This window comes from Lepidochelys olivacea (assembly GCF_965140295.1).
Source record: "Lepidochelys olivacea isolate rLepOli2 genome assembly, chromosome: 11".
Taxonomy (NCBI): domain Eukaryota; kingdom Metazoa; phylum Chordata; order Testudines; family Cheloniidae; genus Lepidochelys; species Lepidochelys olivacea.
In genome coordinates this window covers 47404377-47956938 of record NC_140421.1, presented here as the reverse complement: position 1 = coordinate 47956938, position 552562 = coordinate 47404377, and the positions used below count along the sequence as shown (strand labels likewise).

General features: G+C 41.3%; 3 protein-coding genes across 18 annotated transcripts; 1 reads left to right on the top strand and 2 right to left on the bottom strand.

Annotated features, from left to right (window-relative positions):
* The first annotated feature begins 130046 nt into the window (after nt 1-130046).
* Nucleotides 130047-374971, top strand: PDE1A (phosphodiesterase 1A). 4 transcript variants are annotated; one of them, XM_084643369.1, is made up of 18 exons: nt 130047-130445; nt 285594-285707; nt 307084-307266; nt 308797-308863; nt 309701-309817; nt 311119-311259; nt 317970-318070; nt 324982-325107; nt 331982-332083; nt 332199-332319; nt 337678-337759; nt 340205-340325; nt 342390-342577; nt 353879-354160; nt 355433-355720; nt 359944-360228; nt 372656-372775; nt 373152-374971. In XM_084643369.1, exons 1-17 carry the CDS (start codon nt 130342-130344, stop codon nt 372730-372732), a joined length of 2499 nt encoding a protein of 832 aa, XP_084499495.1. In that variant the 5' UTR covers nt 130047-130341; the 3' UTR covers nt 372733-372775; nt 373152-374971. The 4 variants fall into 4 exon arrangements, with proteins under 4 accessions (XP_084499495.1, XP_084499497.1, XP_084499498.1 ...); XM_084643371.1 differs by lacking the exons at nt 353879-354160; nt 355433-355720; XM_084643372.1 differs by lacking the exons at nt 353879-354160; nt 355433-355720; nt 359944-360228.
* Nucleotides 374972-390264: 15293 nt separating this feature from the next.
* PPP1R1C (protein phosphatase 1 regulatory inhibitor subunit 1C) lies at nt 390265-474421 on the bottom strand. Of its 9 annotated transcripts, none has more exons than XM_084643925.1 (7): nt 474106-474421; nt 471159-471219; nt 440059-440096; nt 435692-435752; nt 400705-400854; nt 390565-390678; nt 390265-390470 (listed from the first exon to the last, which is right to left on the bottom strand). In XM_084643925.1, exons 1-6 carry the CDS (start codon nt 474184-474186, stop codon nt 390590-390592), a joined length of 480 nt encoding a protein of 159 aa, XP_084500051.1. In that variant the 5' UTR covers nt 474187-474421; the 3' UTR covers nt 390265-390470; nt 390565-390589. The 9 variants fall into 9 exon arrangements, 7 of the variants coding, with proteins under 7 accessions (XP_084500051.1, XP_084500050.1, XP_084500049.1 ...); XM_084643924.1 differs by having other exon boundaries at nt 390574-390678; XR_014713656.1 differs by lacking the exon at nt 400705-400854 and having other exon boundaries at nt 435681-435752.
* Nucleotides 474422-484933: 10512 nt separating this feature from the next.
* On the bottom strand, nt 484934-541197 carry ITPRID2 (ITPR interacting domain containing 2). 5 transcript variants are annotated; one of them, XM_084642920.1, is made up of 19 exons: nt 541119-541197; nt 540209-540442; nt 539796-539841; nt 532502-532551; nt 531536-531592; nt 529618-529657; nt 527816-527914; nt 527083-527291; nt 524975-525693; nt 518404-518476; nt 508213-508304; nt 501466-502665; nt 498728-498805; nt 496636-496763; nt 495365-495515; nt 493034-493099; nt 491801-492208; nt 486735-486859; nt 484934-486168 (listed from the first exon to the last, which is right to left on the bottom strand). In XM_084642920.1, exons 2-18 carry the CDS (start codon nt 540387-540389, stop codon nt 486749-486751), a joined length of 3708 nt encoding a protein of 1235 aa, XP_084499046.1. In that variant the 5' UTR covers nt 540390-540442; nt 541119-541197; the 3' UTR covers nt 484934-486168; nt 486735-486748. The 5 variants fall into 5 exon arrangements, with proteins under 5 accessions (XP_084499046.1, XP_084499049.1, XP_084499045.1 ...); XM_084642923.1 differs by lacking the exon at nt 541119-541197 and having other exon boundaries at nt 484934-486163; nt 486744-486859; nt 540209-540592; XM_084642919.1 differs by lacking the exon at nt 541119-541197 and having other exon boundaries at nt 540209-540591.
* Between the last annotated feature and the right edge of the window lie 11365 nt (nt 541198-552562).

Genomic DNA, 552562 nt, shown 5'->3' with positions numbered 1-552562 from the left:
GCGGGGTAACTGGGGCTGTGCGGGCGGGGGGGTAGCTCAGGGTGCAGGCAGCGGGGTAACTGGGGCTGTGCGGGCGGGGGGGTAGCTCAGGGCGCAGGCAGCGGGGTAACTGGGGCTGTGCGGGCGGGGGGGTAGCTCAGGGTGCAGGCAGCGGGGTAACTGGGGCTGTGCGGGCGGGGGGGGTAGCTCAGGGCGCAGGCAGCGGGGTAACTGGGGCTGTGCGGGCGGGGGGGGGTAGCTCAGGGCGCAGGCAGCGGGTAACTGGGGCTGTGCGGGCGGGGGGGGTAGCTCAGGGCGCAGGCAGCGGGTAACTGGGGCTGTGCGGGCGGGGGGGAGCTCAGGGCGCAGGCAGCGGGGTAACTGGGGCTGTGCGGGCGGGGGGGGGGTAGCTCAGGGCGCAGGCAGCGGGGTAACTGGGGCTGTGCGGGCGGGGGGTAGCTCAGGGCGCAGGCAGCGGGTAACTGGGGCTGTGCGGGCGGGGGGAGCTCAGGGCGCAGGCAGCGGGGTAACTGGGGCTGTGCGGGCGGGGGGGGGGTAGCTCAGGGCGCAGGCAGCGGGGTAACTGGGGCTGTGCGGGCGGGGGGGGGTAGCTCAGGGCGCAGGCAGCGGGGTAACTGGGGCTGTGCGGGCGGGGGGTAGCTCAGGGCGCAGGCAGCGGGGTAACTGGGGCTGTGCGGGCGGGGGGGTAGCTCAGGGTGCAGGCAGCGGGGTAACTGGGGCTGTGCGGGCGGGGGGTAGCTCAGGGTGCAGGCAGCGGGGTAACTGGGGCTGTGCGGGCGGGGGGTAGCTCAGGGCGCAGGCAGCGGGGTAACTGGGGCTGTGCGGGCAGGGGGGAGCTCAGGGCGCAGGCAGCGGGGTAACTGGGGCTGTGCGGGCGGGGGGGGTAGCTCAGGGCGCAGGCAGCGGGTAACTGGGGCTGTGCGGGCGGGGGGAGCTCAGGGTGCAGGCAGCGGGGTAACTGGGGCTGTGCGGGCGGGGGGAGCTCAGGGTGCAGGCAGCGGGGTAACGGGCTGTGCGGGCGGGGGGTAGCTCAGGGTGCAGGCAGCGGGGTAACTGGGGCTGTGCGGGCGGGGGGGGTAGCTCAGGGCGCAGGCAGCGGGGTAACTGGGGCTGTGCGGGCGGGGGGGGAGCTCAGGGCGCAGGCAGCGGGGTAACTGGGGCTGTGCGGGCGGGGGGGAGCTCAGGGCGCAGGCAGCGGGTAACTGGGGCTGTGCGGGCGGGGGGAGCTCAGGGCGCAGGCAGCGGGGTAACGGGCTGTGCGGGCGGGGGGGGGGGTAGCTCAGGGCGCAGGCAGCGGGGTAACTGGGGCTGTGCGGGCGGGGGGTAGCTCAGGGCGCAGGCAGCGGGGTAACTGGGGCTGTGCGGGCGGGGGGGTAGCTCAGGGTGCAGGCAGCGGGGTAACTGGGGCTGTGCGGGCGGGGGGGGTAGCTCAGGGCGCAGGCAGCGGGGTAACTGGGGCTGTGCGGGCGGGGGGGGTAGCTCAGGGCGCAGGCAGCGGGTAACTGGGGCTGTGCGGGCGGGGGGGGTAGCTCAGGGCGCAGGCAGCGGGTAACTGGGGCTGTGCGGGCGGGGGGGAGCTCAGGGCGCAGGCAGCGGGGTAACTGGGGCTGTGCGGGCGGGGGGGGGGTAGCTCAGGGCGCAGGCAGCGGGGTAACTGGGGCTGTGCGGGCGGGGGGTAGCTCAGGGCGCAGGCAGCGGGTAACTGGGGCTGTGCGGGCGGGGGGAGCTCAGGGCGCAGGCAGCGGGGTAACTGGGGCTGTGCGGGCGGGGGGGGGGTAGCTCAGGGCGCAGGCAGCGGGGTAACTGGGGCTGTGCGGGCGGGGGGGGGGTAGCTCAGGGCGCAGGCAGCGGGGTAACTGGGGCTGTGCGGGCGGGGGGTAGCTCAGGGCGCAGGCAGCGGGGTAACTGGGGCTGTGCGGGCGGGGGGGTAGCTCAGGGTGCAGGCAGCGGGGTAACTGGGGCTGTGCGGGCGGGGGGTAGCTCAGGGTGCAGGCAGCGGGGTAACTGGGGCTGTGCGGGCGGGGGGTAGCTCAGGGCGCAGGCAGCGGGGTAACTGGGGCTGTGCGGGCAGGGGGGAGCTCAGGGCGCAGGCAGCGGGGTAACTGGGGCTGTGCGGGCGGGGGGGGTAGCTCAGGGCGCAGGCAGCGGGTAACTGGGGCTGTGCGGGCGGGGGGAGCTCAGGGTGCAGGCAGCGGGGTAACTGGGGCTGTGCGGGCGGGGGGAGCTCAGGGTGCAGGCAGCGGGGTAACGGGCTGTGCGGGCGGGGGGTAGCTCAGGGTGCAGGCAGCGGGGTAACTGGGGCTGTGCGGGCGGGGGGGGTAGCTCAGGGCGCAGGCAGCGGGGTAACTGGGGCTGTGCGGGCGGGGGGGGAGCTCAGGGCGCAGGCAGCGGGGTAACTGGGGCTGTGCGGGCGGGGGGGAGCTCAGGGCGCAGGCAGCGGGTAACTGGGGCTGTGCGGGCGGGGGGAGCTCAGGGCGCAGGCAGCGGGGTAACTGGGGCTGTGCGGGCGGGGGGGAGCTCAGGGCGCAGGCAGCGGGGTAACTGGGGCTGTGCGGGCGGGGGGGAGCTCAGGGCGCAGGCAGCGGGGTAACTGGGGCTGTGCGGGCGGGGGGGAGCTCAGGGCGCAGGCAGCGGGGTAACTGGGGCTGTGCGGGCGGGGGGGGTAGCTCAGGGCGCAGGCAGCGGGGTAACTGGGGCTGTGCGGGCGGGGGGGTAGCTCAGGGCGCAGGCAGCGGGGTAACGGGCTGTGCGGGCGGGGGGTAGCTCAGGGCGCAGGCAGCGGGGTAACTGGGGCTGTGCGGGCGGGGGGGTAGCTCAGGGTGCAGGCAGCGGGGTAACTGGGGCTGTGCGGGCGGGGGGGAGCTCAGGGCGCAGGCAGCGGGGTAACTGGGGCTGTGCGGGCGGGGGGGGTAGCTCAGGGCGCAGGCAGCGGGGTAACTGGGGCTGTGCGGGCGGGGGGGGTAGCTCAGGGCGCAGGCAGCGGGGTAACTGGGGCTGTGCGGGCGGGGGGGAGCTCAGGGCGCAGGCAGCGGGGTAACTGGGGCTGTGCGGGCGGGGGGGAGCTCAGGGCGCAGGCAGCGGGTAACTGGGGCTGTGCGGGCGGGGGGAGCTCAGGGTGCAGGCAGCGGGGTAACTGGGGCTGTGCGGGCGGGGGGTAGCTCAGGGCGCAGGCAGCGGGGTAACTGGGGCTGTGCGGGCGGGGGGGAGCTCAGGGCGCAGGCAGCGGGGTAACTGGGGCTGTGCGGGCGGGGGGGTAGCTCAGGGCGCAGGCAGCGGGGTAACTGGGGCTGTGCGGGCGGGGGGGGTAGCTCAGGGCGCAGGCAGCGGGGTAACTGGGGCTGTGCGGGCGGGGGGGAGCTCAGGGCGCAGGCAGCGGGGTAACTGGGGCTGTGCGGGCGGGGGGGAGCTCAGGGCGCAGGCAGCGGGTAACTGGGGCTGTGCGGGCGGGGGGAGCTCAGGGTGCAGGCAGCGGGGTAACTGGGGCTGTGCGGGCGGGGGGTAGCTCAGGGTGCAGGCAGCGGGGTAACTGGGGCTGTGCGGGCAGGGGGTAGCTCAGGGTGCAGGCAGCGGGGTAACTGGGGCTGTGCGGGCGGGGGGGGTAGCTCAGGGCGCAGGCAGCGGGGTAACGGGCTGTGCGGGCGGGGGGTAGCTCAGGGCGCAGGCAGCGGGGTAACTGGGGCTGTGCGGGCGGGGGGGGTAGCTCAGGGCGCAGGCAGCGGGGTAACGGGCTGTGCGGGCGGGGGGTAGCTCAGGGCGCAGGCAGCGGGGTAACTGGGGCTGTGCGGGCGGGGGGGAGCTCAGGGCGCAGGCAGCGGGGTAACTGGGGCTGTGCGGGCGGGGTGGAGCTCAGGGCGCAGGCAGCGGGGTAACTGGGGCTGTGCGGGCGGGGGGGGGTAGCTCAGGGCGCAGGCAGCGGGGTAACTGGGGCTGTGCGGGCGGGGGGGGTAGCTCAGGGCGCAGGCAGCGGGGTAACTGGGGCTGTGCGGGCGGGGGGGGTAGCTCAGGGCGCAGGCAGCGGGGTAACTGGGGCTGTGCGGGCGGGGGGAGCTCAGGGCGCAGGCAGCGGGGTAACTGGGGCTGTGTGGGCGGGGGGGGTAGCTCAGGGCGCAGGCAGCGGGGTAACTGGGGCTGTGCGGGCGGGGGGGAGCTCAGGGCGCAGGCAGCGGGTAACTGGGGCTGTGCGGGCGGGGGGAGCTCAGGGTGCAGGCAGCGGGGTAACTGGGGCTGTGCGGGCGGGGGGGTAGCTCAGGGTGCAGGCAGCGGGGTAACGGGCTGTGCGGGCGGGGGGGAGCTCAGGGTGCAGGCAGCGGGGTAACTGGGGCTGTGCGGGCGGGGGGTAGCTCAGGGCGCAGGCAGCGGGGTAACGGGCTGTGCGGGCGGGGGGTAGCTCAGGGTGCAGGCAGTGGGGTAACTGGGGTTGTGCGGGTCGGGGGGTAGCTCAGGGTGTTGGCAGGGCAGGTAGCTGGAGCTGCGTGCACTCGGGGATAGCTCAGAGTGCAGGGAGAAGGGGAACGGGCTGCTGCAGGAACGGGACGTAACTCTGTAAGTGCTGTAGCGTGGGTAGGTATAGTGAGGCAGATGTGGGTTCCCAGGGAGAGGAAAGGTGGGAGCCTATTGGCCAAGCCATCTTTGCATGGCACTTGTCTCACTAGTGTTTGTTTCTTTTGGACAGTTTCTTCTAAGGTGAATAAGAGTTGTATAGATTCCTGAGAGTCATCACGAGAAACTTGCTCTTTAGTTTTTGAATGGGCCATGGAAAACTGAGCTTCCCAGTACCAAAGTGTTGCCAAAAATCTTTGGAATAGGGTTTGTGTAATTTAATAATTGTATATTGTCTCTGCAGAGACTTTGTTTTAAACAGCATCAGATAGGCTTATGTGTCCCTATCTGTATGAAAATTACTTAATTACTACTGTATTTTTCATACACAAAGCTAAGGTTAAGTGAATCAAATATTTACACCAACAGAAGTCAAGTTGACAAAGAAATACAGAAGGGCAGTGGTTGCAAATGGTCTGTTAGCATGAACTTTGTGCATCCTGATTCTTGTTGCTTGTGTCACAATCTTAGTTATTTTAACACGTTTTTCCTGTGAAGTATCTGGAAAAGAAAATCAGTAAGTCAGACCAAAAAACTCTGTGTGGCAGGGGGGCGGAAAGAAATTTGTTGTCAGATGTTAAAATGTGTGTTGTTTATCTGAGAAATTTTGGTTTTTTGTAAATATAAACTTATCAGAGCCAAACTTGTTTCCAGCTTGGCTATTTTCACTTATAGGAAAAGATTAGCTTAACATGTTACATTGTCCTCTCAATTAAATGTTAACAAAGTAGCAGTAGTAAATACACTTTTAAAATCCTCCAAACTATAATAAGGGAAATGACAGATGTACTGACTTCATGGTCTAGTTACATGTATGCTGTTGAGTTCATCACTGGTCTATGTGTTTACTGTCTATGGGTTTTTTGGACTGGAATAGGGACTTTGTCTTCATTCTTGGTACTAATTCACCTAGCACACTGATGATGCTGTATGAATAAAAATATATAATACATATTAAGAGAGAAAGCCCCTCTAAAATGACTTGACCATTTAAATGGTCAAATTAAGCAAGATTAAATTACAGCTAACCTTTTCCTTCCCTTTCTTTTGTAACGGAGGCCTCACTTATCAGAACATCATAATCACCATATGGAATAAATCTGTAGTCCATCTAGTATACTACCTTTCATGCAGTGCGTCACTGGGAGCATGGATCAGCGTTCACGTCACGCTCCCCGTCAATACCTGACCCAGGCAGGGGAAACTAATGATCTAATCAGCAGACCAAATTCGCTGATAAATCCTGGTCACATGCCAGGTGAGGCATGTTGTACATACACTAAGAAGAATGCCTCTTAGGAAAAGTTAAAGGTTCTCATGATTCACCTAACTGCAGTACCTTACCTTGGAAGTGGAGTAGGAATTTCTTTTGTTATCATCACCAGTGGTCATCAGTTTGTCTTGAAATATGACAGTTGAGGTCTTTCAACTTTATTGTAGTTCGTGTAACAGCCGGTGCTTGCGTTATTCATGTAAATACCTATTCCTTTTGGGTTTTTATTAAAAGCATCTTACTAATATCCATGTAGTAGTTAATTATACAGGTTAATTATACTATATTTATGTTTTTTTAAAAAAGCTTTTTTTGTGTGTGTGTGTGTGTGTAGATTTTGAATGCCTGCATGGGGGAGTGAGCGTGGGGAGAGGCAATACTAAGTTAGCTCCAAAAGGAGTTTAACTTGACCATTTAAACAGCTAATTAATGGGATCATATATCCCAATTTTATCCGGATAGTCCCAATTTTTCATTTCATATATTGGTGTCCCGAAACTTTTTGCAAAATGCCTGAAATATCCTGATTTTTCATTTAATCAGTCAAAACATTCAGAATTTTTATGAACTTCAAAATATTTGTTCAAGATTTATTGTGATATTGACAAAAAGGAGCTGATTCTGGCAGCTTATAAGGGGAAAGGAAGATGCCACAATTCCCCTGGTGAAGGAGCAGCATAGCACTACCATGTCTGGTGCTATGTTGTGCCTCTCACTACTCTGGCCATAGGGAGTGTGTTGTGGCAGAGGGGAAGTGCCAGAGACAGAAGTGGGAGTTTCTTTAGTGCTAATTGGTATAGGGATTCTGGGCTGCAGCCCAGCAGCCCATTGTTAGCCTAAGTAAAAATGCCATTAATAGAGCAGTCCCTATCTAGGGCTTCTCTGATTTACACTGCGGTGTGGAGGTAGGGGGCACATTGGCCCACAGCTGGTTTAGAATCCAGGCATTGATACTTGTACATTTTACATGTATTAAACAGTAGGTTTAGCTACAAGATAGTGGACACAAGTATTTTTATGTATTCCTTAGAAAGTTTTAAGTAGTATAATAAACACACAACTATGTAGTAATATAATTTAAAAAAAACAAAGCAGACAAATTACCAGCAGGGATTATTTTATAGTTAGAATAGATTATATAAAATGTGTAATTAAGCACTGACACCGTATAAAACTGCTTCTGTTTAGATATCCAAGTTGTTAGAAAGTTACCTATTTAAAATATCCATGCAGTTTCTTTAACATTTAACCTTTTAAAGGAATTATATTTTTTTATTATTTACAGTCAAACGTGATTATTATTAAAGAGCACTCTGTAGAAGAAGACTATCAGTGTTGAATGTTGACACATTTTATTTCCTGTCTTAAAATATTTTTTTCTTACTAATGGTTTAGAAAAGATAAATATATGAAGTGTTAATATTTGTTGAATTGCCCCTGTGGAGAGTGAAGGATTTTTAACATACATATACTATAGGTTGGAGGGAGTTGAACTTTTTCACTCATTCAGGTCTTTCCCTGTGTAAACCATATTTTTGGTAGTCAGTAGCTGAACATCTGACATGGGGCAAGGTTTTGGCAGTGCAAAGCATCTGTAAACTCATTTTGGCTGGGGGAACCAACATGACCCAGAATTGGATGGAGAGGGGTATGGCCAGAGCTACCCATCTCCTCAGTGACTCACAGAGTTCATGCAGAGCCCCTGCACAACTTAAAGCTTCAGTGGAGCCCAGCAGACCTTTCATAATCCTGTTTTGAACATTATCTCCTAGAAGTGGTGTCTTCCTTTGGTGTCTCAAGGGGGTAGAGTTTGGTTTGTGGTTGAAGCTTGGAAGAGTACCACTACTTTTCCTCCCCCTCTTCTAATTGAGGAGTTGGAGCTTCTTTGATACAAAGGAGAGGGAGCTGCTGCCAAGGTGTTCTTCATGAAGGATCTGGAACATTGGAATGTGCTTTTCTTCAACCTTGGTCTGTCAAAACTCAATTTCTTAGGTTTTGCAACATGCACAGAGGTTATTTTCCCCCTCGGTGCTTTTGGGAAATAATTGAGGCTAGAGGAGGGCTTTGGGTTTATTTTGATTTATATTTGAACGTGTTATCAAGGAAGGATGAGCAGTCCTTGCATTGTATCATTATTTTTTTTAGTGTATTTTAATGTATACAAAGGTTGCCATGAGCATAGGATAGACACCTACAGAGTTTTTTTTATAAGTCTACATAAATTCTAAAAATTAATTTGAACATGTTTCAAGATGAGCCCCATACTACAAAATGTGAATTTCAAACACCCCAGTTTCAGAGAGATTCATTTCTGAGCTTTTATTTTGAACCATTAAAAAGATAGGGGTCATCTGCAAAATTTGGATCCCTATCCAGGTGTAGATTTTGAAAACTCAATGAATTTGTACATGCTCATATTGGGGATTTTGGACTGGATACATATTTCATTATTTTTAAAAACATGATTAATTGACTACAAGGATCCATGTCAGCCCTATATAGGCTCTCACTCTCTCCCTATGTCAATACCTTCCCTGCTTCCATAAAGATATTCTCTGCATACCATTACAGGCATCCATGGGACACTGAACACAGGAAGTCTTCAGCTGCTGATACTTTCCCTCCTAATCTTTAATCATTGCCTGAGCAGTTTTTCTAATGCAATAATAAACTATTGGCAGAAATTGATAATTTGCAGATGTCATTACACCCATAAACTTGTTTGGTTAATCTTTAAAAATTCATGTCTAATAAAGTGAGATTTGTCGTAAGGGCTGGTGTGTGTAATCCATGTATTTTATACGTTAGAAGTATTCAGATTTGCAGTGATGCAGATGATATAAGTGTTTCAGCATCCTGTCTTTAAAATGTGAATGATTAGAGCTGATATTTTGAAGGAGCGCTTTTATTAGAGAGAGTGGAAGAATAACTGCAAAGTAATGCAACATTTAAAAAAAGGCATAAAATATAAGTAGTACTTCTAAGAGCATGACAATGGTAATTGTCTACCTTTGTTCAGCAGTCAATAATATCAAAAACATGGGGCAAGTAAGCCACACAGCCCCTCCAGACTTAAGAGCATTTAATCAAAACCACATGGGCTCATTTTCTTTCAGCTTATTTTAAATTTCCCTTTGATGTTTCTGATTTTTAGTTTTCCTACTTGATCAGTGCTGCTACACTGCATACAATACTAACAATTTCCCAGGGATTCCTTGCTTTTTGGAGACTTCTCAAAACAAATGAAAACCATTCCTACTGCAAAACTAGGACTGACCCACACTCTAGCCACATTCAGAATGGCATGCTTTTTAAGAGCAGTGCTGCTACATGAGATGTGACCAGCAGGGCCAGAGGATGAGATGGAATTTAGTTATTAAAAAATCAGTATTATTGAGGGACTAGATTATAAACCTCTTACTCTCATTGATGAATTGTTATTTTCACAAGTATTTCCAGCGACTTCATTGGAATTGTTAATATGACTAACTTTCAGCAATAGAAGGGGTTTACAATCTGTCCCAATAGACTGTTTTTTCAGAGCTAAATCCACTTCTTGTTATAGAGGTCAGATAAATAAGTTGTGCTGTTAATATAGTTTTAGGGCTTCAGAAGTGCATCAGGATTGCTGTGTGGGTATTTGGTCAGAGCAGCCATAATTCAAGAGCCAGTGGCACCACCCATCCCTCCCAATTCTTCATTTATGCTGGCGTATGGGGAGGCCAAGTGAAATACAGCTCTGTACCACATAGCATGCAGAATTCCTGTATCAGAGATCTTCTGTATGCTGTCCAACCTCATGCAATAGAAATGCACCTTTTCTGCTGCAGTCAGGGCTTAATGTATGTAGCACTTACTTGGGCCACATACAGTTTGATCTTCTTGACTTCTCTAGTACCTTACTATTGAAGAAGTAGGAGTAGTGATTTGACATCCCATTACAACTTATGATTTCAAAAGGCAATATTACCTTCTTCTGACATGCAAGCAGATATACTAGAATTACACACTAGAAATCATTTTACTTCACTCAGTTATTCCCTGTCTGAAGATAACCTCAGTACAGCTATATTGTAACCTGCTAAAATTTGATGGGTTTCTGTTACATAGAGGAAGTGCTTTTAAATTAGCATTGTGGGGGAAAAATACTTATTTTTACTGATGTGACATGTTGTGATGGGATGCCCACCCCATGCTCACCCTGAAGGAGTTAATGGAGACCAGATGAGCCAATTAACCTAGTAGGCTGGAAGGAACGCCCTGATTAGGGGAAGCTCACCTGTGTGGGAACAGGTGGGGTTTCTATAAAGCCAGGGAGCTGATAGCAGGGAAGGGGCTGCAGGGTTGTAGTGTGTAGTTGCACCATGGGAGAGGGGAGGTGCATTTGCGGGATATAGAGGTAAGTACTCTATGATTGCTCCTTGCGATGAGGGAGTAAAGAGGCTGGCAAACCCCAGAGAGGGGGGCATGCTGGGGTAGGAAGCAGTCCAGGGAGTAAGCAGCAAGGTTGGGGACAGAACAGACGTTGCCTGCATGTTGTAGGGTCCCTACATTGGAACCTAGAGTAGAGGGTGGTCCTGAGTTCCCCTACCTGCTACTGGGAAAGGGGCATTGGCAGGATAGGGAATTGGATGAACGCTTGGGTCACAGTGGGAGTGACTGAGAATTTAGAGGACTGTATCCCAAAAGGGGGAAACGCTGAGTGACCTAGCTGGAGGGTTTCAGAGTAGCAGCCGTGTTAGTCTGTATTCGGGTGAGTCATGAAGAGGATGCTGTGGTCAATGGGATGAGAGAAGAGCTGCAGACTGAAAATGAGAGACTGTGTAATGGCATGCAACCCCAGGAAGGGGTATTGACCTTGCGATGTAATTCCCAGACTGACCAGGAGGAGGTGCCAGACAAGCAGTGAGTAGTGCACCCTGTGACACACATGTATTAGCCTGGTTTATTGTTGTACCTTGTGCTGAAATAGTTGAATGCTGCTGTTCAAGTATTTACAGCCTTAGTAAGGAGAGAATTTTAAAATTGACTTACTTACATCACTTTTTTTATTTCCTTGTTTATCTGCCAAAAGGAAATCGCTGAAAGAGTCTGACTGCAAAAGATTGGAATGCTATTTTACATATGAATCATGTTCACATATTTTTAATGAGCAGAAAAAAATATAGCCAGCTGAAGTAGCTCATTAATTTAAAAAACTGATGCTAACAATTTTTTTCAAGAAAGGTCAAAACTATTTTCTTTCAAAAGTTTTCCATTTTTCTCCTGTTAAAATGATCCATAGTCTCCTAACATGTGCTCTGAGTCATCAAATAGGCTTAACCTTTATAATGCTGAAATTGTAAAACAACTATTTTACTACCTGTGAAGACTTTTATTAAATAGACTAGCTTTTTATAAGCATCTTGCAATTTAGTAAAACTATTGACTATTCTAGAAATTTAGTGTGCACTTGCATTCAATGTGTGTCCTAACATGTAAAAATAAGCATTCTGAATGTCCATTCAAAGCATCTTAATATGTTTCATTTTTAATATGTGACTAATATTGGCAAAGAGGTTGTCCCATGAGACCTGTTGATGTTGAATGTCACTGATTTGAAGCATACTTTCAAATGTCATGTATTGTACATAAGTGTGCAGTTTTCAGCTGGCTGGCATTGTTCCATAATGCCATAAGAACTTCCCAATTGCTTTAAGATTAAGCAACTTTAATTTCAATATTCATTTTTATGAATAGTAAAGCATTAGAAGTGAATACAATGATTACATCTTTTGGATCAGGGAGAACGAACATAAGAATAGCGTATTCATGTTAAAATCTATTCCCCCCAAAATGTTAGTACATAAGGAGCACATTTTTAGCATGGCACAACTCCCATTATAGTTAATGGGGGCTGTGTGTCTGCTTTTAAGTGCACTTAGTATTGAAAACTAACTGTAAAATACCATCACATTGTGAACTTGACTGTGGTCTTTGACCTCCTATTTGGCTACTGTGTCTAAATGTTTCACAGGGGAGTCAATGTTGCACATGAATGGTGCTTTTGACTGCTTAATTCTCTCTCGCGTGCTTCAATATGTGTTTTTTGTAGGATGACATCATATAATGGTTTCATGTCAGATCAAGGCTTACTTTGCTTTTTAAGGCCTGTCTGTGTTACACTAATAAAATAATACCACTAGGATCTTATAAGAGGGATAAGGCAAAATGCCATGTTTATTGTAATACAACAGTTAGCGTATGCTTTTCAGTCACACAACATACACACACACACGTCCTGCAGATGGTCTTTATAGTTACCAGTCTGTTGTAGCTCAAGTCAATCCAATGGCCAGTTAGACTGAGCACGAGTGAGGAGCGGGGCTCTGTCGGTCACAATCCGATGCTCCGAGGCTTTGCAGGACTGAACCCCGAGTTCCATAGCAAAACAGCCCATCTTTATAGTTGTAAATTCCCATTTGAGTCCATGCATTTTGCAATGTCATCCTATGATCATTAGTCCTTAAGTGGTGGTAATCTTGGGGTTTTCTGCTGTTATCATTTATTTGTTATCTTGCCTTCGGGGGTGCCTGCCTCACCTCTGAGGTCGTCAGTGCTGCTAACATGTTTAGCATGGACACAATGGATATCTTCTGATTGTCTCCTGCTGTTTCCAAGTCTCTCACTTTTTCTTGACCATCTGGACATTTGTGATGGCTTTTACACCTTATCTTTTCCTGGTGCATGCATTCCTCATTCACACAAACAGTCTCTCACAGAAACCTTCAAAAGTATACAGAATACAGGTATACATTGTAAATTAAGCCTTGCTAAATCTTATAACTAAAACAATTCACATTGGGGCTTCAGGCCCTCAACATTTCTCTAATCTATTTATCATAGACACAATACAAAATCCTGTCTTTTACTAACTAAACTTTATAACAGGTCCTAATTTTAATGCATATAGGAAACAGGGTCCCAGTCTCAGACAGTCATTCCTTTCTGTTATTCAAAAAGGGTGGCAGGCAGAATGAAATCAAGGTTTACATCAATTCTTACAGTACAATTATAAAATTTAGCCCTACATCTGCACTACAAACTTTGAGCAACACAAGTTATGTCAGCATAAAGGCACTGCAGTTAGTGTATTTATTGCTCATGTGTGTTGGCCCCTTCTGTCAGCACTGCACGTACTCACCAGGAGTGCTTATATCAGCATAAAGTGCCGTGTACATTGGGTAGGTATACCAGTGTGCCATGGGTCACCCTCTGGCACAATGCCCTTTGGGAAATTCTCACAGCGCATTGTAGGTCACACCTGAGTCACACCAGGAGGACTGGGAGCAAGGGGTCAAGTTCCCATCATGCTGCGTTCTCCATCCCATAATGCCATTCCTATCCCATAATTTCCTCACCTTTCAAACAAACAAAAAACCCCATAAACCCATGCAGCACTTGCCACTGACAGAAGCATGTAGCTCATACAATTCTGCACTAGTATCATGAACACTGCAAATACAGGACAAATGATCCTCTCCTCTGGTCACAGGAAGTACCACAACAGGAGACGTGACAACATTTTTGAGGACAAATTGCTAAAGCAAAAAATAATTCAGAGGAGTTGGTGGCTTTCATGGAGCAGCTGCAGATGGTGGAGAGCTGCTTCTGGGCCTAAGAAGCAAGAACTTACTGGTGGGATCACATCAAAATGCAGGTATGGAAATACAAGCACTGGTTACAGAACTTTCCGATGCAAAAGACCATGTTCCTCGATCTGTTTGAGGAGCTTGACCCTTCCCCTCCACCGCATGGACACCAGAATGAGAGCTGCTTTGACAATTCAGAAGTGAGTGGCAATAGCGGTGTGGAAGCTTGCAATACCATACGGACTGCTACCAGTCAGGGGGAAATCATTTTGGAGCTGGAAAATCTACAGAGGGATTATTGTCATGCAAGTGTGTAAGGCTGTTAGTTGTATCCTGCTACGCAGGACTGACTCTGCAAATCTATCCATGATGTTGTGCATATTGTTAGCTATGGGGTTCCTGAAGTGTAGAGGAGCATTAGATGGCATACATATCCTTATTTTAACCCGAACTCACCCTGCCACAGGCTACAGTAACAGAAAGGGCCGCTCTTCCATCATTTGAATAACCATAGTGGATCACTGGGGATGCTTCAGTGATATCAATGTGGGCTGGTCAGGGAGGTGCATGATGTGTATTTCTTTAAGAATACAAGTCTGTTCAGGAAGGTGCAAGTAGGAACACTTTTCCCAACTGACAGATTACCACTGGCAATTTTGAAATGCCAGTTGTGATCTTGAGGACTCCAGCTTACCCCTGGCTGACACAGCTGTGCACCAGCCACCTTGACACTACTCTGGTAAGAATCGGTTGCTCAGCAGGTGCCAAATGACAGTTGGATGTGCTTTTGGTAGATTGAAGCAATGCTTAGATCTCTGTGAGAAAAATACCCAGTGGTTTTAGCTTCCTGTTGTGTCCCGCATAATATCTGTGAAGCAAAGGGGGAGAAAAAGTCGCTGCTAGGGTGGAGGTGGAATGGCTGGCTGCTGAATTTGAACAGCCAGACAACAGGCCATCGGGAGCACTCAGCGCAGAGCCAGTGGCTGAAGGAGGCCTTGGAAGAGCACTGTTATGGTCAACCACAGTTGTGCTCTATCTGGCCCTGATGTTTTGAGGGGGGCGGGGTTTGTTAGGAACTGTCATGCTTGGTGTACCTTTCTGAGTATCATGCTCTTTTAATGAACCTATGAATTATACAGGGATTATGATACATTTAGAATTACACTGCTTTTCATTCAACCTATGAGTTCTGTCATCCTGTTCTATTGCAATTAATGTGTGCTCTGAGTAGCACTAGGTGTTCTGCCATATGTTATGAAGTAATGAAGCTATTTTTATTTCCAAAAAATAAAAATGTATTGCGTTCCAAAAACAGGGCAAAACATTAATGTGCCATTAAAGACCAACACAGTGCAAATTTATAACATTTACGGAACAAAACTTTAAAGTTAGAAAGGTAGAACACATTTGTGTCCATTTCAGTCCAGTTCTGCCAACCATATACCAACCATGGCCCTTACAGGTCAGTGCACCCTCAAAGCTGCAGCAGCAGCTACAGATAAAACAGATGGCTGTATCATTGTGTTTAGGGTCAGAATGGAAAGCAAAAGGTAGGCTTCAGAATTCCCTTCCCTTTTTCCAATCAGAGTTTTAAATAAAACATGTTTATTGACACTTCAGCCTTGGAGTGCCTCTTTATAGCACCCTTCTCCAGTTGCAGCTGTGGTGAGTGTGGCCTGCTGTTGGCAAGGGGAAGGGGGAAATGAAGAGGGAATTGCTTAGTTGCATAAAAATATAAAATTTCAGCCCCGTTTCTGTGGATCTGAATACAGGGAAACAGCACTGAGTAAGGGTGCTATTTTCCACAGGCAGTGGTGATTTTAGCTGATATCTCACTACGGAGGATCACAAAAACAGAACATAGCTGCTGCTGGCATCCCAAAGCTGCCTGGGGTTGTATGCCATTAGCCTGTTTACTGCAATGGTGCCTGCCAAAGTCACTGTAGAGTAGCATGGGAAAGTCCTCTACCACTGAGGATGAAATAAGGCAACCCATACGTAGGAACCTTTGGGAGAAGATTGCAGGGTGCCTTGATGAAAGTTTCATCAAGATCTCTCAGGAGGATACAAAGGACATACCTATGTAATATGTAAACAAACTGCTCCATACCTTTCCCCACACCTTTCCCTTCCTGCCTAAGCTTACAGGAAAATGAAAAGTAGATAACAACTCTACCTCTGTTTGTTGTAGCTCTACCTTTTCTTGTAGGAGTAAAACCATGAAAGTAGATGCCTGTGTCCTGCTAACCTGGGGTTGGGCCATCTTCACACAGAAACACTTTAAGGGAGAATGAATGCACACACTTACCCACAGTTCCTTCCTTGACTTGGGCTCATCTGTGCTCAGCTGGTGGGACTGGCTAAATCAGGGGTGGGTGAACTTTTTGGCCCTAGGGCCACATCAGGATTGCGAAACTGTATGGAGGGCCAGGTAGGGAAGGCAGTGCCTCCCCAAACAGCCTGCCCTCTCCCACTTCCCGCCCTATGACTGCTCTCCTCAGAACCCCCGACCCATCCAACCCCCCTGCTCCTTGTCCCCTGAGTGCGCTGATCCCTATTCATGCCCCCGCCCTCTGACAGCACTCCCGGGACTCCCACGCCTATCCAACCTGTCCTCTAACTGCCCCAACCCCTATCCACACCTCTGCCCCTAACCGCTCCCCGGGACCCCACCCCCTATCCAACCCGCCCATCCCCTGACTTCCCTGACCCCTATCCACACCCCGCCCCCTGACAGGCTCCCCGGGACTCTCACGCCTATCCAACCCTCCCCATTCCCTGACCGTCCTACCCAGAACCTCCACCCCATCCAACCGAGAATTGTTAGGGTTGACCTAGGTCGCACAGTGTCTATACTCGCATTGTGTCAGCCAAGGCTCAATGCCGTTTGGGGAGGTGGTGTTACTGAATCACCATAACAGGGTGCTTAAGTTGGTGGGAGACAAATTTGAGTGTAGACACTTGTGCAAGTAATTGACACAAGGTGACTTATGTCAACCTAACTCTGTAGTGTAGACCAGGCCTCACTGTGTATTAAAGTAGTAAATTCTGTTCATGGTATTCACACTGGCTTTATGTGAAAGAAAGGGAGCTGCTGGCAGGGCTTTTCCACTTTGGAATTCCTTCCCTTCCTTGGTACCTCAGAGCCTAGATTTGTTAACCTTTCAGGAATGCTAAGAAGTCCATCTCTTCCCAGTATTTGGGGAGCAGAGTTGGAAGGTAGGGCCTGAGTCCAAGGAAAGCTGAAGACATTGGGGATTCTATGCACAGCAGGGCTTGCAGAAGCAGCACTTGAGTTATGCATGTGTAAATATTTGTGGTAACTTAGCTTTTTGTGCACTAGAAATATTGCTGGCATGTGATGTCTACAATAGCTGATCATTCTTTCCTACAAATAGTAATGTATTTTATAAATATACTTTCCTGTATGGTAGCAGGCTTCCATAGGGAGTAAAAGTAGAAGGAAGGCTTCTAAGGATTATTTATTTGTATTACTGTTGTGCCTATGATCCCTAGTCATGGACCAGGACCCCATTGTTCTAGATGCTGTACAAACAACAAAAATATGACCCCTGCTCCAAGTAGTTTATAATCAAAGTATAAAACAAGGGAGTACAAGGAGACCATGAGAAGGTCCACATGATAGGCAGCCTAGATGCTAAGTATTTTTAGGGATCATTGAAAAGGAGGGTTTTGAAGAAGAAAAATGTTAGATTTGTGGATGTTTATGGGGAACTCTCCTAAACATGAACAACATGGGAGAAAGCCTAAAGGTGCTAGTTTGAAAATTTAACAAGTGGGGGCTGGTATCATGGGCCAATCTAAAGCAAGCATCAACAGCTCAATAGTGAATGAAAGATGTTAGGGAAGAGGATAAACTGTAAAGAGCCTTAAAGTGAAAATCAGTAGCATGTTTGTTGTGGGAGAGCCAGTTGAGGATAACGACAACAGTATATACAGTAGTATGGAATAAATTTATTTTCACTAGTTTCAATAATAACTTGAATAAAATAAAATGCTTTTCACAAACAAGAAGCTTTTAAAGAATAATATTTTTAATTTGTCTGAGACTCTGCTTACACCAGCCGACTTTGAAATTTGGCATATACATTGGAAGTGCACTGGCCTGATTGATGCCAGACAATCTATTGTGCTTTTAAGAATGAGGTCTTTGTCATTTTATTTCAGAGGTTGAAGATGTTATCTGCACAAATCACTCACTTCCCAGCATGTAGGAATGACTGAGATCCATCATGCTCCAAACTTTTGTTCCATTGTCATGTTATTTCCATGCCACCCCTTGTAGAGAGTGAACAGAATATCTGGAAAAAGTAATGGATCTAGCATGTTGCAATGGGAAAATGAAATTAATCTCCAGTGGGGTGGGGGAATCTTCAGGAAAATTGTTGTTCAACTCTGCTGAAGAAAATTCTTAGTGGTTCCTAATCCTGCAATATGCAACTGTGTTGATAAAGTAGGAATGATGTTTTAAAGGTGCAATTACTTTAAAAGAAAATAGGCATATCACTATTCTAGGTCTAGTTAAGCATTGTAAGAAATATTTGATTGTATTCCATCCATTTGTGATGGGGTGTTAACCCACATGTCCATTTCTAGTTGTAACTGAAGTATGTAGAGCTATGTTTTAATTACATACTTAAAATTGTGAATGTCAAGTTTATGAAGAACTTTGACTCCTCTCTCTGGAAGAGACTGACACACCTGGAACATAATCTATTTCTGTCAATACAGAAGAGTCTTGCTCTATGAACAGGGGTACAAAATAACACAAAAACAAAAGATTGGGAAAACTTTAGATTCGCTCTGCTCCCTGGAAGATGATTCCTTCAAGAGGTTTGTTGTATAGTTTTAAAAAAACCCAACACCTATGCTTAAGTAGAAAAAAGCAATTCATTGTTAAAACCCTTCTTTCTTTTGCTTTGACTTGTTCCCTGAATGAATCAGTGATGGCTGGGTTAGTACCTTACAGTCTAACCTGGGTAAGAGGCAGCAAATAGCTGTGCCCCTACCTCCCCCAAGGTGCAGGTCAGGGACCAAATTTTGAGTCACAGTCTACTTCTCCACTTGGTCTGTGGGCGAGATAAGATTTGCCTGATATCTTACTGGCATAGAATATTCCCCTATCTGTACTGGCTGGCACGCTGGGTGGAATGGAGGGGCAGAGGCAACGATCCACTTTCTCCTCACCCATACTCATTCTCTCCGCACTCACCTGCAAGGAAGGCGCATGAAGTCCCGTGATGCAAGATGCCACTGCAGGGGAGAAAGGAAGATTTTTACCCAGTGGTTTGTTAATAAGCAAAGGCTTTATCTTGCTCCCACTGAAATGCTTCCATTGACTGCAAAGGTGCAGGATCAAGCCCCAAATGAGTACAGGTCCTGTTTTACTTAATGATGCAGCCTGTAGTAGGGGGCAGAGGAGATGAGACTGTAAGAAGGCGTATTGTCACATTTTTATAAAATGTGAGCAATTTATGTTGTAGAAAGAGCAATCCACTACTAAGTTTAGATTCAAGTTGTGTACACTGTAAAATATCACTGATTTCATTTGGTCTGTGAAAGTAGAATTGGCTCACAGTGCTAAGAATTCCTTTATACAATCCACTCACAACTATACATATTTCTTGTAACTTCTGGGTTGCCATAATTTCAGACTGAGTTGGGTGAGATGAGATGTAAGATGGCAAGGAAAATAAGTGACCTGTGCAACTGTTTTCCATTTTTTGCCATAAGTAGCAGAGAAAAGACTCTAGAGGGAGCTCTTATCACATAATTTCTCAGTGAAGGGAAAAGTTTTCATGAAGAAAATTAATCTAGCTGTAAAATCTAGCTGCATTAGAGAATGAACATAATGTCAAATCTATTATGAATACATCTGTGCTATAGGAGATGTTAGGATACCACAGGACAGTTATTTGCAAACATAACCTGATACGTTTCTTCATTTGTACAAGCTAACTTCGCTCACCATTACTTGTAGGATGTGAATATGAAAGAAAGTGAACTCAGTGAAGGAAATTTCAATGCTATGATCACAATGTAAAAGTCACATTGTGACCTTGCTCCTGTGGGGAGCTGTCAGGGCACAGCAGATTTGGGGTTGGGGGATGCCACACTGCAGTAGGTGAGGGTAATCAGGCACTCTACCTGATCAGAATAGTTGCAGACAGAACACCTCAGAGCTTTGAGGGAAGCCTCTGTGTAATGCTCTTACACATGCTTGAGAAAGGTACAACATATGTCATCTGAGGATCTGCTGTCGTGCCGGCAGGCACATCAAGTAATAGTGGTGTAGTGACAGGAATCTGAGTGTGCTTCTTCACTAGCTGGTCAGATGTCTATCTGAGCTGTGGAATGCAGACTTCAAATTATGCGATAGCATCTACAGCAGTGATCAGGCAATGGCAGCAGTGCTTGATTATTTCTACTCCTTTTACCTCTTGGTTGTGGAGAGTTCTTTCTTGGAGTTTGGGTCCTTTTCTGGGGCAGATAGATTGAGTGACTCGTCCAGAGTTGTTGTTGAGAGTTGGTGTTGGACAATAGTGGAATCCAAGCTTCTAGACTCTGGTACCCTGTGCTCAGTTCCCTAGACCCACTGCCTTTCAAGGCACTGGGGTAAGAAATGGCTTCAGACTGCAGTGCAGACAAGTGGAGATTAGTACAAAAATATGTTTTGACATATTATTAAAATGCAATATTTGTTCTGGGTGGACTGATGGTTTCCATATTTAATGTAGTAATTCACAAGAGATTTAGTGCTGAAGGAATTGGTCTCCTAACTGTGTTGTATGTTTAGTCTCCAGATTGATGAACTGTAGAGCAAAATCCATCAAAAACTTGTTTACAAAGTCAGTATTCAGTAACTGCTTTCCTCTATCATAGATCCATTTTAATGTCTCTTCTACACCTACGGAAGTGTCTCCTATTGGCAAAAATTAGTGTTAGCTTAATTAGGAGAGAGCAACAGTACCAAATATTTCAAGTTTGATTAGAATTTCTTGGAATAAACAATCTCAAGGATTTTACTCCAGGGTCCCATTAGTTGAGCTAAATTTAGGTTTGTTCTGATGCCATCTAGTTAACTTACAAGGAAATTCACATTAGAATTGATTTTCCTTTTATGAAATTGTTTACAGGTGTGAATGACCAGAACTAATAGTTTCTAATATTAGTACATTATCATCCAGAAAAGATGAGGAGGAAAAAAAAATCAAAGCCAAATCCCTGTCATGGAAGTCTCTTGTCACTTAATATAATCTCTGTTCCAGACAGAAAAGGAGTACTTGTGGCACCTTAGAGACTAACCAATTTATTTGAGCATAAGCTTTCGTGAGCATCCGATGAAGTGAGCTGTAGCTCACGAAAGCTTATGCTCAAATAAATTGGTTAGTCGCTAAGGTGCCACAAGTACTTCTTTTCTTTTTGTGAATACAGACTAACACGGCTGCTACTCTGAAACTTGTTCCAGACAGGTACTCTTTGTGCTTCTTAGCCTCTACAAAAGCATCTGCAAAAAATCTCTTATCAGATTTGTTTTGGATGATGGATAGCCTGGTTAATGCAGATTCTCTACTCCATGGCTGATGCTGACCCCTCCCATTGTAAGGAAATTTGGTGGAACTCTGGAACCAAAATTAGTCAGAATGTAGAGATGGCAATATCTGAAGGGAACAAATGCTCACTCTTCTCTGCTTGAGTTTGCCATTGTCACTCACTGATGTCCCCTGTGTGTTTGATATTTTAGCAGACTTGCAAAGTCAAGAGGCACTCAAAAGTTAAGAAACACCAGAAAGGACGTAAGAGCAATGTTTCTTTTAACATAGTATTTTGTATGTAATTCCCTAGGTTTTTAAAAAAAAAAAAAAAACTGTGAAAAAAAATTCTACCATGTGGTTACGCATGGATACCCACATGGTTCATCAGCAGGGCTGGAATCTTTAGATGCACAACACAGACATCTGTCACTTGAGCTAATTGAATAACTGATAGCAGTAGTTGGCTGCCATCCTCCGTGTGGACCAGTACTAGAGGAGACAGAACACTTTGTCAGTGGGTTTTATTGAAATTTGTTGAAAGCGGAGGAATGTTCAGACGCAGGAATCTTGGGTTCCATTCCAGGCACTGGAGGGGAATGTAGTCTTCTGCCTGTTCCTCCAAGCTTGATCCCTTCAGCTATATCTACTCCAACCTGTACCTATCCAAATCCTGTCTGTCCCCCATCTTTAATTTCTTGTTCCAATCCCATTCTCTTTGCCTTCCCCGTCTCCACTCCTCAGGCATCTCATCCCATTTCCAGACTCGTTGCCCAGCCAATCCTAGTCTCCGCCTCCAAGCTCACTATCTGAGTCCCCAACTCTCCCTGACTCCCAGTCTCACTTTCCTTACACCCAGTTCCAGTCTTCTTGCCCAGGAAGTCCCAGTTACTCCTCTTCCTGTCCCAGATCCCCCTTCCAGGTCTTTATCCAATCTCAGTCTCAGCCCAGTGCCTCTGGCTCCTTTACCCAGTCTCTTTGCCCAGCTAGTCCCAGTTCTTCCTCAAGCAGCATCTCTATGGGTACTCCACTTTGAGTGTACTCCCACCCATTGGGTCTTTAATCAGAGACTTTTGGCAGTAATGCCTGTTCAGTTGGCATATGCGTCCTACACTTCCCTTGTGCCTCCCTCCAAGCCTTCATAGGGCTGTGCAGGCTAAGTGCCCTCTTTTCCTTCTCAACTGCCTTGGCCTGAGACAGAGCATTAGCATGCCTGACTTTCGAAGTCTCTTAGACTGTTTATCTACTATAGTTATTTTATTTACTTTCTCTCAATCCCTTCCTCCTTGGATCGGGGACTTTTCCCTGCTACATACTGTTGCCCTGCAGTATGACAGGCTCTCTGGACTTGATGCAGTGTGTTTTCTTGCCAGGAGGCCATCCTGGACAGCAACAGGCATTCCCTTTTTAGCTGCTGCTTGGGAGAATCTCATTCCGCACAAGTGCTCCATCTGTACCACTCTTGAGGGCAGGGAAAGAAAAGATGGTGACCTGAAACTCTTAATGATAGAGTGTTCCCTCCAACCAGCCTGAAATCCAAGCCAGGAGACCCCAGATGCTGGTCACTGAGGGAACACCTGTGCCCTATCAGCTTCAACACATTCACCTGGGGCTACCTGAGGTAAATCCAGGGAGAAGACCCATAGAAAATGGATTCATTCTCCACAGATAGTTTCAGTACTGAGACTTGCTTGCTGCTCTCTTTCTCTGCTGAGCCTGGAGCACCAGGCATGGAATCATTACCGATAGTGTCTGGAGCCCCAGCCATGCCCAGATTGGGATGCAAGGTCTCCATATCAGTCTTGATCCACAGGAGCAGGACACTGCATCATCAAAGCATTCTGCCTCAAGAGAAGGGTACCCACAACTCCTTCAGTACAGTCTACATCAAAGTTTGCCACTAAAACTGCCTCAGTATGGGGAAGATGCCGTGCCTCTCATATAGACTCATAGACATTAAGGTCAGAAGGGACCATTATGATCATCTAGTCTGACCTCCTGCACAATGCAGGCCACAGAATCTCACCCACCCACTCCTGTAATAAACTTCTCACCTATTTCTGAGCTAATGAAATTCCCAAATCATGGTTTAAAGATTTCAAGGTGCAAAGAATCCTCCAGCAAGTGACCTGTGCCCCATGCTGCAGAGGAAGGCGAAACCCTCCCAGGGCCTCTTCCAATCTGCCCTGGAGGAAAATTCCTTCCCGACCCCAAATATGGCAATCAGCTGAACCCTGAGCGTGTGGGCAAGATTCACCAGCCAGATACCCAGGAAAGAATTCTCTGTAGTAACTCAGATCCCATCCCATCTAACATCCCATCACAGGCCATTGGGCCTATTTACCACGAATAGTTAAAGATCAATTAATTGCCAAAATCATGTTATCCCATCGCACCATCTCCTCCATAAACTTATCAAGCTTAATCTTGAAGCCAGATAGGTCTTTTGCCCCCACTGCTTCCCTTGGAAGGCTGTTCCAGAACTTCACTTCTCTGATGGTTAGAAACCTTTGTCTAATTTCAAGTCTAAATTTCCTGATGGTCAGTTTATATCCATTTGTTCTTGTGTCCACATTGGCACTGAACTTAAATAATTCCTCTCCCTCCCTGGTATTTATCCCTCTGATATATTTATAGAGAGCAATCATATCTCCCCTCAACCTTCTTTTGGTTAGGCTAAATAAGCCAAGCTCCTTGAGTCTCCTTTCATAAGACAGGTTTTCCATTCCTCGGATCATCCTAGTAACCCTTCTCTGTACCTGTTCCAGTTTGATTTCATCCTTCTTAAACATGGGAGACCAGAACTGCACACAGTATTCCAGATGAGGTCTCACCAGTGCCTTGTATAATGGTACTAACACCTCCTTATCTCTACTGGAAATACCTCACCTGATGCATCCCAAGACCACATTAGCTTTTTTCATGGCCATATCAAATTGGTGGCTCATAGTCATCCTGTGGTCAACCAATACTCCAAGGTCCTCCTCCTCCGTTACTTCCAATTGATGTGTCCCCAGCTTATAACTAAAATTCTTGTTGTTAATCCCTAAATGCATGACCTTACACTTCTCACTATTAAATTTCATGCTATTACTATTACTCCAGTTTACAAGGTCATCCAGATCTTCCTGTATGATATCCCAGTCCTTCTCTGAATTGGCAATACCTCCCAGTTTCATGTCATTCACAAACTTTATTAGCACACTCCCACTTTTTGTGCCGAGGTCAGTAATAAAAAGATTAAATACGATTGGTCCCAAAACCGATCCCTGAGGAACTCCACTGGTAACCTCCCTCCAGCCTGACAGTTCACCTTTCAGCATGACTCGCTGTAGTCTCCCCTTTAACCAGTTCCTTATCTACCTTTCAATTTTCATATTGATCCCCATCTTTTCCAGTTTAGCTAATAATTTCCCATGTGGCACCCTATCAAACGCCGTACTGAAATCGAGGTAAATTAGATCCACTGTGTTTCCTTTATCTAAAAAATCTGTTACTTTCTCAAAGAAGGAGATCAGGTTGGTTTGGCATGATCTACCTTTTGTAAAACCATGTTGTATTTTGTCCCATTTACCATTGACCTCAATGTCCTTAACTACTTTTTCCTTCAACATTTTTCCCAAGACCTTGCATACTACAGACGTCAAACTAACAGGCCTGTAGTTACCCAGGTCACTTTTTTTTCCCCCTTTCTTAAAAATAGGAACTATTGCCTGGTCTACACTTGGAGTTGAGGTCGAATTTAGCAGCGTTAAGTCGATTTAACCCTGTAACTGCCCAAACGACAAAGCCCTTTTTTTCAACTTAAAGGGCACTTAAAATTGATTTCTTTACTCCACACTTGACAAGGGGATTAGCGCTGAAATCGGCCTTGCCGGGTCAAATTTGGGGTAGTGTGGATGCAATTCGACGGTTTTGGCCTCCGGGAGCTATCCCAGCGTGCTCCATTGTGACCACTCTGGACAACACTCTCAACTCAGATGCACTGGCCAGGTAGACAGGAAAGGGCCCGCGAACTTTTGAATCTCATTTCCTGTATGGCCAGCATGGCAAGCTGCAGGTAAGTACAGAGCTCATCAGCAGAGGTGACCATGATGGAGTCCCAGAATCACAAAAGAGCTCCAGCATGGACTGAACAGGAGGTACGGGATCTGATCGCTGTGCTATCAGAACTCCTTTCCAGTTTTCAAAATGCCAAAACATTTGTAAAAATCTCCCAGGGCATGAAGGACAGAGGCCATAACAGGGACCTGAAGCAGTGCCGCGTGAAACTTAAGGAGCTGAGGCAAGCCTACCAGAAAACCAGAGAGGCAAACGGCTTCTCCACGTCAGATCCCCAAACATGCCGCTTCTATGATGAGCTGCATGCCATTTTAGGGGGTTCAGCCACCACTATCCCAACCCTATGCTTTGACTCCATCAATGGAGTGGGTGGCAACACGAAGTAGGTTTTGGGGACGAGGAAGATGATAGCTCACAGCAAGCAAGTGGAGAAACTGGTTTTCCTGACAGCCAGGAACTGTTTCTCACGCTGGACCTGGAGCCAGCGCCCCCCGAACCCACCCAAGGCTGCCTTCCGGACCCGCCAGGTGGAGAAGGAACCTCTGGTGAGTGTACCTTTTTAAATCGTATACATGGTGTAAAAGCAAGCCTGTTTAATGATTGATTTGCCCTGGCATTCGCGGCCAGTACAGCTACTGGAAAAGTCTGTTAACAACATGTCTGGGGATGGAGCGGAAATCCTCCAGGGACATCTCCATAAAGCTCTCCTGGATGTACTCTCAAAGCCTTTGCAAAAGGTTTCTGGGGAGGGCAGCCTTATTCCGTCCACCATGGTAGGACACTTTACCACGTCAGGCCAGTAGCATATAGAATCATTGCAGAACAAAGCATTACAGCATATGTTTTCTGGTGTTCAAACAACATCCATTCTTTATCTCTCTGTGTTATCCTCAGGAGAGTGATATCATTCATAGTCACCTGGTTGAAATAGGGTGCTTTTCTTAAGGGGACATTCAGAGGTGCCCATTCCTGCTGGGCTGTTTGCCTGTGGCTGAACAGAAATGTTCCCTGCTGTTAGCCACGTGGTGGGGAGAGGGGGGAGCGGTTAGCCACGTGGTGGGGGGAGGCAAAATGCGACCTTGGAACGAAAGCACATGTGCTGTGTATGTAATTTAACAACAAGGTTTACCGTGAAAGAGTGTAATCATTGTTCTACAAAAAGGGGCCTTTTTAAATACCACTGTCCTTTTTTTTTTTTTCTCCACCAGCTGCATGTGTTTCAAGGATCACAGTATCTTCTCCTTTCCAGAGGCTAGCAAAGATTAGAAAGTGAAAAAAACACAGTTGCGATGAAATGTTCTCTGACCTCATGCTGTCCTCCCACACTGAGAGAGCACAGGTGAATGTGTGGAGGCAGACAATGTCAGAGTGCAGGAAAGCACAACATGAATGCTAGGAGAGGTGGTGGGCTGAAGAGAGTAAGTGGTGGGATGAAGAGAGGGCTGAAGATGATAAGTGGCGGCAGCATGATGACAGGAGGCAGCATTCAATGCTGAGGCTGCTGGAGGATCAAACTAATATGCTCCAGCATATGGTTGAGCTGCAGGAAAGGCAGCTGGAGCACAGACCGCCACTAAAGCCCCTGTGTAACAAACTGCCCTCCTCCCCGAGTTCCATAGCCTGCTCATGCAGACGCCTAAGAACGTGGTGGGGGGGGGCCTCCGGCCTCCCAGCCACTCCACCCAGAGGATTTCCCAAGCAACAGAAGGCTGGCATTCAATAAGGTTTAATTTTTTAAAGTTTTTAAGCTCTAAAGTGCAGTGTGGCCTTGTCCTTTCCTCCTCCCCCACCCCTCCTGGGCTACCTTGGCAGTTATCCCCCTATTTGTGTGGTGAATTAATAAAGAATGCATGAATGTGAAGCAAAAATGACTTTATTGCCTCTGCAAGCAGTGATCGAAGGGAGTAGGGGAGGGTGGTTAGCTTACAGGGAAGTAGAGTGAACCAAGGTGGGGGGGGTTCATCAAGGAGAAACAAACAGAACTTTCACACCATAGCTTGGCCAGTCATGAAACTGGTTTTCAAAGTTTCTCTGATGCGCAGCGTGCCCTCCTGTGCTCTTCTAACTGCCCTGGTGTCTGGCTGTGCGTAACCAGCGACCAGATGTTTTGCCTTAACCTCCCACTCTGCCATAAACATCTCCCTCTTACTCTCACAGATATTGTGGAGCGCACAGCAAGCAGTAATAATTGGTTTTGCTGAGGTCTAACGGAGTCAGTAAACTGCGCTAGCGTGCTTTTAAACATCCAAATGCACATTCTACCACCATTCTGCACTTGTTCAGCCTGCAGTTGAACAGCTCCTGACTACTGTCCAGGCTGCCTGTGTATGGCTTCATGAGCCAGGGCATTAAGAGGGAGGCTGGGTCCCCAAGGATAACTATAGGCATTTCAACATCCACAATGGTTATTTTCTGGTCTGGGAAGAAAGTCCCTTCCTGCAGCTTTTGAAACAGACCAGAGTTCCTGAAGATGCGAGTGTCATGTACCTTTCTCGGCCATCCCACGTTGATGTTGGTGAAACGTCCCTTGTGATCCACCAGCTTGCAGCACTATTGAAAAGTACCCCTTGCGGTTTATGTACTCACCGGCTTGGTGCTCTGGTGCCAAGATAGGGATATGGGTTCCATCTATCGCCCCACCACAGTTAGGGAATCCCATTGCAGCAAAGCCATCCACTATGACCTGCACATTTCCCAGGGTCACTACCCTTGATATTAGCAGATCTTTGATTGCGTTGTCTACTTGCATCACAGCAGCCCCCACAGTAGATTTGCCCACTCCAAATTGATTCCCGACTGATAGGTAGCTGTCTGACGTTGCAAACTTCTACAGGGCTATTGCCACTCGCTTCTCAACTGTGAGGGCTGCTCTCATCTTGGTATTCATGCGCTTCAGGGCAGGGGAAAGCAAGTCACAAAGTTCCATGAAAGTGCCCTTATGCATGCGAAAGTTTCGCAGCCACTGGGAATCGTCCCAGACCCGCAACACTATGCGGTCCCACCAGTCTGTGCTTGTTTCCAGGGCCCAGAATCGGTGTTCCACAGCATGAACCTGCCCCATTAGCACCATGATGCCCACGTTGCCAGGGCCCATACTTTGAGAGAAGTCTGTGTCCATGTCCTCCTCATTCTCGTCACCGTGCTGACGTCGCCAACTCACCCGGTTTTGCTTTGGCAGGTTCTGGTGTTGCATATACTGCTGGCTAATGTGCTCATAATTGCCAAAGTGATCTGAGCGGGCTCCATGCTTGCCGTGGTATGGTGTCTGCACGGAAATAAGGCGCGGAACGATTGTCTGCCGTTGCTCTGATGGAGGGAGGGGCAACTGATGACATGGCTTACAGGGAATTAAAATCAACAAAGGGGGTGGCTTTACATCAAGGAGAAACAAAAAGAACTGTCACGCAGAAGGGCCCCCTCAAGGATTGAACTCAAAACCCTGGGTTTAGCAGGCCAATGCTCAACCCACTGAGCTATCCCTCCCCGCAGTATTCCAGGTAGGACTGAATCTCCATTAAACTTTTCAAGGTGCCCCTGACAGACCTCACCGAAACGATTGTTGGCCCTTGATTTCACAGAGGGAGGGAGGGGGGAGCAAATTAATACAAAACAAATCTGGTCTATTTCTTGTTTTGATCCACTCTATCTGTCTTTTACATCTTAGGCTGGCAGCAGATGGTGCAGTAGGACTGCTAGCCATCCTCATCTCCTGGCTGCTCGGCAGAAGATGGTGCAATACAACTGCTGGCAGGACTAAAGAGAATGACCTGGTCGAGTCACTCCTATTTATGTCCCTGCGCCCATGTCTGCCCAGGTGCTCCTGACCGACCTCACCGACGCGGCCAAGAGCACCTAGGACATGATGACGATGGTTATCAGGCCTATTGCACCATCTGCTGCCACAAGGCAATGAGCTGTTGCTGTGTAGCAATGCAGTACCGAGTCTGCCAGCACCCAGGAGACGTACCGTGACAGTCAGCTGAGTGGGCTCCATGCTTGCCATGGTATGATGTCTGCACAGGTAACCCAGGAAAAAAGGCGTGAAATGATTGTCTGCCATTGCTTTCACAGAGGGAGGGCCTGATGACATGTACCCAGAACCACCTGCAACAATGTTTTTGCCCCATTAGGCATTGGGATCTCAACCCAGAATTCCAATGGGCGGCGGAGACTGCGGGAACTGTGGGATAGCTACCCACAGTGCAACACTCCGGAAGTCAACATTCTGGAAGTTGACGCTAGCCTCGGTACTGTGGAAGCACTCTGCCGAGTTAATGCACTTAGAGCATTTTGTGTGGGGACACACACAATCGATTATATTAAAACGATTTCTAAAAAAACGACTTCTATAAATTCGACCTAATTTCGTAGTGTAGACATATGTTAGCAATTCTCCAGTTCATACGGTTCAATCCCTGAATTTAGAGATTCATTAAAAAATCTTGCTAATGGGCTTGCAATTTCATGTGCCAATTCCTTTAATATTCTTGGATGAAGATTATCTGGGCCTCCCGATTTAGTCCCATTAAGCTGTTCGACTTTCGCTTCTGCCTCGGATATGGTAATATCTACCTCCATGTCCTCATTCCCATTTGTCATGCTACCATTATCCCTAAGATCCTCATTAGCCTCATTAAAGGCTGAGGCAAAGTATTTGTTTAGATATTGGGCCATGCCTACGTTATCCTTAACCTCCACTCCATCCTCAGTGTTTAGCGGTCCCACTTCTTCTTTCTTTGTTTTCTTCTTATTTATGTGGTCTTGGTGCACCCCACCCCCAACAACGCATCCTCACTGGTAACATCTATTTTGATTAGAGTAAATTGCCGGAGCAGCATATACTCTCGATAGCAACAATGCAATGGGGCCCTGCTCTTCAAACCCACCTGGTACCGCAGGAGTTCAGGTTCTCAGTGGATCTACTTGTTGCGGAGGAGGCGGTGTCTCCCTTGTTCAGTACCAAGAGGTTATCAGGAGCAAGAGCAGCATGGTCCCAAAGATGGGACCTCTCCCTGGTACCATTTAACTCACCAACGTGTTCAGAGAATGTTGGTGCTCCCCCTATTGAGAAGGAGAAATTTTCCTCCAATTTGAATATTTTGATTCAGTGTTCCCCAACACTTCAGACAAGGGATCTCCATCCTGACATTTTTGACAAGAAGGGAGAGTTGCACCAAAAACAGGCCCCTGTTCCTCCAGCCTGGTTTGAGCATCAGTGATTGCCTTTAGTACCTCCCCAGTGGCCATACTGCAATCCTTGGGCTGCATGTTGTCAGCAGTTTGCCCACGCCTGTAGTCTCTCTCTCATGGGGAATATAGGGGGAGATGCTTCCCTACTCCAAATGCTCCTCCTCCATTACCTCAGGCACCAGAATCCTTTGAGGAGCAGGACATCGGGGCAGATAGAGGTTACTTCCCAAACAAATGTCTTCTTCCACTTCCCTGTCAGCTGGTGTGATGATGCGACAGTGCCCCTTTTGGTCAGAATGAGTGTTGTGCAGAGTTTGCTTGATCTGGCAGGGCGGTCAGTCAGCTCCTCTTTCCTGAGTGCCTCTGGCAGTCCTGTTCTTGGCTATGAAAGGGGGTTTGTTCTAGTCCCGCCAGGGTGTGTGGCATTTCCCCTTATACTTGGTGGGGTAAGCTGGTCCTGGTATTCAGGGGATTGGAAAACTCTTCAGTTCTTAAGTCTCTGAGTGGTCAGTAGGGAACCCAGGACAATCCACTCCACTGGGTTCCAGCTCAGGGTCCTTAAACCAGGCAGGTAGAATCAGACCTCAACAACTCTTCCTGCTGTGCTCTGATCTCCTTCATACCTCCCTTTTGTTTCTGTGAGCTCCTCTAGCCTGTAGATCAGTCATCCTCTTTCTGGATGGCTTCTCAGCAGCTTGTTGGCAGGAGGTTTTTCCCTCCAGTCCGCTCTTCTGACAGCCACCCTTCTCCTCTGCTTCTCAGCTCTTATATTCTCCCAGGTGCTGTGAGGCTGGTCCTCCCCAACTGATTCCTAGTCCCAGTCTTGTCCAGCTTGTCCCAGTTCTCCGCCCCGCCCCTCCCCAGGTCCACATCTGATTGCAGTGTTCCTGCTCCCTACAAGTCAACAGACTTGCAGTCCTCACCCATTTCCTTTGCTGCCTTACCAGTCCCAGTTCACCCCTTTCCCGCAACAGCTCCCAGTTTCCTTGGCCTACCAGTCCCAGTCTCTACCCCTTCTATTCCCAGTCACAGTTTATTTCCCCTCCTCCAGTCCCAGTTTCACCATACTCTATGTCCCAGTCTATAACTTTCCCTTCCCCCCTGTACTGGCTTTTGTTCCTTCTGCATTCAAATCAATGCTCTGTGCTGCTTGGGTGCCAGCAGTGGGCATCATTGACAGCACAGGAGAGACAGGCTCCTTGCTCTCAGTTCTGGTGTTTGGCTCTAGAACTGCAGAAAGTAGCAATTGCAGAGCAAGTCTTTCTGATTTCCTCCCCACCCCCATCCCAGGATTGGCACATGCTCAGTCTCTCAGTGAGGATGGCATATGCACAGCCTGGTCAGTACTAGGAGCTGTGATAAGCTGAAGCATGCTTCGTTGATCTGTGGGGATAGTGCATACTCAGTCTGTTCAGCATTAGGATTTGAGAGGCAAAAGCATGTTCAATAAGGATGGAATCTGAGATTTTAGTTTCTATAAAAGTAAAGTTGTGTCTCTTGAGCATGCGTGAATTGCAATTTTCCAAAGGCTTGTAACTTAGCCATTTGGGACAGCAAGAGGCAGTGATAGACAGGTCCTTACCAACTTTCAAGTCCCTGCTCCAAAGCCAGGGCTTGAGCACGTCAAAGAAAAAGTGTCAAGAATTTTTTAACATGGGCAAAACAATGTCTTCCCTAGTCTTGTCCACAGGAATGGCTGAACCGTCAAAAAAACGGTAATGATGAGGGGCGCTATCAGTGCTGCCTGTTGTAATCACAATGGCTTTCAGTTTTCTTGCTATTTCAAGTAGAAGGCCTCTACTGGTTGAGTTTGAAGAATTTTTTGTTTCCTACCATACAGATGTACAATGTTGTTTCGTTGCACTCCTTCAGAAAATGTACTTTTAGAAATATTCTTTGATATTTTGAATGACTGACAAGCCCACCATTAACACCCTGCACAGCATAACTGCTGACTTCCATTTGGCATAACCAAGATGAGTGAATTATAGCCTTGGACTGAATCGATGCCTTTGCAAAAGAAATGCCAGCCACACTAGTATTTTTGCTTAGGTAGAAAAATGTGTGAAAGGAAATAAATTAGCTGTGATGAATGAATGAAACCTCTTGAAACTGCAGGAATAAGATATTAGAGACTGAATTTTAAAAAACACATTTAAACTAAAAAAAAGTTTTAAATGTTTTAGGCTAAAAGCAATTGTTAGAAAACTTGAAGAAGTGAGTACAAAATTTTAAATTTATCACTAAAAAAGTCTAAATATATGCATGTTTGTTTACACGGCCTATTCTATAAACTTTGCACTGTATGAATTTGTAGTCCATTTATGTATTTTAAAGAGAACCGTTTCTAATACTGCACATGGAAGGCTGGTGTTGCCTGTTACTTGCCTAACCCTAGTGTAAATGTCCTGACTAATGTGTGCATGAAACAAAGGAATGGGATCTGGGGGTCATAGAGGACCACAAGCTAAATGAGTCAACAGTGTAACACTGTTGTAAAGAAAGCGAACATCCTCCTGGGATGTATTAGCAGGAATGTTGTAAGCAAGACACGAGAAGTAATTCTTCCTCTATACTCTGTGCTGATTAGGCCTCAACTGCAGTATTGCGTCCTGTTCTGGGCGTCAAATTTCAGGAAAGATGTGGACAAATTGGAGAAAGTCCGGAGAAGAGCAACAAAAATGATTAAATGTCCAGAAAACATGAGCTATGAGGGAAGATTGAAAAAATTGGGTTTGTTTAGTGTGAAGAAAAGAAAAGACTGAGGGGGGCATGATGACAGTTTTCAAGTACATAAAAGGTTGTTACAAGGAGGAGGGAGAAAAATTGTTGTTCTTAATCTCTGAGGATAGGACAAGAAGCAGTGGGCTTAAATTTCAGCATGGAAAGTTTAGGTTGGACATTAGGGAAAAACTTCCGAACTGTCAGGGTGGTTAAGCATTGGAATACATTTCCCAGGGAGGTTGTGGAATCTCCATCATTGGAGATTTTTTTAAGAGCAGGTTAGACCAGGGGTCGGCAACCTTTGAGAAGTGGCGTGCCAAGTCTTCATTAATTTAAGGTTTTGTGTGCCAGTAATAAATTTTACATTTACAGGAGCCCCTCGATGGAACCCCAGATTGGCAGCAGGCTGAGTGGTGCCAGCGGCTGGGACCCTGGCTGGCAGGGGCCAGCATCCGGGACCCCAGACTTGCAGCGGGATGTGCGGCTCAGTCTGCTGCCAGTCTGGGGTCCCGGCTGCCGGCCCCACTCATCCAACTGCCGGCCTCAATGGACGGAACCCCGGGCCAGCAGCAGGCTGAGCGGGGTCGGCGGCTGGGACCCCAGGCTGAGTGGGGCCAGCGGCGCACTGAGCCTCTCAGCCCACTGCCAGTCTGGGGTTCTGTCCACCAGCCCCTGCCCGCTGGGGTCCTGGCTGCCAGCCCCACTCAGCCCGCTGCCGGCCCAGGGTTCCGTCCATTCAGGCCAGCAGCGGGATGAGTGGGGCTGGTGGCCAGGACCCTGGCTGGCAGCAGAGTGCCACTAAAAATCAGCTCGCGTGCTACTTTTGGCATGCGTGCCGTAGGTTGCCAACCCCTGGGTTAGACAAACACCTGTCAGGGATGGTCTAGATAATACTTAGTCCTGCCATGAGTCCAGGGGACTGGACTAGATGACCTCTCAAGGTCTCTTCCAGTCCTATGATTCTGTGTGTATCTGTTGGGGGCATGTCTCGGGTCCCAGGATGGCAGTACTCTGGACTGTCACCCAACAGCGAGAGTCAATGGCCACTCCCAGCAGTGTCTTCCACCGGCAAGAGCCAGTAGCCCAGGGTAGGAGAACCTGGGCCCTCCCTTCTCCACCAGGTTCCAACCCAGGGCTCGATGAGATAACAATTCGAAGTATACAGACCATGGACACTGGTGCCACTATACCCCTTCCCAGGGCCACTTCCTATGGTGGCTTCAGTTCCTCTGCTGGTGCTACTAGGTCATTTCTGAGCTCCCCTTGGCATCCTCCCAGGGTGTGGTCTGGAGGGCCTTCCTCCCTCAGTCAGGGCTCATTGGTGCAGTCTTCTGTGGTCGAGGGGCCCATGCTGGGACCTGGTTCCAGCCACCTGGGGTCTCTGCCTCTTCTTAGCAGGAACTTATACCACACACTGCTCTCCTGCTTCATCCACCCAGACTGAGCTAAGCTGCTCCCTTTTGAGTTCCTTGTGAACTTGCCCACCGGGGCAGCTGGGTGGAGCTCTCTGGGCCCAGAGATGCTCCTTAACTCTTCCTTCCACAGATTGGGGGTGGGGGTGGGGGCTTGTACACCCAGCTCAGTATTGCCTTTATCTACTGAACAATTGGTCATAAGCATGATTGTATTATCCAGGAGAGGTGGCTTGCAGAAATGATAAGCTGATGGAAAATTGCTTCTAGCTCTAGTGGCAGAGGTCTGCGTTTTGGAAATGGAAGATCCTGGGTCTATTCTGTGCAGCCAAATAATATGGCAACCATGAAGTCTACACAGGCTTAAGTTTGTTACAGTTGGAACTCAGTTGCTGTATTTAAATTCCTCTGAATAAACAGCAAATTCCTCTGAATGAGCTCTGCCTCAATGTGGGGGCGGGGGTGGAGGTAGCCTACTAGTTAGTACATAGTACCCCTGCTATCTGTTGAATGGATTGTCAGAGCTGCTCTAGGTTTTTGTGACCACAATATCCTATTCAAGCTGATTCAAACAGAATATAAACCAGGATTTCATCACAGCTTCATCCAGCTTCATCCAATGTCATATATGTCCAGTTTAACTGGCGACTTTGGTGGCCTTACTATACATTTGTAGCCAAGTATCCATTTCAGATCAATAATATTAATTATTTTATTCAGCTATACATCTACATTGTTTAATTAACGTTATTTAATGTCACTTCTGTTTCATTCATTTTTAAAATGACAAATGGGTTTTTAGGAGACTATTGTGAGTAGCTTTATTTAATATAAAGTTTGATACGTGTAGCTTTACTAGTATTGAAGTGAATTGGGGTAATAAAATTCAATATAACTGAGCAGCATGTGAAGAAAATTTCAATTAAAAGCATCATAGGTATTTGAATGTTTTAAGAATAAATTGCACTTGCCTAACTAAGAAGAGAAAAGCAAACCCACTCTGCTATTAATTTGGATGTTACATCTCCAGAAAGAATAAGTTGATATCAACACAGCAGTGATAGAGCCAGAAAACCAAATGAAACTGATTTGCCTTTTTAATAGGGAAGTGCAATTATAGAGACCATAGGCCAGAATGAACAATGATTCCACTCATCATACAGTGGTGAAACTCTTAAGGACTAAACTTAATAAGAAAGCGATCATATGAATTTATTTGCAGGTAGAATGCTTCACCCAGGGTACCTTATTGCTGCATTTGATTTAGAGCAGCAGTGTCACTGGCAATTTTTAAGAACTGTATTAAGAAAATTGTCTGAAGTGGAAAGTACTTTTCTGGCCCATATTCCGCTTGTAAGTTCCCTTATGTCTCTTGAAAACTTGATGGTGTTGTGTTTGTTCTATAACCATCTGGCTTAGATTCAAGAAGGAAAACCTGAGAGGTCACAAGCACCCACAGCTCCCACTGCTTCATGATTTCTTACGATCAGTTCCACAAAGAAAACCTAAGTGCATATGCTCTATGGCAGTTTTAACTTCTTCTGAAGCATCAGGCACTGGCTGTCCTGTTTGATGCCTCTCCAGTAATCTGAAATAGCAGTCTGATTCTATATGGAGATCTATATAACGAAGATTTTCAAAAGTGACTCATGATTTTTGGATACCTCCATTTTTGGGTGCCCAACTTGAGACCCCTTCAAGGAACCTAGAGTAAAATCCTGGTCCCACTGAAGTCAATTGGAGTTTTGCCATTGACTTTAATGGGGGCTGGATTCCACCTCAGATTTACAGAAAGTACTGAACTTTATGAAAGCACATCCCTTTTAAGGCCTCTCAAGTTATCCATTCTAAAATGATGACCCAGAATCATTAGTTTCTGAAAATCTTGGCCCCTGTTCCTAAAACAAATGAATTCAAAATCTGCTGCCAATAAATAAAAATATGGTAATAATAACTGTACCATATGTTGGATTATTAGGCTTTTTTCTTATGATGATCAAGTATAAAGAGATTAAACCTTAACATACTTCATAAATGGGCTATCATATCTCATACCCCTTTAATGCTGATAAATAGTTCTTGCAGTAGGGTTTGTAGTACATTTGCCAATGTTACTCATTATAAAATCTATCTAAACTTCCCACACCCTCGTTAGACAGTTCCATACTATACAGCCATCCATTTTCTGGAGTATCATTAAAAATTTTAATTTATACAGTGTTAAGGAAAAACTTTTATAAAATTGAACATCTTCATCTAGTTGTTGAATCAGTGGTTCCCTAATATAAGATTGTGGTTTTGAGTCTGACCTTAAAATAATTGTTGGAAATGTTGCGTATCCCAAGGTGGTTAGGAGAAATATCAAATAATTATCTTTGACAGTTAATGCTGTGGTTTCTTCTTCACATAATTTTGTCAGACTACAAATCTATCAATTATATTGCAAAAGAAGTTGGAGTCCTGTACTTATAGAATATTATAATACTGATTAGTATAATGATCTATAATTACTTGATTAAATGTATTATGCATTTTTTTAGAAAGGACAAATACAATGACACTTGTACCATAGTTAAATTTGCCACGCCTTCCACTGAGACCCAGGATATGGTAGCTTTGATTTCTCAGTTAATGGTATGTGTTTTAGTGGTATATCCTTCAAACACCTCTCTTGCAAATGAGATTAAGGCTGGTGCATTTACACAGAAATCACTTTCTATAGAGATCTAAGAGGTGGCTCCACATTATCGGGCAGCGTTGAGATGAGAGAAATGCAAAGTCTATCAGCGTTGCCTGAACCAGAATATACATTTCTGTCTTATTGTTTGACTTGAGCCAAGTAATTTCTCTGCTTCATTTCTGTTCATCTTTAAAACGGAGTTTATATGCACAAATATTACAAGTAAAGTGCTACATGAATGAAAACCATTATGGGTCAAATTCTGATAGTCCTAAAATAAGTCCCATTAAAATATATGGGACCACCCAAGGTGAATAAACATGTCAGAATCTGGAGTATTAAGAGTACAGTACTTAAGTAGGTTGGAAACCACAGGCTGCCACGTATCCTGCATTTTCTATGATCATCCTGATTTTTACAAGGAGATCCTGTGTCCTGTAGTCACTGATAGCATTTTGTGTCATGACAAAGTAGCATATAGTAATGTTGCTACCAAACATCATTTTGGTTGCATCAGGTATGCCAATGCACGGGTGAAAATTTTTCTACCAAAACTTTTTTCCCCCACTGAAAAATGCAGATCCATGTCAAACAAACACTTTTCAAATTTGTGTCAAATGTACCAAATTAATTTTGGTTTAAATTTTTTTCCAAAAAAAATTAGTTTTCTTTTAGTATTTTTGAAATGAAATATTTTAGTTTTTTGATTCAAAATGATTGTTTTGAAATTTACTTCAGTTTTACTTAACTTTTTTAAAAGTTAGAGCTCAAACTAAGCAAAATATTTTGTTTTGAGTTGAATGAAATGTTTAGAGTGACTGGAAAGTAATTTTTTCCCCCCAACTTTTTTGGATCTCTTAAAACGTTTTCAAATTTTTATTTTTAGCTCAACGCCCTCCCCCCCCAAAAAATGTTCAGTACAGCCAGTGAGCCAAAAAATCAATTATCAGCACAGCTGTAAATGCACCACAAAATGGAAATACATCATGACCTTAAAACAAACTTGCACATCACAGTAGCCATGCTCAAAAAAAAAAAAAAGAAAAAAAAAAAAGCAACACTGGGATTTTCCCCATATATATAGTTCTACTGAAGTGTTAGGATTCCAGTGTGCTGCATTCTCAAACAGCTGAGTGACAGTTGTGGTGAACAGCAGCAAAGTGCTTAATTTGACTAGGATACGTGTTTGAGTATTCAGCAGACAAGTGTGACAGAAGCATATTTAAGAATTTTTTTACAACCATAAAATGTACTGTGATAGTAAATTACCAGCTATTATCACCTCATTAGGTCATCTCTTCAGAGTTTAAAAAAAATTTATCTGTGATATGAGGCCATTGCACTTATCTAGATTTATAAGTTTTAATGATTTGCCATTTAATTTAATAGAAAAAAGCATTGCTGTCTCTCTTATGGAAGTCCTTTGTTTACGAAGTAGAGCAGTGTAACTTAAGGGGTAAAAGAGGCAACTGGCATCACTGAAATATTCAGTAAACGCTTGTTGGAGTCATTCCTTTCCGTTAGTGTATATGGCATGTAAAACATTCTGTAGACTGTTATGTTCTTATGATTCAGGTGGAATGATTGGGAGAAAAGAAATACTACATTACTTTGCTATTATCAGCTTTCATTTTATCATCCAAAAAGGCAGACTGGGCATGAGGTTAGGAATGGTGATTTGAACCTTGAATTGGGGAATACTACAAATCAGTCAAACCAAGGCTGAATAAGGGAAAGTTACATCAGCTTTTTGATTTCTAAAGAAACTACGTCTGTGTAAGTGCTCCTGTATTAATCTCATTTGCACAAACAAAGTTTTATTTGAAAAATTTGCCATTAATATTGAGTGTGTTGTCTCAGGTGGGGAGGGAAGTGATGGACTATTGTCCCCTGAGTCTGGATGGATAGAGGAAAAGAAAGAGGCAGGGAGTGTCTGGATGCAGTGGCTGAAGGGAGAAGGTAGAAGGGGCTTTCTGCACTGAGGGATAAAGGAAGCAGGTGAGGTTCTGTACTGCTGGGAGAAGGAGCTGGAGAGTGTTTTAGCCCCACCAATTGTTTTGGACACCAGCTAACTTTAACTGTAAGAGTGAAAATAAATGTGTGAAACACTGCATGAGGTTCTTCTGACCATTTGTGGTCATTCTAGGTCCCATGGAAATTTGAGTATTTGCATTCTGCCTACCTAAAATCTCCCTGCAGTTTCAAATGGATGAGGAAATCTTGATTTCCTGTTTTAAAAGGCTACAAAGTAACACAGTGTGATACTTGAGAGCTGTCATGTTCCACTACAAAGGTAACTGAATCACAGTTATATCTTTTTGTGTGTTTATGCTGTAGAGGTACTGCATGTGTGTGTGTGTGTGTGAGATTTGGACTTCTTTCAAAGGGAGGATGTTATATAAATGTAAGATTATTTATGCTATTAACTGTGCTTCTGGCTTTCATGTCTAATAGTATACATGTAACTAAACCTCCATACAAAGGCAAAATGGAAAAATAATAAATTCTGGGATCAAATGCACTGTTATGAATATCTATAATGTTATGCATTGGAAAGATTTAATTAAACCCTCAAGCACAGTTGAATACCTCTGAAATTTCATTTCACTTGCTATCTAGCATCTGCATTTGGGAGTAGTATAATCACAAGTTTTGTGACATTTGATAAAAGATTTTTATTTGCACAAATGGGAACCTACCTCAATTAAAAGATTAGTGAATACTTATTCATTCTGGTTTATGCAGTACAAGTTGTGCAGCAATAAAAGATCATTTAAACTTTTTGCATGCTATGAAATTCACCTTATATCGAAGCACTGGAAGGGAGGGTAACGTTACCATTCAACAGAAGTAAAAATAAGAATAAAGAATAAAATACTTCTGCATGATTCTTTTGTGGGTTTTTTTTTTTAGTAAAACTTCCAGAAATCAGACACACATTTAAATTTTGTAGGGGATCTGACATGTTCTCTTTCAAACAATCCACATATCTCCAAAAAAGGCAAAAAGTCATAGGATGCACATTTTAAAGTAAACTATTTTTTCCACATTCAAGTTCGTGTTGACAGGTATAAGCTCCCTCTCCCCCCACCATCTGCCTATAATGGTACATGGATATATTTCAGCTTAACCTTTTCTGCATGATGAATTACATACTAGTCTTGGATATGTACAAGTTATGTGAAAAATGTGACTATTGAAGAAATAAAGAAACTAAATTGTTCCTACGAGAACAATGAACTAAAAAAAATCCTTATTGTAGTCATGTGCAAATGATTTAAAATTAAAGAATATCAAATGCAATAATCTCTTACAGATAAATCCTCAGCCACAGTAGTGCTCTGGAGAGAGAGATTCAGGATTGGTTCCAGTTTGGAAATGTGATGCCAAAAAGGCAACGTAATTAAAATAGGCAAACTGCAGACCTTTTAGTTTCTGTACTTTATATTCTGAGTGGAGGTATTAATCAGTGTAAAATTAATCTGTGTAATACCTGTGATTCATTCCACAGTATATTCACCAATTGCTTTCACATTTTCAATATGTTGAGGCAGATGTTGCTTATGTACAAGTCTACAAGGAGATTTCTGTTTTTGCCCTGTTGCTCTGTTCATTCTTCATTTATATTGCTATCATCCATCTTATCTGCTTAAGAACTGACTAACTTCCCCAAGATATCGGCAAGGAAGGGGAAACTTAGATGAGGGTCTCAAAACTTCAACTTTGATTAGCATTATGTAGGGGCGGTAGTAACAGGAACATCTACAGCAGTAAATGTGCTGAGAGGGTAGATGTGCAGTAGCCACCCGTTTAGATGATCAAATAGAAATGTGTGCAGTCTTCATTTTATGCAAGCATCAGTTGTCAATTCACAAATTATCCCACTGCTCTTCTTCTCTTAGTCCACTCTCTTGTGCATTCTGTTGCTGTCTCTTTGTTGCTCTTTGCTATATTTTTGCAGACCTGTTTTGAAATGTGAGTCAGCATATTACCTTTTCAAGCACGCCTAGTACAGAGCTTCCAGGCTCTCTCCTACAGAGCCAGGAGCCAAGCCCTAGTTAGAGCTGAGACTCCCAGTTCCATGTCGGGGCCTGGAAGCCCTGGGGTCTTCAGCAGACCACGAGGTGAGCTAGCGGGAAACCAGGCAGGTTTCTTGTCCTTTGGAACTGTGGCTGAGGTTCATCAAAAGTTTGTCGAACCTAATATGTTTCTGCAAAACGTTTTGTGTTCAGTGAATCAGCATTTTCCAGCAAAAGCCTGTTGAGCTGGTTAAGAATTTTCCAGTTACACTACAAAACCTCTTAACCTTGTCTAGAGAATAACCAATCACGGCAAATTGTTTAGTAAACTCTTGGGTCAAATCCCACAGTTCTTCATCAGTGGGACAGTAAAATCAGTGAGAGCTTTAGATAGACCTCTGCAGAATGAAGGATTTGTCCCAAAGTCAACAGGATGAAATGTAATTTCCCACACACCAGGTATACAGTTAGCTTACATTCATGGTCTGCAGAGTTGAAGGCTAATAGTAGTAGTCTGATGCTCTATCTAGCCTCTTGGCTTGGCTTAGCCTCTTGGTTTTAGTGCTAATGCAATGATGACCTATTGGGGTAAAAGTCTCACAGCCTGTAATAGAAAAAGAAATTCAGTTCTGCACCCAATCCATTGACCAAAAAACCCCAAAACCTTAATAGTATGTGTGTAGGAGACACAGCTATGAAAGTGTATTGTGGGTTTTTGTATTTGAACAATCCTATTTCAGGCTGCTCAAGGCTAAGTCAGTTTCTTGGATTGATCTTTAGTACAGTAAACCAGAAATTTACCCATCTTCCAGGAAAACAGACAATACAAAAAGTGTTTTAAATGGATACAGAACTATATATTTGCTCATTTATGCTTTCTGGTCACAAATCCGACAAAGATACTAGAAAACATTTAAGTAGTATTAGTTTTAAATGTACCAGAAAACTAATCCTATGTGAACTTGTCAAGGCTGGTGGAAAGTAAAACCTTGAGGGACTATATAATGATGGCATTAGGGAATTGACTAGATGGCACTGCTTGCATTAGAATAATTTAACGTCGGTCCTCTGGTATTGCATCAAATTGGCGTTGATCAATAATGGTCCCAAGTGACTGTGACAATAATCCTTCTAAACACGTGTCCCCTTGAAAATACAGGCTGAATCACATGTGCAGCAGGGTTTTATTTTTATACTAACTTTTATGCTTACTGGGCAAGTCATGCCTAGGTGCCTTTTTTTTTTTGGTCCCTCTCAAGTGCACCCTTTGGGGAAAGGTTTTGTTAAAAATACCAGAAGGCCAACAGGCACGGATCTTACTTACGCCTTAATCTTTTCTAATCCGCCTTTGTCAGTTCTTCTCTGCCCAGGTAACCCTCATCTGTGACTGGGAGAAACAGATTGTCTTGTTTGCAGCAGGTGCTCTCTGTAACTGTGCATCAGTCTGTTTGTTTGGGTGGAAGCCTCTGACTGCTGACAACACACCCCTCCTCTTTTCCAACACCAAATTTTTAATGTTTAGGATCTTCCTTGATCCTAGGCTGTCAGCTTAGGGAAGAGTAAACCATACCAACCTGGAGCCAGATAGGTAGCTACTCCCCAATTGATGGCCCAACCGTTGTTATCTAAACTCCTTTGAGGATTACCCCATGTTTCTTATCTTTGCCATTGGTTCATTTCCCGTTGGTTTCTCTCCTAACAGAACTGCTTGGATTTACTGCCTGGCAGTTAGGCAGTGTAATGTCAAACAGACAACTGTTTCTTTTGTTTATCATTTTTTACAGTGCAAATAGTTGCAATAAAAATAATATAAAGTGAGAAGTGTACCCTTTGTATTCTGTGTTGTAGTTGATATCAATATATTTGAAAATGTAGAAAACATCCAAAAATATTTAATACATTTCAATTGGTATTCTATTGTTTAACAGTGTGATTAATTGCGATTAATTTTATTGAGTTAATCGTGTGAATTAACTGCGGTTAATCAATAGCCGTATTAGATGCTACACATAACTCCCTCATTCCTCACAAATGTTGAGGCTTTTTATCCAGGATGGCTATCTGTTGAGTTATTTACTGCTCAAATTGAGAGAGAAACTGATGACTTGGTCTTTAGTTTAGATGGGGTGGAAACTAGCGGAAGGTGACTGTAATCTACGCTTTTATTTAGTGTTTGTTTTTTGTAGTTAAAAAAGAAATCAAAACCAGATTATAAATTAATTAAATACAAGTACAAATGCTAAATAAGGGCCTGATGCTGAGGAATTGAGTATAGGGTGATGTGAGAGAGAGAGAGAGGGAAAAAAAAGAAAAAAGCAGGGTGGTCAGGTGCCCAGTTTTCTACCGGAAAGTCTGGTCAAAAAGATGACTTGACAGTGTCCGGTCAGATCTAGTGACCGGTCACCCAAAGTCCGGTTACTGTGGGCAGGGAAGGCGCTGAGTCATCACCCACACCAGCCCCTACTGAGCCAGGGCTGCCTTCTACCTGTGTTGGGCGGCTGTAGCTCCCAGTCCTGGCTCCGCAGGCAACTCCCTCCTGACCTGGGCAGAGGTGGGGGGGAGAGAGGGGAATTGGGGGGGAGACGTGATGGGAAGGGGAAAAGAAGAGTGAACAGGGGCAGGGCGTCAGGGGCAAATGGAGGGAGCAGGGCAGTGGTGGATCCTCTGGGGGAAGGGGTGGGGAAGGAGCATTACAAAGTTGGAAATCCTATGCGTGAGGGACAACAGTCTCTGGAGAGCTGCTTCCTTGTCTTTGAAGAAGTCCCTCTGTAGGTTTGCCATAGGGTCAGGAACATTTATGTATGACAGTCATCATACCATGTAATAGTTTGGGGTGGGTGTTTGTGATGTCTCCATCAAGTGGCTGGCCCATAGGGAGAAAAAGGGACCTATTACTGACTCTATATAAGGAAGATTTACTTTATCTCAAGCATAGAAGCCTGTATTTTTGGAACTGAAGGACAAGATTTCTTACCTGGCTTCTCCAGGTGCATGTGTGACTTGAACTATAATCTGACACCTGGATTTGGTACAAGTTTTCTCTACTGGATGTGCGACTGGGGTTATGCTATTAGCTCACCAACAGGAAGCAGGAAAGATTGTATTTTGATTCTCCTTGTGCCATCTATGCAGCTGGTGTACATCCATGGCTTCTATATGTATAAGGCCAGAGATTATGATGCCATGTCAAATATCTCAAGTAAATTATCACTTCATCTAAACAGATTTTTTTTTTTAGAGAGTAAAGTCAAACATCTCTGGAAGCAGAATTACTTAGTATGCACACTACCTATCCCATGTTTCATAGTTGTCTGAGAATGATTTAGAAAGATCGAGTACAGTCAATAGATATGTAATTAGTGTCCACATGAAAAGAAATTTCTACATGGATAAGCTGAATGCTAATGAAGCATGACAAACCATTTAATATGAGTTGTTCAAGCTCATACTCTCATGGGCACAAATAAATATATCCCAGTAAAAATGTTGAATATCCTAGGAGGTATGTGTTTTGGGTTAGGACACCTTTACAATGATCTTTTCTTACGCAAATAAATATACATTAAAATACCCCTTAAACATTGAAACAAAAATTGATCCAACTGAGGCTAATAAACTGAAAAAAGGAATGAAAAGTGAAGATAATCCGATTTATATCATAAATCAGATGAAATGGATATTCCTACCACATTAGAAGGGAAAGGCTCACCTGACCACTGAGATGGTTCTTCTAGTCCAAGTGATTCTCTGCTAATCCAGCCCCTCTGTGTCTGAAATAAAGGTGGTCATAGTCCTCTTTCTTCCAGGACAGTGCATACAACCAAGAATGGTGAGAAGCAATAATTTTGAAACCAGAAATTAATATGTTTGTGAGGTTTAATGCATTCCTATTTTTGAGGTGCTCTGGCACTATAGAAATGGCCCCGAATACTATAGATTTGCCAAGAATCGTAGGACTGGAAGGGACCTCGAGAGGTCTTCTAGTCCAGTCCCCTTCACGCATGACAGGACTAAGGTTAGACAAACACTTATCTAAACTATGTCTGACAAGTGTTTGTCTAACCTGCTCTTAAAAATCTCCAGTGACTGAGATTCCATATCATCCCTAGGCAATTTATTTCAGTCCCTGACAGTTAGGAAGTTTTTCCTAATGTCCATCCTAAACCATGCTTGGCAGTTGGACCATGGACCTCACGGTTTAATGAGAACAATTTACCTCTCTCCTCCTTTTAACAATCTTTTATGTACTTGAAAACTGGTATGTCCCCTCTCAGTCTTCTTTTCTTCCGACTAAACAAACCCAATTTTTTCAATCTTCTCTCATGGGTCATGTTTTTCTAGATGTTTAATCATTTTTTGCTCTTCTCTGGACTCTCTCCAATTTGTCCACATACTTCCTGAAATGTGGCACCCAGAACTAGACACAATACTCCAGCAGAGGCCTTATCAGCATGGAGTAGAGCAAAATAATTTCTTCTCGTGTGTTGCTTACAACACTCCTGCTAATACATCCCAGAATGATGTTTGCAGTTTTTGTTGTTGTTTTTTTGGCAACATTGTTATTGTTGACTCATATTTGGCTTGCAATCCACTCTAACCTCCTGGATCCCTTTCTACAGTCCTCCTTCCTAGGCAGTCATTTCCCATTTTGTAAGTGTGCAACTGATTTGCTCCTTTCTAACTGAAGTACTTTGCATTTGTCCTTATTGAATTTCATCTTATTTATTTCAGACCATTTCTCCGGTTTGTCCAGATCATTTTTAAGTTTATCCAATACTCCAAAGCACATGCAACCCTGCCCAGCTTGGTATTGTCTGCAAACTTTATAAATGTATTCTCTATGCCATTATTTAAATCACTGATGAAGATATTGAACAGAACAGGCCCCAGAACTGATTCCTGCAGGGCTCCACTTGTTATGCCCTTCCAGCTTGACTGTGAACTACTGATAACTACCCTATGGGAACAATTTTCCAACCAGTTATGCACTCACCTTATAGTAGCTCCATCTAGGTCGGGGTGGGCAAACTTTTTGGCCTGAGGGCCACATCAGGTTTCCAAAATTGTATGGAGGGCTGGTTAGGGGAGGCTGTCTCTCCCCAAACAGCCAGGTGTGGCCCGGCCCCCGCCTCCTATCTGACCCCACCCCGCTTCTCGCCCCAACAGCCCAACCCGCGATTCCTGCCCCATCCACCACCCCCTGCTTCTTGTCCCCTGACCACCTCCAGACTCCCCATCCCTGACTACCCCCTGCTGCCCCATCCAACCCCCCGTCTCATTCCTGACTGCCCCCCCCGGACCCTTGCCCCATCCAACCCCCCTGTTCCCTGCCCTTTGACTGTCCCGACCCCTACCCACACCCCCGCCTCCTGACCACCACCTTGAACTCCCCTGCCCTCTATCCAACCCCCCTGCCCCCTTACCGCACTGCCTGGAGCACCGGTGGCTGGTGGCACTACAGCTGCGCCGCCCACAGCACCGGGTCAGGCTGTGGCTCTGCAACGGCGCTGCCCGGCCGCCCAGAGTGCTGTGCTGGTGGTGTAGTGTGCTGAGGCTTTCGGGAGGGGGGACAGCAGGGGAGGGGCCAGGAGCTAGCCTCATGGGCCAGGAGCTCAGGGGCCGGGCAGGAGAGTCCTGCGGGCTGGATGTGGCCCACGGGCCGTAGTTTGCCCACCTCTGATCTAGGTTGTATTTCCCTAGTTTGTTTGAGACAGTCATGCAAGACCGTATCAAAAGCCCTACTGAAGTCAAGATATATTGCATCTGCTGCTTCCCCCATGGACAAGGCTTGTTACCCTGACAAAGAATGCTACTAGGTTGATTTGACACTATTTGTTCTTGACAAATCCATGCTGACTGTTACTTATTCCCTTATTATCTTCTGGGTGTCTGCAAATTGATTGCTTAGTTATTTGCTCCATTATCTTTCCAGGTACTGAAGAAATAAAGAAAATCTCAAGTATTTCCAAGTATCTAGGCAGTTATTGTTCCAGACCCCATTACATTGGTTTAAAAATCTCAATGATGATTAGGCAGTTAATTTTGTGGTTTACTATTTTTCATGTTGACCAGTATTCTCATCTTTTCCTTGTGCACCCCACATCTGTTTTTTCTACCTGTTCTCTATAGTCTTTGTCACAGTTTGAGGGGCTCTATGGTCTGCTCCAGGAATGCCCCTGAGGTCTCAGGCCTCTAGCCCTCACATTTCTCTGGGCAGGGACCTGAGTCTCCCTCACTCACCCATGTTATCTGTTATTGTTTAGAAGTCCTCCCAGATTTTCTGATTCTTTGCCCAATCATAATTCACTTAATCTATATAAGATCCTTTCTCATAACACAATTGGCATTGCCCATGCATGTAAATCAGCACTTTTTAGAGGGTGAGAATGGCTCTTGCCACTTAGACAGTGAAAGCAGGCACAATGTAAAGGGGACTTAGGGCAAATGAGAACAGGCCTGAAATTTATAGGCCAATAGTTAGTATAACTTGTGATATTGTTTAAAAAGCAGAAATCCTTAATTCTGTATATAGAATGGCATGTGTATTAATGGTCTAATTTATCCTCCGTCTATATGAAATGTGCATTATCCATTAACACAGCTATCTTTAGAAAAAGAGGGTATTTTTCTGTCTTTGAAATGTATTATAGATTAGACAGACACAATCAAGATGCCCTGATTCCAGCAGATATCCTGACTACACTTGGGATTAAATTTTAGATTGTATTTTATATCAGGATGCATTACTTCATATTTTTGTCTTTATAGGCTGCAAACCTTCAGATATTATCAGCTTTTTCAGTGTTTAGGTTTTATGTAAAGTTCAGATATTTCTGGGGGAAAACAGATATTAAAAGATTAAGCTCTGAGTAATTCTTATGAGAACTGCAGAATTGCTGTAACAGACAGGAACAACGAACAGTGAAATAATAGACATATATAACAAAAGAAAATGTCCAAAGCATCGTATTAATGGTTAACAGCCACTTAATAGACTCATAACATCGATAAACTACAAATATTTCCTAGAAAATCCTTTATTATTATCAGTGTTTGTTTAAAAAATGCCATTTGCATTGCCATGCACTAGATATATGCCATATGTTTTAGCTCTTCATAAATAATCATAATCACTCATTTCCTATTAAAAGGGAACTCCAAAGTGCTCAAAAAAGGGGTTTCTATCCTTGAATGCTCATTTATAAAGATGGAATTGTAACATCCTCTAAAAGAAAATTTGTACTTTATTTTTCACTTGGTGGTATTTTTACTCGGGGATCCTTTGGAAGACCGGAGAACTGAAGGGGTTAGTGACTTGCAATATTTTTATTAGATTTGTTCCACTTTCATTAGTGGAGAATTTAGGTGCCTAACTTTTTATATTAAAAAAAAAAGAAAGAAAAGTCAGTGAGCGCTAACTACATGAACCCTCCTCTTAATGTTGTTTTACATTATTACAGCATCTTTCACTTCAAAGATCCCAGCATGTTTCACAAACCCACTACATAGCAAGACAGTTGACAGAAAACATTGCTAGACAATGGTGAAGGAAGATTTACTATAATGGCCACAAGGAGAGGCATGCGTAGCCCATGGCAGATGCAGTGTAATCTGGTACTAACTACAGTCTCCTTCACCAGTGTGCCTGTAGCAAGGAGACTGTGTGGCGTATAAGCTCCTACATTGGTTGTATACAGCGGAGGATCATCCTTGGATGAGGGTGTTCCTCTCTGGGCTATTTGTTCAGCTTTTGTAGCTGAAACAATGCAGCACAAGTAGGTGCAATGTACCCTAGGATCTGACCTTATTGCACTTATTATGAGCTAAGCCTTATATGAGACAGAAAAGGAAGGCATTTCAGAGCTAATTACATTCCAGTGTATTTGAGAGTACAAATTGCCCAAAATATACATGGAGAAAATTTAGGATAACACCAAATGAATGACCGATAACAGATGTTACTAAATCACCTACTGCTGTCTGAATAGAACCCTACAGTGCTAATGACTTGTTTGACAGCACAAATACATTGTTTCAGTTTGATTGTGTAGCTGGTTCAAAAGAGGGAATCACAAAATATTCCATGATTTATTATGTGTGCATGCCACTAGCATAAATATAGAGTGCAGTAATGGAGGGAGCTACTACATGTTAAAACATTACACATTAGTTTCTTTTCTGTACATAAGAAATTGGCTGTCTTAATTTAAAAACAGACTTTTTTTTTTCTTTTTAAAGATTGTGGCCTAAATTTGGGCAAAGAATAGAGTGATTACTCACGTGAGTAAAGCAAGCAAATATGGCCCAGTGTATTCAATAAAGAAAACAGATATTCAATCAAGAAGAAATAAAATAGAGTTGTTGATAAAAAGCAAGACCAGATGATATGCATCTCAGAGAATTAGCTAGCAAATTTAGTGGACCCACCAGCCTGGGGAATTGGGAACAATGGAGAAAAAGCCAATGTGATACTGATATTCTAAGAAGGAAAAAACAAATCCTAGGAATTACTATCTGGTAAATTTTACTTTAATCCCTAGAAAAAGGATAGAACAAATATGGGGGTGGGCGGGGCGGGAGGGGAGAGTCTGCAAACATCTAGATAAGACAATAGAATCAGGAGCAAACCCAGTAAAAGTACACAGTATAAAGAACAAATTAGAATATATAAATGTGAATGTTTCTTTGGATCGTATTACACTGTCTGAATTCCTTTCCTCCACTAATTTTGTAATGTGCAGTTGGACTTCAGTAAAACGTTTCCTACTCAAAAAATTTATATTAATTCCAATTGGTTTGGTTATGAACATTCATATGAAATGAACATTGCTAAAGGGCTATGGATAATGTCCTGTACCTGCAGGCATGGTTGTCTCAGCTACTGGCCAGAGGACAGGTCAGTCACATCCCTGCTTCTCTGCCCCATGTGGAGGGCCTGGTTGGGGAAAAGGGACATGACTGGAGCACTGCTGTGTTCTGGCAGTCCCTGGCTGCTGGAATGGCCCCTTTGGGCCATTGGCAACTGGGAGCAAGTTATTTCAGCCATGATACTGTTCTAAGGGCTTGTCTACATGGGACATGCTGAAAAACTAAGGCAACTCGACTAGAGGTGTGATGTCAATGTGTATAAATTAAGCAGTGTTAAATTACGAAAGTGGAAGCTCTCCAAGGAGAATTAAGGCCATGTCTACACTACAAACTTTGACTGACACAAGTTACATCAGCATAAAACTGCTGCAGTTAGTATATTGCTTGTGTGTGTGAATACTTAGTTCCTTGAGTAGGCACTGCACATGCTCACCAGGAGTGCCTGTGTCGATGCATAGTGTGGTGCACAATGGGTTGGTATCCCAGTATGCAACTCGCCACCATCCAATGCACTGTATTTTGAGAAGTTTTGACACATAGGCAGAAACGAGTTGCACAGGTGACTGGAGCAAAGGGTCAAGTTACCAGCATGCAACTTTGTCCATTTCATAATCTCATCCATATCCCACAATGTTCACACCTTTTAAAAAAAATCCCACAAATCTGCATGGACCTCGTCAGCTCTGCCAGAAGCATAGAACCTGTGCAGTTCTGCCCTGTTGCCATGAGTGTTACAGCACAGGACATACAATCCTCCACTATTTGCAAACTGCAAAAGCCACCACATCTACAGGGAATGTGATGATTTTGTGGAGGACAGGTTGCTGTGAGACATAGCGAAAACCCGTTCAAGGTTGTTGGCATTCTTGGAGCAGCTGCAGATGGTAGAGCACCACTTCTTGGCCTGAGAAACGGGTATTGACTGGTTGAATCACATCATAATGGAGGCTTGGGAATATGAGCAGTGGCTGCAGAAATTGTGGATGCCAAAAGCCACATTTTTGAACCTGTGTGCTGAGCTGGTCCCAGACTGACAGCTGCTCTGACAGTGGAGATGCGAGTGGCAGTTGCACCGTGGAAACTTGCAGTGCTGGATTGCTACTTGTCAGTGAGAAATCATTCTGAAGTTGGAAAAATCCGTTGTGGGGACTGTTATCATGCAAATGTGCAAGCCCATTAATTGTCTCCTGGTATGCAGGATTGTGACTCATGGCAAGTTGCAGGACATAATGGATGGATTTGCAGCTAAGGAGTTCCTGAACTGAGGTGAACAATAAATGGCATGCTTTCCCTATTTTGGCACCAGCCCACCTTGCTCCAGCATATATCAACAGACAGGCTATTTTAGTATGGTTAAGGAAGTGTTGGTGGATCATCGGGGATGTTTCACCGACATCAGTGTTGGTTGGTCAGGGAAGGTGCATGAGGCGCAAGTATCTTTAAGAACACAGGTCTGTTCAGAAAGCTGCAAGCAGAGACTTCCTTTCCCAACTGGGGATTACCATTGGTGACATTGAAATGCCAATAACGATGCTGGGGGGGGGACCCAGCCTACCCCTTGCTATTCTGGCTATTCCAGTTTTTGATCCCTTAGACACCGGAGTTCACAAATGTGACCAGAGCTGTCAGTGTCTGGCATCGTAGGACAGCTGCAGGAAGACTGTTAGGGTCAACATAGGTAACGCAGTGTCTACATATTCCATGGCTTTATGCCATCGAGGGAGGTGGTGTTACTTTGTCACTGTAATGGGGTGCTTACATCAGTGGAAGACAAACTTAAGCGTAGACAGATGCACAACTGGGTTGACACAAGGTGGCTTATGTCGACCTAACTCTGTAATGTAGCCCAGGCCTCAGTTACAGTGAACCTAGACCAGTGGTTCTCAAAGCCGATCCGCCGCTTGTTCAGGGAAAGCCCCTGGCGCGACGGACCAGTTTGTTTACCTGCCGTGTCCGCAGGTTCGGCCGATCGCGGCTCCCACTGGCTGCGGTTCGCAGCTCCAGGCCAATGGGGGCGGTGGGAAGCAGCACGAGCCAAAGGCCACGGGCCACGGGCCTTTGGCTCGTGCTGCTTCCCACCGCCCCCATTGGCCTGGAGTGGCGAACCGCAGCCAGTGGGAGCCGCGATCGGCCGAACCTGCGGACACGGCAGGTAAACAAACTGGTCCGTCGCGCCAGGGGCTTTCCCTGAACAAGCGGCGGATCGGCTTTGAGAACCACTGACCTAGACCACTTTACTCCTGAATCAGAGCACCCATACAGAGGGTTAAAACACTAACTTATGTCCATGAAGATATGAAGTAAATTTTTCTTAACTTTCCTGCATGTCCCCATGTCCTGACTCTCATGTAGGGCTGTTTTTAGGGTCCGAGAGCTGTAAAGGTGAAGTAGAAGGACTTGAGTCCTTTCCTTACCCCCGCCCCCGCCAGGCTCCAGTGCAGAGTGCAGCTTGGCCAGCCCAAGTATTGGAACCCATTCCCTTCAGAGGAACTACTCTTGAGTTCTATCAATGTAGCAGAGGATAATCAGGCCCATGGCATCCCTGCAGGCCAGCATGTACAGAGGCCATTTGGGGCAGAAGAAAGTCTTAAATTGTTAGGCCTCTAATCTGCTTTATTGAATTAGTAAAGTTTCTTCATCACTGTACAGGAGGACTGAATTTCTTAAAGGTGCAGAACTAGTATTTCAAATACAAACCATACACTTAAAATAAACATATCACAAATAAACAGAAATTTATTTAGATTAACCAGGCAACATTGTCCCCTAGTTGCATTTTTGTAGCCAGATTCCAAGGAGTATCAGAAGAATTCAAAGATGAGCTTCATACACTCAGTGAGAACTGAGCTCCCTGGAGACCTCAGTCCTGATTGTTGACACAGTCTCCTCCATTTATACTAGTTCAACACTGGGCCAGAGAGCAGATTCATTCCTAAAACTTGCCCTTCCTGTACCAACATGGCCAACTGCACCCCAAGGACTACATATAGGGAAGGACAGCTTTAGTCTTCACAGCTGGGAGCTGCAGCTAGGATGTGCTGAATTAACCTCAGTATGGCATAGCCTCCCCTTCCTTGGGGTTTTGCTGTCTGTCTGGGGCCTCCCGCTGAAGGAGAGGTAGCAGGTGCCTTGTGCTATAGAATCCTGTCTTCTGGCAGCCTTTCCATCATAGGGAATCCTGCAGTGTGTTGAAACAGAAACCAGAAACAACAGAAACCAAGCATGAATTTGGCCCTTAGGGATTGCATTAGTGTAACTGAGAACAGATTTTTGTCCAGATTCTCTCTTTAAGAGATAATGGGAAACATTTGTTCCGCTATGTACAAAACCTAATTACTCAACAAAATATTTTGACCATTCATGGCCATTGTTGCTGTAGTTGATCATTTCAAACCAATGTTAGGAAAAATAGAGTCCTGGCTACACCGTGACCCACTCTCACTAGGGTCTCTTATTGGGCCAGATCTCTAATGGTTATTTTGGTGGATCAAGCAAAGGCACATGCCAGAGATCAATAGCCACCCTCTTTGATAGGTTCATCATGCCCAGTCATACCCTATCTCCTCCATATGTCCAACTTCTAAGGGTAAACAAATAAGCAGAAAATAATAATGGAAATAGATTACAAATGGTCAGATGCCCCATTAATTACACATAATTCCAAATCTTAGTAATGGACTAAAACAGGTTCTCAAACTGGGGGTCAGGACCCCTCAGGGGGGTTATTACATGGGGTTATTGCATGGGGGGGGCACGGAGTGGCGTGCACGAGAGCTGTCAGCCTCCACCCCAAACCCCACTTTGCTTCCAGCATTTATAATGGTGTTAAATATATAAACAAGTGTTTTTAATTTATAAGGGGGGGGGTGTCACACTCAGAGGCTTGCTTTGTGAAAGGGATCACCAGTACAATAGTTTGAGAACCACAGGACTAAAATGTTTGGGTTTTTAATGAAATATTAAGATATCTACAAGGTCAAAAAGAATGTGAAATAAGTTCCCTTATTCAAACCATATGGAGAGACAGTTTATACTGTGAGTGTATAGTTATCCTCTGTGAAGGGTATTTTCTCCTATTTCCTTCCATTTTAGTGCTATTTATATGATCCCCTCCCAAAAGTATGAAGCTTAAGTTACTGCTTCTGTTGTGAAAGGTGTCTTGTAATAGGATAATTACAGTTCCCATACTGGATTGTATTTATGTTGTCCATATCCTGACTTTGAGTGATCTCAGTATTTCTCCCATACATACATTTGCCACCAGGGTACTTAATCACACCATCCTGCCATTGATTTTATTCAAACTTCCGGTTGACTGCACATGGAATGACAGCAGGATATGAGTTGGCATAGATCAGTCAGTACTACATGTGATTCTCTGAATACCAAATTTCCTACATGACTGCAGCTCAACACTTATAAAGTGTACTGCGTGCTGATTTCGTTAAAGGGCCACTGTGCTTCTATAAACCATTCCTGTGTAGCTGGGGGTCAAGTCTGAAATTAATTCAATTGTGCATTTGGGAGCTCTGTCATACATGTAGTGAAGTATGAACAGGTCTGAACATGTGGTTACAATGAAAAAACTGAACTGATTTAAAAATTATTCTCCCACTTGCACTGAAAACGTTGCAGCACTTATCCCCAGAAAATTGGTTTGTTCTCTTTCTTAATATCCTGCTAGCTGAGCCAGTTCACAATCTGAATTCAACAGCAGCAGTTAGAATTTTTCATTGTTAAGCTTTTAAACTTTAGTATTTTTGTAGTTTATACTTTTTATATTATATAAATGCTACCTGCTAATAGTCCCAGGATAAAAATCTCTGTATGGGATTTTGAAAAAGCAAATGATAGTCTATGTAATTTTATATATATATATAACTCATTTTTTTTATTTTATATACATTAATTAACAGTGCTCCCAAATGCACAGACATCCATATAATACAGCACAGACTGTCACTTGCTTTTTCAAAACACTATATATATATTTTTGTGTGTACAGCCATTGGTAAATCTGAATTTAATTAAATCTTCTGGTTTTTTTTAACCTCTTCCCTGTTTGAACTCTTTAAACTGGTTTCCTAATGGCTTGAGTTGCAAAATCTATTACCTTGTAGTAAAAGATAATTTAATTGACCGTGTCTGGTGGAGCAGGACTGTTAGATGCATTAATGTAACAAAGTATTTTTAAAGAGGGTATTCTGCACAACGGTTATTGCAGGGCTGCTTTCCAGGTCTGGCTGAAAACTTCCAAAAATGAACTTTAAACTCTCAACATTGTGGCTATTGATTCTCTTTTGCTATGCTATCTTCCTTTTAAAGTGTGGTTCCTAATCTGAAAAGTGACTATGTACAAACAGCATCTTACTGAACAGATCATTGTTCATATTCTGACTTTAGTCACAAAAGTAAGTTTTTGACCTTGTTAGCACTTCAACATCAGTACAGTAAGAAGAGAATGACCTAGAGATCATTCCTTTTTTATAGGTCTGTCCAGAAAACAAGAATTCTGTTTTGTGAAAAAATTGAGCCTTCAAAATTTGGTTTCGTCCCGCATTGGAATGAAAACTAGATCTTTTTTTTTCTTTTTTTATGAAAAAACACGAGAGAGACTTGCTCCAAATCAGGTAGCAGAGTTAAACCTAGGTCTCCCACCTCTTAGATCAGAGCCCTATCTTTTAGGCTATTGGTTATTCTAAGCTAGTGACTTCTCTTAGGTTCAGGACGAACCTGAGAAACTATCTCGACAAATCAGCATTTTCTGAGAAGAGAACATTTAGTCAAAAAATTGCTGATCATCTCTATTTTTTGATGCACAATCGAAGCTGAATTACAAAATTGTTTACTATGTTTCAATTTTAGTGACCATAAACTGCACTTGACAACCCCACTGAAGACACTTGGTCACATTCTGCTGTCTATTTACACAGGGCAAAATCAGAGGAGTTACTTTACTCTTTCACTGCTGTAAAAGAGATTAGAATCTGGTGCAATTATTTTTTTAATTTTGCACTGAGAGGTTTCAAAGAATGTTTTCTTTAGATGACACTGAAGAAAAGGGGTCCTTTTATGCTGTTCCAGTGGCACTGGAACAAGGGTGAAATGGGTAACTTGCGGCATTTTCCCAACACAGAGGTGGCATAGTGTCAACAAAGACAACAATACACCATAGGGGAATGTCTGGGGTGGGAAGAAGAGTGGTCAAAATGGTCTGTAGTTCAGCTATTCCGGGCTGCAGAGCACACCATATGAAATAATGCGAGGCTGTCAGAGTTAGAGCAACCCCAGTGAGCAGAATCAGTACCTAGCAGTTCCAGAATCCCAATTCAAAGGTGACGTAAAGCCACCTCCTTCTTGGGCAGTGCCTCCTGAGACTCATAGCTCAAAACTGGGGCCAACATTTCTGAGTGGCAATTAGAAGTAGCTTGAGACCATTTGGACTGTTGAGAGTCTACACGCTATTTGTGCTATTCTTTGTGCTGGAGTGAGCTGTCAGAAACGGGGGAAGTTCCCACTCCTGACTACTTGTCTGCTCTCTCAGAGATGGCTCACAAGGGAGTGTTCAGCTATTTTGTGATTATAGTATTTTTCTCTGGTAATTTCTATGGCATGTTAGCCTGCCTCCTACATCAGCTCCTGAATGACAACTGACATTTTTTCTTCATGAAAGGAATTTTTAATGGGCTCTATCTACCATAGCTGGAACTAGCCATCTTGTGTGGAAAATTCAGGATGTGAGTCCTCAACAGTAGGAGAGCTTAGGTCCTCAGTAGCTCTCCATATCTTCTAGGGCCACATCAAGAGTCATTTAATCGGAGCAGGACGTGTTCATCCCAGATAGCTACAGAAGGGTAAAATTTCCAAAAAACAACTACCATAGTCTGTATCCTTCGGTCAAATCCATGCCCTGTTGTTAATGAAACTCCTGTTTCATTTTCACTCATTTAGTTCCTGCTACCTTAAAGTGAAAGGGAAAAAAGAGTAGTCGCCAAAGGTGATAACTACTTCTCTCTCTTGGAAGGAATAAAGAGGAAAAAGAACTCGCAGATCCAGATTTCAGTTGCTTCAGGAGTTGCTTTTCCAAAGACAACACCTTTGTGACTTAGGTAATACCTTTAAAATGACATGGGGGAACTTAAAAACCTAAAAAGTGTTAATATCAAAGAGAAACTAATCATCACTGGGATAGCAGGGAATCTTTAAACTACTATTCCTCACATTCCTTTTGATAGAAAATAGTTCTTGAAAGTCTTCACTAGTTTTAAAAATGTATTTAGCATTTTTTGTTATGGAGAATAATGTATGAATATTCAACTTTTATGCAGTAGCACTTTTATCCAAGGATATCAAAGTGCTTTAAAAACATTCAGTTCTCACAACATCTCTGTGAAAAAGAGAGAGGGAAACCAAGGCAGAGAAAGGGTAGCTGGTGGTGTTCAAAGTCACACAGAAAGCTTTTGAAAAAGCCAGCAATAAAACCAGGTCTCTTGACTCCTTATGACTAAAGCACAGGACTAGACCAGCCTTACTTGGTGTTCTTCCTGAAGGCTACCAGGCATGTGAAATACCTAGGACACTATGTTGCTTGAAAAGAGAACTGAACAAATATCTTGTCTTTTAAAGGCTCATATCTGGGACCATCATCCCTGCTCTGTCATTTAAAAAATGAAAGTTAATATGTATTTGATGCAATTTGGCGCTATGACATTTTGAGCAGAATGGCCATGACAGGAAAACTAGTCTTCTGCAGTGAGCAGCAGCTACCTGAACCATCCTACAGTGAATCAAACTCTTCCCAACCCTCCAAATCCACCTCCTCCTAGAGGGATGGCTGAAAGGGAACCTAAGTCAAAAGGTTATTTACAGGTGGGCACTGGAGACACTTGAAGAAAGTGACACTCAGGATCAGTTTTTACCTTATTGCACCAAGTGCAGTTCTGTTATGGAGAGTGGGGGAATTGCCTTTGATGTGCCAGTTCTTACTACCAGCTATTAGTGACAGCAAGAGCCAATTCCTTTTGCCCTGGTGGTGTGAGCAGGCATATCTTTTCTTCACCCATTCCCTTCTCTTGCAGATGGCTCAGAGTCAGATTGGCTACCTGGATACTAGACGAATTGCTGCTGAATGATGTAAGGCTGTCTTCTACATAGAGTTTAGCATGCTCTCTTCTTTGGCTTAAAGGCTCTGCACTGCAGATTAGGAATTGAGCACCAGATCTCCTGCATGCCATCAGAGCCACTGCACCATCCCTTCTGGATTAGTTTTGAAAGTTTTGCTGAGCAATTTCAAAGCAGGCTTTATTTTAAGTGTCCTTCCAAACAAGAGAGAATCCTGATGTTTTCTATTTTAAAAATCCAACCCAACAGTGTCATCCTTGTTGTGGGTCAGAAGGTCTTGTAAAAGGCCATGGACCAGCTTCCACACTGACTTCCATCCTCTGTAACCCCACTGGCATCAGTAGGGCTCCATGGGTGTAAATCAGTGCAGAATGTGACCCCAGAATCTTAAAAACGCTATTGATTTGGGTATTAAACTACACATCCATTTTCTTCAGCAGGACTTAAGTTCCCATCTGCCAATTAAACATCTTGAGGTAGTTTTAGCTCTCTGCTGTAATCAGAGAGCTGCCAGTGTTGGTATTCTGGTGTGTCTATTGGTACCTGATCTGAATGCCAGTAACTATGCAAAGCTGTGTTTAAAAGAACCAGGTTTCTTTCCACCTCCACCCAGAAATGTCAGGATTGAGTTCGACAGACTGCTTGGGTCTCACTGAATTAGTTCCAAGCTTCAGTTCCCCACAAGGTAGTGTCTCTTGTTGCTAAGCAATTTTGTAGCCACAGCCAATGAGACTTTAAGATAGTCTTTCTTTTTGACAGAGATCATGCTCCCCTGGTGAGCCTTTTCATAGCAATGCTGAATAACAGCCAATGGGCTGTGTAGTCAGTGGAATTACTCCAGAATTGAATTTGGCCCAAAGAGTCATATCCTATAAGGTGCTAAGCACCCTTGATTTCACCATCTCAGATGTCACTTGGTGTCTTGCAGAGATAGTCTCACAGGAGGGTCAGCTTAGTCCCCTCCTACGTTTCATTCACTCTCAAGTGGGAGATCTGAATTGGAGAGTGGAGCCAAGACAGCCTTAATTTTGTCTTTTAGCATAACTAAGCTGTATAGAGGAAGAAAATCACATTAACCATGTTTTACAGATGGGGAAACTGAGGCACAGAGTCACATGGCCCGCTTTTCAGAAGCACTCGGAACCCATAACTGGGGCTAGATTTTCAAGCAAGCTCAGCTCCCAAATAAGTGGTCAGATTTCAGAAGGACAAATAGCTCAATGTGCTGAGCTTTTCAGAAAAAGCTGGCCATAAGTGACATGTTGGCTAGGTGCGGAGCTCTTCAGAAATCCCGCCCCGCTTCTGGATGCTGAGCACTTGAAAATCTGGCCACAAGTGATATGAGGTGAGCCAGTGGCAGAGAGATGGGAATAGAATTTATACCTCCTGTCTCCCAGGCTCATACTCAACTGGTGAACCATGCTACTTCCCTCCCCGCCCCCCTACATTACAAAACCTGCGTCTTAGAGAGAAGACTTCATCATCATTAAAAATATCAACACGCACTGCACACTGTAACAAGTGTAAAGACTAAAAGCATTATAAGTGGGTTATGGCAATCTTTGTCTCTTAGCACCACCCCTGCAGATGCTCATTTCCGAAACCCACTCCAGTCCAATGCTTGTAGTTAGCTTTCTCCATGAAACAAGGGGCTTGCTTAATTGCAGTATAGACTCAACTGACTTTTGCTTTAATCTCTTTTTGGCTGCCTGTGCACCACCTTCTAACCCGACTGCATGGTCTGTGCCTGCACAGTACATTTAATTTCTTTTCAAAGCAATCATTGCATAGAGTCATTTATTAGTAAGTCAATTATCTAAGTGTGGACAGTATGCTTAGTGCAGTGCAAAAAACCAGAAAGGAAGATGTGTTCTGACTTGAGAAGCCTATAGTCTAAATGGACAGACAATGCACTGGGAAAACCAGAGGCTTTTTAGGTTGTCTGGCATTTTGATAATTTAAATCTTTCTCTTTCAGTGAAACGGGTTGTCTTGGTTTGTCTTGGTTTGTCCTAGAGGAGAGGCCTCAGGAGGGATCTGAATGAGGATGGGATGAATGTTTAAGCACACAGGAGGGTATTCTCAGTGTAGAACTTTGCCAAGGCTAGAAAGAAACTAATCCATGCTCAAGTCAGCCTAATCCTGCTCCCATTAAAGAGTGTTGTTATTGTCTTTAATAGGAGGAGGATCTGTCCCCAAAAGTAAAATCCGGAATTCCTGGCTCCTTGTCCTCTGCTCGGATCACTGAAACAGCCCTTGTTACCTAGTAAATAGTGAACTGCCTCTGGCCAACAAAACTAAGGTTACACAGTTCACCCAAATGTTTTCATTTAATAGTTATTGTGTACAAACAATTAATTGTGAAATATTGAAAATACATGCATATAAATTCCAACAAAATTGGAGCTAGGAATAATACTATCTCAGAATTCAGTGTTGTTTCCTCCACCCATTTCTTTCAAAGTGCTTTCCTCCCCACCTGATACAACAAAAGTGGATGAGTCACATGTAATTCCGTTTATTGTTTCCTAAGAGTTATCAAGAGAACAGCCCCACTGTATTTTTCAGACATTTTTATCAACAGTCATCAGAGGTGACCATACAAAAAAGAAAGCGCGTTGACCCATATGGAAGCATGTATTAGCACACTTCCAATATATTTAGTATGGAAATCTTTAGCTTGGGTTCTTCCCTGTGAAATAAATCAAGAGAAGGTTCTAGAAATGTAAGCTGGACTTCTGATTAATATCTGGATGTGTTTTTAGTCACTGAACATTTGTTAAATGTAAAGTACTAGTAAGATTTATACTTTAAATATTGATACCCAGGGTCTTTTCCAAGTGAAAGAATTTTATGGCTGGCAGTGGTTAATTTCTCATTTTAAATTCTCAGACAAATTTCCTGTTAGATGTTGATTTTAGAGTGTTAGATGACAGCATGATGCCACTTGGGGATTGTTTGAGCTTGAGCCACAAATTTTTGTTGCAGATCTGAGATTTCCCAAAGTTTAGGGATGCTCAGTTCTGGAGTTTGAGTTCAGCCTATTAGGAGAACAGGGTTCCTTCACAAAGTTTGAATCTAAATCTGGAATCAGACCTTCTTTTGATTTGGAGATTTCTGGATTCTAGGATTAATTTGGAGCTGTCTCAAGTCAAAGCAATATTATGCATCTGATTTAAATAGAGAAAAGTCAGTAAATGTCAATGAACGTTCAGGTTTATCTCATTGAATTGTTCCTGGATATTCCATGATAACACTCATAAGACCACCAATGTAAAGCACTGGCATCCAGAAGTCAGTTATGATTCAACTTTCAGCCTCATCATCAGGTTTTCTTGCTGCTTATCAGTGCACTTGAGAACTTTAACTTCATTGATACCCAAATGCACTTGGTAAGTCCAGCAAAATACACCTAGCTGCTTGCAAGTGACATGCCATTTTTTACCTAACTAATCGAGGTTTTCCTGCAGTGCTCATGGCTGTAGAATCTGAGAATCTTTGATCCTGAGAGTTCAAAAAAATGATCGTATTCTTCTGCTCCACAGAGGCTGCAGCAGGAAACTGTGCCAAAAGGATTAATATTCATTTACATGGAGTTTGAGTGTGCCCGAACCATATAGTTTTAAAAATTAAAGGTGTTTTGTCTAGAACTTGTCAACAAAAACATCTGACTAACGCTGCTTGTAGAATAAACCAAGTAAATAAATACGCCTGGGCTAAAAGGCCCTGGAGACGAACCTTGAGCTCTCAGATGTCAGGTCTGTACGAACTGGCTTGACGGTGTGCATCACACTTTTAGACATCACCTTGAAGCTGATTTATACCAAATTTGCAGTTTCAGAGCCAATTCCCTCAGTGCTTTAAGGCTGGATTGGATGCTGTGCTCCTTTTGGTATATACACAGACAACAGGGAGAGGTCTTCAATGCAGAAAATGGTACGACAAACTGAATAGGGTGATGGAAGTCCATACGTATTTTGTTTTCACATCATGTTCAAGCCTTTGCATTGAGGAGATGAGAACGTCAAATGCTGTGCTCAGGCTACTGTTGGGTAAGGAGTAAACAGGGGCCCTTATCCCTGTTTGGGTTTCCTACTTCAGTTAAAACAAAAACTGTTTGAAGGCTGATTATTTAACTTCCAGCATTTAGCTGCTACTTTAACAGCCCCACCAGGCCTTTCACTAATCTCTTTGTTTTGGTAGCAAAATATCTAACATCTACCAGGATGAGAGGATAGAATGCACAAAGCTTTGGAAACAAGCAGGGAGAACTGGAGGTCCTGGTGGTGTCAAGGAATTACGACGTGATTGGAATAACAGAGACTTGGTGGGATAACTCACATGACTGGAGTACTGTCATGGATGGTTATAAACTGTTCAGGAAGGACAGGCAGGGCAGAAAAGGTCGGGGAGTAGCACTGTATGTAAGGGAGCAGTATGACTGCTCAGAGCTCCGGTACGAAACTGCAGAAAAACCTGAGTGTCTCTGGATTAAGTTTAGAAGTGTGAGCAACAAGAGTGATATAGTGGTGGGAGTCTGCTATAGACCACCGGACCAGGGGGATGAGGTGGATGAGGCTTTCTTCCGGCAGCTCGCAGAAGCTACTTGATCACACACCCTGGTTCTCATGGGTGACTTTAATTTTCCTGATATCTGCTGGGAGAGCAATACAGCGGTGCATAGATAATCCAGGAAGTTTTTGGAAAGCGTAGGGGACAATTTCCTGATGCAAGTGCTAGAGGAGCCAAGTGGAGGGGGGGGAGCTTTTCTTGACCTGCTGCTCACAAACCGGGAAGAATTAGTGGGGGAAGCAAAAGTGGATGGGAATCTGGGAGGCAGTGACCATGAGTTGGTTGAGTTCAGGATCCTGACACAGGGAAGAAAGGTAAGCAGCAGGATACGGACCCTGGACTTCAGGAAAGCAGACTTCGACTCCCTCAGGGAACGGATGGCCAGGATCCCCTGGGGGACTAACATGAAGGGGAAAAGAGTCCAGGCTGTATTTCAAGGAATCCCTGTTGAGGTTACAGGGACAAACCATCCTGATGAGTCGAAAGAATAGTAAATATGGCAGGCGACCAGCTTGGCTCAATGGTGAAATCCTAGCGGATCTTAAACATAAAAAAGAAGCTTACAAGAAGTGGAAGGTTGGACATATGACCAGGGAAGAGTATAAAAATATTGCTCGGGCATGTAGGAATGAAATCAGGAGGGCCAAATCGCACCTGGAGCTGCAGCTAGCAAGAGATGTCAAGAGTAACAAGAAGGGTTTCTTCAGGTATGTTGGCAACAAGAAGAAAGCCAAGGAAAGTGTGGGCCCCTTAATGAATGAGGGAGGCAACCTAGTGACAGAGGATGTGGAAAAAACTGATGTACTCAATGCTTTTTTTGCCTCTGTCTTCACGAACAAGGTCAGCTCCCAGACTGCTGCGCTGGGCATCACAACATGGGGAATAGATGGCCAGCCCTCTGTGGAGAAAGAGGTGGTTAGGACTATTTAGAAAAGCTGGACGTGCACAAGTCCATGGGGCCGGACGAGTTGCATCCGAGAGTGCTGAAGGAATTGGCGGCTGTGATTGCAGAGCCATTGGCCACTATCTTTGAAAACTCGTGGCGAACGGGGGAAGTCCCAGATGACTGGAAAAAGGCCAACGTAGTGCCCATCTTTAAAAAAGGGAAGAAGGAGGATCCTGGGAACTACAGGCCAGTCAGCCTCACCTCAGTCCCCAGAAAAATCATGGAGCAGGTCCTCAAAGAATCAATCCTGAAGCACTTACATGAGAGGAAAGTGATCAGGAACAGCCAGCATGGATTCACCAAGGGAAGGTCATGCCTGACTAATCTAATCGCCTTCTATGATGAGATTACTGGTTCTGTGGATGAAGGGAAAGCAGTGGATGTATCGTTTCTTGACTTTAGCAAAGCTTTTGACACGGTCTCCCACAGTATTCTTGTCAGCAAGTTAAAGAAGTGTGGGCTGGATGAATGCACTATAAGGTGCGTAGAAAGTTGGCTAGATTGTCGGGCTCAACGGGTAGTGATCAATGGCTCCATATCTAGTTGGCAGCCGGTGTCAAGTGGAGTGCCCCAGGGGTCGGTCCTGGGGCCGGTTTTGTTCAATATCTTCATAAATGATCTGGAGGATGGTGTGGATTGCACTCTCAGCAAATTTGCGGATGATACTAAACTGGGAGGAGTGGTAGATATGCTGGAGGGCAGGGATAGGATACAGAGGGACCTAGACAAATTGGAGGATTGGGCCAAAAGAAATCTGATGAGGTTCAATAAGGATAAGTGCAGGGTCCTGCACTTAGGACGGAAGAACCCAATGCACAGCTACAGACTAGGGACCGAATGGCTAGGCAGCAGTTCTGCGGAAAAGGACCTAGGGGTGACAGTGGATGAGAAGCTGGATATGAGTCAGCAGTGTGCCCTTGTTGCCAAGAAGGCCAATGGCATTTTGGAATGTATAAGTAGGGGCATAGCGAGCAGATCGAGGGACGTGATCGTTCCCCTCTATTCGACATTGGTGAGGCCTCATCTGGAGTACTGTGTCCAGTTTTGGGCCCCACACTACAAGAAGGATGTGGATAAATTGGAGAGAGTCCAGCGAAGGGCAACAAAAATGATTAGGGGTCTAGAACACATGACTTATGAGGAGAGGCTGAGGGAGCTGGGATTGTTTAGTCTGCAGAAGAGAAGAATGTGGGGGGATTTGATAGCTGCTTTCAACTACCTGAAAGGGGGTTCCAAAGAGGATGGCTCTAGACTGTTCTCAATGGTAGCAGATGACAGAACGAGGAGTAATGGTCTCAAGTTGCAGTGGGGGAGGTTTAGGCTGGATATTAGGAAAAACTGTTTCTCTAGGAGGGTGGCGAAGCACTGGAATGCGTTACCTAGGGAGGTGGTAGAATCTCCTTCCTTAGAGGTTTTTAAGGTCAGGCTTGACAAAGCCCTGGCTGGGATGATTTAACTGGGAATTCGTCCTGCTTTGAGCAGGGGGTTGGACTAGATGACCTCCTGAGGTCCCTTCCAACCCTGATATTCTATGATTCTATGATAGAAGCAATGTTGCAGAAACTCAGAGAACTAACTTTCTTTCTTTCTTTCTTTCTTTCTTTCTTTCTTTCTTTCTTTCTTTCTTTCTTTCTTTCTTTCTTTCTTTCTTTCTTTCTTTCTTTCTTTCTTTCTTTCTTTCTTTCTTTCTTTCTTTCTTTCTTTCTTTCTTTCTTTCTTTCTTTCCCTCCCTTGTATTTTTATTGAAGACACCCTGGCTAGCATTTGAGATGGCCAAATGGCTAAAACCCAGAGATTCAGATGTGTGACTCAGGTTAGGGCCAGGTGGTGTCTGTCCCTGGATGGCAGAGAAATGGGAGCGGGAGCAAGAACCTTCCCCCCTGCTTTACACTCCTACAGTAGGGTTAGTAACAGTGCTAGATTTTGTGCAAGGCATGCAAGCTTAGAGCCTGGGGTGGTTCTATACGCCTCCGAGGTCACTAGACAAGAGTGATCCCACCTAGTTCTATACCAGACTCAGCTCTACTGACAGTGCAGGGGTTGGAGGCTCATGCCACACTGCTCATGGAGTTGCAGTGTCCATTCTCACACATGCTACATCAGCGCCTTGGAGGAATTCTTGGTGAGTCAGACAGAGGCCCAGATCCACAAAGTGACCCTTCTGTTGCAGCACCTAACTTGAGAATCACTGTGATCCACAAAGCTTGAGTTAGGCACTAGAGGCCCTATATAATGAATGGAGAGAGATAGGTGCCTTCAAATGCAATCCACAAAACTAGCACACTTAGCGGGGAGCTGCCTAAGCTCACCCTTGGGAGATCTCAATGAGAGGGATGTGTCCTAAGCACCGTCCCTCTCACGGAGTTCGGTGCTCGAGTCTGGGCTGGAAGGATGTCCCTCTCTGCTTGCAATCCACAGCTGTGAACCCCACTCCTGCAGTCAGGCAGCTTAGGTGCCTATGCCATTTCTTGCAAGAAACAGCTTAGGCACCTGCCTACTTCCACATAAAATGGCCGAGAAGACAGGAGGTGGAGGGCTCCCTCTAATCTTTAGTCCACTGGCTGGGGTACTCACTAGGAAGTGAGAGAACCTGGTTCAGTTCCCCCTCAGCAAGGTGAGGAGAAGGCATTGAAACAGGGGTCCCCCGCCTCATCACTGGACTATACAATATTCTGACATGGGGCTCCCTCAATCTCTCCTCTTGAAGCTCTTCCATTTTATTAACTAATTACATTTTATTTGGGACAGAGTGAGAATCAATCTATAGTCCATTGGCAAGGGCACTCAAAGAGGTGAGGAATTCCTCTCCTCATCATGTTGGGGAAAAATTGAAGCAGGTTTTCTCATATTTTGGGAGAGTCCAAAATATTTATCCACTGGGCTAAATATTATAAGGGAGGCCACTGCCACTTCCTCTCCATGGCCATTTTGTATGGAGTTAGGCATGCTCTGAGCACACCTGCTGGATCAGGACCTGTGGGGAAGATGGCTGGAGAACACGGTCTTCTCCTGGTTTGAAGATCGTGCTGGGGCTCAAGCATGAGAGAGATGTCTGGATGCCCTCCTGAGGTATCAGTGCACATGCTCAGAGGCAGAAATTTAGGCACTGAGTGAGTTCAGAAACCTACAGGGTTAGGCTGCAGTTGAGAGGAAAATATGTGAATTGTAGTGGTACCTAAAATGGGGATTTAGGCACCTAAATCCCTTTGTGGATTTGGCTCAGAATGTATCAAGGAACTTCTGCTGCTGCAGAGCACTTCCCTATCTCTCGTCTGCTCTCGTCACCTGTCCCACAATGTGGACTGTGATTTAACTGCCACAGTAGACTCCTTAATCCTACTACAGCAGTGCTAAAAGCACTGCTTTAAAATCAATGGTTTCTCTGACTGAGTCTGATTTCCTTCTTTGTCTAACGGTCATGTCACATGGTGAGCTGGTCCTTTAAGAGAGTTAGGGCTCAACGTTACCTGCGCGGGGGGAGGCGTTGTGGTGTTACATGATGGGATTCTATTCCCATTGGGATTATAAAGGTAGCCTGTGTTCAGTCCAAGAGTTTGTTGTGGGAGCTTGTTGGAAAGTGGATATGTAATATGTGCGAGTCTGCCCTGTGAGATGTGGGAACCTGTTAAGGGCTAAGCCTCACCTTAACAACCTGTCCAGAGCAGGGTTCTGCTGGGTGAGAAGCTACAGGTTGGAGGGCTGCACAGGACTGTGACCCTGGAGAGAAGGATATAAGGAGGAGAAAGACTTTTGAGCCTAGAGGGAGGACTTGATGGATACTGAAACCTATTGTAAACCTAAAAGACTAACTGCACTTGTGGAAGAGGGCTGGAAAGTTTGAGTGTTTTATGATAGTGAACCACACCCAGAAAGAGAGCTGTATTGTGAAAACAGTTGAGGGTGGCTTGTCTGATGGGAGCTGTAAGATAAACTGAGACAGGGTCCTGGCCTGAAACCAGACTGGGTAAGTCCTGCTACAGGTATCATAACTGGGCTAAGAATTATATCTGTCTTCATCATCTTAGCTCCTGCCTCTTCCATTTTTTTAGAAAAATCTTTGTTTTGATCATGGCTACAAATGATAGCAGCCAACATAGTCCTTTAAGGAAAGGACTGCCTGCATTTCATACCTTTCTTCTTCTTTTTTTTTTTTTTTACAAACCCATTAATTAAAGATAAAAATCCATTGCTACTTGGATAAAAATCTCACTGAACTTGCAACTAAATTGACCTGGGACATTTTTGTTGCAGCATAAAGAGATTTAACCACACTCACGTAATGAGTGTCTTGGCTAAATCTCCATGCAGCAGTGTATCTTGAATCATATGAATGTACACGGGACACTGTGTACTCAATAAAGAAAAGAAACATCACCTTGAAAGATGTTCATTCTGTTGCTATATTCAACAAGCAAACACACAAACAAAAGAGTTGTCAATGAAAGGATGGAGTATAGAAGGGATTATACATTCATTTGCTTTTTAATGATTGCTGGTTTATTTCTTGCATCCAATACTGGAAGGGTAGGGAAGTCAGTCCTTTGTATGAAAGAGCCAGTCTCTTATGCACTGACTGGGGATAAATATGGTTGAAATTTAAATCAATTTTTCAACAGCTTAATGAAAGTAGCCTTCAAAAGAGGTTTTCTGAAATATTTCAGTGACATTTTTTTTACAGACTTTACAAAGCTCTTGTGTTGGATGTAGAGTTTTTGAAGGTTTAAGTGTAGGAATAGACTGAGGAGGATGGCTATTTACTGTTCATTTTCAACATCACGTTTTCCTGTAAACTCGATGGAATGTATGCAGCCTGCACCACTTGGCATGTTATCAAGCCTGCTATTGATTCCTGGAATCTAAACTTCCTCAGTGTTGATCCTGGCCAGGGAAGCATGGACATGTTGGAGGTTTTATCTGATTTGCTGCAGATGGGACTGCAATTTCTTGGAGTTTGTACATTGTAGGGTGAACTGCATTGTTTACTTTCATTCCTGTGCCTGGTATTTCCAAGAAGTTTGATTCACTAAGGTCCTTCACATTAATTTAAAATTGTACTTAATCTTCTTTAGAGAAGATTATATCTGTTTCATGCATGTTGGTTTCTCTGGACATGATCCAGCAAAGCACTTAAGCATATGTGTAACTAGTCCCACTTACTTCAATGGGATTACTAATATACTTAAGCACTCTCTTGGATCAAGGCATATGAAAGTAAGTTGAGACCAGTGGGCACGAAAAAAGTCACAGGGGTGACAGGCGTAAGCATTTGACTCTGCTTTATTTTCCAAATGTTTCCATCTTTGTCAGACCATTATTAGAAATGGAACTAGACAAAAAGCAATAAACAGAAAGCTACAGGCAACACAGCAAAAAGCAATGCAGCTGCTTCTATTGTTGTGCAAAGAACTTTATAATGTGGGTGAAGAGCTCAGGAGGTAATGTAGTTGGGAAGATTTTTATATATATAATTATATGTTTTTTTGGTCAGTTCATGTTGATTATACTTTATTACAACTTTTAAAAAATACAGCCTGTAAACTGACAAAACAGCAGATGAAGAAAGCAGCACAACCGATACTTCACTTTGTAAGCTCTTTTTAAAGAGAAAATGAGTGGAGTTTCTGGTGCTTTCAACCACTCCAGTATACCAGCTCTCCTTTACCTGCCCTGGAGAATGGGTGTCTAGAACACACAGCTCTTCTGGCTGGCAGGTTTTTTTCCTGCATTGGAATTCCACTAGAGTGGTGGCTCTCAACCTTTCCAGACTACTGTACCCCTTTCAGGAGTCTCACTTGTCTTGCGTACCCCCAAGTTTCACCTCACTTAAAAACTACTTGCTTATAAAATAAGACATAAAAATACAAAAGTATCACAGCACACCATTACTGAAAAATTGCTCACTTTCTCATTTTTAGCATATAATTATAAAATTAACTGGAATATAAATATTGTGCTTACGTTTCAGTGTATCGCATATGGAACAGTCGTATGAAATTTTAGTTTGTACTGACTTTGCTAGTGCTTTTTATGTAGCCTGTTGTAAAACTAGGCAAATATCTAGATGAGTTGATGTAACCCCTGGAAGACCTCTGCGTACCTCCAGGGGTACACAAACCCCTGGCTGAAAACCACTGCACTAGAGCATAGCGCCCCCACTAAAAGGTGGCACTGCAAGCAATTGCTGATTCAGTCTGTGCCTACAGCTGTCCTAATGACAAACTAGTCTCCCTTTCTTCTTCTCAATAATTGTGTATATGACAGTTCAATGCTTCTAACACCCAGCAGCTCAGAAAGGAGTAAACCTTCTAACTTTCCTAAACTGAGGTGTCTTATGTAACAAGTGCAAAGTGCTACATACTGAACTCTGAGTTAATTTCTTTTCATAATTGAGCTATTAAATAATTTGAGGTTACAAATATAAAACACACACTTGCAGTAGTAATGAAGAATGCAGTTCTGATCTATAAGAGGAAACAATTCTAGCCTTGCAGTGGAGTGTAAATCAGTCTATAGGGTCCCCGCAAGAGAATGTCTGCTCTAGATATTAACAGAGTGGAATAGAAACATTCCAAGGCTGACTTAATCAATAAAACAATGTGCACGTAGATGCAACCATAGCAACATCCAGTTGATAGATGAGATGCAAACAGGACAAAACGGCACAATCAAGGGTTACAGTTAAGTCAGGGAAGATTACAAGTATTGCTTTCACCTACAAAGAACAGGTAGGAAAGGCAGCATTAAAGCATTGATCCCCCCCACTATTGGTGTCTGCAGCAAAGAAACAAGGAAAAGGCTCCAAAGCTTTAATTGCATTTTTGTAAGGGACTATGCCAAACAGTAGGTGTTAGTCCACAAAATCTCAGCAAAAGAGAAGATCATTTCTGGGCACCTTTTATGTTTCCTCATGTTTTCAGCTCAGCTTCCAGTGTAAATTAGAGGAGCCTTAGGACATCTCTAACTCATGGACTGGCTGCCAATTGCCCTAAGAGTCATTCTATTGACTGAAAGTAGCTAGAGACCAACAGCAGTTTAGAAGTTTCTTCTCCCCCAACTCCATGCCTTTCCCCAGGGCTTCATGCTGACAGCATGGCATAAAAGGTCTTGGCATAAGATAGAATGAGCTGCATGGAATCTAAGTCCCCAGATGAAAGAGTCTCCCATTTTGCTGTTTCCAGATTTGCACATATGGTACCAAAAGCATCACTTTTGCATGTTGTGGTCAACTGTGTTCAGTAATCAGCTTGTGCCTCAAAGAATTATGGCCATGAAGTCAAAGCAAAGCTTAATATCTGTTCACAAAATACACACTGCCTAATGCCAAAGCTCTTTGCTATAAATCTGCTGTAGTTCAGATCTCATATAAGATACAACTCCTCTTCTTCCAAAATTTGCACACCACACCAAAGTCTTGCTTGCCAAAGATTAATATAAAATAGTTATAACTTTTGTCAAGGTTCCTTCCCCACTCTGAACTCTAGGGTACAGATGTTGGGACCTGCATGAAAACCTCCTAAGCTTACTTTTACCAGCTTAGGTTAAAACTTCCCCAAGGTACAAACTATTTTACCCTTGGACTTCCACTGCCACCACCAAACTTTATCTGGGTTCCTGAAAAAACGTATTTTGGAAACGTCTTTCCCCCCAAAATCCTCCCAACCCTTGCACCCCACTTCCTGGGGAAGGTTTGGTAAAAATCCTCACCAATTTGCATAGGTGACCACAGACCCAAACCCTTGGATCTTAGAACAATGAAAAAGCATTCAGTTTCCTTACAAGAAGACTTTTAATAGAAGAAAAAAAAGAATCACCTCTGTAAAATCAGGATGGTGAATACCGTACAGGGTAATTAGATTCAAAACATAGAGAATCCCTCTAGGCAAAACCTTAAGTTACAAAAAAGACACACAGACAGGAATATTCATTCTATTCAGCACAGCTATTTTCTCAGCCATTTAAAGAAATCATAATCTAACACATACCTAGCTAGATTACTTACTAAGTTCTAAGACTCCATTCCTATTCTGTCTCCGGCAAAAGCATCACACAGACCCTTTGCTTTTCTCCCTCCTCTCAGCTTTTGAAAGTATCTTGTCTCCTCATTGGTCATTTTGGTCAGGTGCCAGTGAGGTTACCTTTAGCTTCTTAACCCTTTACAAGTGAGAGGATTTTTCCTCTGGCCAGGAGGGATTTTAAAGGGGTTTACCCTTCCCTTTATATTTATGACAACTTTAAAATTTCATATGCCAAAACGCACTTGAGTTGTGTTCCACTATTGTCACCACTAAAGGACTGATCTGGGTTGTAGCATACCCTGACATGCTACCAGTCCTGGAGATTACATCTGCAAGCATGACACATGTTTGTATTTTTCTGGCAGTAATAGTTCCATACAATTCAACAACACAGAAATAATAATTAAATACGCTGATGCAGCTGCCCCTGAACTCAAGGGGAGATTTTCTATTGACTTTAGTGGGTGAGAAATGGGCACATTGTCTTGGAGTCCTTTGTAGTGGTCTGCAGAATAAAAAAGATATGAAAACCAAATGCCATATATGCTGCTGGGAAAGGTAGGATAAGGGAGTTTAATGAGAATAGCTCTCTTCCTCTTATGAAAAAGTCTGCAAATGGGAAAAAGTCTGAGAACCTATGAACTTGAATCATTCATACTTCATTTCAGTGGGGGGGAAAACTCCAGGAGAAGCTGGTGAACTTCATCTCTCTCTCACACACACACTGTATACCATCCTTCATTCATCACCTAGATTTTCTACAGCACCAGCTGCCAAGTTCAAATATACATGTAAAAAGACAGTTTGGAGATTCTTCAGAAACAAGCTACACAAGTGGATCTTCCTGAACTCTCTTTGAACACCAAACGAAATGCAACACAGTTATCTAGCCTAAACATTGTTTTAGTTTGAGAAGATTAATTGACACAGTTTTTTCTTGGTCTCATTTGTGGTATTAGAAGAAATCATATAAAGGAATGGAAGCAGAATCTTCCCAGTTTTTGGCTTCCTGTGCATTGATAACCAAGATAACTTCTTCATGACTTAGTTATTGTTAGTGAGCATGAATGTATTAACATCTAATAGAGAGCAATAAATACTATATCTAGAAGGAACTCTGATGCTAAAGGTTGAGATTTATACACTGCAAGCCCTTGTCTAGCTCAGCATGATTTGTCAATGCTGTTTATTTTTTTGATTAAGTGGAGAGGTATCTGAAGTCTTTTTCCAGGTCTTTGGGACACTTTCACTTTTCAGAATAGAACACAAGCTCAAAAATAGAGGGAAATGTTGGCCTTTATTTGTGCTTTATATGCAATTTTATAAAGAAGTGTGATGGGGTGAATAAGCCTACTTAGGGATATTGCAGTAATGTCACTGAACCCCCATTCTGAATAGCCACATCTGAATTTTCTAACAAAGGAGGGTGGGATGAATGCTGATGAACTTAACTGTATGCAGTGTTGTTGTAGCTGTGTCAGTCCCAAGATAATAGAAAGACAAGGTGGATGAGGTCACTGGCAGCAGACAACTTCTAAGAAAGCAATGGTGGGGTGACCATACATCCCATTTTGGCCAGGACAGTCCCTTTTTAAAACCCTGTCCTGGCTGTCCTGACTTTTTTGGCAAAAGTGGGCATTTGTCCTGTTGGCTCTTGCCAACTGATCAAGGGGACAAATCATAGAATCATAGAATATCAGGGTTGGAAGGGACCCCAGAAGGTCATCTAGTCCAACCCCCTGCTCGAAGCAGGACCAATTCCCAGTTAAATCATCCCAGCCAGGGCTTTGTCAAGCCTGACCTTAAAAACCTCTAAGGAAGGAGATTCTACCACCTCCCTAGGTAACGCATTCCAGTGTTTCACCACCCTCCTAGTGAAAAAGTTTTTCCTAATATCCAATCTAAACCTCCCCCACTGCAACTTGAGACCGTTACTCCTCGTTCTGTCATCTGCTACCATTGAGAACAGTCTAGAGCCATCCTCTTTGGAACCCCCTTTCAGGTAGTTGAAAGCAGCTATCAAATCCCCCCTCATTCTTCTCTTCTGCAGACTAAACAATCCCAGCTCCCTCAGCCTCTCCTCATAAGTCATGTGTTCTAGACCCCTAATAATTTTTGTTGCCCTTCGCTGGACTCTCTCCAATTTATCCACATCCTTCTTGTAGTGTGGGGCCCAAAACTGGACACAGTACTCCAGATGAGGCCTCACCAATGTCGAATAGAGGGGAACGATCACGTCCCTCGATCTGCTCGCTATGCCCCTACTTATACATTCCAAAATGCCATTGGCCTTCTTGGCAACAAGGGCACACTGCTGACTCATATCTAGCTTCTCATCCACTGTCACCCCTAGGTCCTTTTCCGCAGAACTGCTGCCTAGCCATTCGGCCCCTTGTCTGTAGCCATGCATTGGGTTCTTCCGTCCTAAGTGCAGGACCCTGCACTTATCCTTATTGAACCTCATCAGATTTCTTTTGGCCCAATCCTCCAATTTGTCTAGGTCCTTCTGTATCCTATCCCTCCCCTCCAGCGTATCTACCACTCCTCCCAGTTTAGTATCATCCGCAAATTTGCTGAGAGTGCAATCTACACCATCCTCCAGATCATTTATGAAGATATTGAACAAAACCGGCCCCAGGACCGACCCCTGGGGCACTCCACTTGACACCGGCTGCCAACTAGACATGGAGCCATTGATCACTACCCGTTGAGCCCGACAATCTAGCCAGCTTTCTACCCACCTTATAGTGCATTCATCCAGCCCATACTTCCTTAACTTGCTGACAAGAATACTGTGGGAGACCGTGTCAAAAGCTTTGCTAAAGTCAAGAAACAATACATCCACTGCTTTCCCTTCATCCACAGAACCAGTAATCTCATCATAAAAGGCGATTAGATTAGTCAGGCATGACCTTCCCTTGGTGAATCCATGCTGGCTGTTCCTGATCACTTTCCTTTCATTCAAGTGCTTCAGGATTGATTCTTTGAGGACCTGCTCCATGATTTTTCCAGGGACTGAGGTGAGGCTGACTGGCCTGTAGTTCCCAGGATCCTCCTTCTTCCCGTTTTTAAAGATTGGCACTACATTAGCCTTTTTCCAGTCATCCGGGACTTCCCCCGTTTGCCACGAGTTTTCAAAGATAATGGCCAATGGCTCTGCAATCACAGCCGCCAATTCCTTCAGCACTCTCGGATGCAACTCGTCCGGCCCCATGGACTTGTGCACGTCCAGCTTTTCTAAATAGTCCCTAACCACCTCTATCTCCACAGAGGGCTGGCCATCTCTTCCCCATTTTGTGATGCCCAGCGCAGCAGTCTGGGAGCTGACCTTGTTAGTGAAGACAGAGGCAAAAAAAGCATTGAGTACATTAGCTTTTTCCACATCCTCTGTCACTAGGCTGCCTCCCTCATTCAGTAAGGGGCCCACACTTTCCTTGGCTTTCTTCTTGTTGCCAGCATACCTGAAGAAACCCTTCTTGTTACTCTTGACATCTCTTGCTAGCTGCAGCTCCAGGTGCGATTTGGCCCTCCTGATATCATTCCTACATGCCCGAGCAATATTTTTATACTCTTCCCTGGTCATATGTCCAACCTTCCACTTCTTGTAAGCTTCTTTTTTATGTTTAAGATCCGCTAGGATTTCACCATTGAGCCAAGCTGGTCGCCTGCCATATTTACTATTCTTTCGACTCATCAGGATGGTTTGTCCCTGTAACCTCAACAGGGATTCCTTGAAATACTGCCAGCTCTCCTGGACTCCTTTCCCCTTCATGTTAGTTCCCCAGGGGATCCTGGCCATCCGTTCCCTGAGGGAGTCGAAGTCTGCTTTCCTGAAGTCCAGGGTCCGTATCCTGCTGCTTACCTTTCTTCCCTGCGTCAGGATCCTGAACTCAACCAACTCATGGTCACTGCCTCCCAGATTCCCATCCACTTTTGCTTCCCCTACTAATTCTACCCGGTTTGTGAGCAGTCATAATTTTGGCAAAGTGGAGTGTAGAGGAACATGTGGGGGGCGAGTGGTGATGCCAGCCCTGCATAGGGGGGTCGGCAGGGCTCGGGCGAACGGAGCCCAGCCTTATGCAGGGGGGTGAGCAGTGATGCCAGCCTTGTGTGGGGAGAGAGGGCAGGGCTCGGACAAGCAGCTCAGGCAAACCCTGAGCAAGGGAATGATCTTAGGCTAGCCTCATGTGTCCCATTTTTCCTTGGGGAAATATGGTCACCCTGAGCAGTAGATATTAACCAATAGCTGGATGACTGTCAGACATGTGGCCCAGATCAATGTGCTTTGACCACCCAAGGAAGAATACCTGCCCACTTATCACCTGCAGGGCTACATCTGTCAGTGAAGAGAAGGAGATGCTTCTGAAAAGTAGTGCAGATTCAGAGGTTATCACTGTTTTGAGCTCAATCAGTAGGCTTGTCAGGGGAAGGGAGATTTAAAAAGGAAACTAGGGAGTCCAGACAATGCAAACAGTACATCAGAATTTTAACTTTGTGTGGACAGAGGGCAGTCAGTCATAATTGATAAAGAGACTAAGACCATGCCTACACAACCTGCAGTTTGGACTACAGAGGTATGAATTGCAGCATGCACTAGCTTGTTACACTTTAACTCCCCTGTGTGGATGCAGCTGGCACAAACCTAAAGATACCTGTTTTGCATTAACTAGTCTTGTTTGAAAGCAGACTACATTAATGCAAACTAGGTACTTTTTTCATTTGTCTGCACAGAAGAGTTACAGAGCACTATGCTAGTGCACACTATGCAAACTGTGGAGCTGTGTAGACAAGACCTAAGTCTAGGACAAAAATTTCAGAACTGTCCTAACTGAACTAATTTCCACTCCTCAGTTTTTGAGTACAACATGGAGAAGCTGCAACTTCCATTGTCTTCACTTGGTTTAAGATACCCATCAGGCTTAAGATGTCTGAATTGGTGCATCTCAAGAAAAAAGGCGTTCAAAATTAGAGGTGACCTCTGGAAAATTTTAGCCACAGTAGGCTTGGAGACATCCTGGCTGTGGTGCACACCATGACATTTGTAGACTGTTTTAGTTTTGGAACCCAATGTTCCAGATGGGTCACATGTGTAAGATGAGAACAGCTGGAGGACCAATGATATAAGGAACCTGCATTTTCTTCCTCATTTCAGATCAGATACTTAGAGCTGGGACTATTCCAACAATCAGTGTTGTGTTGGCTTCCAGCCATTTCCTCTTGACAACAGCCAATTATTTCTCATTTTCATAGTCCCGCTCAAGGAACAGTGAATCCCCTTTGTATGCTGAATGAATACTATTGATGCTGAAGACTATAAACCAAATGCTTCTTAAAAGGTGTTCTTACTGTCTCTCTCTTTCCTCCACCAATACCCACAACCATAGAGTAGGTTCATAATGTGAAGGACAGATGCCAGGATATCGTATTAACTGATAGCTGATTGACGACTGACTAGTTCTTGCTTTAAAACATTGGTTTGAGTTTAATGCTCATAGTATCAAAATTACAGGCTGGGGAAGCGCGGGATTTTTCCTTAGAACAAGCACAGCACAGACAGCAGCAGTGCAAGCTTATCCACGCTGCTCTGACACCATGCTTTAGTTCCCTGCCTGCAGGGACCACACCTAGGGAGCATATCATGAAATGCTAGTCTACACCGCCATTAAGTTCTTGGTTTAAGTTCTGAGGCCACCAGACTTGTCAAGGTTAAAACTATTAGGCTGACCTGGATCAAACAGGTGAATATGGCAGCTGAATCCTTCTTAATTATACATCCAGACACAGCTAAAGATTCTGTAATGTGATCTTCTGTTCATTTAGATAGAGCATTACCTTTTGATTTTCCTCACACCTGGCACTTTAGAAACTGTCTTACTAAAATATTGTTTTTATTATCAACTTTTTAAAGGAAAAAAGCCACGCATCTGTTTTATTCCATCTTGTTTGTTCTTTGTCATTCTTCTTAAATTTCTTTCCCCCCTCAAAGACAGCCTGTCTCCAGCATAGCTTTTCCAATCAAGTGCTTTCATTTTTGTCTAATTAAATGACTCCAGCTAGCATGAACTATACAATAGGCTTGAACAACATCAGCAGCTGATAGCATAGTGTTGCCTAACAACTTGCAGAACAGTTCCTCCATTTGTGCTTAGTTACCATAGTAATATCTGCCCACTGGTGGTGGACCCATTTAGAGAGAAATTTAAATGAAAACAACTGTCAGTATAACATGGTTGAGATTTTCACCACACAAATATTAGGAAACTCAGTTATTCCCAAAGCAACCGTAGTGCGGCTCACTTTTGCATATGACGTATCTGGGTTTTGGATACATGTTTGTTTTCTGTGGGTCCAATTATCTGTTGCCCTGTTCCTGCATTGGGTGCAGAGATGGATGGGAAGGGCCACGGTGTCTCTGTCACTTTTGTGTTCCAAAGCCACCTTTCAACCACCTGCAGTTCGGGGCTGTTCAGGAGCCTCTGGCTCCCAGTGTAAGTTAGGGCAGCTTATAGTTTGCTTCCCAAGACCCCGATGAGTGATGGGAAGCAGCACCGAGCCAAGCGGGGGCGGTGCTAGCACCAGCTGTAAGCCAGCAGAATAGTCCCTGACAGTACATATGGGGTGTTCCCTGAGGGATGCTTGTTTCTTTATGGTGTTGGAGCACAGTTGGGTGGAGAATGAGGTAAAGTAGCAGTGAGGGATTTCTCCTAAATTTAAGGCTTAACACAGATAGAAACAATTAAAAATTGGCAGTGCCTTCTTCAGGTATTTTACATTATGACAGAATGGGGAGGGGACTCTTCCAAAGTAAACTATACCTGATGGAAAGGTATGTCACGTGACCAAACTCTGCTATGAAACATGGGGTCTGAGACAGAGCTAGGCTTGTGATTCTCTCAGCTATTCCTAATAACTGGGAGTGCTCCAGAGAGATCCACCCTCCTTTGGTGCTGTGTGTTTGTTTGCAGAGGGAAGAGTGTCTGCCATCTCCATTAAAGGTATTTATGCCCCCATAGAACTGCCACTCTCCACAGAATTTGACTGGTCCCAAAGTAGTGTTCTGTCCAGTTCTTGCTGTAACAATGGAGGGGTCTGCACCTGCCGTCTGGCCATCTAGACCCTGAATCAATATTTTATGACAACATTCGTGAATCAAAATAGTTTAATAGCCTAGGTAATGGAAGCTTGAATTTTCAAAAAGGGCCTACATTCAGTAGGAGTTGGGCACCTAGCTTTTATGTGCCTTTCAAATTTGAGGCAATGTCTATGCTACAAAGAGCAGTTGACACAAATTACATCATTGTGCAGCCGCTAACTTTTGTATATCGCTCGGGCGCATGGATGCTTATGTCAGCACGCTAGAGACTGAGCAATTTATTTGAGCATAAGCTTTCGTGAGCTACAGCTGTACTTTCTCCCCATGAGTGCTAGCATCCCTGCGAAATGTGGTGGTGCCGCTGTCTGGCTCAATGCCTTGTGGGACATTTTCTCAGCGCTCTGTGGGACACCAGAGATTTCTGGGAACTAGGGGTCAAGTTCCAACCGTAATTTTCATGCAGTTAACAAAAAAAAATGTCCCCAGTCCCATGCTTTTGAGAAGCACAGACCTTGCGCAGTTCAGTGCAAGTCTCATGAGGATGAATGCAGGATCCTGCAGGATGAACCGTTCTCCTGTATTTGCGGGACGTGAATGAGTACTACTACAACTGGGACTGCAACGACAAAGATGGGGAGATGTTCAAGTGGAATAACAGGATAATGATGGACACAGCAGAAAAAAATGCCAGGTTGCTGCTGGCATTCGCAGAGCAGCTCCACACAGTGGATCAATGCTTCTGGGCCCAAGAAATGAGCACTGGCTGATGGGACCATATTATAATGCAGGATTGGAATTCACTAGCCGTGGCTAAAGAACTTCTGGATGTTAAAGGCCACATTCCAGGACCTTGTGCTGAGCACACCCAGATCTCCAGCACAGGGACACCAAAATGAGAGAAGTAAGTGAGTGATCATGCTCTAGAAGCTTACAGTACTGGATTGCTATTGATCAATGGGCAATCAGTTTGGAGTTGGAAAATCCACAGTATCATCCAAGTGTGTAAGGCCATTAAGTGTCTCCTGCTACATAGAACTTAGAGTCTTGGTAATATACAAGAAATTTTGGATCGGTTTGCAGCAGTGGGGTGACAGATGGTGCACACATCCCTATTCTGGCATCAGCCCACCGTGGTACATCAACAGAAAGGGCTACTTTTCTATGGTTATGCAAGTGCTAGTGGATGCCCAGGGACACTTCACTGATATCTGAGTGGGCTGGTCAGGGAACCAGCATGGTGCTCACATCTTTAAGAACACAGCAGTTTTCAAAAAGCTGCAAGCAAAGACATTCTTCTCCAACCAGCGGATTACTGTTGGCGATACTGAAATGCGAGTCGTGATTCCGGGGGACCCAGCCAACCATTTATTCCCCTGGCTCGTAAAGCCATACACTAGCAACCTCAACATCACTAAAGAAGGATTCAGCTACAGGCTCAGCAGGTGCAGAATGACTGTTGAATGTGCTTTTGGTAGATTGAAGGGACTCTGGAGCTGTTTACTCACTAGATTGCCTTGCTAAGATCCAAATGTTGCCATGGTTATAGATGCATGTTGTGTATTGCATTATATCTAGGAGGCAAAAGGGGAAGAGCTACCACCATGGTGGAGGAGCCTGGGGGACTGTGTGTCGATGGAATTTGATCAGCCAGACACAAGGACTATTAGAAGAGCCAACGGTTGAGCTATACAGCTGAGGGAGGCCTTAAAAACATTTTAACAATATGGTACAGTAGGGTTGTCTGTTTTTATGAAAACCGCATCTCTCGTGTATGAAGATTAAATAGGGATGGGTAATTGCCTCCTGCTATGAATAGTGTAATGCTTGGTATAAACTAATAAAGACACTGAGTTTCCAAAAATAGAATGTTATTGTGTGCAAAGAAACAGGCAACAAAATTTAAATGCAACGAAACACATCCGGTTAAAAATCTTTTACCAGCAGGTAACAGGGTGAGCCATACTCAAAAACCACAAGTAAAAATGGAAGTGAACATTTAGGGTCATGTATTTAAAACCTATTGCAATGTAGTAGGTTGTAGCTACACATACACCAACGGATACATGTAGCTGCTGTTCTCCTTATTGACCCCCAGCATGGAGTGGAAGAGTTATGGATGTACACTATGCTGCCACCTGGTACGTTGGGGCCATAGGGAGCACCAGCCATGGTGTTCTTCAAGGATTGGAAAGGCTGCTGAATACAGGGTCTTTGGGCATGTAGGTCAATAATGATCTGCAACATATGAGTTTATTGCGCGAGCAAACCTACAATGTCCTGGTGCATTTTCCAGTGTGCCTCTTAGTCCTTTCCCCTCTCCTGCAGCAACTGCTCTTTCCATTATTGGTCCTTCTCCTTGGTCATGGTCATATTGTCTTTCTAAACTCTGTGTTCATGTTCCAAGGCCCTAGTCCTCTTCTTTTTCCTCCTGAGCAGGGTTAGACATTTAGAAGGCATGGAGGGGGAACCTCTCAAGGCCACTACGGCAGAGGCTGCTGATTAAAACAGAGACACAGCATTCTATTTACAGTCACAGTGAAAAAGGAAAAGATAAGTGTCCAAATTCCCTTACATCATACTTGTAAATACGTTAAATAAAACGTGCTCATTGTGACTTTAGCTTTGGAATGCCTCAGTACTGCACTGCTCTATAGTGCAAACCAAACCAGGCTAGCCTCATGGGGAAGCACAGGTGTTCTGTTGCATGGCACCTGTAAATGCTGGGCACCCTTCCCCAGGTATGAGTATAAGGCAAGTGCAATGAATATTGGCAGTATTTGGACAGAGGTGAAGATTTTGGGTGATCTCTCACTCCTGAGGGTGACAAAGGCATAGAGAACCCAGCTGCCACTGGCATCCTGAAGCCACCCAGGCCTGTATGCTGCTAGATTATTTACTACAATGGTGCCAGCCATCTTTAACACGGTCTCCCCTGTGTTAAAGATTAATAAAATTGCACACTGCTGCTTAATTCCATGTGTTTGTCTGTCCTCATTTTGCTGCTGTGTCGTCATCAAGTTGCGCTGCTAGGTGTGCTCACTAAGATGGGCAATCGGGAAAAGAAATTTAAAAAACACAGGAGAGTTTAAGTGTGTGTGTGGGGAAGAGATGGGGGGGGCGCTTCAGGTCTTTGTTACTCCCTGGGCAGTGGAGTTCAAAATTGTGAATGGAGTTGCTGTTGTCTCAGAGTCAGGGGCAGTGTGGGACAGCTGCTGAAGACCGTTACGGTCCACATAGGTCATGCAGTGAACCTAAGTAGGTCGGTCTTTGTGAACCTAAGTAGGTCAACCATGGCTCTGTGTCATTTTGGGAGGTGTTATTACACCATTGTAACTGGGTACGTACATCAGTGTGAGACAAATTTTGGTGTCAACACATGCACAGCTAGCTTGACAAGTTGACTTATGTCAACTAACTTTGTAGTTTAGACTAGGCCTCAGTCTAAATGTTTGTGGATGAGGTTAAAAAAGCTCTATGCCATAACTGCAGAAGTATTCAAATCCTTTAATGTATGTGAAAACAGTTAAATAGGGTCTGAGTTATTCATAGCCTAGGATGCTGGTGATGGGCCCATAAATTTTAAACCAGTGACAGTTATTAGCTCATCTATTTTGCTCTTAAGAGCCATGGGGATTCTTTAGTCTTTTAATTTGGATGCATGGTTCCAAAGATGGTTCACTTAATTTGAGGATGGAATAATGGGCTCTTCTTTCCTGAAATGTGGACTGTTCGGTTGATTAGGTTTTCTGGATTAAAATTCAATTTAGTTAAATGCTCAGATAAAATGATGCTTTCATTCGGTCTCCATACAAGCATTTTTCCCTATAAGCAGTAATTGTTTGCTTTGCTCAGGGCATTAATCAGTAGTAATATTATTTGATATCTGACCTTCTAGGCTTTTGTCTTTTAAACCACAGTGTGAAAATCTCTGTTTAGAAAGCAGTGTTTATTGACAATGCCTTAATTGCTTCATCCCCAACTATCCATTGTTAAATAGAATGAAAGTGGTACTATTATGTAAACAGGAATAGGATGGAATATTAATTGAGTACTGGTGATGTATTTTCTTTGTAATTTACAGGCTATCACTCTGGTTAATATCAAGATTTACCGTATCTATGGAGACCGTAGGGGGGAAAACAGCTTCTGCATCTAAGGAATGTTCAAGGAAAGAAAATGCTTTGGTTGTCTTAAAAAAAATCAGTGCTGATGTCTTGATTGACCTTGTGGAGCTCTTGGTGTTACAAAGAGGAAAGCAAGGAAATGCAAGTAGAATTTGAACAAATTAAGAGGAAAAAGTGACCCCCAGCATTCGATGTATTTTACATAAGCACTGCTGATAATAAAGTGGATTTTAATTGCCAAATCAAATACAAGTGAGTGAGGTACCAGGGTTTTTGCTAGACACTCAACTCAGAGCCAGTTTCAGCAAGTTGAGTTTACCCAATTTCCTTGTGTCTTGCATCCATGAGTTGCTACTTTTTTGTCCTTTAGTGGGCCTTAAATGAAGATGCGCTATAAAGCCACCATATTTAGATCTTGGTTCAGAATTTGGGGATTTGAGAATCAAGGGTTTTTCTGTGGGTTGATCTATACTCTTAGTGAGCTTCATGCAATGATCCTGTTGTGAGCTGAGTGAAACCTTGTAATGGGTTGAGTTCAAACTTCCATTGAGCTTGGTGGATGTGAATACATCCCTCAACTAACATAACTGTAAGGATATGCCAGTCACAATCCCTCACCTAAAACAAATCCACCCAGGAGTTTTGGACTATGTGGATGGAGGGGTATTTGCTGAGTAGTGTAAGTAAGGTATCACCCTAGAGAGTTCTAGGTTTGGGGTACTGACTGAAAAGATACTTGGGCATGAAAGTTAAGAAACTACCCCTTTGCCTTTGGTTCCTCCTGCATCCAGAGAAACAGAATTTTATACATTTCTTGTAAATAAACAAAATTGCATCAAAGAAAATACCTGACTCCATTGTCAATTTCTACTCCCAACTGGAACATCCCATAGCCCTGAACTTTGACTAGCTACTTGGGTCAAAAAGGAGTCAATTCATTCTAAATAAGTAACTAAAACTGTCATAAGCCAATGGTAAAGACCTCCCCCCACCCAAACAAGAGTTGCTTTATTTTAACACTAAACAAGACCCTTTAAGGAAAACCGTATTGGTCCTAAAACCCATCTCTTTGCTTCACTGTAAAGTCACTGTCTAGAACCTTACCTACGTCCTTCAGTGTAGGTTCCTGATGTAGACTGAAAGGGAACAGTACACACATCTTCACCTTTCCCCTGTCTTGTCTTTATTTTCTGTGTAAACCAACTTTGACCAGAAAAAATATATAACAGATGATAGATTTTAGGCATGTCATCAACCTTGCCACTTATCCATATCAATTCAAATTCTAATCTTCAAGAGAGTTTTGTCTTTGTGATTTACCTGGATAATCAAATCCCCAAGGTGTAAACGCCTGTTCAATAGGCTTAGAAGGACTATTTCTTTTTCAAGTGCTCCCTATTGTATTCCACTGAGGATTATACGCATGTGCCATGCATCTGGAGCCAGAGCTTATGGAAGTAGTACTTCTTGACAGTCCATTCATGTGTCCTATGCTGCCTCATGGTTTTGCCCAAGGTGATAAAGGATGTGGCAGGCTGCCAGCATCTCCAGTTCCTTTTCACCGCCGTATGGACTGAGTTGGAGCTTCTACAATCCTATCATCCTTGTGACACAGTTCCAAAAACTTTACAAAAATATCCTTAATAAATCTAAGCTACGAATAGTACTATTTTTGTTTGATTTTCCTTCTTCATAGCAGATTCAAGACTTGGGACGCTGCTTTGGTGGTGGTTCCTGCTGCCTGTGTTTCCTGCTGAACTCCCCTGCCTGTGTGACCTTGAGCAAAACCTCTGCTTCCTGCCCCTGCTCTTTTTCCATCAGTGATGAGCATCAGCACTATTTGTACTGCTTGGGGGAAGCCCACATTGCATCCAGTGCAGTATCTGCCTCTTTTCCTGCCCGTACTCGAGAGAACCAGACTCTCCACTGCAGGAAACATCTTATGGAGAGGGCCATAGGAACGACACTGGATCCTAGCTGAGGAACCCCACCTTGTACATCAGCCTTGGAGTGCATACTATTATCATCAGTGTTATGTGGCTTTGGAACCAGATAAAGATGCTGACTGTTTCTTCTTGACTGAGTACCTTGATCAGTCTCAACTATGTAGGGTATCAGGGTGCAATTATTACCAATGACAATAACTAGTATGTAATATTTTACCTCATTCGGTTTTATCAGGATGGGGTGGGGGTCTCCTAGTTTAAACTTGAGGGAGCTTTGGGTTGCATTTCAATGGTGAACAAAGAAAATCTGAGATGTCTTTTGCACCCCAGAGTCTGGATGCTTATCTAACATTCTGGAAACCTCAAGTTTGGTCTATTCTGGCCTGCCTAGATCTATACTGAGATGATTGGTGGGAAGAGGCGGTGATACAGAAATAGAGGGGAAAGGGCCATCTGTGACTAATGCAGAAAACAAGAATAAATGTGTAAGTAGAGAACAATACTAAGAAAGATACCACATCCAAAACAATCCAAATTGGACTTGCCAAGATATTTGCCTCAGATTTTGATCTTGTTAGGACTTTTTGAAGGCCCATGTAAGGCATAAAACAAAGATACTTTAAAACTACTCACAAAAGCTGTTGTCATCATTGCATTGATAGAGTATGAATAATGCATTTATTTGGTTAAAAAGAAACCAAACATACCATAACTCCAGCCAAACTTACACCTTTTCACTAGATAACATAACAGTTCAATGTTTAGATGAAGACAACTTGGCACTTAAGTTTTCCATTGGTATTTACAGGTGACGGGTTTAGAGAAATGTTTTGCTGCAGCAGTCCACAGTACAGGATGATATACGGTTATCTTACAGGATTATCCATGAGTGACTAAATCCCTCCTGCAAATGTTTTATCAGGTGTGAGTAGTGAAATGCTCCAGCCTTATTTTTCTGTGAGGAAGAAGGGAAATAATTTTTTAAAATATTTCCAGGAACAGCCAGTGTTTATATGAGTCTCAGATGGAAGATTTCCAGATCCTCTCTGTAAACCTTTATATGAAACCATGCATAATGTATAGTTTACAATTTGGAGTCATCAAAAATATGTGAACATTTGGATGTTCCAGAAAATGTTGGATTTGTGTCACAGAAGAAGTCCCTTGGAGAAATGCAGACAGTGTAAAAAAGACATAGATAGGCGCCTGGAAAAGCATGGTGAGTAATCTGAAGGTGAATTATCTTTAATTGATATCGGATGTGCTTTCATTGTCATAAGTCTTCAGGGCAAATTAATCATTAAACATGCTTGCTTTTAAACCCTGTATTATATTTACAAAGGTACACTCACAAGAGGTGCCTTCTCCGGCTTCATGGTCCGGGAGCCCTCCTTGGGAGGGTTGGGAGGGTATTGGCTCCAGGGTGATGAACAGTTCCTGGCTGCCGGGGAGAAGGGATTCTCCGCTTGCCTGCTGTGCGCTATTCTCAACCTCCTTCTCCTCCTCATCTTCCTCATCCACAAAATCCTCATCCCTGTTGTGTGAGACTCCTCCCTTGCAGGTGTCCATGGACAGTGGGGGGGTAGTGGTAGGGGCATTCCCTAGAATTGCATGCAGCTCATCATAGAAGCGACATGTATGGGGCTTTGACCTGGCGTGACCATTTGCATCCTTTGTTTTTTGGTAGGCTTGCCTCAGCTCCTTAACTTTCACGTGGCACTGCTGTGTGTCCCTGTTGCAGCCTCTGTCCATCATGCCCTTAGAGATTTTGGCAAATATATTGGCATTTCATCTTTTGGAACGGAGGTCTGTCTGCACGGATTCTTCTCGCCATACAGCAATCGGATCCAGTACCTCCTGTTCGGTCCCATTCTGGAGCTCTTTTGCGATTCTGGGACTCCATAGTCACCTGTGCTGATGAGCTCTGCATGGTCACTTGTGCTGATCAGCTCGCCACGCTGGCCAAACAGGAAATGAAATTCAAATGTTCCCGGGGCTTTTCCTGTCTACCTGGCCAGTGCATCTAAGTTGAGAGTGCTGTCCAGAGCAGTCACAATGGAGCACTCTGGGATAGCTCCCGGAGGCCACTACTGTCGAATTGCATCCATGTCCTCATCACTATCATGATTGTGCTGTCATCGCCGCCTCGCTTGCTTTTGCAGGTTCTGCACATACTGCAGGATAATGCGTGAGGTGTTTGCAATGCTCACAACAGCAGCAGTGAGCTGAGCGGGCTCCATGCTTGCCGTGGTATGGCATCTGCAGGAGAGCAAAGTTGCAGCGGAAGCAGTGGATGACGACAGATGCCATGAGAATAGATATTTATAGAGAATGACGAGAGGACCTGCGAGGTGGATTCATGGCACCAGGAGAGCAGAGTTGCAGTGGAAGCGGTGGAGGACGACGGTTAGTACCGCACACGTTTCCCGAGGAAAAACACAAGTACCCGGGAGCATATGACAGACAACATGGAGAAATTCGTTATCGAGATTAGAGTAGTAGAGCAGAGTTGCCGCAGAAGCGGTAGATGACGACGATGGTTAGCAGTCCTACTGTACCATCTGCTGACAGCAGTATGGCGTCTGCACGGAAAAAAGGCACGAAACGATTGTCTGCCATTGCTTTCATGGAGGGAGGGGCGACTGATGACATGTACCCAAAACCACCCGTGACAATGTTTTTGCCCCATCAGGCATTGGGAGCTCAACCCAGAATTCCAATGGGCACCGGAGACTGCAGGAACTGTGGGACAGATACCCACAGTGCAATGCTTCAAAAGTTGACACTAGCCATGGTACTGTGGATGCACTCCACTGACTTAATGTGCTTAGTGTGGACATATGCAATCGACTGTGTAAAATCGATATCTAAAAATCGACTTCTATAAGATCGACCTAATTTCGTAGTGTAGATATACCCTAAGTTCATTTCTGTACATGAGCTTGCAGCTAAGGAAGCAAGCAAGGAAGGGAGACTAACAAATCTGCATTTGAAAGAAATATTAACACCAATGCCTTATCCTTGTGCAATAGTGCATTAAAATTCAATACTTTGGAATTCTAAAGGGCCACTGTCAAGATAAAAATCATATAAAAATTCTTTACTTGTATGATTCAGACCTTTTAGAGTTGAGGACTTTTCAGTGGGAACATGCTGTCAGGAATGAGGACTCACAGCTGACCTTGGGACCAGTTAACTGCCCTGCAGCTGAACACCCTGATTGACCATACCACCCGATTGGCTGAAAGGTACCTCCAGATCTGTTCTGAAGCCCAGCAGCAGCACTAGGCTAGTGGTTACTCAATGCTTATGCCTGCCGCAGTGTTTGTTCTTGAGCTAGCCTTCCTATACTGTTTGGTTCATGACTTTGGCTCTGACTCCAGCTTTGACCTTTGGTGCTGTTTCTGCTCTCTGACCACCACTGTTCTAACCATTAGGCTTGACTGCTCACACCTTGTTTTGTGACATCTGCAGTCTGCCATGTTTTAAATCTATGACCTGTCAACAGGAGGACCTCGGCTAATCTCAATTGTTTGGGACAGCCAATAGAAAGAAAGGCAGTTGCACAAGGCCGGCTCCTGCAAGGTGCTGAATATTTCTTGTTGGGTGCTGTACACCCTTAATGATCGCTGAAATCAGTGGAGTTTAGCACCTTGTATCATTGGGTCCTTAGCCAGCATACAGACTGTTTAGGACTTTATCTTAAAAACAGCATATTAAATTACTCTGAGAGCAAACAGGAATTCAGCAAAGCATGTAGAATGTGGGTGTAACGTGCTCAGGGCCAGTATCAATGAGAGAGTCTGCTACCTTCTATGCTAGCTGAAGGAACTTCCAAGTGATCTTCAAGGTAACCCCCTCCCCCTACCCCCTCTGAACAGTGTTGCAGAAATCCCACCTGATGTGTATTTATGCCAAATTATTTGCCTACTTGAGTGTTTCTAAACCCTTACACAAGTTTCTTTTGGAATGAATGTTTAATGATCAAAGGAGAACAAGCTATCTATCCACAAGTAACGGTTATGAGGCTGACTTCAGATATATTGAATTTATAATGTTTTCAAACTGACATGGCAAATGCACAAACAAACCAACCCATGTATAATTCCTATACATTTTTGTCTTGTTTTTGTGGTTCTCTGGCAAATTAGTACAATTACTATTATGCTCAATCCTAATTACTGAAATACCAATGGTCTGATTTTCAGAGGTGCCTAGCCCTCACAACTTTCAACAAAAACAGTGTGTTGGCACTTCTGAAAACCTGGCAATATAAAAATATCCATAGTTATTTAGGCCCGAATTCAGCAAGATATTTAAAGATGGTGTGACGCACTCTATATATAGAGTGTGAATATAATGTAACCAAAATATGCTTCATGCAAAAGGTCTCTTGTAAGGTATCATTATAAAGCTTATAATCTACTGAGTGTGGTCATCCTATTTGTATAAATGTATTACTCTTGTATCTGAAACTAGAAATATGAAATATAACTCTGAAGGCCTATTGTAGTTATGCAAAGTGTGGGCCATTAATGGTGGTTTGGAATCTTGATGGCTCCCATCAACCAGGACAATTGACTGTGGATGGCTCTGTTTGCAGGCAGGCCTTTCTGTGAGTCAGGCTGGGAGAAATGAAGTCTTGGGGTCTCACAGGACATGTGATCATGTAACCTGAACTGGAATCCATCTTTAACCTGGTGCTTTTCCCCTGAGAAGGTGTGGTGGGAACCCAGAGGGACAAAGGATTCCATCCTTATGCAAAAGATATATAAGTGGGTAGAACAGAACAAGGGAGGCAGCCATCATGAGAAATCCCCCAGCTACCACCTGAGCTGGAACAAGGGCTGTACCAGGGGAAAGGATTGTGCCCAGACTAGGAAGGTATCCAGTCTGTGAAAAAAACTTATTGAAACATCTCTAAGAGTGAGATTTTATCTGTATTCAGCTTCTTACTGTATTAGCATAGATTTGTGGGTTTTATTATATTTTGCTTGGTAATTCACTTTGTTCTGTCTGTTACTACTTGGAACCACTTAAATCCTACTTTCTATATTTAATAAAATCACTTTTTACTTATTAATTAACCCAAAGTATGTATTAATACTGGGGGGGAAGAGGGGACAAACAGCTGTGCATATCTCTCTATCAGTGTTATAGAGAGTGAACAATTTATGAGTTTACACAGTATAAACTTTATACAGGGTAAAATGGATTTATTTGGGGTTTGGACCCTGTTGGGAGTTGGGCATCTGTGTGTTAAAGATGGGAACACTTCTGTAAGCTGCTTTCAGTTAAGCCTACACCTGTCAAGGGACGTGGTTCGGACCTGGGTCTGCATTTGCAGCAGGCTAGCGGGTCTGGCTCAGACTAGGCAGGGTGCTGGAGTCCTAAGCTGGCAGGACAGGAAAGCAGGAGCAGAAGTAGTCTTGGCACATCAGGGGGTTTCTGTGATCCAAACCATCACACATGGGTCTAACCTGAGGAATGCAAGCATGCTCATTGACTTCAATAGGCTGTTCATGTGCTTCAGGTTATGCACATGCTTAAGTACCATGAAGAATTGGGGCCTTAGTTGTAGTTTTCAGCACGTATTTCTGAAATTCAGTGTTTAACATGCGGATTTTCAGGATGTTTGTCTGGTTTAGCAGTTAAGAAAAAATATTTCCAAAATATCTTTGGCCATATTATTCTCTCATTTACATTTTCTTTTTATTCAGAGGGGACACTCTTTGCAGTGTGAGGACATGAACACAAACAGCCAAGGTGTAAGCAGCAACTAGAGAACGCTTGAGGAAGTTTCAGTGTTTATCAAGCTTCCTGCTGCATGATTGCCTGAATCTCTCCTTTAACTGTAGAGCACCAGGAACTCTAAAACCACTGCACACTCTCCCTGAATACAAGTAAAATTATAAGCAACAAAACTGCACTACTCTTTCTCTGGACTGAGCATTTAACTTCTCACAAATAAATTCATGTGCTTAAGTGCTTTGCTGGATCAGGGCCAGAGAGATCATCTTCCTGCAGGATCAAACACTATATGTAGTCATATGCAGTGCACCAAAAATTAAAGGGTAATAAGGAGAGAGTTGAATAGATTTAATTTCTCTTATGTAACCAGCAGTCATGTACGTCTGTCATTATTATTCATACCTGACATCTGTCTGGGGCAGTTGTTGACTGAAATGCACAGCTTGATAAGGAACTCTGCTCATTTCAAGAGCACAAATTGCTTTGTCTGGCTCTTTCTCTTCAGACTGAAATATTAGACGCTGTGGTAGTTCTTCTATTTTGAATAATAGATATTGGGGATTCACTGATAGTGAGAATAATATTGTGAAGAATTACCTAAGCATTATCGCTCTCAGAAAAAGTGTTTTGTTTCTCTGTTTTATTGATATATTTCCTGTTGTTTTCATATGAGCTCTTCAGCATGTCTAGGAAGATTTTGTTTCATATAGTTTGGGTTGGCCTGGATGGATATTTTCTTTTGATTAGGCCTTTCTTGTTTGCACTTTATTTATTTAACATATTCTTGTTGCACAAACATTACAAGAGCTGCGCTTTTCATCATGTTGTCAGACATTTTGTTGATCACACATGGTGAAACTAGAGCTGTTTGAAAACTGCCAATTGCTTTTTTGTGTAGGAAATCTTGAAAAAATATTGTTTGTTTCCTGTGAGAAATCTCTGTTTAAATGACATAAATATTTTGGTTTTAAAAACCCTGAAAATTAAAAATGTGTCGGGACTTCAATGAAAAAACAGAAAATTCTGACCAAATTTAAAAGTTTTCATGAAAAAACCCATCACTTTTGGTTGACAAGACATTTTTTATTTAAAAAAATTTATTTTGATTAAATACTTTCCACCATTTCTAGATGAAAGTCGTCCTGTGCAGCTTTTGGTTTAGGATTGAAGTGGAATGTAAGTGGTGCATAGGCCTTGTTTCACCCATGGCAACATACCAAAGGGACAAAGAAGATGGTTAGTCATTAGTTCTGTCTTCCACAGTTCCCAAACCGTATCTTCATCTGTTATACGGTATACTATAACCAACCATATTGGCTTATATTTGTATGCATATCAAGGGTAGTCAATAGGCAGACCATGGGCCAAATCCAGACCACCAGACACTTTTGAATGGACCCCAACATCTTTTTAATTATGAGTATTATTATTATTTATTATTTCTATCATTATTGTTGCTCATTTTTTATTATTTCCTTTGGATTCTGGACCTTGACCAAGAAATGTGGACCTTGACAAAAAATAATTGACTATTCCTGGTATAGACTATCTGATCCGAAACACACCACGTTTATGAAGAGTCAAGTTAGGAAAAAGAATTTCTCCTCCAGAGAGACAGGATGATAATAAAAATAGCCACATTGTGGAAAGTGTTAAATAAGACAGTTTCCTAACTCATGCCCGGAACTAGGATTAACAGATGTACCAGCATGATCTAAATTACAAATGGAAGTGAAGTTAACTATAGCCGCCTTGTTTAACTTATGCATGTATGGCCTACTATTCTGTCCCTTTGGCTCTGCCCCGGCTTTCATTATGTAACAGGACACACTTAAAAATCTTGAATCTGCCAGAAAAACAAGGTTTGGCAAACTTTTAAAAAGGAGGGTATTTTGTCATTTTAAAATCCATGAAAGAACTTATTAAAACAAATTAAATCAGTTGTTTCACATCTGACATGGCTGGGATCTACTAGCTGAAAAAATAGTTTAGAAGAAGGCTTTCTTGTGTTTATTTGCCTTCAGCAAAGACTATAACCCAGTTAAAACAATTATGAACAGGAAGATCAGGATTGCTTTGGAAGTTCAATCTGAGTTGGAAAGTTATTGGTGTTAACTTTCCCAATCTCTTTATGAGGAAATATAAAACATATATTTAAAAAAGCTCATTAGTGTTGCTGGCAGAGGGCATGACTGAAGAGAAGTCCTTCCCACCACCCCTTTGGTTTATTAAGAAGTGGCAGAGGGAGGCTGTGAAGAAATGTACTGGAGCATAAAAATAGATTCTGGAGTCTCCCTGAGAAACAGCTGCAGTATGGATGGCTGGATTGCTGACGATGTTTTCATCTGATAAGTTTCTGAGGCAGCACGCATGATAGAGGATGTTTATTTTGCTGCAACAAGTAACAGTTCCTGTTTGCTGTTTCAGAGTTATATTTTTTCAAAACAAAAGCCTAGAAGCTTTGAGAGTAAAATAGTTTTCAGGTTTATTCATCTCCTATGGTGGGTGGGAGGCAGGTGGGGAATGCTACTGTTTCTATTTTATATCCTTTTGCAGATTTTCTATATTATCCATTTGTGATTGTAAGCATATTTTACAAAAAGAAAAGGAGTACTTGTAGCACCTTAGAGACTAACCAATTTATTTGAGCTACAATTTATTTGTAGCTCACAAAAGCTTATGCTCAAATAAATTGGTTAGTCTCCTTTTCTTTTTGCGAATACAGACTACCACGGCTGCTACTCTGAAACCAAGCATATTTTAACTACTCAGATGTGTTTGCAAGGAGCAATATAAACAATACATGTGAGATATTACAGCCTTGAGTAACTGAATGGAATTGTTCTCTTCTTATCTCAACTACTTGACCTGAGGGCCCTGGCCAGTTTTGCTCCTGGTGGCTGCCTGAGTGATATTGCTGCAGTTGCAATCAGCTTAGGTGCTTGGGCCCAGCTCCACAAATGTACTTAGGCATCTAAGTACACCGGTTTTAGGCACCATTGGGATCTTCAAAGCCCCCACTTGGCTGTTGTCTAACCCTGTGGGTGCCTAAACTCACTGAGCACCACATTTTCATTCTAAAAGTTCCTAGGTGCCAAAATTTTTGCCTCTAGGCATGCACAGTGAACATGTGCCGTCTCGTCTCCTGGCCATCCATCTCTCACATATGCCCCTGTACAATCCACAAACGGGAGAAATGCACCTTCCCCTGCATATCTTGCCTGCAGGGCCCGATCCAGTAGGCATGCACAGAGGCTGCCTGCTGGCTTGCGTCCTATTGAAAATCTGGACCAAGGAGGAAGAGATGGTGCCCACCTAATAACTTCTAGCCCAATGATTAGAGAACTCACCTGGGATGGGGATGGCCTGAACTCGGTTATCCCCTTTGCCTAATGTGGGGGTGGGGGATGTGAGCGGGGGCTGTCCAGTATCTCAGAAGAGTGCTGTAACCACTGATATATGGGATATTCTGATATGGAGCTCTGATGTTCTGATGGGAGGGTCAAAGGAAAGGTTAGGCAGACTGGGATATGGGCTGGGATGCAGGGAAGATTTTTATGTTTATATGCTTTGGGGAATTCCTTCATTTTTCTTTTATTGGAGTTATTTTTTATATTTATCTATGGAATGATTGATTGAAAGTCACCTACAGTCTTGGGTGCTTTTTTTTAATAGATGGAAATAAAAGTAAATAGAAAAAACTTGCATTCATCAGAATAAATGGGCCCCTTGTATTCAGGCACCCATTTAAAAGTGTCTGAATGCCTGAGCAAATACAAGTTTGGCCTTGCAAATAATGGATTTTGCAAATGGGTGTGCTTGCAATTTTGGAGGCACCTTTCAAAATCTTCACTAAAGTCAAATCAAATCTCTTTTGAAATCGTAAAATGCTCAGCTAATTGTGCTTTAATTTCATCTTTCTGGACAGAACTGAAAGTGCCAGAAATCTTACAAGAAAGCCTGCACTCATAATGCTTCCAGCCAAGTGTAGCAAATTCCGGAGCTTTGGATAAGCTGTATACTGTTTATATCTTCCAGTTTCTATTGATATATAACCAACTTCCATCTAATACTCCTGGTATCTTTGTCACAAATTTAAAAACTTGCCTAAGGTCACAGCATCTGTGGCAGAGGCCAAAATATAACTCAGATCTCCAGTTTCCCATGTCTGTGCTTTACCCACTAGATCAATGGTGGACAACGCATGAGGCCCATGGGCCGCAGGGCCTGCCAGGGTAATCTGCTGGCGGGCCACAAGACTGTTTGTTTGTTTACATCGACCATCCACAGACACGGCCACGGTTTGCCAGCCAATGGGAGCTGCAGGAAGGGGTCTAGTGCAGGTGTCTACCATTTCACTGGATCATGCCTACCTCTTAAAATAAAAGAAAAATGTTCCTTCATAATGTCTATATATCAAAAATTGCCAATGGTGCATATGGCATTCATATATCTTGCGTTACAAAGGAATCTCAAGTCTATTCTTTTTAAGAACATAGAGTACCTTAATATTAAATTACATGAAGTGTCCTGGAATGTTATAGCAAGCTCTTAACATGCATATTCACATACCTTAAACTTGAAGAAATGTTCACAGAAACCTTGTTTAGTTAAGTTACTTTTTATTGTCTTCAGTAGATAATGTGAGTCAAATGGCTTTGAATCCAGGGAAGGCATTACTTTGATTATGGCTTTATTGAAATTAAATTTAGAGTTTGAATCAATGCTCAGGAATTTCGTCAGACATAACAGATTCAATTTGTTTTTAGTCTCTTCACTTTAAATGTGTTTTTAAAAACAAAGCAGATAATTCTTCCAAGCCTTCAGATTTCTAATGCTTTCAGCCTCTGCTCAGGCTAAATCAACTGTTATACTTTGGGTTATTGTACATTAAATATACCTGTTGTGTCTGTCATATATATATATATAAAATATAGTTACACATGAATATTATCCATAATCTGGATATAATTTGTAGATCTTTATCTATGTCCTTTGTTACTATAATAGCTGTCTTTTTAAAATATATTTAGGAGGGGTGATGGTAAAGGCAGGGGTGCTGGAATAATTTTTATAGTGGGGGTGCTGAGAGCCATTGAACCAAACTTTAAACCCTGTATATGATGGAAACCACTTCAAGCCTGGGGATGTGGCAGCACCCTTAGTTCCAGGACCGGGGGTAAAGGGAAGGACAGTGAGCATAGTTGCTATTGCACTTCAATAAATACTGTGATTCTTCAAAAAAGCCAAAGACAGCACATGATTCTCTAAATGCTGAAATATGAAGATATTCACAAAAAGAAAAGGAGTACTTGTTGCACCTTAGAGACTAACCAATTTATTTGAGCATGAGCTTTCGTGAGCTACAGCTCACTTCATCGGATGCATACCGTGGAAACTGCAGCAGACTTTATATACATACAGAGAATATGAAACAATACCTCCTCCCACCCCACTGTCCTGCTGGTAATAGCTTATCTAAAGTGATCATCAAGTTGGGCCATTTCCAGCACAAATCCAGGTTTTCTCGCCCTCCACCCCCCCACACAAATTCACTCTCCTGCTGGTGATAGCCCATCCAAAGTGACAACTCTCCACACAATGTGCATGACAATCAAGTTGGGCCATTTCCTGCACAAAACCAGGTTCTCTCACCCCCCCCCACCCCCCTCCCAAAAACCACACACACAAACTCACTATCCCGCTGGTAATAGCTCATCCAAAGTGACCACTCTCCCCACAATGCGCATGATAATCAAGGTGGGCCACCCCCAGCACAAATCCAGGCCTTCTCACCCCCCCCCCCCACCTCCATACACACACAAACTCACTTTCCTGCTGGCAATAGCTCATCCAAACTGACCACTCTCAAAGTTTAAATCCAAGTTAAACCAGAACATCCGGGGGGGGGGGGGGGGAAGAAAAAAACAAGGGGAAATAGGTTACCTTGCATAATGACTTAGCCACTCCCAGTCTCTATTTAAGCCTAAATTAATAGTATCCAATTTGCAAATGAATTCCAATTCAGCAGTTTCTCGCTGGAGTCTGGATTTGAAGTTTTTTTGTTTTAAGATAGCGACCTTCATGTCTGTGATTGCGTGACCAGAGAGATTGAAGTGTTCTCTGACTGGTTTATGAATGTTATAATTCTTGACATCTGATTTGTGTCCATTTATTCTTTTATGTAGAGACTGTCCAGTTTGACCAATGTAAATGGCAGAGGGGCATTGCTGGCACATGATGGCATATATCACATTGGTGGATGTGCAGGTGAACGAGCCTCTGATAGTGTGGCTGATGTTATTAGGCCCTGTGATGGTGTCCCCTGAATAGATATGTGGGCACAGTTGGCAACGGGCTTTGTTGCAAGGATAAGTTCCTGGGTTAGTGGTTCTGTTGTGTGGTATGTGGTTGTTGGTGAGTATTTGCTTCAGGTTGCGGGGCTGTCCAGCTCGGGGTGCTGGGGGTGGCCATTTTCCATTTTGCTATAACAAGGGATTTTTTTCCTCACTCCATCTGGTGATCAGTTTAAGCTCTAAAGCATGAGACTTACTCATTCTTTTTACTTTTGCCCTATCTAATGTAATAGCAGATGCCATTATTATTTATAATATCTTTTAAAGCGCTTACTAAGCTAATTACCTCAATTCTATATTGCAGCAAAGAGTTCCACAGTTAATGAGTTATTTATAAACCCTGATGATGCAACTGGAGATTACATGATTTCAAGGACCAGGTGATTTTTTTAAGAACCTTAAGTAGGTGATGTTTGTACATATGAAGTTTCAACACATCATGGATTTTTTTTGCTTGCTTTAGACTTAATGGTTTTAGAGAGCGTGAAGGAAATAATAATGGGCCATATCCTTTAGTGTGGTGCAGCAGCCTTGCACCAGTGTTCGAGGCATTCAGGCTGCCATACCCCTCCCTGCTGGTGCAGTGGGTGTGGACAGAGGAAAGGAATCAGGATGTTTTTGCACTGTATTTATCTCTTTGTTGTCACCTTAGGGACATTAGCTCACAAGGGGCCAATGACGCAAAAGGCCTCAAATCAGGAAGTGCAAAGGCCACCTTTACCTCACCTGTGCATCCTTCTCCCCCTGCTCTCCTGTGCTCAAACCCCATGATCTGACCCATTGTCTCTTGACCATCTGGACCCCTGTGCTACCTACTGGTGCTAAAAAAGATATTAAGAAAAAGGTTCCTGCTGAGATTAATCTTTTCTCATCTCTGAAGTGACTCATAAAGACTGTTTTGCTTTCTTATTATTTAGAAAAATGAAAGTTGTGTTGATCTTGTTTTTGAAGCCAGCTATAATATGCCTCCTTTCTGTTATGTTCCGCGTGTTCTTATAGTCTCCTGTTTCTCAATCTTGTGACGTTGTTTAGCACTAGCCAGTGCACTGGGGAAAATGTTTTTTCTCCATGTTTTTTTTAAATTCTGTTTTCCTCCAACTTTGGTTTCTGTTTTCTGGGCTCTGGCAAAAGCCACTTGCCAACTCCCAGAAAAGCAAGTCAGGCACCAAATCCTTTCTATAACATAAAGCATCTTTCTGCATTTTTACACTAATTGGGTGCAGCCTAAAATGCAATAGAAGTTTTAAAGTACCAGCCATTTATTCCTATCCCCTCTACTCCTCTTTGAGACTCCCTCCAGAAGAAAAAGAGAATACATGTTACCTTTGCTAATTTTAAGAACTTTCTTTTGCAGTCATCCCATCTTGCTTTAAAAGCTCCATCCCTCTTCAAAGCACTCTGATGGCAGTATGAAAGGAAAGCTGCAGATGATAGGGGAGTAGGCTGCATTCACAGAGATGCTATTACAAGTTATCAACACCTTGGGCGAAACTCATCTCGTATAGTGTGCCTGTTGGAGGCCTGTGCACTACCAAGCTACTTAACATAGAAGTGAAGTGCTGCAAAGGCCTTCTGCTAGTCACCTGCACAGGGATGATTTTCTCCTTTTTTATTTCTTTTCTTCTGCATCCCAAGTTTTGCTTCAAATATTGGCCTGGTTTGCACAATGGAGTAAGGTGAAGCAGGGTCCGTAAAGTATTGTTTTCTTCACTGGACAGGCAAGTGGAAGAGAGTAGGATGAAACTTCACCCCCTCTTCAATGTGTGGCCAGTATAACTACATGGCCACACTAATGGAAGGACGCAGTACTGAGTATAGACTTGGCTCAGGTACTTCCTTCCTGGAGCAGCTGGGAGACTGGAAGGCAACTTGTGATTTTCTGAGTCAGTCTCTCTCCTGCTCTGCTCCAGGGACAATGCAGTAAGGTGCTAACCCATATGCTGGGTAGATTGTAAAGTAATGATCTAGCTGGAGAAAGGAGAAGTTTGCACTTGCCAGTGGTAACCTTTTAGATTTCTCAAATTTAAAAAATCGCCAAATTCACCAGTTTTGTTTCACATGGGAAACTGAGTATGTAGCGTTTTTGAATTACTTTCACTGAGACACTGATATTTTCATCAGGTGCTGTTTAAATATTTTCCTGAATTTCAAATAATAAATGCATATTCCTCCATTAAGCAAAAACATCTTTTGATAACTCCTGTTTTGTTTGAATAAAACAAGAAAAGTATATTGTTTTCTGAATTTCTCCACAGCATATGTCAGTAATTCAGAAAAACCTGATTCTTTAAGCTCCATAATGACCCATTAGAAGTTCAGCTACAATACTGTATCCTGAAGTTGAAATCATAATTGATTTTTGTACTGCTAATTTCATAGCCTTCTATATGCCTTTGAGATAAGAATATGGGAGGAATGGGAACTGGATTTGACAATACAATTTGACTCACACAGTTTAGTTTCCCTAAAGATTTGTTGGAATGCAAAGTGAACTTGTGTGCAAAGATGTGTGGTGTATTTATATAGAAACCTGAAAAAGACTGAATTCTAACAACATGTTGAGCAGTGTGTATCAATTTGTCTAGCTAAAAAATAAGGCAAGTGTTATTACTATAGATGTAAGCAGAGTCAGGATGAGCTCCACCCTGACATCTGGTGGTGAAGTGTGGCAAGTAGTGGAAAAGAACTTCAGGGGCCGATCTCAATTGCAAAGGCACACTTCCCCCGCCTAGAATGAGGCCATAGCTGCCCAAATGGTCACTTTGGCTGCTGTGGGATCCCCAGTGTCTCTGTTATTGGGGCAAGAAGAATAAATTATTACCCTGATTATGGGAATCAAGGACAGTGGAACTGTACCTGGCCTTTTGTTATGATGGAGGGACTCGCCATCAACTAAGTAGCACTCTCTAGGCAAGGGACATGGGTTCCAAAATTCTGTGAATTGAGAGAGGTTGGAGACAGGTATTAATACTTGGTGGCATGGGCCCCTTGGTGAGGGCCTTATATGCTAATTGCACTTCCTCCTCTCTCCACTGTGGAATATCAGAACTAATTTTGATTCCATTAGGAGTCTAGTTACAGGCTGCTGAGCTGAATTCACTTTGGGCTAATGGTGTACCAGCAGTGAGGCTCCCTTACTACAGGCTGAAATCACAAAAGAGCTTAGTCTCTAAGGTGCCACAAGTGCTCCTTTTCTTTTTGTGAATACAGACTAACATGGCTGCTACTCTGAAAAGAGCTAAACTTACTAAGAGCTGAAATCACTGAGTGTTGTGTTAAGTAGTGGGGGAGCCTGAAGATATAGGATGGAGCAGTTTGCGGGACGGTGAGCAGAGCAGAACGGCTTGTGGAGCAGAGCATTGCAGTTTGCGGGACGGCGAGCAGAGCAGCTGGCAGAGCAGAGCAGTTTGTCGGATGCCTAGAGCAGCTCATGGGCGGCTGGCAGAGCAGAGCAGTGGGGCCATCAGCTTTGGACCACGTAAGGTGCCCCTTAGCCCCCCCGCCATCTCCACCCAGGTTGGGAGGTAAAACTTGGCAGATAAACTTTCGAACTCTGGGGCTGCCCTGACCAGGGACAGAGACTTTTTGGGTCGTTGGACTTTTGGGATTTTGGGTGATTTTGGGTTGCTGGACTCAAGAACCAAAGGGAAAGGACACGCCCCAATTTGCTTGGGGTGGGTTTTTTGCTCATGGGTTGTGTTATGAATCCTGTTGGTGGTGTTTCCCCAACATAATGCCACATTGTTTCTCTCTGTTATTAAAAGGCTTTTTGCTACACTCAGACTATGTGCTTGTGAGAGGGGAAGTATTGCCTCTTGGAGGTGCCCAGCGGGGGTGGTATACATTTGTCCCAGGTCACTGGGTGGGGGCTCGAGCCGGTTTTGCATTGTGTTATTGGAATGGAACCCCTAGATACTGAACCCGGCCCTTGTTGCTGCCAACTCTGACAGGCAAAAGGGTTACATAGACAAAGTTTACATACTCGTTAAAAAATGTGTACACATCAGAGTGGTTTGCAAATGGTGGACTATTCCATAAATGGCTTTATTTAGTGAACAAAAGGGAATCTCAACTACAGTATCTTAGTAGTTATAGTAATTCTTTGTCAGGTGTCTTTACTAAAATAGTAGGAACCATGATCATTTAAAGCATGGATGACTTGGGAACCGTAGAAAGTCTTGTAGCTCAGTTAATGTATCACAAAGATTTAATGTATCACAAAGACTGACAGCAGTTGGAAAGGACCAGTCGTTGTTTGTTGATATCTTCTGGTTAATATTTATAAAAAATGAGGATAAAGGAGACGTATTTCCTTGGGGGGATATCCTAACCACTCTGAAGTCAATATGAGTTTTGCCAGGGACTTCAGTGGAGCCAGGATTTCACCCCTGGAATAATTGCTGTATTTTTTTTAAACAAACTGTTTGCTTTCTATGCAGTTTATAGATGTTAACTTTTCCCTCACATACAGTTTAACAGGTTGGATAATATATGTAGAAAAAGTAATTGTGACCATTTTTCCATAAACATTTACTAGGTCTTTTGTAGTCACCATGGATCTGATTGTTTCTGTTCTTAGGCTGATTAAAATAATCTATACACTTTTTTGTACACAAAAAGTATGAATGGTAATGGCAACAATTTGGGAATCTCTGTACAATTTATGTATTCTGTGTGAGCTTATGAATTCTGTATCTTTACCAAGATGCAAACACCATTTTGAATGTGCAGCGTTTTGCCTTCTCTGTGGTCTGTTTACCTCCATGTTGTCCTGAAATTCCAAAGGCTGGTGGCAAAAGAATAACAAAAGAGGGCTGTTGACATAAAATGCTCAACTACTGAAATGTAACACTCTAAACTGGCTCCCAACTACAAAATTGATTTAGCAGAGGAGAGGTCACCTTAGCAACAAAATCACCTGGCAGGGATTTCTGATCATGTGAGGAGGCTGGAAGGACAATACCTGACAAAGGGAACTAAAGGTATAAATAGGGAGGAATAGACCTATCTGGGATCTTTGACCATTTTGTCTCCAGCTGTGGAGGAGAGAGAAGCAACTCAGTATGTACTGGCTGCATGAGGCAGGAAGCCCTGCTTGCCTTCTGGAGCCCAGATGATCCTCAAGGGAGGGTGATCTAGAAAGTGGCACTGCTTTTAGGATGTTTGTTGTTTTCTAATTGATCTGTACTTTCTTGTGCTTTAGATACAAGATTAAGTAAAAGAGCAGTGATTCTTCTGCAAACTGTCTCCGTATGTTAAATGGTTCACAATCTACTGTTTGCCTCTGGAGAGAGTTAAATAGTGAACCAGAAGAGTCACACCTTTGGGATGGAGTGCTGGGAAAGGGTATGTGTAAGTGTGGGGAAATCTAAAGTGCTGAGCCTAGAAGGGGTAGGCACCTGGACAGCAAGTTCCAGTTCTCAGAAGGCAGTGTTAGATCCTAGGTCCGCACTCAGAGAGTGTGCCTAGGGACCCTGCCACTGGGTAGCTGGTCCCCGTTAGTAGACTGGGCCCAGCTCCCCTGTATCACAGCAGGTGAACTGAATCCAGCCAATTAAAAGGGACTGGGCTACATCTGCACCTATTCAGGGCTCTAGAGGCAAGGCAAAGAGGAGCGTGGTTGGGACGGGCTGCGCCTGGGAAAGAGAAGCTATTGTGGAGAGGAGCTAACTCCTGTGGTGAGTCCTTCGAGCAAGTGGTCAGGTGCTCAGGGAGGCAACTCTGGGGCTATTGCTCCAGGAAGGGAGTCAAGTGAATAGAACTGGGAAGCTGCCAGGAACAGACTCCTGGGAGGGGTGGCCTTGAAGCCTGCAATCAAAGAGTGAGCTAAAAGATTGTCTTCTGTTTCTTTACTCTCTTGTATTAAGAGAAAAAAGCAGCTTGAAGGAGACTTGGTGTGGCAGCACATACTTGGCTAACTGTTGTGGGAAGTCGGGGAGGACACTTGCATGATCACAGACCCTAAAACATGGGGCAGTGGCTGGGCCTTTTTCAGGCTCCGGGAGGCTTAAAACATCTAGGGATAAAACATCCAGGCGTAGAATTGCACCCATAGTAGTACTGTGGGTAGCCACTAGGGGGTGCACAACTGGATCTATGACAGTAACATCATCCTGAATAGTGTCCAGTGCATACACATTCTTGTACCATGCATTTTGTGATGAATTTTTTACAATAAATAGATCTTCTTTGTTAGCCTGCTCTTAATTAATAATATATAAGATGGGCTTTCCTATTTGGACTTAAGGCTAAGATTTTATAGTTAGGCTTCTAAATCCATGCTTAGGCACTTGAACAAGTGCCTTGATTTTCATTTCTACTAATCAAGCAGCACTTCCTATTGAAGTTAATGAGAATTGTGGGTGCTTGGCATGTTTGAAAAGCAGATCGTTTATTTAGGTAATTCAGAGCTCAATTTCTAGATTTTCAGAGTTCAGATAACTATCTAAACTTCTGGAAACTTATTTGGACTAAACATTGGGAGGTTTATGCATCACCATAAGCAATGGAATAACTAGATATAATCAAGGCCTAATGAAAAGATGTTTTGTTCTTTTATATAAATCAGTAAGTTCAAATAAATACACTGGTCCAAATCCTCCAGTGCAGTTCAACCACTGTGTGACTCTTCACTTTGTGTCCTAAACCCATACAACCAGCAATGAGAGGACCACCCCAATGATTCCTTAGTGGCATAGGCTCACATAACAATTCCTATGTCACTCTCCTCATGGCTGCTAGTGTAAGAAGCATCATACAATTACATACTAAAAGGAAAAATACCTTTTCCTGAAGAACTATCATGAGCAAAGGTGTAGGGCTTAAATGTCTTGATTTTTGAGACTGCTCTGGTTCTACGTGAACAGACTATGGCATGTCTGTCTATATGCTATGAGCCAGTGATGATGGTGAGGTCCTCCCTGGACAAAGGTGACCAAACTCTTCAACAGTGGAGGCAAACACCTTCTTTCCTTAGCTTAAAGATGCTTTCCCCAACCTACGGCATTTAACTAAATTTGGCTTCAGCCAGCTTCCTCCCATCCATGTCCCTATCTTGGCTAGCAGCGCGCTGCACAATCTGGATTTGATGAAGGAATGTGTGCTCTCTCATTTCACTGTCTACCCCAACACTGTCATATACATTTTCAACAGCAGGGCATACAGTATATATCCTTGTGGATCTTCACATGAGGGAAATCCCTCAAGGAAGAAACTATCCTCTGTGTTGCCAGTCCTATTCCTTTGACCTCAGTGGGAACAAGATAACACCCTTAGAAAGAAAAGAATAGAACCACCTGAGTAACATTGTCTATTCTAGGCAGGATCCAGAGACACAGATCAACCAAACCTTTTGGTTGACAGATCCAATCGAATCAACATGAACACGTGACTTTTGCCATCTAATGCATGTATATACATGCATATTTCTAATTTATTAAATTAATTTAGCTAATTTATAAGTATTTTAAATAATTTGGGCCATATTAATAACATATAATTTAGGTTTAGGGAAGCAGAAAAATTTTAAACTGGATAAAATAGATTTTTTTTTCCTGAATAGTTGATGGATGTTCTCTTAATTTGAGGGTAAAAGTTAGTCTTGAATAGAAACTTGATTAATGCTCATATGGACTGACTGAACTGAGTCTTAGTGGAAAATTTTGTAGCTCAAAATAAAGCCTAAGCAAATTTAAATAACAAATCTAAATTTTGCATCATCTCAAAAGCTTCAATAGAACTGCAAAGCGGTTTAATCAAGTTTGTTGGAATCTACAGTAAATGCCGATCTAGTAAAAATATGACACTTATGAAATGTCATATTTTCCTCCAGGCATCTTTCCATCCCAGTATAGTAAATAATTTTCTGTCAGTGTTATAAAGCACAGTTCCCTAAAGAACAGGTTACATGACAATTTGAGGTCCTGACAACTCTCTGCCATTATTATTAATAAAGATGTTGCAATTCTGTTGCTACATAAATTGGCAATAATTTGATTGGCTCAAAAATATGCTCCTAAAATCTTGTCGATATGATCAAAGGAGCATGCCAGTGTTGTATATGCAAACTTGATTCTTTTATTTGAAAGAAAACCAAATGACTAAAAATGAGATCCATGTACAGTTTCACTTTTTCTAATTTAGTATTTAGACATCTATTGTAGTGGTTGAACCATTTCAACATCAAACATTATGCTGAAATGGGTTTGGCTGTATGAAAAAATTATGGTAGTTCTGAACATAAGGCAAGTCACCGGTTACTCACCACCTAATTACTTCTTGCAATATAGTTCAGAATATTAGTTTGACACGCCTCTTGATTGTCTAAGGTAGACATTTGTTAGCACTTATACAAGTAGTTTCCTTGAATATTATTATATGCTTACCACTATGAGTAAGAGTTGCCCAGTTGAACCCAACAGATGTGATAATTTTGGTAAGCATAAGTAACTTTTTGAAATAAATTCCTTTTGTGTGAATTTAGGATTTTGTAAAAGGTGATGAATTCATCTCCCTGGAGAAAGAAGTTCTCTCTCTGCAGAACAGTTACAGCATAAAAAGCAGCATCGTAAGCTTTCCTACTTTGTCACAGAAATCTGCCTAAATTCTGTTCTGGAAAGACCATCCCTAAATAATCTACATTCTAGCTAATGTCAATGGTGACGATGAGTTTTTTTGGTGATATTTAGGCTTGTCCACTGGGAACTCAAATAAGACAAACTAGTTTCACAGTCAACTTACTTTTTTGAATTTAGAAAATCATTTTTGGTCTGAGTTTCACAGTCAACTTACTTTTTTGAATTTAGAAAATCATTTTTGGTCTGAGTGAAAGATTGGAAAACATGCCTTATTGTTAGAAACTCCAGGAGCTCCTATCTATTTAGCTTATCAAACAGTAACTTGATCACAGTCTAGAAGTACCTATATGGGGAACAGAAATTGGGTAATAGAGGACAAAGGTTTAACAACATCCAATGGCTGGAAGCTGAGGCTAGACAAATTCAGATTAGAAACAAGGAGCAAACTTTTAGGTGCGGGTCATTAACCTTTGGTATAGTTTATCATGTGGTGTGGTGGATTCTCCATCAATGGGAACTTTTAAATTGAGCTGAATATTCTTCTAAAATTATATGCTGTAGTTCAACCAAAGGTATTGGATTTGAAGCAGGAATTTAACTCAAGGAAGTCCTATTCCCATGTTATACAGGAGGTCAGACTAGATCACAATGGTCCCATCTTGCTTTAAAATCTATTGATTATTGTTCTTTACAAACCCTCTTTGCAGACTTGGAACTGAAAGTCATTCAGTTATTTCAGTGCTGGGTTACTGGCATTTTTGAGAAATATTCGGAACTCATAAAAATAATTACATAGACTTCACGAAGAAAAGTGAAAAATTGGCCATACCAACCTTGGGATTGCTCCTTTGAGGTACTGAGCATCCTCATATTTGTTATGTGTTGTCCTACATTGCCCTGTTACTTTTGCTTCTCTGTCTGATCCTCCTGCCATCCTCTTCTTCAAGAGACACGTTTGACCAACCCAAATTAAAGCTAATTAAGACAGCTATTTTCTAATCTGAGGTGACTGAGCACATCTTCACTTTTTTCTCAACATCATTTGTATTTTGTGACCAAGAATTCATTTCTCATGTCATCAGAGATCATACTAACTGACATAGCTCCTCTCTGAATTCATCTCCTGCTTTTCTTTAGTCATTAAAGGCAGGTTTTCATCCACATAATTTTGACAACTGTAGCCTGAGATCACATTGATGAAGATTAATACGGGCAGGAATTATTTACCAAGAGATGGATACCTGATTGTAGTGTCTAAAACCATACCTATAGAATACAAAAATAGATAGGCCAAGAGTGGTGCCCTACTGATGTAGGAAGAATAGGCTTTGTCTACAGTAGGCCCCTTTTCTTAAAATGTCATCCCCAGTGCAGCTTCACTAAATGTAATAATGGTGGGTGTGCTAGTGACTGCTGACTTCAATCGCTGTAACCATTGTGTCATTTAACCCTGTTCAAAGCAGAGCAAGATCACACAAGGGTTAAAATGCTGGCAGATGCCAGTGCCTGGTTTCCCTTGCACTCCAATCATTCCTATTATCAGTGGAACAGCACCCAGTGATAGAAACTTTCCAAGTACACAGTTAAGTGTAGAGGAGAAGCCCAAAAGTGCTTAAGGGAGGGACCAAGTTCAGGGTGCTGGGAAAAGAGAATGGAAGTAGTCTACATTTCTCCTCTTATCCTGTATATCCTCAGTCCTATGGGCATTTTCCCTTCAGTCATCAAACCCGTCCTCCAAGATCTGACTTCATTGCTAATGCACTGCTTTACCAATAACATGCATTATTTGCTGTCTGTTTTTCTGCCTGTCAATGGGAACAGTTATAATTACCACCACAGAAAGTCAGTCTGTGATGTGCACGTATGCTATGCATTTCCTGAATAGTTAATATACTACTAATTAATTAAGCATGCCAATTAAATTAAGTTTCCAAAATCCCTTATTCCAAAAGCTTTTGAATATTTTAAAATTAAAATTTGCTTTTCTTAGGTTTACCTTTTTAATCAAATTCACGTTTCCTTAAGGAAGTCTGTTAGTACCCTTGTATTCAAATCATAAACTGTGGTAAAGAATCTTTGACCTGGGTTACATTGGATCAGTTTCTCTCTAAAACTTGCCTAAGTTTCACCCTTACACTTTAGGTGAATTTACAACATGGTCCAATGATATTAAATATCTATCCAGGTCAGCTGAATTTTGCTCTCTTGTCTTTAATCTTTATGCACTATAGCCTGTTGGACTCATTTTTCAATGTGCTGCCAGTTTTAAGTATCAGTTTTAATACTCTAGTCATCTTTTAAGATGTTTAAAAACCAGATGCTGGAGTTTGTGTGAGAGGAATTAAGATTATAATACAGAATGTATTATGGGAAGGGTCTCTTAAACCTCAGGATACACAGCAGGTCCCTACATTTCCATGGTACATAGACTGATTTTGAGTCAGATTATGTTTTGCATACTCCAGTCACACAATGTACTATATCAGTATTCTATAAAATCCCCCTTATCCCTTTACCATAACATTTGGGGAACATTAATGTAGCACAGTTAAGAAATGAAAAGTCAGCAGATGCAAAAAGTTAAAGTTACACATTCAGGATTTGTGGCCATTATCCCTGCCTCCTTCTATGTACATAACATATGCATTTTATTATACATTACATGATATATAATTGTACTTCTCAATGCAGTAAAATAGTCTCTATATATTTTTCTACCGCCTAAGAAGCTCATTTTTATTATCTTCTGTTCTGCACTGTGTATGGTGAGCAATGGCCCTGGAAGTCATTTTTATCAAACATAGAGAATAAATCAGACAACATACTATAGATTAATTATAACCAAAAGGGGTCACAGTAAAAATGTGGTGGTTTACACAGGCCACCTAAATTCACTGCTGAGTCTGCAGTATTTATCTAAGTAGAATATAATGTTCTTACAGTGGTACCTGTCACCCCAGCGTCTTGGGTGCTGCCAAGATAGAAGCCTCTATTAAATCACAGAAGGTCAGTTGTCTTTCTTCCTTCTTCTCTTCATTTCTTTTTTTCTCCTCCTCTTTGATTTCCTGAGTTGTCTGTGGAACACAAGTCCAGGAAGTGACTTTGTTCCAAAGGCCGAGAGATTTGTGTGCATTCTTATCTCATCCTGTGAAGGCTGAATTCCAAACTCTTGGTGCTGTTGCCAAAAATGACCTGTCTCCCCCACGCTTACAAGCTTCGCCTTTGAAGCTGACCGCATCATAGTTCTTGAGGAAGTAGCTTTCGGGGGAGATGGTGGTTGTGGAAAGAGGTGCTCTGACATCTTGGGCTGATTCCATGGAGGGCCTTGAAGGTTAACAGTGAGCCTTTGAATTACTTGGTCTATGGAGAACCATTGTAGGGAGCAGAGCACAGGGGTAATGTGCAGGGCTTAATTGGCTTGTACGTACATCTCCAGTCTGGGAAATTGTTGTTTCATGATATCCCTGTGATGTCAAGACATACATTCTGGAAAAGCAGATGGCCTTCAGGAGGCTATCGGCTCCAGAAGAGGGAGGATGTTTTGAAGAAAGCAGCAGCTGCTGCTCACCCCACCCACTAAAACCACAGAGGAGGAAGAGAAGGAGAATAGACCTCTGCCCCCCAAGTTGCCCAGACCAGGCCCCTCCCCTTAGTAATGATACACCCATCATGAGGGAATTGCCTCAGGCTAAGGGCTAGGTAACCACCACAGCTGCCTGGAGTGGAGGAAGACTACAGCTAATGCTGCAGTTACTCCTCTGATGGGCCAGGGTTTCCCTCTTTAGTGCCCGCTGCTCCTGCTGCTGGGGGATGAGAGGATCATCCAGCTGCCACTGCACTTCTGGCACCTGGGGAAGGGTGGGGTCTCAGCCGCTATTGCCACCGCTGCTACTTCCCCTGCGGAGTGGTGGTTCCCTTGCTGGCTGGCCTTACCACTTCCTCTGGCATCCAAGAGAGATGTAGTGGTCTTCTAGCTGCTGCTGGTCCCCTAGCAGATGGGTACGGAGGAACAGTACAGTCCATGGCTGCGTCTCCTAGCCTGTAACTTCTCTTCTACCCACCCTGCCACATCTACAACTCTCCAGCCAGATAAGGAGTAGAGGGATGTCTGGTCTGCTGTCACAGCCACGTCTCCTCTTCTGGTGAGCTGGGACAGGAAGGGCGTGACCATTCTTCTCTGGCCGGAGAGGAAAAAAGGTCCGTGTCTCCACCAAGCCCCGCCTCCATTGCATGGAACAGTGGTTCTTTTGGGCCCTTCCTGCAAACCTTAGACTGCAGAGTGCTTTGGAAGTTTGCTTCCTGAGCACCTTATGAAGTGTACAAGAGCCATCGCTCAGTACTCCCCTTTGACAATAACTATATAGTGTGCCAACTGAAGTCAGTAGAGTAACTCTGGGTTTATATCTGTCTGAGAGCAGAATTTGGCCCATAGAGAACCACACCTTTAAAAATGAGTTGGTATAAAGCACATTCAGCGCGATGTGTATGGTGTTTTTTCTGACAGGAGGCTCTGACTTGTTTGCATATAAAATGTCCTATAAAGATTTAGGCAAGACAAGATTACCAGTGACTCTAGAACAGTGGTTTTAAAACTTTTTTTCTGGCAACCCAGTAGGAGAAAATTCTAGATGCTCATGAGCCAATGGAGCTAGGAATGAGGGGTCAGGGTGTGGGAGGGGGTTCTGGGCTGGGGCAGAGGGTTGGGGTGTGGGAGGGGGTCAGAGCTCTGAGCTGAGGGCGAAGGCTGGGGTGGGGATAAGGGGTTTGGGGTGCAGGAGGGGGCTCCAGGTTTGGGGGGGACCTCAGGGCTGGGACAGGTGGTTGAGGGGTGGGATGGGGTCAGGGCTCTGGGCTGGGGGGGAGGTGCAGGCTCAGGGGTGGGGCTGGGGATGAGGGGTTTGGGGTACAGGAGGGGGCTCCTGGTTTGAGGGGGCAGCAGGGGATTGGGCTGGGGTAGGGGATTGGGATGCGGGGTTGGGGCACAGGCTTACCTTTGGCGGCTCCCAGTCAGTGCAGCCAGGGTGCAGAGGCAGGCTTCCTGCCTGTCCCAGCACTGCGGAACACACTGTGCCCTGGAAGCAGCCAGCAGCAGGTCCAGTTCCCAGGTGGAGGTGCGGAGCCCTGTGGCTCCCCAACCTACGAGCCGGACCTGCTGCCAGCCGCTTCGGGGGCGCAGCATGGTGTCAGAACAGGTAGGCATTAGCCTGCCTTAGCCAGGCAGCATTGCCAACAGGACTTCTAACGGCCTGGTCGGAGGTGCTGACCAGAGCCACCATGACCCAGTGCCTTACATTCTGTGACCCAGTACTGGGTCGCAACCTGCAGTTTGAAAACCACTGCTTTAGAAAACTGCATTGGCTAGATCCATCAAGTTACCAATGATACAGAGCCCCTGTGGAAAGAAACTCTAAAGTCTGTGGCAATGTTAATTCTGTTACTCTGTTCATTTGTTCTAGTGTCATGCAATAACTTTTATCTTTAATTAAATAGTTGTCAAATGAAAAAACCCACAAAGTGAAAATACAAGTTTTATAACCGAACTCATTTATCTTATTTATTGGCTCTTACACTCCTGGCATCCCTGATGGCTTTCCAGCCAGTAACTGCTGAATAAACCTCCACTCCCCATGTTCCAAGTAGAGAGAGAGTGACATTTGGGCTGGCATACATAGGGAACCCACCTATACCTTGGCATTGGTAGGAGGGAGGTCAGGCACTCAGCCAGAACTGAAGGCTTCAAGAGAAGCTGCTGAAGGCAGCTACCAGTTTGCTCTCTCCCTGTGGCACATATGTGGAGGTGGGGGAGGAAGAAGAGGACTAAGCTGGGCTCAGCTTGGTATCACTGGGGGTAGAGTCAAATTTAGCTGATCTAAAATTCAGATCCAGGAATTGTGGTTCAGCTCAGCTGCTCAGAATTTACCTACATGTACTTTCTGATCTTTGTCAGATTATGCAAATACACATTACAACTTTAATGGCAAAATACTAGAATTTGGAGTTTACAGGCTCCAAGGTACATGGTTATATAAATCTGATAGGATTGCAGATGTAATCATGATTAACTGTTTCCACATTAAGTTGAAAGAATATTTAGGGTCAGATTCGTAGTTGGGTCCACTAAATATGTGCAAGCCAGCCGTTGTGCATGTAACTACATTTTTACATACATAATCATCCATTTGATGTTAATTACTGTAATTGTTTCCTCCCACAAGTGCATATCTTGCAGATACAATATATTGTTCCTAATTGTAAATTTTGCCTCTAATGTTTTTAATTATTGGGTTAAGGAGGTCATGACCACTTTGTTCTCCTTAAAAACAAACAAACAAAAATTTGGGCTGTTGATTAATCACCATTAATACACGCAATTAACTACAAAAAATTATTCACAATTAAAAATTTATTTAAATTTAAAAAAATATCCGTGATTAATCGCAATTTTAATCACATTGTTAAACAATAGAATACCAGCTGAAATCTATTAAATATTTTTCGATGTTTTTCTACATTTTCAAATATACTGATTTCAAATGCAACACAGAATACAAAGTGTACACTGCTCACTTTATATTATTATATTTGAATACTAATATTTGCACTGTAAAAATGATAAAAAAACCAGTATTTTTCAGTTCACTTCATACAAGTACTGTAGTGAAATCTCTTAATTGTGAAAGTGCAACTTACAAATGTAGATTGTTTTTGTTACATAACTGTTTTATTTTTTAGTTCAATGTAAAACTTTAGAGCCTAGAAGTCCACTCAGTCCTACTTCTCGTTCAGCCAATCGCTAAGACAAATAAGTTTGTTTACATTTGCGGGTGATAATGCTGCCCACTTCTTTTTTACAATGCCACCAGAAAGTGAGACCAGGCATTCGCATGGGACTTTTGTAGCCAGCATTGCAAAGTATTTACGTGCCAGTTATGCTAAACATTCAAATGCCCCTTCTTGCTTTGGCCACCATTCCAGAGGACGTGCTTCCATACTGATGACGTTCATTAAAAAAATAATGCATTAATTACATTTGTGACTGAACTCCTTGGGGGAGAATTGTAGGTCTCCGGATCTATTTTACCCGCATTCTGTCATACATTTCATGTTATAGTAGTCTTGGATGATGACTCAGCACATGTTGTTAATTTTAAGAACATTTTTGCTGCGAGATTTGACAAAATGCGAAGTTGGTACCAATGTGAGATTTCTAAAGATAGCTACAGCACACTACCCAAGGTTTAAGAACATGAAGTGCCTTCCAAAATCTGAGAGGACGACGTGTGGAGCATGCTTTCAGAAATCTTAAAAGAGCAAAACTACGATGTGGAAACTACAGAACTCGAACCACCAAAAAAGAAAATCAACCTTCTGCTGGCATCATCTGACTCAGATGATGATAATGAATATGCATCAGTCCGCACTGCTTTGGGTGGTTATCGAGCAGAACCCATCATCAGCATGGACACAAGCCCTCTGGAATGGTGGTTGAAGCATGAAAGGACATATGAATCTTTAGTACATCTGGCATGTAAATATCTTGTGACACCAGCTACAACAGTGCCATGAGAACGCCTGTTCTCACTTTCAAGTGATATTATGAACAAGAAGAGGGCAGCATTATCTCCTGCAAATGTAAACAAACTTGTTTGTCTGAGCGATTGGCTGAACAAGAAGTAGGGCTGAGTGGACTTGTAGACTCTAAAGCAGTGGTCACCAGCCAATCGGTCAATCCTAAAGGATCTCCCAGTCGATCGCGATCTCCCTGGACGGAGTGTGGCTGCTGCTAAGGCAGACTCCCTGCCTACCCTGGCCCCACGCTGCTCCCGGAAGCGGTCAGCACAGCCCCACGGCTCTGGGGGTTTCCCTCTGCAGGCTGCTCCTGCCTGCAAGCATTGCCCCTGCAGCTCCCATTGGCCAGGAGAACTGCAGGGGCAGTGCTTGCAGAGAGGGGCACTGTGTAGAGCCACGTGCCCCGCCACCCTCAGGGGACGCAGGGGCACGTTGGCCCCTTCTGGGAGCGGTGTGGGGCCGGGGTAGGCAGGGAGCCTGCCTTAGCCTCGCTGCACCCGCCACCAACTGGGAGCCGCCGGAGGTAAGTGCTGCTCAGCGGGAGGCTGCACCCCAACCCTCATCCCTGAGCCCCTTGCTGGAGCCAGCACCCCACACCCCTCTGGCACCCCAACCCCCAGCCCTTACCCCCTTCCTGGAGCCATCACATCACACCCGCTTCTGCACCCCAACACTCTGTTCCAGCCTGGAGCTCCCTCCTGTACCCAAACTCCCTCCCAGAGCCCTCATCCTGCACCCCCTCCCGACCCCAACCCCCTGCCCCAGCCCGGTGAAAGTGAGTGAGGGTGTGGGAGAGTAAGCGACTGGGGGTGGGGGGGAATGGGATGGAGTGAACAGGTGGGGCTTTGGGGATGGGGCAGGGCCTTGGGGCAGGGGTGGGGTAGATCCTGGATTGCCCTTAGATTAAAAAAGTTATCTTGGATGTGAAAAGGTTGGAGAGCACTGCTCTAAAGTTTTACATTGTTTTATTTTTGAATTCAGTTATTTTTTTGCACATAATTCTACATTTGTAAGTTCAACTTTCATGATAGAGATTGCACTACAGTACCTGTATTGTGTGAATTGAAAAATACTATTTCTTTTGTTTTTTACAGTGCAAATATTTGTAATAAAAATATCAAGTGAACACTGTACACTTTGTGTTTTGTTATAGTTGAAATCAATCAATTAAAAAATGTAGAAAACATCCAAATATATTTAAATAAATGGTATTCTATTATTGTTTAACAGCATGATTAATTGTGATTAATTTTTTTGAATCACTTGACAGCCCTAAAAAAGCCCACCTCCTCCCCAGACCCACAACACAGGGGTGAAGACCTTGGTCGGGTATGGAAAGCACTATTTGATGTACATCATTCTCAGGGTACCCATGTGATACTGTACGTCATTCACAGCTATACAGAACATGCTTGAAATGCCTGGAGGTATGATAGGGAAGTCCCTGTTAGTTTGTTCCTTATTTGTGCTTGCTTCTTTGCTGTGTGCCTTCTTGTAGTTTATATTGTGGTCACTTTTGGGGTGCTGTGTGCTGAGCCTAGCGGCCTATTAGGCGATGCTGAGGGCTTCCTAACGAGGCTTTAGCCTGCCATGCTTTGATCCCTAATACCTTTAGGATCCCTTGCTACATAAGAGATTGAAATCCAGGACCTCCAAGGTAGCAGTCTCTGAAATGCTTCCAGTTCCATGTGCAGGGCCAGTGAGACAAGCAGAACTGCAGGGTTACATTGTGTGGAGGAGACAATAGTATCCAGAAGAGGGATTTAGGTTTATTAGGAACTGGGCGATGTGTTTGTAAAGGAGGAGCCTAGACAGGAAGGATGGTTTCCACCAAAACAGAAACAGATTGCTGGCATGCAAAATTCAAAACGGTCATAGAGGGGTCCTAAGTGCTGGTGGAAAGCCAACAGGTGCAGAGGAGCACAACGTTCAGACAGATCCATCCCTTAGGGGAGGTTTTATTAAAGGGGATGTTCTATATCTTAGTAAAGAGTAGAGGATAGAAGTTGAAAATGTACATACAGGGGCTGAAGAGGAAAAAGTTCAAATGAAAGAGTCCCATACAATTACATCACATGAAGGCAGACAACTGAATACTGATGAATTTTATAAGTGCTTGTATAGAAATGCATGAAGTCTAGATATTATGGTGGGTGACTGGTATTAAATGAGAATATTAATATAATAGGCATCACAAAGTTGGTGGAATGATGATAATCAATGGAACACAGTAATAGCAGGGTCCAAAATACATAGGAATGACAGAGTAGGTCATGTTGGTGGGCACTATATGTGAAAGAAAGTATAGACTCAAATATAGTAAAAGTCTTAAAAGCATCAAACTGTACCATAAAATCTCTATGGATAGAAATTTCATGCTTGAATAATAAGAGTATAGTGGTAAGAATATACTATCGACCACCAGGATGGTGATTGTGAAATGCTCAGGGAGATCAGAGAGGCTACAACAGAAAAAACAATAACAACAATGGGGGATTTATTTTCAACTATCGCTATAATGACTAGTTACATGACACCTCTGGACGGGATGTAGAGATAAAATTTCTAGACACCATTAATGACGGCTTCTTGGAACAGCTAGTCCTGGAACCCACAAAGGGAGAGGCATTTCTTCATTTAGTCATAAGTGGAGCACAGGATATTGTCCAAGAGAGGAACATAGCTGAACTGTTCGGTAATAGCAACCATAATGTAATTAATTTTAATATCCTTGTAGGAACGGAATATACCAAGGAAACCCACTACAGTAGCCTGTAACTCCAAAAAGGGGAACAATTAAAAACTGGGGAGACTTGTTAAATGGAAATTAAAAGGAACAGTCACAAAAGTGAAATTTCTGGAAGCAAATTTTTTAAAAAAAACCACTGTAATAGAGGCTCAAACTAAATATATACTCTTAATAATAATAATAAACAGTAAAAGGACAAAAAAAATGCCACCGTGGCTAAACAACAGAGTAAAAGAGACAGTTAGAGACAGACATCCTTTTATAAATTGGACGTCAAATCCTACTGAGGAAAATAGAAAGGAGAATAAACTCCAGCAATTAAAGTATACAGTTATAATTAGGCAGGCCAAAAAAGAGTTTGAAGAGCAACAAGCAAAACACACACAGACTAACAGCAATTTTTTGTAAAGTGCCTCAGAAGCAAGAAGCCTGCCAAACAACCAGAGGGTTCCACTGGACGATAAAGTTGCTAAAGGAATACTCAAGGAAAACAAGGCCACTGCAGACAAGCTAAATGAATTCTTTGCATCAGTCTTCACTGCAGGGTATGTGAGGGAGATTCCCACACCCAAGCCATTAGGTGACAAATCGGAGCGACTGTCCAAGATTGAGGTGTCAACAGAGGAGGTTTTGGAATGAACTGATAAATTAAACTGAAATAAGTCACCAAGACCAGATGGTATTTACTTGAGATCTGAAGAAACTCAAATATGAAATTGCAGAACTACTAACTTTGGTATGTAACCTATTGCTTAAATCAGCCTCTGTGCCAGATGACTGATAGATAGGTAATGTAGTGCCAATTTTTATAAAAAGGATCCAGAGGTGATCTGGCAATTACAGGCCAGTAAGCCTAACTTCAGTACCAAGCAAACTGGTTGAAACGATAGAAAAGAACAGAATTACAAGACACACAGATGTTGGGGGAAGAGTCGACAGTGGCTTCGTAAGGGGAAATCATGCCTCACTAATCAATGAGAATTCTCTGAGGGGGTCAACAAACATGTGGACAAGGGTAATAGAGTGTATATAGTGTGCTTGGACTTTCAGAAAGCCCTTAACGAGGTCTCTCACAAAGGCTCAGTGGATCAGTAACTGATTAAAAGATAGGAAACAAAGGGCAGGAATAAATGGTCAGTGTTTTACAGTGGTGGTGTGGGGTAGGTGGGGAAAGCTATGTTAAGGCTGCATTGGTGGACACATTTTCTAATTCAAATCTCTTGTGTGATGGTGAAGAGATTTCCCCCCCCGCTCCAATGGCATCTGTTCCATTGTAGCCTTTTATAAATACCAAGGAGCTTTTTCTTGTTGCCATGGTCCTGTGGAAATACTGTACAGCTAGAGGGAACATTTTCTTGTTTCCTTTGAGTGGTTCAAAGTGAATGTTTGAAATGGCTTCATTAGACAATTGTTAGCTAGAACAACATTTCATTCTACCTCCTTTGTCCGTGTCTCACCACAGTCAACTAGTTATCTCCTTAATCTTTCCTTGGTTTAGTGGGAGAAGCTGGAGTCACTTTGTCAAACCCAGATTTCTTAATGCCTTTTGCATATTCCTTCCTTGCATTTCCCCTATGCAGTTATAGGCTGAGAACGATAATTTGTCAATTAGTTTTTTCACAGGTCCCATTGAAATGTCAGTCATGGCTCTGGAATGTTTAGATTGACGTGTTTTAAGGTACTTTATTAGTCAGAAGGGGTCAGGTAAGAGTATCATTTACTCCACAGTGGCTGTATGAAAAAACCTAAGGAGGTTGATGGAAGAGACTTTTATCAATTGATACAGCTGGTTTGTGGAAATTAAAAAGAGACACAGTGAAACCCAGAACATTTGTTTTATTCCTGTGTATCCTGTCACTGAATAGTAAATTGTGTATTTGTACAGTACAAAGTAATACCTTTGATCCTCTCTCTCTCTCTGGTGATTTTGAAGTTGTGTAATACATTTCACATCCAGTGCAGTGCCGGCAGAGTTTCTAAAACTCAGAGTATTAATTTTGTTGCCAAACCATTTTACTAATGATGTTCCCCAAAAGTAGTATTTGCTTCTTGAGTCCTTCCTCCTGTATTTCCACAGCTACTGTACTAAGCACAAGTGCTTTTTAAATAAAGATGTTAACCCCAAAATCTTTCAGATGCGTGACCTTTCTCATTCCTTCATGTCCGGCCTGTTTTTCTTGAAGAACTCCTTGTGTGCTACTTGTTGTCTCTGAATTTCTTGGGCCAGTGATCCATGTATCTGCTCCAAATACCTTAATGATTCTGCCTAGCCATCTTCTGCTTGTTCTGACCAAAAATGTATTGTTTCCTTCTAATTTATTTCAGTTAAATGTCTCAAAGGCATAGAGGGGATTTATTTTTGGAGGGGAGGAAGGGATGAAGAATGTCGCCAAGCATTATTCTACCCTCTCTCTTTCTCCTTCATTCAATTTAAATTTATCTCGTCTATCTGAAATCTTGTTATCCCTTACCTTGAACTCATGTCTTTCCACATCTTCTACATGTATAAATCTGCTTATTACCACTCCCACAATACTGCCAGCATTTCATCTAGAGTTGGCTATTGTAACCTATCCCTACACCCTTCCCAAATGGTCTGTAAAGTGCCTAAATCACATAAGCACCTAACTCCCATGGATTTCAATGAGTTAAGTGCCTAACCTGCTTAGAAGCTTTCGTTAATCCCAATAGGCTGTTACCTGCATCCTTAGATTCCTAAATACCTTTGTAAATCTGGCTCCAAGTCCTTAATACCTATGAGACTAGTGAACCCTCAACACAAGTAGTGTATGAATAGGAGGTTCTTTTTCAATACTGTATTTAAACCTCTGGGGATGTAATGCACATGGTTACTAGCAGGAACGATATCAAACTGCTGTGGAGGAAAACAAAATGCGAAAGCTTTTTTTTTTTTTTTTTTTAAAAAAAGACCAAAAGTATATTCCCTTTCAATTCCCTTTATCTGGGTCGTCTGGTCTGTGCCAGTTTGCTTGGGAGTCTATATCAGTCCAAACTCTTTTAGCTAGTTAGTTTAATCAGTGCCAGTTTACTGAGTGGGCTGTCTGTGTAAATCCATCAAGCTGCTGTACCTTAGTTCTATTGCCAGTGGCAAAATCTATTCTGTGGGCAGTCTGCGCAAATCACAAATTATTGTAACATGGCTAGTTTGCCAGTGCCAGTTTTGCAATTTACATTAGATCTGTGCATTTTAAGACTAGATGCTCTTCTTATCTCAACCATCCCTTTACATCAGTTCAGAGGAAGCACATGTGGACAAAGCAGGTGAATCATGGATTTTGTTTATGATGAAAGGCATTGTATGCCATTACAAAACCAGGATATAGGTAGAAGGAGAAAGAAGAGTATGTGGAGAAGACCGCCTGACAAAAATTCCCTGGAAGCCTCACATGCAGGGCGGCTTAGGTCAGTTTAATTACATTCCGCAGGGTGTGAAATTTTTCACAGCCGTGAGTGATGTAGTTAGGTCAGCTTAACTTTGTAGTGTAGACCAGCCCGAAGTTTAGGCATTGCCCTAGGTTACATCTATACTGCCACTGGTGATGGCATGTAGGGTATGTGCAGCTACATGCAGCGGTGAAAAGCTGGCTGCATGCCCACTGCAATGTGTGTAGTTACGTACGTTGTTGAAAGACTCTGGTGGAGGGAGGCAGCTCTCCTCGCCAGAGCCTTTCCTCGCTGCCGTGAAAGCCTTGCTTACTTCAGTGACTCCAAATTCCTCAATTAGTTCCTGGCTCTCCTGCAGTTCTCCTGATTAGGGAAAGTTGCATTGTAAGGTTTGAAAAGATGAGCGATAATGAGAGTATGAGAAATCAGTTCTTCAGGTCTCTTGTTACTTTCTCTTTCTGCGCTAGTTTTGATCTACAGGTATTGAACAGAATAGTGAATAATGTGGCATGTTTTGTTTCCTTTCAGGAGTAAAGGATTTATCTAAAATAAATCTCTAATCCTCCTCATCAAAACCTGTGTTAGCCCTTATCCTATTCCAGTGGCCAACACTCTAATCTGTCTAGTTGCAGGCTTTTCCCTTGTTTTTAAAAGTGGATTTTTCTGTGTAATTTTTAACTTTTATTCTTATTCAATGTTAATAGTACAAGGAAGGACGGCGCCTTTTTAACTGTATATTAAGACACTGTCTCTTCCTTTCCTAATGCCAAAATTCCATTTATCCTTAGGAAAGGATGCACTTTGAATCATGAGGGAGGAAGCGGGGGAAGGGCATACCATGTTATATTTCAACATCGAATTTAAGTACTTGTTTGAAGATTAAGTGGCACAGTGACAATTTTATCAGGCTTTAGGTAGGGGGATAGAGCAGAGTGCTAAAGAAATTTTAAAATCTCCAAACTGAATCACCAGAGCTTTGCCTAATACCCAGAGACTTGACTTGAATGAATAGATATCAGATTAACTCATGAATATAAAGCTAAACTTTAAAAAGATGCAGACAAAGGATGAAAAGATTGTTGTTGTTTAAAAAAAAAAGAAAAGAAAACAAAGAGCGAGGGAGAGGAGAATGGCTCTAAAACCTAGCAAGCTGAGAGAATGACACAAGTAATCCAGAACAAGAACAAGGAGAGGCCAGAGAAAAACATTTATTACTTTACATTAAAAACCCACGCTCATCAGTTCAGCTGCCATCCCCTTGGGTAAATGCTGATTCCTAAAATAATTGCCCACTGGTTAGTATTTGGAACTAGTTTAGGTTAGATTTTGCCTAGAACAGCCCACAGTAAGGGAGCAGCCCTGGCAGCCATAATTTCTCACCTGATCAGGGAGGGACGTTGTAATTTTATTGCTGTCCTCCTGATCGGCATGTTGATGGGGGCAGAGCTAAGGTTCTGTCTGTTCTCCATCCTTCCTACCCATCTTCCTGAAAGTGGAAATAGTGTGTGCAGAATACCTGTTTACCCCTATGTGCCTGGCTCCAAGTTTTGGTAATGGAGTCAGATATCAATGCTGTTTATTTAGAAAGAATGTATACGTCCTGTTTCCCTGAACACTGTAGGAATCAAACAAGTAAGTCGTTTGTTTTGCTCACAGTTCTAAGCCTCTTTCAGCATCACTTTGCCCCAAAAGCTGATTCTCTAGCTTTTCTCTGGACCCTACACTCAGTGCTTGGGCTGGCTGTCTCCTTGGCTTTCTACTATCTTCTTTGTGTCTGCTTCTGTGTGTTTCCTGATGCCTCTCTCTCTCACACAAATATTCACAACTCCACCAATCAATCTTCTAGCCCCTGTGTTTGCTATATCAGTCCTCAGAGAAACCCCTTTGGGCCACATGGTTCAAATTTCTACTCAAGCCTTGCCATGTGTCTGTGCTCTGTGAGGTGCTCCTATTGCTTCAGCCATCTGGTTTCACAAAGGAACTAATTGCTTTTCACACTTATACTGAATGGAAGGCAGCTGTTACACCCGCCAGCTTCAGTGCAGTTTCCCAATGTATAACAGTATTGTCTTGGTTGCTCATAACCTCAGCCCTACCTGAGGGGAGCAACCAGAGCATAATACCTGAAGAACAAGCAACATTTCCTCCTCTTCAGAATATCAAAAGTGATATTCTCAAACACTCCTTCTGTTCCCTTAGGGGGAAAGAATCGACTTAACATGGTGCTATTGCCACTAGAAACTGGCACTATTTCCCATCACAGAATCGTACTACAGGGGGAGAGAATGCCTTATGAGAAAAATAGGGGCTTAAAATTTCCCTCTGTCCCTGGAGGATTGTATCAACACATAATTATTTTGTTTGCATTGCTTCAGATGTGGGGGAGTGAGAGGTAGGGGGCAGGGAAGAATTCGCATTAGTGCTAGTGATTCATATCTGTTACTCCCTGTGAGGATATGTATACTATTTCTTTAAAACTGTATCAAGCTGCCATGCAGAACAGGACTGGGAGGTTTCTAGGCAGAAGTTCCTCAGCGCAGCCACAAAAGAAGGACAGCGTTACAGCTCCTTCTGTCTTCCTTAATCTAATAAAGTACTTTGTACAGTGTGTCAAGGTTCCTTCCCCACTCTGAACTCGAGGATACAGATGTGGGAACTTGCATGAAAAACCCCCTAAGCTTATTTTAACCAGCTTAGGTTAAAACTTCCCCAAGGTACAAACTATTTTACCTTTTGCCCTTGGACTTTATTGCTGCCACCACCAAGTGTCTAATAAATATATAACAAGGAAAGAGCCCACTTGGAAACGTCTTCCCCCCCAAAAAATCCTCCCAAACCCTACACCCCCTTTCCTGGGGAAGGCTTGATAAAAATCCTCACCAATTTGCATAGGTGAACACAGACCCAAACCCTTGGATCTTAAGAACAATGAAAAAGCAATCAGGTTCTTAAAAGAAGAATTTTAATTGAAGTAAAAGAATCACCTCTGTAAAATCAGGATGGTAAATACCTTACAGGGTAATCAGATTCAAAATATAGAGAATCCCTCTAGGCAAAACCTTAAGTTACAAAAAGGCACACAAATAGGAATATACATTCCATTCAGCACAACTTATTTTATCAGCCATTTAAACAAAACAGAATCTAACGCATATCTAACTAGAATGCTTATTAGCCCTTTACAGGAGTTCTAACCTGCATTCCTGCTCTGGTCCGGGCAAAAACAAAAAAAAAAACAGACAGAGAGAACCCTTTGTTTCTTGCCCCCCTCCAGCTCTGAAAGTATCTTGTCTCCTCATTGGTCATTTTGGTCAGGTGCCAGCGAGGTTATCCTAGTTTCTTAACCCTTTACAGGTGAAAGGGTTTTTCCTCTGGCCAGGAGGGATTTAAAGGTGTTTACCCTTCCCTTTATATTTATGACATGCTCCCCAAATCACAGATAGGGTGAAACACTGGCTGTGATTTCTTCCTGGAGCTCTAGGAGAAAACGGAGTTAATAAAACACATGCACCTCTAAATATACTACCAAGTATATAAAGACTAACAACATTATCCACATCTCAAGGATGATTTTAACCAGTTGATTCTGGGAAACTTTCACGGGAGAGTGCATCAGTAACTTTGTTAGAAGCTCCTGAGATGTGTTGGATGCCGAAATCAAATTTTGGAGAGCTAAACTCCACCGAATACGTTTTTTGTTATTTCCTGTGGCAGTATGAAGCCACTGTAGTGCAGCATGGTTGGTTTGCAGGTGGAAACGCCGTCCCCAAACATATGGGCGTAGCTTTTCCAGAGTGTAGACAATGGCGTAACATTCTTTTTCACTGACTGACCAGTTGCTTTCCCTCTCAGACAGCTTGTTGCTGAGAAACACTACAGGGTGGAATTCTTGATCTGGACCTTCCTGCATTAAAACTGCTCCCACACCACGCTCGGATGCATCTGTGATTTGTCAAAGTCTGGGGCCCTTAGTACAGGGTCAGACATGAGTGTCGCTCTAAGCTGGTTAAAGGCCTTCTGACGCTCTTTGGTCCACTGAACGGCATTTGGCTGTTTCTTTTCGGTTAGGTCTGTCAGTGGGGTGGCGATTTGGCTGTATTGCGGTACAAATTGCCTATAATAACCAGCCAAGCCTAAGAAGGATTGAACCTGTTTCTTTGACTTTGGGACAGGCCACTTTTGGATAGCATCCACTTTGGCCTGTAGGGTGTTGATAGTTCTTTGACCCACCTGGTGTCCAAGGTAAGTCACTCTGTTTAGGCCTATTTGACACTTCTTAGACTTAACAGTTAGTCCTGCCTCCCTTATGCACTCAAAGACTTTTTGTAGATTTTCCAGGTGTTCTGCCCAGGAATCCGAAAATATGGCCACATTGTCAAGGTAGGCGACTGCATATTCTCCAAATCCCACTAGGAGACCATCTACAAGTCTTTGGAAGGTGGCGGGTGCATTCCACAGCCCGAAAGGGAGTACATTAAATTCATACAGCCTGACATCTTTCCTTGGCGGATTCATCTAGCGGTACTTGCCAGTACCCCTTGGTTAAGTCCAAGGTAGAGATGAACTGGGCCCATCCCAGTTTCTCTAATAGTTCATCTGTGTGTGGCATTGGATAGCTGTCTGGGCAAGTTACACCATTTAGCTTACGGTAGTCCACGCAAGAACGTATTTCCCCATCTGGTTTGGGAACTAGAACACCAGAGATGCCCATGCACTTCCAGAGGGGCAGATTACCCCCATCTATAACATATCCTGGATCTCCCGTTCTATAGCAGTTTTAGCTTGAGGAGACACCCGGTAAGGTTGGACTTTAATTGGGTGAGCATTACCTGTGTCAATGGAGTGGTATGCCCGTTCAGTCAGTCCTGGGGTGGCTGAGAATGTCGGCGCATAACTAGTGCACAGCTCCTTGATCTGCTGTCGCTGCATACGCCCAAGGGTCATGGAGAGGTTCACCTCTTCCACGCCACCAGCACTTTTCCCTTCGTAGTAGACACCTTCAGGCCACTTAGCATCATCTCCTCCCTATAAACTGGGAAACCTTTAATTCTCTGGAATAAAAGGGCTTTAGAGAATGAATATGGTACACCTTAGGCTTTCGGTTGGAGGTGGGGAAGGCTATGAGATAATTAACAGCTCCCAGGAGCTCCTGGACCATGAATGACCCTTCCTATGACGCTTCCATTTTATGGGCCTAAAGTGCCTTTAAGACCATGACCTGGTCCCCTACTTTGAAGGAACGCTCTCTGGCATGTTTATCATACCAGGCTTTTTGCTCTTTTTGAGCATCCTTTAGGTTTTCTTTAGCAAGGGCTAAAGAGGTTCTGAGGGTGTTTTGTAGGTTGGTTACAAAGTCCAGAATGTTAGTTCCTGGAGAAGGTGTAAACCCCTCCCATTGGTGCTTCACCAACTGTAATGGCCCCTTAACCTCGCGGCCATATACAAGTTCAAATGGTGAAAACCCTAAACTGGGATGTGGTACAGCTCTGTAGGCAAAGAGCAACTGCTACAACACTAGGTCCCAATCATTGGAGTGCTCATTTATGAATTTACGTATCATGGCCCCCAAAGTCCCATTAAATTTTTCCACCAGGCCATTTGTTTGATGATGGTAAGGGGTGGCAACCAAGTGATTCACCCCATGAGCTTCCCAAAGGCTTTCCATAGTTCCTGCCAGGAAATTAGTTCCTGCATCTGTGAGGATGTCGGAGGGCCAACCTACCCTGGCAAAAATGTCTGCTAGTGCCTGGCACACACTTTTAGCCCTGGTGTTGCTTAGAGCTACTGCTTCCGGCCATCGGGTGGCAAAATACATGAAAGACAGTATGTGCTGCTTTCCTCTGGGTGTCTTTTTTGGAAAAGGACCCAGAATATCCACAGCTACTCACTGAAATGGAACTTCAATGATGGGGAGTGGCTGGAGAGGGGCTTTGACCTGGTCTTGGGGTTTTCCCACTCTTTGGCATACCTCACAAGACCGGACATAGGTAGAAATATCCTTGCCCATTCCCTCCCAGTGGAATGACCTCCGCAAATGGTCTTTGGTCCTGTTCACCCCAGCATGGCCACTAGGATGATCGTGGGCCAAGCTCAAGAGCTTTACCTTGTACTTAGTTGGAACTACCAACTGTCTCTGAGGATGCCAGTCTTCCTGGTGTCCACCAGAAGGAGTTTCCTTGTATAAAAGTCCTCTTTCTACAACAAACCTGGATTGATTAGAAGAGCTGAGAGGCGGTGGGTTGCTCCATGCCGCCATCCAAGCTCTCTGGAGGCTTTCATCTGCTTCCTGTTCAGTCTGGAACTGTTCCTTTGATGCTGGAGACATCAGTTCCTCATTGGATTGTGAACCTAGGCTTGGTCCCTCTGGAAGTGATGTAGGGGATGGGGCTGTTTCCATTGACTGTGAACCGCTCTCCGCTGGTGCACTATGTTGGGATTCAGGCTCCAGCTGAGCCTCTTGTGTAGGGTTATCGGCTGCTGCCGGTTCCGGTTCTGGGACTGGCTCTGTCTGGGTCTCTGGGACTGGATCCACTACTGCCGTTGCAGACGTTGGCATGGGGTCCAGATCCATCACCTCTGACCGGGTCCTGGTAGAATTTTCCAGAACAGAGCTAGGCAGGACGGCTTGCTTAGCCTGGCTGCGGGTGACCATTCCCACCCTCTTGGCTAGCTTCACATGATTGGCCAAGTCTTCCTCCCACAGCATGGGGATGGGATAATCATCATAGACTGCAAAAGTCCACGTTCCTGACCAGCCCTTGTACTGGACAGGCAACTTGGCTGTAGGCAAATTGAAAGAGTTGGACTTGAAGGTTTGAATTGTTACTTGGATCTCTGGGTCGATTAAATTGGGGTCCACTAAGTAAGCACGGATAGCCGACACTTGTGCTTTGGTGTCCCTCCACACGGTGACCTTCTTCCCACCCACACTCACAGTTTCCCTCCGCTCTGAGGGTATCTGGGAGGTATCTGGGCCTGAGGACTTCTGGTGTGATTCCAGTGCAATGAACTGTAATCTGTTGGGGTTCTTGGGGCAGCTGGCCTTCACATGTCCCATCTCGTTACATTTAAAACATCATCCAGCTGACGGGTCACTGGGGGCGAGGTGGGTTGCTGGAGAACAGTGTGGCAGGATGATAAGGGGTCTGGAGTATTCCTTGGTGTGTAGTTGGGGACTTGGGCTGTAGTAGGGTGTGGTCTGAGGCTTTCCCTTCTGGTATCTGCTCCAACTGTGACCAGGGTTGTTTCTCTCTCCTCCCTCCACCCGTTTTGTTCCAGCTTGCCCCGCCTCTCTGGTGGTCTGGGACTGTTTGTATTGATCATCATAAGAAGCAAGACTTTCTGCTGAGTCCATTTCCTTGTCCCATAAACACTGTTTTATTTCCTCCTTGGACGTATTCAGGAATTGCTCCTGAGCTATCAAATCACACATTCTGTCAAAGCTAGTGACACCCCTGCCTTGGACCCATTTATCTAACAGATTCTTCATCTGGTTTAGATAAAGCCACATTACTTAGTCCAGGCCCTCTCTTAAGGGTTCGAAATTTTACTCTGTATGTTTCAGATGTGATTTGAAATTGCTTTAAAACCAAATCCTTGAACTTATTATAGTCAGAAGCCTCATCAATAGGCATCTTATTGAATATGTCCAGAGCTCTTCCAGTTAGTTTTGCAACCAATGTGGTCATCTTGTGAGCTTCAGGAATTTTATGGAGAGTGCTCAGTGTCTCAAAGGTGAGAAAATATTCAGCAATATCACTGGATTCATCATACCGTGGACATAGTCGCTCCCATTTGTGGATTGTTGGGGAAGGATTGTTCGGGTTATCCAGTAGATTCTGCTCAGCCCTTACCTTCTCCAACTCCAGTTCATGCTTCCTCTCTTTTTCACTCTCCTCCATTTCTTTTTCCCTTGCCTCCATAGCTCTCTTGTGAGCAGCTCCTTGGTGTTTTTCTGCCTCTTTCGCTGCCTCCATAGCTCTCCTGTGGACAGCCTCTTTGGCTGTTTCTGTCTTGGGCTCTGTCATGTTTGCTTCTCTGTTTTTAACTAACTTTACACCCGAGAGTTAAAAAAAACAAATAACTTGGCTTGTAAAATTTTGCTGTGCTGTAACCAGATACTTATGTTCTCTGATAGTGATTGTCAGCCTACAGAAAAATCCTAAAAAAAACAAACAAACTAACACATTTGTCTCCAGGCAAATAGACAGAAAACCCCTCTAGTTGCTCTTAGGTAAAAAACAACGTCAGGTCTGTGAAGACTTGTGAATTTCCCTGCAGAAGGTTAACTACCCTGCCTTTAGGTAGAGAAAACTCCAGTTCACAAAAGACCATTCCCTTTTGTCTCTGCTCTGGCCCCCAAGCAGAGACAAAAGAAACTCTAACTACTTTCAGCTTAAAACCTGCTTTCCAGCAGCCCAAAGGGAAAAAATATTTCCTTTTAAAAAAATCTATGCTTCTGGTTCAAAAAATCTCAAATTGATATCAAAATGATTTCAAATTAATCCCACCGCTCCGCTGCCATGTCAAGGTTACTTCCCCACTCTGAACTCGAGAATACAGATGTGGGGACTTGCATGAAAAACCCCCTAAGCTTATTTTTACAAGCTTAGGATAAAACTTCCCCAAGGTACAAACTATTTTACCTTTTGCCCTTGGACTTTATTGCTGCCACCACCAAGTGTCTAATAAATATATAACAGGGAAAGAGCCCACTTGGAAACATCTTCCCCCCCAAAAAATCCTCCCAAACCCTACACCCCCTTTCCTGGGGAAGGCTTGATAAAAATCCTCACCAATTTGCATAGGTGAACACAGACCCAAACCCTTGGATCTTAAGAACAATGAAAAAGCAATCAGGTTCTTAAAAGAAGAATTTTAATTGAAGTAAAAGAATCACCTCTGTAAAATCAGGATGGTAAATACCTTACAGGGTAATCAGATTCAAAATATAGAGAATCCCTCTAGGTAAAACCTTAAGTTACAAAAAGGCACACAAACAGGAATATACATTGCATTCAGCACAACTTATTTTATCAGCCATTTAAACAAAACAGAATCTAACGCATATCTAACTAGAATGCTTATTAGCCCTTTACAGGAGTTCTAACCTGCATTCCTGCTCTGGTCCGGGCAAAAACAAACAAAAAAAAAACAGACAGTCCTTTGTTTCTTGCCCCCCTCCAGCTCTGAAAGTATCTTGTCTCCTCATTGGTCATTTTGGTCAGGTGCCAGCAAGGTTATCCTAGCTTCTTAACCCTTTACAGGTGAAAGGGTTTTTCCTCTGGCCAGGAGGGATTTAAAGGTGTTTACCCTTCCCTTTATATTTATGACACAGTGTTTAAAGAAAGTGATTGTTTCTGTGGTTCTTCAGTTTTGTCACATGACACTCTTCATTGCAAGCAAAAGTTAGGGGAGGTGTAGATCACACACTGACTTTTTAAAAAAAGCCCCTTTGAAATCTATGGGCCTGATTCCTCTTTCTCTCTTGTGCCTGTGAGAATCAGGAATACTTCTAGTGAAGTCAATGTAACAACACCAATTTAAAACCAGTGCAAGTGAGAGGTGAAACCTGGGAAAGAGATGAAATGCATCAGCTAATGATCTTTCTGATAGAAATCAGTGAGGAAAGAGCAGGGGCCAGTACAGAATAGAGATTAATAGGACATAAAGGGGATATTTTTAAAAAATGTATTTTAATGGAGAGGAAATCATCCATTAGGAAACTTATGAGAAAATGAAGGGAAATGGATAGGGGAACTTCAGTGACAGTGAATTATTGTGATTGTTCTTTTTCATTTTCCTTGGCATTTTCACCCATCTCTGCCAGCCACTTCAGATGGAGATCACGCATAACCTCACATCTTTGTTACTTTTAAACATACACAATGCTGTATGGTTGAAACCGATGCACAGACAAGCTAGTGGTATCTGGGACTAGTTGGATCTTTCTCCAGAGTTGCAGATCCTTGTCTATTCACAAAACAAGAAGGAAGATGTTTATAAAATAAAGATCGAATTTTGAAAAGCTCTGCAAACACAGTTGAGCAAGCAATAAAATATAGTGATGCAGAGCTAACCCGAGTTCTAGTCAAACAGCAGCTTTGGCTGTGCAACTAAATGCATGGGTCTGCGCTGTAGAGACAGAGCTGGCAATCTGCTGCATGGCTGGCAGACCACTTAGTTCTCATTCCTTTTGCTCTTTACATGCACTTAATTTTTTCTCTGGCATGCACAAACAGTTCAACATCAGATTTTGACACACGCAAGCTATTGTCCCAAAGGATTCATTCAGCAGGCTGTCTTGCAGCTGCTGCATTTTCCACCAGTTAAATTGACAGTTGCCTACTGTGTGGAGTTGCTAGGAGAAGGTGAATAGTCATGATTACAGCATATTCCTTCAATAACAACCTGTAGAGCTCTCTAATTACTCTTCTGAAGGGATTTATACATGTCTTAGAGTCCCAACTTAACATTTGTTCAGTTATGTTGTTAAGAGGCTGGTAGATATTTATTCCTTGAAGACCAATTCAGGATCACCTAAAGAGACAAAAGCTCTGGCATTTAAGCAGGCGTTCATTTCTTACGGTGGTGCAGCTAATATTGGCTTCTACCGTCTGCTTTCCTATTGCAGCCTGCTTTTCCGACCTGCACAGCAGCAGCAGCAAAAAAAAAAAAAATAATTTTTTTCTGGACTGCTAAAGTCATTCACATTTCTCCTGCATGGCAATGAATTCTAATACATTTTAAGGAAGCTTTTGTGCTTACGTGCATATACCTACAACAAGTGAAGTGCATGGGGATAGAGCTTGAGCAGTCAGTCAGTGAGTAGTGTAGTAGCTGGCTCACATGTATGGAGTAGACTTGTGAGGTCAGAGAAGCTGTTTATAGTGCTGTATGCTTAGAGGGAGAAAGAGAGTGGATTTGTCTATCAAAGTAAATAGCAATTCAGCCAGAAGCTTTCCTTAGCTTTGTAATTCTGAAATGTTTTGATAGATGAGAGCTGCTACTGTATAACGTGTGGATCCTCTGACGTTTGTAGTGGACTAAGGAATGCTTTTACTTGCTGCTGAGCCTGATTGTAACTGTATTGCTGTAGGACAATTACCATGGGGTCTAGAGCGACTGAAACAGCCCGGGAACTGGAAGGCACCTCTTTAAAGTACCAAATAGGAGGACACGCTGAGAAAATGTGGCAACGGCTCAAAGGAATGTGAGTAGATCCTCTCCTTGTTTTTGTGCTGTTTCCCGGGACGGATCTGTTGCTTTTGAATATGGCTAATCATTACAGGGAGAATTATTTTATAAGCTGATACTAGTATTTAATATCAGAATGAGATGTCTTTTTAAAATATATGGTAGTTATTAGATTCAGTCACCTTGTTTAAGAGACACATGAGCAGTAAAATAACTGTTGCCCAAATCCAAACGCAGGTAACCTCTTGTATCAGTTTACCCACTGCGCTGTGACGTTATTTTGCATGTACTATCTTCAGAATCAGCATTTCTAGAGATATATCATTGTTAGAAATGGTTCCCTTTGAAGCTGGTACTTGTTTCCCTGGAAATGGTGGTACATTTAGGTAAGTATATAGCTGTCTGAGGTACTCAAATTAGCTGTAATTCACACTGCTTGGGCGTGCAGGTGGATTAGCCTATATTGAGAGGGTCTTCGATGTTCATAGGGATGCTGTATGATTCCTGTCTTGCATGGATTTCTTTTTTTAAACACTCAGAGGCTTATACAGTCACTAACATAACATCTACAGCATGCAGGCAATTTAAATGCTGAAGACTAAATCCGTTAGTCAGTGTGTTCTGAAAGCCACAAAACTTTAATAGTTTATTTAGAATGGCTGTTGCTCTAAAGGCCAATGTCAGATATGTACATTACTTAAACAACCGTTCCCTTCTTCGGTGTTTTGGGAGCAAGGGAACAGCATTAGCCTTTGGATGGGGAGGTTTGAAATGCTAAGTTTGAAAGGCTATGCAACAGATGTTATCTAGTGTGTAAATAGCAGAAGGAACATTATTGATTTTAATTTAAAACCTTTGCTACATTACACCATTTAGCGGATTAGATGCACTAGAGTCAGTACAGGAAGGTATAAATTACCAGGCTTCCTATGCCAGCCTGGTTCTTCTGTGTCCAGGGTGGGGATTCATTCTGAGTGTGGGAGGGAGTGTTTTTACCACCTGCTTGCCTGCAGTCTTCCTTCAGTGGAAGACAGCTTTAAGTTGTGGTCAGGGTGCTTTAGGAAACCAGCTGGCAAAGACCGTTGGTTACATGCACTGAATTCTTTGGTCACTCTGTCTAACTCTGCGTGCTTTTGGGACAGTGCAGGTTCCTGTGAACTCCAGCGAGTGCCCTGGTGGTAGAGCTGTTTCAGCCATTTTTTGTGCCACACCTCACCTGATGGAGTTTCTATCACTGGAGACCACTACCAAGCTTTATAGGGACTTCTGTTGGTGTAGACTCTCAGTTGACTTAGTATTTGTAAGGTTCTCTGCAATTACTAGCCTCCTAGAATAAAACTTTTTCTTTCAACTGTCTCTAATTAGTAAATTGAGTCAGTTTTATTATGATAACTAATTAATGTAATAAAAACATCCTCACTCTATACTGCATATCGAAGGAATAAGGTTAATTCCTTTGAGAGTATGTAAAGCAGTGCAAGGAGTTTGAGGCTTATCAATCCCAAAAGAATCTGAAAATCACAATATGCCCATATTGTAAGTAGGAGCCAACCCCATGAACATTGTTCCTCCTATAGGACTTGTTAAAGCTAAAATATTTATTCTAAAACAAAAAAGTATTATTTTGATAGATAGGTGAGCACTTTCCTCAGCCTTTCCTATGATTTCATTGTGAGATTGTGAATATTACAAAGAATATTGGATGAAGTGAGTCTAAAATGTTAATTGTTTTAGGGGAGCTCTTTAAAACCATATTTATTCAAAGCGGGAAATAGTGAGGAAAAGGACTGATTTCAATGTGCACACAGTGGTATTAAAACAAGTGTGTGTTTTCCAGGGATGGGGTGAGTGGGGCAGGACTGCAACATGTATTGTGTTTCTGAAGAAGAATCTCTATTTATAAATTAATTACTACTCAGCTAAGGGAATTGACTTCTCATAGGTGAAGTACGAGATGGTGTCTGTTTAGAGTTATGTTCATTTCCCTTAAGTCAAATTCCAGCATTAGTTGTCCATGAAGGGTTCTCATTGAAGGCGATGGGAGCTATGCTTGTGAGTCCAGAACAGAATTTTACCCCTGGGAGTTCAAGGAAGCCCATGACTCTATCTCAGTTTCATCAGTTTAAAACTGTGGTTTCAATAAGGCTTTCATTGTCACTTGTGAGGAGACAATGAGGATTTCTCTGGCCTGCAAACTGGCTCAAATTGATCTTGGAGTTTCATCTGAGGGTTTTTTTTTTTGTATTTAATTTCAATACTAATGAGCTAGGTTGTGTTTAATAGCTGCATGCTGCATCTGTATGCATAGCTGGCTTGTTTTTCTTTTCTGTCAACATTTCAAATATAAGCATTATATATGTAGTTCTGCAGATTATTCCAAGATGAAACACCTTAGTTCAGTCTGAAACCATTTGCCTTTTGATTATCAGTGGAGGGTCCTTTGCAAAACAATATTTTGGAAGTATCGGCAAACATTATTGTTTGACTAAGTATTAACATGTAAGTCATCAGTCCAGAATCCAACCAGAATAATTGGTTTGGGCATTATGGATGTGGCGGGACAAAAAGAGTTTTTTTCCTTACAGGGAATGGAATGGCTTTGCAGACTCTACCAACCCTGTTGCCCTAATACACTTCTTCTGTGGTGGAGCCCTGGAGATTTAACAACATTGAAACCTTTGGCCATGCCCCATCTCCATATGATCCATGTGGCCCTGGAGTGACCAGGGACCTGATCTGCAGGCTGTGCAGCGGGTGTGCACCCCTGCCTGGCAACCCCAAATCCATCTGCATTGCTTGTGCATGGAAACTGCTGGCAAGGGGCTGGCCTTTTGTGGCCATGGAGAAGAGGACCAGATTTGCACCAAATGAATGACTGCATAATACTCAATTCCGAGTTCATGGGGTGACGGAGGATTCACAATACCACCTTCCTGGAATAGGAGTGTCTTCACCTGACTTGCTGTTCCTTGAATTAAGATACTTTTAGTATTCAAAGTGTGAACTCCAAATGTGTTGGTACTTCAGGGAGAAGACAAAACAAGCTGGTATCTCAACTAATAAAACAAATAATAAATGACAGCCTAATTATTCACTCCTTACACAAACTTAACTTAAAGGAATAGTAGCAGAAGTCTCTGACGCTGCTGGTAGAGCTCATACAGCCCTGAACCGCATACAGTCTGAACTGCAGTTTTATACAAGCATCATTTAATCCCCCATATTTTAGTGTTAGGAGCAAGTTCCACTCAAAGAACTGGAAGCTCATACATGAGAAAAGAATTGACCTTTCATATTGGTATATTTTGCCTCTCTTCATTGTGCTAGAACTGTGGAATCTAAAAGTTTGGGTGGGATTGGATTCAGGGGTATGGTTAGGGTTCATATCTAACTAGAATTATTTATATTATGCAACCTGTAATTGTTTTAGAAGGAGGAAGTGGGCCATGTTCATCACTGCCCAAAGGCCCTCTTGTGCTAGCTTAGCTGGCACACAGGGACCACTGGACAGGCATAAGCCCTGGCGGGAAATACCTCTGTTGTAGGAATGCCCTTTTCATCTAAGTGCCAACTGTGCAATAGGGGTGGGCTTGGTTGTGTTGGGAGTAGGAGGAGGTGTGGTCAGGTTAGTCCTGCAATCTAGAGATTCTGTACTCCTGCAGGGGTTCATACAAACTGTTACAGCATGGATACAAAGTGAAAGCAAGGGCTTGCCTTAGTTTGTACCAAAGGCCAAACTGGCCCCTATAGCCCCTAAATAGGGGATGCTCAAGTGGTCTTCCCTCTGCTAGTGCTGGCATCAGTGCAGGGGTGAATCTTCAGTCATTAGTTGATGGAAACATTTAAAAGAATATAGACAGTTGCCTTCCTCAGTTTTTGGTTAATTACCAGGGGAGAACATTTTAAAGGAGAATACATTAGTCATACATTTTTAAGGCTAGAAGGGACCAGTGTTTTCACCTTGTCTGACCTCCTTTAACGGCTATAGAACTTCACCCAATGATTCTAGCATCAAACCCATAACTTCTGGTTGAAAAACTATAGGAAACTTTCTCGTATCATACCTAATAAATAAACCCAGTCATCTCTACTTTGTTTTTCTTAGTTTTCTATACACATTTTTACTTTATACTGCATTTGGTGCTTAAATTTGTTGGCTTCCTTTTCTCCTTCTGCTCCGCATGTTTGGTCGAAGAAAGTTCAGGAAAGTCTAAACAACTGCTACTGCAATTATTACTGTAGCAAACAATGTAATGTCATAAACAGAAGAAAGATGATGGTCTGGAAGGTGGATGGACATGATAAAAATACCTAGCTATAGAAAAATCTCATTTAATGTGTAACTATCTACAGTATTGGTAAATGGGATACAACTTTAGTAGCAATCTAAGTTGCTGCTTCTTTTTTAATGTAAAAAAACCCCTTTAAAGGAAAATCAAAAACATAATTAAGTAGTCTTCATTTGAACTAAAGCTAAATGGAATTGAAGTAAAATTAAACCTGTTACATGTCAAATATAATGTTTGACCTGAACAGAAAAATTGAGGAAATTTTATAATAATGTACCTAGAATGATATACATTCCATTAAGTCTGTAGTTACAATGAGAGATTTTCCCATTATCAATCATGAACTTGTTCTTTTGATTTCTGAAGGTTAAAATAAAATGTTGCTGTGTCTGTTGGTTAAGCAAGACTTTTTATGTGCATAGCTTTGTAACCTACAAACATGATTTTTTTGATTATTGTTCAGTCACCGTAGATGTTTTAGTACTTCAATTGCATAACCATGTTAGCACTGTAGAGGGACCGGAGTCCTGGCTTAGTCATATTATGACAATAATATTCTTTTGCCATTAGAAAAACAATTCACCTATTGTAATGTACAGGAGGCATAGTTACGTGTTCCAGTTCACATTCAGTCTTGCCACAAGTCAAGACTGGTTTTGATGGATAGGTTAAGATGGAGTCCTACAGTCTACAACGGGTGGATGGATTGTGTGGAGAACTCTATTGAAATAGGTTGGAAAACTGCAGAGTTAGGGCCCTACTTTCTAACTTTCCTATGCTATGCCTAGGAATGCCAGTTGCAGGGCTATATATATATAGGTCACATCATTCCAATTTTTATGTATTACTGGACCATAGAGCGTAAGCAAAGTGAGATATTGTAAGGGATACTTTCTTGAAGATATATGGAGGGATTGTATTTAAAGTTGTCTTTTTATTTCAAAATTATTAAAAAGAACAAATGTCTAAAATATTACTTTAATGTAAAGAGTTGACAACTAATTTATAATACAAACAAGCAATAAAATCAATGACCTACAGTTTTCTGCTAAGCTCAGACTTCTACTTTCTTCCACATTAGATTTAGCAGTTTCTAAACTCTACTAAAAGATGTTTCCTTGTCTGTGTAACTCTGCCCTTTATGTAGGAAGGGATTACACATAATCCATCACCTAAATAATTATATTCTCCCTCTTCATATGACCACTTCCCCCTCAACGTAACTTGCAGGTGCTGCAGACTGTTTAATACAAACCCTTTAATATACAATTCCTTTGGTAAACCCACATTCTTTACTTTAGTCAATAAAATGTCTACAACAAAATGGTCACTTAATTATTAAACTGCATTTCCCCAAAAGCCATCGTCTAGAGTTCATATTAACCTTCCTTGTATAAGAAGCCTCTGTTTCTGGTGGTAACTCTACTACACAGAGCTGTAGAATGCAATTTACATACTTGGGTTGTGGGGCCCCTGTATACAAGTCTTTTTCCTAATTTAAAACACAATGATCACAATTATGGCATCAAGGCTATTAACGCTATACTAAACTTGCCTTTTAATTAACAGAAATCTATTCCGTGGTTACATTTCAGGCTTAAAACATGTAGAAAATAGTTAAGTTAATTCAAAATAACCTACTCCTTACCTTAGAACAGCTGTTACATTAGTTTCTTTCTGGGAGGGAGTTTGGGTGCAGGAGGGGGCTCCAGGCTGGGGCTGAGTGTTGGGGTGCGGGCTCTGGGAGGCAGTTTGGTGCAGAAGGGATTTCTGACTTGGGGCAGAGAGTGGGGGTGCGAGGTGCAGGCTCCGGCCAGGAGGTGCTTACCACAGGTGGCTTCCGGCCGGCGGCACAGCAGGGCTCAGGCAGGCTGCCTGACTGCCATAGCATCCTGGAAGCGGCCGGCTGCTTGCACATCTCTGCGTGCCCCTTGGGGGAGGGGGACAGTATGTCTCTGTGCACTGCCCACGCCGGCCGACAAGCGCCACCCCTGCATACTCGCTGCCTGATACTCTACCACCGGAAGCCAGACAATCCTGAGGCTTAATCTAGATTCTGATGCTGAGTCACTAGAGGTATGTGTATACAGCCTATGGCGGTGAGCCTCCCCACCCCGGTGGACAGACTTGGGTGAGCAGGTCTTGCGGTAGTGCTGTAGAAATAACTGTGTAGACATGGAGCAGGTCCTCTCATGGAGCAGGTCCTCAAAGAATTCATGGAGCAGGTCCTCAAAGAATCAATCCTGAAGCACTTGCATGAGAGGAAAGTGATCAGGAATAGCCAGCATGGATTCACCAAGGGAAGGTCATGCCTGACTAATCTAATCATAGAATCATAGAATATCAGGGTTGGAAGGGACCCCAGAAGGTCATCTAGTCCAACCCCCTGCTCAAAGCAGGACCAATTCCCAGTTAAATCATCCCAGCCAGGGCTTTGTCAAGCCTGACCTTAAAAACCTCTAAGGAAGGAGATTCTACCACCTCCCTAGGTAACGCATTCCAGTGTTTCACCACCCTCTTAGTGAAAAAGTTTTTCCTAATATCCAATCTAAACCGCCCCCACTGCAACTTGAGACCATTACTCCTCGTTAAGTCATCTGCTACCATTGAGAACAGTCTAATCGCCTTTTATGATGAGATTACTGGTTCTGTGGATGAAGGGAAAGCAGTGGATGTATTGTTTCTTGACTTTAGCAAAGCTTTTGACACGGTCTCCCACAATATTCTTGTCAGCAAGTTAAGGAAGTATGGGCTGGATGAATGCACTATAAGGTGGGTAGAAAGCTGGCTAGATTGTCGGGCTCAACGGGTAGTGATCAATGGCTCCATGTCTAGTTGGCAGCCGGTGTCAAGTGGAGTGTCCCAAGGGTCGGTCCTGGGGCCAGTTTTGTTCAATATCTTCATAAATGATCTGGAGGATGGTGTAGATTGCACTCTCAGCAAATTTGCCGATGATACTAAACTGGGAGGAATGGTAGATACGCTGGAGGGCAGGGATAGGATACTGAAGGACCTAGACAAATTGGAGGATTGGGCCAAAAGAAATCTGATGAGGTTCAATAAGGATAAGTGCAGGGTCCTGCACTTAGGACGGAAGAATCCAATGCACCGCTACAGACTAGGGGCCGAATGGCTAGGCAGCAGTTCTGCGGAAAAGGACCTAGGGGTGACAGTGGATGAGAAGCTGGATATGAGTCAGCAGTGTGCCCTTGTTGCCAAGAAGGCCAATGGCATTTTGGGATGTATAAGTAGGGGCATAGCGAGCAGATCGAGGGACGTGATTGTTCCCCTCTATTCGACATTGGTGAGGCCTCATCTGGAGTACTGTGTCCAGTTTTGGGCCCCACACTACAAGAAGGATGTGAATAAATTGGAGAGAGTCCAGCGAAGGGCAACAAAAATGATTAGGGGTCTAGAACACATGACTTATGAGGAAAGGCTGAGGGAGCTGGGATTGTTTAGTCTTCAGAAGAGAAGAATGAGGGGGGATTTTATTGCTGCTTTCAACTACCTGAAAGGGGGTCCCAAAGAGGATGGCTCTAGTCTGTTCTCAATGGTAGCAGATGACAGAAGAAGGAGTAATGGTCTCAAGTTGCAGTGGGGGAGGTTTAGATTGGATATTAGGAAAAACTTTTTCACTATGAGGGTGGTGAAACACTGGAATGCATTACCTAGGGAGGTGGTAGAATCTCCTTCCTTAGAGGTTTTTAAGGTCAGGCTTGACAAAGCCCTGGCTGGGATGATTTAACTGGGAATTGGTCCTGCTTCGAGCAGGGGGTTGGACTAGATGACCTTCTGGGGTCCCTTCCAACCCTGATATTCTATGATTCTAGTCAGTGCTTTGAAGTTGTGGCTCAGGCTCTGAAGCCCACCCAACTCCCTAGGCATCAGAGTCTGAGCTGCAACTTCAAATCTCTGTCTACACAGCTATTTTTAAAGGGTGAGGTCTGTTGACCCAGGCTGGGACGTGTGTTCCCACAGTGTAGACATACCCTGCGTGGCCTCAGGGAAGGCATTTGACGCATCTGATTCTGTTTCCACATTTGTGAAACAGATAGAATAATACCTGGGTTTAGAGTCATAGTGTAAACCAGTCAGATGTGTTGTAATTCCTGAAAACACTGCACAACTTCCAGGAATATTTGTTGCATTAGCTGTTACAAAAGAAAGGGCAACCCTGACTTAACCTACAGGACTGCAAATATCACTGAGTTCAGAACAACCCAGGGTCAGGATAGCTAGTGGAAAAAGAAAGTAGCAGGGTTGTTCTTGTTGTTTGGACTCTAAACTAATAAATGCTTGAGGGGGCATTTCTATCTCCAGTCTTTAAAGGCTTTTTTTTTAAAAAGCCCAATGATATAAGACTGGGCAAGTTGGTCTAATTTCAGACCTCTCAACTTTGCCAGTATATCTTTAAATATTGCTTATTGGAGAACGGAAAATTAAGCATCAGGCTACTGTTTTTGAATTAACTTTCTGGACTAATGGATCTGTATAAACAACCTCTCAAAACACACACCTGCCCCGTGACAATTTCACAACATATGACCATCTCTCCTCCGCCAGGAAGCGATATAAATAAAAGAACCAAAGACGTGAATGGGCTGTAGCTCAGGCCTTATGTATAGAGTTGATTACACCCTCTGTATAGAAGTGTTCATAATCACAATACGCAGCAATTGGCTGGACTCTTCGCAGTATGTTGTCAGTGCTATCCGTGAAAAGAGAACAGCAGTAGTGCTGGTTGAATATAATCCATCCAATACATTTTGGGGCCAATTTTGTTGTTTGTTGAATAACTCTTTTCAGCAGTGGAAGCTTGCTTATTTCTAGTGAGACCTGTTGAGACATAGTAGAGTTTCAGGTCTAGCGCAATAGTGACCATCCAAGCATAATGCATGTGTTCTTTGGTGCAGTGTTCTTTAACAGGCAGAGATCTAAAGAAGGATTTTCTCCTATGTCAGTCCTCCTGCTCCATTTGACATTGGCTGCAGTTTATTTGACCCAACCTATTTGCAGACTCTTGGCGCCCCCAGGAAAACAAGTAGCCTCTATAAATATTATTTGGACATTTCATTGGTATGAATTTTCCTGATATAGTGTGTTTGGAGGCAGTTACATTGGAATGGTTCACTGCTGGAGTGATTTATGCCAGAAGACACTAAGAAATAGACTGCAATGCAGTATTTACTTTTCTTTTCTTGTTCATACACTGTATTCAAATACTTCACGGCGTGTGAGAATTCAAAGGAGGCGAAGCCATTGTAGGTCTTACTGTTGTTTCACTCTGCGGAGCTAATTAAGGAATCCATATCAAACATTACTTTTCCTGCACAGTTGTGTATTGTGTTTCATCTCTTTGTTTTGAATGGTTTGTTTCCTTAGTGAAATGTTCTCTCACCTCTCTATTTTTAAATTGTTTTTATAAAAAGGACTGATGACTGTATGACTCTTCTTCCTTCTTACTGTAGCAGTATGTGAATATGCTCTGTGTTTCCTAACCCAGACTATTCTAAATTGAGACAGCTGAGGGGCAACCACCCTGATCTCTGTCATTGATCTCGGATGAAGTTGGGAGTTGCAAGTGTTCACCCCTTTAAAGAGTCTTGGAATATTTCACCAGTTAGTGGCATCTGTTCAGATCTTAGTGCACAGATAACCAAATCGCAATATGCACCACTCCACTGAACTCCACTAGACCTGTGTGGAAACTGAAATTCCCATTCCACAGGCAATTCTGAAATTTGAGACATGAAAATCCTTCTGAAATGAGACAAATAATCCAAATTCTGAAATTTCCAGCGGAATCCGAAAATCTTTTTTTGAAAAAATTAAAATGACAAATTGTTTTGAGCTGTTCAACATGTTTTTGAGGCTCCACAAGGTGTCTAGGGCTTTGGCAGCCTGCTGTGTGGGGAGCCTGGGGCTTGAGAGCCAGGGCTTCCAGACTTTCTGAGGGACTATGAGCTCTGGCTCCAGGGCAGTCCACCTTCTGAGCTGCCCAAAAGCCAAGAAGCCTTGTAGTCCTAGCTCTGAGGCATCCCAGTAGGTAGGTTGTTGAGGAGTAGGGGAGCTGCAGAGATGGGAATTATTTTCCTACACAACATTTTCCCATGGAAAGTGAGTTTTCTGTTGGAAAGTAATTAACATCAGCTCTAACTATCACCCTGGTCAGTCTCCACAGATAGACCAAGGATTGGATAGGCCACTGAGATTTGAATGCCCCTCTCTACCCCTGGAGGTGCTTCATCATTTGTTGAGGCATTATGTAAAGTTTCCTCTGCCACCATTCCTGTTCTCTAGTAAAATGGGAGACCAGACTCCAGAGCTATCGAGCTGACCCATGTCTTAACTCAAAAATAGTTCAAATTCAGGGAGACGTTGGATGAGGAGACTAAGGGCTTGATCCTACACATTGTGAGCTTTGTCATTGACTTCACTGTCAGTGGGTGCAGGACCTATTAGCAGTGCTTGGAATCAAGCATAACAAAGTGCCTTTCCCAACACAGTGCTGCAAATAGACACCTCTGTCATAACTAGCAGCCCACTTTTTATTTCATTCCTCAGCCTATTGAGCAAACACTATTAATTTGTTTATTTTGAGAAAATAGGGACTAGAATGAGACTACTAAGCTTATATACATAAGACACAATATACTGATTATTTTGGGGGGCTGTGCCCTAAGAACTAATGTTCTTTTTCTGTGGAGTTCCTGATTTGGATACAAGCACAGTTAAGAGGCAGGTGCTGGACATACAGTGCTGAGCAAGAGCACTTACTTTTGGGGTATATGCTTGCTTCTTTAGACTGTCCCCTATCATATTGTTTGTGTTGCACTGAAATATGCTGTAATAAGACTCTATAACTTCTGTCATCTGAGACCTTCATGGAAACAAGCTAGTCATCTCCTGAGGCCATCTCAGGAAGTAAAACTGTAAATAAAGTATATGGTAGAAAATAAGTGGGAACTGTAACTTAGAAGTGGCTACTGCTGTTTTCTGACTTAGGTGCATTTTAAAATGTTTGGAATCTTTCATACTTAACCTTTTGTGCAATCTAAGTACCTACTTTATGGGTAGATGGATTGCACTATTTGTGAGAAACAGCATGCCTTTGAATTCCATCTCCTTCCTAATGAATTCTAAACAGACTGATTTTAATATTAATTGCTCTTTTGAAAACATCAGTTGGTTACATGCCACAATGAGACTTTTTATAAAGTATGCATTTAAACAGATCAGTGATAGGTGCAATTGTTTCCCCTAATAAACTGGAAGTTATTAGATAGTATGAGTTAAAATAATTTGTTTTGAATCATTGTGTAGTTAATATGAATTGCACATTGGAAAGTGATTGTGTTCATTTAAATCCTGGAACTTCTCTACGCTGCCAACAACACAAATGAATATAATGCATATGAATTCTTGCATGAAAGGGTTAATATGTTTGGGCTCCATATGCTTCTGAACTTGCATAATTAGCTTCCTGGCTTTGTAACAAATAAAACTGTGAGCAACTCATACAATTAATTTGTTGGGTGAGTTATGTCAGACAAACTTTAGCATAGTAGGTAGGAAAAGATTGGTAATAAACGTGAAGCCAATAAATCAGAAATTACATTTCAATAGATGCCAGACAGAGAGGGCGCAGGACCAGTAACACCTGATTCTGAGTTTGTAACCCTCCCCTCCCACCAATACACGCACTTTCCTTGGCTACAAATATGTTACTTCTAGCTTTGGTTATATCCTTTGGCATGCCATGGGTCATGAATAGGGACCCCTCTCCTCACTACTGTGCATGGCAGGTGGCTCACATATTGTGTAAAGATGTAAATGGCACATGGGTTGATGGGAACAGTGATATGCCCACATGGCAGATGAGGGGAAAAGGAGGGTGGTGTTTGGAGGCTAACAGAGAAACAGCTGCTTGTCTGCTCTGTAGATGGGGCCCTAGCCTAGCCAAAATCTTAGAACACCCTTCGGGAAGTTTGTAGCTAAATCCAAACTTTCTGACTAGCTCTTATCTCTGTAATGTCCTACTTCAAAACCTGTGTCCAAACCCCTCTAAACTTTTTGGGAAAACTGAGATCAGTGTCATCTCAAGTCAATTCATGCTTTTTAAGTATTAAGAATAAAGATTTCTAAGTCTAGCTGAAATACTTCAGTGCTTGCTATGATGGCATTTATAGAAGATATGAGATTAAGTTTTGCATATAAAGGACAGATACCAAACCTTGGCCTGCCTTGATTTTTTTTTTTTGAGGGGAGGGGACAGGCACCTGACTGAAAGTGTGTGTATATAATTTAAGTGGAGACCTGCCTGTACCCATGCTATTAAAGACTGCTTAAATTAGATAACAACAAACACGTTTAAGGGTTTTTATGTTGCCTCCTTCTAGAAAACTTGGGTTTAGAGTCATAGGTTATAGTTTGTTAGGCTCCAGTGGATACATCCTGTATGATCAATCTGAGCCTTTCCTGTCACCTGTTTCTATATTTTCTTACTCCCTTGGGTCATACTCAGGTTTTCCTAGCTCTAGTTAAGACATACATGACACAGGCTATCTTTTCCTATTGTACTCCTGTTTAGTTCTACCGCAAGTCTATATTTTACCTTCTAACATTGCATAGAACTTCCTTTCATGTTAATTCATTCTTCATGGAGCATATATCTCACAGAATATGATTGTTTACTCATTCAAAACAAACAGCAACAAACTTTTGGGATATATGTGTGTGTGTGTATGTGTGTATGTGTATATTTATACACACTAAGTTACTCAGGATCATGCATGTGTATCATGCTTAGAATGAGTTGCTCATGAAGAAGGGATCATATCCACACTCATAGCTTCTCATTCTCACTGTTACTACCTGGACATAATTAGACAAGGTGCAAAGTATGGGAAAATAAAACATTACTCTGTGTGTGTTCTAATATTCTGCTACAGAAGATCTTCACTTCAGAAAGCCAAGGAATTGCAAATTTCATTCTCTGTTGTTCTTTATCATACTGTGGCATTGTATTGTTTGTATGTATCCTGTTTAAGCGAGTGCACAATCAATATTACACGAGTGCAGGAACCACATCCCCTAGCACATGGTGAAAGTAGTAGTGTCAAAGAATCTCTTTGACAGCTTCAATCTCTGTTAGTATGTACTTGGCATCCTGTATTTGATAAATATTGCAGCCAAAGACCAAAGCAACAAGTATTAGTTGGATGACTGGCTAATGATTGCATGCCATCTCCTACAAATCTCTGCAAAAACCTTCTGGCATGGAATGTTAACTCAGAATGTCATCTTCAGCATAAAAAGAGCACCTTCCCGTTTCCTTGTAAGACGAGGACTCAAGAAGTTGCAGTCCTTAAATCATGCTGTTATCCGGCCAACATCTTGGGACCAGTGTTGCTTATGGAATTTGATACTTTATGCATAGTTTCCTATGTTTTCACCAAGAGATGAACTGTATTCTCAAAATTCATAGGTTTGCTTTACCAAGGAAAGGTTAAAAAAAACAAACAAACTAAACTTCTTCATTTTATGGCTTCAGCTTCAATGAAGGAGACCTTGAAGGAAAAAGTGAAGTTTTAAAGCCTTGGCATAATACGATCATGGCTCCTAATGAGATACAACTTTCCATCTTCACATGCGACATCTTCGCTGCTGAAATAGACTGGAAAAATACAGCATTAAAGGTTTATGACAATGGTGTAATGCCCACAAGTGACAACAGATGAGATCTCTCATAATGAAGCATGTTTCCATTATTTGATGATGTTCACCATCAAGAGGATCCTGTTGGCAAAGAAGTGTAATTTTTCTACATTATGCAGGCTACATTAAATCCATCTTTAGGGGGTACCTATGCCCTGCTGAAATTGGCAGACTACCATGTGTGGGGCTGCTGCCAGCTTTCTAAGTGGGCATGAGCACAGAAACAGCCACATGATGCATCACTTCTGAGTATTCATAGAATCATAGAATCATAGAATATCAGGGTTGGAAGGGACCCCAGAAGGTCATCTAGTCCAACCCCCTGCTCAAAGCAGGACCAATTCCCAGTTAAATCATCCCAGCCAGGGCTTTGTCAAGCCTGACCTTAAAAACCTCTAAGGAAGGAGATTCTACCACCTCCCTAGGTAACGCATTCCAGTGTTTCACCACCCTCTTAGTGAAAAAGTTTTTCCTAATATCCAATCTAAACCTCCCCCACTGCAACTTGAGACCATTACTCCTCGTTCTGTCATCTGCTACCATTGAGAACAGTCTAGAGCCATCCTCTTTGGAACCCCCTTTCAGGTAGTTGAAAGCAGCTATCAAATCCCCCCTCATTCTTCTCTTCTGCAGGCTAAACAATCCCAGCTCCCTCAGCCTCTCCTCATAACTCATGTGTTCCAGTCCCCTAATCATTTTTGTTGCCCTTCGCTGGACTCTCTCCAATTTATCCACTAATTTATTAGTTAATGAATCCCTCAAGATGCTGCCTATGTAAAGCAATTATGTGTATCAGCAAAAATGTTTCATGGCCTGGCTGTGTGCTCTACTCAGAGGTTTAGTCAACTTGCATTAATTTAATCCGTTAGGTTAACCCATCTACATGCACTCTAATAGCTTTGCTCTTCTAGGATCTTATGACACAGTCTAGTGAAGCTGATGATGTCCAACTTCATGAGACTGCACTTGAGAGATCTGATAGATTACCACAATCCGGTGTTCTATTTATTGCTTCAGTAAACCATCACCTTTGAGCAACACCCTTGCTGACATGAGTAAAAAGCTGTTTTAAATGAGAGAAACTATCATTTTAAGGCCTAAAGGCACCACTAGCATTATCTAGTTTTGCATAACCTAGGCTATAGAACCACATTTACTAATGTCTGCATCAAGTACATAATTTAATTAAATCTTAATGTTAAAAGCACTGATTACGTGGTTCTGGTCTCCCTTAGGCCATTGTAGGCTGTCAAGTTATATCTGGGTAAAAGTAAGATCAGAACCAGATTTTAAAAACAAGTTTATTGTATGATGATATTCTGGATGCACTAGAATTTGGTTTGGTTTTATCAGTCACTTCCTGTTGTGATTATTTGGCCATATGGATTACATTTTAATTTTCCAATTTCTGTTGGGACTGATGTTGGTTCCATTCTTATTTATCATTAGGCTGCTCAGCTGGTAGGAGGAGATTTCAACTGATTTCTTGGAGTCTCTTTTCAAAGAAAGGAAATAATTTTGCGCCTTTCTGAGCTCCATTTGGCTGCAGGTAGAAACAACATGGGAGCACTAACTGGCACCCATCAGAATTTGCTTCTGAGCACGTGTGTGACTTGGGATTATTGCCATTCACTGGATCTACCTTTTAGACCCTAGTCCTGCCACTAGATGAGTTAATGGGGAACCAGGCCCACATGGGAGTGATGTTATCCCAGTTTGCCATTCATTTATTTTTAGTAATAATTTCTATTTACATGACATTTTTCATCTGTATCTCTCAAAGCACTTTACAAAAGTGAGAAAATATAATTACCCCCCCACTTTATAGATGGGGAGGTGAAGCACAGAAATGAAATAACTTGCACAAGATCACACAGGAGAACTACTATTAGAAATTAGGTCTCCTTACTCTAAGTCTTACGCTTTAGCTGCTGGATCACACTGCTGTCCTATTCTTTCCTGCAGCCCTTTTTGGCATCACTGTAGTCTTCATAATGCCTCCTGATTTTTAGTCAAAAACACAAAAATGTTTTTCTTTGAGCTCTGCTAGATATCTGTAACTAAAAAAACAGAAATGTGAGGAAACCTTATTTTCAATCACTTGTGTCTTAAATGAGCTTGGATAGGCTCTCCTGATAAGACAAAGGGTTTTAAAAACTGTTGCCTTGATAAAGGGAAATTTATTTTTGGGCAAAGTGTTATTTTGAATTTTCAATTATTACCGTCTGATTGTTCCATCATATTTCCTACCCTTAGGACCAAATTCTGCCCTCATTTTCATGATACAACCTCATTGCACTTGTTAGGGGGCTTATTCCTTCACCTGCTCACTTCCCTGGTCCTTCTCGCATGAACAGAGAGCAACAATACCCGAAGTCCAAAAGTGCAAACAATTCAATGTTTATTGAGGTGAACTTCCAGCAAGCAATGATTCCAATTTCCTTCCTTAGTGTCCCCCTTCCCAGCTCTGAAACCTCAGAACCTTGCCTGTGTCCCTGTTCCCATTTCCCCCCCGTTAGCAAAACATGATTCCAATTATCCCACCCCCATTCCCATTCCCCCCCTTTCTTCCTGATCGACTGCAGCCTTTATAGTAAAACTTGAGTTTGGCTTAGCTATACCTTAACCAATCATTTTACTGAAATTTAACTAACCAATCCTAACATATTGTAACATGATTATTTAACCAATTATATCCCACCACCTTAATTAGTTTACATCCAGCAAAATTAATTATACAGCAGACAGAAACAATCACAGAACCAGACAGAGATTATACAGACAAACAATAGGAAAATGGGGACTACAGTGATAGAACAACAAAGAAATGAGGATTTCACATCCCAGCATTCTTGCCAGACAGGATGCTATCAAACTAAGTTTCCTTTTACATCGTCTAGGCACTTCCCTTTCTCTGGAGGCAATAGGCATTATCAGGACAGGATTGTATTCCTAACAGCCCAATAGCATTTTATTTCAGTGTGACCAGTTTGGAATATAAGGATGTGACCATTCACTTCCCAGCTTATGGCTGCCTCTGCTGCTTAGCCGTAGGCCTTAGCCTAAGAACAGGGCCTCAGACTGTCATAGTGAAAAAAGGCCTTATGCAGGCAGACAGTGATTTTGATTCTTTCTTTCTTTTATACCTCTATAACTAGCTAAATGATAAGCATATACCTAAATTCTTAAAGTATAAGCCTTTGCAGACAGGCCTGAATATCTATATCCTATCAGCACTCAGTAAGACACATCCTACACGTTGTCTTTTCATGTCCACGTACTATGTCAGGGAAAATGTAAGGTAGTTCTAAAGCCCTGAAATGGTGTAATTATACTGATATGGTAAGCATAGAAATGTAGGGTCAAAGAAACCTTAAAGTCATCAGGTCTAGCCCCCTCTGCTGAGGCATGACCAAGTGAACCTGGTGTTTGTCTAACCTGTTTGTAAAAAAATCTCCTGCGATGGGTATTCCACAATCTCCCTTGGAAGCCAAATCCATAGTTTAACTGCCCTTCTTAAATTAGAAAGTGTTTTCTAATATCTAAACTAAATCTCCCCTGCTGCAGTTTATGCCCATTACTTCTTTGCCCTACCTTCAGTGGACATGGAGAACAATTGATCTCAGTCTTCTTTATAACAGCCGTTAATATATTTGAAGACCGAGGAGGGACCCAATAGCAGTCTTCTTTTCTCCATACTAAATATACCCAATTATTGTAATCTCTCCTCATAGGTCAGGTTTTCTAAACTGTTTATCATTCTTGTTGCTCTGTTCTGGATGCTCTCCAGTTTGTCCACTTCTTTCCTAAAGAATGGTGCCCAGATTTGGACACAATACTCCACCTGCAGCGTTGCCAGTGCCGAATACAGCAGGGCACTTCTGTCTTACATTTTATACCTCTGTTAATACACACTTCTTTTTTTAGCCTTTTTTGCAACTGCATCATATTATTGACTCATATCAATTTGTGATCACTATAACCTCCAGGTCTTTTTTAGTAGTACTACCACCTAGCCAGCTGTTTCCTATTTTGTAGTTGTTCATTTGACTTTTTTCCCTTTCTAAGTGTTGTACTTTGTACTTGCCTGAACTGAATTTCATCTTGTTGATTTCAGACCAATCCTCCAATTTGTCAAGGTCATTTTGAATTCTAATCCTGTCCTCCAAAGTGCTTGAAACTCCTCCTAGCTCAGTGTCAACTGCAGATCTTACAAGCATAGTTTCCACCCCATTATCATGAAAATATTGAATAGTAGCAAGACTGACCCCTGCAGGACTTCACTAGATATGTCCTACCAGGTTGACAGCAAACCATTGATACTTACTCTGAGTACTGTCCTAGTTGTGGTCTAGATGAATTTACTATAAGGTGGGCACATTTCCCTAGCTTGCTTATGAGAATGTCACATGGGACTGTGTCAAAAGCCTTCCTAAAATCAAGATACATCGTATCTACTGCTTCCTACTCATCCACTCGGACAGTAACCCTGTCAAAAAAGGGAATTAGGAGGGTTTGGCATGATTTGTTCTTGACAAATCTATACTGGCTATTATTTATAATCTTATTATCCTCTACATGCTTATAACTTGATTGTTTAATAATTTGTTCCAGCATCTTTCCAGGTACTAAAGGTAGGCTGACCAATCTATACTTCCAGGGTTCTCTTTCGTTCCCCTTTTAAAGGTTAGGTACTATGTTTGTTTGTCCTTCTCAGTCTTCCATGAGTTCTTGAAGATAATTGCTAATGGTTCTGAGATTACTTCAGCTACTCCCTTAAATACCCTAGGATGAATATCATTAGGATCTTCCAACTTGAAATACAGCTGACTTATCTAAATATTCTTTAACTTGTTTTCCTATTTTGGCTTTCGTTCCTTCCCCCTTGCTACTGCTGCTGTTAATAGTGTTGAGTATCTGGTCACTGTTACCCTTTTAGTGAAGACTGAAGCAAAATAGGCATTAAACACCTCAGCCTTTTTGATGTTAGTTATTAGTACTCAATCCCTGCTAAGTAGAGGACCTATGATTTCCTTTGTCTTTCTCTTGCTCCTAATATATTTAAAGAACCTCTTATATAACTCTCTGTGTGGACATTTTGGCATAAGACTGGCTTTATTTATTTTTTGATTTAGCAAAACTCCTTCCTAAAGAAAATAAGCTAAACCAAAGAAGCACTTGTATTGGAATAATATTGTATACACAAGGAGCTTTAAATAGGTAGAACTATATACATTTTAAATTTGCACCTTAGAATATACTGAAAAAAAGTTTCCCATATAGACAAGACCTAACAAACAAAAGGAAATTGTATCAGAAATAACAACAAGCCCATTGCCAATGCTGAGGTTTTGTTAGGAAAACATTCGATTTTTCTCCTGGCCCCTCAATGCAGTTGAAATAATTAAAGACTCTGATTCAAAGTCCAGTGTCTTTCCATTTGCTCAGCACCCTGCTAACAATGCAGAACTGTCTCACCAGAGGTTTTTTTCCATATAAATAGAACAAGAGATTCTGGTTCCACTCCCAGAATATGACTCTCAAGCAGAAAGCATCAGATAAACTGTTTTCCTCTTCTGCTTCTTTCATAAAAGCATTTACTTCATGTAAAGGTTGTGAACTATGGGTTTTTTGGTTTAATATTAAAAGAATTAAGTCACACATTTAATGTCTGGGGAAAAAATCCTCAAAGGTAAAAGATCCCCAAAATGTAGTGTAATGACTCAGTCTTCCTCCTCCTCCTTTTTTCTGTAATAAGCATGTTACATCCACTGTGTGTTTAGTCACTTCAGCATGGAGAAATGAGTTCTTTGTACGATTACAAGCACCCTTGACTTATATAGCAGTACACTGCTATGCTGAAACCACACATACTGATATCAATCACCAATCTTCACTATCCATTCATTAACGTAAGGATTTGGGAATATCTTGACTGGAGAATCTTTGGTAGGTAAGGTACTTCTCACTTAACAGAAATCTAACATACTGTATTGTCACTGCCTAATTTTTCCCTAAAAAGCTCTTAATATTCAGTTCACATTACTATACTTTGTATTCTAAGTGATGGATCTTGCTCTTGCTCAGACAGAATATTCATTAAAAATGCTGGCCAGTGGTAGCTGTCCTGCTCTTTATAAAGCCACAAATACAACAATCATCTCTGTACTACGGTGCAGGGTACTAGACCAACTCTGTGCTGCAATCCTTCTATTTTGGTATAACTTTGGCCACCATCCTGTTCTCTTTAGTCTGGGCTCCTGCTCCAGTGTGGTTCACTATGGCAACATTGCTGTGCTATCTATGTTTGTAGAAGATCAAGCTGCTTCTGAAACATTTAAATAGCTCTTCCTGCTCAAGAAGCATGAACACTGCAGTGTTTCTGCACTAATATCCATTGTCCAGAGAGAGAGAGAGAGAGAGAGCATGCACGTGTGAAAGAATCTGTCCGGGGATAAGTGCTTAATTTTCAGAGTTTGCATTGATTTACATGGCTTTTGTCATGTTATTGTGTTGGCAAAGCTGTTTCTCCAAAGCGGTGACTCCTCCAGGAAAGGAACTGAGGGAATAAGAATGACCTTGTGCAGCTGAATCAGTACTTCCACATCACATCATTGTGGGTAAACGTCATCAGGGCTCAGGGAAACTTGCAGTTTTTCCTGGTTTACAGTAATTCCTATATGTTACCATAGGTACCTCTATGCAATGGGAAAAATAGGGTTTGTAGGAATTTAGAACACCACATTAATTTTTTTTTATAGAAATAAGGCTAGTCTTTGAGATGTGGAACACATGCTAAAACGAAAATGTTGGGATTTGTTTTAAACAAATATAGGTCAGCTAATCGGGAAAGAAAGCAACAGGTTGACTGAATTGTCACTAAAGGTTGTTACCAGTAGACATATGCCTCGTGATTCATAGCTTGATGCCATCTATAGTGTTAGAAAATGTTTCCAAGCTGATCTTTGGGGTCTGTGAAGATTTTTGGAAACTAGAAATGTCAGGATTAATCTCAGTATTCATTTTTTAAAAGCTAGTTCCTAGCCTCTGAGTTTAAGCTTGAACATTTAACTTAGTCACTGGAGTGTAAAGTTTCGCAGATGTCTTCTTCCAGATGCCACGGTTATTTACAGTTTCCTCCCAACACATCTACCAAGTCACCCATGCCTACATACTCTTCAATTTTTAGGAAGAACCCCAGAAACATCTGATTATGAAGGGTCATGTTACCCAGGACATCCGGTGTTGCTTGTATGTATTGCAGGCAAATCAAGCTCTGAATCGGCAGACTCTGTGCAGCTGAGCTGGCTGACCACAGAGGAGGAGTAACTTTATCATGAGATGTTTTGTGGTCATAGTAGACTAAGAACAAAGTTGACAGAATGGGATTCATGTGTTCAAATTTTCACTCTTACTCTGTTGGTAAAATGCTCACCTTCTGCACTTCAGAGGGCTGTTGTCAATTCAAAATGCAAAGTACGCAAACTTACGATTATGCGCAACCCCAGCATATTTGCATACATTTTTCTTGAAAAAGTTTTCTAAGCATTGACAATTGTGAATGAAGCCTAGTATAAGCAGCTGGACTCTGAGGGTCTGATCCTATTTCCATTGTATTCAGTGGGAATCTTTCTACTGACTGACATAAGCATTGGATCAGGCGTCAAGTGAAAGCTGGATGGAACATCAGATCTGCTCAAGTCAAGTGCATCATGTCTCCATCTAGTGGTTGCTACATAGATGGTATAGAACAACTTTTACTACTGATGGTATAGGAACTGTTATTTCGGAGCAGAGGGTCCAAGTTCTATAGCTGACACAACATACATGAGTCTACTTTAATTGATGATTGGCTATTTGAATGCGTGCAGCCACAGATTGTGTTACAGTATGGTATGAGTAACTCGCAATAGTGACTTCAGGTACTGGACCTCTTGAGTATTGAGATTTATTCAGTAAAGCACCTAGCAGAATAACAAATAACAAGTAAAAGATTGGTCCTTGCCCTAAAGAGGTTACAATCTCGACTTTAGATAAAAAGTGAGTCTACCAAAACAGTTAGGAAGTGGGCGGGTGTAGCAGTACAGGGGTTATAATAACATAACCATATGGTTATCCAGGGACATGTGCATATTTTGATGGTTTCATATGGATTTGTATGTGACAGTATGCCTAGTTAGACAGGAAACCTAAAAAGATGATCTTGATAGGAGCAATTAATAATTTGCTGGATTGCTTCTGATCTGCATAATAATAGAATTATTATTCCTTTATATTAGTAGGCACCAAAGGCAGGAAAAAAGAGACTAGATTAAGCTATGCTAAATGCCTTTGTCTCAATAAGCTTTGTAAATCTCGATACTCAACAGGAATGTATGCAATTGAAATTTAAGCCTTAAAATCCTATCTTCTGTAAAATAGTTTAAAAAGAATCTGTAGTATGGATTGAGCATAAATGAGCTGCAATATACAATGTATGTTAATGCTTATGCAGGGTATTAACCTTGATGCCATGCTGAGCACTTGTTACAATTCCCTCACTTGTTCTGTGTATCAAAATCCAATCAACCAGGTTTTTAATTTAACTACAATGACGTTAAGTAGATCCAAATTAGAAAAAAAAAACAAGCTAGAGTAAAAGGGTTCCTTGGGCCCAAGCTGTGTAAGCTCTTTGTGGCAGGAATCATCTTTTTGTTGTGTTTTGTAGAGCATCCAACTGGTCCATGACTGGGGCTCCTGGGTGCTACAGCAGTACCAAGAATGATTAATAATAATAACCCAGTATCACTTTATTTGTGAGTTTAGTGTCTAACTGTCTCCATCTGCTACAGCTTCCAAATGACAAGACTCTGCAGGACCAAATCTGCCCTCAATTGCCAACCCCCAGTCTAAGAGGTGGAAGATTTTTATCTGGATCCTCAAGGTGCTGGACAGCTGTAGATTAAAGTGGGACTGTACATGTGGGTAGGTTCCTTCCCCCGACTCGCTATGGGAGCTCAGCTGCCTATTGGCCAGCCAGAGGGAAATGGGAGCAGATTTACCTTTTCCCCCTGGTGCTCCATTTTAGCTGAAACCACACTCCCTTCCCTATATGCTAAAAGGAACTGTAGTATTAGCATGCTGTGGGTCTGCCCAGTAGCCTGTTTTAGGATAAGGTGGACTTTTTTTCTTCTTTTTCTTCTCATTGGGGCCAAATTGGCTGAGGCCCATTAGGGTTTTTTGCCTACCCCACAGTATCATGGACCCACAGGTTAAAAAGGAATAGGACTTACAAATGTAATATTAGAGAGACAAGGTGGGTGAGGTGACATCAGCTATTGAATCAACTTCTGCTGGTGAGTGAGACCAGCTTTGGAGCTTATGCAGAGCTCTCCTTCAGGTCTGGGAAATGTCCTCAGGGTGTCGCAGCTAAATACAAGGTGGAACATATTGTTTAGCATAAGTAGGTAATGCATATTTCAAGGGATCATTGACGGTGAACTGGGCCATTAACACATGTCCAGTCATGGGGAGAGGGAAGGAGAGGGTTAGTGCGTTACAGATTTGTTGTAATAAGGCATAAATCCAGTGTGCCTATTCGGTCCATGATTTTTTAGTAACTAGCAAAGTTATGAATTTAAGCTCCCAGGTTCATCTTCTAAAAGTGTTGTGCAGGTTTCCTTTTGAGGACAAAGACTGAGAGGTCAGTAAAAGGGTGATGGTTTCTACTCCACCTTGTATTTAGCTGTGACACTGAGTACCTTGCCCAGACCTGAGGAAGAGCTCTGTGTAAGCTTCTTTCTCTCCAACAGAAGCTGGTCCAATAAAAGATATTACCTCATCCACCTTGCCTCTCATATCCTGGGACCAGTATGGCTACAACAGTACTGCAAACAAATTTCATATTAGGAATTTGTATAAATGTTTAGTTTGTTGCAACTTGTGTCCAGTATGGATAAAAGGCCAACAGGGCCAGAACCCAGAAATCAGACATAAGATTTCACTAATGGATCTTGAGCTAGAGGTAAAGGAGAAGCCATCAGAGACTGTGATGTGAGACCCCCTGTGAAGGAGACAGAAGATACCAAAGAGGGAAGGATGAAGGAATTCAGCCAAGCAAGCTGAATCCTAGGGGTAGGTCAGGGAGAGTCTACCATGAGTTGTGAGCTATGTGATAGCCCTGGAAATCCCTCACTGGTCCCACTTAACAGTTTAGTGGGTAGAGACGGGGAAAATTGCACCCCTTCTCTGATAAGTTTAATAAAGTTGCGGTCTGCCCCTTAAATCTGCCACTGTGTCTGCCCTTGTTCATTTGCCCTTGATCACTTGTGCAAGACTACTGAAGATAAGATTGCACAAGTGTAACGGAGGCAGAATTCCTACTTTTCCAACAGTCCATCACTGTAGTACCAAAGCACTTTTGCCACGCTGTCTGTGACTGGACTATAGATCCTATTGTTCAGGAAGGAAATAACACTTTTCAAGAGCCCACACTTTAATGAGTCATTTGGCAGAATTTGGGCATATGTGAAATTCTAACACACAAGAAAGTTGGAGATGCAGAAGACTGAGCTGGCTAGTGCATTGCTATGGTGCAGTACAGGGAGATGTTTTTTTATAAGCAGAGCAGGAAATGGTAAGTTAAATATGTTAGGGAGCAGGAGGTATCTGTTCTTTGTGATCAGTGTCCAAGAGGATAAAGTTCCATAGTTCAAGCTACCTGGTGCAGTACCATGCAGGTCTTTCTTCAAGCCAAGGGGTAGATGCAGTGTGTTTGGTGATAAATTACCAAGCTGCTAGGTTCGGTAGAGGGGTTATTTCTTGAGAGTGAGTGGGATTAGAGGCCGACCCCCAAGGAGCTCATGGGAAGAGTGAGATTGGAGGAGTGTTAATTGTTCCTTTGGGAAATTCTGTGGGTGGCTGTTGGAGGCAGATGAAAAATAATTTTACTGCAATCAACATTTTCTCTAAAGAAGATAGTAGGAGGGATGAGAGTCTTGATGAACTTTTGAGTTACAGGATTTAGAAGGCATCTTCAGAAGCGATGTTGCAAAGTATTTGGGAGGTGGTTCTCCTACATCAGGCAAGAGGAAATGAGTCCATTTTCTTATATTAGTTTAGGGAGAAAAAATTAAGAGATGAGAACCAGGTGAGGGAAGAAAAGTTATGTTTAAAGTTTAGGGAACGTGAAGCTTCAAAAGATAAAATTAGATTGTACTCTAGCAGTAGTATTGGATGCAAGGGAGCCAGTTTGGCAGGACGAGGTGAGCTGAGAGAAGTATTAGCTAACAGCAGCTAAACCCAGGAGTGTGTAACAGAATCAACTACACATGATTTTTTTTTTTAAATTGCTTAACTGCAAACTATTGTAAATCAGACTTTTGCTCTCCTTGACCGCTGTAGAAACTCATGAGCCAGGCAACTGCCAAAACCTTCATGGGTGGAAATCTCGCTCCACTGCAGTTAATGGGAGTTCTTATCATTTCTACTGCTAGGTAGTGTCAGGGTTCCCTCCTCACTCTGAACTCTGGGGTACAGATGCGGGGACCCGCATGAAAGACCCCCTCAGCTTATTTCTACCAGCTTAGGTTAAAAACTTCCCCAAGGCACAAATTCTTCCTTGTCCTTGGACAGTATTGCTGCCACCACCAAGTGAGTTGGACAAAGATTCAGGAAAAGGACCACTTGGAGTTCCTGTTTCCCCAAAATATCCCCCCAAGCCTCTTCACCCCCCTTTTTGGGGAGGCTTGAGAATAATATACCAACCAAACAGGCAAACAAGGTGAGCACAGACCAGACCCTTGGGTTTTTATGACACTAAAAGCCAATCAGGTTCTTAAAAGCAGAACTTTATTATAAAGAAAAAATAAAAGAAGCATCTCTGTAAAATCAGGATGGAAGGTAATTTTACAGGGTAATAAGATTTAAAACACAGAGGATTCCCCTCTAGGCAAAACTTTAAAGTTACAAAACACAGGAATAAACCTCCCTCTTAGCATAGGGAAAATTCACAAGCTAAAACAAAAGATAATCTAGCACATTTCCTTGCTTTACTTATCATTTTTATACTCTTAGATGCTTATTTTGGGTACAATTTTAGGAGAGGTTTTTTTCCTGCCTGGTCCCTCTCTCTGTCCCGAGAGAGCACAACAAAGAGAGAACAAAAAAACCCTCCCCCCACATATTTGAAAGGATCTTCTTCCCTTACTGGTCCTTTTGGTCAGGTGCCCAACCAGGTTATTTGAACTTTTTAACCCCTTACAGGTAAAGGAGAGATTTTATGCTATCCTCAGCTGTATGTTTATGACAGGTAGTCATGTAATAAGTTGTACAGAACTATTTTTAAATTGCATGGAGAGGTGGTATTGTAGCAGGCAATACTTTTCCGGCCAGGTATCGATGAAACTGAAATGAAGTTGTGAGCACCACATCAGCGGATGTTATTACAGGCACAGCATGAGGAGTCTAATGACTGAGCCATTCTCACACTGCTGAACGAGGGAGCAACATCCAAACAGCGTACTGAACTGAATAACCAGAGGAAACTTGTAATTTACAGTAATAAAGTTTAAAGGGATGTAATAAAACAATTACAGGCTAAGACATCTTAATGGTAATGTATGTAAATAGACTGCATTAGAAGCACAAGTGATTCCTGACAGTGAATAAGAAGATTAGAGTGTGTTTTGTGAAATAAAGATTGGATCCCTGTTCGCATCTGTACTTTCTTTTAATCAAGTTCATCTTGCCTCTGCTAAAACTGGATCCACATTCTTACCCTACCATTGTGCATGCTGTGGGAGCAGGCATCCTGCTTATCACTCCACAGTACATGATATTGGATCCAATACTGACTAACAAGTTTAGCTCTTATTTTCCTCATGTTTATGGTGCATGTTAGAGCTTTTGGGTACAAACTGTCTCTCCTCAACCACTACCTGCAGCTGTGCATTTAGGGAGGTGTGGAGGAGCACTGTGATATTGCGTGACCAGCAAGCATCCTCTTTAAAGGAGAAGAAACTGACATGACATTTTAATAGGCACAGTCTCTCAAACAAACATTCGTAAAACAATTCAGGAATGTTCTAAATAAGAAAGGTTTCAGAGTAACAGCCATGTTAGTCTGTCTTCGCGAAAAGAAAAGGAGTACTTGTGGTACCTTAGAGACTAACCAATTTATTTGAGCATGAGCTTTCGTGAGCTATAGCTCACTTCATCGATGAAGTGAGCTGTAGCTCACGAAAGCTCATGCTCAAATAAATTGGTTAGTCTCTAACGTGCCACAAGTACTCCTTTTCTTTTTGCTAAATAAGAAAGAGAAGCTCTCTGAGCGCACACAGCCTGAAAGTGGTTCAGAAGAACTTTCTCAGAGATCTTAAAAGCACACCACCTGTATAAAGACACATTCATTACAATGCCACCCCTGAATGGGAGTGCCTGAAAGACTTGGGAATGCTGAAGAGTTGGAAAGATTATGCATACATGCTCTCTGGGTCAGTAAGCTCAAGTGAGGCAAGTGTCGCTGTTGGTACTAACTTTGCACAGTATTTGTGGTCTGGATTTGGACAGGGATTGTCACTAGCCCTGTGAAGTGTGAAGCAGGAGGAGTTTTTTGTCTTTTCTTCTCCTCATACCTTGCTCAGTTAACAGGATCTTCCAAGGTTCCATGCAAGGAGCTGCATGTAAATTACTGTTGATTGATTGTGACAATTGTGGCTTATTAAACTCCATCACATAGAAAGATGGGAGTAGCTCCCTGGGCAAGGAAACAAATGTCTAGTCCTGAAAAAAAAGAAACCCTGGCAGCAACCAGACCTCAGAGCAGGCCTATGTTGGTGTTCATGCAGTGCCGGCTGTTTTTTGTTTTGGCATAATTTATCTTATTTTTTCAATAAAACTGGACCTCAGAATGGGGGGCATTTTGTGTGGGAGCTCAACAAGCTTGCACCCCCGCTCTTTGCGTACCCATGTAGATGTGGAGATCATTACAATCTAGCTCTTAATATTAACTTTTGTGTTCTGAACAGTGACGGTTGCATGTGATAAACTGTCAGTATGACTCTCTCCCAGATGAACATTCAAGTAGGCGTAAATGCCATGATAAGCATGCTGTTTTCATGTATCTGCCGAAAGTTATCTCCTCTTTTGAGTCTTATATAATTACACTTTACTTTTGGCTGATGAAATAAGAGTGTTTAGTTTTAAAGTATTTGTTGTGTATCCAGCTGTATTCAACATATGTTCAAGATTGGAAAAGGTTTTCCCTTAGCATAGTAAGATGAGTGTTTTTTGTCCTTGAAATTATCTACTAAATTTAATGACAGGTTTCAGAGTAGCAGCCGTGTTATTCTGTATTCGCAAAAAGAAAAGGAGTACTTGTGGCACGTTAGAGACTAACAAATTTATTTGAGCATAAGCTTTTGTGAGCTACAGCTCACTTCATCGGCTGTAGCTCACAAAAGCTTATGCTCAAATAAATTGGTTAGTCTCTAAGGTGCCACAAGTACTCCTTTTCTTCTTTCTACTAAACTTGAGGCTGCTACCATTTTTCCAAATTACCAGTCAAGTGAATTCAGATGCTGTTAAACTGAGGTTAAATACATCAGCAACAATTGAATCTGTGATACTCTGGAGGAAAAACAATATAGGGGTCCCTTCTTGTTATTAGAAGAATCATCCATCAGATGCTGTGGCATTGCTTACTCAGTCTACCCATAGTGCATCTAGACGGCTGAACACATCCAGATTCATATACCTGTAAGGCAGATAATGCTTTAAAATACGTATTATTTATGTCCACTTTGGCCTTTCTTCACATCAGTTCACACAAGCTAAGCAGCATTGTTGGCTCCTAGCAATAAATAGCAAGAAAACAGAGAATACAGTATAGAAGCTGAAACATATCTCAAAAGTTAATATGCATTTAACATTTTGTCTATGGCAACTTTTATGCACAGTAATGGCAAGTGGGAGTTGCCTGATTAACTTGAGGGACTGCATGTGACTTAGTTTCCAGTACTTTAAGAAAACAGTAAGTTAAAACTCAATGTCAAAAATTACTTTAGAAACATGCCATTGTGTGCATGTTAATTATATAATCACTACACTTGATATGTAGTTAATGAGTCAACCATATCCTCTAAACTTTGTGTTTAAATACTTCTATAAATGGTTAGTCTACTAGATGTTGCTATTTCCCAGTGTCTTGATGGGCAACTTTTTTTGTTTTGTTTGTTTTTTTGGGGGGGGATACTCATGCATGTTATGCTTTATGCTTCTCTGCTTTAGTGCCAGGTTTGTTTTCTTCTTATGAAACTTTTTCTGCTGTGTACTGGCATGGATCCAGACCTGTTGGATGTTTGGTGCAGCAAGATGTGCACGTGCTTAGGAATTTTAGTATTTCCTGGCTCTGGAGTGCTTAAACTTGAAACTTTTCACTTGATTGTTTTATTGGGTATGCACAGTAGAATTGGCTTTAAGGAGCACCATACCTATAAACACTTCCTCTTCCATTTTCTATTTTTAACCTCAGCTGGTGGGGGAAGGGAAACCTATTATTGTGTTTTATGTACATATGTGTGTGGATTTGTACTGAGAAAAGCTATGGAGTATTTCACTCACGACTGAACTCTGTCCCTCTTTGTGGTGAAATACAATCAGTATTTAACAACACTGTGACAGTTTAGGACACAAACAGAACAATATGGTAAGTTTTTAAACTATAGGGTGATATTAAGTCAGGAGCGTATAATTAAGTAGCGTTGTACAGCAATCTTGTAAGTATTGATATATTCAGACAGGAAATGTTTGTATTCTAAATAAAGCCTACAGTACAGTCATAGAACTGATTAGGTATCAAAAAACACTGAAGAAATGTAGTTACCAATGTTGGATTAAATTAAAGAAAAGGTTGCTGTTAGCCTGCTGGATAGAAAATCTGTTCCATGAAATGCAGTAAACATACTAATGTAAGCACTCTGGACCAAAACAAAACCCCACCAAACCAAAAAACCCATTGTGTTCATTCTCAGGAGGTGTAATAGCTGCAGAAGGAAAACCAATCTGGTATCTTCATGTTTCAGAAACACATCAGATTTTATATAGTGTTTATAAGAAGCTTAGGAAACTTTCTTTGCAGAGAAAAGAGAGAATCGAACAACTAAATAATTGTTGTGTCCACAACCCAGGAGCTCATACCTTGTAGGGACTTTTATTTATGAGCTCTGACCGCTTATTCACCAGCTGTGCCGCATATTTAGTTGCTAGCATGTTAGTTAAATTTTTAGATTTCACCATTAATAGTGTTGATTTGTCTGATCATGATTCACTGACAAAAATGAGAAATTCGAAATGATCTGAATTTGAATTTGATATGTTCCAAGCAATTTACATGAAAACCTAGCGGCATTAAATACTCACTTTATTTAGCCCTGACTGACAATCCAAGTAATCATTAAATGGAAAGATTTGTACTGTAATTTTCTATCCTTCCTTGTTAGGGTCAGTAACAGCTGCTTGAACTTTAGTCTATTCATGTCAGATCAGTGTATGGAAAACTCAAAACAAGACTATATGCTAGTTTGAAACCTCTGAGAGCTTCTTTTTCAGTGCCTACTGCAAAACATGAAAGGCAAAATAGTCAAAGCAAAAGTTATCCAAACTTCTTATGGTGCCCATGTGATCATCAGTGCTGAAAGGCCACAAGGAGAGAGCTTGAAAAGGCAAAGAATTCTTAGGGGAGTTAGGAGAGAGATGTTCAATACTTGGATGGGTGTGCCCATGAGTAAATAAATTACAATCTCCTTTCTTGGATTTAATTATTTTAAATCAAAGTTTCTAAATGTGGTGTTAGTGGTTCACTTAGCAGCAGCAAAGCAGAATGATTGTATGCGAATCTGTACTCAGAAGGGACAGGATGTGTCTGTCTAGGCTTTAAGCAAAGCTCTATGTGAAACTCAAACATAAATGCTGGGATTTTTTGATGGGATTTTAATGCTGTGTAGGCACTACCTTCCAATGTCTTTTAGTAGGACTTAAGTAAATAACTCTTAAGCACTTCAGAAAATCCCACCCAAAACCACTCATGTAGATGAGAGGTAGATTCTCTGGGAAAAGTGACCTCACACTTGGTAAGGCAAATCACATCTTTTCATGTACTTATACCTGCTCCTGTATTTTCCACTCCATGCATCTGATGAAGTGGGTTCCAGCCCATGAAAGCTTATGCCCAAATAAATTTGTTAATCTCTAAGGTCCTCACTGTGTTCCCAGAGAGTAGTTATCAGTGGTTCACAGTCATGCTGGAAGGGCATAACAAGTGGAGTCCCGCAGGGATCAGTTTGGGGTCTGGTTCTTTTCAATATCTTCATCAGTGATTTAGATAATGGTATAGAGAGTACACTTATAAAGTTTGCAGATGATACCAATCTGGGAAGGGTTGCAAGTGCTTTGGAGGATAGGATTAAAATTCAAAATGATCTGGACATATTGGAGAAATGGTCTGAAATAAGTAGGATGAAATTCAATGAGGACGTACGCAAACTACTCCATTTAGGAAGGAGCAATCAGTTGCACACATACAAAATGGGAAATGACTGTCTAGAAATGATACAGCAGAAAGGGATGTGGGGGTCACAGTGGACCATAAGCTAAATATAGTCAACAGTGTAACACTGTTGCAAAAAAAAGTGAACATTCTGGGATGTATTATCAGGAGTTTTGTAAGCAAGACACGAGAAGTAATTCTTCAGCTCTACTCTGAGCTGATTAGGCCTCAACTGCAGTATTGTGTCCAGTTCTGGGCGTCACATTTCAGGAAAGATGTGGACAAATTGGAGAAAGTCCAGAGAAGAGCAACAAAAATGATTAAACATGAAATGTCCAGAAAACATGAGCTATGAGGGAAGATTGAAAATATTGGGTTTGTTTAGTCTGGAAAAGAGAAGACTGAGGGGGGACATAACAGTTTTCAAGTACATAAAAGATTGTTACAAGGAGAAGGGAGAAAAATTGTTGTTCTTAACATCTGAGGACAGGACAAGAAGCAGTGGACTTATATTGCAGTAAGGGAGGTTTAGGTTGGACATTAGGAAAAACTTCCTGTCAGGGTGGTTAAGCACTAGAATAAATTGCATAGGGAGGTAGTGGAATCTCCATCATTGGAGATTTTTAAGAGCAGGTTTGACAAACATCTGTCAGGAATGGTCTAGGTAATACTTAGTCCTGCCATGAGTGCAGAGGACTGAACAAGATGACCTCTTGAGGTCCCTTCCAGTCCTATGATTCCCATGATTACAAATAAAAATTAAATTATGGGGCAACTCTTCAATTTGTGTAAACTGGTATACCGCAGTTGACTTCAATGAAGCCTGCATCTCAAAGAATAAACCCAGGTTGTTGCTCTCCATTTCCTCCTGTAACACAGTGATACAGGAGTTCTTTCTTCTTCCTTGATTCCTGAAGTCTTCAATGAGTTCCTACAGTTCCTTTGGTTTATGCAGCTGGGTGGTTCTCTGGATCTCTTCCCAGTTCTTATCTCCATTGGACAAGTATTTAACTTCTTTTTCTGAGTTGTCTTCCACTTTTTGTTCACTACCACTGATGTCGTTTTCTATGCTGGAGAGTTAATATCCACCTTTGCTAGCACTGTTAAACGAAGCTTGTATCATCATTGGCTGCTCCTCTTGTTGTTCTTAGCCATTGGCCTGATAAAATATGCTACAAGGGGTTGGGAAATGTCCCAATAAGTTACGGATAGACTCCAGCCTTTTAATTTTAAAATAAGCCCTGCAAGAGAGTATAGAATGACTCATCACTTTCTAGCAAGCATAATTATCAGTGCAATCATCATTCATTATCTATGTGCACCTCAAAATGTGCTAAATATTACTGTAAATGCAGGAAAATACACACTGAAAAATTAACAAGCACAGGTGTGCAATTAAAACAGGAAGCAGTCATGATTTCCAAGTCTGAGTACTGCCTGTCTAAGAACCACCAGCAAGAAAAAAGTCACTATTCTTTAGAAGCTATGTATTGTAAGGGTTAGGAGACTTTCAAGGAGATGGAAAGTAAGCTAGTCTCCTCAGCCGCTTGGACTTTATTGCAAGCTGATGACCAATTTTCTTTTGACATTTCCAGTCTCCGTCTGCTGGTAGATCTTTTTACCATCTGCTTGGAATGGCATCTCTGGATTCTGGTGAAACAATGATTACACCTTATAAACCAAGTTGCTGGGTTTCTTACCTTGTTTTAGTCAATTAATTAGTAATTGACTATAAATAAATGAGAACAGTGTGCTTTTTAAACCAACTATGTCTACATCTTCTCTATATTGTGACCCTGGTTTAAAAAAAAAAGTTAACAGATTCTGGTTATAAGTGAACAATTACACAAGTAATTCAATGTTTAGGGTCAGATTCAGACTTGGTGAAACATAAATAATATTCATTCTTCAAATGGTAACTTACTTATATTTGAAGCTCTTTGGGGGCAGGGACTAGCTCTTTGTTCTGTATTTATACAGCATTTTTCACTATGGGGTTCTGAGTCATGACTGGGGTTCTTAGGTGCTACTGCAATACACTTAATAAATGGGCAGCTTTACTACCCTACTCTGCTCATACGCACTGGGGTGGGGCACAGGGAGTCAGTTTTAGGTCCCTGGTCCATGCTGCCTGGCCAGGTAAAAATCTCTGTGTGACATTAGGTCAGTGGAGGATGAGGTGTGTTGTAACTCTGCTCTGCCACACACCACCAGAGCAACCCTTCGTAGTGGGAGACTGGTACAGGTGCGATAGTCTATACCATTATGTTCAACACATTTTTACAAAACTATGATAACTCTTGTACAAGTATGCCTTGTGAGGTATCATTTGAAAGCTCATAATTCACTGATCATTATTGTCCTAGTAAAATGTGTGGCAACATTGTATATAAAGTTATAAGAGTCTACTGTATGTCATTACTCCAAGTTTAGAAAAGCAGGCACAGACTAGTTCCTCAGAGACAAAAGGAACACGGCCAGTTGTTAACAAAATCAAATGGACTATCACTTGATTAAGCAGCCATTCTTTTTCAGGAAGAAGGGTGTGAGCACAACATTTACATCTTGGCCCTGGAACAGCTGGGGGTTCCCATGTAAACAGAATGGCTGTTGCCTGAACCCCAGCTGGAGATGATTCTCAAAGAGGAGGAAAATAAAAATGAGGAACAGAGACCCCAAATCATCCCTCTCCCCTTATCTCTACTCATGGCATCATCAGTGTTTGAAAGACAAAAGGAGCATCATTGAACTGGTAGAGGGATCCTGGCTGAAAATCGTTTTGCTTTAAGTACACGTAGCTTGTTAAGTTAGGTATTAGTTTGCATTTTACCTTTTATTTCTTTTTAACCAATTCTGACTTTTACGCCTCATTACTTGTAATCACTTAAAATCTCTTTGTAATTAATAATTTGTTTTGTTGTTTTATCTAAACCAGAGTGTGTTTGGATTGAAGTGTTTGAGGAACTTCACTTGAGGTTAACAGGATTTGTGAAACCCGATGATATAGAGATAACAGAAACATGGTGGAATAGTAGTCCTGACTGGAGTACAGATATTGAAGGACATGTGCTGTTCAGGAGAGACAGAAATAAAGGCAAAGGTGGTGGAATAGCATTTGTATGTTAATGATGAGGTAGACTGTAAAGAAATGAGAAGTGATGGAATGGATAAGACAGTCTGAAGTAAAATCACTTTGGGAAAGAAAGCTACTAGAGTTTCCTCTCATATAGTTTCAGAGTAGCAGCCGTGTTAGTCTGTATTCGCAAAAAGAAAAGGAGTACTTGTGGCACGTTAGAGACTAACCAATTTATCTGAGCATAAGCTTTCGTGAGCTACAGCTCACTTCATCGGATGCATAAAGTGGAAAATACAGTGAGGAGATTTATATACACACAGATCATGGAAAAAATGGGTGTTTATCATACACATACTCCTTACAATGTGTATGATAAACACCTATTTTTTCATGGTCTGTGTGTATATAAATCTCCTCACTGTATTTTCCACTTTATGCATCCGATGAAGTGAGCTGTAGTTCACAAAAGCTTATGCTCAAATAAATTGGTTAGTCTCTAAGGTGCCACAAGTACTCCTTTTCTCTCATGTAGTGTTTGGGGTGTGCTACAGACCACCTGGAACTGATTTGGGTATGGTTAGAGATCTCTTTAATATTTTTAATGAAATATATATTGCTGTGAATTGCATGATTATGAGAGACTTGAACTTCCCAGATGTAGATTGGAGGACAAATGCTACTAATAGTAGGGCCTTGATTTTCCTGCATGTGATAGCTGACAGATTTTTTTTTCACCAAACAGTTGCTGAACCAACAAGAGGTGATGCCAATTCAGATTGGTATTGGTGAGTAGTGAGGACCTTATAGAAGGACTGGTTGTAAAGGACAACCTTGGTTTGAGTGATCATGAGCTATTGTAAATGGAAGAATAAACAAACAGATCTGCAACAAGGATCCTTGATTTCAAAAGAGCTAACTTTAAAAAATTAAGAGAATTAGTTAGGGAAGTGGACTGCACTGAAGAACTCAAGAATCTGAATGTGGAGGAGGCTTTGAATTACTTTGTCAAAGCTGCAGAAGGTATCTGAAGCCTGCATCCCAAGCAAGAGGAAAAATCCTAAGGAAGGATTGCAAACCAAGCTGGATGAGGAATCATCTCAAACAGGTGATTAAGAGAAATCAGCCTACAAGGAATGGAAGATGGAAGGAATCAGCAAGGAAAGCTGCCTCTTGAAGGTCCAAAAGTGTAAGAATAAAGTGAGAACTTCCAAAAGCCTAGCAGAGTTAAACCTTGCAAAGGGAATTAAAACCAATGGTTAAAGGTTCTATAGCCATATAATTAAGAAAAACAGGAAAGAAGTGGGACCGTTAAACACCGAGGAGGGGGGTGGAGACTGAAGATGATTTAGGCATGATCCAACACCAAAACAAATACTTTGCCTCAGTTTTTAATAAGGCTAATGAAGAGTTTAGGGGTAGTGGCAGAGTGGCTGATGGCAACAAGGATATGGAGGTAGAAATTACTACATCCAAGATGGAAGTCCAACTCAAACAGTTTAATGGACTAAATTGGGGGACCCAGATAATCCCCATCCAAGGATGTGGCACATGAAATTGCAAGTCCAATAGCAAAGATTTTTAATGAATCTGTAAACTCTGGGGTCATACCCTCTGACTGGAGAATTGCTAATATACTTTCTGTTTTTGAAGAAAGGGGAAAAAGTGATTCAGGAAACTACAGGCCTGTTAGTTTGATGTCAATGGCATGCAAGATCTTGGAACACATTTTGAAAGAGAAAGTAATTAGGAACATAGATGTGAACGGTAATTTGGATAAAATACAACATGATTTTTACAAAAGGTAGATTGTGTCAGACCAACCTGATCTTCCTTGAGAATATAACTGATTTTGTAGACAAAGGAAATGCAGTAGATCTAATCTACCTGCATTTCATTAAAGCATTTAATATAGTTCTATATGGGAAAGTATTCATTAAATTGGAGAAGATGGGGATTAGTATGAGAACAGAAATGGTTAAAGGGGCAACTACAACGGGTCATACTGAAAGGTGAACTGTCAAACTGGGGGGGGGCGGGGGGAGGTTACTAGCGGAGTTATGGATTGGTCTTGGGACCAATCTTATTTAACATTTTTATTACAGACTTGGCACAAAAAGTGAGTGTGTGCTAATAAAATTTGCAGATGACACAAAGTTGGGAGTTATTGCCAATATGGAGGAGGGCTGGAATATCATACAAGAAGATCTGAATAACCTTGTAAACTAGAGTAATAGAAATGGGATACAATTTAATAGTGCAAGGTTAGGGACTAACAGCAAGAATTTTTGCTGTAAGCTGTGGACTTATTAGTTGGAAGTGACAGAGGAGGAGAGAGACCTGGGTATATTGGTTGATCACAGGAGGACTATGAGCCATCCATGTGATGTGGCCTTGAAAAAGGCTAATATGCTCCTACGATGCATCAGTGAGATATTTCCAGTAGAGACAGGGAAGTGTTAGTATCCTTACACAAGGCACTGATGAGACCTCACCTGGAATACTGTGTGCAATTCTGGTCTCCCATGTTTAAGAAAGATACATTTTTAAACTAGAAAGGGTGCAGAGAAGGGCTACTAGGATGATCCAAGGAATGGAAAACCTACATTGAGAGGAGATTCAGAGCTTGGCTTGTTTAGCCTAATCAAAAGAATACCGAGGGGAGATATGATTGCTCTCTGTAAATACATCCCGGGGATAAACACCAAGGAGGGAGAGGTGTTATTTAAGTTAAGCGCCAATGTGGACACAAGAACAAATGGATATAAACCAGCCTTCAGGTTTTAGGCTTGAAATTAGACATAGCTTTCTAACTGTCAGAGGAGTAAAGTTCTGAAACAGCCTTCCAAGGGGAGCAGTGGAGGCAAAAAACCTAACTGGCTTCAAGATTGAGCTTGGTAAGTTTATAGAAGGGATGGTGTGATGGGACTGCCTATAATGGCGTGTGGCCCATCGGCGACTGCCAGTAGCAAAAATCCACAATGGCTGTGACGGGACACTACATGGGGAGAGCTCTGAGTTACCAGTATCAATGTAGTATCTGCCTAGTGGGTCTTGCCCATATGCTTAGAGTCTAATTGATCACCATATTGGGGGTTGGAAAGGAATTTTCTCCGTGATCAGATTGGCAGAGACCGTGGGTTTTATTTTCACCTTCCTCTGTAGCATGGGGCATAGGTCATTTGCAGATTTAGTGTAAATGGTGGCTTCTTTGTCTCTAAACCATGATTTGAGGACTTCAGTAGCTGAGCCAGAGGTGAGAGGTCATTACAGGAGTGGGTGGGTGAGGTTCTGTGTCCTGCGATGTGCAGGTCAGACTAGATGATCATGATGCTCCCTTCTGACCTTAAAGTCTATGAGACTTTCTATGAGCTTGTATTTTCCAGAAGGAAAGAGATGGCAAGTACAAGACACACATTTCTGGGGAAAGTCTGGGACTAGGAATTTGCTGATGTTGCTCTGCAGTGTAATTCAAGGAGTGGGGAACTGGCTAAAGTACTCTTGCAGTATAGCTGGGAGTAATTTTCATGCTGGAGGCTGAGTGCGAGCAGGCCAGAAGTGGATGCTCTCACAGCGAAGCAGTGTTAAAGGCACCCCAGGTTGGAGAACTGAGGGGACACAGCTGTTCATTGGCCCAGATTATATCCTGGGGAATGTCACAACAGGGAAATATTCAACTCATAAGTGTGGGGGAGGCAGGCAGTAGGGAGGGATAGATGCGGGGGGGAGGGGGTGAGCAAGTGGGCACAGAATCAGCATTCCTTCGGATTGGGGGACTGACTGGTGGACTAACCTTGTTAATCCCCTCCATCTAACTTGAGCTATGCTGCTGCTTTTGTTTATTTTGGATAAAACAAAACAGCATTCTAACACAGGTTGACGCTTTAGAATGAATATTATATTGTCTCTACTGGCCAGGATGATTCTGAGCTTAGGAAAAGCTTTTCTTTGACTTGCAATAGTTTTACATAGGGAAATTAAATAAGTGGATATTCTGTACATATGCGTTTTACTTTAGACTCTTGTGTGTTTGTCCTTTGTAAACTTCAAAATAGCCCAAAATTATAAAGAAAATAACCTTTCTAAAATGCATTTATTCTGCATTAGAGTAAGTATATGAGTGGGAAGACTTCTGAATAGTTGCTGTGTTCCTACATAATTTTACAGAATGAAAGACTAGTTATGTCCTTGACTACTACTTGTGGCAACTTGTGAGAGGCTGGCTTTGGAAATTATAGTGCTATTTCCCTTCTCACGCTCCATGCTTTATTTTCCTGCATAAGCAGCTGAAACAAAAAATGTTTTTATTGTATTGATTTATGTTATAATGCTGCTTATCTTGAAAGATTGCACTATGCTAACTAGAGAGGCCAACCTGTTTTGCCCATGTTCAAATGTTTGAACATTTTGATTCTAACTCACATTTATTGGGTTCACATGCTAATTAAACAAGAATGCTGGAAAGGAACAGAGAGGGGGAGAGAGGAGAGTTCATTGCCAAAGTAGGATAAAACATGAGTAGAGAGTGGGCAGAGCATTTTTTTAAAAAAATACAGACACACACATGGGCCCAAATCTAGCATCTGCCCCGGAATCAGTCCTGGGGTGAAATCTTGTTTGTCTGACCACAATTGCAAAACTCCCATTGACTTCAGTGGGATTGGATTTCACCCTGGTGTAAGTAGGTGCAGCTTCACTGAAGCTGATGGAGTCACTCCGGGGCTGGATTTGTTCTGAGTTTTAGGAAAACATTTTTATTTTCTGTAAGAACTCAAGTTTGGAAATTGTGGCCTTGATTGAGTCCAATTCTCAATAGAGAGAAAAATAACACACATTCTTTCACATTAAAATATAACCACCCCCACCCCCCCACAAAGCCTAAAAAATGTCATGGATTGTTTTCACTAAACTGATGCAACACTGCTCGCCAATGACCTCTGTGGATGTTGAGTTGCTTATTTAGGGCCTGATTTCAAGTCCACTGAAATCCATAGGTTGACTCCAGTTTGCACTGGATCAAGTCTCTCTAGACTTTGCTGTAACTTCATCTGAGCATGAATCTGAGCAGTAAGCATGCATCTTTACCCTCCAGTATTCGGTGTGACATAATGTAAAACCAGCAGGATATTATCTGAAGTCAGCACAACTGTCTTAGTAGTAATCAGACGTTTGCATTACGAGCATTTACCAACATGTGGTGTCACACCATCTAAAGGCAGCACTGCCTCAGCCATTCACAAGGCACTTTTCTATTTGAGAAGCTTAAAATGAAATACTCTGAAACCATAGCTCAGTAAGCCAGCATGGTTAAGTACAGTGGCCATCTGCTGGAGCAAGGTCCTTCAGTTTCTCTTGGTGTAATCTGCAGATCTGTGTTTCCATTACAGACTCAGAATAAATGGCTCTGGTATCAGCGGGGGGGGGGGGGGGGGGGTTCCAGCATACTGGCAGAACCTAAACTTTCCTTTGCCTGCCTAGATCACATAATAAAATTCATCAAGCAATCTTATGCAGACTCAAAATCTGTCAAGAATCTGAGTGATGGAGTATCTATCATGATGTTCTAGGATCAAAATACCAGTAGGATGGTGCTGCAGCATGCCAAAAGGTGTGGGTTTGGGAGCAAAGCAAAAACCTTGAGGATAATTTGATGTCCATCTAGTGCCTTGTCACTTGAAAAGCAGTTCCCAAAGTTTATGTTGAGGGACATTGCCATATTTATTAAAGTGGCTACAGAAAAATAAGAAGGCATATATCCACAAGATGACAAAATCAATATGAAGCAAGTGAAACTGATAGCTAAACAGGAGGGAAAAGAGGCGTTCTAGAAGAATTTTACTGCAGAAGCAAAAGGCAAACTCATAATTAAAGCAAAGGGTCACTGTTTGGGTTGTCAGCACTGAAATGAAAGGGAGAATATAGTCTCCTGGAACAAAAGATGCAGTGAAAAATAAGACTACCTAGTTCGTCTAAAGCACTTTTAATCAGTAGATCTCAAAACACCTTACAAAGGGGGTCAGTAGCATTATCCCCATTTTAAGAGATGTGGAAACTGAGGGAAGTGACTTGCCCAGGATCACCCAACAGGCTAGTGGAAGAGACAAGAATAGACCCCAGTCTCCTGTGTCCCAGTCCAGTGCTATGTCCAGTTGACGCTATTTCAAGTTTGAGGAGAGAAAAGTCAGGATACCAATGCTGTTAGCCTATTGGAAAAGCCACTTGCATTTGGTAGCAAAAGTGTGGGGAGCACTTTTTGAGAAGTGTGTAACTTTCGCCATTGGCCCAGCACTTGCATCCAAGGTTATGTGCAGTATTAACAGTAAAAGGTGGACTCTTGTGAAGCTAAACTCCAAGCGTGCTCACATTCAGGTGCCACCAATGAGAGGTACGTGTATTAGTTATTGGTCAAAGAAGAACAGTGATGATATCCTGAGTGTATTTCCAGCTTGTGAAGCAGATGGTTTCAAACACAATTTCTGTAATTGTGGTGAAAATGACTTTGTCTCATCTACTCTAGCAATCAAATAATATTTAACACCAATTTAGCTGAAACTGAAGTACGACTCACTGCTGACTATTGCCTGTAATAATACTTACCTCCAATAAAGAGCTTTTCATCTTCTAATCTCAAAGATCTTTACCAAGGAGGGTCAGTATCATTCTCCCCATTTTTGCAGGTGGGGAAATTGAGGCACAGGGGAGACATGACTTGCCCTATGTCACCTAGTAGGCTAATTGCAGTCCAGTTGTTTGTTCTAGACAGACCCTTAGATGTGAAGGTTTGCTTCTTTTCTGCCAAATGGATTGCAATGAGAGGATGAGGTGGCTATGTTTGTGGGGATACTGCACGTCCAGAGTTCTGAGGATAGTGACACATCCTGCTTCACAGTTACTGGAAACCATTGTATAATTCTGAGTCAGTAATTGTATAATTCTGAACAGTACAGCATGCCTGTGCTGTGATTGGCTGAGGCTATTCCATTTCAATGCAGTTGACAAACCGTCATTCTCTCTGTCAGTGCTACATGAAGACCCAGACCAATACGCTTTTTTTCCATGAGAGCCAGAACATTGCTTGGGGTGATATTTGTCCCCCCCACACCCACTTTTGTTTAAATAAAGTTTTTTAGAAAGAAAAATAGAGTTTCTAAGGACAGATCAGTTATGATTCCTGTTGTGTTTAACTCTCTGCCTTATTAGCATAAGCAAAGTGATTTGTGCTAGAATATTTTTTATTCCTAATTTTCTATTTTTCACAATGTATCCTTATTATATTTCTCAAAAAGAACAGGAGTACTTGTGGCACCTTAGAAACTAACAAATTTATTTGAGCATAAGCTTTCGTGAGCTACAGCTCACTTCATCAGATGCATGTTGGTTTTACGCCTTTCTCCATGGCCACCCTCTTATTTTTTTTTCTAAAAATTACCGTGCTAAAACAGCCCTAGCCGAGACTAGCTCTCACCTCTTTCACTTCTCCTTAAGCTACACATTTGTGTGGAATGCCTCGGTGACTCAAGCAGTTTTTCAGTGTTTCATACAATCTCATTCTTCAAAACACTTTCTGGGAGATAAAATCTAACACGTGAATTGACATAACTAATCTGGTTTTTAATTATCCATTTCTCCACTGCATTGCTCCAAGTGCGAAGAATTCTGTAGTTAAATGACACTTTACAGACAAGCAGTGTGGGCACAGGCACTTGCTTATACAGAGTTCTCACAAGTTAGCGAGAAACCCAGTTCCATAAATGTCCCAACTGCTTTGTGAGAGAGGCTGATAAGTGAGCAATTATATTTTTAGTACCTGTCATGTAGTCATTAATTATAAAATGATCATTTCATTTTACCCACTATTTAAATGCTTAAAGTTCTTTCTTCATTACGTGAACTTGCAGAAGAAAATCTCACATTCTAGACCAAATCAAAATCAATGTACTCTTAATTTCCTGAGATGGTCTTTAACATCTTGCAAATTTAATCTTAGATAGATATTGTGGTGTTAGCTGTGAATGTTTAGAGCTGCCACTAGGGGGTATAGGGCAAGGTTGTAAGAGTCTGTGTAAACAGGAAATTTAGCTAGTCTTGCATTTACCCGAGCCACGGTGTGCTGGATCTCTGTAATCACTACAATATTAAGGGTTTCTTCAAATATTATAACTTGCATCCAAGAGTTTTAAACATGCTGGCTGAGAATCTCTTTGGGCTGTTAATGGTGCCCCTCTCACCCCAAGAAGTCTTGGAACACTAGGGCAGTTTCAAAGACTGAAAGAAAGCTGATTTTGTGCCAATTTTTAAAAAGAGTAAATGGGATGATCCAGGTAATTACAGGCCTGTCAGTCTGACGTCAGTCCCAGGCAAGATAATGGAGTGGCTGATACAGGACTCGATTTATAAAGAATTAAAGGATAATTAATGCCAATCAACATAATTTCATGGAAAATAGATCGTGTCATACTAGATATTTTTTATTTTTTTAAATTCTATCAAGTTTGGTTGTTAAAGGTAATGGTGTTGCTGGAATATACTTTGACTTCCTTAAAGTATTTGACTTGGTACTGTATTATATTTTGATTAAAAAAATTAGAAACATTAACATCTTAAATGGATTAAAAACTGGCTAACTGCTAGGTCAAAAAATATAGTTGTAAACACATAATCATTATTGAGTGCATATGCTCCTAGTGGAGTCCCGCAGGGATCAGTTCTTGGCCCTACACTACTTAATATTTTTGTTAATGACCTGGAAGAAAATCCGATGAAGTGAGCTGTAGCTCACGAAAGCTTATGCTCAAATAAATTGGTTAGTCTCTAAGGTGCCACAAGTCCTCCTTTTCTTTTTGCGAATACAGACTAACACGGCTGTTACTCTGAAACCAAACATAAAATTATCACTGATAAAGTTTTCAGATGACCACAAAAATCAGGGGAGTTGTTGATCCTGAAGAAGACAGGTGACTGATAGAGTTATCTGGACCTCTTAATAAGTTGGGCTCCAGAAAACAATATGCATTTTAATATGGCTAAATGAATATATCTGGGAACAAAGAATATAGGCCATATTTATGAGATGGGGGACTCTATCTCGGGAAGCAGTTACTCTGAAAAAGTCTGGGGTTCCTGGTGGATAATCAGCTGATCATGAGCTCCCAATGTGACACTGTGTCCAAAAGGGCGAATGCAATGCTTGGACGGATAAAGAGGAATCTCAAGTAGGAGTAGAGAAGTTATTGTACCTCTGTATTTGGCACTTAGAACAGCTGCTGGAATATTAGATCCAGTTCTGATGTCAACAGCTCAAGAAGGATGCTGATAAATTGGAGATGGTTCAGAGAAGAGCCATGAGAATGATTAAAGGGTTAGAAAACATGCCTTAAAGGGATAGATTCAAGGAGCTTAATCTATTTAGCTTAACAAAGAGAAAGTTAAGGGGTGACTTGATTACAGTCTGCAAATGCCTACACAAGGAACAAATTTAATAATGGTCTCTTCAATCTAGCAGAGAAAGGTATAACACGATCCAATGGCTAGAAGTTGAAGCTAGACCAATTCAGCTGGAAATATGGTGTATGGTTTTTAATGGTGAGAGGAATTAACTATTGAAACAATTTACCAAGGATTGTGGTGGATTCACAGTCACTGACAATCTTTAAATCAAGATCAGATGCTTTTCAGAAAGCTCGGGATGCGTGGCTGTGCATTATAGGCACTATCAAGCTCATTATTTGTAGACCAAACCAGAGGACTGCTAGTGTCTTGGATGTTGTGACTGATGTACTGTTGACACTTACTATCATCTTCCTGAAATGAGAGCAAGCAAAAAGCACATTATTTAGGCTTTTGAATGTCTTCTAGCTTAGTTATATTTCTTCTGGAAAATGCAATATCTTATGTCTCCCAGCTTTAGATTTATTTTTTCATGCAGATGCAGATATGTTAACTTAATGCCACTCTAATTGGTACTTATAATTGCCAAAGCAAAGTTTTATGGAAAGTCTTGGATTTATTATTTTAGATCCAACATACTAAAACACACCACACACATACAATGCCATTAAAATGAATCAATCATATTTGCTCTTAACCAGTTCTTAATCTGATCTAACTGCAGGAGATTTTCATTTCCCCAGTAATATGGTTTATTTTATTTTTAAAATTTTTCCTGTGTGAGCTGCCATATTATTTCATGCCATGAGCCAAGAATGCACATTCATGTGGGTACATTCTTGCCTTTTGGCCCCTAGGCTAACAGATGCTGGATGTGATGCAGCAGTAAAATGTTCAACCCTTGTTTCCACTCATGGAAAATTCTCCAGCTTGTTCCCATTCATGGATCCTCTGGTTAATTTTTTGCATCTTTGGCTCCAAATGGTCCCCAAGTGCTTCCACCTCTACTCTATCTATTTGACTCCAAATTCAAGCTCATTCAGTTCTATCACACGGTAACAAATAGTTGAAATCATTGCTAAACAAAAATATTGTTCCTCTTACAGATGGACCTGAACCAAAGCTCTGGATCTGAACACCCAGAGATTCTGGATATGAAATTCCTCAAAATTTGCAGCTGAGCCCCAAACTCCAGACTCAAATATCCCTGGAAATTCAGATGTGAATAAAAAATTTACAATTTGGACCATCTCTAACTGGAACCTTATTTGTAAGGGAATATGGGGGGAGGAGTGACACAGGTGAATGAGACAAGATCATACGAGTCCTCTGACATGCAGTAAGTTTTGAAACTAATCAGTTTAGGTCAGTCTCCCACCATTTTGTGGCAAGCTAGAAACAAGTCTTTGGTTCAAACTAATATTCAGAGCAGGAGCTGCTATCATGGTGTCTGTCTACGTTTACAGTTTTGGGGAAATCTCCCACTGTAGCACTAGGACCAATGTGGTGATGGAAGCTCTAATGTAGAAAGCACTAATGTGTCTTAACCATTGAATCATCTAACCCATGCTTTAGAGGTGTTGTCTAACTGTGAGGCTTAGAGTAGATACCATGCTAAATAGTGTGCTAGATCACATTGTGATGACAATGGGGGCTGGCCTGTACTAGCATTCTGATCCTTGAGCTACGCTGGTGCTAATGGCTGGCTATATGGTCCTCAACAAGTCATCTAATTTCTCTCTGCCTCTTACGTTTTCTATCTGTGAAAGGGCATAATACCTGCCTCATGAAATCTTTAGAGGCTTATTTAATTGATATTTGCAAAAGCTCGTTAGCTAAAAGGTGCTATACAAGTACACATTGTGTTTTGGTATCTCTAAATAAAAGCAAAGAAAGCAATACACTAAAAGCTCTATTGGGTGATCACAGAATATGCATCTTCCAGTAGCTTCATTGCAAGACTCATTAAAACCTTTTTTTTTAAAAGAATGGAGAATGGCTCATTCATTACGCAAACCCATGTATGTTCTTCTCCATAAAGATGTTCTGATTAGTTAAGGATAACAACAAATAGTTGGTTGTCATTAAAGCGGAGTGAATAATTTGCTACAAATAACTAATAATTTTAGCTGCTTCGTTTCTGTCTGTCTGTCTCTGTAAGGGCCAGACTGTCAACCCTTTAATCACAAAATTATTCCCACTGACTTCAATGGAACTGGTTAGATGAGTAAGGGGCTTGCACTCTGGCCTTAAATATCCATGAGCAGTCTGTGATTTCCTCAACATTATTGGTAATTTTGAATTTATTCAGTAAATTGCTTTGTGAATTAGTGTGTGCTCAAGGTGGTGGTGGAGAGGAGATTAAATGCAACAGCTGACTGCAAGTATCTGATGCTCAGTATTCCAAATTGGAGCTGTATTGTCTGGTTGCAACCAGGCACATAAATCAGACAGTATTGTTTCTCTTGCCGTAATGCACAAGCAAAACTTGTACCAAGCACTCTGCTCCAAATGCTCATGCATATAAGTAAGAAGGGATAAGTTCAGGCCAACAGAGATTCCTTTTCATATCCCAGGTAATGCTTCTGTAAATGTGCTTGTGATCACCCAGCTTTAGTTGTCATAGAACAGTTTAGACATGGTGATGTATCTGATAGGTAATGCGCTCATTTATTTCACTAACAGTTTTATTAAATGCTGTCTTGGCAAAAGTAAAAATAGAACAAGCCAACTTGTTTCTTCCTGACAATCACCTGGTAATACCAGAGCCACAAAATGCTTGACATTTTCCAAGGAACAACCTCGAGGCTTGAGCAAAAAGTATCAGTTTATCATATATTCATTAGTATTATTCGTTGTTTGACTGGACTGGATATTATCTTGGACGTGTGTTAATTTCATTTGTGATTTGTATTGCCAGGATGATGGCAGAGTAGCATTAATGAATATACATATTTCTGTGTTTAATGATTTCAGCCTCAAGATCATGAAAAATCCACAAGTTGGTTATTTACATCATTAATTGCAAACTAGTTTCATCGTGTCCTACCTGTTTGATGACAATTTGAATAACAAGAAGCTTACATGCATTGTACATGGCAGTGGGTCGTAGAAGATACTTGGGCTTCTCTCTTTAATATTACATACTTTCTATCTTAAAACATTTTTGGAGGGATGAATCTGGTGCCTGTGAAAGTGAGATTTGTAATGGACTAATTGCTAGTGCCAAGTGTATTATGGATAGGAGCGGGAAAGAAAACTAGTAAATAAAATACATCCATCAAAGCTGCAGCTGATGCCAAAGTAACTGATGTAGGGGCAAAAATTCAATGGCAATTTTTGGTTTTGTTACAATTTTTTTAAAAAAACATAAATCTGTCTAACAAGGAGGATTTAGGAAACTCATGAGATTGGTAATTCTTTCATCTCCAGGCTAATGGTTCACATCTGACATCACAACGAAGTGAGTTCAGTGGTTTATATTTGGATTGTCAATTCTGATCCATAATCCAAAAGTGTCCACATCTCATAATCCAGTACCATCACAACTGATGCTATTTGGCATGTTTGTCAGTTTCAGCAGAGAGAGAGAGAGAGAGATTGAATAGGCAGGTAGCCTGATCTACCATCTCATCCCCAGAAGGTGATTCCTTCCTAATTGGGTATGAGTAGAGTTGGCTGGAAAATGGGGAAAATTATTTGAATAAAACTTTTCAAAATTGGTTCCTGTGGAGTGAGGACATAAGCACAAAGAACATAGCAGTATCTAACGAACTCCTGGACAGGGAAGTTCCTCCATTTTATCAAGCTCTCCCTGCAACACATACCCTGGTCCTCTCTAGTAACTGTGGAGGATCAGCAATTCAATAACCACCCCACATCTCCCTTTTTTATTATAAAGATTAAAACTTTTATGTATATACATTATTTCAAATTGTTAAATGATAAACAAAACTTCAAATTCCTTATACATTTTTATACTAGTATGTTCCCATGTCAGTTCTATTTAAATAGTCCTAAGAAGTATTCTAAAAATCAAGTCTTTGAAAGGGTCCGATCAATCTTCCAGACAGCGTTCTTGCTTCTATTGAATTTGTGCATGGAGTTTCCTGGGGGCGGGGCTTGCATTGTGACAGAGTACCTGCAGTGTTGGGAAATATTGAAGACGAACCTGATTTCTCCAGAGAACTCTTTTTGAAGTCTCCACTGGTTAGGATTTGGGAGTTTCTGACAAGTTCTATTCAGCTCTGAATGTCTGGGGGCTTTTGAGTCAAATTTTATTCCTTGGTCTCAGTTCAGACAGCACTTTTGTTCTGTGCTGAACATTGAAGTTTGGTTATACAGAATTTTTATTTCAGTATCCTGTTTTCAAAACTCCATTATCAGATATGGGGACTTCAGGAACTCCAAGTCTTGCAAATATTTACTTTTTAGTTTCTGGATGACCTGTGCTGATGAGTATAGACATGTCAATATATCTGAAGAAGTGATTGGCTACAATAACACACATGTCCTTTCCAGGAAAACAAATCTGTAGCTACCATGTGCCAAGTCTGTCAGGTAGCTTTGCTGAGAGAGTGGTTTTGGTGACTCTTTTATTGTATTTATTTATTTTTGTTACATAACTTGCAGCTCTCTATTAAGGTCTGAATTTGCTTACTGAAACTGGGCCACCATACAGATAGTTGTTGTGCTCGTGCCCTGCACTTGTTTATACCTTGGTGTCCCTTGTAGATTTTAGAAAGCATCTCTTTCTGAAGTACCTTCGGTATAAAAATGTGCTGTCCTTTCGGAAGCAGGGCATCGGCTATGTGGAGGTCATTTTGGTTGGCCCTGCTAGTATGGTAATAGATCTGTTGGAAATTGACCCTGCCTTTTTTGGCAGAGTTGAGTTAGTTTCTTGACAAGTCTCATCCTTTAGTTGTTTACCTTTAATTTGCAGCAATCATCCGGCAGATGCCAGATTTGCTGCCAAGACTTGGTCAGTGTGAACTTAGACATCTTTCTTTAAAGTTGCCGCTTCTTCTGTTGGTGGCTGCTTAATCAGGGCTATAGATAGCACTCATAGCAGCAAATATTTTCTCTAGGTGTTCAGTCTCAAAAGTAAATTGCATCAGCTGTTGTTGAAATCTTTGAACCCTAGTTTGAAGCTCAGCCAATGGTTTTAAACCCAGTGATGATACTAAGGGCTTGTGGTTTTTCTGTGTTAAAATCGAAGCTTAACGGATAGGCACTGAGCTGTTCATGTGCCCCAATGACTGCTAATGCTTCCTTTTTCAGTTGAGCGTACCGCAGCTCGGTTTCTATGAGGCTTCTCGATATGAATGCAACTGGTCTCTTTCTGGCTGCTTTTGTGAGCACTGCTCCTAAACCATATGAAGATGCATCAGCTGCTACTGTTGTTGGATAGTTTACTAGCTATTGTGTCGAAACAAGTGGAGCTGTCAGTAGTTTTTATTTTATTAAATGTGGTTGTCGTCTCCCGCATGGGAGATCCACATGTTTTGACCCTCATGGGTTTTTTAGATGAGCTAAATTTTGGTAGGAATTTCCCAAAATGAGCTTTCATGTCCAGGAGTCATCTTACCTAAGAAATGTCTTGGGGGTTCAGGTAAGGTGAGTCATTAATGGCACCAATTTCTAATTTTTACTCTCCCGAAAGCATTCATAGATCAAGGTGTATCTTCTTTAGTTTGCTTTTTGCCACTTATGAATTCCAGTTTCTCTATTAGGTATAATCCTTTTATTGTTGCCAGCCTTCGTAGGGGTGGTGTTAGCCGTTGTATTTCATATTTTTTGAAGAACTTTCCATCATTTCTCCAGTTTCCAAAAAAACTGGCCACAAACATCAAAAGCAGTATTGCTAGCTCCACGTACAATTATATGTGGTCTTGGGATGGAGATCTGCCATGATATTTTTTTGGAATTGCAGTGATTGCTGCCCCAATATCAGTTTTAAATTTAAGGTTTCAACTGTTGAGATTCATGCATATGTATCAAGGTGTTGTCTGTTCTATTGAGGAAATAGTCCCTAAAACTATGGACTCATTGTCATCTGATATCACTCCCTCTTGTATTGTTTCCACTAATCTTAGCGATCTGCATGCTATTGCAAAATGTCTCATTTTGTGGCATTTGATAACTTCTGCCACTTTTGACATTGTTGCCAGCTGTGGCGTCTTGCCATATCTTCTGCACCTTTCCCTTCTTCCCTCACGTTAAGGTTCTTGGGCATCCCATGCTTTAATTCACTATTCTTATGTATATAAATTTAAGACTGCTCTTCTCACAATTCTTTTCTGTTTATTGTGTCAGTGCTCTCTGATGCAGTCTCCCCTGTGTTGCTGTCATGTAAGTCACGTTGCTGTTTCTTTCTCTTTCTTTCTTTTGCTATAGCTTTCGCTAGTGTGAGATTTGGATCTATCTGAAGCTGTGCTAATACTGGTGTGTCTTATGCCAACAACTATCTTGTCTCCTATTAATTTGTCTTTTAATTTGCAACATACAGCAAGACTATGAACTGCAGTAATAAAGGCCTCGGTTGTTTTTTCCCCTTCTTCCTGGCACCTTCTATGAAATTTGACCCTTTGATATATAATGTTTTGTCTGCCTATGAAATGGGCATCAAAATCTTTTTTCACTCTGGTATATTATTTTCCCTCATCAGTGAGAGGTACAGCACACAGGATGTCATCATCAGCATCGCTCATGGCAAATATCAGGACATTTACCTGGTTTCTGGCGCTTTTTGTATTAAGCCAGAAGCCATCCAGAATTGTTGAAATCTCTCAGTTCACCAAGGCCAGCTGCCTGAGTTGTCAAAATCAAACTTCTTTAACAGAGTCACTTGCACTATGGGCTCCAATGCTGCACTGAGACATGGCTCTGCCTACTTCCTGCTGCCATTTTCACTGGTCGTCTCCCTGATTTTTCCATTTTTTCACTCACCACCAGGCAGTCTGGAGGTCTCTCTTCCTTATCCTTTCTTTAGAAGAAGGGATTCACTCACTTCTGACACTATGTAGTGTGAGGACATAAACACACAGAGCCATGCATTAAGCAGTATGAAGAGAACTCCCTGATTGGGAAATGCTTCCATTTATTAAGCTCCCTTTGTAAGATGTATCCTGGTTCTTTCTGGTAACTGTGGAGGACCAGGAACGCATTCCACAGTTCACTTTTGTAGGGTTTGAAATGAACCCATTTGTCACTGGACATTTATCACTCAGATTTTAAGAAATTGGATAAAAATAAATGTATTAAAATTGATTTTAAAATCATCATAATCATTTTTCATATATAGAAACTTGTTTTCTTACTGAAAAATGGGGTTTTGGTAAATGAAGAATTTCCACAGTGATTTTGATAAAAATGTCAAAGTTTTGATTAAATTTTTTTGTGAATAAAGTTCTTAATTTTTCATGAAAACTATAATTTTTTAAAAAAGTATGTTTATTGATGGAAAAACTGTCAGAAAAACCTCCACTAGGGATGAGCATGTTGATGGGCCATGTAGAGAAGTTTACACTGTTACTGTTTGTGGTATACCTGTTTCCTGGATAAGCAGAAGACTCCCTTCTCTGAGACTGTCAGTCTCACAATTTATATGAGCACTAAATTGACATGAAAAATAAAAGTATGAGTAATAAAGCCAATTATATTGTACCCACATTAAAAGCTGCAGGAAAAGAGAACAGCATAATTAGCCTGCATCATAAAGGGGTGCTGGTACAGCATGCTCTCTTCCAGAAGCTATGAAATCTGCTCATTTAAGTAATCCCATTGCAGTGTGTGGTTAAAACAATGCAGACATTGATTTTCTGAAATGTGATTCTGAAAATATGAATGAACAAAGATTTCCAAGAGGGGAAAAACAAGAGCAAGAAATCCAAGTGGAGAGCATGAAGGAAACAATGACTCATTCATTGTTTATAAACTGAAACATGTTTGGTATGTTTAACTTTCTCTGGTCAGGTCCTTTTTTATTTTTCATTGCTTGCAAATGTTCAAACCGTCTCAAAAAGGTGAGAGTTCTGGCCTGTTTTTTGTGCACTGGATGCACTAAAAATGATTGATTAGACCAGGGAAGTACTGATCCTGGACAGAGTTTAGGCATTTGTCCTAAGGAACTCATTGGTGATGAACATAAGCATGGTCAGCTGGAACCCTTTCATAAGAGAGCTTCCCTGGGGTCTCCATGAAGGACAAATATCAGTCTTCATTTCAAGGAAGGTATTAGGCCTTTTCCTTGTGAAGTTAGCCTGAAAATATAATTCTTTTGGGAGGACTGAAGATAAGAAGCATCTAGGCTCCATTTCTGCAGCAGGAGGCTGGGGAATCCTGAAGATTTCCCCTCCCCCTTCAGTCATGCCCATATTTTTATGTTAGTCAGTTAAGTTTGAGGTATATTCCAGACAGTTGTCTTGCACCTTCACCCTAATCCTCAAGATAGCTCTGTGCATGGTCTGATCATGGTGGAGAGCAGTTAATTATGTTGCTGGAGGAGATGCAAGCCATTGGGACACAGCTCACCCCAAAATGCTACGGTCTCCCCTGCTTTTTAAAATTATGGTTCCTCTCTGAGGCTGGAGCTGAGCTGGTTGCTGCTTACTCAGGCAGCTGCTGCATTGTAGGCACTCCCACCATTGATGTAGACATGGCAGCTACTACCAGGGGAACTTTTCTTCTGTCTTTAGTAGCACTTCTAGGAGTGCACCATGTAGTCGCCCCTCATCCAGCAGCTGCTCCAGCATATTGAAGATATAGGGCTGAGCTTTATTGCACTGAGTGGGAGTTCTAAAGAGATTGCAGCCTGCCTTTTCCCACATCTAGTGACTGCCTGTCCCTCTCCATCCCAGCTTGGAATCTGAAGAAATGGGAGGGAGCCTAGAAACGCATTACCCACCCTAGAACTTCCACACCATCCAGGTGAAACCATCTCATCCTAGCCTCCCTTTTCCTATGTGCCAAGGGATGCTTGCTCCTCCACAAAAGCAGATAGGGAGACTTGTGCACTTCAGGAATAAAAGGGGAGCCATTCCTAAGGGATCCCCAAACCCATACCAGAGGAGCCTGCAACCCAGCCAACCACCCTACAGCAGGAGGAGTCACCTGGCAACACCACTGTCATCAGAGGTTGCGTGGTGCCCACCTCTCACCAGTGCTGCTACTGTAAAGAACAACTGCTAGATAGGGAAGCGCTGAGGAGCAGAAAACACTGTGTCATAAAGGAGGGGGCTGGAAAGACTGTTGAATTTGGGGAGGAGTATAGAGCTGCTAGACGAATTATTTTTGTGGGGGTAAGGAGAAGTTCAGAATGTGAATAGTATTAGTTGATGGTTTTGGAAGGTAGAAGGTTTGTTTTACACAGGTGTGTCACCAAATTAGGTGGAAAACATTTGAGGGAGCCCTTTTTTAAAACGTTGGCAACTTACCGCTGTGCATGCACTGTTTCAGAGATTGCAAGTTTGGGAAAAGAGATCTGGAAGGGTAAGTGTTAAGAGAGAATTACCACCATTAATTTCCTGCATGAATCTCGATATTTAAAAGTAATTTTTGGAGTATGAGTAGCTTTACAACCATTGTTACCATCCACCTACCCTGAACAAGACAAGAATAAGAATTTCTCCCAGTGGTTTTTTGCCAGTCTATATTATGAGACATAGATTCTTTCAAGTGAGCGAAAATCACTAAAAATCTTTTAAAAAGAAAAGGAGTACTTGTGGCACCTTAGAGACTAACCAATTTATTTGAACATAAGCTTTCGTGAGCTACAGCTCACATCCGATGAAGTGAGCTGTAGCTCATGAAAGCTTATGCTCAAATAAATTGGTTAGTCTCTAAGGTGCCACAAGTACTCCTTTTCTTTTTGCGAATACAGACTAACACGGCTGTTACTCTGAAACCCATAAAAATCTATTGATATCTTGAACCAGAACAGCATTTTTTTCCAATCAATATTTGTCTTCAAATTAACTACATACCACTGTACTCAATAATGGATAATGATAGTCTATTCATTTCCTTGCAACCCAACTGCAACTTGCTCTAGGACCCGATCTTGTTCCTGTCTAATCACAAGGTAGCAGAAGACAGGAGCTGAGTCAGGGCCATTGAAAGGTGGTGTATGCTGAGTGCCAAAAGCCTGTTACAGTTAGCTGCAATTATGTGGTAATGAGGAGCGGTGGCCCAGATTCCAGGGCAATACACTGTAAAATATGCACCGTTTATGTTCCTGCTGATGCCAGTGAAGATGGACTATTGAAGTTAGTCACTTGTCAGTGTGAATAACTTTTCTGAAAAACATTTTCATTACTTTATTTTTATTTATTAGGATTTTATCAGTTTTCATTAGCATTTTATACTTGGCATTTTTAGTGATGAGGAAAAGCAAGGGGAAGGTGGGTTGGGGGGGAAGAAAGTGGGAAGGAGCAAATTCCTTTGGGATTTAGGATGCTAAAATAGTTCTGGGATACACAAGTCAAAACTTGGCATTCCTGGCTCTGAGCCAGTGCAATATTATTATTGGCTATGGTGGACAAAATTTCAGTCTTTACTGAATACATTATAATTGTTTTGCCATATGCTTTCTAAATGCATACATATAATGATGTCCGTATACTGAACATTATAACTTCGGAGTAAAGATGACATCATCTTGTTAAGGTGTCAGAAAATATCCTTTATTTAGTACAGACAGGCTACAGAAGATGAAGTTAAAATAATGCTAATAATGAAGATACTGATTACAACATAAAATGACAGTATCACTATGTAATACCATTTTTGAAAGAACAAATCTCATTTTAATCTTTTCAATTTGAGACATGGGCTTTTTTAAAAAATGAGTGTAGAAATCCATTGCTATTTTTAATTATTCCAAAAAATAGATGTTAAAAAAATCTAAGTCCAATTATAGCTGTTGGACTTAGTGAACAATATGGGGAAGTTTTTAACACCTGTAAATTCCTGTGGATGCTAAACAAAGCCAATGCACTCAATGGTTTAAAGTCCAACATGTCAAATGCAGACGCTTATAGCTAAGTAGCTAAATCCAATTTTTTGCGTCTAATTATATAGAAGCAGGTAGGTGAGGGAGTGTAAAACCTAATGGACAGAGCTGGTCAGAAAATATTTGGGTTTTTTCCCCCTATGGAAAATTTAGACTTTTCAGTGAAAAATAAAAAACTGAACATCTTTGTCAAAAGCTTTGAAATGAAAACTGAAATATACAATTTGGAAATGTTACCAAGGTGCCTCATGTCCCCATTATTCCCTATGGGTTTGGTTTTCTAGTAGGACTACATGATACACCACGATCTCCTCTCTTGGTAAAGCATTGGATTGCACAAAGGGAGCCCCTGTCTGTGATGAATCATGGGAGATGAGGTCCAGTTGCATAGAGGAGAATGGTAACATGAGGCAGTTGAACTACAACTTCCATGAGGCATCAGAGTGGCATTTCCAAATTGAAACTTGTTGGGTTTTGGATGTTCCTCTCATTTTTATTTTTATTGTATTTATTAATAATAATATTTATTATTTAATCCAAACCACCCACAGAGTTTAAATTTTCCATGGAAAGCAGACAGTTCTTATGAAAGATGTTTTTAAATCAAAACCTAATTTTTTCTGTCAAATATTTTTGACAAATAATTTGGCCAACCTTAACTGATGAAAGCAGGTGGGAATTGGTGAGCTTGGAAAGTGGTCCTGTCGCTCTTGTGACAATCTGTCCCTTCTCTGATCTCATTGGAGTCCCTCCACACATGTTGTTGGGGCTGTGGAAGGAACTCTTTTTGCCATTATTCCTTTCTAAACCACACAGGCATTTCACAAGTAAATTATACACGTTCCATCTGAAATGAATCCCCCTCCACAATGTGACCCTGTCTCTGACAGGGTGGTCCAGGGCTATAGCTGTTGGGGGAGCTATCTGAGGATTTTAGGGAGCTGGATTTTAATACAAAGTTACAGGGTGTCTAGTTGATCTCAGAGGATTCCATAGTCCTCTCTACCTCTGGGTCTAACTGTAGTGTAGGAGAAAATACTGGATTATGGTGACTGACTGGAGAGGGCCCTCTGTCTGTACCTTTTTAGATGGCTGCAAGACTGACCAAGATTTCAGCAGATACTCTTAGATTTTCTCCATGTAAGAAAAATGTGTGGCTTACATTATTCAGCTAATGCAGAAACAGAATCTTTCATAGTGAGGGGATCAGTTTCTGTGTGTTCCCTGACCAACCCACCTCACACTACTGATCTGCTTTATAAACAAGAAATATCCAATCTAGGAGGGGATTTTCAAAGGCACTAATTGTAGCTAAGTCCCATGAAAAGTCAATGGGAAATAAGCGCCATGTGTGTCTCTGAAAATTGCCCTGCAAGAGGCTAAGGAAGAAATGATTACCAGTGAGCGATAGATGAGATTTCAAGGGAATGTCTTTCAAGAAAATGTTTGAGATTTTACTAGAAGGCCTGCACAATGAGAGAGTGAGCACTAAATTGCTCAGATACCACTGTGATGCGAGCAGTATAAAAAACCTAAATAGTATTTCTTAATGATTATATGTATTGTTCTTTTATGGACATTTTGCAGAATTCATAATTTTTAACATGGAATGTGGTATTTTTTTTTTAACCTAAACACTTAAAAAAAAATCTAGGACACCTCTTGGCATGACTTATCCTGCCGTTTGGTTCTGCTGCTGTATTTATGACACCTTCCAGATTTAATTTGGTGTTTACATTGTATAATTTAATCATGTGTGATATCAATCTTAAGTTCACAAAAAATTAAATTACAATGGCTTTTTTTGTGGCCTCTTTACCATATCACTTACCCCAAATTAATTGCATTACCACCATTTGAGTTCCTCCTGATTTATGCTAGTTTGATGTCAGTCAGCTCCTAGCATCTTGTTTCATCTGTTTGAATCCTCTGAAGTCTTTTGGTACATACAACGGTGGTGCATTAGTGTTGTCAACTGAACTCAGCTGTCTTTCTTTTCCTCGCTCCCGCAGGGAAGGTCTGCTTTTGTGTCGTAATGGTTCCAGCTGCAAACACCATTCTCTGCTTCAGCCAACTGTAGGTTATTAGGTCACGAGTGCCAAAAATTATGAGTAGTGCTTCAATTTGCATAGTTATTATCCACACATCATTCAGAGTGAATAAAAGCCAGATTGTAAAATAATTACGATCTCTTGAAGTGGAGCCAGCCCCAGAAACCAGATCCATCAGTCTTCATTAATTTGTATACAGTTCTTTTAACAGAACAAACTTTCTGAAGGTACTCGCATGGGAATGTTGAGGCAGCTGCACAACTTTTATTTTGAAGAAAAAGTTGAGCCTCAGAACAGCGTGTTTGAGAGAGAGAGAGAGAGAGAGAGAGAGAGAGAGAGAGAGAGAGAGACTGCATTTAAGACTTTGACCAGCATGTGTAAGAAGTGTTCTCATGGCTGGACTAATCTAACACATTTTTACCTGGGTAAAACTTGGCAAAGTTTCACATTTTCTTTCCACAGTTGAAAGGAATCCAGTACAATTCCCTCCTTCGATCAACTTGACTCCAGTGTTTTTGGATAGCCTGCACGGTTTGGTAGTGCACAGACGTGCCTGTCTTATGTGGCCTCTATGGCCCTTTTTTGCTCTTCTGTCAGAGAGAGGGAGGGAGGCTTCCCCCAGCACCAAAATTTCATTCTGTGTGCTCTCTGCAGCACAGTAGCTAAGAACAAGTTTCCAGATTACTCCCTGGGTTTTTTGGCGTTATTTGCAGGAAGAAGTCATTCCCCCCCCCTTTAAATGGATGATTGTGTTACAATCAAGAAAAAGCATCTCCAAAGACCTATTTTTAGGTAAGTGATGCTCTTGTTACTTTGAACTGAAATGTTCCAGACTCTTCCCCTACATGCTTATTTATTAACTTAAGTTAATAAATATACAGAAACAAAGAAAATATTTCAGTGGATTAAGCCTCAAGTTTAACTTGGTGTGTCCCACTAAAACATTAGATGCTTTAGTAACTTGGAATTGTTCTTTCAGCTTGTACTGAAACTTTGTGGAAGTTGGGGTTTTTTTTTTTGTTTTTGTTTTTAACATCATCAACTTTTTCCAGTTTTTTGTGAGAGATTTTCCTTGTGAAAGAGGCATGGCACTTGAAAAACTTTTTTTATTTACTAAAAAACCACACAGGCATTTCTCCGAATGTTTTCTGAATTATTAAGCCCTTTAAATGCAGAACATTGTTCTTGCTTGGTTTGGCTGATTATGTCTGAATGGCAGAATTTTCATGCTGGAAATGAGACACCTTTCAGAGTGAAGTAGCTTGCTCACAGGGACTTAAAGCTAAGTTCTACATGTGATTAAACAATGCATTTTATAGCTAGCTCATAGGAATAATTATGGAGGAAGATTAATGAATCAGAATTAGTTTTGTGTTTTGTGTGATCTTTTCTACGTATATTTTATCTGTGAAATATCCTGGTAATTTATGAGATTGTTTTTATTTTATCTCTTTGCTTTCTGATTTCTAGTATATTTAATCAGTTGTAAAAGTCCTTTGGTGTAGATCTGGCTAACATAATCAAATACTCCAAAAATCCTCTCTCTTCCCTCTTGACTCAACTAGCTTGAAAGCTAGTGAACCTGCATGGGAATAGCATTGTTCTACTGCTATGAACAGGGATTGATGGCTGTAAAAAGAAAATAAAGCTACAATAGTTCACACTTTTGTTTTTTACTAGTGACATCCTAAACACAGCTCTCAATCCTACTGGATAGAACATGATGACATTGATAGGGTATTGTAGTCACAGTGCTGATATGATAGATAAATATAAGATTATAGATGGCACTATGGCATGTACAGGGTTGTAATTTAATGGATGATGTCATAAACTATGCAAATGCAGTAATAATTGGTGTCTGAGCTTCAGAGGAAATTCAGACAAGTACTTGTACCAGGATTTTCTGTTGTGGTTGTTTAAATATTGGGGGAGAAGGAAGGGGATGGAATCTTTAGAATACGATACCAGCAGAAAATCAGAAATTCTAAGGCATTGTGTAAATTAAGTAGCTGGAATATCAGCTGTAAACTTGAATAACTTGGATTTTGTGGATTTGCCACACAATATTCATGATGACTAAAACTGAATATGTTGCATTTCTTTTATCAAAGACAAATATTTTTAATGTAAAAAGGTTTTGACTGAAGATTAAACAATGTGTAATATTTTCTTAACATGACACCTTTTCCATTCAAATTAATAGTTTCAGGCAAATATATATCTGTTCACACATCTATAATTATTTTTAAGATGCTCAGTAATTATCCAATAAGCTTTGACAAATGTTGTCTAAAACACACATTCTTCACCCTCTTTTGAAGCAATTATAGTCATGGGTGAATGAGTGTATACTTCCTGGTATGTTCAGAGCACTTCTGTGATGACTTTAATTGCTGCCAGAGCTCAAAGATGTAGCTAAGTCAGAGACAAATAGTTTACTGAAGCTATTTTATGGAATTTTTCCCAAAGCGTATTCTGGGAGTAAATGTTAAATGAACAGAGTATTTCTATTTATTACTTTTTACTTTTATTATTCAGCATTTCTACTCAAACCCATTTCCCCCAAATCTGTTCTAAATGATGAACAGCTAACTGCTGCTGCTGGCAACTGCAGGGCCGTAGAACTAAAAAACCCTAACATGGACGGCACCCTAAGATTTCACTGAGTAGCTATTACTGCTCAGGTTTCAGAGTAACAGCCGTGTTAGTCTGTATTCGCAAAAAGAAAAGGAGTACTTGTGGCACCTTAGAGACTAACCAATTTATTAGAGCATAAGCTTATGCTCTAATAAATTGGTTAGTCTCTAAGGTGCCACAAGTACTCCTTTTCTTATTACTGCTCAGTCACAGGAACTGTGTATATACTACAGAATTTTTTTAAGAAGTATTTCCTCAGTCAAGACCAAACAGGAACAAAATCTCCTTGTGACATAAAAATTGTCACATGCAGTAAATAAAGATGTTATCATATGAAATATTGTAGCTGTGTTGGTCCCAGGATATTAGTGAGACAGGGTTGGTGAGGTAATATCTTTTATTGGACCAATTTCTGTTGGTGAGAGAGACAAGCTTTCAAGCTACACAGAGCTCTTCTTCAGATCTGGGAAAGGTACTAAGGGTGTCACAGCCAAATTCAAGATTGAACAGATAGTTTAGTGTAAGGTTTCAGAGGGTTTAGTATAAGTAGTTAGCACATATTCTAAGGGACCATTCAAGCTGAAGTGGCCCACTAACCACCCCTGTAGTCATAGTGCAAAAAGGCAGGGTTAGTGGGTTACTGTTTGTTGTAGTAAGCCATAAATTCGGTGTCTTTATTGAGATGATTTTTAGTGTCTAGCAAAATTATAAATTTATTAAACTGTGGGTTTTTTTGTTGTATTGCAGAGTAGCCTCCCAATTAGATGACGTCTGCTGCTGACCTTAAATTTCTTGTGCTCTGGAGACTACCTAGTGGTCAGGGGACTTAAATTCAGTAGGTGGTCAGGACCCAGCAGACAAGCTGTTTACCAGGCAATGCAATTGTACATTCAAAGGGGTGGGCAGTCAGATACAGACGAGCTTCAAACTTTCCAAAATTCTGTATGTTAATTCTATTTCAGGGGCAGATAGCAGATAGCTTCCTTAACCATTGATGTATAAGCTCAGGAAAGACAGTTATTTCTGTGTAAAACACTTATATGGCTGTAATATCAGAGCACTTGACAATCTTTAATGTAGTTATCCTCAAACACCCTTCTGAGGTGTGGAAGTGCTCTTATCCTCATTTTACAGATAGTCTCTATGTGCCTCAGTTCCCTAGGTGACTGACTCAAGGTCACACAAGAAGTCTGCATTGGAGCAGGACTTGAACCCAGATCTCCCAAGTCCCAGGCTAGTGCCCAAATTACTGGGCTATGCTTCAATCCTGTAATCTTGACTTTGGCCTCCATACTTGAGACACGAGCTGAACTTAATTCTTTAGTCACCTATTCTTATCTATCATGGTCAGAGATAGGCCAACACCAAAACCGTTTATCTCTTTTCCACACCTCACAAAAAAAAGATCCCTCCCTCCAAATTTGGTATTTTGGATAAGAGCTAGCTTGATCCAAACAAATTCTGGCTTTGCAAAGAGAGAATATCCCACCTGATATTTTTAAACTGAAGAATAAAATATGTTTTGCGCATTAGATCCTTTCATACCAGGATCTCAGAGCATCTTGCAAGTATTAATTCTCATGGTATATTTGTGAAATAGGTAAATACATGCGAGGAAACTGAGGCAGAGGGGCTAATGGACTTGCCCAAGATAACACAAAGAATCAGTGGTAGAATATAGAACTCCAGAGTGCCATGCTTTGCTAAACCATGCTCTCCCCCGAAATTCAAATCACCCTGTTTGCTTTCTTTTATTACAATGGTCTTGTGTCCACTCACAACACTTTTCCTCGGTCTCATGTATAAGACAGGGATGGTCATTGAATTGAATGGAATGCCATTAATGAACCGTTGACACACACGCTATTTTATACATAACCACACATGCTGGTAACTTACTTCTGTGTTAGAGTTTGAAAGGAAGTCAGATCAATAATTTACCAGAGATAAGAAAATACTTCCCACTGATTTTTCTTTCCATGAAAAGACAAAACTTGCACTGAAAATGGCACTGAGGGACAAATGAAACAACAAAATAATTGATGCAGCTGGTTTGCTAGCATAAATTTCGTAATTGCATGAGATTGGACAAAATCTCAACAAGGTAGATTAAGAGCATGCAGTATGTCCTTTTTGTGGGACACTGAGAAAAAAAGATATTCTGCACTTTTGGTTCTGCTTCAATAATCCTAATAGTGCAGGGAAAGCTCAAAGATAAGAATGGAGCAGCTAGGTTACCTATCCCTAGCTTCTAGCAGCTTTTTAGATGTTAGTTGTGATATAGATGGTAGATTATGTTCATGTGTATACCAATAGCTTTGGATGTATGTCACTCTGTGTCTTGCGCATGGAATTTGCAGGCACAGATTAGGCATGTATTTTATACTAAGTGAGTGTAATTTAGAAGTTTAAGGTGGTAATATTCCAAAATAAATGAAAGAGTCTTAAAAATGAAAAATTATTTTTCACTTGTAAACAGTGATTTCTTGTTAGAGATACTAAATGGGTTGGCATGAAGTTAATTAATGGCACAGCCACATGAGGTAGACTTTAAAAAGGCCAGCCTTTTGAAATTTACCTGTGGAAAAAATTTCATATAGTAGAGGTGTCATAAATATAAAGGGAAGGGTAAACCCCTTTGAAATCCCTCCTGGCCAGGGGAAAGCTCCTCTCACCTGTAAAGGGTTAAGAAGCTAAAGGTAACCTCGCTGGCACCTGACCAAAATGACCAATGAGGAGACAAGATACTTTCAAAAGCTGGGAGGAGGGAGAGGAACAAAGGGTCTGTCTGTATGCTGCGCTTGCCAGGGACAGAACAGGAATGGAGTCTTAGAACTTTTAGTAAGTAATCTAGCTAGGTATGTGTTAGATTATGATTTCTTTAAATGGCTGAGAAAAGAATTGTGCTGAATAGAATAACTATTTCTGTCTGTGTATCTTTTTTGTAACTTAAGGTTTTGCCTAGAGGGGTTCTCTATGTTTTTGAATCTAATTACCCTGTAAGATATATACCATCCTGATTTTACAGGGGGGATTTCTTTATTTCTATTTACTTCTATTTTTTATTAAAAGTCTTCTTGTAAAACACTGAATGCTTTTTCATTGTTCTCAGATCCAAGGGTTTGGGTTTGTGGTCACCTATGCAAATTGGTGAGGCTTTTTATCCAACATTTCCCAGAAAAGGGGGGGTGCAAGTGTTGGGAGGATTGTTCATTGTTCTTAAGATCCAAGGGTCTGGGTCTGTAGTCACCTAGACAAATTGGTGAGGCTTTTTACCAAACCTTGTCCAGGAAGTGGGGTGCAAGGTTTTGGGAAGTATTTTGGGGGGAAGGACGCGTCCAAACAGCTCTTCCCCAGTAACCAGTATTAGTTTGGTGGTGGTAGCGGCCATTCCAAGGATAACGGGGGTAATATTTTGTACCTTGGGGAAGTTTTGACCTAAGCTGGTAAAGATAAGCTTAGGAGGTTTTTCATGCAGGTCCCCACATCTGTACCCTAGAGTTCAGAGTGGGGGAGGAACCTTGACAAGAGGCAATAAAGCATTTCTTGAACAAGAAAAGACCCTTATGATTATTCTTGTCCAAGCCAATTTTCTAAAGTGCTTACCTTTTAAAATCTGATTATATACAGTTTTTGCCCTGGATTACCTGCTCTGCCAGACAGACAACTCCATTCTATTCTATAAGGCAACATCACAAAATGCAATTTGACTGGACAGATCTCAACTCCACCCATCAGCTATCGTTTTCAAAAACACAGCATGTTTCCTCAACCAATCTAACAATATATGAACAACAAAACTGTTTTTTAAACAAAATGATTTACTGCTATTGGTAGTAATAATAATAATAAACAGTTGTGTTATAGGAAAGGTGGCAATTACATGTGTTATAAATAATTTTATATAACTACTTGATATGAAACTCTCCATAGATGGGGCTAAACATAGGTAGCCTCAACATAGCTTGTCAGCTGGTGTAAACTGTGTAGCTCCATTGAATTCCATCTGACTCAGAGACCCTTGCCCAAAGGATTCCACTAGGGCTGGCTAGAGCCCCATTGTCAGTAAGAGGAGATTTTCAAATGCACAGATGGGAATTAGGTGCCTAACTTGGGGGTTGGGCACCTAGCTGCCCTTTGTGTGTGCCTTTCAAAATCTCCCTGTATGGCTATCGTGTTGGTCAAGCATGCACTCTTTTTTTCTGGATGGAAACTCGCACAGAAGCCAGCTCAAGCCCTTTGTCATATTTGTTACTTGTAGCACGGTGATGCCTTTAGGGCCTCATCTCTAAGCAGGAGCCCTGTTGTGCTCGTCATCTGGCTTTGGACTGAGGGATTTTTTCCAGAGAGTACCAGGGACAGACAGACATGGGGACATTGTTCTGAAAGTGGGAGAAAATCAAAGAGGGTTAGAAGGAGAGCTGATTTTTCCTGCTACAGGGTTAGGCCCAATGATGTCTTGTCTTGGCTTCTGCAAGTGGAATTACCTGCTTGTAGTCTGGCTGTTTCTGTCACCTCTGCTCTGTGTAAATAGGAATTGTGTACATAGTATAAACAAATTAATTAGATTAGGAAACAGCTGGAGTCTCTAACTTCTACTGAAAAAATACCAGGTCCAAATCCCCCAAAGCTGCTGTATGTTGCCAAAAGAACAAGAGAACTCTGAGTTTAGCAGGTTCGTTATTTTGCAGAATCCTGCCTTGGTATTTTTATGGGTAGCTAAAATCAGCTTCAAAAATTGGGTACCAAACCTCTCTGCTGTTCCAGGGTGGAAGCCCATCAATGGGGATTTTTACACCAGCCATGTGCAGGTAGGCAGTTCCACTAATGCTGTACACTGAGGTGACAACTCAGTCATATCTTCTAGATTTCTGTACAGTGTTTGGTTTTTAGAAAATGTTTATAGTGTTGCAATTTATAAGCTAATAAAGTAGCTTTTGATTTGTTTCACTTAAGTGCAATGTAATAAACTATAGAGACTGCATGCTTTCTTTCAGATCTTATTTGTTGGCAAAGTCTTTCCTTTTCCCCCTTCAACAATATACTAAAATTTATTTTCTAGCAAAAAATAACTCTCCTTTAAGCCAGCGATGTAATGCCCTTACATGGCTCTTTGTTGTTTCTTGAAGCTCAAAATACTCAAGAGTTTTACTACAGGCAAGCATACCCACCCATGTGGGAAAGCATGAATGCTCAATCTTATTTATTAAAATTGTTCTATTTGTAGGTCAAGATCTCTAATTCCCTGTGGCTCTAGTTCAGAACAATACTTAAGCATGTGCTAAACAGGGATGCTTTCCTGCATCAGGGCCTATCGGTTTGTTACTATTTGTCAGGAGTATACCAAGAGTCGGCACCTCTTTAATCAAAAGTCCATGGAAAAGATGCCAAATTAGACTCATGAAGTGGTTTACAATAACAAGGAAGCAATTCACTTATGTATAGTGGCTTTATCATGTCCTGTGATATTTTCCCATTATTAGAATATAATACTGAAGTGGGCTGATGTCAAAATACTTTGTGTAAATAACTATCCATCGCACAGAACATCTTTTTAGCTAACTTCCTTCTAACCTAGTTTAAATGCATCAGTACCCCCCTACCCACTTAGGAAGAACATCATTTAAAGAGCAGAGGAAGTCAAAAGGGAATAATTTACTGTTTAAGTAAACAGCATAGAAAAGGAAAAGATTTTAGAGCAATTCAGAGAGTGCTTGGTAAAATGGGATATTTATCCCCTTCACTTAAACAATTGTCTTAAACAAATGTGTCCAAACTGTTATCCTCCTTCTCCTCACAGTATGTCATTAAGAAGCAGATGTGCTACAGATTTAACAAGTTTATATGGAATTATGTACTGTAACTAATACAAATATACATCGTCTTCCATTATTGCTAGTGATCAGTTAGTTGTTAATTGTACATGAATGGAGCACATTCACTTAATGAAATGATTATTTATTCCCTGGGTTCCAGAACCACCCTTTGCTTATAGCCCTGAGCAAAGGGCCACACGTACATGCACTGCTTCAGAAATTACAACTTGTTCTACTTGCTCTAACGGGAAACTATTTTACTGCAGCCTTTTACAGGGCACATCTTACTCCTCATCTTGCACCACCTCAGCTCTGCTGACCAGTGTGTTGGGTGAGGTGGAGCTCGAGGCTCAGCCTACTCCCCCCCGAGCATGTTCTACCCACCTGCTTGCTCATGGTGGGCAATAGTGACCCCAAGAAGATTGTGCAGGGGATAAGGTGGGGATTCACATTCCCTTCTGCTCCAGTGTGAGTACAACAGGATACTGATGTCTGAACCCAAAGTTATTGAGCAGGGTATTGTTTAACACTTAATTTTTAAAATGACTTTTCATTAAATGGTTACTTCTGAAGGCAGGAAGGTGAGGAGACTGGCCTGGAAAGTCTTCATGGAAGAAGTGGGTTATGGGAAGAAGTTAAGAGGAGAGAGGGAAACTTCTCCATGCACAGGGGCAGTGTGAAAAGAAAGGTGTGAAGATGAGACTGGGAGAAGAATGTGGCGGGAGCAAAAGGAAAGAGGTCTGTGAGCAGCATAGAGAGCCAAAAGGGGATTGGGGAGTAGAAGGAAAGGAAAGTCGAGATGTAGGTGGCAGCAAGTTGATGATGGGTGTAGAAGGTGAGGCTGAACATGCTGGTTATGTGGGAACAGAGCTTAGTGGAGAGAGATGGAGAAAATGGGTCTGAAAATGGCACTGAGGCTGTGAGCCTGGGAGAAGAAGCAAAGGTTGGAGTCAATGGCCAAGTGAAGCAAGGCCCTGCACTCAACTTGATGAGCATTTCTCTGTTTGTCTTCATGCAGTGTGGACAACTGAAAACTTAATCTGATCAATTTTAAAACCTGAGGGAATGTCCGAGGCATCAATGGACAAAACTTTAGTGATTTTGTTGACCATCAGAAAACCAGAAGGGAGACGTGAAAGACACATGGAGCCTTCTGGCACTCTACCATTTCAACTCTACCCATTGTCCTACTAGAGTTTAAAACGTTAATGCCCCGAATGACACATCTCCCAGTCAGTAAGACCATAAATACTTTAACAAGTTACAAATTATACAATTTTAACTATTTACATATTTAGATATGTCCCTAAAATAGAAGGAAATAGAAGGGTAGTACACAGGGAACATGTATAACATGCCTTAGCTGTTAAAAAAATATTCCTTGCTCTCCCTCCTGAGAGATGCCTAACAGGTGTGGGGTGGGTTGTCAGCCAGCAGGGGGAACTAGTTGGAGAGGAGAGTGCATGAAACTTTATTCATTCATCTCTACTAGCATCCTGCTTGCTTCCTGAAAACATACATGCTGAAAGGGAGAGAGAAAGAGAGGGCCCCAGCTTTCTGCCCAAGCTTTCCAATCTGGAGCAAGACAGGGGCTTTGAAGGGAGGAGGATAGGGGAGACTGGTATGAGGGAGGTGAGAATGGGGGATACAGAGAGGATGACACACCAGAATCTTGTGGGGGGAATGGAGGAATGCAAGGAGCCCATGGTGAGTGCAACGAGCTTGGGCTACAGAAGCAGTGAAGTGTGTGAGCCTCTAGTGAATAGTGATAGAGAAGGAGGAGAATAGTTTTGTTTCGGATAGACTGAACTTGAAATGCTGATGGGATATGCAGAAGGAGATGTGAGGTTGGTCAAAGGGACAGAGATAAGGAGCTGAGAGGTTGATTTGGCAGTCAGTGGCAGACAAATGATAGGTAAACCCATGAAAGCAGAGGAGGTTACACAAAGAAGGGGGAGGATTAGATAGAGGACAAGGACAAACTATTGAGGTTTACCAATAGAAATGAGGGGGAAGAGAGGATGAGGATTTTCCAAATGAGAGATGGAAGGTGAAGGGGAGTTTTGGAGAGAGCAGCTGCAGATCCTGTGCTGGAGATAAAAGGATTTTGTGAGTTGTGTGTTGCATTTGGTCTGTATGTTTTCGGTGAGTGTCATGTGGCTGGGCTTTTGGGCCCCAGAGCAGGCCAAGAGAGAGGTCTTGTAAGGTTGTGTCTCTTAGGAGACCATATGACTGGGACTCTTAGGCCTGTGATCAGCCCTGTAACTCCATTGATTTCAAGTCTCGATTCTCACAAGTGTGAGATCAGAGTTGTGTTTTATAAGAATAGAAATGTGCTTTGACTCAGTAAGGAGGCCTTAGAAACATAGTCAGGGGCAGTTTTAGTGGAAGGCAGTCAGTAGGAGATCCTGGTGAGAGGAGGCAGAGGAAGTCTGGATAGTGAGGGTAGATGGCATGCTCATGTATTTTGTAAGAAAGGAAAGGAGGGAGACAGGGCAGTAATTGAAATAGGTGGGGCCAAGGCGATGCTATTGAGAAGACAGAATATCAGAGGATGTTTGTTCTGTACACAGATTGAAAGGAGATTGCTGCAAGAGCAGTTAAAGACATGTGAGGGAGGGAATATTGTAATTTGCTTTTCTGTCTTAAAACTATTTAGGTATATTGGCACAGTTGTCCAAATGTTCATATACAACTCCTTAATCATGCCAGTGTAAAGTGAAAAAATAGATTTTCATGTATTTTTGTGAGGAAAAACTGATTTAAATGAAATGGTGTCTGAATTAGATTACTAAGCATTATAGCATAGTGTATCTCTGCGAACTGTACTCTTTAAAGGCAGTACATTAATAATACATTTATTTGATAGGTGAGCATTCTGTGATGCATGTGTTCAGTTTAACACTATTGTGGACTTTATAAGGGAATGTAATATAAAATATTATATATACACATATCCTCAAGCTTTATATTAGGATTGACCTTTATTCCCTTTTTTACCTTTACCTAAACCCAAGAACTGATCTGATTTCAGTTCAGACAGTAGAGGTGGGAAGAGAAGTTGCTAAGTGAGAATAGAAGGGCATCCAGTGATTCACATTAGATTTGTTCACATTACTAAAGTTCATTCTTTAGTTCAAATCTGAGTGTCTCCATTAAAAGTTTAAAGACACTTTTGAGGATTATTTTATGCATACCTACAATTCTAAAATTTTCTCATGAGATTGACCTAAAATACGCCATTTCATCAGGAATAATTAATATCTGAATACACACAAAATCAGGTTTTCCCAGACAATTTTGCCTGTCATATTTTATCTGGATCAAATCAAGCTGTCAGTACCCAGTGATGGTAGTTAATTAAAATAGGAACTAGGTTTAGCTTTAGGAGACAGACAGGACTGGTCACACAGGCTGGAAAGGAGCCAACCCTGATGGGGGTGGTAGTCCAGACTGGGAGGGTCCCTCACAAGAAGGCCAGGTTATGCCTCAGTTGGAGGGGAAAAAGAAGGCAAAGTACAAGTGCTGCTCCTCATCAAACAAGTGGAGGTAAGATACAGCTGCCCAGGCACCATTAGTTGTTTTTCAGGCAGGAAGGAGCGAGTGAGGGATCAGAGGAGATGGAGCTTGCAAGAGGGACTGTGTTTGGCAGCTGTAGGCTGTCCTACACAATGCTTGCACCATGAGAATTTTCCTCTGGCCTCTTGCGGTGCCATGACAGATGGGAAAGTCCCTTCTCTTTTATATTCGAATGACACTCAGGATTTTAGGTCCCTTAAATCAGAGGGGTCCTGTGACCATAGGCTTCACAGACCCCAAAGTCCATCTTTCTCCCCCGGCTGGTTTCTGTCTCCTTAAATTCCTTTGGCGCACAAGAAGACCCCACAGACCTCCATGCAGTAGAATCACACTAGCTCCATTGTGATTTGGGTACTCTCTCTCTCCTGAGTAGGTTACAGGATTTGCTCTTAATACCTTTGGAAATTCTACAGTATGTATGGCAGCAGTATGCAAGCATGCTATGTCTAGAATCTAGATGTCAATGGTATGGATATGGTTCAGCCTCAACACTGAATTTCAAATACTTGTTTCAGTATTCTTCCCCAGACTCAATGTTTCAATGTACTTTGTGTATATAAAATGTTTGGCTGAACCTTAAAGAACTCATCAGATAAGGTCATTACGTTCATTTACAAACGAGGAGGGAATAACAAAGAGAGATCCAAGCCAATGTTCTATTTAGCACTGAGTGCTATGGAAATCTTGAGCTCTCAACTGAAATGCTGTTTAATTTTCCATAAAAGCAGCTTAGGCTCACAAATGTACATTTTTTATTCTCAAATATTTCTCCTTTTATGTACATTATAAACGCTAATAATGGAAAAAATTACCAGCTGACTAGTCACCTAAGAATGGGAACCGTATTAAATTTACTTTTTTAAAGCAAGTAAAGATAGACCTAGAAAACTGCTGTTTAAAAGGAATTTAAATGCTACTAAGCATTTTAATATGAATATGGTGCCTGTGAAGAAATACTGACAGTCACCAAGAAAATTTGCAGAGTCAATAAAGAGACCAGCAAACTGATTGCAGAAAGCTTTGTGACTGTTGTAACAATACAAAAATATTTACTTAGTTCTGCTCTTGAGTATAATTTAGAATTCATCCAAAAGCTGTGAATTTAAATAATTTGATCATGATAGACAACTGTATATCTGAGGCTGACATTGAATACCAGATCTAGTTGGTGTGACCTTTGTTATAGCAGGATTAGCGAATATTAAAGAGGTGTCTTTCTTCTTTTATGTAGTTGGAAATCAACATAGGTCTGTGATTTTCTAAGCTAAGTTGCTGGTATGCAAAAATAGTATTAAAGGAATAGAATCTCTTTAATTCATAGTTATGCTGTACATTGGAAATATAGGTGCACTTGAAATATCACCATTTGATTTAGTGTCCTGCTGTGGTAATCTTACTGAATTCAGGAGCTGAGAACCTGAATTTCAGCATTTGTAGGAAGAGGTGAAAAACAAGAACAACAACAACAGCAAAAGGTTTTGAAATTCCAGACACTTAACATTTATTGTTTTAACAAGATTCAAATGTTATACAGAGAAAGAAAAATATTTTCCATTTCTTCATTGTACAATTTTGAAATGTAGTAGACTATTCTGTGAGGTAAGTGAAGAATATTGGGATACCATGAATGCAAAGAGGAGCTGCAGTAATGACAAAATGATTTGTTGATTATGTATTTGTACAAGTGATATTCCTTCGAGAATAAACCATCACAAAATATTGCCATGTGACTTCTGCAGAATGGATACTTACAAATCATTTCAAAAGGCCTTTAGTAAAGTTATTAGCTTTGTAGCTTGTTATACTCTAAAAAACAAGTATCTGACATTTAGTATTATGATTTATTTGTACTATCTAGGATCTAGAGGCCTCAATCAGGATTGAAGCCTTACCAAGCTAAGCGCTGTACAAACACAGAATAAAAGCTACCTGGCCCAAAGAACTTCCAGTTGATGAGGATGACTGGGGAAATCTAGGAGTCAAAATCAGATGAGAAGGCAGTTGGGAAGGATGAGGAGGGTAGTGATGATGGAGGGGAAGAGTTTGGTGCAGTGTTATTCAGCGTAGGAAAGAGCTAGAAGAGGAAAGTGGTATGAGCTGGAGAGGGTAGGTCCACATGTGTGGAAGTGGTGACAAGGAAAAGATGAAAGGGTGGAAAGGATAGATCTGGAGGGAGCTCCAGGCAGATGGAGTTTGGGAAGGTGGGTGGGGGTTTGTGAAACTGAGGATGGGAGGAGCATAGGGATCCAAAGTAGAGATAGTGAGAGTTGACAAAGGAAGGATAAGATGGGATGGGGGAAATAGAGGTGACAGAAGGTGTAAAGGAGAGGAAGGAGGAAGAAATAAAGGAGAAGAGAAATGAGGCTGTGAGCATGGTGGAAAAGTAAGCCAAGTGTGTGGGTAAACTGACAAATTAATTAGCAAACAGTCAGTAATATTTCTATAAGAATCCTGACCTTCACATGAAACTATATATATATATATATATATATATGAATGTGTTAATTGCTTCATGTTATCTATATGTACAGTAAGTTGCATAGTGACAGTGAAACACTCTTTGTACCTATAGTAATTCTTGTGACCTATTGTATGTGTTGCTGCCATTCTGTCTGACATTACATCATCAGTGAACTTTACCTTGATGGGTTGTTATGAAAAAGAGTGAGACTGAAACTAAATTAGTAGTTTAGTAACTCTCCTGCTGACCTTTATGGGCTTCATAATTCATCTGTATGTTTTTTGTCAAGACCCTCTGACTCCTTAAATTTACTCCAAGTTAAATTGTGACCTACACAAAGAACCAGCTTTAACTTTCCATTAGTTCAAAAACAATTTAAAAGTAAAGCTTTTCCTTGATCACCTGAGACTTTGGTTCTTGCTCTGCTTCCAAATTTGCAACATTGCCCTAATGAAGACATTAATTCAGTATCATGCTTTCCAGCCTGGGACAGTATTATCCTGCCCTGGTCAAATCTGGCCAGTATATGGGTTTAATACCCAGTTCGCCTCTCCCTCAATGTGAAGAGAACAATGCACACTTGTGGTAACCAACCAGAAATTTTCCCCAAGCACTCCAGTCAAAGCTCACCAGTTTGGATAAAAACATAAAATAAATTTAACTACAAAAGATAGATTTTAAGTGATAACAAACAGATCAAAGCAGATTACTTAGTAAATAAACAAAACACAAACTAAGTCTAATACTAGAAAGATAGGATATGAACTAGCAGATTCTCACTCTGAGAGATGATACAAGCAGGCTGAAGATTCTTAAGGGGCAAGCTGCGCTTTCTTTAGAGCTTGCAAACCCTGGGTTTTTCATACACAGGCTACAAATCCCTTTAGCCTGGGTCCAGCACTTCCCCCAGTTCAGTCTTTGTTCCTCAGGTCTTTCCAGAAGTCTTTTTGTGTGGGGAGTGAAGAACCACAATGTCACTCCCTGCCTTATATAGTTTAAGCATATGGCAGGAACCCTTTGTTTTAAAACTTGGTTCCCAGACCAGATTGTGGAAAAGTACTGACATTCCAAGATGGAGTCCAGAGACCTGTGGTCTGGTCACATGACCTTGCATTGAAGTGTGTTATAGAAGTCATTGTTTACAGGCTGGCCAAAATGCTCACAAGAAGGTTAAACTATTCCACAGTCCATTGTCTCTGCTGATGGGCCATCAGCCCTGTCTGGCTTCTTCATTGTTGTACGGTATCAAGCCGGTATCAAGTGGAGTGCCCCAAGGGTCGGTCCTGGGGCCGGTTTTGTTCAATATCTTCATAAATGATCTGGAGGATGGTGTGGATTGCACTCTCAGCAAATTTGCGGATGATACTAAACTGGGAGGAGTGGTAGATACGCTGGAGGGGAGGGATAGGATACAGAAGGACCTAGACAAATTGGAGGATTGGGCCAAAAGAAATCTGATGAGGTTCAATAAGGATAAGTGCAGGGTCCTGCACTTAGGATGGAAGAATCCAATGCACTGCTACAGACTAGGGACCGAATGGCTAGGCAGCAGTTCTGCGGAAAAGGACCTAGGGGTGACAGTGGACGAGAAGCTGGATATGAGTCAGCAGTGTGCCCTTGTTGCCAAGAAGGCCAATGGCATTTTGGGATGTATAAGTAGGGGCATAGCGAGCAGATCGAGGGACGTGATTGTTCCCCTCTATTCGACATTGGTGAGGCCTCATCTGGAGTACTGTGTCCAGTTTTGGGCCCCACACTACAAGAAGGATGTGGATAAATTGGAGAGAGTCCAGCGAAGGGCAACAAAAATGATTAGGGGTCTAGAACACATGACTTATGAGGAGAGGCTGAGGGAGCTGGGATTGTTTAGCCTGCAGAAGAGAAGAATGAGGGGGGATTTGATAGCTGCTTTCAACTACCTGAAAGGCGGTTCCAAAGAGGATGGCTCTAGACTGTTCTCAATGGTAGCAGATGACAGAACGAGGAGTAATGGTCTCAAGTTGCAGTGGGGGAGGTTTAGATTGGATATTAGGAAAAACTTTTTCACTAAGAGGGTGGTGAAACACTGGAATGCGTTACCTAGGGAGGTGGTGGAATCTCCTTCCTTATAGGTTTTTAAGGTCAGGCTTGACAAAGCCCTGGCTGGGATGATTTAACTGGGAATTGGTCCTGCTTCGAGCAGGGGGTTGGACTAGATGACCTTCAGGGGTCCCTTCCAACCCTGATATTCTATGATTCTATGATACCTGAAAGGCTGGCTGTGGGTGTTTTCCAGAGTAAGCCTATTTGAAATACAGATCCCTAGTCAATATTCATAACTTCAGATAAAAAATGATACATGCATACAAACAGGATAATCATATTCAGAAAGTCATAACTTTTCCAATGACTCCTCACATGACCTATCTTGTACACAATACATCATAATTATTCCATAGCCATATTATAATAATATTACTATGACAAGTATGGGGTGCAGTGTCACAACAGGTGCATGCAGATTTTAAATAATTTCAACAATGAATAATATAGGTGGAATGATTGTCTCTCAAGGGCCTAAAATAAAATGTATCATTGATTTCCTTCCCCCTTCCATGGGGGGAGAGGTAAATACACCTCCAAGTCTCCCCTTCCCCTTTTTAGAATGGCTTTAATGAGTCCATAGCCTAATGTCAAATTAAACCAAATCAACAATTAAAGAATTTCTGAAGGGTCCATGTTTCATACATACACTTAATTGCAGAGCTTGAATCAGAAAATTTTGATTCTGATCCAGATGTCTAATGCTGCAAATTTCCGTAGTGTTTGCGTCGAGGGGTTGATTTGTGCCTATTTCTGTTGAATTGACTGACCTTTTGTTCAGTTTAAATATATTTATTCCCCATGTATATTTGTGTACTGGCTAATACTCAAGGTGGTTGACCAAAACGGTTGACCTACTCCCAGGCAGACTTCTATTTCCTTATCCTTTAGGATAATGTTATCATTTGAAGGCCTGGTGCAATTTCCATTGAAGTAAATGGCAGTTTTCCTACTGACTTCAATAAGAATCAGATTGGGCCCTAAAGTCCAGTATTCTGTTTATTTTAGCCAGGTTTCTGACAAGGTGTTCAGGGGGGACTGTCAAGTAATCCAAGCCCAAAGTTTAGGTTTCGTTTTAACAAAATCACTCAGACTAGGACAAAAGTATTTGTACATATCTTTGTTCAATCTCAATTTGATAGTTTAGTCAATGGCTTGGATTTTCAAGGCTGTTAAAGGAATTTGGACACCCAATTCCCATTAATTTTAAATAGAGATTGGACAACCAATTCTTGAGGCAGCTTTGACAACCTGTGTACATGTACATGCGTCTATCATGTCTGTGTAGAAAAAAAACCATTAGAATCAAAATCTGCCATGGATATCTTGGAGAATTTTGCCCCTAGTGTTAATAAAAATATTAATGGTAGCTGTTTGCAACTTCAAAGAGTATAGATTTTTGGTGGCATTTAACCATTATCTTGCAAACAGAGAAATGCAGTAATAATGCATGGTGAGAATAAGACATCTTCCAGAAATTGATGCTAACCAAACCAGTCTAGTTTCACTTTGAAGCAGAATGAAATCCAAATGAGTAAATACACAGCATGAACAGTTTAAATAAAAGTTAGATTGTAAAACTCTGTTTAAATAACCTGAGGTGGTGGTAACTCATGCTGAGGAATGTTAAAAATACATTATTTCTATCCTGACAGTGTCCCTATAAAGCACAATTGTTCTTTTCATGAAAATTGCTTTCTTTATTAGCATTCCCTAGTGAATATTCATAGAATAAAGAGTAAGTAGATGAACTGCAACTACTAATTTTTGCTATCCTGAACAGATCCATTAATGTGTACCTACTAAACTGCAGGACAGATGTTCAGAACTGCCACATGAGGTCTCCTTATGAAACTGCCAACTATACATTTGTTTAAGCTTGCAAATTTATTTAGCAAGAAAGACTGATTTCATTATGCCCAAACTACGACTTTCTTTTCCTGGGGAGGTACCAATTTGTTAGACTATGTATGAAGTAAAGCCATGATCCTGCAAAGTCTGATTTCCATGAGTAGTCCATATTCACTGAAGTCTCACTGAAGTGAATGGAACTACTGTGTGAATGTATCAGCAGTTTCATTATTTTGCCTGGGATTGAAGTTAGGCTGATATACCTACAATTACGTAAATCCTCCTGTTTACCGTTTTTATACACTGGGATGCCATTAACTTTCTTCTAGTATTATATGACCTGAATAAGTCATCTGACTTTTTCACAAATACAAAATAGAAATAGTTGAACATTTCTGCCTTTTCTGCATTATTAATGACAATTTTACCATATCAATCTAGTAGTGGACTAATTTCATTGTTAGGATTCTTTTTGTTCCTGGTATACTTGAAAAACTCCTTATTGTCTTAACTTCGCTAGCCATGGATTTCTGTGTGTGTCCTACTGCTTCCCTTATAAATTTTCTTCATTTTCTAGCTTATAACTTATATTTATTACAATTGGGTTCCTTTTCCCCTCACTTATGTTACATTGATGTGTTCACTTCCGCTCTAAACCAGACTATTTTTTTTTAAGCAGCTGAGCCATCTTTCTTAATTTGTGAGATTGAAGCTTTTTGGGCATCTAGTAAAATGTTCTTCAACAGCTCCCAATTATCATTTAAATTTTTCTGTTTAATATCTTTCTCCCGTTTGGCTCATAGTTGGCTTCAGCTTTGTGAAACTGGCCCTGTTAAAGCACCAAGAGGAATTGGAATTGCTCATTTTATGCTGCTTTGATTACTTTTATGTCCTAAACCACAACATAACAGTAATCAAGTAAAGTTTACTTGCACCTGAGCAATCTCTAAATTTTAGTTCTATGATCAATTCCTCTTTATTACGATGAGGTCTATATAGAATTTCTCTCATGTTGAATGTAACACTTTTTGAGTTAGGATATTGTTCATAGGTGCCAACTCTCCAAAGTGCCGGGGGGTGCTTGACCCCTGGTTCTGCCCCAGGCCTCCCCCCCCCTCGCTCCACCTCTTCCTGCCCCCTCTCCACCCCTTCGTCCAAGGCCGTGCCCTCCTCCAATCCTGCCCCACCTTTCCCGTCCTCACTCCACCCTCGCCCCCTCCCCTGAGCGCGCCATATCCTCACTCCTCCCCCCTTCCTCCCAGCCTCCTGCATGCCGCAAAACAGCTGATTGCAACGGGCAGGAGGTGCAGGGAGGGAGACTGAGATGCTGATCCGTGGGACCCACAGGCAGGCTGGAGGTGCTGGGGGACCAGCAGGGTGGAGCTGCCAGTGGGTGCTCAGTACCCACCATTTTTTTCCCCCATGGGTGCTCCAGCCCTGGAACACCCATGGAGTTGGCGCCTATGATATTGTCAACTATAATTTTTAGGAATTACAAGGAAGATTTACTACTGGCATCTTGAGGCCTCCAGCATGTGTCACCCAGATTATGCAGTTTTCCCTACACATTATAGTTAGGTATTTAAGGAGCCAGTCATCCTGCTCCCTTGTGTGATCTGGTTATCTGTAGCAGACACCAACTAATACCCCATATGGTACTTTGTTAGAACATTCATATAGAAATATTCACAATCATTTGCTTCTGAGTTTTCAGTGAAACACACAGAAAGAGATAATGCCATTTTTGACCAAGTGCCACTCTTTCCTCTTTTGCCTACTCAATCTTTCCTTAATAGGTTATAACCAGTTATTTTAACATTCCAAACATGTGACTCTTCCCACCATGTTTCGGTAATACCAACTAAATCAAATTTATGCTCATAAATGAGCAATTCCAATTCCTTCTGGTAATTACTCAGGTTCCTAACATTGATGTGCAGGCAATTAAAGATTTTTGTCTTTTCATATGCCTTGATTAATTTTGTTCTTGACATCTTAATGTTTGTGCTGAGTGCTCATTTATTCCCCCTTTTAGCCCTTTTGCTGTTAATGTCCTCCTGACTAGCCTAGTCAGCTTATCCTCTAAAAAGTTCATTCCCTTTCTTCTGAGATGGAGGCAGTCCAAACTGTACAACTCCTTCTCCCTACAGAAATTGGACCAGTGTTCCACAAAATCAAAACCTTACACTGTTTACCTAGATAACGGTTTGCTTCCAAAAACTTCTGCTTTCTGTCTTCCGTTGCTTGCAGGACAGGAAGGATATCCAAGAAGATCACGTGGATGTTTGTCTCCTTCAGCACCCTTCCTAGTTGTTGGAAGTCTGCTATAATCTGTGATGTATCATGTGAAGCAGTTTCCTTAGTGCCAATATGTGCCATCAGTAGTGAATCCTTTCCTGACTATTTAGAAACCCATTCAATTTTGTAGTCACACCTTGTGCCTTGGCTTGGGGAGGACAACACACCATCCTGTAGTCCAGGAGTTCTCAACCTTTTTCTTTCTGAGGCCCCCCTAACATGCTATAAAAACTCCACGGCCCATTTGTGCCAAAACAACCAGCGTTCTGCATATCAAAGCTAGGGCCAGCATTAGGGGATAGCAAGTAGGGCAATTGCCTGGAGCTTCGTGCCACAGGGGGCCCCCGTGAAGCTAAGTTGCTGAGGCTTTAGCTTTAGCCCTGGGTGGTGGGGTTTGGGGCCCTGCACTTCAGCCCCATTCGGTGGAGTTTTGGCTTTCTGCCTTGGGCACTAGCAAGTCTAATGTTGGCCCTGCTTGATGGACCCCCTGAAATCTGCTTGGGCCCCAGAGCCCTGGTTGAGAACCACTGCTATAGTCAACCTGCCCTGGCAGAATGTCTTTTCCATTCTTCTAACCACAGAATCCCCAACAGGGTTCATGTGTCTTCTTTGGATGGTTAGAGATTTCTTCGTGGGTGCACTTGATGATCTTGTAGGTTGGGCTGAGTAGCCATTCTCAGGAATATTATATGCAGGTCTGTTCCATTTGACCAGCTGGATTTTCAGCAATATTTTCTGTAGTTATCATGCTGAGAACTTCATAATGATTGAATATTTCCAGTGCTGTGGAATTTTTTCTGGTTCTCTTGTCTTTGGTCACAGCCTGCCAATCATCTTCCACCTCTAGCAGCATAGGATGCAACTGGTCCTTTCTTCTGATTGCTACAAACTGCCAGTCCTTCTCGATAGTTTCTACATTCTTTGATTCCTTGGTCACCAATTCTTTTCTTTCTTGAATCAGGGGAGGTGATGCTTCCTGAATTTGGTTGTCCAGGTAATCCTCAACCTCTCTGATGTTTTGCTGTGTCAGTACTTGGTTTTTTGCAAACCATGAATCTTTTTTTCTAGCACAGCCACCAACTTTCAGTTCATACATTGGAAATCCCTCCTGACTCTTGACAGGAAAGAAAACATGTCACAACTACTGTTCCTTTTGCTGGCCATGATGATATTGAATGTAGAACTCTACCTAGAAAGAGAGTGTTGAAATTATTAATGCTTGAAATTATTGATACTGATATGGGAAACCACCGAACACTAGTTTAACTATAAATTCCTTTCTTAAATCCAAAGGCCAAATGGTATTTATAGAATTGTTGTAAAATGCCTAAAAAGCCTAAATAATAAGCAATTTACTGCACCCATTACAGCAATAGAACTTTTTATAAGCATTTCATCAAGATACTTACAAATGGGCTAAACCCAAGGATGCTTAGACCCACATTGGTTGGCTCCAATGTATTCATGCAAGTATTAGCAATAAACTCTTTAAGAGTTTACTTTTTATACCCTTTAACAAACAAGTGCTGTAATTATCAATTATTGACTTTAGCTAAAAAACCAATTTGAGACAGTTCACCCCTATTTCCAGTCTTAATCCAGATAAGATTTACAACAGCCTTTCTTTCCAAGGTCCTTCCTCCCCACCTTCTTGCTGCCCAAAAGTTTTTCCATTGCACCTTAGTTCACATAGGCTTTTACACTGGTGTGTGGGCCATGTTGGCTCATTTTAAGATGGAATCTCTTTGTGTTATTTAAAACCATCAGCAGTCACCCTTGCCAGTCAGATGCCTTCTTTTTAGAAACTTGCTCTATTTTATTCCTTTTGGCCTTATAATTTATTATTTTCAAGGTCTTTCTTCTACTTCCTAGTCAGGGCCTTTCTTTACAACACATTTTTCTTAACCAAACTTAAGCTGACTCTAATTCTTTCATTTCATATTTATCCTACAGAGAACCTCTTCCTCTCTAAACTGCCCCTAAAACTCCCATTTGCCACTGCTGTTCCCCTACTCAAGAGTTCATTTGGTAATGGCCTTCTATATTAAACCTTGCTATTTAGCTCTACCCCCTTGCTAACAAGGAGGGATTAACCACTCAGCCTTCAAAATCTGGGATTGATCACCCACCCTAGGGTTCCAGCCACGTAGTCTCCACAGACACAAACTTACAGATCTGTTTCACTTGGCCTGTTCATGGGCCCAAAAGCCCCTCCACCTGCCCCTCATGGAGAACAAACAGACCATACCAAACACACAACTCACCAAGTCCCTTTATCTCCAGCACAGCATCTTCTGCTGTTCCCACCAAAACTCCCCTCTGCTCCTGTTTACCTGCCCAATTTAAAAGTCCTGTAATTTTCACTTCTGCCATGGCTACCCTGGTATTATTTCTATTTCTCCTCCATTGCACTGCTACCAGTGCAGTTCCATGGGGGGGGGCATCAATGCTCTGTGCACTAGTGTAGGTGACTGCTGGGACTTTAGCCACTGTATTGCCCAGCTCAGGTGTAGGTGACATGGTGGTTAAAACACCTGCTCCTGGACTATGCAAGCACTGCTGGCTTTTAGGACAAGAAATCCCTGCTACACTCTGACTTTATTCTCCAGCTCTCTGTTCCTGCTGAGCTACACTAGACACAGGACAGGAGTGAGGTGAGGTGAGGGCTGACTAGAAGTGTGGGAGAGTGGTGTGCTGCTATGTGCAGTGAATTGTTTAAAAATAGACTATGTCTTATCTGGGTTAGTTAAAACAGCTACTTATTTAGTTATCAGGTACTGAGTCATAAAATCCTCGGAAGAACAGGATGACTTGTGGCACCTTAGAGACTAACAGATTTATTTGAGCATAAGCTTTCGTGAGCTACAGCTCACTTCCTCAGATGCATGCCGTTAGCAAAAGAGGCCTATTAGATCATCTAGGCCAGCACCCGGCTAATACAGGATTTTTCCCAGTTACACATTTTTCTAGTGGCTTGCCCAATTTAGTTTTAAATAGCCTAAGCAATGCAATTTCCATCCATTCCTTCCGGAGACTCAGGAAGCTTCTTGATTTTCAGCCAAAATTTTTCATTTCTTAATTTCATTGTTACTGCTGGTTGGACCCCTTAATAATTCTTCCTCCTTGATGTTTACACTCTTCAGGTACTTGTAGAATGTTATAGTCCCATCCTCTTTTGTCACGATTTAACCAAAGCCGTGCATACTTAATTTGGTTTTTTCCCCCTTGATTCTCCCAATTCCTCTTTTGTTGCTCTTCTGTGAACTCCCTCCATTCAAGCCCCTCACCAGAATTTGGACAGCACAAAAGGTGGTTACAGCCTCCTTTGAGCCATTTCCCCCTGTGCTGCTCATTCTGTGGCACACCTCCCAGGATGAACGGCACAGAATCCAAACCAGTGTTTAGATCTATTGCCTCATATTTTGTCAATCAAGACCTCCTTTTTCTCTCTTCTAATCAGCCTCAGGCCTGATCCTTTTAATATGTGCAAAATGGGTTCATTAGTGCACACTACAACCTCACAAAGGTGCTGAGTCAGACAAACTGAACTCTTGTAAGTATAATTTTTTAAAAATCCTTCAAAAATGCTCTAACATCATGGGGCACGTACATTACTAGAATTACCCAGAGTGTGCTGGATCATTGTACATTTCTACTCTTCAGTACTATATAAGGATCGCTCCTTCTCTTTCTCATACTCCACACTCAGTCATCACAGGAAGATGAGAAAGACACAGGAAAGATGCAACTTAGACTTTCCATAGCTGCTGTATTTAAATCTTAAAAAAACAGCTTTCCCTGTTGTCAGCATCAAGTTTTGGATGCATCCCAACTGGTCTGCTATAAATATTGTAAACAAAATAAGACAGGAAATTCTTTCTCCCTTTTCCCTGGCCCACATGCACACAGTAGTAGCTGTTTCCACATTGTTTATCAGAGTTCAAAGCTTCCTGTTCACAAATCAGTCACTTCCAGCTCCTGGCTCACAGTCATTTCAACTGTTGGGTTCTGTCATAAAGCTATGTTCTGTTCATATAAAAACTGTATTCATGCAAGTTGTCCACTCTCATTACAAAAAAGAATAATTTTTATATAGTACATTGTAAAAAGAGTAGCTTATACTGTCTTCGAAGCTTAGGGTGGGATTTTCAAAATACCTAAGTGGCTTAGGAACAAAAGTCCCATTGATGTTTCCCCCCTTCCCACCCGCACCCCCGAACTTACATTCTCATGTCACTGATGCTTTTGCAGGTTCCTTCCCTCCCTCCCCCTGTCTTGCTACTTTGTCATACAGAATTCCATTCTGGCAAATACTTTGAGCAGATAACCTTTCCTTATTGTTTGAATGTAGTTTCTACATTCTAGCTCAATGGTAAATTTCCACCTTATTTCTTTGAGTTTTCTAAATGCAGTCTTGAAGGTGTTTTTAATGCCAGTATTTTATGTGACCAATCTTATTCAGTCACATTTAATAGGTTAGCTATGATTTTTATATCTATCTTGCTTCATTTTTAATTTGTCACCAATTATACACATGTAGTGCCAAGAAGGCTCTTTGAATTCTAAGTCACTCTGTCACAAGTCATGGCAAAGGATAGTTCCAAACAACAAAATATTAATAATCCTGACTAAGGCCTGCCAATAGGGAGGTTCAGCTGCCCCCCACACCCTCTAAATCTCCAGCCACCCTTCTTCTGCACTCAGTGGCTAGGGTCTGGTTGACAAGCTACCTCTAGGGATAACAGTACCACAGTTAGAAGATGGGTCCATTTTTCCTTTACGGATACTGGTCTACCAATTTGCATTATGTGGGAGTCCAAGGGTTTCCCCTTCTTGAGGGATAGTGATCTCAGTGAATGGCATGCAATGGTGTAGAACCTTCGTATATCTTAGGGGCCATGCAGGCAAGCAGCCAAGAGCCACTGGGCCCTAGCTGTTTAACATAACACTAGTGTAGAATTCCAATTGGAGTGTGAAAGATGCTTAGTTCTGTAAGCATACACAGCACTTTACAAAACATGGTTTAAGGACAGCAAGTCAAGGACTTTCAATAGAAAGTGGCATTTAGATATTATGATGACTATATAAGGGCTCGATTCATCAAGGCACTTAAATGCATATTTAAGCATATGAGTAGCCCCACTGATTTCCATAAGATTCGTCACAAGCTTAAAGTTAAGCATGTGCTTTCATGCTTTGCTGAATTAGGGCCTAAGAGACTGGTATGCCTTCTCTCATATCAAGCTATATCTTTATCATGCGTTGCGTGGCCAAAAGGATTGTTCCTCACAGCAACATGGAATACAGTTGTTAGGCAACTGTAGGCTTTTGATTTGTTCATTTTCATAATAAAGGACTTGGCATAAATACAGTATAAGTACTACCAAAGAGGTTTGCATAAAAAGCAGCCCACTTACAAAACTCTGGATGTGTGTCACTCGGTAAGCATTGATAGAAATTCAGTATATTTCCTTTGTGAAACCAGGGTTGGAACATTGTACAGTGAGTCAGTCAATTCTATGGCACTGGAGCTTCAGCTTCAGCTTCATTGTGTTGTGGCTTGAACGTTTTTGTCCCCTTGAAAGTCTCTGAATTGTTGATCAGATGACACTTGAGTTTCTGGCTCTGTTTGACATAATCACTCATATTATTTGAACGTTTGTTGGCAAGTCAATAAACAGAAAAGATTATTCTGCAGAAGCTGTCAATGAAAAACCGTGAGGCAAAGGCCTTCACTCGTGTAATCTATAAACAAAGCTCCCCCCTCAAGTGTAATATTCTTGTATATTTGAAAATAGTTTGACATTTGTTGAAGCCATTTCTTGATTCAATCTCCAAGCCTAGAGCCATCACTTAGCCTTGCACAGAGATACGAATCTTCAAAAGTTATGTGCAGAATAGCCTTCTGTGATCTTCTCTGACACATGGCAAACAACTCCATCCCTTCAGTTTACTGGCACATACAGGACTTTTCTAGTCTCCTTGTCTCGGTAGCCTTCAAAAGTCTCTGGCCATAACTCTGAAGCCTAATGATAACAAAGATTGTCTATTCTGATTGATGATTTTAACAGAAATATCCCAAATGGTTGGATATTATAAACTCTAGAGAATGCCCTGTGATATACAGCCTGTCAGTCCTTGCTGTACTAGCTTTAATATATCATTGGAGTGGTAAATAACTGCTAGATCATTGTTTACTTGCATACGAAGAATATAATTTTCAGACCCTCAGCCTCTTGCAAGCAGAGGTCAGAATCTGCAGAAATCCTTTTAGAATAGAGGTCAGCCTACAGGAACATCAGACTTCATGACATGCTATCAAGTGAGAGAGGAATACCATCATGGAGTATGTGGGATGCACATGAACATTTTCATCTTTTTTCAGAATCAAAGGCATATCCCCATTCCGTGGTCTCAATATTAACAGTATAGATACCATTGGGCAAGGAATGCATCTGGCAAAAAGATTACAATGGCTGTTCCTTGCATGCTAACATTAAGAAAGCAATATTTCTGTGCAGTCTCAAACTCTGAACGAGGTAGACAGATCAAACATTTTTCAAGAAGTACCACCTGTGAAATCAAAACAAAGGAACATCACTATATTTCATGTATTTAAGTGCCAAAATATAAAGAATTCCTAGCCTTGGATCAAGTGCTTTGTGGAAAAAAGGACTTTTCATTTTAGGCCTTGATCCTACAATTGACAACAGGCAAGTGGACAGCAGCTCCTGCATAGAGCCTAGTTTATTTTCATATAGCTCAAGATGTGCAAAGCAGTCTTCATGCATACGGTCAATTGGAGGCTGAGGTCCTTGACTAGTGATTTTTTTTAACCCCAGCAACATTCATGATAGAAAAATAGGGTTATGCAAAATTGTGAAAATATTTGCATTAGCTGACACTAAAGTTTTTCCGTTTTAGCTAGGAGAATCTTGTACCTGTGAAATTTTGCAAAATGAGTTTGTATGAACATACGGAAATTAAAAATTTTATAGTTTAAAAGTCTTTTTGAATTAAGTTTTTATGCTATAAGACTTACGTGTTCCTAATTTTTGGCAGAAACCTGAAAAATCATTTGTATCCTGTCAGTTGTGTATGGAATTATTAATTATGTAAACGAGGATTGTGTAAGCACAATTGACAGGATAATAAGGTCTCTGGTATGTGTTGAGATTCCTGTGCTTTTTACTACTAGTTCCAGAAAAATAAATTAACCTCAACCTGAGATTTAAAACTGGAAGGATGGTTGAAGCAGCTAGAAAATGGTAAGTCAGGCTTAGAAATGTGCACTGAGTTTCACACCAAAAGTAACCATACATATTTTGTTGTCACTTTCCACTTTAGGTGCTACACTTCAACCAGTAAGCCCCCAAATTCCCACTCTATACAAAAGCAGAGAGGTCAGTTAGGGTTGGATTTTTTCAAAGGAGGCTAAGGGAATTCCCTAAACACCTTTGGAAAATTCCACTCTAAAATTAACTGTATTGAGGTTACAGCACCAGTTGTAACCCAGTCTAGGATGCTGAAAAACACCTTATTAGCTGCCAGTGAAGTCACGGATCTACACGAGGGCCATATAGCCAGCAGAATGCACACCGGAGGGACACAAGATTCTCAGAGGTGTTTACACATTACTTTATCCTTGAGTTTCCAGGTGGAGGTAGCTGAAGGTATCATAGAATCATAGAATATCAGGGTTGGAAGGGACCTCAGGAGGTCATCTAGTCCAACCCCCTGCTCAAAGCAGGACCAATCCCCAATTAAATCATCCCAGCCAGGGCTTTGTCAAGCCTGACCTTAAAAACTTCTAAGGAAGGAGATTCTACCACCTCCCTAGGTAACGCATGCCAGTGTTTCACCACCCTCCTCGTGAAAAAGTTTTTCCTAATATCCAACCTAAACCTCCCCCACTGCAACTTGAGACCATTACTCCTTGTCCTGTCCTCTTCTACCACTGAGAATAGTCTAGAACCATCCTCTCTGGAACCACCTCTCAGGTAGTTGAAAGCAGCTATCAAATCCCCCCTCATTGGTCTCTTCTGCAGACTAAGTATGTTCATGGGCACAACATTAGTAATACACATTTGATGACCTAAAACACTGAGAAGCAACAGATCAAAGGTCCAGGAAGTTACAGGAGTTGGTATCCTGTTCACCAAGAGTGAAAGCACTGATCCACGTAGGAAATAAATATATACCCAGAAGAATTTAAGATATTGGTTTTGACCAAACACCCATAAACGGCCTGGGACCTACTTACCTGAAAGACCACCTCTTTCCCTGATCCTGCTTGAGGTCTATAGGGGTGCCAGAGTTGGAGCCCCACTTGTATAAGAAATTGGGCAACTGGCAGAGTATTCCCTGTGAGGGCCAGCCCCTCAGCTGTGGAACTTGCTTCCATACTCCTTTCTGAAATAACTGTAATTTACCACCATTGGGATCTGCTGTAAGATACTGTTTGCCCTAGTTGTGAAGAACCAGGAGGACTGTGGTGGGAGTAGATAGAGCTTGGGTTCCCAGCCTGGGGGTCATGGGCCCCTGGCATGGCCAAAAATAGATCCGGTTGGAAATTATTTGCAAAAGACCACTTTTTTAAATCAAGTTTTTTGAACAATTTCAAACTCACTCTCGTTACAAACAGGTCCAGGGGGTGGCAGCCACCCTTCCTTTTTAGAAGGTAGATGGGAAAGGAGTTCCAAAGCATTTTTGTTGTAACATAGGGTCACTGTGGAAAATTTTGTGACCCAATGGCCAAGAGCAAAGGATGGGGGCTCTCTAATGGACTACGTGTGTAATTCAAAAGGAATAAATAAAATAACTTCGTGTCTAAGTCTTTCTCTCCCTACCTTCTTAACTCTGTCCCTGTCCCGTCCTTCTCAGTTTTTAAATGGTCAGTAGATGTTTTAGAGTTTTCTTTTTCACTATTCATGAAACGTTATGCCAACTATAGTAACTTCTTGCATGATAGAGAGCGATCAGTGGGGCCAGGAAAGCCTCAGTTCATTTATGGGATGTGCAGACTGCTCTCTCCCTTCTGGTTTAGTGATGACTGCTGAGTCTTCCAGTCAAAACATTTCACCATAAAAACTTCAGCCAGGAGAGCATTTCCAGAAACAAATTGTTAGTCTGAATGTGGGCTGCAATAACATAGGAAAAGTAGTTAGGAGGAAATGATGCTCTAAAACTGAGAGGACAAATACCTTAATTTTGAGCAAGTACATTTCCTGTGGATCATACTTCTTGAATGTGAGGTCAGGGCCCACTGAAATAATGGTGCAAACCTGCTGCCATAGGGGGACCCAACTATAATGAGTGTGTTCCATCTAATGCTAGTGTGATGTTTTCTGCTCATGCTGCATGGCTACATGGTACGGAGAACGAGCTGTTACATGCCCACTGAGCTCCAAGGTGAAAATGTGAGCCAACTGGGAAATCAGGACAGTATCTGAAAACCCCAACCCCCCTGATTTTTGGACACCTACGTAGAAATAAAAAATAGCTAAAAATACCCCTTCCCCAAAAATGAAATTAGTAACCCAGAAGCTCTCTCTATATTTATTAGCGATGGTGCAGGTTGCAACACCTTTAGTTAAGGTTACATGAGACTTTTCATTCTAAAGACCCTGTTTTCAGTTGCTTATAACTTTTAAGTTTGGCAAAATGTTTGAGCTGAGATTTTTCAGACGAGGTGTCTGACTCAGGATGAATTTTTTGCGGGAAAGTTTCAGCCAAAACAGTTAAGTCATTTCTGAGAATGAGGCTAGGGGAAAGTGTTGGTTTTTTGCCATGTTTAAAAAAAAATCTGGTGACCTTTTATTTGAGAAGTGTTAGCATCCGGAGGCTTTGGAGCAGGGGCTTGAAATTTGGCGGGGGTGGGGGGTGTCACATTTTTGTCAGAGGTTTATTTTACCAGCCTCATGAAGATTCATCCAAATCTGGCAATTATAAACTCTAAAAAATTTCAGTTCACACGTGTTTACTAGAGATTTGTTAAGAGTAGTAGCTAAATTCTCTGAAGAGTCCACCTGCACTGAATGTGCTCCATCCCCTCACTACTCCAGTGTGTTGATTGGGGACTGCACATGTGACCCACAGAGCAGTTGAGCGTGCTCCATCCTGGGGATGCAGAGGGTGAGCAGTACTTTCCCCATACAGATGCCCACTGTGTTCTTTATTGGTTTTGCTAGCAATTCTGTTTTGAGATTTCCTATTCCTGCAAACCTGAACTCAATGCTAAATTCAGAGGTATCAAACTAAACTTAAATAGGGCTTGTAAGATTTTTTTCTGCTGAGAATTCTTAACATGTCCTGGGATTTATTTACATAGGCATAAAAAAATTAAGGGCAAAGAAGTCTGTTTTTATATATTTTCTTTTGAGGTCAACACAATTTCATCAACTCTGCAGTTAAACAGGTTTTCTTCTAACAGCTACACATACAAGACCCTGTAGTTAGCTAATAGTCCAAAAGGGTTAAAGCTGAGACTGTAGTTGAAATTTTTTCTTGTTACTTCAGAATGAGCTACTGACTTGTACAGCTCTAATCATCTAGCAGTTAAACATGCACCAGTACAAATCTTCTAGGTTTTCTTTGAATAAAAAAATCTATTGAATTACAAGAAGGCGTGAAAGACAAACCAGTACCATTAAATGATTCCACAATCTGTCATGATCATACCTAAAATGGGCACTGTAAAGTTTGCTGTAAAAGCGAGAAAAGGGAAGTATGGAAAACGCATCCTGAGTTAGCTACTGCGGAGCAGAATAAGTAACAGCTAATTCACCGGCAATGAGACAGAAAAGCAGTTTGAAATAGTTAGTTTTCCCTGCAGTATTTTTTCCAGAAACATTTGTATTAGCTCCCTTTTTTCTCACTCCCTAAGAGCAGCATAGAGAGCTACTAAAACCTGTGTCAGTGTAAGAGTATAGTACCGTCACCAGGGCAACAAGAATGTATAAACAGTGTCCTTGCTTGGCAAAGCTGCAGACTATCCTACCCCGCCTTTACTGGGTTGCTTTTTCATGTGATGTGACCATCTGAATTTTCTCAGATGCGGAGGTTTATAGAATGTAGGGAAAAAGAAGCTCATGGGAAAATGCCTTTTGTAACCTTTTCCCTGTTACTTTTCTTGACTGTTTGGATTTTTATTCTCAACTGCATAAAGTGTGTCTGTCATAGTGTGATTAATAATTGTTCAGTTACTATCTTAATGTGTAAGTCCAACAAAAAATTACTTCACAAAATGACATCACAGCAGTTTCTGATTGATGGGGTGGGGCCTTTAAAATAAAAAGGCTAATAATAGAAAAGAGATATGAACTTAGGGAACTTATTTCTGTCTGACATAGTGCAGTTTACATAAATCATTGATGATCATCCTAGAGTTTTATTTAAATGTTGTTACTTTTTGTTTCGTAAAAAAAATTACTTAAATGCTTCCTCCTCCCTCCATAAAGCAACCACAAGCCCAAGGTTGGGCTGTTTCATAAAAGGCTTTCATAGACTGGTTTATTAGTTTATAGAGTAACCTGAAATCAGGCCATTTTTAGGAATAGTTTGACCTTTAGAAAACTGGATTATTGTTTAGAACCTATATATCGTACCTGTTAATTGTTTTAAGTTTCCAAGTTTGATGGTGCTAAGATAGTGTAGGAGACTTAGCCTTTGCAGTAACTAAGACCGAGTATAGTTACTGTGACATTTTTTTTAACTTGCATATAGCTCAACAAATCATGTAGTAGCATTAGCGTTTCATTTAATAGAGGTTAATTGCCAGGACAGCCTTGTTGGCATATTCAGCCGAAAGACCTGTGGCTGAATACACCTGGAGGGTGAACTATCCACTAGATGTGGTCGTTCTGGGTCAGGGTTATAGCACATTGGTAAAGCATCACGGATAGAAGCTTGAAGCACTGTATCTGTTCTGTGCTCAAGGTCCGTATCTGGCTCCCATTGACTCTAATGGTGCAGGACAAGGCCCAAACGTTGGATTTCATTTTGGAAGGGCTGTCACTTGGGCACTTCACATGAGCCCTAAAGTCACATTAAAAATAACAATGAGCCTGTTATGGAATACTTTGGCACATAAATTTACATTAAACTATCCTAAACATTGTGATCTACAGAATGTGTGTTCTAGCTTAAAATGTGTCCTATGAATGCCTTCAGAGTGGCATCCATCCATGCACACTATTAACTTGTAACTGATATTTATCTTTAAACCGCTATTTATTTTAGAAAGTGAGGGTCACATCACAGTTTAAATGACATTCTCAAGCTGCTTGTAATGCTGTGTAAACCACCTTAAACAAACCCAGGGCAGTGTCTCTGTGTGTGATCACTGGTGCATACCAGGTGAAAAACAGTCACCTGGGGAATGGTATACAGAGAATAGTTTTCCATGCTGGGCCAGTCAGCAGGTTTGAGTCTTTCCCATGATGGAGCAGATAAGTTCACAAGTTACCCTCATTGCACCTACCTATTCTCCAAAACACCTTTAATGAAGGTCACAATATTGCCACTCAGCCATGCTACTAAATTTAATAGAAAAGTTCTTAGGGAAAAAAACCCCATTACAAACCCAGTTTTTTTAAACAGAAGATAATGAAAAATGCAAATCAAAAGCTGATTTTTTTTCCTAATGATTTTGTGAGTTATAGTAACTTTGAAAATTCCCCTTTAATCCCACTGAAGTTAATCAATTTTCTGTTTTGTTGTGCTTTATTCCAAACTGCTCCAAATTTAACATCCTAATATTGCAGCTATTTTACATTCTTTTTCTCTAATGCAAGTTTTCTTCTCTTACAATATTTATTTACCAAGTCTTTTTTTGCATTTCCAGTCTTCCTTGTTTGTCCATTCTGTTTGTTGTGATGTTCTTATTTTAAGTCAGAAATGGTTTATTAGATGGGCAGAGCATAGGAAAACAAACCTCAAATCATAAGTTTTTATTAGTGCTTTTCACTTTTCCAGTGGTTGGTTAAACTACCTACCCATAAATGTGGGTGGGGGGACCCAAAATTAGTATTAACACATTCCTTATCAAGTTGTGCTCTGCCCCTCACTTTGGATTCATTCATACAGATTACTCAAATAACATCAGTATGAGTAAGGTCTTACGAGTGACCTTGAGCAATGGACCCCAAGTATGTGCCAGGGGATCTGTTTAAGTTAGCTATCTGCAGCTAACTTTGTTGGCTTTTTCTCTCTGAACATTTGTGTAAAGAAGAGCAGTGAGTGCTGAATAAAGACTATGGTAATATCAGGGTTTTTGCTGGAAGTAAACGGAAATCTGATCCCTCTGGGAATATCGTGTATATGAGGTGGTTGCTGGAAGGGGGGGGGGGTGGAGATGGTAAAGATGCTGGTATTATCAGACCACATGGACTATGAGCCAGAACAATAAAATTGTTACCCCCTGCATGAACTTGAACTGTCCCTGTGAGTTTGCAAGGTACTGAAATCCTGCATGACTCTTACTCTAAATATGTTCAATAATTCCCAGTATACTAAGAAATGTGTTTGTCTAGTGCGTTAGCTGGATGCTCATGTGTTGTGGAAAAAATATTGAGTGAAGGCTAGTTGTATGCTACTGTGAATGCATGGATTTGGTAAGAAATAGCCTCTGGTGTTTTGCTGGCTTAGCAGGGACTGCAGCCTTACTAAAGCGGAACAGCCAGTGAAGTGAAAGGAGCTTTGAGTGAGCAAGGACTGCAGAATTTGACCCTGAATTAGTAGATCTACCTTTCTATGCAAGCATTCACCTAGACACCTGGTAGTCCCAATAGTAGGGGCTACGGTATGTTTATCTCAAGAATAATTTAAACTGTGGGTAGCCCTCCTTTAGAATGCTCTGTGAATATTGTTTCTCATTCCTGAGTGTCACAAATTTAATACTCCTAGTTTATTTAATTATGTATAATTGTATACAGCGCTCAATTAGGGTAAAATTCTCCCATGTAAAGAGAGCTTAATTACCACTTAAACCCAATGTAAACCCACAAAATGATCTTGCACTAGCCCTTTGCGCAGATTTCCCTTACAAAAGACGAGGAAGTTTAATACACTTGAAAATGGATCATTTGTTACATGTCTACTTAAGAACGAAACATTGCAAGGATGTCTTTCAGTTGATGATCATTCATATTCCTTTTTGATTTTGATACCATGTACTACTTTAGCTCAATAAAGTTTTGCATGGTATACTGGAAATATAAGCCACAGAACAGGGAAAACCATGATGCATCCTCAATAGCAGCACTAGCGAAGCTTCCCTTGTACAAATAAGCCTCCTGGGTTCCTTGGATTTATCAGCCCTTTCTCACAGTTACTTTTTCCACAGCACTGTAAAGCTGTCTCTGCACCTCGGCGTTGAGTAGGATGGCTTTAAAGTTATTACAATCAAACTCTGGCCTCTGCCTGTCCTCAGAATGAGCAGCTGTTACGTATTAGATATCTTTATTATATGAACAAATATTTCTGTTATATGGCTTGTTCTCTATGCCGTGTTGTTTCAAGATGGTTACTAAATTCCTTTTCAAATATTTTGCCAGATCTGATTAGTTTTTCAAGCCAATATGAGGTTTTTGTGCCTAAACCTGAATAAACAACCTAATTTCGGAAAGCACCATTTTCCACATTCGAAAGATTAGTTAGTAAATTATATTAACTTTTCTTTCTTTGTGATGTAAGCAGCAGAAAAAACAACTTTGCTCCAGGCAGTTAAGTTTGGAGGACTTAAGGTAGGTTTTATTTCTTTGCAATTAGTTCAAAGAGCAAATCAGAATGAAGTGTATTCAGCAAGTCTAAATTAGTTAACTTTGTAACTTTTATTAAGCCATTCTGAATTTGTTTAATAAAACTAAGACTAGTACAATAATATATGCTACATTAATATACGAATTTTCTGACCAATTAAAGCCAAATGCTAATTTTCAAATTCTGTCTACAGTTACCCCTGTGCACTCTCATTGACGTTGGTGGGGTTTGAATGGTGTTAACCAAAGGCAGAGTTTGGCACTAGACTTAAAATGTTCTGTTTACAAAGAAAACTGTGTTTGCAGAAAGGAATGCGTATCATGAAGCTTCTTAAAAGTTCTGGGACATTATTAAGAAGAAATATGTAAAGGGATACTGCCAAATTTAAAATAAGATATTTTCCCATCTACTTTATTACAAACATCTATTTAGATTATAAACACACAGACACACCTATATGAAAACTCTAGATACCATGACAAATATGTAAACTCACAGCCCACATAGGACTTGCCAACATCTTGCAATAAAATTAATTAATTTACCCCCTACTAATTCAAATCAGCAGAGCACAGCACAGCACTGCCTACTTCATCCCCCATATGCTCAGTCCTTCCCTAAAGCAAGAACAAACAATAGTACCTTAGAAACTATGGGTCAAGTTTTGCTGGGATACATTACTCCTGGGGGAATTTTGCGCCACTGCACATATGCAGAATTTGTGTCCTGCAGGTCTCCCCTCCCCCACCCCAGAATTTGATTTTGCTGGCGAGGTGCTGTAGTTAAACCTTTTGCCCACCAGGGGTTTCTGTGGCACCAGAAGAAAGGGCAGCCAGCTGGTGGAAAGGTTGCATTCCTCACAGTGGGGCCAGGTGAGGAGGCACGGGAGGAACAGAGTGAGATACACAGGGCTGCTGGAGGATTACAGACTGGGGTTCAGAAAGGCTAGTGGGGGGACAGAGTGCAGCGTGGGCTCAGGAGCTAGTAGGGCTGAATGGGAGTGAGGGTGCAGGGGCCACATGGGGACAGGGGACTGGGGGGCTGCAAGGACCCATGGGAACAGGGGGAGGAGAGGTGCAGAGACACAGGGGGACAGGTGCAGATGTGCCTGACTGAATGGGAGAGGCTAGGGGTCAATCAGGGTCTGCGTGGGAGAGGCTCCCCAACTCCCTAACATTCCCTCCTCCCACTCCCCACAAAAAAACCTGTTCCATACTTTTCCCACCCACACCCAACAACCCTCCAGGATCACTTCCAGGCTCCTTCCCAGCAATAACATCTCTTTCTCTCTTGCCTTCTCCATTACCCCTGATTCCCCCACTCCTTTGCACTGCTTCTGAGGGGTGTGGGAAATACATTTCTTTATTGTAGTTTAAATGAATTATCACTCAAAGTTCTGTATGAATATGCCTGATAAGGAATCTATTTTATCAAAAAAACATTTCCGGAATCTTTTTCTGTCTGTATTGTTGCAGATATACTTGCTGACAGGTATTTTTAAATAAATTACCAAAAAATTGAAATTGGTGTGATTATATTGTTATTTTGGCAAATAAAATGTGCAGAATTTTGCAGAATTTTAAAATATTATATGCAGACTTTTTAATTATTTGGTGCAGAATTCCCTCTGCAGTAATACATGTATTCACAACCCTTTGGAAGTTCCACGTGAATATCTAAGGGTAAAATATGACCACCTAAGTGAAACCTTTTTTGGAACTTGGATATTCTCCAGTTGCACAACTATTTTTATTTGCTAGCATTTGTGAAAATGGAGACAGACATGTTTATTGGTTTATCTACCCTATCATAGTGTCATGATCATTTTTATATACTGTACAGTCTAGGAGCTATGTATTCCTGTCGTATAACTACAGAAGCTAGAGATGGAAAGGACCAACTGGCATTGGATAAGTCAGCTATTTCCCAGGCCAGTACAGAAGTATTCCCAAAACTACATTTTGAGTATTGTCTAGTCTAGTTTTAAGCCACTTCCGCCACTTCCCCTGGGATATTGTTCTGCAGCCTAATGCATTTCACTGCCAGGAAGTTTGTCCTGATATTCATCTTACATTTTTCCGTTCTTGATTTTATTCCATTGATGTCAGGGTGTCATACTAAAAAACTACAGTATTCTTCATTTGTGTTTAAAGCTTTCAAATATTTGTAGACCTATATCTCCACCAAGCTATACGTACTTAGCTTAATTTTTCTTTCTTATAAATCATTCTTGTTGCTCCTCTTAGACAAAGAAGAGGCTGTTCAATATCAGTATGGCTACATGGTGGCTAGTACTGAATAGAGTATTCCAGGTTTGATTGTGTCAGCATCATTAAATGCACTGCTCTCTCTGTGCCCTGAGACATGGTGCCTCTGTGTATTCAGTCCAATATTGCATTGGCCTTTTTTAGCCATACCACATTGTGAATTCCTGTCTTATTTCGCTCTCTGACCCTCCACCTCAAAATGATTGATTCTATCCCACTGAGTATAGGAATATTGTGAATCATTTTTCTCACAGATGTGTTAACGTGCAACGTTGAAAGATAATTTCATTTTGTTGTTTTACAACCATGTTTCCAATTCCTCTCTAGGCCTCTTTTATTATTTTTCTGTCCTGACTGGCATTTACAGCTTTTTGTAATGTGCAGATTTCATTAATGTGCTGCCTTCCACATTATTAATGAAAATGTTTAATAAGTTTCCCAAAATGTACAGCCAGCATAGAAGACACTTCCCCCCAATCGTGACATAACTTTGATTTTTCAGTCAGTTTTCAGTCTACACAACTATCTTCCTATTAAAATTAAAATTTCAAGTATGATTTGATGGGACAGTATCCAAAGCTTTTCTGAAATCAAATTATGTAACATCTACTGTATTCCCTTCATCCACTAATTGTGCAATTTTGTCAAAAAGGCAATCAAGAGTGTTTAGCAAGATTTATTCTTTATAAAACCAGAAAGCTTGTTGCCCACGGTTCCATTATCCTCTATTAATGTTAATGTTGTTGGTTTCCTTTTAATGCATGTTCTGTTTTAGTAGGGTTAGAAATTAGTGATGTTGTCAGTTATCAACCATTCATTCTATTACTTCCTTTTATTTTAAAAAGTCAGCATTATGTTTGCTTTGCTCAGGTCCTTCATTACCTTCCCAGTTCATGATTTTTAAAAAGATATATATTTGTCAGTAGTATGGCAAGCTTGTTTGCTAATTCTATCCAGACCGGCTGATTTGGAACTGTCATTGGTACATTTGAACTACTTCATATCCTTATTGTAATTACAAAGGGTCTAATCTTTAACAAGCAAGCAAAGCCTGAGGAAAAGGGCCTTGGTTTTGTGAAATTCCAAAGGAGCTGGAGAATGGGAACAAAGCCCAGGCACCTGCCCAGCTTCTGAATCTGATGGACTTAGGCAAATATCACACTGCTCCTCTCTTACCTGTTTTTGTCCCAGGTAATACAGGCTCCGCATAAATCCCTGCTACACCCCTAACACACCCACATTTATATCACCCCCATGCCTTGTGAAAACCATGCTGAAGTTCTCTTCTGTTGTGTACATGGAGATGTGGAGTCTCCCTGCACTGATGCTCTGCCAGCTTGGCTGCCCATGCTGTGGAAATACATTGTTTCCACAACTTTGGGGCCCACACACATGAACTCAGATTTATGGGACTTTCTGTTTTCATTATTGTAATGCTTCATATTTTTACACACAAACCCAATGCTCTCCTTGCCCATTAACCAATTCTCTTCTGACCCTTTGCTTGATGCTAAAATTCAAGAAGTCCAATTTTTATCCCCACTTCTCTAAACACCCTCTCTCCAATTAAGGTCTGAAACCCACCTACACTTTCTGCCTCCACAGTATATGATTAGTACATGGAAGTATGGAGGAGGCAGGAATAAACACGTTTCACTTTTTGGACCCTCAGTGTGTGAAATATATATCCCCTTATAATTTATAAATCCATCCTTACTCCTCTAGACCCCCAGAATGTCCTCATTTCCTTCTGTATGGATAGGATGGGGTTCTGGTTCCCATCTGCATAGCCAGGATGGCTGAAACCTGTTCTGATGCTGACTCTGACCTTTATGAAGAAAGCTTTGGTTTACTTTAACTAAATTAGACATACTAGTCCCTTTGGGGGAAGGAAAACTAGATGCTGGCTAGATCGTGACCTCAATCTTGTTATGAAATGCTTGGAATTGAAGGATTCCATAGGAGGGAAACCTGCTCTAGCAGGCACCATGTGGCAGTGTGCCAAGTACAAGGAGTACCAAGGAGTTTCTGTGAGGCAGGGGCAACAAAGGACAGAATAACAAGGTAAACATTAAGAATAAAGAGACGTGCCAATACTTAACCTGTGGCTGAAGCAAATTGAGATCTCTTTGACTGAGCAGAATAAAAGGCAAACCCTATATCAGCATCCAGGGCCAGACTGGGCCTGGCTAAGCAGCGCAATAAGTGGGGGTGGGGGTGGGGTAGGGGAGAGAACAACCCACCACATCCTTGTGAAGCTGTGTAAGGGCTCCCAAGCCTTAGGTAAGAGGGGAGACTAGAGGTTGCATGTTCTGTATTCTCCCCTCTATCTCCTATGACACAAGCATGCAGATGGGGGAAGGGTCATTTGAGCAGGGCAGTGAGATCCTCAGCAGTGGGGACTTCCCAGCTAGGTGAGGAGGGTGACTCTGCCCTATCTGTGCTGGGCAGTGAAGATCTGTTGGCCCAGGGGAAGGAATATACTATGCCCAGTAAAGGGTTATAGTGAAGTATTGCCCCCCACCCCCTTGACCTCCAGGAGCAAGCCTGTGACAGAGCAGAGTGCAGGGAGTTAATAGGTGGCCTGCACTCTTATCAATGACATCCATTAGCTCCCCCACACTCCTCGAGAAAGCTGATTATCTAATTACCTTTAATCAGGCTGGCAGGTTGGGAGAGCCGACCAGTAAATTAGCCCATCTGCTCAAGACTGACAAAGAGTCATAGGAAGGAAGTTCTAGAGGAGAGAGAGGAACAGGGCTAGCTGAACCCAGTCTCAGAGACCTCAGGAAGGGAGACATCTGCTCTTCTCAGACCCTGAGGGGAGGGCCAAAATCCAAATGCTTAATATAACTCTCAGTGGCTATTTCTTCTGCATGTCACTGACTATGACTTTTTAGCAGAACATGTAATAAATTCAGTCTGTTTATAAGCACCTGAAGGAAAATATTATTCCTAATAATTAATGTGATAAACAGGCATAATGTGATAAATAAGGTGAACTTTAGACCCCAATGATGCAAATGCTTACACATGTGAGTAGTCCCACTGAAGAATCATAGAATATCAGGGTTGGAAGGGACCTCAGGAGGTCATCTAGTCCAACCCTCTGCTCAGAGCAGGACCAATCCCCAACTAAATCATCCCAGCCAGGGCTTTGTCAAGCCTGACCTTAAAAACTTCTAAGGAAGGAGATTCCACCACCTCCCTAGGTAACGCATTCCAGTGTTTCACCACCCTCCTAGTGAAAAAGTTTTTCCTAATATCCAGCCTAAACCTCCCCCACTGCAACTTGAGACCATTACTCCTTGTTCTGTCATCTGCTACCACTGAGAACAGTCTAGAGCCATCCTCTTTGGAACCCCCTTTCAGGTAGGTGAAAGCAGCTATCAAATCCCCCCTCATTCTTCTCTTCTGCAGACTAAACAATCCCAGTTCCCTCAGCCTCTCCTCATAAGTGAAAGAAGTAATAGTCAACCATTTAAATACTCTTGTGTATTAGTTAAGAGCTGAAGTGCTTCTAGGTTCAAGGCCTTATTTTCTTTCTTTTTATGATACCCAGCTTGGGCCTCATTTCAGGAAATCACTTAAGAGTTTGTTTAAATCTGTCCTATTCAGGAAGGCATTTAAGTGTGCGCTTAACTTTAACCATATGCTTAAGTTCCATCAATAGGGAGGCTTTCCTGAACTTGAGCTTTGGTGGATAATGGAAAATGCAATGACTTATATCTCAGCTTTTGGTAAGGCAATTTATACAATTTTGCACAAGTCTCATAGGGAAATTACCAAGATTTGTATTTGATGGATGAACGATTAGCTAAAAATAAACTGAACACTGAGTATTAATTGTTCACTGTCTATAATGTGTTCAGTAAGGTTCAACATTCTTCATCCTGTATGATTATTAAAATATTAAGTAGTAGTGAAGTCAAAGGAAAAGTTAATCAAATTCAGATAATACTAAGAATACTTGTGGATTCTTTGAATAGAATAGAATAGAATAGAATTTTGGAGAAATGTCCTGAAATCTTCAAAATCTGATCCAAAACACAGTTATTCACAGGCAAAGGAATAATAAAATTCACCAAATAAAATACAGTGAATATTAACTAGGGCAGCAGAAAAAATATGGTGGCTGCCCATCTTGAAATGAGTGTAATCCTTCTGCTTTCAAATGGGTGGCCTTATATGTTGCAAACAGAATTGCTTTGAAAGTCATCTCAAACCAGCACAATGTCATTATACTGAAATACCACACTGCAAAATGAATATGTTTTGTAAATATTTTTATGTAATAATGAAGTAAAAATAAGATGATGCAAAATTGTGACATTATAAGGCTCTCAGAGACTGGTTTTGAATGATGTAAAAACAGAGCAAGAGGAATTTTGATAGTTACCACATTTTGTAGTTTGTCTTACAGGAAATATTAACCCTCTGAATCACAGCAAAGGTCATATTGGGCTAAACAATTGAATAAAATGAAGCTATCAAAAAGGCTAATGAGTAGTTGTTTTAGGGGCTACTTAAAAAAAAGAAAAAGAAAAGACAAAGCTCAGGAGAGAGCAACAACATAACTTGTTTGAAAAATAGGATATGAGGAGAAAGGTTAAAATAAATGCTCAGCTACAGAAAATAAATTGAAAGGGAGACGTAACTGTCTACAAAGATGTGTGGTTTATCCTCCATCCGGTGAATGCATGCTGCACCATGGATAATTTAAATATGATGAAAATACATTAGAAGTATAAGAAATATTAGGCAATTAAGAGAAGCTGCCAAGGCAGATCATGGACTCCCCATAACTAGAATACAGTAATCAAGTTTATTTATCCCTCTATTAAGATGATTTAAAAGTAACAAGAGCCTTTGAATTTAGGAACAAGTAGTTTTGTGAGTGGAATAAAGGCATGCTATTTCTTATACGTGGATTGTTCACCTTTCCTTTTAAATTACATGATCTACTTAATGAGATTTCAAATATATGAGCAGGAAAACCAATGACCTGAAGAGAAGCTTTGTGGAAGCACAAAAGCTTGTCTTTCTCACCAGCAGAAGTTGGTCCAATAAAAGATATCCCCTCACCCACCTCATCTCTCTAATATCTGGGACCAGCACAGCTACAACAACACTGCATACATGAAAACAAGTTATTTTCTTTAGCCGCAGTGGGGTTAAATTAGATAAAACTTAATACCCAGCATTCTATCAATTTGTACAATGCATTACCAGCTAGTTTTTAAAGTGCTAACATTAACCAGGTGTGACCGAAAGCACTCTATAGTCATACCCTGCACACCATTAATAATCTTTGTGAGGTCTCATTTGAAAACTAATAATTCACTGGTCAATAGCATCATAGTGAAATGTATGTAGCAACATTATATGTAAAGTTATGAATTCCCCTTTGAGGATGATGTTAGCATATGTTCAAATCCACATAGCCCTGAATAGGCAGAAGTTGTTAAACAGGTCTATCCTAAACAAACAAATGTATTTATTTCAGTTTACATATAAGCAGTAAACAGGGTCCTCAGAACAGCAAGAGGAGGTAAACTGGTTCCTCAAAGTCAAAGGACAAGCTGATGCCTCTAGCCTGGTGTCACAGTTGATTGGCTAGTGGCCATTCTTTGGTAACGAAAGGGGGCAGAAACAGATCAATCTGCATTTTAGTAGACGACATGGAACCTCTTTCACCATGAGACTCCATGTCTCCATCCTCACAGCTGGAAGGAACTTTTATCTAGGGATGACCCTGCAGGAAAACACATTTCAAAGAGTCAAAAACACTCCAGGTTATCTTTTTTCTCTCACTCTCTCTTGTCACCTAAGAAGACAAACGAATGAGCGTTTTGACTTTGGGTAAAACAACGAGGAGTCCTTGTGGCACTATAGAGACTAACAAATGTATTTGGAAATAAGCTTTCATGGGCTAAAACCCACTTCATCAGATGCATGGAGTGAAAAATACAGTAAGATGGGAGTTGCCTTACCAAGTCGGGAGTTAGTGCTAATGAGGCCAATTCAATTAAGGTGGAAGTGGCCTATTCTCAGTAGTTGACAAGGAGTGAATATCAACAGAGGGATAATTACTTTTGTAGTGCTAACAAGGCCAATGCAATCAAGGTGGACGTCCCCCATTTCCAACAGTTGACAAGAAGGTGCGAGTATTAGGAGAGGGAAAATTACTTTTTGTAGTACTTTTTGTCAACTGTTGGAAATGGGTGACATTCACCTTAATTGAATTGGCCTCGTTAGCACTGACCCCCAGCTTGGTAAGGCAACTCCCATCTTTTCAGGTGCTATAATATTTATACTGCTTACTGTATTTTTCACTCCATACATCTGATGAAGTGGGTTTTAGCCCACAAAAGCTTATGCCCACATATATTTGTTAGTCTCTAAGGTGCCACAAGGCCTCCTCATTGTTTTTGCTGATACAGACTAACACGGCTACCACTCTGAAACTTGACTTTGGGAGGGATCCTGACATGAACATTTGGTCAGCAATGTTTCTGGGAACCTGTTGTAAGGATTTTACCTTGAACTAAATCTAGCTTTTTAAATTTTAGCTAGTAGAAGGCATTTAATCTTTATTTCTCTTTGTAACTGTTTCTGATTTTAATACTTTATAATCTTTCTATGTAGCTAAATAAACTTTTTAGTTTTAATCCAAACTAATCCAGTGTTGTGTCTAAATTGAGCTGTTTGGTAACTCCATTTAAAGTAGCAGGCTGTTGGGTATTGACCCCTTACGGGAGCAATGGACCTATAATATCTGAACTGTCCAGGAGAAGGCTGGACTCTGGAGAATACACATTTTGGGGAAAAATTGGGACTGGGAATGTGAGGGGGTCACCCTGAAATTAGTAACCAAGGCTGCTGTAAGCTAGTGAGTGGCTGGTGTGTTGCTGAGAGGTTGCTGGGGTCAGAGTTCCTGGACCAGGACTGCAGCTATACAGAGACACTTAGGGTGAGACCTTCATGCTGTTTGTGAACTACAGCAACAAAGCATGGTGAGGCACCCAAGGTCACAAGGCTGGTGGTGACACAGCCTGTCACTGGCCTGGATTGCATCCAAGAATGTGACACCAGGTGATGGCAAGTCTATTTGTCAAGGGTTATGTTCACTCATCATAGAGACTTACAGACAGAATAACTTTCGGGTATGAGTCTAGCTCATTACATTATGTTATGAGTTACGTTCCTATTCCTGAAAGCTCAGAACTCAAAGAAATCTCTCCTTAGCACATTGTTCCTGCTTGTATAGTTCTTAATCAGGCAAAAGTCCCATTGAAGAACATTAGTATTATTATTAAGTAAACCCAAGCAATGTCTTTATTTTAAGCTAGCTGAAGTTAAATAAGGACCTGGCACCTCTTCCTACATAATCCTGTATTCAAGTCCAAGGAGTTTTGCCATTGACTTCAGTAGGGCCAAGATTTTACACCAGGAGCAAAAATGAAAACACAAAATGAAGACTGTCCCTGCCTTAAGGAGCTTACAGTCTAACAGACAAACACAGAAGGGACCAGGTGCACTGGAAAGGCCAAAGGAGGAAAACGATGGAGTATTTTTGTTTGTTTTAAGAGGATGACTTATTTCCTGTGGGAAACCTGGAAAAAGGTGATCACTGAGGAGGGATTTGAAAGATGAAAAGGGGGTGATTTGGTGAGCCAGTATGGAGACAGATGTCGGGGTATGCAGGCTGACATCAAGGATCTGTCCTTTTGCCGCGTGGAAAGGGAAAGGAAATTCTCTGACATTGTCTCCCAACTGCTTGGGACTGTGCAGAGAGCCTTCCATGGTGTACAGCCAGCAAGAGAACCTTGAGGAATTTTTATTACCCTCAGGTTCTTTCCACTTGTGTTTCCAAGTGAAGGGACAATCTGGACTCGGAGAATGGCCTAAACTGCAAACTTCTGAATCCAATCTTAAAGTTCAGGCTTGTATGGATCTGGGATATTAGTTTAGCCCTTGGATCAGTCCTAAAGTTTGGATCTGGATCCATAATTCAGGATGTTAAATCCAGCCTCAAACCCTGGATCCATCTTTTATGTAGGATGTTGCGTTGCATAACACAAAAATCCCCACTGTACATTCACCAGTTCACTCTAATAAACACTGTGATATCAGTGTTAAAACCCAAGTATTTTGCTTAAGAGTTTTATGATGCTGTGTGGTCTCTGTGTTTTAACAAAAGACTGTGAGCTAGGAGGTTCCTGCTGATGATCCTTGCTCATGTGTCGACCTCCCTAGGCCTCTACCAATTCATCTGGAAAGTTGAAGGAAGTGGGAGATGTTCAGCTGGCTTTCCATCAGCCTTTATAATCTGTTATTCTGCTACAAACCTAACATCAACTCTAGCGCTCTGGTTCCTAACTCCAGTGCCACTATGGGTAAGGTACATACTTTAAATGGTACAAAGCCATCTACCTGTATGTTTATAAGCACCAAGAACTACCTTGGAGCTACAGAAATAATACAAACATGAGCACAAATACAGCTAAACTGATATGTCAGATTCTAATCAGTGAACACAGTGAAATGCTTAACAATGCAATGCCCTTTATGTCTACAGTGCTATCATTCCTGGGAAGCACAGTACCTCTTCACGTGAAGTTACCAAGATTCTGTAGTATGATGTATGTACATCAGATTTTTTTTTTCTCATTCAACACAGGGACTTAAAAAAAAGCTACTAAACATCTTTAACCTTCCGCAACTACATCTTTGAAATCTTTCCACAAAAAACTAAAAATTTTGCAAAGTGACTAGAAGAACTAGACCTCCATTATATACCCTGCAATTTATTCAACAGAGTGCTGTACAGCATCAGAAATGGCATTGAAAAGTGACACATGGAATAAGCAAGAGCACGGACAAGCGATTACATTATTACAACATTAACTCCAGAGAACGGGTTTCTGTATCTGAGTTTAAGTACTTTATATTCATAAGACTTCACTGCCTGACTTTTTATGGAATATAGAGTGCTGTTATCCAGTGGGCAGTTCCACGAACAGCTTACCCGTAACTCACAGTAGTTGGTATCACCCAGGCAGATCAAGAGAGTGTTTTATGACTTCAGAAAGATAGCAAAGAAGATCCTGATAAATAAATAGAGGCAAATTTTTAGTAACAGCTTCTAAACTTGCACCCACAAAAGTATACGTGTATGTGAAATGGAAAAGGGAATATTAACATATGCAATAGGACAGTTGGATGCTTCACTCCTTCATTTGTGCACACACAATTTGCATTCCAAATTTAGAGTCTGACTTGATGCTGGCTGATAATTTGAGACCGAGAAACTTCCTTGGGGTAAATTTAAGTCTGGTTAATCATTTCTTCTTTGTTTGCTGGTAAAACATAATGACTTCATTTGCAAAAGGTAGTAGAGAATGGTAAGTGCTAGTCATAAACTTATCAGAGTTGTTGACAAAATCTTGTGAGCATTAAGGTCACATTAGGGCCATAGTCTGCCCTTCGATTCATTCAGGCAGCTGCCATTGACTTTAATGAGAGCAGCCCACATGTGTCCAAGGTTAGAATTTTGCAGTAAATTTGGCATTGCTGTGTTTCTTGAAGAGTAATAAAGCAGTACCTAGAATTCTTGTACTTCTCTTCCATGTAAGAATCAGGAGAATTCTTGTAGATAGGAAGAGAACATTATGTGTTTAATTACTACTTTGCACACAATTGAACCTATAAATGAACTGTTTTTTTCCAATAGATTTTTAATCTTTCTTTTAAATATACATGATCTGAGATAGGGGATCTACTGTAAAACTGCAGTATTTGAATATGGGATTTTTAAAGCAGCTAAGTGATTTAAAAGCTCAGTTACCACTGACTTTTAGTGAGAGACCATCTGCTTTAGAGCACTTCTTTCAGCAATGTACTTAAGCAAGTACATAACCTTACTTAGGGATGTGGTGAATTCTCCATTCCATGACCTCTTAAGTACATTTTAGATGTCTTTCTGAAAGATATGCTGTAGCTCTGCCAGAAGTTGTTGACTTGATGCAGGAATTGCTGGGTGATATTTATAGTCCTTGCTTGTTATGCAGGCGGTTAGATGAGATGATCATAGCAATCCCTTCTGATATGAAAATCTATGAAGTTTAAGCATATGAGCAGCCATATTGATTTAGATGGGACTGCTCGTGTGCTTAAAGTAATGCACATGCTTAAGTACCTTGCTGAGTCAGGGGCTAAATTAGCCTTTTGACTGTCAGCAGTTGATCTAGTTTTTCCACCAGAAAATCATCACTGCAGATCAGTTGTTCAAGTGGGTAAATGGATGTTGGAAATGGTCACACAGGGTGTTTGCATCTCTTGTGGGGCAGTGGAGCTTGGGTGAACTGAGTTAGGCAGAGTGAGGCCAGAGCACTTGCGAACAGATCCTCCTCTCCTCCTTTGGGAAGTGGGGAACCACATAAGGGCTTTTGGAAGTTGTCGTAGAACCTCAGAGTTACGAACACCAGAGTTACGAACTGACCAGCCAACCACACACCTCATTTGGAAATGGTAGTACATAATCAGGAAGCATCAGAGACCAAAAAATACAGTACAGTGTTAAACGTAAACTACAAAATAAAAAGGGAAAGCAGCATTTTTCTTCTGCATAGTAAAGTTTCAAAGCTGTATTAAGTCAATGTTCAGTTGTAAACTTTTGAAAGAAGAACCATAACGTTTTGTTCAGAGCTATGGACAACCTCCATCCTGGTGGTGTTCATAACTCTGAGGTTCTACTGAAAAAATCAGGAAAGTACTACAAAGGCTGGGGGAGGGGATTAATTCATCTGCTTAGCATTAGCTTAACTACTTGTGACAGGCTGTCCACTCAGGGTTTGTTTCTAATGGAAATATTGAAATGTTGTGCTTCAGGTTAATCAACTTTTACAAACTACTTTGTGCTTTAGCAAAATAAAATATATATATCTCTGTTAGAGTCAGAGTTAGAAGGAAGATCAGGCTGCAATGCCTTGGCATAAATTGTTAATTCACAGTCCAAAGAAAAAGGGCAGTTAAATGATCAAACCCTTTTCTTCATCAACCCCTTTGTTACAGTATGGGGTTTCTGTGGCTGATATTCAAAACTCCAAAAGCAAAATGAAAGTTTTAAAACCATGTGTTTGAGGACTAATCTGAAATAGGTAGTAAATGATGATAGGTAAGTACCTGGGAAACATCATCTGCTAGGAGAGCAATACAGCTGTGCACAGGCAATCCAGGAAGTTTTTGGAAAATGTAGGGGACAATTTCCTGGTGCAAGTGCTGGAGGAACCAACTAGGGGCAGAGCTCTTCTTGACCTGCTGCTCACAAACCTGGAAGAATTAGTAGGGGAAGGAAAAGTGGATGGGAACCTGGGAGGCAGTGACCATGAAATGGTCGAGTTCAAGATCCTAACACAAGGAAGAAAGGAGAGCAGCAGAATACAGACCCTGGACTTCAGAAAAGCAGACTTTGACTCCCTCAGGGAACTGATGGGCAAGATCCCCATGGAGAATAACATGAGGGGGAAAGGAGTCCAGGAGAGCTGGCTGTATTTTAAAGAATCCTTATTGAGGTTACAGGGACAAACCATCCCGATGTGTAGAAAGAATAGTAAATATGGCAGGCGACCAGCTTGGCTTAACAGTGAAATCCTTGCTGCTCTTAAATACAAAAAAGAAGCAAGTGGAAGATTGGACAAATGACCAGGGATGAGTATAAAAATATTGCTCAGGCTTGCAGGAGTGAAATCAGGAAGGCCAAATCACACCTGGAGTTGCAGCTAGCAAGAGATGTTAAGAGTAACAAGAAGGGTTTCTTCAGGTATGGTAGCAACAAAAGAAAGTCGAGGAAAGTGTGGGCCCCTTAGTGAATGAGGGAGGCAACCTAGTGACAGAGGATGTGGAAAAAGCTAATGTACTCAATGCTTTTTTTGCCTCTGTCTTCACGAACGAGGTCAGCTCCCAGACTACTGCACTGAGCAGCACAGCATGCATGGGGAGAAGGTGACCAGCCCTCTGTGGAGAAAGAAGTGGTTCGGGACTATTTAGAAAAGCTGGACGAGCACAAGTCCATGGGGCCGGATGCGTTGCATCCGAGAGTGCTAAAGGAGTTGGCAGATCTGATTGCAGAGCCATTGGCCATTATCTTTGAAAACTGATGGCGATCGGGGGAGGTCCCAGATGACTGGAAAAAGGCTAATGTAGTGCCCATCTTTAAAAAAGGGAAGAAGGAGGATCCTAGGAACTACAGGCCAGTCAGCCTCACCTCAGTCCCTGGAAAAATCATGGAGCAGGTCCTCAAGGAATCAATTCTGAAGCACTTAGAGGAGAGGAAAGTGATCAGGAACAGTCAGCATGGATTCAGCAAGGGCAAGTCATGCCTGACTAATCTAATTGCCTTCTATGACGAGATAACTGGCTCTGTGGATGAAGGGAAAGCAGTGGACGTGTTGTTCCTTAACTTTAGCAAAGCTTTTGACACGGTCTCCCACAGTATTCTTGCCAGCAAGTTAAAGAAGTATGGGCTGGATGAATGGACTATAAGGTTGATAGAAAGCTGGCTAGATTATCAGGCTCAACGGGTAGTGATCAATGGCTCCATGACTAGTTGGCAGCCGGTATCAAGTGGAGTGCCCCAGAGGTCGGTCCTGGGGCCGGTTTTGTTCAGTATCTTCATAAATGCTCTGGAGGATGGTGTGGATTGCACCCTCAGCAAGTTTGCAGATGACACTAAACTGGGAGGAGTGGTAGATACGCTGGAGGGTAGGGATAGGATACAGAGGGACCTAGACAAATTGAAGGATTGGGCCAAAAGAAATCTGATGAGGTTCAACAAGGACAAGTGCAGAGTCCTGCACTTAGGACGGAAGAATCCAATGCACTGCTACAGACTAGGAACCGAATGGCTCGGCAGCAATTCTGCAGGAAAGGACCTAGGGGTTACAGTGGACAAGAAGTTGGATATGAGTCAACAGTGTGCCCTTGTTGCCAAGAAGGCCAATGGCATTTTGGGATATATAAGTAGGGGCATTGCCAGCAGATCGAGGGACGTGATCGTTCTCCTCTATTCGACATTGGTGAGGCCTCATCTGGAGTACTGTGTCCAGTTTTGGGCCCCACACTACAAGAAGGATGTGGAAAAATTGGAAAGAGTCCAGTGGAGGGCAACAAAAATGATTAGGGGACTGGAACACATGACTTATGAGGAGAGGCTGAGGGAACTGGGGATGTTTAGTCTTTAGAAAAGAAGAAGGAGGGGGGATTTGATAGCTGCTTTCAACTACCTGAAAGGGGGTTCCAAAGAGGATGGCTCTAGACTGTTCTCAGTGGTAGCAGATGACAGAACAAGGAGTAATGGTCTCAAGTTGCAGTGGGAGAGATTTAGGTTGGATATTAGGAAAAACTTTTTCACTAGGAGGGTGGTGAAACACTGGAATGCGTTACTTAGGGAGGTGGTGGAATCTCCTTCCCTAGAAGTTTTTAAGGTCAGGCTTGACAAAGCCCTGGCTGGGATGATTTAGTCGGGGATCGGTCCTGCTTTGAGCGGGGGTTTGGACTAGATGACCTCCTGAGGTCCCTTCCAACCCTGATATTCTATGATTCTATGATCCATTCATTTTGTGATATTGTGCCACTCATCCTTTGACAGAAAACAGGCATTCCTCTTCCCACAAATTCTGTAGCACTGTATTAAATATGGCCCGTTTCCCAGCAGCTTTCAAAATCATTTTATTTCTACTTAACAAATTTGGTTTGTGCACTATAGACGCAAATCTTGGCAGTGAAAACGGTTTTGAATGTCTAGAAAGTTGCTCAAAATATGACAACCTATTTATGAGCTTAAAAAAATAAACAGAAAACGAACTATGCCTTAGCACTGTTTATTAGAAAACAGTGGAATTGGCAATGGCAATTGCATCTCTGCACTGTGAAACTGGAGGGGCGGGCAAAACAAAATGGTGCAATCAGGAGTTGGACAATGCTGGGTAAATGGACACAACACGCTGATGAGTTATTCCTTGGGCAACATGAAGAAGTCTCATTCTTTAGAACAGGGGTGGCCAACCTGTGGCTCCGGAGCCGCATGCCGCTCCTTGCATAGGTGCTGACTCTGAGGCTGGAACTACAGATGCTAACTTTCCAGTGTGCTGGTGGGTGCTCACTGCTCAACCCCCTGCTCTGCCTCAAGCACTGCCCCCTTTCCACACCTTCCCCCAAGGCCCCTGAGCCTGCCATGCCCTCGCTCCTCTCTCCTCCCCCCCCCCCCATAGCCTCCTCCACAGCTGATTGCAGTGGGCGGGGAGAGTAGGCACTGATTGGTGGGGGCTGCTGGCAGGCGGGAGGTGCTGGGGAGCTGATGGGGGGCTGCTGACATATTATTGTGGCTCTTTGGCAATGTACCTTGTTAAATTCTGGCTCCTTCTCAGGCTTAGGTTGGCCACCCCTACTTTAGAATTGTGCCTTTTCTAGACAGGAGAAAAGTGAAACATTTTCCATTATTACTGAAATATTTTGGGTTTTCCACTGGGTAGAAAGGTTTGCAGGTGAAAAACAAGGCCTTTCTTCCTCGGTGTCTTACCAGCATAGAAAGCTGCTTTGGTTGCATAAATGAAAGTGTATCAGAAACTTGCAAGACTTAGTGGGTTTTTTTTAAACAAGAATGGATAATTTTTTTAGTGTTCACAGATTTAATTAATTCAGTGATACTTTTGCAAGATTGTAGGAAATTCACAAATTATGTAAATCTGCTGAGATCTGAAATAAAATGTCATGAATATTTCAGAGTTGGCAAAACTAAAATATTTTTTCTCTCAACTCTGCTTTTTAGATATTGGGGTTCAGTTTGTCACTCTCGAACTCTCAACCCCTGACATTAGGGGTAATTGTCTTCTTTAAATGAGATTCCTTGTGAAGTTTTAGTTAATAAATTCCAAGATTTTTAGGGTCAGAAGGGATTGCGATTGACTAATCTGATGTCCTGCATAACACTGGCCATCTGCACAGGACTGCCTTGAATGAATTTCTGTTTCAAGTCCAATAGCTCTTTTTGAGTAGCATATCTTTTAGAAAATTATCCAGTCTTGATTTAACAATTTCCACTGATGGAGAATCCACTACAACCCTGGGGCGGTTGTTCCAATGGTTAATTACCTTCAATGTATTTTAAAAAATTGTGCCAAATTTCTTGTCTGAATTTCTACCTTCAACTTCCAGCCAGAGGATCTTATTGTACTTTTGTCTACTAGATTGAAGAGCCCTTTATCAAGTTTTTGTTCCCCATACAAGAACGTACAGTTTTGATCAAAACACCCTGTAAACTTTTCCTTACATTGAATTATTTGAGTCCCTCTCTAGGAGCTACGATAAAACAAATTATAAACACTAATGCAAGGCATGTTTTCTAACCCTTTAATCATTCTTCGGGAATTTCTCTGAACCATTCCCAATTTTTAAACTTCCTTCTTGAAGTGTGGACAACAGAACTGGACACAGTATTCCAATAGCATTCGCCAAGTAGCGATAACATAACCTCCCTACCTCTACTTGATCTGTTCCCCTGTTTATACATCCAAAGATCACATTAGCCCATTTAACCACAGCATTGCACTAGGAGCACATGTTCAGCTGATTATCCTCCATGATGGCCCAATACTGTAAGTATGTCCTACATTATTTGTTCCTGGATGTATGAACTTATATTTGGCCACACCGAAATGCATATTTGATTGCATCCAGTTCACTTAGCGATCCAGACCCTTCTCTATTCATGACCTGTCCTCTTCATTTACCACTTGTCCCAATATGTGTTATTTGCAAACAATTAGTAATGATTTTGTTTTCTTCCAGCTCATTCATAAAAATATTAAATAGCATAGGGCCAAGAATTTGTATCAGTAGGATCCAACTAGAAACACACCCACTGAATGACATTTCCCCATTTTAAAAAAATAATGTTTTTGATTTAGTACTTGACCCTCCTTCCCTGTGTGTTAGTACCAAACTAGTGTCCCGGCCTGGCGTGAGGAACACTGTCCTACTGAAAATGTCATTTGTGAAATAAGAGGTAAATCAGATCTTCATTATTTCCTGTTGCACATTTTTGCAAAAATAAGGTGTGTAACACCAGTACCCTGGCCAAATACCAGCTTGATGGTATGTTAAATTATGTTGCCTACCTATTTAATTCTTACCGTTATTTTATCTTACATTTAGATTACAGAGGCTCTAGTGAGGATAAGGGCTCCATCATTCTATGTCCTGTACAAACACACACAAAGACAGTCCCTGGTTGAAAGAGCTTGCATTCTGAGACAGCTTAATCAGTTACAAATGATATTCTTCACTTCTTGTGTTCAGTCATGTAGTATTGCTAAGAGTTCCTTAACAGTTGTTCCTTCAGATAGTACCACTTTAACGGTGAGCAGAAATATTGCTATGAATATGAAGTTTTAGAGCAGAAAAAGTTGGCAACTGTCACTCACTTTTGTTTGCCAGTGTTATTCAAATCAGTATAAAAATTCTTAAATGGATTTGGTACTAGAAATAATTTGCAAATTTCTGAATTGAATAATTCTTCATCTGAGCTATAAATATTACAATTAAATATACAATTTGCAATTCACGCTATCTTATGAATTGAGGTATCTTGACTATCTAAGTCATGTGGGTTAATTTACATACATTACTATGTAAATTGTATATTTCATTGCAATATTTATAGCTTGCTCTGTTTTGATCAATTACCTATGCCATCCAACCAGAAAACAGAAAAAAATACCATGTGACTTACCAACCCAGTGCAAACTTTGAATTTTTCAAACAAAAATATAGTTTGAAATTTGCTTTTGACAAATATCAGAACATTTGATAGGTTTACTTTTGACTCTAGCTTTGTATAGTTTAATAAGGGTTTAATGACATGTTGCAAAGCACTTTGGGAGCCATTGGGATGAAAGGCTCTAAACCAAATGTGGAAAAAAATGAGTGCTTTGATACAGGCAGGAGGTGATCCTAAAAATGTTCTGAAAACATGTACTTTAAAAAATTGATTCAAGGGAGAGAAACTATCATTAAGTTTCAGTGACATTAATGTAGGATACTCCCACTTAAGCTGTCCTCATCTACCACAGTGAAATCTGGAAACAGGCAAAATTAGGCTTGGTGGTGGCTTGCTCTACAATAAAATTCTGAGCACTGATGATGCTGTTGCCCAGAATGTACTGACTTCTGGGGCACTGATTTAGTTGCTTGCAACCCTCTATTTTTATCCCTCCTGGGACTATTCCTGGAAAGGCTCTTCTCAGGCCAGGTCTTGTGCAGGCATAGCTATGTCAGTAGGGGGTGTAAAGAGGTGTGAACTCTGATCAACAAAGCTAGGCAGACGTCCCTAATATAAGCACAGGTATCTTGGCAGTGCTGCAGATTCACAAGTATCACTTGTTTTGCTTGTGGGGGTGGTTTTACTGTACTGGTGCGAGCTTTGCTGGTGTAGCTGAATCCACACTAGTAGCACTTTGCTGGTATAATATACGAGTATTCCTATATTGGTAAAAGCTCTTCTAGTGTAGGCAGGCACTCCAAAGGAGAGTTTTCCTGCCCCTGCTTACTTACCCCCATATTGCAGTCTCTAGAAGAAGTCAGAATCAAGAAGGTTTAAGTTATTGAGCCAGCTCGCTAGAAGACTGCTTAAGGTTAGAGGTATGTCCTGGGACTTGATGTGTAGGAAAGGTATAGGTGTGTGGGGGGGGGGGGGGAGGAGGGAGTAAGGGGCTTTAGGTTTGTTGTTTGAAGCAGGGGTAGGAGCTTGCCAACTTATTGGTGCGTTTCAGGGATTTATTCCAGGTTACTTTCCACTATAAATGACCATTCAACAAAAAATTATTATGAAACGCAAGAAACATGTTATTTCATGATACTGTATTTAGTATAGTATTTTTTAGGAGAAAATGTGTATTAGGGCATAATATATGCATTGTCAGATTGATAGAAAATTGTACACATTGCTCCTAAACTATTTTATACATGCATGGTCACAGGTGAATTGCCAAACAAGATGTCCTTTGACTCAAACATTCTTAATGACATTATTTTTGGAAGGTTTCCAACAATACAAAGGGAAATAGCAATATTTAGATCAACTTTCCTAATCTATGTCGCGTTTGTAATAACCACTCACAACCCCTTCATCATTACAAATTGAAAAGAACTATTTATTATTGACACTAGCATGTTATTTTTTGGTCAAGATTTAGTTATTAAAACAATGTATATTTCCTACAATGTGTAATTTGCAAATTTCAGAGAGAAGCTAGTAAAGCTTTTTGCATTAACCATGAGTAAGGTTGCGGCTTTGACTTGTTACATTTTGAGGACATTCAAAGATGAGAAGTGACCAGTTTGAAGTGCTTTTGGTTTTTACATTATGATGCCCATGTATCAGGCCTTTCTTAAGTAGCACTGTTTGGCTGATGCAAAGCAAAAGGATATGTAGATTGTGAACCAAGATCAAACATTTTTGTGATATACCAGTATAAAGAGGTTGTTTTGTGTTACTCCATGGCTCTCAATGATAAGTATTAAAGTTGTGCAGAAGGAGACTAACATTTTATAATGAAAACATTCTCATTGTTCCAGGCCATTTCATGATCCAGGAATTTAAATTTTCATGAGATTTCCACAAAATAGCTAAATTCACATAAAATACATGTAAACTTAAACATTAATGTTTTCAAAGCAAACTGATGTTTGTCAGAAATTTTGAAAATGTGTTTTTCTTGTAGAACTGGTACTATTTTTGATCAATCAGCCAGATTTTCAGTAAAATTAGGCTATTTTTGAAAATTCTAAATGACATTTGGATTTTCTCAAGGTTTTCGATTTTCGTTTTGAATTTTTCATACTCAACTAAGTCATTGGCAGCTGCACTAAGATCCAAGCATAAAACCTCTTAGAAACTTGCCATTTGTAACTCATTGTCTTGATTCTGAAAACCTGACTGAGATGGGTGATACTTACCCATGAGAATAAGAGTTGCAGGATCAGGTCTTATATTAAAACTGTAATTCTGTGATCACAAATTCTTACTTGAATTCAGTCTTAAGTAACAAACTATGGTGCTTACTCTATCTCCGAAAGTTGACAGACAGTGGCCTGGGGCGATGTGGAGAGGGAAAAGAGGAAGTATTTTCCAGTCATTCCACAAATGTGTGCAGAGTTATCAGAGAATTTTTGCAATGGTGGATCCTTCCTCTCTTCCCTGGCATCCTCTTTTGCCTCTTCCTTTCCTGTTAAGGAAGTCCTGCACAGTTGGGGGATCAGCACCATGCAAGGCGCGCATCTCCCTGGTCCAGGCTACCCCCTTACACAAAGCACATGCTCTATTTCCACTGTTGGGCATTAGGAAAATTCTGCAGTTGCAGAGGAGATCGCTAGATTTGCTCCATAGAACATCATAACCTTTTCTTGAAAACCTGGCATTTTCTAGTACGTTTTTTTAATTTAAAAAAAAAACAACCCAAAATCAACGGAACTCCTAATTCTTGTATAATTTCTTTTAGCTCATTTAATTTTATTCCACTATCTCTCTCTCATGCCCAACAACTGTATTATGAGAAAAGAAAAGGAACATAGTAAAAAGTAGTAGAGCACCATTAGTTAAACAGAGGCTGCCACTTGTGTACCAGGCCATAGCAGGATTAATCTGTGACCTTTCCAAGGCTTTTTCTTTACTAAGAACATGTAGACAACATGGGGTCCTTGGAACCTTTCTACTACTTAGCTTATTCTTTGCTTTGACTTTAAGATTGAACACATGTGTCCCTTAATAGTGCCAAATGAATAAGCAAAATAATAAAATTGTAATTAAAGACTGGATGCATTCTGACACAAGAAAGCAAAGCTGTAAACTGTTTCCTATTTAGACCTGCATGAAGTTATGTGGCACTTTGTAAATGAAAAAAGTTCTGTGTTATTTGGCGCAACAGGAATTATTGTTTCAGGGATGATGATTTTCTAATTTCTGAGCTGCAAACGCACTCTGAGAGGGATTGCTACACAAGGATCTTTCCTTCAGAGGTCATCGAATGGCTAGAGAACCACTATGCAATTATTAAGAGTTTAACTTGGGTGCTAAGGCAGGACCGTATTTGAAAGAAATAATAGCCTGGTAACCCCTGGTTCCGCTTTTCTTTTCAACTGGCAGTCTGTGTAAAACAAGTCACAAGCTATACCAAGAAATAGTTTGGTCCTGCATGGTTTTTTGTGTCTATTCAAAGCACACAGTCAACCTTGTTCTAAAGCACTTGGGTAAGACACACTGGTAAATATAGCAATATCCAAGTTTAGATAAAACCACTGGAATCTTGTAAAATTAAGATTACAAGGCTTTTGGATTGATGGGAATGCTTTACTCTTAGTGCAACATCCACTATGCTGTCACGATGGACTATATTTGTAATGATAACATAGCCTGCTTTGTTAGAACAGTACCATATAGTGGTATTTTCCATTGCATCACAGGTTTTGTATCCTGATATAGCTCCCAGTGCTTTTTTCCAGTTGCAGTTGGGAAACTTCTAATAGTGTAATTAGCCTTGCAGTTAAAATATGCTAAGCCAGGAACCCATTTTACCAGCATATTTATCACTCACACGTGAAAAGCTGACTGTGAAGTCTACTCTCAAATAATTAAAAAATAAGCAATCACCACTTCCATGTTTATCTTTCAGGCTCTTTGTTATGAGCCTAATTTTAATTTTACTCCTGATTGACACTGACATGAGAGAGATCAGAATCAGGCCTGATATCTCTTGCTTAAAGTTTGAAATTAATGAGCTATTCAAACTAGTTTCTGTTGTGTCTTCCTGTAGTGTTTGAGCTCAGTGGGTTAATTTGAATGAGGATTTTAGGCACTGGATTTTGAGTGTATAAGACTTCTTCGTTTTCAGGGTTGAGTCGTAATTCAGATTCCCAACTCCTAAAACTTAGTTGGGCAAGGAATCTGTGTTGAGAAATCTCAGAATGAACCCAAAGTAACAGAAAGAGAGCACATAAGCGGGTTGACTTCTTATATGGTGTGTCTTTTGATTCTGCTGGTATGAACCACTTACGTGGCCTTGGCATTTGTCTACAGTGCAATCTTTTCTCCATATATGGTACAAAGGTATGTATTATTGCTGATGCTGTGGTCTGCTGTTCTGCCCCATGGATGCTTCATCTATTCTGATGGTGTCCTTGTGAGAAATAACTTTAATATTTCCTAATAGTCTAACTTGATGGAGTTGTACTGTGTACTCATTCTTATGCTCAAATAAATTGGTTAGTCTCTAAGGTGCCACAAGTACTCCTTTTCTTTTTGAGAATACAGACTAACATGGCTGCTACTCTGAAACCAATCATTCTTGGGTAAGTTGGAGACAGATTTGTTTATTTAAATTGCTTTTACTTTTCTTATATAGCAACAATGGTACCCTGAGCCAGAAGAGCAGTCAAGTATTTTCTCACAGCTGAATGTTTTCTACAATGGCAGAAGCTGGTGGGTCTAGTTTTTATACTGTTAGGGGAATGAAAATGGAAGAGTGGAAGTACTGTCATTATAATGGGGTTCACTGCTCGCTGGGGCACCTCCTTGTGGCCACATCTGGAGATTTTAGGCCTAACACGTCCATCCCTAACCCGACAGTTCATACTGTGTACCCTCTCACTCTCCAAGACTCACAGTTCTCCCCCTTTGTGACTCAGCCCTCCGGCCAGGTCACTGTATAGTCCTCCCCCTCTAAGGTATCAAAGTCCCACTGGATCAGCCATCCACATGCCATTCCAGTCTTCTGATCCAAGCCCAGGTCCTGTGCCACTTTCCTAGCAGCTGGTAGGGAAACCCGACCCTCCCACTATTTCTGGGTTCTAATTAGGTCAATTAGCCTTATATGTTGCACCTGAAGGAGAGCCGAAGGAACCTGTGTCCAGCAACTATGGTGTGCTTGCTCCCAGACCTTGTCACTATTTCTCTCGACTCCTTCCTACTTCCCTTCTCTATCTTCTCCTCACCCACCCCTGGCTTACCAGCCCAAACTCTCACTTTCCAGGGAGTAACTTCTCTGTCTCCTTGCCAAACTCTGTCACCCCAAACAAACCTCCCTTCTTCCGGCGAGTGACTGCAGGCTACTATTCCTACAGGCAGCTTGGGTTATCAGCTTCATTCATTTATACAGGCCCAACCTGGTCCTTCCCAGCTGATCTTCATCTTTCTTTAGGCATTATTGATCCCTGGCTCTCCTCCAGATGCAACATATAAGGTTAATTGACCTAGTTTAATCTGCTCTGCCTTGTGTAAGGTGGACACCTCATGACAGTCACCTACACAACACTCAGAATTTGTCAGTATTTCTTGTTGCATGCAGAAAGCCAGAAATACCAATGAAGTTCATGGGCTGGTTTAACATGAATGAAAGGTTTAGTCAACATTTATTTATAAATCTGTTTGATATTTCATTGAAAAGTGTGGTAAGTTAAAATAACATCAAAACAATATCAAATCATGAATGTACCTAGCTAATAATCTAATTATTCACAGTTTGAATATATTCATTTTCGACCACTGTGTTAACAAATCTCATTCCCTCCAAGTAACAGGAATACTGGAGTGTATATTCAATAGGCATGTGCCCAGGCATGCATGTGTATTTGCACATCCAGATCTCTTAGGTCTCTGAAAAGTCAAATGCTCATGGAGTTAGATATTGTGACTCTTTGTTAGGTAAAAATGCCTACCTGGGCATATGAAGAATATAATAGACTCTGGAGAACTTTGTATAACTCCACAAACATGAAATGCCATTTGTATTGTAGTAGCACGAATGACCCCGATCAGGGCCCCATTGTGCTAGGCACAGTATACAATTTATATCCTGTAAAGTATGTAAATGGCAATTTCCAGCTGCATTGAGTTTAGCATAACTCCTCTCAGGCTGGCTAGCGGGAAAATTCCTTTTGCATCATCTGGTAGAGCTACTTCCTATGGTCCTGTTGAATTCTTGGTTGAAAGGTATGTAGGAAGCACGTGCAGTGGACACTGCTAGGGCATTCTGCTAATAATCAATTAACTCTATTGCTGGGTCCCTAGTTGTGAGCCACAAATGCCACTTCTCTCTCTGAGGGTTAATTTGACATTAAAGTGTCCTGGTTGCTCTATTTTTCTCTTTCCATTGTAGTCATGTATTTTAAGCTATTTTAAAAATCCTGTGGTTTCTGACTAAAAATACCAATGTCAGATCACAGCCATAATGCATAGAAAGGTCTGACTGGACATTCTACTTTAGAATTAAAGTTGCTCTGGCAGTATAAAGAGGACTTAAAAGGGCCCTACTACAAATAAGTTCCAGGCCCGCTATGTTGTATGGGCATGGTTCTCCATTCTGTTACTCTGGTTTCATACTGAAGTTCGTGGAGCCAAAGTGATCTAAAACTGGTGTAACAGAGTGGAGTGTCAGGCTCCATTTGTTGAAGCAGGGTTGCAATGTATTATGCAAGAATGGTCAGGCATGTGTCTTATTAAACTAATCTAATGGATATCATTTCAGAAGCATGCAGTATCTTCTCACATGTTTTCCTGCCTCCAGCCAGTGCATTTACCAGCCTCCCCTTTTGTTTTTCAAGCCCTGCTGCAACAGCACCATTGCACAGTCTCTCTTATCTTTAAAGAAATCTGACCCCTTTCCTATTTATCTTGAACGAGGTTTCATTGATGTGGGGATTGACTAGGACCCAGAATGTCTGGCTGCCAAGCAAATATCTGCGTTATCCCTGTTTTGGGATGTAACTGATTTTTATATGGATATTTGAGTGTCTGTAACAATAGCACAGAAATGAAACTCTCTTGGGCTCTATTGTACAACTCTCACTCGCATCTATGAACACGTTTATTCTCTGTGTCTTGAAGCCAGTGGGACTACTCATGTGCGTAATTGCTCACTAATATGAGGAAGGTTTGCACAGCCAAACTCGAGTTTGAGGTGTGCAGCAGCTGTGCTTCTAGGCGAACCTTGCTGAAAGATGTACTGTTGAAACTCTGAGCTGCTTGCAGTCCTAAAGGAAGAGTGATAGCACAACATTTCTGCAGCTATTATCGAACGTTACAAAGAGACTCTCAAGTCTAACCTCTAGTCTTGCAGTGTTGACCTCAACACCTGGGAGCTCTTAGTCCCTGATAAGATTTGATGGCTGCAGAGCTGCCACCTCGGACTGAAAGCTTTTAAGAGCTCACAGATTGCTGAAATCTAAGAGAGATGTGTGAGGCATAAAGCTAAAAGCCGTGCACATTCATCTACAGTTGTCTTCGTCTGTGGCACTTGCGGATAAGCTGCAGGTCCAAAATTGGCTTTTGGCCTCATTTCAGGACCCAAGTGACTGTAGCTCATCAGCTGAGCTGGATGGGAGACTCCATCATCTAGATGTGAACATGTAAATTCATGCAGGCAGAGTTACACTTCAAAAACTGAAAGATCTTCTGCCAAATCGGAAAGTGTACAACTTGTGAAAGGAACAGTAAAGGACTAGACTATATAGCATCTCCCACTGAGGCCAGATTTATGTTTTGTGTGCCAGAATGACATTTAGCAAATCCACTTCTTCCTGCTAAAGAAGCCTGCCAGTTTGCAGCTTGCCAGCATTTTCTTGTTTAAATGATAAACACGACTTTGAAAATATTTCTATGCACCTGGGGACTGACCAAAGACAACAAATAACAGAACAGGAAATTATCATTCAAACGTTCTTCTACATAGCTACAAGCTTTTCCCAGTCACATCTGATTTTTAGCTGAGGATGACCTGACTGGCTTTATCTATATGCGCTGGCTTTTAAAGAGGTCAGTGTGGATTTTTTGGTTGACAAATGGTAAGTGTGCCTCTTTTGATGCATTCTCTGTATATCCAACTCCTTTTCTCTCTTTTTAAAATTCTCTTAGGTCACTTGCTGCCTAAATTGGTTTTGCTTATGAGTTACAGTGAAGTATGTCCCCTTCAGAATGCAAAGGTCTACCAGACCAAACCGGCTGAATCATCTAAATTCTAAGGTCTTTTTCCTTCTCCCTAGAACAAAATCATTGTAATAGTGACTTTTTTGTTAATTATTATTTTTAATTATTATTACTTTAATGTTTTGGTTACTGGAGACAAGCATTAATGGCAGCTTCCATAACATCGCAGTTCTGTTACAACTGGTTTTTATTTTCTAAGGAACAATAAGCCCCTTTCCTAAAAACACCCAGTAAAGCATTTAATCACATACCTAGTTTTAATAATCCCATTTATGACAATGCGGAGGCTACTTACATGCTGGACACTGAGCACATGTTTAAGTGCTTTGTTGAATGGGGGCCTAAAATCATGTACTTGTAGAGTTGGTTTTAAACAAGAGTTTGAGTTAGGCAAATTCTCCCCTCAGATATACACAATTTCTGAAGTCAGCAGGATTTGGGCAGTTATCTCTGAGAATGGAGTTTGGCTTTTAGGGTTTAAAGTCAATGGAATGACTCCTATTAACTTAAATGAGGTTTGGACCAAGTCCATAGAGCACAAGACAACTGTATGTGGCATTATAGAGGGGTGATAGTTATGGACCTAATTTTGTACTCACTGATGTCAATGGGGGGCTTTTGCTGTTGACTCTAGTAGGAGCAAGAGCAGAAGCAATATGGAGTGTGTGTGTGTTACCCTTTCTTTAGCTGGCTCCAGCTTATAAAGGACATAAAGATTATAAGCACCCTGTTGGACCCTAACAATTCATTAACCATTTATTAAAATCTCTATTAATTGTTTATTAACCCTTTATGAACTGTATATAAATGCAGCCTTAATCGAAGATGGTACCCTCAATGGTATCTTGCTAAGTAGCTTTATTTCTCCGCCATTATAGGCTTTTGTGCATGTAACCCTTATTGCTTCTTTTTCACCTTCAACTATCTCCTACCCACTCTGCCTCCTTCCCTCTGCACCACAGATTTAGCCAATACCTTCAAATAAAGTATCGAAACAAAAACTAGGAAATAACTTGATGCCTACTATCCGAACAAGTAGTCCCACAATGTTGTTCTTTGTATTCCCTTCTCCCTCTCTTTACCTCCTTCACCTAGTGTAATCTGACCCAGTGACCTGGCCTGTCTGGTCAAGATCCAGTTGGATTGTAAGCTCTTCAGAGCAAGGACCTGGGAGCAGATCCTTGGCATAAAGAAATGCATTGATGGAGCCGAGCAAAAAGATTTTAAAATTTCCCTGATGTGCTGCTGATGTAGGAGGCATTTTAGAATAAGCCGGGGTCTACCTATGTGGCCCAAACTGAGGAGGGCTGGAGGATACTGTGCTCTAATGATCTAAGCTGGCACAAAAATCTCTATTGGAAACATGGTTTAAGAGCTTGGTGCAGTTGAGGATCAAATTCTTTGGGCCTAATTCTCCATGGCACTGTAGTTGGTGTAGGCACCTAGAAAGTGGTTGTAAAATGCTTCCATTCTAGTAGCATTATGCACCCAATTTGAATTCACCTTCTACTGATGTAAGTCATGGTGAGGTACAAGGCAACAGAGAGTTAGGCCCTGAGCCTTTACTCACTACATATAGGGCCATCCATACCTATGACACTATATACAAATGTTAATGATGATATTGTATCTCACCTAAGCATAAAAGGGATGATGAGAACAAACTACTGTGACATATTAGTGTAATACAGTTATTGAGACGAGAGTTAAACATATGGGCATTCACATTTTTAGATTTAGAATGGTCATTAAGGTTAGCAGCTAAACCAAAAAATTTATAACCATCATTGTGAACCCAATCCTGCTCTCATTGAAATCTGCAAGAAAATTCCAATCAGTAAGAGGATCAAACCCTCTGATTCTGCAGTACAAAGGCTACATAGATGTAATTTTATTAATAACAATGGAACTATACTAAAAAAGATAAGTTACAAAGTACAACAGTGTTTATGCTTTAAAAATGAGCATTTGTTTATATACAATGACTAATATATTAAATAGATTCCATAGGCAGTGTGGATAGGATAATCTTGATATATTTATATGGTTTGTTTTTTTTAAAACTCAAAACTCTGAAAGGTCTGGAAAACCTCTTAAATTACTTTTCTAAAGTTCCTATAATCCTATTTATAACTGAAAAGTTTCCATGTTCACTGACTGATGTAGGTCTGCAAAATACCATTTGAAGATTTTTCTGCTTAAATATGATTTATGAGTCGATATATTTTGGAATAGTGCCAGAGTTTAAAAAACATGAGGTAGAGGAAGTGCTGAGGAGATTCAAAAAGACAAAATCTTGAAAGTGATTATTCACTGCAAGAAACTATGGGAGGGGGCAGGAGGATTGAAAGAAAATATCATGGTAATATTTAAAGAAGAGAGCAGACCTTTCATGTGGAGAATTGAGTATTGTAAAGTATATTATAGAAGAACTCAATATTTTTAAAATGCTATTTATTTCACCCCTTCAATGAAAGGAATATATGGTTTACTTTCATTAAATGTGCCTGGAAGCCTTGCAAGATCAATCAGTCCCTTACTCCTTTTGTGTAAGACAACAGGTTTTCCTCTTGGCTTCATTTATGGCATTACAATAATTCTGCAGCAAAATCAAGGTAAGGGCTCTATAAATTTAGTTCCCCAGATTTGGGGCCTGATCCTGGAGCATGGAGTGTACAGTATATAATTCCGATCAGCCTATAAGTGTATTTAACCAAGATCTCTCTCCTCTTCAAGGCACCAGTCCACATGGGTCAAGAGTCTGCCTGTGACAGCAGATCTCATTGTAGGTTTAAGGCCTAGAGTTTGTGCCTTTAAATTGAGTAGTTAGAATTTACATTCTTTCATTTGTACCTTCAGCTGATGGCAGATGCAAAAAGTAGACACTGTTCTTGAAAGGTTAGGCCAACTGGGAGATTAACTTCCAACCTCTGAACTGAGGCTTAACTCACTTATTCTTGGTGATATTATTGCTCTGTTCTAGAGTTCAGAAGACCATGGGTTACTGCAAAAAATAACTACATTGAAACAGGAACTCACCACCCAGAATGACCACCCTGGTTCTGAGGAATAAAGCAGAGGGAAGAGGAATTCATGTATTCTCTTTAAAGATTGGAATTAACTCAATAATTCAGAGACATACATTTTTGAAAAATTATATAACAAAATGTCAATAGTCCAGTCAATTTTTATTTCAGAACACAATTCTTATATTACTACCTCCTAGTCCTTCAGCTCAAGTTTTAGGGTTCAAGCCTGCTGACATGGGGCTTGTACCATAGCTACTTATACAGTTGGTATCTGCTGTACAAAAGAGCTTGTTAAGTAAAAGTGTTACTCACCCTACTAATAATTTGCACTTACAGTTCTTACGAATTTATGGCCATGATTTTTAAAGGGGTTCCATCTTGCCTCAAGGTTTTATGTCTGCAAAATTGCAGGTGCAAATAATTTTGGGGAACAATGTGATGCAGTTGCAAAAAGGCTAATATAATTCTGGGGTGCATTAAGAGAATTGCCATATATAAGACATGGGAGATAGTTGTCCTGTCCTTGACACTGAGACCCTAGCTGTGTCCAGTTATAGGCACCACATTTTAGGAAACTTGTGGACAAGCTGGAGAGAGTCCACAGGAGAACAACAAAAAAGATAAAGTTTAGAAAACCTGACCTATGAGGAAAGTCTGAAAAAAAACCCCCCAAAACCCAACCCTGGGCATGATTACTCTTGAGAAAAGAAGACTGGGGGGGGGGGGCCTGATAAGTCTTCAAATATGTTAAGGGCGGTTATAAAGAGGACAGTGATCAGTTGTTCTCCATGTCCACTGAAGGTCGGATGAGAAGTAAAGGGCTTAATCTGCAGCAAGAGAGATTTAGCTTAGATATTAGGAAAACATTTCTAACTACAGGATAGTTTAAGCACTGGAATAGGCTCCCAAGAGAGATTGTGGAGTCCCCATCATTGAAGGTTTTTAAGAAAAGAGTAGATGAACACTTGTCAAGGATGGTCTGGGTATATTTGGTCCTGCCTCGGCAAAGGGGGCTGGATTTGATGACTTCCTGGGCACTACATTTATATGATTTCACTGCCTTTTTATGAAAAGTTTGATTTTTCTGCATGATATTCTTTCAATGAAGTTAAATCATCCAGGCTGTGTTAGAAACTAGGGTTGGCCAGGAAACAAAAATTCTGGTTCACAAGAAGTTTCAAAGTGTGGGAATTTGTTTTCATTCCATTTCAGAATGAAACTGGGACCTTTCAAACATTTTCTAAAAGAAACAAGAGACCCCACAGAACAGCCAGTAGCCTGGGCACTCACCTGAGATATGGGAACCCTAGGTTCACATCTCTGCTCTAAATCAGTGAATTATTAAATATTCAGGGAGCCAGAGAGATAATCAGGCAAAGCAAGAACGTGAACCTGGGGTCTGTCATATCCCAGGTAAATGCTATAACCACTGGCTATTCTAGAGTCTGTCTCTTTATCTGTCCCTCTCTGTCTCCTGCCCCTCCCCCCCCCCGAACAAGAATTCCATGTTTGACCTGGAAACTTTTATCTAGAAAACTGATACATTCCCACAAAAAGTTTTGGTTTTTTGACAGATCAGCATTTTGGGAAGAAAAGTGATTTCTTTGGAAAATTCCTTACCAGCTGTATTAGAAACCCAATTGTAACTGACCTAACTTCCAATTATCAGACAGCTGCTTCCAGACAAACTTCTGGGTTTTTGTTTACTGTCCTAATGATAAATAATTTAACAGTCAAAACCAAAAACGTTAACCTGGGATCTAACGGGACCTTTTAATCTTTCAATGTCGACTTCACTGATTCATCATAATCATTAATTCCCAAATTCTGACTCTAGACAACTTAAAACTTTGGGTAGGTGGAAGGTTTCAGAATTTAAATCTGATTCTATATCTGCAATACACAGCAGGCTTCCTTACAACTATGATGGGTTAAATCAAAGTCCCAAATCAAACATTTGCACTTTTAGAGGTTTGAAATCCAGATCTGATTTTGCAGCTGAGACCCATCTCTAATTATAACAATATTATTAACATGCATGTATACCGCTGTATACCGTAGCATTTATAGCTCAGCATGAGCATCATTCATAATCCAGTGGAATATTCTCATACTACATTTAAAGAATAGCAAAGATTCTTGTTAATTAGAAGTTTACCCGTAAATTATATAACAAACCGCGTACTGTAAGGTGAAGTGCAGAAGTAGAGGAGGGTAAACAATTGGAACAGAGGAAAACATGTAGCTGTGTGATGTATTCTTATCCGCAAATGTACTGAATGTTGAAGGAAATAGTCTCATAGCATATTGCTAGAACAAAATCAAGGTAGTCCACTGTTGTGTGAATGACTTACACTGTTGACTGTTCCCAGGCCACTCACTCAGATAGTGTGAGACATTGTGCAAATGTGATGTATAGTTAACACCACCAACTAATCCAAAGGCTTTAAAAAAATGTCCTTGGTGCAAAGTTGCTTAGTTTTCCTATATGTTCACTTATATATGGCAGAACCCCATTGGGCAATTGATGATGTAATGCCGTACGATTTTGTTCCTACTGAGACAGTTGTGTGGGCCAGAGTAGAGGCACTGATGTTGAACAAAGATATAACAGAACAATCAGGAGCATTTAGCTTTCTTTTAGGAATGAACTTGATTAAGACTCAAGGAACATCAATAGTTAAGGTGAGATAGACAAGAGTGATCAATGGTCACTGAACCTCGGACATGATAACCTAAGAGAAAGGGGTATACATTAAGGCTTAACTCTGTGGAGAATTCAGGGCTCATAAGTGTTTTCCCCTCCCTTTCCCATTTATCTTCAATTTGTATTGTCTTCCAGAGCTGCTTCATCCTGTAAATGACAAATTTAATCACAATTCAGTGATTAATTTTTTAAAAGTCATTATATAGAAATAACTTTGTCACAACTCATGATGATGATGCTTAACTGTTGCTAATATTTTGTTATTAGATGCAGACTAAAAATATGTTTTCACAAAAGGAAAGCAAAAGAAGTTGAATCAGGATTATATCCTGTAACAAGTCACTTGTTATATCACCTAGATTGGTCTTTTTAAAAAGGCATGCCAATTCCTGCATCTCTTTGACTTTTAAACATTACAGCAGTATCCACAGTGAATCAGATTGTCATCTGAGGTTAACTCATTGAGTAATTTAAAGTAGCTTTGCGTAGAATATCTACTGTTTCCACTGGCTTTCAAAATTTACCAGTACATAAACTGTTGCCTCAGCTTTTCATGTACTCTGATTATTATTTTGAAGTCATTGTTTATGCATCCAGTTTAAATCTTAATCCAAAATGGCTAACTTCAGGCTGTTAGCTAGAATATACTTTTTCCAACATTCAGTGATGATCAACATCAAATTAATAAACAAAAAATAATGGAAAAGAACAATATAACAATACAAAGGTGTCTTGTCTGCTAGATAAATATTAAAAATCAAAGCATTCATTATTATTTTTATTATTTATTATTTATTAAATAAGAAAATATATCTCATGCCACACTTATGGAATGTTATGATAATTTTCTGTTCTGTTAATGGACTGAAGACCTCCTTTTGTCTGATGGTTACTGTTCCGGTAACATCACAGTTGCTCACATAGCTACAGTCTGACAGATGCAGAGACAAATATTTTGGGGCTTCAGCCATTTTGTTCACAGCTACAGAAATTCCATTAAAAGTTTACTGCATTTCTATACATTTTGAAGATTTTTTTAAGGTTTAGCCTACCAGTAATCTGACTCGGGTTTTAGTTATTTTCTGCTATGGAATAAGCAACAACTGATCTTACTTCAATCTTGGGAAATGCTGAAAATCATGCATCATACCTGTTTGATCATAATTTGAGATGGGGCCCAAAACCCTGATGCCAAACAGCTCTAAACTTTGGATTGTACTAGGGTTTCAGAATGTGAGCCCTTATCTGAATTACACAGCTGACCCCATAGTCCGTGGTGGTGGGCTGAATCAAAACTACAGATCAGACACTCCTGTGCTTTTGGGGATATGAGATCTAAATCTGAACTTTGCAGTTCTCACCCATCTTTAGTTACGATACTGTTAATTTGCATAAATTAATACAATGTGTCACAGCTACAGGGCAAGCTGCATCTTTTAGTCCCTCTCAAATGCATCCCTTTGGGGACAGGTTTGCTACCTTTACCTCTCTCAGAATGGAACAAAAGCAGTCCTCCCACTTGTTCACTGGATTTGTGGGGGTAACTGTGTTTGGTACCTGCAAGCACTTTTCCTCTGGGAGCCTGTGACAGCAGCTGATTAAAATGACTCAAAAACAGCTTCTTCAAAACAAAGCATTATGTATTCATTCAACCCCACAGTACATAGCAATCAGAGACTAGGGTTAAAATAATAAAGGGTTAGACACACAATTCCCCTACCTAATCCTTAATCTTCCCTGGAAAGCTTTGGTAAAATCCATTCAGCCCAGTTACCTCCTTCTCTAGCTAGAGAGAAGCGGAGTTCCCTGCTGAAGTATGTCTCTCTCTCTTTTTGTTTCTTTTATCCCTGTCAGCACTCATTGACACTTCCTGGACAGCCCCCAGCAACTCACTCAGCCCACCTTCCTTTTCCAGTCTGCAGTCCTGTAATGGTTTAGTGTTCCTTTTGATCCTGGGCTCAGGCCTGGGGAAAGTAAGGCTTGCCAGCCTTGCTGGAATCAAGCAGAGGCATTCTCCAATCCATAGCTCCCCATCTTGTTCCTATAAGGACTCTTGGTATTCTTCGGACTGTACCCTTATTTTTGCAATTGTTTCGTTTCCTCTTTGTTCCCTCCCTTCTCCTCCCCCATAGCCTAACTTTATGCATTCAGGCAGGATAAAATCAAACAGGTGAACTGAGGTCCATATAATAATACTCATGAGTTTCTGATTCTCTATATCTATTGCCCACTCAATGCAGATTATTCATTATACATTTCTATAGCCTCAGATTAGGTTTATGGAACAGGAAAAAGTTATCCTTTTTTTTTACATATGTACTTGAAGTGATATGCACATTTGATCCCATGTGATTAGTTGTGCTATTGGAGATGCAGGAGAATCATCCTTGTGAAACAATCTTATATGGAGGTAAATCTTATATGGAGGTAATTTACCAACAAGTTAAAAAAAAGTATGGATTGGATGAATGGACTATAAAGTGAATAAAAAGCTGGTTAGATTGTTGGGCTCAACAGGTAGTGATCAATGGCTTAATGTCTAGCTGGCAGCCGGTATCAAGCGGAGTACCCTAGGGGTCGGTCCTGGGTCCGATTTTGTTCAACATCTTTATTAATGATTTGGATGATGGGATGGATTACACCCTCAGCAAGTTTGGAGATCTTTGTTTGAGATGGAACAATCCCAGGCACTGCTACAGGCTGGGGACCGACTGGCAAAGCAGCAGTTCTGCAGAAAAGGACCTGAGGATTACAGTGTATGAGAAGCTGGATATGAGTCAGCAGTGTGCCCTTGTTGCCAAGAAGACTAACAGCATATTGGGCTGCATTAGTAGGATCATTGCCAGCAGATCGAGGGAAGTGATTATTCCCCTCTATTCGGCACTGGTGAGGCCACATCTAGAGTACTGTGTCCAGTTTTGGGACCCCCACTAGGGGGATGTGGTTAAATAGGAGAGAGTCCAGCGGAGGGCAATGAAAATGATTAGGGGGCTGGGGCACATGATTTATGAGGAGAGGCTGAGGGAAGTGGGATTATTTAGTCTGCAGAAGAGAAGAGTGAGGGGGGATTTGATATCAGCCTTCAACTACCCGAAGGGGGGTTCCAAAGAGGATGGAGCTTGGCTGTTCTCAGTGGTGGCAGATGGCAGAACAAAGAGCAATGGTCTCAAGTTGTAGTGGGGGAGGTCTAGATTGGATATTAGGAAACACTATTTCACTAGGAGGGTGATAAAGCACTGGGATGGGTTACCTAGGGAGGTGATAGAATCTCCATCCTTAGAGGTTTTTAAGGCCCGGCTTGACAAAGCCCTGGCTGGGATGATTTAGTTGGTGTTGGTCCTGCTTTGAGCAGGGGTTTGGACTAGATGACCTCCTGAAGTCTCTTCCAACCCTAATCTTCTATGATTCTATGAAATATATACTTGTATGATGCTTTCTTATTCTTAAATGTACTGAACCATCCCTATGGAACTCAAGCCTGGTAGTCAGAAGAATGACCACACAGCTAAATGCAAATGTTGATTTAGCTTTATTATTTTCTTCATGCACGTGTGCACATGCATACTTACACAGCAATATGTATCTAGACAGCCATAAAAAACCCAAAACAAACTAGCAAAAACCTACATACTGAACAAGTTATTTCACCCCAAGTCTGAGAAATAGAGTGTGAGACGTCACTACTGTTATTTCTATTTTGAAATACTTGGGAGACACTCAAATACTATGGTAGTGGGAGCCATATACCCACCTAGATGGCTAGATAGTTGTGATGGTACAAAGGAGCTGGAATCTCTGTTACACCAAGAATGGGATGTGTAGGGGCCACTGTGGCAGAAAAAGTGGATGCACCACAGTCAGGGTGGCTGGAATTGTGCAGCTGTAGAGGCTCCTGTTGCTGGGGGTCCAATGCAGTTCCAGTGGCAGTTAAAGGTGACTCTTCAGCAGGAACCCAATGGAGGACAGCAGCAGGAATGCAGGGTTGAAATCCTAGCTCCATTGAAGTCAATGGTAAAACTTCCAGGCGTGTAATTAACATTTCCTGATGCCGGCTTAGCTGCCCTGGCCCATGTATACTAACGTAGAAGTCCAGTTCACCCTGTGTTGCACAGCTGCAATTCACATTCATTTAAATAGGAATTGCACCTGTGTAATAGAAGAGACAATAGGACAACCAGTTTGCTTTTGTATAACTTGCACTACCATTTATGCCACACCGAAATTTGACCCAGTTCATACAGTTTGAATCAGAAACACACCGCAATATCTTTAAAGGAATTAAAATACTTTTATAGTTCTACAATATAAATTTTCTGTACAAATAAATTAGGCTAACTCTGTTCCACAAGTATATGCTTATTGAAGTCAGTGCTAAAGACCCAGTTTTGCACTCCTATTCAGGTAATGCTCCCACTGATTTCATGGAGAGTTTTGTCTGTATAAGGATTGAGTAAATGGGACGTCAGTGCTTTATAGGGATTGAAGGCCCAGTTCCTACCTGGGAACAGTAGGTTTAGATTGACTCACAATTGACTTCAGCGGAATTATACCAGTTTACAACTAGTCTAACAGAGCGAAGAATCAGGTTCTTAAAGTACAGTGTACAAATGAAAAGTAACATAACCAAGAGTGACTGGGTTAGTCAATGCAATGATATCTTGAGTCCTGTTCTTATGATAATCCTAACATTTACGTTCAGTGCTGGAAAGCAATTCAATACTGACCTTTCAGCTATAAACAAGCTATTTCCCGGTCCTTTCATTTATTTGGGATTTTTCATTACCTCATATTGTAGTATTTCAATGCTGCTAAGGAAACTTAATGGTGATGGGCCAGATCCTTGGTTGGTTTAAATTGGTGATCCTCCCTTAAAGTTAATGGATCTATGAAAGTTTACACTTGCCAAGTGTCTGGCCCAACACTTTCAGTTTCTCCCAGATGTGATGACATGAAGAAACAAAATGCAGTTCTTTCTGGGCCAAGGCTAATGTGCCATTATGTACTCTACCATATATAAAAATGCTTTCATTACAAAGCACGTTGAACAATATTTACTATACAGAGAGTTCTTTAGAAATGCACTGACAATTTTCAGATATAGTACAAAGTTAGGGATTCACAGTTTGCGAGATGTGTTCCATTATTGCCACTGTTGAAGCAACAGTTTCCATAGTACCATTACTGTCTTTCTTCAGCAATCAGAATGAGTCCTGTAGCTGTAAGAGATTATAAATCATATCAGTTTCACATGCAAAAGTCCTATTACAGGCCCTTTTGGTACATCTTTCTGTCAGTGCATAATTGTCCCCTACCATCCAATTTCTAGTGTTTTGTCCAGTCTAGATTTTAAATGTCACAAGTGACAGGCTGTGCAATAATCTCCCACGGAAAATGATGGAAACCCTAACCTGATATTCAGCCTAAATGTCCGCTCTCTTAATTTTATCCCAATACTCCTAGTTTATATCTCCATGTCTTACCCTAAATAATTTGTCACCACCTTTCAAATCCTTGTAGGCTATAACCTATCTTAGCTGTTGCTAACCAAAATTGTATATATTTCATTCTTGTGACCTTTCCCTATGACCTCCTTTCCCTCTAGCCCCTTGATTATTTTACTTGCTTTTCTGTGAACTCTTTCCCACCTGTCAATATATTTCTGATAATGAGCCAGGAAATTAAGGCAGTATTTTGGGTTCAGTCACTCCAAAGCTGAGACACATTACTGCCTCTCTTCTTCAGGATGTAATGTCTTTATGCAGTCATACTTTGCATTTTTCTTCCTTCCATTGGCTTAGCTAGGTACTTGCTTGCGTTTTTCACAATTGAATCTGATGTTTTAAAATTTCTGCCCATGTTTCTAATCTTTCTGTACTATTTCTGCGTTCTTGCTGTTGTTTGCAACTACTTCCAGTTTATTGTTATCTTCATATTTCACTAATATGCTTCTTACTCTTGCTTTCTCTTTCTGATTCACTAGAAGATGAAACAGGTTCCTATCCCCATTCCCTGCAATATACCATGAAATGATACCCCTCTTTCCCCAGACTTGATACATTGCTTTTATTGTTTGCATTTGTTTGCAATCCTTCAGGCAATTACATTTCCAGTAGTACTACTGCTAATGAACAATACCGTTTATTTTTAACTCCAATCCATCTACCACCAACCAGACACTAAGGGCACAGTGGAGCATAAAGAAGAAAAGTGGGCTAAGATCCTTAGCTGGTATATCTCCATTAATTTAAATGGATGCGCATGAGCCTAGATGCACATCAGAGCTGGCCCTATATTTAAAAATATATGGTACAGTATAATGAAAATCTGCTGGTTAAAGTTATTCAGATAAAAATGGAAGGGAAGGGGAAGAGAGAAGGTCTAGCAACAGAAAAAGGTAAATAAAAAACAGAAGGGGGGATAAGTAAGGTATTAAATACTGGCCAACGATCAGATTACAATCTCAGATTTTACAAAGAGTTAATAATGGACTGAGGTGGATGTAAAGGGGGTGAACAAATAGTATTTGAGCACCCTCGGGTATGCAGTGGTGTTGGGAGTAATATAAACCGATATAATAGCCAGGTGCTATGATAGCAAAGGATCAATTTTTTGTTGGCCTAGGTCACAATGGGGAAATCCATAAAAGGTGGGTAATGCCTGAGCACGGACACCCATCTGAATCAATGTCATTTTCAGAATCTCATTCCAGAGTATAATCTCACTATAATGTGGCTACTTTATATACAATAATATAATATTAAAGGTAGAGTGTTAAGTGAGAACTATTCATCCTGATTGCAATTCAGCAAAGAATTTCAAACAGGTGCCTAACTATAAGAACCTGAATAGTCCCATTAAAGCGAAGTGCATGCTTATGCCTTGTGCTGGAGCAGGACCCACAGGGAAAACCACATTCAACATTTTGCTCAGTTTCTTTCTCAGCCTTACAGTTTATCCAGTGAGGAATGCAATACATATGCAGAGAGAAGAGAAGATTATAATTTAAATATTGGTGTTAAAGATGAAAGTCATGGGCACTGATAATGCAGTACAGAACACTTCCAAAGTGCTTTTTTGGGGGGGGAGGGTGTTTGAAAAATGCTGATTTGCTGCAAATTTTAAAGTAGCACTGGTTTTTGCATGTTTTTCCTTTATACCTATCTAAGGCCTTGGTTCAGGAAAGGGTTAATTTTAAGCATATCCTTAAGTGCTTTCCTGAATCAAGACTTGGATTACCCCAGTGTTAAAATTGTCCATCATTGGCTTGTTTTTGTCTTAGGTGGACTACCACCCCTCTTCTCTGAGCTGTATTAATCTTTAGTATAAAGTGAACAATGTAGCCGTGATTACAGTACTCAGACAGGATGTCAAAAATGAAGGTCATAATAATAAATGTCTGGATTTTGAAAAGCAAGGGGAAAGAAAAATGTTTATTTGAGGACTGTTTTGCTTGTCACATTTTATTTAGTTATACTATTATAATCCCTCTTGCAAATCCTTTTTACGGATTATTTGGACTGTGTATCTTGTATTTATTAAACGCACAAGGCTCTTTCTAAATCCACATACAATCCAAGATTTTAAAGGAAATATTTAAAAAGCAATTTCTTCATAAGATAGAATCAAGACCTTCACTAGGTTTCCTATTTTGCAATTCAAACCTAACCTAGTTCCTACTTGGAATGAATCTGATGATTTAGCAGAGACTGAAGGATAACAGTTTATTCAGTAAAACTATTATTAAAAAAAAGCATAATTATGCAGCATACCTGTTAGGATCCCAGAAGCTGAGCTTTCCAGGGGGTGAAGTTTCCAGGCAGATTTCAAGTCCTTAGAAGGATGCACTGGGGGAAGTTGTACAAAGATTAGGTTGAATACTTCAGACTCCCAGAGATGCACAGATCTTCAGAATAACATTTAAGCTTAGTAAAAGTTTTTGAAAATGGTTTGTATAGCTCTGAGTACCTAAAGCTTCATTCTGTTTTTTCTATTGAAAACACTTTTTGTGCTTTAATTTATTTTATGGCGAAAATGACTAAAAAGTCAATTACAGACAATTGCACAAGTAATTTAAATATTGCTGGATGCACTTAATTATTTGGTTAATTTGAAATCAGTAGGAGATTCTGCTTAATGTCACAGTATGAGCTGTAGTTTGTAGGTGCATCATTTAGGGACTGAGTGAGACAATCAACCTGTCAGATAAAATGAGAGAATTTTTGCCATAGGAACATAGCCGGGAACAACCAGTAAAACCTTGTTCAGTAACTTACTTTCTACGCCTTAAAAAGAAATTGCTTCTCATTCTGCCTCATGCAATTCAGCAGCAGCTACCTACATGAATAGTGCTATTGAACTGCAGAATTAGTCTTGTTAATAGTAATATAAACTAGTGCAGAACTAGTTTTTTCTTCCCAGTATGTAAACTTGAAATCTAGGACCTTCTGTAAATTAATAACCCTATGAATGTTGCACATGGAGAGTCGGCTGGTGTAAAATCTATGTAACTCCATTGACAGTATGGCATATGGAGCTAAATTGACTCCAGTGGACTTACTCCAGATTTATACCAGTCTGGCTCTTGATGCCTATTAAAAATTGTTAGAAAATTATTATTAACTTTAACGGTCAAGACACAACTAGGTGTTTGCTTTGCCTCTGACCTACTTCTGAATTTCCATGTGTGAGTTTATCAGCCCTAGGAAGATTAAAGTTATTCCTAATTTCTAAATTGCCTTTTTAACATGCTCATGTTTTGGATCTTTAAATGCAGTGGATACACAGTGGTCACTGATCCTAGAGTAAATGATGGCAGATTTCTTGATATGTTGCATGGCCTTTTGATGGTATAGTATTGCCTTAGCTTTCTTCTGGCACAGCCCATATGGAATGTCTTAGTAAGAAATTTGGACTCTGATCCCCCACTTGATTATACCGGTTTTGTGTGGGTGTAACGCCACTGATGTTAGTGGTAATCTAGCTGCATGCATTCAGTGTACTGGGAGGAGAATCAGGCCCTCTGTGAAACATGCTTTCATCTTCTTGGAGAGGCATGGCACATTCCAGAAAACGCTGTAATTACATGATCTCTGGTGTGTAGAAATGAATTCTATTCTGTTGTGTGATCTGAACAAGTTAAGTAAAATGTTATCAGCTGTCACAAATGCAAAAATGACATTTATGAGTCAGTGTAATCTATGCATTGGTTTCTGAGCCTCAAGTCTTCCAGACATTGTCATAAATCAGTTATGATGCCTTTGACTGCTAGGTTCTGAATTCTGATCGCCGATTTAGCTGAAATAGGTGTGAAACCTATGTAGCCAGACAAATTCCAATTGGCTACACATACAAAAAGGATCAAGAGATTAAGGTTATCCTTTTAAATTACAGTTTGTGCTTAGTGAAGATCTTCCTGTTTCAGAGACCAATATAAGACAAAATTACACTTTGGGCTAAAAATCTAAGTTCTGAAACAAACCTCAGCACCTTTTAGAAATCCAGCATAAAAAACACGGAGCACATGCATAATTGGGACCCACAAAAAAATAGCAGCAGCATGTTTTTAATGCGTAAATTGAGAATCATGTTGATTTAACACTGCGTGTGCAGATTAGCCAGGAAGATTTTAGCAGTAATTGCAATTAGCAATTCTCACCAGAGATGTATTTAAAACCTTTTGCAGAAGGCATAGGGAAAGAGACCCAAACTCATGTATGTCCTGAATTTTGTAGACAAATCTAGGCAATCATAAGACATACATTGGGAGGAGTGCCCTCCTTCACAGAATAATAGAAGTGCAGGACTGGAAGGGACCGTGGTAAGTTATCTAGTCCAGTCCCCTGCACTGAGGCAGAACTAAGTATTATCTAGACTATCCCTGATAGGTGTTTCTAACCTAAATCTCTCTTGCTGCAATTTAAGCCCATTGCTTCTTGTCCTGCCCTCTGTGTAGAAGGAGCAACAACAAGCTTTTACAACAAGCTTTTACAACAACAAGCTTTTACCTATTTGAAGGCTGTTATCATGTCCACCCTCAGTCTTCTGTTCTCCTGACCTCTTCATAGGTCATGTTTTCTAGACCTTTAATCACTTTTGTTGCTCTCCACTGGACTTTTTACAGCTTGTCCATATATTTTCTGAAATACGGTGTCTAGAACTGGACACAGTTGAGACCTTATCAGTGCTGAGTAGAAGTGGAAAAATTACTACTTGTGATTTGCTTACACCACTGCTAATACATCCCAGAATGTTGTTTGCTTTTTTTGCAACAGTGTTACTTTGTTGACTCTCATTTAGTTTGTGATCCGCTAACCTCTAGATATAACCTCTAGATCCTTTTCTGCAGTACCTTCCTAAGAAATCATTCTTTATTTGTGTAATTGATTGTTCCTTCCTAAGTATAGTACTTTGCATTTGTCCTTATTGAATTTCATTTTGTTGATTTCAGATCATTTCTCCAGTTTGTCAAGATAATTTAGAATTCTAAACTTGTCCTGAAAGTGATTACAACTCCTCCCAGCTTGGCATCATCCATACTCTTTATAAGTGTACTCTCTATGCCATTGTCCAAATCATTTATGAGGATATTGACTAGAAGTGGACCCAGAACAGATCCCTGCAGGACTCCACTCGATATACCCTTCCAACTTGATTGTGAACTATTGATATCTACTCTCTGGGAATGTTTTTTCCAACCAGTTGTGCACCCAACTTATAGTAGATTCCCTAGTTTGTTTATGAGAAGGTCATATGAGACAGTATCTAAAGGCTTACTAACATCAATATATATCGTATCTACCGCTTTCCCCTCCACAATGTTTATTCCTCTCTCAAAGAAGGATAGTAGATTGATTAGACATGATTTATTCTTGACAAATCCATGTTGGCTGTTACTTATCCCTTATTATCTTCTTACAAATTGATTTTTTGATTATTTGCTCTGTTATCTTTTTGGGTACCAACATTAAGGTCCATCATTTCCTGGGTTATCCTTTTATAGATAGGTACCATGTTTGCCCTTTCCCACTCCTCTGAGATCTCTCCCATGCTCCATGAGTTCTCAAAGATCATTGCTAATGGCTCAGAGGTCTCTTCAGCCAGTTCGTTAAGTATTTTATCAAGACCTGCTGACTTGAAGACATCTAACTTTTCTGAATAATTCTAAAGTTTGTTGGTTCCTTATTTTAGCCTCAGATCTTTACCCATTTACACTGTTGTTCTTGGTTAGTCGTCTGATCACTGCTAATTTTTTTGGAGAACACTGAAACAAGAAAGGCATTTAACACTTTGGTGTGACAGACCCAGACCAGTGGGGTACCGGAGTCTGGTAGAAGGCAAATATACAGGCCACTGGATGAACAGTTTTCTGTTCCCTGAGTGACCAGAGCAGGGGCTGCCCTAGAGCAATCAGGAACCTACTAGAACCAATTAAGACAGGCAAGCTAATCAAGACACCTGGAGCCAATTAAGAACTTTCTAGAATCAATTATGGCAGGCAGGCTAATCAGGACACCTGGTTTAAAAAGGACCTCCCGTCAGTTAATAGGGGGGAGTGCCAGGAGAAGGGAGTGAGAAGGCATGCTGCTGGAGGAGTGAAGAGTTCAAGCGTGACCAGGCTTCAGAAGGAAGATCCTGCAGTGAGGATAAAGAAGGTGCTGGGGGAAGGCCATGGGGAAGTAGCCCAGGGAGTTGTAGCTGTCATGCAGCTGATAGAGGGAACATTGTAGACGGCTGCTATCTACAGGGCCCTGGGCTGGAACCTGATGTAGAGGGTGGACCCGGGTTCCCCACATCGCCCCAACTCCTGATTGGACACAGGAGGAGTTGACCTGGTCTGTGAGAAACACCAGAAGGGAAGGTCTAAATTGGAAAGGGATCTGACCTGTTCCCGAGCCACTAAGCGGGACTCAGAGACTGCAGGGATTGTTCTCCGTTTCTCCCATGCTGGCTAGTGATGAGGTGAGCTGAGTGGACGGCAGGTTTGAGCCACTAGCAAAAGTGGCCAAACTGAGGACTGCCGTGAATCTCTGAGGCAAGCAAATCCGCCAATACGCCCAGGACCCACCAAGGCAGAGGAGGAACTTTGTCACACTGGCCATTGCTGACTTTTCTGCACTAGTCTTCCATTCATGATAAAAAGAAATTGTCTAGAGTCATGCTCCATTGGCTCCCTTCTGGCCAATGTTCTGAAACTCCTATCCAGTCGGTTTCAGTGTGTGAAGGTGGGACTCTGCTGCAGATAGTGCTGACCGAGTCAGGGGAATCTCCAGTGGCTGCGGAATGGCCATTTCTTGACTTCTACTCTGGCTCACCCTCTCCATGCCAATAGAGCCTGAACCCTGTAATCTGGGGTTCTGGGAATTCCACAGGACGTGAGAGAAGGCAGGAACATGCCACAGGGCTGCTATGGCCCTCTTCCTGTGCTCCAACAGGTTTTGCTACCACCACAGTAGCAAGTGTTTTGCAGAATTGGCCCCTGTATACATATAGATCATCCCTGAAGTGCAGTTAGCTCTAGTTTGAGAGGCAGCAATTATGTGTAATAATTGAAGAAGGAAAATTATGCCCAGTGACACCAAGACAGCTCTCTACTCTTACAAAAGTGGCTATGAGATTTCTAATATCCGTGCAGATCAGTCAAAGCCTAGTCTGTTCTTATGGACTTCTCCAAAAAACTGACACACCTGGTAAAATGCCTGGGTCCCATTTGACTACCCTCACAAGTAAACAATATCACTGATTGCAAACTATGTACAGTAAATGTTAGTATATTAAATCAGTTTTGCATATAATTTATAATGCTCATTTTACATTTTACCATGTTTGATGCTCCATGCAGATCATGGTATGGTGATAGAGGGGAGTCTTATTTAATTTATTCTTTCTTGCTTTACGCATTTATCCAGCTCCTGAGTGTGTTTTAATCCTTTTAATGATTCTATTCCTCATTACCAAAGCACTGCTTTTAGGTATTTTTGAATTGGCCGTTCTTCAGCGGGACATTTATTTTTAATCATTTGCAATACCAGAAGCTAGATTTACACAAGTAGCCTATTGAATTCTAGCATCTCCTATTTTTTCTTTATTCATTTTAATTTCAGTATTACCATTTTAAATAAAAGCTTATTCATGAGTTTAAGTTGCTATATACATTACATGCCTTATATTCTTCCAACAGTCTCACTCAGATGGCAGTGATTTTACTGAAACTTGTACTGTAATTATTACTGCTGTTGTACTGCTGCATTTGTGTCTTGTTCAGCCTTTTGAAGGAAAAATCTCTTCCTTAGTGAAAATAGATTTGTTTGATGCTGTTTATTAATTTTTCAAAATAAAAGACACAGCCATGCATTTGGTAACATTTTTTTCTCGGCCACTTCAGCAAATTCCTGGTTTTAGTACTTTATGCTGCAGAATATGATGGTTCATATTGCAAATGTTTTTATTTCTTTAGTTTTATACACTTCAAAAGGAGTCTGTGCCCACTGGTCCTAATGCTCCTTGACACATTTTGAGGAATACAGTTTGAAAAATAATTAACCCATCCTTAGCCAATAGTTAACATCACATAACTTTTACTTTCTGTTACTGTGATGGCTATTTAAAAATCATATGTTTTTGGAAAACTGAGGCTCAATTTTAAAACAACCTTTTCGAAAACCTAAATACAACTCAGGGCTCAGACGGATCGTAATTACTCTTTGCATTAAGTAAGTTAGCCAGCTAGTGAACATGGGAGTATTTGCCTCTTTTATCTATATCTATAAAGGGACTTCCTTTCTACTGTATATTATTTTAACTAGGTTGCTTTTACAGTTTCCATTGAACTTTTACCCTACACCACTGATAGGTATAGGTGTGTGTTTTTGGAGAAGTGGGATGGAGAAATATATCCAGTGGCTATGTTCTTAGACGCTATTGTTTCAAAGTAATAGCACACAATTACTCTGGGAATATTATTTCTATTTCAATAGCACCCAAAGGTCCCAGTCAAGGCCCCAGTTGTGCAAAGACAAGACATGTACAAAAATTTAAGCATGAGAGTCATCCCCCTGAAGTCACTGAAACAATTCATGCACTACAAGTCCAGCACTTCTGTAAATCTTTGCAAGATGGGGGCTATGTACTATACAGACACATCTGGAGACATGGTCCCTGCTTTGAAGAGCTTCTATTTTACAGTTCAGGACATTCTGCTGTTCAGATGCAAGTGGTAGTCCATACTGAGTATAACTCTGCTTCATCATAGTACTTATTCATGTCATTTAAAAACCATGTTTATGGTACATAGAAACATTAACTTCTAAGAGACCCCTTTAGTCCAATTAAGCATTGTTATCTGCCTGGTTTAATGTTGTTTGGCCGTGTCACTGGCCCCTCCTGAAGGAAGGATAGCATTTTATATAAGCTAATGGTATAATGTGTGTCAGCAGCTCACTGGACTATGAATATTCAACAATATATCGACCCATTCATCATTTTACTATGTTGGTGTTCTCAAAAATATGGTGGGTATGCAGGCCCCATAAGATCCATCTTGCAGGAATCCTGAGAGTCAAGACACCATCCCAGATCTTGTCAAGGAGAGGAAGAAATCCAAGTGGCTGTTTTAGAAGATTTAAAGGCTTCACTTTTGCTTCAAACAGCTCTTTTGAACACAGTGATCAAAAAACTGTTTGAAGCTAAAAATGGAGCTTTTAAAGCTGCTAAAGTGGCAATGAGGAATAAGGGAAGCATGCAGTTTGGTGTGTTTGTTAGCTTAACTTCATATGAGTTGAAACCTTCCTGAAAAGTTAGCTAAATTCTAATGAAAACTTTGACATATAAATATTCTGCACATATTTGGCAATTTCCACCCATTTTAAAAATCAATATCTCTGTCTCTATAATGTGAAGTATGCAGAAGGGACTGTTATGGGCCAAATTAAACACGAGTGTAACTTCAGTGATGTCAGTAGTATTACATCTGGGGTGAATTTGGATTTATATCTCCAGTTAAAAAAACAGTGAAAGCCAATAAAGGGATAATCTGCAATTTACAAGTCAGTATTACAGATTTTTCCTTACCTGTCTTTAATTTGCTCACACAGCTGTTAGGCAGGAGTATGGCAACGGAATGGGAGAAAGGGAATACTCATGGAGGCTTGAATCCGATGGTCCCTCTTATGATGAGCAGGAAGAAACTAGATACATTAAGGAAAAGGGGAAGATGTAAGACACATGTACATTTAATTTCTATCTCATTGGCTATGAATAGGGTGTTTAAAGGGGTATGGGATGATGTCTTTTTAAGAGATCACGCTTTTAGATTAATCTTGTTTAATGCAAGGTAGATAATAAAACTGTTACCATCTGTTAGAGCTAGGCAGGAAATGTGTTTTGTGTCTAGGGTGACCAGATAGCAAGTATGAAAAATCAGGACCGGGGTGGGGGATAATAGGCACCTATATAAGAAAAAGCCCCAAATATTGGGACTATCCCTATAAAATCGGGACATCTGATCACCCTATTTGTATCCCAGGAAAATTTGAGGTATCTCAAAATGTTCCTGTTCCAAGTCGGGATGAGAAATAGAAATCTCAAATTTCTGAAAAATCTGAAGAAAAAAATCAGTTTGGGAATCCGTTAAAAGATTTGTTTTAATAACTTGTGAATATTTTGTTTTGATTTTGATCATTTTTTATTTTTAAACTGTTTCACTAGACTTCACTTAAATTTTTAAATGAAAAGTTGTTTTGAACCAGAAAATTGGATTTTTTTTTTATTTAGAAAAGGTCAAAACAATATTTTGAGTATTTCAAACTTTTTCATAATTTTTACAAGTTGAAAAATTCCTTGAACCTGACCCTTTCCTGCCAACACTGCAAAATATTTTGTCAAAGAATTCCTGACCAGTTCTACCGCCCATAATTTGATTCTGGATGAGGCTCCTGACTTTCCATGTGTCAATGAATATGGGATTGATAATGCTGGAGGGCTCTTATTAACTCAGGTGACCTCAGAGCACTTCTCTCAACAAGAACTGTGCTGAAAAGCTGATATGGCTGTATTGTTGACTTCTGATTTTAAATTCAGGAGGTCTCCCAGATCCATTTTCATAGTGTCCATTTGATATGTGAGTCCTGTCACAGGGTGAAGATAGAACTAATATTAGTGCATAAATCACCTCACTTGCACCATAGTATGCTTGCTTGAGTTAGTAAAGCTACTCTCTATAGTGCCTTGAGATAATCTAAATTATTCACGGTGCCTTATGTAGCAACCTGCCTGGAACTTGGAGGGAGGAGCACAGAAGGGGAAAGAGTTTTTGGAGGCGGCACCTGGAAGTCAGTCTGTGTGCACATGGCTAGAATGCTGGCTGCATCTCTGTAAATAGCTCTTTTAATAAAGAGGCAATTGAGTTTTACAAGCATGGTGCCCTCTCATGTTGTTATCAAGCACACGGTACATGAAATAGCTTAAATGTCCAGAGGGATTATGCCTCCTGTAGTTCACTCCAGGGATTCGAGGCCACTCTGACAAAATGTGGATCTCTCAGCAATTGTCTGGGTCACCCTGTATAGCTGGACATATTCTGTATTGTGTTCATAGTATGGGATTAGAGAGCAGTAGGATGGGAATTGTGCCCTATCATTTCACTACCACGTCCCTTTCATTCTGAAGAAGACACACACCTTTGCAGTCAGGGAAAGAGGGCTGTTTTCATAGATTGCTTTCAGTATATAACGAAACCCTTTGTGTTCCAGAGGGCACTTGGCAAAAATCCTGTTATGCCAATAGAGCATTCAACTATTGGTTAAATGGAATATTGTAATAATCTGGTATTTTCCATCATTAATGCAGAGGGTGTGGGAGACTGGGAAGGTTTTTTTCTTTGGGATGCCTGTTGTTTTTATGGCTAAGTTGAGATGTTTTAACTTTTGTATTATAAATGTTTAATGTACCCGGAGGACTGAATAGATGCAACTGGAAAAAAAGTCTTAATAAATACAAATAAAGTAAACAATCTGATCTCAACTAGGCGTGGACCTGAAAAGCCTATTTCCATGGAGGAATCAAATTAGCTTCTTGCATCATTGCATCAACAATCATGTGCTGATTGTTCCTTATCGGAGCTGTGGGAAACTTTTCTAACGAAACTTGAAAATTGGCAAAACTCACCTGGTTTTCATTAGAAACATTTGGACCAGGTTAGTTGAGAATTTTGCCAAAGTTCACAAACATTTTGTAGTACTTGGGTCAGTTTATAGTCTCACATGGAAATCATTTAAAATTTTGTGGTTTTGCATGGTTTCAGCCCAATATTAAAGCAATCTCAGAAGTTTTGACTGAGTATTGCTTTAAGTTTTCCTATATGTTTGAAACCCAAATGTTAAGTAAAACCCAAGCAATGCTAAATACATTGGTATTAGATACTATAGAATTAGACTCTGTGGAAACCCATATGATCAATGCATATGAAATGAAGCCACACAAAGAATTTGCACTATCCCTCTGTGAAACAAAACCACTTAATTTTGCTCAAATCTACTCAATCTTCTCACACCCACCTTACTCCCACCACCAAAATAGTCTTCTTTGTCTCTATCAAAATGTAGATTTTGGTGTATAATACATATCTGCAGAAGCCAAAATTTGCACTTTAATCTTACAGTATGGGGTAGTTTCAGCAAATCAGAACATCAGCTGAATTTACAGCATATTGAATATTTATTTCCCAATGACTGAATCATAATTACAGATCAGAGTGTACTACTGGTGGTGCTTAAAATAACAGTGAAATAGATGTGATTATTGAAACCCTTAGCAACAACAATGTTTCCTGAGCAGATGCTCAGTTACAGGAGAACCTCAAAAATAATATCACAAAACCCATTTGCTGCCCTTAGAATGTGATATTTCTTACATGTTAAGAAATATCCTTCTCACATTTCACAGTATCAAGAGACAGTGGGAGATGCTGCCCAAAAATAGAAAGAAAATGTGAGATAACCTATAAGATAAGAGTGTTTTTTCAAGTTGGGACAGTGGAGTAAGAATCAGGAGACCTTAGTCTGGCTCTGCCATTGACACACAGGCCTTGTCTTGACTGGCAAAATGGATGTTTTTCTCTCCTGGTAGCTTAACATGATTGAAAAGCCCTGTTAAGATGCAGGCTTACATGCCTGAAGCCATGTTGTCTGGCCGTGTTGTAGCCTAGGCACTGTTAATACTATTCTGAGACATTAGTTTAATACTGACTCAGAAGGAAAACACACATCTACTGAATCTGTATTAGCATTTCCTTGGTCTTTCTTTGAGGTCTCTCATCCAGGTATGTGATCAGGCCTGACATTGCATAGTTTTATATGATACAGCAGGGATGCTCAAACTTCATTGCACCGCGATCCCCTTCTGACAACAAAAATTACTACACAGCCTCAAGAGGGGTCCCTCAAGGGATTGAAGCCTGAGCCTTCCCAAGCCCTGCTGGTCCAGGGTTGGTGGGGCAAAGCCTAAACGTCGCTATCCTGGGCAGGGGAGCGCAAAGCCAAAGCCCAGGGCCCCAGACAGTCTAACTCCAGCCCTGGCAACCCCATTAAAATAGGGTTGTAACCCACTTTGGGGTCTCAACCCACAGTTTGAGAACTGCTGTGATACAGTATATCTCTGGTCTTCATTTTTCACATGCAATATTTATTTTGCATCCAACATAAACACCCATAAGGCCATTATTTCTTTTGTTAAGATGCAAAAAGATTTATAGACACAAATAATATTATTTTTAGCAATGATGATTAAAGAAAGTAGGGAATTCAGGTTGTGTGTGGAGGTGCACTATCTGGTTGTTTAGTACTATGTGCTATATGATTTCTGTTTCTCTGATATTTTTCGATTTATGGTATTTTCGTGTTTTTGTCAGAGGCACCCTACTATTCAGATATGTACCTTTTGTTGTTTTAGCAATGCAATTAAATAAATAATAAATATTCCTCCTAGTAAAGTATAAAGTTCAGCGGTTCTTGAGACAGTTATGGGAGGGAGGGGGAGATTATTTTTATAGGGAATTGTGGAAGTCAAAAGAGAAATAGGCTAGTTTGTTTAGCTGGTATGATTGTTCTGATATTGGGTCATTATAGTCCTATTTCTTGGTTTCTCCTCTAAATGCCTGAAGTATTTTGTGCAGCTACCTGAGTTCAGAACTGATATGGGTCCAGCCATCTTGGGTTTGTTTTGCGGGGGGGAAGGGGAATGTTTGAAACAAACAAGCGAACCGTTTTATTTTTAGTGCAGTGGGATGGTTTGTTCTTTTAACTGATGGGTCATTGGCCCCTTGCTCAAGGTGGCAATGTTTTGAATAATGATGTAATTGCTGCCTTTGGAAGTTGGGGAACTATTGGGTGAGTCATGGGTTCTGTCAATTGTGAATATTATTTAACAGGTTATTGCAAGTGTCGCCTACAGGTGGTAAAATTGGTTTCCAATTTGAGTGCTAGGTAATTTGAGGAAAATTACAATCTTACTAAAGTTACTAGAGACTTGTAAAGAACAAATCATCAGTAACCACATTATTAGAATAGCTACCCTCCTCCCCCGACTTTCAATTCTAAGATACAGATTATTCCCGTTTTAGGTCTTTAAAAGTTCCTTTGAATGGATCAAATACCCATATTTTCATAGTTATGAGTGGTTATTTACTTTTCTAGACAGTAGCTCAATATTAAAATTTCTAAATAAAACATGCAATTATACACTAAAATAAACACTAGCAAGTGCCCTTACTCCACTAAACAAACAAGTATTTACCAATTTTATTTTTCAAAGGATTAATACATTTTGCACACAAGGATTATCTCAACTATTCCTGGGAATTACTGCAGTATAAGTGTTAAATGATGATAATAAACCTCATTTTCCTTTTGTCTAAGTATGCTAAGCTTGGTACCCAGCCATGATACTGGTGCTCAGCAAGCACCCAACTTCAGTCTAACAAAATCTGCTGCAACAGGGGGGTCTCTTCCCATACAATTTACAAATTGCAGATGTTCTCCTCATTCAGATTCATCCTTGCAAACCACAATTGCTGGTTTTGGAAGGAGGTTACCGGTTCTCCTAAGAAGATTAGGCTTTGTTGTCCACAAATCTAGCCAAGAATTTCTTTTGCATGATGCATCAATCACTCTGCCTCCTTTTTTGTCCTAACTTCATAATAGTTGGTTTTTCTTATTTTGTTACTATGGCCCCCTTGAGTTTTTATTATCATTATTGTTTATTATTTATTATTAATAGATAAGCTATTACCAGCAGGACAGTGGAGTGGGAGGAGGTATTGTTTCATGGTCTCTGTGTGTATATAATGTCTTCTGCAGTTTCCACGGTATGCATCCGATGAAGTGAGCTGTAGCTCATGAAAGCTCATGCTCAAATAAATTGGTTAGCCTCTAAGGTGCCACAAGTACTCCTTTTCTTTTTGTTTATTATTTGTTAGCAATGCAGTTTGCAGGCCATAAATCTCCACCTCTGAGAAAGAGGTAACTGCATTCATGTCTATGTATTTGCCTAATGACTTGTCTCATACTTCCTTTCCATTTCCCACAGTTAATTCAAAGGAAAATGAACACTGTTAACAGAGAAAAAGGTCCAGTACAACTGGAGCAATAATTCAGTTTTGGAACTTTCCTCTTTGTTCCTATAATTTCCTTTGTTTCTTGATGATTTGGGCCAAGTGTGCTGTAGTTACTTGTTACTTTGTCTCATTGATTGGCATATTTACTGTTTCCTTAAACATTTGATCTCTGTACTAAATCTGTCAGCTCTTCTGCCTTAATCTCTATGGATATTTTGCTTTTATGCAACACTGAGTAACTATCTACTGACAGTTCACATGCCATGCTCACCCATTTAATTAGTGTGGCTGCTTGGGGAAGTCATTCTCTAACCTTCCCTATGTTCCAGGTAATTATAAACATACAGATTTTCCCTATGGAGTGTCCTACTCTGCCTGCTCTGGATCCGCTCCACACACTCTACCAGGCTTATTAAAGCAGGAGACACGAAGTGCCATCAGTACCCACTTGTTATCATTTAATTATACATCCTCTGTCCTTTTGTGATTGCCTGGCCTATTCTGAATCTCTTAGACATTTACTTGTGACACACAGTCAAGAGCCGAAGCTTCTGTCTGGGTCTACCTTCCCTACACAAATATGAGCCGTGATTCTAAATCATAGAAATATCAGGCTGGAAGGGATGTCAAGAGGTCATCTTGTCCAGCCCCATGCACTGTGGCAGGTCTAACTATACCCAGACCATCCCTGTATTTAAAAACCTCCAACAATAGGAATTCTACCTTAGAAGCCCATTCCAGAGCTTTAACTATCTTTATAGTTGGAAAGTCTCCCCTAATATCTAACCTAAATTTTCCTTGCTACAGATTAATCTTATTACTACTTGCCCTACCTTCAGCCTACATGAAGAACAGTTGATCAGCATCCTCTTTGTAACATCCGTTAACATATTTGAAGACTGTTTTCAGGTCCCCCCGCAGTCTTCTTTTCTCAAGACTAAACATCCCCGGTTTCTTTAACCTTTCCTCATAGGTCAGGTTTTTGCATTTTTGTTGCTCTCCTCTGGACTCTCTCCACTTTGTCCACACACATCTTACCGTGGCACCCAATCCTGGACACAGTACTCAGGCTGAGGCCTAACCAGGGCCAAGCAGAGTGGCACAGTTACCTTCCGTGTCTTACATACAACACTCCTGTTAATACACCCCAGAATATTACCCTTTTCTTAGCTGCATTACATTGTTGACTCATAAGCAATTTGTGACCCGCTATAACCAATTGATCCTTTTCCAGCAGTATGACTGCCTAGCCAGCTATTCTCCATTTTATATTTGTGCATTTGACTTTCTTCTTCCTAAGTGGAGTACTTTGCACTTGTCTTTATTGAATTTCATCTTCTTGGTTTCAGACCAATTCTCCAATTTGTCAAGTTACTTTAAATTGTAATCCTGTCCTCCGAAGCGCTAGCAACCCCTTATAGCTTGGTGTCATCATTCACAAATTTTATAAGCATACTCTCCACTCCATTCCCAAAGTCATTAATGAAAATATTGAATTGTACTGGACCTAGGAGAAGACCTCTGTGAAATCCCAATAGATACATGCTCCCAGTTTGACAGCAAACTACTCTGAGTGCAGTTTTTCAACCAGTTGTGCACCCACCATATAGTAATTTCATCTAGATCACATTTCCCTAGTTTGCTTATGAGAATGCTATGTGGGACCATGTCAAAGCCTTACTGAAATCAAGATATATCCTGTGCAGTGTGGAGCATATTTTGAAGAGCTCCCATCCACTAGGCTAGTAACCTTGTCAAAGAAGACAACCTGTGCTATCTTTGTAATGTCATATTGTAGGGTCGAAGTGACTGACAGGCAGATTTCCCAGAGGGCCCCAGGATTTATAGGATCCCCATAGAACCCCTCCACTGGGTGGCAATTTAAGCATTAATCCATATCCAATCTCTGCATGTCCCAACAAAATTTAGATTAATCTATGTGGGATTGGATGCATCAGTGGAGAAGAGTGGAGCTAGGAGCTGGGATGGGGATACTAGGAGGGCTTGACCTGGCTCCCCTCTGCTGCCTATTGTATTTTTAATTTAACATTCTATGCTGTGATCTGAGGTTCCCTACAGTACATGCCATGGCAGCATAACAAAGTCAAACACCGAGGGATCAGTGCACATGGCAGACCAAGTACTGAGGCAGCCTGGCCTACTGGAAAACCACAACATGAAGTAGTGTCAGTGGTGTGCCAATCTCATCTGAGGGAAGCAGAGAGAATCCCTGCCCCTAGACCTTTTGATATTAGTGTTAGGCAGATTGTCTGAACGTGCAAATAGCAGTGGGTGGGTGGGAGGGATGAGGATGCAGGCATCTCTAAGTTACTGGTTTTCTTTGTGGGGAACAGGCATCTCTTAGAGGGGGAGTGCAGGAAATACGTCTGTGTGGACATCTAGATCCATCTCAGCCTCCATGTGGGAGGCCTCTCTGCATGTCTGTAAGTGAATGATGGAGCAGCAGCATTTGTAAGTGGTGTGCAGGGTAGAGTGTGGTATGGATGAAGGGAGAGATTGAGGTGCAGTGGTTAAGGAGAGACTGAGAAGTTCAAAAGTTAAAATTAGAAGAGAGAAACAGGGATGGTTAGAAAAGAGTAAGACAGAAGAAAAGGAAGAAGAGGGTGGAGAAGAGGAAGAAAATACTAAGGAAGATTAGAAAGAAGGAATGAGAAAATGAAAATAAAGGGGAAGAAGGAATAGAACAATACAGGAAAAGAAAGGAGGTGGAGAAATAGTGGAGACAGTGTCAGGAAAAAAACAATTATTGATGTTTATTTGTTGAACATAGTGAGTTCACCACTATCAGAAACACGGGATGACACAGTCCCTGTCCTAGAACTTACAGTCCAAAGCCCTGATCTTGCAAAGAGCAGTACTGACTTCAGTGGGGCTCCAAGTGAGTGCAGAGATCCACCCACAGGTTTCACTTTTCAGGACTGTGGCCTAAATCAGATTCTGTGCTTTTAAACTCAATTGCCCTGGCTTTACTAGCATTTGTGTGGGGAATGCAAAAGGGGAAATCTTTAAAGTAATTTGAGAGCATATGTAGTGTTGTCAGACAGACTATATTTCCAAAAGGGAGGAAGAGAGCAGAAGAACTGCCTCCTTCCCCTGTTTGCCTCTGTGCAGGGCCCAGAGACATTCCTAGACCTAAGGGGTTAGCCCTAGAGTACAGTCGGCAGTACTGTGGTCATGTGCCCTATACATACCTGCGATAGGAGGGGTGGTTCTTGGTGGTCCTGTGAAACAGCCAGCAGATCTGGGTCTGCACTCTCTAAGAGGATGCAGCAGCATCCAGTTCTCCCAGAGGAACCATGCCTAGTTCAGACACAATATCTCAGGCAGCTGCCCCTAAACAGGTGCTCCTTGTGTTGGTCTTCACTTCTTCTCTTCCCTCACCCCACGCTTCTCTGTCTTGAAAGGCTTTACTTCTAACACTTCCATTGCTAGGTTATCTTCTTTGATATGCAGTTCAATGGGTAAATGACCAGTTAATTAAGATGAAACAGTATTCCTATCATTTTCTCCGCTAATTTGAATTGAAAGAGGACTTTCCACCTGCTGGTCTGATAATTTTCATGTCTACGTTTGACTGTAGCCTCTTTTAGTGATTCAAACAATCAAATCATAGTCATTAATTGTATTTGCCGTCCTATTGAACTCTTCACGGTTATCTCCCCCATCACCTTTGTGACCCTGGGTTGGCTACTATAAATTTTCTGCATTGGAGCCAAAAATACAAAAATAATGCAGGTTCTAAATTAGATGTTTCATCATTCTGCCTGTCAAGGAATTCTTTAAATTATAGACACTCATTTGGATTTTATTTCCTAATCTTTAACTTTCAGAATAGACATTAAGATTTTGTCTTTCAAAAAACCCTTGCCCCGTTTTTATGAGGATGAACTTGGCACCGGACAGCGTTCATTTGAAAATGGAATGCTGATTTCTCATTCCAACACTTCATGTGACTATAGCAGTATGCCACTATAACTGCAGATATGATGGTTTAGTTGTAATAATAATAAAAAGAAATGCTGTCCCCTGTTTCTATTTGTCCTATACGGGCTAAGTCCTGCCCTGGTCAGATCAGGAATTGGGAGAGTAGAAGCTGTGCTCAGTGTATTCTCTCAGTAGGGTGACTTTTAGCTAAAACAGATTTCTTGCAGAGAAGGCTAGGGGCTGCTTTGTGGAGCACATTTTGAAGAGCACCTAAACTGTGTCATTCCCTTCCCTTCCCACAGTGAAGGACATACAAACTACCACACCTTCCCTCAGGCTGCATCCCCCCACTTCCCATCCTGGGACACAGTCCCATCCCCCTACCCCCATATTCTACCCGTGTTTTAAAATTCCTTTTCCAAAAGAAGTTTTAAAGATTTTTCTGTTTCATAAGGGTATTTTTCTACAGGGCGGATCTGAAAGAAATACCACAAAAGGTGCTCAGGCCCCGCCCACTCGCTCTGTGCGTCTTCCTGCTTGCCTCTTCAGCAGGCAGCATCAAGTGTTGAGGTAAAGGCTCTTATCTTTCAAACACCTTCCTGAACTTGTAGAGGAGTCCCGTGAAGGAAGAATCATCCCTATCACTGTTCCTATCACCCAGTCCCCATGGGCCTTTGGCCCCTTGCTGAGGTCTGGGGTGGAAACTCTCCAGGTTTCCATTGCTTTCCTGCTCTTTGCAGGGCGCTGAGGAGGAAAGAACTACTCTCCCTTGGTTCTCCAGGTTTTAGTTATTCCCCAGCCTCCGTGTAGGGGATTTCCTACCCCACCAGGCTTCTCCTTCTCTCTAGTCCTATGCAAGATTCTAATGTGTGAAGACAGGGGGCTCATCTGGCAGGCTATTACAGCTCCTCTTATTCCCCAGCTTCTTGTGGAGATTGTAGGAAAAGGAGACTCTTCTGACCCAAGCTTTTCTGCTGCTCTTATTGAAGAAGACCCTTTTGCAGAACCAGAATGAGCTCCCCAGACCAGCAGTCCATGTCATCATGTTAGTCTAGGAGACAAGTGCACCTTTCCATCAGCAAAACCATGAAACTGACAATATGCAAAGTGCTAACAAGTGCACAAAATAAACAAAGTGTGTGTGTGTGGGGGGGGGAGAGACAGAAGAACATTATTTCTTATTAAGTTTCTACTGGAGTAATTTTAGGGATTCCTTGTAATTACAGTGGTAAAAAAAATCAAACAAATGTGATTTTTCATGTTCCTTTAAGTTCTCTGTCTCAGGGTCTTTAATAAAACCCATATTTATATCTGCACTGATGCTCTGTGGCCTCTGCACTCATTAAAATACAGCAGGGAACTCTTTAAAATGTTTGAGTAAACACATACTGATGAACTATAAGTGCTTGGTGCTTTGGCATATGATGATTCTCTTTCAGTATTAAGAGCCACTCAGTCACTTCCTGCAGATTACTAAAATCCATTTAACTAGATGAGCTTCTGCTTCTAGATATTTATTCTTTACTTGAACAAATAAGCAAGTCAAACTACATATCAGTTATTTAAATAATACAGCACTATTATTTTGACTCTTCTTTCCCTTCTTTATACATACATACATACATACATACAAATTAATCTCTTGTGTAGTGAGGCACAATTCCATTAGCTTCTGAGGAGTTGCAGCTGCTTACAGCAGGGCAGAATTTGGTCTGTTGTGTGCCCTGATTATTACTAATTTATACAGTCCCTTCATAGCTGTGAAGGTTAAAGTGGGCTCACTGCACATCATTCTGCTTGAAGTAGTTATGACTTCATGTCTTTTGGGAGAGTTTAATGGATCTCCTAGGGGTTTATTGCTTAAGGTTTAATTTTTTGCTTTTTCTACTCTAAATTAGAATCTGTACTTGAGATAAAAAAAAATTAAACCACCCACTCAGCTAATGAAAATGCATGTGTAAAAGAAAGCAGATTTCAGTATTCCAACCAGGAACAGGTGGAAGGCATTGGGGCATTAAAATATGTATGTATTTATATATGGCCCTGGTCTGATCTATCCAGATAGCTGCAGACAGAGCTGAAATAATTTAAACCTAACTGAGTTGTTCATTTTCTTATAATGTTGGTGAAGTCAGAACTGATCACTTTAATTTTCATGGGGAGGGGTGTAAAAGGCTAGTTTGGTATTATGTATATATGCTACAGTACATAACATTGGGCCTGATTCTGCTCTTACTTACATAAGTGTAAATCAGGAGTTGAAATCAAGGGGGTTACCCTGGAGTGAAACAGATTCAAAACCCAGATGTGTCATGAGCCTCAGAAATTCTGGTACCCACACATGATGTAAATCACCAGTTTATGAATGTCAGACTGTTTTTGCTGAAAACTCAGCAATCCCTGAAAGCAATCCTAACCTAACCTCAGAATCCTTGTAAAGCCATTTAAAAAATTCAGGTGGTTAATATCTACTTTCACAAAGAGCTGCAGGCGAACATGTGACTTGCTCCTGCTGTTATTGACATCAGTCGCACAACTGTTGGTGACTTCAGAGGAGCAGTATTGGTCCTTTAAAAACATTGCTTACCAAGAATATCCCCAAGGGCCTGATTTCTGCAAGGAATGCTGAGACTTAGGTTACCAATTTTGGTTGGATGTATTCCTGGAGGTTTCATCATGACATACTTTTAAATTAAAGATTAATCTTTAATTTCTGGAGCCTCCGGCAACCCTAGCTGAGACCAGGACATATCTGTACTCATGTCAGAACAATATAGAGAAAAAATAGCTTGGTTTCTATGGCTGATTACTTAGATTGTAAACTCTTTGGGACAGAGACTGTCTTTTTGTTTTTTGTCTGTAGCGCACATAGCACAATGCAGTCGTGGTCCATGCCTGAGCCACGATGCTGGTGATGATAATATGGTACCTTTATACTTTAAATGGATTGTAAGAGTTTTGCTGCAAATAGCATTTTAATTTTTTAACTCCATAAATTTTAATCAAGAGTGATCCAATACTGAGTACAGGTCTAATAAAAATCATAATGAATGGACATTGGCTCCACATTACATTTAATTAATTAACCTTTATCTTAGTGTCTCACTGGAACCACAGGGATAGGAAATATAACACTTTTTCACAAAAGGGGCACAAATATGAAATTATTTCTGAAGGGAGATTCAGATTTACTGAGACTGATTCTCAATTTAAATGCACTTCTTCAGCCAAAAGCTTGCACTGCTACATTAGCTTGGAAAAAGTCAAGATAATAGTTTTAATAAAATTATTTTAAAAGGAATGAAGTGGCATATTTCATTTTAAAGATATGCTTTTCTCTTGTCATATAATCCTGTGGTTCACTTCAGCATTGAAAGAAAATAAATTGCCGTCTCCGAAAAAGGAAAATTCATCTTTGAAAAACCTATATGCCTCAGGTCTGGATAGTTTTCAGGGGATTAATTTTTCTCCATTAGCCTCAAAGGACTTGTCTGGTCAAGTAGGAAGAAAAGGGTTATGGCTCCTTTAATAGTTCACCCCCTCTTGTGGGTTGGGATGGGGGCATCATCTGAGCTGCGGGCTGGCAGGAGGAGCTCAGGTAAGCCAGTGGTTCTCTGTGGACCAGGTGGAGGGTATATATATATTCTGTTCTGCCAGACAGAACCCTCTCCCACATCAGTTGCTCCAGCACATTGGGATTGCTGTAGGCCAGGTTTTTGTGATCTCCTGTGGCCATTTCACTGATCACCTCTTTTGAGACTGGTAAGGAATTTTTCCCTCACTTCCAGATTGGCTGAAGCAGGATTTTTTTGTTTTATTTTCACCTTCCCCACAACAGCTCCAGGACTTGCCTAGGTACGTTAGGAGGAATGGTTCAAGTTGTGACAACTTGGCAGGTGCCCAGTGCAGGTACTCGTTCCACAGGCGGTCCGGTTCCCTGATAAACTGGAATGGGAAGTGGACTTAGGGGAAGGCATCCCCTAAAGAATCTGGGGAACAGGATTAGGGCTTCTAATATCTGGCACTGTGAGAAGATAAGTCCCTTTACCCTTATATGAGGGGAGAGTGGTGGGATCCCAGTAACAGTCTGGGGACAGCTGGGGGAGGGTGTGCTGATAGCAGCCTTCCCCCAATAGGTGCAAATGATTAAGGAAGGAATCATGACCTGCACTGTACAAGTTATTACCAGGTAGCTCTCAGAGGAGTTCAGTTAATAAAGTTGTGGCCTAATTAAACCACATCCCATGTATCTTGCTTTTCTTCCTGTATGTCTGGGACAACAGTGAACTGTCATTGATAAGACTGAAGTTTCATTGCTCTACATGGTTAGCTTAAGCAGGCTCAGAACTGAGTTTCCCCCATCAATGGGAATGGATGGAATCTGAACCAAAATAAAAAAACACGGGGGAATATGTTTGGATTTTTCTAATGCTATAGTTACTACCTTCTAGCTGGCAAAAACGATGAATCCTCTCTAAACAAATGAAAGCAATAGAGCTTTAGTTTAAAAACAAAAGCAAAATCTGAGGCTAAAATGTATTGGAGGAGAAAATAAAAATGAAAACAGGAATTGAAGCTAGGTATACAGAAGGCTAACATTTCACTGCACCTTGTTGACAGATGATTGTTTTTAAAGGGCAGGCCTTTTAGAACTAAAACAACTTCTTGCTAATATCGTTGGTTATGTATAAATTAGACACAACCTTCATAGGTATAATCATAATTTTTTTAAAAAATATTTGTGCTGATAATTATTGAGCTCCTCTGATTTTATTGAAAGTTATCTTAATTATCTCCTCTTAATATGTTACAAATTCATAACGTTGTAAAAATGCACTGCTCATTACTACTATCTGTGTTCTAAAAACAGATGCTTTTTAATAAAAAAGAGAGAAGATAAAGGTTTTCTGTTTGCGCTATGGACAACTGTATTATTTCCTAAACTCCAGATAGAATACAGCGACTAAAATAGTTGCTAGATTTTTATGAATCCAAGAACATATAATGATGTGTTTATTTTGGTTTTTTTACAGATTAAGATGCCTGGTCAAGCAACTGGAGAAAGGTGATGTTAATGTGGTGGATTTAAAAAAGAATATTGAATATGCAGCATCTGTGTTGGAAGCAGTTTATATTGATGAAACCAGGTGAGTCTTCAAGGGGGAAAAACAAGACTTTTATGATGGGGCTTATATTGGACCATTGGTGTTTGCTCTTAATTCCAACTGACATCAGCTGGTGCTTAGCAGAAGACATAAGGACAGAATATGGCTCTTAGGTCTTAAGAGCAAGTGAAGGTATTTAAGATTCAGGGGATCAAATGTCACCTTCTGGAGAGCTTGCTCAGTTCCCATTTACTTTAATGGGAAAATGCGTTGAAGCACAATCCTATGTCATGAGAATTTATGGATGGGTATAACTGAAAAATCCAGCAGCCAGATTCTGATACTCTTTATCACTGTGAAGGGTACTTTACAGCACAAACATGCCTGTTAAAGAGACGAGAGTTGTTGTCAAGTGAAATGCTAATGAAGCTAAGTCTGAGAATCGTATTCTGGCCCACAATAAAGAACTTGAAAAACTAGGATTTGTTTTATTCTATTTTTCACAAATATAAAAACTTGATGATTGTTACTAGAATTATTACTTGCAATTATTTTTTTCAATGGTTTGACTTTAATGAGACTGTAAATTCTAAATATTCCTATATGTGACTTCTTGAAATAATTCTAAGACTTGCCCTGTAAGTGAAGTTAAACTAACTGTAAGGCAACTTTCTGGTGTTTCCCTAGGTCTTATATTTTACTGTACTGACCTTTTAAAGTTTTCTCCTGAACTGAATGTGCTTCCAAGAATGCCTGTCAAAGCTTCTCCAATATTATTTGGATGTCCAATGTGTGTCTGGTCCTGTTTCCTTATTCAATTTAAGAATGCCTGACCTTTTAATAATCATTTCAAGGACCTAACTCATCTCAATGTGCTTAATACACTATTGGAAGGCGCTCAGATACTATGATAAGCGCAGCATATGAACCTTTATAGAATAGAAAAGCTTCTACGTTTAGAAAGATGGATGGAAATACTCATGTAATATTTCTGTTCCCTTTTCCTTTAATTTCCTTCACATACCAAGAATTGCACATCTATAATTTTGAAGGCTCTCCCATGGGGGGGTTGTGGGGCTTGCTCCGCTCTGAAAAATGAGCAAATGAAATCACTGCAAAATAAATTGACCTTCAGCAGCAGTCTGTGCACCATTCACAGGAGTTCACATCACAGACTAATTCTTGCATCAGAAGGAGCCAGGCAGGATTAGCTGCTGCAGTGTCCTATTCCTGTCGTTAGCATGTGCATATTCCTGTAAGGGGCTGCAAAGCTACAACACCAGAAGAACTTTACTGAGTAGCCTGTCAGCCATTACACAGCACTCAGAGGCACTTTCAAAAGTTCCCGGAATGTCCCCAGTTGGGCAAGGTACTTAAGCACAGGACCTAATGTAAAGCACCTTAGGAGTCTCATTGACCTCTGTCCATGTGCTCTAAGGAACATTGCGCTTTTAAGTTAAGTATGTGCTTAAATATTTAGCTGACTTGGAGGTGTAATGAGCATATACAAAGCTAAGACAAGTCCCAGTGCCTACCCTGAAATGCTGACCCTAGAGCTACTACTGGCAAACCGTCTGCAAAGATGCTGAGGTAGAGGGCTTGAGGCTCAGGCCTTGACTCCATGAGAAAGCTACACCAGTTTAATTTAATTCATTTTATACTGATTTAGTTAAACTGGTGCAAACCCCTTTGTGGACATTTACTTCAGTTTATCTTAAATCAGTTCCTAATTGACTAAAGCTAAACCAAAATAAACCTGCTTTAAAGTGAACTGAGTGTCCACTCACGGCTTTTGGTTTAACGAAGGCTGTTTAAAAATCACACCCTTTAGCCTGTGTGGGTTCCTCAGGTGAACAAGCCCTCAGAAAAGTATGCTGCACATTTCTTTGGGCTATGCCTTTCCCAATAATAATCGATGCTGTAATATTGCAATGCTGCTCATTTCCCCCAGGACAGAAAATTTTGTTTCTTAAAAAGAAAAGGAGTACTAGTGGCACCTTAGAGACTAACCAATTTATTTGAGCATAAGCTTTCGTGAGCTACAGCTCACTTCATCGGATGCATCCAATGCAAGCTTATGCTCAAATAAATTGGTTAGTCTCTAAGATGCCACTAGTACTCCTTTTCTTTTTGTGAATACAGACTAACACGGCTGCTAGTCTGAAACCTTTGTTTTTTAAATCTCTCCAGCATGACGTGCCCACTGCCAGTGATAAACAATTATTTTCTCATGATTGCTTGCGCAGCTCACTTGCCCAGGAATCTTTAGAAAGTTCTTTACCACTTTACTTCAAAGGGGAGCATGCAGTTCATAGTGATTGGTTCTTCTATTGCTACATGGCCAAACAAAGCATGTAATTCCCATTAGCAATAATAGGAGATGTGTTAATGGATTTCAGCATAGTCAGCCGTAGACAAAGGCATAAAGCACTGCAGCTGAGGGGAGAGTATTCTCCCCATCCACTTCTCAAACGCTGTGGTTAGAGGGACATACCATTCCTAACTCAGTTCTCAGTAGGAGTACCATGACTATGTACATAATGTGAGTTTTGCCTCCTCTCAAACATGGGGTACTGTAGGAATATGAACAGAGCTATTATAATGAAGTAGCTAGGCCTTTATGGCTTTGTGTGGAAGGACATCACAGAGCAGGTCTAAGCCTCCATGATGGCCAGCAGGTAGAATTCCATACAAATAGCAGGATAACATGCCACACAAACATATTCTGTGGCTGGAACAGGTGCATTACATTTAGTGTGAGCAAATCCTCAAATGAGTTAGTCACCATTAGGGGGCTAGCAGGCTTATTATGACTGCCCAAATAAGAGCAAATATATGTAATTTCACACTGGTTTGGAAAATTCCCATTCCCTGCAGGCTACTTTTCTAAGGAGACTATTTTATGTCCTGAGACTATTAAAATACTTTCAAGAACTGTAACTAAATCTTTGAATAAAGGACTTTTTGCTCTTCTCTGACCTTATGCAAAGCAACATTTATTCTTAAAACAATTCTCTGTATTGGTAATCTCATATTTCAGAGCACTAAATTAAAAGAATCCTGAGCTATTTTTCTTTCTTTTTTACTCTAGTGATAATTTGTATTCTCAAATGCAATTTCAAAATGAGTACTGACTTCAATTCCAAACCCATCAAGTTCTGGCAGCATTCCCTTTTATAAATGTATGCCCAGCTGTAAAGCAGCCCTGCCATTATTTTGTATTATACACAAACACATACATATAACAGCTTTTCTTACCTATGTTTCTAGTGGCTCGTTAAATAATAAAAAGAAATTTACTTTTCATCATTTATTATTTGTTTACTTATTGTGTGTGTGTGAGAGAGAGACAGTTTGACTCACGATGTGTACACAATCTGCTGCCCAACCCTGAGCCAGTTCACAGCCGTATATTTACAAAATATTCTCTCTGGAGCTCCTTAAAGTCTTGATTCTGCACCACTGAAATCAATTTGGAAATTAAAAGAGCTATTGTTCAGCACAGGGAACTGAAATCTCCATTATAATGTATTCATAATAATACTAGCTCTTTTACATAGCACTCTGCCATGGGTAATGCAGAAAAGGTAACTGCATTTTAATCAGCCTTAGTGGTAAACTCTGTTCCAAATCCTCAGTATAAAGTTTTTAGGCATAATCCATAGACAAATTCTCTCCAATCTTTGGGGAGGAAATCTGCTATATGGCAGGAATGATAAAATATTAAGTCCCCGTGAATGAAATAGGAAGAAACAATTCTGTGTGGTCACAGTTACTACCCATCCAAGCAGGTGCTTTGCCCCACACAAGGTTTCTCCAATGAGAATTTGGAATGGAATTAAATTTATCTATTAGCAGATTAAAAATAATAGCCTAGATCATCAAAGGATGGGTTAATCCCTCCTTCTTGTAGTACTCTGGAAGTGTTTAGTCCCAGATATTTTGAGTCTGAATATGCACTTCTTAATAATGCAAATAGACTTCAACAAGAGATTTGCTGATTTAAGGACTGCAGCAGAGGGTTCTTTAATTAGCACTACTTTACTTAGTAGATATTTGTCAGCAGATACCTTTATCGGCAAATACACGTTGTGTTGAATCCAAACTCAGTCCCTTCCTGGGATTTCATTTATTAACAGAAAAACTTACAATAAAATAATGTAGGCCCTGATCCTGCAAATATGTAACATGTAGCCAACCTGCTGCTCTTACACAGAGCACAACTGAAATCAGTGGGGCTCTGCATGCCCAATATTCCTCCTGTGTGCTACACATTACAAGATGAGCCCCATGAGGTTCAGTTCAAACTTTTTGCCCCAGACTTCACTGCTCGTAGGGTTCCTCCCTCCAGACTGCTCATCCTATATCCTTTGTAAGAGCCACTCTTACCTCTCATATCCAAATGAGGTAACGAGCCAGCAAAACCCACCCAACCCTTCCAAGCAGAATCAACACATGCTAACAGGATGGGGTGTTCTTGGTGAACGCTGCCAGCCTGTTACGCTATGACTTAAGGAGCTATTGCTATCCATATTTGTACATTATACTTCATTCGAGTCAGAGGAGAAGACTGGGTCTCCATAGAAAAGTTGGGTGTATATTTCTGTAAGTAAAATTGCCAGAACCTTGTCGGTTTATTTACAGGATGCAACACATATTGAAACTGGGCTTTAGAATGAAGCTGTTTAATACAGTAAGAAGGAAATCTTTCAGGTTCTCCTGTTTTCCTTCTGTCTGGTTCCGTGTTGCTCTACACACTATCGTATAATCTGAGAATGTGGTAGAAAATTCTTCCTCTTAAGATTTTACTATCCTTTTCCAAGAAATATGCTAACAGCTTCATTTATGCAGTGCTGAAAGTAGTCATCTTAGAAAGTAGCCTGGCAGTTGGGAAAGCCTTTCAGAGCTATGTGAAATTGTTTTCCTTTTGGGCAGCGATTGTAAATGTCTCATTAAAAAAGCTGAAGCCTTCAATCTTCAAAGGAAGCTTTTGACAGTTCCTGAGTGAGTGAGAAATCTTAAAGCAAAAAGAAGTCAGAATGTGTCCATGGTAGGAAAGCTGGTTTATTATGAGTTTGGTAGTCTGCCACTCCATTTTAAATATTCCTCTTTTAATATCCAAGTGGGAAATGAAAAACATAACAATGAAAGTAAGTTTCTTAAAGTCACCATCATTTTGTAGTGATACCTGTTTAAGTTTACTGATTTTTGCTATTGTGGATCATTAGAAGTTGCTGCAAAAGTTTCTATTTTAAAGAGAAATGAAAATGTCAGTAACCGAATAAAAGAGCTGAAGTCTTAATTATCTGCTGAGAATACAGATTCAACAATGCTCCTGTGAAACTGCCATTTTGTACTCTGATGTCAACATGTCTCTCATGTTAAACAAGGTTAACCTGAGCCCCGGGTTCTGCAAAAAGTAGTGCTGGTTATTCGTGAGGTCTTCTCTCTTTAGTATTTAACCAATGCCCCAGGAGAGCGTGAGGGAGAACTGGAGGTTTTATTTTTCAGGAAAGACATAGGATCTGATTCTTCTGCCATTTAAACATGTTTTTGCTGGGATTCCATCTGAGACCTTTTCCACTTGGCTTATCCAGAACATCTTTTCCGGTTCTGGGTGAACACGTCATCCAGTTCTCTGGGATCTAAAAAGTCACTTCGAATCCAGATTTTGTCACTCAGGCTTCTTTATTTGGCATACAGTAAAGCTATGCTGAGGTGATCAGACTGAAGCATAGGTGGTGGGTATAGGACATACCACACATCCAAAGTTAGACAGAAAACCTCTTTCTTTATATATATTTTCACAGTACATTGCATTTACTATACATTGCATCACACAGTTTGGGACTGGTTTGGTTACTTTGAAAGAACGAATCCCTGCGCAGCATGCTCTGCCCATGCATTTTCCATGTGGAATCTGATCTTTAAATTCCAGATTTGTTGTCCATTATCCCTATCATTAAGATAGGGGTGGGCAAACTACAGCCCGTGAGCCGTTTTAAGCCAGCCCGCGAGCTCCAGCTGGGGAGCAGGGTCGGGGGCTGCTCCACACAGCTCCCAGAAGCCACGGCATAGCCCCCTTCTGGCTCCTATGTGCTCCAATGGCCCCAAGTGGCTCCCAGAAGTAGCAGCATGTCCCTTCTCCGGCTCCTACGCGGTGCCTGCGGATGGGGCAGTGTGCAGAGCTGCCTGGCTGTGCCTCCGCATAGGAACTGAAGAAGGGACATGCTGCTGCTTCCGGGAGCCGCTTGAGGTAAGTGCCACTGGGAGCCTACACCCCTGAGCCTCTCCCCAGGCCCCAACCCCATACCCCAGCCCTAATCCCCGTCCCTCCCTCCAAACCCCTTGATCCCAGCCCAGAGCACCCTCCTGCACCCCAAACCTCTCATCCCCAGCCCCACCCCAGAGCCCGCACCCCTTCCCACACCACACCTCCCTACCCCAGCCCGGAGCCCTCTCCCGCACCCTGAACTCCTCATTTCTGGACCCACCCCAGAGCCCGCACCCCCAATCAGAGCCCTCAGCCTCCCGCACCAAACCCCCAATTTTCTGAGCATTCATGGCCCGCCATACAATTTCTTTTCCCAGATGTGGCCCTCAGGCCAAAAAGTTTGCCCAGCCCTGCATTAAGGTGTTCCTGCTTATCTTATCTTATCATGGACATCCTGACTCCAGCATACTGCTTGTTATGCCTCTGTTTACAACTTAACTTTCCATTCACCTTCCCAATCACACCCACTAAGGCGACAGCTGCACTTCAGCACTTACAGCGGCGCAGTTGCACAGCAGGTGGTGGAGATGCTCTAAGTCGATGGAAGAGTCCATGGTAGTGCTGAGCCACATTTTTTTGACCAAAACCTTTTTTGATGAAAAATGCAGATTTGCTGACTCTGAAATGTTTTGCGAATTTGTTGGTTTCATCAAACCTGTTTATTCTGAAAAAAACAAAATCAGAAAAAATCAAACTTTTGGCATTTTGAAAATGCCACGTTTCATTTTTTTGTATGAAATCATTTTAATTTTCAAAATTTCCCTTTCATTTTTTTTGTAAAAATAAGAAGTATTAAAAATGTTCAAAATCTAAACAAAGCACTTTGATTTTTGTCTAAAATAAATATTTTGTTCCACCTGAAATGAAACTTTTAGCCTATTTGCAGAACATTTTGAAAATTTTTGTTTTCGGGCCAACCTGAAACAATAAAAAAAAAAAACCCACAACTTTTCAAAACTTCTAATGAACTGAAAAATCTGTGCAGGTCTAGTTCATCACCTGATATTATAGGGCATTTACAGTCTCTATTTTCACAGAACATATAAATTGTGAAGTCCAGTTGACTCTCTAGTCTAAGCTATAAAACAACTGATTTTATCCTGAAAACAAAGTGATGCATTTTCATAGACTCATAGCATGCAAAAACAGATGTACTAGTATTAATCCCTCTGTAAAGTCATCAGCATAGTGATCTACATTAGGACATCTCTTTGCAGGACTGGTGAAATCTTAATATCTAAAATAGATTTAGATATTTACTTAAATTTAAAAATCATACTGCCCCAATCCCTCCACCCCAAAAGGTTGACTGATTAAGTCATTAATTTCTAAATGAAGAAAACAATGTGTATCGCTTGGCACAGTATCTATCCATGGAAAATAAGAAGGCTTAGTGCTCAGCAGTGCTAATTCATTTTAGAGGAGATGGGTAATATATTCAAGCAGATTGTGGTTTAAATTATGAATACCTAGAGAAATAAATCTGTCTGAGATTTCAACAAGGATGAGCAAATATCTGAAACAGATGTTTACTGTGAGTCCACTGAGGGAAGGATCCCCAGTCTGCATGTATTGTCCAAATGGCAAAATATAAACTAGATGACTCCTCTTTGTACTTGGGCCTGACGGATGGGTAATAGAATGTGATAAGTTCATAAACAAAACATTAAAATGTTGATCTACTTAAGTTTGATAATGTAATTCAAAACTACAGCTCAGCTGAGTTTGCCATGACTTCACAGTTCTATTCTCAGGCTACATCATGTCACATGATGAATGTACTCTACCTGAAGTAGCCTTGCCAGCCATAAGTGCTTCATTCAAAGAAAATGATTTTGTGCATCCATCAAGAGAATTCACAAAAGATACTTCTTTGAAAACTGCTATTAAAGAAGCTTGTGTTGTCAAAAAGCTTTCAAGCCTTCTTAGCTTTACAAAAAATAATTTAAAAAAACCCTTTTAAAAGATCTTTTGTAATAAGCTGCAGGTTTTTCTGAGAGGTGAGTTTAACACAATTACTGGGGATATGAAACACCTCTAAAATAACTGCAAATCTAGGGATTTTAGCTACAATTCTGCAAATTTCCCCCCCTCCTCCCAGTTCATATATGATGTTTAGTAAACTGATCATGCCATTTTCAAGTAGTTACTGATTTTTACTAACTGAACATTATTACTAATTTTTTTTTATTTTTCAGTCTTGTCCTAATTAAACCCTCCATCTCTTTTATGATATCTTTCACTTGCCTGTTCCCTTCTCACCACCTTTGCATACTGCCTCCAAAGATCTTCCTTGTCTTCCCTTCCTTCTAAAATCTTGTGGGGGCCAACAAAAGGCAGTTTGATAGAACATTCAGATATTTGCATTTTAAAAACCTTCAGCCTTAACTTCTGTGAAATGAGCTTTTGAATCAGAGACGGCCCTGGGCCAGACACCAGATACAACCCTCTTGGACAGTTGGGAAAATTTGGGCTATAAATCTACACTTCTGAATAGAAAAGGCAGCTGAAAGAGGAAGGGGCGTTTATCACACAAGTGAAATTTTTCACTAACTTCTGTAGCAATGAAATCCAGAATTAGACATTTTGTGTCCCACCACTACTTTATCACCATAGTGCTTGTAGTTCTCCATATCATCTTTGCCATTTATTGCAATTAAATTACTGCCAATAATGTCAGGTCAACTCTTCTAAGCCTGCTCCTTGATACCTCTTAAGAGGCTAATATGGAGGTGGATTCTTCCTTGTAAGACTGATACGTTTGTTGCTTGGGCAAGAAAGTCCTATTTCTGCTTGAGATGGACCTCAATCACTGTTGTATTTGATCCAAATTCAATGGAAGTAAATGAGAGATTTTCAGTCGACTTAGGATGGGGACATAGAAGAGGCAGGTATGAAGTATTCGAGAATTGGATACGACTGTGTAAGTTAATTTAGGGAGAGAACTGTTAAGCCAGTAAAATTCATGAAAGGTCATGGATGGTGGTTAAAAATGTGAATGAATTGGCCTTTTGGACTATAAGTACTTTATCTTCCCATGGGTTCTTCAGTTCTCTGTATGAAAAGTACTTTGTTTTATAAACAGTTTCCAGGGGTTGATTCCTGGCTTAATCGGTTGACTGAGTTGAAGAGCCAATTTCCACCCACTATGCATAACAGTGGGTGCTGTGGAAGCCACAAAATATATTTTACTGAATTAGAATTTCAGTATCTTCACAGGCGGTATGACAGATCAGCAGTAAGGGTTTATTTTTTCACCATCAGATAATTTTAAGTGGTTTAAATTTGGACTCATTTTCTTATCTCTCCTCTCCTCCATAGTACATTTTATGTATTCCTAAGGGAGAAAAAATGTACTTCTGACTATTCCATTATTATATTTAAAATTCTAATTAAATGAAAAGGCTGGAAATTAGCAATACTTGGAGTTTGAAGAGTTACATTCTGTAAAAAGCATTCTACCATGACAAATAGATCAAGTTGTTAGTTATTCTAAGTACAATATTAATTTGTCTCTCATTTTTACAGTACGTTTTAAGTGCTCTGTGCCATATTCTCTGCTCAGTTTTTGCACATCATTCCCACTACTGTCAATGGGAGTGCCACCCAGGGAATGAATGTAATTAAATGCAAAATCTTAACACACCCACATTCCACATACTGTATATATTTAATATAAGATATTATATATGTGCACAGTGCAAGAGAATTAATGTTACAGAAATAAATGAAATCTTAGATTTAGCATTTCCTGACTTTTTGTGTTTAGCTAATTTAATGTTGCATTAATATAGGGGATTTTTGGTTAGTTTTTTATATTATTTAGTTTTATGTAGAGAAAATATTACCTGTCCATGCATACTAAAATTTAAATAATTTCAACAAGGCTTTGAAGTTCACACCTCCCAGATATTAATAGGATTCTGGGGAGCAGTGTCAACAACTTAGTGAGGTGAATAGGATAGAGGGGAGTAGCAGGCTCACATCTCTGCTGAAGTTATTTGGCTGGATACGTTTTTCTGCAAGACTGACTTTACAAGGCAGTTGCACAACTGAAACAGTGAGAGAGACCCTTGATTCCCTATTCTGCAAATGCTTATGCATGTGAACATAAGATAAGAATATAAGAACATAAGAATGGCCATACTGAGTCAGACCAACCGTCCATCTAGCCTAGTATCCTGTCTGCCAATGCCAGGTGCCCCAGAGGGAATGAACAGAACAGGTAATCATCAAGCTATCCATCCCCTGTTGCCCATTCCCTGCTTCTGTAAAACAGAGGCTAGGGACACCATCCCTGACCATCCTGGCTAATAGCCATTGAGTATTCCCATTGAGGAAAGTTAACTCGAGTGAGTATTCCCATTGAGCAAAGTTAAGCTCGAGGGTACAGCTGGGGGAAAATTTCAGGACAAAACTTTTTTTTCCCCACTAAAAATGCAAATTTAGCAACAATGAAATGTTTTGAGGATCATTTTGATGCCATCAAGTTGCTCATTTAGGGGTGCAAAGAATAATCAGTTAAGAAACAATCAAAATGTTTCATTTTGACATTAAAATGTTTTGATTTTTTTGTATGAAACAACTTTTCATTTCAAAATTTCCTTTAATTTAGTTTTTTTAAAAAGTTCAGAAACATTTCAGTGAAACCAAAACAAAATATTTCAGTTTTGTCAAAATTAAATGTTTTGTTTGACCCAAAATGATATGGTTTTTTTCTTGTTTTTAGCTTTTTGATTCTCTGAAAATTTCAAAAATTTTTTTTTGGTCTGACCTGAAACTATATTTTTTTTCAACTTTTCGAAATTGCCAACAAACCTCGTTCACCTAGTTTTACTCAAGGTTCTTCTCACGTCTCCTTAAGTAATACGTGTGTATGCTTGCAGAATCTGACCCTTAATATGGAGGCTGAGGATGCACGTTTTACAGTCACTGTCCTGCAGATCATCCCAGCATCAGTCTCTGGGTTTTTGAGGCCAGGAAAGTAGCGTGCACATGTGTACACACACACACAATCACGCACAAAAAACCTAAGGCTTTCATTAAGATTTGCTACTTTTTAGCATGAAAATGAACATGAAATGAAAATTTTACACAAACATACTCAGAAGTGATTGTTCAGTTTGATCTAACTTTCTGATTTATAATGTTTTTTCTTTTTCTTTTCATAAGTAGTAAAGGGCCTGGTCCTCACTTGTTCCAAGCAAAATTTTGAGGTTTTTCCTGAGTTATTGATAAGTGAAAAAGTCTAAAAACAAATTTTGTAGTAGTAGTGTTTTCCCCTTTCACTTTCCAGTAACTCAAAAACAGCTGCAAGGATTTTCCTCAAATCAAAACAAATGAAAGTCATCACCTCTAGTGTGTGAATGAACCTGGAAAGTTTCAGCCCCAAAGGAGATTTTTTTCAGGAAATTAGAAGCAGATGCACAAAATCCTGCCAAATTTTAACTCACAAAACCTATGTTCTGTCTTAATCTTTTCTTTTAACAGTCATTACTTCTTTCTGTCTCCACTTTGTAAATACTCTTTTTGCACACACATAGCTAAGCCATGTGCTTTGAATCCTGCCTCCTAGAATTCATTATGAATAATATTTCTTTGTCTCTGTCTTCTCTTGTGACTGCAGAGGTGTTGAGAATAAAGTTGACAACTCTAGGGATTAATGCTGGTTCTGTTTTTCCCTGTTTATTATGTAATGTCTTAACTCCTTCAGAATAAGACCATGAAAAAATCTTTTGCTTTAAGCTCTTTGATCTCAACAACTCTAGTACAACTGAGGTTTTCTATGCCCTCATTTTGTTGTGCTTATGGTACAGTTCCATCATTCTGTTCTCAGTGTTGCCCAATTCTTCACGTTTTCCTTGACTGTATGCACTACTGTATGTGAGATACTATACTAGTTGGATGTTGTCTTTTCAAGAGATTGTACCTCAAGCTTAGTTGAAATATCTTTCATCTCCAACACGCATAATGTCTTTGAAGTACTCTTATGTATAAAGTTACTGTTTGGCAATTCTGAAATTCTGCATTACACAGAGGACCTCCTGCTGAGCAGCCTGCTGGCGAAAGTCACAGGTGCAGCTGAATTGATGCTAAACACAGTTTAGCTGCAAGTGTAAACCAGGACAAACTGTGTTCAGCATGACTTAAGAAATCATGCTTAAATCCTGCAGGGAGGTGGGTTTGGAGGCAGGTCTGGCTGGCATGTTCTCTTTCCTTGCAGTGTTTAACCATATTTGTGGCAAAGGTGTTGAATACTTAGGTAGCCCCATTATAATCTTTCATGTGTGTCTCTGCAGTTTCTGAGGCTTAATCTCTGTGAGGTAGTGGAATACTATTCTCCTCATTGTACAGATAGGAAACTAAGGCACAGAGAGACACTCACTTGCCTAAAGTGACACAGGAAGTCTGTGGTGAAGCAGCCACTCAAACCCAGGTCTCGAAAGTTGTAGTCTAGTGCCCTAACTACTGAACAGTCCTTCCTCTTGCTCCACGACTTGCAATTAAACCATGTTCAGCATCAGCTGAGCTGCACTCGTTCTCTCAGCAGCAGGTAAATTCCCTAGAACAGACAAGGCCTGTGTGTCAAACGTAACTGTTAAATGTGCAGGAGTATTAAGAAGGGGGAATAATATGAATCATAGAATCATAGAATCATAGAATATCAGGGTTGGAAGGGACCCCAGAAGGTCATCTAGTCCAACCCCCTGCTCAAAGCAGGACCAATTCCCAGTTAAATCATCCCAGCCAGGGCTTTGTCAAGCCTGACCTTAAAAACCTCCAAGGAAGGAGATTCTACCATCTCCCTAGGTAACGCATTCCAGTGTTTCACCACCCTCTTAGTGAAAAAGTTTTTCCTAATATCCAACCTAAACCTCCCCCACTGCAACTTGAGACCATTACTCCTCATTCTGTCATCTGCTACCATTGAGAACAGTCTAGAGCCATCCTCTTTGGAACTCCCTTTCAGGTAGTTGAAAGCAGCTATCAAATCCCCCCTCATTCTTCTCTTCTGCAGGCTAAATGAGTGTCCGTGAGGCTTTCCAACTAACCTATAGCCAATCCTGGTCTTAATTAACATGAGTTCCTCTTATCTGCTCAGTAATAACGTTCATTGGGGGGAAAAATCAATAATTCCTTGTTCTTTTATTGAAGTTTTCTAAGGAAATGGAGATTTGAAGTGTATAGGTAATTGGAGAGTACAAGTAAAAATGCTCTTTAGTGTGAAATTTTTGTATGTTAAATGGTGCCATCCACATGGGCATACCACAGAAGTTACATAGTTCAGTGATTACATTACAGTGATCAGTAATTACATCAGAGTGACCTCATAATACATCTGCTCTAGAATCGCACTGTTGTTGTTACTGCTATGTTTAGAGCAACAGTAGTAATAGTAAGAATGACCTGCACTTAGGAGAAGGGGCTGTACAATTTACTTAACATATTTAATGTAGTGATTTACTGCAGTGGGGTAGGGCACAAAAAGCAGCTGCAAAATGACCCAGGATAAAAAGGAAAAAATTGGTGTCAAAACAAATTGCAGCTCAGCCAAATCAAAAACGGATGGTCATAGGGTCAAAAAGAAAATTTCATCTACTGTTATGTAAGTACTATATTAATATTTCTAGTTGATGCACACTTCTGTTCAATTGTTCCTTTTATCCCAATTCAATCACATTTGTACTTAAGTGCATTTTGTGAATAATAATTAAGCCAATCTAAAATTGTTTATAATATACTTTAATGAGATTTTTATGACTTGGGAAGTGTGTATCAAATTTGGTCAATTTTCAATGTTCATAAATGTCTGTACAGTGAAAGTGAAGTGAAATATTTACTTTAATGCATGTTCATGAGTCATAAGATCTGTATGTTATAGCATATAAATTTCCAGAGTCCTATAGCTCCCTAATGCTCGGGTATTTACTGGTGGCCTAGCTATTCACCTATATAAATATAATTAGATATCGTTCATTAGTACAACCAAGTGAATAGATTTGGAAGTAGGCAAAAATAACAGGTTTTATTAGATAAGGGTTGTGTATTTTACATCATAGGTATAGGGTGAATTACAATGAATAATCCACTTGTTAGAGTAAGGCTACTTATTTCTATTGTGCAGTATGTAACTTAGTTTAGTTTTCCTTGGGTTAACTCAAATTTATATGTTTGTTTATTCATCTATATATCCAGCCAGCCAGGTATCTAGATTCTTATATGGCTCTCTTTACTGTAGTCCCTCAGTGCCTCACAGTCATTAATGAATGTAACCAAAGGCCATTCATATTTCCATCACCAATGTGTACTCTGCAGAATTCCCTACTCTACAAAACCTTACTTCCCCAAAAGTCTTAGGCGTCTCTCTAAAACCCTTAGGAAAAAACAGTTTGTAGTGCATGTACTGCTGTAATTACAGCTCTGTGAATAACCAAATTTCGGGTTCAGTGGGTGAACTGAGGTGAAGCGGGGAGAGGAAATTTAAGGCAGACTTGAAACAAAAAAAAAGTTGTCCGTCAACTGGAAAACAAACAAAAAAATTGTTTCAGCTCAAACAAAACACTTTCTCCAATGTAAAATGAAACATTTTGTTTTGTTTGTGAGGTTTTGGGGTTTTTTTACCTTTTTTACTTAAAAACAAAAATTCATTTTGAAAATGTCAAACAAAACATTTTAGATTTTTTTCCATAAGTTTTCCTGTTTTGGGGGGTTTTTATCAGCTGAAGCAATATGACAAATTAAACACACATTTGCAAAGTGTTTTGGTTGACCAGAATCTGCATTTTTGGGTTGACAAAAAGTTGAGTCCCAAAAGTTGTGCCCAGCACTAGTTATAATCACAGCTGACATTGCTTTTGTACCACATCTAGTTCTGTGGCTTATTTCCTCAGAGCCCGCACTTATACTCACATGCGCCCACGCAAAGTCTTAGAGAAGAGAAGTGTTTTTGTAAAGAAAGGCAAAACCCCTTTGGACATAATAAAGAGTCCAGCTATCTTAGTATTTGTGTTGCAGGAAATGGTGTCGATATATCTGCAGCTCTTTCACTTCTGAGGGAATCTTTGTACGAAAGATGATATCCAGAATAAAATTGTATTGTTGGTACCGAGCAAATGCCTCGGCATGGTGATAGAGGGGACAGCTTTGCTGAAGATTACGTATTTAAGATAAGGCTTAAAATTAAGACTCCCATTGACTTCAGCCTAACCATTTGTGGCTATCCAAGATCCCTGTTAACATTTGAGTAGTGTTGCTGTGCACAGTAATTCAGTGTTATCTTCATCCTCTAGGCAGCAGCTTTTTAGTGGTGGGAGAGTGATCTTCTTAAAAACGGCTTGGAAAGCACTTTGAGGGCCTTTGGAGTGAAAGATGTATGGTATTATTTATTATTATTGTATTAAAATGGAGGTGGGTGAAGAAAAGGCAGCTTGAGCATCAAAGATTTATACTGCTGAGGAGCATCAAAGATTTATACTGCTGAGGAGCTGTTAATTTTGTTTTTGTTTTTCTTTTACTTTTGTTTCAGTTCTGAACTAGAATACAAGTAAAATAAGTTGTAACAAATCCTAAGGAAAATAAAATAAGGATATGAATGTATATGGATAGAAATATGAATGAAACTACTTGCTATTAACATAGTACATAGGAGGGAGGACCCTCCTCAGAGACAACGACCCCACTGTATTAGGTGCTATACAAACAAAGAATATCTCTGCCCCAAAGAGCTTACAGTCTAAGTATAAGTCAAGAGACAACAGATGGATGCAGATTGATGGGAGTACAAGGAAACAATGAGATAATATGGGTTAGCATGATAGGCAGTGGTATCAAATGCACCAGTAACCTAAACATTGTCAAGGTTTTTTTTTTGTTTGTTTTTATAGGCATTACAGCAAAGGAGTGTTTTTAAGAAGCAATTTGAAGGAGGATAATGAAATAGCTTTGCAGATGTTAACAGGGAGTTCCTCCCTTGCAAGAGGAGCAGCACAGGAAAAAGCACAAAGGTGCTTGTTTGAAAATTTAATAAGTGTGCAAGGGAGACTGTTACCTGGGCCAATCAGAGGCAGGATTTAACATCTTGATAGTAAATGAGATGCAAGACGATGACAGCCTGGAGGAGTTTTAGCTGTGTGGTTAAATAGGAAAGGCCATATCTTAGAGATGTTCTGCAGAAAAAATATGTAAGATTTAGGCAAAGCCTGGGTGTGAGGATCTGCTGAGAAGTCTGAGTTGAAGATGATGCCTAGATTACAGGCCTGTGGTGGTGTTCACAGTGGTTGAGAAAGGAGTTGGGGAAGAGCTTGGGAGGAAAGTTTAAGAGCTCTGTTTTAGCCATGTTGAGTTGACAGCTAGATCCATGAGGAAATGTCAAAGAGTTTGGCTGAGATCCAGTTTGGATGGAAAGACAGGTCTGGAGTAGAGAGGCAGATCTTTGAGTCAACAGGTGATGCTTGCAGATGAGATTACCCATAGGTAAGGTTTAGAAGGAGAAGAAAAGGGGACCAAGGCTAGAACCCTGTGAACCCGCACAGAAAGTTGGAGGGCAGATGAGAAAGATCCTCCAAAGGGACCTGCTGAAGAAGGGATTAGAGAGGTCAGAGGAGAACAAGGAGAGAACAGAGCCAGGGAAGTCAAAGGAGCACAACATTTCAAAAAGAACATGGTTAATGGTGTTAAAGGCACCTGACAGGGCAAAGTACTGGTTGTGAACTTTGACTAGGAAGAGGCCTTTGGAGACTTTGACAAGAGCAGTTTCAGTTGAGTGCAATGGGTGAAATCATGATTGGAGTGGGGTTTAGGATGGAATTGGAGGAGAGGAACTCCAGACAGCAATGGTAGATATTGAAGGTAATATATATGAATGACTGATGCATTTCAAAGCACCCATTTAAAATGTTCATTCAGTTGGGTTCTTTAAAGAAACTAATAATGCATTAGGAAAACTTACTGATGTTTTGCAGTCCTCTTAGATATCCCGGGAAGGGAGCTGTAGAAAATGTATAATAGCTGAGGATCTGGCCCACCACACAATGTCTGTATTACAGCCATTGGTTTCCTAGCTTGTTAAGCAGGAATGAGAACCATTTGGGATATGTTTACTCTACACGCCACTGGTGGCGGTGTGTAAGGTATATGTCTACATGCCACAGTGAAAAGCAGGCTGCATTCACACTTTGGAGTGTAGCTACATGTGTTAGTGAAAGGCTCTGGCAGAGGGCTGGCAACCTGGAAAGGCTTCACCAGCTCCATGCCAGAGCCTTTCTCTGCTGCCGGGAAAGGCTCCAGCAACGGGGAGCTGGCAGAGCCTTTTCCGTCTGTCTCCCCCATTCCAAAACTTTTCCCCACGGGAGAGTCTTTTCCTGCAGAGGGGAAAGGCTCCAGCACCGGGAGGCAGTAGGACAACACACTGCTAAAAATAGCAGGGTAGACAGGGAAGCGCACCTTGGGGTGAACAGAGTGTGTGAACGGTGTTTACTCACCTATATACCCACACCCTTCAGGTGTGTTTTTACTCTACTTGCCTAGCCGTGCCCCATCGGTTACGTTGCTATTTATACCTGGGCTAGGGGGCAGGTATGTACTTCACATGCCTCCGAAACAAGCATGCAGTGTAGGTGTACCATCAAACTGTCTCTTGAATGTAAATTACCACCCAGATATCTCTCATGAGAAATAAGGGGTCCCATGAGAATTGGTGGAATGTGCCTTGAAACAAGGAGGGGGCAACTATACAGTAAAAAGAAACAACTTTTGTTAAAAAGGCAACTTTCTCCTGTTCCCTTGTTCCTGTGGTCTGTGTTCATATAGAAACTCCTCTTAACATCCATCACAAGCAGGCTAGGCCCTACCTTAGCAAGTGAACAGTAAAAATGGCCAAAGAAAATTAAATTTACAACCAGTTTCTAGTTTTTAATCTCCTTTCAGAGGAAAAATACCAAGCTCCCCCATCCCACACACAATGTCAGAGAAAATGGGTTTGTATGTGGTAGCTATGAAGAATTTGGAAAGTATTCAATTCTCCAGCCTGGATGGAGGAGCTCTTTTAATGCTGTTTCACCATTCCTTGGGCTGGAATCCATTGTGGAAAAGGACTGGAAAAGTTAATAGGAATGAAACTGAGAGGACACAAACCAAGAGGGTTCTAGAGAAATTACTCTCTAACTCTGTAGACTTTAATAGAGAATATAGGATTGGGGGGGAGCTGTCCAATAGAATTCTATAGCAGGTACAAAATTCACTATTAAATTCAATAGCTTTTGATGGTCCAACATATCTATAGAAAAGTTATTTTCTATGAAATTCTATAGGACTTCTGGGTAAAGGATGGGAACTCCAAACCCTGAACACTCTCAATACAAAGCCATTGCTTTCAAGTTAATATGCTCCCACCCCCACCCCCCCATGCTCCTAGCCTGCCCTCAAACTCTTCTGCACTAGCCTATACACAAAACTCTCCATTTTTGGTTTTTACCCAATTTCAAAAAAAATAATCCCAGGTTTTGAAAAGACAGCCAGCTTTTACCCACTTTTTTAATCCAAATTTTGAAAATGTTTGCACTCTCCAGACCTGGTCCCCCCTCAGGTAACTTCCATTGGGCGGCAGCTGCTGCTGCTGCACAGTGGTGGAGCAGGATGGGCAAGGAGTTGGGTTCTGGCAGCAGAGACCACCTGACCACTGCAGTGACAAGCCTGCAAAGAACGGAAGGCCCACACTACCCCAACTCCACCATCACCTTCTGTGCATATCAGGTAGCCCTCATCGCTCTGGCCGCTGGCCCTTCATTTTGGTTTTTACTGATTTCCCCCCCCCCCCCATCTTTTCATTTTTTATATAAGTACAGATAATTCCCAGGAAACTTTAAACAAAATACAAACCAAAACCAAAGGCCATCTGTACCATACACGGGCGTGTGCTTGTTCTGCATCAGCCTAATTCTTATGAAGTTCAAGATCCACATTGTGTTATACTGAAGTGCCTTCTACAACTGTTAAATTGCAGGTGAATTTCATCCCATTTGAGAAATAATTTGAACACTTATAAAATGATTGAGGGACTATTAGATTTTTTTCCTGGTTATATAACACATATATCAAATGCCAAATAGTCAGGACTATAAACATTACAATTGCCCCAAAGATCTTTTATAATAAAGTCGAACTATTGGGGATTTAAGTGGATTACACTGTAGTTTAAATTTGGGGAACAAGATCAATTTGTGCCTTCAATCCAGGGCCAGGGGGAGGGGCACACCCTGTTTATAAAGGCTCCCTGGGCTTTCACCCATGCCTAAGGCTGGCCCTGTGTGGGGGGTAGGTAAGTATTATCTTCCCTATTTTACAGATGTGCACAGAAAGTTAGGGCCTAAATATTCATACGTGTGTACATAGCAAAATCCATATGGAGGCATCTCTTACTTTCAGAGATGCTGAGCTGGATTTAGGTGCCTAAGGGCTTGCCTTCATTATGGGGGAAAGTTGACCTAAGTTACACAACTCCAGCTGTGTGAATAATGTAGCTGGAGTCGACGTAGCTTAGGTCGACTTACTGCGGTGTCTTCACTGCGCTGCATCAATTGGAGATGCTCTCCAGTCTACTTCCCTTACTCTTCTCGGGGAGCTGGAGTACCGGAGTCGACCGGAGAGCACCCTGCCATTGATTTAGCAGGTCTTCACTAGACCCGCTAAATGGATCCCTGCTGCATTCATTGATCACCCTGTAGTGAAGACCAGCCCTAACTGAAGGAAGTGTGAAGCTGGGATTAATCTCCAGATCTTAATCACTGGCTTCTCCTGAAGACACGAGCAAGGGAAACTCTTTCTGGTTCCAACCCAACTCTGCTATTCCAGCGAAGCTCTTTCTCTATATCTTTTTTCAAAGAACATAGAATTAGCTTTTCTAACCTTTTTGATTACCTGAGAGCTTTGAGTGCCCTAGTTATTGTTATCCTTTGTAGTACAACACCTTTGCCACCACTACTGTTTTTTCCCTTATAATATGTTGTCCAAACCTGTGCACAGCAAGTACTCCAAATTTAGCCTCATCAGTCATTTATATAATTCTGGAGGAATTTGTTAATGATGCATAATGGATGTGCAATTTTTGTGCTATTACCAACTGATGCCACACTCAGAGCTGTAGTAGTCTGGAATTGTTCAGATATTCTGAGGAAAAAATATTGACTTTCTAGAGGCATAGTATTTTGTCTAGGGCTTTTAGACAGTTATCACTCCAGTACAGAAGGCAAAACTTTTTTTTTGACATAGACCCAGAAACAGACACAGGCACCATAATATAGTCAAATGTGGAGGCTCTGTTTTATGCCAGAGTCTCAATCTTCCCTCTTCCATGCTTGAGGTGAGAGATGAAATGAGGAGAGCCACAAGCTGTCCTAGACATAGAGGCAAATGTCCACCTTGCCATGTTTTGATGGTTCAAAAAATCTACAGAAAAATTTCCATTTGCTATGAAATTCTATAGGACTTTTCTGTAAATGGTGGGGATTGCAAACTCTGCACACACTGTCAGCAGATGGCTATGGCCCCTGCATTCAAGTTACTGTACACCCAGCCACTGCACTCCTGGCCTGCCCTCAAACTCTCTTCTTTGCTGGCTTATACAGACCAATGCCTAAGCTGCCGACTGGGTCATAGGGACCTCAGTCAGACCCTACCTAATCCACCAGCCACACTGGAACCTGCTGCACTTGCAAGAATTGTAACTTAAAGACCAAAAACCAGATGTGGTGGGTTGAATGGCATGTGATCTTCCCACACCCTACAGTGTAGGAAGCGATGGGGGTGGGAGGTGGGGGGAAGAGGTGAGATTAGAAGCAGTTCCCACACACTGACGGCAAAAATGGGTGGAAGGAAGGAACAGGAGGCATGTAGAATGCTGTCACAACTGCCCCCAGTTGAGCTCTCTTGCCTCGCTCCCTCCCATCCTTCCCCACCCCAAAGGGTGTTTCCAGTGCTCCCAGCCCTATCAAAGCCCTTCCCCAGTGAGCAGGGTAAGCATTTAGTGACCCAGAGACAATGCTACAAACTAATCTAACTGCCACTAAAACTGTACATTTTCAGCTGGTCACTTATTCTCACTTTGTTGCTTCAGTTTGCCTGGTTCTCAGTTATTCATATCTTTTATAGGAGACTTTTGGATACTGAAGATGAACTCTCTGACATCCAATCTGATTCAGTCCCACTGGAAGTACGGGACTGGCTGGCGTCTACCTTCACGAGGAAAATGGGGATGACGAAAAGGAGACCTGAAGAAAAGCCAAAATTTCGAAGCATTGTACATGCTGTCCAGGCTGGGATATTTGTAGAAAGGTGATTGTGGATTTTAGTGTGATAGCAGATAACATGTTTAACCACAATGGTGCTATCTGAGCCAAATGCTAGGCAATAAGTGGCACCAGGATGCGTACCAAAATTGGAGATGAGCCTGAACCAAATATTTGGGAAAGTTCAGATCTACATCTGAATGCCATCCTCACCTCATCTCTCTAATGGTCTGTACTGAGATCTAAATGAAATCCCTAGATACCAATCCTCTTGAACTTTGGAAAGTTCTGGACCCAAACTCCATGGTTTAGACCCATATACACCAAAATATGCCAAAGACTCAACATTTACTTTTTTATTTATAATTTTGTATAATTTTTTTCAAATACAACAAATATACCAAAATACCAGATTGATCAGAATACACAAAGTAAATAAAGAGGGTTAGGATAAAGGGAGGGGAGGGGACTGGACGGGAAGTGGCATAACTATCTTCAGGGTCTACATTAATCATAGACCTCTAAAAAGTCAGCCCAAATTGCTTTGAATTTTTTGGGCTTTCCCTTTCTGCGAAATGCCAGTTCATTCACTGCGATGTCAGCCATATCCCTGAGCCAGGTATCAATATTTGGTGGGGATCGACTTTTCCATTTTTGCAGGATTAATTTTTTCGCAGCCAAAGCTGCACACTGGAACCACGCTGCCTTGTTACCAGGTAATTTCCAGGTATCAAGAATATATCCAAGAGTGAAACTTCAGTGAAACTCCAACTTAGCATCCAATATGAAATTGGTCCTTTGACACACACCCCTTTATCAGAAATTCTTGATACAGGAGGACTGTCAAAACATATGAGCTAAAGTAGCACAAAGGGAGTTACATTACCAACAGCATTTATGAGGACCATTACCTATGTGTGGACGAGAATATTTGCAAAAGTGTCTTTTGGTGAATCAACCATAGTCCCAGATCTAAAGTTGCTTTTTTACATTAGATAAATTGTATTCCAATGGGTCAGAGATAGTTGTGTATCCAAATCTCTATTCCAAACAACTCAAATGATCAATCTTTGGCAACTTCACATTTACTTAAGTAATAACACAATTAACTTAGTTATATTTGATACTCGTGGTTTCATACTGAAATTAATTGAGCAGCACTGTCTTACACCAGCTGAGGATATGTGTCTGAATATTTTAATACCTGAAACCCACATGTAGGCCATCCTTTTGTTAGGAGATAAAGCAGGTGAATCTGTGGTAATGGCACTGATGACAATACTAAACTAAAATAGCATATTTTCCTTATTCACATTAGATGATATGAATAGCTACAACAATTACTTAGAGGAGCAAGAAGTATTCCTAGCAATGTATTATTAGACCAAAAAGTCACACTTTGTAGTACACAGGATCCTCCTTCAAAGCCCATGAAGTTCATAGAAAGACTCCCACTGAGTTGAATGGATTTTGAATTAGGCCCTTAATTCAGAAATTATAAAAGAGAACTGAAAAAAGAAATGTTTTAAAAGTTAGCATAAGTACCACCTAATAAATAATGCATTTGTTCTTTTAGGATGTACCGAAGGACCTCTAACCTGGTTGGTTTGGCATACCCAGCAGAAGTGATAGTAACATTTAAGGTGAAATCAATTCAGTCATTGTGTAATTTCAATATATTTGTATGTGTGCTAATGATTTTTTTAGGATGAAATTAGGGTGCTTTTTCTGAAAGTATTATGACCATATATGGTACTGTAGAAATGAATATGCATAAGAGATAAAAGCCATATTGAAAAATTCACAAATAGCATAGGATTATATTTATTACATATCAATTTCATTATGATTTCAGTTAGATATCATTAGAACAATAGGACAAATTTGAGTAGAAAATTGCTTTATAAAATTTACCTGTCATGATTTTATCAGCTCCAAATTATAATAGAAATCAGTGTCTCAGAAAGCAGCGTCTCTTTCCTTTTTTGGGATTGGGGGGAAGAGTAATCATGTTGTATCTAGCTACAATATACACTCGACAATGGTATTTCTTAAGCAAGAAGGTAGAATGTAATCTGTTTCCCTAAAAGACAAATGTTATAGTGTTTACCATGATTTTTTAAAAGTATTTATGACATAGTCTCTGCAAAAGAGCACACAAGTAGTTCCATTGAACTCTGTATGGAACAATTTATGTGTATAAAGTTATTCGTGTGTTTGAAGGATCAGGGCCTTAGATTGTGAACATACAAAACAACTAGCAGTTTATCCCACAATTATATAACTCAGGATCCAAGAATTTTTTTCTAATAATTTTCCTATCTAGGTTTGTTATTAGTATTAGAATAACCATTAGTATGAGTAACATGAAGTAAAAGGAACCTGTGATTTTGGGGAAATAGATATTGTTTTAAACTTTTCCATTTATTAACTGGGACCTATTTAAACATATGAATGTGTTACTTCTTTTTAATCTGCAGGATGTTGATAAATGGTCATTTGATGTGTTTGCCCTAAATGAAGCAAGTGGAGAGCACAGTCTGAAATTCATGATGTACGAGCTGTTCACCAGATATGATCTTATGAGCCGTTTCAAGGTCAGAAGCATCACACAAGACTCAAATATAAAAATAAGACATACATATTTAAAATATTAAAAAATAGGGTTATGTTTAAAAGTATATTTTATTGAACAAGTGAAGTACAGAATTGCAAAGTTTAAAAGACATCAGACTATAGTCATTGTAATAACAATAAAGTTCCACCTAATAGTGTCTACAGTCATTCTGCTGCTGTTGAGATCCTGACAAAGACTGAAAGCTTAACAGGTCTTCAGCTTTTGGATGAGAAGTCCCCAGTGCACAGCAGAGTGATGCAAAAAGTGCACAAGTAGCTTGCTTCCTCATGACTTAGTACCGAGCCCATGTCCCAGACTTGGGAAGGAGACACTGTGCTGGTAGACACATCAAGTGTGGTCCTGAGCATTTGAGATAGCTTAGATCACAATCTGTGGACCTAAATCATCACTGGGCTTTCAGCTGAGTACTATAGTTTTCACTTCCTCTTCCTGTTCTAAATTGTTTTAATGGCATAGTGTTAAACACCTGCCACATGCCACCCTAGAGGAGGCTACATTACAGTGCTGTCTGAGGGATATTGTATGACTTAACTATTTCATATTTGTAAAGCACTTTGAGATGCTCACCTAAAGTGTGGTATCAAAGTGCACAATACTTTATTATTTATCATTATTATGATATTGAACTAAAGTTTCACTGTCATTGTGGAAACCCAGTTTATCACACAAAATCTCTAGGAATCTTGTCTTAGGAAAAAGTTATTATTTAATTGCAGGAAAAAAAATAGAGAGCTAGATTGTGCCTGTACTTCACAGCCCTACCTTGTGCACAATGTGAGGCCCACATTGAGGGAGTGTGAGGCTATTGAAGTCAGGGAACACCATTTGTAACCTTGACCTCCTGGACAGGTGATTGGGGCCAGGATATGAAGATCAGTCCTCTACTAGTAATCCTGTGTGTCATACCTTTGTTACGTGAATGCCTCATGAGTTCCTAGGCATACACGGGGAGTGCTCCCCTACTGCACCTATCTGGGTACAGTCCATTCCCCCTGATAGGCTGGTCCCACATTGACCGTAGTATAAGCAGGGGAATGTGTCCCCTGAGGGAACAGGAGCAGACCAGTCCGTGAATTCCTCCAGTGCAATTCAGGTTCTAGTCCTTTATGTTTTAGTAATTTGCCCCATCACCTGGATATTTGTGAACTGGTGCATCAGAGTTACACTGTGTGTTAATTTACGTTTTATTTATTGCACCATTGACTTTGTAGCTGTTGCAAGAGAAACATAGCTTATTATTCTAATGTTTGCTTCTCACAGATCCCTGTGCCCAGTCTTATTTCATTTGCAGAAGCTTTGGAGGTTGGTTACAGCAAGTACAAAAATCCATACCACAATCTGATCCATGCAGCTGATGTTACTCAAACTGTGCATTACATAATGCTTCATACTGGTATCATGGTAAGAAGTACTACAGAACTCAGCCACTTTAGTTTCTCAAACTCACCATTATATAGGTATCTACGTGGGTATCTAGATGCAGGCTTACTGGTGCTACAGATGTCAATCATTTTAAAGGGGGCTTTATCGAGAGATGGGCCCAAACTCGGGAACTGGCTCTGAACCTCATGTCTCTATAGAGGGTGCATGAAAATCACCGCTATAATCACAACCAAAATTGGGGACTCACAGTGTAAATGAGAGCTTTGTCAAATTTCTGATACCTGGATTTGGCATGTGATCCATTCTGCAGACAGATTTGAGATGCATACTGTGACACAAATCTCAATCAGGATCTGGGGTTTTGGTGTGGGGCCATTTCTAGCTGGGGGGATTCTCTCCCCAGGGAACAATAGTGTAGTTTAGCAGCACATATTGAACATGTGGATTAGGCAACCTATTCATTTTCCTTTCTTAGAACTCAGCGAAGGAAAATGGGCTATAATATGCAGATGATTCTCCCTACGTAAGCAAAAAGGGTTTAGAGAGAGTCTTCTCTTAATTTGCTCTGGGCTTGAGCATCCCTGGAAGTGATGAGAATGTCCGAGTGACCTGGAAGGGTATTCATCCACAAGAATTGGCAAGTGTTGTTTCCATTACCAGCCCCTTGCCCTGGAGGTTTTGCAGCTTTAATCTCTGCTGAGGCTCCATGGGTAAGGGACTGCACTGAACCAGCGCATCCCTTGTTACCCGCACAAAATTCTCTGTTACTCACACAGTCTAGGGGCACCCACCTTTACCCGGTTCCTAGGGTTCAAGGCCTAACCCTCTTAATTTAGGCACCCAACCTTACCCTGTTCCTAGGGCTCAGGTTACGTAACCTTACAATATAGGGCACCCACTCTTATCCTGTTCCTAGGGCTCGGGCATAACCCTGTCAATTTAAGTACCCACCCTTACCCAATTCCTAGGGCTCAGGGTGTAATTTTGTGCGGGTTTTCAGGACCTTTTACTAGTGAAAGAGCCTTACGCAGTAATATCCTTATCCTCTATTTATTAACAATCACCAAAAACAGAATGCCCACTCTACACATACAATGCTCACCTCTCCCAATCCCAGTAAAACAGATGAACTTTTCTTGATGGCCAGTCAGGATCAGGTCCATCTGGGGGACTCCAGTTTCTGCATGGTGTCCTTGGCAGAAGTCTGGCAGCTCTGATAGGGCTGTGTTCTGGAGTTGGTTCCCAAAGAACTTTCTTTTGGACCCCAGTTTATATAGTGAAACTTGAGTTCTTCTTAGATATACCTTAACCAATCATTATACTAAAATTTTACTAACCAGTCCTAACATATTGTAACAAAATTCTCTAACCAATCCTACCCTACCACCTTAATTGATTTTCAGCTAGCAAAATTAATTATGTAACAGATAGAAATAATCAAAGAACCAGACAGAGATCATACAGACAAACAATAGAGAAGTGGAGACCATAAAGACAAAACAATAAAGAAATGGGGATTTCACAACCACAACTACTGATAATTGGTTTCTTGCCAGACAGAATGCTGTCAACCTAAGTTTTCCTTAACCAGCTTAAGATCTGTTTCTTTATCTGGTGATGGTGGGTATTATTAGGATGAGGTGTCATTCTTAACAGCCTGATATTATGTTTTAATGTAATTTAGATGGAATGTGAGGATGTGACTTCCTGCTTCTCAGCTAATGGTTGCTGCTCTCCTAATATGACAGGTTTTAGAGTAGCAGCCGTGTTAGTCTGTATTCTCAAAAAGAAAAGGAGGACTTGTGGCACCTTAGAGACTAACCAATTTATCTGAGCATTTATTTGCTGGAAATGGCCCACCTTGTTTATCATACACACTGTAAGGAGAGTGATCACTTTAGATAAGCTATTACCAGCAGGAGAGAGGGGTGGGGAGAGAGAAAACCTTTTGAAGTGATAAACACCCATTTTTTCATGGTCTGTGTGTATAAAAACATCCTCACTGCATTTTCCACTTTTATGCATCCGATGAAGTGAGCTGTAGCTCACGAAAGCTTATGCTCAAATAAATTGGTTAGTCTCTAAGGTGCCACAAGTACTTCTTTTCTTTCTCCTAATATGGCTGCAGTCAAAGGACTTAGGCTTTAGGCCTTACAATGTGGCTACAGGAAAAGGCCTTATCCTTACACTCTTGAACACCCCAATGACTTCAAATCAATGCAGTCAAATCAATGCAGTCAAAGGACTTAGGCTTTAGGCCTTACAATGTGGCTACAGGAAAAGGCCTTATCCTTACACTCTTGAACACCCCATTGACCCCAATGACTTCAAATCTCCCCCTGAGTGATTAGTTAATATGTGCCTGTAAAGAGCCTAGCAAACTATTGCCACTGTATAAATATGAAGACTAGAAGAAGAAAACCCTAATACTAGAAATCTGACTCCAGCCTACAGAGTTAAATGACACCAGAGTGTATCTCTGAACACTGGATGGAGGAATACATTGCACATTAGAATCCTTGCTACTATTTGCATATCAGTTCCCAGAATGCTCCCCCAGCTTATAAGTATGGTACTGCAAATGCACTTGGGTGTATTGAGTTCTGTCCCACACTCCTAGGCTTTATAGCTATTCCTGGTCCTGTGTAACATCATAATAATTTGCACTGCCTACACAAGTGGTTCTTAATAAAATAAGGCCTGTTTTAGATAGCCACAGTTAAAAATATTTATTATAATGGTTCCTGGATAACTTTGTCACTGTTAATGGGACAGCAGCAAGCCAAAGGTCTTTTGAAAGTGATGCAGCATACCAGGCAAAATAATAGTTTCTGAGTGTCAGTGCTTGAAAAAGGCCCTATTGATGCTATTGCCCTGCAATGTATTAACATCATTTAATAAGAGGCTGAGTTAGGAGATGGTCCCATGGTTAGGACTCTAGCCTGGGACTCAGCATACCCAGCTTCAAGTCCTGGTTCCACTATACCAGGGGTGGGCAAACTACAGCCCGGGGGCTGCATCCGGCCCTCCAGGTGTTTTAATCCAGCCCTTAAGCTCCCACCAGGGAGCGGGGTCCTGGGCTTGCCCCACTCCGTGTGGCTCTTGGAAGCAGCAGCATGTTCTCCCTCTGGCTCCTATGTGTAGGGGCAGCCAGGGGGCTCCACACACTGCCCATGCCCCAAGCACTGCCCCTGCAGCTCCCATTGGCCAGGAACTGCAGCCAATGGGAGCTGCAGGAGGGGTGCTTATGGAAAGGGCAGCATGCAGACCCGCCTGGCTGTGCCTCCGCTTAGGAGCCAGAGTGGGGACATGCCGCTGCTTCTGGGAGCTATTTGAGGTAAGCACCACCTGGAGCCTGCACCCCGACCCCCTCCCATGCCCCAACCTCCTGCCCCAGCCCTGATCCCCCTGCCACCCTCAGAACCCCACAGTCCCAGCCCATAGCACCCTCCTGCACCCCCAACCCCTCATCCCCAGAGCCCACATCCCAAGCCAGAGCCCTCATTCCCCCCATACCCCAACCTCCTGCCCTAGCCTGGAGCCCCGTCCCGCACTCTGAACTCCTCATTTCTGGCCCCACCCCAGAGCCCACACCCCCAGCCAGAGCCTGCACCCTCTCCCACACCCCAACCACCAATTTCGTGAGCATTCATGGCCCACCATACAATTTCCATACCCAGATGTGGCCCTTGGGCCAAAAAGTTTGCCCAGCTCTGCACTGTACACTTCCTGTCAGCCCTTACACCAGTCACTTTGTCCTTCCCCCTCTGTTAAATGGGGAGAGTAGTACTTCCCTTCCTCACAGGGGTGTCTGGAGGATAAATACATTTACAAGAATGTTTGGTGATGGGGGCCATATAAGTACTTTGCATAGCTAGATAGTGCCACCCTCCCTTTGGGGAGCTTGACAGTACAATGCACAAATGTTATATTTGTCTTCTTGGCTTCTGTCACTTAATTAACTTGCAGCCTTATTTACCCAGTGAGAGTGACACACAGTACTGCTCACAAGCTAATTGTTTTCACAGCAGGCATCCCTTCTAATGCCTTTATCTGCACTGCCACTCTCCTCTCTGACATGTGCCTGTGATATTTCACCCACCTTTGATGTAGTTATATAATGGGTGCCCACAGGAGTGGATTTATCAGTTCAGGCATGTCATTTGTAGTCTTTCTGTGTTTTCTCTGTAGCTTGTAGAACTGATATAGAGAACTGCAAAGTGCTGATCCTGTTCTTTCCCCCTGCACTTCTCTGGGCCATTGATTAAAGCAAAGATAAAATAAAGCTAGGTTTTAGAAACCCCTCAACCTCTAACCTTTTACAGAAGGCATACATTTTAGTAACCTTAGTTTTACAGTCCTCCAGAGAATTGCTATGTTTTCCCGTTTTCCAAAAAAGCCTAGATAGTCAGAATTATCTTTTCCCAACTGTAGTATTTATTAAATGCAAAAAACAAAAACAAACAAAAAACCCACCATACATTATTGGACCACTAGGGTTATGAAAGTCAAGAAATAAAAAAAATCATATTAACATTAATTTACCCAGAGTAAACACACAATGGAATCTGTTATCCAAAACTTTCAGGTTATCAGAGAAGCTGCCCTTTCTGCTGCTATCTTAGTCCAATCCTTGGACTCATACTGAAGATCTTGGTCTGGGATAATTCTAGTATCCGAAATCTGAGTCAAATAACAGATAAAATCTTTCCCTGACCCTAATGTGGCTTAAATAGCTGAATACCCATCTGAAGAAGTCAGAGCTAACAAGGACCAGGTATCTCATCCAGCCAGGTGTCTATTAGACATACAAAATCAAGGATCATGGATGATGGAGAATTAGCCTCTAACCTTGCATTAAATTCCCTGAACTGAAGGGTAGGGTCACTATTATCTGATGTCTTCTATGATTAAACTCCAGATGAGACAAGTGGGACAGATAATACAGATCTACAGTTAGGAACCAATGAATCTGATCCTCCAGATACACATTCTTGTGGAATGTAGAAAATTGTGTGGGGATTCTAAAGTCATTGTTTGTTTGGTTTTCTTTTTTATCTTGTGAACAATACTCAGAGTAAGGGGAAAATATTCTTCCCCCACCATTAAATGTGTTGTGATACTCCCACTTTCTTATATTTCCCACCATAGTGGAGATATGACATAACCATCTTTCTTGTCCTCATTCCATGTTTTATATAAAGGAAGATGTTTGGAAGATTTTTGCTCTGTATTTCAATCTCCTAAAGGGACCATGTGTGTTTTATCTGAATACTTAACTGAATATTGTCTTCCCTACTGTAGCTACAATATTTGCCAGCATACAGTTCCACATGAAATTTGTCTGCAGTCCATAGACACCTTTGCAAGAAATTCTTTACTAATTATAGAAGGCTTTTCCGGAAACTATTGTGGTTGCTAAAAAAATGATTTTGGGAAGAGTGGCTTAAAGATTTTCTGTTTAGATTTAGTTACTAATAATATCTAAGTTTCTATTTCAGTTGTTCTGTTGAAAACATTGTGGAGTCAGTCCCAGCTAGGGGCCTAGTTTTTATAATACAAAATGCTATGGAGGTTGTTGTTTCCATTTTTAGAACCGCTTACAGTACTTTCTCTCATTCCTTAACTGTACTCTTCATAAATCTACATAGCTTCACCAACTAGTCAGTAGTCTCAGCATTCAGACAGTCTTATCTTTTCTCAGCATGTCCTACTATGTTATTCTAACAATATTAGTGAATCTTTACTGGCTGTTTTCATCCTCATGAAACAATCTGTGGTACTCAGATCCAGGCAGCTTATGAAACAGCACTTGTATCTAGTATGATATAAACCTGGTGCCATAATAATAATAGTGGGTGGGTGGGTATGGTATGTATCAAAGGCAAAGAGACCATCAATTTAGTGAAAATTACAAAATGGGTGTAAGAAATTTTCGGCCAAACCAGAAATATGACTCTGTGTGGTTAATCTGTGGGTGTTATTAGATTTGTACTGAGTTCACTCTTAGATGGAATACATTTCATCTAGACTGAGTAAATGTGTTATGCAAGACAACAGAACTGGAGGGGTGAACGTATCATGTGTCTTCAGAAATACAGCAGCGTGGAATAGTATCAGATAGCAAGTAAAAGCTATATAAAATTGCATCACAAGTGTACCAAGCAGACCTCAGTTTTATACAAAACTATTGTTCTAAAATGGCAGCATTTTAACTATAAGAAGAAAAAAATGACCCAGTTTCAATATTGCAGGATTGGTGAAGTCTATGTTTAATGTTGATGTGGTACTTGGAAAAACACTGTGTGTTATTCGTCTGCGGGTCAAATCTTACACTAAGTGGGAAATTACAATTGTAACTTAATATTAAGTTTTACGTGTAATTAATTTAGCAAGAGACAAACATTGGCTGGCTGACAAAAGACCTCATGTTCAAAACCTCTGCCAAATTTATCACACAAGCTTTTATCAAATAATAACAATTTACTTAATTTTTTTTAACATAAAAGTTTTACTTTGCTGTTGCACATAAATGGCCCATCCTGGTCCCAATTAAGTCAACAGAAGCTGAAGGAGACATTGTAGTGTGCAATGTTCAAGATTTTATGACTCAATAGGAAAAGAAAAGTAAGGTTTAATTAAGCTACACATAGAAACATTTTCAATAATGTAATATCACAGTTAAGGTGTTGTATAAAATGTGACTGGTTTTTGCTTTTATTCACTAGCACTGGCTCACAGAACTGGAAATCTTAGCTATGATCTTCGCAGCTGCAGTCCATGATTACGAGCATACTGGGACCACAAACAATTTCCATATTCAGACAAGGTAAGCATGCTTCATCTTATGATATCATGTCTGAATGCAGCTGTTGCAGCCCGATCTAGGAGAAAAAGGAAGGCAATTTAGCGTCAAAGATCTGATGTTCATACCCTTTGGATCACAGCTGCAAGGCTCACTGCCACTGGGTGGGGTCAAGAAAGTACCTTAGTACATTAAAGAAGAGAGGGAAGAATTCTTGGCACTCATTCAGCAGGAAATGCTTCACCTGACCAGCAATTTCTCAAAAGTTGGCTTTGCTGTGAACATTAAAGTTCTGCTTCCTAAAATGTTTTACTTCTTTGGATGCAGGTGGTAGTCAGCTTTGCAACCCTTAGTTACCCACGTCATACTTGCTCATGTGAGTAGCCTCCTTGGCTTTGACACAGTTAATGAGATTACTCCTCTGAGCAAGGAAGGACAGCATGTGAGAATAAGGATCACAGGATCTGGTTGCATATCTTTAAAGTGAAATCTTCACATTTGACCGCTCTGTGAGGGGTCATTGCAAAATTCTTGGAACACTGACTGACAAGGATGCCAGTTGTACAGAATATTTCTGAGCCTTCTCTCTTCTCATTATCCTTTGTACCCACTCCCTTTATTTCTGGCTTAGTAGCGCCTTTATAGGTTTCAAAGTAGCAGCCGTGTTAGTCTGTATTCGCAAAAAGAAAAGGAGGACTTGTGGCACCTTAGAGACTAACACATTTATTTGAGCATAAGCTTTCGTGAGCTACAGCTCACTTCATCGGATGCATTCAGTGGAAAATACAGTGGGGAGATTTATATACATAGAGAACATGAAACAATGTGTGTCACCATACACACTGTAAGGAGAGTGATCACTTAAGGTGAGCTATTACCAGCAGGAGAGCGGGGGGGGGACCTTTTGTAGTGATAATCAAGGTGGGCCATTTCCAGCAGTTGACAAGAATGTCTGAGGAACAGAGGGGGGGGGGAAGGGGGGAATAAATAAGGGGAAATAGTTTTACTTTATGTAATGACCCATCCACTCCCAGTCTCTATTCAAGCCTAAGTTAATTGTATCCAGTTTGCAAATTAATTCCAATTCAGCAGTCTCTCGTTGGAGTCTGTTTCTGAAGTTTTTTTGTTGAAGAATTGCAATTTTTAGGTCTGTAATCGAGTGACCAAAGAGATTGAAGTGTTCTCCGACTGATTTTTGAATGTTATAATTCTTGACGTCTGATTTGTGTCCATTTATTCTTTTACGTAGAGACTGTCCAGTTTGACCAATGTACATGGCAGAGGGGCATTTCTGGCACATGCTGGCATATATCACATTGGTAGATGTGCAGGTGAACGAGCCTCTGATCATGTGGCTGATGTGACTAGGCCCTATGATGGTGTCCCCTGAATAGATATGTGGACACAGTTGGCAACGGGCTTTGTTGCAAGGATAGGTTCCTGGGTTAGTGTTTTTGTTGTGTGGTGTGTGGTTGCTGGTGAGTATTTGCTTCAGGTTGGGGGGCTGTCTATAAGCAAGAACTGGCCTGTCTCCCAAGATCTGTGAGAGTAATGGGTCGTCCTTCAGGATAGGTTGTAGATCCTTGATGATGCATTGGAGAGGTCAGTCAAGAATTATAACATTATAACATTCAAAAACCAGTCGGAGAACACTTCAATCTCTTTGGTCACTCGATTACAGACCTAAAAGTTGCAATTCTTCAACAAAAAAACTTCAAAAACAGACTCCAACGAGAGACTGCTGAATTGGAATTAATTTGCAAACTGGATACAATTAGCTTAGGCTTGAATAGAGACTGGGAGTGGATGGGTCATTACACAAAGTAAAGCTATTTCCCCTTGTTTATTCCCCCCATCCACCCCCCACTGTTCCTCAGACATTCTTGTAAACTGCTGGAAATGGCCCACCTTGATTATCACTACAAAAGGTTTTCTTCCCCCTACCCCCCTCCCGGCCGCTCTCCTGCTGGTAATAGCTCATTTTAAGTGATCACTCTCCTTACAGTGGGTATGGTAACACCCATTGTTTCATGTTCTCTATGTATATAAATCTCCTCACTGTATTTTCCACTGAATGCATCCTGTGAAGTGAGCTGTAGCTCACAAAAGCTTATGCTCAAATAGATGTGTTAGTCTCTAAGGTGCCACAAGTCCTCCTTTTCTTTTAGCTCCTTTATAGTATCCCATTTGGTCATATATTTGAAGTAGGCCTCCCAGTCCCCAGACACCCTCCTTGCCCTCCTTCATATCCCTCCTTAAATGCTGCTTCCCCTCCAGCAATGTCTCCAAACCCATCTGAACTGTTATTTGGGGTGTCATATTTGTTTGTATTAAGTTGCAAGATCCTTGGGACACGGGGACATTTTCAAAGACAGAAATGGCAGTTAGGCTTCTTGGCGGGGAGTCCGAGGTGCCTTTCTCTGCCTATTTTGAAAGTATCCATGCTGTGTACAGTGTAGTCCAATGGAGAAAGCACTGGACTGAGAGGCCAGAAGCTCCATGTTCTAGTGCGGGGCTGCCATTGCCTTGCTTTGCCTCAGGTTTCCTCACTGTAAAATGGGGGTATTTACCCAGCTTTAAAAAATGTTTTGAGAGCTACAAATGAAAAACACTGTAAGTGGAAATCTAATGCTATTGCACTTGAAAAAAAGGTATAAAACGTATAGCATGCCCTTTTTTCCTTAATCCCAAAGTGGGGTGGGGAGGGGCCTCTCATGATATGGCATACGGAGACGTTTAATAATAATTAATAATTGACTTAAGTCTATTATTGCTGAAATGACTATATCATTTAAAAGTATGTTGGGTAGGGATTGCTTTGTTTTAACAATAGAAAAAGCTATCTTTTTCCTTCAGAGTAACAGCCGTGTTAGTCTGTATTCGCAAAAAGAAAAGGAGAACTTGTGGCACCTTAGAGACTAACCAATTTATTTGAGCATAAGCTTTCGTGAGCTACAGCTCACTTCATCGGATGCATTTCTTTAAATACTGTAGGGCAGATTCTGACCCACTGCTGCGCTGAGATTGCCCAGAGTAGGGGAACATCTGGTGGTGCTTTTCTCTATCACTGCAGTTTGGGAAAGGGGTGTGGGCAGGACTCCATATCTCAAAGATCACTTGGCCCATGGACACAGCCGGTACAAGTTAGAGCAGCCGGGCATCATTGGGACATGGTGCCTCACCCTGTAATCTGAGTTAGATTGTGGAACTGGGGATCACTGGAATGCGTTACCTAGGGAGGTGGTAGAATCTCCTTCTTTAGAGGTTTTTAAGGTCAGGCTTGACAAAGCCCTGGCTGGGATGATTTAACTGGGAATTGGTCCTGCTTCGAGCAGGGGGTTGGACTAGATGACCTTCTGGGGTCCCTTCCAACCCTGATATTCTATGATCGGTTTAGTGCAGAGCGGCTCATCAGGCACCTTTGAGCCCCCTCCTCAGCTGTACTGAAATACTGAACAATTATTTCCATCACTGTATTTTGGCAAGAAAACCACTCTTCATAAGAGAGAACAGGCGTGTTCTTCCACTTACCTGAGGTTATACTGCCTGCCAGTGGTAGGCTATAGACGGTGTAAGGACTGCATACAGGTTAATCAGCTGATGTGCTTTGGGACACATGCTTTGATAAATCTGATGATAAACAAATTCTATGTCTGCAGCTAAATTACCAGCAAAAGCCCTTTCCTCTTCAACATAATGGTGCACTCACACAGTCTGGCTAAAGATAAGTTGTTCTAAGTTTAAACTGCTTTTCTGTTCTAGTCTTTTATATTTTGGTTTGCAAAAATGGAAAATAAATTAAGCTGTTAAACTCTGAGTTTTAAAGTTAAATACTTACTAGAATGTATTTGTTTTGTGATATTACCCACTCTTCCTTCATAATTGGATCTGAACGTAAAAAAAGAGATCTATTCACCTTTCCTCCATGCTTCTATTACTTCAAAAAGGCAGAAGAAATTACGCTCACAGTCATGTCAAATCTCCGCACTGGTTAAAAACAACCATGATTAGCTATGTGGATCTAAAAAAGTGTGCTTCACAAAAATACCTGATTGGCAAATCATAGATTTTCCCATATCAGTAAGAGCTTGGACATAAACACTGTCATTATTTAGGTAGGATATGCTTTGTTCACTTAATAAACAAATCCTGCTTTACTTCGGTAGTTTCCCGGGTTCCATACCGTACACATGAGTGGTTAGTTTGGATTTTTTTTAATAATACTCATTGTTTCAAGGGGTACATTTCCACCTAACTAACAGTGGAGCTAGCTGAGTAGCTAAATCATCACAGAGCACTTTAGAACAGTAGTTCACCTGTCTTCCGTTACAGTGTTATAAGTGTCATGGATGTGTAACCCATGCCTGGTTGGTGTGGCACTCTTGTGACGAAGTGGGACTGTTCTTAATGTTTCCTCTGAATACTTTGGGGTGCCTCAGTTTCCCCTATGCAGTTCTTAAGTATCTAGGTGGTGCGATAAGGGTGTATGATCATTGCAGAACCCTAGAGGTCAGGTGTGTGCACGGGTCTGGACACAGAGAATGGCCAACACCCTGTTTCCTGGCAACTGATGGCCTGGGCCCATCCCCCCTGCAAGGTGATAGCTAAAGGGTTGAAGACAAAGAGATCAGGTGACCTCCAAGCCCGGGAAAGTGACAAAGCCCAGAGGAGGAGGGGCTGGAGGGTGAGTCACTTTGGGGCTGGCTGGGGACGAGGAGTGAAGTGCAGACGTGGTTGTCCGGGTCGCTGCCCCCCAAAATGGACCCGGCTGAGGGGTCCTGTTCTCTGTACCTACAAGCTCTGTTTTAGACCACGTTCCTGTCGTCTAATAAACCTCTGTTTTACTGGCTGGCTGAGAGTCGTGTCTGACTGCGAAGTTGGGGTGCAGGACCCTCTGGCTTCTCCAGGACCCCGCCTGGGCAGATTCGCTGTGGGAAGCGCATGGAGGGGTAGAGGATGCTGAATGCTCCAAGGTCAGACCCAGGAAGGTGGAAGCTGTGTGAGTTGTGTGTCCTGGAGACAGTCTGCTCCCAGAGAGAAGACTTCCCCAGGGTCTTGCCTGGCTTCATAGGGAGCAGTTCCAGAGCATTGCCCGGGGACTCCGTGACAACTCTGTCCTCCACTCATGGCACCTAGCTCAGCTAGAGATTGATGAGTCTCTTACAGCCTTAGCAAAGAGCCATGTGGCTTTTAGCTTATGCAATAGAGGCTCATGCATTTAGCTCCAGAGATCTCAGGTTAGATCCGGTCTGCTGACAACTGGGGTCTGTCAGCATTACAGATGGGACCAATCCTAATTCCTGATTTATACACCACCAAAGTATGGATCCAAAGCTTGGGCCCTTTTCTAATTATTAGAAAGAGGTCATATTGTCAAGCACACTGTTGTGGATGAACAAATTACCACTAATGATAACTAGTGATGGCAAGGTCATAACTCTTTAAAACTAATATTTAGAGCTCTCTTTATACAAAGTAATCAAAGCAGACTTTTCTCAGAATAGAAGCTGCATATTATTTCTCAACTTTTCAGTAGCAAAGCTCCCCCTGTTGGTGAATGCATTACAATATTGTCTTCTACTGCATGTGAGTACTTGGAATAGCTTGATTTTGAGCAGTTCGACTCCTACTCCTAATGGCCTCTTGTGCACCAGCCGTGGAGTGGGGGTGGCACATGACATTGACATGAAAGGAAAGATCAGTTCTCATCCCTGGTGCCATAGCTGCCCCAAGCAGCTGGGAGGAGCAATTGCAGGAAGGCCCTATAACCCAGGACTGGAGTATGCTTAGCACAGGTGGAATCTTGAGCAAATTTCGCTGCTAAACTCTAAAAAGTCTCTACAGATCATGTATGAACTGAGATTTTCAGAGGCTAAAAACTTGGTCAAATTCAGGTTGATTTTCACAGGTCAAACCCCTTACATCAAGATTACCCCCTCTGGCACATTTCAAATCCCCACTCCATAGCATAGAGGCTCAAGAGCTTCTCTGCAAAATGGTGTTTAGAATTTTTTTCAGATGGGCAGAACATATATTTCCCCTAACTCCATTCTGAGAAATACCTGAACCATTTTTGCTGAAATTCCCCCCACCTCTTTCTAACTCCGCAGTCCAAAATAAAATCAGCCTGAAGCAGATATCTAGCATGGATTTAGCCCAAATGGTTGAAATTTGAGAAAGTTATATGCAGCTGAAAACAGGGTTTTAGAATGGGAACTGTCAGACAACCTGAAGTACAAGTCTCAGTCCCTGTGCCACATATAATATCATATAAGTTGTATTATTATAATTTTTTTTAGTCAAAGAGAGCCTAATTTTGCAGTCCTTTCTTAGGACTCAGGCAAAACTGCCTTTAAATTCAATGAAAGTTTTCTTTGTGTAAATACTATAGGATTGGGCCCTTCTCCTGTATACCTCATGAATTAGCTGTTTTATTGCAAAATGATGTAATAGGTGCATGCATGAAAGTAGGCCCCTTTGATACCAGTGGATGTACCTGGTCCAAAGGCTTATGAGACAGGTGGAAAAAGGAGCAATGTTGTTTGAGGATATTATTATTATTTCTCTTTCAGCTTAATTTTTCACTATTGTTTTTCCTCTTAATTTCACTTTTTTCAGGATTTTCCTCACAAATTAATCTCTCTGATGTATTAATTACATACTATAAAGAGAAAACAATGATACATTCAAAATCTGGTCCTTGCCCTTTACAGTGGCTAATATGGCAAGAGAGTTCAATTACCAGCATAGCTGCATTTTTTTTTTTATGACGAGGAATTATCTGTGAGGTTTGATTTTCAGACCTTTATCTACTAGGATGAAATAAATAGCATGTCAAACTAAATCAACAGACCCTTTTATGGCAACAGAGCCTCTTTCTCTCTATTATGCTAACATCAGTATTCTGTTGCTAATCATACCTCTTTTATACCTAGGTCAGATGTTGCAATTTTGTACAATGATCGTTCTGTTCTTGAAAATCATCATGTGAGTGCTGCTTACAGGCTTATGCAAGAGGAAGAGATGAACATTCTGGCAAATTTAACCAAAGATGACTGGAGGTAAGATCTATTGGGACATTAACGATGATTCCAGTTAATAAAAAGGGTAGGGCTTCTCCTTTGCACCTCATTTTGGGTATGTCTACATGTTAAATTGGGGGTGACTTACTCATGCTAACTCTCTTTGAGCTAGTGCACTAAACATAGCATGTAATCCTGGCAGCACGGTGGGCTAGCCACCCCAAGTACGTACGCATCCAAGACCCTAAGCACGTACTCAAGGCAACTAATCCATCCCACTTTCGTGGCTACATTCTATTTAAGTTGAGAATCATACCACCAGCCTGAAGTGTAGACATGCCCTTTAAATTCTAGCTGAAACTGAAGAAGCCTTGGAAATGGAAGCATGTAAGAGCACTGGAACTTAAGTGGGCATTAAAAGAGATGATCAGAACTGTAACTGACATTTCACAATAACTCGAGCCACAATCTCAGAAATGATAATTGTCAGGACTGCCTTGAGGTCTTCCATTATTAAGGAAGTTGCTATGGTGCATGCAGAGCACACAAAATACAAGTCTTCCTATGTTGCGGTCGGTATAGCTGTTATCATTCAAGTACCCCTAAAATATGTAACCAATAGTTGTATTGTGGCATCACTGGCAGGCAGGTGTGCTGCATCTGGAGAACATTGCTTCTGGGAATGGTGTCACTAAAGACAGAGAGCCAAATTCTGCTCACAATAATACCTGCACAATCCAATTGTCTTCAGAGGAGTTGCATGATATGAGAGTACAATTTGGCCCATCGTGTATATAAAGCTGCAGTACTGGCCCAGACATAAGCCTCGCTGTATAACACCTTCTTATTTGCATGTAATCGTTTATTTCCTCTTTGGAATCAGATCATCGTTAGGCAATTCATTTCCATATAGCTGAATTTAGAGATGGAATATGTAAAACTGGCTTATAGACAATAAGGGTGTTAATATTTAACAATACAGGGAGTTAAAACCCATTGATTTTTAATCCATTAATTACCCTTAATTGTTGCGGCAGACCTCATACATAAAGTATTTTTTTCATCTCTACGATTGAGGTGGACTGCTACATGTTTTTGACTTTATTTTTTCTTTCAGAGCATACTTACTCTCATTCATTGTCCTTAAATTTTTTAAATGAATTTAGTTCTGGACAAAGATCAATAGCTTTGGAAACTGATTTTAAACTTGTGCTATGAGAGTATTCTCTTATCCACACTGCCTCCACCAGTATGACTTAACATTGTTCTGGAGGCTTCTACCTTCTGAGGATTGAAAGGGTAGTTCCGTCTCTATGATCCCTCTGCTTAGACTGCCACTGAATACAAAGAAAGTGATTGTGTTCTGGGGATGTAGAAGAGCCATTAAACAACTTTCAGATGCTGATACCTTTCAGTCCCCAGCAGTTTGTGTCACTTAGAGGTGAAAGATTCTGAATCTTTATGCCACTTACATGGAGATGTGGAGTCAGTAGTTTAGTACTTTTTGTCTTTATTTTTTCCCATAGATATTTTATCCTAGCAAGATGTTTGTCACACTTATTAACATGTTATCTAAGGGCCTTAAGATATATAGGACTAGAATCTGGTCCAGCCGAGCTACAGTCAGTAAAGGCCCAGGGCAAAGACACCTCTGTGCTTCTCTGATCTTGGGGTCACCAAGGACTGGGCCAGTCCCTGACATAAATCAGTGCAACTTGGACGCTGCCTGAATTTACACCCCGCTGCCCCCAGAGGCCACGCTAGCAGCCTGGGATCAACAGGACCCAGTGCATCCCAGCCACTCCTCCTTCCTCAGGTGGCTAGAGGAGGGGAGAAGAGGAGCCCCTATGACAGCAGAGGATTCCTCAGTGCTGGGAGAAGCCTCCAGTACCCAGATCTCTCAGCTCCATGCTGCTTCTCACTGGGAGACTGGAGCAGAGCAGGTCTCAGGATCGGGACTGTAATAATGTAGTTTTTGTAGCATATACATGTATTTCTAAAATGGTCTTTTCTACCAAGACTGATCAATCTTCATACTGACTTTCCTTCTTTTTTATGCTGGGCTGTACACAATGTGGCTCCTTTACGCTTTCGCTCAGTGGTGCTCTCTGTCTCTTTCTCTTCATTTCTCTTTGCTTTAGTGGTAATTTAGTATGCTCTTTTAGAAGTTGTTCAGCTACTCTCCAATTGTGCTTGCTCTTGCTTTTGAAATTCCTTTCATTGTGACTTATTCTATATTTCCTATTTATTTTAGTGGTTTTAGTATAGATATTTGTATCAGAATTTCTTTATATGGAATGGTTACACAGTGCCCAGATTCTGCTCTCCGTTGTACTCGTCCAACCCTCGAGAAGTCAGCAAGGTTGCATGGCAGCCGTAGGGGGGCATAAATTTGGCCCTTTTAATGAGACTATAATACATTTATTTAATAGAGGCAGGAAGCCCAATTTTACTTTTAGGTAGGTATCATTAATTGTGAAGGCTTCTGAAAATTCTGCTACAATATCACCGATATTCAACATGAATAAATGGATTTACTTATTTGAGCTAAAGTAGGGCATCCAATTCTCTATTTGGTCACATAAATCAGCACTTTATATTTGTGCCTCTAATAAATCTGTGCATGCCTAAATGCTGATTTGAATACCCACACAATTTATGGAACTGGTTGACCTAATTTTGAGGGTCAGGTTGGAAAATGATGATCGCCTGGTATTCATTTTGTAAGTTCAAAAATATCCTTGTTTCTCTGTTATGGTTTGTAGTGGTTCAGTAGCACAGTGGAAAATCCATTTAGCCACTTGAAAGAAGCACTTCAGTTTTTTAAATTATTAATAGAATGAACTTTTTTGATTCTCTTTTTTGAAATCCATGCCATTAAAATAGCAGCTTTGAAGCTTACAATAAAGCAAATTGGCAGTAAATTGAAATGACAATTTGTTCGACTTTTTCAGCACACATCCTGTCTGATTCATTTAAATACTGTCAGACCTGTTTTCTTCAGTTGTTCTGATTTTTTTTTTTAATGCCCATGCCTGGTTAAACCATGGCTTTGCTAATTATTTCATCAAGATAAAGGAAAGTGATTGAGATTTTTTTTTTTGCATTACCATTTTTTCTACCTGTTAACGTCAGGGGGAATATGCTAATAAACTCTCAGCCTCAATTAAGTTTAAAACACAAGGTTTGGGTCTGAATCAGTGAAGTACTGCCAACATTGTGACAAGGGCTCTGTCGGAGGGTAATACATGTGACAGTCCCCAAGTAGTATAGTCATTCCTCACTCTTTCCCTCAACCCAAGCTCACACCCCTGCCCCAAATCCATCCTTTCCATACTCTTCTCCCTTACCTACCTCCCCTGCCCAAAAATCCATCAATCCTTTCAGCCTCATTTCAAAGAGGAAATAAACAAATACATTCAAATAAGAAGGTGTTGCACAGAGAGGCTTCAGTCTGGGCCAGTACTGCAGCTTTATGTACATGGTGGACAAAATGTGCTCTCACATCATGCAACTCCTCTGAAGACAATTGGATTGTGCAGGTATTATTGTGAGCAGAATTTGGTCTCCCTTTCCACACCAGCCATTATCCTTTGATCCGCCATGCTTCCACCTCCCCAGCTGTACAGTGATACTCCTCTAAGTGGCTCCTCATTCTGTCAGCTGTTTCACACGGCAGCAGCAATGCTGGGAAATGGGTGCCCTGTGGTGTTTGCTGGAAGTAGTGGTGGTAGACATTTTGTCCTGCAACCTCTGGGTTTCGAGTAGGGTGACCACCTTTTCAAAAAGCAAACATGGGACACATGCAGGAACCCCACCCCCTCCATGGACTCACCCTTTGCCCCTCCTCTTCCCCCAACCCCACACCCTCTGGTCCTCCTCTTCTCATCTGGAAGCCAGAGCCGGGCTGTGGTAAGAACCACCCAGGGAGCCCTGGCCCCTCCACCTGCCCTGCGCAGGGTGCTGGGGTGTCCGAGAACAACCTCCAGCCTGTATCCCCACCTCCTTGGATGTGCCATCCAAGTCAGGGAGAGATCTGGGGCTCCCCACAGTGGTCCAGACTCCCTGGGCAGTTCTTACCACAGCCCAGCTAAGGCTTCCAGTCTGGCCAGGGCCAAGGCCTTGCAGGGAACAGGAGGAGCAGGGGATGGGGCCTCATGGTGAGCAGGGACTCAGGGATTACTCTTAAAAGTGAGCTCAAGAATTGAAAGTTCAAAGGAAATAAAAATCTGTAGAAACAGGGGGTAGGAGTTTGTTTCAGGTTTGTGTTAGGGTTTTTTCTTTCCTATTTGCCCCCAAAACAGAAGAGTATAACTAATATAAACCCCTCAGTTTCCATGCAACTGTTTCTTACAAAAAATGGCTTGCTTCATTTGAAGGGTACAAGTTCAAAGCAATGTGCAGGAGCAACAGTTGGGATGCAGGTTAATTAGTGTCATATTAGGAGGGCAGGCACGGTTGCCATGGTTGCACATCATTAATTGAATAGCAAAGGGAGGCCTGAATCTCCACTCAGTTACACCAGTATAAATCAGTAGTAAGTCCATTGAAATTAGTGAGTGACACCAGCTTAAACGTACTGTTGTGGGAGTTCAGCCTCAAAACTTATAATAAACCATCATATCTCCTCTAAATAGAATTGCAATTAACTCATATCGTAAAAGCATAAACATAGGATTTTACACTAATGTTTAACAGGGTTTGTTCTAGAACCTCCTGAATACCACATTTTTCTCACAGGATCAGACTTTAAGGTCACAAGGGACCATCATCATCTAGTCTGACCCGCTCCACATTGCAGGACACAGAACCTCACCTACCCACTCCTGTAATAGACTCCTAACCACTGGCTGAGTTACTGAAGTCCTCAAAACATGGTTTAAAGACTTCAAGATACAGAGAATCTACCATTTACACTAGTTGAAACCTACAAGTAACCTGTGCCCCATGCTGCAGAGGAAGGAGGAAAAAAAACCCCACCAGGGTCTCTGCCAATCTGACCTGGGAAAAATTTCTTCCCAACCACACATATGGTGACAAGTTAGACCCTGAGTATGTGGGAAAGACCCACCAGGCAAACACCTGGGAAAGAATTATCTGAAGTAACTGAGAACCCTCCCCACTGTGCTGCTGTGACAGGCTTTAGACTGCTCCCGGTCCTACACTCTCACCAGCTTTCACACAGGCAGGGATACACCCAGCTGCAGTTGCATGCAGGCTTTGGCCAGCCACTGCATGAACCAACAATAGAGCAGCTACAGCCAAGATAACCCCCAGCTTCCCAGCCTAGGACCCCAGAGCTGTACCATCCTGCCCTGCTCAAAACCCCGACCAGTACAAATTTATTACTCAGTTCTCCCTCAATGTGGAGAGGAATATGCACAGTACCGTTGTGTTAAACCAAGCTGAAATTTTCCCCAGATACTTCCATTCAAAGGCACACTGGTTTAGATTAAAACATAAAACAAGTTTATTAACTACAAAAAGATAGATTTTAAGTGATAACAAACAGATCAAAGCAGATTACCTAGTACATAAACAAAACTGCAAACTAAAATACTAGAAAATACTTTCTAAAATACTAGAAAGACTGGATATGAATTAGCAATTTTTAACCCTGACTGATGATACAAGCAGGCTTGCAGATTCTTAAGGCACAAGGTGCAATTGCTTTGCAACTTGAGATCCCCATCCCCGTACCAAGACCTTTTCTTTCTGAGCTTCTCCAGGTATTGAGTTGTGGAGGAGTAAAGAACAACAGATGATGTCACTCCCTGCCTTATATAGCTTTTCCATATGGCGGGAACCCTTTGTTCCAAAAAACAGTTCCCAGTCCAATTTGTGGAAAAATACAGGTACCCAAAGTGGAGATCAGTGTCATGTGGTCTGGTCACACCCCCTGGTATGACCTGCTAAGTCATAGCAGCCATTATTTACAGGCTGTCTGGAGTGATCTCAGGAAGGCTCACCAGGTTGGGGATAAGCTTCTCCTAAGGCAGGGGTTCCCAAACTTGGTTTTCGGCTTGTTCCTGGCCAATGGGATCTGTGGGAAGTGGTGGCCTGGCCTGCGCTGCTTCCCGCAGCTCCCATTGGCTGGAAACGGCGAACCGCGGCCAGTGGGAGCTGTGAGCGGCCATACCTGCGGACGATCAGGTAAACAAAGCGTCTCACGGCCTGCCAGGGGCTTACCCTGAACAAGCCATGAACCAAGTTTGGGAAGCCCTGTCCTAAGGCCTGTTGTTTTTCCTAATGGCCCATTACCCTGAATAGGCCCTTCCCATCAGCTGTCTAGGCTGAAAGCATTTATGCTAGTTTGTAATGGTCCATAGTGTTAAGCTGGTGGGGATTTAGACACGGATGCTGTTCTGACCAAACTTGAAAAAGGGGAAAAGAATAGAGGAATTTTAAATGGCCTGAATTCCTAACATTTCAGATTGACACTTCTTAGTCTCCTAAATGGCTCCTGAACCTTCTAGCTAATATTAGTATTGTATCTGCTGTACGCTAAATTGGAAGCTTATATCCTCCTGTTATTGTAGTGGACCCAACGGTCTAAATGGTACCCTCTCTTTCTGAATGTGATGATCCTAGTACTGGGGTGAAATAAGCAGAAGAGTTATAGCCAGGGTTGCACTTAATTATAGTTTATGCACTAGAAAAGAGGAATCACAAAACAGCATGACTCTGAAATAATAATTGCAGAGTTGATTTTGTGAAGTATGCTGTTTCCACAGAATCCCCTTAGGGACATAAGGTTCCAGTTGTTAATCATGTCTTGAAGTGCTTTTTTTAATTAAAAAAAGTGTTCATTTTTGTTTAGAAAGATATGAATTAACCAGTGCCTCCCAAGCAAATGTTCCATAAACAGAATAAATTACTTGTAATTAGTAACTTTGCTTTTGATTGCTTTCAGGGAACTTCGTAGCCTGGTCATTGAGATGGTCTTGTCAACAGATATGTCAGGACATTTCCAGCAAATTAAAACAATGCGCCATACTCTGCAGCAGACAGAGGGGTAGGTTATTTTCCATTCCTTTCTTTAGAAGTTTCAAATGAGTTCATGCACAAGAAAAGACTTTAAACAGTTGCTGCTGTTCTGAGATAATTGGAGCATGTCCTTGATTTGACAGGATAGACAAAGCCAAAGCCATGTCTTTGATTCTACATGCAGCAGACATAAGCCACCCAGCAAAATCTTGGGAACTGCACTACCGGTGGACAACGGCACTGATGGAAGAGTTTTTTCGACAGGTGCCATTTTCAAAATCTGTTAACATAGTTAAAGTGTTAGTTACACTGTTAGATATTTTATAATTCTACCTGCAAGAATACTGTCAGTTATAATTTAGTAAAGTGATCAGAATCGTGCTTGCCTTACTTTCAGAAGTAGTCCCACTGACTTCAGTACAACTACTCATGTGAGTAAGATGAATAGGATGTTGGTTAATATCTATTTCAGCTGATGGCAGGCTCCAAAGCATTAGCTTTTTTTCTTCTCTAACAGTATTATAATTTGTCAAGCTGATTTCATTCTTTAGACAGAGATCTGTATACACTCTGAACTAAAAAGAGGTATTGGGTAGGAGGGAGTACCTGGGTATGTGAAGGATGTGTGTTCAGCAAAGAAGGCAGATGAATGTTGTATCCATATCATATTACATAAGGCTTCCCTTTCCCCCTTATTGTGAGCTAGTGCTGTGCATATCCCACATCGGTAGGATGGAGTTTTCCTTTCATGCTCTTTGTGGGCCTGATCTGCAGACCACTCAAGTCAATGGCAATCTTTCTATTGCCAATGTGGCCATAATTTCGGAATCAAACACAGCGGCACAGCAATGTGGCAGTATTTTTTGTGGTGGTGAAACAGTCGTAGAAAAGACAAAATGCACTTTTTAAAAAATGTGTGGTGTTGTACTATTCCCAGCTTCTGATTCAATAGCAACATGTGTTTGTTTCACAGAGTGGATCATTTTTTCTAGTGACAAACAATGAGTTTATCTTGAATCACTGAGCAAGTGCAATTAATGTTAATTTTAAGTAAAGAAGAAGGGCTTTGACAATGTTTACATTGGTTCCACCTTTCTATCACTCCAAACACTCCGTTGCTTGTAAACGCAGAGCAAATTCTACTGTCTAGCAATACCACTGAGCAAACATTGTGTAGTTGGGGGAGAGGGGAAGCAAACATTTCAAGTGGTGAAATGAAAAAAACAGGACATTTCAGGTGTCTTGCACGAATTATCTGGGATCCTACGACATCGTGAAAAACTGGGTTTGTCTCAATAAAAAAAAACCCCTGTGATCACTTTACCAATTAACTATGAGTGAGTGATTTTTGCGTTCTGTTGTGTTCAGGATTTAGAAATTGCTTGAAATAAGAGAAAAATAGATTCTAAACTCCTCCTTTTTATCTGTCTCAGTATTGAGGATCATTCTGATATGGGCCATTAAAATGATAACAAAGAAGCAATAGTGGAATGGGAAAAATAGGTAACTTAATAGTGGGGACATTTTAGAAAACTGCATTTTAGTCTATGCAACTAAGCTATGCCCTCAGTAAGAAAGCACTGTGGGAGAAATAGCACTAAGAAGAATATTCTAGGCACCTCTTAGGAAGCGATTAACATTAACATTGAAATTAACTTGCTTTTAAATAGGTAGCTTTTAGTGGGGTGGGAATAAGATGGTCACCAAAGGGGTAAGAGGCATTTCCCTACTGTTCTGTACAGCATTTGAATAGTTCATCTTAGACCACCATAATTATTTTAAATTAAAATATATCCTTACAGAAGAAAAAGAAAGTTGAGCATATAGATACTTCAGTGTCTTCGTGACTCAGCAAAGTAACTAAAGCAACTACCTCCCTGTATTTGGGATATAGCGCCCATCCCTATGAATCTGGGCCCTGCACAAAGTTTTAACACAACAATGATTAAATTAAAATTGGACCTGGTGGCCCAGAGAGAAGCAGCAATGTTGTCACAAAAAGAGCCATCAAAAAAACTGATCAAAGCCTAATTTAGATATATCATAGCACCTCCAGTGATTACATCTTTGACAAAGCAGATAGGGAATGATAGATATTGGCTGCCTGGCCCATCTAGATTGTCCTTTTGCTATGTTATATTTTGTGGCTTTCAAACAGGAGTAGTCATACATTAAACTGGAAGGGGTCAGAGCAATGAATGAGTCAGTAATTTATTCCATCTGCTCTTGAGAGTTCTCACTCAATTCCTAAAGATGCTTACTACTGATTTTGAACAGTAAACTTCAGGACCTTACTGATTCTTTGATTTGCCTTTGGAGAGAGTGGAGAACTGGTGCCTTAATCTAAATGATGAACAAACCCAGTTTTGTGGAAATGTTGAGCAGCAGCAGATCATTAATTAAGTTCAACATCAGGACTTGAAGTCTGGAGTTACCAGTTGGTGCCTCTTACTGTAATTGGAAATGATGATGATATAGAATGCTGGAGGAAAAGGGGAGGACCATCAACCCAGATGAATATTACTCAGAAGAAGGTCAGAAATGAACAACTGTAGAAGCATTTTAGACATAGGGAGGCAGGATACATAGACTCCATGGAACAGTGAGGCAATATGTTCAGGCCAGGGCTGTAGCATTAACAATATATAGTTCTGTACTGCCTTGATCATTGAGTGCACAGGATCGGTTAATGCTTTAATTACTACTTTATCCTTTCACTGTAAAATGGTACTGGATTATAAATAAACTGCTCAAAGACTTGAGTTTTTTAAAAACAATTTTTTGTCACTGAAGTACACTTACGCATTTCATAATTATAAAAATATGAAACTCTCTCATAGCACCTTCATTTCAAATGTACACAGCAGAAACTGGGATAATGTGCACTCAGTCGAGACAGAATATAGGCTGCACATATCTCTAATGTGAACAGTTCTGGTTAATGTTAGTGACAGGTGAACCTCCAAAGCTTCTAAAATATGTTGCAGACAAACACGATCGGGGAGAGGGGGGTGAGGGAGGAAAGGGGAGGAATAGGGGGAGTGTCTAGTCTTGCAGTCTGTACACAGCCAAACCTCCCACCCATTGATTTCAGTGTCTATATAAGAACTGCAGGATCAGGTTATAACATTTAACTGAACTCAGGACCCATGGAAAGTAGAAAATGTGCTGGAATTTCATTTCCTTTTTCCATCCAGATTGGGAATTAGATGATAATAGCTATTCCACACTAGTTTGGTTTGTCTGTTTCTGGTCTCAGCCAAAGCCAGAAGGTGCAAAGCCATAAAAACATAAAACTTAAACTTACAATTTCTGAACAAGATTCAGTTTGAGTTTCAAGTGAAGGCTTAATACTTTGTTTTAACTCAAACTGGTTTGATAAATAAAATAGATGTAATAAAATCAGTACCTGAAATGAACCATGAAGAGCTTGAGCTCTGACATCCAGCTTGATGTCTGTTAACCAACCTAGCTTATAAAATATGTGATGATGATGATGATGATGATACATTAGGATTGACAAGGAATTGGAAACTTATTTATTGTATGTTTGTTGTATTCTATACTACATTGGTCAGTGAAAAAGGTTAATTTCCAAATAGTAAAACACTGTTCATGTTAGAAGACCCAAATATGATAAAGACATTTCAAGACTTCAGAACTTAATTTTTTTTAAAATGTCATTTGCCTGCTTACAGAGCAACACAGACAAAAGCAGCAGAAACTGAGAGTTTCTGAGAACATCGGAGTTTTTAATATGCAGTTTTAAAAGTGGGCACAGATGGAAAATGGACATTATCTTAGAAAACTTTATTCAACTGGCACTAAGATTTAAAATATGTATCAGTAATAATTTCAAGGGCAAAGCCTTAGAACATTATCATAAAAAAAGTTGTTTTCACTTAAAAAAAAAAAAAACACACACAAACCACACCCATCCATCTCAAATGCACAATGATAAAGAAACATACAGCTGAGGTCACTCAACCAAGCACCCAGCCCTGACAGCATTCTGCTCTAGGCTGGAGTTTATTTTAAAACAAAAATAAAATTTCAACTTTCAAATAATAATTTTTAAGTCGTTTAATTGATTTTCTTCAAACTTAGCTTGCTTAACTTTTATATCTCATGAGAATTAAAGATCATGTCAAATCTTAAGTCTGGGTCCTATACCACAATTTACAATATATACATTATATAAGAAATTACAGTTTTCATTATATATTGGATGAATTGTCAAAAATACATGATGCAGTAAAGAAGTATTTTAAGGCATAAGCTCAAGAGAGTTAAGTTTTTAGATTTTTAGTTCTGTGATTTTAACTTTTGCATGAATTTCCTGACTTTTGAGTTCTCAGATGTTAGGTAACTTTATCCCTGGCAAAAATCCCAATGTTAATGTAAGTAGTAACATGCTCTTGACATTAGATAATCAGGCCACAGTTCCAATGGGGAGTTCTGGAGGCATCTTAAGCTGTGAAAGCAAAGCCAGATTGGTTAGCTCAATATTTTTTTTATAAAACCTTTAGTGTAGTAGAAGCCGATGGAACCAAATCCTCAGCTAGTTGAAATCAGTGAAGCTCCTTCATTTATATTCATGTGGTTCACTTCTGGGGACCATTAGCTCCTTTTGGTAATACTACCTGCTCCTGCTCTCTTCTGTTCCCTTTAGTCAAATTATGGGTACCTTCTATGTGGGCAGGGTGAGGGAAGGGGTCTCTGGGCAGTCTACCACTTTCAAGCATAAAGCACAAGGTCAGCTGTAATTTGGTCCTCTGTCTCTTTTCTTTCTCTCTGGGCTCATTCTATATGTATGGCCACCAATAGTTTTTTTTTATATTTTCTCTCTGCTCTCTTCCTCCGGCTCTAGATATCTATCCACAGCTTCACTTAGGTTATGCAATTCAATTGGACTTTAAGGGAAGAAGTGGTGAAACCCTCCATTTCTATTTGAAGCACATTCTTCTATCTCTTAAAAACATCTCTGAGGCTGTTTTTAAGCAGTCGTACTGAAATTTTTTTTGTGTGTGCTTTTCTGACATCCGTTCCTTATTATCATTCGGTGCGAAATGATAAGAATATCAAAGGTCTATATTTTAAATGCACCTGCAAATCGACTTAATTCTACAATTACAAATTTATCAATGAATGTCCAGGATATCAATGAGGCCCCAGCATTCTAAAATGCAGTTGGGAAAATATCAGAATGGTCGGCTTCTCCTTCTTTCCCACACCCCGTCTCTTTAAGAGAAGTTAAGTTGAATGATCTCTGGGTGCTCCAAGTCCAAGCTGTGAGGCTGCAGAAGGTCTCCTTATAAAACATGCTTTTTATTTTCCTTCCCTGACAAATACTAAATCACAGTGGCAGATGCTTTGGTCTTGACAAGATCTTTGCTTTCAACATATTCTTTTCAATACAAATGGTTAAAATTAAGTTATAAGGTTGACTTTTCCTTTTCTTCTCTCTTTTTCATTTAAAAAACAATATTAGATTTATTTTACCCACAGCTTGTTTTAGTTTAGGAAAAGAAGTGAATTTTAGAAGTAGTTGGTCAGAGAACAGTGTTCAGGCTCTCTCCTTTGTATATGTATTCTTATAATATGAAACATTGCTTTTTCCAGGGAGACAAGGAGGCTGCTCTAGGGCTACCATTTTCCCCACTTTGTGACCGCAAATCTACCATGGTGGCTCAGTCCCAAATAGGTAATGATCAGTGCTGTTTTCTCTTTCTCATAAATGTGGGCGCATGCAGTGTTGTCATCCCCCATTCACACACTGCGCACGATGTTTTTAAAAAAGCTGTAGATACTACTATAAACAACGTGTTTCTTTCTCCACATTTACTCACAGAAATCAGAGCATATTACACCCGTGACATGCTGTTGTCCAAAGGGACATTAAGCTCTTTCAGCATGGCATATGAAGCATATGGGACAGTATGTTTAGTGGTTAGATCAGGGTACTGGAAATCTGAACTCTTGGGGTCCAGCTGTTACTATCGGCATTTTAGAATTTGGTAAAGCAAAGCATGGAGAAGTTGTCACCTACTCAAAGTCCCATAGGTCTTACTGCAGTGCAGACATACTCTGTGGCTGGCATGGGTCAGCTGACTTGGGCTTGCAGGGCTATAAAATTGCAGTATAGACATTCAGGCTCAGGCCAGGCTCTGAGACCATCCCTATCGCAGCATAGATATACCCATAGAGTCAAGCTGGCTGGATACAAGTAACTCACTGTTTTCTAAAGGCCCTTCAAACAAGCTCCTGGCATCTATCTCCAGCACTGCTGGTGACTCACTGTGTGACCTTAGGCAAGTGATTTCCTATCTCACTTAATCCAGCTGAAAAATGGGTATAATATTATTTACATTCCCCCATTCAACACCGGCCTGGTGCTCCTGTCAGGGAGCGGGGTCAAGGACCTGGCACTTGCCTGCTCCGCCCGCCCAGCATTCCAGCCAGGGAGCGGGCAAGCCCCGGCTCCCCGACACCATTCCCTGGCTGGAATGCCCGGTGGGTGGAGTGGGGCAAGCCCCCACGCCCCAACCCTGCTACGCCCCTGCCTCAACCAAGCTTCACAATCATCATTGGTGAGTGCAGTATTAAATTGTTTGCTTAAAATTATTTAAAACTTATACTGTCTATGTATATAAAGTCTTCTGTCTGGCGAAAAAAATTTCCCTGGAACCTAACCTCCCCTATTTACATTAATTCTTATGGGGAAATTGGAGTCACTTAATATCATTTTGCTTAAAGTTGCATTTTTCAAGAACATAATTATGACATTAAGTGAGGAGTTACTGTAGGTGTTTGGCTGGTTAGGACCTATTGTGATTAGATAATAATCATTTGTATTTCAGTACCACTTAAGGACCCCAGTCAAAGATCATGGTCTCATTGTATAAACACCTAAAGAAAGGATAGTATCTTCTCTGAAGAGCTTACATTCGAAGTAAAGAGCCTTAATGTGTAGCCTTGGGATAGTGAATTAGGGCCTGACTTTTCAAAGATGAAATGCAGGCCCTTGGCTTCCCCCATCATCTGTACAATAGGGATAAAAATAATTACTTTAAGTTTTATGGGGCCAATAACCATATGAACTCTAAAAGTTTGCTGAGGAAAGCTTACCTAGAAAAATGCCTTTCACAGATGTCAACATGTCCCCGAAATAATCCTGGGACCGGGAGATCCTGTATGTTAAGATGTCATATCTTTGAACTGAACAGTATCCTCCAGTATTATCTTGTAATTTAATACATCTCCCATTCCATTGCTAGCCAGACTCAAGTGGCAACGTACTTGAGCTTATGCCTGTTGCTTACCTTTGTGCTATGGCACATTAGTTAGAGTGTGAAGAGAGCCTGAAATCCATAGCTATCTCATGTTCTACCTACATTTTTTCTGTTAAGTGCTCAGCAGAGGATAATGCCTCATTCTCTCTAGCTATGTCATTCTCTATCTTGATGAGCACTTTCAAATGTAAAATACATTGTTCAGCGCTGACATCTCAGAGCTGTGGGATGGATGCTGTCTCCCAGGGATATTACTTGTTCTCGTCACTGATTTGACAGAACACTCCTACACACTTTGAAATAACACTTTACTTCCACAGAATAATAAACAGCAATTTGGAATATTGACTCATTAGCGTGAGGCTCTGAATGGAAACACTGGTAGACTGACTTCTTGCCCATTGGCTCTGTCATGGCTTCCCTTTTATTCAGTAATTAATCCCGGTCTCCAATGAAAAACTTATTGTGAAATGCACTTGGTTCACTGGAGGCAGGAGTGAAAAGCTGCAAATATTAGCACTTGGTTACTCCTGTACCTCTCCAGGTGGTTTTTTTGTTTTCCTCAGCAGACTAATAACTATGGAAATTACACTGAGAGAGAAAAAATATCCCAAGTATATTGAATCTGGATTGCATTTGTCTTCAGAATATTATCCTGATATTAAAACCTAGAAGTCCAATTTTTTCCGACTTGATCAGACATTATGGATATCATTTGGGTGACATTTCTCTTTAGAGTTTTGCTAATCTGTGGTTTCTGAAGTTGGAGCCAGTTTGTGAATAAAGACAGAGACTAGTCATTGACTTTGAGACCCAGAAAAATGTACAACCTGAATTCATCTCTTTCTGCTTTTCAGGTTTCATCGATTTCATAGTAGAGCCCACGTTTTCTCTTCTAACGGACTCAATGGAGAAAATTATTATTCCTCTTATAGAGGAAGCTTCAAAGTCTGAAAGTTCTGCCTTTGGGACACCCAGGTTTGAACATTTTCTCCTTTTACTTTGTGATTCTTTTAACTAACATCATTAGCAACAGCAGCATATTTTCTAATCTGTTCATAGTTGCAGAAGTCTGATGTAAATAGTTATACTGTGTTACCACCTAGTGGCAATATCTTGTAATTGCAACTGTCTACTATGTTCCTGTACTGGCCAAGGACACTGTCTGCTTGGAAGGGCAAAAAACACAATAAAGAACAAAGTACTCATCTGTAAGGACATGAAGTTGAATTTTCTTCAGGACATACAAAAATAAAATGTTTGCTGATTCTCTTCCATCATAAAAGATACTAGCCATTTCTTCTTAAAGCAAAACCCAGGAAGTGTCTATTATCACATTTTCTTTTTAATCTGTGGATTTAACCCTTCACTGTAGTATACTACTGTAAAAACACTGCAGTGCAATAATTCCTTAGTATATTGGTTAGATTTGGTAGTGTCAGAATGATGTGGCTGTAACTTTGCTTTGCTAGAATTAACTTATTCTTCGTGCATTTCTGTTGCGGGCTGTGTTCCCAACCACTTTGGGCAACTGTGCTGGCCTAAAACATCAGTGGTGCCACATACTATTTAACTGCTCACTTTTATTCCGATTGGAGTTCAGGCAGCTTCAACCCCCAGTTTCACATTAGTGTGCATAACTGAATGAGAGGTGAGCAGAAGCATTCTACTGGGGTCTTGCACAGAGGTTCATCATTAGGTACCTGATCCTGCAGGCCTTGTCTGTACAAAACTCCCACTGGCTGCAAAGGGAGATTTGTTTAAATAAGGGTTGCAGAAGTAGGCCCTATAGAAGGAATGGGGAGCCTAGAATATTATACACAGAAGTCTGTACCAGCATTGATGCACATATACCAGTAGCTGGAAACCGCTAATGTATGTGTAACCCACACACCTACTGGCTGTGTTATTCTGTCCCACCTAGTGGCACTGAGACCGCTTAAAGAGAGAGATAAAATGAGACTGCTCTACAGCCTTAGCTAGCGGGCACTTGGCTTTTAGCTCATGCGGTAGAGGCTCATGCACTAAGCTCCAGAGGTCCCAGGTTCAATTCTGCCCGCCGACACTGGGGTCTGTCAGCATTACATATGGAGTAAATTTTAAGTTGTTGACGGAATAAAACATTAGAAATACACCATGCCGTTTCCTTTTAACACCTCTGGGGCACAGGGAAGTTCTAATTTGCAATTCCTTACACTGTACTTATACCTTCAATGAAATGTTACTTGTAACTTTGCTGGGAAAATTGGAGCCCATTTATGTGCATACAAACATTAACTCTTTTGGGCTAAATCTTGGAGATCATATCAGGCAAACAGTATTATGTGGAAAACAAAAACTGGTATGACATGACTTGGGGCCTGGCCACAAAATAGGCCCCACCTTTTGGTGTTAAGAGAATTCATTTTGGATATATCCATTTCTCACATGTACACACACACATTCTCTGACCTGATGCACTACCTGTTGCTTGGTGGATGATGCCAAATTTTGTTATTAATATTTCAACACATGTCTTAACACTTAGTCCTGCTTTACTAAGTGTGTTTTGAAGCACTGGGGTTGAAGGTGATTGAACCAAATCCTGCCTTTAGATAACATGCACAGAGCTCCTGCGGTTTGCTCCCAATTGGAGGCAATCACATGCATCTAAAAGCAGAATTTGCTCTGTCATGTATTGCTTTTCCGGCATGGATCAGCAGCAGATGTCTCTCCACAACAGCCCACCGCATTCCAAAGGGTTGCAGAGAAAGGTGCTACCAAACTTGGTCTGTTAAAATTCTTCCAAGTAATTAGCCAGGAGGTTGGAGCACTGCCCTATTTTCATAGTAATTTCCTAGAAATGTGGCATTAAGAATTGTTCACAGGAACCAATTTCATTTCATAAGGAAATATGTCTTATACTTTCCTTGACTGAGACCAGTTTTCTAGTTAGTGTTTTATAGATATAGATCCTAAAGAATAATCAACGTGAATGAACTGTTTTTATGTAATGGAGACCCTCAACTCTTTTCATAATGTAGAGTTTTCTTATTTCTCTAGCCAGCATAGCTTGGGAGCACTAAGCAATGCTGATGCACAAAGAAGACCCAGTGTTAAAAGTACTACAAGTGATGGAGGGACTTGCACAGACAATTCTTTAGCAACTGTAGACCTATCCAGCTTTAAGGACAACTTGGTGCAGATCATTCAAGAAAATAAAGAAAGATGGAAAGAGTTAGCTGTGCAAGGTATGATAAACCCATTGGGAATGTCCTCTAAGTTATTCCCAAAACCCTCGTTTACCTACAGCACATGTTCATTTTATCCTTCAAACCCCCTCTTGATCTATAAAAATGCATCTAGCTGTCGTACATTCATATTCCTTATTTATAATGTTTGCAGTGGTAGCTTCACTTTTTAGCTTATTACATATGTTTGCAATTCTTTATGTGCAATACTAGTCCTGTTTATGCTTATGTTTTGTCCTGTGAAACGCAAATAGATTTGTGTGGACAGGGGAGGAGAAGAAATGCCAGACTCTCCATATTAAAGCACTGTGCTTCTCAACAGCCACTTCTTCAGAAAGTGCCATTTAGAAAAGGGGGAAAGGGGGACGGGGATTATGCGATGCCCTACATTCAATTATAACCTTCAGACTGCTGTCCACTTTGAATACATACTGTATTAGCCAAAATCATAGGTTAAAAGTATTCTATGCCTGCCATGGCAAGATTAAATATGAATTGGGAAGATTTTTATAAGCTGCAGTGTAGGAAATGTGCTGCATACCTTGGTACACCATTGTCCAATTTTTTTATTGCAAATTGTTACAACAATGCGATTATAGTCAACAGGGCCAAAATGTTAATGGAGGCTTTGTGCTCAAAGTAATGGAGGAGCAGGCTATAAATCTTAAAAAACTTAGAAGTTAAGATGCAGGATTTAAAATGGCTTTGTTTGCTGTGGGAAGCAAAAATGTAGTATTTCAGTCTATTTGGGATACCACTCTAACAGTCATTTAAGTGGATCTATGGATCTAAACATCTGGGCAGTCACATTATGCACCAGACCCCAACAAGGCTGAAAAAAGACCCCTTAACTGCCTACTGAAAGAGTAAAAAAATAACTCACTCAATTGTCAGGTTAGCCAATGGTTCTTCAGTTTTGGTTAGTTGTCTTCTCTGGAATAAGTGCTGTTGTGACAGATGAGCTCAAGGTGCAATTTGAATCAGACATAATGTACTTGGCCTATAGTACCTTCCTAGTACAGCTTGTCACGTCACTACAATAAGCAATGGCTCCTTAGAGCCACTCCACTGCAAGGTTCATTCTGATCATAGAAAAAAGGCTCATTCATTATAAACCACTGGAGTAACAGTTCATTAAAAATAGCTAGATATGCAGAAGTCATATGTAAAAGCTAAACAAATTAATTAATAGATTTGGCTTCTTTCAGTTGAACTGTATGCAGAATCCTCATTATGCTGTGTTTGGGGTCATCATTTCGCTATTCAGTTTCATGCTGAGTTTCATGCTATGGTTTCATGCAGTTTCATGCTATGGTTGTTGTCTGTTTGATAATCTGATGTTTAATATATAGCAGTCTCCCCAGTTGATAAGGTATTGTGCCCTGTTTTGTGCAATCTTTCATCCTGTCTGAGTGTTGGAAGTTTGGTTTTTTGCTTACTTGTTTTGCTAAGCATATTTGGATTTAGATTGCATTATAGAGCTATTAAATCAGCTATTATGTTTGAGTGTTGTAGTCATTGTCTCTGCTTACCTTTTTAAAAATAAAATTAAGAAAGAATATTACAAACTGTGAATGAATGAGTTGTACTCAGTAAACATTGTATATGGACTTAGATTTGACATATTTTGGAGTACACCTATTACTGTTTCTGGCTGGAATTCCTCTGTGCTGAGTGACAGCTTTAGGCCTTTTTAAGGCCTGAACCATTTAAGTAGTTTAAGTGGGAATTTAGTGGTCTATATATCTTATGCTGGCCCTCTGTACAGGGGTGTAGTTCACTATCAGCAGGTAAATATTAAAGGTGCCCTATATAGGAAGAATGACTTATTGGAACAGTAATTGTGCCACAATACTGAAGTCATAAAAGCCTTTAGTATTTGTAACCAAGCCTCTGAATACTCTTTTTGTGGCTTCTACCTCTGTTTGAACAATTACATGCTTACATTTCACTACTTCTTTGGATGGGCTGAAATCGAAACCTCTCAGCTGAACACGATCTGTGCTATCATGCACTTTAATCCTTCTGAACACAAATTGACAGTTTAGCATGCATGATCCTTAAGCCAAGCTTACAGGGAATTTAAGTAAACTGAAATGGCTCATGATATTTACTACTACTATTAATAAACACCCTGCAGATGTCATCTCAATAGAGTGCTTAGTCTATTGAAATGTGTACTGGGGATTCACTGTAGCATTTGTAGGAAACATATGGGTCCACTGAGTCTCATGTTGTGTATTGGTAGGCATAAAATGGATACGTTAGATGGTTGAATATCATATATTTGATTCCATTATGAGGATTGGTATACAACCTATAGTATCCATCTGCATCTTGGAATGGGCAAGAGTATCTGGGTTAGATAACCTTAGAGTTCTATACAGAGAGAGGCAAGGGTTATCCAGCAAACTGCAAAACAGCTGGAACCTGTTAGTCTCCCAGGATGCCAGCCTGGAGCCATATAAAAAGGAAGTGAAAGCTAGCAGCAGGGAATGGTAAATGAGCATGTAATGGCTTTATTGGAGAAGTTTGGCTTCTCACAGAGGCAGTGCTAATATCTTCAGCATAAATCTCTGTTTCTTTTGGAGCAATTTTGTTTGCAGCCAGTTTAAAGGCCCTATTTTCTTTCTCTTCAGAAGAGAGAAAAGGTGTTTAAAGACCGTTGACCAGATTTTGCTTTATAGTCCAAACCCTTTGCACTGCTCAGGGTTATCTTCACAGCTGTAAGGGTTGGGGACTTAATGTTTTTTAAATGGAAGCTTAGATTCTGGTACACAAGTTAAAGTTACTGCAACAGGGTTACCACTTACCGCTAGTGTTTCTCTTTGCATTTAGGTTTGGGAATGTAGCATCATAGATGCATCCCCCTTGCTGCTCATTGCTCGCTCTGTGATGATCTTTCTTCTGGTAACTTGGCCCTCTGGCCCGGTCACTGTTTAGTCCAGCCCCTCTGGGATTATGAAGTCCAACAGGACCACTGTCCAGATGCCTTCTCTGGACAGTGTTCGGCCCCTCCTTGGGCTATTCCAAGACAATATCCCAGGACTTATTCTTCCCCTGGACTTCCTCCTTGTTTCTGGAGGCTTCCCTGTAACCTTCCCTGTGGCCCCATTCTGCTTTCAGCCTCCTGGTTTTGTAGTGCCTTCCCAACCCTTTCCCAGGTGGGCTTCATTATCAGTTAACCCTGGCCCTCCTTCTCTCCGGTGATGCCAGGTTGACCTAACTGGCCTCTCAAACCCTCATTTACCCTACCACGGCTGGTGTGGGGTGCACACCCCATCACAGGCACCAAAGAAAAGAGCCAAGCCAATTTACATGGTGCTCTTGAGCTTCCAAAACTAGACTCAAAAATCTTGCAAGAACTAGCTTTCTTCTGAGACTTCTGCTTTACACAGGTTATTATATTGCCTTCATCACTGTAGTATCTAAGCACCTTCCAGTAGGGCATTAAGAGATGTAACCAACATCTGCCACATGTCCTTCATTCTTCCAGTACTTTCTGCTTCTGGTTGGGCTGCAAATGTCAGAAGAATTGATAGTATCATAAGATAGTGTTTTGATGCTACTCATTTAGGCTCCAGTGCAGCCCCACTGGAGTGAATGTAAGTTTGTCTGTTGACTTCAGTGCGAGTTGGGTTGGGCCCATTGTACTTGCCTGAAACCCAGAAGGACAGTTGTATGGGGAAAAAAGGGAAAAAAAAAGTTAACTAAATTCCTTTCGGACCCCACACAAGTTTGACTTGAGCTTTAGGTGACTCTTCAGAAGTGTCTTATTTTACCTCAACCTGAATTCACTTCAACCTGGTTAGAGGTCTACCTGCATTCTTCAAACTTCTGCTGTTTGTGACGTGATCTATGGCACTTTTAGCTCTGCTGCTGCTGTCTCTTTCTCTATTGCTTCTTGTAAAGTTCTGAGGTTGCTCTGGGTTTACTACTGAGGTTGAGTCTTATCCATATATTAACTTTAGCATGTAGTGAGGAAGGAAATACTGGCAGTAAATCACTAGCAGGCAACAGGGGTGTTCCATTACCACTATCCTTCTCAGCTGGATAATTTATTAGAAACCATAAAGAGCTGGATGTATTATTGAGAAGGCTATCTCTATTATCATGGAAGTTCTGTGCTAGCTGCCATTCCTGCCATTAGCAGGGATCGCCGTACATGCTTCCCAAGCTGACTGTGACAGTAGCACTTCTGCTGCTAAAAAGGGCCATCTGCACTCCTGCCTGTAGACTTTGCACACACAGGACACTGTTTTCCACACTGCCAACTCAGTTCCATGGGCTTGGAAGGAATGGCCTCTCTCGAAAAAACAACAACAACCAGGTACAAATTAAATTAAACTTTAAAAAAGGAAGGAAATTAAAAATTCCTGAGTAGGAGTTGAACTCACTGCCTCTTGCCCCCTACCAGGTTGATACATTATCTTGAAAGCTATAGCACTGGCTGGGATGCAACTCTGCCCAGGTTTTGGGGCTGATAGTGTCTGTTGCATACCTGGGCTAGGCAGAACAGAGCAGGGGATCTAGGCCCAGCTGGTGGTGGTGTTGTCATGGGCAGCTTGCATGAAGATCTATCAGTAGTCAGGGCTGCTTGCACTGCCCCATTGTGAAGAGATAGTTACTAACTCTCTGGAATATTGATTCAGAGTAAACATCTTGTGCAGGAGCAAAGTGCTTTATCTGGCAAAGAACCCCTGTTGGTAAGGAAAGTGTTTACACACAACCTACTTAGACAGCTGTTCAAGAGCTTCCTTGACAGAAGGCCCACTAAATGAATGACTCTATTTTGCTAAAAAAAGGCCATGTCTTGTATAATTGATGGCATAGGAGCTCAGTGCTCTATAGCCTAAGGGTCTTCAGCCTTTCACCACTGGAGGATTAGCGGAATGTTTGAGGCCTTTAAGGAGATGCAGTTAACAGTGGATTATCATAATATCAAACATCTGGGTTTCTAAATAGAAAGCCTTGATGTTTAATTAATATTCCAAACCCCTAATAACTATATAATCTGTCTTTGTTCACTTCATCACTTTTATAATAGAGACTATTCAATCTTGTGCATATTTCAACAGATAGCAGTGATGGCAGCTGATAATTGCAGCGATGATAATTGATAACAATTTGACTGTAAAGACACTCAGACAAGTTTTATAGGTTGTTTCATTAGAATAAATAATCTCTAAATTGATTTTAGGGACTGGGAGTTATTGATCTATTGAGAAAGCAGGCTGTAAAACAAATGTCATGACAAAAGGTTAAAAATACCATATAAGATCACTCATATTGTGTAGCTTTCCTCAGGACAAAGAAGTTGAAACACAGAGATTTTCACATAAAAATTAAATTATAAATTGACATTTTTCTTTTTAAGGTTTTTGAATATAAGGCTTATTAGTAAAAACTGTCAGTGATTGGTGGAATCAGTTATTTTCAACTGAATTTACAGTTCCACAAGAATAATCATCACTATCACCTGCATAGCACTTTTCATCCATAGATCAAAAAGCACAACGATGGGTAAATATCATTATCTGCATTTGAGGGGAAAGATAGGGGAGGTGATATCTTTTATTGGACCAATTTCTGTTAGTGAAAGACAAGTTTTTGAGCTACACCGAGCTTGCCTCTTTCACTAATAAAAGTTGATCCAATGAAAGGTATTACCTCACCCATCTTCTGTCTCTAGTAGTCTGAGGCCATCACTGCAAACAATTATCTGCATTTTGCAGATAGCAAACTGAGGCACAGTGAGGTTAAGCGACTTGCTTTCGGTCACATAGTGAGTCAGTGGAAGAGTTTGAAATAGATCTTCTGGAGACTGCCAGTTCAGTGTCCTCTCTCCTGCAGCATGTTGCTGTTTCACACCTTCTGACTGAACTGATCAGAGTAAGACACATGAGCGGGGCAGGACAGGGATCTTCACATAACTGCTGGTCTTAGTATTGTTCCTTTACAGCGGAGGATGGAAGACTTCATTCTCCAAGGAATTCAGTCTGGCATCTTTTATGGACACTAAATTCACATGCTGGGCCAGATTCCCTGATGGTGTAACTCCACTGAACTCTATCAGTCTACTCTTAATTTCTTTTAAGAAACACTCCTCTGCCACTTGTGTTACGGGACTCTTGGAGGTTTCAATTAATACTCCGCAGTGTGTACATCCAGCGAAGTAGTGCTTTATTTCCTACACCATTCCTGTGCTTTAATTAAGAAAATACATTATATAAAATATGATTATATAGAAAACAGTAACTAGAAGACATATTATTTTAAAGGACAATGTCGTTGAAATGGAAGCATCAAGACCTGATAATTGTTCACAAAAGATGATGTATAGTAATTAGAACTGGTCAGAAAATGCTTTTTCCCCCTCACAGACAGTTGGCTTTTCAGCAAAAAAACGAAAACAGAAATATTTTGATTTTGAAATCATGGCATGCTGCCTCATGGGAGTTGTAACTTGGATGCTCCGTACTCCCATTATTTTCCATAGGGTGCACAATACATCATGGTCTTTGTGGTCTCTTGGTGAGGGAAAGTGGTGCGTCATGGGAGTTCCATGGCCATGCTGTATTGTGGGAGATAAGGTCTGGTTGAGCAGCTCTGACGGGGTCCCCGGGGTGCAACCTGCACTGTGAGATTACTGAGGCCTCTGTCCCACCAACCTGCGCTGGTCCTCACACTGTGATGCTGATGTCAAGTTATATACCTCTGGCAGATACTGCACTTACACAGACATTCACGGGCAGGGACACACCCAAATGAGTTACATGAATGCTCTCCGAGCCACTCATGAACCAACAATAGAAAGGCTCCAGCCAATTCCCCCCAGCTCCCCAGTCTTTCACTTCAGAAGTGTACTGTCTTGCACTGGTCAGAAGCCTGGCCAGTGTAAGTTCATTATCCAGTTCTCCACTCCCTCAATGTGGAGTGGACACACACTAGCCTTTGTAAACTGAGCTGAGATTTCCCAAGCACTTCAGCCAAAACACACTGTTTTAGGTAAAACAGGTTTATTAACTACAGAAAGATGGATTTTAAGTTGTTATAAGTAGCAAGTGTAGAGATCAAAGTCGGTTACTTAAGAAGTAAAAATAAATGTACAGCCTAAGTTCTACAAACTAAACACAATTTGAATCAAGCAGTGTCTTAGCCTGACAAATGGTACAAGCAGGTTACAAATCCTCAATACACAGATAAGAACTACCTTCCAGTTCAAAGTCTTTGTCCTCCAGATGTTCCTCCAGGTGTTGAGTCGGGGGGTGGGCTGGAGAGATGCCAAGTGATGATGCCACTGTCTCTCTCTCATATTTTCTTCCATCTTGTGGGAAAGATCTTTGATGTGTTGCAGGGGACTGAACTAGCTCCCTTCCAGTCCCATGATTCTATGTGGGGGTTAGTAAGCCCCCATTGGTCAGGCAGTCTCTATTAAGCCTACATTCTTTCTCCTGGAAGACTTTAGGATAGTGGATTGTGTGTTGATGAGCCAGTAACGCTGTCTGGTTATTGATTGCTATTCCTTTGTTGTAATTGACAGACTGGTTGTGGGCATTCCCAACCTGGCAATATATTTCAATAACACATAGTAATACTTCATACCTTCCCATACAATGATAGTACATACAGTCCAACAGGATATTATTGTTCAAGACTATGATACCTCACAAGGCATACTTTGAACAAAACATCGCCATGGTGAATATTGGGGTTCCCAGGTGCTACTTTGAGGTACAGAGTGAGGTACAGAAGCCCAGCACATGAAAATCAAGTACGAACATGAGGCAATCAGACTCAACTCCCATGAGACACTATAGCCACATATCCAAATTAGAAATTTTCAGTTGAAATATTTTGTTTTTCAGGTGAAAACTGAAAGTTAAGTTTTTGGACATTCATTTTATTTAACAAAAGAATCAAAATTTTCTTCACAAAGCAGACCTTTTTCATGAAAAGAAATTTAGTTGGTTAAAAAACCCAATTTTCTAACAAAAAATAGTTTTCATGGAAAATTTTCGAGCAGCCCTAATAATAATCTCCCCAAAATTATTCATCTGTTATTAATGATTTTCATTTGACCATCCTGTTAGCTTGATTATGAGGAGTATTTTTTTTCTTTGCCATCTCTTTGCCATCCTAGAGGAAACCTTCCCTGTGTGATCTTTGCTGACAGGTTATAGACATGTCCATTGTTGTTCTGAGTGTTGCATACCATATTTTATAGATCGCTGTTATTAAACTGGAAAAATATACCATTCCACATGCATAATTATTTGGCCACGGACAACTATTTCCCAGATATGCTCTCCTTATTAAATATTTCTCCTACTTTCTAAATTATTATGAGTTGTCTGGGCTTTTTAGTCAGCTGCCACTTTAAAACTCAACAGTAAAGCAAAAATAAAAGCAGAATTAAGCCCAGCTTTCTGTGCTGAAAGCCTCTGTTAATCAAGCTGCTCCTCATGCATGGGAGAAGTTCCCCGTAAACTTCCACAAAACAGACTCATTATTCTCCTCCAAAACCCTCCTCAAAACTCTCCTCTGACATGATGCCCACAAAAAACTTGACAACATTTAGGTTGCTGGTGTGCTGAGACCACTGCCTGTCATACGGACCAATATGTCTCATTTTTTCCTTGCACTCACCCAGGGGTGTATTCAGTGATGAGCTGCCAAAATCTTAACAACAGGTTCCCTCCTCACCCCACGAGGGGGTCGTTGCCCACCTCCGCACCCTGGGACTCCTGCCCCATCCAACGCCCCCACATTCCTTGACGCGCCCCCCCAGGACCCCTGCCCCATCCACCCCCCTCCCCTGTCTCCTGACTGCCCCCAGAACCAGACAGGAGGGTCTTGTGGGCCACCGTAGTGGGTGCCCACCCCACCCCTAAGAGCCAGAAGCACCTGCTGGGGGCTGAGGAAGGGAGTGCCGGCGGTTCTTACCTGGGGCAGCTCCCAGGAAGCATCTGGCAGGTCCGTCTGGCTCCTAGGGGCGGGGGAGCATAGCTGGGGGGGGGAGCAGGGGGAGCAGCTGCTCCCCCCCACTGATCACATCAAAAGTGGTGCCTTAGGCACCGACTCTGTGGGTGCTCCAGGGCTGGAGCACCCACGGGGAAAATTTGGTGGGTGCAGAGCCCCCACCGGCAGCTCCCCGCCCCGCTCCCAGCCCCAGCTCACCTCCGCTCCGCCTCTGCCTCCTCCCCTGAATGCACCGCCCCGTTCTGCTTCTCCACGCCCCATCCTCCCCAGCTTCCCACGAATCAGCTGTTCGGCGGGAAGCCGGGAAGAACTGAGAAGCAGGCCGCGGCTTCCCACTCAGGCCGAGGGTGGCAGAGGTGAGCTGGGGCGGGGAGCGGTTCCCCTGCGCACCCCCCCTGGGTGACCAGCTGCGGCGTGGGCAGCCCTCCTTGGCCCCCCCGCCCCCCGAGCTCACCTCCGCCTCCCTGGGCCTGAGCGGGAAGCCGCAGCCTGCTTCTCAGCCTGCTCTGGCTTCCCATGCGAACAGCTGATTCGCGGGAAGCCTGGAGGGGGCAGAGAAGCAGAGCGAGGCGGCACGTTCAGGGGAGGAGGTGGAGTCGGAGCAGAGGTGAGGTGATCTGGGGCCGAGGGTGGGGCGGGGAGCTGCTGGTGCGTGATTTTCCTCTTGGGTGCTCCAGGGCTGGAGCACCCGTGGAGTCAGCGCCTAAGGCACCACTTTTGGCTGGTTAAATTTAGAAGCCCTTTTAGAACCAGTTGTCCCTCGCGGAACAACCGGTTCTAAAAGGGCTTCTAAATTTAACAACCAGTTCTAGCGAACCGGTGTGAACCGGCTCCAGCTCACCGCTGGGTGTATTTGTATCCATCTATTGTCTTTTGTCTATGCTCTGACTCTAAACTCCTTTTTGTTCTGTGTCTGTACAGCATCTAGTACCAACAGGAGTCTCTGACTGGGCGCTAGAGTAATACATAATAATGATAACCAAACTAGGAGGGCATTCAATATTCAAATAAGGGTTAACTAACCCTTAACAAATATTTTGTGTCTGTGAAATCCTTGGAACTTCCTGGTTTACTGAAGGTATCCCAAAATATATAATGCTATGCTGTGACATCGAAAGCACCATGGTTTACGCAGGTTGCAGTGGAATTTATGATGTCATATGCTGTGATTAACTTGTTTCATAACCTAGAAGTGGGAAGCTATAAATAGCTATGAGATACTGACATTTACTGCTAGTACTGAAAGTGGCTGAAAGTCAGTCAGAATAACTTACACTATGATATACTTTCAGGAAAATAAGTTTGTTAGGTTAAATTCCTCTGGAATTTACTTTGAGTCTTATGATTTATCCCTTGATTTTCATTTTAAGTTTGTATGAATATATAGCATATAGAATTACTTATTGGTCAGTCTACAAAGAGGCTTATGTTATTGCTTGCAATGTCATTTCAGTGATTTCTGTGGGAAAGAATCATTGTAGGTATTTTTCTCACCTTTCTTCATGTTTGACAGCAGTGCAAGTCAACACTATGCCAGTTTCCATCAGAATTGCTTTGATTCTGGGATAATAGGATTAGAATCTCTGTGGCAATGGAGGATATTGCAATTTGTTAAAAAAATTAAATAATATTTTAAAAGTTTTTTGGCTATATATTTATTAAGTTCCCAGTACGTTACAGTAATAAATCACAATTTCAAAAAAAATCAATTTTTAAAACAATTTGAAAATGGGCCTTTTTTATATAGCAGATAAATTACTTGTGGACACGCTAACTACATGGAATTGACATAGTTGTTTCCAGGGATTCTTTTTCCTTATCAGAACCATGCCTTCCCATTGACAGAGGTCAGGAGGGACATTAATAGATATTGTTCATACTGAAGATAGATTTGTTTTCTCTCACCAATTTGGTAAACTATTAGCTTTAAATTGCTTCAGTGCTACTGGTGATATTATGTAAACAAATTTAGTGATCTTATGTAAACTGGTGATATTATGTAAACAAAACAAATTTATGTTATTTTAGTCTCTCTATAAGTAAAGAAACAACAGTTCAATTCATCAAAGATTTTATTGGGGTTTAGCACTATAGAATTTCTATTATCTGCAAGTGGTTGCAAAGTAGGCTGAATCTTGATGTACTGCTTTTTGCAATTAAAATTTTTTGTTTTCCCCTTATGCACTCACCAACATTTGTTAGTAGACACTCTAATGGTACGCTAACTTGAACCAGAAATGAATCTTATACATGTAAGACAATTATTTTACAGATGAGAGGTTGCAAGTTTACTTCTCTCTTTCATTCACCTTCCTACAGACATATCAGGAAAAGAAAGTAGCAGAAGTAAAGACCAAGACAGTAAAAGAGCAGATGTAGAAATACAGGAGAAAGCATCAAGACGTAGAGAAGATTGTGTACTGTCTAGTAAATCCTGTCCTATCTCAACTCCGCTACCAAATGTTCTCACTGGTTCTGTACTACAGTACCCTGATAGAAACACAGCTGAGCCAATGGAAATCAACTTTTTAGTTTATAATGCAGACTCAGAGCTCCTACAGCCACAGGACAGTGATACTATGGAGACCACAGAATCATATGGTAATCCTTAGTCATTAACCACATTCCCACATGGATCAAATGCTAATAAATCTAGAGACAGATGTTGTGTTTATGCATAAGTGTGAGTGGGTATTAGTTCCTGGAGGGATCTAGCTTCTGAAGGGAGTTCGTATTTTCCTATAGCTTTGCTTTAAAGGCAGAGTAGGATGCCAGATGGTCTGTAATACCTGTTGATTCTTTTGATTCCTTCACAATGATCAAGTGAGGTGACTGCTTCTACTCACTGAGAACAACAGTGCAAGAATGAAGTTGCAAGATTTCAGTGAAATAGCCAAGTTACAGCCTATTTTTACCTCTGGGATTAATGACCTTCAGTACAGGATTGGTCTAAGGGTTCCTTTTGCTGTAACCAGCGATAGGTGAGGCTGCTGCCAACTTCATTTAAGTGAAGGCCCTTGATAAACCACTATGCAATTTAATTGAAAACAGGTTGGGATGTTTTAATATCTTATTTTTAAAACAACACATTTTAGAGGTTGCAGTATCCTCCCTGAAAAAATATCATTTTCTCAGATGCGCTGTAGTGATCAGAACCCGTTTCTCGTTCAGATGTACATTCATTAAACTGGGCTGGTGATCACATCCTATACTGGCACACAAGAAAGCTGGGTATGATTTCAAGGCTCAGACTCTCATTAAGCCAGAAGACTGGTGACTGTGTGGGGCTTTTACTGGAGGAAGGCTGGAGCTACACTGATGCAGCAGCTCCAGCGCTGGCTGTCAATGGTAGTGGGTGCGCTTAAAGGGGCAGAACCTTACTCCCCACAACGCTGTGCTGCAGGTTGACTGGTGTGGTGGCTGCCAGCCCAGCCACAGGGGTGAGGCTAATGCCAGGGGCTCTGCTACAAAATCAGAACACTAGTTGGCCAACACATCAGGTCAGCCTACTTCTCTTATCCTAGTACCAACGCTACCTCAGTCTTGTCTGGGTTGAGTCACCAAATAGCCCCAATCCCAGCCCCATTCTCATTTCGAAAGTCGTGCATCCGTCACAGCAGTGTGACCGGACAAGGCAGAGTCAGTGAGCTGGGTACCAGCAGCATGCAGCAGATACCACAGATCATATTTTCTTGCTAGCCCTCCAATATAATGTATCGCTCTTGTATAATAATGGGATATGTTTTTAATTGTTCCGGAAAGGAGTAGTCTGTATTTTCTATCTAGCATACAACATAACCTATGAACAGCTGAGGTACTCTATCAGCTAGGGATTCCTAGTTTTATTTCTCTCTTTCTATTCCTGTTTTGCAGAGGATTTCATAGGGAATGAACCTACATGGAGTAAGGAGGGTCGGGACATAGAGTCAGATATACAAGAGATGAGAGACATGATACCAAAAACAAGAAGTCTGGGTCCTAATGAGAGCGATGATATCATCATTGAGGAATATATACCTGACTATCCTGAACCTGAAACCCAACCATTAACCCATCCCTGTGATTACCCTGCCAAAACTTTTCAAGAACAGACCACTAACTTTTCTTTTTTTCAGGCAGATTTAACTAAGAGTGACATGGAGATCTTATCACTGTGGAATGGTAATCACTATTCAGATTTCAAGACTGATTAAGCAATAGTTGTAGCATAAATCGTGGTTGAAAAAATATGTGTCGCACACTCAGGCTGTGCAGGGATGGATGTGATATCAGCCTGCTCTAGGTGTCACTGAAGCCAATGGGAGTTTTGCCATTAACCAGTTACAGTTCCGCTCCTATCAAATTTACTGTGTAAATTAAGTTAGCAAGTTATCTAATGGGTGACCAAGAGTAATAGTACAGTCAGAACCCAAACAATTTGTGATAATATTCAAATAATTTTGTGCTTGTTGAGATAAGAATACCAGACTTGTTTTGGCTATCACGCTGAGCAGGCATATAGTGGTTGCCATAAAAAGTCCAACATTCATCTACAGTTTCTGGTTCATGGTGTCCAAAATGCCACTGTATGGAACGTTATTAGAATTGAAAATAGTACGTTTTCCCATATTCCCATTTACCAATATCTGTTAGGCCTGGTCTGCACACAAAGTTACACCAGTGAGTGCTGTTTCCCCAATTTAATTAAGGTGGTGTGTGGACAATCTTAGATCGGTATAAAACTAGATAACTTCTTTGTGTAGACAAGCCCTTAGTAACAGAGGTAAACCGCCACACCCTAGCTGTCCTACTTCCTGATTCAGATGCCACCAACCATAGGCACTCACTCAACCTGTGATGAGCATGGTGTAAACATTTAGATAAATAGATAACTGATCTCTACCAGTCAGAGGCACTTTTAGAAACCCGGGCCCAGTACAATAATAATCTAGAATAGGCCTTCAGTACTGTTCAGATAAAAATGCTAATTTTCCTTTGTCAGCCCAAGTTTTGGAAGAACAGAAATGACTTTTTTCCAAGACCAGTTCTAAGATGCTCAATTTTACTGTACAGACTAAGATATGTGAGAATATTGGAGGTGAGGATATTCCAAAAGATCTAGAGATGTGAGACTATTTCAAAAGATTAACTTCTGTTATGAACTTGAGCAGTACAGCCATCAGTTGTACCATAACAAACTAAAATTCTGTTCTGAAGTTTTCCTGAAATACCATCTCAGGTCTGCAAAAACTGCATTTCATCTTTTTTCCACTCAGAAAACTTTCTTAACCCTGAGTTGAAATAGTATTCCTTCTTTAGAGTAGTAGAAATTTAAATGGGAAACATCGTAAAATAATATTGGAATATAACATTCTCAAAATTAGAAATCGTAGATAAATGTGATCTTAAAAATGGAATGTATTGAAATGCATTTTTAAGAACACTTAACCTTAACTCTGCTCCGATACTGTGTTATAAATAGGGCTGTTAGTTAATCACAGTTAACTCACGCGATTAATTCAAAAAAATTAATTGAAATTAAAAAAAATTAATCACGATTAATCACAGTTTTAATTGCACTGTTAAACAGTAGAACGCCAGTTAAAATTTATTAAATATTTTGGGATGTTTTTCTACATTTTAAAATATATTGATTTCAATTACAGCACAGAATACAAAGTGTATAGTGCTCATTTTATTTTATTATTTTTATTAAAAATATTTGCCCTATAAAAATGATAAACAAAAGAAATAGTATTTTTCAATTTACATCATACAATTACTGTAGTGCGATCTCTTTATTGTGAAAGAGCAACTTACAAAAGAAGATTTTTGTGTTACATAACTGAACTAAAAAACAAAATAATGTAAATCTTTAGAGCCTACAAGTCCACTCCGTCCTACTTCTTGTTCAGCCAGTCGAACAAACAAGTTTGTTTACATTTGCTGGAGATGATGCTGTTTTTTTGTACATAATTCTACATTTGTAAGTTCAACTTTCGTGATAAAGAGATTGCACTACAGTACTTGTATTAGATGAATTGAAAAATACTATTTTGTTTTTTACAGTGCAAGTATTTGTAATAAAAAATAAATCTAAAGTGAGCACTGTGCACTTTGTATTCTATTCTGTAATTGAAATCAATATATTTGAAAATGTAGAAAATATCCAAAAATATTTAAAGAAATATTGTTTAACAGTGTGATTAATCAAGATTCTTTTTTTAATCACACGATTAATCACAATTAATGCTTTTAATCGCTTGACAGCCCTACTTATAAGCAGAAGATTATCTCCAGTTACCGTTTGTTCACAGTAAGGACAGGCTAAGATTATTTGAATGATGTTAATGGTACATACTTTCTAATATCTATTTTATTGTAATTTTTTTTGTATGACCTTAATTTATAATTTCCATTCTTTCCATTTTCTGTTTTGTTTTATAGTTCAATGTTCTTTTAAAGTTTTTTTCCTCAATTTATTGATACAACTTAAACATTGTTTTTTGCCTTGGAATTTCCTGGGCTTTCTGATAAAGTCAAGGAAAATGCTTGTGGCTCTGCCATATGGAAGCATATATTCACCAACAAATATGATATGTAAATTAGTTTCTTTGGGACAAAAGCCTTAGGTAGATTATGCCATGAATGACATCTGCTTTAATTAATATGACTTGGTAGAACTGCATGAAAATTGCTTCCAAACTACACCTACAGATTCCATCATGTCTTTTAATACAGCCAGTTCTGCCTCGCAGTTCTGCAGGAGGTCCCTAGAGGAAGCAATAGCTATGAAGAGATCAAAAGTCCCCCTCAGTTATAGAATCCAGGAGATATTTCCTGTTTCTCTAATGTTTGTAAGCAGTTTGGATCAATAAACCAATTGTGAAGTTCCTCCCCTTTTTAAAGCTATAACCGGCCAAAAAAATCATAAGAACTGAAAAAGAAGGGAAAGCACCTAATTGTTTAAGCTTACATATACTAGAAACATCTCATGAACTTGTCTCAGATTTGGAGGGAATGTTTCTTTTGCCTCCCACCTCCAAGGCCAAATTGCCCTCCAAAAGAACATGCCCTGAGGGTTCAGGAGAGTGGTGTGGAGGTGATAAATTCAGCTTATAATGGTAATGTGGTTACAACCTGTGCTGCAGAGATGCTTCTACCTCTCCATAATACCACATGCTCAGTTTTGGTCTGGGTTTAGGTTTGGGCACTCACAAAACTGAAGTTTGTTCTCAGTCAGGCTAGCAATGTCATGCTAGCAGAACAGGGCCTGCTTTCCTCCTTTAGCAATGGTGAAAACTGTGGGTTTGGGAAATCACACAATAATGCCCAGAGAGTTCGTGGAGTTACAGTTCAAATTCTAATGCTCATCGTTTCATAAAACTGGGGATATTTTACATCTGTCATGGAAGTATCAAGGGATCTGAAAGCTGAACCTAAGAGATAGGAAACGGAAGGTGTTCTAATAACAGGGGAAACAGCCCTCATGGGCCATTTGGCCCTCTTCTTGTCAACCCTTCCATCCCCACACCAAAGTGTGCTCTCCATCCCCTCCCATACAAGTCTTCTCCATCCCCTGCTCTCTCTATCCTCCAGCTCCTCCTATCAAACTCTCTCTCCCACGCTCAAGTTCTGTCCCCCTGAACTTCCCTTTTCTCAGTTCCGGGCCATCCCCCCAACCTTTCTTTCCCTACCTCCAGTTCTCTTCTTGCAACTGAGCTTTGGCCTCCTGGATCAGTTTCTCCCTTCCCTCTCTGTCTGTCCCTCTGAAGTACTATTCCTTTGAGATTTGTCTCCTCCCCACTGTTGCTTCTGTTGTTGTTATAGCACAAATGTGTAACCCCCTAAAGCTCTCTCCATCCTGGGTTCTCTTTCTTTGCCATCAGTTTTGCCCTGATGTCTTCTTCCCCCCTCCAGGGTTCATTCCTTCTCCTCCAGAGCTGCCACAGCTCTCTTCACTACCTTCTTTCTGCACGGCTCTCCCTGTCTACCTGTCTTGGGAGCTGCTGAGCTCTGCTCTCTCTAGCATTGCTGCCATAAACAGCATTGCTAAATGGAACGGCAATCAGCAGTGATCTCATCCTGTTTCCATCCTTTCCCTTCCCATGTGTGCACTGCTTTTCCCGGAATGCTTGCCACTCCAGCTGCAGATGGAAGTACTGATTAAAGATCAAACACCGAATCCAGCTGCCACCACTTCTGTTGCACCTGTGTAACTGAGATCAAAACTTTACCCACTTTAAACAAACCAGTGCACATGTATTAACACTGAAAGTGACAAAGAATTCCCATGTGCACAAGGTTTCCAAGTCCAACTCTAGGACAGAGCCATTGCTAAGAAATCAAAGCAACTGCAACATATATTTCATATCTAATTTACATATTTTGTTCCCTTTCTGTAGAAGAACTTGTGAGAAATGTTGGTGAACAGCAAAAAGACCAAAGCAGAAAACCCGCAGATGCACAATTACAGGAGGAAACAACAAGGACACAAAATGAGAGTAGTCAGGGAAGCGATGACACAACTTTACCAAGAAGCTCCACTCCCAGTTCTTTCGTCCTACAAGTTATAACTTTCGACTGTCCTCCTAGCGCATCCAGCTCGGAGAAATTCACTAACTCTGATCCAAACCAGAAAGATCTCACCGAGGCACAGCAAGAAACACAGCCCACTGACCCATTGAATGGTAATATCTCATCACAAAACACACCTCAGTCTAACGAAGTGGTGCAGGGTGGAGCTGCTGCCGTGTCTGTTACATCCCTATTAAGCTTTGACATCCATAAAATGTCCAGTTAAGTAGTTGTTCAAGCCTGCAGTTTAGGAATGGCCCTTTCTCAGGCATATGTAGAAACTGAAGTGTCATCAAATAAAAACCATTTGACATGAATAAATTTAACCTTTTTGATATTAAGTATTTGATATTGAATAGTAAATGATTTGGCCTAAAATACCAAAAATATGAAAGTTGAACTCATATAATTTAAAAATAATTTTAGATATGTATTTGCAGCTTTAGAAGTTTAAGTTACTGGGAAATTACATAAACTCTGTAGAAACTGCTTGCCATTTTCTTTTTGAATAGGTAATTCTGCTTTGGCTATTACAGGACTTCTCACTTATTGTAGGCACTTATGATCAAAACTTCATGAACCAAATCATTTGTACTAAAAATGAATACAACTTCCCCCATTTATTTTGATCACTTTAAGCTGATGTAATTTGATCATTAAATAGGTATAAAAAATTGCCATTTCAGTAACAAGGGAAGGTGAAAATTTGGAAAGTTGAGGGGGAAGGGGATGGAATAGCCAAAGGAAATCCATGGTAATGCAATATGATGAAAAGGAAAAGGGTTTTATTGACCTAAGCTGTGGTCTGCACTCTGGTGATCATATGATCACCATTGTCAAGGTGTCCAAGCGACAGTGGACTTGATCTAAGTAGAAGGAAGATACTGTGTGATATTCCATTTTAACTTACAAACAGTACTGAAATTGATGTTAAAGTAAGCTTTAAAAGAATGGGATATTGAGAAAAAAGTATTACCTCTAACTCTTCCTCCTGGGCTGAGGATCCTTCACATCTTTGCATGAGCCACGAAGATCCAATTCTCTCTCCTGGTGTATTGTACATTTTTATGATGGGCTAGATTGCGTGTTCTCAATCCATCCTGAGTAAGAGGCAACACATGACTGCATTGCCCCAGGAGAGACCAGAGAATTAATTGGGGCTCTGAGCGCTACAATTCATCCCCTACTTTCCCCTTGTTCTGAGGGAGGAATGTGTTACCCCACTCCATTTCATGGACCTGCTTGCTCCCCTCTCCCTCTACCCCTCCTCCCCCACATCCACCCAGCCAGCTATCATGGCCACTGAGTGATGGGGACAGAGCCAGAGCTCCTCCCAATCCCTGCTCCTCACCAACTTATTTGCTTGCAGCAACGTGTTTTGGGAGAGTAGCCCTGTTCTCCATGGTGCAGCCAGGGTCATAATCTGATCAGAGCTGAACATGTAAGAGCCCTATTCTCCTGCAGGTGAAGAAAAATTAGTTAGAACCAAACGAAGTTGCTGCTTAATTTTTCCCTGTGTCTTGTACATTAGGGGCTTGAGGCAGTCACATGCTCTGTTCCCAGCTCAAACGTTGGATATGTCTTCCATAAGGCTGAGCCTTGTGAGACTGGGAGATGAGTGGCACTGCCTGGGCAGCAGTGAGGGAAGTGTAGCTCAGCACATCTCTTAATTGACCCTCATCTTGAGAGATCTCCCTTATTTTATCCCCAGCGTGACCTACACGCACACATTTGGTGGCCTTTCATTTTTATTGTTGAAACTTGTTCATCAGAGTAAAGGATCACAAAGCTGAGGTTCTAGCCTGGATTATTCCTATGAAAGGAATGAATCCCCCAGTACATTGTTTCCTAAATGAATATTTTTTCTCTCTTTCATTTTGGGTTTTTGTCACATGCTGCATGCTACATTTGGGCCTTGGCAGGTTGAAAACGAAGTGCCTTAGAAAGGTAAAACGCTGGCTATGCACTAGAGGAGGAGCCCAAGGACAGGCACTACTTGCTGTGCCCATAAATTGGTATAACAGCCATCTTGTACTAAGGGTCATTACTGCACCACCAGTGCTTACTTCTGCAGCACCTAGATGTTTCTTGGAGTTCTTCCATCCAGACATTGACTCAGTCAGATCCTGGATAGCTTGAGAAATCTGATCAGATCATGGAATAAATTGGCAAAGTATGGTTGTAGGCATACAGTTCTTGCAGCATAAATTCCACCTTTCTTATGCAATGAGCATATCATTATTTACGAGAACTCAGTGTTATTGAAAGGAAATCATTCATGTGGTAGGAAATCCCCTGTAGGACAGGCAGGATTTTAAGGCATCAGGACTGCAGTTTATGAAATTGGTAATTTACATTTGATTTTTTCTTCATTGGAATTATTTACTTTCCAAAGGTCAAATGGTTTAGAAATTATTTGTTTAGCTGGGAAAGGGCAGAAAAAAGAGGGTGTACAAAGCTGCAATAGACCAGGGAAGTGTTTTGGGGTTGTTTGTATACTTGTTTTAGAGAGAAATAAATAATTAAGGGGCTAAAAAGGAAGGACGTGGGAGGGCAATAACGGAGTTTAATGAAGCGGTGTGAATAATGTCAGTCAAGCTCCTGAACTACAAGCCAGAGTTCATATGCCTATATCCTGCACCACTGAATTAAATAGTCCATACAGAAGGCTCATTTCTGTACAAACTGACCCTAGGACATGCTATAAAAAAAGCCAGAGGTAGGAAATTGTAAGCCTAAAGTCTGTCATGGAAGTAGCAGATTTAACTTATCCTATTATTAGACTGTAGCAGCAGTAGTCACACCACCGTTTTAAGGTCCAGGTCACCTCCAGAGATTGATTTATGGTCCAAAACATAAATTCTGTCTCCTCTAATTTATCTAACAGTGATGCATCTGAGCCTTCACAGCTAAATGTCTGGCTGGAGCAAACATCAGGGCTAGTGCTCCTGCCACAGGAAGCACAACCACAGTAGGTTAGATTCGCTACAGATTTTCAGATAATAGTTGAATTGCAATGAAGGTGACTTTAGAAACTAAGTGAAATGGAAGAGGGCTCATATCCAAGTCTGCCATCAACTGTTAATCATCATCCCGCTAGCAGTGATGGGAACTTATGAAGGGTATTGCTCATTGTATGCTGTTGATAGACAATGTGCTAAACTATAATTACTTTAGTGCCATTCTGGGTTCTGAAATTTACTTCTACTTTGTTTGGAAACTATTCATCCCAGATACAATGCAGGCCCGCTGACAGCAATTCTGGGCCCTCAGGCAGAACAGTCAATGCGCCCCCCATGCACGCACAAGGCTGGCCAACTGTCTAATCGCGCAAACCCAAAGCCCTTTGCCCTGCCCCCTCCCTGAGACCACACCCCTGTCCCGTCCCTTCTCTGAGGCCCTGCCCCTTGCTCACTCCATCCCCTCTCCCTCCGTTGCTTGCTCTCCCCCACCTTCACTCACTCTCACCAGGCTGGGGCTGTGGGTTGGGGTGCAGGAAGGGGAGTGGGGTCGGGCTCTAGTAGGAATTGGGTCTAGGGTGTGGGCTCTGGGTGGGGCAGGGAGTTGGGGTGCAGGAGAGGGTGCAGGGGTCAGCGCTTACCCTCGGGCAACTCCCAAAAGCAACCAGTACATCCCTCTGGCAGCAGCTCCTAGGCAGGGGACCTAGGGAGTCTCTGCACACCGCTGTCCTCAGGCACCGCCCCTGCAGCTCCCATTGGCAGCAGTTCCTAGCCAATGGGAGTTGTGGAGTCAGTGCTTAGGTTGGGGGCAGCTCGTAGAGACCTCCTGCCCCCGCCCTCAGGGGCCGCAGGGACATGCCGGCACCTTCCAGAAGCGGCTGGAGCGAGGGCAGGCAGGAAGCCTACCTTAGCCTCGCTGCGCCGCCAGTGGCCGGGGGCCCCCGAACCCTTTTAAATCTCCTGGGCCCCTGGCAAATTGTCCTCTTTGCACACCCCTGTCAGCAGGCCTGATACACTGTATGAATGTGTTTGCTTATTTATTCATTCATTCATATGGAGCTACTGGTGAAAATATCCTTTTATACTGCTATAAAACAAATTCCCTGCTCCCAGGATCTTACCATCTTGATTACTCTGATTTGTCTTGCAATGAGTGCATCTAGAGCTATTTTCAGACTGAACCACAAGATTATGCAGTAGGACGATACAATATAAGGAATCTGGACAGTCATTTAAATTGCATTTAGCTGTAGCTTAAATTTAAATGCATTGGGGGTGGTGAGTATAGCAGGCATTTCTGTATCCAAGTTCAATGAGTGATCAGCTGCAGGCATCATACTGTGAGACTTCCTTTCATCAATCTATGTTGAATTTAGTCTCAACCATCTGCTTCAGTGATTGCTTCACTCCATGTTCCAACATAGATAAAAATCACACGATGTAGTGGAGAGTTTCCAATTTTCTTAATTAAGAAGGAATATTGGATATTAGCAAATCATTAAAGTAAAGTCACATATGAAATAGCAGTAAATCCATAATTTGACAGCACTATCTGTTTCAAATGGATTTGATGTTTGTGTGCCTAGTTGAGATTAGTGAATAAATCAAGAAAAAGAGTGAGATTTTCAAGGCTGCCTATGCATTTGGATGCTCAGTTCCCATTAACTTTATCAGAAATTACTAGTTTATACAAAATATTCTTGTTGCCTTCAGCAAGCTATCAAAGTCAGTTAATGTATATTCTGTGGCTGCACTGAAGTTAAAGGGAGTTTTCACCCTAGGTATTATTTGAATTTTATTTGTTTTCAGATCACGATAGTCTGGTTTATTTTGTAAATGTAATGTTCCATATTTATATTTTTTTCTTTTTAAAAGGAAACCAAGAATTAAAATCTATCAGAAGTACAAACTGATCCAGTAAGTTACAACCACTGTTAGCCAGATATAAAATGAATTGGTTCTGCCCAGACTGAGGAGCTGCTAGGTATTTTGACCACCATTCTCACTTCAGAAATGTGTGTGATGCACCTACTAAACCATTAGTCTGGGAAAGGAATCACTTCAGCACCTCCTTTAATTTTTCTTTACCAGTAACTCAGTCTGACTCTACCATCTGTAGTTTAGAAATTTTCCAGGCCAATTCCAATATTTCCCATTTTGTGGGAATCTAATAATAATCTAATAAACAGGAGGGATCTCGTGTAATTTGTGACTAAGGCCATGTCTACACTGCTCTCCAATTTGGATTATGAGGGTATGAACTGCAGTGCACACCAAAGTGCTCTGCTGTAATTCCCCCATGTGGACCCTGTGGTCATGAATGTAAAGGTCCCTAATTTGCACTAATGTCATCCTTTTAGGGACCTTTAAGTTTGTGCCTACACGGGCAGCACTAGTGTGCACAGCTTAGTAACACCCCCTTTTTCTGAACTGTGGAGCAGTGTAGACAAAGCCTTAGTCACCTTGCTTGGATGTTACAGCTCCTTTTAATCTAGCAGTGTGCTGTAGCAGGTAAAAAAGTTTCTACATGTAGTTCTCTGCTAATCTCTACTGCAATGTGGAAAACGTATTACATTCTACTGAGATTGGCTGAAGTCAGTTACATACCTACAGAGGTGCCATTGATGAGAAATAAATAAACCCGGGTTTGAACTTCTTTGTAGCCGTTTGATTTTACATTTACATTGTTATTAACTGTATTACAGAAGTGTCTGGAAGCCCCAACTGAGGCCATGGCTCCCTTGTGCTAGACATTGCACAAATACAGAGCAAGAGGCAGACGCTGCATGTTACCAGTGTACTTACCTATGTAGAGTGTGTAACACTGTGTCAGAGCTATCCAGAAAATGGGCAGGATGCAAAACTCCAGTCTGTGCAATTAAATGAAGATTAAATTAATTTGCAACATCCAAATACCAAAGGGAAATCCCAGCCTTAAAAATAAAATACTTTGCATTTCCATTTCAAAACTATCATAATTCAAAATAACCTCTGCACATTAAAACTAGCAGACCAGCCTACAGTAAATCCGTTCTAACTGGGGTGAATTACCTTATCCTGTCACACCCTGTAACAAAGTATTTAGTGCAAAAATATAAAATAAAATAAAAGCTTGATCTATAATACCCACAGTGTGTTGGGTCACTGTTGTATTTCAAAGCACTGTTGATTAAAACTGTGCTAAGTGATTCTAGAAGCAAGCCTTAATGGAACACAAAATTTAACCATTTAAAAGGGAGGAGATAGAGTAATCCTTTACAAAAGTCTTTCAGAAATTGATTTGCTATATAAACTAATATAATCCACCATCAAGAATATTTTAAGTGTGCAAATGAACAACTTTCTAATGCAACTCATTTTCCGCTTTCTTGGTGTATATCATATCTAGAGTTTATTGAAAATTTTCAACTGGAAAATTTCTTCATTGGAAAATGTGGTTTCATCACAGTCTGTTTTCTTGGGAAGATGCCAGTTTCATCAAAATATTTTAATTTTCTGTGCAGATAGTCAAAACAAAAACATTTCTTTTAAGATGACATTTTGAAACTAAATGAACATTTTGTTTTGAAATGGTTGCCTTAAAAATGTCATTTTAATTCATTTTAAGTCAAAATACCAATTCAAAACAATGTTTTTTATTTTAAAATGTTTGAGTCAAAAATATACAAACCTCTTGCTTTCACATTTCTGAACTGCAATTTTTTGGAACATTTAGTTCTGTGAACATTTTTTGTATTCTGACTTTTCCTCCCAATTCAGAATGAAAACAAATGTCAAAATATCTGAATGTCCCTGGGATGGACATTCTGTTTTCCAGCCAACCAGTGTTTATTGCAGTCTGTGGTGTATCATGCTGACTATTGTACGCTCTTTGGTGACAAAAGTGTAAGAGACAAATAATGTCTGAGTACAGAATGGAATTAAGGAATGTACCAAAGAGAAAAAGGAAGACAGTTATGTTGTTTCCTCCTGCAGCTCATGTAAACTCTTTAGTCCCACTGGACAAACGTGATTGTAAGGCACACCATGCCATCAGAAGAATCAATATTTGCTTCCTGCTAAAAATGTTTTCTCCGTGGGTGGAAAGGGAGGGTTGAGGGAAAAGCAAGTCAGTGAATTAATTAAGAGTCAGATGTGGAAGAGGACAGTGGGCTCTCTTTGAGCAGGAACAGGTGACCATAGAAGTGAAAACCGAGGTAGTTGAGAAAAGCTATCTGTTGAGGGCTCCAGGGAGTCATGAATGAATAAAGTATGCCAGCAGTGAAAGTGAAATATAGTTTCAATCTTCTAAAGTATCTGTTGTTACCAATGGACACAATATCCATCCATCCATGCTCCCCATAAGTCAGCAAGTACTTTTTCATTTAACGTAACAATGTAAAACTTGTAAACTTGCCATGGTATTCACTGTCTTTACTATATAAACATCAAGAACAAAGAAGAGCATATTATTATTTATTATTTATTTGTATTACCATAGTGCCTAGGAGTCCCAGTCCCAGACCTCATTGTGCTCGGTGCCGCACAAACACAGAATGAAGAGAGAGTCCCTGCACCATAGATCTTACCATCTCAGTACAAACTGAGACAACAGATGACTACAGAATCTTTGCTTTATATAATCATTGAGAGGAAACCACACTTGCTCTGCAAAAAAGGGGAATATATAAAACGTAAAACTAAAAATGACCAAAAAAATGCTGTGGTAAAGGAAAGAGTTGGATGGAATACCCTTAAATACATATTTGTCCTGTAAGTCCGCTCAGGGTTTTATGGTCTGTATAAGAACTAGTATTTTATATTTACAGATTTTAATGAAAATATTTTTATAAAACAGGGTTTGTTTGGGAGTTTAAAAATAGAAAAAAATGCAAATGAACATATAACGAGAGATGAGTTCCATACTAGTGCTTAACATCTTCAGGCATTTCCTCCCTCTTATACTACTGGAGCAAAGGATCTCAAGCTGTTATACCAACGTATTTTAAGAAGATGCCATTTTCCATTAAATCACCTCTTCTCCTAAACATGGGATAAGAACTTTGCACACTGCCGTATCTGATGCAATGAGTCTGTAGAACATCAACAGCTTTAGGCAGGGTCCCTGGCACCTGCTGGCAGCATGGATAAACAGATACTCTCCCACCTTGTTACAGATGTCTTGTGTTGATGTGAATAGCCAAAAGGGGAAATGGTTGTCCTACGATAGTCACCTAGTTTGAAAAACTGGCCTCACAATCTTTAAAGTAGCCGGGATCCTTCAGGATAAAGGGCATCAGTTAGTATAGAGAAAGCAAACCAAAATATGCTGAGAAGATGACTGTAGAATACAATGAAAGAGATCATGAGCAATTGGTTCTACAGAGACCTGGTGCTCTATGAAAAACATAAACTATCTAAAGCAAGTTGATTGTGGAATAATAAAATTCCCTGTAAATATTAGAATTCTCAGGACCTTGTATAAATAATGGAATGATCTCTGAACATTGCTATGCCTTGTTCATACATTTTGTCCTTCATTTTCAAGAAAGCAAACACTATTTCACTCTTCAGTTGAGGTTTCCAGAATGTAGGTGGTTTTCACATTTACAGTAGAAGTCCATGGAACCGTGCAGTTTGTCTGTGATACCCAAAGGGTTGGGTCTTCCATACAGTGAGAGCAAGTGTCTTGTGTAGAAGTGATGTAACACTCAGCAAACAAGAGAGCCATCGCTGCAGGGCACTATCAACATCCTCACTCCGAACTGGGAAGGGAGTGTTCATTTCATCTGGTAATGCCAATGTGCTTCCAGAGTACCCATGCATAACTCTCATGCAAGGAAAAGCAATTTGAGAACTGCTACTTATATATAGTACAGTTGCTCATTTAAAGTTAGGCACATGTGCATAGATTCAGTTATACCATTGAATTGCAACCTCTTAAGCTGCAGAGCAAAGACATATATTGCTAACCCAATGGAAATAAGTAAGAAAAAGAATCTACATTCTGCCTGGACACTTGGGCATCGGTTTCATCTGACTACGCTGCCACAAATTGTGCAAAGGCATCTCTCCTCTGTAACGTGAATAATGGAAAGTGTTTTTAGATATTAGGGGTCTTTTATGTTGGGGGACATGACTGTGTAAAAGCTACTGTTCTGGTGTGAACTGGCCTTTTTTGGGTTGGGCTAGCTTCTACTTATTCAAGCAAAGAGTGTCTACCATATATCTGTAACCCCAGTGCCCTAGAATATGGGGTAAGGTTTGGCTCTTAAAGCCAGTGGAGTGTTGGGGAGAGGAGTATAAGGAGAGAATGAACTGGTGATCAATTTGTACCACATTATGTCTGTTTATCACAGGGAGGTGTAATGCCTCCAGAAAAGATGAAGAGGGCAAACTCCACAATGGTTCTTGGGACCCCTGGGTGAAAGGTACACCCCTTCTCTCCAGTGATGGCCTTTAAGTCACCAGCCATTGTGCATGCTGAGTGGGACCCTGGCTATGCCCCAACCCACATAGACATGCTCCTTTTGGATGGGTGTACACCACCCTAGTGTTCCCTTTGCCCTTCTGGGCCCACAAGAAGTAGCATTACCATTACCTCCTGGGGGGGGAGGGGACTTATCTCTCCCGGGTGATCAGAGCCATTTCCTTTTCATGCATGGGCAAATTTGACTTATGATCCAACCCAGAGTTAGTTGCCTCAACAAGCATCTCTCTGTTTCTCAGACATTTTTGCATGTCCTAGTTTTATATCTAGCTATCTAGCTATCTATCTATCTATCTATCTATCTACATGTCTAATGTGTTGCCCATCACCATAGTATCTGGCCACCAAGTCCCAGCTCCCATGCCAGCAGTTTCCAAACAGAGGTCTATGGAGCACTTGCTGGTGCTCTGTGGAGAAATGACACAGGTGCTGGCTGCTGCTGCTTGTTTTATGCTGAGAAGAACAGAACAGATGTGAGAGGAGAGTAAATGAAAAGCAAAGGGAGACAGCATGATTAAATATTTTTAAGAGGATAAAACACAATGCTTTAAAGACAACTAAAAATACATAAATTCCTAATGGTAATGAGTAAGCAACTACTGCAGTCGCTACAAAGAAGGGAGGGGATTGTAAATGCAAGGCAAGGTGGTGTCACCATGCTTGCATATAGAGGGGGAGATGGATCTTGATACCTTATATCTACTAAGAGGAGGTCCATGCAATGGCAAAATTTGGGATCTGCTGTCCTAGCACCTACTCTTAGATTTAACTCTAAATCTAGCAGGTACTCCTAGTTCATTAACCAAACCTGATTCATCCTCAGGCCGGCATTCATGCAAAACTGACCATGAAAAGTTTCCAAGGAAACACCTCCTGAAAAAAACCACATATCCTTAATGTGTCAAGAAATAACATTTAAGAAGCCAGTGAATCTGTGACTAAAAATGACTGACTATAGCATCAATCTCTGTGATGGTAGATGACTATCCAGTAACTACGAGTAGTATAAAACACACATGGGCAGTATCAATTGGTCACTCAAAGCCTCGTGGAGCATAACCAGATAGACTAGCAACAGGGAAATCCACATCAACAATGTGGAAATGTAATCTACGTTGGCTCAGATGACATCCGTTGATCACTCTCTGGCATATAAGTGTCAGTCAAAGGAGACGTGGTAGATTCCTGGACCCCACTTCATACTTTTCCCCACACCAGGTGTAATTATTTACATCCGTGCAAAGGGGGATTTGGTAGTATTTTAATCCACTTTGACGCTGGTGTAAGGCGCAAGGCAATGCTGAATCAGGGCCCTGATCCTTAAATGATAATTAGGAGAAAAACATATGCTATGTGGATAAAGAATAAGGTAAGCTCAAAGAACAAAGCAATTGAGCTATTGATCAAAATGCTGCCCAGAGAAACCTTGCCTGAATCATATTTCTTTGGAATATGCAGGTCCATCAAAATCAGAACACTTCACATCAGATCAACTTTGCTGGAATTTAACTTTGAAGGAAAAATGGAGGGGGAAAGTTCCAACTATGTCCAGATACCCTGTTTTGCAATTGTAGGAGCAAACATTTCATTTTTTTGTTCTGAAACTTATTTGGTTTACTTTAACTTTTCATTATAGCTTATATTACAAACTATAAAAAGTCAAAGACAAACTGAAACAGGTAGTGTGACCCAAAATGAACATTTCTTTTCAGAATTTTACTTCATGGAAAATTTTGAAATTTTCAGTTTTTATTTCAGTTTAGAATGAGGCCAGATTCAGAAATCTTGAAATCCTTCATGAAATAGAACTTCCATCCTTCACACAGCTCTGATAAACAGCTTTAGAAAGGAAGACAGAGGAAGAGCAACTTGAGGGGGGGGCTGACCTAGCTTCCCAAACACTAGAGCATGGCATTCAGATATGTGAAACCGTAAGGGGTTTAGAGCAGGGGTGAAATCCTGGCCCCACTGAAGTAAATGGCAAAATTCCCACTGTCTTCAGTGGCACTAAGATTTCAAACATAGTGAATTCAATGCTTTTCCTCCTCTTCCTTCTTCTTCCCTCTTTGGTATACTCTTCCTCTGACACTTCTCTACTAATCATTCTGTTTTCAAGCTAAATTCCTCTTCCTTTTGTTTCCTCCCACTTACAAACTATTGTTTGTCCTCCTTTAAATGCTCTTCCTCTACTTTCATTCTTAGCTTCTAACAGTGCTTCCTTCCTCTTTCAAACATCTTTCTCTGCCTTTCTCTATCTCCCCATCTGTTTTTCCTCTACTTCCCTGCCCTTCTATTTTTTTTTCTTGCTTTCCTTCCTCCACAATCTGCGAACCGGCTCTAGGTTTTATTGGTGCAAATCAGTGACCACGATATGCATTTAATTGCTTAGAACTGAGCAGCTAATTTATATTCAATGTATTTGACATATTTTACCTCTTTCTATAGTGGCAAATTGTCCACAGTTTTTAATTTTCTATATTCAAAAATATTCACAAATAATTTCTTTGATCTAAATACTGTTAATTGTGACTATTCAAGAGCTGAAATTCAAGCTGTGTTGCTTAGTTTTGAATGAATACATAAGTCACATGGTATTGTTTCAGTTAGCAGACTGGACAAATGGAACTCTTAAAATTAGGCTTCGATTACAAATTTAGAGTATCATGCCTTTTCCAGGTGAAACTCACCCCCAAAATGGATTTAAGTAGCCATCTTCACAGAGGTGAATTCCCCCCAAGGAGCAGTTGAAATTTGTACCAAAAAGATATTTAAATTTTTTTCCTAATACTTCATTAACAATAGACTAATTAAATTGCTTTATATTTGTCTCAATTAATGTTCTGATCCAATGCTTTCATTCTGTGTCTTTCCACATGAGTAAATTAAAATGATTAAACTCAATCCCACGTATTCACGCTGAAAAGGAAGTAATGATTGAAATGTAAGTATAAGATAGGCAACCTTTGGAAAAGGAAGGAAAAATGTCCTACTGGGATGTAATACTACAATATGTTATCCACAAGACAGGTTCATATTATATATGAAAATGGAAGCAGATTCTGTTGGTTTGATGAACGTCTTAAGGCACATTCCCATTTGTGTGTTTTTCAGGTGAGCCTAAACGCTGTCAAAAATCAGAAGATATAGTAAAAGTCACTGAACAAAAACATGCTGTGATACACAACTAGATTTGCTGCTACTTAAAGGCTTCTGACATTTTAGTCATGAGAGGTAATTTTACCATTTTTACCATGTCATAATTTTGTAAGTTTTGGTTGCAAGCATTGCAGGGGGATAGTAATTTATTTGTAGTATTAGAGAAATTATTTCCACTGGCATTTTTAAAAAGCCATAGAAACATTTCTGTTACCTGTAGGTTTTTTACTAATTTTGGGGGCCAACTGACTCTACAGCATCTCCTTAAGAAGTGGGACAGTGTAGAAGAGGGAAGGACTGATAAAACAGTACCTTAAGTTTCTTTGAATTCTTCTCTTTTCCAGGCTAAATAATCTATCTGAAATATATCACTTTAAGAATTTTAAATACTTGAAGTTTCATGGTAAAGCGCATGTCACATCATGTATTTTCATTTTAAATCTGTTTGCAGGAAAAACAGAACAGCACTACAAGTTCCTAATTCAGCTTTCTGTGAGGCTGTTATCTCCTCTACCTACTCATTCTTGGACCATGCTATTTTTATGGACAACCATTGGACAAAATAATGATAGTAAAAAACCATAAAACCCTGAGCTGGTAACCTCAAGGCACTTAATAACTCTCAAGATTTCAGATGTATTTGTAACTTTTATTTCCTCTTCTATCTTGCCTTCTTAAACCTAGCCAGAGTACTTTTTCAGCCAAAACTTGGACTTCATTTTATTTGCATCACTGAAACCAGTTGTTGCCAAATGAGCATGAGATACATGTAAAATATGAGGCACTTACCATTTACACTAGTTTGCTATAAAACTGCTGGTAACCTTGATCTACATCCAATGGAAATGGAAAGCCAAAATGAAGCTGGCACAGACAATTGTTTATGCATCCACATTGCATAATAACATTTAAGGCCCACTTGTCAGGTTTCTTAAAATGTTTGGGAACAATTAGAATGTAGACTGTACAGAGAAATGTTAGTGTTGTACTAAGCAGCCCATGTGAACAATCAATGTATCCTGATGCTGTGGCTGCAATTTGGAGAAAACCTGGTGTTTAACGAAACCAGCCTTTGAAATATCAGTTGAAAACCTGTTAAATAATTGTCAATGCTAAGATCAAAATGTTCTAATGCCATGTCCTATGGTGTTCCGTAAGACCTTTGCAGTGGAGTCACGCCTGCCATGGAGTTAGGTGTATATTGTTCAAGATCAGGGCAGGGGAAGCAGATACAAGAATGTTCAAGTGACACATTGGCTTCATTTAAACAAAACCATGTATAAATAGTCTGCAGATGGTATTGTGGCCCCTTAGACTGAGCAGGAAGGAAAAATTTGGGGGCTTGTGGGTGATTCTGTTTGTATGAAAACTCAGTGACATGGAGTCAAGATAATCCATGCTGTATTTGGTTTATTTACATAAAATATTCACACAATCCTGTTTCCCCGAGCAACAGTAGAAGTGTACAGCAATCAGGCAGTTAATTTCCATGTTCAGAAACTCCCAGATGAGCCTTTCCAGCCTGCACAGTGCCCAAGGAGAGGCTCCCATCCTTCCAGGGTCACACATGACGACTTCTCCTGGCTCACTCCCTCTAACTCACACAGCCTGCAATCAACTGCTCGCCCCTGCATCTGGAATCTAAAGGGAAACCCTGTAACTCCACACTGCCCTCTGGGTTGCATGCTTTGACCAGGTGGCTTAGGCCTTTAAACTTACAATATTCCTTTAACAGGCCTTTGGATGGTGACCTCCATGACCAACAACCCTTCATAAGCAACCACTAGCCCCTTTTACAACAGTGTTCGGTGGGTGTGAAATTCACTCCTGTCTAGACAGCCAAAATGAGACCTATGTACTGTTTATTTTGGGGCCCTAAGTGGGACTAAAGTGGAGCATAGGCCTCATACTGGTCCTCAGCATGGGCGAATTTCACCCGGCTTGAATGAGGGCTAATGCAATAGTCACAGTTATGTTGATTCTCACGTATGTGTCTGTATTTGTTGACTCTGCCCTTTTTTTGGTCTGCACACACCCGAGCAATTGTGATTGAACTGGGTATATTGCAAGCTCTCAGTATTGGGGTTAAGGGACTACCAAAAGGTGGAACTCACGTCATTCAACACATAAGCCATATATTCACTATGCATATTTAGTGTGCATAGTTTTAATTTAAGAAATATTTGTGCATAGAGGGTGTAAAAAGTGCATTTTAAATGTTTTGTGAATCCGGTCCAGAGCTTGTATTTAGCATGGACTTTCTGTACAGGGCAAATAACAAATGAAATGTTAACATGAAATTGTATCATATACATTATAACATAACGGGGGGGGGGGAGGCTGGGGGGTTGTTGTTTTTTTGTTGTTTTTTTTTTGCTGAGTTAAGGATTTATATATATACTCTGCTAGAGTTTGGACAGATCATTAGTTACCTGAATCCCTCAATTGTACCTTCTCATCCTTTCACTGAATGGTTTTCACCCCCTCTTATAATATACTATAAATAATCTGATGGTTTCTTAGAACCATTCAGATGATGTAAAAGACAGTATGGTCATATCAGAAGTAATTTTGTAAAGTCTGAGCTGACTAGGTACTGTGGCATAGTTGCCTTTGAATTCAATGGAAGTCTTGCCTCAGTAAGACTGGAGTAAGAACTTCAGGATGTTGCCATGTGGAAAAACATGGGGCTAGATTTTTCAGATGTGCTGAGCATCCACAGCTCACATTGGAGTTGGTAGGGGCTGCAGGTGCTTTGGCATCTTTGCAAATGAAGCCAATGAAATCTTACTGTTATAAGAGAGTATTTTCCAGACATGCTGTTCATGGCTCACAGAGACCAACAGCTTTGCACAAATGCATACAAAGTTTGACCCACACATTTCAACTTTTGACTTTTTTTCAGAATTGACTTTGACCTCTCTACTGTATCTATGTCCAGGAGTGATTTACACACAGCAGACGTTTGTTACTGAAAATGTATTTACCAGCAGAGTTCACTCCAGAAGCTGCAAGGCCCTGTGTGCCTTATGTGAGGTGTTCAGCATGCTCCACTCATATTGAGCACCCTCAGCGCCTTGGCTGGGAGTTAGGGGAGCTCTACACCTCATAGGAGGTAGTCAGCACCTTCCAGGACTGGATCATTAATCTGCAAATGTATCTTCTGTATAAATTACCTGACTTGCCAGTTTGTATTAAATTTAAGCACTGTGATGGACTTCATTGAAATAGTGACGAAGGATACTCCATTTTCTCAAGTATGTCTTCTAGGTAACATCAGTTAAGTTTCTTTCTTTCTTTACAGTAAGATTGTACCTGTGTTTGACCCAGATCCTGGGTTATCTATAGAGGTGAAATTTACCTCACTGGGGAGAATCAACCTGAGACCTATGCGCCAACTCATTTGACTATTCAAAATATAGTATAAGGGGGACTTAGATGGTGTATAGACCTTGTGCTGAGGCCTCTGTCGGAGGATGAATTTCCCCCTTAAATGTATGAGGATGTATTAACACAATATTGCCTGAGGCCATAAAGAATGGGGTTTGTGTATGCATCTCCCCTAGAGCATTATGGCAGTGTTTCCCAGTGTTATGGTGTGCTGACAGGCTGAACAGGTGTGCCAGAGAATTTTTTGAAAAACTCCATGTGAGAACAAAAAACTTGCCCATGTATTTTAATTAGTGTCAGAGTTGGATCACATTCTGTACTTTTGCTGTCTGAGACAAGGCCCCTTTCAAATATTATGCATGTGTCACATTCTCTTCCCCAAAGGGAGGTTAAGATAGCAAATTTGACTCCTGTGGAAGGGTGGGGAGGGAGGGAGAAAGAAGGGGGGAAGCCACCTTCTCATTGGCCATCTGCCTCACTGCTCGGCCTCCTCCAGAGACAGAGCAACCAATCAGCGCTCAATCTCCCTCCCTCCTCCCCACCTGTGAGCAACGGGCCAGCTCCTCTGTCCCTCCCACTCCCTCCTGCAGCTGCTGGCTGAGTATGGGAGGAAGAGCCCCTGGAGCCACCCGCCCCAGCCTGCAAGTGGAGTGGGAACCTCACTGCAGTGCTCCAGGGTTGGAAGGGAGGAAGAACTGCAGGAGAAGCAGAGATGGGAGGCTGAACTGGGGGGCGGGGGCTGGGTGTGAGTTGGCGGTGCTGAGGGGGAATAACTGTTGGGGTGTGGTATCTGGGGGGCAGAACTGATAGGGGCTGGGTGGGGGATCTGGGAAGGCAGAATTGGTGTGAGGTGGGGGCTGGGGAGATGGGGGGCAGAACTGGTGGGGCCTGGGTGGAGGTGGAGCAGAATTGGGGTCTTCCTGGTGTGAATGTGTGAGTCAGCTGAAAATATTTGTCACAGTCTGTGCACTAAAGTTAATGATGTTAGATTCTAGCATCATTAACTCTATTGTACAGACTGTGAATGGCCAGGGTGGTAAACTGCTTAAACCGAGGCGGTAAGAGGGTGAATTCATTTGGAGACAATATGGTGGTGTGCCTCAAAATAATGGAAGGTATCAAGGTGTGCCGCAGCAGAGAAAGGTTGGAACCACTGCACTATGGAAATGCACTCCCATAGAGTACAGTGAGGCGCCATAGATAGGCATAGTCCTCAAAAGTTTCATTTTGTATTTTTATCTTGAGTTATCTGACAAATATATCGTGTAATATCGTTATGGATTATGATTTAGTCAGTATTTTTATTTAATTCTCAACCTACAACTCTTGTGTTTTTATTCTGCTGTACTTGTCCGTATTTCCTATGATAATATTGCTAAATAAATCATATTTGAGGGCAAGGATTGTGAAACATTTGAGTATCAATGCAAGTTTGCTTTACTGAAGCATGTTTGATCATTTGCATATGGATTGTCTTTGGAAAAAATGACACAGCATAAATGGATTTTACCAAATCCTTCTTCCTTTTGTGACTCTGCACTTTTTTCATGCCGCCTCCTGTTTACCAAGCAATTTTGCTCTCCTCAAGTCCATCTTGAAATTAACTTTTTTTAGCTGGCTGCCACAGTTAACCTTTTACATTTATGTTCAGACTTGGGCTTGTCCTCCTAAATATTACTCACATTAAGGAAAAAATAACCAGCTAAACATGGATCTTGCAAAGCCTGACCAATGTGATTGAGCCCATTGAAGTCAATGGGGCTATTCGTGTGAGTAAGGGTTTGCAAGATCGGACCCAAATCTGGAGCAAAGGGCTTAATTCAAAGCCTACTGAAGTAGATGGAAAGACTCTCATTGACTGCAATGGACTATAGATCAGAATACCTGGTTCCCATCCAACTCCCATTGAAATCAATTGAAAGACTCCCATTGACTTCAATATGAAATTTACAAGGGAAGATAAACAACATCAACAGATTTTCTCTATTATATCCCATCCGTCTTTATTTGTCTGGACTATGTCTACTTTAGATTGTGAGCTCCACAGGGCAAGTTTCATGTCTTTTTGTAAGGCTGTAGAATGCCATGCAAGGCATGATAGAAATAATAAATAATTTAAAATAAACAATGATATTCAAGACCTCAGTAGTAAGGGTGTAAAAATAGATATTTAATCATGTGTTTTAATTGAATATTGGTGTGCAGTGATAGCGAATGACAGCAAGAGAGAGAATTAAATACAAAACAAATGTTCGACTGCAACTCTCAAGTAAAATTACATTACACAAGTGTCCTATCGAATTATTTTTCTGAGGGTCCTTATAGCTAATGTGCCATTTGGTATTTAATTAGTATTATCAGATGGAACCCACGAAAATGTGTGAAGCCAAAATCTGTTTTCACTTATGTGGGTGTAAATCCTGTGGAATTCCATAGACACCAAAAGGGTAAATCAGCATTTGGATTTACACTGATTTAGCTTAAGGAAAAATTTTACTTGTCATGTTTTACATTGGGATTTTCAAATGCATCTAAAGGATTTAGGCATCCAACTCCCACTGACTTTGAACTCCCATTTACTTTTGAAAATCACACCCTTAGAAAACCAAAATAAGCAAAATATTGGCCTCTGCTGGCATGTAGTGGTTTTAATTTATTTTTAAGTAAAAAAAAAAGTTTTTAAAAATCTATAGCTGCTTTATATAAGCTGCATTATGGGAAAAATATTTGGGACATTTCATTTCTCTGGGATTTGATTTAACTTTCCTGCTCATTCATTTATTTAGCAGGGCTCCAAACAACATTGTAAAGGTGCTTTTCTCATGCCCAAGTGGGGTGAACCTGGTATGACTGAAGAGTTGTAATTACTTAGGTTCTGATCCTACAAAATCTTACACATGTGAATCATCTTACGTCTTACATCCTACTGAGGTCAATCAAATTATTCATGTTCATAAAGTTAAATATGTGTGTAAATCATTGCAGGACCAGCACGTTAGTCATTTTAGGCTGCAAAAAAGTTCTGATTTTGATTATGCAGCTACTTTGGTTATAGTATCTTTATTCCAACTTGGAGGCCAATGAAACTGATGCTGCCATCAGAAAAGCTTGGCCAACACTACAGCCCTCCAACAGAGATCAAATAGCCCTAATTTTAGTTCATTACCACCAGTCATTTACTCAAGTGATGTAATTAACTAATTAGTATTCAAGTGATGCATAAAGACTGACAAAATGGAAAGAAAACATAAAGGTGTTGGAAAAACATGAGATGCTGATAAAGCTGCTGTTGACTTTTAAATACCACTTGTGCTCTTGATCCCTATTACACTGCTTTGTGACAGCTTATTTTTGGTAAACAATTTCTTAGAATTGTTTTGGAATTCCACCTATTATTTAAATGCTTTTATAAAGGATGTAATTTTATTCCTTTAAAAAACACTGTGTCAATCCTTATTTAAAACAAATCTAATGTAAAATTACAGTTGAAGTTAGGCATTCAGATTCCACAGTGATGGGCGCAGCACAAGAACCTGAACAGAATTGAATTAAACCTCTGATTCTCCAAAGATAAAAGAATAGAAACTTTTAGTTTTTGTTTGGACTATAGTTGAAAAGTGACTTCATCATAATCTAGGTCCTAATTCTGAAATCCTTACATAGGCAATACACTTGTTGACTGCAACAAGGCTGTAGTCTGAGGAAGACTTTGGGGTTATGTGACTAATTAGTGCTAGGTGAAATTTTTCAGACAAATAGCTTATTCACTGAAAAATGCAGTATCCAGTTGTTTGAAACTAATTACAAATTTGAGTTGAACTCAGCAACTAGTTTTGGACAATTTTTTTAAATGTCAAAACAATAACATAACAAGAACCAGGCAGCAGGTTTAAAACTAACAAAACAAAGTACTTCACACAATGCCCAGTCAACCTGTGAAACTCATTGCCAGGGGATGTTGTGAAAGCCAAAAGCATAATGGGTTCAAAAAAGAAGTAGATATACATCAATGGACCTATGTTCCATGAATTTATTAGCCAAGATGGTCAGGGATGCAACACCAAGCTCTGCATGTCTCCAAGCCTCTGACTGCCAGCTGCTGGGCCTGAAGAACGGGATGGATCACTCGATAATTGCCCTGTTCTGTTCATTCCCTCGGAAGCATCTGGTATTGGCTGCTATTGGAAGACAGGATACGGGGCTAGATGGATGATTGATCTGACCCAGCATTTCTGTTCTTATGGTCTAACAAAATGTTTTGATCTTTTTTTGTTAGCTTCAGAATGATGGTGTGGGTCAAAACTTAGCTAAATTTATTTAAAACAAAACAAAAAGTATTAAAAAAACCCCTAAACATAACTAAAAAACTATAACCACAAAAATTAGTTTCAGGTCCAAGAAAACTTTTCAATAACCCCAGGTTAAATTTTTTTCAGTTTTTCATTTCAGAAAGAAAAATTAAAAATTTCCATTTTGGGTCAACCCAAAATAATTTTTTTTCAGGTTTTTTCAGTTCAGCTCTACTCAGAATGTCATGAGCAATCATTTCAAATCCCATAAAAATCTACATTATTTTATTACTTGAAGAATAAATGGATTGATCTCCTGGACCAAATTCAATAACACAAGATGTCAAATTCATCCTTGAGCTAACATTATTGCAGCCAGTGATATTATATGAGGGATAAAAACAAGGAGTCCTTGTGGCACCTTAGAGACTAACTCATTTATTTGGGCATAAGCTTTTGTGGGCTAAAACCCACTTCATCAGATGCATGGCGTGGAAAATACAGTAGGCGGATATATATATACACAGTACATGAAAAGATGGGAGTTGTCTTACCAAGTGGGGGGGTCAGTGCTAACGAGACAATTCTGTTGAGAATAGCCTACTTCCACTTTAATTGAATTGTCTCGTTAGCACTGACCCCCCCACTTGGTAAGACAACTCCCATCTTTTCATGTACTGTGTATATATATATCCGCCTACTGTATTTTCCACGCCATGCATCTGATGAAGTGGGTTTTAGCCCACAAAAGCTTATGCCCAAATAAATGAGTTAGTCTCTAAGGTGCCACAAGGACTCCTCGTTGTTTTTGCTGATACAGACTAACACAGCTACCACTCTGAAACCAATATGAGGGATGTGTTCAGCCTATTGACTTGCTCTATTATTCAATTATATTATTAGTTATTTTCTCTTCTAGTAAGGCCCAGTCCTGTGAGGTACTAATGGCTGCCGGAGAGGCACTGCATGACATCAAGTCACATTCAGCTACCCTACTGATGGGTGTACTCTGCACCTCATGGGATTGGGCTGTTAATTGGGAAACCTAAAGAGCTCTATATAAATAGAGCTATTCAGATTCCCTTTATCTCCTTTGAATTTAATTTGTGTTTATCTTTTACAGCGAGTACATTTTTGCTGAACTAGACAATATCTGTGTTAGGTGGTTTAATACCATGCAATATGCATGTCCATTATAGCACCACTAAGCACCCTGGCTTTTATAAGGTAGCTTTTGTTAGAGCAGAAAAATGGGGAGTTAAACCGAGGGTGCTATTAAACAGAAAGAATTGGTCCTGATTTGGTCTTTCTTTTTCTGTCTTTGTCTTTCTTCTTGAGAATGAAGCCTGAATGGAGACCTGATAATGGTCTCCAATATGTTAAGAGCTGTTTATAAAGAGGATGGTGATCAATTGTACTCCATGTCCAGTGTAGGTAGGACCAGAAGTAATTGGCTTAGTTTGCAGCAAGGGAGATTTAAATGTGATATCAGGGAAAACTTTCTAACTATAAGGATATTTAAGTACTGGAATAAGTTACCAAAGTAGGTTGTGGAATCACCAGAACTGAAGGTTTTTAAACAATAGGTTCGACAAACACAGGTCAGGGCTGGCCTAGGTACTGGGAGATGGACTAGATAACCTCTCAAACTCTATTCCAGCCCTACATTTTTATGATTGTGTGTGTGTGTGTGTGTGTTGTCATGTGAATAATTTCTATAAACTTGATACTTCTAGTAAATTAGAGATTTACAGAAAAAAACAAAACCCCACACATGCAATTCACATATTATTTATAATTGACCTGCATGACAATTTTTTAATATCCAGTCTGCTGAGTGTTTAAAAAAGCAATTAAAAGATTCATATAATGTTAAAACCCTCAATACATGTACTAAACAAATGACATATTCAAAAGAGGGGATCTGTGTCCCAGTAGGACAGAAAAAGAAGGATGAGAGCAACATATGGCAGTATAATTAGCATGATTAGGGAAGAATATCAATTGAATTAATGCTGCAGGGAAAAAATGCAATAAGAAACCAACATGTCTACCTCACTGCCTTGAAAACTGAAAATGTGTCTGCTTAAATAAAGAAGTCTGAGAGTCTCTGGCATTGGAAGCTGGTGTTTTCCTCTGTCATTATTAAAGAGGCAGGCAATCGTCTGCAATCCATTCATTTTCTGAAGATTTCACACTGCCCCATTGCTTTGATTAATAAGGAGGAATATTACACATAAGCTGCTTTTCAGAAAGATGGTATTTTGGAGATCTAATTAATACATATTCCATAGTTAGCTTGAGGTATTTTTTAGTGCCCAATACAGACTTCTTCTTTGTTGCTCATAGTATAGAGTGTGTCTTGACACCACAATTTTCATTTTGCATTCTTCACGTGTAATCATTATTTGATAGCGCTGGTATTATTTATACTTCTGACAATTACAGGGGCTATTTACATGTATGGTGACATACAGCATATATATCTACCCCTTTCCAAATAATTAGATCATGGAAAAACACCGTTTTGAAATTTGAACTGTGCTCATATTTCCAGTTTACCACTAAGGGTCAGTCTATACTAGGTAAGTGCACAACTGCAGACAAACGATGTACTATTTGTCCTTCTAGTGATACAAAACTGCACAGTAAAAACACAGGTTTTTGGAAAATGGGAATGCCCCTTCCTCACACCACTCTCTCTCCAGCTGTTCCATTGTGGGATGCCTGAGTCAGTTATCCCATAACTTGCAGCTCTCTGGAGCCTGAAAAAGTAGAAAAGTAGTTAGGACTCAATTGATATTCAGGATTTAAGATGACATTTATGCACTAAACTACAACAGCAGAAACGACCTTTCCTGCTTGTTGGGTTGGCAGGTGAAAGAGGGCTTTTTCTTCATTCAAAGATGGCCCATTTTATGGGGTTTGAATTCTATTGTTTTTCAGATGAGTTGAGAGGTTTCTCTCTTGTTTCCTCCAAGAGCGCTAGGCAGATGTGGTCTGGGCCAGTGCCCAGAGGGAGTTGGGTGCTCCAGGAGAGTCACTGCACGTAGGGTCAGCCTTCCTGCCGACCTCTGGCAGTGATCATCCATCAAGTGGTCTGTATTTTTCCTCCTAAAGATAGAGGGAAACAAGCACTGTGTGAAGTATCATGGGACAGTAAGTTTGTGGTTTGAGATTTTCTGGGGATAAGGAGGTAGCTTTGCCAAGTGAACACATTTGTAACTGTGATGTCATTTCACTACTGTGCCTTTTCCTGCTGTCTCTTTCTGGGGTGCGTATAGCTTGGCAGATGCTACTGAGCCAACTCCAGGATGAAGATTGCCCCCTAGTAACAAAGTGCTCACCCTGTGATCACTTGAATTTTTCCGATTGGATTTTTTTTATGCTTGTGATGTCAGTAAAGTTAATCGGCGTTGAAGTCACCCCGACCCTCATGGGAGTTCCAGGCCCAGCTGAGATCAGCTGAGTAAATGCCTGAGCTACTGTTAGGACTGCCAAAAAGAGAGCGTCCCAGTAGACTGAGCTCACGGTGGTCAATGAGAGGCAGGGCACAGCAACGTGCAATGCAATTGAGAAGGACTGTTGCACCAGTGCAGCTAAAAGACACGTGTTATAGATTAATAAGTGTTATGTAAGAAGGGAGCAGGACTGGCTAATGTAACAATAGTAAAAGTCTGCAAACTGTATTGTGAACAATGAGTTAAGGGATACTGGAAGGTGTGGATACAGTACACTGAAAAGGAAATCAGTTTATTTTCTTTTTGCTTTCTTTCTAAATATAGAAGGCCAAATTCAGGCTCCCGACTTTACACAGCAGCAGACTCAAGAAAACACACTTCAGGAGGCACTCTGGCCTGCAAATGTGGTACCCACCTCCCAGCTCTTCCAAAACCTGTGGGGAGCGCCTGGGAGGAAGCACTTGAGATTGGGAGTTCTTTGGAGATGGACGTACCACCACAGATGCTTTGATCTCTACCTGCCTCTTGTGCTGTTCACTGTGCTAGTCACTTAAGACCCTCCTAGTCTGTGCAACTGTTGACCTGCTTATTCAATCCCCCTTCCTCTCACTCGTTCGCTCATTGTGTGAGCCATGGATTTTTTCTAATTCATGCTTTTCCTGTTAGCTGTGAAACTGACACTCCTTTCCATTTTTACTGACTTCAGCCACTTAATCTAGGAAAGGACATTGCCTAATCTTCAGAATACACTCAGACACTAGAAGAAAATAGGGTCTTTGTATATTTTATTATCAAGTAACAAGCTCTCTCCCACCCACAAACTAAAATATCTACTGGAAATTACCACCTTGTTCTAGCATATGTATACAGGAGATGGACTTGCACCTGCTGCCTTTTGAGCTCTGATGCCTCCATACATCAGCTGCCCACGTATTTTTCTGTATTACTGTCCGTGCCAGTAGGTTGCAGTATTGGGCTCTTCTCTGAAGTGAATCAGAGGCTGCTCTGTCTGGGAGCTCCTCCGATGAAAAAGACTATCCTAGTGCTAAGTAGAATGATTAATATTTGTAAGTACATAGGAACAAAGGAACAGCCCTGTCATCCCAAATTAAATCCTTGATCCAGCCATGCCTGTGTCCTGTCTCCAACATCTGACATTTCAGAGGAATGCAAAGCCCCCCCTCCCTAACGCCACCCAGCCACGTGTGCACTACTGGACATGGTGTTTGTCTGTGTGGAAGGATGACCCCCTACAGAGGTATGCTTTAAACATTGTATGCTTTGAAGCATGTAGTTTAATTACCTGTGTTGTTACCTTTAATAGCAGAGCTCCAAAGTGGCAGTAAAATTACCCAGTTCTTTTAAAATTCAGTTCTAAAAGCAAGGGCGCTGGTGTTAAGCTGGCATAGTTCCACTAAAGCCAATGAAGATGTGCCAGTTTACAACAGCTGAGGATCTGCCCGCCGTCTCTGGCTGCAGTCATTTCCCTCCCGAGTTTCACCTTGGTTTACAGCAATGTTTCCCACTTTGGCTCTTGACAAGCTTCTCTGGGATAAGGGGCTGCATATTTATGCTCATTCTAGGTTTGATCTATGTGGCTCAAGGGGGAACACAGAGTGACTGAGCTGGGCTTAATTTTCCTATTTTGTCTTGATCCATATCTAAAAAGCTGATCTGCTGTGGGGATTCTGAGTAATGACCACAGGCAAGATGAGGCTTTTGGCAGGAGAAGCCAGCCTGTTGCTGGTTTAGGAAAGAAAAGAAAGAGGCTTTTAAAAATGATGAAACACAGTGGCAACATTTAGAGATGGGGGACCAATAAGGGTTTCATTCAGAGATGTATCCAAATAGCGTGGTGTGTCGCTGAAGGTCATATTCTACTGTGGAGCTTCTCCCAAATGACTTCTGTCTTGCTCCTCACAATTTACCCTCTGGGCCTGTCTCCTCATACAAATTCCCATCTCTTCAACAGGCTTTAGCTCTTCCCCGCATCTAACATGCTCTTCCTGTGGGAGGACCTGCAACTTGCTGCCCAGTTCCGATGTCTTCTGAGAGTGATTGATAATCCTCCTCCCTTATCTGGGCTCTTAGGAGAGCAGCCAGAAGGTCCACTTCTGCTTCCTGCTTCTTTATGAGATGTAGTGGACAGGCAGGGAAGCCTTTCTCCCACCAAATTCCTCCTGCTGGCATCTCTTGGGATTGGGAAATTTGATAGCGCCTTTGATAACTCAGGAGGAACCATTGTTTCTGGCCCTTTAAAATAGGGCATTATGTCACAGTGTAGCTTGGTTTTTTTTCAAGCCCTGTCCCCAAATCGAGCACTGGAGAACAATTGCTCCCCTGCCTCCGCAAATGATTCATGGATTTGAAAGGGATAGTCACATTTCAGTGCACACTTCTCTGTGTCTTACCGCTTACAGCACACTGCAAATACAGTAAAGGTTGCATAACTAATAAGTAGGAAAATATGTTGTCATTCCAGTTTTGTGAGGGCCCTGGAACAAATATGGCCCAGGCAAAGGGAAAAACTACACAGACACCCCTGGCAGAGGCTGCGGGGGAAGCAACCAAACCTGCACTTGCCCCACTGAAATGCGCAAACACTGCACATCACTGTTTCCTGCTGTTCAGTTGTGTTTATTTGCTAGTGTCTCCCTGCCTGCAGCTTCACCGGTCAGCAAAACTCCACGGCTTCTTTCTATCTGCTACCTATTGGCAGCAGCTCCAACACATCCCAGAAAGCTTTGCTCCCATCAATCACACTGCAAACCCTACTGAAAGCTTTCTGGCGTGTACCAGTAATTTAGCCCCATCTAACTGGTCAAATCACAGAAAAGAAACTGAGGCAGGGCGGTGGGGATTACTTTTTATTTTAATTTTGGTAGGTCCCAGAATATGCTGCAGAAGCTATTAATCAAAAAAAAAATCCCATCACAAAGACTATGCCATCTAGGATACCAAGTGGGCCTTACAAACTAAGATAACAATAGGAAGCAATTCTAGTTGGAGAGAGCTAGGACTTGGTAAGGAGAGGACAAGGGCAATGCTTGAGAGAGAAAGTTTGGCAACAGTTAGCACTGTTAGAACACTTGTTTTGTCAAAACCTGCTGTGTTGTCACAAAGTGTGTTGTGGGGCGAGGGGAAGAGAGCCAGAGACTTATGTATCCAGGGATAGGATACAGAAGGACCTAGACAAATTGGAGGATTGGGCCAAAAGAAATCTGATGAGGTTCAATAAGGATAAGTGCAGGGTCCTGCACTTAGGACGGAAGAACCCAATGCACAGCTACAGACTAGGGACCGAATGGCTAGGCAACAGTTCTGCGGAAAAGGACCTAGGGGTGACAGTGGACGAGAAGCTGGATATGAGTCAGCAGTGTGCCCTTGTTGCCAAGAAGGCCAATGGCATTTTGGGATGTATAAGTAGGGGCATAGCGAGCAGATCAAGGGACGAGATCGTTCCCCTCTATTCGACATTGGTGAGGCCTCATCTGGAGTACTGTGTCCAGTTTTGGGCCCCACACTTCAAGAAGGATGTGGATAAATTGGAGAGAGTCCAGCGAAGGGCAACAAAAATGATTAGGGGACTGGAACACATGAGTTATGAGGAGAGGCTGAGGGAGCTGGGATTGTTTAGCCTGCAGAAGAGAAGAATGAGGGGGGATTTGATAGCTGCTTTCAACTACCTGAAAGGGGGTTCCAAAGAGGATGGCTCTAGACTGTTCTCAATGGTAGCAGATGACAGAACGAGGAGTAATGGTCTCAAGTTGCAGTGGGGGAGGTTTAGATTGGATATTAGGAAAAACTTTTTCACTAAGAGGGTGGTGAAACACTGGAATGCGTTACCTAGGGAGGTGGTAGAATCTCCTTCCTTAGAGGTTTTTAAGGTCAGGCTTGACAAAGCCCTGGCTGGGATGATATAACTGGGAATTGGTCCTGCTTCGAGCAGGGGGTTGGACTAGATGACCTTCTGGGGTCCTTTCCAACCCTGATATTCTATGCTTCTATGATTCTATGCTCTATTGCCTGGTATTCACTGTACTGGCTTAGGATGTGAGAGACCCAGGTTCAAGCTCTGGCAGATTCGGAGTGATCTGGGATGAAAAACTCTGCTCTGAATCAGAAAGGGAAGCAGAGACTTGAACCTGGAACCACTACACTCCCCCTCCACTCCCCTTAGATTTTGATCCAAAAATGAACATTTCCAGTTTTCTGAAAACATTCTAAAGCAGTGGTCCCCAAACTGTGGGGGCACAGCCCCCTAGAGGGGGCATGGCGGAACATTGGGGGTGGATGGATGGCAGGTCCAGGCCAGCCCCAACAGGGGTCAGGGAGGGAGCGTCACTGAGCCCCATTCTGCCCCACGGCTGCATCCCCATCCCTGTCCCCGCCTTTGCCCCCAGGCACGGCCCCAGCTCCCGGCCCCATGCCCCAGCCCCAGCCTTGGCCCCTGGTCCATTCCCAGGCCCAGCCTCAGACCCGCCCTCCCCCTCCTCCCCCAGCTGCAGCCGTGGCCTTGACCCACTTCCTCCCCCATCCCAAGCCACAACCCTGCTCCTGGCCCTGGCGCCCATGGGTAAGGGGGAGGACATGACCCTGAAATTTTGGGGACCACTGTTCTAAAGGTTTTGAAACTTTGAGAGTTGCCACAGAACAGCAGTGTCTTTCTGTGGTCAGCGCTACTGACAATATTCACCTATACTAGTTCTGATGCACTCTAATAACCTGTTTATAAAAGTGTAATGATTATCTTAAGTCTTATGTATGAGATGGCGTTACTGAAGCATGATTCTGCATTTCCTAGTTAATTCATATAAACTGTTATCTGCCTACTGTGCCCTTATGATGGAATGTATTTTCAAAATGCTTCATGCTGTTATTAATTATCTGTATTATAGTAGAACCTACAGGCCCCAACTGAAACTGTTTCCACCCTCACTGTGCTACACATAGGTGCTGGAATTAGGGATGATGGGGGTCCGGCAGCACCCCCTGGCTTGAAGTGGTTTCCCTTATGTACAGGGCTTACAGTTTGGTTCAATGAGTCTCAGCACGCTCACTATAAAAAATGTGCCAGCCTCCCCCCGGGTTCTACATACTGTACATATGCACTAAAAGACAATCCATATCCTGAGAAGCTTAAAATCTAAAGCAACAACACAAATAAGCGGTGGGAGAAAGAAATTAGCACCATTTCACAGACGGCAAACTGGGGCACAGAATGATTACTTGAGTTGCCCAAACTAAGTAAGTTGGTCACGCCCGAAACCCGTGGCAGTGCTGAGAACTGAACCCACCTCTTCTTGGTCCCAGGCCAATGTCTCAGCTTTTTTTCATTCTAATATTTTATGAAGGGAAGCTTCCCCTTTGCTTGTATTAGAAAGATACCTCAGTTCAGCATTGTGTCTACAGCACAACTGAGGATTTCTTCTATTAGTCAGCTCTTCATTAAATTATAGCCATAAATATCACTTGGAATGTGGAGCTGCAATAAAGAACTCAGATACAGATGTAGAGAAAGATATGACTATCAAACAAAGGAACACTTGTTCCAGACCCTATGAATGGTAGGTCTTCTCAGAACACTGTCAGCTTAAATGTGAGCCAAATGAGCACTCAAGGCACTGACAAAAGAGTCTGTGTTTTCCTAGCCCTTCATCTCCTGCTTTCAGTAGCTTGGCTCATCAAGTGGATGAAAGGCTAAATTCAAAATGCATCTTTATACCAAGGACAACCTTAGCTAACACAGTTCTACAGGTTGCCCTCGGTTTAAAGATGGACCATTAAAAATAGGGAACAATATGTTCAATACAACTTTAAAGAAGTAGGATTTGTCCACCCCATCTCATTTTCTGCTCCTTCATAAGCTTTCCTGATGTTCAGCACTCACAGAACTTGACATGAGCTGTCAAATGGTAACAGCATTATTGAACCAGGCCAAAATTGAACCAGCTCTTAGAGACGAAAGGTTCTGCAGCCTATCACCAATATTTTGTGGCAGCCAGTCTCCGCCAAATCAAAGATTTTCCTGATGTCCTCATATGATTGTCTTCAGTAGTAAAAAGGAAAAATCAGTTAATGTATCATTGAATGACTGACATGACTGAGCAGCATCAGATACATATCTTTATGGAAAGCAAGAAGTGGTGAACTGTTATATGCAGTACATACACTGAAAGCTACAAAGAACTAATGCATTGCAGAATTAAGCAGGCATGTCTGCTTTATCTTGGGTTTGAAGTATATTACTGGGTGTAACCCTAATATGCTAAAAACTGCCCCTGCTCTAAAGACTCACCTTACCTAAATATTTCTCTTCAAGTTAGACAGAAGCACTGCACGACATAAAATCATGTCTAAATGAATTTAGTATTTATTTGTAGCTTTTAAATTGGTACTATTTACAATAAGTCTTGGAGTACAGATCACATTCAATAATTAAGCTCGGGCAGTACTGAAGTTAGATTACTAACATGTTTGCAAATTACATTTTTAAGTCATAAAAAAGGAAAGAAAAATGACTGTAAAATAAATGTTTATCTTCAGTTACAAGTATCACAGGACAAGTTTGCAGAGTGCTGTAAAATCCAGTCAAAGAATGCTCCCCGGAAAGCATCCTGCCATGTGTGCCTGGAGTGATGAGATGAAGAATGTTTCAGAAACACAAGCAATGGAATTCCATGTTAAGTATGGAAAATTTAGCAGTTCAGTTATTCACAATAACCTTTCTTACACAAGCCCAATGCTAATTAATGGTCCCATTCTTCTTCTCTTTCATTGACACCCTCTTCTTCCTCTGGGAATGCTGAGTCATTCTGACTTTTCAGATGCTTAACCCCTGCAAATATAAAGATTGTATTTAAAGTCACATTTATTCAAATCGGACTGTCTGTTTAAAGAAAAATGGCCACAAAAAAATGGAAAGGTTTTTTTTAAGTGACCTCATTGGTGCTGTCTTTCATAACCTTTCAGTTCATACAAGCATTACATATTACACCTTTTGTGATAGAACAGTATTTCCCTCCATTCCAGGATTCCCAACAGCACTCCTGGGTTGAATTAGCAATGTCACACTCAATCAAGTTAAGCACCTGAAAAGATAAAATAATGGCAGATGGCTGTGGGTTCTTGGCCATCAGAATTTAGAGCTTCTGTCTAATTGTGAGCTCTGAAACGCATCTCTTGGAGAAGAGACGCAATGCAGACACAGGGCCCAAATCCTTGTATGCTTGGACTCAGCTGCTCATGAACCCTCTCCTAAATGAATTCACATTTTGTGTAAATTAGTTCGAAGATTGTGCAGGTTACTCATCCCTTGCAACATCCACAAAATTAGAACCTAACTACTCTGGGAGCTGCATCTTGCCATTGCTACAAATGTGTCACTTCCAGGCAAGTCAACAGGAGTTTTGCAATAGACTTTCGGCAAGCTATGGTCCTAGCAACGTGCTTTATCATTAGTCATATGTGAATAAAACCCACAGCACACTTTGAAAAACAAATAACTGGCTAAATCACGTTCTGATTTCATGTCTCCTAAATAGCACCTTTCATCCTAAACGTTCACAGAGTACTTCCTAGACTCTCTGTCCAGTTTTAAAATACCATGGGGGTGAACACAAAAGCAATCGTGAAGTGGACAGCATTCTGCTCAACCACAAAACAACTAGATGATGGTTGACCCTGGAAAATTTGGTAGGCTCACAAATACCCCTCCAAAAACTGTTAACAAGGCAGCTCCTGGGTCTTCCTTGTATCTATGGGTGCCTCTCTGGAAAGGTTTGACACTGGCAGTTCTGGACTCAACAAATTAAAGCACAATTCTAAAGGTGATTTAGTGCACCCAATGTGCTGTTATTCTTTCTGTTTCCCCTGCTGCTGATTACTATATTGTTATCTCTAGTTTTGCACGACCCAGCATCTGGCCAGCACCAGTAGCTGCCTGAAAAGGAATTTATTAAGCCTCCCATCAAACCTCCAGGCCAATCTTCACTGACAACCTAATCACCTCACTTGTAAAACAGTGTCTGCTCCATTGGCTGTTGAGGAAGAATTTTGTAAAGGGCAGGGCAGCTGCTACAGCTAATCAGAGGTTTCTGAAACAGCACAGGATTGGCCAAAGAGAAGGTACTGTAGGAGCAAAGATGGGTGACATCATGGGGGGAAATGGGGCACATGGCTGGCCTCATGGAGAATAGATTGAGTGGACTGTAGATTTGAGACCACAGAGAGTAAGAACTTTGGAGTTTATTGTGTCTCTGTATACGAGGTAGGACCCAGGTAAGAAGAGTCAATAGCTCTCTTAGTGCTGTGATTTAGTTTTGAGGACTAACTTGAAAACCCAACCCTTCCATTGTTTTAGTCAAAGGGGGAAAATGTGACCTCAAATTTCATGCCTATTATTCATGTCTGAAATTACTCCTTCGGGTCCAAAACAAACATAAAAGGCCTCTATGACCAGGCCTTCGCACCACCTCCCCAGCTCACAATGTGCAGTCACTATGTGGCTGGGACTGTATTTAGTTCCTGACCGAGTCTAACTCACTTGCTATGCAGACATGTAACCAATAATCAAAGCTGACATGACCGGCAGCAATACAAAGAATAAAATGTTTGCTTTAACAAAATTTTCTTCAGCAGTTGCTCCAAGAGCACAAATGTGCTTTTCCCTACCAGTCACACATACTTTCATTTGCTACCTCAGCATCCCAAAATAGCCATCCCATTGTTATAAGCCTTAGGCCTCGTCTACGCTTGCAGCAGGATGTAGAAGCTGTGTAGCTACTCACTGGACTGTGTAGCTTCAGGCGGCAGTGACAGGAGCTGACAGGGACAGGGCAGCAAGATGTTATGCTGCTAAAAATAGCAGTGCAGCTGTGGAAGGCACTGCTTGGGCATGTAGGGTATATACCCTAAGGCTGTACACTGCTTGGCTAAGCAATGCCTCAGTCTATGCTGCTATTTATACCCAGGCAGTGTCTGTACTCTACACACCACCGTAAGTATAGACATAGCCTTAGAGGCCAAGATTTTCTGAAGTGCTCTCTGAAGAGCTCACAAGATTTTCCTCAATTTTTTGGCACCCAAGCTTGAGACACCTGAAAGGAGCCACTTTTCAGAAAGTGTTAAGGACCTGCCCGCTGAAAATCAATGGCTCAAGCTGGACACCCAAAAAATGGAAGTGTCCCCCTCCCACAAAAAATAAAAGCCCCAAAATGCTGAGTCACTTCTGAAAATCTTAGCTATCGTTATATAAAAACTTGGTGGAACATAATGAACTTTATCAAAGGGCTGTATTAAGCCTATAATAGGCTCAGATCAATGTTTGTGTCACAATGGAAAAGCTTCATACTGAGACCCTTTGATAATATGAGGCGCAGAAAGCTCTAGCGCTTTACTCTTAATCTGTTACTGCTTCAGTTCCAAGATGGGACTTATTTCCCTTTCATAGCATGTGGCAATCCAGATTGTGCCCTGTCACACGTGCCACAGATACCAAAGTGAAAGAGAGCAGCTCACAGAAGCCTAGTAGTATTGTCAGTGCCATAGAGCTGGTTGGAAAGTTTCTGATGGAATGTTTTTTTCCCAATGGAAAATTCTGATTTGTCAAAAGCGAAATGTTTTGCAGAAATGTGTCAATTTCTATGAAAGTTTTGTTTCAAAGGAAAACTTTAAAAAAAAAAAAGTGTTTTGATAAGGTCAGAATGGAACATTTAGATTTTCCTTTTCAAAATGACTTTTCCTTTCAATCTTATTTTATATTACATACTAGACTCTATATATAAAAAAATCAAAATCAGAATGAAATGGTTCGCTATTATCAAAGCAAAATGTTTCAATAGACCCCAAATTATTTTTTCCCCAGACTTTCATTTGGTAGGAAACTGAATTTTTTACTTTTGTTCTGTTTCATAACAGAAAAAAAATCAGAAATGAAAAATCCAGTTCCTGCCCAGCTCTAGCCATCCACAATGGCAGACAATGGCATGGTAATCCTCTTAGCATATGGTACTGTATGAAACCAACCAGTTCTAGTCTATTACTACACTAGAGTTGTTTTTCTGAAGCGTAAGGGTTAAATTGTATGGGTTGCATGAAGAGTAGACAATTACAGTCCATGGCACTTATTCAGTTTCGATAACGTAATGTGTTGTATGAGAAACACAGGTAAGGTCATTTGTCATCTTAAAAAACACGGGGACAGATACTTGTCACACTTACATTGACAGAAATCTGGAGTAGATTAATTTCAGTGGACTGAGCCGGGCATATCTGAGACCAGAATCTAGCCCATGGTTCTTAACCTGATAGCCATGTTCACACAATCCTGTATAGGTAAACATACAGATTTCACAGGCAACCTTAATTCTGGCATTTCCTAATTTTTTTTAGTAACTGACTTTGCAATCTTAATGTTTTTAATGTAATTTTTGAGGGTAATTTCCTATGTTTTTTTTAAAAAGCCAGAAAAAATAAATATCATGTGGCATCAAATTGACCACCTATGTTCATCAGCAGGGTTGGAACTATTAGATCTACCACATCGACCTCTGTAGTTACTGATAGCAATAGTAGGTTGTTATCCTCTATGTGGACCAGCACTAGAGGTAGATGGGACAGACAATTTGGCAGTGAATTTCACAGATATTTGCTGACAACTGAGGAAGGGTGAAACTCAGAAGTCTTGAGTTCAGTTGCAGGCTCTGGCATGGAGTATTCTTTAATGTCCTCTGCCTGTTCCTTCCAAGTTTGATCCCTTCTGCTTCATCCACTCCAACCTGTTCCTGTCCTGCCTCTTCCCCACCCCCGACTCCTTGCCCCAGACCCATTCTCCTTATCTAACTGGTCCCAATCTCCACTCTTTAGGCTTCTCATCCCAGTCTCCTTGCACAGCCAGTCCTAGTTTCCTCCTCCAAGCTTCCCATCTGAGTTCCACTCTCTCCCCAGTCCCAGTCTCCATGCCCTGGCAGTTCCAGTCTTCCTTCTGGCTCCCAGTCCCCTTGCCCAACCAGGCCCAGTCTCCCTTCCTGGTTCCCGCTTCTCCCCACCAACTCCCATCGCAGTTTCTCTCTTGCCCCACAAGGAGATAGGAACTGTGAGGAGACAGTGCATGCTCAGTGCGCATGGAATCTTTGAAGATGTTAACTACTAACCTGTAAAATGTCTCTACTGAGCATGTGCAAAAATATTTTTCAGAGAGGTTATAAATTGGCCAAGTGTGGGTTTATTTTCACAGGAAAAGCAGAAGGCATACGCCTGACACAAAGGCCACTGCCAAATTTCACCACAGCCCTGCTCCAACACATGGGTTCAAACAGCCTCCCAAAGAGAAGAATTTTCTAGCATTGCAAAATAATGCATTTCCCCCCAGCATCATTCTGAGAAACAGCTGAACCTTTTTGGTTGAAACTTTTCCAAAATGATCAGCTTGAGGCAGACACCTGACATGAAAAAATTTACCCCAAAAAGTTAAAGTTTGGCAAAGTGGTAAACAACTTAAAACAGGGTATTGTAAGGGGTGTCAGGCAACCTTAACAGACAGTGCTACCAGCCCTGCCTCTAATATTGTCAATCAGTGCTCCATACTGTGTTGTCATCTTTCCTGTTACTGTCAAGGATTATAGCACCCAAATCACTGGCAAACGGTCATTCATATTTAAATCAAGCAGGCAAATTATGGGCCTCTTCACTGGTTTAGCAGCATCACAGCACTTCTAAAAGTGCCCACAATTAACCCAGCTACTTCAACGCAGTTCTGCTTTATCTAGCATGTTTTAAACCACTTGCATCAGACTGCGTAACAGTGAGAAGTAAAAAAAAAAAAAAACCCAACATTTTAGGTGCCCACATACAACAGGGACGAGTGCTTTAGGTAAAGCCTTTAAAGAAGAGAAATACTTGTGTTCTAATTCCCCACAAATGTAGGTTTATGAGCATTCAGCTCTAACCAATGTTATGGCTTTGTAAATTCATCTCTTGCTGTTTCTCTCTGGACAAGCTATATATTACACATTTGCTATACCTGATTAATGAACACTAAGAAAAAAGATCAATCAGAAATTGCTAGGAGCCTGAATATTTAATATTGCAGGGTTGTTGTTTTTTTAGGAGATGAAACAAGAGCTATGGCTAAAAGGGAGGACACAGGACATAAGACTAGTATGATGTGGTTCCATGGAATGACATTTTGGTCAGAGTGAAGTTTATTTTTAGGGTGCAATTACATAGTGGGAGATACACTATTGAGTGAGCATTGCACACTGAACTTTTTGTTTCTCGCATAAACCTGTGTTTTTTGTAAGGAAACAATCAGTGTTAAGTGCTGATCTCCCCGACCTACAGCCCACCATAACCTTTATCACAAAGCTCATCATATTACACAATAAGCTCCAAAATATTGCACTGCAGTTTTCCAAAATGAAGGCCAGCCCATATGATCAATGGTATTACAGAATGTGTCACATAGCTACACAGTAAAACAACCTAGAGTGCAGCGATGTGCAGATGGAAAAACACCTGATAACGTCTAACCATGTTTAATAAACAGCTGCTTCCCTCTACCATGGCGCAAGTTATACTCTATGCACTGGATGTCAGGTTTTCTTGCTGCAACACAGAAACCACCAATGCCCAGCAGCTAACTGGCCCACTACTTACAACAATTCTGAGGCTGGGCAGTTCATAAGCAGGCAAAGGTCCTATTGACACAGTCAGCATTAACTTACATGAGCGAGCCAGATATTGTTGGGAAAAGTTTGGGATTGTTGCACCCCCATAAATGTTTACAAATGTTTAAAGAAACAAATTCACTTAACTGGGACTTTTTGCTTTCATGTTGTGTATTCTGGGATGTGAAAGCTTTTGTTGTGGTTGTTCAGCCTTGATGGAGGTTACATGACTTCCTTACTGTCCTAGGATGCTTCTAAAGCACCACATGGTGCAGCCTCTTAAACCACCAGGACAAAATTCTAGCTTTTTCACCTAATCTGCAATGAAGAGCCGTGACTGCAAACAATGCAGGAAGTCACAAAGCTGTGCCTATGATAGACCTCTAAGATTTCCCACCATTCCCCACAGCGGTAGCAATGGTACAAAATGTTAGGACAAGGACAAGGAGATAATATGACAGACAGTCATTCAGAGGCTGTGGGAAGAGGCCTTTAAAAGCCTCTCCAAGTTCACTTTCTAGGGCTTTTTAGATTATGTGGTTTGAACTAGCTGACTCAGCAGTAAGCCAGCAATAAGCAGATAATAAAATACTATCCTACTTCGCCAGAGATAATGCACTTTAAGTTTTCTGAACTAGTTGGGCCAATCTCTGAGTTGTGCCCATATCTATACCCAGTATCCTTTTATTTAGAAGTATCTAAATTGTTTACTAAACAATCATCTATCCGGTGATACTAGGGTAAAAGGTTTGTAACCTCGCTCACCATCACGGTCTTCACAACTGATTCCACAACTGTGTTAATTAAGTAGAAAACAAAACTGGAAAGACAAAACTAAACTCTTCTTATCCCCTCTCATTCTGATCCTAATGTAAGTTACATTAGCCATGTACTCCATACCCTCTGCCCTTTTTTAATAGTGAGAAAGAGGTACCAGAGCAGCTGCTGTTCAGGATTTATCTATATCCATCAATACAAGAATTTACCAAGGTCAAACCACAAATATAGACTCTGAAATATCACTCCGAAAAAAACAATACAATATTCATGTAATGGGCAAAATTCTAGGCAGCAGATGTTGCTCTGTACACGTGAGAGAGCTAAGATCAACACGTACAGTTATAGATTTCATAATAATTGTAAAGGGCTATGTCTGAGTGAAAAGAGAAGGAGTACTTGTGGCACCTTAGAGACTAACCAATTTATTTGAGCATAAGCTTTCGTGAGTTACAGCTCACTTCATCGGATGCATGTCTGAGTGCTGATCCATAAATGAGTCTCCCTTGGCCCCAAAGATCTGTTTTTTCAGACTGCAAATAATCCTGTGAGCTCATATTTACCCTCATGCTCTCAATCAGTTCTGCTTATATTCTGCCCTAAGATTACTTTGTTTTCACAATATGCTCTGCCCTGAGCCACTTCTCAGTTTACTTCACCCCTCTCACTCTTTGCTCTGTTGACACTCTGCCCTGAGGTTGCTTGCTCAGAGGATGTTCTGTTCTGCTTCTACTCTGGCTGCCCTAAGGTCACTCTGTTCACACTCTTCTTGCTCCATTACATTTGCTCTGTTCATTTGCTGCTCCACAGTCCCTGTGCTCAGGTTTTAAATTCTACTCAGAAACTTCACTTCTTGTAGGTGGTTTTGCTCCTTTATCATCACTCCTACAGCACTATTTCTCAATTCCACTCATAATGCCGTTCTGATTTCCCTTGCCCCTTATTTCTCTCCTGCTTCCCCAACCCAACAATCAGTTGGTGCTTCTAGGCTGCTGTGCTTTAAAATTACTTTGCTCAAACTCATTCTCTAGCCTGCACTAAAACAAAGACTGCATAAGAGCACTGTTTTTTATTTTACTTTAGTCTTCCCTTTTTCCTTTCTTTTTTTCTTAACCCCATCAGGCCAAGAAGTGTTTTAATCAACGGCTCAGATTTCACTCCAGATCATTTAATCCAATTAATGCTGATGAAAAAAGCCTGAATGCCAAACCATTTTCAGCAAGCGTACACTAATATACTTTGAACTGGTAATGCGTTTTAGATGAAATCACTGCCTCAAAGCATATTTGCGGATTCCTGATAATTTATGTGTGCAAATGAAGCAACTTTATGACATTTCCATGGTCACATCATAAAATCTGTGATGGTTAATCAGCAGCTTGACTTTTGCTTTTATATCCACCTGACCAAAGCACCAGATCAGAAGGTTAATCAGTATCACAAGATGTGAAATTACCAAACGTTACTGTAATTATATCTGTTCTAAAAATTGGAGATAAGATCTGGAACTGATTTAATAGTGTGAGCCTAAATTAACATTGTGTACCCTGCCTCCTCCCCAGTCCTCACCCACAAAGCTCAGACGTGTTTGGATTACACTGTGGCACATTAAAAATATAATGGCTATTTGCAAAACTCAGATTTAGATCTGAGTTCATGTTTTGAACTCCTTAGTGTATAGAGGGGTGTTTGGATACAAAGTTTTGGGTTTGGGCCCATCTCTACTAGAGACATGTGGGCCAAGATTTTCAGCAATGACTAGTGATTTGAGTACCCAACATGAGACATTTTGAAGTGGCCAAATTTTCAGAGGGCAGATGCTCGGTCCTTTCTGAAAAATCAGGTTTCTTTAAATTGTCTCTAGTTGGACATTCAAAAATGGAGGCACCCAAAAATCACTTTTGAATATGTTAATCATTGTTTTTGTCAAAAAAATAATAACTGAACTATTTGAGGCAAATGGAGCACACATGTCACAACTCATTAATGCCTTTGAAGGATGTGGAATTCATTTTCTTATTTTACTTTGCTTAAAAAATGGCCCCATATCTCCACCATAGTGTACAGCTGAGGTTTGCTCTGACCCCTGAAATCAAATAACTTACAATTAAGGCATGCACTTCTGTACAGCATAGTGAACAATACAGGAAGAAAACTGAGGCACACACGGGTTAAATGACTTGGTCCAGTGTCACATAGGGCTAGATGGAGCCTTTAAGCTCAGCTCTGAGCATGAGGTGGTGTGTAGCTGTGCCACGTCAAGGGGAACACTGAAAGAGAGTCACAACTCCTTCTTTGCTTCCCCTCTTGAAAGTAACTCTTCCCCACTTGGAAACAATGTGCTCCTTGCAATGAGGCTATACCCCTGGCATGCCCTACCACTTTTCTCCCCAACCTTCCATGCCTGAGGTTTCCAAGACAGTTCTGCATGGACACCCAAGGGCTGCTGGGATTATATCCCTTTATTCCACTACAGGATTGCACAGGGCACAACCGATGCCAGTATTACAAAAGGATTTTTAGTGTTCCAACAGGAATTAGGATTTCTAGTTCCTGAATAGAAGACACTTCTGTTCTATGGAAAATAATTTAGAGGCAGAAAAATAAGTATTCTAGAAAAATCACTTTAATCTTTTTGATTTTCTGTGTTTTAGTATATCTTCAGAGGGCTAGTTACCAATACGTTCAAAGAATACACCAAAAACAAAAAAAATTAAGTCCCTTATTAGCAATAAACTCAGTTTTATACATCATTATATTGGCTGGAGCATGCTCATTCACATGGTGCCACTTCATGTCTCAGAAGTGGAGGGTTTTGTGTGTTTGTGTGCTTGTGTTTTTTAAACACAGTTTATGAAAGCAAATTAAAATAGGTACCACATGGCCAAGGAATGAGTTTTGGGATCACAGTGGACACCAAGTGCCTCATAACAGTGATGTACTTGGTCTCTGGGTTCATTCCACCCCTCTGAATACCCGTCTAGAGAAAGAATGGGCCAGGTCCTCTGCTGTCATAAATCGGCATCACTCTACTGACTTCAGTGAAACTATGCCAATTTACATCAGCTAAGGATCTGGCCCCTCATACCTTGCCAAAGATAAATATCCCACACTCCTACCCCCAAGTACCAGGCAGTATCCATGAAAGGAGAACACAAATAGTTTACATTGGGGGAGGCAGGGAGGGGCAGGCGGGAGCATTGCAACACCTGAACGCCAATGTGGTGCATCCCTTATTCATCTCAGAAAGGCCCAGCAACAAAAACTCCCACAAAAGTCCCATTACATTCTTTGTCTTCATTTAGTAGGGCCTAGTCCAACTCCCATAAAAGTCAAAAGAAAGGCTGATCAATGTCAATGAGAAATTGGATAAGGCTTGAGCTACCTAAAAGTCTATTGTGCATCTTGAAACGCCCTACCTGGAACAAACGGTGCTTGGTGCTGAAATGGTGTATCTTTCCGCCTTGGTTTCATAAGCTGATCATCTGCCTCAGTTACTCTCTGCTGCTGTATGGTGCCTGAGGAGTGGTGATTACCATTACATTTAATAGAATCTGCCTGTTCACTGCCTGCAGATGTAACAGATGTAAAAACATAGTAATAAAAACAAAACCCCACACACTCCTGTTATGAAAGAAATTGCTTTTTGCTCTGTTATGTGTATATACACAATAAAAGTGACAAACCTTCAGGACTTGACAAAATGTCTCAACCTAAGTGTTCCAAAATGGTTGATTTTTTGCTGCCCTCCCTGAGACCCCTTCCAGGCCTGATTTTCGGAGGCTCAGTGTGCTGCACTTTCTGAAAATCAGGCCCTTTCATGGTGTTTGAGGTAGAGCACGCAGAAACAGAGGGTCCCAAAAATCACACGTGCCTTTGGAAAATGTTGACATCTCTATACAAAGATCTGTTCTGAACCCTTAATGCACAACCTGCAGGGATATTTTAAACAAAATTATATTGGAAAATGAAAAATATCAGAAATAGTTGGGTTTTGTAAAAGTCTGTGAAAGTTGACTTAGAGCTCCACACAACCACAGCACCCTCCTACTTTAATGAGTGAACTGCACTGGGAGTTCTTGTAGGATCAGACCATTAGTTCCCTTATTCATATTTTTTAACTGTTTTCTATTCACGAGATGACACTTGAAGTAGCGTGTCAGGCTGTTTACATGCACTGACAGAGCTCAGTTTTTAGACACAAGCATATATTAACCCAGCAGCAAACGCAATCTCTTAGGCCTCTGTCTTGTCTGGCGTCAGATGAGGGAACAATGCTGAGGGCTGCTAAGCATGGTGCTTGGAAAGGTGTGATCCAGTAAGTGGAGAGGAGCGGGTGCAGCAGACTGGTGGGGGCCTGCAGGAACTGTACCAAGCAGATGGCAGGAGACACTGAGCCTCTCACGAGGAGAGCGATTGATTTCTTACCATCGTCAAGTGCATGTCTGGGCTATGGTCAGGACCAAGCCCCCCACAGCTGCCCTTGCTTTCAGGTTCTACTAAGTGCAGCTCTTAAGCACCTCGGAGCCATTACTCCGGATTGGCGGGAGGAGTGACTGAAACTCCTAAAAAATGGTGGCTAAGCATAGCAGCGCTGTCACTGGACTGTACTCAAGCATCTCTGCCCTGGCTACACCTTCTTAGGTATAGCAGTTAGTCACATTGCTCAGCCTGCTGCACATTTCTGTACACCAGGCCCAATTGTGGCAGGTGTAAAACACCTTCCTCTGTTGTTGACTTCAGTGAAAGTTGATGGCACTCAGCATTTTACAGGATCAGGCCCACTATATACAAGCCTCCTTTCACAGGTGCCAAGCATGCAGCAAGCATTCTCCTGCTCCACACCTTTCATCAGCTCAGCTGCCTGTAGGCTCCAGATCTTGCTGCTTAACTATCCTCCATTCTCCCTGCTCCAGTAAGAATTCAGGAAGAGATAGTGTATGGATTCTGCCTTCAGATACCTGGTGGTTCAGTTCATTTCCACTACTCCTCTAAAGGTCAGCAAGCATATAGGGACAGATGCTCAGCTGGTTTATACACTGAACTCAGCTTCAGTGAACTCAATAGACCTATGACAGTGACACCAGCCAAGATGCTGTCCCATAAAGTCAATGCTACTACCCAAACAGTTGCCACTGTTTATTTTAATTTTTCAGAGAGTGGAAGCATTTTTAGCATGGTGTATATCATTGAATTATTTTTTAAACAAAGATTCAAATGCTCTGTATATAAAGGTTAAATATACGTGATGTGCAAAAAAGTTCCAATTTCACATTCCAATGAAAACATTTAAAAGCCCTATAACACATTGGAAATCATTTTAATTCCACCTACATAAAATTCATAATAGTTCCATATACTTTTCTACTCTTCCAAATATTTTACATCCATGAAGTCAGGTTACATTACACTGTATATGTTGGCCAGGTTCTATATAATATAGATGCCAAATATGCATTATTGTACTTAATTTTTTCCTATGACAAAGATTTAAGAAGCACAACTCTCATCTCATTATGGTTCATGGAAAATGTTTAGTTAATTTCCCACACACCACAGTGGAAAAATATACCCTAAGCCCTTTAACCTTATTAATCATAACTCCCCTGACTAAACAGTTTAAGTTTTATCCTAGCTATATTAAGTCCTTAAATAGTTTAAGATGTACTGAAGAAAGACCCAGGCAGTTGTAAAACAGTAAATCAGGCAGCAAGAGAGGAAGTGATAGAGTTTCCCAAGTGGCTATTTTGAGCTTTCTTGTTTTCCCTTTGCATACATGACTTGCAATCTGTATCAAGGGGTTGTTCTGCAAGGTTTATTCATTTTCACTTAATTGCCTTGTTCAGGCAAACTGCCATTGCAGTCGGAGCTCAGTTGAGGGTAGCATAGTCAATGGGAGATTGACTCAGTGCTGAGTGCCAGGTTATAACTGGGTGACTTTGCAGGTTTGTAGAGAGGATGTTAAAGGAACTTTCCCTTGTGCCCTCCCTTCCTCCTCTGAGTACAAGGATGGCTTGAGTCTAGTGGCACTGCCAGCATTTGATTCCCCACAGGTTGTGTGCTTATGCCCCTACTCACTTTCGGAGCCAGGCAGAGTTGGCTCCGTTCAGGGGAAGCACACATGGGCCCTTCTTCAAGGCAGGCACAGCAGATGTGCTCCCCAGATGCTCCTGAAGGCAGCCTCGTTGTCTAAAGCACAATGCTTCCAGGAGCTCTCCTAGCGGCTGGGCAATATCACATCATCTCCTACCCTGTGCTCTATGGTGGTATCACAATTGAATCCTAAATAAGATATGTCCCTCCTGCTAGCTTTGGCCCACTGAGTCAATGGGAGTTTTGCCTGAGAAAGGACAAAGTAATACTCAATAACTTCAGGTTTTGGCCCATGATGCAGACTTAGTCATGCCACCCTTACTCAAGTGAGTCAGTGGGCTGCATGAACACAACCAGGGTTGTTACACTGTTTAAAATACAGGACTTGATCCAGCTCCTACTGAAGTCAATGGGAATTTTGCCATTTTCTTCACTGGAAAGAGGATGAAGCCTATACTTGATTTTAATTTTCAGTTACAATTAGAAATCGATTTCAAACAGCTGCAGTTTACTTACAATAAACATGTGTAAAAATGTGTGCTAACAATGCACTGGGGCCTAAAATTAGAGTTAAAAGGCACAAGTGTGTGGTTCATTGACATACAAAACCTGCATTATGGTCATTCTGGTTTAAAGTAACTAAGGAAATGCAAATTTAAGGCTCATTCCTTAACAGGTGTTGGAGTGCCTACAGATTATAGCACGTGCTATGGATTCCATGGCATTATCACCAACAAGAGCTTAGTGGATAAGGAGAGTGCCAGCTTTAAGCGTGTTAATGTTCGAGTGCATTGTAACTCAGTGACAAAAAAATGTAGGTTTAGTATAATATGGGGTCTATCCCAGTCGATCCACAGGTGCATGGGGAGGAAATGAAGTCATGCAACCAAAAGAAATTATTCAGTCACACAATCTAAGCTATCTATAGAGTCCAGCGTGTCATATACAGTGACGATAAACAAACAAAACAAACTACTGGCAAACGTGACAGTTTTATGTGGGTCACAGCTGGAGTAGCATCTCTAGAATATCATCACCATAACCCCATAAACAGTCACAAGTGGTCATTCAGCAATCATGCAATAGGAATGAACTCATTTGCTAAATGCCTGTTAAGTGTCACCAAACTGCCCGCTTAGCTCCTGTTACGTCTTAATTTACAAAATTCGGGCTTAATCCTCCCCTCAGTAAAATCAATATGCCCCTCATCATTGCTGCCATAACCAGCACTATAACTGGCCAATAAATGCACATTACAAGTATTTGGCTGTTTTCAATTTTATTCTCTCAAGTTGCACTTGCCATTCCCTTTCCCCTCCCTGTATTTAAATGTTTCTTTAAGCAGCATTAGCGTGATATGATTAGCACAAAGCAGCCACCTCAACACAAAAATGCTGTTGAAAATCCTCCCTCCACAGATTGAATAAAGCATGTACTAGAGACTGAGGTCAGTTTACCTAGTTACTGACTAGTATACATCTCTCACTGACAGAAACAGTTAAGGCTTTCCTAGCTCCAAGCAACTCTTACTAGTATGTAAACATCTCATTTTGCTGAGTCCCTAACACCCCCACTAGCCTTCTCACTGCACAAGTCAGCCAGGCTTAGGACTTCAGATAATAAGCAGAAGCCCCCGCAGTCAGCCAAATAGATGTTTCAGCTTATAATAGGCTCCACTTGCCTTCAATTTAAAGCAAAACCAATTTCTCAACTGATCTGTATGTAAGAAGGTTCTGAGGCCAATAGTCCAACAACAACTTCAACTAGACCTTGCCAGATATATGATAGTTTCTCATATGCAATAAACATGTGCAACGCTCATCTCTTTACACAGGCACTTGCTTGAGGGGTCGGCAGCAGAGGTTGGATGTCTGGATTTGTGTGTGAGTTGAAGTTTTTTGGCTGAAGTTTTCTCATCTCCGTTACCCATAATCTCATAATAGCTGACAGCTAGTGTGCTTAAATTAAATCGATAGAGCTAGCTTCTCAAAGGTGCTGTGACCACAGGAACTCTGAAAATCATGCTAAGTACATAATCAGAATTGCACCTATGAGCCGAGATATTCTAAGACTAATTGTTTACTTTGTGAAGTGTTAACCTTTCAGAATAAGAAAATCAAGGGACTAAATCCACAGAGGGGACATAGGGCGTTTCCACACAGCAATTCAGGGGTGTGACTGTACAGTGCCCTAGGCTGCTGCATACTAACTGGCTATCTAGATTCTGCTACAGTTCAGGGCAGCAGGAGCCACATGGCCAATTAGTGCATGGCAGGCTAAGGTGCTATAGATTTACATCCTGGTTACCGCACACTATCTGACCATGCAGATAGTGCCTTTCAGTTCAGTATTTCAATGTTTAACTTTAGGTGCCCTGTTGCTGCCCTTTGTTAGGTGCCCAGGCTCCCTGTGCAATGCCTGGGGCAGAAATGGAATTCAAAAAAGCCAGCACACCGAGTAGGGAACACCTAAGCTAGCCAGTAGGAAATCCTGAGGATAGGGGTGAGGCCTAACCTTCACCCCTTGAAGGAAATTAGGTGCCTAATTCCAGGCAGAGGTTGACAGCTGGGAAACCTCTCCTTGTGTTCAAGTTTTGGACTTATGCACCTGAAGAGGCAGGTAGGCACCTAAATCCCTTTGTGCATCTACCCAAGGTTTTTTAACTACCTTTAAAGACAACAGTATTGACAATCAAATGGCTGTCAGGCTCACAACTGTCAAAAAACCACCATATTGCCCACAGTGGAAGGAGCTGTTTCTAACGTAATTCCTTCAAACAGAAGTCTCCAAACTCAGTCCTGCGGGCCACATTTTCATCCGTCTGCATTTTAAGTTACATGCTTCTAGCCACAAAGTGATGGCTTCAGCAACTCCACAATCACTGCAGTGAACAGCAGTGCTATGATAAAGTATTTGTCCAGGGGTTTTCATCATAAGTTTTTTTGAATCCTCATGTGCATTTCTGGATGTGAACTTTGAATAGGTGACTGGGCCTGTAACAGGGCTCCCTTCTCCACCCAAGGGACCACCTCATCCAGGCTGGATGCTTCTGAGTCTGGAAGCGCCAGTGTGTTATTTATTAAGTCCAGTTCACCAGTACAGCCGTGTTCAGCAATATACAATCAGAAGTAAACTGCCCCCCAGCCCGCTCACCAGGGAGGGAGAGGGGAAGAGCTCACCAGTCCAGAGTCTTCCACCGCACCTGGACTCCTTATCCGTCCTATTTTGTTCCTCTGCCCCTTCCTGCTGGGACACAGGCTCTCTTTTTGCAACAGGAACCCACGTGGCATCACTGCTGGGAGCCTCACTTGGTTTCTCTGAGGCCCAGCTCTCCAGCAAGGAGCTGCTAGGTGGTAAGCCCCTCCATTTCTCCTCCTTTCGTCAGTCCTCTCTGGCCCTTAGCTCTCCTGTATAGAGCTAGCAGGACACGCCCTCTGCTGCTGCTCCTCCTGCCTTCAGCCCTCTGGCTTGGGGATACCAGCCAGCAAACCCCTCTTGCTACTGTCCTGCCTTCAGACCTTTCCCAGGAACCACCTCCTCTTTCTGGCCGCACTCATCTCCTGCTCTTCCTGACTGACGCAAGTGGGCTCTGACTCTTAGCTTTTATAGCCCCCCTGGGTGCTGCCTTGCCCTTTTAATTGACCCCATTGGGAGCATCTGGACTAGAGCAGGACTGCTGAGCCAGTTTCTCTTAAATTTCACCAAAAGTTTGGGTTGGGGCCCTTTTCTACACAGATGTTTTGCTGAAACATACAATGGGCTGAATGCCCACTAGAGTCCCATTGACTTCAATGGGGTAACATGGCTGCAGTTTAGTGCAGAATTATTTCAGAGCTCTCTATGTGAAATCTTTGTTTCAGTCTGATGTGAAAAATAAACCTCAAATGTTCCCCAAATTCTAATAATAACAGACATTGTATGAAAGTAACACTAGGTCAAATTCCTCCCTCGTGTTACGTCATTTCGCTGGTGTCTTTTCTTTTGCTTTCCCCAGGCAGGTGACATCTGTGGCAATGCACAACACTGTTAGTGTACCGTATCAGAAGGGGCACCTGGATTTTAGAAGTGCACATAGTGCTCATAAAAAATGATATGGCAGTCTGAGGACTCCGTTTTGTGCAGGTGCGCAGAGCTCCACTTTCCCAGGGACTTCATACCACGTGCACAAAGCTGGCCCACCAATCCACATGTCATCCTCAGTTCTAGAGCTGGTCAGGAACTGGAATTCCCATTCTACAGGATAGTCAGAAAAAAACCCTCTATTCGAGAATGAAAAACAAAATTTTAAAATTCCCCATGAAATCAAAATTCAAAAAAATATCAGTTTGGGACCACTGAAGTGTTTGGTTTTGATAATGTCAAAACATTTCATTTCAATGTTATGTTGATTCATTGCATTTAGACTTCTATAAAATGTATGGTATATGTTACATATAATACAGGCATGGCCAAATCACAGCTCACGAGCCTTTTACAGTTAAAGTGTGGCTCGCGGAGCCCCCCCCCACACCATTATCCACCTACCTGACTGGGAAGGGGAGGGGAGAGCTTGGGTCTTCTGCCCTGCGGTGAGGTGGTGAGGGGCTAGGGGCTTCTGCCCTTCGGGGATGGCGCTCGGGGCTTCCACACTGAGAAACATGCCTGGTCAGGGCTCTCAAACTTCTGAAAATTATCATATGTGCCTCAGAAGGTCAGTAAGTTTGGCTACGTCTGATATAATATATTAAAATTAATACTTTAATATAAACATCAAAATGAAATTAATTGGAGGGTTTTGACCTATTCCTGCTGAAATTGTCACAATCCCATAAAACATTGCGCTTTCTGTATAACTTGCATTTTTAACGGAAAACTGTTCCACTGAAAAAAAATTTGAAGAGCTCTCCTCAATACCCCTTTGGCGGGCAAATCCGATTCCAGTGTCTGTGGTTCACAGTGCAGCTGGAATTCTGCAACTGCTGTCCTCTGCTTGGAAAGTTGCACTGTGATGCTACCATCTCACTTCCTGGTATATGCCAGAGGATGTGAAACCTCAAACAGGGGAGGAAAGGAATTGCCACATCTTGAGTTCAGAAAGTATTTGACAGGAAGCCAAGAGGCAGCTGAGGAAAGGGACATAGAGAGAGATACATGGAGGCAGAGAATAATCGAAGATGAGACCTCTCTCTCCCCACACGTCTTTTTCAGTAGAGCTTTTACTATTCTAAATCCTCTCTCAGCTTCCCCAAGTTTCTACATGGCATCAAAATCCTTCTGCTTGGCTTTTTTCTCTGAATCTTCATTTTCTCCTTTGCTGTTCTTTTTGTGGGCATTATCCTTCCCCTTTTCCTTCCTTGGACTTGGTCTTTTCATTTGCCTTCATTCTTTTTATTTTTCCCCATCTTTGCCTTACTTTCCACAACTTCTAGCACAGGTTCTCCACAGTGTTTTGAGCAAAGTGACTAGAAAGACCATTTTTCTTCTGCATCATGAGGTACATCACAAGATTCATTAATGGGAGCTCTAAAGCTATCATTACTCCCCTGGCCACACAACATCTGAGGTTGGTCTTTTTAGAAAAGAAACTCATTCTTCCTGAATTCAGCAGGAGTAGTCAGAAAGCACTTTGGAAAGGTGGACTTTTTAAACCAAAGTGGCACCAATATCTTCACTAGAAGATTCAAATATGTGTTCAGTCAATAAGCTAACTGCTTTCATCTTCTGCAAATCCCATGCACTGTGAGAGTTTCAGATTAATTGATCCAGTTGACTGGTTTTATGTCAAAAATCTGAATTGTATGTGCTTATCTGTTAAATTTGCTGCTCAGTCCTTCACTGAGCAAAGATGATTATCTTCATTATAATGTTTCTATCAAGGATGTGATGGCAAAGGTACTCACACAATCAGACATTGATAAATCAGTAACATGGGGATGCGCTCTTTTCTACACACATAACAAATGAGGCAATCAATGTGGCAATTGGAAACAAAATTGATGGGCCAGCTTGCAAACATATCTGCAATCAAATTATCCACATTACAGTGCAGTTTGGGTGGTCTTCAAGTAGCAGGCGAATGCCATTTTCTTTACAATATATCTACTGTAGTTGTAGTTTTTGCACTTAAGCAGAAATATGCCAGGAAGAACAAGTCTTTTCATTTTCACCACTTACTTGTCTGGGGTTTGTTGAGATCATCTAAACAGCTGGGATCCATTTCAGAAGAGTCTGACTCCAGCTGAACGTGTGTTTGAATGTTTCTCCTCTCCTCTCTGTAACTAGTATTGTACTTAACCAAACCACAGTTTACAATCCGAGTAACCAGGTCTACCGAACTATTCCAGGTACTCTAGGTTATCGTTACCAGGGCAAAGCCAGCCATCATTGTTTTATTAACCCCTCAGTACTGAGGATAAGGATTTCTTCTTGCTAAGTGCTAACACATCCTGGATTTGCATTAGAGAAATCCTAATCACTGTCAGCATCACCCAGCTACTGACTGATGTATGCCTACAATGCAAAGAAAGAGCATATTCTTAACTTGGGTTAGCTAACCCACACTAGCTAACTTGGGTGAAAATTGCAGTGAAGACACAGGAACCTGGGGTTGAACTCAAGCTGCTAACCTGAATTGCTGCATCTTCACTACTATTTTAACATATGCTAGCTAATAGGGTTCCCTATGTCAGGATCCTGGGCAAAGGTAGGCAGGACTAGTGGTAGGATCTGAAGGCAGGGGTCAGAGCCAATGTCAGGGTTAAACAGTCAAGCTGAGGGTCAAGCCGGAGTCAAAGTCAAGAATCAGGCTGAAGGTCAATACCAGGTACCTGGAGTTGTGTTGGGGTCTTGTGGGGTCCACTGGGTGTTAGAATCCTAGTCAGAGTCTCTGAGTCAATTTCAGAAACACAGTAGTCATGACAGCTAAATAGGAATCCACACTGTTGCCTGGCCACTTCCTGTTACACCCCATGGTTATATTTAGGATCAAGGAGCTAATCAGGGATCACTAAGGCAATTGTCAGTCAGATATCTTGAGGTGGAACTTCCAATAGCGTGCAAGCTCTGAGGATTGTGGTCACAGGGAACAGACAGGTTACAGCTGCTGGTGTAGTGTCGGGGTGTTGGTTGCTTGGTAGCCCTATAGGCCCACATTTAAGTCCTGCTGATCCTTACAATGGACCCATGTTAAGAACACACCTTTCTGTGAGTGTGTGGGGAGCTGCTACTGTTATATAAGGGCGTAGGTGTGGTGGCAGAAACCAGAGGTCATCCTCCATTTTGAAAGGCAGAAGTCCAGACAGCAGGGGGCAGAACAGACGATATTGGTGGCTGTGGTGTCTCCATCTGTTTGAAAATGTTTAAATACAAACAATGCAATTGTTTAATGTAAGCTCCTCATGTTTTAACCAGGCCTGAGATCATTCATATTTACAAGGAAGTTGCTGTATTTAGAAGTTAAATTGTAAATCTTTCTGCCTGCCTTACTAGGTAGTAATTTCCTCCATCACCAGTAATAAAAGTTCTGTAGGCCAAATTAAACCCTCCCTAACACCTGCACAATCCTATTGTCTTCAGATGAATTCCTCAGCAATGCATCTGAAACACCATTGTTTTCAAATTCAGCCCTCGTTACAGGAAGATACAGTCCTATTGCCTCAGATTCTCATATGAATGATCATTGGATATACGGATCCTGTTCAGGAACCATAAAAATCTTAGAAGCATCACTGAAAGGCTAAGCAGTGTACACATCAGGTCTGAATTATCCTGACTGCCTGCAAGCATGGAGTCAAATCTCAGAGAGGTCAAGCCTTCTACCATGTGACACAGATAAATTGGGTATTATAGTGGTTACTAGTGGCTGTGGGGATGGGGAAAGCAAGCAATATCCTCCTTTCCATGAACATTGAAAATCTCATATTTTTTTTCTTTTTTAAAACAGCAGCAGTTAGCCACAATAGCCTTGACCAAAATTTTCCCTTCCTGTCAGCTCGGCACCCCCATTTGTATGCCAAATGGCCTCTTTGCTGCTGCCCTCCCTGCAAGTGTTAGATTTATTTATGTACACAATTTGTGAAGAGCTTTGGTATCCTTCAGAGTGAGGTGCTATTGTTATTATTGTTGATGGTGATGAGTATATCAGAAAAGGAAGGCCCAATTGTGAGTTCAAAAAGGGAAATAGGATACAAGGAACTTCCTCCCTATTTGCTGCAATAAGGCTGGCCACAACTTGTGTCTCAGAACTCCCTCAATAGACAAGCTAGTGCCCTGTGGGAACTAAGCTTCTCAAAAGGATAGGGACGAGGCAGTCCAGTGGCTGGCTGGCCACAGTGGGAGCTCACACTAGCAAAACGGTGGTCTGCAAAGCTTTTCTGATTCCCCGATGAGCTTCTGCCCAGAAAATTCCACGTGTCCCCCATCTGCATGGTTTCCTGCTACAGATTTAAAGAAACAGTACAGATTATCCTTACACACTGAATGCTTCTAAACTCCACAAGAGTTCTTCTTAAGGGATACTGCTTCCCAAAACTCCCCTGGGGCTAGTGTGGTTTTGCACCAAGGCTTTGTGTTAATTCACAGCCTGGGAATAAGTATTATGAGACTTGGAATAGACATCAGCATAAGAAACAAGCCTGCCATCTTCTGTGTAAAAATCCTTTCTGTTTCCATGATTATTCACCTGCCCAGCTGGGAAAACTGGGTTTATGTTCTCTTCTAGAGTTCTGTGGAGGCCAGGTAGCCCAGAAACCCTGACAGGTGGGGAGCAGAGCAGCCCAGGAGGCTGCAAAGCCAACCAGCCAGGGAGTCAGCCAGACAGGGAGCCCACTGCCGGCCACATAACCTACCAAAGACCTGGCCAACTTTGGGAACTGCAAATCCCAGGGAGGTAGAAAGCACAGTAGCCCAAGGAGCTGGCCAGCCTGCCAGTTGGGCTGTCTGGGATCCCACAAAGCTGGGGAGTTGGGCAGCCCTGCTGCCTGGCAGGCAGGCAGGTGTGTACCTGCCTGGCTTCTGTTGAGAGTTTTGATGGAATAGGCATGGTCCCGCAGATTGCTTTGATTTTGTCAAGTCAGCATTTTAACCAGCTCTATTTTCTTCCTACTATATTTACAGGGTGTCATAAATATAAAGGGAAGGGTAAATCCCTTTAAAATCCCTCCTGGCCAGAGGAAAAATCCTCTTACCTGTAAAGGGTTAAGAAGCTAAAAGTAACCTCGCTGGCACCTGACCAAAATGACCAATGAGGAGACAAGATACTTTCAAAAGCTGGGAAGAGGGAGAGAAACAATGGGTCTGTCTCTCTGTCGGTATGCTGCTTTGCCGGGGATAGAACAGGAATGGAGTCTTAGAACTTTTTGTAAGTAATCTAGCTAGGTATGCATTAGATTATGATTTCTTTAAATGGCTGAGAAAAGAATTGTGCTGAATAGAATGACTATTTCTGTCTGTGTGTCTTTTTTGTAACTTAAGGTTTTGCCTAGAGGGATTCTCTGTGTTTTGAATCTAATTACCCTGTAAGGTACCTACCATCCTGATTTTACAGGGGTGATTCCTTTACTCCTATTTACTTCTATTTCTATTAAGTCTTCTTGTAAGAAAACTGAATGCTTTTTCATTGTTTTCAGATCCAAGGGTTTGGGTCTGTGGTCACCTATGCAAATTGGTGAGGATTTTTACCAAACCTTTCCCAGGAAGTGGGGTGCAAGGGTTGGGAGGATTTTGGGGGGAAAGATGTGTCCAAACTACGTTTCCCAGTAAACCCAGTTAGAGTTTGGTGGTGGCAGTGGTTATCCCAAGGACAAAAGATAAAATTAATTTGTACCGTGGGGAAGTTTTAACCTAAGCTCGTAAAAGTAAGCTTAGGAGGTTTTCATGCAGGTCCCCACATCTGTACCCTAGAGTTCAGAGTGGGGGAGGAACCTTGACACAGGGTTAGCAATTGAAGTGTTGACCTAAATTTAGCTAGGGCACAGGACCACTTTGCTATAAGATACAGGTTTTCCAAAAGTGTACTAAGAAAGTAAAATTAATGCATACTTCAATCAAATGAAAATACAACAACAACAAAAAGCAACATGCTGGATTGGTGCTATTATTTTAATATCAGTGGTTTCACTTACCTGAAACAGACATCCAAGTCAATTTTTCTTAAAACATATCACCTAACTATTCAAGCATCAGAAAATACCATAGCTACGAAGTGTTTGAACTGCATGGATACAACCAGGTCCCACTCTACTGTACAGATTGGGCAGGCAAGTTGCCAAGGGCAGCAAAACATTAGGGGGAGCAAAATCTTTAATGATTCTTTATAGTGTGGGTAACTGAATGCTGAGAGAGACATACATTTTCCATTTGGTCTAAGGTAGCAAAATACCCTACAGCCAGCACTCAGAACAACCAGAATTTAATTGTGAGAGCACATTATTTAGCACTTACATTAATAGCCAGAGCCTGAAAGAAACCACTGTGAATTATGCTGAATTTTTCAGGTAAAAACAAATAGTAACCTGTATGAGCAAATATCAGTTTATTAGTTTTCTCTTCAAAGCACAAAGACAAAAACTCTGTGCACCTGCAAACACACCCAGATTTTTCAGCCCCTGAGCACACTGGTATGAGAACGGAGCTATCTGCAGCTGGGTTTGAACCCTGTTATACTTAACAAGGTTCTAATTAGAAATGAGCTTGACCCATACCCCAAGACCCAAATATCCCTAGGACTTGGGGAAATAGTTATGTGTAACTGATTTTAATAATCAATAATCTACTGGATTTTAGTAGGAAAAATAGTAATTGCTGTCAAACTAGACAAGATAATGTTGAGTCATCAGACAAAGCAGTTCTGTAGTCTTTAAAATCACTTCTCTCTTTTCTATTATAACCCTTCTTATCTATACTTTAAAATTGTTACTACGATTCCTTTACAAATTGAATTTAATAACTGATCAGAAATAATAATAAAAACCACGTAAGAGCCACTAGGGGGAGCAAAGGTGTCAAAACACATTTTGATAACTTAAAAAGCATTCCATGTTTATACTTCAGCTTTTCATATTCATAGCAATCAACTATAGCCCGGTCTCCCATCCAGGGGGAGAATAGCATCTATCTGGCTTCAGACGTGGTATCAGAGAGAAGGCATAATGGTTAGGGTGCTGACCTGGCATCTGAGAAACCCAGATTTAAGTCCCTGCTGTACTATAGAGTTCCTGTGTGAACTTGAACAGGTTACATAGGGCAGGCCTACAATACTGCTTAAGTCAATCTAATTTAAGTTACTCAGGGGTGTGAAAAAGACAACCCCTGAGCAACACAAGTTACAGCAACCTAAGCGCTGTTCACACCACACTCTCCTGCCAACATAGCTTCTGCCTCTCACTGAGGTGGAGTAATTATGCTGACAGGAGACGCTCTTCCATTGGCATTGAGTACCTTCACCAGATGCACTACAGTGGTGCAGCTGCATCAGCGCAGCTGCCCAGATATAGCACTTCTAGCATAGACCTGCCCAGAGTTTCTCAGTGCATCAGTTCCCTATCTGTAAAGTGAGGATAATGCTGCCCTCTTTCACAGAGGTGTTGTGATGATAAAAACTAGGGTGGGCTGGAAAACAACAATTCTGTTTTACAAAAAATGTACAAGTTTCAAAATATGGTTTTGTTCTAGTGCGGAATGAAAACAATGCTTTTCAAAGAAGTTCAAAGAGATACAGAGACACATCCTAGAAGAGTCTGATGGTGAGGGCTAGGATCTGGGAGGCTGAGGTTCAAGTCCCTGGTCTGCCTGATACAGAGCAGGGACTTAAACCTAGCTCTCCCCCATCCCTGATGAGTGCTCTAATCACAAAGCTATTGGTTAATCTGAGAAATCTCTTAATTCCAATCTGGACTGTTGAAATCAATACATTTCCATAGAACATTTAGGTTTTCAATAAACTGCATTTTTCTGAAGAAAGAGGTTTTATTGAAAAGTTTCCAACCAGCTCTAATAAATATATTACAGTGATTATGAGGTGCTCAGATCCAAGTACCTTAGAGAGACAAGTAAGGTGTCTGAAATAGTCTCCTTCTGCTCCTCCACCTCCATGAACATGATACAGTTCTGTGGTGACCTAGAATCCTATTTTCGACATCTCCGACTCAAGGAATATTTCCAACACACCTCTGAACAACATACTAATCCAAAGAGACCTCCCTACCAACACTACAAAAAGAAGGATTCTGGATGTACTCCTCCTGAAGGTCGAAACAACAGACTGGACTTCTACATAGAGGGCTTCCGCCGACGTGCACAGGCTGAAATTGTGGAAAAGCAGCATCACTTGCCCCATAACCTCGGCCGTGCAGAACACAATGCCATCCACAGCCTCAGAAACAACTCTGACATCATAATCAAAAAGGCTGACAAAGGAGGTGCTGTTGTCATCATGAATAGGTCGGAATATGAACAAGAGTCTGCTAGGCAGCTCCCCAACACCACTTTCTACAAGCCATTACCCTCTGATCCCACTGAGGGTTACCAAAAGAAACTACACCATCTGCTCAAGAAACTCCCTGAAAAAGCACAAGAACAAATCCACACAGACACACCCCTATATCCCCGACCAGGGGTATTCTATCTGCTACCCCAAATCCATAAACTTGGAAATCCTGGATGCCCCTTCATCTCAGGCATTGGCACCCTGACAGCAGGATTGTCTAGCTATGTAGACTCCCTCCTGAGGCCCTACGCTACCAGCACTCCCAGATATCTTCGAGACACCACTGACTTCCTGAGGAAACTACAATCCATCAGTGATCTTCCTGAAAACACCATCCGAGCCACTATGGATGTAGAAGCCCTCTACACCAACATTCCACACAAAGATGGACTACAAGCCGTCAGGAACAGTATCCCCGATAATGTCACGGCAAACCTGGTGGCTGAACTTGTGACTTTGTCTTCACCCATAACTATTTCACATTTGGGGACAATGTATACCTTCAAATCAGCGGCACTGCTATGGGTACCTGCATGGCCCCACAGTATGCCAACATTTTTATGGCTGACTTAGAACAACGCTTTCTCAGCTCTTGTCCCCTAATGCCCCTATTCTACTTGCGCTACATTGATGACATCTTCATCGTATGGACCCATGGAAAAGAAGCCCTTGAGGAATTCCACCATGAGTTCAACAATTTCCATCCCACCATCAACCTCAGCCTGGACTAGTCCACCCAAGAGATCCACTTCCTGGACACTATGGTGCTAATAAGCAATGGTCACATAAACACCACCCTATCCCAGAAACCTACTGACTGCTATGCTTACCTACATGCCTCCAGCTTTCATCCAGACCACACCACATGATCCATTGTCTACAGCCAAGCTCTACAATACAACCTCATTTGCTCCAACCCCTCAGACAGAGACAAACACCCTACAAGATCCCTATCAAGCGTTCTTACAACTACAATATCCACCTGCTGAAGTGAAGAAACAGATTGACAGAGCCAGAAGAGTACCCAGAAGTCACCTACTACAGGACAGGCCCAACAAAGAAAATAACAGAACGCCACTAGCCATCACCTTCAGCCCCCAACTAAAACCTCTCCAATGCATCATCAAGGATCTACAACCTATCCTGAAGGACGACCCATCACTCTCACAGATCTTGGGAGACAGGCCAGTCCCTGCTTACAGACAGCCCCCCAACCTGAAGCAAATATTCACCAGCAACCACACACCACACAACAAAAACACTAACCCAGGAACCTATCCTTGCAACAAAGCCCGTTGCCAACTGTGTCCAGAGATCTATTCAGGGGACACCATCAAAGGGCCTAATCACATCAGCCACACTATCAGAGGCTCGTTCACCTGCACATCTACCAATGTGATATTGTAACATGTGCCAGCAATGCCCCTCTGCCATGTACATTGGCCAAACCGGACAGTCTCTACGTAAAAGAATAAACAGACACAAATCAGACGTCAAGAATTATAACATTCAAAAACCAGTCGGAGAACACTTCAATCTCTTTGGTCACTCAATTACAGACCTAAAAGTGGCAATTCTTCAACGAAAAAAACTTCAAAAACAGACGCCAACAAGAGACTACTGAATTGGAATTAATTTGCAAACTGGACACAGTTAACTTAGGCTTGAATAAAGACTGGGAGTGGATGTGTCATTACACAAAGTAAAACTATTTCCCCATGTTTATTCCCCCCCGCTAACTGTTCCTCACAGGTTCTTGTCAACTGCTGGAAATGGCCCACCTGATTATCACTACAAAAGGTTTTTTTCTGTCCTGCTGGTAATAGCTCACCTTACCTGATCACTCTTGTTACAGTCGGTATGGTAACACCCATTGTTTCATGTTCTCTGTGTATATAAAATCTCCCCACTGTATTTTCCACTGAATGCATCTGATGAAGTGAGCTGTAGCTCATGAAAGCTTATGCTCAAATAATTTTGTTAGTCTCTAAGGTGCCACAAGTCCTCCTTTTCTTTTTATAGTCAAGAAATTGCTATTCCTGCCAATTGGAATAGCCTTAGTGAAACCTTCTCATATCGATTGCACAGGGTCCTCTATCTTGGCCTTGGGCTAGAGTTCACCTCATCAGCCTCAGCACTCTGCTTGCATAGACTTCTTCCTGTGCCCACAGTGCCGAGCAGAGGTGAATATTAGAGGTGAATGAAGTATTCACAGCAAACAATCTAGCCTCTTTTTCTAGGCTAGATTGTCATGAGTTCACAACTTTCTTGAAATTAGTCATTTCCCAGCTTTCTGAAAAAAATACTGACTCTGGAGATTGATTACAAACAGGTCACTTTCAGTATTCATAGTCAAGCTGCACCAGTTCATTGTGATCGGCCATATAATTCACATGTTATTCTGACGGTTCCCTTTTTGGTTGAGCACGGGAAAAGCCACAGGGGCTTAGAATTTCTCAGGAAAAAAAGAGCAGGTTAGAAAACAGTAGACGATAAATAGGATGAGGGAAATTTAGAAGAATTTAAACCTTTTTTTATGGGCCATGCAGGCTTTGCCCTATTTCTCATTACTGGAAAAATTAAGCTACTGTAGGGTTCATTGGTTTGCTTCAACGTTTATATTTACTTTTCTCCAGGCACATTTGCACAAATACTTGTACATGACTGCACAGTTCTAGCTGTCCCAGGAAGGTGTGGTTGAATCCTCAGCCTGCTCCTTTACTTGTCTCACTGCCAAGACTCTGAGAAAGAGTTTGGGGAACATTGTGCTAAGCGGTGTTCCATCCCAGGGGGTTAAAGAAAGAGGGATGGGGCAGGGGAGTGCAGTGTGGCGTAGTTAGAATCCTCCTTCAAATCATCCAAATTAATGCTTAGCAACCTCATTTCAAAAAAGGAACAAACGCAAAGTCCGATTAACAGATAACATCCTTCAGAGCACAACGCATATGGTCTACGAGGAGCTGGATCAGAAACAGATTTTCCTTTAGTGTTGTGTTGTTCTAACCTAAGAAATTAGGACCATAGGGGCTACACACCAAAGATACATCTACACTGCACCATTCCTTCAGCAGCATGTAGAGTACATACCTGCCTAGCCCCCTAGCATGGGGATAAATAGCAGTGTAGCCAGAGAGGCGTGGTATAGGCAAGTGACACACCTGATGGGTGTGGGTATGTATGTGAGTCCATACCGTACACACTCTCTACTTGGCCAACCCAGGCCTCCCCATCTACACTGCTGGTTTTAGCAGTTTGTGGTGTCATGCTGCCTCCCCCAGAGGGGAAAGTCTCTGTGAGGGGGGTAGACAGCAGGGAAAGGCTTGGATAGGTCCCCACTGCAGAGCTTTTCCCCACCACAGGGAAAGCAGCACGGTGGGTCTGCCAGCTTCCAACTGCTGGAGACTCTGGCAGGGGGGAAAGGCTCTGTCAGTTCCCCACTGCTGGAGCATTTCCTCTCCACATGCAAAGGCTCTGGCAGAGGGGAATCAGTGTGGAAAAGTCTGAGCCTTTCCCCACTGCCTCCCCTCTGCCAGAGCCTTTCACTGACAAATGTAGCTGTGTACCACAACGTGGATGCAGCCTGCTTTTCACTGCTGCATATAGCTACACTGCACATTGCCACCAGTGGTATGTAGTGTAGACGTAGCCCTAGAAAGCCAGAACTATCACAAGCCTGGCATTTAACTTGGACACTTGCTCAGGTCAGAGAGAAACCAGATGGGAGAAATCAAGAAATAAACTTGAGGCACCGTTCCAAAAAGAACAATATAATGGATATCAACTCCTCTCTAGAATCCTGCTTGGTTTTATTCAAGTTATACAGAAGAATGCCATCACTGTGTCCTGCTGTACATACTCACATGAATATTTACATAGAGTCATGACAATTTCTTATGTGAAACACACCTTTTTCAAAAGCCCTGCCTCAAATCATTGTTTTTTTTAGAAGGACCTAATCCTGATCCCAAATGAAGTTAATGCAAGACGCCCCATTGACATTAAAGGTTGAAGGACTGGGTTTAAACGTATGTTTTCTTAAAAGAAAGAGAGAGAGAGAGATACTTAAAAGCCTTACGAAGATTATACTCTTAAGTGGGGCAATTTTGCTATGTCAGTCACTGCACCCATGCACTCAACAAAAGTTGATGTACCTGGGAGCATGCAAAGCTCAATATGGTCCTGAGACAGTACTCACGATTTTTCAAGCTGTCTTTACACAGCTTTACTTTTGGAAACTGGAGATTTTCACAATTAAAATAAAACTCTATACAGATGTGGAAATATCTAAATATATACACAGCTGTTCTTGATATAAATACAGGGGGGGATTTTCAAAAACACCTAAGGGACTCGGAGTTATTTTAAATGACATGAGCTCCTAAATCACTGAAAAGCTTACCCACAGATTACATATAATGCTTGTAAGGCAAATTATCACTTGAGTCAGGGGATACTGGCATCTGTCATGTAATATGGACATTAACCTTTGACCCTAGTCAGATGATTGATGACAGGAAATAAAGATTAATAATCTTGCCAAATGAGTGGCTGCAGTGGAGTCTGTTACATCTTCTTATACAGAAAGATCACCTTTTGTTCAAGAGCTGTTTTAATTCAGAGTGTAACATTGCAAATTGCAACACTGGAATTTCACTGTAAATACTGTACATTTCATGACCAAGTAACTAGAACAACACAGTCAGTTCTTCCTGCACTTTCTAGTTTATATATTAAATAAAATATTGACTCTCCCACATTTTAATTCTTGTCATCATCTCCGAAAAAAATTACTTTTTTAATGTTGCTGTTTACTACTTACAAGCAAATAATGTCACAGTGGTGTTTACATTGTTTCTCTAGGTCTCAGATAATGAATACTCAATAATGTTAATTATTCACAAGCTGTAAATGCTGATGTGTAGACAAACATTTTTTAAAGCTTATCATCCTTGTAGCAGAAGAGTAAAGTTACACAGTTGAAAATAAACCACATTAGCCGGTATTATATGCGAAAGTACCAGCCTCGTAGATGAGCTGAAGATTCCTGTTGACTACAGTGTGCATTGGATTAGGCCCTTAAACTACCTAGGGAAGTTTAAGGACTGGTAGTAGTAAACTGTGGGATCTTTTTTATATCCACATGCCAGGTTATAGAGGCAGATAGCAAGCTAACACAAACATCCCCATTTTGCTGAATCACAGATATCAAGCTTAATTTCAACTGAACACCTCGTTCTAATAGTAACTTGGTATTTATTGCAGCCAAGGCCGGAGCCATTTTGAAGCAGAAACTGCCAGCTGTGTGAAATGAAACGTGCTCAAGGCTGCCGATGGTCGGAAATTAAATACAGGCTACAGCAGTGTCTGCCAATTTTGCAGCCAGAAGCAGCGTGGTGGCTGCCAATTGAACTTGAGGTGGCAGCACGGTAATGTCGCCCATTCACTAATGCAGTGGTTCACTAATTAATTTAAAGCAAATTATTTTTTAATCGTATCTTTGAGTCATTCTCCTGTACGTTGGAGAACAAGGACATCGGAGGTGTAGCTTCTTTACAAAGAATACACAGGAACATCCTGTCACTTGCTATAATAGCATTAGAGGAAGCTCCATTGCTTGTTCCAGTACATTAGATGGGGTTTCTCAGGGAAGCTTGGACAAGGCCGTGGTGCAGTGAGAAATGTGCAGCAGGATTCTTGTGCATTCTGAGTGACGCATTGATGGTGAACGTAAACAAACCCAAAGCAGGTATGGGGGTGTGAGCCACAATAACATCAGGCTCGTCAAAACTAAAGCTGAATATACATTTTGTGATACACTTAAGCTGCTCACTTAGCACAAAAAACCCCCATAAAGGTACCAGACTATAGAGTGAATTCTCTTCTCTCAGTGCGTTGGGATTTACATATGTAGCTCGCGCTGGGATAACAGGAAGTTACAGGCATGAAGAAACACAGCACCCTGATGGTGCAGTGCCAAAGTGCATTAATATTAAATGAGTGAGGTACACCAATCCCAGCACACCAAGGCAAACCCTCCCCCCCCACCCCATAGCTGAACCAGGGTAATGCGGTTGCACACAGGGAGGCAATGCAAGTAGAGCAGCAGCAGCAGCATGCAGGAAGCGAGGGGTCAGTAAGCTAAGAGAGGGATGCTGCTACTGTAACATGGCTCTTCCCATTCGCCACCTGCCCCATAAGAGGGTTAGGTAATGGTCGGTGGACACTACTTAGGCCACTGAAGCCTTTGCAGAGCAGTCCCAACCATCTAGCCAGTAAGTGCTCAGCTCCTAAGGCCTGTTTCATTTGCAAAGACAGAGGATAAATGCAGGTTATGTTGAACAAGTGGAACTTCATTAAACCCTGAGCACTGCTCTGTCTAGGCGGCTGAATTGCTTCCATTCTCACTGCCCACATTCCCTATTCCCCCCATGTCCTGTCCATAACAGACTCTCCCGGGAACATGGACCCTCTGACTCCAATTCATTAATCTCCAACGCCAAGCACTGCCCACAGAAAAGCAAACAGACCAGTATGTGTGTGTTCCGAAATTTTTTGCACAGTCTCTCCTTGACCTGTCCTCCTGGTTCATGCTGGGCTACATTCACAACACAGATATTAATTATGGGTCATCGACTATTTCCATTTTAGAGATGGGGGAGAGAGGATCTGCACAAACAGCACCAACCTAGATTTGTGAAGACTGATGGACCCTCACTCATCTTTAGGAGCATCCCAGAATTCAGCCCAAGTGCAGATGAGCTCTTAGTGAAATGGTTTTCCCCCACCCTATGAGGCTCTTCAGAGCCTGGCGTATCTTCTTCTCCCCAACTCTCTCTGAGGAAGTAGCATGGATGCCATTATCATCCTCGCCCTCTAATCAAATTTATTCTAGTATATAATGCAGAAATGTTGCCTCCAAGGAATTACAGTCTGTGATGTCTTGGGGAATTGGTCCATGTACAATTTATGAATTCAGTTTGATATTATGAACTCTGCATATTTTAGCCCTTGTCATGATTTTTACTGTATTCTTACCTCATATTTCTTGTGCTAAGAAGCAAGGAGCGGTGCTCGTGCATCTACCTTTGAAAAGACAGTCGTTAAGGGCTAATGACAAGTGACTAGACCTGGCCCATACAGAAAAATGGGATGGCTGAAGTCTGGGGGTAAAGTCAGTTTTCTCCAAGGTCTCAGCACCAGGCTAGGGGTAGTGGAATTTCCCAGAAGAGAAACAAAGAAACCAGTGTTGGTACAGCCCTTTACAACACAAATGCCGAGAAGTTGGGGAGGGAACTCACAGACACATAGGATGCTTGAGCAGGGGAGAGGAACAGAGGGTCAGGTTTTCACAGCAGGGGGGTCTTGTTTAAACAGAGTACCAGTTTAGGAAGAAGGGAACTGGCTGCACAGGAAGGAGAGACTCCATGATTTAGAGGACAAACCGTGTGCAGGAGGGGGTGATGCTATACTCTTTAGAGGACTCTGACCTAAGCCCAGAGAATGTTCACGAGTAGTGAGGAAACTGGGGTGAGATAATGCATAGAGGTGTTTTCTTGTTTTGTCTGCATCTGTTCATTTCTTGTGCTGCTAAAGAGAAAGTGTGATTGTTTTTTGGAACCCTTACTAAGTCTAAGGAGCTCACAAAAGCTGATGCTCAAATAAATTTGTGTCTCTAAGGTGCCAGAAGCACTCCTTTTCTTGTTGTGGATACAGACTAACACGGCTGCTGCTCTGAAACCTTACTAAGTCTGTGTACCTGTGATCACTATGGTGCCTCGCTGAAGAGGTAATTGTAAACCTGAGTATCCACAATGTTGATGTTCTGGGAAAAGGAGTGCTTAAGTTACTAGGGAGTCTAGGGGGTCAGTACTGATCTTGGGGGCCTTGGCAGCTGGGGCACTGGACCTCATTTCTGTCAAGAGGTGGCAGACAGGGGACCTGGGCCCAGGAAACATGCATGAGCGGCCCAGGAAAGAACCAGTGTTGCGGCCTATTCAGCGTGAGGGAAGCTTAAGGGCACATGGACCCAGGATGGTGAGTGTGGGACCCAAATGCAGCAGCCTTCTGACTGTGCAGCTGGGAGGACCTCTGCCAGGGCTGTGTGACACTGACAAAAACATTGTATTTTCCTTTGTAATATAATGCAATGTTTCTTGCTGTTGGCCTAATGTATTTAAATAGGGTTGGAGACCTGTATAGTTCAGAGAGTTTGCTAGCATATGAACGCTACACTTAAACAATATACAGTGTTCTATGGATATTAGCTGTTCCCCATCTCCTGAGGCATGTTTCGTGCTTCTGACAGTCTAGCTAAGTTTAACCTGAGATTTATGTGATTGAAGCTGCAGGGAACCCTGAGCCATGGCGATTCTCGAGGGCTCTCTGAGTTCAGTGTTTACCATGCTCGCAGTAAGCATCAAAATCTCCTGGCCATATCCACATAACTTGTTAGCCTCCAGTCACAATGTAATGTGATGCATCAGACACCTTCCAGTTGGCCTAAGGGGTTCCAGATTTGGCTCGTGGCCACATATTATAATAATTGTTTCTAATAAACAACATATTTTGGGAGGGACATCATGCTTTTAATGATTTATTCTGCATGTTGTTTCCTTTAGAGGAAACAGCAAGCAGGAACTTCACAAAATGAGCTCAGGCAACCATCACTGTAACTGCTAAAGCTGTTAATGCATCAAATCCCTGTATCTGAACACTAGAACTGGATGAAAAACAGATTTTCTGTCCTCTGAAAAATTTCAATATTTTTTTAAAATCCTGAATTGGGACAAAAAGCCAAAATTTTGAAAAATTTTGAAGAGAAATTCAAAAGAGAAAAATTGTTTCTAATCAGTAAATTCAAAATGCTGTGTTTTGATTTCAACTATTTTTGAAGTTTTATTTCTATATATATAAATTTTTTAACAAAGCCATTTTGAAATGGAAAAGTTTTCATTTCCAACAAGCAGAAATGTTGTGTTTTGACATTTCAGATGATTTTTGTCCAAAATCAGTACAATTTCACAGGTAATTTGGGTTTAATCAAAACTGGATTTTCTTATGGAAAACTGTTTAGACTAAAACTTTTCAACCAGCTCTGCTGAACACCGCTTGTACTAGAAGAGTTCAAATATGGCTCTGAAGTCAGACTTCACAAAGCGATCCTAGTTCTATAATGGGCCAAACCAAAATCCTATCTCTAAACATCCCATGACTTTGGGAAAGTTCAGAGTCGATCCACTTCCAAACTTAGTAGCTTGGGTCCGTCTCTAGAACATACCTTTATTCCTAAGCAGACCAAAAATGCATTAAAAGGGGTAATTAAATCAACTATTTTCCTGGAGTTTTTAATGAAACCTTGAAAACCTGTCACACTAACCAGTGCTGCGTACAGAGGAATAAAACCTGAGCTGCCATAAACTCAAAGAGAGCCAATGAAGCCAAAGTCATCTTCTGACTCTGAGTAAAGAGATTAATTTTGGGTTGTTGATGGCTAATGGCAATGCTGGCTCAGCAAACAAAAAGAGCAACTCTATAGGCTTGATCCAAAGCTCACAGAAGTCAATGGGAATTTTTGCATTGACTTCATTTGCTTTTGGATCAGATCCTATAGTAGTTTCCTGGGCAGGAGCATAAGAGCAAATGAAGGATCCCTATTGCCCTGCCCCTCTAGCGTATCCACACAGGGTAGCCATAATTTGACCCATCGTTGGTGAAGTCTGTAAAGTGCTTTGAGGTCTTGCAGAATGGAAGGGCTTTGGGGGGTTTAAACAGCTGGTAGTACTGATAATGATTGAACGTAGATAACGTAGAGATAGGTGAACTCTGACGAGTTTGGGTTTTGTGAACACCTCACACAATGTGTCCTGTCATTTAAACACAGGTTTCCTTCTGGGGATGACTTGTACAAGCCACACCCATTTCTCTAGATAAAGGGAAGCCTGGCTGGGTGCAGAGTCAGGTGTGGGGATGAGCAGTCACATGTCGCAGCCCTAAGACTGTACATGTGCTCTCTTCATTTTAAATCGGTAAGATGCACCGAGGGTAAGTGCAGTCTGCCATCAGCACTGGCAGCTTAAACTCTCTTCCCACAGAAGTCCCTACCCATATGGGGACACCATTACCACCTATGACTTCTCCTCTGTGGGTTCAAAAGGAGGAGGAAGAAGGTCCCATGTGGTTCCCAATGGCCCCCTTTCCTCTGCCCACAGGCAGAAGCATGAAGATACCCTAAAGACTCACATTCCCAGTTGCTTCCCTTTCCTGGGAAGGGCAAATTTAGATCTCCCAATATAGCTCCTGGATCACTTTAGCTCTCCCTGATTTGGATTTAGAGAGGCAGGGAGGGGTGGAGAACAATACTTCTCCTCTCCCTTTGGCTCCTGGCAGACCCTGAGCCCAGGACAAAGGGAAATGAAGATCCTTCTTTGCTTTGCTATACTGTGAGATCCTACAGGGAGAAGGGTGGGTTGGCAGATGTGGGGAGCAGGGTCATTCAGTGGGACAAACAGGACCCAAACAGGGACATTTCAATAGGAGCTATGCCCCTAAATACCATTTAAAATTTGGCCCATGGTTACCTGTAGTATGGTCACAATCTCCAGAGCACCACTCATGGCATGAGGAAGCTTTGCAGGCACACTACCCTCAGCTCCCCCTTAGGTCTCCCAGAGACTTTCCACAATCCAAAGTATTTAAAACAAGATACCTAGAGTCTAATTTATTGAGTCATTACACACAGTTTCTGGTGGAAGGCCCAGTCGCTTCCCTCTTGGCTAAGATATTACGCAGGGCTTGTGCTCAGTTTCTCCCTGATCCCTTTAAATTACCCTCCACAAGTTCCAACCAAACTGGCAACACAGACTTTTAAGGAACAGAACTCAAAAGAAAACCTTCATAATAAAATCCTTTGCTCAGGGGCATCTCTACTGGGATGTGATCTTCCAGCCTTCCTCCAGAGGTTGGAGGTAGGGGCTCCCCACCTCAGTCCTTCCCCCCCTGACCTGTCTCTTCTAGTGTGTCCCCTGCCTTCCTACTTCCTGCATCTCCTCCAGCTCTGGCCTCTGCTTCACCCAAAGACTCTCCCAGGCATCTCCATTATCTACCCCAGAGGCCTGATTGGGTCACATGTTCATCTGCCTTTTCCTACCTGGCAAGGAAAGTTGGTGATGTCACAGGTGGGGCTGAGACCCATCTCTTCTTAAGGGCCAGCCATCCTGTGACATTGCCATATTGGGTCAGACCTATGATCCATTTAGTCCAGAATCCTCTCTCTGGCAGCCAGTATCCTGTTTGTCATAGGAAGATGCAAACCTGAGGATTTGAGCAAACAGGGCTCACGAATGAAGGGAGTAGATGTGAGGGGAATCAGGACTGGTGTGTATGTGAGTGTAGAGAGTGGGTGGGGGGCATGCAGAGTTGGGAGAAGAGGGCCCAGGAGTGAGGGGTGTGGTGTGTGTAGGAGGGTGCTGGTTGTGGGCGATAGGCAGGAGTGTAAGTGGAGTTGGGCAAATACATTTAATAAATAAATAGGTACAGAATAATAATTAATAAAAAAACAGTGGACTTTTGAATACAGAAGACCAGATCCTTAGTTCTGAAGACCAGATCTGAAGTTAAGGGAGCTATGTTGATTTACATCAGCTGAGGATTTGGCCCATGCTATATGAGTGGGTTTGAAATTAGACAAAACAATTTCACCCTTCCCTGCTTGCAGTATATTATTCATTATTAGTAGTATTATGAGTTAGGAAGAGGAAGTAGCAGATATATCAAAAGAATGATGTGACGAGATAACGTAAAACTATAACATGCTGAAAATATTCAGAGAAGACACAATTTGGTGCAACAGGAATAGTGTCTTCAGATTCTGAATTTGCTAAACAGATATACTACAGTATGAGCACTGAATTAGCAACCGTCAAGGGAGAGGCAAAAAAAAAAAAAAAGAGAGAGATTTGCCACAGCAAAATGGAAAATGTCTCCTGAAGTCCATTAAGCACAGTAATCTAATACTAACAGGGATAGTGTACGGAACTGTTATCTGGTCTGCTGTCTGATTCACTCTGCAGATACCTTCTTAAATCAATAGCACTCACATTGATTTTTCCAGCATACTGCATTCCAGTAAAAAGCAAAAAACAAAACCCCACAACCCAGAATGAGTCAGCTATTTCCTACTCTTGGGGCTTTTTGATGCTCTTTTGTTTAGGAAAAAATACCCAGAAGAAGCAAAGTATACACAAATATTTGCAAATAATGAACCTGTCAGTTGTACCATCATATGATTTTGGAGTTTGTCACAACTCAGAAACCAGAGTGTTGCAATTTACAGACTACAGTGGGTATGGCAGAGACAACAACCGGACAGACCACAACCGGACAGACCCAAAATCCACAGAAGCCATACTGGTAAAGCTGTGTAGTGCAATTTAGGTGCCTGCCACAGGGAGCAAGTAAGGCCCCACTTAACTGTCATGAGCTGGAGGTAGTCCATGTTGATCCCAACACATCAACACTTATAGGTGGGCCCTGTGGGTTCCTGCAACTTCTGCTATAGTTTAACCAGGGTGCTGCATGGCCTATTGATTACAAGTTACTGCTGCCTGAGGTACCTTTTGCTTACCATCTTTTTAATCTAATAAATTAACAATACATTTAAATTTAGTATCACAAAGGACAACTTAATTTACTATATGCAGTGTAGTTGTAGCAGTGGCGGTCCCAGGATGTTAGAGAGACAAGGTAGGTGAGGTAATATCTTTTATTAGACCAATTTCTGTTGGTCTTTTCACAAAGCTATCACTCGGTGTTTGACCTATCAGTCCTCATCCTTAAAGGAAACCTGCAGAATACTTTCAAAAGACAAGCCTGGAAGCTTAAACTCATAACTCTGCTAGACACTGACAATCATAGACTGAACAGAGACACTGGATTTATGGCTTATTACAACAATCTGTAGCCCACTAACCCCTCTTTTTGTCCTACGACTGCAGAGATGTTAACAGGCAATTCTACCTTGAATGGTATCTAAGAATATATGCTAACTACGTCTGCTAAAAAAATCTTTTCCATTTTGCAGTTAGCTGTGACACCGGGAGTACCTTTCCCAGACCTGAAGAAGAGCTCTGTGTGTCTTGAAAGGTTATCTCTCCCTCACCAACCGATGTTGGTCCAGTAAAAAATACTACCTCATCCATCTTGTCTCAACTTAAGTTACCTGTTTTCTCTCCCTTCAACTGCAGCCCTAAATGCCCGCTCCATTAAATTCCATGAAATCAGTACATCAGTAATCTGTCTCTGTCTTGGAATTTCATATACATTTCAAGAAACTTGCCAAAGATACACTGAGGTGCTTGCAAAAAAATAATATAGCCCAAGGAAACAAGTTAGAGGTCTTGAGTCAGACTTAAGTATAAATCTTCTTGGGTTCTCTCTGTTGTTTCTTTAGGACACTTTTCGATTGAAGACACAAGATAAATCCTAACCTCTATTACAATATGTCTTTCTCACAGTGCCTCAGTGTCTACTGCTGCACTTCCAGGCTTTGCACTCATATGTTTGCATAATTATTGTGGCCTTGGGGTTGTCTGAGAAGTCAATGTTAAAACTTCAGTGCAATATAGAAAATGGTGGTGTTTATTGCTCTTTTCCAGTAGTCGTGCTATTTTTAGGCTTGGGGACAGGAACTGAGATGTATTACTACCCTCATCTCAGAATGTGAAGGCACAGAATGTATTCTTGTCCCGTCTCCCAAGATTATTCAAGGTTGTAGAGCAGACTGTGTCCAGAGGCCTTTTGTGGGTAGTCCAGCATCCAAAATCTCATTCTCTTTTGCATTGTGAAGTAGACTTTCTAAGCCAATTGAAGAACAAATTAATAAACTGGGCCCAGGGGAAAGCAAAACATGCAAATGTTTTGGGAGTAATTTATAGTAATATATAAAATTTATGATGGGTGCTGTTATCAACACATTGCTAAAAAGGATCTTTAACAGCTACTAAAACAGAATGATCTAAACCAGTGGTTCTCAAAGCCGGTCCGCCACTTGTTCAGGGAAAGCCCCTGCCGGGCCGGACCAGTTTGTTTACCTGCTGCGTCCGCAGGTTCGGCCGATCGCGGCTCCTACTGGCTGCGGTTCGCCGCTCCAGGCCAATGGGGGCTGCGGGAAGCGGCGCAGGCCAAGAGACATACTGGCCGCCCGTCCAGCAGCCCTCATTGGCCTGGAGCGGCGAACCGCAGCCAGTGGGAGCCGCGATCGGCCGAACCTGCGGACGCGGCAGGTAAACAAACTGGTCTGGCCCGGCAGGGGCTTTCCCTGAACAAGCGGCGGACGGGCTTTGAGAACCACTGATCTAAACTGTTCCTAGCTCTTTACAGAATTCTGTGTTTCATAGGCCTGAATATTTCACTGTCCATTTTTATTATACTTGTTTGGTTTTTTAGTCCCTTTTCCTATACTAAATAACATGCATGTTGTCATAACACATGAACAGAGAAAGGCATGAATGGATTTGTGTCATATGAGTTATCCCATTAGTGGCAAATATTAAGCAAGTTAGGTCATATTTTGTCATCAGATACACCATTGTAAATCTGGAGTAATCTGGGCTACATGGGCTTTGAGTGGTTGATTGAAGTGTGAAGCAGGGGAGGCTTTGAGCGGGGGCAACTGCTTTGAGCCAGCAGCCTTATAAAAAGGCAGCCCGTGGTGAACCTACTGAGCAACGAACAGAGGAGACGTAAAAAGAGGGAATTTGCCTGGGAGGTGACCTAGGGAGAGCGCCCACAGAGTTTTTGCCTTTCAGGCTTTTGGGAACAGTTAATACGTTGTCTGATCAGGCTCTTGATACATTACAATGAAGAAAATATGGATACTGAGGGATAGCTGTTGTGATCTGCACAGGATGTGCCATGTTTGTCTTTCTCCTGAAGGATAGGAGCGACTTGATCCATACAAAGTGCAAGTGGGTCTCTGTACTGGAAGAAAGGTTAAAGGACTGGAGGTTCAAGTCTCAACCCTGTATTGCATCAGAGAAAATGAAGACTTCCTGGACAGAAGTAAGGATTTGGTACTCTGAGTAGAGCGTGCCAAAGAATCAGAGAGGGCAGTGCAAGGGGGACTGAAGAACAGGAAAGAAAATTGGCAGCGCATGACCTCCAGAAGAAGGAGGAAGATAATCAGTGTACCCCCAACACAGATAGAGGTAAGCACCTGCTTTCAGGCTCTCTGCACAGGTACTGCTGCTGAGAATGCCTTGGAAGAGTCATCTGAGGCAAGGGATCAGAAGGAGAATCTGTCAACTGGACAGCATGGGATGCATTGTCCTAGGAATGGGAGTTCCATGATCACCACTCCCAAGAGGAGGAGAAGTGTGGTGGTGGTCAGGGACTCCCACCTAAAGGGGACAGAGTCATCAAACTGCCATCCAGACCGGGAATCCTGAGAAGTGTGCTGCTTGCTTGGAGCTACAATTCAGAATGTGATGGAGAGTCTGCCAAGACTCATCAAGCCCTCAGACCATTACCACTTCCTGCTTATCCATAGGAGCACCAACAGTACTGCCAAAAATGACCTTAAGCAGATCACTACAGATTACATGGTTCTGAGAAAAAGGATAAAAGAGTTTGGGGCACAAGTGGTGTTCTCATCCATGCTCCCTGTTGAAGGAAAAGGCCTGGGCAGGGACTATTAAAGCATGGAAGTAAAAACATGACTACACAGATGGCACTGGTGAGAGGGCTTTGGTGTCTTCAACAATGAGCTGATGTTCCAGGAAAGAGGATTACTGTGCTGGGATGGGCTCCATGTATCAAATACTGAGAAGGGCATATTTGGACATTGTCTGGCTAACCTGATAAGAAGAGCTATAACCAGATCTTATGGGGGATGGTGACAAAAATCCGGCCAATGTGCCTCTAGGCTCAAGCAATAACGTCAAGGGGAAGGAGCTAAATTCTGAAAAAGGGACGAGAAACCACAACTGCATTAAAGAGGCAAGAAGAAAAGCAACAAGACAGCCTGTAAAATAGTTGTGATATGTGAAGACAATTATGACTTAATATGACTACTTACATGATTGAAGTACCAGCATTGAGGGATATAGTTTGTTCCAGAAGAATAAGTATGGGCGAAAAGGAGGAGGTGTCATGCTGTATGTCAAGAATGTATACACTTGCTCTCAGGTCCAAGAGGAAGTGAGTGGCAGACCTACTGAGAGCTTAGGGTGAGAGAATAGTAGTAGAGATGTTTTGGTGGGGGTCTATTATAGACCACCAAATCAAGAAAAGGAAGTGGATGGGGCATTCACAAGCAGGTAACACAAGATTAGCTACCACACATGAGCTAGTATTAATGGGGAAATTTATGGGGGCTGGCAGTTCATAAAAGATGTAATATTAGAGGCTCAGCATCAAGCTATTCCCATGCAGAGGCAAGATAAGAGCCACAGGAGGCCAATGTGGCTGCACAAGCAGTTCTTTAGCTATCTAAAAACCTAAAAGGATACATACAGGAAATAGAAGGAGGGGCATGTCACCAAGAAAGTATACATGGGAATAGTGCAAGCGTGTTGGGACAAACTCAGGAAAGCCAAGACAAAGAATGAGTTACAGATGGCAATAAATGTTACAGACAACAAGAAGGGGTCCTACAAAAGGAGGAGCCGGGGAAGTAAAGACCAGTCAGCCTGACCTCAATACCTGGGAAGCTATTAGAGCAATGTATAAAACATTCAATTTGGGAATATCTGGAGGATGAAGCAGCCAGCATGGATTTCCAAATCACGCCAAACCAGTTGAATTTGCATCTTTGACAGAGTAACTGGTTTGGTGTATGGGAGGATGCAGTGAACCCAATATACTTGGACTTTAGCAAGGCTTTTGACATAGTCCCACATGACATTCTGATAAGTAAGCTGGAGAAATGCAGGCTCTGTGGAACTACCATTAAGTGGATACATAATTGGTTAAACAACCGCAAACAAATAACTATCATGATATCAGATTGGAGGGGATCTCAAGTGGGGTTGCACAGGGATCTGTTTTGGGTCTGGTGTTATTTAACATCTTTATTAATGACCTGGATGTAGGAATAGAGAGCATAGTGATCACATTTGCAAATGACACAACGCTCGGGAGGGAGGAGGTTGCAAACACTTTGGAAGATAGAGCTAAAATTCAAAGGGATCTTGATAAATTGGAGAGCTGGGTTATAGACAATAAAATGAAATTCAGTGAAGACAAATGTAAAGTGCTACACTTAGGGAAGAAAAACCAAATGCACAAATACAGAATGGGGGATAATTGGCTTGACAGCAGCACTGCTGAGAAGGATCTGGGAATTGTGGTGGATCACAACCTCTACAAGAGTCAACAGTGTGATGCTGTTGCAAAAAAAAAAAAAAAAGCAAATGCAATTTTAGGTTGCATTAACAGAAGCATAGCCTGCAAGTCACGGGAGATGATAGTACCACTCTACTTGGTGCTGGTTAGGCTGAAGCTAGAGTACTGTCTTCAGTTATGGTCACCAATATATAGAAAGGATGTGAAGAAACTGGAAAGGATCCAGAGGTAAGCAACAAAGATGATCAAAGGGACAGAATGCAAGCCATATGAGCAAAGGCTGAAGAACTGGAAAAGAGGAGTTTGGAAAAGAGGTGATTAAGGGGGAACATAAAAGCAGTATTCAAATACTTGAAAGGTTGTCACAAAAAAAGATGGAGAACAGTTGTTCGCTGTTGCCACAGAGGGCAGAACAAGAGGCAGTGGGTTCAAAGTACAGCACAGCAGATGTAGATTAAATCTCAGCAAAAAGTTCCTAACTGTAAGAACAATAGGACAATGGAACAGGGAGGTCATGGAAGCTCCTTCACTCGAGGTTTTCAAAGGAAAGCTGGATAACCATCTGTCTTTGGATGGTTGACACACAACAAATCCTGCATCTTGGCAGGAGGTTAGACTAGATGACCCTTGCAGTCCCTTCTATCCCTATGGTTCTATGACTCTATGCTGCCCCACAGTTTGGACTATTTGGGTGTGAAGAGCAGTGCACACCAAAGTGCTGCACTGTAACTCCCCTGTGTGGACTTTGCGTCCATGAACTAAAAAGTTTCTGGTTCATATTAAAGTAATTCATTTACCTGATAAGTTGTTCAGGTTCACAGTGATGTGACTGGGAGCAGACTCTGGCCTGTTGTGTTTAGGGATAACTTTGCAGAGGTGTGGTGTTTTGCTTTGTTTTATTTACGAACCATTTCAGCCCAGCTGTGAGCTCTTCTACCTCAGAGAAAACCATATAATTTTAAACTAGAAAGTCTGTCACCTGCAGTGAGGATCTCAATAGAAGTTAGCCATTCCTACATCTATCTTAAAGAACGAGTAAGCAACTCTAGTTTCTAAACATACCTGATACTCCAAGAGGCTATTAAAGCTGGTGAGCCCATGGCAACCAAGATCATCATGAGGAAATACAGAAACTGAACTTTCGCATACACCTTTTTTTACACACTATCTAGTTTGAACTCTGTGTACAGCAAGACAATATGTGAGGTTAATAGACATTATTGCTCCCCATGCCAAGGGGGTTTCTTTCAGAAAATCAATATAATTGGATAGAGCAATATATTTCTAATATCCAGTAAATGAAATTTTAATCCAGAGTAGTAAATAATTCCCCCCAACATGGTACATAATTCCCATGCACATGGGTGATATCGTTATAGCTACTACTGTGAGCAGAGCTGGAAATTTCAAATTATGGAACAAGTTATGTGTACCTGGGTTATAGGCTAAACTACCATAGGATAGTATGGGGTATTTCATAATTATTTAGTAGCGTTATAGGAAACAGTGCTAACTTACTGTAATTCTACTTCTTTGCTATGTGATCACTTACATTTATTAGAAGCAATAGTAGTTGAGGACACTCAGCACCGGGCAGGAGACACTTTCTACCTCGCAAGAACGGACCCTTGCCTGCACTATGAAAATGACCCAGTGCTGACAATAAGTGTCAATAAAAGGTGCAAGTGATCCAGTTCTGAACACACTTAGCTGCAAATGTGGCCAAGGACAAACACTGTTCAGCATCATTTCAGAAACCATGGCTAAGCGCACGAGTCCTGATCACTACTTCCACTTCTGTTGCTCATATTCAGGTCCAAATTCTGAAAAGCACTAAGGCCCAGATCCTTAGAGGTATTTAGGGTTAACTTCAGTTTAAATCAATGGCAGTTAGGCACCTAAATACATTAGAGGATCTGGGCCAAACCCCTCCCGGGAGATGCTGAGAATTCTCAATTCCTCTTGATATCAGCCTTAGAGATCTATACCTCATAAGATCAGTCGTGAATGTGCAGCTTTGGCCTTCCCTCCTTTTAGCAGTTGCCCAAAAGGCAAGATACAACACCAAGGAATGCTCTAAATAAGAGGGAGTGAGCTGTATGGGCCAGATCTTGCAAACACTTACTCATGCAATTAGTTCCATTCAAAGCAATGGGACTAATTGCATAAGTAATGGTCTGAACGATTGGGATCTAAGCATGTGTTACCACATGCTGGTGATAGCATCTAGAAGTTGACAAGTAATGACTGCTTTATACCAGTGCTGCTAGGATACTTCCCTGAAGAGGAAAAAGTGGAGGGAAATTAATTCAAAGTATGAAAATGCATAGATAAGATGCACAGGTAGATAAGAATTAAAGCAACCAACCGTTCCTGGGGTGAGTTATCCATGGGCAAATATACTCACTGTTTATCTAGTTGTTGATTTTTATTCTAGGGAGATGGTGGAAAACCAGTGGGCAGAAACAAAACATGCATTAGCATAATGAGAAACAGTACCTGAACAGTACCTTTGATGGCAGGAGGAGCGTACACACTCTGCTTCCTCTGCTTAGGGGAGGCATTCTGTGACTAGGAATAAGAGAAAGAGGTTTAATAAACATAGAAGGAAAGTGTCAAACCATTTCCTGGGAAGGTGAGGGGAGGGGAGGGGAAATCAAGTCTGCTAGTTATCAGTTATGCAGTCTTTCTACATTGCCTCTTTTCCCAACATGGCTTGTATTGCTCACATAGCCCTGTTTTCCCTCTGAGTTCCTATTAGTTCTGCTCCAGTCAGTGGTAGACAATCCAAATAATTATTATCTAATATGGTGGTGTGGTTATTCTGGATATGCTTCACATGTGTTACAGTAATATTTCATGTAGCACACCTTCTTGAATAAGGCATTTGCACTTCTGATAGAGAAATATCCATGTTACTTGGAAAACAAAGTGGGAGATTTGCAATTCTGGGAACACTTTTCTAGCCTTGTGGAATATATATTGTTCCCCTTTCACCTGATTTCAGCCAACCCTATAGTAGATATGGGTCTGAAGTAGCCCCCAGAATCTGAAGACATACCCACCTACACATACAAACTTTGTAGGCTGCGTTGATATCCAGAACTAATGCATCTTTATACCTTACAATTGATCAGAATTCACAAGGGTAACTGTATCTACGATAAGAGTTCTTCATAAAGAAGGCATGTTGTATGAATCAGATCCAGGTTCCTGGGATGCCACCTACTTATATGAAAAGCCACGATTAGATACAAAGAGTTGTGTCTAAGGCCCTGTTTACACTTACCGGTAGATTGGCTCTGCTGCAATGGATGCAGTGGGTGTTGATTTAGCAGATCTAGTGAAGACCCGCTAAATCGATGTCAGAGCACTCTTTGGTTGACTCCAATACTCCATCTCTATGAGAAGAGTAAGGGAAGTTGACAGGAGAGCACCTTCAGTCTACACAGCACGGTGTAGATACTGCGGTAAGTCAACCTAAGCCACATAGAATCATAGAATATCAGGATTGGAAGGGACCTCAGGAGGTCATCTAGTCCAACCCCCTGCTCAAAGCAGGACCAATCCGCAACTAAATCATCCCAGTCAGGGCTTTGTCAAGCCTGACCTTAAAAACTTCTAAGGAAGGAGATTCTACCACCTCCCTAGGTAACGCATTCCAGTGTTTCACCACCCTCCTAGTGAAAAAGTTTTTCCTAATACCCAACCTAAACCTCCCCCACTGCAACTTGAGACCATTACTCCTTGTTCTGTCAACTGCTACCACTGAGAACAGTCTAGAGCCGTCCTCTTTGGAACCCCCTTTCAGGTAGTTGAAAGCAGCTATCAAATCACCCCTCTTTCTTCTCTTCCGTAGACTAAACAATCCCAGTTCCCTCAGCCTCTCCTCATAAGTCATGTGTTCCAGTCCCCTAATCATTTTTGTTGCCCTCTGCTGGACGTGTTCCAATTTTTCCACATCCTTCTTGTAGTGTGGGGCTCAAAACTGGACACAGTACTCCAGATGAGGCCTCACCAATGTCGAATAGAGGAGAACGATCATGTCCCTCAATCTGCTGGCAATGCCCCTACTTATACATCCCAAAATGCCATTGGCCTTCTTGGCAACAACGGCACACTGTTGACTCATATCCAGCTTTTCATCCACTGTAACCCCTAGGTCCTTTTCTGTAGAACTGCTGCTGAGCCATTCGGTCCCTAGTCTGTAGCGGTGCATGGGATTCTTCTGTCCTAAGTGCAGGACTCTGCACTTGTCCTTGTTGAACCTCATCAGACCCATAACTTGGGTCAACTTACTGCGATAGTATAGATAAGGCCTCAGGTGCAGTTCTTTTCGTTCCTGGGTAAAATAGGCCCAACTTTGTTTTAAAACAAGCCTGGATATAAAGACGTGTTTTTCAGCATTAAAATAAAATAGCTTATACAACTAACATTCCATGTAAAATTGATACCCATATGGGAAATATATCTTTACATGAATTGAAAGAATGAAAGATTTGTTTTCATCATCATTCAGTAAAAGACATAGTGCAACCAAATAAATAAATAAATAGTAGAAGTGATAATCCAAAAGAAAAAAGCCTCCAAAAAAGTAATGTTAACACGTTCAATTCTAGAATAACTAAAGAAATACTGACATTCATAAAAGCACACAAACAAACTGATGAGACCTCTTTTTTTCCAATAGATTGTCACTGGATGACTGGCCAACAAAATGGCAGATGAAATTCTGTGTTGAGAAAGGTAAAGTAATGCACATTGGAAAATATTATCCCAATTATACATAAAAAATGATGGGGTCCAATTTAGCTGTTACCACTCAGGAAAGATCTTGGAGTCATTGTGGATAGTTCTCTGAAAACATCCACTCAATGTGCAGTGGCAGTCAAAAAATCTAACAGAATGATAGGAACCTTTAGGAAAGGGATAGATAAAAACACAGTAAATATGATAATGCTACCATATAAATCCATGGTACGCCCACACCTTGAATACTGTGTGCAATTCCGGTTCTCTCATCTCAAAAAAGAGATATTAGAATTGGAAAAGATACAGAAAAGGGCAACAAAAATTATTAGGGGTATGGAATAACTTCCGTATGAGGAGAGATTTAAAAGATTGGGACTCTTCATCTTGGAAAAGAGACGACTAAGGGACAATATGATAGAAGTCTCTAAAATCATGAATGGTGTGAACAAAGTGAATAAGGAAGTATTATTTACCCCTTCACATAACACAAGAATCAGAGGTCATACAATGAAATTAAGAGGCAGCAGGTTTAAAACAAACAAAAGGAAGTATTTCTTCACACAGTGCGCAATCAAACTCATTGCCGGGGATGTTGTGAAGGATAAAAGTATAACTGGATTAAAAAAAGAATTAGATAGGTTAATGGAGGATAAATCCAGCAATGGCTATTAGTCAAGGTAATCAGGGATGCAATCCCATGCTTTGGATTTCCCTAAGCCCCTGACTGCTAGAAGCTGGGACTGGACAACAGGGGATGCATCACTCAATAGTTGTCCTATTTTGTTCATCCCCTCTGAATCATTTGGCATTGGCCACTGTTGGAAGACAGGATACTGATCTAGAAGGACCATTGGTCTGACCCAGTATGCCCGTACTTACGTTCTTATTGAAACTCTCCTAAAATAATAAAGAGTTTAAACATTCAAATTACATGCTTTTAGTTGGGCTTGATGTGAGGGAATTCTGCTGACACTAGGGCCTTGTCTACACTCAAAGATTGTACTATACCAGTATCTAACTAATATGTAACTATACCTGAATAGCTAAAGTTATTGTGTGGATTTAATTATACTGGTATAAAAGTGTCTATACCCATCTATTTTATTCTGTATAGAAAGGGAACTAAGCTATATTGGTATAAGCCCCCTTTAAATGGCATAACTACATCTATATTAGGAGTTGTACAAGGTATATCTATTTTCATAAAATGTCACATCACAGAACAAAACAATTATAGAGGTACAAAAACTGGGTAGACCAGGCCTAAAAGAACTATTCTTTGATCTTATCAATTTCCTATTGTTTTTTATCATAGTGATGTAATGGAAATTCATCCTTAAGTTCACTTGAAAGGCCTCTTTGTATTTCTCTGGGTGTCTGAGATTGTATTTTCTAACAGATCTAGTCTTTCAACAGACATTAATTTAAGTTGGCTCTTAGGAAAAACACTTTCACATAAATATGGCCAATACTATTATCCCGTTGTATCATAATGGATGGGAAGATGCTGTTTATGAATAAAACATTTGTTGTATTCAAAGAGAGCTATTTACACCAGTGTGTGACATGCTGTTGATCCTCACCACAGCAAGGCTTCAGAAGTCTGTATTTGGATCTAAGTCTGAAACAATACTGCCCATTGCTATTTAAAGCAGTGCTTGCTTCCTTAAAACACCATAACAAGAGAAAGAGATCGAGGGGAGGGTTTGGGGGCAAAAGAGATGGAACTGGAGGAACAAACCTTAGACTTCATTGCAAACTTAATACTTGAGCTAATATTCACTGAAGTCAATGGAAAGACTAATTGCTTTCAATGAGTACTAGTTCTGGCCCTGGTACAGAATTAGAAAGGAAGCTTGCAATCCCTAATCTCCCCTGTACTAATGAATGGCGTTTGCTGTGCTCATTAACCTGAATAGAGACTAATGGAGAAACTGACCAGAACTAAAGGAGCAACAGGTATTTGTACAAAGCCATTTATCTAGAAGCTTCATCCATGAAAAGCTGTGTCAGTTACGGAAGCCTGATAATATAAACAATTGTATAAGCCAGCAAAGCAAGAATTAATATTTCAAAATAGTTGTTAAACAATAGCCCACTATTTAAAAAAATTTAACTAACTTACTTCTCCTTGTGAGTTGTTCTTTCTCTTCTCATCTATTTCTATAAAAGGGAAAAGATTCAATTAGAGAAAAGGGAGTACCAAAAACTTGTTTTTTCCAGGGTAAATGTTGTGGACCATATTCTGTATTCCACTGTAAATAAGGAATAACTCCACTGATTTACAGCTTTCCCCTAGCCTTTGTCTGTCCTGTAGGCCAAAGAGATCAACACCCTTTAAACATATAAGTGCTTTGGCCAGATTTCCAGAAGTGCTCAGCACTCAACAGCTCCTCTTCAGAACACTAGGCAATGAGCACTTTTGAAAAATCTGTCCCTTAGATTGTAAGTCCTTGGGACAGGAACTTCACCTTCTTTTATGTTTGCAAAACACCTAGTAGTTTATGGGCACAACTAGAAATTAATTAATAATCATTAATACCAACTACGAGCTGTTAAATTATTAATATAACAGCAAAATGACATCACTGAAGAGTACCTTATAATTATACATAAAATTAGCAATTCTAATATAATTATTTCTAAATTCACAGTTTAAAAGTTTCATGATAGCACACTGGTTTAGGGTGAGAAGTGACCATGGAGTGTTTCTTGTTATTACATAGTGCTTTTGGTTAATTTACATGGTATATACTGCCTCCATCAACAACCTAAATTTAGTACTTCTAAAGAAAGTAAATACCTCCTATAATTTATCTGTTACACTGTGCAATGTTGTACATGGGATAGGAGGTCAATCGCTTCCTATCACTTAGTTGCAATCAGTTTATGCCCTGTTGCATAAGAATTAATTACCTTTCTATTGTCACAACTTGCATGTTGTTAATGGTCAAGGATGATTTTCCAATTACTACACTATCCACTGGGCAAGACCTTTGATGCCACATAATTACAGAGCTCTAAAAAAAAGTGACACTAAAATAGAGTGCGACAAATCTCTCACCATCAAAACACATGGGCCCCACTCTAAGATCTTCCATCCTAAAATGCCCCTGTGCACTTTCCACTAAAGTCTGGTGAATTTGTGCATGTGCACCTGAAGAGAAAATAGGGCCCAGTGTGTGTGTGAGAGAGAGAGAGATTATTGTATTAGAGCCAGGAAGAATTTATTTATTTAATTATTTGTTTAATAGTGTTTTCTACGGTGCTCATCTCTTTGGTATCTGAGAACTGCACAAACATTAACTGATTAATTGCAATTCCTCCACATATGACTTTATAAGACATGCATTAAAAGTACTGATATTCCAGTGAGTAAAGGATGAATTAAAATAGGCCCTAAATAATTAGAGTTCATTACTAAAGAAGGGGGCAGCCTTGGGCCAGCAGAAAGGGCGCTAGGCTCAGATTCATAGGACCTGTTCCTGCCATTGGCCTGTTGTGTGACCTGGGATAAGTTATTTTTCAGTTACCTATCTATAAAATCATAGAATCATAGACTCATGGGGATAGTGATACTTAACACTTCTTCGTAAAGCACTTGGAGAGCTAAAGATTGAAAGCACTAAATAGGAAATCATTAATGCTTTCTGTGGGTGAGAGATTTCAATGGGAATTGAGTGTGTCAAGGGATTTTCATGATCAGGACTCTGTGTTTCATTTTGAGCTAGAGTTTGAATGAAGCCAAAGGTCAGTGAAAGCTGAGTTTGGTGACATTCCATCTTAAATCTGCTCAGGATTGTGAATTTCGCAACAAAACTTGAGCTGAGCCTTGGGCTGGGAACAAAACCTGCAACCAGTAACATTTTGTCTGGTTTCAAGTTTCAACACTTAAGGTTTGCACATTTCTAATCATCAGAGCCTGCACTTTTGCAATTCTTTTCAGCAGGGTCACATTACACCTATCAGCAATGGACATTGCTGCTAAACTAGCCTGTTCACCTTACTCTCAGCAGCACTTACACTGAAGTTAGTAATATGAACAGGATTTGACCCTGTTTGGGTTTAGAAAAAACCACATAGTTGCTATAATGCAATCAGCACCAAATATCCAGCATAGCACCTATGTGAAAATTTGGGAATGAACAAAATCCATTTGATTACTTTTTAATTAAGTCACTGAAATCATATGACTTGATTGTGTTTGCAATTTCAATAGAGTGGGGAGATCAGGACCCGGAAAGGAGGGGCTCCAGCTTAGAGTTAAAGGAGACAGGCTTGGAGAAGCAGCTGCAAACAGTGCATTCAATGAGCTGAGAGATGAAGGGAAGAAAGGAGAGGGAGCCATGGTTGGAGAGGCAATGGTGATGGAGATTAGTTGCCAGGAGGAGTTGAATCAATAGGACAGACAGACAGTTTGGTGGAAGAGAGTAGAGCATAAACTTTAGCCTTTGTGTAAGGGAGAAAGAAGGGGGCGGGGAAAAGAGAAGTTACAATTGATCTGGTCAATCTCAGTTAGTGAGATCTTCCTCAGAGAGGAAGGATGGGGCAGAAGGTATTATGGGGATGCTGAAGGTATAGGAAAGAGGCTGGAGTTGTGGGTGAAGGAATGAATGCAGATGGAGAAATAGAGCAGTTTGGCAAGGAATACCGAAGAACTGAAGAAGGGGAAAACAAATGTATAGGAAGAGGTAGCATATATAGTAGAGGTAGTAAAGGGACAAGCGGATAAGGCCTGGTCAACATGCAGCCTGATGTCCACATTGTCCCAAGAGTTCCCACAAATGAGTTCAGCTGCATGACACTAGGAGCAGAGGAAGTGGACGGTGGGAGTGAGCCATGGGTGAAAGGATGGAGTTTTTTTGGTGAGAAAGAAGGGCAAAGGAGTGGAGAGTGAAGTGGAGTGAATGAGCAACTGAGGGCTAATCTACGTGGGGAAATTAACCAGCAGAAGTATACCAGTGTAATTATAGTGCTATAGTTATACCTACATGTAACCCCCCGGGTAGACAATTTGATTTAAGAATGGGTGCCTTTTTCTGAGTTAGCTTATGTCGCTTTGAAAGCAATATAAGCTGTATCAGGGAAAAAGGCACTTGTATTCCCAATTAAGAGTGTCTACATGATGAGTTTTACTGGTATAACTATAGTGGTATAATTATGCTGGTATAGTTCTGTCAGGAAATTCCATCATGTAGAAAAGACCCAAGTAATTAGAGAAATGGAAGAAAAGGCAGGCAGGAGGGGGAAGAGTATGATCTTTGTGAACTAACTAAACCAGACATCTCTTAGTCTCCTTAATAAAAAGCCAAGTGAATGACAGAATTTAATATACTGTGGATTGTTATGGTGACTTGATATTAATTGCTAAATCCCCATGAACTCAGTTAATAGTGGGTAGCTTGATATCATTACTAAATTGCTCTTTGGGTGCTCTCTCCCCTTGAGAGAGTTCAAGGAATGATTTAAAACAAATCATAAATATTGGAGCTCATTAATAATGAGAGGTGAAATCCTGGCCCCACTGAGGTTAATCACAAAACTAAAGTGGGGCCAGGATTACACCCAAAGTCTGTTATGATAATACAGAAAAAGACTGACATTTAATACCCTGACAATTACCTCATTAAGAATGAAAATCATTTTGGCCAGGCTTTTAGGAATTGAAATTCAGGCTATTTACACCTGATATAATTTCCCTTACAGATTCCATCGCACTCTGTTATTTGTAAGTATTTTTTATGTCAGTCCATGTTCTTCCATCATACAACTATACATCATTTTATTACATTTTAAATCTGAACATATGACATTTTTCCACACTGGATTTTAATATGGCATATTAGAAATGGATTTGGATAGCTGGGAAAAGACCTATATGTACCCAAGATATTTTAAGGCAGATGCACTTGAGATTAATGGTGGTTTGATTTGATTTTACCACACCTGTGCTGAGGAAAGGTGGAAAGAGTTTGTAGACTCTTAGCTACAATGTTTCAATAACATTTGAAGCTCAAGGGATTCTAAGTTCATGTGAATTAAGTAAAGCTCAGTCTCTGGCAGAGTAAACAAAGACTTCAAATATAGGGCTTCACTTTGCTCAGTGGTTTTAGAAAGAGCAGTGGGATCGGCACTTTTATCAGTCTATCTACATAAATAACAGTATTACATAAGGCCTGATCCTGAAGTGAGATTCATGGAGGTAGATCTCTGCACTTTTGTGAAGCTCCATTGAAATCAAGGGGGGTACAGCCAGATGCAGGACTCTGGCCGCCCAGATTCCATTTCAGAATCAGAGTCTTGCTCATTGCAAACTCCCACTCACTTTCACAGGCATTTGAAGGAAAGCTGCAAAATTTGGCCCAGTGACATTTCTGCAAGGTGGAGGGAGATGCACTGGGGAATTCTTTTACTGAAAGTCCTTCAGAGCAGATCAATTTCTAATGCTTGTTAGCACAGACATATCCTCATACCCACATCATCATGCAGTTAGTTGAGTTACACCAGAGCCACCCTGTTATAAAAGAGGTCAGAAGCTGGCCATGCTCTGTGTGGCAGTCAGAACGACCACAGCTATATCGGATTATCAGTTTCCCAGCAAATCCCTATTAGTTTTGCAAAGAAACATGACCATACTGTGCAGAGAGCAACGTGGTCTCTTTAGAATGAGAATGGAGACAGGAAACATGAGCATTACACATCTGCCTCCCTTCCCTCTTCTCTCATCGGATAGACTTAATGCACTCACAGCGACTGTGCAGGGCATGAGGTGACATATTATAAATGACTTGGCCTCTGATCTCAATAGTGGGCTCCCCAATGGAGTCATCCTGCAAAATCATATCTCGTCAGACTAAGTAATCTTCTTCCTCCTCCAGTCGTAAGAACAAATAAAAACTTCTGCTCCAGTTTTCAGTCATAAACATGGAAGGCAGAACAGGTTGCAGAGATAGGGTGACCAGATGTCCCGATTTTATAGGGACAGTCCCGATATTTGGGGCTTTGTCTTATGTAGGCACCTATTATCCCCCACCCCCTGTCCCAATTTTGCACATTTGCTGTCTGGTCACCCTATACAGAGAGCAGCTGCCAGCACAGAAAAAGCTCGGTGAGTGGCAGGTATAATTGCTGAGAAATGTGTGTGTGTGCTCAGAAAAAAACCTGCAGTTCACTCTACTCCACTAGGAGGCACAATCAGGTCACACTAGACTCTCCCGGCAGCCTTGCCCCGGCAATATTTCTGTACAACAAAGGATCAATTTCTGCCCTGGGTTCAGCCTGGGCAGCCCAACTGTGTATAAAATAGCAGCGAGGAAGGATGTTGCTGTTATGGCACTGGACTCGGACTCAGGAGCTGAGCTGGTTGAAACTGTTTTTTCCGCCCCCCAGTGAAAAATTTTCATATTTCAAAAATTTTCATTTAATTTTGGTTGCGTTCATTTGTTTTACTTTGGAGATTAAAATCGTACTCTCTTACTTCTTTAATTTCAACGCCCTTTTCCCTTTAGAAAAGGGAAAGGAGTGAAAGAGTGAAACAAAGTGGAAAATAAAGCACTTGCGGTCACTTTCTAATTTGTCGCCCCCCCCCACAAAGAAAAAAGGCATTGTCACTTTGTGCTTCTTTCTCTCATTTAAAGAGACAGACCATCCAAAATGAGAGAAAGTGCTACTTTGAAAAGGGAAAGTGCTACTTCCATTCATTTTTACCTTGTTAAAACATTTCCTCCCTCCCACCCCCCAGTTTTCTAGCAGTAACAGGGAGAGAGGGGAATAGGGGTCTGAGCGAAGAACCCTGAACATGCCCAATTCATGTGGTGTTTAGAGGACAGCATTAATATTATAGGAAAACACGGCTTAATTTATAAAGAACAAAATAACTGTAAACTCTTAAAAAGCTGAGGGTGTATTCATTACTTTGATCAACATGCAACTCGATGTTAATGGCACTCAGAAACCTAATCCTCAGAGGCAAGACCTACATTTTTTACTCCAAAATAAATTAGTTATTTCATCAGTTTAGTCAGTAGGACTTGTTGAAAAAATTCTGTTGAAACTGTTTTTATATGGAAAATTGGGTTTTGACCCCCCAAAAGTTCATTAAACATTTCTGCTTTATTTGGAAAAGGTAGTTTTGTTATTGAAAAACCATAAACTGAAAAGTAGTTTTAGGCTGAAAAACAAAACCTTTCACTTTTTGGCTGAAATTTTTTGGTTTTGTTTTGACTAAAAGGTCAAATTTTCTGAGCAGCTCCAATCATCCGTCTATTTGCTTCTGAAGCAGCTGCATTCCTACTGCGCTATTCCTTTTGGTCTTGGCTTTTTCCTTTTTGCTGTCCAGGCAGGGAGAAGTGCCTGCATACATGACTACTGCAAGAGGAGACACGGTGGAGCTCACCACGGTGACGGAGCCCCGGGAAATGGGTCTGGATAGCTGATGGCTGGTTTGGGTGCACACTGGATATGGTGCTAATGGTCTGGAGCATCCCTCAAGCCCTTTTTACACACACCTCCCTCCACTGCTACACAGACAAGAGGCTCAGCCACCAGTCTGTGGTGCCATCCTTTGATCCTCCTCCAGATATGCCCGCTTTTCAATAGGGCTGGGGGAATTATCAGCTGGAGGGTTTCTGGCTTCTTTGCAGTGCCGGTGCTAGCCTATTGGGGGCCCTAAGCAGAAATACCCGCTCCCCCATATACACACACAACACATACTAATAATTAATAGGGGGCCCCCTTGAGCTGCTCAGGGCCCTAAGCAATTGCTTAGTCTGCTTAGGCCTAGAGCCAGCTCTGCTACTTTGTGACACTGGAACAAGCAAAGCAGGTGGAATAGAGCCAGGAATGTGGCTCATTATGTGAAACGTTACATTGGAAGGGATTTTAAATCTTAAACTAGTGAGAAATCAAATGTTCCTGCTCGTGGAAACTCGTTCAACCAGTTTTTGTTTCATTAGTATTCACTTGTCAAAATTTCTCTGTAGCAAAATAATGCCATGTCTATCAGCAAATATGAATTGATTATTTTTTATGTGAAATAAATGGACCAAATGCTGATGTCTGTGCATTTGACTTGTGCTGAAATTTTATCATTTTCTTAGGTGGAAAAAAAAAAGATTCAGTTCTTCTTAGTTCTTTCTGTCAGCATGACCATCTTGGGATGTGAATGAGACAAAGGAAGCCTTTCTCACGAGGGTACATGGAAGGCCTTGATTCAGGCATTCAGTGGACTTGCTCTGTTTGGATTTTCTGTGTAACCTCATGAAAGTCCCTTAGGCCCAGATTTTCAGAAAACTGCATCTGCAATTGTACGCCTAAATTGTACAGACAATAGCTGCAGTTAAATAAGCAATCTCAGTAACTGCATCGGCAAATGACCAGTTTCTGACATATCTAGCAATTTCTTGGGCCACCTATTGGAGCAGATGAATGTGCAGGTTTCTGAAAATGTTGGCTTTCCTTTGTGTGCCTTAGTTTCCTCCTCAATAAAACGAGTGATACCTACCTACCTGTTTCGAGGGGATGTTATGCAGCTACATTAAGTGGTGTTCAGAAAGCATTTCAGATGGAATGTAGCTTAGAAATTCAGTATCTTAGTATTGTTTATTTTCTTCCCCCAAAATGACCTTTATTTTCCATATAAAAAAAAAATCAAGCCAATTTCAAAAATGTTACATTATCTGCTTTTAACCTGCAGTGAGGATTTTCCATACTGCTCTAACCACTTCTCAAGCTATCTTGTTGCAAGACTGAGCTAAGAAATTGAAAAATATCTAGTCAGGCAAAGATGTGAAACACTTTGACAAAGTGAATTGTCTGGTTTCCTTTTGTCTATGTCTCTCCAGGAAAACTCTGCTGCTGAGGCATATGTAATTTCATTTAATTACTAAGAAATATGGCAAATCCTGCTGAGCATTAGCGTGTGCCCCTGTAAACCTCTGCACTGCAAAAGTGCCTCATTAAACTACAATATCCCAGCTGCCAGGGTAAGTGTAGCTGGAGGCAGGTTTTTCCTCCCTTATTCTAGGGCTGACAAGAGAGTAAGTATTTTACAGTTCCACTGCATTTCATACTCTAATCAGCATCTAAATTATTGCTTGGTCTTACAGGGAACCCTAATAATATGATTTGTACAGGAAATATTAATAAAAATACAGAGGAGAAGCACCAGCCCAGGCCATTCTGCCCTTGCTTCTTCTACAATGGGGCCGTTGGTAGGGTTAGTAGCATATGAAACCTTCCGTACTGTGTTGAGTCAGGCACCTTCACCAATGGAGCTCTCGGAGTTCAGGCTAGGAGAGACTGTACGAATCAATGCCCTGTGTGCAGAGGGGATTTCTAGAGCATAACAACATTAATCTGAGAGAAAAGAGTAAGTAACAGTGGCACAGTTGGCTGATTCGTGCTAAGAACCTGTAGGAGTCAGTCACCCATTTTGCCTGTCATTTTTAGGCCTTTATCCTGCAAAGAGCTTGACTTGTATGAACGCTTATGCCTGTATTGAGCCCCACTGGAACCAATGAGATTCCACAAGGATTTATCACTTTCCAGGGTCAGGGCCTTAATCAATATTGCTTTAATAAATTGAATAATCACTGTTTGTGGCCTTTAAAAAAGTCATGACACTAGAATCTAATACAAAGTTACATGTCATGGATTTTCTAAGCTATGACTAGGCTGCCTTGTCCAAAAGAAATAATAATAAATATTCTATATGTATTAGTTACCAAGGCCTCTGAATGCCTTACTTAAAATAATTATAGTTAAATGACTCGAATTAAATCCAAGCACTGCTGTAAAGTAATGTATTCAATCTAGACCCCCTACTCCTGAACCTACAGACATCTACCTGTGTTTTACAGAATTTACTACTTGTAGGAGAGGATTCTCCAGTTTTATGTCAATGTAACTTCAAGGGGTTGATTTCAGCATAAAACTGAAATACCACAGCTACTGGCCCACAGAGAATTACACTCTTTCTACACAGCTTTTACCATCTTATAGAATTCTATGCCAAGGATAGAATTTTCTCTTAAATAATGTAGGATGGTCCAAAAGCCGATTGAAAAAAGGTACAATTTTCTATTAAATTCTATAGGACGGTACCATAAGGCAAAAACTGTTGGCACCTGCAGGAAGAGCTGCGATGTAATGGTGCCAGCATACTCCTTGAACACTGAGGAAGGGGCCTCCACTGAAAGTCTGCCATAAGCTACTGTGGAGGGCTGCACAGGGGCATGCCAGGGGATGGACCCTTGGATCTGAGTTGGGACAGATCAAGTGGCATGGAGGGGCTTTGCATTCCAATCTCGTACCCTAAATCCCAGGCTGGAGGCTAGACTTCATCTCCCTAGCCTACCTCCACTTCTCCAACATACAGCCTGATGACTCAGGCTGTATGTGAGAGAAATGGATGTGTATTATTAATTTAGCTCTAATATTTACAAATTACTCTGCACGACTCACACCAGCCCAAACACAGTTGGCTGACGTATTCCCAAACCTAATCAACTTCAGCACAGCCCCAATTTGTACTGAAAATAACTCCAGAACCTCCTGGCTCTTTATCCCCGCCAGGTGGTTTCTAAGACCCATTAACACCAGGAATGCCATAGGTCAGATGGATCAGCTGGTTGCCCATTTGAAAGCTTTGCCTCCAGATAAATTAGCCTGATCATGTTTGCCTAGTTCTGCATTTGCGGCATCGGACATTAAGAAGTAAACATTAGCGGTGCCGACCAGGAGCAGCCATGCCCTTTGTTAGAACAAATCCCATTGAATAGCAATTTTTAAAATTAACTTTAAAACAAACAAAAAAAATATAATAGAGCCATTTCCTCCAGACATGCAAGTGTCTGCTGCAAAGACAGCCCCATCGGAGTGAGTCTCTCTACAAAATCTGGTAGGAGTGCTGGCTGCAAATGAAGGGCATCAATACCTAGTGACCCAGTGACGACTGCATAATAATTCTGGACATGAAACAAAATCCTCTTTCATAACTTACAAGGATCAAAATTCCCTTAAGACGTACATATTGAGACTGTAATTTTCCTCAAGGGAATATGGAGCCATCTTAAATCTCAAAAGCAAACCTTAGTGCATTTGTTTATAACACAAGACCCTCAGAAAGAAGTCAGAGTGCCTGGTTCACCACAGTGTTATTCCAGCTTTATTCTAGCATAGCTCATGGAAATCAATGGAGTTACACTGGCATAAAACTGGAATATCACAGTGGTGAATCAGGCCCCCAGTTTTACCACATAACACAGATGACGTATTATAATAGGCACAAAAATGTCATCTTCTTTCTGTGCTTTTTGTTGTCATCTTCTAATTCTTCCTCAGATGGAGCAAACTTTGATCTGTTACACTGGAGTATCCACGATAATTCCTATAATCAGTGGAATTACCCCAGATTTCTGCTGCTGTAACTAAAATGAGCATTTGACCCTGGGCTTTTTCACTCTCCTCTCCGCTTCTTTGCCATCTACTTAATGCCACCCCAAGAGTCTACCTGCCATCCTGGACACTCTAGATTGCACTCTACAGCATAGGCACACCTTCCATGTTTCACCCATTTTACTAACCACTTTGTAAATTAAGAGTTTCTTAAAAATGCACAGTCAGGAAGCACACACACATACATACATGGTGTTCAGAAAAGACCTTGCTGTCATGTTGCATCCATTTTGCTACCCTGCGCACTGAACTTATGTTGAGCAATCCTTACTGGCACTAGTGAGCATTTACTCATGCAAGTAGTCCCAGTGATATACCTCATGCACTGTCCCTCCAGACGTGGGAGGCTTAGATTCCTAAACATAGAGAGAAATGGTGATATAATGGTGAGAATCTTCTGGTGGCCTCTTTTGCCCTCTTTGCCACCCCTTCTGCTGTTAATCCAACTCTTCCCTTGTTAATCTCTTTAACCTGATAGAGACCTTGGGTAAAAGGCGGGCCTATTCAGTAGGATCAGGGTTTCGCCCCCTCAATCTGCTCATTATTTTAAATATACTTTTTTTAATTTACTTTAGATCAGAGGGGGAAGGGCTAGATTTTGGCTCTGAAGTAGAGGAAGGAAAGGGGCAAAATTTTTTAGTCTCTGCCCAAGACAGCAGAAAGTTTGTGTTAGGGATTATTAAGACTATGAACACTGGGGTCACAGAGTCTTCTAGGATTCTTAGCAGATGTGCATCAGAATTGGAGCTGCCCAAAGAAAATTGAAATGGCAACAAAAATGTCAGTCAAAATTTTTCACAAAAAATGGCAAAAACAATTGATGGAATGTTTCAGAGTAGCAGCCGTGTTAGTCTATATTCGCAAAAAGAAAAGGAGTACTTGTGGCACCTTAGAGACTAACCAATTTATTTGAACATAAGCTTTCGTAAGCTACAGTGAGCTGTAGCTCACGAAAGCTTATGCTCAAATAAATTGGTTAGTCTCTAAGGTGCCACAAGTACTCCTTTTCTAATTGATGGAATGTTTTCAGTTTTATTTTTTGCCAATTTTTGGTCAGCTCTAATTACAATAGAATGAGCCTCGTTCAGAAAGACTGTTGGGAAAACTTGTATCTTTAGAAGATTTTTCAAATATAGGAGCAGTCTCCTGACATAAAGTCACTAATCAGTCATATGGGAGCAATTACAGGATTGGTAATTCTTATGAGAGGAAGAGATCAACTCGGGGGGTGGGGAAGGGGCACGGGGAGACACTATTTTAAAATAAATCTCCCTGTTGTAATAATTGATGTAGAGATTGGCTTTAAATCATAATGTAAACATTGCTAATTTGAATTTAAAGCCTCTTAGCAGTTCTTTAAGCACCACAGTCTCCCCTTTGTGTGAAATAAAGGGAATTGCCTTTCAGTTGGCCAGCGATGAATAAGTGAAAGAATTTTTCTTTTCATGTCTCTAACATGTCACCTTGTGTGCAGGATGCAGCTGAAAATATCTTACTAGCAGAGATAAATCATCAAGGCTAAATAATTCATTGAAACATCAGGCATAATTTAGAGAGAAATTTCCTCCCACAGAATTTGCAATTGGTCCAGTGCAGAGAATTACTTACAGAAGGGAGAAGTCCATGAGAAAACCACAAGGTGTCACTGTGTACAGAAGGTACAGTTCAATGTCTAACAGAGAGTTGCTTTATAGCTGCATCTAATTATTTCATTCTGAAAGAATATCAACTTGGAGACAAACATATTTTTCCTGTTTCCAACACAACAAAAGTTAAGTTTAATCACAGACCCTCAATGTTTCACATATGCCAACACCGTACCAACACCTAATGCATCTTGAACGCCTAGAAAAGCTTAAGAAAATATTTCAGAGATTGGCACTTAAGGCCTGCATCAGCAAAACAAAAACAAGCAAACAAGAATTCTCTGCTCCCTGCCCATGTGAAGGGAGAAAGAAATATAAACATATACATATAAATGAAATCTTGGCTTCCCCAAAGTCAATGGAAGCTTTGCCATTGACTTCAATAGTCAGGATTTCATCTAGAGTAAGGAAGTGTTTTGTGTCCCATATGCTGGATAATAACTTGTAAGGACTTCATACTTGTAAAATGAAACTGACTCTCTTTCTTAAGAGAACTATTTACAGGGATGCTTCAATTGCAGCTATCTGCTCACAGATTGACGGCCTGCTGCCTTCCCTAGACTCTTCCATTCTGCAGGCTCTGCTGCTCCCTCCAAGTTCCATGCAGGTTGCTACAGAAAAGTCCCTAAGCCTACAGAAGTGCAAGGATTCCATTTCCCTAGATTCATCCATATGAGTTTTATATTTACTGAATTTAAAATGTTTCTTTAAGGGGCATTGTAGCATCTAGTTAATCAAGCCAGCTCACTGGCAGAACACCTATATAAATGGGCATGCTTATTTTTAAATTTATTTTTGCACCTGCTAGATTAAATCACTTTTTTGTAAGAAGTTCTGTCCAACTCTTCATAGACACTATTAAGGCACAGCTCTGATTAAAAATATTGTGCATGCCATAACTTTTATATCTGAAGATGGAATATAGCCAGCAACTGTTACTGTTAATTTCCTTCTAACTTTGTGTCAGACTGAAAATCCCTTTGATGTTTTAATGTTTCTTTACAGAGTTCTGATCTCTCCACCCTGGACACACTGTTCTAGAGTCTGAACGCTCAATAAACCTTAAAGATACCTAAACTTTGTACTAAATTAATGGATTAGCAGATATATGGACTTGTCATTTCAAGTTTTTTCTCTGGGATATATTTATTATGTACTCCTAACCTATTATTCATCTAGTATTCTAGTTCACTGAATCATTTCATTACTGATCTTTGTAAAGCATAATGTATATGGCACTAAACATACAATAAAGCATATTAGAGCTATAGCTCCACAAATAAGGTTATGTTTCTTACTATCTCTAATGTAAACACTTAGGGCCAGATTTTTCCACCTTTACTCACACTGATTAGTGCCTTATTCCACAACTATTCCTACTGATTTCACTGCTTGGACTTGATGCAGTAATTACTAAATTAAATTTTATAGCTAATCACAGTGTCCATAAAAATCTATGAATCTGTGACTCAGTGAAAGTAAAAGTGACAGAATCTGGCTCTTGGATGGTATTTTACTAGTTAAATTGAGTACATTCTAACCACAGCAAATGCAGGAAAGGATCTTGATTCAGGAAAATATTTGCACGTATGCTTAAATTTAAGCAGGTGCTTAAGTGCTTTGGCAAATTAGGGACATGCATTCTACTGAAATTTCAGTATGAAATCTAAATTACAGAGAGCAAAATGCATCTTTCTTTGGCAACATTTACTGTTAAAGTCTTGTTTTAAGAAAACTGTTTAAGTGTTTCTGGTAACAAGTTTGTCTTGTGGTTTTGACTTCTCATTAGAGGAATAGATTTCCATACCGCCAAACTACTCTGCAGAAAACCACCAACAAGAAACTTGACTTCAGTGTCAGAGAAGCTGTCATGGCGTATGCTGGCATGGAATGACAGCTGGGTGTTTACCAGATGGCAGATGTTCATCAGTTATGTGTAATAAAGCACTTTGAGAGGTCAAGTTTCAGATTAGCAGCCGTGTTAGTCTGTATCCACAAAAAGAACAGGAGGACTTGTGGCACCTTAGAGACTAATAAATGTATTAGAGCATAAGCTTTCGTGGGCTACAGCCCACTTCATCGGATGCATAGAATGGAACATACAGTAAGAAGACAGATATATACATACAGATAAGTTGGAAGTTACCATATGAACTGTGAGAGGCTAATTAGTTAAGATGAGCGATTATCAGCAGGAGAAAAAAAACTTTGCCTAGGTCTGTATTGTTGAATTCTACTAATTATGGACTAGATTCTAATTTTTTGAATATTACATTACTGCACAAGTAGGCCCGTTTCAATTAATGGAATCACATCTGGTGAAATACGCACCTTATCTGAGTATTAATGTGGCCCTATACCTCTAAGAAGAGAGACATTACCCTGCCCTGAATGTTCATTAGTCAGTAATTAGTGTCTTGGCCAAGATTTAGGAGCCTAAATTCAGGATACTACATCTGAAAATTGTGGCCTACATATCCAACTGTAATTGAAGTAGGAATAGATCATTCATTCCTTCACTGAAATAAGATTTTGGCTTTTCTATAACCACTCTCTTAGCAGCTTGTAACTGAGTCTTTAATCAGGAAAACTTCTATTGATCTTGAGTAAGGCTGACTAAATGATGATATAACATTAGTATTCACTTAACTTGAAAGATCCTGGTTAATTCATGCACCTAAATAAGAATACATGTAACTAATTGCAGGAAACTGCTGTTACTGATTCCCCTTTATCTTAGCATCTTATTTCTCAGGCTTATTAGCCTGTAGTTTGGCTGCTAATTGGAGACAGCAAGATGCAAAAACTTATATATTGACCTATGTCTTCCCTTTTATATGCTTATTTTATGAACATTCATTTGAGATAATGAACATTAACCATCATCAGAGAATCCTTAGAAAAGTTTTGTACCTTGTGGATTGAATTATTACAGCAAATTAGAGCATCTTAAATGTTCTTGAGGTTAGCTTTTAGGGAACTCCAAGTAGAGCTGGGTGAATAACGGATTTTTCAGTTTGCTGAAAAATCAAAAAAAAATCAAAAACAAAATTTATTTTGGGGTGAACCAAAAATAGCATTCTTAGAAATTTTTGGAAAACTGAAAAGTTAAAACAAATGTTTTTTGGGCCAAACACAATGCTTTGTTTCAACAAAATTTAAATATTTAGTTTTGATTTTGGCCATTTTTAAGCATTTTAAAGTAAGCAGTATGGACCAGAAACACCACCATGAGATCGATGTGACCAGTCAAAACATTGACACAGCTTGACCTTCAAATTTTGCTTACTAAACATTTGCAACTCGTGGCTTGTGAACCATGAAATAATTGTAAATAAATGAATCCATTGCAACGAATAATTTTGAATAATGAACCTATGTGAGAAAACTGTAACATGTTTATTGATAATTTTCAATAATTTTTTTCAACAGAAAAAGAAGCTGAACTGAAAAATTATTTCCTCAGAGTTATGTGCTCAGTTGTAATAATGAAATAATAATAATAGTTAATCCTTTCCACACTGCTAACTTTAAAGAAAAATATCTTCTCTTGGATCTACTTTAAATGTCTTATAGGCAGTTTGACAATATGAATACCAGTGAGGCAACACAAGAAAAATTAATTGCTAACATAAATACCATACCAGCTGGACCCCACGACGTACATTTTGAACCATTTCCTAGCAGCATAGTATACAAGAATCAATTCTGATGAAAAATAGCTTACAATTGGCACAGGGCTGGCAATCTTTGCATTGGAGTTACAGCTGAAATAGCTATCATTTTGAGCTATTTCATTCTTTTCTCTTAACTGTATGAGTATTCCAACCTCAACTAAAAAAACAAAAAAAAAGTCAAAATTGTTCACATCATTCTATGGCTCATAGATCCATAAAAAATACATTGGAAGCTGAATAGCAGAACATTGTATATTTTGGAGAGAGATGACAATTTGCTGTGGAAGAAGAAAACAAATACATACCCTAACAACAGCCAGTAGTTTGAGCTTTAACCATTCATTATTGGAACCTTTGTACCTTTCCTCCTTTTTAAATAATACCACAAATATTCCAGTAACAACTCATTTTATAGCTAGCCCTTGCCAGCTACTCTCTCAGTTCTTATGATCATAGATTTTGCACATCATTAAGTTCTTCAAATGCCTGTATCAACAATGCACCAAGCAAGTTCTTACTAGTAAAACTCTTTGGCTTTGAGGTCCCTGCTACAGAAAGAGGAGGGAAATATAGGTTACTTAAATTAATTTCTCATTTCTGTATATAGGTGTGTTCAGTTGAGGCTCCATAATCCTATAGGCAATATGAAGGCAAGCTGGATGGATTTAGGAAATGACAAGACAATAATCAGTTAATTTAAACTAAAATAGTCTATGATTTCCTAAAATTGAATCTTGACTAATCTCACTAATACAAGAGATTGGAAAGGTTATGCTTCAGTAATGACCCTGTATTTCTTTATGCCGGCATCTGTAACAAAATGATCAGGAACATGTCACTGTGATTCACATGGAATGAGTTGTCCCACTCCCCTAACATGATATGCTATATTTATTAATTCCTAAATCACACACTGACATTGACATTTCTGGGTTGACAGTGGGGTATCTAAGCACATATATCTACTACCTACAGTGTGTTACATTAAGATCATCAAAATTAATACTTGGTGAACCTCAGAATGTCTGGGTCAAGTTTTTTAAGATTTGGGTTGAGATTCAGGATGGTTTATGTTTTCTTAGATCAATTTCTAGATCATCAAGAAATAGCTCCCACTATTCCAGTAATGAATAGGTTTAAAAATATTTAGTGACATCAATAGATGGCTTCAAGACAAACCCTATGAAAATTGGACAATATGTATTTTTGCAAGATATAACCAGCAAAAGAGTCTAGCATCCTGTGATGGGGTTTACAGACCCCACATTAAGGCTGAGATGGGGAAGGGTTGGAACCGTACTGGGCAAGGAAAGTTCCTCCTCTCAGACACTGCCAAGCGTGCTCCTGGGAAAAAGGCCAATATAACAAGAACTCCAGCAGTCCAGGAAGATGGGGAAAGAAAAGCCATTTCCTTTAGTAGCGCTGCTATGCAGCAGGAGGGGAAGAAGAACTGCGTAATGAGCACCAAAAGGTTACCTTCATCAGCCCCTAGATTGTGGAAATGTGAAGCAAAAGTCTCTACCCCATGGCAAGCACGCCCCAAATGGAGGCATTGGGCGTGGTAGGCAGTGGCCCAGGGGAAGGCAAGCAAGAGGCGGGCTAAACCCAGGCCACTGCATGCTGTTTCACTTTCAGGGCCCTGGGTTGTGACCCAGTGGAGCAGGAGGGCCTGGTCCCCATCCCCATCCCAGATTCCCCAACTCCTAGCCCTGGGACAGGCAGGACTATGAGTTACTGGCAAGGAAGCCAACCCAGATAGACTCCATCCAGTAGGTCTAGGACATATTGAACTGAAAGAGAGACTAGAGTCGGAGGCCCAGAACATTAGACCTACTGACTGGCAAACAAGCTTGCTACAAGCCTTTTCCTAAACGGGTTCAACAAATCCTTTCCCCTGGCCTACCCAGGGGTTCAGAAAGTGCCAATAGACAACAGGATTGGTGTAGATCTCTTGCCCATTAGATCCTCATCCCCAGAATGCTATTGAATTACACCCATGGGAGCTCCATCTGCACTCCCATAGAGATGTTTCTACAGGCTGGGCTCGGATCAATAGCATTGTGACTCCATCAGCCAACCCCTTCACACAAAAATAGCAGTAAAGATGCAGCAGCACAGACTTCAGCACTGGCTAACAGCTGTGTGAGTATGAGTCCAGCGTCCTGGGCATGCTTCTACAGTCCTAATAGAAGCCTATGCTATCACATCTTCACTGCTATTTTTATCCACACTAGCTAGATTAAAGCTCATACAGGTATTCCTACCCAAAGCTGCAATAACACCTCTGTTGCAGCGCAGACATACACTAAGTGATAGGACCTCAGCAAGGTTCACAAGCAATGCTTGCTACACTCTGAACCAGTCTTTCCTGGCCTATGTCACTGACCTGATCCTATTGAGAGGCTTCCACAGGATCAGGGTAAGAGTGGAACGTATCATGAAGCTCCCTGCCTTATTTGACTTTTCACCTGACTAGGTCCTCCCAGAAGGTTCTACTGAGCCTGCCTCTTCTCTGCTTGTAGTAACAGAGTGGGGAATATGGCCCTCAATAAAGGACGTGTCTTTCTGAAAGCACATTAAGCTTCCTAGCACCACTTACAGGCTTTCAAAAATACATTTTGGTAAGGTAAGCTCTAGAATACCAAGGCACTGATTGATTAGTTATAGTATGGATGCATTCCAAACATTAATGAAAACACAAAAGAAGAGTAATCACAGAACCTCCGTGCAGTCTTCGTCACATTTCTGTTCTATTGTTCCAATGCTGAAGCTATTTGCAGTAAAAGAATACTGGAGTAGATGTGTGAACAGCTAGGGGTGGAAATTGGAGCAATATCTGATAGACACTTTGCCCAAAAGCAGCCCTGAACGTGGCAGATAGAGGCTTGGCTGGCATAGTATTGTGACCTAGCATCCAGGCTACTCTAATTTGCACTGGGAGACCAGATCAGGTTACATCCAGTGCAGGATCAGGGCGTGCAAAGGTCAATAATACACCACCTTTTTAGGTGTGACGTCAACTCCTGAGTTGCACTCTGTATTCCTCAGCTATAGCCAAGGATCTGGTCCTGGATAGCTGATGGCAAGTTTTATCATCAGGCCATTTTACATTTTTGTCCAGAGTCTCTGAATTTAATTCAGCTTTATTGAATTCCTACTCTCCATTTATTTTAAAGCCTAGCTTCAAGTACTGTTAATGTATATAAAAACACAAGCTTTCTCTCAGGCAACTCAACAAATGGATCTGTTCTGACTGATGCCTAAAGTACAAAATAGGCTTCTTCTAAACACAGCGAGGTTAATGCTAAAAGCTGGTCATTTATCCGCATTATCTACCTACCTGTGGTTTTATTCTGCACTAGTCACCATGGTATCTGTGAGTGCCTAGTTACGCTCTAAATATAATACAAATACTTTGATTAGTAGAGCTAGCTAGTTACAGCTAGGCCATATTGTACCATTCCTTTTTTTTAGTAGAAGTCCCCTTTGAAATCAATTAGGAGTTCCACCCAGAAATTGATGACACAGTCTGGCCGAGTGTATATCCCCTAGGATCTTGGGACAAAATATTAAACTCTGTGAGGGTAATGAGGTGAATGGTTGTTATCAAAGTACCTTTCTCACCCTTGCCAGTGTTCTGTAACTCTGCATGCTACTGTTATCTCTCCGAAAAGACACTGCTATGAGTCATGTTAATAATGCACCCAGATGATAACAGAAATAAATAGTCAAAGATCATCAGTCCCTGACACTAAATTATAAAGCAGCTGGAGAGTTGTAATATGAAGCCATATATATTAAAAATGGCATGCAAATAATCCCCTAGGATTGAAGAAGGCTGTTTCTATGGTGCTGTTGTATAAGATCGAGGAAAACAAACGAAGGGTACAAGGTTCAGTTCTAAAATTATTTCCTTTACTTTCCAATAGTTCCATTTACGATGAAGCCTTTCACATGCAAAGCCAATCAAAGTGTGAACAGACAGTGCCATGGCACTTACCAGAAACAAAAATTTCAGATCTTCATGATAGCATGCAAGCATGTGTGTTGTATCTGAGGGTTTGGGTCAGCCCTTTACATAGTTTGCCGTTAGCTGCAAAATTTGGATTCAGAAATAGGCTTCGATCCCAAACTTCCCCTCCCCATAGACTGCAAACATTTTTCAGAGCTGGGGGCTGGTTAAATCCATATCTACTTTTATAGTTTTTGGTTGGGGTGGGGAGGTTGACTACACAGTTAATGACTACATCCATCTACCACGGTCAAAAATTAGGTTAAAAAGTGCCACGTGCCATGCAAACTCTTCCAATGACAAACTTTTGATTGCTAATATAAGCTTTAGTTAATCATTAGAGTTGAGCAAATAGTGATTAAAATGTCCATGAATGCTCATCTAGATTCAGAAGTGAATTCTGATTGGCCCGTGCTCACCACCTTTTTGTGTTCATTCCCAATCAACCCAGCTTTAACAACATAAATATTTTCAAAAAGTATTTGAGCTCAAATATTCACTGAAACTAAATTGTGAATTGTATACTTCACAGTAAAATTCACAATTTGCAAATTCAATGTGTAAGCTACTTGCCTATGTCATGAGATACTGTTTCCTTTCTCTTATCAGGTGAGATATAAAACTAACAATGAGACTCCAAACTGCATATAACAATTGAATATCCACCTCAAGCTTTGTCCAGTGTTCGTTAGTCACATTAGTTATCGCTGCTACGAGCATTAAGGCCCAATCTTGCTGTCAGTTACTCAGACATGGGGTACACAGTTGAGCTCCTTGATCTCAGTGCATCACTTGGGCTTTGGCCCTTTGCAAAGATCTCTCCTCCTTTCTATCTCCAATCGGCTTTGAACTATTGCCGAGATCCCATATTTCTTGGCTGTGTGAGGTTGAGATGACTTAACTGGTGGGGACTGATTAAAAATAAGACAGAAAAATAAATCACATGCTTTCTTCTAGAAGTCACAAGACACACAGAGATCTGTATTAAAGTTGTGAGATCAAATCAGGCCACACTTTGTAGCATGATTGTGCATATGGGAGGGTCTGAATCAGCCAGGAGAGGTCACTCTACATATGTGAATAGCTTTGATACTTGTTACTTTCTTTTTCAGTGGCACATGAAGGGACCAATCCTGAGAGCTGCCAGGTACTTGCACACTCACTGCAGTTGCTGGGAGTTGCGGGTGTTCAGCGTCTCTCAGGATTTGGCCTTTAGATTCAAGAAGAGCTGGTGTTCAAGGGTGTTTAAGGCCTGGTTGAGGGGGATGAGAGCTACAGAGGAGTGTGCCTGCTCGGTGCCGGGAGCGTGCGTGTGGTTTTCTACTGGAGTGTCTATCGCTGTTGTTGGAGGATCCTCTTCTGAACTTCTGTACTCAAGGGAAGGGCCTCCACAGATATTCTGGCAGAGGTCAGATCTGGGCCCTGAGCCTCAGTTCAGCAAAGGCCCACACAGTGCATCTCAGGATGGGAGTGCAAAGGCAGCATTAAGGTATCCTGGGGTTGTGTGCTGAGCCAGTCCCCCATGCAAGCTAGAGAAAGCTGAAGGCTGCTTTTCTGTACACTGGCTACCTGTGACTGCACAGGAGTGTTACAGCAGCTACCCGCCATGCTCTGTACATCAACTTCAGGAAGGGCTGTAGCATAGGCGGCATTATACTGCCTTTTATGCCTTCCAAGGATCCCTCTACACAGGGCTCCTCCCTGGGCCAGTTAAGTTGCCATTTGTGATGCTGGAGTTGTGCAAAGTGGCTGTGATGCAACTGAGGATCTGGGACCTTGGTCTCCTTCTCATCTTCAGCACAAACAGCAGACTTTGGGTGCTGTATAAATAATCAACCCAACGATATGTGTTCCATGCATTCTGGTGAATGTTTACATTCCGAACTAATCCATTCATGATCTCAAGGAATAATAGGGACCTACTGGAGCTCCCCTCACCTAATTACTAAGAAAGATAATTACAGGCCGTACATTGAAATTGAGGATAAGTCAGTAAGAGGCGCTAAAGCTTCCACAAGCAGCCAGCCAGGCAGCCATTGGGTAATTGCATGTGATAAAACTCTATAAATAAACTCAAGGGTGAGGGGGACCCACTTACTTTTGATTTCAGAGAGGTAGCCCTGCTGAGATGTCAAACCTCACTCTTACAGAAGCCATTACTGAAGCATCAGAGCTCAGCTAGCCTCTGTCTTTATTTCCACTTGCCATTGCATGTACTTCCTGGCAAACACCCAGGCAATGCTTGGAGGGTCAGACTCAAATTCCATTGAGCTCAGTAGGAGTTGGGTGAGGCCCTGTGACTGCAAGAGAGAACCCAATGCACTATTCTTGAAGGTTAAATCCACTCTTGAGATCAGCAAAGGGGGACATTTAAAATATCTTCTGTAATTTCTTACTTAGCTAGCAGCTACTAACATTGCACCCAACACCATGGTATCTGAGCCCCTCTGTGACGGTCCAAAATTCAACTACTGCTGTGGCTCACTCATCCCAAATGCAAATCACCTCCCTGTGTTTTCCACAGAGCAGAAAATGTGCCAGAAGTATAAAATCCTCCCTCTCATCAAAAGATTGAATGTACTTCCTGCACATGTAACTCTGGGAGTGTCTGCTTTTGCACAAGTACTCAGCAAAGAGAAAGCTTTTCATGCCTGCGCTTTGTCACTAATGTTTGGAACGCGTTAGCTGTTTAGAAATATTTCCTTTCTGGGCTATACTAAACCCAGTTCAAATGCAGCTTTTGTTGGAAAGCATTGCTGAGCTGTTTTGTAAGAGCCAGATTCTGTCACCCTTACATTGAATTGGATCTTCCCCTATGAGTTGTCCCACTGATTTCTTGCTTAACAAGGCCTTGCATAGCATAAGGGTCTGGTAAGTAATCTGAACATAACTGGTCATCTAGTACATAGATTGGGAAAGGGGACATTTTACCACTGTGAACATTTTGCTCCTATTAGAAGTAGCTATACAAGTGCACTAAGGATAGGATATACGCAACTGTAGGATTTTTCTTCTTGAGTCTGAAAATCCCTTTGACATACATTTGTTCTTCTCTTCTTTTCACTAATCTCTCTGTGTCATCCGGCCCTGCTAAAACAGGTCTGCACGGCATGGTTGTGAAACCAGCAGTGCCTGCCACTGCCATATCTGCATCAGAGCTCCTAGTATTGCTAACACGATTGGAGCTGCACCACTATTAGCTATGGGGGGGTTGGGGGGGGCTGTTCATTTTCATCGCTCTTTTCGTCTGTTCCTAAAGTCACAGAGTCACACTGAGAGCACAGTCAATGTAAACAGTATTCACATATAGCATGGAGCAAAGCCAATTGCTCTGACTTAAAAAAAATAAACAGTAGTTATTAGTGGCAGTTTTTAGTGATTTACTGCTTTTCTGAGTATTTTATAACCAAGTTAGAAGCTCAGATTTGCAATTGAAAACAGCTGTTGTTGGCTTACTCACTTTCAGCTTCCTGAACAGTGAGCAGTTAGGGCCTACGCAGCCAGAAGTCTAATGCTGGGTAAGCTCAAAAGCTTGTCTCTCTCACCAACAGCAGTTGGTCCAATAAAAGATATTCCCCACCCACTTTGCCTCTCCAATATCCTGGGACCCACATGGCTGCAGCAACACTGCATATATTTCAAAAACATGTCAGAGCACAAATTCTGGGCCCAAGATTTCAGTCCTTATTTAGGTTTCAGTGAGAGTTTTGCCTGAATAAAACAGTCACACAAATATACATAATGTCCGTCTCCCACAGGGCACTTGACACAGTTCTTATTTACTGCTACATATTTTGTCGAAGGTGAAATTTAAAATGTATTGGACAAACTAAATCCATTTATTCAAATGTGTAATCCAATAAATATTAGTCCATTTTTTTGTAATAGGTAGGTGTGATGGGGTAGTCTGCCCCTTAAAAGAATTTTTAAAAAAATTGTCACAGGGGAAAATAAATCATTTCTCTACCCACTCTGTGTAGCTAGTATCTATTCTGAAAAGGGTTCTTAGCAGATGGAACATGCAGAGCTACTGTAGGGGGACAGGGAACTCAGCCCTTTGCAGATCACACTCTTGTCTCTTTTCTTAGGAGAAGCCAGAGGAGTCACGACAGCTGTAATGTTACACCATTACCCAGCATTTTCAGTGTGAGGGAGAGATGGGCCTAGACTGAGGCTCCTATGGTTATGGAGTAGAGGGTGATCCCTTTGTAGGGATGGGAGACTGGTTACTTTCCACACAGTTCTCAGAATATGACCTAATTTAGCCCAGCGGACCTATTGTTTTTGCTGGGACGTTTGGGACATAGTGCATATTTTTAGTGACTCATCAGACAGCAGTTCCCAGTCTTCCATATGTGACAAATGGGACTTTGCCAGAGAGACTGGATTGTGCAACCATGTAAATGTTACATAGGTCTGTTCATCCCTAGGAATTAGCATCAGGGGTCATACTGGGGAAAAAAGGAATAAGGTAGCAGTATTCTTGCAAGCTCCACCCACAAAATAAGCTTCACCTATCTGGGAAGCAAAAGTGAGACATCTCTTTCAGTAGATTGCACAGATGTTCAAAATATAATAACAGACCCGCAGCTGGACTCTGCTAGCCTCCTGGGGTTTGAGACCCCCTCTGAGAAGTTAAAATATATCCAAGAGCTCTGCTTGGCTCCTCAGGTGTGGTTTCCCTTTGGTGGGGCTCAGATACTTTGTTGGGCTCTGCTTGGCTCCTTCTTGATTGAACCAATAAGTGCTACTGTTTTCCCAAATCCAAGCCACTCCCGATGCCAAAATGAGTTGAGCTATCACTCAGAATAAATGACATGCATCTTCAGAGTAGGATATTTCCTCCGCTTTCTTATACACTTTGATGAGCAGTGAAATAGTTAGCAATGTTGACATGTAAAGTATCATCACTGGCCTCTGATTTAACATCTACTGAGCTAAATGGATTTTTTCCCCATACATCAGAGCTATTGTATTGTATTGGAAAATACAGTGGGGAGATTTTATATACACAGAGAACATGAAACAATGGGTGTTACCATACAGACTGCTGAACTGGAATTAGTTTGCAACCTGGATACAATTAATTTAGGCTTGAATAGAGACTGGGAGTGGATGTGTCATTACACAAAGGAAAACTATTTCCCCATGTTTATTCCCCCCCGCCCCCCTTCCTCACACGTTCTTGTCAATTGCTGGAAATGGCCCACCTTGATTATCACTACCAAAGGTTCCCTCCCCCTCCTCCTCCCCCCCCCCCCCGCTCCCCCCTTCTGCTGGTAATAGCTCACCTTACCTGATCACTCTTGTTACAGCGTGTATGGTAACACACACTGTTTCATGTTCTCTGTGTATATAAATCTCCCCACTCTATTTTCCACTGAATGCATCCGATGAAGTGAGCTGTAGCTCACGAAAGCTTATGCTCAAATAAATTTGTTAGTCTCTAAGGTGCCACAAGTACTCCTTTTCTTTTATTTAGAGTTATGTTGAAGGCTTTAGGATCCAGCAGGATTCCCAGTTCCTGGAATGGCTTCAAACTCCCTACACACTTTTGACACAAGCTGGGCAGATTGTACCATTTGATGTTATAGTGACTGAGAGACAAAGCCAGTTCATACAAAGAAGTAGGCATCATATTCTGATCAAAGTGAATCTCAATTAATTTAAATCTGAGCTGTGATCTGAAATGTTTGCCATGAAATGTCATTTTTTCCCCATAGTTACCAGCTTTTTCCTGAGCCATTGCAACATGACACTCTGCTAGTACGCAGCTTAGGTGTATTTTCATTTCAAATGGCAGTGATTTATTCTTCATTTATAATAGCCTGTCAAGGTTCCTTCCCCACTCTGAACTCTAGGGTACAGATGTGGGGACTTGCATGAAAACCTCCTAACCTTACTTTTACCTGCTTAGGTTAAAACTTCCCCAAGATACAAACTATTTTACCCTTTGCCCTTGGACTTCCACTGCCACCACCAAACGTTTATCCGGGTTTATTTTATTAGGAAAGCGTTGTTTGGAAACGTCTTTCCCCCTAAAATCCTCCCAACCCTTGCACCCCACTTCCTGGGGAAGGTTTGGTAAAAATCCTCAACAATTTGCATAGGTGACCACAGACCTAAACCCTTGGATCTTAAGAACCATGAAAAAAACATTCAGTTCTTGAAACGAAGGATTTTAATAGAAGTAAAAAGTAAAAAAGAATCATTTCTGTAAAATCAGGATAGTAAATACCTTACAGGGTAATTAGATTCAAAACACAGAGAATCCCTCTAGGCAAAACCTTAAGTTACAAAAAGACACACGAACAGGAATATCCATTCTATTCAGCACAGCTTATTTTCTCAGCCATTTAAAAAAATCATAATCTAACGCATATCTAGCTAGATTACTTACTAAATTCTAAGACTCCATTCCTATTCTGTCCCCGGCTAAAGCATCACCCAGACAGACACAGACCCTTTGTTTTTCTCCCTCCTCCCAGCTTTTGAAAGTATCTTGTCTCCTCATTGGTCATTTTGGGTCAGGTGCCAGCGAGGTTATCCTAGCTTCTTAACCCTTTACAGGTGAAAGGATTTTTCCTCTGGCCAGGAAGGATTTTAAAGGTGTTTACCCTTCCCTTTATATTTATGACATAGCCCATGGATGATAAGGAGAGAATAGGTCATGATTACGCCATGGTTGTTAAAGCAGGTTGTATGCAGGGAGGGTAGGTTCTGGTTTCTGTTGCTTTCAGCAACATTGTCACAAGATACCCAAAGAACAATCAAGAGAGCTGTGCCTAATCTCAGCTGAGGCTCTAATTTAGCAAATTACTTGAGCATTTTAACTGTAAGCATGTGCTAAAATCCCTCTCCGTGCAGTGAAGCACTTAGGCACCTCCTGAAGTGAAGGGCTGAATCAGGGCCTGAATTGCTTGGACACATCATTTTATTTCCACTGCAGCATATTCCACAGCTCCCTTTTTCTCTTTTAATTAATTTTATGCTAAAAATGTATTTCAAAGAAAGAATATGATGTTTAGTAATAAAATAATAAGATAAATAATTAATACTAAGAATCAATAAAAGATTGTCAGCCTGGGCTCTTAAATGTGTATTGAACTAAGCTGATGTGATTCTCATAGCCCTACAGCCCCCTTCCAGGAGCCCCTCACTAGCAAGGAAAGAGCAGGACTGAGGGAAGACACGAATGGGGATAGCTTGCAAGGAAGCCAAGCTATCCCCAGAGACACTCTCTGAAGTGGGGAAGGGAGGGGAGGAAGTGGATTTAAGGACAGAGCCAGTAGGGAGAGGGTGGTTATTTCCCTTGTACTACAACCATAGGGACCCCGCTCCTGTGTAGACTGTGGAACATCTATATAGAGTTTCGAAATTATGGAGAGAGGCAACTAAAAGAATGATGATAATAAATAAATAATAATAATAAATAATAATAATGACATTCAAAGTATATTGTGCAAAAAACCACGCACTTTGTTAGCAGCTGTACGCATCTAATTACAACCATACAAAATAAACAGTGTCAGCTATATACAACAAAGGAGAAAACTTTAGAGGCTGAAATTCTGATTGCCACAAAGGGAGTTTAGCTGTGAAGGGAACTTTACATAGGACTGGCCTATATTGTGCATAGCTCTCTCCAGTTGCATTAGTCCTTTACTTTCATAAACATCAAATTTATCCCAAAATTAAAAATAAAAATACATTAAAATGCATAATAAATAAAATAATATGCCAGATCCTCAGCTGGTGTCAATGAAAATCATAACTCCTTTGAAGCCATAGGTTAATTTGGGTTGATTATTGGTAACTTCCTACCACAGTCATAATATTGGCAGAATGCCCTCCATCAAAAAGATGTCTCCAGGATGGATGTAGATGATGCTGAGTGGTTTTTTTTAACTTTCATTTTGTTTTAAAGTGATGTTTTGTCCTCTACAGGAAGTTCTGTAGCTGTTGAGAACTTAAATCCTCTCCTTTGAAAATTATTACTGCAGTTATATGTGGGCATATGATGGTTCCAATAGTGTGTGCAGGGGAAAATACTCAAATCAATGTTCCCTCTATGCTGTATGTATCTCTTGAAGCCAGATCCACAAACAGCCTTTAAATCATTTAGTGTGGTCTGGTCTGGATGTAAATGTTGAGGAAGCCAAACAGACTTGTCTTATAGTTTCTGAGAAACTACCACTAGTTCAAAATTATTTATCCTGAAAGCAGGATGACCTCTATTTACGTCAGTGCAGATAGATTCCTGGTTTTGTACTGGAATTTGTAGGAGACATAAGGGATAGATGAAATGGCTCAGGAAAAAAAAACCACTCTGACCTTGAACCATTTGTACAGCACAACTCAGATTTAAATTATTATAAAGTTCAGCAAGGTTCAAATAAATTTTGTTTCTTTCTAGTTTCCGGAAGGGGCTGCAGCCAGAGATGCCAAAATACCACAAAAACTGTGCTCTGATCAGCTGCCTCTGGGAGCAGATACTCCAGAAATCGTGCAGGAGAACCCATTCTTACAAGATTTCTACCTCTTTTTTTTTCAAGGGGTTGAAAGTCTGAATAAACTTTGGTGAGGCATCTCAACCTTTGAAAGCACATCTAAATCGGAACTCCTAACCCTTAGAAGCATCCTTCCCCCAAACCAAATAGTGAGGCTTCTATATAGAAATAAGGGGGGAGGGTTGTATACTTGCACATATACACACTCACATCCGAATATATAAGAAATCTTTCTCTATATGTATATATACACACATACATAAATCATACACATGTGCACACACACCACTATACACACGCACACATCAAGCATTCACATGTAAATACATTCATATACACACAATTGTAACAAGACATACCGTTTCTGGGAAAGCTTTAAGACTTCATTTTTGAAAATAATTCTAACTTTGCAAAAAAAATCAGAAATAAGATACATGCCTACTTTAACCAAAGAATGAGCCAAGTGCTATGATCTCATGTGCCAATTATTTGAGTGTGTCAATGTTCTTTCCATTGCATGGTTAAAATTTCACTGATACTTGCTGCAGTACTAAATAGTAATAAAAAATGATTTATTTGGAGTTGTATTGTAAGCATTGTATGAAAAGAGATAACAGGCATGCACCGATTTGTTTACAATAACATTTTCTATAAATCGGAGAGGTGTCTTTATTCTCTGTTTGTTTTTGATTTAGTGCTGCAACAGGGCTCTGTTTACAAAAGGAAATATGAGTCTATTTAGAAAGAACTGCAATATGGGACAGCAGCCAAGGTGAGTTTGTTTTAAATTAAGGCCTAGCAACCCTGATGTGCTGTGTGCCACTGAGTTAGGGAAAGGTTAGAGACTGAGAGCCAGATCCTTCTGGGTAGTGTGGCTACTTTGAGCTGCATAGCCACTGTATTCTGGCTTGAATACCTATGTGTACAGCTCTGGAAGGATCACCCCTCAACTACCATTGACGTTAATGGGAACTGAAGGTGCTCAGCGCTTCTCAGGAAGTGCTCAGAACCTTGAAAGATTGAATCCTAAAAGAACTGAGATGGAATTTCTTTACTTAGAGACTAGTTATAAGTATAGACAGCAAACAACCTATTAGGGCAATGAGAACAAATCTGAATTATATTTAAAACTGCTCAAGGAGATTTCCCTCCATTTAAAGAGGGAAATAATATTAAAGGGGACTGGTAACACAAAAAGTGAAAATAGATCCAGCTGGTTTTTTTCTAGACTCTTATGATTCCATGTTTACTAATGCACCTAGAAATTTGTCTAACAAACCCGTCCCACCAATTCATTTGTGTGTTTCCAGAGAGGAGAATACCCATTGATCTTTGGTTAGGTTCTTATTTGCTCTCCTACCCTGTGGATTGTAGAACCAGTGGCTAGAACTATGGCCTTTATGATCCCAGTTGGTATAGAGGATCTGTTATTATTATCCTTATTTATAATGGGACTAATTTGCTACTTACTCACAAAGTGTTATCTACAGAAATGGCATTTCAGGAGGTGGAATTATAGCTCACTAGAAGCAAGATATCACTTTTAGGAGAACCATTTCTTTTTCTTGTATATATGTTACTCATGGGCCCAATTCTGCTACCCTTATTCATGTTGAGTAGTTCCATACCCCACAGTTCTGTTGAGATCAGTGGGATTTCTCACAGGGTAAAGAACTATCATTGTTAGCAAAGATGGTAACTGGGCCCTCTGTCATTAAATGGAAATTTAAACACACTCCTATATAAAACTAATCTGTAAATTACAGCATAAAATTTGTCAGCAGGAATAATGCAAAGTTACATTTATAGAAAATTGGAAATCAACCTTTGTAAATGGACTGAAATCTTTCAAAAAAGCTTTTAAAATGGCAATAGTGAAAACTGATTGGGAAATTTGTCAACTGCATTACAGTAATGGCACAGTAACAGTAAACTGAGCTAATCTTGGATCACTCACTCTGTTGACAGGCCTTTATTATGGAGTGGTACTAATCTTTCCGTAGGTAGGTAGCTCTCCATTATAAGCTTGATTTTTAACCCCCACCTCAGAGGAGAAAAGAAACTGATCATCCTAAAATTGTGCATGCTGCATCTGACCCAAAGGCCATTTTTCAGGGAAGTTTGATTAAATAAAAACAGATAAAGAGTTTTAAATTACGATATTTTGAAGATTTTGCTGAGACTTACTCCTTAAAAATAATTCTAGTGTTTTCTTTGGCTCATTGTGTCTCCAAAATGGCTTGGTCTAGAAACTCCAGATTTGCTTTAGCAGCCTTGTGGAGGCACAGGTATGTGACTAAGCATGTCCTGGCCCCAAATCATCAACTCTCCCAGGAAAACTTCTGAGGGGAGTCTTTGGTGAGAGGACAAGCTCCACAAAGACTTTGTGGTTAGAGCAGAGAGAGAAGAGACACTATATGCTTCAGCAGCGAACTAGAGAATGGCCCTCCTACCGTGTAGCCCCTAGTGTTATTAAGTTCTGCACTGCAACTGACCTGGTTTCCTCTAGGAACTGGAGGACCAAGAACTCTGTTAGTTTAACTTAACTCCACAGATTTCCCCACAACATCCCATTGATGAAGGAGAGGGTGTGTGGAAGGGGCAGCTGGGACCACCCCCAACCCACAGAGGCAACTGAGCCCTCATTCCATGTGCAACAAGGAGATTCACATGTAGGGAATTGCTGGCCCTACTGAAGTCAATGGAAGTTGTGCTATTGACTCGAGTGGGGTCAGGATTTGCATAGATTCATAGGTCTTTGCTGTGAACAGATGTATGGCCCATGATCTGGCATTAAGCGCTGTGAGCTTAATCCTGATTTTCTTTTCTTTGAATGCACTTATTTATTAAAACCATATTGCAAAAGACAGGCCTTTTGTTCCCATACCCCAGTCTTGTGATTTAGAAGATACATTGTTACTTACCTGGGGGTGAGTGTTCATTCATAATAACTAGCGATGCTGGTGTGGGTCTTCTTTTCCTGATCTGTGAAAAAACAGAGGCCCAAGCAGAGCCATTAAAGATACCCACTACCCTACATCCAAAACAAAGTACAAGACGTCAGGAGTCTTATTGAACAATGTAAGTGGCAAAAGCAAGCACACGGAAAACAACTTTAAAAATATTCTCTTCATAACTGTGAATGTAATAATGATCAGAATCAATTCAGGTGCAACATACTGCAGGATCAGTGTCATTGGGTGGGATTTTCAAAAACCCCAGTGTTTTTTAGGAGTACAAGCCCCAGAGAAAGACCAAGTCACCTGAGTCGCTTAAGGTATGTCCACGCTGCACACTCCTTCCGGCAGCATGTAAAGTTCAGGCACTGCACACCCGACTAGCATGGGCATAAATAGCAGTATAGATGGTGAGGCATTGCTTAGGCAAGTGGAACAAAGATACACCATCCCTGAACCCTGTGGGTAAGTACCCGACACGACGCTCTACTCACCAAACAATACCTCTCCCATCTACACAGCTATCTGTAGCAGTCTAGTGTCCTGCTGCATCCCTTCTGCTGGAGTTTTTGCATGCCGCAGGGAAAGGCTCCGGCAATGGGGAAAGGCTCTGGCAAGGGGAAGGGAGTAGGGAAAGGCTCCAGCAGCTCCCAGCTACCAAGCCTTTCCCCATTGCCTTCCCCCTGTCAGAGCTTTTCACTGATGCATGTAGTTACACACTGCAGTGTGGACAAAGCCTGCTTTTCACTGTGGTAGGCAGCTACACGCATCTACATGTACCCTACCTGCCACCACAAGTGGTGTGCAGTGCAGACATAGTCTGAGGTATTTTTGAAAATATAACCCCTTATCTCTACTTCTGGGAAAGAACCTAAGTTGCTATGCGAGCGTGGATTTCTAGCACTGCCATAGTTATCACCAACAATGATTAATTTAAATCTCTTTTTTTACCCTGTCATTGACGTTGCACTGACTGTGAAGCATATAAGCAGAGCAAAGAAATAATAACTAGATAAATAATGTCAGTGTATACAGGAACATTAAAAAAATGCCTATTTCCAAGCAATTTTTTTAAAAAAATACCTTAATACTAATATTTCCAAAAGGAAATTTCTTAAGCATGCTCTATTGCAGCTGTTTATATATATAAATCTGAATAGTCATTGTATGAGTTTCTTTTTAGTTAAAACCTTCACAAGTTCTCTTGTGGTTCCATTAACATCCAACAGGAATGTTAGACAATTAACTAACATGATGTTGGAATAGTCTCCAATAATGGACGTATTAGTGAAGAAAGCTTTTCTAAACTTTATATCACAGCCCCCAGGCTATTGGCACTTATGCAGCGGAATATAATAGTGTACTCAAGAATATTTAACCTAGACACCATTTTGAGATAATCTCTGTGTCAATGTGTTGGCCCTTTTTTAATTACTTAGGGAACATCGTAAATAGCTAGGGCCCAATTCTGCTCTTAGTGGGGGAAATCCACAGTAACTCAATAAGGTTCAGACAGTTACTCCAGATTTTATTGATGTAATTTCTTCAAACATCTAAAATAAAACTAGAGGGCACCTATCCCATAAATTAAAAGTACAACATAATCAAAAGGACATCCCATAAATGTGGGGCAGAACTTGGCTCATAATATTTTATAGCCCACAGGAATTTAGTTAAGAGCCCAATTCTGCAGTCCTTGAAGGCAATAACTTTCATTGGTTTCAAAAGGTGGTGGACCAGGTCTTGCTCAAGTTAATAGAAGGATCATTCTCAAAGTTATATATATATTTTAGTTAAACCATCTCTGGGCAGGTTGAAGGCCTCAGGAAGTTCTTTGTTTGTACCCTCCTCCATCTCCCCTTCCTCCATGGCCGCCAACAACAACTCATCTCTTTCTGACAAAGCCCGCCTCCTCTTAGGAGACATTACATCAGAAGATAAGGAAACAAGATGTCTGTCCTCCAGATGTAAATGATTACACTGCCATCACTCTACAGTGGAATTGTCAAAGCCTTATTACATCTTTCGTATCATTTAAAACTAGACATATCAAAACAACAGTAAATGTACAATGGGGAACAATGATATAGTAACAGAGATGGACAAACCAACTCATGGGTATTATCCACCTCTGTCTTCTAGGATTTTATGGTATCATTCCTTATATATAGAAGTAGCTCTACACATCTGTATCTATACGTATAACTAATGAGAGGTCTGCCTGTAATAAATGCAGGATTGGACAGTATATAAATTTACAGGCGAGTCAGATTCGGCTGTCATATATATTTGTACAGTATAGCTGTATTTTTGAGTGTGCGCATGTATATATAGTCACACATATAGCCATATCCACATACTTATGCATGAAATACTTAGCAAACATTAACAGTGATTTAAAATATTCAGCATGAAAAGTCTTAAAATGTGGGGAAATAACTCAATAAATTACTATCTTTCAGCATTTAAATGATTTGCTCCAACACCAAAATAAATTGCAAGCAGGCTATCTCCTAACCAGGCTGTGCAATATTCCCCTTAAACACAAATTATCAAATTTATATTTTGTTGTATATGAAACAATACATTTCAGCTAATTTTCCCATATTGATTCAGCTCGAAATTATGTATTCATATAAGTGTGCTTATCTCTTGTGCAAAACATGTTAAAAGAATAAAGTCAAATACTAATATATACTTAGAAAGACCTGTGCGAGTTAAAATGTGCATTCTCACAATAGGACAAATCCTGCCCTATGTTACATTGGCTATCCCAGCATAACTACACTGATTTCCATGGATTTAATCTAAATTTACACCAGCGTAAACTGGAGAAGAATTTAGGCCATGAATATTACCTAGTGTCATCCCACACCCAGTCTCCCAAGTAGTGAAAGATACCTGTCTTCCTTACCTGTTCAGCTGCTACAGGATCTATTTGACTCTGAAATAATGGCACAGCAAATTGGATCTTTTTAGGACTGTTTGGCTCCATAATAATGATGAGGAGACTCAGAAGAGAAAAGAGCCCAGACTACAAGGTAATCAGAGAGTCACCTCAGTGATTATTCCCTGGTGCACTCCCTAAAGCCACACTGAATGCTTCCTAATAACAGCTGTAACTCCCAAGTTAGCAAGTGAATCTGCAGGAGCTGAGCAATCCCTTATTCCATATCCACAGTGATGCCTCTGGCTGGCTCTGTTTCCCCCCACCCGCCTTCCAATCCTTCAGATCCTCTCCGCACAAAGCTGAAAGGAACAATAAGCTAATTGTGTACCAGGTCACTTCTACATATGCCAAGCATTCACTCAGAAGCTAATTGAAAATGCAATACTAGCCTTGCATGGCCTAGTGCCCTGGGATTTGAAAAAGAGGATCTACCCGCTGTACATTACTAACTGGCTGCTCAGAAGTGCAGCGTAAGCTCCCTCTGAGTATTGCTGATGGGCCCTTAATTATTGATGAACACAAATCCGGAAGTTTTGTGATTTTGGGGGTGGAGGCAGCAGTAGAGCTGGGTGGAATTTTATAATTCTGTCTCTTTTATAGTATTTACAGAATGCCTCCCTCCTCTTGTGCATCCAACAGCTCCCCTTGCTTCTTTCAAAGCCCTCTTTAAAACATGCTTCTTCCAGGAAGCTTTTCAGTGACAATTCTACATAAACAGCTCCACTTCTTTGATTCTGACCCATTAGCTGATGAATTATGTGGGCCAGCCCTATATTGTCAGTCTCAGCTTTCGGACTGTACACTCTTTGGAGCAAGGACTGTGCCTTCCTCTAAGTTTACAGAGCATCTAGCAGGAGCTTGATAAATAATTGCAATAATAATACCTTGTGAATCTAATTTGTTTTTACTCCGCATTTCACCGGCATACAAAAACAGTAGAGGAGGAGCATATTCAGAAATCAGTGACCAGAGCTATCCGCTTTGCTTGGATTATGTGACCTCTGAATGGAGGCATGCTGTAGCTGTTGCAACGTTTCCTGGGCTAAAAACTGCAGCTATGGCCAGAGACTCCCACTGACAGTTCATGGAGCAAAGGAGTGGGTGTGAGCCTGAAGCTGAAAATGATGCAGTCGGTCTCCTGTGGCGTGTAGCCACCAACTAGGGAGAAAGAGAGAGAGTGAGATGAGGAATGAACAACAGTTTAAAGAAGACATAGGCTCAGAGATATACTGGAACAACTTTAGGTAGGATGAAGATTAATGTAGTTTAGGGCTGGAGAATGAATGAAGGACAGTTAGATTAGGTACATGGAGTGACTGTGAATGATTTGGAAAAGGAAGGAGAGTGACTGCAAGATGAAGTGAGGAAACAATTTAGTTCAAGCCAAGGACTAAAGGAATTTAATTTTTAACCAAAGGTAGGTCTGTACTGCAAAGTTCAGATCTGAATTTCCCCCTAGTTTAACAGCATTCAAATCTGAGGTAATGGACTGAAATAGAGGGGGGGGGGAAGCTGTAGAGTTCAGCTGCATTTGAACATCACCAAAATTCAGAGGTGCTTGGAGCTGTGACTGAGTTTTAACACCACAGCTGGGATTTTCAAAAGTATGCTTCATTAGCCTAACTCTATTCCCATGTAAGTCAATGGGCATGTTACTATTGATTTCAATGGAGCAGAGTTAGAACATATAGAAAATACAAACAGAACTAGAGGTAACCAAAAACCATACTATCCTTAAACACAATCATAAATCAGAAAGTCAGGAATGGACCATCTGTTTGGCTTAGACGTATATAAGTGACAATACAGTAACTTCATGCTGTGGCCATGGATTTGGATGTTTACCTCAAGCAGGAAAGTAATGATGGAGGGCCCAGTGGGTAGGGCATTAGTTTATATCTGGGTTCAATTCCCTGCTCTGCCACAGTCTTCTTGCATGACCTTGGGCAAGCCACTTAGTCTCTCCGTGCCTTGGTTTTCCATCTCAAAAATGGGGATAACGGTACTTCCCTTCCTCAGAGTGTTGTTTGATTTCAAGCCTAGATACCTTGGTGGATCTGGGTCATAAGCCCATAGAATGTGAACAAGAACTAGCCAACCAAACACCGGAGAGAGAATGCTCAGTATCACCTCAGAGCCCTGACCCTCCCTGTCCAGTGTCCCATCTCCATCTGAGGCCATCTCTTAATGCTTCATAGGAAGGAGACAAAAAACCCAGAATACACTGGGGGAAAAACTTCCTCACTTACCCCTGAAGGTGACCTGTGAAGCCCTGACTCATAAGATTTTAGGAATATTAGACATGAACGAGAAGGAACACCCAGGGTTGCCCGTCCTTTCCCCCACCATCACAAGCAACACCATCACACAATCCCACTCATAAATTTTCCATCGCTTTCTTAAATCTAAGTAAGTTGTTTGCCCCCAAAACTTCTTTGGGGAGACTGTTCTATTTTGGGAAGTTCTATGACATGTGTTATACAGGAGGCCAAACCAGATGATCACAATGGTCCCACTTGACTTTGAATCTATTAAGCCTCACTCTCTGAGGGCTAGAAATCTTCTAATTTCCAACCTGAACTTATTGATGACCTTCAATAAATACCCATGTGGTTTTTTGCCAACATTATCCTTTAACTTAAATAGCTTTTCACCCTCCTCTGGTGTTTACACACACACACACACACACACACACACACACACACACACACTTACTTCTTTACAGAGAGCAATCCAATTCCCTCTGAACCTAGGCTAAACAAGGCAAATTCTTCCCCTTTCCTCTCATAATATAGACCCCCACCACATTCAACTAACCATCCTAATAGCTCTTCTCTGTACTTGTTCCATTTGAATTCATCTTTCTTGAACATGTACACAGTATTGCAAATGAGGTCATGCCAGTGCCTTGTATTAAGGCATTAATACTTCTCTCTCTCTTATCTATGCCTTTCCTTAATCATGCTAGGATTGCATTTGCCTTTTTTGCAGCTGCATCACACAGGTGGCTCAAAGTCATTCTGAGATTAACCAACACACCCCGATATCTGATAAACCACTATTTCATTTTGAAAACTCTGGCATAGGAAAAACAATGTTTAAGTGAGATCTAGTATCTTCTAACATCTGCTAGGGGCCACTGCTGGAGGCCAGTCTGATTCAATATGGCAATTTCTATGTTCACTTTAAAAAAAAGGTCAATCGGTCACATATGTGAGACTGAAGGAGAGGTGATGAACAGAGCCTGAGGTCTGTGTTCATCTCTCCTGGGGAAGTAAATGTGTCCAGTACATTTCTGGGGGTTTGACCACTTCTCAAAATGATTAGTATCTAAATGACTCAACCCTCTTACCTAAGTATGACACTGCCACTTTCCCTATCAGACCCCTTCAGTAATTCTCCAGTGTAGTGCTCTGTTTCTCTGAACCTATTCTTAGGATCTAGGTTTATCGCATATTGTAGCATAAGGTGTTATGAATTGGGAGTTTAAATGGGCCTTAGTGGGGTTTTCAAGAAGTAGAACATACAATAATAGCCCTATACCCGGTTAGCAGAGAGTTGATCAAAAGGAAACATTCGTACCAGTAGGGAGACCTGACTCTGAGCTCTTACATACCTGTGTAACTCCTCGGCTTCATCAGTGTTACCCGTAATTTATAGCACTGTCAGTGAGATCACAGGCAGGCGCTTAGTCCACAAAGAGGACTTGCATTTTCTATGGCCTGCATGGTATCCTGGATTAGAGCTGAAAGTATACCTAAGCACTGCCCAATCTTTTAGCTCAGCAGCTGATTGCTGTTTTTAGTATTCAAGCTGTACGTTACTGTTTTAGTTTCCTTCATGATTCAGCTAAAACTGCCAATAAAAGAAAAAACAAATTTCAATAATCAAAAATCACCATTTAGTTTAAGGATATTTCCCAATCTGTGCTCTCTCTTATACTGAAGCTGTGAACCTGCATACTGGATGTGACTTTTTTGTGCCCCTTACTGTAATCAAGCTATCAAAGTTGGATAGCTCTATGGATCTTTATGATTTTCATTTGACATGTTTTTATTCTTTTGGGAGACGAAGTTGCATTAGCCATAGATTTAGGCCCCTCCATATTATTAAAAATGAAACTCAGCAAAAATTAACTTTAAACACTGCAACCCTAAAGGGGTTTGTCCTCTGGTCTCTTTTCAGACCCTTCCTCTGACCTTTATCCTATCTTCTCAGCTTGAGCCTTCTCTGACTCAAGATTTTTAGACACCAGATTGGTAAAGTGAAAAAGCAAGGACCACTTTGAAAATTACAGTCCTCAAGGCTTCACCTCCAGGGAGCATGATCCAATTTCTCTGAAGCCAATGCAGGGAAGTATAAATTACACTTCTGTGAACCTCCAAGGTCTTTTGTACTGCTGGGAGGATTCAGCTTGAGGGAGGGCAGGTGTTGTTTACACTGTACCTTCTCTCAGGGTTCCTGTCAGAGGACAGCTTTGTAGCTTGGTAGCAGCTCCATTAGTGGGAGCCCTTGCAAAGAGGTGGTGAATCAGTTTCCTTGTCAGGTACTCTGGCCATTCTCTCGTCATACCTAGAACTATCCACTTCGGGTCCATGATAGACCCTTAATGCAGTTCCCAAGTGCATGGAAAGCTGTAGCCATTTTGCACAGCTGCAAGCTCCCACAATAGGAGGTTTGGGGGCATTCGGCTAGGGCTTATGCTGGCTTTGTAAAGCCTTATGCTTTCTCTCCCCTTGTGTCCTTTTATTCTAATGTTCCATCCAAACATTGTATTAGCAAATAAGGAAATGTTCCTGTGATATGAGTCTGGAGTCTTACTTTAATGCCCAGTGCATGGATAGCCACAGCACAACCCCCTCCTCTGTTGGCTATGTCCTGAACATGGAGAATAAATTACTTACTCACCCCTACAGATGATCCCTCTAGGCGTGGGGACATGTTGGCAGCATGGGTGCAGGAAAGCCTGCTTTACTGCTACCTATGCTGTACCTGGCCGGTGAATAAACAGATTTCATACTCCAGGACTCTCAATCTGGCATTTTTATAATCACTAAACAGACACAAATATATTAAAAAAAAAAAAAAAAAGAAAGAAAAGAAGCTGAGCACTCAGACTTGTTCCCAATCACACTTTGGAAACACTGTGGGGAAAAAAAAAAGGATTTAAACTCTGACAAAGTGAGAATGTAGAGCAGATGGCGTCTGTTTTGGCAGCAATAAAAATGCTGCAGCAGGCCGGCAAAGTTGTAAGACAGAAATCTGTATTGAGCATACACAGAGGCCAGTGTTACGTGCCAAGAGGCTTTTGTTTGTCCAGTAGCAGCTTGGTCGGGTCTCTCCTGAAACATGTCTTTCCTTCTCCAGTATTTCTCCATTATACTACAATATTCATGCATACCTATGTGCCACATGAGTACATGGATTCATGTGTTAGCCTAATAGAAATTTCATAAACTGCTATTTCTACTTATTAAAGGTCTTTGGGTGAGGGTGAATAATTCCTAGGAGAGTACAAATAATAATCAGCTTTACAGTAATGTTAATTTGATAGCTAAGAATTGATACTGTATCTTTAAATTAAAGTCATTTTACTGGGATTAACAGCTCTCCAGGCTGTCAGGTAATATACAAACATTTACTGATAAATGCTTTCTGCTGTCGTCTGCAGAATCAGCAAGGCCAGGTTATAGGAAATGAGCTAGATAAATGAGACACAGACTCATTAGGCAGCCAAAAGACCCATGTCTACTAAGGACTATATTTCAACATTGTAGAGATTAACATATTGGTAATTTAGTTTTGTATATTTATTTCAGCAGGAAATCATGATAGATTTTTGTCCATTAGTGAGAAAATAGTAAACCTAATGTATTTTCCAATAAACAAAACCCACGTTGCCAGTCAATGCAGACTTAAAATGAAGTCATATTACCTCCAGTGCAGACTAAATCATTAATACAAAATTTTACATTGTATCTTTGCATTAAACAATGCAGATACAAAACTGAGCTCCCATTGCTGTTTTCAATCATTTTTTTTTATGATATTAAGGTTAAAATACAACTGGCAAATATTGCAAGTGAGAAACTACCACAATTTCAGAGTGTAAACTGGGATACAGAGTCTACAAACAATAGGGTACCAAATTCTGAAGCCATTTCAAAATCATTGGAACTTTTGAGATTTCATTGGACTCTGACAAGACACCACTTCCAGGCTGCTGTATTGTTTTTTTAAAATGTGTTATGCTCCTCACCTACAATGTGCAGGATCAAGCCCCAAGCTGTGGGCCTGTACAGTTTGGAAGAAATTTGAAGAATGGAGGCAGAAATCCCAAACTCTTAGCAACATAACTTGCCTGCTTTTAATAGCCTATATTCCCATTAACTGAATGAAAAGCATGTACTACAATCAACCCAGCTCTTCTCCCCAATTCAAATTCAAGAGCTTTATAAAATTCAAACCCCAAGAGTTTTAAACATCGCTATGAAAACCACATCTCCTTGCTCTGCTTTTCATGGTACCAGTCTTTGTAAAACTGCACCCATTCATAAACAAACACTTGCTGCACTCTCTCAGAAGAGTAAATCAGCTACATTGTTTGCATTTTGTCATGATCATAGTGTCAGCATATGAAGGTATGTTTGTGAAGGTATTCATTTGTCCACTGCAAAGAAAAAGGCAAGCCTTTTCATTAATTATGCATATTTAAAAGTTTTTCTTAAACTAGAATTAGCCTAGTCACTGTCTCATCTGCAGCACAAGATATTTCCCTCCCAAATCATTTTCCGTTTCTCTACTATGTCCAAATAAAAGCATGGAAATGACTATGTGTAATTTTATAGAAAAATAAAACAGAACAACTGCAGAATACACAAATGAGTCATAGTAAGACACTTAGGGATAGCAGCAATATTTTGAAAAATAAACTCATTTTTAGGGAAGCAGAAAATAATTTCTTAACCTTCGTTGTTTTTGAAATAACTATAAGACTGGCATCCACTGCTAAACGCTTCATACTCAGCAAAGCAGCTACTCCCATGCCCAGACAATGCTTAGCTTTCAATATGCTGTCCTCTTACTACAGTAATTCAATTACTAACCATTATACTGTATGTAGATAAATTCACTGAGCTGGTCCTCCCCCTTTAGGCTGTTGGGGAGGGAGAAAAATATCTGTAAAATAGGTAAATCTACCGCATGGTGCTTTACCCCAGGAAACATCTACCTCAGAGGTGTGCTGTGTACAAGTTATTTTCAGACTGCCAATTCCTTGCTCCTCGTCTTTTTAAAATGATGCCATGGTGCTTACCATTACACTACTGTGGCTGGGGTTTATTTTACACTGTTAACTGGATCGAGTTACATTCTAAGGGCCAGATTCTGAATTCCATTATACCAATGTCAATCTGGAGTAAAATCTGGTTGTCTGCTTTCATTGGGCATCAAATATTATGCTATAGTTTCATTTGTTGTTATGCTTAGAGTGCTGAAGACAATAAAACTATACAGGTTATATTGTACTGTAGATGGCTGGAGGACGACGGTGCCATTTTGGGACAACTTTTGCAGTTTCAGAATTTTTTATTCCACATTGGAACGAAACAAAAGCTTTCAAAAGTTTTCTCAGAACAGAATTTTGTTGAAATGGATGATTTTAGCCTGAAAAGCCAAGGTTTTTTATTGGAATTGGTCAGCAGTGAACAGAGAGCCCTGAATCTCAAACACCATCCCAGTAGAAATTTCATTGTTTCAATGAAACTGCACATTTAGATGAAATTTCATTTAATCCAAAATGTTCTGACCAGCTCTAGATTTTTGAGCAGGAGCCATTTGATTGGTAGTTCACAAAAGCCATTGGCTTTTAAACACAAAAGCCACTGCCCCACAAGGCTAGATTGATTCACATTTGTCAATGGCTGAACTAGGTCACTGAGGATCTAAGTTAATTTCTCTTGTCAGAAGAGACACCAACCAGGATTGGTTTACAGCAACCCAGGCTTCTAGACACCTCATGACATGGGGAACCTCTTGTTGTGTCCAACTCTAGAGTATTAAGAGCCAACCCACAAAAGAACCTACCACTAAGCTGCTGAGGAGCCTGCCACCACTCATCTTTGGGCATAGTGGGGTGCAACAGGATGGCCCAGTCTTCCCACTATAAGCAATGGTAAAAACAGCAGCAGGGTCCTCTTTCCCTGCCTCCCCACCCCTTAGCAGCAGCAGGGGCACCTCCTCTCCCTCACAGAGAGGCAGCAGAAATGGCTGTAGAGAGCCCTTCACAGTGTTTACCTCAGATATATCTACCTGGGGGGTGGGGGAGGAGGCTAGGTCCAGCTTCCTCCTCTGGCCACAAACAGAGTCATCTGCTGGGTTGATGTTGGCAGTGCTCCCTGAAGCACTGGGTCGTGGTGTTATCATCCAGGAGCAGACAGGCCTGAGACAGTTCACATCTTTTTGAGCTATTGTTCCTGGCTGTTCGAATACTCAGACGTACGTACATCATTGCATCAATTGATCTCTGGTCACATCTTAAAGCTTTTGCATCCAAGAGGGCTAGAAACTTACCTTATTAAAATGGAAGACAAGATTCTGATGTAACCCTGTGACTCCAGGAGCTGGGGCCCTAACCTATAATGGCTATGCCTTAAGATAGTCTTTTCACTAGCACTCACCAGTCTGTAGCAGTTGCTGTGCTCTAAAGTTCTTGGCCAAGATTTGCAGTCACCTTAGAAATTCAGCTGCCCAGTTCCCATCCAAATTCCTAAGGTGGTTTTGCAAAAATCAGCCCTTGGTTTTATTTCTTTGCTGACTAGCAGTCATCAAGCCACTATCACAAGGAAGCTTTGGAAATGATCTCTGGTAGTTATTACAAATGTATTCACGGTGAATTTAACTGATAAATTCACTAAGCCGTTAATATAATTGTGTCACTCAGCATATGATATCAGATTGCAAGACTGGCAGGAAAAGACAACATTGATTTATGATGAACGGGAGCTATTTCAATCATTTAGACAAAATAAAATGCATCCTCCTTCACAAAGTCAGGGTTTTTCCATTACATTTGAAGTGGCATTACCAATTGGTAATGCACCAAAGCAAAGGATGTTTCCTGTAATAAATGACAGCTGTTTTTAAGACATAAGCAGAAGTTGTCAGTAAAAGTTGAGATACAAGTTAGGATTAATTTGCATGATGGCAGTGGTGAGTTTTATGAATATTAAAAAACCTCTTGTTTCTTAAAAAATGCCATTGTGTTGGAAAACATTAATGATCAATAGCCCTAAAAGAGGGTGAAGTTCATAGAATCATAAGAACATAAGAATGGTCAGACCAAAGGTACATCTACCCCAGTATCCTGTCTTCTGACAGTGGCCAATGCCAGATGCCCCAGAGGGAATGAACAGATCAGGTAAATCATCAGGTGATCTATTCCCTGTATCTCATTCCCAGCTTCTGGCAAACAGAGGCCAGGGACACCATCGGTGCACATCCTGGCTAATAGCCATTGATGGACCTATCCTCCATGAATTTATCTGGTTCTTTTTTGAACATAGGACTGGAAAGGACCTTGAGAGGTCTCCTAGTCCAGTCCCCTGCACTAAAGGCAGTACCATCAGGATTATAGGCAGCAGTTTACTTGTCAGTTTCTGTGTAGTTTAGTATAGTATATCTATTTAAAATTGCACCAGAACCTCACTAATCTGGCTTCTGTCAACAGAATGAAAAATTGGTACCGTTTCCACCTTCCAGCAAATGTTAAACAGCATATTCTGTACGAGTGAGATCCCACATTTGTATAGGTTCTGACCTACAAACCCTAAGTAGACTGGGTTCTTCCTAGCTGAAGGACCAACACACGCTCCCTGACCTGCTCCCACAGCAGAGATCACACTGTCCTACCAAGCGAGGGGACTGCTGTCAGAATGTTCTCTCTGAGAGCCCCTTTCCTTTGGAGTGCTCTCCTCCACCCTGGTCTGAAATAGCTCAAACTTGCTGACATTCCAGGCATGCTGCCATTTAAGCAGCATTGGAAAGGGATTGATGCAGCTGGGGATGAGAATTTGGTTTGGGGGAAGAGTGTGATGTGGGAATTTTAATTTATATTGGGTCTACTGAATAGTCAGATGTAGTTGGAGTGACGCAAGGGAGGGGAAGAAGGTGGTCCACTGCTATTCCGATTGCTTGGGTAAATTTACTTTCTTGTGTTTTTAAACTGACATCAAGGGTGCACAAAGCTCTGGCTGGATGTTCTCTGGAGTGGAGTTTTGAAATGTAAATAGAGTATTTGGACATGCAGGTTATGAAATAAAGCAGAGCCCCCTTACCTCAAGTTATATCCTTACACTAACTCCCTCTGGCAGCATTTATGCCCTGCCATTTATATTTCAACATGTAAACATCTAGGGTGGCTTTTCAAGAATGCTCTACATTTATCAGTGGGACCAAATTTCAAAAGAGCTTAGCCCCCAGCAGTTTCCATTGATAGCAAATGGGAATTACAGGGTGAAGAACTTCTTTTAAAATCTGGTTCTTGGTGCCCTTAGATTTACCTCACGCATTTCTTAAGTGTCCAGTAAATTCAGCATATGAGGCCTTCTGCAGCCCCCAGACTTAAGTTATCTATTGTGATGCTACTCTTCTGGTCCACATGTCCTCATTTTCTAAGGAGGACTGTCATTTGATCTAAAATCAATGTTTTTAAGCAAAAAAGTAGAATGCACAAAATGACATGAAAAAACATACCTGACTGCATCAATGTAAAAAAACACTGGCAAAGACTATATGTAGGCAAAATAAATATTTTATTGGTTTAATATTCTTGGTTTTAGAAAATCAGCCCTTACGTGCGTCTTCCAAACACATTCATAAATCTTTCAGATAAGCCTTTTTATAGAATATTGTTATACCTTAACAATTCTTTGATTGAGACTGACACAATATAAACATTTTTAATAGCTGGAAATGACAAAGGCACAAAGGAGAATCCCGGCAACATTCAGACATTGTGTTACACATCCACTAAACGTCCATCTGACCACAAAAAAAAAAAAAAAAAGAAAAGAAAAGCCAACAACACATATGAACCCCATTTAATTCCAATTTTATCCATTGGAACAAATACATTTTCATGGCCTAAGCTACAATACAACCAGTGAAGGGTGTGTGGGGGGGTTAATTTACTTCAATCTCCCCATAATACAACCAAGGTCACCCATCCACTCCAAGTCGCACATCCCCATTACTTTTCCAAGAGCAGTCTTTTTATTGTATTTTGCTTAATAAAAGACAGAAAAGAACTTCTCTTGATATAACTGAGAAGTAGTCAACACATACACCTAGACAGTGTTTAACATAAGGCACATTTCCAAGGAGGGGGAGGACTAGTAAGGAAGCAAAATAAAGTTATCTTCTGCACAAAGATAAAGCTTTCAGTGTAAGAACTTTAAGTAGTTTTAGGTAACCTCATATCATTCTACCACTCTGCTAGTAGTAACCTCCCCAAGAGTTAATAGAAATTTTTACAACAGAATTTTTCTTCTTTTGAAGTGGCACTAAGTAACAGCAGTGGAAACAATTATTGGTTGTTTCAAGCTCTCAAAGTGAATCAGTTATTGCACAGTAAATACCTCATAGAGGTCAGTGTTTTTTATTTAAAAAAGCTAGGCTGAAGATGTAGTTATTTATAAATTGGTTAGATCAAGTTTCATGACACACCTCTCCACAAAGAAATGAACTACACACAAATTAACAATAGGGACGTACAAATAAATATTAGGTCTTTCAAATGGCCATAGTTTTCTTGATAGTTTATGGAAAGTAGTAAACTAAGCAAAGTTTCTAAATCACTATATATGGACTCAAGAAGAAAAAATAAGGAATGCATCATAGAAATAAGCATTGTATACAGTAGCCTATCTCAGCAGCTGTAGTGAAGCCCAAGTACATAAACGGATGCCTTCACCAGTGTACATCATCCAAGAGCAGAATTCCACAGCTTTGCTGGTCCACATGCCTACCCTTTGGAGAAAGAAAAGGCAATGAAATATCTACAATTTAAGAGCAAGACTAGATTCATGAAGGAGCATGACACAGTGGTGTCCCTTTAAAACTTGCCAATTGCTTAGATAACTAAACATGTATATTTATTTAGATAGCCTTTATTTGCAATAGTCAAGATATGCTCTACAGTGAAAACACAGCTGCATAAGCGAGCACTGCAGATACTGAAGTAAGGACATTACATATTAAGTAAAATTGACAGGTTTAAGGGCCATCACTATCAGATGGCTGGAGTTTTCAAAGCCATCTAACAGATTTAGGCATATATCTTTCATCCAATTTTAATTAAACTTCAACTGAGCTGATGTAGTTTAGGTTTCAGGGGAGAAGAGCAATGTAAGACTTAATTTTCTTGTGGCTGTATAAAAGGATTTTATATTTTAACTGTGCAATATCGAATCCTTAAAAGTGAATCTAACACTTAAAAATACAAATATTCTATTTTAATGAAAAATTCTTCTGCAGCCAGTTGTTCCATTTCAGTAAGTTAAATTAATCAATCCAGCAAAATTCAAAATAATTACCTGTAGTACCTGTTTCATGGCTGTGTATCTTGCTTTGCATTAGCAGATCTACTTGGGGATGATACAGCTGCTAACAATCCACTTACTATTTCCCGTCTGATTTCACCAACAATAGATTCTTTGATCTAAAAAAAAAAAAAAGATTAAACGGAGTTATAAGGTCATTAAGTTATACACAGCTCTGCAGAGGGTAAAACTGCACAGTACAGTAGATTAGATATTAGCTGCATGTTCTAGGATCCACAGTAGCAATGAATGTTTTTAAACAATACAGATGGAAAAGAGTCTGTATTGCAAAATAAGACGATCTGAATTTAAAGACTCTGAAAAATCATTGCGTTGTAGACTAAGTAGCTTTCCAGACAGTTTATATTTATATTTGTTTATATCTAGGGTTACCAGTTTTAGGTTAAAAACTGATAAAATCCTGACTACCTACAATTGTGAGAATAGAATTTTAGTAAATATGCATTGAAAACACCCTAAATGGAGCAATCTTTACAGTGTAAATAGATCTCTGGAGAAGGTGCGCAAGACCTAAAGACACTTCTATCCCCGATCCCCACTCCAATTCATTAAGTAGTTCACCTAAATGGTGGGCGGGGCTTTGGCTAGGATCATGATTTAATATAAATCAAGGAAACAAATTTACAATATTCATGAGGGGTTATTTTTAGCAGAGAAACACCTGCCCATTCACGTTACCAGTTTGCCATTGGAATACTACTTATGCTGGCAAAGGCTATTTCACATAATTTCTATTAAAATCTGTTAATTAGGCTTACATATAAAAATTTAAAGGTGATTTAATGCTAATAAGATCCCAGTTGGAGATGGGGAGGAGCAGAGAATGAGCAGATCACTACAGGCTTCAGTAAAGGAAAAGAAGGAGACCATGATGAGCAGACAAGGTGGTACTACAGCAGTGTATTACACGGATCTGACATGAATTAAAAAAAAATGTAAGGCTGAAAGACTTAGTCTCCATGCCAGTTAATCTCTTGGTGCCTCTTCTGAGACTACTCACTAGTGCCAATAGTAGTGGCTATTTTGTATTATATAATACACAAGCATGTAGGGACAGAATCAGACAGCCTACCGAATAGCCAAAAGGTTGCAACAGTTTTTGGTCACTACCAAACTGAGCTGGATTTGAACAGGAGACACAGAAGGAAAGACTCCATCTCACATAACCAGTCAATTCCCTGAGCCATCTAATGTACTAATATTCCATTCATTCAAATGGGGTGCTTATAGGATGTCAAACTTCATTAAAGTACAATTTCATTAAGATTCTCCCACACCAGGGTACAGTCAAATAAAAATCATCATCCTAAAAACCAGCTTCTTTAATTTTGTTAAACAACATGCAGAATAATAAAGGGCCCATTTTCACTTCTTACAATGCTGCGATCTAAGAGTCAAGAAGTAAGCACTGTATGTGATATTTCAGTGGAGGCAAGACTGTACTTTCATCAAACAAGACAAGTAGTGTTCAGTACTTTGACATTTAACATTGCTGAATTCCTTTCTGTGGGAGTGAGTTCATTTACTCAGAGCTAGCAGTTAAGGTGTTTTTTTTTTTTTAAACCAGTAAAAAGTTATTGGTCAAAGCTCCCATACACCACAGTCCACCCAAGCATATTCTGAAACACTACATACTTTCTCCTTCCCCAACATGAGATCATGTGGCTATACAGAAGGGGCGGCCTTATTTAATAAGCAATGGGTTTAGTATTTGTGAAGGGGCATACCAAGAATGCATACTAATAGATTTCCTTTCCTTCTCCAACAAAAAAAGAATTCCAGTGCAAACAATGGAGTTACACAAGGATGATACTTTTCAGTTTGTGGTCATTTTAATGCTTATGAAATGGAAAGATTCTCATGAATGGTATTCAGTAGCATTTGCAGACTCTGCAAAAAACTTCCAGACACCCCTATGCCAATCCACCTAAATCCTGACCTTCAAAACAGTTCCGATTTTGGGCCTGAATCTCTCCTGAGTAGGCTGCTAAAACGGTTAAACTGTGTGGCAACTTTGTTATGTGTTCAAACATCACCTGTGGAGTGAATGCAGGCCAACTAAGTCAACATATTTGGATCTTAGTCTTCAGAACTAAAAGGCCATTGCACCGAATGTTCAGAAGCCTCAGAAAACTCAGACAAATGCCATGAATCTCTCCTCAGAGTGTACATCTTTTTTTATTTCCTATCACCTAAAAGATTTAAAGAGAAACTTCCACACTGAAGTACATTTGAAAAGAACATTTCCTGAAACAACAGCATACTTTGATTCCATTTTTCTTTGTTTCCTGGACTACTCTTACATACTGTTTGAATTATAACTTTCTCCTTCCTCTCTCAGCTTCTTCTTCTACAACATCCGGCCATGATATCATAATCCCACATATGACATTACAGTTGGTTGCCGAAAGAACCATAGAGATGTCACAAATGCAACATTAGGGCTTCTTTGGAAGACTAAATGTAGAACGGTAAAATGGGCTGCCTGGTCTCTACCTGGTCCTGTCACCTGAATCAAGTAGGCAGTTTCCAGAACTTCTCTCACCTTTCCTTGAGCTACTCTACTGGATGCCATTAAAAAACAAAACAAACAAAGCCATTTACCACACAGTTACTTCCTATTCTATGTAGAGGCGTAAATGGTAGTATCTCAACCTCCCTGGTGCAATGGCAGGAAGCAAAATGTCTACTTCTTAGCGCTCATCACAGATACAAGGATGCAATCAATCACTCCAGGTGTACCTCACTAACAGCCACGTTGGGAAACCCATACTCACATTGCATAGGGCCACACTCTACAAATAGTCCCAGTTGCTTCAGTGGGGCTACTCATGGGTGTAAGGTACTATTTAGGGTGAGCAAGGGTATTGAAAGCTGGACTCGTCTGTTTGACGCACTGCCAAGTGTTTTCCGTATTAGCTAAGCTAGATGTATCCTGTTGTAACATTAGTACTTCACTCAATTTTAACACTGGTGTCCAGCCATTGTACTGCAGTTTTCTCTCTCTTTTCTTTGTCTAGTTAGGCAGTTACCCAGATCTAAACAGATTAAATTCCTTCAGTCTCTTCTCAAACTAGAGGTCATGCTCTCAAGAACATGTATTATATCATTTACCATTCTGTGCTCCATTTTACAGTGTAAGCATTCCTGCCCATCTAAGTTTAATGGCACAGAAAAATTCTGGGTGTTTGAAAACTTCAAGGATTCTTTATTTTCATTGTTTAGTTTTTCTACCAGAGCACAAAGTTTCAGTGCTTTTGTGGAGAACTGAGGGAGCTCAGAACTTAGCCTATTTAAGTATGAATAAGGGGGGGCCTCATGCTCCTTTACCCTCCCCGCTCCCTCCCAAAGTCTGGTAGCATAGCTAGGATTGCAATGTGACCCCACTTCTGTCTGTTTCTCCACCTGTAAAATGGGATTATTATTTACTTGCCTACTTCACAGTGGTGGGGTGAAGGATATTTAATATTTTCACAGTGTTTTGAAGATGTAAAGCGATCTAACAGTGCTATCTGCATTGTGGGTGGCAACACAGGGGAAGAAGGGTGGTGGAAGGCAATTGCCCTAGGGCTGCTACTTTTCCTTCCACACAGGTAGGTGGAGCTAAACTGGCCTGCCTGAGGAAGTAATTTGTACACCTGTACTATGTATAGAGCTGGATCAGATTACTTCCCCACCCACAACATCCTGGAGCAACTGGGGACCAGGTATTAGGCTGAGGCTCAGAGAGTCACAATTTGGTTGTGGTGTGCTCCTGGGACAGCACAACTGCATGCTGCCCTTTCTCAGGGTTCACGGCAAAGCCACAATTGAGCCTTAAGTGACCTGCTGAAGGCCAGTGAGTCATTTTCAGAGCTGGGATTAAAACTTTCTGGTTCCCATTCCTGTGCTCAGTGCACAGAGCGAAAAGTCCACATTCCCACAGGAGCACTTCCGGGAGAAAAATATTTGATTTCCTTTTCCCTGGTATTTTCGGTGTCATGAAATTTGAACTATCATGGCCAGTTACATGCAATTAAGAAAATAGGTCACTGTCCTATTTTAAAACCAAACCTGCAGAAGAATGTGGCAACCAACCCCCCCCTTTCTTTCATAGACAACAGATAACTGGTCCAAACACATACACACAGATGGGGATCACTATAATGGTTCAGAAGAGCTGGAGTCATTTGTTCTGACCACAGTTCACTCCAGTCACACTCCTAGAACTAGCAATGGTTTTGCGGGAGGGGCAGGGAAAGAGGTAGAGAGTAATCTCCTTAAAATTTACTGTTGAGACCTTTTGGATACAATGTTTCATCAATAAATTAACCCCAAATAGCCCTTACTGCCAGATGAACTTCAGAGAGAAACACCTTCCAGTGTAATTTTAGTTTGAAGTCTGACATGCTTTCAATGCTACCAAGCAGAGGCCCTGAGGGGCTCTTCCTTACCATCCCCTTGGTACTAATCAGTTATCCTTTATGTGCTCTAGAACACTGGTTCTGAAAGCCGGTCTGCCACTTGTTCGGGGAAAGCTCCTGGCGGGCCAGACCGGTTTGTTTACCTACCGCGTCCGCAGGTTCGGCCGATCGCGGCTCCCACTGGCCGCAGTTCGCCGCTCCAGGCCAATGGGGGCTGTGGGAAGTGGCGCAGGCCGAGGGACGTGCTGGCTGCCCTTCCCGCAGCCCCCATTGGCTGGGCACAGCGAACCGGGGCCAGTGGGAGCTGCGATCGGCCAAACCTGCAGACGCGGCAGGTAAACAAACCAGCCTGGCCCGCCAGGAGCTTTCCCTGAACAAGTGGCGGACCAGCTTTGAGAACCACTGCTCTAGAAGGTGCTGTTAACTGTTTTTCTCAGATATAACAAACAATTATGATTCAACCCATTGGTGGCTGACAGCAGGTCCACTGCTGCAGGCTCCAGTGAGTTTGCAGGGAGGGCAGGGGAGAAGATCCTGCTTCCCAGTGCCAAAGAGTTAAGTGCAGTACAACTAAAACCTCAACTAAGCAACATTTTAAAAACCCAGGACCCCAGTAGACTGACCATGTTTTCTCACCTCCCGTATGACTTGCTGCAGCTCCTCGTTCTCCACACTTCTGTGAATTTCATCCACTGAAGGCAAAAGAGGTACTTTTTCAAGTTTTTGTTCCACCTCTGATTTGGAGTCTACAGACTCCTCAGAGCACTCAGCTTGCTGCCCAGTGCCTGCTCTTGCCGGTGGGGTGGGTGTTAAGGCAACAGATGCTCGGTATAACTTCTTGCTTTGGGTCTTGGATTTTCCAGTCAGCTCCGATGAGTTTACAGCAGCTTTTCTACTTGTGTGACTGGAGCACACTGAAGACGAATCTGAGTTTCCATGAGAGAACACCGACTCTGATCCCTCTGCTGGAAGAGTTTCCAAACCAAACTCTCCCAGTCCCAACTCTGACTTCAGAAACGACTGCTCTCGAATAAGTTCAGAGACCTAGGAGTGCAGAGAAACCAATTTGTCTTATTTCCCCTTGTATTTTCTATAATGACTTAAGACAACAACAACTAGACAAATGGTACTCACTGGTGTGTTGCCTGTGCACCTCACAGGCAATGCCAATTCACACTGTTCTGCAGAACGACATAAGTCATGTGCAGACAGGACTCTCCCTATTTTTCTTATGTATTCAGTCACTTAGTCATTCCATGATATGTACATGCTTTGCCTTTGTGACTGCAACCAAGGATCAGAAGGAATAATCTTCTATTTAAAGCCAAACTAAATAAAAATGACTGCAGTGCTGCAAACCACTGACTTTTGTAACAATGGATGCACCCAGTCAAAGCTGATGAAAAATATCCATAAGTCTTGAATGGTTTCTCCCCCGAGTAAAGCAACTGAAAGATGCCTATGTTTCTGCAAATTCTGGAAAGCTTTCTTATGAAGTCCGTTATAGTTCATTTGTCTAAATCTAAATAAATTAATGACAAAAAGGGTACTTATTCAAGGTTCCTGGAACTGCAAATAACTGACCATAGCATAAAAGAGAAGTACTGCAGCAACCTCACCATGTGCCAACAATAGCTAGCCAATCCCAAGGAACACCTGCCCTCCACACATCTCTCCTAAAACATAAGTTAGATCATGCAAATACTTACGTACATGGGTTTCTTTGATCACCTGAGCAGTGCCACTGTTTTCAACAGGACTACTCACGTAGGTAAGTGCTTGCAGGATCAGGCCTCTAATAAATATTAAACCTGTCCCACCTTTCTTAAGAAAGCCTTTTCTAACAATGTTTAAAACAAAATTACTTACTGGTTCCATTACATTCAGTGGAGAAAAGCATGACAGATTATCAGTGCTTCGGCTGCCATACATGCCCTGGAATATTAAGCAAAATTAGTATATTGAGGTTTGTTTTTTTAAGCTGTCAAATGTTAATAAATATATTGCATAGTAAGAAACATTCTGAAGAAGTAAAAACATGGAAATCAGGACACATATAAAGCTGGTTAAAGAGGGTCTTTTCAGTCATTTTAAAAGCAGGCCTTTTTCTATGAGAGGTTTTAAAATATATGTATATTTATAATACTCCAAGACTTGAAATTTGGCTTTGGATCACAGTAATCTCAGTTTTTCCTGTGCTTCAAAAATTTCTCCATGACAGAGTCCCACAGAGGAGGATCTGGCCTGTGTCCCTGCTGCTCCTGCACACAGACCTTCTATAACAACATTAAAAAGAAGAGGAGTACTTGTGGCACCTTAGAGACTAACAAATTTATTCAAGCATAAGCTTTCGTGAGCTACATCTCACTTCATCGGATGCATTCAGTGGAAAATATAGTGGGGAGATTTTATATACACAGAAAACATGAAACAATGGGTGTTACCATACAGACTGTAACAAGAGTGATCAGGAAAGGTGAGCTATTACCAGCAGGAGAGTGGGGGGGGGGGGGAGTGGGGAACCTTTTGTAGTGATAATCAAGGTGGGCCATTTCCAGCAGTTTACAAGAACAGTAGGAGGGGAAATAAACAAGGGGAAATAGTTTTACTTTGTGTAATGACACATCCACTCCCATTCTTTATTCAAGCCTAAGTTAATTGTATCCAGTTTGCAAATTAATACCAATTCAGTAGTCTCTTGATGGAGTCTGTTTTTGAAGTTTTTTTGTTGAAGAATTGCCACTTTTAGGTCTGTAATCGAATGACCAAAGAGATTGAAGTCTTCTCCGACTGGTTTTTGAATGTTATAATTCTTGACGTCTGATTTGTGTCCATTTATTCTTTTACGTAGAGACTTTCCAGTTTGGCCAATGTACATGGCAGAGGGGTCTTGTAAACTGCTGGAAATGGCCCACCTTGATGATCACTACAAAAGGCTCCCCCCGCTCTCCTGCTGGTAATAGCTCACCTTTCCTGATCACTCTTGTTACAGTCTGTATGGTAACACCCATTGTTTCATGTTCTCTGTGTATATAAAATCTCCCACTATATTTTCCACTGTATACATCCGATGAAGTGAGCTGTAGCTCAAAAAAGCTTATGCTCGAATAAATTTGTTAGTCTCTAAGGTGCCACAAGTACTCCTTTTCTTTTTACGGACACAGACTAACACGGCTGCTACTCTGAAACCTATAACAACATTGGCTGTGAGAGGTAAGAGAAACTGTCAGAGACTATGACATTCTCATCAGTGCCATGGTCTGAGATGGAGTGGCAGAAGCAGACACACAAGAGTACTTTGTTAAGAGGCTGGGGAAAGAGGGAGAATTAAAGACGAGACATGAAACAGTTTCTCTCCTACCCCACTGACACACACGTGTATGTCTCTTTTCTTTCCCAGAAGAATGTTTGTGTTACTAGTGCTTCCTTAATTGTTGAGTAGGGGTACATATATAGTTTGTAGGATGGTGGCAAAAGAGGAGCAATAAAAGGAAGCAAAGCAGAGACAGAGAAGGGGAAGGAAACCAGAAGAAAGGTGGCACAATGAAAAGCAGAGACAAATTTGCATCTATGTCCAGTCCTTCATTCACTGGGGGGGCAACACTAGCGGTAGCAAACTCGACCTCTTTGAGGCATAAGTATGCACCTCCTGTTGCTCTCTACAATGACTTTTGGCTAACAAAGGAGCAGCGTGGATGAACTCCTGAGGGAACAACTCCAGTCCCTAGGGGTGCAGTGATGCATGATGGTTACGGTTGTGGGAGTTCAGGTAGATTTCTTGGGTGGGGATTGAAGAAAACAGGAGAAAGAAGAATGGCAGAAGTGAAGTGGTGTGAAAGCCCAGGGTGTGAGAACAAGATCTGCACAGCTAGGTGTTAACAGTTTAGCCTCAAAGTGGGGAACACTGTATTTTAGTTTGTTTTCCCTGAGCTTGGACTTCCTCTTCAAATTTGAAAGACCCCCTGACAGATAACAATGAAGTCTCACTTCTGAACTAAACTAAAAACACACCTCCAAGATTCAACAGATTATTTTCCCAACTAGTCAAGGAAAATATTCAAAGCTTTGGTTGGAGACTATTTTGATTTCCAAGTTGGTATCTTCTGCCCTGTAAAGGAGACCTTGTGGTTTACTTCAGCATGCAATTAAAGTAAATGCGCTGCTAAGATATATGAATACTTATTGCAGAGCAACACGCACTGTGAGCGTCTGAGGTCTGTAAGGTGAAGACATCTGTAAAGTTCTAAGCTGTTCCTCCAGAGCAAGTAGACGTTCCTCTAACTGCATTTCTAGCTCCTGTAGCTCCATGCGGACCGATTTTCTCAAACTCTGGAGTTGATCAGCTTCGTATCTATATGCAGGTAAATGATAAAGAACAACCGTATTCTGTTAGCCAAGAGCCATAATCCATCACATCCTCTGAAGCACCATGGCAGTAAGGACACCAGAATCCACGATGCACCTCAGTACTGAATGATGCTCTTTCACAGGAAACCTGCTGCCGCCCGAGTAGTAGTGAAGGGGAAGGGAGCAAAAGGATAAATTCAAAGAGAAAACTTATGTCAGTGGCTATCTGTAAAAGAGAGGGGGGTTGGCTGCCACATTCCTTTTCTGCAGAACAGGGATGTGTTCCACAAGTTTCAAATTAAATTCAATATAAGTCAAGCATATGGAGTTTAGACATTTATACACATTTTTTTTAATGGATTCGTTTCAAAATTAAAAAAAAAAAACAAAAAAAAAACCCAACAACAACATCATGATCAAAATTTATTTCTCCTGCCTGGTTCTCTCTTCACAAGCAGTGGTAGCAACAGGGTCAAGAGGCCATTATCAACAGGCAAACTGCTTGTGAATTTAATTAGTTTTGAATTAGGCAAGTCAAGAGCTGCCCTAAATGTGTGAAGTAGATGAGCAATATTTAAAACTGTTCCAGATCAGCTGGATGAAGCTCTTATTGAAATCCATGGTCAGGACAGTTAAACATTGCCAAAATAATTTTTAAACTGCACGTGGCAGCTGCGGGTTGAAAGAACATCTGAACACTTTGCAATATATTTATTTCTGTATAAAGGGGGGAGAGAAAAATATCGAAACCAAACTAAATATCTAAAACATTTAACCTAAAAAAATTACAAGTGGCCTTTGATAAAAGCTCATTAAAACCCACAACTATCAAAAACACGCAGGGGAGTGAGACAAGGGTTCTGCTGACTGGTGCAAAAGGCGGACCAGAAAAACCAAAAGAGAAGAATTACAGGCATGGGGATGGGGAGATAGCAACCAAAATGTGAGAGAAAATTCAGGCCTTGTCCTGCTGAATGGCAAGTCAATGAGAAAATTGCCTTTAACTTCAATGGGAACAGGAGCAGGTCCCTATCATATAATAGTTTCTGTTGGACCAAATAAGTTTAGATGTGTGCTTATTTTCTCTTTTTTTTAAAAAAAACCCCATAAACAATGATATTTACCTTTCTTCTTCCGTCATGTGCTGATAAACTGTTGTTTGCTGACGCAACATAGTCAACTCCAAATCCATCATTTGTGTTCTAAACAGGTTTAGACTCTGCCTCACAACCTGTAGTTCCTGAAAAGTATTCTAGAAAGGTATGAACAAGAAGGTGTCACACACAGAATTTTGTTTATAGGCCCTGATCCTACAATTGGATCCACACAGGTGGACCTCCACCCGCATGCAGAGCTCCACTGACTTTCACACAAAGGCCCACCCACAGGTTGCATGACTGGAGTCACAGGCTGAAGTAGTTAAGACACAGAAAAGCAGCCAGTTTAAAAAACTACTGAGAAATTTGGCCTTAACTTTTAGTGTCTGACCCTGCAGACACTCACTCCCATGAATAACTTTCAACATGAATCCCATTCCACTCACTTCAATAAGACTACTCGTATTAAAAAAAATTACATACATGAGTGTTTGTGAGATTGGGCCCCTATTTGTAAGCTCTTTAGAGCAGTGCCTGTGTCATTATAGAATCATAGGACTTGAAGGGACCTCAAGAGGTCACCTAGTCCAGTTCCCTGCACTCAACATAGAACTAAGTATTATCTAGACCATCCCTAATAGGCATTTGTCTAACCTGCTCTTAAAAATCTCCAGTGATGGAGATTCCACAACCTCCCTAGGCAATTTATTCCAGGGCTTAACCACTCTGACAGTGAGGAAGTTTTTCCTAATGTCCAACCTAAACCTCCCTTGCTGCAATTTAAGCCCATTGCTTCTTGTACTATCCTCAGAGGCTAACAAGAACAATTTTTCTCCCTCCTCCTTGTAACAACCTTTTATGTACTTGAAAACTGTTATGTCCCCTCTCAGTCTCCTCTTCCCCAGACTAAACAAACTCATTTTTTCAATCTTCCCTCATAGCTCATGTTTTCTAGACCTTTAATCATTTTTGTTGCTCTTCTCTGGTCTTTCTCCAATTTGTCCACATCTTCCTGAAACTTGGCACCCAGAACTGGACACAATACTCCAGCTGAGGCCTAATCAAAGCAGTACAGAGGGGAAGAATTACTTCTTGTGTCTTGCTTACAACACTACTGCTAATACATCCCAGAATGATGTTTACTTTTTTTGCAACAGTGTTACACTGTTGATTTATATTTAGCTTGTGATCCACTATGATGCCCAGATTCCTTTCTGCAGTACTCCTTCCTAGGCAGTGATTTCCCATTTTGTACATGTGCAACTGATTATTCCTTCCTAAGTGGAGTACTTTGCATTTGTCCTTATTGAATTTCATCCTATTTACTTCAGACCATTTCTCCAGTTTACCCAGATCATTTTGAATTTTAATCCTATCCTCCAAAGCATTTGCAACCCCTCCCAGCTCAGTATTATCCACAAACATTATGGCATTATCTAAATCACTGATGAAGATATTGAACAGAACCGGACCCAGAACCAATCCCTACAGGACCCCACTCGATATCCCGTTCCAGCTAGGTTGTGAACCACTGATAACTACCCTCTGGGAATGATTTTCCAACCAGTTATAGTAGCCCCATCTAGATTGTATTTCCCTACTTTGTTTATGATAAGGTCATGCAAGACAGTAAGTATCAAAAGCTGTACTAAAGTTAAGATATACCACATCTAATGCTTCCCCACTATCCACAAGGCTTGTTACCCTGTCAAAGAAAGCTATTAAGTTGGTTTGACACAATATGTTGTCGACATATCCATGCCAATTGTTACTTATCTTATTATCTTCTAGGTGTCTGCAAATTGATTGCTTAATTATTTGCTCTATTATCTTTCCAGGTACTGAAGTTAAGCTGACTGGTCTATAACTACCGGGGTTGTCCTTATTTCCCTTTTGACAGATTGGCACTATATTTCCAGTCCTCTGGACTTTCATCCATCTTCCATGATTTTTAAAGATAATCGCTAATGGCTCAGATATCTCTTCACTCAGCTCCTTGAGTATTCTAGGGTGTATTTCATCGGGCCTTGGTGACTTGTGTCTGTACAGTACACAGCACATTCAGGGTACTACTGAATTACTACTAGTTATTAATAAAAACAAATGTACTGTTCCTTACTTCATACAGAGGTAGAATGGATGATCTGTGAGTACTGTAGGAGCCAACAGCAAGATCGTGTCCTCTCATCGCAGGGTACTAAATAAATAATAAAAAAGACAAACCACTGTAATTGAAAACACCAATAAGACAATTTTACAAATCAATCCTCATGCACTCAGACACTACGGTGACGGACAGCAGTACAGAATCCTAAAAGAGAAGATCAGCTGTGCAGAGTCTGAGAAGGAAATTAAAACATGCAGCACCAGTCAAACAACAACGCCTTTGTGGCAATACGTGCTCTACAACTGATATAATTACAGTGAAAGGGGGTTTTGATGTGAGGGGGGCATGCAGAACAGCTTTCAAAGAGGAGAGAGACGGGACATCATTGAAGCATGTTTTCCTGTAGACTCAGTACCAGCAAAGCGTTGAATTAAAACTTGAGATAGAAAAATAACCATGTCGCAGTTATCATGTTGGCCGCAGGAAACAGGAAGGAAGGCTAGGTTTGGGCCTATATCATTTGTTTAACGTCTTTGACGTTTAAGTAGTTCTGACTAACCTGCTAATGCAGAATAAAAATGGATTACAAGCAACTACCACCTCTAGAGCTGCAAAGAGGATTTGTATAAACAAACAAAAACAGGGCACCATTTTCACATCATGATCACATAGACCTTCACTGTGCAGATTTGCCCTTTTTGTATTTTATGTCAACCTGTTGCTGGCATCCAAAGGTCCCCGCCTTCATAATTTTTCAGAAAACCACTTCTCTTTGTTTTGCTGCATCCAGGAATGGAGCAGCAAGGCAGAATTTGCAAAGTGTTACATGTACACACATGCTGCAGTTGAAAACAACTGCACATAGGTGAAGCATTTGAGAAAAAATTTGGTTTGTCCAATGTAATTCTGAGAGAGTTCAAAGGCCAACTGACATGCCATAGAAAATCTGAAATACATTGTAAGAGGAGGTTTCCTTAAACATGAGCATTATAAGGTTTTAGTCCTTCTCTTCCCCACCCTCTGGAATTTATCTGTTCTTCTTTATCCCTGACCCAAAGTTGCAATCTAGTGTTTGGAACTTTTCAGGCATCTTCGCAGCAATTACTTGTCATATGACAGAGGACAACTTTGTACAAAGAATAAAGAGAAGCAGACAAATTCTCATACAAACATGTCCAGTAATAATACTGATGGAGTGAAATATAGTAATCAGGATAGAGACTCTGGCCTGGCTGAGAATATGCTTGGTGTGGGATTGGGATGGATGGGTGTCAGACCCTATCTACATTAGGATATTTTACAAAAATTATTCCCACTGATGCTCATTTGCATCAGCTGATCTGGTGTTCGCACCAGTAAGAATCCTGCTAAAGACATGGCTCCAGTGGCTTCTTCTTCCCCAGGGTTAGTTAACATGATGGTGAGAAGACTATAGTGCTTCCATAGCCTTGTCTATACATGCTTTCACTGGAAGGAATTTCTCTGTAAAATTCTCAATCTAGACATGAGGTCCGAGTCTGAAAACACATACTACCAGCACAGTGCTTATAGTGCTGAACAGTCCCAGTGGTTTGAAAGTCAATATAGTCAGCCCTATGCCAAGACTGGGTGCTAAATTTTGACAAATGGCAACCACAAAAGGATCAACAACTTCATTATCATTCATCAATTCCACTGGTACCCACACATGTACTAGGCACTTTTGACAGACAGAACTCCTCATCCCTGTGCCAAGGAGCATACAGACTGAGGTCCTGGACGTGCAACAGTGTGCACGCAAGTTGATGCCCTGCCCCGCATCAAACCCATCAAAATGAATGGGGCTCCACAGGGGCATAAGAATCCACCCACAAACATCACATTAGAGGAATGGGGTCCAACACCCTGATCTTGCAACTGCTCTGACCATGCAGATTCCAATGCCCAGGCAGAGCAGGGCCAAAGTTAGCCAGCAAAGAGGATATCAAGCCAGAGAGAAGGTGGAGAAGGAAGGATATGAATAAGACTATGAGGTTAATCAGCAAGGGCTAGTGCCTGGCATAACTTGGTAAAGAGTGGGTTTTACATTTTAATGTATATATTCTGAGTAATCAGATGTCCAAGCTGGCTAGTTTCACGTATGCATTACGGCAAAAGTGGGTCTTAACCAGGGACTTTAATGGGAAGAGTGAAGCATCTTGTGGATTGTCTGGGGACCGGAACAGTGTTCCACGTACAGGGATGGCACAAATGGACAGATAGAGATGTCTGGGAGATACAGGGACTAATGGAGTATTGAGGCTGGTGGAACAGAAAGGATGGAGAATGTAAAAAAGAAAATGTTGGCTAACTGAAGGCATGGAGTGAAGAAGAGGGAATTAAGCAGATCCTTGAAGGTGAGGACAATAATGTGTAAAATAAAATAAAATCTGAACAAGTCTAAGTTAGACAACACAGTTCATTTTTTCACAATTTCACAAAGTACGATCATCATTGTGTCAACTGCATTAAGGAAAGCCAGTAAAAGCAAAGCCAGCTGGGGGTTGGAGAGATGATCTTACGCAGAAGTTCATAAATAACATCAAATTAACCCTGCACAAAATGTCACATTTTGGAGCATCATGTTACACCTTGATTTATTTGACAGAACACACATGGGATAAATCTAGGTCACATTTAAGACTAGATTAACATATTGCATTGACTTCAACAGCAACAACAACCAAAAAAAACCCCTTTTGACCGCAGCTCTGAATTTGATTTTCTCTTACCCGAGAGAGATTCTGCAGAGAGTTGCGGATATCATGCAGGACTCTGCGCAACTGCATTTCAACAGTAGAGGGCGGGTTAATGGCATGAGGCCGATGAGGATATCCAGCATGCCTTGGAGAGTAGGGGCATCCAAAAGCAGAAGCTAGTGCACTGCAGGAAGATCCTGAGATGCTTGGGATGCTATGGTTGCTCAATGTTCTCATATGTTCACACAACGGCCTGTCTTGCCAATCAGAAGGAATAGAGTGGAGAGAACATGTTGACTGAGATGTGTGTGCTGGTATGGACAACGGGCAGCTCTGTAATTTGTTGTGACTGGATTCATTCACTGACCTGTTCAGCCCACTCTGGGAAGTTTCTTTTTTCATGGGTGAAGGGGCAATGAACAGCGTGGTTTTACAGGTAGGAGGACTGTCATTTGTCTTGGTCACTGATTTCTTGTCCTCATCCACCGGTTTCTCTTCCCCTTCGGGTGTATACTTGTAGGTGAAAGAAGGGGGACTGCACAAAGTCTCTTTTCCTGGAGATAACCGGACATTTACAGAAGAGACAACTCTCACAGGATTCAGTAATGTAGTAGGGAGGGATTGGGACCGCCTCAGAGGATAACCTGATCCGGCAAACTGGTGTCTCTGCTTTAAGAGGAGGAGATCTTTTGACGTGAGTAGAGTGCGCCCTACTCTGGAATCAGAAGTGCTGCTGATCTTCATCTGGGCTCTTTGCAAAGCAACATTAACCCTGTCCACAGCAGAAGGGGATGAAATGCTGCTTTCAATGGATGCCATTGATCGGAGAATATGGTGTGTTTGGTACTGAGGAAATTCGCATTCACTGCTTTTGTCCAGATCACTCTCATCACTGCCTTCCTCTAGTAATTCAGATTCCTTCTGCTGAGTGGAAACCTCTTCACTTTCTGTACTGAAATCCCCTTGACCCATATCTGATGTCTGAGTCTGCTTGCTTTTACTACCTTGGCTCTCATCAGATACATGTTCCATGATTTTCTCAACATCTCCTGTTCTGTTTTTAGAAGGTACTTCAACTTCTATGAGGAGAAATTCCTCCTTTTCCTCAAACTCATTGAAATCCATCTGTTCTTCGGCTATTGGTGTCTTAATCTCCTCACCCAGCGACTTCACTGTTGTTTCACTGTCACAGCTGTCAGCGCTGCTTCCCATAGCCTGCAAAGACTCATGAACCTGTGAAAGGCAAAGCAGAGATAGGAGAAATGCCAAAGGAAGTGAGAGAACACTAAGAATACAACTTCTATCTTAATAAAATTCAGGCTAGTGACAGAGAAAGTCCATACTTCTGGGGGAAAATAATCCTAAATACAGGTATTCAATGGGAGGGAGAAATCTGGGAATCACTAATGCTGAAAGAACTATATTGGAGAGGAAGTTAAACAGGAGTATATAATGAGATATGACACTGAAACAGGCCAAGGCAAATACAATAAAATAGATGTTACAAAGCATGTGAGCCAGGGTCCTTTCTATACAACTTTATAATATTACGTTCCATTCTAGATACCTCATTGCCAGAAATATAAAATGAAGGTAGATCGGAGAGAAAGAGCAAAGTAATTTGGGGGCTCCAGAGACTTATAAAGAAAAATATTAGAACATAGCAAATACATATATTTTAGGTAAATGATGACTATGGGGGAGCAGCGTGTCCAGATATGATGCCACTGGTATCTGAAGGTTCTTATTCAACACCGATACACGAAGGTGATAATTGTCTTGGAAATATCTAGGTATATAGAAGGGGTACACACCAACGAGTGAGAGGAATTATTAGATGAGAGCACTTGGTGTCACTTTGAGGTATGGGATGAAATTAAGGCTGAACACATATTTCATTTATTTAAGAACACACACAAAATCCCAGTACTGTTACATGACTTGGAACCATCAAGCTTCGAGCAGGGGGTTGGACTAGGTGACCTCCTGAGGTCCCTTCCAACCCTGAGATTCTATGATTCTATGAAGTTCCACATGTTACGAGCCCCGGGGTGGCACCCAGCCTGTCAGACCTTTTGATCCAGCCCTCGAACTCTCACCGGGGAGCAGAGTCGGGGCTTACCCCACTCCTGCTGGGGAGTGGGGTCAGGGGCTTGCCCCGCTCCACATGTGCCATGGCTCCGCGAGGCTCCCGGAAGCAGTGGCATGTCCCGTCTCTGGCTCCTACACATGGGGGCAGCAAGGGGGTCCACATGCTGCCCTCACCCCAAGTGCTGGCTCTGCAGCTCCCATTGGCTGCGGTTCCCGGCCAGTGGGAGCTGCAAGGGTGGCACCTGCAGACAGGCTGGCGCACAGAGCCACCTGGCCAGTGCCGCACCTCCACATAGAAGCCAGAGCGGGAACATGCCACTGCTTCTGGTAAGCACAGCCTGGAGCCTGCACCCCGACTTCCTCCCATGCCCCAATCCCCTGCCCCAGCCCTGATCCCCCTCCTGGCCTCCAAACCCCTCAGTCCCAGCCCAGAGCACCCTCCTGCACCCCAAACCCTTCATCCCCAGCCCTACCCCAGAGCCCGCACCCCCAGCTGGAGCCCTCACCCCCCTCACACACACCAACACTCTGCTCCAGTCCAGAGCCCCCTCCTGCACCCTGAACCCTGCATTTCTGTCCCCACCCTGGAACTCACACCCCCAACCCAGAGTCTGAATCCCCTGCCCCACCCCAACCCCTGGCCTCAGCCTGGAGCCGCCTCCCATATTCCGAACCCCTATGCTCCACCCACAGCCTCCTCCTGCACCCCAAACCCCTCATCCCTGGTTCCACCCCAGAGCCCTCACCCCCTCCTACACCCCAACCAACAATTTCATGAGCATTCATGACCCACCATACCATTTCCATACCCAGATGTGGCCCTCAGGCCAACAAGTTTGCCCAGCCCTGTGCTAGCCTATGTAACTCTTTGGAATTTACCACTGTTAACCTTATCCTCCCTTCCTCTCCCTCTCACTGTTCAATCATGCTCACTTGTGAATCCTGTCTTAAATTAGATTGTAAGCTTTCATGGCAGGATCTGTGTCTGCATATGCATTTGAACAGACCATAGATACAATGGGGGCTCCCAATCCTAACTGGGACCTTTGGATACTACTGTAATATAATAAATAATAATAAAAAGGAATAGCAGCAAAAGTGAGTTCCATTAGACTGTAGAATGGTTCCCCTACGGAAGTGATACCAGACAATGGGGCTTCTACATTTAAAAGCTAGATTGGACAAGACACTAGGACAAATGTGTATAGGGTACAATCGGGGGCTTGCCATGGCACTGGTATTAGAAGACCCAAGAATTTTTTTCCAATCTCTGATTTCTATTGCTCTGCACCACCATAAAGATTCTATCAATTTGTTTACTATTACAAGATCATTTATGGAGTATATCAGGCAATAATACCCATCTCCACTTTGTCCTAAACAGAATTTTCAGCCACAAGCTTCATACTCATAGGTATTAATCTCTTTGTTACTTCTGTTAAACTAATGTAACTTACAAAGTTTGCAGAGCTGTCTGTCTACTGTTATACCAAGCAGGGGTATTCTATCTGCTACCCAAGATCCATAAACCTGGAAATCCTGGATGCCCCATCATCTCAGGCATTGGCACCTTGACAGCGGGATTGTCTGGCTATGTAGTCTCCCTCCTCAGGCCCTACGCTACCAGTACTCCTAACTATCTTCGAGACACCACTGACTTCCTGAGGAAACTACAATCCATCGGTGATGTTCCTGAAAACACCATCCTAGCCACTATGATGCAGAAGCCCTCTACACCAACATTCCACACAAAGATGGACTACAAGCTATCAGGAACAGTATCCCCGATAATGTCACGGCAAACCTGGTGGCTGAACTTTGTGACTTTGTCCTCACCTATAACTATTTCACATTTGGAGACAATGTATACCTTCAAATCAGCAGCACTGCTATGGGTTCCCGCATGGCCCCACAGTATGCCAACATATTTATGGCGGACTTAGAACAACGCTTCCTCAGCTCTTGTCCCCTAATGCCCCTGTTCTACTTGAGCTACATTGATGACATCTTCATCATCTGGACCCATGGAAAAGAAGCCCTTGAGGAATTCCACCATGATTTTGACAAATTTCTATCCCACCATCAACCTCAGCCTGGACCAATCCACACAAGAGATCCACTTCCTGGACCCTACAGTGCTAATAAGCAACTACAATACCCACCTGCTGAAGTAAAGAAACAGAGTGACAGAGCCAGAAGAGTACCCAGAAGTCACCTACTACAGGACAAGCCCAACAAAGAAAATAACAGAACGCCACTAGCCATCACCTTCAGCTCCCAACTAAAACCTCTCCAACGCATCATCAAGGATCTACAACCTATCCTGAAGGATGACCCATCACTCTCACAGATCCTGGGAGACAGGCCAGTCCTCGCTTGCAGACAGCCCCCCAACCTGAAGCAAATATTCACCAGCAACCACACACCACACAACAAAAACACTAACCCAGGAACCTATCCTTGCAACAAAGCCCATTGCCAACTGTGTCCACATATCTATTCAGGGGATACCATCATAGGGCCTAGTCACATCAGCCACACTATCAGAGGCTCGTTCACCTGTACATCTACCAATGTGATATATGCCATCATGTGCCAGCAATGCCCCTCTGCCATGTACACTGGCCAAACCGGACAGTCTCTACGTAAAAGAATAAACGGACACAAATCAGACATCAAGAATTATAACATTCAAAAACCAGTCAGAGAACACTTCAATCTCTCTGGTCACTCGATTACAGACCTAAAAGTGGCAATTCTTCAAAAAAAAAAAAAAACCCGTCAAAAACAGACTCCAACGAGAGACTGCTGAATTGGAATTAATTTGCAAACTGGACACCATTAACTTAGGCTTGAATAAAGACTGGGAGTGGATGTGTCATTACACAAAGTAAAATATTTCCCCATGTTTATTTTTCCCCCCTACTGTTCCTCACAGGTTCTTGTCAAGTACTGGAAATGGCTCACCTTAATTATCACTACAAAAGGCTCCCCCCACCACCACTCTCCTGCTTGCAGTAGCTCACCTTAAGTGATCACTCTCATTATAGTGCGTATGGTAACACCCATTGTTTCATGTTCTTTATGTATATAAATCTCCCCACTATATTTTCCACAGCATGCATTCAATGAAGTGAGCTGTAGCTCATGAAAGCTCATGCTCAAATAAATTTGTTCGTCTCTAAGGTGCCACAAGTACTCTTTTTCTATTTGCGGATACAGACTAACACGGCTGCTACTCTGAAACCTGTTATACCTTATTCATCCACAAGTCATCTCCACAATCTTAAAATTGTTGGAAGGAGAATCCCTCCAATTTCCTTTTGATAGAAGAAGTCCTTGATATACCCCTTCAAAACAACCCAAAGGAATGCAACATCTGCCTCGGAAATCTTTATTTTAGAATTTGGAGGAGTGGGAAATGTATTGGCAGCTCCAATTTTTTCAGTTTGCTCTTCTATTTCAAAGGAGCTGTTAGAGTAAGTTATTTAACAGTAGATGGCACTAATTTACCATGATTTTAGAAAACAATCTCTACCCATTTTTATTCCTTGAGACTTTTTTTTTCCCCAAGTCCTCTCCCCAGCTGCCAAGCTCTCACTTTCTTCTTATATTAGCCTAACTACTCACCCAGATTTTTTCATTCAACTATGTACTTGGTTGAAATAAAACAGCGAAGGCAACAGTCTAAACATTCCATAGCACAAACTAATACTGTCTCATTCACCATAATTTCTTGATGTACCCATTAAAACAAGTAAAATAGAAAACAAAATATAGTTCATTTTTCTAATGAACACAGACAACCATCACTACTGGGTCCCATCTAGGCCACTAAGAACTTAGTTACAACATGGTTTTATTTAGTAGGAGTACATGGGACCTTAGACAAGTTTTATAACTAGTTTGAAGATCAGCACAGACCAGGAATGATTTACTCTTACTCTAACATAAAAGCACTGACTTCAGTCAATTTACTCTTGATTTACCCCAGGGAGGTGGAAAAATAGCCATCAATATAGGAAAACTGAATGATTAGCAGAAAAAAAACATATTGTCCTATTTATACTAATCTTTTCTCACTGGATATTATGAAAGAAGGGGAAGCAGTTTTAAAGGTTCAGCCAGTGAGCAAAGGTTTACCAAAAATCAGTGAACAAGAAATATTGAACGTAAAGCTTATCCCAGGTCCCAAATCATTCAGATCAGATTATCCATCTAGAAGACTTCAAAAAAAGTCAATGCAAAGCTACAAAAGGAGAGCAGGCAAGTCCAGTCTTGAAATGGAAAATCCTGTCAGGATCCAGGACTGATAAAACAAAACAAAAATAGTATCACAATAATCAGCCACTTCTCCAACCACAATGTTATCATCATTGTTTAGTATTTGTATTACTGTAGCCTCTAAAGGTACATCTACACAGCTAGCAGCAGCCCACAGCAGTAAGCTCCCCAGCTTGGCTCAGACTTGGGCTCGCACTATGGCACTAAAAATAGCTGCATGGATATCCCCTTCCCTAGCCTTCAGAGCCCAAGCCACAATGTCTACACAGCTAGTTTTAGCAAGCTCCACAAGTCCAAGTCTGCTGACCCAGGCTTGGAAGCTCACTGCCGTGAGCTGCGTAGATACCCTCAGAGCCCTAGTCATGGACCAGGAACTCATTATGCTAGAATCTACGAGCAGCTTACCTGAAGGTGACTAAGCGAAAAGCAATCCGTAGATGAATCTTCAGCAAAGCCACTGCTATCAGAATGCTGACTAGCAGTTCGCAATAGTTGGTCTGTAAAGAAAAACGAGGAAACTATGGTAAGTTTGAGATAGATTTGGCAATTTCCTGCAATATCCTTGGGAGATTTTATTGAATTAAAATTTATCTATCTTTTAGGGTCCATTGTATTAAATTAATGGTTTATGTACCATTGTGGGCTGGGATTGTATTTAACCTCTCTAGGAGGGAGACGGGGTGTAACCCTGGGAAGTGGTATAAATGTCAAAGGATATTGAACAATGTGCCAGGCAAGAATGGGTTTTTGGGACAAACAGGGTCAAGTGCTTTTCATGGGACTTTCTAGAGGGAGGCGATTACAAATGCCCCACCTTCCTCCGGTTATGCAAAAACCCAGCCTTTTGAAGCTATGCCCTGAGGAGAGGATCATTGCCTGCTGATTATGGAATTTCAAGATCAAAGGCAAGACTAACCTATTCATGGGTGTGCTTGTTCTGAGCTCAAGTGGTTATGAGCTGGTAAGCCACATTAAAAAACCCTTTGTGGGGTCTGAAAGACTAACTCCTGCCAGAGCCCTTGTTGGAGCTGGGGAGCCTGGCCTGTCTAGGCATTCTGGCTTGCTAGGAATATCACAGGGTAGCCAAAGAACTGTGCTGCCTTCACACCCAGGTAGGGGGAAGAAAGATGCGGGTCTCTGCCCAAGAGAGGTGATGGCTGAGGAGCCAGGAGCCAAGAGCGGGTGTCCTTGCTGGACCACAGAGGAGGGAACTGTGACAAAGTTTATATACAGAGACTTTTAAATCAAAGCACATTAACTTTATGCTATGCTGAGATACCAAGACAACAGATGCCTTTGAAAGCTAGAAATAGAATGGTCCCATTTCCAAATCATCCATCACAAAAAGCAAAATTTGGTGGCAACATGTGGGGTTTTTTTGTTTGTTTTTTTTTTGGGGGGGGCGCGATTGCTTTGAAACACGAGAAAGTACAAAAGGCTCTCTCAAAATGTCCTACTTGGGAAATGTTGACTAGCCGTGGGATACTGGCCATCTTTTACATTTGCCTTACCCGTGTTCGAGCGTGGCGAAAGAAAATTGCATTATGCTGCTGCTACTAACCCCTTACTTCCTCCAAGGTTCCTTCCCCAAAGCTGAGCCAGTGGCCACCCACATACGCATGCAGTCAGTGCTCCAGTGGTTTGCTGCACTTCCCCCCTCCCACCCAACAGCTGCAGCAGATGGCAGGGCTGTTCCCTCCTCCAGTGAAGGGGGAAAGGGGACACCACATGAGACCACTAGCCTCTGCCAGCCTATCTCCCAGTCTAGAACGGACTGCAAGGAGCTGAGGGCAATAAACAGTCATAACTTCACATTACGTCAGGGATCAGAAAAGACCACACATACACTAGGCCTTTGCAAGTGGTTGTCAGACCTCTGAAAAAAGCCAGAGAATTAGATTTTTTTTTTATCCCTGACAGGCTCGGAGTCCACATGCAAAATGTAGCCTGAGAAAATGCCCCTGAAAACATGACAATCAGGGGATCAGTCTAAGCACAAAGAGTGAGATGCTCATCCCTGTTCCCCTGCCTCATCCCCATTCCCTTTACTCTAGGTAAGATGGCTGGAATAGCATAAAGGGGGCTCTGAAAGCCCTGGTTCCACCCATGGAAAGATTCTCCTGTTACAGGAACTCCAAAGGCAGCCATAAGACTGCCTGCCAAAGATACCTTCACAAGCCCTAGCATTTTAGATGTTTTGGGGGCAGGTGTTGACTGCAGGCTTGCAGCATGAGATACTGCAGAGATTTCAGGTAGCAACAGTGCCTAGTGGGCATTCTGAAGAGACCACTGTTACTTAGACAGGCCCACAGGCCCCTTCAGCCTTTGGAGAAATCCAGGATGTGCAAGCATGGCTTAATGTTACTGTAGCCCCTACCCTGACCCATGGGCTGAGAGTTCAGTACCGTGCCTCTTAGGGTATGCCTACACAGCAATAAAATACCCATGGCTGGCCCGGGTCAGCTGCCTCAGGCTTGCGAGACTTGGGCTGCGGAGCTGTAAAATTGCTGTGTAAGTATTTGGGCATGAACTCTTGGACGCCATGAGGGTAACTTAGAACGGCAAGTTTTGCAGCAGACACCCATTGTACATTTCACAATAACACTCCTATAGTACAGAACTTTATACATCTATGAAGTCATGCTGCCTAAGATGGAGGCATATATAATACATATATAGTAAAAACTTTGAGGACCAAACAGCAGTATCACTAATTGACATATTTTCCCCAAAATATTCAATAAGGAATTAAAGCACCTGCATTCTTCTATCTGCAAAAGAGTGTTCAAAAGATGCTGAAACATAATTGCACGACTAGTTAGCTAACAATAACTATTAATCATTGTTGCCTACAAGACAAATTATACTGAAGCGAGGAAAATGTTAACCAAATCAGACTCCATATGCAAATGAAGCATCCCGATTGACTATAGTCAAGATAGTTAAATCCAAAGCAGACTGCAAAGAGTTACAAAGGGATCTCACAGAACTGGGTGACTGGGAAACAATATGGCAGATGAAATTCAATGGCGATAAATGCAAAGTAATGCATATTGGAAAACATAATCCCAACTATACATATAAAATGATGGGGTCTAAATTAGCTGTTACCACTCAAGAAAGAGATCTTAGAGTCATTGTGGATAGTTCTCTGAAAACATCCACGCAATGTGCAGCAGCAGTCAAAAAAGCTAACAATTTTGGGAATCATTAGGAAAGGCATAGATAAGACAGAAAATATCATATTGCCTCTATATAAAGATGTGGGCATACCATGGATTGAATAATGCATGCAGTTCTGTTTGCCCCATATCAAAAAAGATATATTGGAATTGGAAAAAAGTTCAGAAAAGGACAACAAAAATGATTAGGGGTATGGAACAACTTCCATATGAGGAGAGAATAATAAAACTGGGACTTTTCAGCTTGGAAAAGAGATGACTAAGGGGGGAATATGATAGAAGTCTATAAAATCATGACTGGTGTGGAGAAAATAAATAAGGAAGTGTTATTTACTCCTTCTCATAACACAAGAACTAGGGGTCACCAAATGAAATTAATAGGCAGCAAGTTTAAAACAAATAAAGGAAGTATTTCTTCACACAATGCACAGTCAACCTGTGGAACTCTTTGCCAGGGGATATTGTGAAGACCAAGACAACAAGAGGGTACAAAAATGAACTAGATAAATTCATGGAGGATAGGTCCATCAATGACTATTAGCCAGGATGGGCGGGTGTGCAAAACCATGCTCTGAAGAGTCCCTAGCTTCTGTTTGCCTGAAGTTGGGAATGGCTGACAGGGGATGGATCATTTGATGATTACCTGTTCTGTTCATTCCCTCTGAAGCACCTGGCATTGGCCACTGTCGGAAAACAGGATACTGAGCTAGATGGACCACTGGTCTAACCCAGTATGGCCATTCTTATGTTCTTATAGAGCTGCTTATGAACTTCAGAGCTATAGTGCACAGATTCCTAATATTTCAGGTAAAGACATTCCCCAATATGTGTACTGTTTCTTGTTTTAGGAAGTCGTATTGCCTCTCATGACAATAAATCTTTATGACCCTCAAAGCCTAATTCTGCTTACTGTGCATAGATCCCAAATCCCGGGTTCTAGTGAGGGTCCGGTGTACTTTAAATCACTTTCTGTTACATCACATTTTTGCATCTGCTTCAGCATCCCTCAGCTACTACTACTTTGGGGGTGGGGGGGGCGGAACACACCTCTTTTCCACATTTCACCTGTGTTGACAATTTCACAAATGTGTTTAATTGTGGGGGGACATTTTGAGGTTAATCAGGCAAGGCATTTTTAATAGACAGGATAACTTTTATCCAAGGATGAATCAGTATTACTCTACTTTTCCTTACACCAAAAAAAACACACCTTATCTCTATTCCCTTTATGTACCAAAAAACACGCATCTGCCATACTGTGTACGCAGTAAAGATATTAAGAAAGGGTGCTGTTAGTATTCGAGTTACATGATTTTGGCTCTGGTCCATAATAGAAATATTATCAGCTACTATGCTGGGCTATGCAGATGTACAAAGGTACCTTCCTCACAACTGCATATGGGCTTCTGATAAAGATTCAGAGACTCTCCTCCCTTTCCACCATTTTGGAGCACATATTTGGCTCATACAGGTTAGAAAAAGGTGCAAAGGACCCACTGAGCTAGACAGATCATGGACAAAATGGCACAAACCCCAGGCAACAGAGAGTTTTCCTGGAAGAGGGACAATCACACAAGGTGCCTGCAACCCATGTTCCACAATCAGGACTGCAGGTGTCCAACTCAGCCCCCAAAAAAGGGCAGTGCTGGCTCATGAAGGGCATGCCTGGATGTCGAAAATGTGCACTGCCTCTGTCATAAAGCTTAATGTAAAGCTACCTTCCATTACAGAACACAAGGGAACATGACACTTCACCTGCCCTCCACCAAGGTTAATGCCCTCTGGATTCAGTGGCCTCCCACATGCTTAGATTGGTGTAATTTGTACCAGCCAGAGGAAGTCAGTCAAGCCCATTCCATCTCCTCTGTTTGCATTGTAGCATAGGCATCATCTCTTCAGAAAGTTTGACAAAGACCTCTTCCCCAACAGACTGCAAGAGGCCATAAGGAGATTATGAAAGGGAAACTGGGAAGAGCAGGAGCCAGCCAAGATGAACAGATAAAGTGGAACATTTAACACACTTTCCAACTAAACTAGGAAAGGAATGAATGCACCCTCCCTGCACTGCATGGCTGGTGTGATATTAAAAAACAAAATCATTTAAATCATTAAAATATTCAAAATATGCCAGTGCAATTTATGCATTCAAAAACATTTAGGCCGACAAAACTTTGAAGAAAAGAGAATATAGGAGTCCCTGATTTATAAGCATGTCTGCATTTGATGGGTGCACAGCACAGTAATTAACAAATAGTGGAATAACTAACTACGCTCTACTTTACCCTACTTGCCTCTCAACCAGCTAGGATTCTCATCATGCCAACAGTCCAGTCAACTAAAGGCAACTTACCTAAACATCAGAATAGTATTTCTGCTATCATCTGCCCGAGTTTGTGCATCTGGCAGAGAAAAGAAGAAGCAGTGCATTGAATCTGTTTATTAACATCTAGCAATATTTGGGTTACTTGTTGCAATGCTTTGCATCATGGATACTACTAAACCCAAATGCAATAAGCTTTTATATCAATATTTCAGATTTGGGTGGGAGGTGCCTACTTATGGGGACCTAAGAGTACTCTCACCTGGGTGCTTCCTTTTTCCCATGTGGTACTCTGCTGACTCTGCCTGGAAGAGGAGCTCAGATCACTGTCTACAGCCAAATATGCACTACACAGTGACAGCAGGGGACACCGCTACCATAAGCCGTGACAAGTCTTCCCTCAAGGAAAGTGAAGGGGCGTCATAGCATGTGGAGGACATGAGCATGAACTCCCCCAAATAGCTGGCTAATTTCAGGCCTCTCTTTCTGTAGATATGTAGGTGTGTACACACTCCCACCTGCCCTACCTGGGGCAGTAAATATCAAATGAATTAACAGTGGTATTGCCATTAATGTGTACTACTAGCCCATAACTATGGCCTTCATTTTCAAGAGTTATTCGTGATTTTGCCTGCCAAACTTGAGACATCTTGACGGGGGCTGATTTTTGGCAGCTGGCTGCTCAACTTCTGAAAGTCAGGTACTCCTAAGGAATCACAAGCTTGGTATTCAAAAATCACTAGACCCTGAAAACATAGCACTACGTCTCTTACATCTCAGATGTACAGCCTGTATTTGTGAAGCTCTATTCAGAAGGAGCCAGAAAGAAGTCGCTGTTGCATAAATGCAAGTCATCATTAAATGAAGAATTTTGTTTTCCAGCTAACAAAAGCTTCCTTCCAGCTAACTTTGCAATCGCTTTTTTATATTGGACATTTAGCAGAACTTTATGTTTACAGCACAAAGCAACTGAAGCTCTTCATTTCACTCTACAGTCTCCCTACAAAAACCCCACAAGCAAAACATAGCTACATTTGAATTATGTAATAACAAATGCCAACTCTGAGCATACTGGATAAACTAGTTCAGTACCATTTACAAGACATGACCTAAAAAGTACATTAGGCTGGTCTTACCATGTTAGAGATACTTAGCGTTCTCCATGCAGTGTTTGACAAACTAAGACACTAATAGCAAAACAAAACAATACAACACAACAGCACTCAAGATAGTTAAGTCCCAGGCAGACTGTGAAGAGCTACAAAGGGATCTCTCAAAACTGGGTGACTGGGCAACAAAATGGCAGATGAAATTCAATGTTGATAATTACAAAGTAATGCACGTTGGAAAACATAATCCCAACTATACATATAAAATGATGGGGTCTAAATTAGCTGTTACCACTCAAGAAAGAGATCTTGGAGTCATTGTGGATAGCTCTCTGAAAACATCCACGCAATGTGCAGCGGCAGTCAAAAAAGCGAACACAATGTTGGGAATCATTAAGAAGGGGATAGATAATAGGACAGAAAATAAATATATTGCCTCTATATAAATCTACAGTACGCCCAAATCTTGAATTCTGCATGCAGATGTGGTCGCCACAGCTCAAAAAAGATATACTGGAATTGGAAAAGGTTCAGAAAAGGGCAACAAAAATTATTAGGGGTATGGAATGGCTGTCATACGAGGAGAGATAAATAAGACTTTTCAGCTTGAAAAAGGGATGACTGGGGGGGGGGGGGGATATGATAGAGGTCTATAAAATCAGGACTGGTGTGGAGAAAGTAAATAAGGAAGTGTTATTTACTCCTTCTCATAACACAAGAACTAGGGGTCACCAAATGAAATTAATAGGCAGCAGGTTTAAAACAAACAAAAGGAAGTAATTTTTCCACACAGTGCACAGTCAATCTGTGGAACTCCTTGCCAGAAGATGATGTGAAGGCCAAGACTATAACAGGGTTCAAAAAAGAACTAGATAAATTCATGGAGGATAGGTCCATTAATGGCTATGAGCCAGGATGGGCAGGGATGGTGCCCCTAGCCTCTGTTTGCCAGAAGCTGGGAATGGGCAACAAGGAATGGATCATTTGATGATTACCTATTCTGTTCATTCCCTCTCGAGCACCTGGCATTGGCCACTGTCAGAAGACAGGATACTGGGCTAGATGGACCCTAGCTCTGACCCAGTATGGCCGTTCTCATGTTCTTAATAATTTGCAAGCCACTTTAAAAAATAAGCTTGCCATTTATAATAAAAAAAACATTAATTTAAAAATGAAATTGTGTGCTAATAGATGACACTGGCTGCTGTAGAATTCAGCATCTTTTAGGCATGTTTTAATAATCACCAGCCTATTTCAATGGAAAGGAAAAGAACCACCCATTTTTAGTTTAAATACTGTACATTTTACTACAGACCCTCTTAAAAACGCCTTGGAAACTACAATAAAAAAAAAGTCAGAGTAAGCAGCCACAGTCCTCCTTTTGGAAGTACAATGTCATTGTAAGTATTTTCTCCTTTTATATCTCATAAATTCATAATATTCTGTTCTGAACAGCACCACCCTGGTATGGATAGAGAAATAGCCTTCCAAAAACAAAGACACAAGCCTGCATCTGTGAAGATTACATGTGAAAAATGTATTTCTGTTTGGGTGCTTATGTACAATGAAACCATGCAACTGAAACAGGTTAGTGTATGTTAAAATACTTCACAACAAATACGTTGTAACAAAGAACTAGAGTTTCCACTCAGAGCTGAACTGAGCTAAGGGATCCCTAGCAAGACTAAGGGTATGTCTATAATACCTGCCGGATCGGCGGGCAGCGATCAATCCAGCAGAGGTTGATTTATCGCGTCTAGACTAGATGCAATAAATCGACCCCTGAGCACTCTCCCATCAACTCTCGTACTCCACCGCCGCAAAAAGTGCAGGCAGAGTCAACGGGGGGGGGTTGCAGCAGTCGACTCACTACAGCAAAGACACCGCGGTGAGTAGGTCTAAGTACATCGATTTCAGCTACATTATTCATGTAGCTGAAGTTGTGTAACTTAGATCGATTCCCCCCCCCACAGTGTAGACTAGGCCTAGGACTCTTGTTCAGAGACAGCAGCCAAGATTTTTTCCAACGCAACTAGTAGTTTTTGGTGCCTCTGCATTTGTTGAGCACTTGCTCTCTGAAATCAGGCCCCTTGTCTCCATTTGAGCACCCAAAAATCACTAGTCACCTAAAATGCTTCTCTTCTTGAAACTTCACTGAAATTGGTATGGCCTTGTAAGATTCTTACACTAAGACAGTAATGTTTGGAAATAGTCTCAACTTTTATGTTTAAAGTGACAGTTTCGCTATCATTGTAATAGAGAAGATAAATAGAACTGACCCAACAATCAAATAAAGGTAAATGTTTAACAAAACAGGACAGTAGATGGCTTGTAGCATGATAATGACACAAAGTCTGCTGAGGTTTGACAGTTATTTTGTATCCTATGTGAAATAAATGTTTAGGCTCAGACTACTTTCTAGCATAGTAGCTGTCCCCATCACAATTAGCACCCTTCTCAGTAGATTCAGCCGAGAATGTGCATAGGCATGGAAAATTAACTATTCTCTCACTTCTATGCAGCTGTTCCCAGAACTGAGCTGAAGCACAGTGGAGGGGCAATATGGTAAAGCATGTACTGCTGTTGCCAATTATACCAGTTTTGTGGCTATCCAGAAGTTTTCCATTGCTGGGGCTGTCTGGCACCTTTCATGAGCACCAAGATTATGCAGGGCTTTGGGCACATTTTTTTCCTGAGGTGGGTGGAGGTCTATATAACACACCTTCAGTTAGAAATAGAAGACTGTTTTTGGTGGGAAAAGTGCAGCTACTAAGGCTTTGAACTTCCTTCAATGTTGGTGAAGACCTGACAAATAGGAAACCCCTTCAAAAAAATCAGATCTCTGCCATACAAACTGCACAGAGCTTTTTACCTGGGGACTGTAGTCAAATATCAACTGTACCTATAGACAGGTATACCAAACGTGTGTACAATCCTGAGGAAAAAGAAATCAAGATGGGGATACTGTGAAAGAGGTTAGTTACTGACAGAACTTCTGTCACTTTCTCTTTTCCTGTCCTACCTTTCACAATAGCGGACTAGTAGTCAGTGCAACTGTACGTGTATTCTGAGAAAAACTGCAGTACCTATACAGGAAACCATCCTTATTAGGCAGTTTTTAATCTTCAGAGTTCACTTCAAGGTATCCTCAAACGTAGTGAATGCACCTTTACGGCTCTTGTTAGAAGACCACCTCATTTTATACAACTTAAATGTCTCTTAAAAATCTCTTAAATTGTTGCTTTAAACAGATTTCTGCCTCTCTTTAGTTTTTGCTGGGATCAGGCGTCCACGTATACATTCCCTAAAAGAACCATTCACTTAATACATCAGGGTCTTTCATTTGGTTACACGTGCATCAGCTGGAGTCTAAACTTAATTTGCCAGCTTTGCATGAAAAGCAATAACAATGAAAAAATTAATTTAAACCTCTGCCTTGCCCCTCTCCCTGTCCAAAATATAAAATAACGTCATTCAAGATGAAAGCGTGCAACAAATGTGCTACATAATCCAGGTCAGGGAGTTTGCCATCTGAAGAACTAGCACTTCCACCAAGTGCACACAGATTGACCCTTGGTGTAGTCAAAATGCAGACGTAGCATAGCAAATAGTAAAAAACTGGATATACCATACAATTTAGGTTTAAAACAATATAATTTTAGTTTAAATGGGAATCTTATATTACAAGATCTGGATGGGAAAAAAAACATAAAAACTCAATCATCATTTCAGTTTCTCTGCGCCATCGTCAATGGTACAAAAGTCATAACATTAATTGAGGTTGTAAGGCTGCCTCATCTCCTGAATTTAGGGTGCCACGTTGCAATTACCTTCTGATTTTAAACTTAATTGAAAAGAAGGGCTCCCCCGCCCCTTTTTTTTGGAGGATTACAACTTAAGTAGTTTTAAATACCCGAGTCAGCACTTCAAGATTCAGAGACACTTTTAGGATTGCCCTGGCTCCGAGGACTAGAAGTCCACTCACCTCTTCTTGAATTGGTCAAGTATAGCTGGTGAGAAGTTGGAAAATGTACTGCTTCTCCCTCTGTGCTTTGAATCTAGAAGAGAGGAGATTTGTATATTTAGTTATACCGGTGGAACGTGTTCCTGCATCTCAGATTGTGTACAGCGTATACAATTTCAGGGAATCTTTTTTTAATCCACCAGGTCTGCAACAACAGGTAGCAACCGTTATTCTAATGTATCTTATCTTGCAAATTAAAATAATTCTTAAATTTAGCATTGTAAGAGAACTGTAAAAGAATACCAATCTCTGCAACAATGCCTCCAGTTTTGCAAAATAATGCCTCTGTCTCGCCTTACATTAATTCCCATAAACACTAGGTCACCATCCTGTGACATAATAGTCTGTTAATATTGAGAATCTTATCACTCTTTGACACAAGACTAAACTAGTAATGTAATTCTATCTTTACCATGGTACATTGCTTTTTCCATTCACATTATTTCATACCCTTTGGGAAATGCAGTTCTTTTTAGCCTCTTGCATAAATAAGAAGCATGATGTGTGAATAAAATACATTTAGGCTGGTCTACACTGGGGGGAGGGGAATCGATCTAAGTTACGCAACTTCAGCTACATGAATAACATAGCTGAAGTCGACGTACTTAGACCTACTCACCGCGGTGTCTTCGCTGCAGTGAGTCGACTGCTGCCGCTCCCCCGTCGACTCTGCCTGCACCTCTTGCAGCGGTGGAGTACAGGAGTTGATGGGAGAGAGCTCGGGGGTCAATTTATTGCGTCTAGACTAGATGTGATAAATCGACCCCCACTGGATCAATCGCTGCCCACCGATCTGGCAGTTAGTATAGATATACCCTTCGTGTACTGAAACAAGTGGCCATCTTGAAGTAAACACACTACATATAGTGTCATCTTGCAAGGTGTCATCTTGAAATGCTGAGTATTTCACTGCTATATGAGTTTAATGAGTTCTTCTTAGGAGGAACTCCGCTCCTGTCAGGATTGCATCCATTCTTAGCTACACTATTATTCTGAGAAATGCTTCTTGCGTTTCCCAGTACATAAAATGGAAGATAGCATGTTGTAAGCCATGAAGATTCCAAATGGGAAACTTCAAATTACATACCATGGAAAATTAATCCTACTGCTTAGTCCTTTTGCAAAACAGTAAAACTTATTGTTAAGTAAACAGTTCTCATGTGACCATTCAAACAATGAAAAGAATATGTTTAAAATCTCAACAGAAAGGCCTTTGTTTTGTTTGAAAGCCCTAATACATTTTCTTTTTTGTATGTAACAAAAGATCCATTAGTTCGCATGCAAGGCTAGACTGTAAAAATAAAACCCCACACTAATGTAGTAGTCTAACTAAATTCAAAATTCACAAGGAGAGAAACTCCCAACTGCATCTGTAGCTAGACTCAGCTAAAAAAAAAGAAGTACCGATATTTCACACAAAAATTGGTATTTTGCTCTTTTTAAATGTATTTGTCAAAAGCAAAAAAATATATTTACATTGATGTGATCTTTGCTGCAAGAATAAAGCAAAATGCTAAATACATTTTCTCAATTACAGGAGATTCAGGAAGTACTCAGCAGTCTACGGGTCTGCTCTTGACTTCAGTGGGGAAAAGATAGCAGCTCCAACTGACTTCAAATGGGATTAAACTCTACAATAAGAATAGCATCAGATCTGTTCCTCCTGACTGTGTAGACTGTCTCAAGAGGTAAAATAATCATCTTTGCAAATATAGGCTACTGAAAAAAGTTCAGGCTATAACTGCATAATATGCAAATGGATATAACGTTTAAAATTATCACACAAACTATTCCACAAAGATTAGTTAGAGTAAAGCATTGATTCCAAAGGAACTCATCCTTGGGAGGAATTTTCAAATCCTCTAGTTGTCCTTAAATGAGGAACTGGGATTGCATTCTCCTGTTATAATCAATTCCTCAAACAACAACTTGCCTCTATTTGTTAATTAAGTTGGTTGTCTAGAATCCATGACCACATCACTAAGAGACTTTATGGCTGTCTAAAGTATATCCAGCCGCAATGTCAAAAGGAAAAAAATAAATCTTAGAATGAAAAATATGATAATATGATCACAGAAGCTACTATATATTCTTCAGTAACTAAAATGGTTACATTTTAATGTATTCAAGCTATAATCTCTGCTATCACTGTTGAACCATGTTGGAATAACCATTACAGAAATAAGAGTGCCAAGAAGAGAAGACCATTTTTTTTAAAGAGCATTTGATTCCTCTCAGGTTTCACAGATTACTTTAACTCATGATATTCCACACTGAAATATTTATATTATATTTTATTAAGGGGAAAAAAAGAAGTCAGTGTCTTTTTAAATAAAGAGATCTTTGTTCGCACTTGACCTGAGTTTACCCACTTCTCAACTTTCACAGTTTGATGCCGAAACTTAAGATGTTAAGTACTGATAAAATTGCCTTGTTTCTGTTTTCTATTAAAATCAGAGCTTGTCTTATGAAACTCGAATTTATTAAAATGGAAACTTCCAGTGTCAAAAGGACTTCTTAAAAGGAATATGGAGATTTTTCAAAACATGAGGTGAAAAACTGGCTCTTTGCTTATTAAAATGACATAGAATACAAATTAAACAACCAGGAGCAATTTGAGCTTTACTTATGAGAAAACAGAAACTGATAAATGATATCAAAGATATAATGTGTTTAGGGGGAAAAAAACAGTCTAAAGCACTTTGCTCTACCTTTGTCAAAGAGCTTAAGATTCTGAAGGCTGCTGAGCATCTTCAATGCAGCACAGGACCTAAAACACTTTATGCAGCTCACAAATTGACTTCTTGACTGAGGACCGCAGGTCCAAGTCCTGTGCATTTAATATTTTTGCTCAGCAACATTTTAGGCCCAATGTACATTTACATTTAACCCCAATGTAAGCAAGTGCAACTCCATTTACTTTAACCAAAGCAATGCCACCATTAACGTTTAGATATGAAGTGTTTTAAAAAGTGCCTTGCAGGAAAAAATGAATGCAACACAACTGGCACAATAGCTGATGTTTTAATCTGCTGTAAAGGCAGTTTGTAAAATTCCAGTTATAAGACCACAAGAACGAGATACAAGAAAAGCTATTTCTTCAAAACTCATTAGGCTCAAGTAGCTCACAATCAGCCACCAGTTATTAATTATCAGAAACTGGTCATTTGTATTATCTTTCTTGGCAGCTTTGGCAATGAGAAGTGATTCACTGAAGCAGAACTCAGCAATCCTTTTGAACATTCTAACCTCCATGGGAAGGAACATCCAGAAAGGTCTGAGTGAGGGGCACTGCTGTAATGCATGTAAGGTGTGGCTGGCTGCTGTTTAAAGCACTAATCATAACCAACCTCACTCTTACTCGTCTCTTGGTTTTATCCACCTGTTATCTCTCATTTTATACTTCAATTAGGTATAATCTGTACTCGGAAAATAAATTCTTTGTGGCAGGGACTTTTTGTTTCATGTGCCCTTAGCACAGTAGAAGCCTAAATCTAGCATCATGGCCCCGATTCCACCCCCTCAAAGAAAGAGTAAGACTGATTCAACACAGTTCCTGGTATTTTGCAAAATATAGCTACTTGTTTAAGACAAGTTACAAAGCAGGAAATAAATATTTGAATTAAATCGGTTTACTTTTTAAAAAAAATTGAGAACAGTCAGTCTTACAGGCCCTTGGATTGCACTGGTCTTCCAGGAAAGACACCTTGGTTCTCTTCCCTTCTCTTTGTTTCTGATGGCTAGGCTTTGCCTTTCAACTGCCAATCTCCTTTTCATCTTAAATGCCTTCTACCTCCTGACCTTGGCTGAGCTACTGGATCAGAGTTGTGTTTGCAATCCAAGTGTGCTGCCTCGCAACACAAGCCCATTACTCCTTCCCATCTCTTTAGCCAATATTGAAGCTGGAGACAGACCTTAGTGAATCTAATTGGCTAACTGAACAGAGGTTGCTTGAGGGAAATCCTGCTCTGACTCACTCCCACACTGGCTAGCTTTACAGCGACAGCTTTCCTAATGGAGCTGAGAGAGCCTTAGAAAGCATGGGAAGAGCTTCCTTAATATATTTGTCATCTTTCTGATGTGTAGGAATACGTTCCAAACAAAGCTTAGGAAAGAGTGGGTGAAGCATCGCTTCTAATATTGTTTATTGTTCATTGTACCCTCTTTAAAATGCAGGAAAATAAAATTAAAACTACCAGATAACATTCAGTTTTGCTGAAAAAAAATAAGAATCCCTCCTGGGGATTAGAAAGCAGTTGAAATGTATATACTCTTATTGTATAAACAAAAACTCACCACAACTCTGTCCTACCTTTTACTTCATCATGCTAAAACAGCTGTGTTTATGCACTGATAGCATTGCAAACTATGTCAACTAGAGCTGCACAAACTCATCAGTTTTGGGTTGCAGAGGTTTCAGCAGTCCCTTTTTCAGTTCTGGGTCATGTTTTCCTTAAAGTGTCCAACTCAAAGGAAAAGTCAGTGGAAGACACCAAGTTTTGTATCATTTCAACCTACCCTATAATGCCCAGCATTCCAAAAGAAAAGAAAAATCATCTCAGATGATTGTAAATCCAATCTGATCATCATGTGTGTAACAAAACCTAACAAGAGTCAAGTTTTCCTTGGTTGTGTTACAAAAGCTTCACGCTTTTCCAGTGCCAACATAGCACCAGACATGGAATTTGTTAAGTTCTGCTTGAAAAGACGACACCCAATCCTTGTTATCTGCTGTTTGTGTTTTTCAATCAAGAGGGTGGGAGTTTTTTTGTTTGTTTGTTTTTAAAAAAAAAATCACCACATCAACAAATATATTACATTTAAATTCTGAAGGATTTTCATCGTCACTGGATATGACAAATTTAAAATAGGTCAAATTTGGAGACTACTTGACAGTGTCCATTTAAAAGCTCCCTCAAAACATCTGTTAATCCATAACTCGTTAGACACATCTTATAATTACTAGTATGAGTAGGAATCATAGAATATCAGGGTTGGAAGGGACCTCAGGATGTCATCTAGTCCAACCCCCTGCTCAAAGCAGGACCAATCCCCGATTTTTGCCCCCAGATCCCTAAATGGCCTCCTCAAGGATTGAACTCACAACTCTGGGTTTAGCAGGCTAATGCTCAAACCACTCAGCTATCCCTCCCCTGTGCAGTATTGTTATGTCCAGTTTGAGATTATTAGTTTCTGCACTCACTGGATAACAAAGCAAACCTCATGAGTCTAAAAGACCACCTACAGGGAACTAGGACAGAATATCCCTCCTGGACAACCATCACTGAAATAGTTGGCTAGAGTTTTTATGGGGGTAATAAAGGGACTAGCCCATTGCTGGAGGCAGGATACTTGATTACACAGCATCATTTTTAGATCATACTAAATGAAAATTTGCTAATCAAGCAATATTTTTCTTGAGGAATTTGTAAGTGGAAACTTTGGGGGCCTGTAAGTTACGAGTTAAAGGACTTGATCCAAAAAGCATACAGTCCAGTCAGAGAATAAACCATCCAGGATCTAGTTCTTTCTGACAGGAAGGAATTGTTTGAAATGCAGAAGTGGCAAGCTTTGCTAGGGACTGCAAGCTACCTGAATTCAAAGAAATGAAAAATAAGACAATTTAAATTGATTATCAGAAAAAGTCACTTCCCAACAGGGAGATCCAGTAGAATAGCCTCCAGAGAAAAATGGTGTGGGCCCCATCATTCTGGGGCACGTAAAGGGTCACCTGACAAACCACTGTAGACTATATTGGAGAGGAAATTCCTGCACTGGTGGAGAGTGAGTTAGATCAGTGGCTCTCAGCCTATGGTCTGCAGACCTCTGGGGGTCCTCAGACGACAACTAAGGGGTCCGCGAAACGTTGTTGTTACCACAGAAGAATGGTTTTCAGCCTGTGGTGCGCAGACCCCTGGGGGACCACAAATTTAGACTATGTCTAAAATTTCCAAAAGAGTCTGCAGCTCTATTCAAAATGGTTAGGGGTCCGCAAATGAAAAAAGGTTGAGAACCACTGAGTTAGATGGCCTAATGGGATGCTGCAACCTCTAATTACTGTGAGCAGTTCTCACTTTCCAAAATGTAAAAAAGATCATTTCACGAACATGGAAGTGAAAGGTTTTATCGTCTAAGCTATAAGCTAATGTTCCTAACTCTCCTAGAACAAGTGACATCATTAACACTCAGCAGAGCAGGGAGCTACGTTGCTTACACTACTAGTAGAGCCAAGGACGTCATCTGTTGCTGTAGAGTTAGCCTTTTTAAAAGGAAAACAGTAATTAAAATGATAGAGGAAAAACTAGAAGCTTAACTAAAAACACCCACAAAACACTGCATGCAAAATCAAAAATCAGTTTAAAAGAATGTATTTTCCTGGCATGGAGCTGCACGTCAAACAAGCTTCTCTTTTACCAGCCTTTTGGGTTTGTTTGGTTTAAGGACAGTCTTGTCTCAATGTTTCCTGTGTCAGTGTAGGGAACGACAAAGGCTACATCAACTCTGCAAAATAAGGTAATTTCTTTCCACCTACCTCTTCCATCTCAAAGGAGTCCTTCTGCGGTAGCTTTAGAATAGTTATGGATGGAGATTCTATGGGAGCACAAGGTTCTTTATCTGGGGTTGATGTAGATGGATTTTGCAGCTCAGTGCTATTTTCAAGCTCATTATTTGTAGATATATTGGCATCACTACTGAGATTGGAGGAGTCCACAATACCAGATTCTTCAGACAATCTATTCTGGTGACTTGGTGAGTCATTCTTTTGCTCATCTGTATGAGGCACATTATCATCCTGCGTTCCTTGTTTGTCACTAATTCCAGCAGAAAGAGTTGTGGCATTAAGTATGTCTATAATATTGGGCTGGTTACTAGATATCTCCTCTTTTACTGTAGCCAGAGATGGAGAATCTTTCTTTTTTAAGTGTTTGGGTAATTTTGATTCATTTTTGACATCATTTTCTTCAGTCCCTTGGCCAGGTGGCATTTTCCCTTTTTCAACAGCTGGGGGAGTTGTGCAGCTGCTACTTTCTCCTGCCTGCTGGGGTATAGACAGATTGAGTTTTGATAGGGTCTTCATTAAACGACTTGCAGTATTGCTTCGATTTAAAGGAGCAGGGTTGGAGGTCTCTTTGTTGGAAGACACTGAATTCATGCTGCCAATTTTCTGCAAAGGAGTCCCAGAAACTTGGGAATATAAGGAAGAAAAAGCATTGGCCACAGTAGTAAGCACTTCAATCTGACGAAAACGACCTGAAGCACAAGAACAAATCAGAAGTTAAATGTTTAAGAGAATAATTGATGCTATTGCATCTAATATTTGTACAGCCTAGCTAAGAATGTATTGGGACTTGCAACTAATTCTTCTCTCTGGAATGAGTAAACAAAACAACCAAAATTTACAGTGCACAGGTAAAGCCAGATTTCCGAACCCCAAATATCTGCATTATCCAAAGAACATCTCTCTCCCTTATGTAAAATTCACATCAAAATTCACTTTGGATGTTGTGAACCCTTATCTTTATGATCATCCATTTTTATTCAGGTCTATGTTCTGAGACTTTTGTAAAAGTGAGATCACCTGTCCTTATATAGAATTTCAAGAGTATATCAGCAACATGTTAGGAATGTATTGTAATACACATATATATCAAAGCTGATTTCTAAGGTCAACATTTAAAAAATGTATAGATAATATTTTAATTTATGTATAAGCTTGTCCTCTATACCTACAATTTAGAGAGTCTTGTGGTATAAAGAGGTACTGAGTCTTTGTATGACACAGTATGTAAATACTAGTTTAAGAACATTAAGAGTTACCTAGAAATATAGGCTGTCTTCATGATATTTTAAAAGGGCAACCCCGACATGCCTCTTTCTGAAATTATCAAGGGCTCTCAAGAGTGGTTATAATACTACCTAGTACTGAAAACCACAAGTGATCCCTTGACCCTTAACAATCGGAAGTTTGTAAGAGCACTTTATAACTGCAGAACAAGAAAGGTAGGGAGAGCCCTTATAAATACATTAAGTACAGAAACACAGGTAAAGTACAACTGTGAGTACTGACAATACTTAGACAGCTTTTCCCACTCCAAGTACTGCTGTAATGGAATGCGTCAATTACTTTTTTTCCCCCTCTCTTTCAATACTATGTTGATGCTCTGCACACCAATGGTGGAGTTCTCGGAAGGTTCAGCTTTGGCCTAACTGTGCTTCCAGTGAAGTCAATAGGAGTTTTACGACTGACTTCAATGGGAACAGAATTAGGTCAACACTGAGCAGTTTCTGAAATCTCACCTTAAGCGTCTACAGGACAAGAAAAGTCTCTTAAGAGTGTTTTTGTTGTAGCTTGTTTCAGTGATTTAAAATTGAAATGAAAGATGGCTTAGCAGAGACTCACAAAAAGCAACATACAACTCAGAAGGTGAAGGATAATGATGGGGCACCTTCCTTCCCCACTCCAAAAACCTGCCCAAACACGTACACATCACATCTTGAAATAGTTACAATTAAACAGGACCAAAATTTGACCCCAAGACTATAAAAGCTTTCCAGAATACCAGTCTACAGGTTTCCTTTTCTGGTTGTTTACAAAATTTTAAAAGCTTAAATTAACCTTCACTTTAAAAGTATACTTACTTGTTAAAGCAAAATTTGGATTTTCCACTTCCATGCGCTGCATTTGGGCATTCAAAAACACTTTGATATCAATCCCTCTGGCAAACGATGATGAATTAAAAAATCTTGATGGGATTTTAGAAGCAATATCTGGTTCATCTCTTCCAAATCCAAGGTTATAGAGTACTTCTTCAGGGTCTTCCTCATAAAGATCCAGTAATTCAGAAACACTAGACAAATGAAAAACAAGAGATTTTTCTACACAATGGCTCTCTTTAGGACATGATCCCTTCAATCTGGTTGCTATTTCAGCCCCCCAATCTGTGCCCTATTGAAGTTTTGTCTCCTGCAACTCAGTGCGATGGGCCCAAGTCATAAGTTTTGGAGGGGTTTACATCTGGCATTTCTGTTCAAGCCATTAGAGAGATGAACCCAGTCAACATTCAGATCCAAACATTTTATTTATTTATTAACCCAACCCACAACCCAAAGGTCTTGAAATGCTTCTAAAGTTCAGGCATTTCCAGGGTTCCAGTCCACTTGTCCTTAGTTTCTGAGAGCCACAGCTAGAAAAAAATTTCAAGTTCTTTCAAATAACCAAATTAATAATCTCTCTTTTGCTACTAAGCACAATAATACATATAAATCAAGCCAAGTCCATCTATCTCAGGGATAGAAGTAGTAACTATTGGCAGAAAAAGAATGATAAATCCCACTGAACTGTGCCATATCCTCCAAAGTATAGTTCTTTTACCTTGAAACCGTTGCACTGCTTCTCCCAGAACCAGTGGAATTCATACTTCTCCCCTTCTGGTGGAACTGATGTCTCCTCTCCTTCGCCAACATACCATTGCTATCATACAAATAGACAATACTGACATGATGAACTGGTTCCTTGCAGTGATTCAATTCTCAGTCTTTAAGGAAAACTAAGTCTTCACTCTCAGAGAATTTCTTTTCCTGTTCAGTATTTTCTGGTTTACATTAGCTAGGTCTCATTTTATTAATACACAGAAATAATTAATCCTTAGCCCCTTAATAAAAAAGGCATATACACCCTAAGAATCCTAAGGCAAGGGATGCAAGCTGAGAAAACACTACTGCAATCTCCCTTCCTGCTCTCACCCACCCAGAAGGGTCAAAAGTATCCCTTACTTCAGTAGGCTTATGTTCTCCACTCCCTTACCTCCCCCACGGGACCGCCTCTTCACACTTGAACTGGCCTCAGCTTGCTGCTTGTGTTACCTCACCTCTTAGATGCTGATTTCAACTGCCTAACCCCTTCTGCTTCCTAGTGCAAGGCACGGATTGCAGCCCATGAGCAGCACAAAGCAGGGGAAGCCTCTCAGACAGGCCTGGGAATTGGCTGTGCTTCCAGATTGCGGGAAATGGAATGGGATTGGCTCCAACCAAGACTCCCACTCTGATTTCTCTCTCTTTTTTTTTTTTTTTTTTTTTTTTTAAATACCAGGGTTGGAAGGGACCTCATGAGGTCAACCCCCTGCTCAAAGCAGGACCAATCCCCAAATCTCCTCCCGACATCCCCAGCAACTGGTACTGCCTCAGCATTTTCCATTGTCATGTAGGCTAAATGACCTTCCCTGCATGGCATCAGCATCAACACCCTTTTTGGGAATATAGATTTTTAACCATTAGATAATGGGAGTTTCACTTGCAAGCGATCTGGCAGAATAGTCACCTAGGAGATAAGGAAACACAGAGCAGCTGGGTCCATTAATATAAGGGATTTTATTGGGACTGAATGAGGTGATGTAGCAAAAGGTCTTAGACTATGTCTACGCCACCTCAGTAAGTCGACCTACACTACACAACTTTAGGTCGAGTTACCACGGGGTGTCGACAGGAGAAACTCTCCAGTTGACTTACCTTACTCTTTTCATCAGGCATACAGTACAGAGGTCGACTGGAGAGTGATCTGCTGTCGATCTGGCGGGTCTTCACTAGATCAGCTCAATCAACCGCCAGTGGATCGATCTTGGAGCATCGATCCCAGCTGTAGCCTAGATGTAGCCCGAGTCTACTTGTTGCGTAGCTGGGCTATGACTGCACTTAGAGCATTGCTTTGGGGGTAAGTAGGAGGCCATTCCCTAGAGGCTTTCTCCCGGTACAGTCACCTGCCCCCCTTGCTCCCAAAAAAGAGGGATTCCGTCTCAAAGGTTGAAACAAGGAGCAGTTTTCCTGAAACTGTCCAGAAACAGATCAGGCATTTGAGTGGCGGGTGAGGTAACTGAATTAAGCCACTTATTTCTTGCAGAAGTGTTGCTTTGTGTTCAGAGATTTCCCCCTTTTACTTGAGACTCCGGATTAAATGCGACGGAAGTAAAGGAACATATTTATGGAATACATTTTTGTGAGTATTAAAGTCTTCCCTCCCCACCCCACCCCCGATATTATTAGTGACGTCTTCTTTGTAGGAGTAAACTCTTCTTCATGGAATGGTTTTAGTACGTGGACTGCCTAGTTTACCTTTACCTCATAGTTCAGATCATTTTATTTCAATATTTCCCAAAAACAAAACAAAAATGAGATACTTACCATGTTTCCATTTTTGCATCACTTTGATGTAGATGATTAGCTGCAGAAAAATGAAGGAATGAATTGTACATAAAGCTCTTTGGCAAAACAGCACTTATAATTGATAAGAAATGGTAGCCAACAACATATGTTTGTAGATGCCACTCCACCTCCCAGAGTCCATTCTTTACACATTAAAAGCGTACAATCGGTATGTATACACATTTGTAATAATAGGTGTTAGTTGGTTCTATTTTTTTTTACACTAAGATTTTCATCTATAGTATTCAGGGTATGTGTTTATTAGAAAAATTACACATATACACACACACACTTAACCATATCTACCCTTTTAGAGCTGATCAAAAGTTTTTTGAAAAATATTTTTCCTTTTTTTCTGCCCCCCACCTTCAGAAAATTTTGAAACTTGAAATTTTTCAGCCAGCTCTTACATCTTTGTCCTTTTCCCTTTCAGTCATATGACCAGAACTTGGATTGCTATTTAAAACAAAGGGAAAACACTTCACTAACAAGTCCTTTGTATGGCAGGCAGTCTGACAAATGGGAAGTCTATTAGGAGGAATCTTTTTAATCCCACTTACTCTAATTCAGTAAGCGATATGGACTAAATTAATCGCATCAAGTCAACTGTCAAATAAATTGCTTTCCTCATTATTTTTAAAAAACTTCCAAAAAAAAAAAAAAAAAGAATTATTTCCCCCCCAAGGCGCAACCCTCCTTCTGTGGTGTTGCTGGCAAGACTCTGATTGACTCCAATAAGAACAGGGTTGGGCTTTATACCAGATCAGATCTGACATTTCTCAAACACTTTTTAGAATTGCAAAAAATTGTTGTCAACTTATTGTATACTCCTTATCCTGCATGTATGCACAGGGTAGCTGGACAAGTAGGACCCAATCTGTGAAGTGCTGATCAGCCTCTGCATGTATGGAACTTGAACGTGTTCAGCAGCTCTCAGCACTGGACCCTCATTGCAGATCAGCTACTCAGCTGGGGACCTCTCTGGCAATTTAAAGCATTCAAACCACCAAAAGGCTATCTGTGCAGGCCACATTTCTGAGTTCAAGAGGTTCTGATTAAAAAAAAAAAAGCCTGCTCTGAGAGGCCACCTCTCTTCCTTCTCCAAAAGAAAGAGGGGAAAAGAAGAACTGGCGGGAACAAGCAGAGAGAAGCAGAACAGAAACAGTAAAGCAACAGCTGGAGATACAAGGGGGAAAAGTGTCATCACGGAGAGACAATCTAAAACGCCTTTCCCTTCGTTTTATTTTGTGTGGTGCTTGCTGGTTTTAAACACTTATCTATTGGTTTTTATTTCCAGCTTTATTTAATTCTTTCTCCCATCTTTCAGCCTCTCCTCTTTCCTTCCTCCCTAACTATGAGCTGTTAGCTGAACACTTGAGGCTAAATTTGGCCCTCAGAAAACCCTCACATGCCACTCCCACTGTTTCCAGTGGAACTGGTGCACATGTCTGACCTCCATATCTGGCCCATACAGAGAGAGCACAAGCATTAAACAGTCATTTTTCTCATTTCTTGCACTCCTTCCATCAGTACTTTGGACTGTTTCATTGGAGTTTGCACCAAAGCACATGAAGAAGTAGCAGACAGCTGCTTCCTTCATTATGGAGGCCCCTTTCAAGGCTGGCTCTGCCCTGCAGGAAGGCCAGGTCACAACAAGTTGACAAAAATAAAGAAATAAAGTTTTGGTGAAAGAAAAAAAAATGAATAAATAAATTTGTTTTGGGTTTTCTGCAAATGTCTCATCTTCCCTCTTACTTTCCAGACAGCTTTACCATCAGGCTTTTACCATATTGGAAATACTGACTTTTCAAAATAAAGTCAAACTCTTGAATGTTACTTAAATAATAATAATAAAAAAATTCTTCCTTTAATAGTCGTATAACCCTGCCATACCCACCTTCCGCTCCCAGGGATAAGTCATCTTCAAAACTTCCTCCATTTCTCACCAGCATGCCTGAAAATGTACATTTGGCAGTTCAACGCCTATATAGTGCTGTAATGTTTTCATTCCAAAAGCTCATACAATATTTTTAGTTAAAAACACAGAGTTAATGCTGTAGGATTTACTCTGAACATCTTTACAGATCCTTTATCCTTTATACCCTGATAATGTACACATGAAGCCTATGGTATTTTGAAGTTACTATTCATATCACAGAAAAGCTTATTTTAAAAGGAAGATAAAAGAGTGAGAGGTGGCTCTAAACCTAATCTAGCAGCCAGCTGAAGAACAACTCCATGTCAACTTGCAAGCTAATTAATCATGACTACCAGCCCCCTGGTGCCATACCTAATGTAAGTACCCGGCACTGGATGTTAAGTTAGACTCCAGGCATCTTACCACAGAGCTTCAGGGTTAAGAAATTAGTCCAGTCATTCCCTTTCTTCCACTGGTATATACTGCGAGTTCTTTTTATATGCTCTGCCACTACCTGCAGATTCTTGTTGTACTTTGAACTTTCAAATTTTGTCCTGCTCAGGTAGCAAATTTTTCAGGTGTGGCCATTTCAGTTAGAGCAAGCAAAGAAAGACTGCACAAAAGCTGACCTAGTTCTAAGACTGTGCATTAACTAGCTTCCCCCTTCCCCCCCGCTTCTGCAGAGATTTTGCATTTATATAAGCTGAAGCACAGGAGTAGTCTTTTTAAAGACTTCAACTCTTTTAAAAAAAAAAAAAATTCTGACCCTTTCCCCCTGCCCTAAACTTCTCCCTCAGCTGCACAGGAATACAAATACCTTAGCAAGATCAAGATAGCCATCACATATGCATTTGGGTAACAATTTATGATTTAAAATCAATGTATAAGAAAGCAGAAAAGTTCATCATAAAAGCAGCTATCCAAGAGCACAGAGCCTTTCCTTACCCTTCAATGTAGGATTGCTTTGCTCATCCAGAGAAGCTCCCAAAGGTGTTCTGAAACCACAGAAAAGGTTAACTCTAGTTTAAAACGTTGCTTCTTCATGTCCTTCCTTAAGAGCTACAACCAGCTTGTGGTAACAGCAGTTGTGCCTCCTTCCGCCTTCCTCCCCCAGAAAGCCTGCACAAACACATAGGGACTGACAATGACTTACTAAACAATCCCCAAGTCCCTGACTAAATACTTGTGGGAAAAAAAAAAAAAAAACGGTCAATAAAACTGGCAGCACTCAGACCTATGAACGCTAACACAGGAATCAGAAGCAAGGCAAAAGTTAAGAAGGCCACAGGGATTCTGTAGGTTGTCAAAGAAAATCTTATATGTTATATTGTGCCCACACCACCAACAAGAATGAATAGGGAGCAGTGGGGATGGCACTATGCAGGAGTGAATTCATTTTAAACTCATTTACACTTTAAAAGTGGACACCTGTTTTTTCTACACTGAAATCCTAAGGACAGGTGAGTAAGGGAATGAAAGACAGATAGACAGGCAGACACACACACATGCAGATTTTAAGTTCTTTTGTCAGTGACTGTCTTTTTGTTCTGTGTTTGTATTAGGTGCAATACAATGGGGTCCTGCTCCATGACTAGGACCGCCAGGCACTACTCTAATACAAAAAATAAGTAAGAATAATAATACAAAGTCTAATCAGAAACAAGAACAATATGAGACCTAAAATATCTGTCATTTGCTAGCTCGGATACTGGATCAAATTCTTTAGCTTTTGTTCCAGGACAGATGTAATCACTATTTCAAGAATGGAAAGAGGCTTGTTGAAGGGCCCGATCCTGAGGTCTTTGAAGTCAACAGAAAAACTCCCACCGACAGCAGGATTGGACCCTAATGAAGTTAGTATTACTCATCCTGTGTAAACTAATTCAATGCATAAGCTCTTTAAACAGACCAGATATTAATACAGAGTGTCCACCAATGTAGACAAATGATGGTTAACCTGCTATGCAGTAAATCAGCTTGGTACAAACCAAACCAAAGACACAAAAAGTAAAATATTATTAAAGAAGGGAAAATCAGATGACTTAAGTGTTTACATATGGGCATGTGAAGGTTTTTCATTAGACAAGCAGAGAAAATTGCCCAAAGTTACTCTGAAATAAACAAAGACATGATATAGTATTTGTTCTGTTTCCAAAACTAAATTCTGGAATGAAAAGTGTATATTTGTTTCCTAACACACCCTTTATTTTACAATGCAAATTGTTCCTCTGGAACAGTTTACCTTTGCTACAGAATAAGCCACAAACCTGTGACAATGACTCTTTAGAAATAACTTGTTACAGTGACATGCCAATTAAAATAGTGACAGTATGAGTGATATTCACTCAACTAGGCGACAGAACAAGCCTTTAGAAACTCAAATCTCCTGGAATTTTGGGTCTCTCATGGGAGTAAATAGGGCTTTAAGTGACTAGGTTTTTTATTAAATCTATTCAAGTTACAGCAAGTCTTATGTTCTGAATTAACAACCATGCCTATTGTTTATATCCCGGTTTTAATGGCTACATTTCTATTCTCCCTCTACTTCCTTGGCGGCCACTTCAGCATGTCTTAATTTTTAGCTAGACAAAGTTGCTGGCAGCAACTTCCTCAGTTGACGCCAACAGTGTGCATGCACTGGCTGGCAGAGAATGGTAAAAAGCAAGCAGCACAACTGGCATTCTCCCTCAAAAACTAAGCCTGTCACCTCTGCAGCCTGTTAACAGCTATTAGAAAAGAAACTTTGGCAAGCAATCTGTCTCCTTCCCTGCTTGCATCTTTACACATACACAACCACTGTATAGTCCATTCCATTGAAAAATTGTCCATTTAAAAAGAGAAGAGCGTAAGAACAATGGAGGCCCCTTGAACAGCAGCAAAGCAACTGGGATATGTTTTTAAAGAAATATTTTCAGCAGCATGGCTCATAAGTCAGCTAATTCGGGTTTGTTTTCAAGTGCATTATGCTGCTAAACAGGAGGTTTTAGAGATCTTTCAATATCTTCGCATACTCAAGAAAAGGCACATTGTACACTGGGGGTGGATACCATACTGCTTTGGCAGACTCCAAAGAAGCTGCCTGCTCTCACAGCCCTAAGTGTAGTGGCACGAGTGTGGAGCAGATGTAACATAGGTCAAGGACAAATGGAAAACCAAAGAATCTGGAATGCAGAGCTTCATAAAAAATCTTGACTTGCATTGGGATCAAGGAACCAAAAGTGATTTAGATCCCTCAGAGACATCTCCCAGACATTCTAGGTGACACCAAGGAAGAGTGGGTGGGCATGCCATGCTGGATTCTCTGGGATTTTCTACTCAACACCTCCCCCCAAATATTTACCCCCCTCTTTCCACCCATAGTGCCCATCACTGTAGGATCTATGTATTGATCAGGTAGATTAGAGCCACATGGCGGTGCCCATAGTGGACTTCACTGAGGATTCTGCTTTTCACTCGCCCCATTTTGTAGAAAATTTCTGTTGGGTTTGTTTGACCCGGTATTGGTTATTGTAGGAAATCTTTAGCAATGAATGAAGATCTTGCATTGTGTTTTAGAAGCAGTTAAAACTTCGGCTGTTAAAATCATAGTTTGGCAGCCAGAGTACAATTAAATAGTGTGTCCATTTGCCATCAAAAACTCAAAACAAAAAAAAAAAATGTGTCTTCTCAGTCACATTTCAAAATCTCCTCTTTCCTGAATATTCTACATGAGAAAGTTCCTAAACGCTTTCCAACACGGTAAACTATGTTATTATTATAGAAGACATTTTGGCCAAACAAAACACTCAAATTCAAAAAATAAAAACCATCTTTGAGTTCAAATGGAGGATTTCCTCCTTTCTGTTTCAATGTAAGATGGGCACACAGCTGATTTTTTATGTTTATCTTAAACACTCTTAGTAAATACACTAAACACTTTTAAATCATTTCAAAACACTGACAAAGTTGAGATAAATGAAGGAAGGCCTTCTTACAGGGATGACAATTCCATACAATGGAGCAGAAGTGGCCTTTATGAATATTGCCACACTGTGATGAGTAAAAAGAAAAGGAGTACTTGTAGCACCCTAGAGACTAACAAATTTATTTGAGGGTAAGCTTTCGTGAGCTTTCGCATTCACTGAATGCATCCGATGAAGTGAGCTGTAGCTCACGAAAGCTTATGCTCAAATAAATTTGTTAGTCTCTAAGGTGCTACAAGCACTCTTTTTCTTTTTGAAAATACAGACTAACACTGCTGCTACTCTGAAACAATGTGATGAGTGTTTTGGAGAGACTTCTGCATAGCCATGAACTACTGTAAGACAGATGAGAAATTTCAATGTGGAGTGGTTACAGTCCCAGACTGCTAAAGCGTACCACAGAAATAGCCATCTAGTAAGTCCATTTTCCTTACAACTACAACATTGTGAATCGTCTTTTGAAACAAATAAATCTTACAAGCAGATCTCATTACCAAGAATGTTGATGCTACTTCACTTGAACTAAATACCACTGCAAAACTGAAAGTAAGACTGGCCAATCAAATTTGATCCTAAATTTACATTTTCTAAAATGTCATATAAACCGAGAAACAATAGAAATGTATTCCATCATTCCTGTGGGAAAAGTATTTTTGGTGTTTTTACACACCAAACAACAAGGCATTTTGCTAACTCCTGAGAGCCAGGACATGTAATTGATTAGAAACAGAAATAAAATCAGTCTATTTATGTTGTACACACTAGGAGAAGTCCAGATTATGCAACACTATAGTGAAAAGTGCATTAGATTGTTACAAGAAATTCAGTTACAATCCAGGAAGATAGTACCTGTAATTTAGGTGTTATTTTTAACAATACAATGTAAAATATGTTCAAGATTTTTTATATTGTCTTTAACCAGCAATGTGGACAGAAAAAGAGGAAAACCACCAGGGATCATCGAGGGCTAGAAGAACTAGCCGAGTCCATTCCCTTTGATTATGCATGCACATACACAGAGAGAGAGTAGCAAATGTCTTGTCAAAAAGTAAATTAGATTATTCTCTCATTCACCACCTATAATAGACAAAAATACACATTTTTACACACAAATTTAACTGTGTACTACCTACAGTCGAGAGTATAATCCTGTGAGGAGCTGAGCACTTTTCCAAGGTGCTGAGAATTCCTGGCTCCCACAGATATTACTGGTAGTTGTTGGCACTCAGCACATCACAGAATCAGACCCTAAATGCCTACAGCACTGATCCTGCTCCAGTGAAGTCAGTGGGAGTTTTTCCATTGACTTCAATGGGTGCAGGATGGACTGTATCTCCATCTCAGGGAGCCACTGATATTAACAAATCACTTGAGCTTTGTAAAAGCCAGCCACGATAACAAAGTTTGAATAGTTTGTGGATATCACTAAGCTCCAGGGTAGAATGTCTATGCATTTAAGACTACAGTGTGCAACATTTTTATGTTATACATGGAAACTAAAGGAACAGTGTCAAAGTAGGATTTGTCAACTCTATAACAGAGGCAAATTTAATTTTTTAGTATAAAGTATAGAATTGGTCAACAACAACATTTACACTTGTACAGGATCTTTTATGCAAGGATCACAGAGGGTTTTACAAACCATCTGTTAACTAAACCTTGCAACATCCCTGTTAATCAACTTTTTTGTGCCTTGGTTTCCTCAGCTGTAAAATAAGGAAAAACACCTATTTAAGTGGCTTACTCAATGTCAGGCAGTCAGTCAGTAGCAATGGTATGAACGAAAGCCAGGAGTTCTGGCTAATACTCTGATCTAATCAACAGACACTACTGCTTCATAAGCCTTCTATCCAGCATAATTATATTAGATTTTATTAATTATTATATAGGTTTGTAACTTTAGTTATTAAGTATGCATATCGTCATTGTGTGAATATATGTACAATTCCTTTAAACCTGTACCAAGAAGCTAAGAAAGGAGAAGATTCTAGACAGAAACTCTGTGACTAGAGACAGACTAGCTTTAGGAAGAATCTCCCCGCCCCCTTCCCATTCTAGTAAAGCTCCTAGTTAAGCACTAGACCTGTGTCAAGAAAAGAAACATACTGATTTGGTAGCCATTGACTATTTAATAAGATTTGCTGAAATTCTATTTCTTACAAGACCCACAACTCATAGAAAAGTTAAGGCATCTTCTCTCATTTTGGCAGTCTGAAAAAAAATAGTCACTGACAACGGACCACAATTTGTCAGAAGTTAATTCCAAGTTTTTGGGATACAATATGTCACCAGCCCCCTCCACATACAAGGGAACAGGTCACCTAGACTGCACAGAGACTTCTACAACAAGGACACCATATTAGCTCTGCTGAGCTGTACGGCAACACACTCATCAGGCACTACAGTAAGCTCAGCTGAGTTGCTCACTGGGTCAACAGATCAGAATAGCACTGCCAACCTTAAAAGTAAATTTTCACCATAAGCAGCTATGCCTATAGGATGACAGTGAAAGATAACAAATATAGGAAGTCCTGAACTTTCTTTAACTATTGGGATGCCGCCCAAAGCTCACCTAACCTTAAACAAGGACAACTATCCCTGATAAAATTGAAAGAAGAAAAATATTGGACAAGATCAGCTATTGTCACTGGCTAGTGAACCCCAAAATACTATATGGTGGAGACAGGAGAAAAAGCTTTTTTCTAAATCCAACTGAACTGTTTTACGACCATAGGAGTAGTGGTATTCATTCCACAGTCTTAGTGAAGGGACATCATTAGGGCTCTACCAAATTCACAGTTGATTTTGGTCAATTTCAAGGTCATAGAATTTTAAAAACTGTTGCCTTCAGAGCTGGGCAGCCAGACATGAGCATCTGCTGACCGGGCACCCAGCTCTGAAAGCAGCTCCGCCACTGGTAGCAGCGCAAAAATGGGGGTGGCATGGTATGTGGTTACAGGGGTCTGTGGTCGCTCCCCACACACACACACAGCCAGCCCAAGGTCTGTTTAACCCCTAAGCACCAGGGCAGGGTAAGGCTTGAGGCACCGTGGACAAAGGCTCCAACTGTGTGCCAGGCTCCAGCTGCTGGTCTTCGCCGGGCTGGTGAGGGACGGGACTTCCTCTTCCCCTGCAGGGGCCGCTTCTGGGGCCAGGTCAGACTCATCTCCAGGAACCTCCCTCAGCTTCAGGAAGCTCTGCGGCTGCAAGCCCAGCTCTGAAGAAGCGCGACTACCAGCAGCAGCGCAGAAATAAGGGTGTCATGGCAGGATATTGCTACCATTACTTCTGCGCTGCAGCTGGCTCAGGCGCTGCCTTCACATCTGGGTGGCTGGCCAGCATTCACCACTCTCCAGCCACACAGCTCTGAAGCCACCGCAGAAGTAAAGGTGACAATACCATGACCCTGCTACAATAACCTTGCAACCCCCCCACAACCTTCCTTTGGGTTGGAACCCCCAGTTTGAGAAACATTGGTCTCCCCCATGAAATCTGCATAGTATAGGGTAAAAGTACACAAAGGACCAGATTTCAGGGTCCATGATGCCTTTTTCATGGCATGAATTTGATAGGGCCCTAGAGATAATCCTTTAGGGAAGTCCAAGATACATCGTGTCAGTCAGTCAAACAGAGAAAAAGGATCCTCATGGCCAGAACGTGACTATATGTGGGACAATGGTAAAGCTGATGACTCAACAATGTGTTGCTAAATTTTTAGTAATAAAGGGGAGGAGGGAAAGGGATGTGCACTGTTTCCATAGAAGTGTAACAGGAAGCCAGTCAAGATGAGGACAGGGAAGGTTTTAAGATGAGCCCTGCAGTCAATCAGGGACAGAGAGGGTAGATTTAGGGATGACACGGTTTTCCTTAATCTTTGCTCAGTATTAGAAGAAAGTAACTCTGTAATGCTTTACCATCGTCACATGACAGATAGAGAGGGAATGGGAAAAGAAAAATCAACTGTTTGCCAGACAGCCCCACTTCTACATGCATTACTACTCTAGTCACTTACTAATGGTACATTTATTCTCAAAGAAGAACTTCAGTTGTTCCCTAATAAGAGAAAGCACAATATATAGAGAGGTAAAAGTAACAGGAATAACTAATTTTTCTCACCTCCTACATGTTTTGGGGACCCAACCCTTCAACTCACATTCAGATAAGAAAAGGTTGTAGGTTCAGGTCCTCTAGCTAATAAAGAGTTGTGGACTCTGCTATTTAGACATATGTAACTATTTAGAGCAGTACCGAAACTTCTGGTTTGCAGAAGTACTTACCTGCAATCTTTAAGCCATATGGCGATCTTTTCGTTTGGAATATTGCCTTTGGGAGAAAAGAAAGGGAAGGAGGGAGAAAAGCAAAGAGTTGTAATTGATGCTTAGCGCATTCCAGACGTCTCATGAAGAAAGACGAACGGTGCCTTTTAAACACCACGTACACTACGGCCACACAAACAAGACTGCTGACAAGAGCAACAAAAAAAGACAACAACAAACAAAAGAAATAAGAATAAACTCAATGGCGGGCCAAAAATATGAGAATTAAAAATACTTTTAAACACACAGACTGCAAGTCTCACATATGGTGCAACCCAGTAACGCTTCCATCCGGCAGGGCTCATGGACGGGGCGCGTCCCGGCACCGATTTCCCCCTTCCCCGCCTTAGTAGAGACCGCCGGGCGGGACAGACCTGCTTCTGCAGCCAGGAGCAGCTTTCCGCCGGTGAGATCGTCCTCCTGCCGGGCCAGCTCAACCGCTCCTGCCGAGAGATCCTCCGCCTCCGATGCCTGCCAGGAGTCTCTGCTCTTGGCCCAGGCCTTTCTCTTCTGGCTCGCCCCCGGCCACTCCTCTGCCACCGGCGGCTCCTCCATCAGCACCGCGGCGGCGGCGGCTTCACTTCACCAGGCGCCCGCAGCAACGCGCCCTGCCGGGCACACGCGAGCCGGGTTGAGCGCGCGCGGAGCCCGGCTCGGCCACGCGGGACGGGAAGTGAGGGCGGCAGCGAGTTTCCCACGCGAGGCTCCCGCGCAGCAGCAGCGCCCGAGTCCCCGAGCGTCCGCCCCAGTTCCCCGGCCGCGCCGCCGCCGAGGGGCACCAGCCCGGCGCGCTCCGCAGCGCCCCCGGCCGGCCCCGCGCGCCCAGGCGACCCTCGCCTCGCTCGCTGTTGCAACACTGGACCAGCCTCCAGGTCCGCCCTGAAAACGATTCTGCGTTTGGCCGCCCCCGGCCGCCCGGGGTTCGCTTCCTGCAGCTCGCTCCCCGCCCACGCCTCGCCCCAGCTGGCGACTGTCACCTCCGCTTCCCCCGCCGCCCAACGCGGCTTCCAACCGGGAGCGCCGCTCGAGCGGACGCAGGAAAAACTTACAAACAAACCGGGAGGCGCCCGCCCGCCCGAGCCGTGGGAGCCGAACGGCAACCCGAGAACTTAATCCATCGGGGTGTTCCTCAAACCGCCTCCCTCCCTGGGGAGCGGGCAGCAGGATCGGGCCCCTGCCCCGCAGCCAGCGGCGGGGTCCCGCGGAGGGCCGGGCCGAGCCCCGCAGCCACCCTGCCTGCCGCGGCGAGAGGAGCCGCTTGCTGAGGGGCTGAGCCAGACTCACATAGCGGGCCCGGGGGAGGAGGATTCACCCGCCTGGGCTGGGGATTGCAGCAGCAGCAGCAGCGTCCCTCTGAACTTCCTCATACCGCTGCTGGGAGAAAAGTTTGCTGCCCACGTGATGGGACCCAAGCAGAGCCGCTTATTCTCCGCCCGGCAGCCACCGGCTTCCCCTTTCTGCAGCTCCCCCCCCCGGGGGCCAGGGCCGCCAGTGACCCCCTCCCCGCAGCGGCCGGCCCGGGGGCTAGTGGGGCGATGGCCGTGCAGACACAAGACTTGGGAGGGCGATTGTTGTCGGCCTCCTTGAAATACACAGTAAAATCCTCCGGCAGCGTCCGGGGCTTTTTAAACGAGGGAGCAGGAAAAGGGGCAATTGGAAAACCGACCCGGTCTTGCTGGGGAGCAAAAGTTTATTTGCATCCAGCAAAAGGCTCGTGGCAGCCCATCCGCTCTCGCACCACGCTGTCCTCACCTGCTTGGGGAGGGTGAGCTGGTCCAGCTCACAAACACACCGAGAGGACGGGTAGGGAGAGGACAGGCAGAAGATATTAAGAGCTCAAATAAAGAGGGAGAAAGGGCACACCCGGAAAGAAACATGGCTTAGAGAACTAGCTGGAGAAGAGCGAACAAATAAAAGAGTGTAGAAAAGTGACTGTGGAAAACATGCAGAGGAAGAAAAAAAGGATAAAGGGAAAGGGAGAGATGGAAGGAAAAGTGGATGACAGGAAGAGAAAGATGCAAAGATGAGAACTTTCAGCATTCCGAAGGCATTATTAATGTCTATTATCATGTCATGGACCAGGGAGAGCCCCATTGTGCTTAGACCAACAAACACAGAACAAAAATATAGCCCCTGGCCCCAAAGAGCTAACAATCTAGGTTATTTTAAATTATAAAGTAGTTTGAATCTGTTTTAACGGTAACTCGGTTGTGTCCGCTGAAATCAGTGAAATTAGTCCCGAGTTTAGGTGAAGAGGCTTGACCCCATCTTCCCAGATCTAACACCGTGGAGGCTACAGATCACTCTCCTTTTCTTACCAGAGAGGTGACAGGTCATTAGCCCAGTAATGTTTCCTTCTTCCCACCCCTTCCATCTAAATGCACAATGTAGTTGAAGATCAAAGACAACATAGATGGGGCAGTGACTCCACATAAAAAGCTGTGTGATTTTTCGTGGCTAAATTTAGCCCTGGTGAGTAAGAAGAGTAATAGTGGTCATGCTGAGTCCACCCTACTCAAAACTTTAATTTCTAAGAGTCTAAACTTTAGTAATCCTCTTTCTGACTTAGCACAGGAATACTGGTAAGAGCGAGGAAGCCTTTTAAAATCTTATTTAAATTCTCTTGAAGTCTTTATAATCCTTAAACTGGCTTCTAGGAAGATTAAAGCATCCAGCGTTTCCTGAAAATCCAACAAACAATATAATCTGGGAAAATGGAGACTCAATGTCCGGGAACAAACCAGTGCCTAAGAAATCACTGCACATACCAGAGAATGTGAAGGGCTTTAGGGGTGAAATCCTTGCTCCATTAAAGTTAATGGTAAAACTCCTAAGGACTATGCTGGTATATCATTATCAGGCAACTGGAGCCCTGTGGGCAAACTGTTGCACCTGTGCAAAGCCTCACTGGCTTTTATAGTGGTCCACCTATACGGAACTCATGGCAGAATCAGAGCCTAAAATGTTCAGATTTCTAAAGAGTCTATTTTAGACCCTGGATATGCTAGCCCTTATTGTCCATGTTCCACTAGGGAGCTTAGGGAATTACCTTCCATAGTGGGGAGTGCTTAGGACTGACACAAATACATCCAAGTCCCCACCTCCTGCCCCTGCTATTCTAACAAAATGTGCAAGACAAGAGAATTTGGAGGTTAACTGCTCAGAAAGGTTCAAAAATCCACACCGTATTAAAACAGGGCATGGCTGTAAACGCAGCAGCAGCAGCCAGGAGAGGTAAGAATCATCAGAAAAACTTTAAAAAGCAGGTCTGTCCCACAGATACCTTCAGAAAGAGGGGCTAGACCTCTAAGTATTGACAGTAACAATCTCCTGAGGCCAGGGTCTTCTGTAACTACAAGTTTGGAAGTCCTGTCATCAACCCTGGGTTTAGTTTTTGTAGACAAACAGAATAGACACCTTTTATTTAAAAACTAATCTGCCTATAGAAATATGAGGGTCATGATAAACAAACATATTTCCTGCTGTAGTTGAGAGATCATAGCAATGTGGTCTCATTTCTCATTTTCACCTTTCTATAAGTTTCTATTTTTTTAAAGATAAAATGTCTTTTTTTCATGAATAAAACAAGTTTCAGTCCCCATTTCATCTGATACTGTATGTATGTCTTTCTAAGATTACTTTCCCCTTATGCTATAAACCATTGGGGAGGAGGGGAAGAAGGGTAAATCTTCATTTTTCCATGTATTGTGATTAAAAACTAACCAAAAAAAATTGACGTGTGGGTGTATCTAATCTAATTATTTTAAAAATATTTTATCACAATAGCCTATTTATGTTTTGAGATTGGGCTATTTATTATAAAGACATAAAAAAGCAGCCTGACACAACCAAAGATACATTGGGAAATTCTCTTTTAATCATCAAAATCCAGATAACTCCAACTACATTATAGACTTCAATCATCTGTTTTGATCAGTAATATAGCCATCATGCATTGTTCTGTGACTTAAGTAGAACAAGAAGATGAGTTGATGGATACAGGCTAAGGCCCTGATCCTGCAAACACACGTGCATAACATTACTGCAGAATCATCCCACTGACTTCCGTAAGACTAGACACTTGAGTAAAATCACACACCAGTAGTATTTAGAGGATCAGGACCTTAAATCTGATTTTCCTTGATTTTGTTAATAAGGAACAAGCATAACATTACTTCAGTGTAATTTGGATATACACTTTGATTCAAAAATGAATCCTTGAGATTGCAATATCTTTGAGATGTTACACAATCACTGGAAATGTGGAATATCACAATTATTACACTTTTCTTGGGACGATAATAGCTTCCATGAAGTAACACACACATCCAAGTTTGTAACCGATCAACAGCATGAAAACTCTTGCAAATCCATGATGTCAATACATACTTAGCAGTAGATATTTTCCAAAGGCAAATATCTAAGTGGGTTTTTTGATTTATTGTTTGCTTTTTAAAGTAATAATCTATATTTTGGATTAAACAGCAGAATTTTTCATTTAAAAATAAACACGTGATTTTCAGTTATAAGTTAAAGAACATCTTTTTAACTAATAAAACCCTATCAGTTATATGGATTTTTAAAATTGAACATACTTTTTTCAAAATTGTTTTAAGTATTCAAGTCATAATTTAACAGTCAATTTTCAGTGAACAGCATTCTGTCACATTATAAGGTCAAATTCATCCCTGAGTAAGCAACGGTAACTTCCTTGAAGTCCAAGCTGCACACAGTTAAACAAAGGATTAATGAAGTTGCCACGTAATTCAAAAACAAGTTTTCACATATCTTATTGGTCTTGTAATTGAACTCAGAGGCAGAGAATAGCACTCTAACCTGTCACTCAGACCACATTACTTCTTCTTTAATCTCTCCTATTGCCCCTTCTTCCCTGTCAGGTCAAAATTTAGGACATCTTGCTCTGATTCTCACACTCATACATAATGGATCCCCCCAATTACATCAGCCTTATCCCTCGTCACGTTGCGCTAGCCACTCCACTCTGCCAAAGATGTATGAGAAATTGGCATCCTTCTCCCACAAGCATCTCCATACTGCTCCCTGTGCTTGGAAAACCCTCACTCACTTTGGTCTGCCAGGCCACCACTGATCTTTTGAAGCCCTCATGAAAACTCCCCTCTTTCAGAATGTCGTCAATTAGCAAGTCAAGAATACCCACCATTTTATACCTCTGTCATCATCATCTTTTTTGAGTACATATTATTTTTTTTAAAAAAACACCTTCATTGAATCATCACAGTCAGCAACAGTCTAATCTGAATAACCTGATAATTGTATTGTTAAGACACACACTGCATCTTTCTTTGCATTGTATGAAATACCCACTACACCTTCAGACACTATAAAATAATATTATAATAAAAATGTACAAGGTAATTTCTTCTAGCTGTTGAAGTTTGCTTTTAAAATAAAAGCTGAAAGCAAAAGGATAATCACATTCAGAGTAGACCTACCTCTTCCTCTAACCAGAGCAGAGAAGCATGCCTGAGCTGGATCTGTCAGTATTATAAGACAGATGTTCTCTCTCAAATATATGGAGTAGAGTGGATGGAAAATAATATGCTAGTTTTGTTCTAACAAATTAAAGTGTTAGGGGGACAGTTTCTATAGCTTTTCTAGCAAATAGTTTCAGTGGATTAATGACAACCCACTATATTTTTTATAAGATAGGAAAACCGTGCATGATCATTAGGGCACAATGCATTTCTTCAGAACAGTAGAACTTGTAGGGCTATTTTCTAATTGAAATTTTCTCAGTTTTAAGAAAATGGTTTTTATTTCTAGGACCTCAGGCTGGAGGAGGAAGGAGGAAAAAACCCACTTCCGTCAGGGCGTTTACAAGAACTATAGCGTTGCCTGTTTGAAAAGGAAGTTTCTAAAGGAAGAGCCGGATATCTGTATTCAAGTGGATTACAGCTGCACCACCAGATCAGATAGAAAAAGCTAAGACCAGCACACAGAATGTAATAAAACAAATACCATAGAGAAAGAGAGAGTAAAAGAGGCTTTCAATCTCCCTAAATGCAAATGTACTCATGTCAGCAGATGTGTCAGCACGTAGCTGTAATTTCTGAGGACATTAAGATCTCTGCCAAGAAAGCTGGATAAGAAAGAACTTGCAGGCAGAAGGAAACTAAGCCAATATGGTTCATTTCAGTGTTGTCAGATCCCAAATTATTCCTTTTACTTTCTTCAGCACAAACTTTTCTGAAAATTATTTTCTTGGTCTTTTCTTTTTCTTATTTTTTATGTCTCTTGCTTTCACTTAGCTGTCTTTCCTCTTAACTTGAGGTTCTATTTCTGTCTCATCTCCCAAACTCCAATAAATTTTCTCAGTGTAATAGGTTATCTGGATACCTGTACTTATGAGGCTGCCAGTCTAGTATAATACCTTGTTAATGCACCCACACAGAGCATTCTGTAGAGTTCTATAATCCATATGTTACAAAGGGAGAATACTAAGGAATACAGAATACTAAGAAAAGGCAAGTCATTTGCTTGGTATGTGTGCTGCAAGAACCATTTTTAAAATCTACTGTTTTTAATTGTTTCCTGATAAATATATAGGATTGTAAAGCACTTTGGTTTGTAGGCTTAATTACAAAATGTGGATGTTTTATGCATTAACTACATCCTTTCATATATAAAGATAATTACAGCTCTGATTTATTAATTTCTGGTATTGCTCCAAATGGGTAACAAAGAACCTACTTGAAACTATATATGGAAGATAAAGAGAAATCAAGATAATTATTTGCCCTAAGAATACATTGCCCTTTTATTCCACTTTAGCAGTATGATGAATCCCACTTCTGCATCCCTTGAAGTCAATGGCGAAACTGACTACTTCAATTAATTAAGCCTTACAAGGACATACCTGTGAGGTAGATATCAGTAGCCTGGTTTTGTATAGTGGTTAAGTGACTTGTCCCAGAGGCAGAGGCAGGAACAGAACCAGGAAATCCAGGGCTATGCTCTAACCAGGATATCACCCTGTATTTCCTGAAATTTCTTTTTAGAAATCTGTTGGCTGGATATCCTGCCATAGACATAACTTTAAAAATACTCCTGAGAATTGTTGACTACTAACAGTCCCAAGTGAAGTCAACTGGAGTTGTGTGTGCTCATCACCTCATAAGATCAGTCCCTTGGCCATCATCTGAATCTGCCTTACTGGCTGCACATACTCAATTTTAGCTATAAGAAGGTCGTATCAGCTATATTTGCCTTTCCATTCTATGAAAACTCCATCTTGTGTCTGACTCATTTCTAAAATTAAAATGAATACTTTTCCTTCATGGGAAGTATAGGAAATTCCAGATGTGATGATAGAGTTGATTTAAATGTATCAGCAGAGGTATCTGATTATCATATACAAAAAGCCGGGGAGGGTGCAGAATCACCGTATTAAATGTAACTCCCCAAGTAAACAACAAGAGAGACACACACCCTATATATATATATATATATATATATATATATATATATATATATATTCGCAACAACCAAGATGCATGCAACAATCTTGTGCAATTCATATCTAGTCTAAATTTTTTAAAAAATAAGAAAATGCTGAAATTTTGAGCCACGGTAGAACAAAAAAGTTTAGCATATTAAGAGTGAGCCACTGGCACAGAAAGACACAACGTTGAGTGTTATAGAGCTAGCTGGAAGACCTTGATGTGGGGGGAGAGTTAGATTTGGAATCTCTCTCTCTCTCTCTGTCTCTCACACACACACACACACACTCTTAATTTTTTGACCAATTCCTGGCCAACAAGAGGCTGGAATGTGTGAAATGGGATGGAAGAAAATTGTATCACTGTTTATGTTGCATTCTCAATTAACGAGAATAAAATCATTTTAACCCTCTTCTATTAGACACATAATAACTGCATTTAAGTGCAACCATAGTTAATACTAATATCACTGACATTTTTTTGACTACTTCAAGAAATAAAAGCTTTTTTTATTTCATGACATCATGATCTCTTCTGCACTGATCAATAATCTCCAAAGAAGGATTTATTTACACAATAGCCCACGTAAGCACTCCTTTAGGAGTCACTGTGCTTTTCAAATGTATTTTTTAATAATAGTTACTTACTGGTCAGACTGGTGTAGCTCCAAGAGAGACATTCCAGTCTAAGGGTACATATCGTAGTTTAAAAATGTTTATAAATGGAGATTATGTTGGATCATATTAAAGAAGTTCTGTATTAAAATCACAAATGAGTTTGATTCCCCAGAGTTTAAATTCCAGGGTATTACTAATGAAGAGGTCTCTTGGTTTTTGGTACTGTTTCTCTCCCTCTATGTGTGAAACTTGCAAGCTGCTAATTGTGTTAGTACATTCTAAGACAGAGTCTGTTCTCAAAGCAATTCACAGAGAGAGAGACTCAAAGCAATACTCTAACAACAGAAACAGCACCCAGAGACTCCCCACCCTTTTGTTGTATTAACAATTGTGATTAAAATAGAGAGAGAGGATGTATGTGGATGGATGCTTGGTGTGGATAATAACTGAATGATCAGGGAGGTGCCAGCCTAAGAATCCAGTGTCCATCGGCTGAAGAAGGCGTCAAGTGGAAATAACCAGAGGACCCCACCCGGAGGGCAGACTGGAATCCACCCAACAGCCTCAAGAATGGGAGACCCAAAGAACAAGATAACATCTTGGAGCCGTCAGGAATGTGCTATCTGCTGATTGATTCAGCAACAGCATGATGAAGCAATTCCCATAGACTGGCATAGGAAGAAATTCCTATAAAAATAGACTCTAAAAAGTGAGAACTTTGGGGTCTGATTCTGCAAAGCAACTTCCAGGAGCATCAGATGAGCATCTGACAAGGCCCTGCTCCCTCCTCATGTCCAGGCCACCTGGCCAGTGACTTGGCATGAGCAACTCTAAGGCTGGTAACTATGATAACAACCTTGCAGAACCTGTGTGTGTGGGTGTGTATGTGTGTGGGTGTGTGTTTGTATGAATGAATGTGTGAATAAATATGAGATTGAATGGAATGTTATAGCTATAACTAACTGCTTACTATGATTCTTTCTGTATTCACAATAAATGTGGTATTTTGCCTTTTTCCCTTTAATAAGATCCTGCTGGTTTTTATTTTATTGGTACAACATTTTGGTGGAGAATTGCGAAAGGGGGAATATTGGTAAAAAACCTCAGTTATTGTAAATATTGGTGTGCACACCGCCAGCTCTAGTGAGCTAGGCATTTCTATTAGGTTAACCAGACCTGCTGGCCTCCGAGAAGGTAGCAGGGGACCTGCTGGCCTCCGAGAAGGTAGCAGGAAAAACAGATTAAACCAGACCTGCTGGCCTCCGAGAAGGTAGCAGGGGACCTGCTGGCCTCCGAGAAGGTAGCAGGAAAAACAGATTAAACCAGACCTGCTGGCCTCTGAGAAGGTAGCAGGGGACCTGCTGGCCTCCGAGAAGGTAGTAGGGAAAACAGATTAAACCAGACCTGCTGGCCTCCGAGAAGGTAGCAGGGAAAACAGATTAAACTAGACCTGCTGGCCTCCGGGAAGGTAGCAGGGGACCTGCTGGCCTCCGAGAAGGTAGCAGGGAAGAACAGGTTAACCAGACCTGCTGGCCTCCGAGAAGGTAGCAGGGAGAAATAGGTTAACTGGACCTGCTGGCCTCTGGGAAGGTAGCAGGGGACCTGCTGGCCTCCGGGAAGGTAGCAGGGGAAAAACGCATAGATTAAGCTATGATTTCAGAATCTAGGCTGTGTCACTTGCTAAGTAATACCAGCAGTGACAAAGAGATTGAAATATCCATGTTAAGATGTTTAAAAGAAAACAGGGTAAGCCAGTACTAGAGGGAGGAATGGAGTCAGAAGGAACTCCAACCTCACCTTTTGTTAAAGAAATTACACCTTTTAAACAAATCCTTCAAAAATTTGGGCACAGTCCTTGGACTAAACAAGCCCTAGCTGATGTCTGCACTATTTCGGACCTAGAGGATAGATTGGCTCAGTATATCCTCATATACAAACCTTCTAGTGCTGCCAAAAGAGATGCAGCAGCAATTTGGTTGTTGTGGGAGGCATGTAAGGATTCTTCCCTCCGCTTGTCTTCATGTAAAGAGGAAAAGGCACAAATGGAAAAGGGAGCAGACAATTGGAAGGTGCTGGCTACAAATACCCAAAGCCAGCTGAAAATAGTGAAAGAGGCACTCCAGGAATACAAAAAGAGTGAAAAAGTTAACTCTGCAGAGGCTGGAGGGAGGCAGGTAAAGGGGGAGAAGGTCCTATGTACGGCACCCCCAGGCATAATTACAAAGAGAAAAGAGAGTAATAAAAAAAAAAAGTTAACTCTGCAGAGGCTGGAGGGAATTAAGCAGTTAAACTTTGTATTTCACCCAAACAACTTTTAACCGAAAATGTTAAAAAGGAAAAGTGTTAGAGCATTCTTGGTTTCTTTGCAGCCATTCTGAAAGAAAAATGGGCCCTTTTCCAAAGGAATGTCTGTAAATTAGCCAGGCAAAAATAAACTATCTGATTAAAATCATTTGACTGGACAATTTAGTCAAATTTGCTAAAAGAACATAAGAGGGTTCTATTGGAACTTAACTGCCTCAAATGTATAAAGGGAATGTAAAGATGTAAAAAACAGAGCAGTGTGGAAGGGATGTTAAGGAAAAGAAAATGTGTATGTATCTGTCTGTGTGTGTGTAAATATGTAAAGTTCTAAGGACCAGTTAGTTTTGTTTTTGTTTTAAATAATGCCACTAAAAATCCATTTGACTCTTTAATTCAAAGTTGCAAAACTGACAGACCTTTTTGCTAGACACAGGTAATTAGTGTTGTTTGGCTTTGGGATTTGGCATTTAACCCTTAAAAGGTAACTCAATGCTTTACAAAATTTAAAATGTTTTTAAGTTGTGGCTGCAGCAGGGCAGTCAAAATCAGGAGAATATAAAAAAAAAAATTTGGATTCTTTTTGTTTGTTTTTTGTTTGTTTGTTTTTGTAACAAAATAGCAGATGAGAGTTGTAGTAAAAAAAAAAAATTAAAAAAAGACTGCCTCTCTGAAGCAACAGCAGGGGTGAGGTGCACAAAACAAAAAGAAGCAATGTTAGAAACACTGAGTCTTAAAATGGCTCTGAGTAATCAGACTGTCACTTTGATAAAGGTACATGAAAACTCTGTAAGCAAAAAAAAGAAATAGTGACACCTTATGTAAAAATGGATCTGGATAATGTTATAGAAGTTAAACTATGGAAGGAATGTGCATTTGCCCCAGAACATGTGCAGGGTATATTGTAGAAGGGGCAAAAGAAATGCAAACATACCATGCTACTTAATTAAAATGCTATTAGGGCTCCAAAGGGAGCCACAATAGGTTGGGTTTTCTTTTTCAGATTGCTGTGTGTTTTGGAAGCAGAAGTTAAAAGTAATCAAAACTCTGGTGAAAGTTGATTGTGTCCCTTTTAAGATAGAGTCTCTGAGCTGCTGATGGCTTTAAATCCAAAAGCAGGAAGTTTCTGTGAAAATGCAAATGACCTAAATGATAAAGGAAGGAAAGAACTAGCAGCACAAAGGAGCTGCAGATAAAGGACATACCTGGTCAGCAAACAAATTGTCTAAATAAAAGGCATGGGATAACAAGATAATTTTAATAAATTTAATGATAAGTATCCCTGTAACAACGTATAGTGTGTATGATTTTTGGAAAAATCCTTTAAGGTCGTATGGTAATGATGCTTCTCAGTTATTACCTGTAGATAAAACTTAAAGCTTAACACAGCAGGAAAAACATTATAAACTTGGTCTGCTGTATAAGAAGGAAAACTCAGGGATTTAATGACTAAACAGTGGGATAATTTCCCCATAACCCTTAAAAGATAAAAGCCTTTGAAACCTGGCCTGCCTATAGAACAAAAACAGGAAAATATGGGGGCAATTTCTCTGTTTTGCCTGCAATCAGCAAGGGTGTTTGTAAAAGAAATATTTTAAGCAATAATCTGCCACCCCCAAAGGGGTAGAAACATGTTCTTTTTGTCTTTCAGAAAATCAGGAAAAGCTGATGCCAGCTGAAAAGCAACCCAATACCATGAATCTACTGTCACAATAGAAATTGTGTTCTGTGTTCTATGTTTTGTCTTGTGTTTTGTCTTGTTGCTAGCACTGTTGTGTGTTTAAAAAAAAAAATACTGAAGACCTGCAGGAACTTAAAAATAAATTAAGCTTTCTGTCCCAGCTACAGGACAGCCTGATACAAAAACAAGTACATGCCAATGTAGACTTGGTCCAAATTGGTCTGGGTAACCTAAAAGGCCGATGGAATCTTTAGTAATGGCTTAATACTACCACATGGCTTATCCATAAGAAAAAAAAATATTAGAAATAGGAAACTACACAGCCATAGCTATGGGATGCACTGAAATGCAGATACCTGCACTAGCTACTTTGGAACACAAAATGCTCTGGGTCATATTGGGAAATATTAAGGGTTTGATGCATTTGTTAAAAAAGAAAGAGATCATTGTTTGACACTTATTAATATGAATGGATGCAATATGTTTCCAGTATTGTAAACCAGACTTGTTAATGGGAGAAATTGTTGTCAAAATTGCACACCAACAGTCCCTGGAGGCAAAGGTATTGAAGGTTAACCCACTCCCCATATTACACATGGGATCCTTTTGGCTACCCTGGACCTCGAGCCAGTGGGCTGGGGAGGGAGG

Coding starts and splice junctions, on each gene's coding strand:
- PDE1A (XM_084643369.1), top strand. CDS start 130,342: ATGGGGTCTAGAGCGACTGAAACAGCCCGGGAACTGGAAGGCACCTCT. Junction 311,260..317,969: donor TGCTTCATACTGGTATCATG/GTAAGAAGTACT, acceptor TTTATTCACTAG/CACTGGCTCACAGAACTGGA. Junction 354,161..355,432: donor GGAGACCACAGAATCATATG/GTAATCCTTAGT, acceptor CCTGTTTTGCAG/AGGATTTCATAGGGAATGAA.
- PPP1R1C (XM_084643923.1), bottom strand. CDS start 474,186: ATGGAGCCAAACAGTCCTAAAAAGATCCAATTTGCTGTGCCATTATTT. Junction 471,220..474,105: donor ATCCTGTAGCAGCTGAACAG/GTAAGGAAGACA, acceptor GTTTTTTCACAG/ATCAGGAAAAGAAGACCCAC. Junction 435,753..440,058: donor AGAACAACTCACAAGGAGAA/GTAAGTTAGTTA, acceptor TCTTATTCCTAG/TCACAGAATGCCTCCCCTAA.
- ITPRID2 (XM_084642920.1), bottom strand. CDS start 540,389: ATGGAGGAGCCGCCGGTGGCAGAGGAGTGGCCGGGGGCGAGCCAGAAG. Junction 498,806..501,465: donor CTCTGCAGAATCTCTCTCGG/GTAAGAGAAAAT, acceptor TTATTTATTTAG/TACCCTGCGATGAGAGGACA. Junction 496,764..498,727: donor CCATTCTACCTCTGTATGAA/GTAAGGAACAGT, acceptor ATACCTTTCTAG/AATACTTTTCAGGAACTACA.